Consider the following 556,871-nt stretch of genomic DNA (forward strand, 5'->3'; position numbering starts at 1 on the left):
GAAAGGTGTTAAGTTCATCAGGGGTGGTCTGTGCTAGTTACATAAGTTCGTGTCAACTTGAAGATTTCTAAAAGGACAGGAGGGGAGTCTAGCTTGTCAATCGGGTCACAGCACGGTGGTACCTCCTTGTGGGCATGGCCTTGTCATCAGGAAGGCCCTGGGAACCTCTTCCTATCTCTCTGCCTTCATTCTTGCCGCCTGACCCCGATGGCTGCAAGAGCTCCGGTGATGTGTACACAGCCATCGGATCCACACGACTTTGCACCCACTGGCCTGTGATATTCCTGCATCCGGCATTGTTTCATGTGGCTTTGTGAGTCTAAAGAGGAACTTATGGACTAGTGTAGGACTTAGGAACTTGAGTTTGCCTGGGCTGGGATGTTTTCTTGATATATAATGCTTCTCGATAGAAAGCTCCTTCTTATACATATATGATGAGTGTTGCTGGGTTTTTTTCTCTAGTCAACCTGGCCGAGCACACTCACTTTCATCTTTTTTTTTTTGGTAGAGCTACTTAACTTTTCAGATTTATTCTGCTTAGCCTTATATATTATTCCCAAAATATATCAATTTAATGTATTTCAGGCTCAAAAAGATATACTTCTTTCAAGGAAACATTTGTAAAACAATATCCCTACCTTGCTTTATCTGTTTAGTGAAAGAAAAGTTTAAGCTGTGCACTCTCCATGTGTCTACCCAAAATCACTCTTTACAAGGCTCTCTGTGAATCTGACGATGACTTGACCCAGGAAGGGATTATTTGAAAATGACATATGCTACTCTAGGCAAGGGGAATTAGATGCAATTTGTGCTAAAGTAATTATACTATCATACAAATGAGATGTGTAATATGACCCATCAATAAAATATATTTATATATATGCAACAAAAATGTTCTGAGGGTTCTCGCTCCGATTTTTGGATTTCTCCATCTTAGAATCCTCTGAGAATTATTTCCAGGTGACATACATTTCATTTTCCTTCAAGTCACTTGATTGCATTATAACTTAAGTTATATTCTCAGAGAAGATCTTACTCATTACTGTTCATAGAAAGTAACTTATGGAATTATTTTCAGTGAAAATTCCCATACGGCATACCTTAATGAATAATATCTGAAGGTCTTTGCCTGATATGTATTTCAAATTGCTGCTCACTTTGATTAAATTGGTGAGCCCCAGTCTTGTTTTATTTGTAATATTTCCTTTTATCTGTTTATCAAGTTTATTCATTTATTTTACGTTAAAATATTTTCCCAGTAGGCTAAAACTTTTAGGCAATACTTTCTGATTGGAGCTGCAAACCCCACAGTCAGCAGTTTGAATCCACCACTCAATCGCAGTGGGAAGATGGAGAGAGACCTCTGTCCCTCTGAAGATTTACAGTCTGGGAAAACGAGGGAGGTCCTGCTCTGTTCTACAAGATCGCTATGAGTCTGAATCAACTAGATGGCTGTGAGTTAGTAGGAGGGATTTTTTTTTGTTGCTTTGCTTTGGTTATTTTAACCACAATTCATCCTGTTCCAGCTTTATCCTATTTCTTTTTTGCTATTCCAACAAGTAATTGCAGATCAGATCATTATGAACCATAAAATTTTCATTAGCTGATTTAGCATATTGCACTGTGAAGCACAGCGTCAGCAGTTGAAACTCACCAACCCTTCATGAAAGAAAAATGAGGCTTTCTGCTCACATTAAGAGTTACAACCTATCCCATGTTCAGCCTTCATTCTGGTTTCAGTAATTGCTCTCAGTTACCTTGGCCTTGGTCACTCCCTACGACGGATGAAACCCTCAGGACCAGCGGTGGGAGTGGCGACACCGAGAGGCAAGGTGGTGTAGAAAGAGAGAACCGATCTTGGGGATCTATGGGGAACCGCCTCGCTGGGAGATGGGCAATGGGAAGGTGGGTGAGGGGAGACGGCGGGCACTGTAAGATAAAAGAAAATAATTATTTATAAACTATTAAGTGTTCAGGGAAAAGGGGGGCGTGACCAGGCCCGCTTGCTCACGTGACCACACCCACATCCGCAGGTGACCGTGCCCGCCTGCGCACGTGACCCGCCAACGAGCGCACGTGACCACGCCCACCCCCACACGGACCACCCCTACGAGCGCACGTGACTCCACGCACCTGCGCACGTGACCAGGCTCACGCGCGCACGTGACCATGACTACCCCTGCCCGTACCACGCCCACCTGCGCAGGTGACCCGCCAACCAGCGCACGTGGCCACGCCCACCTGTGCACATAACCGAGCCCGCCTGGGCACGTGACCATGCCAAACAGCTCACGTGACTGCTGGCGCGAGCGCACGTGACCACGCCCTCCTGCGCACATGGCCTGCCAGCCAGCGCACGTGACCACGCCCTACTGCGCACGTGACCCGCCAACCAGCCCAGGTGACCCGCCAACCTGCTCACGTGACCACGCCCACCTGAGCACGTGACTCGCCAACCAGCGCACGTGACCACGCCCACCTGCGCACGTGGCCCGCCAGCCAGCGCACGTGACCACACCCACCTGTGCACGTGACCTGCCAACCAGCGCACGTGACCAGGCCCGCTTGTGCACGTGGCCCGCCAACCAGCTCACGTGACCACGCCCACCTGAGCACGTGACCCGCCAACCAGAGCACGTGACCACGCCGCCTGTGCACGTGACCCGCCAACCAGTGCACGTGACCACACCAGCCTGTGCACGTGACCCTCCAACCAACTCACGTGACCAAGCCCGCCTGAGCACGTGACCCGCCAACCAGCGCACGTGACCACGCCCACCTGCGCACGGGACCAAGCCAACCAGGGCACGTGACCACGCCAATGTAATTAACATTAATTTCATTATCAGTATGTTCATGCCACTCTATAAAATAATTCTATACATTAGTTAGCAATATTATTATTCATATTTTTCTGAACATTACATGGGAAATTAACTTAGCAAAGCCTAGAAACTAATAACTTCATAGCTGTTTTTTTTAAAACTTACTCTGTCTTCTTTAGATGTCTACATCATCTTATTAGCATCTTACTTCCCAGTACGAATACAAATGCACATCATCTCATGTCAACTTGAAGATGTATCAAAGTACAGGGTGGAGTGCAGCCTTCCAATTATGCCTAATGGTATCTCCTTGTGTTGTGTGCGTGGCCTCCTACGACGGAGAGTTCTGGGAACCTCCTCCTCTCTCTCTGGCTTCAGCTTCCTGTTGCCTGACCCTGATGCCTGCAAGACCTCTGGAGATGTGCGCACAGCCATTAGATCCACAAGACGTTGCACCCACCAACCTGCGACATTCCTGCATTCAGCGACAGTGCATGTGGCTTCACGAGTCTGGGAAGAACTAGTATTAGGCTTATGGACTAGTATTAGACTTATGGACTTCAGTTGGACTGGGTTGGGATGTTTTCCTGATTCACAATTACTTCTTGATAGAAAGCTTTTTCTTCCACATATATGAATCTCACTGCATTTGTTTCTCTAGTCAACCTGGCCTTACACCATATGGTACCTAGGGAGTGGAATACTAGAGAAACAAATCATGAAGGCGGAGAGAGGATGCTTGCCTGACCTCTGCTTTCTGGTAGTCTTTTCTCTTTGACTAGTTGGAGGTCAAATATAGCCCTGTATCTTACTTGTTCTCCTCAGGAGAAGGACATGGGAAGTGAAGGTTCTGATGCCCAGAAGTTGTATTTGGTTATTTCTGTCTGAAACTTTGTAAAAATGAATGTGACGGGTGTAAATTTTGAGTGCGTGGGGGCAAAAATACCCTTCGAACGTCTCTGAGGCCATGCTGGTTAGTCAAACTGGGTGACCAAAGGCCTGGTCCTAGCTTGGTGCCACCAGAGGCCCAAGACCATAATGCATGTGAATGGGATCGTCTAGATCAGAAAGGATTCAATTGGAATGTTTTCAGAATGTGTTTACTATCTGACTGTATTAGGATTACATCGATCTTTTCTATCTATTTTTATTGCTATAACGCATCATAGAAATGATTCGTGGGAAATATGAATCGAGCATCTGGCCACGGACACCTGTGGACCTAGTTCACAGGGACTAGAGTTGCAAACAAGAGCAGATTGCCTGGTCTCAAGTTGAAAGAGCTGTGGGAACCTGAGCCTATGACATGACTTAGCACAAGGGGGCTAAGGTGGGTGAGTATTTGTGACAGGGACTCTCGGTCAAAAGTCAAGACAGCCCATGGGCACCTGAGTGAGGCCAAGTGAGGTGGCCCACAACGAGTCGACCAAATGAAGAAAAGATTTTTGAGCTTGTGAATCGGTGCATCTTCCTGCTGACTTTAGGGATGGCCTGTCCTGGTTTCACTTTGACGATGGACGCAGACACGCAGGTGCCAACTAGAACGAGATTCTTCACATCAACGAAAATGCTTGTATCCTCAGAGTACTGGCTTGCTAGAAGGGGCGGTAGAGACATTGGACACCCGGAATGTGGAAGATAAAGGCATGAAGACGGTGGCTTACCAACGTGGATGGGTGGGGGGAAATGTTGATAGGATTATAGAATGATGATGTAGGTGTTCCCATAATTGCAATGTTAGGCCTAGAATATTTTTGTTTTGTTTACTGATAGAATTTAAATGGCCTACTTCTAGTATTTAAATTGTTTTGTTTACTTATAGTATTTCAATGAGGCTGGCACATTTTGAGTAGTATGCATTTTAGTTTGATACTGTTAGATGCAACCATGATTTTATGATTGTTTTGTTTTAAAATTATCTATGGTTAAAGAGTTGTGGAAAGGTGTTAAGTTCATCAGGGGTGGTCTGTGCTAGTTACATAAGTTCGTGTCAACTTGAAGATTTCTAAAAGGACAGGAGGGGAGTCTAGCTTGTCAATCGGGTCACAGCACGGTGGTACCTCCTTGTGGGCATGGCCTTGTCATCAGGAAGGCCCTGGGAACCTCTTCCTATCTCTCTGCCTTCATTCTTGCCGCCTGACCCCGATGGCTGCAAGAGCTCCGGTGATGTGTACACAGCCATCGGATCCACACGACTTTGCACCCACTGGCCTGTGATATTCCTGCATCCGGCATTGTTTCATGTGGCTTTGTGAGTCTAAAGAGGAACTTATGGACTAGTGTAGGACTTAGGAACTTGAGTTTGCCTGGGCTGGGATGTTTTCTTGATATATAATGCTTCTCGATAGAAAGCTCCTTCTTATACATATATGATGAGTGTTGCTGGGTTTTTTTCTCTAGTCAACCTGGCCGAGCACACTCACTTTCATCTTTTTTTTTTTGGTAGAGCTACTTAACTTTTCAGATTTATTCTGCTTAGCCTTATATATTATTCCCAAAATATATCAATTTAATGTATTTCAGGCTCAAAAAGATATACTTCTTTCAAGGAAACATTTGTAAAACAATATCCCTACCTTGCTTTATCTGTTTAGTGAAAGAAAAGTTTAAGCTGTGCACTCTCCATGTGTCTACCCAAAATCACTCTTTACAAGGCTCTCTGTGAATCTGACGATGACTTGACCCAGGAAGGGATTATTTGAAAATGACATATGCTACTCTAGGCAAGGGGAATTAGATGCAATTTGTGCTAAAGTAATTATACTATCATACAAATGAGATGTGTAATATGACCCATCAATAAAATATATTTATATATATGCAACAAAAATGTTCTGAGGGTTCTCGCTCCGATTTTTGGATTTCTCCATCTTAGAATCCTCTGAGAATTATTTCCAGGTGACATACATTTCATTTTCCTTCAAGTCACATGATTGCATTATAACTTAAGTTATATTCTCAGAGAAGATCTTACTCATTACTGTTCATAGAAAGTAACTTATGGAATTATTTTCAGTGAAAATTCCCATACGGCATACCTTAATGAATAATATCTGAAGGTCTTTGCCTGATATGTATTTCAAATTGCTGCTCACTTTGATTAAATTGGTGAGCCCCAGTCTTGTTTTATTTGTAATATTTCCTTTTATCTGTTTATCAAGTTTATTCATTTATTTTACGTTAAAATATTTTCCCAGTAGGCTAAAACTTTTAGGCAATACTTTCTGATTGGAGCTGCAAACCCCACAGTCAGCAGTTTGAATCCACCACTCAATCGCAGTGGGAAGATGGAGAGAGACCTCTGTCCCTCTGAAGATTTACAGTCTGGGAAAACGAGGGAGGTCCTGCTCTGTTCTACAAGATCGCTATGAGTCTGAATCAACTAGATGGCTGTGAGTTAGTAGGAGGGATTTTTTTTGTTGCTTTGCTTTGGTTATTTTAACCACAATTCATCCTGTTCCAGCTTTATCCTATTTCTTTTTTGCTATTCCAACAAGTAATTGCAGATCAGATCATTATGAACCATAAAATTTTCATTAGCTGATTTAGCATATTGCACTGTGAAGCACAGCGTCAGCAGTTGAAACTCACCAACCCTTCATGAAAGAAAAATGAGGCTTTCTGCTCACATTAAGAGTTACAACCTATCCCATGTTCAGCCTTCATTCTGGTTTCAGTAATTGCTCTCAGTTACCTTGGCCTTGGTCACTCCCTACGACGGATGAAACCCTCAGGACCAGCGGTGGGAGTGGCGACACCGAGAGGCAAGGTGGTGTAGAAAGAGAGAACCGATCTTGGGGATCCATGGGGAACCGCCTCGCTGGGAGATGGGCAATGGGAAGGTGGGTGAGGGGAGACGGCGGGCACTGTAAGATAAAAGAAAATAATTATTTATAAACTATTAAGTGTTCAGGGAAAAGGGGGGCGTGACCAGGCCCGCTTGCTCACGTAACCACACCCACATCCGCAGGTGACCGTGCCCGCCTGCGCACGTGACCCGCCAACGAGCGCACGTGACCACGCCCACCCCCACACGGACCACCCCTACGAGCGCACGTGACTCCACGCACCTGCGCACGTGACCAGGCTCACGCGCGCACGTGACCATGACTACCCCTGCCCGTACCACGCCCACCTGCGCAGGTGACCCGCCAACCAGCGCACGTGGCCACGCCCACCTGTGCACATAACCGAGCCCGCCTGGGCACGTGACCATGCCAAACAGCTCACGTGACTGCTGGCGCGAGCGCACGTGACCAGGCCCGCTTGTGCACGTGGCCCGCCAACCAGCTCACGTGACCACGCCCACCTGAGCACGTGACCCGCCAACCAGAGCACGTGACCACGCCGCCTGTCCACGTGACCCGCCAACCAGTGCACGTGACCACTCCAGCCTGTGCACGTGACCCTCCAACCAGCTCACGTGACCAAGCCCGCCTGAGCACGTGACCCGCCAACCAGCGCACGTGACCACGCCCGCCTGGGCACGTGACCCGCCAACCAGCGCACGTGACCACGCCCACCTGCGCACGGGACCAAGCCAACCAGGGCACGTGACCACGCCAATGTAATTAACATTAATTTCATTATCAGTATGTTCATGCCACTCTATAAAATAATTCTATACATTAGTTAGCAATATTATTATTCATATTTTTCTGAACATTACATGGGAAATTAACTTAGCAAAGCCTAGAAACTAATAACTTCATAGCTGTTTTTTTTAAAACTTACTCTGTCTTCTTTAGATGTCTACATCATCTTATTAGCATCTTACTTCCCAGTACGAATACAAATGCACATCATCTCATGTCAACTTGAAGATGTATCAAAGTACAGGGTGGAGTGCAGCCTTCCAATTATGCCTAATGGTATCTCCTTGTGTTGTGTGCGTGGCCTCCTACGACGGAGAGTTCTGGGAACCTCCTCCTCTCTCTCTGGCTTCAGCTTCCTGTTGCCTGACCCTGATGCCTGCAAGACCTCTGGAGATGTGCGCACAGCCATTAGATCCACAAGACGTTGCACCCACCAACCTGCGACATTCCTGCATTCAGCGACAGTGCATGTGGCTTCACGAGTCTGGGAAGAACTAGTATTAGGCTTATGGACTAGTATTAGACTTATGGACTTCAGTTGGACTGGGTTGGGATGTTTTCCTGATTCACAATTACTTCTTGATAGAAAGCTTTTTCTTCCACATATATGAATCTCACTGCATTTGTTTCTCTAGTCAACCTGGCCTTACACCATATGGTACCTAGGGAGTGGAATACTAGAGAAACAAATCATGAAGGCGGAGAGAGGATGCTTGCCTGACCTCTGCTTTCTGGTAGTCTTTTCTCTTTGACTAGTTGGAGGTCAAATATAGCCCTGTATCTTACTTGTTCTCCTCAGGAGAAGGACATGGGAAGTGAAGGTTCTGATGCCCAGAAGTTGTATTTGGTTATTTCTGTCTGAAACTTTGTAAAAATGAATGTGACGGGTGTAAATTTTGAGTGCGTGGGGGCAAAAATACCCTTCGAACGTCTCTGAGGCCATGCTGGTTAGTCAAACTGGGTGACCAAAGGCCTGGTCCTAGCTTGGTGCCACCAGAGGCCCAAGACCATAATGCATGTGAATGGGATCGTCTAGATCAGAAAGGATTCAATTGGAATGTTTTCAGAATGTGTTTACTATCTGACTGTATTAGGATTACATCGATCTTTTCTATCTATTTTTATTGCTATAACGCATCATAGAAATGATTCGTGGGAAATATGAATCGAGCATCTGGCCACGGACACCTGTGGACCTAGTTCACAGGGACTAGAGTTGCAAACAAGAGCAGATTGCCTGGTCTCAAGTTGAAAGAGCTGTGGGAACCTGAGCCTATGACATGACTTAGCACAAGGGGGCTAAGGTGGGTGAGTATTTGTGACAGGGACTCTCGGTCAAAAGTCAAGACAGCCCATGGGCACCTGAGTGAGGCCAAGTGAGGTGGCCCACAACGAGTCGACCAAATGAAGAAAAGATTTTTGAGCTTGTGAATCGGTGCATCTTCCTGCTGACTTTAGGGATGGCCTGTCCTGGTTTCACTTTGACGATGGACGCAGACACGCAGGTGCCAACTAGAACGAGATTCTTCACATCAACGAAAATGCTTGTATCCTCAGAGTACTGGCTTGCTAGAAGGGGCGGTAGAGACATTGGACACCCGGAATGTGGAAGATAAAGGCATGAAGACGGTGGCTTACCAACGTGGATGGGTGGGGGGAAATGTTGATAGGATTATAGAATGATGATGTAGGTGTTCCCATAATTGCAATGTTAGGCCTAGAATATTTTTGTTTTGTTTACTGATAGAATTTAAATGGCCTACTTCTAGTATTTAAATTGTTTTGTTTACTTATAGTATTTCAATGAGGCTGGCACATTTTGAGTAGTATGCATTTTAGTTTGATACTGTTAGATGCAACCATGATTTTATGATTGTTTTGTTTTAAAATTATCTATGGTTAAAGAGTTGTGGAAAGGTGTTAAGTTCATCAGGGGTGGTCTGTGCTAGTTACATAAGTTCGTGTCAACTTGAAGATTTCTAAAAGGACAGGAGGGGAGTCTAGCTTGTCAATCGGGTCACAGCACGGTGGTACCTCCTTGTGGGCATGGCCTTGTCATCAGGAAGGCCCTGGGAACCTCTTCCTATCTCTCTGCCTTCATTCTTGCCGCCTGACCCCGATGGCTGCAAGAGCTCCGGTGATGTGTACACAGCCATCGGATCCACACGACTTTGCACCCACTGGCCTGTGATATTCCTGCATCCGGCATTGTTTCATGTGGCTTTGTGAGTCTAAAGAGGAACTTATGGACTAGTGTAGGACTTAGGAACTTGAGTTTGCCTGGGCTGGGATGTTTTCTTGATATATAATGCTTCTCGATAGAAAGCTCCTTCTTATACATATATGATGAGTGTTGCTGGGTTTTTTTCTCTAGTCAACCTGGCCGAGCACACTCACTTTCATCTTTTTTTTTTTGGTAGAGCTACTTAACTTTTCAGATTTATTCTGCTTAGCCTTATATATTATTCCCAAAATATATCAATTTAATGTATTTCAGGCTCAAAAAGATATACTTCTTTCAAGGAAACATTTGTAAAACAATATCCCTACCTTGCTTTATCTGTTTAGTGAAAGAAAAGTTTAAGCTGTGCACTCTCCATGTGTCTACCCAAAATCACTCTTTACAAGGCTCTCTGTGAATCTGACGATGACTTGACCCAGGAAGGGATTATTTGAAAATGACATATGCTACTCTAGGCAAGGGGAATTAGATGCAATTTGTGCTAAAGTAATTATACTATCATACAAATGAGATGTGTAATATGACCCATCAATAAAATATATTTATATATATGCAACAAAAATGTTCTGAGGGTTCTCGCTCCGATTTTTGGATTTCTCCATCTTAGAATCCTCTGAGAATTATTTCCAGGTGACATACATTTCATTTTCCTTCAAGTCACATGATTGCATTATAACTTAAGTTATATTCTCAGAGAAGATCTTACTCATTACTGTTCATAGAAAGTAACTTATGGAATTATTTTCAGTGAAAATTCCCATACGGCATACCTTAATGAATAATATCTGAAGGTCTTTGCCTGATATGTATTTCAAATTGCTGCTCACTTTGATTAAATTGGTGAGCCCCAGTCTTGTTTTATTTGTAATATTTCCTTTTATCTGTTTATCAAGTTTATTCATTTATTTTACGTTAAAATATTTTCCCAGTAGGCTAAAACTTTTAGGCAATACTTTCTGATTGGAGCTGCAAACCCCACAGTCAGCAGTTTGAATCCACCACTCAATCGCAGTGGGAAGATGGAGAGAGACCTCTGTCCCTCTGAAGATTTACAGTCTGGGAAAACGAGGGAGGTCCTGCTCTGTTCTACAAGATCGCTATGAGTCTGAATCAACTAGATGGCTGTGAGTTAGTAGGAGGGATTTTTTTGTTGCTTTGCTTTGGTTATTTTAACCACAATTCATCCTGTTCCAGCTTTATCCTATTTCTTTTTTGCTATTCCAACAAGTAATTGCAGATCAGATCATTATGAACCATAAAATTTTCATGAGCTGATTTAGCATATTGCACTGTGAAGCACAGCGTCAGCAGTTGAAACTCACCAACCCTTCATGAAAGAAAAATGAGGCTTTCTGCTCACATTAAGAGTTACAACCTATCCCATGTTCAGCCTTCATTCTGGTTTCAGTAATTGCTCTCAGTTACCTTGGCCTTGGTCACTCCCTACGACGGATGAAACCCTCAGGACCAGCGGTGGGAGTGGCGACACCGAGAGGCAAGGTGGTGTAGAAAGAGAGAACCGATCTTGGGGAACTATGGGGAACCGCCTCCCTGGGAGATGGGCAATGGGAAGGTGGGTGAGGGGAGACGGCGGGCACTGTAAGATAAAAGAAAATAATTATTTACAAACTATTAAGTGTTCAGGGAAAAGGGGGGCGTGACCAGGCCCGCTTGCTCACGTGACCAAACCCACATCCGCAGGTGACCGTGCCCGCCTGCGCACGTGACCCGCCAACGAGCGCACGTGATCACGCCCACCCCCACACGGACCACCCCTACGAGCGCACGTGACTCCACGCACCTGCGCACGTGACCAGGCTCACGCGCGCACGTGACCATGACTACCCCTGCCCTTACCACGCCCACCTGCCCAGGTGACCCGCCAACCAGCGCACGTGGTCACGCCCACCTGTGCTCATAACCGAGCCCGCCTGGGCCCTTGACCGTGCCAAACACCTCACGTGACTGCAGGCACGAGCGCACGTGACCACGCCCACCTGCGCACATGGCCTGCCAGCCAGCGCACGTGACCACGCCCTACTGCGCACGTGACCCGCCAACCAGCGCACGTGACCACGCCCCTTGTGCATGTGACCCGCCAACCTGCTCGAGTGACCACGCCCACCTGAGCATGCGACTCGCCAACCAGCGCACGTGACCACGCCCACCTGGGCACGTGACCCGCCAACCAGCGCACGTGACCACGCCGCCTGGACACGTGACCCGCCAACCAGTGCACGTGACCACACCAGCCTGTGCACGTGACCCTCCAACCAGCTCACGTGACCAAGCCCGCCTGGGCACGTGACCCGCCAACCAGCGCACGTGACCACGCCCACCTGCGCACGGGACCAAGCCAACCAGGGCACGTGACCACGCAATGTAATTAACATTAATTTCATTATCAGTATGTTCATGCCACTCTATAAAATAATTCTATACATTAGTTAGCAATATTATTATTCATATTTTCTGAACATTACATGGGAAATTAACTTAGCAAAGCCTAGAAACTAATAACTTCATAGCTGTTTTTTTTTAAAACTTACTCTGTCTTCTTTAGATGTCTACATCATCTTATTAGCATCTTACTTCCCAGTACGAATACAAATGCACATCATCTCATGTCAACTTGAAGATGTATCAACGTACAGGGTGGAGTGCAGCCTTCCAATTATGCCTAATGGTATCTCCTTGTGATGTGTGCGTGGCCTCCTACGACGGAGAGTTCTGGGAACCTCCTCCTCTCTCTCTGGCTTCAGCTTCCTGTTGCCTGACCCTGATGCCTGCAAGACCTCTGGAGATGTGCGCACAGCCATTAGATCCACAAGACGTTGCACCCACCAACCTGCGACATTCCTGCATTCAGCGACAGTGCATGTGGCTTCACGAGTCTGGGAAGAACTAGTATTAGGCTTATGGACTAGTATTAGACTTATGGACTTCAGTTGGACTGGGTTGGGATGTTTTCCTGATTCACAATTACTTCTTGATAGAAAGCTTTTTCTTCCACATATATGAATCTCACTGCATTTGTTTCTCTAGTCAACCTGGCCTTACACCATATGGTACCTAGGGAGTGGAATACTAGAGAAACAAATCATGAAGGCGGAGAGAGGATGCTTGCCTGACCTCTGCTTTCTGGTAGTCTTTTCTCTTTGACTAGTTGGAGGTCAAATATAGCCCTGTATCTTACTTGTTCTCCTCAGGAGAAGGACATGGGAAGTGAAGGTTCTGATGCCCAGAAGTTGTATTTGGTTATTTCTGTCTGAAACTTTGTAAAAATGAATGTGACGGGTGTAAATTTTGAGTGCGTGGGGGCAAAAATACCCTTCGAACGTCTCTGAGGCCATGCTGGTTAGTCAAACTGGGTGACCAAAGGCCTGGTCCTAGCTTGGTGCCACCAGAGGCCCAAGACCATAATGCATGTGAATGGGATCGTCTAGATCAGAAAGGATTCAATTGGAATGTTTTCAGAATGTGTTTACTATCTGACTGTATTAGGATTACATCGATCTTTTCTATCTATTTTTATTGCTATAACGCATCATAGAAATGATTCGTGGGAAATATGAATCGAGCATCTGGCCACGGACACCTGTGGACCTAGTTCACAGGGACTAGAGTTGCAAACAAGAGCAGATTGCCTGGTCTCAAGTTGAAAGAGCTGTGGGAACCTGAGCCTATGACATGACTTAGCACAAGGGGGCTAAGGTGGGTGAGTATTTGTGACAGGGACTCTCGGTCAAAAGTCAAGACAGCCCATGGGCACCTGAGTGAGGCCAAGTGAGGTGGCCCACAACGAGTCGACCAAATGAAGAAAAGATTTTTGAGCTTGTGAATCGGTGCATCTTCCTGCTGACTTTAGGGATGGCCTGTCCTGGTTTCACTTTGACGATGGACGCAGACACGCAGGTGCCAACTAGAACGAGATTCTTCACATCAACGAAAATGCTTGTATCCTCAGAGTACTGGCTTGCTAGAAGGGGCGGTAGAGACATTGGACACCCGGAATGTGGAAGATAAAGGCATGAAGACGGTGGCTTACCAACGTGGATGGGTGGGGGGAAATGTTGATAGGATTATAGAATGATGATGTAGGTGTTCCCATAATTGCAATGTTAGGCCTAGAATATTTTTGTTTTGTTTACTGATAGAATTTAAATGGCCTACTTCTAGTATTTAAATTGTTTTGTTTACTTATAGTATTTCAATGAGGCTGGCACATTTTGAGTAGTATGCATTTTAGTTTGATACTGTTAGATGCAACCATGATTTTATGATTGTTTTGTTTTAAAATTATCTATGGTTAAAGAGTTGTGGAAAGGTGTTAAGTTCATCAGGGGTGGTCTGTGCTAGTTACATAAGTTCGTGTCAACTTGAAGATTTCTAAAAGGACAGGAGGGGAGTCTAGCTTGTCAATCGGGTCACAGCACGGTGGTACCTCCTTGTGGGCATGGCCTTGTCATCAGGAAGGCCCTGGGAACCTCTTCCTATCTCTCTGCCTTCATTCTTGCCGCCTGACCCCGATGGCTGCAAGAGCTCCGGTGATGTGTACACAGCCATCGGATCCACACGACTTTGCACCCACTGGCCTGTGATATTCCTGCATCCGGCATTGTTTCATGTGGCTTTGTGAGTCTAAAGAGGAACTTATGGACTAGTGTAGGACTTAGGAACTTGAGTTTGCCTGGGCTGGGATGTTTTCTTGATATATAATGCTTCTCGATAGAAAGCTCCTTCTTATACATATATGATGAGTGTTGCTGGGTTTTTTTCTCTAGTCAACCTGGCCGAGCACACTCACTTTCATCTTTTTTTTTTTGGTAGAGCTACTTAACTTTTCAGATTTATTCTGCTTAGCCTTATATATTATTCCCAAAATATATCAATTTAATGTATTTCAGGCTCAAAAAGATATACTTCTTTCAAGGAAACATTTGTAAAACAATATCCCTACCTTGCTTTATCTGTTTAGTGAAAGAAAAGTTTAAGCTGTGCACTCTCCATGTGTCTACCCAAAATCACTCTTTACAAGGCTCTCTGTGAATCTGACGATGACTTGACCCAGGAAGGGATTATTTGAAAATGACATATGCTACTCTAGGCAAGGGGAATTAGATGCAATTTGTGCTAAAGTAATTATACTATCATACAAATGAGATGTGTAATATGACCCATCAATAAAATATATTTATATATATGCAACAAAAATGTTCTGAGGGTTCTCGCTCCGATTTTTGGATTTCTCCATCTTAGAATCCTCTGAGAATTATTTCCAGGTGACATACATTTCATTTTCCTTCAAGTCACTTGATTGCATTATAACTTAAGTTATATTCTCAGAGAAGATCTTACTCATTACTGTTCATAGAAAGTAACTTATGGAATTATTTTCAGTGAAAATTCCCATACGGCATACCTTAATGAATAATATCTGAAGGTCTTTGCCTGATATGTATTTCAAATTGCTGCTCACTTTGATTAAATTGGTGAGCCCCAGTCTTGTTTTATTTGTAATATTTCCTTTTATCTGTTTATCAAGTTTATTCATTTATTTTACGTTAAAATATTTTCCCAGTAGGCTAAAACTTTTAGGCAATACTTTCTGATTGGAGCTGCAAACCCCACAGTCAGCAGTTTGAATCCACCACTCAATCGCAGTGGGAAGATGGAGAGAGACCTCTGTCCCTCTGAAGATTTACAGTCTGGGAAAACGAGGGAGGTCCTGCTCTGTTCTACAAGATCGCTATGAGTCTGAATCAACTAGATGGCTGTGAGTTAGTAGGAGGGATTTTTTTTGTTGCTTTGCTTTGGTTATTTTAACCACAATTCATCCTGTTCCAGCTTTATCCTATTTCTTTTTTGCTATTCCAACAAGTAATTGCAGATCAGATCATTATGAACCATAAAATTTTCATTAGCTGATTTAGCATATTGCACTGTGAAGCACAGCGTCAGCAGTTGAAACTCACCAACCCTTCATGAAAGAAAAATGAGGCTTTCTGCTCACATTAAGAGTTACAACCTATCCCATGTTCAGCCTTCATTCTGGTTTCAGTAATTGCTCTCAGTTACCTTGGCCTTGGTCACTCCCTACGACGGATGAAACCCTCAGGACCAGCGGTGGGAGTGGCGACACCGAGAGGCAAGGTGGTGTAGAAAGAGAGAACCGATCTTGGGGATCTATGGGGAACCGCCTCGCTGGGAGATGGGCAAAGGGAAGGTGGGTGAGGGGAGACGTAGGGCAGTGTAAGGTAAGATAAAATAATTATTTATAAAATATTAAGGGTTCACGGGAAAGGGGGTTTGACCAAGCCCACCGGCTCACGTGACCCTACAAAGAGAGCACGTGACCACGCCCACCCACGCACGTGAACATGCCCAGCTGCATACGTGACCTGCCAGCCAGCGCACGTGACCAAGCCCACCTGGGCACGTGATCAGGTGCACCCGTGTACTTGACCACAAGCACCCCAGTACGTGACCATGCCCACCCGCGCACGTGACCACTCCCACCACTCCACGTGACCACGCCCACCTGCGCATGTGACCCACCAACCAGCGCATGTGACCACGCCCACCTGGGCGCATGACCCAACACCTAGAGCACGTGACCACGCCCACCCACGAACGTGACCACGCCCACCTGCGCGCATGGCCCACCAACCAGCGCACGTGACCACGCACATCCGCGCACGTGGCCACGCCCACCCACGCAAGTGACCAGGCTGCCCCGCGTACGTGACCACGCTCACCTGCACATGTGTCCCGCCAACCAGCACAGGTGACCAAGCCAAACTGTGCACGTGACTCTGGGCACTTGCGCACGTGACCATGCTACCTGCGCACGTGACCCGCCAAACAGAGCACGTGACCACGCCCACCCGCGCTAATGGCCACGCCCACCCGCGCATGTGACCACACCGACCTGCACACATAATTATTTATAAACTATTAAGGGTTCAGGGGAAAGGGGGGCATTACCAAGCCCGCCTCCTCACGTGACCACGCTCACCTGTGCACGTGACAGGACAAAGAGAGCACGTGACCACGCCCACCCATGCACGTGACCATGCCCAGCTGCGCACGTGATCCGCCAACCAGCGCACGTGACCACGCTCACCTGTGCACGTGACCACAAGCACCCCCCACACACATGACCACGCCTAATCGCACACGTGACAGCTCAAACACGTGACCAAACTCACCCGCGCACGTGACCACTAGCTCCACTCCACGTGACCAGGCTGGCCTGCGAACGTGACCACACCCACCTGCACACTTGACAGGCCAACCAGTGCACGTGACCACACCAAACTGCGCACGGGACTAAGGGCACTTGTGCACGTGACCACGCCCATCCGCGCACGTGACCAGGCTGGCCCTCGCACGTGACCACGCCCACCTGCGCACGTGACCCGCCAACCAGGGGACGCAACCACGCCTACCTGCGCACGTGACCACCCCAAAATGTGTAGGTGACTATGGGCACTTGCGCACGTGACCATGGCCACGAGCGCACGTGACCAAGCCAACCTCTGCACCTGACTACTCCAATGTATTCACATTAATTTCATTATCAGTATGTTCATGCCACTCTATAAAGTAATTCTAAAGATTAGTTAGCAATATTATTATTCATATTTTTCTGAACATTACATGGGAAATTAACTTAGCAAAGCCTAGAAACTAATAACTCCATAGCTGTTTTTTTTTTAAACTTACTCTGTCTTCTTTAGACATCTACATCTTCTTATTAGTATCTTACTTCCCAGTACGAATACAAATGCACATCATCTCATGTCAACTTGAAGATTTATCAAAGTACAGGGTGGAGTGTCGCCTTCCAATTATGCCTAATGGTATCTCCCTGTGTGCGTGGCCTCCTACTACGGAGAGTTCTGGGAACCTCCTTCTCTCCCTCTCTGGCTTCAGCTTCCTGTTGCCTGACCCTGATGGCTGCAAGACCTCTGGAGAGGTGCACACAGCCATTCGATGCACAAGACTTTGCACCCACCAACCTGCGACATTCCTGCATTCAGCGACAGTGCATGTGGCTTCACGAGTCTGGGAAGAACTAGTATTAGGCTTATGGACTAGTATCAGACTTAGGGACTTCAGTTGGACTGTTTGGGATGTTTTCCTGATTCACAATTATTTCTTGATAGAAAGCTTTTTCTTCCACATATATGAATCTCACTGCATTTGTTTCTCTAGTCAACCTGGCCTTACACCATATGGTACCTAGGGAGTGGAATACTAGAGAAACAAATCATGAAGGCGGAGAGAGGATGCTTGCCTGACCTCTGCTTTCTGGTAGTCTTTTCTCTTTGACTAGTTGGAGGTCAAATATAGTCCTGTATCTTACTTGTTCTCCTCAGGAGAAGGACATGGGAAGTGAAGGTTCTGATGCCCAGAAGTTGTATTTGGTTATTTCTGTCTGAAACTTTGTAAAAATGAATGTGACGGGTGTAAATTTTGAGTGCGTGGGGGCAAAAATACCCTTCGAACGTCTCTGAGGCCATGCTGGTTAGTCAAACTGGGTGACCAAACGCTCACTTTCATCTTTTTGTAGAGCTACTTAACTTTTCATATTTATTCTGTTAAGCCTTATATATTATTCCCAAAAAATAATAAAGAATATATTTTAGAGGTGCTATTGACACAGTCGCTAAAACAATGGGTGCAGCAAACATAAGAACAATGCAGGACCAAGGAGAGTTTCCCTCAAATGTACACAGTGGTAGCTGAAATGACTGAACGGCACCTAACAACAAGACTGAAGGGCAAAGAAGCCCTTCGGGTGGGTAGTGGGGAAGGCAAATAGGTGCTAAACAGGAAGCCAGCTGTATGCTAAGGCTTTCTGTTCCAGTAAAATCTCAGATAGCCAAAGGGGCAGTTCTGCTCTGTCCCATAGGGTCACTATGAGTTGTAATCAACCCACTGGCAAATGAATTAAGGATGACTTTCAAAACGCTTACCTCACAGGTTTGCGAGAGATACTGGTGCTTTTTTGCGTGAAAAGACTTCCGGAGGCAGGAGCTAGGCTGATGAGTGGAAATCTGGACACATTTAGATACCTAAAGACAAATCAAGCGAAGAGAGCTTTGAAACCCAGGTCTCAAGGAGATAAACATCAGAGGTAGACAGTTTACTGATAATATTCAAATCACTGGGCAAGATGAGCTCACCTGAGAATACAGGCAGAAAAGGACAAAGAGAGGCCAGAAGCCCTGTGGTGTCCTACAAGGAGAGGAAGAATAGAGGAGAGGGAAGATGGGGAAAAGGAGAAAAACTAACAAGAGACAGAAAGAAAAATAAAGTAGGAAGACAGCAATAAAAAGGCAGTATCAAAGAGGAAACCGATTACAAGGATCTACATGTGACCTCCTCCATGGGGGATGGACAACGGAAAAGTGGGTGAATGCAGATGTCGGACAGGGCAAGATATGACAAAATAATAATTTATAAATTTTCAAGGGTTCATGAGGGAGTGGGGAGAGAGGGGAAAAAATGAGGTCCTGATGCCAAGGGCTTAAGTGCAGAGCAAATGTTTTGAGAATGATGAGGGCAATCAATGTATAGATGTGCTTTACACAATTGATGTATGTATGAATTGTGATAAGAGTTGTATGAGCCCCTAATAAAATGATTATAAAAATAAAATAAAATACAAAAAGAACTTTTAAAAAAGGCAGTATTCTGGGAGTGTCCTTTATATGTTCCTCAAGTCCGGCCCACCCTCTCCTCCACCCAAATTCTATTAATTAATGTTTAAAAAAGGAGGGCCAGAAAGCCAGAGAGATGGAGTGACACTTTGTAAACTCCAGTCCAGAGCTTGAGCCGAGATCAAACTTCTGACACCAGTGTTTTCCATAACGCCTAGTAACGCTTCCGCTCTGGCGGTCCCCTCTTACAGGACAGTCTGAATAACGCAAAGAACACAGGGTAGACTACAAGGTTCCTATGTCCCCCACCCACCTCCCAATTGGTTTTGTTGATATTCAGAGCAAGCTGGATCTAAAATCTTTATTGATAACTCTCCAAGGTGTAAAGCAGCCATAAATCAAAACTCCCATTTTCCCCACTTCTAAATGGCACCCCTGCCACTAGAACATCCCCATGAACAGGGATGTAAAACAGAGTTGTGGATTTTGTGTATCACTTTTGCTTTGGAGAAGTAAATTCGGTTAAGGTTTAGATTTGCTCACACCTGCCTTGGGAAACTCGGTTAAGATTCTATCCTATGCTACAGTATTCTGAAATACTTCTGCTTTTCCACTAAAACCTTTTACAATGTAGCTTTTGGAAGAAAAAAACCCCCACGATTAATGAACTGCTGAGAATTCTGACTCTCTGGAGATGATTTTATTAGGAATCCTATTTCCAAACAGCCATTTAGTGCTTCAAAATAAGTACTCATCTAATTTAATTATGATGACTTCACCAGACAGTAACAGCCCAAGATGATGTTTACAAAAGCACTTGTCACTCCCTTTAGAAGTACCAATGCAGTTGGGGGAGTGGGGTGCGGGGAGAGTGTTTCATACTTTCTGGGTGTTTATAGTCTGCAACCAGTGATAAAGTGACACTTAAGATTATTTTAAGAGCAAGGCACTTCAAGTTTGGGACCTCCCGTAAATTATCCTACGTTCACTGGGTTGCCTCAGCCCCCAGGTACCTGGGACAGGTATCCCGAGTCGCCATGTGCTTGTGCTAGGAAGCACTCTAGGAAGGGACCCCGGGATGCTATTTTACCCGCCGGCGACGACAGGCTCCAACATTAGGAGCTACTCCAGCGGAGCTTGCAGCCACACCACAGCAGCTCGGAAATAAACGTGACCCCGCACGGCAGCCAGGCTTCGGCCAGCGGAGCGAGGTGCAGCCTTCCCAGTCGCTACCATTCACAAGCACTTGCGCTCTGGCCAGGCAACCTTTTGGACACGCATTCTTACCCCCTTGAGCAAAGCAGGGCGTTGGGGGCGAGGCCCCAGGGCTCCTCGGCGGCGCTGGGATTTAAAAACACGTCCGTGGAGCCCACCACACAGGCTTCCCGCTCCTAACACACACTTCTGCGGGAAGAGACACCTGAGTGGCAGGCGGGCCGCGGCGTCAGCCTAGACGCGATGGCGCGAACGCCGCTCTCCGCTGAGGCGCCCTCAGCCGCGCTGCATCCGGGTCCCGCGCCGCTCTCACCTGCCCGGCGCCCCGCGCAGCGCGCTCCGGATCCGGTGCGCCGTCAGTAGCCGCCGCGGCCGCCCCGCTCGTCACCTCCCGCCCGCCCGGCGCGGCACTCCGCCACCCGCCGCCCACGTTCAGGGCCCGCTCTGCCGCCGCCGCCCGGACCGACGGAGCACGCGCGCCCGCGCCTCCCAGCGAGCTGCACGGCCGGCCGGGGCCTCCAGCCGCCTTTCTGGAGCCTTTCCTGGCGGGTCCTGAGGGACCGCAGAGCCCCCGGACCCCTGCCTTCCGAGCGGCCCGCAGCCGCCTCGCGGGGACCCGTCTGCCTCGGCGTTATCTCGCAGCCCTTCGCCCCACTTGTGCCCCGCGGCGCCGCAGACCCCAGACCCTCCTTCCTGAGCGTGGGAGCGCGGGGATGCTGCCCCGCAGAGTGGATGCCCTTGAAAGGCTGAAATTCCCACTTCCAAGTTCAAGAATATTATTCTGTGTGTTCATTTTTGTGATAACAGCTAACACTTTGCTGCAGTTTCATCGCTTAACCAATCCTTTTCGTATTCTGCTCTCCTGTTCGCTTTTCTCTCAACCAGGAAATGTCACACCCCTCATTCTTGGATCACAGTTGAATTTTTTATTGATTATAAACCCTAATGTCGACTTACTGTAAAGCACCTGTACGAGGAGGCTTCAAAAATTCATGGGAAATTATCTTCTCTTTTCATTCCATTCTCCCACGATCTTTCCGAAGCTCCCGCGTATTGTGATGCCAGTGTACAATTAGGAAAACCCCTCTGGCAAATAATTCAGTAGTCTGGGATATAATTTAGAACTATATGCTATGCAAAGGAAAGGTGGCAAAACAATCCAGTGGTAAAAGAATAGTTTGGTTAATTAGTAGTTTAATTGGCTGAATTTACAAGAAATCAAAGGAAGGAGCATACTACATTCAAAAATAAACTTCAGGAGGATTAGAGCGATAAAATATTCAAAGCATTAACAACTTAGAGGGATTTTTTTTTTCAAGAGTAGCAATTTAGCTTTAGTGAGGTGGAAACTTTAAGCAAGACAGGAAGGCTCATGCCTTTAAAGGAAAGATAAAGCTATTTGACTATATACAAATATGTTTACCTTTTAGCATGGTATCACAATGACAAGAAAAGTGTTTTAAAAGAACAACTGGCTATGCAAAACGCATGGCAACCTAACAAAGAGTTTCTATAAATTATTTTATAAGACAAATAGCTCGGGTGTGTGTGTTTTTAATACAGGCAATGCATACAAATAGACAACTAACAGAAGAGCAGTTCATAAGCATGATTCATAAACATTGAAAAGATGCCCAATGTCATTGAAAGCCCTGGAAACATAAATAGTTGAGATATGAATATTAAAGTCATCGAGAGCAAGAGCGATAGAAGAGATATTACAATAATGCAGTCACACACACTTCATGGTAGCATTGCTCACCTCAGCCCCACTTGGTGGTCTACGTGGAGAGAGGGGGAAGGGAAGGAGGACAAGGGGAATTGGAAACGGGAGGGTAAAGACATACATCACAGGACGGACTTGCACTATGTTATACAGCAGTGAGGGGGTGGTCTAGGGGTATACATGCAATAGGAAGAGGAGGGATTGGGGTATACATGTGACTAGATGGGCGGATCCTACATTTAGGATGGCAGCTTAACTTTTACCTGTTTTCTGGATCTCCATATGAATCATTATCAGTAGGGTGTGAACTCCACCTACTGCAACCAAGCTAATGGTTCCAAGTTTTAGAGAGAAGCAATCCATTGTCTTCAGCAGCAGGGAGCAGAGACAGCTGTCTGGCAGCATTGCCTTGAGGGACTTTGCAAGCATCTGACCCACACACATTATCCCTCTAGTAGGAATCAACCTAGTTAGCAAATTTAACTGGGTTTTTTTTTTAATCTCCAGACTATATATTTTTATTGGAGTAGAAAGCCTCATCTTTCTTCCCTGGAGCTGGCTGTTGGTTTTGAAGAGTGAAGCCTTCAAAACCCCATAACCTCCTATGGCACTAGAGCTCCATGACTCTGAACTAGCAAGGTAAAATGCTTTGCCCTCAGACAGATTTGTTTGCTTCCACCCACTCCCCTGGCCAGCCTTGTGAGGAGTAGTCTAGCCCTCAAGAACTTGCCTGAGTATGCCCTTGATGGGAACCGGGGTACTGAGGTTGCACGTTCATGCCCTGGCCAAGATGGTTGGAGGGCCCTGAACCAATCCTGTAAACTTTTCTAATCTGCAGTAATGTATTTACACCAATCAAGGTCCCTTTCCCATTTCTGTAGTCACATTTCCAACTGTGATGGTCTGATCTGCTGGGACCTTGACTTTTAAAGGGGCTTCCTTTGTTTTCCATGTGACAGAGCTGTTGTGGATCCCTTAGTCCCCATTATGGCCTCATTCTTACGGTCTCCCTCAACCAGATGATTTGTTTTGTCTGGACTTTGTCCCAATCAAATTATATTTGAACTTGGAGTCTTCTCCCTGCCCTAAAACAATGAACACAAAAATATATACCAATTCAATCATTTCTACGTGTACAATTTGCTAACATTCATTATATTTCTGAAATTATGTAACCATCCTCATTGTCCTTTTACAATTCCAAATTTCCATCATACACATAAGCTCACTGCCCCTTAAACTTTTCACCTAACCTTCCAAGTTCCTGTGTCAATCTGATCACAGATAGATTATTCTTTAAAAGAACACAATGTCTAAAGCAGATCTTCTTTACTGATTCAGCTATTGGTTGGCTTTAAAAAGGCTTTCCAAAAATCAAACCTGCTGCTATCAAGTCAATGCTGACTCATAGTGAATCCCCGCTATGGGCTTCTGAGACTGTAACTGTTGGCGAGCGAGACCCTCACCCAGACCACTCACTAAAACAAAGATGGAAACAGTAAAGCTTTATTGAAACAGATTCGAATCTGGGCTCTCACTTGCAACCGAGGCAGGCTCAGTCTGTAAGGCCAGAGCCCGGAACAGCATCAAAAGAGAAGTTATTATACTTCCTTGTGGGGCGTCTTGCCAAGCAAGGGGAGGGGGGAAGGCAAATTCTTGTGTGAATCTGGCAAAGCATTCTCAGGAAAGTGAAACAAAACAGTTTTTAAGTCTAATAAAGTTCTACATTTAAGGTCAGTTTGTCCCCTGTGGTCTGCCAAATGATACTGTAGGTAGGCTAGGCTGCTTCTTGGAGCGTAAATATCCTGGGCTGGGCTACACCTGTTTCAGGCTGCACTTTAAAAATTTTCCATTTCTGACCCGGGAAGGGGGTGGGGGGTGACCTGCCTGTTACTGTTACGGGCACAGTGTCACAGTAACTGTTTACAGGAGTAGAAAGGCCCACCTTTCTCCTGCAGAGCGGCTGGTGGTTTCAAACTGCTGACCTTGTGGATCGCAGCCCAACATGTAACCACTACACCAATAGTGCTCCTCAAAAGGACTTTAGGGGTTGTTTTGGGTTTAAGGTTTTAGAATCTCCACTTTTTCTTTTTTCCCCCTTTCGTTTCACCCAATTGATATTTGATTCATACTATTTCATACCTTGGTTTTACACATAAGATAGCTCTTGTTCATACAGTGCTTCTACATTCTCCTCCTAGAGTATATGTGCAAAAATGTGGACATATCATAACACTTTTACAAAAGGAGCACACATGCATAACCAGTTCACAGATAGAAAAAGAGAACCTGATGACATTGCAGACTCCCACTTGAAACCCCTCCCAGTCACCGACTCTGTCCGCAACTTCTAACATCAGAAATCTGTTTTTCCTTGTTTTGATCCTTAATTAAGTGAATTCATACAACGTGAGCTCTTTTTATGTCTGACTTCTTTTGCCATATATTGGTCCTGCGCTCTTGGTGATATACCTACACAACTGTGTAGCGATACCTTGTTCATTTTCAGTTGATAGGTATCATTGTGTCATTTTTTTTCATTCTCATTGTTTTATAGTATTTCATTATATCTATAGCTCCAAGGGAGCCCTAGTGCCAGAGAGCTTCTACATTGGGCCTCTAACCTCAAAGTAGGCAGTTCCAAACCACCAGTCATTCCATGGGAGAAAGGTAGGGTTTCTTCTCCGGTAAAGAGTCACAATCTCGGAAACTCACGGGCAGTTCTACCCTGTTCTATAGGGTCACAATAAATCGACATGCACTTATGGCAGTGAGTGAAATTTTTGTATTCTGTTCTATATGGTATCATGTTTCCCTTTAGGAATAGTTGTTATTTATTTGGTCCCTGTATGTTTGTTTCCAATGACTTGATAAGCAAAAAAATCATAAATTAAATCTCTAAAAGACTGTTTAAAATACAAACTGTCCACTCTTACATCATTGTCAATTGCTCTTCCATGTAGACATTGAACTGCTAACACCAAGGTCAGTGGTTCAAGCTTACCAGCCCCTCCGATGGAGAAAGATGAGCCTGTTTGCTCATGTAAAGATTCACAGCCTTGGTGTGTCTATGTAGGCTCACTATGAGTCCTGAGCACCACCTGTCTGTGGAAGTCAGTCATCTTCTCTCCCCAGCCACTGCTGTCATTTCCCAATGGGCACAGGAACAAAGGGGCCATGGTGGCAGGTATCAAGGTCGTCTCTTGGAATTACCATGTCCTGTGGTTAAAGTCCATGGTAAGCTACAACAATACAATTCTGACAAGATTACTAATGGCACAGACTCTTCAGGAGTGACAGATTCGGACTCTGAGTCAGGCCAAGAACCAGGACCAGCTGCAGGACTTGTGAGGGCAAAGGGAATACAGAGTGGGTGGTGGAAGAAGGCAGCTCCAAAGAGCAGCCCAGCCACATGATCAGTTACAGAGATGAGGACTACAGTTGTTATGTACACAGTTTGCATGTACACATCCAATATTTGGGGTTCATTTACACAATATAAGATGAAAATGGGGTTGTGTGCTGTCAGTTGTACTCGTGTTAGTTGTGTCATGTTACATGCGAGTATGTCTTTGTTTGGAGATTCTGTTTGGTTTACAGAGAAGTGTGTAGGTGCCAAATGGACAAGAGGTGAAGTGTGACCGATAGGTTTAGTGTCAACTTGGCTGGGCCAGGGTTCTCAGTAGGATGTAATCTAATTTCATGGTGAGCAGCTATGCAGTTGTGGTCAGATGAGGGTGGAGGGCAATGGACAGGCAGTTTTCTCCTATTTCAGCAAACTCTGGGGGAAGCCATGCCTTTTCCTCCTGGTACGAATCCTGCAGCTGTCTCATCGACCTCTGGATCTGTGGACTTCAACCACTAGCCTGCCACCTTCCCTGCTCATCCTGTCATCTCTCAGGGCCTGCCAAGTTGCCATCTTGCTGGAGCACATAACTGTGGGAGAACAGCCTGAGGAGCAGGCTCCTGGGAGGGAGCGTGGGGATTGGCAGGCAGAATGCCCAGGCCCAACTCAGTGAGCTGTTTAATTTCATCCAGACTGACGCTCCTCCCTGAGATGTCTCGGAGGACAAGCTGGAAGCAGTTTGTAAATGACCAGACACCTCACACCATGAGCTTTCTGTGAGGGTCCGAGATGGTGGGACCGTGGACTCTGATGCTTGGGCTCTCAGTCTATCCTGCCCAATGTGACTCTGAGGGACATTCCACTCAACCTCGAAGGTTCCTTGCCCCTGACCCTCACCACCATAGCCCACTCTCCTGATTTCCAGTCTTAAGAAGTTTCCACAAAGAGCTACATGAGGCTGGGCCCATTTGAGCTTCTTCAAACATAATTCATTGTGGCCCTCATGTTCAGTGTCCACCTTCCTACCCAGGGGTCCTGAGTGGCCTGAGGGCACAAGGTGGCAAGTGCTGATGTGCAGGCTGTCTGAGGCAGGGAATGTGTAGGGAGTCCTGGGGAAGAAGAGCAGAAGCTCAGTGATGTCAGTGCTCGGGGAGAGGAGCAGTATGGCATGGCGGGCAGGGGGGTGGGATGGGGAGCAGGTGATGTGTTTAACAGAAGGGCATGGGGAGAGGAGCAGTGTGGCGTGGGGAGGGCAGGTCATGTAGTTAACAGAAGGGCATGGGGAGAGGAGCAGTGTGGCATGGGGGCAGGGAAGGGCAGGTCATATAGTTAACAGAAGGACATGGGGAGAGGAGCAGTATGGCATGGGGAGGGCAGGTCATATGGTTAACAGAAGGGCACGGGGAGAGGAGCAGTATGGCATGGGGGCAGGGAAGGGCAGGTCATATAGTTAACAGAAGGACATGGGGAGAGGAGCAGTATGGCATGGGGAGGGCAGGTCATATGGTTAACAGAAGGGCATGGGGAGAGGAGCAGTATGGCATAGGGAGGGCAGGTGATGTGGTTAACAGAAGGGCATGGAGAGGAGTAACTCAGTGGGATAAGGACAGCTGCCATCAAGGTGAGGGGTGGGTAGGGGGTGGGGGTTCAGGAGGCTGTGGATGATGTAAGGGGTGAGGAGGGGCAGGGGTAATAGAGCCTGGGAAAGGATGTGACCATGCACTGCAGATGTCCCTGGCCCAGCCAGGGCTACTGTACAAGTTGTTTGCTCCTGGCCACAGCGTGGCCTTCTGTCTCCTACAGCCACCAGGGACAGCCCCTAACAGAGGTCAATTTTGTCAGCAGACATGTCTAGAAGCTATTATTCCTGTGCAGGAAAGAGCACCCAGTGAAGCCCATTGGCAGCCACCCGAGGAGCAGTGATCAGAACCCAAGACTGTGCTGCTTCCCTGCCGTCCACCCCCACAGCCACTCGCAATGTGGCTCCACTGCTTCAGCAACCACCAGATGAGCCTTCTGAGGGGACAGCCACTGATTCACTGGGCTGGAAGACGGTCAGAGAGGTCTTCTTCAGTGAACTCATATCGTTTGGGCCTTCTGTCCCAACAAGCTCTGACCTTGACCTATCACGCCAACCCAGTTCAGCTTCCTCTTGGGCAGCTTTCCCATGTGGAAACGCTGTGAATTCCCAGCCAGAGGACACTTCCAACCTCTCAGCAAAGGCTTCTTTCCATGAATATCTCACAGACATGAGCTCTGAAGCTAGGGCCACACTTTCCTTGACCCTGACATCCAAAAAGTTCCTGTAAATACACATTGTCAAGAGAATAAGTGAGTTCTGACTGCCCCCCACCCCCGAGTTCTTTGGGGATGTTGCAATCACTCAGGCAGAGCAGACCACCTCAGTCCCCAGTCCTCTGGAGCAAACCGGCGCAGCTGTCCAGCCCTGAGCAGCTCATCTCTTCAGGACCTGGGCCATTCACACTAGAAATGGAGCCAGCTCCTCAGGGGCATCTCCTCTTCACAGGGAGTCCCTGGGGACTACTGCCTGGGTCCCGAGGAGCTCCTCCCCATGGCAGTCTCCCTCTGTTCAGTCAAAGAATTTCCAGTGCTGCTCAGTTCAAATCTATCCATCGTAGCTGAGGGAGTGAAACGGAACAGTCGATTGTGTTTCATTTGAGTGATTAACTCAAGATAATAAGCTCCTCTGTCCCGCAGATAGCAGGGCCACATTAAGCACAGCTCGGTTGTTAAACAGGTCACATGGAATCCAGATGAAAAGTGGCCCAAATTCATCATATTGCGGATCCAGAAGTTCTGTCAACTCACCCTGGTCACGTCCTTTGTCTAGGAAATGATGTTGGCTATAACGGCCATTTCTCTTAAGAATGTTACTTTTTCTAGGAAGCAAGTATTGGACCCTTCCATCCTGGAACATAGGAGGACAACGAAAAACAAAGATTCAAGGAAGCAATTAGCCCCAAGGAATAACAGTACCCTTGGACCACAGCCTCCTCAAACCTAAGAAGAGAATAATTAAGTGAACCCCAATACCAACTACCAACCAAGATCATAATCGAGGATCTCTAACCAAGATCATAATCAAAGGACCCGTTTAAAATAGGTGGGAATGTAGAACAAAAGTTAAAGACCAGACTTACTGGACCGAAAGACACTGGAGGAACCTGGAAGACTGTTGCCCTGAGAGTACAACTTCTAACTTGAAACCCAAGGCACCTCTGTAAGTCAACTTTCCTAAAACCCACCACAAACCCAGTGAAAAATGTGGTCTGGGGGACAATCCACACTACAAAACTAAAAGGGTAACATTTTCCGAAAACCCAAGAGGAGGAGACTGGGAAAATGGACAAAAGAAAATAGGGAGCCCAGGGAGTTAACAGGCAGCTGCTACCTCACTGCAAGAGTGTGTGACCAAGGTCACTCAACAACAGTGTAGGAACTGTTGATTGGAAAACAAACTTGCTGTGTAAACCTTCACATAAAACACAACTATAATACAGGAAAAATGTTTCTATCAACTCTGTGGAAGGAGGATCAAAAGCTTGTTGCCTGTACCTGGGTAAGTAAGCAGTTCAAGTCCACCTCTTTCTACGACCATGACAACATTTCTCGTCTATGAAACAATATCAACCAAAGGGATCGTCAGTAGTTTGTGATTCCCATTTAGTTATATTTGTAATTCTCTATTTAGTTTCTTTGATAGTTCTATTTGTGTTTCTCTTTCACTTTTATTTATGAAAAATCTTCTTATTGGGGGCTTTTTTTGGGTATTTTATTGGGGGCTCTTAAGGCTTTTACCACAATCCATGTATCAATTACATCAAGCATATTTGTACATGTTGCTATCATAAGTTTCTTAACATCTACTTTCTATTGAGCCCTTCTCTTTTACTTTTATATCATAAACACCTGAGTTTCTGAGGTTGGTGAGGGAGTGTATTAGGTACATAATTTCATGCCAAGTTGAAGCTATATAGACGTGTAGGGGTGGAATTGAGCCTGTCAACCAGCTTACAGCCTGATGGTGCTTCCTTGTAGGCGTGGCCTTCTCCCTCCCTCTCTGCCTTCACCTTCCTGCTAGCTGACCCTGGTTGCTACCACTGCCCTGCAGATGCTTCCACCACCATTGGATCCATAGGACTTAGAATCCACAGGCCTATGATCTTGCATTCTGTATCATTGCATGTGACTTTATGAGTCTGAAGAGGGACCTATGGATTAGTATCAGACTTTTGGACTTGAGTTGTCCTGGACTGGGATGTGTCTTTGATATATAAGCACTTATTGATATAAAGCTCTTTCTTACACATATATGAGTGTCTCTGGCTTTGTTTCTCTAGTCAACCTGGCCTAACACCTGGTGGCACAAAGAGTTGAGTGCTCAACCACCACTCATGAAAAGATTTACAGTTCAAATTAGAGCTTGGAATTGGTTCCAACTGGTTCGGTCATGGCAGACAAATCAAAGCAGAACATACACAAATTTTTAAAATTTGGGTGAACCTAAACAGTAACTAAAATGGGAAGTAGTTTAGAGGCTGAAGTCCTGTCATGAGAGTCCCTGGATAGACATAATGGCTCCTTCAAGGAGCGTGGTGCTGTAGCTGGGTTAGTGATAGAACTGTGGAGACCGACATGCATTCAAAGCCCAATGTTTGGCCACCATCTTTGAGAGGGCCGCCAGAGCTGTTTCTGAATGTTCAAGTTCGAAACTGCAAGAGATGTGGTTGCTATACAATGCATACGGTGCCTGTGGTAGTTATGTAATTTGGTGTGAACTTGAGACTACTAAGAGTGAAGGGGTGGAATTTACCCTACCAATCAGGTTGCAGCTTGATGACCTCATTTGGAGGCGCTCCGAAGATAAATAGCCTGCTGGAGGAGGGACACAGACACTCTGCTTGGTATTCCTGATGGCAAGACACATGGAATTATGCGAGAGCCCTGGAGCTGGAGGAGCCATGTGGAGGCCCACACCAGCACTGAGATTCTTCCACTGCCACTGGATCCACAAGACTTTCCACCCACTGGCCTGTGTTATTCCTGCATTTGGCATCATTGCATGTGTTTGAAGACAGATGATTGATAGAAAGATGATAGATAACCTCACAAGGCTCTGAGAGGAAAGACTCACATTCTCTGTGATAGGGCTATTTTGCCAAGTAGGCCAATCAGAACACGTGGGCAGAGTTTAATCATGTTGAAACTTGATTAGCGGGCAAAGAGAGAAATGGCTTTCCTAGGCCCCTTCCCTTTTCTCTTCCTGCCTGGTCATGGGACCAGCTTGAGCTATGCTTTACCCCAACCTGGACTGCACTACCCGTGGGCCAAGCCAACCCATGGATGGTATGGCTAGAGCTTGAGGCTTCTTTGAGACCTGCTTTGCCAGGCTGCTGCTGTGTACATTGCTTGAGCTTCAGGCTGGTGGATCCTGTGGCAGTATAGGGGGCTTTCCTAAGCTCCCGTGCTACTGACAATTGCTGACTAACCCTGCTGTCTGCTGCCTTCAGGCAGACTTGGCCTGTCTTGCCTGAGGGAAGATTCCAATGTCTGCTTCATTGACCTTGGACTGGCATCCCAGTTCAGTTGAAGGATTTACAGTATGTTAACGGTTGCATGAAAGTGAGTTCAACTAAGTCTTCTACACTGCTTGGTTAATGTTATATTCATTCTCGGTGTATAAACCTATCTTTTTATATATAATCCTAAGTTTTGGCTCACTCCCTGCAAGACATTCTAGAGGAAGAGCCAAATGGACTTAACATGATGTAGCCAGAGCCCTGGCAGCTGGAGAAAACATGTGGAGACCCCTGTCAGCACTGAGATGCTTACACCACCACTGTATCCACAAGACTGCCCACCCACTGGCCTGTGATTTTCCTGCATTCGGCATCATTGCATGTGTTTAGTGAGTCTAAAGAGGACTTTATAGATTGTTATTAGACATATGGGCTAATTACGTACTTAATGACTTGATCTGGACTGGGCTGGAATGTTTTCTCAATATGAAATGGCCCTTGATTATAAAGCTCTTTCCTATTAAAAAAAAAACCCAAAACAAACGCAAATGTCCTGGTTTTGTTTCTCTAGTGAACCCTGCCTAACACACTGTTCAAGCTCTCATAAGCCATAAATCAAATATGGAGCAAAACAGTCAAGCAACTGAATGGTCAGCAAGAGAAAATTTCCACTGGTTCAGGCCAGTAGATCTTGTATATCAGGGTCTTCCAAGGAGATCAGATCATTCATTGGTTCTGGAAGGTTACTGGGAGCTTTCTTCAGGAAGGGAACCCTGCACAGCAGTGGACTCACACATCTACACACAGGGCAGTAAACTTGCTGGGAGGAGGCAGGCATTAACCACTTTACTCAAGAAAAAAACAACCATTTTATTCATTGAAGAATAATTATTTTTCCTGTGGTTTTAGGGAGGCTGGTACCAAACATGGGATATGGAATCATCCTTTGTCTAAAGCATCCCCTTAGGTGGAGAGTCCGCTTGTTCTGTGCCATCAGCAAGGGTTTAAAGTTTTTCTGGAACCCAATCTGTGAGCACCTCGGAAGCATACAGGTACCTGAGTACACACCCAACTCATGAAGTGCTAGCCAAGGATGCAAAGAGACTCTGCTCTGACAATGACCCCAGTGGGTGCTGTTGACAGGGAGGCTGGTAGTTCCAAGGCACCTGTTTCTCTGCAGGTAAAGGGTACGGCTGCCTGCTTCTGTAAAGATCTGGTCTGTGAAACCCTACATTGGGACTCTGAATCAGGCTGAAGGGACCACAGACCTGCTGAACAGCAAACCAGTCGCCTTGGAAGCAGGACTGCCAGAATGCTCCTCAGAAGCAAGGATGGTGAATCTTTGTCTCACAGTCAGACATGACATCATCAGACAAGTACCTGGAAAAGACATCCTGTTCGGTAAAGCAGAGGGCCAGTGAAAAAGAGGAAGACCCTCAAGGACATGGACGGACACACTGAAGGCCACAACGGGCTCAAACCCAGCGCAGGCCGTGTTTCGCAATGTCGAACATTGAAAGTCGACAGGGGTCAAACCCACTCAACAGCACCTGACAACTGGGATGGGGTGACTGGATGGCAGTGTGGATGGCTGGATGGTAAGCTGTGCATGCACATAGTAGTGAGATGGAAATGAAGAGGAGAGTTCAGATCATGAATGCTTTCATAAATTTTCATTTAATGCTAGCGAGCATTTTTATCATAAACTCAATGAACTACAACCGGAAGTGTAAACCCCTTATCCTACTCTACCTGGGCCATCACCAAAGGGTTTGCCTCTAGGTTTCTCAGAGGAGAAGCAATCAAAACACACAAATGTTGAGCGTTGACAACCACAAAGAGAACTGGGGGAGTTTTGGCCTTGCACCACAGTGCAGGTGGGAAGGTGGCTGGCAGTGCAGTGTGAACTGATCAGATCTTGTCCAAAGAGTGGACTCTGGTCTGTCCCTGACTGAGTGAAACTAAATTGCCTTTACCTTGTGACCTCAGGAACAGTCTCAAATAGCAAACTAGTCCAAGATCAAACTATTCTAAAACAGCCGTGTGCAGGAACATCACTACGTTTCTCAAGGAGTCTGGGAGTTGCTTCTTCTATGGATCAGAAGCTGCAGCTTGTCTTGAACATCCAGACGAGGCACATATGCTCCCCATGAAGTGCCAGCCACCTCCCCAAGAGAAGCTCAGTCCAGACTGCTGCTGGAGAATTCACAGAGCATCTGCACCCCTCAGACGGCATCACTGGAGGCTTGGCCAGCAGGCCGCTGCACCTGTAACCAAGCACAGCACCTTCCTCTGCCTCCAGGTGTCCTCAGAGTCCTGACTTTCCAGCCCAGAGGATGTCCTGGAAGCCAGACTTCACCAGCTTCCTGAACCCAGTGGCTCCCACACAGTGCACTCCCTCCTCTCCTCAAAAACCCCTCCTCCACTTCCACCTGCAAGCCCTCACCACCACCAAGTACTAAGTTCCTCTGCACCTCAGGGGCGCTATGCACAGGCAGGAGCAGTGTCTTTCCTCTGGGCCAGGCACTGGGACTTCAGGAGATGTAACACAGGGCCTGGGGGAGGCCTCACCTGGCCGGTTAGAAGGGGTGGGCTCAGCTCCACAGCAGACGTGACTCTGGGGAAGAAGGACACAGCCTGGGCCAACTCTGGTCTGAAAAACAAACAGGCAGGATGTCAGGACAGGCTGTCTCAAGTGTCCAGGGAGGCTTGGGAGTAGCATCCATGCACTCAGTGAGATGGCAAAGAGTGGGTTTGGAGATTAGTTTTATTATAAACTGAAATTTACAAAATTTTATTATTTCCATATGCTTCATCCAAGTTTTCTTTTAGCAATGAAAATTTAAATAGTGGAGGGAAGGTAGGGTGCAAAGGGGGGACCGATTACAGGTATCTACATATAACCTTATCCCTGGAAGACGGACAACAGAAAAGTGGGTGAAGGGAGATGTTGGAAAGTGTAAGATAAGACAAAATAATAATTTATAAATTATCAAGGGTTCATGAGGGAGGGGGGAATGGGGAGGGCGGGGGGAAATGAGGAACTGATGCCAGGGATTTAAGTGGCAAGCAAATGTTTTGAGAATGATGAGGGCAAGGAATGTACAAATGTGCTTTACACAATTGATCTGTATGGATTGTAATGATTTGTATGAGCCCCCAGTGAAATGATTTTAAAATTTTTAAATAGATCATTACTTTTTGATTTTCAAACAGAAATAAGAATACTTAAGGAAAACTTCACTAAAACTGATGCTCTTGAGTCAGAGAGAACTGAGAAAAACCGCTACACTGTGCCGTCTTGGTGGTTTCACTGCCTGGACACGAGGACCACTGCCCAGGGATGACCCCTAGTACTGAAAGCGTGACACTGACTGACCAATGCACAAACCCCACTTCAACGTTCTCCACACTCTCTCCCCAGTGACTCAATGTCCCTCCTGTCTGCATTCAGGAAGGCGGTTAGAAGAATCCCTCTGTGTCCTGTGCTAGTCTGCTCCCAATAAAACGCTCTCTTCTCACCAAAGCCTGCACTGGAGCAGACCTTTTGGCTTGACGTCAGCAGCAGGCAGAGACCCAACTTCTGTGGCAACACATGTGGGGGTTCATCCAAGCCCCCCTTCCTACCTGTGACACATGGACCATGCAGCTGGAGTGGGCCAATGCCAGTCCCAGCCCCAGGGAGTTTGTTACTGTTCCAAGACCTGGACAGGCATTTCCAAGGAAGAGAAAGAAAAAGAAAAGGCACAGGGCTGTCACACACTGGAGGTTGTGTGTGTGTGTGTGTGCGCACCACAAGGGGGGACTGTCACACACCACACAGGGAGTTGTCACACATCACCCGAGCTCCAAAATGTCAAGACACCTCAGGTCCTGGGCAACCACTGGGCCAATGCGCTGGCTACTGCCTGCCTCTGCCTGAAGCTCGCTGCTCAAGTAGCAGCAGAGACCCTCCAGCTCAAAACCTCAACTCTGGACCCCAACTGAAAATTAGACTTGTCTGAACTTGAATACACCCCTGAAGACCTAGAGAGTTGACAAGCAGACACTCAATGGGACACTGCATACCCCACAAGGCAGACCACCTGCAGTCTGCATACAGGACTTGTGGTCCCCACACACTGAAGACAAATCCCATCTGGCTCTTGGTCCCTGCACCCAGTATAGAAGGGATGTGCTGCCTCCCCTGGATCAGGTCCAGGAATAACTGGGCAGTGCCCTGCTGGATTTGCCAGTCAGCCTCCCTATAATAGAACAGGCCACCGAAGCGTTGAAGGCAACGCTGATGGCGCTCATCCCACCTCTGAGCAGCATCTGAGCAGAGGCGCAGCTGGGGTGAGCACATTCCTCACACAAGTGCCCTGGGGCATCCGCCAAGCTTTAGGGGCTCAAGCAATTTCACTGCTGGAAGAAGAACCACACTGTGAAAAAGCCTCTGGCAGAGCTGTGTCTACAAAGGGAGTAACCGGGGACCAAGAACTTCCCTCTCCTGGGTAGAAACCAGAGCCACGTTAGGGAGTGATTTCACCAGGGACCGAGAACTTCCCCTCCATTAAAGTGATTTCACCAGGGACTGAGTACTTCCCTCTCCTGTGCAGAAACCCAGAGCTGCCAGAGAAGTTGGCTCAAGCCCCTATGAGATAGTATTTTTACAAAGGTTGCCACTGGGTCAATTCTGACCCAAATGACACTGTGTCAGACAGAGCAGAAGTGTCCCAATTAGGGTTTTAAGACTGAATATATTTATGGCAGCAGACTGCCACATCTCTCTCCTGGGGAGCAGCTGGTGGGTTTGAACCTCTGACCAGCAGAGAAGTGCATTCTGCAGGCAGGGCCCCTCAGGAAATGCCATGAGGAAGGTGCACATCAAACCCACCCTCCATCAACAGGAAAACCTTTTCCAGGTTGCCTGCAACCCCCTGAAGCCCTTTCAAAACCAAAGTCTGAAATGCAGAACCAGGATGCTGCTGCTCAGAACCCCACAACCTGTGTGGAGACAGGAAAACACCAGGAAGAGGCTGCTGGGAACCTGGGCAGCCTCATGGGCAAGTGAGCCCAAGCTCTACTCAGACACAGGCCAGGGATGGTGCCCACATAAGCCTGGGTATTTGTGGGTGCCTTTCCTGTTTACCAGAAAGCCAAACTCTTTGTAGAAGCAACCTGGGATGAACGCTGTTAACTTTCAGAAATGTCGAATCTGTGTGCTCTGAGGGGTGAAGAGAAGGCTGGACCCCCTCCTACTGGGCCTTTGTTGCCTTTATTTTCCAGGGTCCGTGATGGAAAGGGTATCCCAGACTGTGGGGTTGTACGGGGCCACCTTTGCAGAAGGATGAACTCCCACCGTGGGTTTCTACAGGACTATCTTTGAGGAAGAAGGAACTCTGAACTTTGGGTTCTGTGGCACCAGCTTTGGGGAAGGATGGACAGCGATCTTTGGGGAAAAATAAACTCTGAGCATGGGGTTTTTCGGGACACTCTTTGAGGAAGGACCGACTCTGACCTTGGGATTCTGTGAGACTACCTTTGGGGAAGGATGAACTCCAGAGGTGGCAATGCAGGCTGTGTCACCTGTAGCTCCACGTGTCCACCACTGGTACCTGGGCCTTCCTCCAGACACATAGTCTGGGTGCTCCGACGGGGCATGTCAGTGAATCCTGGGGAAATAAGGGTTCACAGATTACACAGGGAAGAAGCAGGGAATATGAGGCAGCGGCTCCACATTGAGGCTGGCCACGCTGAGCCAGGCTCACTTCCTGCAGAAGCCTCTGAATCGACACAGTAGCAACACCTATGTTCGAGCAACCAAACAACAGGCTAACTGGCCTCCCTAAACATCCTGACCCAGACCACCTGATCAGGCTGGTTTCTGAGGGCACATCTGCTTTCTCCCATTCTCTCTCCCCTGGGGACCTCTCCAGTGCAGGACATAAGGCTTAAGTGCCACTCAGACCACCTCTGTCTCAGCACAGTGTTATACTTCTCCCTCTGAGACGGAGATGATCAAAAGGCCATGAACCAAACCAGCAAAGGGGGGCAACAGAAACAGGACAAACAGGTGCGAGATGACTACAGGTCTGCAGCGTTGGGAAGCCAACGGAGCCCACTAGATGATGGTGCGGGGCACAAGGCAAGGTGTCAGGCACCAGGAGCCCTGAGAAAGGGGAGCATGAAGGAAAAGCAGGGGGTACTGGTGAAATCACCTCCACACAGCAGAAGGAAACCATGCCAAGTCCTGTGCCTTCCTCACACCTGTGGCTGTGTCTCAGCCCACTGCAGCGGCCAATATGTCACTCAGTCCATTTTGTTGATGGACCCTTCTTTTTGGATGACCCTCTTCTTTACCGGGCATAACGTCCTTCATCAGAGACTGGCCCCTTCTGATGCAACATTCAAAGTATGTAAGACGGAATACCACCCTTCCCTCTTCCAAGGAGCTTTCTGGATATTCTTTTTCCTCTTGTTCAAACTTCTCAGAGTCCATGCAGTTGGTATGACATGCCAGTACCACAATCCAGAGAAATTAATTCTTCATTTGTCTTCTGTCTTCATGTAAATCAATAGAAAATTCCATTAATTGGGTCAGGTGCACATCAGTCCTCAAAATAACATCTTTGATTTTAAAGGGGTATTTAGCAGCAGGTTTGCCCATGCAATCCATCATCTGCTTTCTTGACTTCTGCTTCCATGAGAGGCAACTGTGGATACCAGCAAGGTTCACATTTTCTCTGTTAATCGTGTTGCTGCCGAAAGGTGTCCAGTTATGAAGATTTTTTGAGATGCAACCCATGCTGAGTAAAGGCTGCAGCTTTATCTTCTTCAGTCAGCGCTCTATGTCCTTGTGACTTTCCACATGGAACCACGGCTGTGGCACCTGCATGCTGCAAGTTATTAATGAATCACCCTCTAATCCCGGCGCTGCGTTCTCCTTCACAGAGTCCCTCTACTCAGATGATCTGTTCGTGTGCAGAGTGAATATGTGCAGGGACACCACCTTAGCGAGCACCTCCCCTGACTGTAAGCCATGTGACTGTAAACTGTGTGACTGGCTGACTGCCTCTTGGTCTATGGGGAGTTTCCAAATGAGCACAACTGTATGTTCTGGCATTCCCATTCTTTTTTTTTTTTTTTTTTTAGCATTTCCATTCTTGGCAATGTTATCCATAGGCTATTCGAAGGGTATTTTTGCCCACTGAACTCAAAATTGACACCTGTCACATTCATTTTTACAAAATTTCAGACAGAAATAACCAAATACAACTTCTGGGCATCAGAACCTTCACTTCCCATGTCCTTCCCAGAAGAGAACAAGTAAGATACATGACTATATTTTACCTCCAACTAGTCAAAGAGAAAAGACTATGAGAAAGCAGAGGTCAGGCAAGCATCCTCTCTCTGCCTTCATGATTTGTTTCTCTAGTATTCCACTCCCTAGGTACCATATGGGGTAAGGCCAGGTTGACTAGAGAAACAAATCCAGTGACATTCATATATGTGGAAGAAAAAGCTTTATATCAAGAAGTAATTGTGAATCAGGAAAACATCCCAACCCAGTCCAACTGAAGTCCATAAGTCTAATACTAGTCGATAAGTTCTTCTCCAGACTCATGAAGCCGCATGCACTGTTGCTGAATGCAGGAATGTCTCAGGTTGGTGGGTGCAAAGTCTTGTGGATCGAATGGCTGTGTGCACATCTCCAGAGGTCTTGCAGCCATCAGGGTCAGGCAACAGGAAGCTGAAGCCAGAGAGAGAGAGAGGAGGAGGTTCCCAGAACTCTCTGTAGTAGGAGGCCACGCACACAAGGACATGCCATTAGGCATAATTGGAAGGCTATACTCCACCCTGTACTTTGATAAATCCTCAAGTTCACATGAAATTATGTGCATTTGTATTCATACTGGGAAGTAAGATACTAATAAGATGATGTAGACATCTAAAGAAGACAGAGTAAGTTTAAAAAAAAACAGCTATGAAGTTATTAGTTTCTAGGCTTTGCTAAGTTATTTTCCCATGTAATGTTCAGAAAAATATGAATAATAATATTGCTAACTAATGTATAGAATTATTTTATAGAGTGGCATGAACATACTGATAATGAAATTAATGTTAATTACATTGGCGTGGTCACGTGCACTGGTTGGCTTGGTCACGTGCACAGGTGGGCGTGGTCCCATGCGCAGGCGAGCCTCGTCCCGTTCAAGGGGTGGTGTGGTCATGTGCGGAGGTTGGCTTGGTCACGTGCGTATGTATGCTTTGTCACGCACACCGGTAGGTGTGGTCACATGAGCAGGTGGTTTTGGTCTAGTGATCCATTGGGCGTGGTCACGTGCGGAGGTTGGCATGGTCACGTGCGTGGGTGGGCGTGGTCATGCGCGCAAGTGCCGGTAGTCATGCGCTGTTTGGCGTGGTCACGTGCACAGGTGCCCGTGGTCACTTGTGCAGGTGAGCATGATCACATGCGATGGTTCGCGGGACACGTGCGCAGGTGGGCATGGTCACTGGTGCGTGGGTGAGCGCGGTCACATGCACAGGTCGGCGTGGTCACGTGCGCTCTTTGTCGGGTCATGTACGCAGGGTGGTCACGCCCCCCTTTCCCCTGAACCCTTAATAGTTTATAAAGAATTATTTTATCTTACCTTACACTGTCCGGCGTCTCCCCTCACCCACCTTCCCATTGCCCATCTCCCAAAGAGGAGGTTCCCCATACATCCCCAAGACCGGTTCTCTCTTTCTACACCCCCTTGCCTCCCGGTGTCGCCACTCCCACCGCTCGACCTAGGGGTGCATCCTTCGTAGGGAGTGACCAAGGCCAAGGTAACTGAGAGCAATTACTGAAAACAGAAAGAAGGCTGCACATGGTATAGGTTGTAACTCTTCATGGGAGCAGAAAGCCTCATTTTTCTTTCATGAAGGGTTGGTGAGTTTGAACTGCTGACCCTGTGCTTCACAGTGCAATATGCTAAATCAGCTCATGAAAATTTTATAGTTCATAATGATCTGATCTACAATTACTTGTTGGAATAGCAAAAATGAAAAAAGAATAAAGCTGGAGCAGGATGAAGTGTGGTTAAAATAACCAAAGCAAAGCAAAATAAAATCCCTCCTACAAACTCACAGCCATCAAGTTGATTCAGACTCATAGTGATCTTGTAGAACAGAGCAGGACTTCCCTCTTTTTCCCAGACTGTAAATCTTCAGAGGGACAGAGGTCTCTCTCCATCTTTCCCACTGGGATGGGGTGGTGGATTCAAACTGCTGACTGTGGGGTTTGTAGCTCCAATCAGAAAGTATTGTCTAAAAGATTTAGCCTACTGGGAAAATATTTTAACGTAAAATAAATGAATAAACTTGATAAACAGATAAAAGGAAAAATTACAAATAAAACAATTCTGGGGCTCACCAATTTAATCAAAGTGAGCAGCAATTTGAAATATCTATAAGGAAAAGACCTTCAGATATTATTAATTAACATATGCCGTATGAGAATTCCAAGCTCTAATGGTTTATACCATTTTCTGGAAGGGGAGCTGAAAAAAACTCTCCAAACATCGACAGCCTGGAATATGACAGAATATTTCCCATACGTCGGTTTCTAGTGTGAAGGCAGCACTGGGCCTCACGGGACTGGGAAACAGTTTTTCTGACAGGCGATGTTCAAATCCTTTAGTCTTCTAGACTGAGGAGTCTGCTGGATGATTACAGGATCCAACCAGAACAAGAAACAGCCTGTAGCTGGGTGTGTTTCAGGCTGTTCCAAATGTCTCAGGCAGATGGAATCAAATTATATTCTGTGTGGAGCTCCCAGCTTAATTTTAAGAGATTTAACTGAAGATTCTGGAGCTAGAAACCAGAGTATTCAAGCAGCGTGAATAAGTCCTTTTGCACTAATTGCGGCTCAAGTTCAGTTAATGGGCAGAGATATAACAAGGCTCGTGAGGAACCACTTACCAACACTTGCTATGAGTCCAGAAGTGATCTGACACCAATGCGAGGTAGCCATACTTCACGGAAACCGCAGACCAATATTGATTATAATCCAGAGGCAAAAGTCTGCACAAAATACTGTTGAACTGAATCATACCACATATTAAAATAATTAATTACCACGATTACTTAAAACTTGTCTCAGGATTGAATAGGCATAAGAAAATTAGCCGAAGAAAAAAATATTCACATTGACATCTCAATAGATACAGAAAACATACTAAACAACATTTAGTATTTTATAAGAAAAATACTCTAAGTATATACTACAAAACAGGAATAACTGACATGCTAATATGCATTCTTGGGGAAAAAATTCAACAAATGTTACACTTTGTGGGTAATGTGAAAATAGACACAAAAACATTGCCACCTCAAAAATAAGACACACCAATATGTCCACTTTCACCACTGAAGTTCTATTTGTAGTGGATGTTCTAATTAAGGCAGTTAGAGGAAAAAAGGAAAAGAAAGAAGAGGTGTTCAACTAGAAGAAGAAATAAAAATTAGTGACCATAAATAAATCATATTCACTAATCTCTAGAATATATGTTATATATAAGTCTAAATGTGCCACAAAGTCTATAGCTAATAGATATATGTTAAGTTGTAGGATATGTTTCAACGTACAATATTCACTTTTAGTTCTAATCATCATTGACTGCTAATCACCATACACTCTAATCCTAACCTAAGGAGAATATCCCAATTCCTTGATACACTATAAAAACCTTGAACATATTCTGTAACATTAATTATCATTTTAAGGCCCTAAGTCTCAAACCCATGAACTAAACCCCCAACATGTTAAGTAGTAAACCATAACTCTAAATCCTTATACCTTAACAAATACACTCCTAAATTATTCCAGTCATAGCGTGTTAGGCACCGAAATTTCTAGGCATGTAGCTCTTTACTCTGTCAACTAACACTTTGACTCTGAATTTGTGACACTTAGCTCCTGGTTCTGTCCTTTGACTCATTCTTGAACCATGACCATTGATTAAACCCAAGGCCTTGATTCTGATCTTAAGTACAGGTTCTGACTCTAGCATCCAACAACCCTAAGCCACCAAGAAACTCACTTTGCTAATTATGTGTGTGGAGCTGTCTCCTCTCTTAGAGTTTACTTAACTGCAGCCGACTGCCGTAGTTAGACACACAAAACCCAGAATAACAAATACATCTTCTGTCTTCAGTTTACATGTAAATCATTTGAATATTGCCCATGGCACTTGGCAAAATAGAGTGCTACATACGTGTTTAAATATGACAAACAATATTGTGTTAGTCTGGGTGGACTAAAGAAACAAATCCACAGAAACTCATATGTGTATAGGAGAGAGTTTTATATAAAGGGCAAGTATACAGAAAGAACGCATCCCAGCCCAGTTCAGCCCAAGCCCATAAGGTCGACACCGATCTACAAAGTCCTCCTCAAACTCACAAAGCACACTCAATGAGGCTGAATGCAGGAGGAAAGCGGAATCAGTGAGTGTGTAAGCAGCTCAGTGCTGGTAGGGGTCTTCGTGCGGCTTCTCCGGCACCCAGGTCTACACCAGGGTAGGTCCATGTGGCTTCTCCTCAGGGATGTCTTGCAGGAAATGAGCCTTGCCAGCTGAGGGAGAGAACAAGCTAAGGCAGCCACGCACTGGTCTGACCATCACAGAGCAAGAGACAAGACAGGCGAGGCTCCCTAAGCCATTTATCTGTTCGCCCTTCAATTAAACTGCAGGAGATAGGTTGACTAATAAGCACGGTGCCCCTTGGATTCATTCTATTTATTTACAAATCTGTAGCTCACCTGTATTCCCCATGAAGATATGGTGAAGCCCATGATACATAAAGCAAGTTAGTTACTGGTTATTCTATCATAGGCCCCCTCCATACCCTCGTTCCTAGGGGACCCTCATGTCACAGGAGATAGAGGAGGAGGCAAATTAAAGGCACTTATATTGGAACCATTGTCTCCATTTCTCCAGAGAAACGTTGGCCTTCTTATCAGACTAAGGGATGAGGCTCAGAAGATTTTGGACACCACTGTGTTAGCATAAGCAGGTGACCCCAAACTATTCTGGACCATGGTTCCTTGAGACACTTGTAAGTCAGCAACTTTGAGTTAAGCTTAAGCTCCCAAGACTAATTGCAAGAATTTGATGCCTCTTCACTCTCAAACTGGAAAGATGTCTTTTCAGGGGCTCTTTGTGTGTCTGGTGCCAAAAGCTCCCTCAGAGAACACACTGGGGATCCCCATTCATCTAGCAGTCAACTCCGTGCAACAACAGTGGGCCAGCCCCTCTCTGACCTAATGGCTTAAATGCTGACCACGCACCTTGGGCCCTTGAATATCTAAATGCACCCTGGAATGAGAGTGAGACCTGGGTGTTGGCAAAACAGCAACCAAGAAGTTCTTAGTGCAGGTTTCATTGTCAGGTTGAGAGCTCAGGATAGTATGTCTTGGAACTCATCCCCACGGGCTTGCAGAGGCAAAGGGCAGTGTTCCTCATTGACTTGTCCTACATACCTACTAGCTGGGGACACCTGGCCTGGGATAGGTCTCCCTGCCTATCCCAGGTCTCTTACCTTCCAGAAAGCATAAAACACCCAAGCAAGGAAGATCCTCTGTCATTTCGTGCACTATCGCCTGATTTGTGATTCAGATCTGCTTCAATTTCAGTACCTTGAATTATTTGCCTTCAGGCTCGCTTGGGTCTTGAGGGTGTGCTGGGAGATAAAAGACGGAAGGCCAGAGACAGGTTAAATGAAAGTCACCTTTATTTAATTGTGCATGATTAATAAATCAACACAATTTTTTCCTCCAATTATCTTGCTTTATTGGAATGCCCATGATTGGTTTAGTCCGGCTGAAGGCACAGTAGACCCCATGTGGAGCAAGTTCTATTGCTGCAGCAGGGACATCTGCCAGCCCTAAGGTCATCTTTACTCACACACACACACACACACACACACACACACACACACACACACGTGCACACACTCATTACCTGCAAGCAAACAAGGACTCAAAACCTAAACAGAGCAGACGAGTGAAGGTTAGAGAACTAACATGGTTCATATTTAACACCCAACAAGGGACCACCCACAACCTAAACTTAACAATTTGTTCTGCATATTTGTTCCATTACAAAATGTAACAGTTGATGACAGCTTTCCTGTTCCTCTCAAATAGCACACTAGATTTGCGCATCAATGTTAAGTTTGTTATGCCAACATGGCACCAGAACCAACATGTTTATCCTGTCAGTCAGGTTGCAGCTTGATGACCTGTTTTGGAGGCCCAACCCAAGATAAATGGATCTTCAAGGGCAGCCCCTTCCTCTGTCTCCCTGGTGGTCAGACCAGAGTGCTGCCTGCGTTAGCTGCCCTGCCTCTACAGGTGAACTGTGCTCCCTGTGGGCCAAGCCAACCCGTGGACTGTGGTGGATTGCATCACTGTGCTGTGCTGTTCCACCATGGTGCTGCCCGATCTTGCAGTGCCTGCTGCCTGTGGGCCAACTCCTCTCCTCCTGCTGCAGCTCCAGAGGCCACACCACTTCATATGGCTCCACCTTGAGGTTCCACCGTGATCTGCTTCCCCTATGCTGAGCTACTGGCCTATGCTAAGCCTTGACATCTCATCTTCCTACTGTCTGCTTCCTCAGCTCTGGACCAGCAGTCGGCTTGAGTTGGAAGGACCCGTATATACTTGTGTATAAGCCGAATTTGAAAAACTGGGGTTCGGCTTATACACGGGTGAGTGGTACCCCAGCGAGGTGTAACATCTCACTGCCCCCCTCCCTGAGGTAATGGAACGAGCGACCGTTATCTTGTGGGTGATTGCCGTTTCTCCGCTGTTCATTGAAAGCCCTGCTGACACTGCAGGGCTTTGAATGTTTGTTTACTCATATCTAACCAATCAGAGCCATCCTATGACATGTATCTTTGAATAAGCCCTTTAAAGACCATGCGCGAAGAATGTGGCATGAATGGATGTCATCTGGTCAAGCCTGACTAACAAAAGGAGGAAATCTCATGAAGCCTGACATAGAGTTAATAGCAAAGTGGGTTCGAGATGCATGGGAAGACATTCCAGAAGACATGGTGCGATGTGCCTTCCAGAAATGTAGTATTAGTAATGCTATGGATGGCAGTGAAGACTGCACTTTGTATGAAAATGACAGCAGTGATGGTGATGACGGCGATCTCAGTGAGGACAGCATCTATGATGACCTCACACCAGCTGAATCTCTGCACTGGGATACGGATGATGATGAGGAATCCAGTTTTGAAGGATTTTAACTCTTTACATTTTAGCTTGGTTGCTGATCGAGCTCAGGGAATAGTAGTACTCTTAAGGTATCATTGTTGATACCTTATTGTTTTTGTGGAACCTATTTTCCACTTTCTGTGCTGGTTTACTAATGTTAAATGACTTGTTGTCATTTTATTTCTGTTTTTTATTTAAAACAAATATTGAAATACATTACCCCACTGATGTCTCAATTTTTAGTAATTTTATTTTCATTTGTTTTGAGCTTATAGGGAAAGCAAATAGAACAAAGGTTTCAGGGGGAAGGGGGACATACAGGAGTGGGAAGATAAGAGAAAGATGATATCAAGGAGTCCAGGAAGGAAAAGTATGCTTGAAGACTGATTATGAAAGCAAGTGCACAATTCTGTTTGATGTGACTGAACTATGGAATGATCTGACATATGTATCAACTTCCAAGTTGCAGAAAATTAAAAAAACATAGCTCCAGGAATGGGTTTTGGGCTCACACTAAATACGAGCTCTGACTTCAGAACAATTTGTTCTTACATTGTGGCCCTTCCCAGTACTCTCCCACAGGAAAGGAACACACTATAGCAAAATGTGTCAAAGAGTTTAGAACAGTGGTTCTCAACCGGTGTGCCACGACTCCTTTGGGGTCGAACAACCCTTTCACAATGGTCGTCTGATGCATAACAGTAGCAAAATTACAGTTATGAAGTATCACGAAATAATTTTATAGTTGGTGGTCACCACAACATGCGGAACAAAGGGTCGTGGCATTAGGAAGGTTGAAGACCACTGATTTAGATGGTCTCTGGCTATCAGACAAAATTGTATCTGGGGTGTTAATGGCTCATCTAAAGACAAGCAGCCTTCTCAGTGAGATGTCCACTAAGTCCACATGGAAGAGGCACACCATCATCAGTCACTGAAGGACTGGAATCCATAGAATCCAAAGTCGAAGGAGGGATCCGTATCACAGCCTCCAGGGTGAGAATCTGGTGTGCAGAAGGCTATGCCTGAGAGTGGGAGCCCTCGATTCTCTGGTGGAATGACATGGGAAATAAGCCTCCAGAGAACTCCCTCCATCTAAAATTAAGGGTTTGGGAGAGAGGAGTATAGAAGATCAAAGGCATAAAGCTGACCTGAACCTTTATAACTTTGTTAGCACATTCACCCTATGATGCAGGCTGGACCTGATCTGGTTCTCAACATTTTCTGTATTTTTTGTATGTATTGTTTTCTTCAGTTTTTGCTTGTTTGTATGAGTGTATCTCAGAAGTGTTGTCGATGCAAGTCACCCTGTTCAAGTTGTATTACAGGCTTTTCTGTTTTTTGTAGATGAAACCTAGGACCGATTCACCTATAGGGACAGCAAGCCGAATAAAGGGTTCTGGGGAGGGAGAGTACAGTGAGGTGGGGAAGAGGGCAAATGGTAGATGATGTCAAGGAGTTCGTGTAGAAAAAGATTGTTTGGAAACTGACTGTGGTAACAATTGTACAATTCTACTTGACATGTTTGAAATATGGAGTGATATGATAGATGTATTAAATCCCAAATATACATATTTTAAACTTTGTGAGGACTCACTGGCCCCTAACCATGGTCTTGCCCCTAAAGGAAAGGAGGAGTGTACTGATTGCTCACTCAAACTCACCACTCTCACAGGGGACGCTTGTCCTGGTAGACAGCACTGTCATCACTGCCCGTGATCTGAGAACGTGCTGCCTGAGCATGTGCTGGGCCTTCCAGGACTCCCATCAGTAGTTAGACGGTGGCCTCAGGAGGAGAGTGCAGCCCTGCATTTATGCAGCCCTGCATTTATGCCACATCACTCCATTCATTGCCATTGGGGATGACCATGTCAGGAAGACAGGATTGTCCAGGCAATGGCAGCCCCACAAGGTCTGAGACAAGTGTCGCTCAACACCAATGGCTTCCCCATCTCCCCCCTACCCCTAGTGGCTCCTGAGGTGACGTAGAAAAGATAGCAAGTCTGCTCTTGTAAGACCCTCTGGTGGGCCCCAAGGATAGCCAAGTGGACAAAGGACCTTAGTCCTAGAAAGGGACAGCCAAAAGCCAGGGTTCCTCGGGTCACTTAGTTGGTCAGAGAAATCAGGACATGGGGTGTGCAGTACCCGGAAGTGTCAAAGACCCTTTGTCTCACTCTTGACTTCATCCATCCTGATCCACCCCCCTGGGCCCCATGATGCCCCACCCACTGTGTGTGTGGAGGCAAATCATGAAAGGCTTCTCCAAAAGTGGGCCTCCAACTTTGCCCTGTACATGTCAGTGTCATGGACTCTGACTGTATGGTGAACTAGGGCAGCAACTTACCACAAGGATGATCATAATGATCAATGACGCCAATGCTGCTCCTTGGACTTGTGAGGAAAGTCTCACAATTACACTCCATCCCCCAGAGTGTGCTGGTCTTATGTGCCTGAAAGGTCTGCTCCCATTCCACTTGTGCTCTATGGCAACTGAAAGATGTATGAAAGTATAGGGCTGGAATCCAACCTCTCACTCAGCTCATAGGTTGGTGGTGCCTCCACGGGGACATGGCCTTCTCATAAGACGGACCCTGAGAATCTCCTGTCTCTCCCTCTCCACCTTTCTGCTTGCTAGAACTCTGCCACAGACCCCGAGAGCTACTGGAGCCCAGCTATATTTCCACTGATCTTGGATCCACATGGCCCTGCACGCACCAGCCTGTGATCTTCCTGCATCATTGCATGACTGTGAGCCTGAAGAGGGACTTATGGACTAGTAGAAAGCTGATGAACTTGAATTGGACTGGGCTAGGATACCTGCTCGATATGTAATTACTTCTATACATGAAGCTCTTGTGTGTGTGTGTGTGTGTGTGTGTGTGTGTGTGTGTGACTTCATTGATCCTGATCCATCTCTGGGCTCCATGATGCTCCATCCACTGTGTAGATGGAGGCAAGTTACGAAAGGCTTCCCCCTGTCCACTAGAGCCAGTGCCCCTGTCTCTTCTCCCAAAGTAAGCCTCCTAGTTTTCCCTGTACATGTAAATGTTATGGCTTCTTTGACTATACGGTGAAATATGACAGCAACTTACCACAAGGATTTGTTTGGGGGTAGTCAACCCAACCTAACACATTACTCCTCATGAAACTGTGCAAAACCCACATTCTAAAGATGCCCATGATGAGGTAAGCAAAGCTCAGACAAGAAATTCACACCAGTCCTCACTCATCAGCAGGCACCAAGGGGCAGGACAAAGAGCCACATCATTTAGATGGAGGGGCATCTCTTTCTGTTTCTTTCCCTCCCTTTTACTTTCTCTCATTTTCTCTCTATATGTGTCTTTATCATCTCTTTCTTTGTCTCCCTATCTCTGTCCTGTTTATTTGTCTATCTCTCTTTGTCACCTTCTGTCTTTCCAGCTATGCCTCCCTTTGTATCTCTTTCCACACATATCTCTCTGTCTTTCTGTTTCTCCATCTCTCTGTCATTGTCTTTCTCCAACTGTGTCTCTCTCTACTTCTATAGCTCTGTCTTTCTGCCTCTCCATCATTCTGTGTGTCTCTCTGTCTCCTCCCAGTTTCATAGTCCATCCAGACGAGGCTTCCTCAGGCATCGATGCTGCAGTGGCCACCAGCAAAGTGTCCACCTCTCTTATCATCATCATCATCATGGCAGAGTGGCTCAGCTCCCTTCATCTGGGTCCTTGATCACATGTCCAGGTTGCCAATGCCGCATGCAGGCTCCACTTTTAGAGTGTTGGATGTCTTGACTCACAGAACCTGCAGCAGAGCTCCTATGGAGAGGAGGGTTAGCAAACACCGGGAACAATCATTGGTACAGAATAATGACAATCCCTATGACTTAAATTCCTCCAGGCTCAGATGGGAATTCAAATAAATAGAAATTGAACAAGACAAGCTTAAAAATGAATGGGTAATTAAAGAAATAAAGAATGAAAAATTCAAATTCCTGAGAACAAGTGAGAATGAAAATACAACATAAAAAATCTTTGGGAAACAGTAAATCAGTATGCAGAGGGCCATTTATAGTAATAAAACCTAACATAAAAACAATGGTGTGGGGGGGAGGGGGGAGGGAGGGGAAAAAAGAGGACATGATGCAAAGGGCTTAAGTGGAGAGCAAATGCTTCAAAAATGATGAGGGCAAAGAATATGCGGATGTGCTTTATACAATTGATGTATGTATATGGATGGATTGTGATCAGAGTTGTATGAGCCCCTAATAAAATGTTAAAACAAAACAACAACAAAAACAATGGTGGATGGAGCATTTTGGGTAAAGCGGCTCAGACCCCTGAGAGCCAAGCCATGTTGTCCTGGAACACTAGGAGAATGTGCCCAGTTCTGTAGGACAAGAACATGAAGAGCATGAAGAGGGAGCCCCTGATCTGAACTGGAGACCTGGAGTCAGGGATATAGAGCGGGGGTGCCTCCGGTTTTGTGTAGAGATGAAATTACTACTCCAGACCTTTTCCTTAAAAAATTAAAAAATAAACCAATTCATAAGAAAATGCTCCAGCCAGGTCAAATTTCAGAAAACGTCTATACATGACCCCAATTCCTCCAGAGTATAAATAAGAGAAAAACAAAGAAAGCAAAGACCATTACAAGCCAACTGCCCAAGCAAGCAAAAGTTATTTTACCAGACCTCTAACCTGCCAGGAAGGCCTGGTGGCATAATGTTTACATGCCGGGCTGCTAACCGGAAGGTCAGCGGTTCAAAATCAGTGGTCTTTCCTCAGGAGAAAGACGGGCTTTCTGCTCTTATACGGTATTACAGTCTCTGAAACTCACAGGGCAGTTCTACCCTGTCACTGACAATAAGTTTGGGTTGGCTTTTGTCACCTACCAGCAGAGGGCGCGATGGTATCAGGAATACAAGGAAAGGAAAGGCAAGGCAGAGATCAAACAGTGGGTCAGGTGAGTTAGTCACTGCTGTGTAAGTAGCTGTGGTCCAGATCAATGTCAAGGGAAAGTAAACAATGAGGAGAAGACCCAGGAGAATGGGGTCTTTCAGACAAATCTGGGGCGTGGAGTAATCAGATCAGGTCTCTGGGAGCTGGAAGAGCCATTAGTTCCTGACGTCTCCTTTCCATTCACTCTCATGGATCACATTCTCTTCTACGCAGGAGGATTGTGTGTGTGTGTTGGGGGTGGGGGTGGCACAGACCCTTGAGGAGAGGGACAAATAAATGCCCCTTGCACAAACAGCTTCTGTAACACAATGCTCAGCTGTGAATCTGCAGGGAAGGCAGTGTTTGAGTGTGGAGGGAGTTCAGTGTCCCTCCCCCTCCCCTCTGCAGTCCCAGAGCAGCCTCAAACACTAGCTGCACAGAGCTGAACTTTGCTTAGTCCACAGCTGCCCAGTTCCCAAGTCCAGAGGCCTGGGGGCAGGGTAAGGACACTTCTGGGGATTTGCTTGGAAGGAAAGAGAAGAAAGTAGATGTCAGTTTGCAGAGGGCCTGACACAGAAATCCTGCATCCTAGGCAGAGCCAGCATCCTGGGAAACCCTACAGATAGCTGGGCCCAGCCATCGTCTGCAGTATTCTCCCGGTGACTTCTGAAGTTCCTTTCAAAGGTTCAGTTCTTTGGCTATGTTAGAGGCAACAATTTTTAGGTCCGTGAGTGTACCAGGTTGAACTGCATTGAGAAATTGCCATGGCGGTTTGCTTACCTTCCAAACCAAACTCACTGCCATCGAGTCAATGCTGACTCATAGCAACCCTACAGAGTAAAGTAAAACCATCCCTGTGGCTAATGAGCGTATAATCATGGGAGTGGTCTGTGAGTCTGGGTAAACTAGAGAGACAAAGTCATAGGCACTCATATGTGTGCAAGAGAGAATTCTATCTCAAAGAGCAATACTACATGAAGAAAACAACCCAGCCAAGTCCAGAACAAGTCCATAAGTCTGATATTACCCCATATGTCGATACTAGTCCATAAATCCCTCTTTAGACTCACACAGTCATGCAATAACACCAAATTCAGGAAGACCACAGGCCAGTGGGTGGAAAGACTTGTGGATCCAGTGGCGGTGTAAGCATCTCAGTGCTGGTGGGGGTCTCCACATGGCTCCTCCAGCTCGAGGGCTCTGGCTCTATCAGTGTAGCTCCATGTGGCTTGTCAACAGGGATATCTCCAAGAGAGTCTCTCTGCGTTCTGCCTCCAAATGAGGTCATCAAACTGCGACCTGATTGACAGGCTAAGCTCCACCCTTTCACATTGACAGATAATGAAACTGCCACAAGTAGAAAGCCTAGTCTTTCTCAGGTGGTCCTGCTGGCAGTTTCACATGCTGACTTTGGGTTTAGCAGTCTGAGGCCTAACTAAGCGCACTACCAGGCTCAGTCCTGTCATGCATGCATAGCAGCTAGGATTGGGCGCTGATTTTCAGCGAGGTTGAATGTTAGTGGCTACATCTCATAGGTTGGCCTCTCAGGGATGGTGTGGGTATCTCCATTTGGCATTACACTCAAGATCATTGAGGTTCCTTCTGGCACACCTGGAGACAGATTTTTTTTTTTTTACCAGTTGAAGAACCTCCCAGTGGGCCCTGTTATTCCTGGGTATTTCCAGATGACGACTGGCGTCACAGAATAGAGAAACCTCTGCTGCCAGATAGATATCTATCCAGGTGCCCAGCCTGGGTAGAGTTTCTGTGGACACACCCTGAGATATAGTGGTTCAGCTGGTGTTCCCTCTGCCAGTGAAGCTGATGTGGTGGGCCTAAGAGGAAGTTGTGGAGGCATGTCGGATTGCTGGGCTGGGATCCTGCACCTGACAAATACTAGATACTCTCTGTGGTCCAGAGGCCAGAGATCAGGTGGGCTGCACTGAGGCCGACTTGGACAGACTTGCAGGAAATAAGCTCTGGTGAGGCTGAAGCAGAGGATAATCCCTGGAGGCCTTGCTCTCAAGGTTATATACTGCATTCATTGTTCTAGACGGTGAACAGGATGTTTCTGGGCTCCAAAAGCAGGCCATTCTTGCTCTGATTTGCACTTGCTGTTAGCAGGGCTGCTCTTCTCTAGGCTGGGCAGTGAGATCACAGTTTGAATGTTGGTCCTCCAGTGAGTCCCAGTTCTCTTCTCATTTGTAAGCAGGTGACTCATTCCAAGTGGCCCATGTTCTATCATAGATCTTTCCTAAGTGGCTTTAAAGCACAAAACTTGAGGAGATTGAGGAGGAGACATATCTTCAGCAGTTTCCAGACCCCATGAACATGTCGACTGGGACATGGTGTTTTTCATTCAATATATGCTACTGCAGCTACTTGAAGTTCTAGCCATCAACGGTAGTGTATATCGATTGATCCTTGTGTTCCACATAGCCACTGTGGTTTCCTTGTCCTTTTGGCTGTGGAAGAGTTCTGAGGAAGTATAATGGGTGCTCCTACAAAATATATCTAGTGTTTTGTCACATGAATGCCAGAAACGTGTCCAAAAGCAGGTGTTCTGTACTGAACCCTCTCTTCGCCCTAACCTTCTAGTGCCGGTACTGCAACACACGCACTTGCACAATTAGGCTTGGGTCATTTTTCCCCTCACAGTTCCATGAGCCTTTGGCAATAGCCCCAATCTCATTTTGTGAGTAAATATCACCAGCTTGTTTAGGAACCCTTTCTAAAATGGGTTGTGGGTGGTGCTGCCTTAGGAAGAATGTCACTGCCTTTAACTACTGTGCAAGGGTGCAGCATGTTTCATCTGATACAAGACCCGCTGCTTACTAATGAATCATCACCAAACCCACCTAAACCCACTGCCAGCGAGGCAATATTGACTTATAAGGACCCTAACTATATAGTTTTCCTGAGCTAGCATGTCTTTCTGGGTGCTGACGGCCTATTCCTTCTGCCACAGGGTAGATAGTGGGCTTGAATCCCTGGCCTTGATCACCTATGGCATGAAAGGATGTGAACACACTGAAATCTGTAGACAAGGTTTCAGCAGTTCTAGAAGAAGAGACAATGTGTGTGTGTGTGCTGTTTATCCTGCAAACGTGAGGTGTCTTTTCTCCGTGAAAAATCAAATAACTCCTAAAATTCACTGCCATCAAGTCGATGCCGACTCATCGAGACCCCAGGGCAAGCTAGAACTGCCCCTGTGAATTTTGGAGGCTGTAATTCTGTAAGGGAGTAGAAAACCTAGTCTTTCTCCCCTGGCAGAAGATGGTAGTTTGGAATTGCTGACCTTGCAGATAGCAACGCATCATGTAAACACTACGCAACCGAGCTCCCTAAATATCAAGGAGAATGCACCCCAAATAAAGAGGCTAAGATGATGTGCGTGCTGTGATGTGGCGGGCGTTCATCCACCTAACACACCACTCACCAGGTCGTGATGCATGTAGCGATGAGGCGCCCCTTTTACAAGAGCAAGCTCAGTCTTAGCTCCCTCTAGGGCTGGGCCTTCTCCGCCTGGCCCGCTCTCCGGCTCGGCCTTCTCTGCTGGGTCCGGCCCCGCCCCTCTCCAGGCCCCGCCCCCACAGCCCCGCAGGAAAGGGTCCTTTCCGGTGACGTCATTTCCGCCCGGCGCACAGCAGTAGTCGGCGGCCGAGCTTAGTGATCCTCAGTGTGGTACTTTCCACCCGCACGCCCCCGCTTCTGCGAGCGCGGCGTCCGGCAGACGTTCTCGTGCCCGCACTGCGCCCGCCGCGCCATTGATCGCCGTGACCCCCTGGGACGTTTCCCGCTAAATCGGCCCCGGGCCGGTCGCGGGCCTCTGCCTCAGGCCTGGGCACCCCTTGTCCCGCTTGTCCTGCTTAGAGCCCCTCCCAGGCCCTCCTCCTCGCCCCGGAACGGCCCTGCCAGGGGCGGGTCCTGGCCTGGAGTCCGCTCCGTGGGTGTGGGGTCTCGGCCATGAGAAGACCCGGTCCCAGACTGGCCTTTCCTGGAAGGGGAGGCCAGTTCCGCGGTCGTCAGTCGCCCCACTGGCCAACGAGACCCGGACCGCATGTGCGAGCTTGTGCTCCCGCGGTTTGTCTCCCTACCCCTGCAGACCCTGGGCTGTGGCTTGCCCACTCGGGATGCAGCACCCCACTTGAGGGCTTCTGCCCTGTAAACCTCACCCCGGAGATCGATGTCAGGACTCACCCAGGTTCCTTTAACACCCCCAGGTCTATCTCGGCTCTTAGGGCAGCGTTGGCCCAGAGCTCCTCTGGTGCTGGTAGCAGCATTGAGCTGCTAACCTCCAGGTGTGCAGTTCGAAACCAGCTTGTGGGCAGACGGGTCTTTCTAGGGTTGTAAAGAGTTACAGTCTCCTAAACTCATAGACAGAGGTCTGTCTTGTGCTATAGGGGTGCTATGAGTTGGCATCACCTGAACGGCAGTGAGATTGGGTCTTGGTTTTGAATTTTAGTAGATTATTTTGGGGGAGTTTCCCACCATTTTGATTGTGTTTGTTAATTTTCTTGTCCTGTTCTGTACTAATATTTTTTGTGACACAAGTCCTAAAGAATACCACATTTTCTTGTTTTCATTCATTTTATTCTTCCTAGTGATAAGGACTTTAAATTGGTCATGTGTCAGTTATCACATGGAGTACAGAAGCTCTTCCTGGAACCGAATTGTAACTACACGTATAAAGTAGTATCTCTTTCCTTTTGGTATATCTAACTTAACCATGATTTTTGTCTACATGTGTTTGATTTCACTGTGCATGTACTTTGACCTGTTTTTCCCCCTAGATTCTGTCACAGCTTTATTTTTAATAGAAAATAGCACAATATCCAGTAATAGAATTGTTCGAAATGGTAAGATATCTTACTTGGACTTAACTGAGAGTCTCCTTATGAATCATTGCATGGTGGTATTTCCATGTTTCAGAGATGTACCCACCAAGGGTTGTTGATAAAGGCTCAGTTGATGTTCACAGAATTCTTGTTGCCAGCTGCACTCTAGTCCATTCTGTTAGCGATGCCCTTTGACCTTAGGGACTCCTTGCTGGGTTTCCAGGCTGTCATCTGTATGTGATGAAGTTCCCAGGTATGAGCGCCAGGTGTAGCAGCCGATTGTTGAACCCCCGCACCAGCACATCTCCTTAGTCATTTAGATATTCCTAAGCTGTAGTATGTTTAGATTTCTTCATGATGGACCTGGTGATTTTCGCTGAGAATTCTTTTTATCGTTGAATTTCATCATAATTTTATGTGTATTCATAGGCACGATTATGCTATCATTCCTTTTTTCGGTGGCCATGGAATTAATTCCAGCAGAATAGAACTGGTCCATAGTGTTTAATGCACTGTACCCTTAATGGAAGCAAGGGCCAGGCCTTTTCTTCCACAGTAAGGCTGGGTGAGTGGAAACTGCCAATAGGAAAAGCACATTCCACTTAGGAATCTTCATTTCCCCTACTCCAAACAAACTCCCATGCCATCAAGTTGATTCTGAATCAGCATTCCTATGTAGAGTTTCTGAGCTTGTCAATCTGTATGGGAGCAGCCAACCTCATCTTGCCCTCACTGAACTGCCAGTGCATTTGATCTGCCAATCCTGAGGTCAGCAGCCAATGTGCAGGACTCTTTAAGCCCCTTGGAGTAAACCATACCAAACCTGCCCACTGCCATCAGATCCACTCCAACTCCTGGAGACTGCGTGTATATCAGCATTCAGCCATGCTGCATACCTCGACCATGAGTCAAACCGATGCGTGAATGGAACCGTACATTTTTAAAACATTCTGAAACAACATACCACATGTACTCGAGTATCAACCGAGTTTTTCAGCCCGTTTTTTATGCTGAACAAGCCCCCCAGTTTTTTGTGGTAAAATTAGGTGTTTGGACTTATACTCGAGTATATATGGTAATTCTGTGCTATCAACTTATACATGAAACTCTGATTCTATATATAAAATGTATAATGTTTAACATCATACAACATTTGAGGTATTGGGTTTGATAAGGGTCGCTTGATCAGTCAGTTTGTTAGTCTCCACTGCATTTTTGTCTTTACATTTTATGTTTACTTCCTAAGAACTTTGTGACTTTGTTTACGTTTATTACTGAAGTAATACTTTCATGAATGAAACCAATTTACTGGGATTGTCAATTTACAGTCATAGCAAATTGACATGTATCCATAGAGATAGGTATATTAAACAATTCCGAGATTGGAAAGCTTAGAAAAAATGAATGTGGATATATATTTGTCTAAAAAAATTTGTATATACATTTGGATCAAAGTCGGCATAACTGGTAGGAGGCAAATGTAAATGGTTTCGGTACTTTTCGTTGAAATTGAAATGCATTAAAATGACATGTTCCATAAACCTGTTAAATTGGTCAGTAGTCACTAAGCACATGGGATAAAGTATACTTCCCTCTCCAGGTTAAATGTTGAGCCCCAGCTCTGCTTTCCCTCTATAACTCGCCCCTTCCTGCCACTCCCATGAATTGCTTAGCCTTTGAGAATGTTCTCTCCTGGGTCTGTGCATATGAAATGCATTTCTTCATTTTTGGTGTCAAATGTGTAAGTGCATCTTTATATTCCACACTTAATTTTATGGTTTCCTCCTGCAGTGGGCTCTCATTTACCTGGCATATTTGTCTTACAGTAGCACAAGTTCCAACTCCGATTGTATGGTTTGTCTTTCTGTCATGAGCAGCCTCCACTGTTTGTAACCTAGTATGAACTGTCTGTGTGGATGAGGGGGCTGCCATGGGCCACAAAGGCAGGCCTCTCTCTAGCTTTTAGAGGTGATCTTCCAGGAGCCAGTCCAAAGGCCAGAATTCAGTTGTTTTCATTTGCCTTTAGATCCATTCTAACTCATTGTAGTCACATGTATTCTGGAGAATTTGTTATCTTAGGAATTTCAAAGTTAATGTCTTCTGGAGGGTCCTTCTAGATATGAACTGCCAAGGTTTTGGTTTGGTCCTCAAGCATTGAATCCTGAGCAGCCACCGTCATGTCTTTGGATGGGATAAGGCGTCTTCCTACAGAAATGCACTTTTAAGTATGTCCATTGCACTGTGACCTTGATTAGATACTGCTGTAAACAGCAGTGGAGTTGCACATCTCCAACCTGTCCTGGCTTCCCTTTTGCCACTAGGCAGTGGTTAGACGGCCTCTTTATCTATTGTAATATCAACCTTTCCTCCCTCAGCAGTCTACTTCTATCCTAAGTACAATAGTTTGTCCAAGGGCCACACAGAACTCAACAATTCTTAGGGTTATGGGGTTTTATTAGAGAAGTTAATAGATTACCACAAGTCAGGATCAGCAAGCATTGAGGATAAAACCATTTATCCCCTCAACCAGCAGCCACATTATCTCTCTCTGGTCCTATCTTTTAGCCATGTGATCCCTTGGCCTTTGTCTCCATGGGCCAGGAAGCCAGCCCACCTCTCAGTCTGTGGCACACTTCCAAGGTCTTGAGCCAGATGAGAAGAAGGTACCCCATAGTTTTGGTGCTGCTCCTCTGTGCCAGCCTCCTATACATCTGGCCTTGGCAGCCTCTGCCACTTACAAACTCCTATATACTGAGGAATGGCTTTGATGGATGTGTGGTATACCTGTTTGCAGACCATAAACCACTGTAAATGAATGATGATGTTTTAAGTCTCACCCTTCACTAAAGTAATCTTAAAGACACACCCCAAAAAACAGGATGTGGGTTGGTTCATACCCTCTACTAAGGTTAGGGCTTATCCCCACTTCTGTCGTGTAACAAAGAACTCCCTCCAAAATGGGATCACAGCCACCCGCAGAGAATGCACAATGATAAGACATCACTGAAGGAATTTTAGCTCAAAACCTCACTGCCATTCACTTGATATCAACTCATAGAGACCCCTGTAGGACAGGGTCAAACCACCCCTGTGAGTTTCCCAGAGTAGAAGCCCTGTCTGTCTCCCAAGAGCAATTGATGGCTCGTAACTGCTGACCTTGAGGCTAGCAACCCAATGGATCACCACTGTACCGGCAGAACTCCTGTAGAATTATGCTTAGAATGGCCATAATAAATGATTATATGTCATATCCTACCACTTGTAATGGCTGATTGCTGGCCAATTCTCTTTAGTTTAATTAATATTTCTTTCTATCTTATTTTAATGCTTCTTTTGGTTATAAAATCCTTCAACATTACAACTTAAGTCTTGAATTTAAGTCTTCCCTTTTGGTTTTCTAACTACAGGTCTTTGCACATTTCACTTTAGTCTTCTCAAATGGCTTTTTGAAAATTTTCTGTTCAGCTTGTGTACTTTGTCAGTTCTTCTATTTGCTTTAGCGATTCTACTTTCAAGACTATGTTTCCGGGTTTTCTAGCACCTACTTCCCCCCTCCCTTATGTTTTAAATTTAATTTTTTTATTACTTCATGTATGATATTTTTTATATCATCCTTTTTGTTTGGTCAAGTTAGGTGCATCAGAGCTATTTTTGAGATGGCCTGTAAATGTGTGGCTTTTTGGACTTGTTTTAATTATCCTTATCTTCAAGCTAATTTTCATTGAGCAATTTTGGTCTATTTCACAGTCGGCCATTGACCTTGTTTTGACTAAATGTATGTGGCTCTCCATTGTCTTTTCACAGAGAAATCCCAGAGGTCTAGGCAATTTGATTTGTGTAGATTTCACATCTAAAGTTGCCTTTTGAAAAAAATATTTTCTTTGAAGTAGTCTTTGGTCTTACAAGTTCTGTCATGCATGTCCATCTTACTTTCTATCACCAAGTCTTTATTTTCCAATTCCCAATCCTTTTGCATTTAATAGTTGCCTTCCAATCATCAGTAATTATCAATGCATTCAGACTGAAGGACGTGGTAGAATGTAACAATATTTTGTCACTATAGTTAGTCATTAGTGAGTGAATTTGAATAGTGGTGGTATTAGCTGGTCTCCTTTACTAGGTGTGAAGGAGAGCCTGGCACATCCAGCACTGTACTTAACGAATGACCTTGATCTTTTTAACCATGTGTGCAGTGTCGTTCTTGAAATAGTAAACTACAGTGTCGGTCCTGAAATAGTAAATAGTAAGTCATAATAGTAAAGTACGTATGATTGATAATCATCTCATATGAATAAGGAATCCCAAATAAGATTTGATGCATTTGAATTTTGATACTGGTGAAGAATATTGAAATATCACAGACTGGCAAAATACTGTTCAAACCTGTCTTGGAGAAGCATAGCCAGATTGCTCCTTAAAAGCAAGGATGTGAGACATCATTCACCTACTGTGAATGCGCTACTGGGAGGAAGTGGTCCCTTGAACAGGACAGCATGCTTGGTAAAGTAGAGGGACAATGAAAAAGAAAGAAGACCCTAAAGAGGGTTGGCACCATGGCTACAACCGTGGGCTAAAACATAACAATTTCGGACCTGGCGCTGCAGGGCCCGGTGGTGTTTTTGTGTTGTTTTTTTTTTGTCATACATAGGGTTTCTATAAATCATGGCTGACTGGATGACACCCATCCATAACACTTGTCCAAGTCAAATGACTATCCCAGTCCATTTCAGCTCACTAATGCCTAGAATACCAATACATTCGGTTTCATTTTTGACAACTTCCAAATTTCTTGGAGTTATACTTCCTCACTCTAAGTACTAATAGATATGCTTCCCTTCCTATGGAGCCAAGCCCCAGCAGCAAATGAAGCGCCGCAAAGCTTTGCCACGTTGACTCTATTTTGAATGTGCCACTCCTCCACAGCTGTATTTTTAATGCCTTAAAACCGAAGGGTTTGGGAGGGCCAGGTGGGCAGGCCAACCGGCACGCAGTTCGGCAGGGGGCAGTTGCCCAGAGATGTGCCTGAGGCCCGCATGGCCCTGGTGCTGTCCCAGCGCAGGGCTACCCAGGAAGCGCTCCCCATGAAAAACCAGGGCGCACATGTCAGCCTGGGGAACGGCGAAGGCGTGCACCTGGACAGGGTCTGAGTCGGCAGCAGGTGCGGGAGCCATGCTTTGCAAGAGTGCCGAGGGGCTGCAGGAGGAGCTTTTCGAGTTGTGGCACATCAAGACGGCCTTCAACCTGGCCATCTGGACCTGATGCTGCGGGGCCTGCGCAAGGGCAACCTGCCCATGCGCTCCATCGTCACCAACCATGCCAAGGAGCGCTTCACCCCATGCTGCAAGGCGGCCGCTGTGCTGCTCTACGAGGAGGCCGCCACGAGTGGCAGCCCAAGCCCGGCGCCTGTCCTTAACCAGCGGCTCCCAGCCCACCTCGGTGCTGGGTGTAGGCGGCCTGCGCATCAGCTCCGACTGCTCCGTCGGAGAGTCCCAGTTGTCCGACCGCAGAGCTGCCCAGCAATGTCACCAAATCGAAGGGAAGCTACGTGCCATCCAGACAGCCGGCTTTCCCCATCCAGATCCTGCCCTACCGCTACCTCGGCTGTGCCAAGGACTCCACCAATGTGGACGTGCTGGGCAAGTACGGCATCAAGTGCATCCTCAACGTCACACCCAACCTGCCCAATGCCTTCATGCAGATTCCCATCTCCGACCACTGGAGCCAGACTTCTCCCAGTTCTTCCCCGAGGCCATCAGCTTCATTGACAAGGCCCGCTCCAAGAAGTTCGGGGTCCTGGTGCACTGTCTGGAGGCATCAGCTGCTCAGTTGCAGTGACCATGGCCTACCTGATGCAGAAGATGAACCTCTCGCTGAACGACGCATACGATTTCGTCAAGAGGAAGAAGTCCAACATCTCGCCCAACATCAATTTCATGGGGCAAGCTGGACTCCGAGCTGAAGCTAGCGCTGAGCAACCCGTACGACAGCCACACGCCCGGCGGGCAGCTCTACTTCTCCACGCGCACCAGCCACCACCTCTTCCCGCTCAACAGGCTGGAGTCCACGTGAAGCGCCCAGGCCGGGAGGGAAGCCCAGCCTGCTCTCTATGGCCGGGCCCACCTGGCCGTTTTTAAAAGACACCCACGGATCCGAGTTTACTCTTCACCCAGCAGGTAGATCCAGGCACCGTGGAACAGAGTGTTCGAGCCCTTCAGATTTACCTCCCTTCATCTTTTTAACAAAAAGTGTTATTTCCAGGCTACACCCAACAGTGGATAGTATACACCAGTATTTCATCCCTTGATCCTGAGAGAGACAGAGAGAAAGAGAGAAACGTTCTCATATGGTTGTTCTCTATTTTAAAGAGTATAATTCCTGGTGGTTTTCTGTTTGTCTTTCATGTAAAAGACAAAAACTATGCGCTGACCTTTTCTTGACCAAATGCGTGTTGCACGTATGTGAAACCCCCGTTTCCGCAGTGGGCCCTTCTTTTCTCAGAAGTAAAAGTAAAAGAACTGAACAGAAAATTTCAAAGGGCAGCTTAAGAAGACAAAATAAAATTATTATAATGGAGTGTGCAACGGCCTAGAGTGAAAATCCAAAAAGGAAGAATACATATGCTCAGCATACCTAAAACTGAAGTCATTCCAGAAAAATCACAAACCTTGGGTTACAATATTGAAGATTCTATGAGCAAAATATTGAATGATATAGGAAGCCCCAGAAGAAAATGGAAAAACTAGCATCACTGCACCAAAAAGAACTAGTTAACATTCAACCATTTCAAGAGGTATCAAAAGATGAAAAACCAGTGGTACTGAAGGAGTAAGTCCAAGCTGCACTGAAAACATTGGCAGAAACCGAGATTTCAGGAATCGATGGAATAACTACTGAAATGTGTTTGAATAAGCCAGTGATGTACTAGAAATACTTCCTGATCTACACCAGGAAATTCGGAAGACAGCTACTTGGCCAACTGACTGAGAAACCCATATTTGTACCTATTCTAAAGAAAGTTGCTACATAATGTGCATATTATAGAACAGTATCGTTATTCTCACCTAGAAGTGAAGTTTTGCTGAAGATCATCAACAACATTTGCAACAGTATATTGACAGCTACACAAGATTCAAGCTGGATTCAGTAGAGGATGTGTAACAAGGGATATCATTGGTGATATCAGATGCATCTTGGCTGAAAGGAGAGAATAACAGAAAAGTATTTATTTGAGCTTATTGACTATCTCTCCCAATTCTCCATGGCTTTACTACAATCGTTATATATCTTAACCATTTGATTGCGCCTACTGAACCCATGAATAACTGTCGGGGGTGGCTACCCCACAGGCCACGGTACTCCATCCGTCTGGGGGATCTTCTGCTGGTCACTTCGTATTCTCAGACACAAAGCTTGTTGTGGCATCACTTGAGGACTCCAGCATCAGGGTTGCTTCCACATTAAACAGAGACCCTCAGTTTGCCCGCTCATTATTGACTTCATTCTCTCCTTCTGCAGACACATGGCTCATCCCCATAAGACCCAACGCTCTTCTGTAAGACCGACACCATTCTGCGTGGCAGGATTTGCCATCTGGAGTTCATCAAACCAGAGTGTGAAATGAAGGATTTCTGCAAAGTGTTGAGCAAGAGCCTGCTCTCTGGGTGTTTGTCGGGGCTCCCAGTAGACCTCGTAATGCTGCTTCTAACCTCTGAGAAATTAATAAAATGTCTTTAATTTGCCTGCTAGTGGGACCACTGCATTCCATGTCTTCTCCTGCAACTTCTCCTCCGCTGGATGCTGGGTCGCCTCTCGAACTGCGTGGTCAGCTCTTCTATGTGTCTGAAGTCCTCCAAGATACCTTCTGTATCTTTTAATACTACATTCACCTGATTCTAAATTTCCTTCTCAGACTCTGTAGGCTGAGCATTTTCTAAATTAAGGGGAAATTTTGACCCCTGCTCAAGGTTTGTGCATGACAAACGTTTAAGAAGATTCCCCATGTTAAAGTACCTTCAACCAGTGCTGGCTGGTGATTCGGTCCTTGTCCCTCTACCTTCTTCTCTGATTTTGTGATAAATATTTCAGCTATTTTAAAGGTCTCTGTCTGGCCTAGATCCTGGGGCCTCATGTCTCCCTCCACACGTGGGAACCTCAAGTGTTCAGATGTTCGGTGAGTTTACTCCGTAGGCTGCTGCTGCCTTAGGGTGCACCGCTCCACTCCTCACCGTCCCTGGGCTCTATGAGGGCGTACCCATTGGCCGGACCTTTGTAGGAGTACATCCCGGACCCCCAGCTTCCACAAGGGCAGCTTTTTCCAGTCTTTGAAAGTGACCTGTTGCTTTATTTGTATATAGTGTTCTTGATGCCCCCCCACAGCATCAGGTCTTCTGTCCGTGTTCAGTGACTCAAATCTATTCTTGAGATTTTTCTCAAAATTCGGGTGGGATATATTTAAAGTCATATGTTGATACCTTGGTGCCCACAGCCAGTGGTTAACACACACACACACACACGGCTATACTGTTGACCCCCCCAGTTGTGGGCTCCCTCACATGGCAGGTGTCCCAGGCACAGGGGCTCTAAGAGGATACACTTTTCATTTGGGACAGTGGCTGGGCACAGACCTCAGCAACCTGCCTAGCAGTTACCCCCTCCCCCCCCCCCCAACAGACCAGAAGTTCCATCCTGACGCTGTTCCAGAGTGTGAGTGTGGCAGAGGAAGGGGGTCCCTGCACATTTGTCTGTGCAGGGCCCGTATCCCCATACTTCATCAATGAAAGGAGGGCCCCCAAGGCAGTCCCTCAGCAGCCCTGTGCCCATTCTGCCACGTGAAGCACTGGGTAATTCCCTGCTCCATGATAGCTACACCAACCAAGTCTCCTACAGCAGCAACAAGTTCAAGGTCCAAGGGCTAGGATGGCGTCTTCATACATGTTTTTCATTTCAATAAGCTTTGAATGCTATTGTATTTTGTGCTTTCTCTTGAAGTGATAATATTATGAAAACCTAAGATCCTCTGATCGCGGGTTGTATTATTTACAGTCCTTGGGTCACACACCAGACACTTCTATTTCTGATCGTCTGGCATCCTCTGATTTCTTCATCACACCTTGCCATAGCATATGTTTTTCTAGTGAACATTTCATGAAAGCAAATATTGAGCAGAACCGCATCAAAAGAATGAATTTCCCACCCTGGTACCACGCCCCATACTTAGGGTAAACAGAGGGGAAGAGAACAGAAGTTCAAACTGTGTAGGGCAACAATTCATGAGCTGCAGTTGAAGGTGGATCTGTGCTTGCATCGACTCCTCAGACCAACAGTGTCTGGATTGCCGTGTCTTTGGGGAAATTAATGATGTGCAATCACCTTATACTCCAGGGGGATGATTGATAATGTACTTTTTTGTTTATATGGGATTTGCGTTTTCTGCTTTGAGCTTTTAATTTTTCTCGTTGTTTTTGTTTGTTTGTGCTAGTTTAGTTGGTCCTATGGGGGTTTGATTTTGTCATAAGACAGTCGCGAAAGTAAAGTTCAGTCATGCATATTCCATGGACACGCATATGGGTTCTGGGCTCCTGCTTAACTGGAGCCCCAATCCAAGAACAGGTAGTTCTGATAACATGGCCCTACCTGATACGTACCTTCATGAAATGACAACTGAAGATAAGATTGCTACAGCAGAGTGTGGTGAAGAGAGCAGATGGTGCTCAGCTATCAACTGGAATAGTGTCTGTGGTCTTGAAGGTTTGTATTCAAACAAGCTGTCATCTAAGTGAGGATTCAACTAAGTTCACATGGAAGAAGCACACTAGCTTGTGTAATCTAAAGATGACAATAACAAAAGTCAAATATGACGAAGAGAAAGTGTCAGAGCTAAAATTATGAACACCAATTTCTCGAAGGGTGTGAAAGACAGTGCAAGCCCCAAACCCATCTGCAAAGTGTCTAGCCAGATTAAGCTGTTGACAAATCCCCTCTAGCCACGTACAAAGATCTGGAACAGTCTTACTATCAAACATAGACCATTGTAATCCTAATCATGCTGGAACCAGCTTGATACTTGGTCAGTGGACCTCCCTCTGTGGCCAACTTGAATTTGCTAAAAGTGCTAGGGTTTCTTGCTTGTTCCAAAAAAGGGTCTTCCCTGGCTTTTTAAATCTTGATGGTGGACATTTGTTTCTTACACATTGGTTGCATTTTTGTCTTTATATTGCTATTGTTTTATCCTCCCTACTTTATTTAATATTTGTTCTAGATTGTTTCTTTTGGGTTGACCAGTTTGTGAAGCACAGAAGGAGTGGGTGCATAGAGATAACCACTGATGCAAGGGTCTTGTCAGAGCAAGCCAGCCTCCGGCAGCTGCAGGGTCCACAGGCACAATTGTGCGGTTATAATATATAAAGGTTATAGCAAAGTCATAGAAGATAGGAGAGAATAAAATACGGGAGTCAGACTTCACTTGAGCAGAAAAATAAAAGAGAATTTTGTGCTTTATATCTCACTGTTCCCCCCTCAAAATACACTGTTGTTGAAGTTTTAAAATGTTGTCTTTTCATACTACTTGTGAAGCACTTATCCATGGTGCATTAGGCTCTGGATGATTTTCTCTGGATCATTGCTCGAATCTTGGCAATGGCATGATGTTGATTCTGCCCATGGGCCCTTAGCATATTTTCTCCAACTCTTAAATCTCTCCAAGTCCTAAAGTGTGGCGCATTTATTTCTGAAAGCCTAGAAGCCCCGGTCATTAAAAACAAATGAATAAAAAAATTTTTTTTTAATCCACAAATGAATCAAGCCTCCACTTTTCATTTCCATCAGGGTTACCATCCTCCCTCTCTGTGAGCTGTGATATATATTGGTGATACAGGACATGCCCTGTTCATGCGCTAGGCTTTGTGGGAACCCCACTGGATGAACTAGACTCTACCTCAAACACACCTGTAACCTGAGGACTTAAGACTGAAATTATATGATTTCTGAAGAAGCAGAAGACCGCTATAGCAAGAATATTGAACTGTCGGAAGGCAGACTAACAGTTACTACTACAATACCCTGCTTGCTCTATTAAGATATGCATTACTCTGGCAGACCCGTGTCTGACATTGCCAGTGAACATTATGGTAAGTTTTGCCTGACCACCAATCCCATTGTTTGTGCAAATAGCATTCAGTCACATAAGGATTTATTCTGTACAAGTGAATATGCCAGGTATTGAGATGTATAGTCAGTCTACATTTATTCACCCTCTCTCAATAGTTTTTTTTTTTTTAATTAGAACCACGGGCTAATCCATGACACTGAAAAGAGAAGGCCCTTGTGCTCCAGGGAGATGATCGATAAGATTCTCTACCATACTAAGTATGTCTATTCCAATGGTGCATCCTGGAACTGGGGAGATAATGACAGGATGTGTTTGGGGTCCCACTGGTCCCACTGTGAAGGGTACCTGAGGTAAAACTCTGTTAATAACTTGACATCTGTATGTCCCCATCTGAGTGGTGGGCCTTCAAAATGTTTTGGGTCTCCTGGCATTAGTGTCAGTTCAGAGCCAGTGTCCAGTAATTCCCATAAAGTTTGATTATTGTCCTCCTCACCGCCCCCCCCCACCAACCTGAAATGAGCAATCACTCTTGTGAAGGGCCGCAGGTCCCTTTGGGGTAGGCTAGAAAAAAGACTGACAGTATACACCTTTGACAATGGCCCATCTTTAAAGGGCCCGGCCTTCTCCTCATTCAAGGGGCTGTGGGTCTGTAATCTGGCTCAAGTCTAGGAATTGTTTGAGGGGTCGTGACTCTCTATTATTGTGGTTTGAGTTGAACTGCTGTTCACCTGCTCTAGCATTCTTCTGCCTGTACAGAATACCTAAATAGTTAGTAGGGTTCCCATGTATTTTTCTCCTAGGGGCACCATAGCTAAGTAACCAATGCCTTAAGTCCACGTGAAACAGGTTGCTTCGATTACTATGGAAAAATGGTTTGAAAAAAATTAGAATTCATACTACTCCAAATAAAATTCCAGAAGATAAATAAGATACAAGAATCTAAAAGAACGAGAGACTACTGCATGGTTTAAAATCAGGAAACAGTCCCTTCAGAATTGCGTCTTTTAATTGTATTCTGATTTCCCTGCCACAGTCAGTCAGCCTGCATGTCTATCCAAGTAACTATTGCGGGATTGTGTATATGAGTATTTGTCTCTGTTGCTTTTCACTCATGAAAATTTCCCAGATATTTTCCCTTGTCTCCTTCATTTGTCCCTAACCTTCCTCTTATTGTACATTTCTTTCCTTTTCATCCAAATTAATATTTGTTGACCCCAAAGTCCATACCTTCCCCTCCCCAACTTCAATCCCTATTCCTGGTAACCATCAACGAATATTTCTTCTAGTGTGAAAACCTGCCCTTCACTTTTAGTGTTGAGGGTTCAAATAAACGACAGCCAGTGTAATGTCTTGAAATGTAGAAGAATTTTTATTCAGCTAGTTGGGCTACGAAGAAACTGAAAATATTTCCCCTCATAGCATCCCTGAGTGGGCTTCTCATTTCATCTTTAAAGGACCAAAATCTCATTTATCCCCTGCCTAGGATTAAAGCATGCTTGAACAGCAGCAGAAGGTAAAATTAGTGGATTAACTGTAACTTTCAAAAAGAGCAAGCAGGAGAGAGGGAAGATGGCATCCAGGTAGATTTGCCCACCCAGAGCTCCTGCTGCCAGACCAGAAAAGAGGTAAGGAAAACAAGACTGGGAGGTCGACTCATAGCAACCCAGTAGGACAGAGTAGAACTGCCCTGGGAGTTTCCAAGACTGTAACCCTTTTAGGGTTAGGGAAAAAAGGATGAAAGGAAAAAAATGACTGTAATCCTTGATGGGAGTAGAATGCAGGGTGATGAGCAGTAGAGGGAAAAAACATCTCCACAAGACATCAAAGGAGAGCAAAGCCAGCAGGCAGAGAGGATGCTGACTCCCATCAGCAAACAAAGAACCCAAATTCACTGCAATTGCTCTTAGCAACCCCCTGCCCCCCCACCCCCCGGTGGGTTTCTGAGACTGTTTAAGGGAATAGAAAGCCCAGTCTTTCTCGTGTGGAGCTGCTGCTGGTTTCAAATTGCCCGCCATGCAGATTTCACCCAATGCATAACCACTACGCCACAAGACTCCTAGGAGAAAATCATTTCCATTGAAGCCAAGATTCCTGCCCTGGAAACATTCTTGACTCAGTAAAACATGAATGCCCAGACACGGAGATCTCCGAGGAATGCAGGCACCTCAGATGTTGAAAAGAGACCAGTACTTTCTACAGCCAACCTGTTTAGAACCTTATTTTTTTAAACAGCCACGTCTATATTTCTTTGTCCTGTACCTCAAGGAAGACAGAATAAAGTTCTCTTTGTAAAGCCAAAAAAAAAGGGGGGGGACAAATCATGAGGCAGTCCCAGCAAAGAAAGTGGTCAACGGAAAATAGAAAAAAATCAAGAAAAAGGAAAGCAGAGGAAGAAATAATACAAAGCAAAAGAATGGCAAGAAAAGGAAAAGAAAAAGCAACGGGGGAAAACTGGGAGGTGCAAGGACCCAGAATGAGCCAGGGTCTTCTGCCTGTCAAGGAGCTCACAGGGTAGGGAGCGGGGTGAGTGAGGGGTAAGACTGTCTTCCCTTGGTCATTTGAGGTCAATGTCTGTCCTGGATAGCATTCTTGTCAGCGTATATGCTGTCTGGGGACAAGGCATCTAAATCAGACGTCATTTTTTTCAGGCTGAGAGCGCAGTTAAGTTCATGGTGCTAGATTTTGGAAGGATTTGTGCTAGACCCATAACGAAGTTGAGGATCCAATGGATAATTAAGGGATGATTTCTTGCCAGTCCAGGGGTACCAACGTACCCTGCACTAACAACCCTGCTGAGATGGAGTTCACTCACCTCCAGATTCCCAGATGGTTCACCTGGTGAGAGGACCTGGAGGGCACAATCCGGACCTCAGACAGAGCAGGCACACCACAGTTGTACAATAAATAGCATTCATTACTTCTTAAAAGAACACCATCATGGAGATTCAGAAATGTCAGCACAATCTTACAACCAGTTTGGAAATGACATCTATTCGTTAATTTTCAATTCATGTATTTCTGGTAAATGTAATATGATTTTACTTAATTTTATTACTGTTATTTAATTATATATTAAATACATTGCTATTCTGTTATAATAATTCTAATTATATTGTATTTCAAAGTGATTTCACTGTCTACATGTATTCACTGTCTTTCAACATTGATTTAAAGTAAGTTTAACCTCCAATTATTTTCAGTTTCTTATATATATCAAATTAAATTTAATGCTATATGAAATGGAAACACATTCAACTAATTTATTTTCTTTTATTTGTTTAAAGGCTTCACTTCCTGTGTTTATTATTTCATAGTATTTTACATAATTTATTTTAATAAATTTGATGTAAAACAATGTTCGACTTAAATATTCAACTTAATAGAATATTTAATTTTACACGTAAATAATTTTTACACAATCATGTACCTTATATTTCTTTTAATTTTATTAGTTTAAGTTAATATTTATCTTAAACCTTTATATTTTTCCTATTTTCCAAATCCTCCTTGTCACCTGTCACGCCTGTCATCCGCCAACTAGCGGTCACTTTCACTTTCTCTCCAGAGCTCTGTTGCCAACGCGATGGGACCAGAGCGACCTATGTCTCAGGCCCCAGAGTTCCAGGACGCCAGCGGCGTCACTTGGGTCGTCCTGGCGGTGGCAGAACATCGGCCTGGAGAGGTGGCCCGAGGTTATACCTGCAGCCTTACGGGTTGGCGGGCTTCACTGCCGCCTCTGTCGCCAGTGTTGGTGTCCGTCAGTCTTGGTCGAACAGCACAGGGCGCTCAGATGCGCATTCATCCACGAGCACTCCCAATGGCTATCGGCCCTTTGGAGGGACCCGTGAAGTTCACTGTAACCCTACCTGGGCTCAGGAGCCTCAGCCACAACTGGTGCTGGTACCATCAGAGGAGACTACTGAGAATCTGAGTGCCCACTTGGGTTCAGACCGGTCCTGATGGCTCTTGGTCGCCCCGAGAGTTGGCGTGCGCTGCACGTGCTTGGACCCGCCTTTAGTGAAGCCGGACCTGTGGGAGGCGGCGGTTGATTATTACAAAACGCACGTGTGAGTTCCTATGACCGGCCCTTAGCGGATTCATGCTCAGGGAACTGCTCCAGTGAGTTTCCGAAAAATTCTTCACAGGTGTAGAAAGTTCTTTCTCCCGCAAAGCTTCTGGTGGTTTAGACACGGTGAGCAGCCCAACGTGTGTAATCACTGTGCAGCCATGGCTCCTGGGAACCTGCCTTCGGGGACCACACCCGACTGAGCAGACAAGTGGTCTGTTCCAGGGAACGTCAGCGACCACCCGTCCAAGGGTGAAGACTCAGACCATCAAAGAGAATTTGTCCAAGTCCTATCTTGGAGCCTAATGAGCCCAGGAAGCCGGTGTCCTTAAGCCGGATATGGGCGCTGCCCACTGTGAAGCCAGACTGCTTACTAAATACCCACTTCCCTGGAGTCTAAGAAAAATGTCTAAGTTCCTCACACATGCTTCCACATCAGTGGCCGGCCCCGCCGATGTGCGGGACCTCCGGTGTGCTGTGCCGGCCTTGTGCAAGGGCACGCTGCCCCTCTCCCCCCGCCTCCTTTATTCTCAGGAGGTTGACCAGAGGGTCCCAGGACCTCCGGAGTGAGTGCTATGGGGTCACGTGGCAGGCCTTGGGCAGAAACATGGTTCCGGGGGGCACCCCGTGTGGGAGAAGCCACCGCCCTTCTCCAGGCGTGGTATTTTTTTCGCTGAACTCAGTCATTTTGGGCCACCAGATAGGTGCTGACACGCTCGTCTTCAGTGTCCCTCACTGAAGAGATCGGTCTGATGCTCTGGACGTGTGTAGGTTGCCTGGGTCGCCTTTGGGTTACCGATGGCCCGTGGCGCGGTCCCTTTGATCCCGGGTGAGTTGCCCGCTTTGAGGCCTGTGCACCGGCTCTTGCGAGTCCAGCTGTGTCCCGACCCTGTGGTGCCTCCTCTGGCCTCCAGTGCTCTTGAGGGTGGCGAGACCCACAGAGAGGTTGGCGGGATGGGTCTTCTGTGCTCCCCGCACCCTCTGCCCACTGCAGGCATCCCGGGCAGCCGTGCTACGATTAGCGGAGCGCCTTCCACGCCCCGTGGGCTCTGTCTCCCGTGTCAGGCACTCCCCGTGTCCTTTTTTGGCGGCTGTCCTTCAGTGGCCCTGGGAGGGTCTGGCGGAGGCAGAAACTGGGCCTTTTTCCTTCCCTGACCTCCCCCAGCATCCTACAGGGCTGTTTGGTTTTTTTTTAACCTTTGCTCTCTTCGAGTGACTTGACTTTTGAACACAACCCCGATCGATGTGGTGCTGTCGCGCTCTCCCGAGCCGGACCTAAGCTGCGCCAGACGAGGGACGGACATTCATGGCGAATGGGACCGCTCCTCTCGCTCTGTCCGCGGGCCCCTACCCTCTTACCGCTATCTGCTTGTTGGTGCATGGGGAAAAGCAGGGGTGTGGAATCCTGTTTTTCTGTGTCTGTTGAGTGTGTGGCTCTGAGAGCCCAGAGGGGAGGGGAAGGCCCTCCTGTGTGGGGTTTGTCTGTGTCTGTCTCTCCATCCATCCATCCATCCATCCATCCATCCATCCATCCATCCATCCATCCATCCATCTATCCATCACCTCTCCACAGAGGAATAGGTCCTGGCTGAGTTGCAGAATCCGGCTTGTCCTGCACGTGCGCTTTTAAAAAAAATCTATCTATCTATCTATCTATCTATCTATCTATCTATCTATCTATCTATCTATCTATCTATCTATCTATCTATCTTCGCATGCTCGCTACTGTCCGCCTTCCGGCGTGGGCAGCGTGTGGGTCTTTCTGACCCAAGCGGCTACCTGGAGCAAGGGGTTGGGGAGGTCTGTTGTTCCAGGGATGCTGCGACTGGTTTGAGTGAGTGAGCGAGCAATCTAACCCTGACTGTAGAGTTCTAGTTCAGAGTCCAAGTTTCTCAAACACAGCTGCCCCTCCCTCCTATTCTGTAAGGCATCTGCTTTTCTAAAGGTGAGTAAGGACCACAGCCTGGGCTCCCCACGGAAGTCAGCCTGGTGGGTGGGGAATGTGGGAAGCCAAGCATTCTCCCGAGTTGTCTCTCCCCCAGGCATATCCCACTGAAAGGTTATTCACCCAAGGTAGGTTCTGGGTTATTCTCCCTCAGGGTGGTCAGCCCTCTAGAGTAAGCAGTCACCACTGTTTATGCCACCATAGGTAGGTAGGTAGGGAGGGAGGAAGGGAGGGAGGGAAGGAGGGCCCGCTCGCTTCCCATCAGGGTGGTAGTGGTAGAGGTTGAGCCCACTGGAGAGTGAGTAAGGTTAGACTGCCCCGTTGAGTCTAGCGGACCACCAAGTGCAGCTGAGAATGAGCAAGCTTTACCCCTGAGCTGTGTCTGCCTCTGTTATTTCCATCACATTCTATATAGGACTTCCATCTCTCTCTCTGCTGTACAATTTAGCCTGTTGAGCCCACGATTCTTTGTAGGGGGCTGTCCTTCCCCCCGCCCCCACCGGGGGAAACATTCTTGGGACAGTGGAGAACTGTGAAGGGTGTTATGATGGGGGTGGGGGGTGCATGATGCAAAGGACGCGCCTGGCCAACACAGTCAGTGTATTCTGAGGACACAGGTCAGGGTAAAAGTTCAGCGGTGCCTATTAAGGAGGTCTGTATTATGTCAAGGTGGCCCTGGGGAAGTTTCCCCCCGGGCGGGGCATTTTCATTAGGTTCCCAAGGCAGAGAGGTTGGGGCGAAGCCCTTATGTCCAACAGGCCGGGTGGATGTGACTTGTGGGAGGCGTCTACACCGCTGTCTCTGCTGTTTGCTTTGGTTTTCATTGAGAGGCCCACAAGAGGGGGAGGGGGGGTTAGTCCTCAGGTTGCAAAGACGTTTTTCCTTTCCCTATAGGAAAGGGATAGAGAGGGGACCTCGGGGGTTGGGGGGTGGGAGGCGCGAGCGTGCTATGTTGGGTGGTGTGATTGGCTTACTGTGCCAACCTGGCATATAAGAACAGTTGGGGTGTAATAAGGTCGTCGTTTTGATCCGGTGGGTAGAGAGATAAATGACTTTTTAAGCCCAGGTTCTCTTGCTCTCTTGCGGTGTCACCCCACCATGTGACTCCAATTGTGAGCTAATGTCTACAACCTGTGTGGGGGGGCAGGGCACTCGACCCATGGATCCTGCCGCTAAAGCTTGAGGTTTTTTCCTCCCTTTCAGATGTGCATTGCCATGCCGCTGGTGTGATAGTACACTTCGCTTGAGCTTGGGACAGTCGGATCCGGTGATCTGTCTAAGCGTGGGGGACCCATCTGGCTGGACCGAGTGCATCGCTCTCTGGAAGACTCTGCTGTCTGCTTCCTTGACCTTGGACGGAGCAGCCCTTGCAAGACGAAGGATTTCCAGGCTACTACTAACTGTTTCATGAAAGTGATTCAAGCTGAGCCGCGTTGTTCCCCCCTTCCCCCTCCCCGTCTGGGGGACTAAATTAGCTGTTACATTACTTTGCGTTTTGTGCGTGGTAGGGTGGAGGGGATAGGGGAGGTAGTGGGGGGAGTTAGGGCAGGTAATGGGGGGGGTAGGTAGGTAGGTAGGTAGTGGTGGGAGTTAGGGTGTAGGGATGAAGTGAGAGTGAGTGAGAGTGGGAGTGAGGTGGGGAGGTGAGGTAGGGCATAGTTAGGTAGGTAGGAAGTGAGAGTGAGAGTGCTGTGATCTCATTGTGAAAGTCAGCCCTTGACACAAGGTTTTTGTGTCGGGCGTTCCGGGGCGCCAGGGCTGGGAGAGGGGAGGTTGGACCCTTGTCGCCCGCTCGCTCCGCCTGGTGGCCCGGTGTGCGTCCCTGGCCCAGTCTGCCGTGTTGAGGGTTGTCTGTCTGCTCTGCGCGGTGCTGCGCGCGGCCATCTCTCCCTGCCAACTAAGAGGCGCGCGGGCGCGCCTGTCTCCCTGTCCCTGGGTCGGCCCGGGTCGACCAGGGTGGCGGAGAGGGGCGAGGGAAAGAAGAGAAGGAAAAAGTGGAGGGGCGGCCCTGGGTTCTGGGCGAGGCCGGGAACCCCCGGGCCGCCTCCCGACGCAAGAGGTGGGTAGATCAGCAGCTGCCTAGAAGAGATCCTGTTGTCGTCCTCGTTGCCACTAGGGGGAATCACTGGGAGTCCCGTCAGGTCGACCCTTAGGCCACACGCGCGTGCGCTATGGCGCACACGGTGGGACCGGCCACCGCACCCTCCTACTCCCAGGTACTCTGAGAGCCTAGAGAAGGCCCTCCTGCGCGAAGTTTCTCTCTGTCTCTGTTTCTCTCTCAGCCAGCCAGCCAGCCAGCCATCACCTCTCTTCACAAAGGAAGAGGGCCTGCGCAGCGAGAGGAGGGTTGGAAGGGAGGGCGTATGTTTGAACCTTCAGCCCTTATCCCCATATACAGGATGGCAGTGAATAATAAAACCTAAGCGTGACAAAGACAATGCGATGCTTCTGTCCGTTTGATGGGATTGATCTGCTTCAAAAAGAGGGCACCCAGGGGTGGTGAGTTAGTAGGTTTGGGGCGGACGGACTGGGTGGCAGAGGTGGTGGTGGTTCTGCTGCTGCTGTGGCTGCACGATTGCATTGACTAAAGCGTGGTTCAAGGCACTCCTGAAACTTGACCAGGTGGCCCTAGTACTATACGCACACGCACACACACACACACACACGCACACACACACACACACACCAACCACTCTCTTTCCTTCAGGCATTTGAAGTTCCTGAAGACTAGACAGATTGCTCCTATTTCTCTGGTAACCTCATATGACAGTCACATCAGCCAGGCCCTACACATCTCTCTGTTCTCCAGGATTAGTGCAGTGCATTAATATAAACGGTTATTTATGTATTAGCGTAAACAAATGAGCCTTTATTCTGGTGAGTGGTGTGGGCATTACAGAATTCCTTGTGAACTTGAAGGATAGGGGTGGAGTCTGTCAATCAAATCTCAGCCTGAAGGTGCTTCCTTGTGGGTGTGGCCTCCTCATAGGGAGGGTCCTGGGAACTTCCCCTCTATCTCTGCCTCCACCTTCTTGTTGATGAGCCAGAAGACCTCTGGGAGCCATGAGGATGTGTCCAACGATATTGGATCCACAAGATTCTGTATTGACTGGCCTGTGATCTTCCTGCATTCTGCATCATTGCATGTGGCTGCATGAGTCTGAAGAGCTAATTATTTACTAGTATTGGACTTACGGACTTGATCTGGGCTGGGATGTTTTATTGATGCATAATTAGTTCTTGATATAAAACTCTCACACATATGAGTGTCACTGGACTTGTTTCTCTAGTCAAATGGAGAGGCGAGTTTGAAGGGAACATAGTTATTCTGTGGGAGCCGAGTTCGAAGCGGGTCTGGGGCACTCATGAAAGGGAAAGCTGACTCCACACTATGCACCAGTGGTGGGAAGCTCTTCCTGAGCTGCCCTTAGATCTCCCACCTCGGGGCTCCCAGGCGTCCTGAAGGGAGGATGGGTTTCTGAGGCTTGCTGATATTCCAAGTTCATTCCGACTCTGGCCCCTGTTACAGAGAACTGCCTCACGGTGTGCCCCAGGCTTCCAATCAGATGGCGAGACTTGGTCTCGCGTACTTTGGACATGATGTGGGGAGATACCAGCCCTTAGAGAAGGACATCCTGCTTGGTAAAGTGGAGGGGCAGGGAAAAGGAGGAAGGCCCTCAAGGAGCTGGGCAGACAGGCGGCTGCAGCCATGGACTCAAACTTAACGCTGGGGAGGATAGTGCAGCCCCGCCGTGTTTTGTGCTTTTGTACATCAGGTTGCTCTGAGGCGAACCGGCTCGAGGATCTTGAGAACAGACTGCCTGTCTTTTCTCCCACCTTGGCTTCAAGCCGCTGGTTTTTCCGTTTACAGCGCTTAACCACGGTGCCACTAGGGATCTGGAAGGGACCAGGGTGGGTGCACAGCTCGTTTTGTGGTCAGGTGCCCTCGAGTCCCTTCCCACTCACAGAGACCCCACGTGACACTACAGAGTGTCTAAGGCTGGTGATCACCTGGTCTTGCTTCAGCGGGACTGTTAGCAGGCTTGAACAAATGACGGTCAGTCAGCGGGTGAGCACTTAACTGCTGCCCCGCCAGGAATCCTGAGATGCCCCGCAGTCGGGAACCCCAAGCTGGGCTCCTAGGGAAGACGAAATCGACCGAGCCCCCACGTCTAGATCAGGGCCGCCTGGCTGGGCTTCAGCTTCAGAGAACAAGTGACTGGGTGCGGCCAATGGAGACTCGGCAGAAGCCCCGCCCCTGGCGGCGGCAGAAGCGAATTATTACCCTCCGGGCTGCCCTCCACCGTGGGCTCTGGCTCTCTTGTGAGACTAACGGCCGCCCAGCCCCGCCCCGGGCTCCGGGTGGGGGGGGCAGAGGACGGTTCCCGCGTGCGGCATGCGGGAGCCCGGGGAGAGGAGCCAAAAGACTCGGAAGGAGAGGAGAAGGGGGACGAGGAAGAGGCGCTGGCTGCCGGCCGACGCCCCGCGCGCGCACGTGCCCGCTCCACCCGGACAGTGAGTGGGTCCGGTGGAAGCCCACGCGAACCCAAGGGGATGGGCGGGCTCCCGGGGGCGGGCCTAATGCTCAGGGCGGGGCCTCCGACGTTAGACTTCTCGGGGTTAGGAGCGGGGAGGGGTTACCTCGGAATGTCCTGGGCTTAGAGGGTCGGGGTTTCTGGGCGTGGCAACAAGAGGGGGTGGGGCCCTCGGGGTTTTTCCCCCCCGCCCCGTATTTTCCTCGGGCCGCAGCAGAGTGGCCGGTGGCTGACTCGGTCTCTGGTGCACACGCTGGGCTGCTGGTCGTTGGTGGAGAGCCTGGTAGTGCCCACGAAGCCGCCCGACAGCCGGCTGGTCTTTGGCCAAGGCAACTTGGAGCAGCTGACAGGAGCGCTATGGGGGTTGGTGGCGCAGACCCCTCTTCCCCAACCTGCCCGCCCATCCAACGCCCCGGTCCACCCCACAGCTGGCAAGCCCTTCCAATATTGGCATAGGCTGCAGCCCGCTCCCTGCAGAAGCCCAGGGCTTTTAGCCCTGAACCTCAGACGTGGAGGTGGGACCTGCTGCCATGCACCCGCTGCCCCTGGGCAGCCGCCCCCTCGGCACCTGTTGCCCCACTCGCCATGCTGGATACAGGGCCCCTGCTGTCCTCAGACACTTGTATCCCTTGACCACCATACCTGCGACATAGCCCCCCACCCCAGACCCCGTCAGACAGGCTGCCAATAATCTGCCTGGCCTGACAGGGCTGTGGGGGTCACACACCAGCAAGGAGACCCCACACTTCCCTCTGCCCACTGTGTGGCTGTCCTGTGCACCCCTGAGGCACCCCACTGTCCTCAGAATGACTTCTAGGGCAGGTGTGTGAGGGCACCAGACTCCTGTGACTTCCTCTTCCGTTAGAGGCGCTCCGCGGATCCCGAGAAGTCATGTCTGTCTTCCTGAATGTGGAGAGGATGCCTCCTGACAAAAGGTACTCACGCACCCGGGTCGAGCACCTACAGCTACCAGGTGTGACCATTGACACAGGTGGGGTCAGAGCCTGCAGCAGGACGATCAAGTTAGGGACAAACAGAGGGATAGCCCCACTTTATCCACGGCCACCTGCCCAGGTATGGTCGGCCTGTGCATCACCTACTCAGGTGTGTATACCTGCCCAGCCCAGATCAAGTCCGTAAGTCCAATACCTGCCTGTGAGTCACCTACTCAGGTGTGTATGCCTGCCTAGATTTGCATCGACCAGGTTTGCCGCCTGCTCAGTTGTGTATCATGTTCCAGGGTAGTTCCCTGCTCAGATGTGTACTTGGCAAGGTGTTCATGTCCTCAACCATGCCCCCCTGCACAGGTGTGCTGAGCACCCAGCTGCACATCTGCCCAGGTGGTTGCCACATACTCAGGTTTGTTCGGTGCCCAGCTGTGCCCTCAGATGCTCCCCTCTTAGCCCTTGCAGAAGGAGCTGGAGGCTGCCTGGGGCGTGCAGGTGTTTGACTGCTTCACCATTGTGTTGTACATCCTCAGCTGCTACGCCTGCCCCAGGGAGACCTGGCTGCAGCTGGCCCTGGCTGAGATCTCCCTGCTCAAGTAGACTCTGAAATCCTCCTGCTTAGGTAGATTCTGGGATTCCCCCTGCACAGGTAGACTGGGATTCCCCCCTGCACAGTAGACTCTGGGATACCCCTGCTCAGGTAGACTCTTGTTAGAGGAAACCAGCTTCTGACAACCAAAGGGTCAGTAGGCCCAGTTGTATGGTTATAACATAAGAAGATTACAGTAAAGTCAAAGAGTATAGGAATGATAAGGGAGAGATTAAATGTAGGAGTAAGATACATTTTATGGTAGCATGCTCACCTCAGCCCCTCTCGGTGATCCATGTGGAAGTGGGAGAGAAGCGAGGCTGTCTTTACTATCTTGGGATATTTACAGGTAGCCCAAAGACATGCATATTCAATCATACATACTGTCACAAGGTGGGTGGCATCAAGTCAGGTCCCTGAGCTCACAGGTGAGGAAACCTCAGACCTGCATTCGGGGAAGTTGCGAGTGGGGCTGGTTGACAGGGCGGGAAGAGGTAGCAACAGGGTGTCTGCTCCTGTAGGGACCTAAAATCAACCCTGTGCTCACTTTAAGGCAGCATAGATCGTCGGAGGAATCGCTGGGAACGATATTTAAAGTAGGATGGTGTACTTGGACTTAGCTCTGACTCACCAAGGTGGAGGCTTTCCTACCAGGGAAGGCTAGCTTTCCAGATTCCCTCTGTTAACAATCAGGGAATATAGTCCTCGCCATATGTCTCTCAGTGTTGGTTTCCCAAAGACTCTGAGATCCCCCTGCTCAGGTGGATGCTGGCAGCCTTGTCACATCCCATCCTGACACAACACAGATAGCAGAGGATCATGGACACTAGAGGACAGTGTGGCTGTGATGAGTCATGGACAGTGGGGCAGTGGTGTGTCATGGACAGCAGAAGACAGTGTTGGGCAGCGGTAAGCCCTAGGGTGGACCTCTGACCCTCACTGCTGAGCACCCTGTGGGTGCTGGTGGCAGATTCCTGGCCTGGTGCCCTCGTCTGTGGTGCACCTCAAGGAGGCTGCCAAGCAGATGTCATCGTAGACAGTGTCATCATGGGGGACACAGGGGCAGCATGTGACGGGCGGGGAGGGGATGACCCACTTCTGCAGCCAACATGCCCTCCAGTTTCTGCACCAGATCCGACCTGAAGGAGGACCCATCCCCCCTAGACTGACAGGGTGGGGGCTCTCACTATATCATGACCTCAGGTGTGTGCACTCATGGCCTGCCCTTTGGAAGTCTGGGAGGGGGACCTTGCGAGACGCCTAGGAGGGTGGGTGTGCAGGTGACTCGGGGTTCCTGTGGCATGTTCACACCTCAGGGCTCGTGCGTCCAGAGGGCCACAGCAAGGGGACAGAAATCCAAGGCTTGAGGTAATAACATTGTTTCCCAGATCTGGTGATCCAGAGTCTGAGGTCCATGTGTGGGCAGGGCTGGGTTCCCTCAGGAGGCTTCCAGGGGAGGATCCTTCCTCGTGGTCTCTCCCAGCTCCTGGGGGCCCTGGACATTCCTGAGCTTGTGTCCGCATCTCTCCAGCCTGTGCCTCCATCTCTATGTGGCCATCTCCCCTCTGTGTCCCACCTCCTCTGTTAGAAGGACACCACTCCTGTAGGATATGGGCACCCCTGCTCCAGGGTGAGCTCAGGACACTGTTGTGATGTGAACTTGGTGGCACAGAACATGCCCTGGATGGTTTCCCCACCCCCGCCCTGGGATGACGTTGTCCGTAGCTTCCATGTTCACGGCTCTCATGCAGGCCCAGGGTCCCATTCTCATCCCCACCCTGGGATTACGTCATGCACACAGGCGCAGATGCCATGCTCACCCCACCCTCCACCGGGCGCTGCAGGGGAGATGTTCCTGCAAGTGCAGCAGCATCTGCTGGAGGACAGGGAGGCACAGGTCAAGGAGGCGCTTCAGAACCTTGTCACCAAACGGAGACTGCTATGCCAGCAGCTGCAGGGCCGTCATGGGGTACACAAACTGTAGTGAGAAACTAGGACATGAGGAGGGCTGCCCAGACGGCGGGGGTTGATGTGGGGGAATAAAGACTAAGGGGTCGACATGGGCACACAGACTGTGATGAGGGAATGTGGGTACACAGACGGTAATGAGAAGGTGATGTGAGCACACAGACTGATCTCAAGGTGATGTGAGCACACAGACTGTGATCTCCAGGTGACGTGGGCACACAGACTGTGATCTCGAGGGGATGTGGGCACACAGACTGTGGTGAGGAGGGCATGTGGACACACAGTGGTGAGGAGAGGACATGGGCACACAGACTGTGATGAAGGGGTGTGGGCACACAGAGTGGTGAGGTGATGTAGGCACACAGACTGCGATGAGTGGATGTGGGCACAGAGACTGTAATGAGTGGACATGGGCACACAGACTGTGATGAGGACGTGATGTGGGTACAGAGACTGATGAGGAGAGGATGTGGGCACAGTGTGATGAGAGGACATAGGCACACAAACTGATGAGGGGACGTGGGCACAGAGACTTGTGATGAGGGGATGTGGGTACACACTGATGAGGGGACATGGGCGCACAGACTGATCAGGGGCATCGGCATGGGCGCACAGACTGATGAAAGGACGTGGGCACAGACTGAAGAGGTGATGTGGGCACAGACTGAAGAGGGGACGTGGACACAGACTGTGATGAGAGGACATGGGCACACAGACAGTGATGAGGAGGAGACGTGGGCACACAGCCTGGTGAGGAGTGACCCGTGGTTCACAGCGACTGTGGTCAATGGTCAGGACGGGTCATCCCCACCGTGGTGCTTCCTCAGGCCTTGGTGGGTAAGTGCTAGGACCATCCACTTCCTGAAGCGCCCGTGAGAACCATTCCCCGACAGGGCACCTCACAAGCAGGCCCTGTCCACCCATCAGTCATGTGCCCCTGCTTCGGTGGGGCGTCCTGAGACGGACTGGGAAGCAAGGCTGGCCACTGCGTGCACACATCAGCCCGACCATCGCGTGGGCCTCAGCCAGCTGATTGACCTGGCCCAGGACAGTGCAGGCTGGGGGCCTGTCGGTGGGGTGATGTCACCCTGGGCTGGGCCAGCCTCCCCCATGACAGCAATTGCCACACCGGGTACGTGGGCTGCCTGTGGCACCAGGAGGCCTCCACGCCCATCAACTACCACGAAACTCCTCAGTAGCCAGTGGGTACAGCGGGTCGCTGTGGACCCCTCACCACCATGTCAGTGCTTCAAACCACCAGCCTCTCTGAAGGAGCTGTGCCGTCTGCTCCCGTGAAGACTGACAGTCTCGGGAACTCACAGGGCGGTTCTATCCTGACCCTCAGGGTCATAGTTGTAACGGACTCGCTGGCCATGGGGGTTTTGTTTCTGTGTCCATTTCAGGAGGGTCCCTGGTGGTGGTGTGAGGTCAGTGCAGGGCTGCCTACTACAGGGGCAGCCGTTCAAACCCACCAGCCTTTTCTCTGGGGGAAGATGAGGCTCTCAGCTTCTGTGAACAGTGACAGGTTTAGAAGCCCTGTATAGGATCAGTCTGTGTGGGACTAGCCCCATGGGCAGGGTTAGAGGTTTGCATGGGGCCAGTCTAGGTCACACTGGCTCTGTGGACATGGTTAGAATTCTGCATGGAGTCAGTCTGGGCCACACTGGCTCTATGGACAGGGTTAGAGGCCTGCATGAGTTCAATCTGGGTTACTCTGGCTCTGTGGACAGGGTTAGAGGCCTGCATGGGGTCAGTCTGGGTCACCAGCTCTGTGGACAGGGTTAGAGGCCTGGATGGGTTCAGTCTGGGTTACTCTGGCTCGGTGGACAGAGTTAGAGGCCTGCATGGGGTCAGTCTGGGTCACACCGGCTCTGTGGACAGGCTTAGAGGCCTGGATGGGGTCAATCTGGGTCACACTGGCTTGGTGGACAGGGTTAGAGGCCTGCATGGGGTCAGTCTGGGTCACACTGGCTCTGTGGACATGGTTAGAGGCCTGCATTGGGTCAGTTTGGGTCAAACTGGCTCTGGACAGGGTTAGAATCCTGCATGGGATCATTCTGGATCACACTGGCTCTGTGGACAGGGGTAGAGGCCTGCATGGGGTTAATCTGGATCACACTGACCCTGTGGACAGGGTTAGAGGCCTGCATCTGGTCAGTCTGGGTCACTCTGGCTCTGTGGACAGGGTTAGAACCCTGCATGGGATCAGTCTGGGTCTGACCCTGTGGACAGGGTTAGAGGCGTGCATGGGATCGCTGTAGATTGGATGGACCCCGTGAGCAGGTTGGTTAATGGGTTCGCAGATACCACAGTGACTTCGACCTCGCTGGGGTGTTTCGGGAGCAAGTTCCAACTTCAAAAGCCAAACCCTTTTGTCGCCGCGGCACCAGTGCTGGCTCACAGCAGCCTAGGACAGGGCAGATTTGTGAGGACAAACTGAGGCACGAGGACAAACAAAAAGTTACGAGGCTGTCCCAGCTCTTTATTAGAAAAGCAGCTCCCGGACGAGGTTCCGTGGTCTAGCAGGTAGCCCAGGGAAGTCACGCACAGCGAGGAGAGTGGTGGGTTTTTCAAGGAGAGGCCGAGGAGGCTCCCTTTGGGAAGGCGCTGCGGTGGCAGTTGCTGGGATTTTCCACTGCTGGCATGTTCTCCCTGAATCTCATTGTCCAGTCATTGCCGGTGGGGAGGAGAGACGGTTACTCTTGGAGCCCAAGAATGGTCCGCCAGCTTCGCTTCCAGGGACGTGCAGGGAGAAGGGTTGAGGCCCTGACAATTGCCCGTGTGGGGAGTCCCAGGCTCATCTTCAACAGCCCACTGCACCAGCGGAGACAGGGGCTAGCTTCTTGGGCTAAGCTCTGCACATGTGACCTCTGCCCTGCCGCTCTTTCTCCAGTGAAAACCAGCCTGATCCAGGCCTTGACGGGAGACACAGCCACACAGCCTTGGGACCAGCTGTTTGCCATCCTGGACACGATGGCCTACACGGGCTCCCTGCCCTCGCGCCTGACCGTGCTGTACGTGGACACCATCGGCTTCCCCTCCCAGCTGCCCAATGAGCTTGTGGCCTCCTTCACTGCCACCCTGGTGGATGTGGCTTGTGAGCTGAGAACAGCCCTTTGGAGACCGGCCGTGCAGTGAGTGAGGGGGCTCAGCCGGGATTCCCAGAGGAGTACCCAGGCACCATTTGGAGCAGAGACTGGGCACAAGGGGGCCCACCTGGGACAGCAAAGGCAGGCACCAGGTGGCCCGCCTGGGGCAGAGAGGCCCGGCACCAGGGGGCCAACGAGGGACAGAACCTGGGAACCAGGGGGCCCACCTGGTACAGCAAACCTGGGCACCATGGAGCCGACTTGGTGTATAGAGGCTGGGAACCAGGGGCCCACTTTGGATCCCGAAACACCAGGCACCCTGTTCCCACCTGAGACAGAGAGGCTAGGTACTAGGAGATTCACCTAGGATAGCTGGGCACCAAGGGGCCCACCTGGGGTCCAGAGAAGCTAGGCACCTAGTGTCCACCAGGGACAGAGAGGCTGGGCACTCAGGGATTCGCCTAGGAAAGAAGCCGGGCACCAGTGGGTCTACCTGGAAAAGAAAGGCCAATCATCAGGGAACCTACCTGGAAGAGAGAGGTTGGGCACCAGGGGGCCCACCTGGGATCCAGAGAAGCCAGGCACCCAGTGTCCACCTGGGACAGAGGGGCTGGGCACCGTGGGGTTCACCTTGGGCAGAAAACTTGGGCACCAGGGGGCCAATCTGGGGTAGAGTGTCCGGGTACCAGGGCGCCACTAGGGATCCTGAGACACCAGGCAACCTGTGTCAACCTGGGACAGAGAGGCTGGGCACTAGCAGGTTCACCTAGGACACAGAGGCTGAGAGGCATGGCACCAGGGAGCCTACCTGGGGAAGAGAGGCCAGGCACCAGGGGGCCCAGCTGGGTTCCAGAGAAGCCAGGCACCCAGTGTCCACCTGGGATAGAGGCTGGGCACCAGGACACCCACCTGGGGCAGAGAGACCGGCCACAACAGGGCCTAACTGGGTCATACCACTGGGACACCTGGGAGCCAACTTGGGGCAAAGAGGCTGGGCACCAGGGGGCCCACATGGGATTCAGAGAAGTCAGGCACCCAGTGTCTACCTGGAAATGAGAGGCTGGGCACCAGGGAACCCACCTTGGACAGAGAGGCTGGGCACCAGGGAACCCACCTTGGACAGAGAGGCTGGGCACCAGGGAACCCACCTGGGACAGAGAGACTGGGAACCAGGGAACCCACTTGATACAGAGAGGCCGAGCACATGGGGCCCACCTGGGGCAGAGAACTTGGGCACCAGGGGGCCAATTTGGGGTAGTGTGTCCGGGTACCAGGGCGCCACTAGGATTCCTGAGACGCCAGGCAACCTGTGTCAACCTGGGACAGAGAGGCTGGGCACTAGCAGGTTCACCTAGGACACAAAGGCCGAGAGGCATGGCACCAGGGAGCCTACCTGGGGAAGAGAGGCCAGGCACCAGGGGGCCCAGCTAGGATCCAGAGAAGCCAGGCACCCAGTGTCCACCTGGGATAGAGGCTGGGCACCAGGGCACCCACCTGGGGCAGAGAGGCCGGGTACAACGGGGCCTACCTGGGTCATACCACTGGGGCACCTGGGGGCTGACTTGGGGCAGAGAGGCCTGGCACCAGGGTGCCTACTTGGCATCCAGAGAAACCAGGCACCCAGTGTCCACCTGGAAATGAGAAGCTGGGCACTACAGGATTTTCCTGGGGCAGAGAGACTGAGCACCAGTGGGCCCACCTGGGGCAGAGAGGCCGGGAACCAGGGGGCCCAACTGGGACAGAGAACCTGGGCACCAGGGAGCCCACCTGGGACAGAGAGGCCAGGCACCAGGCGGCCTACCTATGGCAGAGAGGCAGGGCACCAGTGGGCCCACCTGGAGTAGAGAGGTTGGGCACCAGGGTGCCCACCTGGGATCCAGAGAAGCCAGGTACCCAGTGTCCACCTGGGACAGAGGCTGGGTACCAGAGACTCTATCTGGGACAGAGAGGCTGGGCACTAGGGGGTTCACCTAGGACAGAGTCCAGGCACCAGGGGGCCCAGCTAGGATTCAGGCAAGCCAGGTAACCAGTGTCCAACCTAGACAGAGAGCCTGGGCACCAGGGAACCCACCTCAGGGAGAGGGCTGGACACTAGGAAGCTCACCTAGGAAAGAGGGGCTGGGCACCAAGGAGCTCACCTGGGACATACCACTGGGGCACCAGGGGGCCCACCTGGGCTCCAGAGAAGCCAAGCACCCAGAAAGGGTCCAATGTGGTAGCCCAGCTGGTGACCCATTGGCCACCCACTCGCTGCGAAGTCGGCAGTTTGAACTCACCAGCCGCCCGTGGGAGAAAGCAGACTGCTCCCCTGAAGAGCAACAAACTAGAAGACCCACAGGGGCAGCTCCGCCCTGCCCGGCAGGGTAGCTGTGGGTCTGCGTCCACTCGGTGGCAGTGACGACTTCTCTGTCTGTCCCTCCGTCCATCCCTCTCCTGAGCGTGCGATGGGAGAGGGCTTCATCTTGGGGGGTGCTGTACCTCCCTGTGTCGCGCGCCAGGTCTCGCCAGCAAGAAAAGACGCGCCACAACAGGATTCTTCCACAGGTGTTTAATGCGGGTTCAATTTACTGATGCGGAAAAAGACCCCGAAGCCTCAAACTGCTGCTGCTTATATACGCTCTGTGGGGACGTGCTGTGCATTGATTGGTGCGTTCGCCAGAACCTTCGTTATTGATTGGTGAGTTCGCCAGAACCCTCGTTTGCATACTCCAGGGTGGAGTTGTGACTACGTCATCTAAGCAGCGCGCATGCGCTAAGTGGTTGTTTACCACTTAACTGTGCCACCGCCCTGACTGCCCGGCACCATCTTGTAATGGCGACGAGAGCTGTGGCTTCCCACATCGCGAGAGCTGTGACTTCCCACATCTCGCGAGACGGCTTCCCACATCTCCCCTCCCCCATCCAAGCACCCGGAAGCCCCACCCCCTCTCACGTACGTGCCCCATGACCTTTGACGTGGCCACTCCCCATGTCCGAGCTTGGAGGTCCCACAGCCCATCTGCCACCTTCACTACTGCAGGACGTCAGGCCTACCTTTCCTGGATGCCTGCCAGCCCTCTGGGGTGGCTATAGCGCGCGTCGGTACTGAGGGTTTACCAAATAAAGGTGTGGAGCCAGGGTGGGGCCAGTGGCACCTGAACCCTGCTTTCCCCGAGCCTGCAGAGGGCAGAGCCAGGGGTTGCTGCCAGCCCTGGGCCCACCTGCGGGAGGGGCGTGAGCAGTGGGCATAGGAGAGGCTGGGGGCAGGTGCATAGGGTGGGAAGTGAATGCACATGTGAGCAGGGTGCTGGAACGTGGTGGTGGTGGGGGTTAGGGTTAGGGAATGTGGGGGTGAGCGGGTAAGTGTGAGCACCACCCAGAAACTGCTCCCTGAGCGGGAGGAGCCCTGCGGGTGCAGAAACACCTGCCGCTGGGCCCGGCACCCAGCACGGTGGAGCGAGCGGGCCCTGGTGCTGTTGTGCATGAACTGGACAAGAACAACTCAGATTCTGGTAAAGCAAAAACAGTTTATTGGAAAGGGATAGGAAAGAAAGAGGAGACCTGCGCAGGGACCAGTTCTCCGAGCAGAGAATGGCCCCATTTGCTTACAGTCTTAGATTTTTATGCAGTGGGGTAAACACGGCTTTGCAGCTGTGCAAGCAGGCAGGAACAGAAGCAGAACGTGCGGTTAGCTTGAACATTCTTGGCATTTTTCCGGGATCAGGGTGGGCTGCTCTGCTTCCGGAACCTTATCACAGCAGAAATCCCTGATAAATGACGGGCAGGGGAGGCTTCAGGGAATTTCCACAGTTTGCTTACAAAATGGAAGCTGCTAGAGAATGGTTTCACTTAGGCTAACTATCACATTCCTCCCTGTTGTTACACCTGTGAATCTTCCAGGTGCAGTCACTCATATGACTTAGCACCAATAGTTGAACAGATTGGCATCGGTTCTGTACAAACTGCACCAATTTATCAGTTAGCGGTCTGCAGATTAAACTAATTAAAAGCAGAAGCAGTGGGCCTGCTAGGCTGGAGATTAAGGTGGTGAGTCGAGACCAGTTAAACATTTGTTGGAACCAACCTTCCTGGTTCCTTTTGCCTTCTCACTCACTCAATCTTTCTCTCACTGAGGCTAAACTATTTTTGATAATTCCTGAGTGGTTGGCATAGAAACAGCAAGTTTCACCCAGAGCCATACAAAGGCCTCCTTGTTTGAGAAACAGGAGATCTAGTCCATGTCTGTTCTGCGGTACTACTTCAGCTAGGGAGTTGAGGGGTTTTTTTAGATCACTGACAGATTTTTTAAATCCTGTAAATCATCTATTTGCTGACTTAAAATTTTATAATTTTCATTTTTTTTTTGTATTAAGTCCGCAGTCCCTATTGATGCTGACCCGGCAATGCCTAGTCCCACAAGTAAAGGAACTAATATAGGGGCTCTTGACTCTGGAATAAGTATCAAAATGCTGCCACCAGCTTCCCCTGAATACAGAAACACTTGGGCTAAAATATGAACTAATCTACAAAGTCCAGAATGGTTAGAGGCGAGTAAGGTTTTGGAGAACAAGCAGGGAGTGACTCCAGTAGAACAAGCAAACCACATTCCTGGTGGGGCTACTAACAGAAAGGGTTCCTTGGAACTGGGTATAACAGAAACACTGGCACAATACTGACTGTACCGTTGGGGTTTCCAGCTGGTTTGATAACAGTGTCCTTTCCCGTGTAAGTCTTCCAGGGTTAGGGTAGATCTTTCCCCGGCTTCCTTCCACCTGCACACACTAATGTTATTATAATCGGACAGTGTGATATTGGCTACTGAGGAGGTATCGTTGGACTTAATTCCTACAAAATAGAGTGGTGCCGGGTTAAGACATAGCCACCATTTAACGGTGAAATTTGGGTTAGTAGCATTTATAAAAGCAAAAAATGTTTTTAGGGTTTTTACTTTTGGCAACTCGGAGGAGTTTATTTTGGTTTGTTTAGGTTTGGGGTTGAATGCGGGAGACGCTGTGGTGGTAAGGGTTTTAGGAGTATGAGACCAGGTTGTGGATTTTGGTTTAACAGGAGGGGGTTAATACTTTGTTAGGCCCAATGGCTTGGGCAGTTTTTCTAGGAACAAGTCGCTTTTGAACAGTGACTATGACACCAGGGTCTGGTTCACTGACAAACAATTTGACTCCCCAGGTTTTCCCAGTTAACTACTCTGGTGATTTTTAACTTGCCACTTAAGAGGGTTACATGCTCCCACTGAGCACAAGCGGGGTTTATTTTATTTTATTTTGCCAAAAATGAGAATAAGCATCCCTGTGGATGGGTTCCCAGCTTCCCGCAACCATAGTTTTACATCCCCACTTAGGTTGCCACGCAGCTTCACCATCTGCTGGACAAGCGTATATGTTTCTGTTAGATCTCTCTGGGATAGATATACCTCGGTCCTTGGCTCCGCGCAAGAAAGAATTCACGCCGAAGCCTGGTTTGTGATCCCAGTGAGTTTTATGAGTGTTAGAAGTTTCAGGTTTACACAGGCACTCACAGGGCTCCTTCCGAATGTGCAGCCTGCCTGGAAGCTGCTTGCAGAGTCATGCGGTCGACTCCAGGCTCCTGCCTTTTCAGTCATTCCACAAGAGGCCTGGTGGACGACTCCTGTTTGGCCCCATTGCCTGAATTGAATTAGGTGGGCCAATCCAGGTGCAATGCATACCTGGCGGGAAACCTGAACCTCTGAGCATGTACAGTGTGCCACTCCTTTGTTTCCATAGCTTGAACCTCTGGGCATGCGTTAATGGCTGTCCCAGTGCCCATGCTAGACTACTTAACATCCCCCCCTCAAGAGATATGGACCCGAATCTTTGGGGGTACTGGGCAACCACATCTCTAGCTACTTCCTGCTGACAAAGGGGGCGAAGTGGGGTTTTGGGTCCATACCCTTCCTACTCTGTTAGAAAGGGTTGTCCATTCAGGGCCCAGGATGAATAAGGTCGAAGTGGTCCAGGAGATGGTGGTTCTGGAGTTGCCACACTTGGTTCAAAGGACTTGGTAACCTGAGAACTTCTGGAAAAACAAACGGACAAACAGGTGAACGGTTTAAGTGAGACAAGGGTAAGATTGTGAGGTGGCAGTGCCATAGAAGTTAGGTTATTGTCGCAGGAAATCAATGGAAATCTTAGGACTAGCAGGCATGAGTGTTTGGGTCTGAGGTAGAATCCTCTGTATAGCCCTCATCTGTCCTGGGGTGGTGATGAAATACCATCCTAAGACCGTCCAGTGGCTCACAGGAGTATCCGTCTGCAGCCTCTGTCTCAGAGGAGTCAGATGATGAGGGTTTCCAGGGTTTTACCCATGTATAGTGGATCCAAGCACTCTGCCCTGGAATTTTGACAGCAGTGGGCGTAGAGAGAATTACTGGCAAAGGTCCATTCCAGACTGGCTGGAGCTGGGAATTAGGGGACCCATCCTAGATCTCCTGGCTGGCACAAGGGTGGAAACTTCTCCTCCCTGTGGGTCTGAGTGAGCCCAAACTGATGGAATGCCTCCTGACACTGGGCTACTTGGGTGGCACATTGGTGTATTAAGGCTACCTCAGAGTCTATAGCTGGCTCTGTTATAAGGAAAAGCCACCCGTATAAAATTTCATAGGGGTTCAAACACGTAGGTTGCCGTGGGGTAATCCTAAGGCGTGGCAGAGCTATGGGTAGTGCATCTTTCCAGCTCATTTGATTTTCTGTGTCAGATTTCTTCGGGGTAACTTCGGGTGTTGGTTAATTCTCTACCTGCCCCAAAGACTAAGGCCTCCTGGCACAGTGGAGACAATAGGTTATTCCCTAGTGTTGGGAGACTGCGTGAGTGATTTGGGAGATGAAAGCAGGCCTGTCATCATTCTGCAGCGATTTGGGAAGCCCAGACCGAGGAATTATTTCCTGAAGTCGTTTTTTTTAGCCACTTCGTGAGACTTCTTATTCCAGGAGGGATACGCTTCAATCCACCCAGTGAAGGTGTCTATAAACACCAGAAGATACTTAAATCCCTGGACAGCAGGAACCTGGGTAAAATCTATCTGCCAGGCTTCCCCAGGGTAGGATCCCTTGCGCTGGACAGGTTGGACAAGGTTGCTTCTGAGCGCCCCTTGGGGGCTGTTGGTCTGACAGGTGAGACCGTGGGAAGTTACTGACCTGATGGTTGAGGTTATGTTGGTCCCACAGAACTGCTGAGTGAGCAGGGTCAAGGAGGGTTTATGGCTACGGTGAATGGTGTCGTGGAAGGTTTCATGACTTTCCAGTGGAACCTTTGTGGCAAGAGGAGCTTGTTGTCTTTCTCCCAGCATCCACCAGGTCGAAGGCAGAATTCCTGCGTCTTCGCTTTTCCACTTCTTTTGGTGTGTAGTCTGAAAGAGGGAGCTGGTTTGGGGGAATTGGGGCATTTATGGAGGCTGAGGGGGAGGTGCCCAAGGCTGCCTGTCTGGCCGCCTTATCAGTACAAAGTCAGTATGGGGCACTCTCGCTCCTTGGACAGGGATAGAATCCTGCATGGAGTTAGTCTGAGTCACACTGGCTCTGAGGACAGGGTAAGAGGCCTGCATAGGTTCAGTCTGGGTCATTCTGGCTCTGTGGACAGGGTTAGAATCCTGAATGGGGTCAGTCTGGGTCACACTGGATCTGTGGACAGGGATAGAGGCCTGCATGCGGTCAGTCTGGGTCTGACAGACCCTGTGGACAGGTTTAGAATCCTGCATGGGGTTAGTCTGGGTACTCTGGCTCCATGGACAGTGTTAGACCCCTGCATGGGGTCATTCTGGGTCACACTGCTTCGTGGACAGGGTTAGAATCCTGCATGGGGTCAGTTTGGGTCATACTGGATCATGGACAGGGTTAGAGGCCTGCATGGGGTCTGTCTGGGTCACACTGGCTCTGTGGACATGGTTAGAACCATGCACGGGGGGGGGGGAGGGGCAGTCAGTCTGGGTCACATTGGCTCTGTGGACAGGATTAAAGACCTACAATGGGTAAATCTGGGTTACTCTCTCTCCATGGACAGGGTTAGAGGCCTGCATGGGTTCAGTCTGGGTCACTTTGGGTCCATGGACAGGGCTAGAGGCTTGCATGGGGTCAGTGTGGGTCACTCTGGCTCCATGGACAGGGTTAGAATCCTGCATGTGGTAAGTCTGGGTCACACTGGCTCCATGGACAGGTTTAGAGGCCTGCATGGGTTCAGTCTGGGTCACTTTGGGTCCATGGACAGGGTTAGAGGCTTGCATGGGTCAGTGTGGGTCACTTTGGGTCCATGGACAGGGTTAGAGGCTTGCATGGGTCAGTGTGGGTCACTCTGGCTCTGTGGACAGGGTTAGAATCCTGCATGGGGACAGTCTGAGTCACACGGGCTCCGTGGACAGGATTAGAGACCTGCATGGAGTCAGTCTGGGTCTGACAGACCCTGTGGACAGGGTTAGAATCCTGCATGTGGTCAGGCTGGGTCACTCTGAATCTATGAACAGGGTTAGACGCCTGCATGGGGCCATTCAAGGTCACACCGGCTAAATGGATAGGGTTAGAAGCCTGCATGGGGCCAGTCTAGGTCACACTGGCTCTGTTGACAGTGTTAGATTCCAGCATGGGGTCAGTCTGGGTCACTCTGGCTCCATGGACAGGGTTAGAATCCTGCATGTAGTAAGTCTGGGTCACACTGGCTCCATGGACAGGGTTAGAGGCATACATGGGGTCAGTCTGGGTTACACTGACTCTGTAGACAGGGTTAGAGGCCTGCATGGAGTCAGGCTGGTTCACACTGGACCTGTGGACAGGGGTAGAGGCCTGCATGGGGTCAGTCTGGATCTGACACACCCTGTGCACAAGGTTAGAATCATGCATGGGGTCAGTCTTGGTTACTCTGGCTCCGTGGACAGGTTTAGAATACTGCATGGGGTCAGTCTGCGTCACACTGGCTCTGTGGACAGTGTTAGAATCCTTCATGGGGTCATTCTGTGTCACACTGGATCTGTGGACAGGGTAAGAAACCTGGATGGAGTCAGTCTGGGTCACACTGGCTCTGTTAACAGGGTTAGAACCCTGCATGGGGTCAGTCTGGGTCACTCTCGCTCTATGGACAGGGTTAGAACACTGCATGGTTCAGTATGGGGCACTCTGGCTCCATTACAGGGTTAGAACCGTGCATAGGGAGTCATTCTGAGTCACACTGGCTCTGTGGACAGGGTAAAAGTCATGCATGGAGTCAGTTTGGGTCACTCTGGCTCTGTGGACAGGATAAGAGGCCTGTATGAGGTCAGTCTGGGTCACACTGGCTGTGCGGACAGGGTTAAAGGCCTGTATCTGGTCAGTCTGGGTCACACTGGCTCTGTGGTCAGGGTTAGAGGCCTGAATAGAGTCAGTCTGGGTTACTCAAGCTCCGTGGTAAGGGTTAGAATCCTGCATGGGGCCAGTCTGGATAACACCGGCTCTGTGGACAGGGTTAGAACCCTGTATGTATTCAGGCTGGGTCACACTGGCTCCGTGGACAGGGTAAGAGTCCTGTTGGGGTTAGTCTGTGTCACACTGGCTCTGTGGACAGGGTTAGAGGCCTCCATCTGGTCAGTCTGGGTCACATTGGCTCTGTGGACAGGGATAGAGGCCTGCATGCTGTCAGTCTGGGTCTGACAGACCCTGTTTACAGGGTTAGAATCCTGCATGGGGTCAGTCTGGGTTACTCTGGCACTGTGGACAGGGTTAGAACACTCCATTGGGTCAGTTTGGGTCACATTGGATCGTGGACAGGGTTAGAATCCTGCATGGGGTCAATCTCGGTTACTCTGGCACTGTGGACAGGGTTAGAAACATGCATGGGGGGGCCAGTCTTGGTCACACTGTCTCTGTGGACAGGATTAAAGACCGGCAATGGGTCAATCTCGGTTACTCTGCCTCCATGGACAGGGTTAGAGGCCTGCATAGGTTCAGTCTGGGTCACATTGGGTCCATGGACAGGGTTAGAGGCCTGCATCGGGTCAGTCTGGGTCACTCTGCCTCTGTGGACAGGGTTAGAATCCTGCATGGGGTCAGTCTGGGTCATTCTCGCTCTGTGGACAGGGTTAGAACACTGCGTGGGTCAGTATGGGGCACTCTGGCTCCATTACAAGGTTAGAACCGTGCATGGGGAGTCAGTCTGAGTCACACAGGCTCTGTGGACAGGGTAAGAGTCCTACATGGAGTTGGTTTGGGTCACTCTGACTCTGTGGACAGGGTAAGAGGCCTGTATGGGGTCAGTCTGGGTTATACTGGCTCTCTGTATAGGGTTAGAGGCCTCTATCTGGTCAGTCTGGGTCACACTGTCTCTGTGGACTGGGTTAGAGGCCTGAATGGGGTGAGTCTGGGTTACTCTGGCTACGAGGTAAGGGTTAGAATCCTGCATGGGGCCAGTCTGGGTCACACTGAATCGTGGACAGGGTTAGAACCCTGTATGTGTTCAGGCTGGGTCCCACTGACTCCATGGACAGGGTAAGAGTCCTGTATGGGGTAGGTGTGTCACACTGGCTCTTTGGACAGGGATAGAGGCGTGTATCTGGTCAGTCTGGGTCACGCTGGCTCTGTGGACAGGGATAAAGGCCTGCATGGGGTCAGTCTGGGTTACTCAGGCTCCGTGGACAGGGTTAGAACACTCCATTGGGTCAGTCTGGGTCACACTGGATCGTGGACAGAGTTAAAATCCCACATGGGGTCAGTCTGGGTTACACTGGATCGTGGACAGGGTTAGAATCCTGCATGGGGTCAATCTGGGTCACTCTGGCACTGTGGACAGGGTTAGAAACATGCATGGGGGAGTCAGTCTCGGTCACACTGGCTCTGTGGACAGGATTAAAGACCAGCAATGGGTCAATCTGGGTTACTCTGCCTTATGGACAGGGTTAGAGGCCTACATGGGTTCAGTCTGGGTCACTCTGGCTATCTGGATGGGTTAGAATCTTGCATGGGGTCAGTCTGGGTCACTCTGGCTCTCTGGACGGGTTAGAATCTTGCATGGGGTCAGTCTGGGCCAAACGGGCTCCGTGGACAAGATTAGAGACCTGCATGTGGTCAGTCTGGGTCTGACAGACCATGTGGACAGTGTTAGAAACTTGCATGTGGTCAGGTTGGGTCACTCTGAATCTATGAACAGGTTTAGATGCCTGCATGGGTCAGTCAGTGTCACACCGGCTCAGTGGACAGGGTTAGAAGCCTGCACGGGGCCAGTGTAGGTCACACCGGCTCTGTGGACAGGGTTAGAATCCTGCAAGCCGTCAGTCTGGGTCACTCTGGCTCCATGGACAGGGTTAGAAGCTTGCATGGGGTCAGTCTGGGCCACTCTGGCTCTATGGACATGGTTAGAGGCCTGCATGGGGTGAGTATGGGCCACACTGGCTCTTTGGAGAAGGTTGAAATCCTACATGGGGTCAATCTGGGTCACTCTTGCTCCATGGACAGGGATAGAACCCTGCATGGGCTCAGTCTCGGTTAAACTGGCTTTGAGGACAGGGTTAGAGGCCTGCATGGGGTCAGTCTGGGTCACTCTGGCTCCATGGACAGGGTTAGAACACTGCATGGGTTCAGTCTTTGTCACTTTGGCTCCAGGGACAGGGTTAGAATCCTGCATGGGTTCAGTCTCGGTCACTCTGGCTCTGTAGACAGGGTTAGATCCATGCATGGGGGTGTCAGTCTGGGTCACTCTGGCTCTGTGGACAGTGTTACAATCCTGCTTGGGTCGGTCTGGTTCACACTGGCTCCATGGACAGGGTTAGGGTATGCATGGGGTCAGTCTGGGTCACACGGATCTGTGGACAGGGCTAGACGCTGCGTGGGGTCAGTCTGAATCACTCTGGCACTGTGGACAGGGTTAGAACACTGCATTGTGTCAGTCAGTCTGGGTCACTCTGGCTCCATGGACAGGGTTAGATTCCTGCATGGGGTCAGTCTGGGCCACTCTGGCTCCATGGACATGGTTAGAGGCCTGCATGGGGTCAGTCTGGGTCACACTGGCTCTGTGGACAGGGGTTGAACCCTGCATGGCGTCATACTGGGTCACACCGGCTCTGTGGACAGGCTTAGAATCCTGCAAGTCGTAAGTCTGGGTCACTCTGGCTCCATTGACAGGGTTAGAGGCCTGCATGCGGTCAGTCTGGGTCACTCTGGCTCCATGGGCTGGGTTAGAACCCTGCATGGGCTCCGTCTGGGTCACTCAGGCTCCGTGGACAGGGTTAGAATCCTGCATGGAGTCAGTCTGTGTCACACGGGATATGTGGACATGGTTAGAACTGTGCATGGGGGTCAGTCTGGGTCACACTGGCTCTGTGGACAGTGTTAGAACCCTGCATGGATTCAGTCTGGGTCACACTAGCTCTGTGGACAGGTTAGAGGCCTCCATGGCATCAGTCTGTGTCACACTGGCTCTGTGGACAGGGTTAGAATCCTGCATGGGGACAGTCTGGGTCACACTGGATGTGGACAGAGTAAGAGGCCTGCATGGGGTCTGTCTGGGTCTGATAGACCCTGTGGACAGGGTTAGAATCCTACATGGGTTCAGTCTGGGTCACTCTGGCTCTCTGGACGGGTTAGAATCTTGCATGGGGTCAGTCTGGGTCACTCTGGCTCTCTGGACGGGTTAGAATCTTGCATGGGGTCAGTCTGGGCCAAACGGGTTCCGTGGACAAGATTAGAGACCTGCATGTGGTCAGTCTGGGTCTGACAGACCATGTGGACAGTGTTAGAAACTTGCATGTGGTCAGGCTGGGTCACTCTGAATCTATGAACAGGGTTAGACGCCTGCATGGGTCAGTCAGAGTTACACCGGCTCAGTGGACAGGGTTAGAAGCCTGCACGGGGCCAGTGTAGGTCACACCGGCTCTGTGGACAGGGTTAGAATCCTGCAAGCCGTCAGTCTGGGACACTGGCTCCATGGACAGGGTTAGAAGCCTGCATGGGGTCCATCTCGGTCACACTGGATCTTTGGAGAAGGTTGAAATTCTGCATGGGGTCAATCTGGGTCACACTGGATCTGTGGAGAGAGTTAGAACCCTGCATGGGGTCATTCTGGGTCACTCTTCTACATGGACAGGGATAGAACCCTGCATGGGCTCAGTCTGGGTTAAACTGGCTTTGAGGACAGGATTAGAGGCCTGCATGGGCTCAGTCTGGGTCACTGTGGCTCCATGGACAGGGTTAGAACATTGCATGGGTTCAGTCTTTGTCACTTTGGCTCCAGGAACAGGGTTAGAATTCTGCATGGGTTCAGTCTCAGTCAGGTCACTCGGGCTCTGTGGACAGGGTTAGATCCATGCATGGGGGGGTCAGTCTGGGTCACTCTGGCTCTGTGGACAGTGTTAGAATCCTGCATGTGGCAAGTCTGGGTAACACTGGCACAATGGACAGGGTAGGGTATGCATGGGGTCAGTCTGGGTCACACGGATCTGTGGACAGGGCTAGACGCTGCGTGGGGTGAGTCTGAATCACTCTGGCTCTGTGGACAGGGTTAGAGCACTGCATTGTGTCAGTCAGTCTGGGTCACTCTGGCTCCATGGACAGGGTTAGAAGCCTGCATGGGGTCAGTCTGGGTCACTCTGGCTCCATTGACAGGGTTAGATTCCTGCATGGGGTCAGTCTGGGCCACTCTGGCTCCATGGACATGGTTAGAGGCCTGCATGGGGTCAGTCTGGGTCACACTGGCTCTGTGGACAGGGGTTGAACCCTGCATGGCGTCATACTGGGTCACACCGGCTCTGTGGACAGGCTTAGAATCCTGCAAGTCGTAAGTCTGGGTCACTCTGGCTCCATTGACAGGGTTAGAGGCCTGCATGCGGTCAGTCTGGGTCACTCTGGCTCCATGGGCTGGGTTAGAACCCTGCATGGGCTCCGTCTGGGTCACTCAGGCTCCGTGGACAGGGTTAGAATCCTGCATGGAGTCAGTCTGTGTCACACGGGATATGTGGACATGGTTAGAACTGTGCATGGGGGTCAGTCTGGGTCACACTGGCTCTGTGGACAGTGTTAGAACCCTGCATGGATTCAGTCTGGGTCACACTAGCTCTGTGGACAGGTTAGAGGCCTCCATGGCATCAGTCTGTGTCACACTGGCTCTGTGGACAGGGTTAGAATCCTGCATGGGGACAGTCTGGGTCACACTGGCTCCATGGACAGGGTTAGAAGCCTGCATGGGGTCAGTCTGGCTCACTCTGGCTCCATGGACATGGTTAGAACCCTGCATGGGGTCATTCTGTGTCACAATGGATCTGTGGACAGGGTTAGAACGCTGCATGGGGTCCATCTGGCTCACACTGGCTCTGTGAACCAGGTTAGAACCCTGAATGGGGTCAGTCTGGGTCACTCCGCCTCTGTGGACAGGGTTAGAACCATGCATGGGGTCAGTCTGGGTCACTCCAGCTCTGTGGACAGGGTTAGAACACTGCATGGGGTCAGTATGGGGCACACTGGCTCCATGGACAGGGTTAGAATCCTGCATGGAGTCAGTCTGTGTCACACTGGCTCTGTTAACAGGGTTGGATCCTGCATGGGGTCAGTCTGGGTCACTCTCGCTCTGTGGACAGGGTTAGAACACTGCATGGGTCAGTAGGGGGCACTCTGGCTCCATTACAGGGTTAGAACTGTGCATAGGGAGTCATTCTGAGTCACACTGGCTCTGTGAACAGGGTAAGAGTCATGCATGGAGTCAGTCTGCGTCACACTGGCTCTGTGGACATGGTTAGACGCCTGTATCTGGTCAGTCTGGGTCACACTGGCTCTGTGGACTGGGTTAGAGGCCTGCATGGGGACAGTCTGGGTCACACTGGCTCTGTGGGCAGGGTTAGAGGCCTGAATGGGGTGAGTCTGAGTTACTCTGGCTACGTGTTAAGGTTTAGAATCCTGCATGGGGCCAGTCTGGGTCACACTGAATCGTGGAAAGGGTTAGAACCCTGTATGTGTTCAGGCTGGGTCCCACTGACTCCGTGGAGAGGGTAAGAGGCCTGTATGGGGTCAGTCTGTGTCACACTGGCTCTGTGGACAGGGTTAGAGGCCTCCATCTGGTCAGTCTGTGTCACACTGGCTCTGTGGACAGGGATAGAGGCCTGCATGGGGGCAGTCTGGGTCTGACAGACCCTGTTTACAGGGTTAGAATCCTGCATGAGGTCAGTCTGGGTTACTCAGGCTCCGTGGACAGGGTTAGAACACTCCATTGGGTCAGTCTGGGTCACACTGGATCGTGGACATAGTTAAAATCCCGCATGGGGTCAGTCTGGGTTACTCTGGCTCCGTGACAGGGTTAGAACACTGCATGGGGTCAGTCTGGGTCACACTGGATCGTGGACAGGGTTAGAATCCTGCATGGGGTCAATCTGGGTCACTATGGCACTGTGGACAGGGTTAGAAACATGCATGGGGGGGTCAGTCTCGGTCACACTGGCTCTGTGGACAGGATTAAAGACCGGCAATGGGTCAATCTGGGTTACTCTGCCTTATGGACAGGGTTAGAGGCCTGCATAGGTTCAGTCTAGGTCACTTTGGGTCCATGGGCAGGGTTAGAGGCCTGCATGGGGTCAGTCTGGGTCACTCTGGCTCTCTGGACGGGTTAGAATCTTGCATGGGGTCAGTCTGGGCCAAACGGGTTCCGTGGACAAGATTAGAGACCTGCATGTGGTCAGTCTGGGTCTGACAGACCATGTGGACAGTGTTAGAAACTTGCATGTGGTCAGGCTGGGTCACTCTGAATCTATGAACAGGTTTAGATGCCTGCATGGGTCAGTCAGTGTCACACCGGCTCAGTGGACAGGGTTAGAAGCCTGCACGGGGCCAGTGTAGGTCACACCGGCTCTGTGGACAGGGTTAGAATCCTGCAAGCCGTCAGTCTGGGTCACTCTGGCTCCATGGACAGGGTTAGAAGCTTGCATGGGGTCAGTCTGGGCCACTCTGGCTCTATGGACATGGTTAGAGGCCTGCATGGGGTCAGTCTGGGTCACACTGGCTCCATGGACAAGGTCAGAATCCTGCATGGGGTTAGTCTTGGTCACTCTGGCTTCATGGACAGGGTTTGACCCCTGCATGGGGTCAATCTGGGTCACTCTGGCTCCATGGACAGGGTTACAACCCTGTATGGCGTCAGTTCGGGTCACACTGTCTCCGTTAACAGGGTTAGAGGCCTGAAAGGGGTCAGTCTGGGTCACTCTGGCTTTGTGGACAGGGTTAGAGGCCTGCATCTGGTCAGTCTGGGTTACAATGGCTGTGTGGACAGTGTTTGAGGCCTGCATGGGGTCAGTCTGGGTCACACTGGATCTGTGGACAGGGATAGAAGCCTGCATGGGGTCAGTCTAGGTCTTACAGACTCTGTGGACAAGGATAGAATCCTGCATGGGGTTAGTCTGGGTTAATCTGGCTCTGTGGACAAGATTAGAGGCCTTCATGGGGTTAATCTGGGTCACACTTGCTCTGTGGACAGGGTTAGAATCCTGCATGGGGTCATTCTGTGTCACACTGGATCTGTGGACAGGGTTAGAACCCTGCATGGGGTCAGTCTGGGTCATACTGGATCTGTGGACCGGGTTAGAACCCTGCATGGATTCAGTCTAGGTCACTCTGGCTCCATGGTCAGGGTTATAATCCTGCATGGTGTCCTTCTAGTCACACTGTCTCTGTGGATAGGGTAAGAGGCCTTCATGGGGTCAGTCTGGGTCACTCTGACTCTGTGGACACGGTTAGAATCTTTCATTGGGGTTCAATCTGGGTCACACTGGCTCTGTGTGCAGGGTTGGAACCATAATGGGGCGGTGAGTCTGGATCACTCTGGCTCTGTGGACAGGGTTTGATCCCTGCATGGGATGATTCTCCGTCACAGTGGCTCCATGGGCAGGTTTAGAGGCCTGCATGGGGTCAGTCTGGTCACACCAGCTCTGTGGACAGGGATTGAATCCTGCATGGGGTCAGTCTGGGTCACACTGGCTCTGTGGACAGCGTTAGAACCCAGCATGGGTTCAGTCTGGGTCACACTGGCTCCGTGAACAGGGTAAGAGGCCTGTATGGGGTCAGTCTGTGACACACTGGCTCTGTGGACAGTCTTAGAATTCTGCATGGGGTCAGTCTGGGTCACACTGGATCATGGACAGTGTTAGAATCCTGCATGGGGTCAGTCTGGGTCACACTGGCTCTGTTAACAGGGTTAGAATCCTGCATGGGGTCAGTCTGGGTCACTCTGGCTCCGTGGACAGGGTTAGGATCCTGCATGGGGTCAGTCTAAGTCACACTCGCTCTGTACAGGGTAAGAGGCCTGCATGGGGTCAGTCTGGTCACACCAGCTCTGTGGACAGGGATTGAATCCTGCATGGGGTCAGTCTGGTTCACACTGGCTCTGTGGACAGGTTTAGGATCCTGCATGGGGTCATTCTGTGTCACACTGGATCTGTGGAAAGGGTTAGAACCCTGCATGGCGTCAGTCTGGGCCACTCCTGCTTGTGGATCGGGTTAGAACCCTGCATGGAGTCAGACTGAGTCACACTGGCTCTGTGGACAGGGTAAGAGGCCTGCATGGGATCAGTCTGGCTCCGTGGACAGGGTTAGAACCGTTCATGGGGGGTCAGTCTGGGTCACAGTGGCTTTGTGGACAGGGTTAGAATCCTGCATGTGGTTAGTCTGACTCACTTGGGCTCCAAGGACAAGATTAGAGACCTGCATGGGGTCAGTCTGGGTCACACTGACTCTGTGGACAGGGTTTGAACCCTGCATGGTGTCAAATTGGGTCACTCTGGCTCCATGGACAGGGTTAGAACCCTGCATGGGATCAGTCTGGGTCACTCTGGCTCCATAGACAGAGTTCGAGCCCTGTGTGGGGTCTCACTGGGTTACTCTGGCTCTGTGGACAGGGTTAGAATCCAGCATGGGGTCAGTCTGGGTCACACTTGCTCCATGGACAGGGTTAGAGGCCTGCATGGGATAAGTCTGGGTCACCCTGGATCTGTGGACAGGGTTAGAATCCTGCATGGGGTCAGTCTAGGTCACTCTGGCTGGGTGGACAGGGTTAGAATCCAGCATGGGGTCAGTCAGGGTCACACTGGCTCCGTGGACAAGGTTTGAATCCTGCATGGAGTCAGTGTAGGTCACACTGGCTCTGTGGACAGGGTAGATGGCTTCATGAGGTCATTCTGGCTCTGTCGACAGGGTTAGAACACTGCATGGGTTCACTCTGGCTCCATGAACAGGTTTAGAATCCTGCATGGAGCCAGTCTGAGTCACACTGGCTCTGTGGTCAGGGTAAGAGGCCTGCATGGGGTCAGTCTGGGTCACACTGGCTCTGTGGACACCGTTAGGGTCCTGAGCAGAGCCACCCTACTCTAGAGTGGGTTCCCGAGGCTGTCAGTCTTTACAGCACACAGCACAGCTGGTGGTTTTGAACTGCTGACCTCAAGGTAAGCAGCCAATAGCGAGCACTACTCCACCAGGCAGCCATGGCAGCGGGGTGCCTGCTATAGCTCCTAACAGCGCTCCCATGTGCATCAGTGCGGAACTGCATGCAACAGGGTTTCCATCGACTCAGTGTCTGAAGCAGCCAGCCTTTTTCCTTTCAATGTACACATGGGTGCACGTGAACGTCCAGCCCTCTGGCCAGTAACATGCTGGCTGTTAGTACCATCAGGAGTCACCAAACAGTTCTTGGATGAGGGAGTGAGGTTACTGCTCAGGGGGTCAGAGGGGTTGGGGACAGAGAACTCAGGGGGCCATTAATGACCTTTAATGTGTGATTTGCACTGGTTCTGATGACTCCTGCCTGCATGATGGGGACCCCTCAGGGTGTGTCCACCTCTGAAGACAGGTGGTCACTGTCTGGCCCTGGCACAGTGGGCAGTGTCCGCAGGCAGCCTCCAGCTCCCCCCTCCTACCTCTGCCCCCAAGAGGTGCCTACTCTGTGACAGCTGTGGGCCTGTGGCGGCCAGATGGTGATGTCCTACGATGACCCAGACTCAGTGAGCAGACACCCAGAGCTGTGACCAGCCAGAGCAGGGAATTCATCCGATACCTAGATACCATTAAGAGTGGCAGCCGCCCAGGTAGTTCCAGGGGTATGTGCGTGCGTGCGTGCGTGCGTGCGTGCATGCACAAGTGGGCCAGGGAAAGAAAGAACACTGAGCATGTGGGGACAAGATAAAGGTGGTGATGTTGCTGGGTGGTGAATGTATGAAATCCAACGGAACTATTTGCTATAAGGGAGAATTTCATGTCATGCGCACAGTAGGTTACACCTTGGGCTGCTCACCCAAAGGTCTCCCCGAGGAAAAAGACCAGGCTGTCTGCTCCCATAAAGACTGACAACCTAGGGAACCCACATGGGTAGTTTTGCTGTCCTGCAGGTGCACTGAGTCAACATCTGTCAGTGGGTTTATATATCATCTATGTATCTACCTATCCATTACCTCCTTGGGAGCCAGACCCTCTGCTCCTGTAAAGACTGACAGCCTGGGAAACCCACAGGGAAGCTCTGCCCTGTCCTGCAAGCTCACTGTCAGTTGGCATCCATTCAATGCCCGAGGGATTTTGCTCTGATCTTCTCGAGCAGAAGACCAACTCATTCTCCCACAGATGCTGAGGGTGGGTTTGAACCTCTGACCTTCTGGCTGGTGCTTAGTCATCTCGCCACAGATCCTGCTCACAAAACCCAAGTCAGTTCCAGCTGAGCCTGTGAGGATCGTGCAGCCTATGTTCAAAACTGCCTCCTCCCCCACCCTACCCCCCTAAGATGTGGACTGGGATGGGGGGTGTGGAAGCAGGGATGGAGGTGTGGGATGTGAGCCGTCTGCCCCCACCCGCAACCTCTGCACTATTCCAGATAGGCTGTGTGGGGCTGGCACCAACCTGACGGAGAACCTGGGCTATGTGTTGGTGTTTCCCTCCCAGTCCCTGGAGACCATGACATTGCCCGACCTGCCCTGCCTGGGCTTCTGAGTCCTTGAGCAGTGCCCAGGGCCCGGTACCCACTGCACCCACATCACCGCGGGTGACTTCATTGGGGCCAACAGTGTTGTCAGCGCCATCACACAGCTCGACAAGCTCCTGGCCTGCTGACGTCCAGGGTGGGCTGACACCTGGCCACCAGACCCTTCTGTGCGCATGCCCAGCTCACAGTCCCACGAATAGGACTACTGTCCTTGGGACCACATGCCTGTGAGGATAGGCAGGTGCTTGCTATGGGGGTCCACACGGGCCTGGATCAGCTTCCTCTGGCTTCCCTGGCATGCCCCCCCCCCCAGCCATGGCCGTTTACCCTGAGGACCCCACTTTCCCTCGCAGATGGTTCCATGTGTGAACGGTCAGTAACTTAGGCACATCTTTGGGGAGATGGTCCACAGGTGTGGGATTGGGTCCCCTGGGGCCCATGAGTATGATGCTTGGTCTACCCCGGCTACCTCTGTCTAGGGGGCTTTCAGGGCACCACAGAGCGTGTGGACAGCTCTGAGGGCCTGCGGACCCACGATATGTGCATGCACACCAGGCTGCCTGGAAAGGTCTGAGGGCCTTGGAATCCTGCTGAGAAAACGTCAAAATACACACACACTACAATTCCAGGGCAAGGATGCTCTCTGCCGTGATCCCTGGAAGCCCGGCAGGCTCCCCGAGGACTTGCTGCTTCTACTCTGATCTCACCAAGTGTCGATAGGACGTAACATGGCTGCCCAGAGGGGTGGTGACAAAGGTGGAAAGGACAGGTGGTGCAAGAACAGTGTTGATGTCCAGTCTCCTCACGTGCTCTCTGAGGGCCCCTTGATGTTTCTTTCATGTGGCTTCAGGACCCAGGTGGGGTTGGGGGAGTGCTGTCCCCACGCACGCTGTGACCTTGCTCCCACGAGTGGTTTCTCGTCCTCACAGCCGCCCCTTCTTGGGGTTGAGCACGTGTGCAGCAGGTATAACACACGCATACCGGACCTCACCCCATGCTCCTGCTGTGAGCTTCCAGAGTGGCTTCTCGCCCTCACAGCCGTCCCCTGTGCACGTCTCACATGGTGTGAGAACACGGATGGTGCGGGTGTAACACATGTATAAGGGCCCACTCCAGGCCCACGCTGTGGCCAGCTGTTGCTGGTGCTCATAACCGCCTCTTGGGCTTTCTACACATCTCGTCTCTCACCTGGTCACTTCAAACAGGGTCCCTTGACTGTTCCCCTTCCTTTGCCCAATTAGCTCAGTGCCGGGGGTACCCACTGCGCTGCTCCCTCCAGTGTGGACTGAATGTCAAAGCTGTTTGTTCTCCATCTTGGTTTGTCCCATTCACCCAACCACGATTCTGTCCTTCCCCACACGGCACACTTGGATGCTTGTTATGTTTCCAACTTTCTTTCCCAGCTTTTGCCTCAAGGCCTTGTGGCCACTTTCCAAGCAGGTGTTGAGCTCCTTTCTGACCTCACAGGCCCGGGCTTCAGAAACCCAAAGATCACAGGAGCCCTTTCTGTCCACGAGCAAACCCACTGCCACCAGGCCGGTTCTCACACACAGGGCCCCTGCACAGGGTGCTTGGGGCCGTCAATCTTTACGAGAGCAGACAGCCTCATCTTTCGCCTGCAGATGGCCGGTGGGTTTCAACTGCTGCCCTTCATGTTCATAGTACAATGCGTGCCCAACTATGCCACACCATCTTTAGAATCAGGGGTTTTAGTTCTTGGCCAAATATTCTTCTCACTCCGGATAATTCATTTCTATGGTCTGGGTTCTCTTGTTGTTTGGTCATGAACACTGTCTGTCACTGAAAGAGTAGAGAAGGCCAAAGGGTGGGGGCCCTTGCCAGCAGCAGAGCCCAGCTCACAATCTGGCCTGCAATCTTTACTCATCCTTCTGAAGTAGAAGAGCTTTTTTGACCAAAGAAACCCCACCCCCAAACAAAACAGTGTCATCAAGTCAATTCTGATTCAGTGACCCTGCAGAGCTGCCCCTGGGCTTCCCAGGCCATCAGTGTTTATGGGAGCAGACAGCCTCTCTTTCTCCCTCGGAGCAGCTGGTGAGTATGAACTGCTGAGCTTCCTGGTAGCAGTTCAACCCACCAGCTGCTACACAGGAGAAAGACCAGACTGTTCCGGTAAAGACTGACAGTCTGGGACACCCACAGGGGCAGCTCTGCCTTGTCTTGCAGGGTCACTGTGAGTTAGTATCCGATGGCAGTTAGTTTATCTACCTACATATCTATCTAGCCATTAGCTCCTCAGGAGAAAGACCAGACTGTCTGTTCTTGTAAGACTGACAGGCTGGGACACTCACAGGGGCAGCTCAGCCCTGTCCTGCAGGGTCACTGAGTGGGCATCCACTCAATGGCAGTGTGTTCATCTATCTAGCTGCATATCTACCTATGCATTCACTTCTTGACAGAAAGAGCAGACTGTCTGCTCCCATAAACGCTGACAGCCTCGGGAGCCCCCAGGGGCAGCTCTGCTCTGTGGACTTGAAAGGACTGCGTGGCGGTGAGGTCTTGGTTTAGCCGGATCTTGGCAGAGCTTCTGGATGTAACAGTACAAGGAACATCCGAGACACCCTATTTGGAAGGGCATGTTGTCTGGTGGGGAAGGTCCCTGGGCTGGCCTGGTGTCAGGGTTCCCAGCCCTGACTGCAGCCCTGAGAGGCGCCACATGGGGTTCTCCCATCCCTGCAGCTCCACCCCCTCCCCACAACCCCCCACAGCTTCAGTCATTGCTGTCAGTGAGCTGCTGCCCTCAAAACCACCTCATTCTCCCACGAGGTTTGTGTTGGGGACCCCATGAGGTCTTCCCATGCAAACGGCCCCAGGCTGCTCAGGTGCAGCATGGTCTGCCACGGGGATCTGCAGAACACACTAGCCTGAGAATGTACGCACGTGTGTGTGTGTAGCATGTGGTGTGGGTACCTGTGTGCTAGCATATGTACACACATGGGTAAGAGGGGTGTGTGCTGTGTTCATGTGCAGCTGCCAGCACTGAGGGAAGTGCCTGGAACAGTCCATCTGCGGGAAGTGACGACTCAGGAAAGTTGGGGTGCAGTTTAGGGGTAGAGGGGAGCATTCTGTTCAACACCCCCACCCACGACACAGATATCCTTTCCGGTAAGTCCAGGAGTCCTCCACCTTGCTTCCTCCTCAGCCCCAGGCCTCAGGAGGCCCTGGGAACAGCGTGGGGGTCCCTGCTGGGGGAGGGACACCAGGCAAGGCATCCTGGGAGGACCCACAGGAGGAGGGTGACCAGACCCTGCGTGGGGGCTGCTGGAGAAAGGCAGCCATTAATCAGCCGCCCCCTCCACCAGGACATCCAGGAGCGGCCAGGACGCTGACTGGCAGGTGCCGGCAGCACTGTGAGAATTAGACTGAGTGAAACCATTCTGTAGCGGCTTCCATTCTGTAACCAAGCTGTGGAAATTCCCTGAAGTCTCCCCTTCTCATCATTTATCAGGGATTAACAGCCGGCCCACCCTGATCCTGGAAAAATCCCGTGTTAAAGCTAACCCCAAGTTCTGCTTCTGTTCCTGCTTGCTTGCACAGCTGCAAAGCCCCAGTGTTTACCCCGCCCCATAAAAATCTGTCTGTAAGCAAACGAGACCATTCTCTGCTCAGAGACTGGTCCCTGCGCAGGTCTCCTCTTTCTTTCCTATCCCTTTCCAATCAACTGTTTGGCTTTTTACCAGAATCTGAGTTGTTCTTGTCCCGTTCATGTACAACATTTGGAGGTTCCACCGAGATTTGGTGACCAGATTGTACATTAGTGGGACAAGCGAGACCCCGGGAACAGGTGTTCTCCTCAGCCAGTGCCACAACTAGGGGAAGGCCTCGGAGAGACGTTCCTCCGCCCCAGTTGTCAGGTCCTGTCCAGAGCCCTAACAGGTTGGTGTGCACACTCTGGGCTGGGAGGTTAGGCTCGGTTGGACGCAACTTTAGGGCACTCCCAGGGGGCCAGAGAGACGTCTCTGCAGCCTCCTGTATCTTTAAACTGATGCCTTATTGAGGGCATATTGTTGTTTTCCTTATATATGTAAGTCTCCTGTTTCTTGTCTATTGTTTTCGGCTGTGTGTTGGTGGCTCACGTTCTCATTTGTCTTCCATGATTGTTTGATTTTCAACAGGTGAAGCGGAACCAGGGGGCAGACGCAGTCAACCCCACTCCACTGCCTTTTAAATAATTTATCTGACTTTTCTAAAAGATCTACATCAAGTTATGGTTTCAAAACAAAGTCTTCTCATCTCAGGACCTTTTGTGAGACAGATTGGGTTGCAGAGGTGCCTGATTAGCCCTCGGAGGGCACCTTTTCCCTATCTCTTTTATACCAGGTGTGGAAATATGTCTACAGAAAACCAGGTCATCCAGACCAAATCCCCTACACATAGATGTGTAGATTGACATGGCCTCTAATCCTAGTGGCAGTGGAAAAGGAGACTCAGATCAAAAACAAGAAACCTCAGTGACTTGACCCTGTCCTCCAGAGTGCTGAAGGGGAGCTTGAAACCCTTCCTCCAACCTGAGCCCCCGCCCCTTGAGGCAGCCGGGCCCCCAGCTCTGCAACCTCCATACCCGTCTGCCGGAGCGAGCCCAGCACCTGGCACTATGGAAGCTGCTGCCCCAGTCAGTCCTCCCCACACCTCAGGTTATACGCCGAGACAGCGGGCGAACAGGGCAAGCCTGCTGAAGTACCGGTCGGTATTTTTCCCTTGAGACAAACTGTTCCTCCACCAGGGGTGGACCAAGCAGTCCCTTTCATGGTTTATGTCCCCTTTTCTACCAGGGACCTGTATAATTAGAAACAACAGAACCCATCCTTCTCTGATAAACCCCAGGGATTAATTTCCTTATTGGAAACCGTTTTCCATATCCACCAACCCACTTGGGATGTTGTCAGCAACTTTTACAGGTTCTCTTAATGGCATAAGAATGGGAAAGAATCCAGAGGGAAACCCATAAGATTCTACTCACAGCAGACGAACAGCCAGTGGCTGCCCTGCTTTTGAAAAAATCCTTGTTTCCAAACTGGAGCCTGCCGTGGGACCCCAACGATGCACAGGGCAAGGAAACCCTAACAAGGTTATCACCAGTTTCTGTTGCAGGGCCTCTGGGGGGCTGCTAAAAAACAAAGCCCATCAATCTGTCTAAGGTAAGTGAGACAGTGCAGAAAGCTAAAGGTGAGTCACCAGCCGCTTTCTTTTCTTGAACACCTCATGGAGGCTTACAGGCTGTACACCCCAATTTATCCAGAGGTCCCTGAGAACTGCTGGGCCATTAATATAGCTTTTGTAGCTCAGTCAGCCCCAGGCATCCGAAATAAAGCTTCAAAAGCTTGACGGGTTTGAGGGGGTAAATCTTAGTGAATTGACAGAGATAACCCAAAAAGTTTAGAACAACAGGAGGATCCACCAGTAACTGCTACACAGATGGCTAAAATCATGGTGGCTGCCTTTCAAGAAAAAGAAACTAAAAACCATGATCCTGTAAGGAGCAGAGCAGAAACAGGCCAGATCACCATAAAGTCCGGCTCCAAAAAGTTCAATGCGCTTATTGCAAGCACCTGTGACATTGGAGAAAGGACTGCCCGGAAAAACTACAGAAAGATATTGGGAAAGTTCCAGTCTTACTTACCCGGGGTGATGCCTAGGGCTGTCGGTGCTCCAGAAGCCCAGGCCCCCAGGAGCCCGGGCTGACCTTAAATGCAGAGGGCCACCTGGTAAACTTCTTAGTGGACACCAGTGCTAAACTTTCACGAGACAATTAACCTGGACTCGATTGAAGCATGGGTTCAGAACCTCTCCCACCCTCTGTGGGGAGGCAATGAACCAGGACCTCCAGGAATTCAAAGGTAAACATCCCCAAGTAACTGCTGCAATATGTAGATGACCTTCTGCTAGCCGCAGCTGAGAAGAATACTTGCCAGGAGGTCACTGAAAACCTACTGCAGCACCAGGCCTCCCTGGGGTACCGTGTATCAGCAAAAAAAAAAAAAAGGCACAGCTGTGTGTGACAACAGCCACGTACTTGGGTTACCGGCTCCAGGCGGGGCAAAGAAAATTGTCTGCCAGCAGAGTTAATCCAGTCCTGCAAACACCCTTCCCGGAAACTAAGCAAAAGGTGCGTGAGTTCCTGGGTGCTGTGAATACTTGATTTTGCAGAAATCGCCAAGCCTCTGTATGAAAACACCAAAGGAGGAGGACAGGAAGTAACAAAACTCCAGAGTGGGAGGCCATTTTTAAGCGGCTAAAAGAGGCCCTCTCTCTTGTCAGCCCCAGCCTTGGCTCTTCCAGGCCTGCAAAAAACCGTTTGTAGCAGAAGGGGGTAGCAACGCCTGGCGCCATGGAGAAGACTGGTGGCCCACATTTCTACAGAGCTGGACCCAGTTGCCACCGATGGTCGGGATGCATACGTGCCATAGCGGCCACTGCAGTGCTGGTAAAGGAGGCCTCGCAGCTCACGCTGGACCAGGACATTAGTCACAGGAGGGCATTCGGTCGAAAGTCTGCTGAAAAGTCCTCCTGACCGCTGGATGACCAATGCCCACGTTCTCCAATCCCAGGAACTGCTGCTCAATCCACCTAGTGTCCAGTTCTCTAAAACAGCTATCCTCAACCCCGCAACCCTGCTGCCAGACGAGGAAGGGGAAGAGCCAATCCACAACTGTGTGGAAATTTTGGAAACCATCTCCAACATCCGACCAGACTTAACTGGTGTAGCCCTGACGTCTGCAGACCTGGAGCTTTTTCTCAGATGGCAGCAGCTTTGTAAAGGATGGTGTCCAGCAAGCGGGAGCTGTGGTAACCACGGAAACTGAGGTATTGTGGTCCACCTCCCTGCCCCGGGGGACATCAGCCCTAAAGGCAGAACTTACTGTCCTGACTTAGGCGGAGGGCAAAAAGTGCCTCACCTGTGCCCAGGTAAACAACCCCCACAGGACATATCAGCCACCCAGCCACGGGCACGAGGACATTCCCCGGGCCAATACAGGGAAGTAAACTTCACTGAGGTAAAAACAGGACTGTAACAGGACTGTATAGTATTTGCTGGTCTTTGTAGACACGATTTCTGGTTAAACAGAAGCTTTCCCAACCAAAGCAGAAACAGCCACCATGGTATTCAAACTGCTATTAACTAAGATCCTCCCTAGATTTGTCATTCCTTTGTGCATTGGCTCTGATAATGGCCCTGCCTTCATAACACAGCTTCCTAAAATTATAAGTATAGTTTTATGTATTAATTTAAAACTTCATTGTGCCTATCGGCCGCAAAGTTCACATCAGGTTAAAAAAATGAATAAAACCTTAAAGAAATTACTAACTAAATTATGCATATAAACAGGCAAAAACTGGGTAAAGCTTTTTCCTTTTGCTTTAATGTGTGTCTGTTACACCCCATACCTTTAAAACCTTGCACCTTATGAAATTATGGATGGTAGACCCCCTCTCTTACCTAAGGTTGGGATGGAGCAGTTGGCTCACCTCACTAATATTAAACTTTTTAAAGTCTATACAGGCTGTGCAGGAAGTCTGCAGCACTAACACCTTGTTGCACTGCCTCCACCATCCAGACACCGCAGAAAATCCCAGGTCGGAGCAGTCGCATGGATCAGGACCCTTCCATGACCTAACCCCAGGCGACTGGGCCTGGGGCAAGTGGCACAAGACCCAAACACTCGAGCCAAGGTGGACCAAGTAATTCTTACCACTCCCACTGCAGTAAAAGTTGCAGGCAAGTTGTCATGGATCCACTTCACCCAAATAAAAAAACCATGGTGGGGCACATCACCAAGCAATGGACCATACAGAAAATGGACAACCCGCTCAAGGTAAAGCTGCAAAAGCTGCCTCAATTACACCAATCCTACTGTGTGACACCGGGTCGGCACCAATCTCCATCAACCACAACAGTACATTTGGACCCTGACAGACTTTACAACCAGCACTGTCATGAACACCAGTGCACCCACTGTGCTAGCGCCAACCTTCAAATTAGATGTATGTCACTTATGACCTATGGGAACGGGGGGAAATCCTACCAGCCATAAAAATGAACTCGGGTGTGAAAAGTTGGACCGCGAAAAGCGGTTCCAAAGTGTAATTGCTAGGTAGTCTAGCATAGGTGCTGGGACATCCATTAACACATGTACAGAGGGCCAAGCTACGGAAACAAAGGAGTGGCACACTGCACATGCTCAGAGGTTCAGGTTTCCTGCCAGGTACACATGGGTGGGCGCTGCACCTGGATTGGCCCACCTTTCAATTCAGCCAATGGGGCCGACCAGGAGTCGTCTACCACACCTCTTGTGGAATGACTGAAAAGGCAGGAGCCCGGAGTCCACCGCGTGACCCTGGAAGCAGCTTCCAGGCAGGCTGCACATTCGGGAGGAGCCCTGTGAGTGCCTGTGTAAACCTGAAACTTCTAACGCTCATAAAACTCACTTGGCTAACAAACCAGGCTTCAGCATGAATTCTTTCTTGTGCGGAGCCAAGATCCGAGGTCTATCTATCCCCAGAGAGATCTAACATACGTGGTGCTGTGACTCAGATATATAAGGTAAGCTGGCTCCAGGAGCGGGCCCTCCCATCCTGCTCTCAGAGGTTTCGGGCACCTTCTGGACTCTTCACCTCACTACCCTCAGGAGATGGGAGACAGCACATAGCCAGAAAGAAAGCCAGGCTGAACTCCACCAGCAACACCTTGGAGGCGGATGACTCCCCGAACTGACTCAAGGGAACAATCGTTATGTATTACCACAGCCCCATCCTTTTGTGTCCGTCTTTTTGCCTACTCTTGCTGGTGTTCAGGTATTTACGTCTGCCTCTCTGTGCCTGCCTTCCCGGGAACTTGCCTGCCTTTCCCAGGCTGGATTTCTGGGAGGGACCTGGGATGCTGTTGCCTGCAGGGTGGGAGGATTGCAATTCCCAAAGCCTTTTCCAGTCTCAGTGGTATATTTTTGGCTCTGGCCAGCTGGATGTGCCCGCGTAAACCCTGTTGTTTCTGCAGGATTCTGGCTCTGGTGGCTGGCCCCATGCAGGCTTTCAGCAAGGCCGCAAGCTGTGGCCACCATTTTTCCGACCATGTGAGTCTTCGTTCCCTGGCAGCTTGGTGCCACCGGTGGTCCACCAACTTGACTTCAGGACAAAGGAGCGCGTGATCCTGCCAAGATGGCGCCCTCTGCTCCAAACACATGGAAGGGCAGTGCTTAGGTAGCTGGCTGCTTAGAGCCTGGGAGTTTACCCTTGCTCTAGTTCCGGGACCCAAATGTTTCCTTTTCCCCCCCGTCCATTTCATTTACCTTTCTCCTGGTTTTTCAAACAAGCTGCTTTAGTGTTCTACCAGTGTGGGTTTGTTCCTTGCTACCGGCTGGTTTTCCATTGCCCAGGCCTAGGCCAAAGGCATCTGGAAGCCGAGCCCGAGGAACCATTAACTTTCACCTTTCAGTGATGCTGCCTCTTGAGACAGCTCTTAATACAGCTCCTCTCCATGATGTTCCAGCCAGAAATTCCAATTTCCCTAAAGGTTCCCCGAGCTGCCAGATAGACATCACTTCCCTTCAGAGATTTGAGAGTCTGCTCCTGTCAGCAGGCGTCTTTGAAAGCCATGGGGCCACACCAAGCAATGGCCCTCCTAGCTTGTGGTCTAGAAAACGGTTGGACCACAATGTTGGCTGCAGCGACTGGTCTTTGACCCCTTCCCTGGGCGGGGGCACCTGCCTGAGGCCTCAGATTCACAGCATTCCAGACGTGTGCTCTGAAGCTGCGGTTATTGACCTTGAGGCATCAAGCTCTCAATAGCCACCTTGTTTTGTGTTTTCTAGATGGGACTCACCAGCTCAATACCCAGGACTTGCCCCCTTAGCTATACCCTGTCCAATTGGGATAGATTTGATCCGGAGAGGCTGGACAAACAGAAGCTGATTACATTTTGCAACTATTTGGCCACAGTATCTTTTAGAGAAAGGAGAATCATGGCCAGCCAATGGTACACTTTCCCTTCCAACTCTGAACCAGCTAGAGCATTTTTGTGGAACGATGGGGAGATGGGTGGAGATCCCATATATTAAAGCATTTTTCTTTTTGAGGAGCAGCAAAGATCTTCGTTCCCAGTGTACCCTGGACCCCCTAAGGGACCCTGGACTTAGGGGCAACTATTACCCCAACCCTGAAACAGCCCTGAGTAGTCTACCTGTAGTAGAGGCAGCAGGGGAATGTAGTCCCCAGGCAATTTACAAGCCTTTCACTCTAATTGAACTCAAGCAAATTAACAATGACTTGGGCAGTTATTCTAACAAACCCGAACAGTACATAGAACACTTCCAGCACTTCACCCTAGCCTATGGTTTAACCAGGAAGGATGTAATGGTCATACTGGGACAGACCATGTCAGATTTTGAGAAAGAACGAGTGCTCAAAGGTGCTAGGAAGTTTGCAGAGGAGTTACATGTGATGAATGAAAAGTATCGTGTAGGGGAGACTGCTGTACCTTTAACAGACCCTGCGTGGAATCACAGTGAGCCTCAGGACAAGTGGGCATGGAAACATTTCCTGGTGTGCATCACAAGTGGACTGAAGTCAGGTAGGCAAAAGGCCATTAATTATGCCAAGGTGACAGCGATTCACCAGGGACCTGCAGAGTCTCCTGTAAGATTTTTAGAGTGGCTAAAGGAGGCCCTGAAGAACCATACTGCTATAGATACAGAATCATCTGAGGGACAAGTCTTACTCAGGGACAAGTTTCTCACACAGACTGCATCAGACATTCGCAAGGAACTCCAAAAACTAGTGCAGAAACATGAAGGAGCTACCCTAGAGGAGATGGTTGCTTCTGCTAATACGGCCTTTTACAATGGGGAGCAAGAAGGGAAGGCTCGAGCCCAGGAGAAGGAGAGAAGGAAGAACATTAGGCATGCCCAGTTATTCACTGCACTTAACAACCGATACCCCTTGAATGTCTCCCAGGTTTCTCAGACCTTTGAACCAGGTATCAGGTCCTACACTTGACAGCAACTGGGTCATTAGCAAGGAACTGCTGTAATCGGAACAAGCCTTCTCGGACTCCATGTTTCCATTGCAAGGAGACGGGCCACTGGGCTGGCCTTGGTCCTAAGGCCAAAAACCTGGAGAAGAGACTCCCACAAGTCAGCCTGTAGCTGATAACGGAGGATGAGGAGTATTGAAGGCGCCGAGTCCGAATGGCCCAGCAGCAAGAGATAGCTGTTACTGCTCTGGAGCCTAGGGTGAGCATCGATGTGGCAGGAAGGTCGGTGAATTTCCTTTTAGAAACTGGGGCCACCTTTTCTCTCCTGATTTCCTACCCCTGGACTCCTGGTACCCTGCACCTGCTCCATCCTGGGACTGTCGGGAAAACCTGTAGTTAAACATTTTACTGAACCTCTCAGGTGCCTATGGGATAACTTCTATTCTTCTCATAGCTTCCTAGGAATCCCTGAATGTCCAGCTCCTCTCCTAGGCCGAGATAGACTGTCCAAGCTACACACCTGCATAGTCATCAGGCCTCATCCTCGTCCCTCTGCAGCTTTCCATATGTCCCTCACAGTGGAGGAGCCACAGATTCTCCCACAGGAACCATGGGAATAAGCCATAACTCCTGAAGTTTGGGACACAAGGGTCCGCAGCAAAGCTAAGTATGCTACCCCTGTCAAGATTTTCCTAAAAGATCCTACCCAGTCTTCCCATCAGTGACAGTATCCTTTGAAACCTGAAGCCATCAAAGGGTTCCAACCCCTTACTAGTAAGTTTCTCCAACATGGACTTTTGGTCCCTGTTAGCTCCCTTAGTAATTGGCCACAGTATCTCAGTATACTCCCCCAGGATTACCAGTTATCTCAGTGTACTCCCCCAGGATTACCAGTTAAAAAGAAAGACGGGTCTTATCGGCTGGTCCAAGAACTCGGGGTAATAAATGAAGCAGTGATCCCACTGCACCCAGTAGTGCCAAACCTCCTAGGGGAAATCCCTAGCTCCACACAGTGGTATAGTGTCCTGGACTTAAAGGACGTCTTTTTCTGCATTCTGTTGGACAAACAGCGCCAGTCTCTTTTTAGCTTTGAATGGAAGTTAGAACAAGGGCAGTCACAGCAACTCAGTTGGGCTGTCTTCCCAATGGGTTTCAGAGACAGTGCCCATTTGTTCAGACAAGCCCTGAGCCAGGACCTAGCTGGCCTTACTCTGGAGGGGGGCACGGTCCTATAGTATGTAGGCGACCCCCTCATCTGCTCGGCCACTCGGGAACAGTCCATTGCCCATTCAGGACACGTTCTAAACTTTTTGGCAGCAAGAGGTTACAAAGTCTCCAGGGACAAGGCCAAGCTAGTGCAACAGGAGGTAACCTACCTGGGACTAGTTTTATCAAAAGGAAAGAAAGGGCTCTCCTCAGAATGAGTAAGGGCAATTGTAGAGCTGCCTGAGCCGGAAACGCGGAAGCAACTGCGGGCATTTCTAGGCCTCACAGGGTTTTGAAGAATCTGGATTCCTAACTACGGACTCCTGGAAAAACCCCTCTATGAGAGCCTGAAAGGAAGGAGTGATCTAGAGCCCCTACTGTGGGGCACAGAGCAGAGGGAAGCAGTAAACCAGCTTAAGACCCTTCTGCTTGAAGCTCCAGTGCTGGGTCTCCCAGACCCTGCAAAGAAGTATGCTCACGAGAGAAAGGGGGTAGCTCTGGGGGTGCTGGTCCAAAAGCTAGGACCTCAGCCTCAGCCAGTGGCCTACCTATCAAAGAGGTTAGATCCTACCTCAGCAGGCTGGCCACCTTGTCTACGAGCAACAGATGCCGTGGCCCCTTTGGTCCAAGAGGCAATAAAGATCACCATAGGAGGAGCGTTAGCGGTCCTAAGCATAGGATCTCCCAAGTGCTACAAGCTAACGGCTATAACTGCCTTTCTGATAGCCGCCTATTGAAGTACCAGGTTCTTCTTATAGAAAACCCTGATGTCACTATCCAGACTTGTAGCGCACTCAATCCAGCACACTGCTCCCTGATCCAGGGGAAGACACTCCACCCCTTCATTCCTGCTCTGAGCTGCTGTCTACTAATAACCTGCCACGACCAGACCTCAAAGACCAACCGCTGGCGCTTGCAGACCGTGTGTGGTTATCAGATGGGAGTAGATTTGTGATTGAGGGAGTGTGCAAGGCAGCCTATGCCATTGTCTCCCTCGACCAAGTCACTGAAGCTAATCCCCTGCCCCCGGGAACTTCAGCCCAGCGGGCTGAACTCAGAGCCTTAACCCAGGGCCTTAACCCAGAGGGAGAGAAACTAACTTTCTTGACTGGCTCCAAATATGGGTTTCTGGTCCTCCACGCCCACTCTTCTATCTGGCAGGAAAGAGGGTATCTCACCACTCAGGGAAGCCCTATGAAGTATGGGAGCCAGATCAAGGCACTCTTGGAAGCTGTCCAAAAACCAGTAGAAGTGGCAGTAGTGCACTACCGAGGGCACCAGAAGGGGGACTCGGAAGTCGCCATGGGCAACCGAGCCACTGATAAGGCGGCCAGACAGGCAGCCTTGGACACCTGCCCCTCAGCCTCCAAAAATGCACTAATTCCCCAAAACCAGCTCCCTCTTCCAGATTACTGGCCGGAAGTGGCACAAGCGAAGATGCAGGAATTCTGCCTTCGACCTGGTGGATGCTGGGAGAAAGACAACAGGCTCCTCTTGCCACAAAGGTTCCAGTGGAAAGTCATGAAAGCCTTTCATGACGCCACTCACCTTAGCCATAAACCCTCCTTGACCCTGCTCACTCAGCAGTTCTGTGGGGCCAACATAACCTCAACCATCAGGTCAGTAACTTCCCACGGTCTCACCTGTCAGACCAACAGCCCCCAAGGGGCGCTCAGAAGCCACCTTGCTCAACTTGTCCAGCGCAAGGGATCCTATCCTGGGGAAGACTGGCAGATAGATTTTACCCAGGTTCCTGCTGTCCAGGGATTTAAGTATCTTCTGGTGTTTATAGACACCTTCACTGGGTGGATTGAAGCGTATCCCTCCTGGAATGAGAAGTCTCACGAAGTGGCTAAAAAAAACTACTTCAGGAAATAATTCCTCGGTCTGGGCTTCCCAAATCGCTGCAGAATGATGACAGGCCTGCTTTCATCTCCCAAGTCACTCAGGCAGTCTCCCAACACTTGAGAATAACCTATCGTCTCCACTGTGCCAGGAGGCCTCAGTCTCCGGGGCAGGTAGAGAGGATTAACCAACACCCGAAGTTACCCCTCAGAAAGCTGACACAAGAAACTCAGATGAGCTGGAAAGATGCACTACCCATAGCTCTGCCTCGTCTTAGGATTGCCCCACGGCAACCTACGTGTTTGAACCCCTATGAAACTTTATACAGGCGGCTTTTCCTCATAACAGAGCCAGCTATAGACTCTGAGGTAGCCTTAATACACCAATGTGCCACCCAAGTAGCCCAGTGTAAGGAGAAATTCCATCAGTTTGGGCTCACTCAGACCCACAGGGAGAAGTTACCACCCTTGTGCCAGCCAGGATATCTAGGATGGGTCCCCTAATTCCCAGCCAGTCTGGAAGGGACCTTTGCCAGTTATTCTCTTTATGCCCACTGCTGTGAAAGTTCCAGGGCAGAGTGCTTGGATCCACTATACACGGGTGAAACCCTCACCATCTGACCCGAGGCAGAGGCTACAGACGAATACTCCTGTGAGCCACTGGACGGTCTTAGGATGGTATTTCATCACCACCCCAGGACAGATGAGGGCTACACAGATTCTACCTCAGACCCAAACACCCATGTCTGCTAGTCCTAAGATTTCTATTGATTTCCTGCGACACTAACCTAACTTCTAGGGCACTACCACCTCACAATCTTACCCTTGTCTCACTTAAACTGTTCACCAGTTTGTCCATTTGTTTGTTTTTCCAGAAATTCTCAGGTTATCAAGGCCTCTGAACCAAGTGTGCCAGCTCCAGAATCACCATGTCCTGGACCACCTCGACCTTATACATCCTGGACCCTGAATGGACAACCCTTTCTAACCGAGGAGGAAGGGTAGAGACCCAAAAGCCCACTTCGCCCCTTTTGTCAGCAGGAAGTAGCTAGAGATGTGGTTGCCCAGTACCCCCAAAGATTTGGGTTCATTATCTCTTCAAGGGGGAAAGTTAGGTAGTCTAGCATAGGCGCTGGGACATCCATGAACGCATGCCCAGAGGGCCAAGCTACGGAAACTCGGGAGTGGCACACTGCACATGCTCAGAGGTTCAGGTTTCCCGCCAGGTACGCTTGGGTGGGCGCTGCCCCTGGATTGACCCACCTAATTCAATTCAGCCAATGGGGTCGACCAGGGGTCGCCCAGCATGCCTCCTGTGGAATGACTGAAAAGGCAGGAGCTCGGAGTCACCCGCATGACTACGAGCAGCTTCCAGGCAGGCTGCACATTCGGGAGGAGCCCTGTGGGTGCCTGTGTAAACCTGAAACTTCTTCTAACGCTCATAAAACTCACTTGGATCCCAAACCAGGCTTCGGCGTGAATTCTTTCTCATGCGGAGCCCAGGACCGAGGTATATCTATTCATCCCCAGAGAGATCTAACATAAACATATACGCTTCTCCAGCAGATGGTGAAGCTGGGTGGCAACCTAAGTGGGGATGCAAAATTATGGTTGCGGGAAGCTGGGAACCCATCCACAGGGACGCTTATTCTCATTTTTTTGGCAAAAAAAAAAAAACCCGCTTGTGCTCAGTAGGAGCATGTAACCACCGGAGAAAAACCTGGGGAATCAAATTGTATGTCAGTGAACCGGTCACTGGTGTCACAGTCACACTGTTCAGAAGTGACTTGCTCCTAGAAAAACCACCCAAGCCATTGGGCCTAACAAAGTATTAAAAAGCCCCTCCTGTTAAACCAAAATTCACAACCCAGTCTCATACTCCTAAAACCCTTACCACCACGGTGTCTCCCGCATTCAACCCCAAACCTAAACAAACCAAAATAAACTCCCCCGTGTTGGCAAAAGTAAAAACCAAGAAAACATTTTTTTGCTTTTATAAATGCTACTAACCCAAATTTCACCGGTAAGTGTTGACTATGTCTTAACCCGGCACCACTCTATTTTGTAGGAATTAAGTCCAACGATACCTCCTCAGTAGCCAACATCACAATGTCCGATTATAATAACATTAGTGTGTGCAGGTGGAAGGAAGCCGGGGAAAGATCTACCCTAACCCTGGAAGACTTACACGGGAAAGGACACTGTTATCAAACCAGCTGGAAACCCCAACGGTACAGTCAGTATTGTGCCAGTGTTTCTGTTATACCCAGTTCCAAGGAACCCTTTCTTTTAGTAGCCCCACCAGGAATGTGGTTTGCTTGTTCTACTGGAGTCACTCCCTGCTTGTTCTCCAAAACCTTACTCGCCTCTAACCATTCTGGACTTTGTAGATTAGTTCATATTTTAGCCCAAGTGTTTCTGTATTCAGGGGAAGCCGGTGGCAGCATTTTGATACTTATTCCAGAGTCAAGAGCCCCTATATTAGTTCCTTTACTTGTGGGACTAGGCATTGCCGGGTCAGCATCAGTAGGGATGGCGGCCTTAATTCCAAAAAAAATGAAAATGATAAAATTTTAAGTCAGCAAATTGATAATGATTTACAGGATTTTAAAAAGTCTGTCAGTGATCTAAAAAAAATATCCCTCAATTCCCTAGCTGAAGTAGTACTGCAGAACAGACGTGGACTAGACCTCCTGTTTCTCAAACAAGGAGGCCTTTGTATGGCTCTGGTGGAAAATTGCTGTTTCTATGCCAACCACTCAGGAATAATCAAAAATAGCTAAGCCTTAGTGATAGAAAGATTGAGTGAGAGAGAAGAAGGCAGAAGGAACCAGGAAGGTTGGTTCCAACAAAATGACTGGTCTCCTTGACTCAGCACCTTCATCTCTAGCCTAGCAAGCCCACTGCTTCTGCTTTCAATTAGTTTAACCTGCGGGCCGCTAATGAATAAGCTGGTGCAGTTTGTACAGGACCGAGGCCAATCTGTTAAGCTATTGGTGCTAAGTCGTATGAGTGACTGCACCTGGAAGATTCACAGGTGTAACAACAGGGAGGAATGTGATAGTTAGCCTAAGTGAAACCACTCTGTGGCAGCTTCCATTTTGTAAGCAAACTGTGGAAATTCCCTGAAGCCTCCCCTGCCCGTCATTTATCAGGGATTAACCACCGGCCCACCCTGATCCTGGAAAAATTCCAAGAACGTTCAAGCTAACCGCAAGTTCTGCTTCTGTTCCTGCCTGCTTGTACAGCTGCAAAGCCGAGTTTACACCACCGCATAAAAATCTAGTCTGTAAGCAAACGGGACCCTTCTCTGCTGGGAGAACTGGTCCCTGCACAGGGCTCCTCTTTCTTTGCGATCCCTTACCAATAAACTGTTTTTGCTTTACCAGAATCTGAGTTGTTCTTGTCCGGTTCATGCACAACAGCACCAGGGCCCGCTCGCTCCACCGTGCTAGGTGCTGGGCCCAGCGGCAGGCGTTTCTGCACCCACAGGGCTCCTCCCACTCAGGGAGAAGCTTCTGGGTGGGGCTTACACTTACCCGCTCACCCCCCCACCACCACATTCCGGCACCCTGCTCACACATGTGCATTCACTCCACACCCCATGCACCTGGCCCCAGCCTCTCCCATGCCCGCTGCTCACGCCCCTCCCGCAGGTGGGCCCAGGGCACCCCCAAGTCGGCCCCGCCCCCCACCTTTATTTGGTACACTCTCAGTACCCACGCGCGTTATAGCCACACGGGAGGGCTGGCAGGGATCCCGGGAAGGTAGGCCTGACATCCTGCAGTGGTGAAAGTGGCAGATGGGCCGTGGTACTGCAGCAAGGCGAGGGTCTGCCTCGTAACCCCGGGTTTTCCCCATGGTACAGACTGCAGCCACCCCTGCTTCGAGGCTTACCTCCTCTGCTCATCTAGGGGGCGGCCCGCCTGCGCCCCCCAGAGGGTGGCTCGTTCAGGAGTGAGTGGAGGGGCGACCCAGTGAAGCACAGCTCAGAGATGCTAACCCGACCACCTCTCCCAAGCTCTGAGGTCATGGTCATGGGGCACGTGCGTGGGAGGGGGTGGGGCTTCCAGGTGTTGGGATGGGGGAGAGGTAGATACAGCACCCCACAAGATGAAGCCCTCTCCCATCTCACGCTCAGGAGAGGGATGGATGGATGGACAGAGAGAGAAGTCATCACTGCCACCCAGTGGACGCAGACTCACAGCTACCCTGCCTGGCAGGGCGGACCTGCCCCAGTGAGTCTCCAAGTTTGTCACTCTTCAGGGGAGCAGTCTGCTTTCTCCCCGGGGCGGCTGGTGTGTTCAAACTGCCGACTTCGCAGTGAGTGGGTGGCCAACGGGTCACCAACTGGGCTACCACACCGGACCCTTCCTGGGTGCTTGGCTTCTCTGGAGCCCAGGTGGGCCCCCTGGTGCTCAGGCCCTGTTTCCTAGGTGACCTTCCTAGTGCCCAGCCTCTCTGTCCCAGATAACCCAGCCTCTCTGTCCCAGTTGGACAGTGGGTACCTGGCTTCTCTGGATCCCAGGTGGGCGCCCTGTTGCCCGGCCTCTCTACTCCAGGTGGGCCCATTGGCGCCCGACCTCTCTGTCCCAGTTGGGCCCCCTGGTGCACAATCTCTCTGCACCAAGTAAACCCTGTAGTGCCCAGCCTCTCATTTCCAGGTGGACACTGGGTGCCTGGCTTCTCTGGATCCCAAGTGGGCACCCTGGTACCAGGCCTCTCTGCCCCAAGTCGGCCCCCAGGTGTCCCAGTGGTATGACCCAGGTTGGCCCTGTTGTGCCGGGTCTCTCTGCCCCAGGTGGGTACCCTGGTGCCCAGCCTCTATTCCAGGTGGATAATGGGTGCCTGGCTTCTCTGGATCCCAGCTGGGCCCCCTGGTACCCAGCCTCTCTTCCCTAGGAAGGCTCCCAGGTGCCTGGCCTCTCAGCCTCTGTCCTAGGTGAACCACCTGGTGTCAGGCCGCTCTGTCCTAGGTGAACCCCTGGTGCCCAGCCTCTCTGTCCAAGGTGGGCCCCACATGCCCGGCCTCTGTCCCAGATGGGCCCCCTTGTACCCGGCCTCTCTGTATCAAGTGGGTTCCTGGGTGGCAGGCCTCTCTTCCCCACGTGGGCCTCCTGGTGCCCGACCTCTCTGTCCCTGGTGGGTTCCCTGGTGCACAGCCTCTCTGTCCCAGGTTGACACTGGGTGCCCGGCTTCTCTGAATCCCAGGTGAGCTCCCTGGTGCCCAGCCTCTGTGTCCCACAGGTGCCTCCTGGTGCCCAGCCTCTGCCCAATCTGGTCCTGTTGCCCGGCCTCTATGCCCAGGTAGGCGCTCTGGTGCTTAGCCTGTCTGTCCCAGGTGGGCCCCTTGGTTCCCAACCTCTGTTCTATGTGAATTCCCTGATGCCTGGCCTCTCTGTCTCAGGGGGGTTTCCTGGTGACCTGCCTCTCTGTCCCAGGTGCACACTGGGTGCAAGGCTTCTCTGGAACACAGGTGGCCCCCTGGTGCTCCTCCTCTCTGCCCTAGGTGAGCACCCTGGTGCCCGGCCTCTCTGTCCAAGGTGGGTTCCCTGGTGCCCAGCCTCTCTGTTACAGGTAGACACTGAGTGCCTGGCTTCTCTGGATCCCATGTGGGACCCCTGGTGCCCAGCCTCTCTGTCCCACGTGGGCTCCTTTTTCCAGGCCTCTCTGCCCAAGGTGAACCCCATAGTGCCCAGGTTTGCTGTCCCAGGTGGATACTGGGTGCCTGCCTTCTCTGGATCCCAGGTGGGCCCCCTGGTGGGCCTTTCTGTCCTAGGTGAATCCCCTAGTGCCTAGCCTCTCTGTTCCTCGTGGTAACAGGGTGCCTGGCGTCTCAGGATCCCAAGTGGGCCCCTGGTTCCCAGCCTCTATACTCCAGGTTGACTCCCTGGTGCCCAGGTTCTGTCCCTCATTGACCCACTGGTGCCGGGCCTCTGCCCCAGGTAAGCCGCCTGGTACCCATCTTTGCTGTCCCAGGTGGGCCCCCTTGTGCCCAGTCTCTGCCCCAAATGCCTGGGTAGTCCTCTGATAATCCCAGCTGAGCCCCCTCATTCACTGCATGGCTGGCCTCCAAGGGGCTGTTTTCAGCTCACAAACCACATCCACCAGGGTGGCAGTGAGGGAGGCGACAAGCTCATTGGGCAGCTGGGAGGGGAAGCCGATGGTGTCCACGTACAGCACGGTCAGGTGCGAAGGCAGGGAGCCCGTATAGGCCGTCGTGTCCAGGGTGGCAAACAGCTGGTTCCAAGGCTGTGTGGCTGTGTCTCCTGTAAAGGCCTGGATCAGGCTGGTTTTCACTGGAGAAGGAGCGGCAGGGCAGAGGTCACATGTGCAGAGCTTAGCCCAAGAAGCTAGCCCCCATCTCTGCTGGTGCAGTGGGCTGTTGAGGCTGAGCCTGGGACACCCCACACGGGCAGTTGTCAGGGCCTCAACCCTTCTCCCTGCACATCCTTGGAAGCGAAGCTGGCGGACCATTCTTGGAGCTGGCTCCAAGAGTAACCGTCTCTCCTCCCCACCGGCAATGGCTGGACAATGAGATTCAGGGAGAACATGCCAGCAGTGGAAAATCCCGGCAACCGCGACCACAACGCCTTCCCAAAGGGAGCCTCCTCAGCCTCTCCTTGAAAAACCCACCACTCTCCTCGCTGTGCGTGACTTCCCTGGGCTACCTGCTAGACCACAGAACCTCATCCAGGAGCTGCTTTTCTAATAAAGAGCTGGGACAGCCTCGTAACTTTTTCTGTTTGTCCTCGTGCCTGTTTGTCTTTCTCACAAATGTGCCCTGTCCTAGAGGGTACAGGCTGCTGTGAGCCAGCACCGGTGCCGCGGGGACAAAGGGTTTGGCTTTTGTAGTGGGAACTTGCTCCCGAAACACCCCAGCGAAGTCGAATTCACTGTGGTATCTGTGAACCAATAACCAATCTGCTCACGGGGTCCATCCAATCTACAGCGATCCCATGAACGCCTCTAACCCTGTCCACAGGGTCAGACCCAGACTGAACCCATGCAGGATTCTAACCCTGTCCATAGGGCCAGTGTGACCCAGACTGACCCCATGCAGGCCTCTAACCCTGTCCACAGGGTCTGTCAGACCCAGACTGACCCCATGCAGGCCTCTAACCCTGTCCACAGGGTCTGTCATACCCACACTGAACCCATGCAGGATTCTAACCCTGTCCACAGATCCAGTGTGACCCAGACTGACCCCATGCAGGATTCTAACCCTGTCCACAGAGTCAGAGTGACCCAGACTGACCCCATACAGGCCTCTAACCCTGTCCACAGAGCCAGTGTGACCCAGACTGACCCCAAGTAGGATTCTAACCCTGCCATAGGGGCTAGTCCCACACAGACTGATCCTATACAGGGCTTCTAAACCTGTCACTGTTCACAGAAGCAGAGAGCCTCATCTTCCTCCGGAGAAGTGGCTGGTGGGTTTGAACTGCTGCCCCTATAGTGGGCAGCCCTGCGCTGACCTCACAGCACCACAAGGGACCCTCCTGAAATGGACACAGAAAGAAAACCCCCATGGGCAGTGAGTTCGTCACAACTGTGACCCGAGGGTCAGGATAGAACCTTCCTGTGGGTTTTCCGAGACTGTCAGTCTTCACGGGAGCAAACGGTACAGCTCCTTTGGAGAAGCTGGTGGTTTGAAGCACTGACGTGGTGGTGAGGGGTCCACAGCGACCCGCTGTACCCACTGGCTACTGAGGAGTTTCGTGGCAGCTGACGGGCGTGGAGGCCTGCTGGTGCCACAGGCAGCCCACGTGCCCGGTGTGGCAATTGCTGTCATGGGGGAGGCTGGCCCAGCCCAGGGTGACATCACCCCACCGACAGGCCTCCAGCCTGCACTGTCCCGGGCCAGGTCAACCAGCTGGCTGAGGCCCACGGGATGGTCAGGGGCTGATGTGTGCATGCAGTGTCCAGCCTTGCTTCCCAGTCCGTCTCAGTCGGGACGCCCCACCGAAGCAGGGCCACCTGACTGACGGGCGGACGGGGACTGCTTGTGAGGTGCCGTCAGGGAATGGTTCCCATGGGCGCTTCAGGAAGCGGATGGTCCTAGCACTAACCCACCAAGGCCTGAGGAAGCACCACTGTGGGGATGACCCATCCTGACCACTGACCACAGTCGCTGTGGACCACAGGTCACTCCTCGCCAGTCTGTGTGCCCACGTCTGTGGGAAGCCGCAGCTCTCGCGAGATGTGGGAAGCCGCAGCTCTCATCGCCATTACAAGATGGCGCCGGGCAGTCAGGGCGGTGCCCAGTTAAGTGGTAAACAACCACTTAGAGCATGCGCACTGCTTAGATGACGTAGTCACAACTCCGCCCTGGAGTATGCAAACGAGGGTTCTGGCAGACGCACCTATCACAAACGAGGGTTCTGGTGAACGCACCAATCAATGCACAGCACGTCCCCACAGAGCGTATATAAGCAGCAGCAGTTTGAGACTTCGGGGTCTTTTTCCGCATCTGAAAATTGAACCCGCATTAAACGCCTGTGGAAGAATCCTGTTGTGGTGCGTCTTTTCTTGCTGGCGAGACCTGGTGCGCGACACACACGTCCTCTCATCATAGTCTCTGTGCCCACATCACCTCATCAGTCTGTGCCAATGTCCCCTCATCAGTCTCTGTACCCACGTTACCTCATCAGTGTCTGTTCCCACATCACTTCATCAGTCTGTGTGCTCACGTCCTCTCATCAGTCTGTGCCGAAGTCCCATCAGTCTCTGTGCCCACGTTACCTCATCAGTCTGAGTGCCCACATCCCCTCATCACAGTCTGTGTGCCCACGTCCCCTCATCAGTCTGCCCACATCACATCATCAGTCTGTGTGCCACGTCCACTCATCAGTCTGTGTGCCCACATCATCCGCTCATCAGTCTGTGTGCCCACGTCCCCTCATCAGTGTGCCCATGTCCACTCATCACATTATCTGTGCCCACATCCACTCCTCATCACTTTCTGCATGGCCATGTTTACTCATCACATTCTCTGTGCCCACATCACCTCTCAGTCTGTGTGTCCATGTCCTGTCCTCATCATGGTCTGTGTACCCACATTCCTTCATCACACTCTGTGTTCCGATGTCCCTTCATCACGGTCTGTGTGCCTACATCACCTCCTCATCACATTCTCTGTGCCCACATCACCTCCCCATCACTGTGTGCCCACATCCACTCATAAGTCTGTGTGTCCACATCACCTCATCACCGTCTGTGTGCCCATGTCCCCTCATCATTCTCTGTGCCCACATCACCTCCTGATCACAGTCTGTGTGCCCACATCATCTCACCAGTCTGTATGCCCACATCCCCTCCTCACCAGTCTGTGTGCCCACATCTTCATCACCACAGTCTGTGTGCCAATGTGCCCTCTTCACCACAATCTGTGTGCCCACATCACCTCGAGATCAGTCTGTGTGCCCACATCACCTCCTGATCACAGTCTGTGTGCCCACATCACCTGCTCATTACCATCTGTGTACCCACATTACCTCACCAGTCTGTGTGACCACATCCCTTCATCACCACAGTATGTGTGCCACGTTGCTTCATCACCAGTCTGTGTGCCCATGTCCTCTCCTCACCAGTCTGTGTGTCCACATCCCCTCCTCACCACAATGTGTGCCCACATTACCTGCTCATTACCGTCTGTGTATCCACATTCCCTCACCAGTCTGTGTGCCCATGTCGACCCCTCAGTCTTTATTCCCCCACATCCACCCCCGCCATCTGGGCAGCCCTCCTCATGCCCTAGTTTCTCACTACAGTTTGTGTACCCCATGACGGCGACCGTGGGGAGCTCGCGGCCCTGCAGCTGCTGGCATAGCAGTCTCCGTTTGGTGACAAGGTTCTGAAGCGCCTCCTTGATCCATGCCTCCCTGTCCTTCAGCAGATGCTACTGCACTTGCAAGAACGTCTCCCCTGCAGCGCCCGGTGGAGGGTGGGGTGAGCGTGGCATCTGCGCCTGTGTGCATGACGTAATCCCAGGGTGGGGATAAGAATGGGACCCTGGGCCTGCATGAGAGCCGTAAGCATGGAAGCCATGAACGACGTCATCCCAGGGCGAGGGTGGGGGAACCATCCAGGGTATGTTCGGTGCCACCAAGTTCACATCACAACAGTGTCCTGAACTCACCCTGGAGTAGGGGTGCCCATATCCTACAGGAGTGGTGTCCTTCTAACAAAGGAGGTGGGACACAGAGGGGAGATGGCCACGTAGAGACGGAGGCACAGGTTGGAGAGATGCGTACACAAGCTCAGGATTGTCCAGGGCCCCCAGGAGCTGGGAGAGACCACGAGGAAGGATCCTCCCCTGGAAGCCTCCTGAGGGAGCCCAGCCCTGCCCACCCCTGAACCTCCTCAGACTCTGGGTCACCAGATCTGGGAGACAATGTTGTTACCTCACTCCTCTGATTTCAGTCCCCTTGCTGTGTCCCTCTGGACACACAGGCCCTGAGGTGTGAACATGCCACAGGAACCCCGAGTCACCTGCACACCCACCCTCCTAGGCGTCTCGCAAGGTCCCCCTCCCTGACTCCCAAAGGGCAGGCCATGAGCACGGCCCCCACCCCACCCCGGGGCCAAGAAGCAGCACACGCACCTGAGGCCATGACGTAGCGAGAGCCCCCACCTTGTCGGTCTAGTGGGGATGGGTCCTTCTTCGGGTCGGACCTGGTACATAAACAGGAGGGCATATTGGCTGGTCATCCCCTCCCCACCCATCACATGCTGCCCCTGTGTCCCACCTGCTGACACTGTCTGCAATGGCATCTGCTGGGCAGCCTCCTCGAGGTGCATCACAGACGAGGGCACCAGGCCAGGAATCTGCCACAGCACCCACAGGGTGCTCAGCAGTGAGGGTCAGCGGTCCACCCTAGGGCTTACTGCTGCCCAACACTGTCTTCTGCTGTCCATGATACACCACTGCCCCACACTGTCCTCTAGTGTCCATGACTCATCACAGTCACACTGTCCTCTAGTGTCCATGATCCTCTGTTGTCTGTGCTGTGTCAGGGTGGGAGGTGACAAAGGCTGCCAGCATCCACCTGAGCAGGGGGATCTCAGAGTCTCAGAGTCACTGAGGGACATGTGGTGAGGACTATAGTCCCCAATTTTAACAGAGGGAAGCTGGAAAGCTAGCATTCCCTGGTAGGAACGCCTCCACCTTGGTGAGTCAGAGATAAGTCCAAGTACAGCATCCTGCTTTAAATATCGTTCCCAGCAATTTCCCTGACCAGCTATGCTGCCTTAAAGTGAGCACAGGTTTGATTTTAGGTCCTTACAGTAGCAGACACCCTGTTGCTACCTCTTCCTGCCCTGTCACCCAGTCCCACTCGCACCTTCCCCCAATGCAGTTCTGAGGTTTCCTCACCTGTGAGCTCAGGGACCTGACTGTTGGTGCCATCCACCTTGTGACTATATGTAACAATTGAACAAGCATGTCTTTTGGCTGCCTGTAAATATCCCAAGATAGTAAAGATGCTTCTCTCCCACTTCCAAATGGACCACCAAGAGGGGCTGAGGTGAGCATGCTACAATAAAATGTGTCTGACTCGTACACATTTAATCTCTCTTATCGTTCCAAATCTCTGCGACTTTACTGTAATCTTCATATGTTATAACCGTACAATTGGGCCTACTGACCCTTCGGTTGTCAGAAATTGGTTTCCTCTAACGAGAGTCTACCTGTGCAGGGGGAATCCCACAGTCTACCTGTGCAGGGGGATCTCAGCCAGGGCCAGCTGCAGCCAGGCCTCCTTGGGGCAGGCACAGCAGCTGAGGATGTACATCACAATGGTGAAGCATTCAAACACCTGCAAGCCCCAGGCCGCCTCCAGCTCCTTCTGCAAGGGCCAAGAGGGGAGCATCTGAGGACACAGCTGGGCACCGAACAAACCTGAGCATGTGGCAACCACCTGGGCAGATGTACAGGTGGGTGCTCAGCACACCTGTGCAGGGGGCATGGTTGAGGACATGAACACCTGGCCAAGTACACATCTGAGCAGGGAACAACCCTGGAACATGATACACAACTGAGCAGGCGGCAAACCTGGTCGATGCAAATCTAGGCAGAGAATGCACCTGCACACCTGGGCAGGCATACACACCTGAGTAGGTGACACACAGGCAGATCACACCTGGGCAGGAATACACACCTGTGTAGGTGACGCACAGGCCAACCACACCTGGGCAGGTGGCCGTGGATAAAGTGGGGCTATCCCTCTGTTTGTCCCTAACTCGATCGTCCTGCGGCAGGCTCTTCCCCCCCACCTGTGTCAATGGTCACACCTGGTAGCTGCAGGTGCTCGGCCCGGGTGTGTGAGTACCTTTTGTCAGGAGACATCCTCTCCACATTCAGGAAGACAGACGTGACTTCTGGGGAGCCACGGAGCACCTCTAACGGAAGAGGACGTCACAGGAGTCTGGTGCCCTCACACACCTGCCCTAGAAGTCATTCTGAGGACAGTGGGGTGCCTCAGGGGTGCACAGGACAGCCACACAGTGGTCAGAGGGGGGGGTCTGGGGTCTCCTTGCAGGTGTGTGACCCCTCACAGCCCTGTCAGTGCAGGCAGATTATTGGCAGTCTGTCTGACGGGGCTTGGGGAGGGGGGCTATGCCGCAGGTACGATGGTGAAGAGACCCACGTGTCTGAGGACAGCAGGGGCCCTGGACCCAGCATGGCGAGTGGGGCAACAGGTGTCGAGGGGGCGCCTGCCCAGGGGCTGTGGGTGCATGGCAGCAGGTCCCACCTCTACGTCTGAGGTTCAGAGCTAAAAGCCCTGGGCTTCTTCAGGGGGTGGGCTGCAGCCTATGCCAATATTGGAAGGGCTTGCCAGCTGTGGGGTGGGCAGGTAAGGGAAGAGGGGTCTGCGCCGCCCACCTCCATAATGCACCCACCTGTCAGCTGCTCCAAGTTGCCTCAGCCAAAGATCAACCGGCTGTCGGGCGGCTTCGTGGGCACCACCAGGCTCTCCACCACTGACCAGCTGTCCAGCGTGTGCACCAGAGACCCACTCAGCCACCGGCCACTAGGCCTGAGGCAAATGCGGAGCCAAAAACAAACCCCAGGGCCCCGCCCGCCTCTGGTTGCCCCGCCCCGAAACCCCGACCCTCCAGAGCCCAGGACATTCCGAGGCCACGCCTCCCCGCTCCTAACCCCAGAAGTCTAACGTCGGAGGCCCCGCCCTGAGTATTAGGCCCGCCCCCGGGAACTCGCCCTGCCCCTTCCGGTCCGCGTGGGCTTCCACGGGACCCACTCACTGTCCGGGTGGAGCGGGCACGCGCGCGCGGGGCGTCGGCCGGCAGCCAGCACCTCTTCCTCGCCCCGCTCCTCCTCTCCTTCCGAGTCTTCTGGCTCCTCTCCCCGGGCTCCTGCATGCACGCCGCACGCGCCTCCCGTCCACCACCCCCGCGGACCCCGCCTGGAGCGGGGGACTGAAGGCAGAGGGGCGGGGCGGCCGTGAGTCTCGCGAGAGAACTGGAGCCCACCGTGGAGGGCAGCCCGGAGGGTCATAATTCACTTTTCGCCGCCGGGGGCGGGGCTTCTGCCGAGTCTCCATTGGTGGCACCGGGTCACGTGTTCTCTGAAGCTGCAGCCCAGCCAGGCGGCCCTGATCTAGACGTGGCGGCTCAGTGGATGCCGTCTTCCCTAGGAGCCCAGCTTGGGGTTCCTGACTGCGGGGCATCTCAGGATTCCTGGCGGGGCAGCAATTAAGTGCTCACCCGCTGACTGACCGTCATTTGTTCAAGCCCGCCAACAGTGCCACTGAAGCAAGACCAGGTGATCACCAGCCTTAAAGGTGACACTCTGTGGTGTCACGTGGGGTGTCTGTGAGTAGGAAGGGACTCGAGGCACCTGACCACAAAACGAGCTGTGCACCCACCCTGGTCCCTTCCGGAGCCCTATTAGCACCGTGGTTAAGCGCTGTAAACGGAAAAACCAGCGGCTTGAAGCCAAGGTGGGAGAAAAGACAGGCAGTCTGTTCTCCTCAAGATCCTCGAGCCGGTTCGCCTCAAAGCAACCTGATGTACAAAAGCACAAAACACGGCGGGGCTGCACTATCCTCACCAGCGTTAAGTTTGAGTCCATGGCTGCAGCCGTCTGTCTGCCCATCTGCTTGAGGGCCTTCCTCCTTTTCCCTGCCCCTCCACTTTACCAAGCAGGATGTCCTTCTCTGGGGGCTGGTCTCTCCCCACAGCATGTCCAAAGTACGTGAGACCATGTCTCACCATCTGATTGGAAGCCTGGGGCACCCCGTGGGGCAGTTCTCTGTAACAGGACCCACTGAGTCGGAATGAACTTGGAAGATTAGCAAGTCACAGACACCCATCCTCCCTTCAGGATACCTGGGAGCCCCAAGGTGGAAGATCTGAGGGCAGCTCAGGAAGAGCTTCCTGCCTCTGGTGCATAGTCTGGAAAACTCCATCCGTGTGGAGTCAGCTTTCCCTTTCATGAGTGACCAGCCCTGCTTCGAACTCGTTCCCCATAGAATAACTATGTTCCCTTCAAACTCACCTCTCCATTTGCATTAGGCCAAGGTAACTAGAGAAAATAATCCAGTGACACTCATGTGTGAGAGAGGTTTATATCAAGAACTAATTATGCATCAATAAAACATCCCAGCCCAGATCAAGTCCATAAGTCCAATACTAGTGAATAAGTACCTCTTCAGACTCATGCAGTCACATGCAATGATGCAGAATGCAGGAAGATCACAGGCCAGCTGGTGCAGAATCTTGTGGATCCAATAGCGGTGGACACATCTCCAGGGCTCCCTGAGGTCTTGTGGCTCATCAACAGGAAGGTGGAGGCAGAGAAGAAGAAGGGAAAGTTCCCGGGACCCTCCTTATGAGGAGGCCACGCCCCACAAGAAAGCGCCGTGAGGCTGTGATCTGATTGACAGGTAGACTCCACCCCTATCTTTCAAGTTCACAAGGAATGCTGTAATGCCCACACCACTCTCCAGAATAAAGGCTCGTTTGTTTACACTAATAGGAAAATAAGAGTTTATATTAATGCACTGCACTAATCCTGGAGAACAGAGAGACAATCCATTTATTTTTTAAGCAAAAGTAAGAAGATGTGTAGGGCCTGGCTGATGTGACTGTCATATGGGTTTACCAGAGAAATAAGAGCAATCTGTCTGGTCTTCCGCAACTTCAAATCCCTGAAGGAAAGAGTGTGTGTGTGTGTGTGTGTGTGTGTGTGTGTGTGTGTGTGTGTGGCGTGCCTTGAATCACGCTTTAGTCAATGCAATCCTGTAGCTACAGCAGTAGAACCATCACCACCTCTGCCACCCCCACTGCCCCCACAAAACTTACTAACTCAGCACCCTCTGTTTGAAGCAGATCAATCTCATCAAAAAGACAGAAGCATCGCATTGTCTTTGTCACGCTTAGGTTTTATTATTCACTGCCTGCCATCATACATATGGTGATATGGGGCTGAAGGTTCAAACATACACCCTCCGCGCAGGCCCTCTTCCTTTGTGAAGAGAGGGAGGGGCTGGCTGGCTGGCTGGCTGGCTGGCTGGCTGGCTGGCTGGCTGGCTGGCTGGCTGGCTGGCTGGCTGGCTGGCTGGCTGGCTGGCTGGCTGGCTGGCTGGCTGGCTGGCTGGCTGGCTGGCTGGCTGGCTGGCTGGCTGGCTGGCTGGCTGGCTGGCTGGCTGGCTGGCTGGCTGGCTGGCTGGCTGGCTGGCTGGCTGGCTGGCTGGCTGGCTGGCTGGCTGGCTGGCTGGCTGGCTGGCTGGCTGGCTGGCTGGCTGGCTGGCTGGCTGGCTGGCTGGCTGGCTGGCTGGCTGGCTGGCTGGCTGGCTGGCTGGCTGGCTGGCTGGCTGGCTGGCTGGCTGGCTGGCTGGCTGGCTGGCTGGCTGGCTGGCTGGCTGGCTGGCTGGCTGGCTGGCTGGCTGGCTGGCTGGCTGGCTGGCTGGCTGGCTGGCTGGCTGGCTGGCTGGCTGGCTGGCTGGCTGGCTGGCTGGCTGGCTGGCTGGCTGGCTGGCTGGCTGGCTGGCTGGCTGGCTGGCTGGCTGGCTGGCTGGCTGGCTGGCTGGCTGGCTGGCTGGCTGGCTGGCTGGCTGGCTGGCTGGCTGGCTGGCTGGCTGGCTGGCTGGCTGGCTGGCTGGCTGGCTGGCTGGCTGGCTGGCTGGCTGGCTGGCTGGCTGGCTGGCTGGCTGGCTGGCTGGCTGGCTGGCTGGCTGGCTGGCTGGCTGGCTGGCTGGCTGGCTGGCTGGCTGGCTGGCTGGCTGGCTGGCTGGCTGGCTGGCTGGCTGGCTGGCTGGCTGGCTGGCTGGCTGGCTGGCTGGCTGGCTGGCTGGCTGGCTGGCTGGCTGGCTGGCTGGCTGGCTGGCTGGCTGGCTGGCTGGCTGGCTGGCTGGCTGGCTGGCTGGCTGGCTGGCTGGCTGGCTGGCTGGCTGGCTGGCTGGCTGGCTGGCTGGCTGGCTGGCTGGCTGGCTGGCTGGCTGGCTGGCTGGCTGGCTGGCTGGCTGGCTGGCTGGCTGGCTGGCTGGCTGGCTGGCTGGCTGGCTGGCTGGCTGGCTGGCTGGCTGGCTGGCTGGCTGGCTGGCTGGCTGGCTGGCTGGCTGGCTGGCTGGCTGGCTGGCTGGCTGGCTGGCTGGCTGGCTGGCTGGCTGGCTGGCTGGCTGGCTGGCTGGCTGGCTGGCTGGCTGGCTGGCTGGCTGGCTGGCTGGCTGGCTGGCTGGCTGGCTGGCTGGCTGGCTGGCTGGCTGGCTGGCTGGCTGGCTGGCTGGCTGGCTGGCTGGCTGGCTGGCTGGCTGGCTGGCTGGCTGGCTGGCTGGCTGGCTGGCTGGCTGGCTGGCTGGCTGGCTGGCTGGCTGGCTGGCTGGCTGGCTGGCTGGCTGGCTGGCTGGCTGGCTGGCTGGCTGGCTGGCTGGCTGGCTGGCTGGCTGGCTGGCTGGCTGGCTGGCTGGCTGGCTGGCTGGCTGGCTGGCTGGCTGGCTGGCTGGCTGGCTGGCTGGCTGGCTGGCTGGCTGGCTGGCTGGCTGGCTGGCTGGCTGGCTGGCTGGCTGGCTGGCTGGCTGGCTGGCTGGCTGGCTGGCTGGCTGGCTGGCTGGCTGGCTGGCTGGCTGGCTGGCTGGCTGGCTGGCTGGCTGGCTGGCTGGCTGGCTGGCTGGCTGGCTGGCTGGCTGGCTGGCTGGCTGGCTGGCTGGCTGGCTGGCTGGCTGGCTGGCTGGCTGGCTGGCTGGCTGGCTGGCTGGCTGGCTGGCTGGCTGGCTGGCTGGCTGGCTGGCTGGCTGGCTGGCTGGCTGGCTGGCTGGCTGGCTGGCTGGCTGGCTGGCTGGCTGGCTGGCTGGCTGGCTGGCTGGCACAGAGACAGAGACAGAGACAGAGACAGAGACAGAGACAGAGACAGAGACAGAGACAGAGACAGAGACAGAGACAGAGACAGAGACAGAGACAGAGACAGAGACAGAGACAGAGACAGAGACAGAGACAGAGACAAACTTCGCGCAGGAGGGCCTTTTCTAGGCTCTCAGAGTGACTGGGAGTAGGAGGGAGCGGTGGTCGGTCCCACCGTGTGCGCCATAGCGCGCGCGCGCGGCCTAAGTGTCCACCTGACGGGACTCCCAGTGATTCCCCCTAGCGGCGACGAGGAGGACGACAGGATCTCTTTTAGGCAGCTGCTGGTCTACCCACCTCTAGGGTCTCGGGGCGGCCAGGGATTCCTGGGCCCTCCCCTGCCCTCCCCCCACCCCCCCCACCCCCCGCCGGCCTCGCCCGGGAACCCTATTCTCCTTTCCTGAGCTCCTCTCCGCCGCCCTGGTCGACCCAGGACGACCCAGGGACAGGAAGACAGGCGCGCCCGCGCGACTCTTGGGAGGGAGAGAGGGAGAGACGGAATGCACCCGGCTGGCACCCGCGCCTCCGCCGCGCGCCCGTCGCCTGGCGGGCAGAGGGGACACCCCGGGCGCGCTCACTGCGCAGCGCAGACAGAGGCCCCTCACATGGCAGACTGGGCCAAGGACGCACACCGGGCCACCAGGCGAGCGAGCAGGCAAGAGGACAAGACGGTTCCAACCTCCCCTCTCTCCCCGCCCTCGCGCCCCGTGTCTCAGAACGCCCGACCCGGGCACGCGAGGAAGCGAGCGACACAAACCTTGTGTCAAGGGCTGACTTTCACAATTAGGTCACAGCGATTGATTGTGCTGCCTGCCTGCCCCTTGCTACCTACCTCCCCACCTCCCCCCCCCTCACTTCCTACCTCCACCCTAACTCACACCACTGCCTACCTTCCTACCTGTCCACCTATCTCCTACTCTCATTTCCTACCTACCCCCATTACCTGCCCTAACTCTCCCCACTACCTCCCCTACCCCCCCTACCACACACAAAACTCAAAGTAATGTAACAGCTAATTTAGTCCCCAACGATGCACGGGGGAAGGGGGGGCGGCGGGAGAGCGCGGCTCAGCTTGAATCACTTCCATGAAATAGTTAACAATAGCCTGGAAATCCTTCTTCTTGCAAGGGCTGCTCCATCCAAGGTCAAGGAAGCAGACAGCCCAGTCTTCCAGAGAGCGATGCGCTTGGTCCAGCCGGAGGCAGCAGGCAGCCAGATGGGTCCCCGACGCTCAGCCAGATCACCGGATCCGACGGTCCCAAGCTCAAGCGAAGTGTACTATCGCACCAGCAGTATGGCAATGCACATCTGAAAGGGGGGGGGAACCTCAAGCTTTAGCGGCAGGATCCATGGGTTGGGTGGCCCCACACATAAGTCGTATACATTAGCTCACAATTGGAGACAGAGAACTAGCTAAGGCAGTCACACAGTGGGGCGACACCGCCACAGAGCGAGAGAGCGAGAGAGCCTGGCCTTGGAGAGCCGTTTATCTCTCTGCCCACCGGATCAAAACCACGACTTTATCACACCCCAACTGTTCTTATAGGCCAGGTTGGCACAGTAAGCCGATCACACCACCCAACATAGCACACTCGCCCCCGCACCCCCCCCCCAAGGTCCCCTCTCTCTCCCTTTCGTAGAGTGAAAGGAAAGCTTCTTTGCAACCTGAGGACTAACCCCCCCCTTCTCTCTCTCCCCCTCTTGTGGGCCTCTCAATGAAAACAAAAGCAAACAGCCGAGACAGTGGAGGAGATGCCTCCTGCAAGTCACATCCACCCTCCTGTTGGACATAAGGGCTTCGTCCCAACCTCTCTGCCTTGGGAACCTAATGAAAACGCCCCGCCCAGGGGGAAACTTCCCCAGGGCCACCTTGACATAATACAGACCTCGTTAATAGGCGCCGCTGAACTTTTACCCTGACCTGTGTTCTCAGAATACACTGTGTTGGCCAGGCGTCTTTTTCATCATGCACCCCCGCCCCACCCCCATCATAACACCCTTCACAGTTCTCCTCTGTCCCAAGAATATTCCCGGGTGGGCGGGTGAGGACAGCCCCCTACAACGAATTGTGGGTTCAATAGGCAAAATCGTACCGCTAAGACAGAGAGAGATGAAGAAAGTCCTATATAGAATGAGATGGGAATAACGGAGGCAGACACAGCTCAGGGGTAGCTTTCTCACCCTCAGCTTCACTTGGTGGTCTGCATGGACAGAGCTGGAGAGAAGACTTCGTCTACAGCTTACCAAGGCTTCTCTTTCTCTCAGGGCCAGGTCACCGCACACATCACAGGAAGGAAGGGGTCATAACACTAGGCATCAGCATGGAAAGAAGGGGGCCAGCTAGGGGTGTACGAGGGCAGTAGGAAGGGGAGGAACCAGAGTGACCGGGCAGAGACCCTAGACTCAACGGGACAGCCTAACCTTGCTCACTCTTGAGTGGGCTGGACCTCTACCACTACCACCCTGATCGGAAGGGAGCAGACCTTGCCTTACCTACCTACCTACCTACCTACCTACCTACCTACCTACCTACCTACCTACCTGTGGTGGGATAAACAGTGGTGTCTGTCTGCTTACTCTAGATGGCTGATCTCCCTGAGGGAGAATAACCCCAAACCTACCTTGGGTGACTGACCTTTCAGTGGGATATGCCTGGGGGAGACAACTCGGGAGAAAGCTTGGCTTCCCACATTCCCCACCCACCCGGCTGACGTACATTATTAACAGTGCCTCTTTGGCTTCTGCAGGGATCTTCGTGGACGTGGAAGAACACATCCATCCCTCCATCCCTCCCTACCACGCGGCGGTCCAGGCTGTGGCCCTACCTACCTTTATAAAAGCAGACACCTTACAAGAATATGAGGGGCTGCTGGGTTTGAGAACTGGCCACTTGGACTCTGAACTAGAACTCTACAGTCAGGGTTAGAGTGCTCGCTTGCTCACTCAAACCAGTTCAACCCCACGCTGGGAGGTGGACAGCAGTGAGCGTGTGAAGATAGAGATAAAGATTTAAATTTTTTAAAAAGAGAGAGCGCACGTGCAAGGGCAAGCCAGATTCTGCACCTCAGCCAGGCCCTCTTTCTCTGAGTAGAGAGCTGATGGATGGATGGATGGATGGATGGATGGATGGATGGATGGATGGATGGATAAGAGAGACTGACACAACACAGAGGCAGAGAGCAGTGAGCATGCGAAAATAGATTGATAGATGGGCGAGCCACATTCCACACCTCGGCTAGGCCCTTTGCTTTTGTGAAGAGAGGTGATGGATGGATGGATGGATGGATGGATGGATGGATGGATGGATGGATGGATGGATGGAAGGATGGAGACACACAGACAAACCCCACACAGGAGGGCCTTCCCCTCCCCTCTAGGCTATCAGAGCCACACACTCATAAGCCAATCTCTCATAAGCCATAAAACAGGCAGACAGAGAAACAGGATTCCACACCCCTGCTTTTCCCCATGCACCAACAAGCAGATAGCGGGAAGAGGGTAGGGGCCTGCAGACAGAGCGAGAGGAGCGGTCCCATTCGCCATGAATGTCCGTCCCTCGTCTGGCGTGGCTAAGGTCCAGCTCGGGAGAGCGCAACAGCACCACATCGATCAGGGGTGTGTTCAAGTCAAGTCACTCGAGGAGAGCAAAAGAATTTTTTTAAAGGCCCTGTCGGGTGCTGGAAGAGGTCAGGGAAGGAAAAAGGCCCAGTTTCTGCCTCCACCAGACCTGCCCAGGGCCACTGAAGGACAGCCGCCAAAAGGACACAGAGAGTGCCTGGCACTGGAGACTGAGCCCACAGGGCGTGGAAGGCACTCCGCTAAGCGTGGCATGGCTGCCCGGGATGCCTGCAGCGGGCAGAGGGCGCCGGGAGCACAGAAAACCCATCCGGCAAATCTCTCTGTGGGTCTCGCCACCCTCAAGGGCACCTGAGGCCAGAGGAGGCACCACAGGGTCGGGACACAGCTGGACTCGCAAGAGCCGGCGCACGGGCCTCAAAGTGGGCGACTCACGAGGGGATCGAAGGGACTGCGCCATGGGCCATTGGTAACCCAAAGGCGACCCAGGCAACCTACACACGTCCAGAGCATCAGACCGACCTCTTCAGTGAGGGCCACTGAAGATGAGTGTGTCAGTACCTATCTGGTGGCCCAAAATGACCGAGTTCATCAAAAGAAATAACACACCAGGAGATAGGGCGGTGGCGTCTCCCGAAGGGGCACCCCCCACCCAACCGCGTTTTAGGCCAAAGGCCGGTCACGTGACCCCATAGCACTCACTTCCGGAGGTCCAGGGACCCTCTGGTCAACCTCCCGAGAATAAAGGGGTGGGGGCGGGGAGGAGAGGGGCAGCGTGCCCTCACCCGACGCAGGCGCCGCACACTGGAGGTCCCGCACATCGGCGGGGCTGGCCACTGATGTGCAAGCATGTGTGAGGAACTTAGACATTTTTCTCAGGCTCTGCCTGAGGAGCCAGGGAAGTGGGTATTTAGGAAACAGTCTGGCTTCACAGAGGGCAGCGCCCATATCCAGCATAAGGACACCAGTTTCCTGGGCTCATTAGGCTCCAAGTTAGGACTTGGACAAATTCCCTCTGATGGTCTGAGTCTTCACCCTTGGACGGGTGGTCGCTAACGTTCCCTGGAACAGACCACCTGTCTGCTCAGTCGGGTGTGGTCCCCGAAGGCAGGTTCCCAGGAGCCATGGCTGCACAGTGATTACACACGTTGGGCTGCTCACCGTGTCTAAACCACCAGAAGCTTTGCGGGAGAAAGAACTTTCTACACCTGTGAAGAATTTTTCGGAAACTCACTGGAGCAGTTCCCTGAGCATGAATCCGCTAAGGGCCGGTCATTAGGAACTCACACGTGCGTTTTGTAATAATCAACCGCCGCCTCCCACGGGTCCGGCTTAACTAAAGGTGGGTCCAAGCACGTGCAGCGCATGCCAACTCTCGAGGCGACCAAGAGCCACCAGGACCGGTCTGAACCCCAGGTGGGTACTCAGATTCTCTGTAGTCTCCTCTGATGGTACCAGCACCAGTTGTGGCTGAGGCTCCTGAGTCCAGGTAGGGTTACAGTGAACTTCACGGGTCCCTCCAAAGGGCCTATAGCCATTGGGAGCGCCCTGTGCTGGTCGACCAAGACTGACGGACGGACAGGGACACTGGCGACAGAGGCGGCAGTGAAGCCCGCCAACCCGTAAGGCTGCAGGTACAACCTCGGGCCACCTCTCCAGGCCGACGTTCTGCCACCGCCGGGACAACCCAAGTGACGCCGCTGGCGTCCTGGAACTCTGGGGCCTGAGACACAGGTCGCTCTGGTCCCATCGCGTTGGCGACAGAGCTCCGGAGAGAAAGTGAAAGTGACCGCTAGGTGGCGGACGACAGGCGTGACAGGTGACATGGAGGATTTGGAAAATAGGAAAAATAAAATGTTTAAGATAAATATTAACTTAAACTAACAAAATTAAAAGAAATATAAGCTACAGGATTATGTAAAAAATATTTACGTGTAAAATTAAATATTCTATTAAGTTGAATATTTAAACTGGACATTGTTTTACATCAAATTTATTAAAATAAATTATATATAATACTATGAAATAATAAACACAGGAAGTGAAGTCTTTAAACGAATAAAATAAATTAGTTGAATGTGTTTCCATTTCATATACCATTAAATTTAATTTGATATATATAAGAAACTGAAAATAATTGGAGGTTAAACTTACTTTAAATCAATGTTGAAAGACAGTGAATACATGTAGACAGTGAAATTACTTTGAAATACAATAATACAATATAATTAGAATTATTATAACACAATAGCAATGTATTTAATATATAATTAAATAACAGTAATAAAGTTAAGTAAAGCTATATTACATTTACCAGAAATACATGAATTGAAAATTAACGAATAAATGTCATTTCCAAACTGGTTGTAAGATTGTGATGACAACATTTCCGAATCCCCATGATGGTGTTCTTTTAAGAAGTAATGAATGCTATTTATTGTACATCTGTGGTGTGCCTGCTCTGTCTGAGGTCCGGATTGTGCCCTCCAGGGCCTCTCGCCAGGTGAACCATCTGGGAATCTGGAGGGGAGTGAACTCCATCTCAGGAGGGTTGTTAGTGCAGGGTACGTTGGCACCCCTGGACTGGCAAGAAATCATCCCGTAACTATCCATTGGATCCTCAACTTCCTTAATGCGCCCAGCACAAATCCTACCCAAAATCTAGCACCATGAACTTAACTGCGCTCTCAGCCTGAAAAAAATGACGTCTGATTTAGATGCCTTGACCCCAGACAGCATATATGCTGACAAGTATGCCATCCAGGACAGACATTGACCTCAAATGGCCAAGGGAAGATCACCCCGCTCCCTAACCTGTGAGCTCCTTGACAGGCAGAAGACGCTGGCTCATTCTGGGTCCTTGCACTTCCCAGTTTCCCCGTTGCTTTTTCTTTTCCTTTTCTTGCCATTCTTTTACTTTATATTATTTCTTTCTTTGCTTTCCTTGTTCTTGATTTTTTTTCTATTTTCCATTGACGACTTTCTTTTCTGGGACTGCCTCATCATGTGTTTTTTCCCTTTACTGCTCATCACCCTGCATTCTACTCCCATCAAGGATTACAGTCTTTTTTTTTCTTTCATCCTTTTATCCCTAACCCTAAAAGGGTTAGTCTTGGAAACTCCCAGGGCAGTTCTACTCTGTCCTACTGGGTTGCTATGAGTCGACCTCCCAGTCTTGTTTTCCTTACCTCTTTTCTGGTCTGGCAGCAGGAGGTCTGGGTGGGCAAATCTACCTGGATGCCATCTTCCCTCTCTCCTGCTTGCTCTTTTTGAAAGTTACAGTTAATCCACTAATTTTACCTTCTGCTGCTGTTCAAGCATGCTTTAATCCTAGGCAGGGGATAAATGAGATTTTGGTCCTTTAAAGATGAAATGAGAAGCCCACTCAGGGATGCTATGAGGGGAAATATTTTCAGTTTCTTGGTAGCCCAACAAGCTGACTAAAAATTCTCCTACATTTCAAGGCATTATACTGGCTGTCATTTATTTGAACACTCAACACTAAAAGTCAAGGGCAGGTTTTCACACTAGAAGAAACGTTCGTTGATGGTTACCAGGAATAGGGATGGAAGTGGGGGAAGGGAAGGTATGGACTTTGGGGTCAACAAATATTAATTTGGATGAAAAGGAAAGAAATGTACAATAAGAGGAAGGTTAGGGAAAATGAAGGAGACAAGGGAAAATATCTGGGAAATTTTCATGAGTGAAAAGCAATAGAGACAAATACTCATATACACAATCCCGCAATAGTTACTTGGATAGACATGCAGGCTGACTGGCTGTGGCAGGGAAATCAGAATACAATTAAAAGATGCAATTCTGAAGGGACTGTTTTCTGATTTTAAACCATGCAGTAGTCTCTCGTTCTTTTAGATTCTTGTATCTTATTTATCTTCTGGAATTTTATTTGGAGTTGTATGAATTCTAATTTTTTTCAAACCATTTTTCCTTAGTAATCAAAGCAACCTGTTTCTTGTGGGCTTAAGGCATTGGTTACTTAGCTATGGTGCCCCTAGGAGAAAAGTACATGGGAACCCTACTAACTATTTACGTGATCTGTACAGGCAGAAGAATGCTAGAGCAGGTGAACAGCAGTTCAACTCAAATCATAATAATAGAGTCACGATCCCTCAATCAATTCCTAGACTTGAGCCAGATTACAGATCCACAGCCCCTTGAATGAGGGGAAGGTCGGGCCCTTTAAAGATGGGCCATTGTCAAAGGTGTATACTGTCAGTCTTTCTTCTAGCCTTCCCCAAAGGGACCTGCAGCCCTTCACAAGAATGATTGCTCATTTCAGGTTGGTGGGGGGGGGGGGAGGTGAGGAGGACAATAATCAAACTTTATGGGAATTACTGGACACTGGCTCTGAACTGACACTAATGCAAGGACACCCAAAACATTTTGAAGGCCCACCACTCAGAGTGGGACATACGGATGTCAAGTTATTAACAGAGTTTTACCTCAGGTACCCTTCACAGTGGGACCAGTGGGACCCCAATCACATCCTGTCATTATCTCCCCAGTTCCAGGATGCACCATTGGAATAGACATACTTAGTATGGTAGAGAATCTTATCGATCATCTCCCTGGAGCACAAGGGCCTTCTCTTTTCAGTGTCATGGATTAGCCCGTGGTTCTAATTAAAAAAAAAAAACTATTGAGAGAGGGTGAATAAATGTAGACTGACTATATATCTCAACACCTGGCATATTCACTTGTACAGAATAAATCCGTATATGACTGAATGCTATTTGCACAAACAATGGGATTGGTGGTCAGGCAAAACTTACCATAATGTTCACTGGCAATGTCAGACACGGGTCTGCCAGAGTAATGCATATCTTAATAGAGCAAGCAGGGTATTGTAGTAGTAACTGTTAGTCTGCCTTCCGACAGTTCAATATTCTTGCTATAGCGGTCTTCTGCTTCTTCAGACATCATATAATTTCAGTCTTAAGTCCTCAGGTTACAGGTGTGTTTGAGGTAGAGTCTAGTTCATCCAGTGGGGTTCCCACAAAGCCTAGCGCATGAACAGGGCATGTCCTGTATCACCAATATATATCACAGCTCACAGAGAGGAAGGATGGTAACCCTGATGGAAATGAAAAGTGGAGGCTTGATTCATTTGTGGATTAAAAAAATTTTTTTATTCATTTGTTTTTAATGACCGGGGCTTCTAGGTTTTCAGAAATAAATGCGCCACACTTTAGGACTTGGAGAAATTTAAGAGTTGGAGAAAATATGCTAAGGGCCCATGGGCAGAATCAACATCATGCCATTGCCAAGATTTGAGCAATGATCCAGAGAAAATCATCCAGAGCCTAATGGACCATGGATAAGTGCTTCACAAGTAGTATGAAAAGACAACATTTTTAAAACTTCAACAACAGTGTATTTTGAGGGGGGACCAGTGAGATTTAAAGCACAAAATTCTCTTTTATTTTTCTGCTCAAGTGAAGTCTGACTCCCGTATTTTATTCTCTCCTATCTTCTATGACTTTGCTATAACCTTTATATATTATAACCGCACAATTGTGCCTGTGGACCCTGCAGCTGCCGGAGGCTGGCTTGCTCTGACAAAACCCTTGCATCAGTGGTTATCTCTATGCACCCACTCCTTCTGTGCTTCACAAACTGGTCAACCCAAAAGAAACAATCTAGAACAAATATTAAATAAAGTAGGGAGGATAAAACAATAGCAATATAAAGACAAAAATGCAACCAATGTGTAAGAAACAAATGTCCACCATCAAGATTTAAAAAGCCAGGGAAGACCCTTTTTTGGAACAAGCAAGAAACCCTAGCACTTTTAGCAAATTCAAGTTGGCCACAGAGGGAGGTCCACTGACCAAGTATCAAGCTGGTTCCAGCATGATTAGGATTACAATGGTCTATGTTTGATAGTAAGACTGTTCCAGATCTTTGTACGTGGCTAGAGGGGATTTGTCAACAGCTTAATCTGGCTAGACACTTTGCAGATGGGTTTGGGGCTTGCACTGTCTTTCACACCCTTCGAGAAATTGGTGTTCATAATTTTAGCTCTGACACTTTCTCTTCGTCATATTTGACTTTTGTTATTGTCATCTTTAGATTACACAAGCTAGTGTGCTTCTTCCATGTGAACTTAGTTGAATCCTCACTTAGATGACAGCTTGTTTGAATACAAACCTTCAAGACCACAGACACTATTCCAGTTGATAGCTGAGCACCATCTGCTCTCTTCACCACACTCTGCTGTAGCAATCTTATCTTCAGTTGTCATTTCATGAAGGTACGTATCAGGTAGGGCCATGTTATCAGAACTACCTGTTCTTGGATTGGGGCTCCAGTTAAGCAGGAGCCCAGAACCCATATGCGTGTCCATGGAATATGCATGACTGAACTTTACTTTCGCGACTGTCTTATGACAAAATCAAACCCCCATAGGACCAACTAAACTAGCACAAACAAACAAAAACAACGAGAAAAATTAAAAGCTCAAAGCAGAAAACGCAAATCCCATATAAACAAAAAAGTACAACATTATCAATCATCCCCCTGGAGTATAAGGTGATTGCACATCATTAATTTCCCCAAAGACACGGCAATCCAGACACTGTTGGTCTGAGGAGTCGATGCAAGCACAGATCCACCTTCAACTGCAGCTCATGAATTGTTGCCCTACACAGTTTGAACTTCTGTTATCTTCCCCTCTGCTTACCCTAAGTATGGGGCGTGGTACCAGGGCGGGAAATTCATTCTTTTGATGCGGTTCTGCTCAATATTTGCTTTCATGAAATGTTCACTAGAAAAACATATGCTATGGCAAGGTGTGATGAAGAAATCAGAGGGTGCCAGACGATCAGAAATAGAAGTGTCTGGTGTGTGACCCAAGGACTGTAAATAATACAACCCGCGATCAGAGGATCTTAGGTTTTCATAATATTATCACTTCAAGAGAAAGCACAAAATACAATAGCATTCAAAGCTTATTGAAATGAAAAACATGTATGAAGACGCCATCCTAGCCCTTGGACCTTGAACTTGTTGCTGCTGTAGGAGACTTGGTTGGTGTAGCTATCATGGAGCAGGGAATTACCCAGTGCTTCACGTGGCAGAATGGGCACAGGGCTGCTGAGGGACTGCCTTGGGGGCCCTCCTTTCATTGATGAAGTATGGGGATACGGGCCCTGCACAGACAAATGTGCAGGGACCCCCTTCCTCTGCCACACTCACACTCTAGAACAGCGTCAGGATGGAACTTCTGGTCTGTTGGGGGGGGGGGGGTAACTGCTAGGCAGGTTGCTGAGGTCTGTGCCCAGCCACTGTCCCAAATGAAAAGTGTATCCTCTTAGAGCCCCTGTGCCTGGGACACCTGCCATGTGAGGGAGCCCACAACTGGGGGGGTCAACAGTATAGCCGTGTGTGTGTGTGTGTGTTAACCACTGGCTGTGGGCACCAAGGTATCAACATATGACTTTAAATATATCCCACCCGAATTTTGAGAAAAATCTCAAGAATAGATTTGAGTCACTGAACACGGACAGAAGACCTGATGCTGTGGGGGGGCATCAAGAACACTATATACAAATAAAGCAACAGGTCACTTTCAAAGACTGGAAAAAGCTGCCCTTGTGGAAGCTGGGGGTCCGGGATGTACTCCTACAAAGGTCCGGCCAATGGGTACACCCTCATAGAGCCCAGGGACGGTGAGGAGTGGAGCGGTGCACCCTAAGGCAGCAGCAGCCTACGGAGTAAACTCACCGAACATCTGAACACTTGAGGTTCCCACGTGTGGAGGGAGACATGAGGCCCCAGGATCTAGGCCAGACAGAGACCTTTAAAATAGCTGAAATATTTATCACAAAATCAGAGAAGAAGGTAGAGGGACAAGGACCGAATCACCAGCCAGCACTGGTTGAAGGTACTTTAACATGGGGAATCTTCTTAAACATTTGTCATGCACAAACCTTGAGCAGGGGTCAAAATTTCCCCTTAATTTAGAAAATGCTCAGCCTACAGAGTCTGAGAAGGAAATTTAGAATCAGGTGAATGTAGTATTAAAAGATACAGAAGGTATCTTGGAGGACTTCAGACACATAGAAGAGCTGACCACGCAGTTCGAGAGGCGACCCAGCATCCAGCGGAGGAGAAGTTGCAGGAGAAGACATGGAATGCAGTGGTCCCACTAGCAGGCAAATTAAAGACATTTTATTAATTTCTCAGAGGTTAGAAGCAGCATTACGAGGTCTACTGGGAGCCCCGACAAACACCCAGAGAGCAGGCTCTTGCTCAACACTTTGCAGAAATCCTTCATTTCACACTCTGGTTTGATGAACTCCAGATGGCAAATCCTGCCACGCAGAATGGTGTCGGTCTTACAGAAGAGCGTTGGGTCTTATGGGGATGAGCCATGTGTCTGCAGAAGGAGAGAATGAAGTCAATAATGAGCGGGCAAACTGAGGGTCTCTGTTTAATGTGGAAGCAACCCTGATGCTGGAGTCCTCAAGTGATGCCACAACAAGCTTTGTGTCTGAGAATACGAAGTGACCAGCAGAAGATCCCCCAGACGGATGGAGTACCGTGGCCTGTGGGGTAGCCACCCCCGACAGTTATTCATGGGTTCAGTAGGCGCAATCAAATGGTTAAGATATATAACGATTGTAGTAAAGCCATGGAGAATTGGGAGAGATAGTCAATAAGCTCAAATAAATACTTTTCTGTTATTCTCTCCTTTCAGCCAAGATGCATCTGATATCACCAATGATATCCCTTGTTACACATCCTCTACTGAATCCAGCTTGAATCTTGTGTAGCTGTCAATATACTGTTGCAAATGTTGTTGATGATCTTCAGCAAAACTTCACTTCTAGGTGAGAATAACGATACTGTTCTATAATATGCACATTATGTAGCAACTTTCTTTAGAATAGGTACAAATATGGGTTTCTCAGTCAGTTGGCCAAGTAGCTGTCTTCCGAATTTCCTGGTGTAGATCAGGAAGTATTTCTAGTACATCACTGGCTTATTCAAACACATTTCAGTAGTTATTCCATCGATTCCTGAAATCTCGGTTTCTGCCAATGTTTTCAGTGCAGCTTGGACTTACTCCTTCAGTACCACTGGTTTTTCATCTTTTGATACCTCTTGAAATGGTTGAATGTTAACTAGTTCTTTTTGGTGCAGTGATGCTAGTTTTTCCATTTTCTTCTGGGGCTTCCTATATCATTCAATATTTTGCTCATAGAATCTTCAATATTGTAACCCAAGGTTTGTGATTTTTCTGGAATGACTTCAGTTTTAGGTATGCTGAGCATATGTATTCTTCCTTTTTGGATTTTCACTCTAGGCCGTTGCACACTCAATTATAATAATTTTATTTTGTCTTCTTAAGCTGCCCTTTGAAATTTTCTGTTCAGTTCTTTTACTTTTACTTCTGAGAAAAGAAGGGCCCACTGCGGAAACGGGGGTTTCACATACGTGCAACACGCATTTGGTCAAGAAAAGGTCAGCGCATAGTTTTTGTCTTTTACATGAAAGACAAACAGAAAACCACCAGGAATTATACTCTTTAAAATAGAGAACAACCATATGAGAACGTTTCTCTCTTTCTCTCTGTCTCTCTCAGGATCAAGGGATGAAATACTGGTGTATACTATCCACTGTTGGGTGTAGCCTGGAAATAACACTTTTTGTTAAAAAGATGAAGGGAGGTAAATCTGAAGGGCTCGAACACTCTGTTCCACGGTGCCTGGATCTACCTGCTGGGTGAAGAGTAAACTCGGGTCCGTGGGTGTCTTTTAAAAACGGCCAGGTGGGCCCGGCCATAGAGAGCAGGCTGGGCTTCCCTCCCGGCCTGGGCGCTTCACGTGGACTCCAGCCTGTTGAGCGGGAAGAGGTGGTGGCTGGTGCGCGTGGAGAAGTAGAGCTGCCCGCCGGGCGTGTGGCTGTCGTACGGGTTGCTCAGCGCTAGCTTCAGCTCGGAGTCCAGCTTGCCCCATGAAATTGATGTTGGGCGAGATGTTGGACTTCTTCCTCTTGACGAAATCGTATGCGTCGTTCAGCGAGAGGTTCATCTTCTGCATCAGGTAGGCCATGGTCACTGCAACTGAGCAGCTGATGCCTCCAGACAGTGCACCAGGACCCCGAACTTCTTGGAGCGGGCCTTGTCAATGAAGCTGATGGCCTCGGGGAAGAACTGGGAGAAGTCTGGCTCCAGTGGTCGGAGATGGGAATCTGCATGAAGGCATTGGGCAGGTTGGGTGTGACGTTGAGGATGCACTTGATGCCGTACTTGCCCAGCACGTCCACATTGGTGGAGTCCTTGGCACAGCCGAGGTAGCGGTAGGGCAGGATCTGGATGGGGAAAGCCGGCTGTCTGGATGGCACGTAGCTTCCCTTCGATTTGGTGACATTGCTGGGCAGCTCTGCGGTCGGACAACTGGGACTCTCCGACGGAGCAGTCGGAGCTGATGCGCAGGCCGCCTACACCCAGCACCGAGGTGGGCTGGGAGCCGCTGGTTAAGGACAGGCGCCGGGCTTGGGCTGCCACTCGTGGCGGCCTCCTCGTAGAGCAGCACAGCGGCCGCCTTGCAGCATGGGGTGAAGCGCTCCTTGGCATGGTTGGTGACGATGGAGCGCATGGGCAGGTTGCCCTTGCGCAGGCCCCGCAGCATCAGGTCCAGATGGCCAGGTTGAAGGCCGTCTTGATGTGCCACAACTCGAAAAGCTCCTCCTGCAGCCCCTCGGCACTCTTGCAAAGCATGGCTCCCGCACCTGCTGCCGACTCAGACCCTGTCCAGGTGCACGCCTTCGCCGTTCCCCAGGCTGACATGTGCGCCCTGGTTTTTCATGGGGAGCGCTTCCTGGGTAGCCCTGCGCTGGGACAGCACCAGGGCCATGCGGGCCTCAGGCACATCTCTGGGCAACTGCCCCCTGCCGAACTGCGTGCCGGTTGGCCTGCCCACCTGGCCCTCCCAAACCCTTCGGTTTTAAGGCATTAAAAATACAGCTGTGGAGGAGTGGCACATTCAAAATAGAGTCAACGTGGCAAAGCTTTGCGGCGCTTCATTTGCTGCTGGGGCTTGGCTCCATAGGAAGGGAAGCATATCTATTAGTACTTAGAGTGAGGAAGTATAACTCCAAGAAATTTGGAAGTTGTCAAAAATGAAACCGAATGTATTGGTATTCTAGGCATTAGTGAGCTGAAATGGACTGGGATAGTCATTTGACTTGGACAAGTGTTATGGATGGGTGTCATCCAGTCAGCCATGATTTATAGAAACCCTATGTATGACAAAAAAAAACAACACAAAAACACCACCGGGCCCTGCAGCGCCAGGTCCGAAATTGTTATGTTTTAGCCCACGGTTGTAGCCATGGTGCCAACCCTCTTTAGGGTCTTCTTTCTTTTTCATTGTCCCTCTACTTTACCAAGCATGCTGTCCTGTTCAAGGGACCACTTCCTCCCAGTAGCGCATTCACAGTAGGTGAATGATGTCTCACATCCTTGCTTTTAAGGAGCAATCTGGCTATGCTTCTCCAAGACAGGTTTGAACAGTATTTTGCCAGTCTGTGATATTTCAATATTCTTCACCAGTATCAAAATTCAAATGCATCAAATCTTATTTGGGATTCCTTATTCATATGAGATGATTATCAATCATACGTACTTTACTATTATGACTTACTATTTACTATTTCAGGACCGACACTGTAGTTTACTATTTCAAGAACGACACTGCACACATGGTTAAAAAGATCAAGGTCATTCGTTAAGTACAGTGCTGGATGTGCCAGGCTCTCCTTCACACCTAGTAAAGGAGACCAGCTAATACCACCACTATTCAAATTCACTCACTAATGACTAACTATAGTGACAAAATATTGTTACATTCTACCACGTCCTTCAGTCTGAATGCATTGATAATTACTGATGATTGGAAGGCAACTATTAAATGCAAAAGGATTGGGAATTGGAAAATAAAGACTTGGTGATAGAAAGTAAGATGGACATGCATGACAGAACTTGTAAGACCAAAGACTACTTCAAAGAAAATATTTTTTCAAAAGGCAACTTTAGATGTGAAATCTACACAAATCAAATTGCCTAGACCTCTGGGATTTCTCTGTGAAAAGACAATGGAGAGCCACATACATTTAGTCAAAACAAGGTCAATGGCCGACTGTGAAATAGACCAAAATTGCTCAATGAAAATTAGCTTGAAGATAAGGATAATTAAAACAAGTCCAAAAAGCCACACATTTACAGGCCATCTCAAAAATAGCTCTGATGCACCTAACTTGACCAAACAAAAAGGATGATATAAAAAATATCATACATGAAAGTAATAAAAAAATTAAATTTAAAACATAAGGGAGGGGGGAAGTAGGTGCTAGAAAACCCGGAAACATAGTCTTGAAAGTAGAATCGCTAAAGCAAATAGAAGAACTGACAAAGTACACAAGCTGAACAGAAAATTTTCAAAAAGCCATTTGAGAAGACTAAAGTGAAATGTGCAAAGACCTGTAGTTAGAAAACCAAAAGGGAAGACTTAAATTCAAGACTTAAGTTGTAATGTTGAAGGATTTTATAACCAAAAGAAGCATTAAAATAAGATAGAAAGAAATATTAATTAAACTAAAGAGAATTGGCCAGCAATCAGCCATTACAAGTGGTAGGATATGACATATAATCATTTATTATGGCCATTCTAAGCATAATTCTACAGGAGTTCTGCCGGTACAGTGGTGATCCATTGGGTTGCTAGCCTCAAGGTCAGCAGTTACGAGCCATCAATTGCTCTTGGGAGACAGACAGGGCTTCTACTCTGGGAAACTCACAGGGGTGGTTTGACCCTGTCCTACAGGGGTCTCTATGAGTTGATATCAAGTGAATGGCAGTGAGGTTTTGAGCTAAAATTCCTTCAGTGATGTCTTATCATTGTGCATTCTCTGCGGGTGGCTGTGATCCCATTTTGGAGGGAGTTCTTTGTTACACGACAGAAGTGGGGATAAGCCCTAACCTTAGTAGAGGGTATGAACCAACCCACATCCTGTTTTTTGGGGTGTGTCTTTAAGATTACTTTAGTGAAGGGTGAGACTTAAAACATCATCATTCATTTACAGTGGTTTATGGTCTGCAAACAGGTATACCACACATCCATCAAAGCCATTCCTCAGTATATAGGAGTTTGTAAGTGGCAGAGGCTGCCAAGGCCAGATGTATAGGAGGCTGGCACAGAGGAGCAGCACCAAAACTATGGGGTACCTTCTTCTCATCTGGCTCAAGACCTTGGAAGTGTGCCACAGACTGAGAGGTGGGCTGGCTTCCTGGCCCATGCAGACAAAGGCCAAGGGATCACATGGCTAAAAGATAGGACCAGAGAGAGATAATGTGGCTGCTGGTTGAGGGGATAAATGGTTTTATCCTCAATGCTTGCTGATCCTGACTTGTGGTAATCTATTAACTTCTCTAATAAAACCCCATAACCCTAAGATTTGTTGAGTTCTGTGTGGCCATTGGACAAACTATTGTACTTAGCATAGAAGTAGACTGCTGAGGGAGGAAAGGTTGATATTACAATAGATAAAGAGGCCGTCTAACCACTGCCTAGTGGCAAAAGGGAAGCCAGGACAGGTTGGAGATGTGCAACTCCACTGCTGTTTACAGCAGTATATAATCAAGATCACAGTGCAATGGACATACTTAAAAGTGCATTTCTGTAGGAAGACGCCTTATCCCATCCAAAGACATGACGGTGGCTGCTCAGGATTCAATGCTTGAGGACTAAACCCAAACCTTGGCAGTTCATGTCTACAAGGACCCTCCAGAAGACATTAACTTTGAAATTCCCAAGATAACAAATTCTCCAGAATACATGTGACTACAATGAGTTAGAATGGATCTAAAGGCAAATGAAAACAACTGAATTCTGGCCTTTGGACTGGCTCCTGGAAGATCACCTCTAAAAGCTAGAGAGAGGCCTGCCTTTGTGGCCCATGGCAGCCCCCTCATCCACACAGACAGTTCATACTAGGTTACAAACAGTGGAAGCTGCTCATGACAGAAAGACAAACCATAAAATCAGAGTTGGAACTTGTGCTACTGTAAGACAAATATGCCAGGTAAATGAGAGCCCACTGCAGGAGGAAACCATAAAATTAGGTGTGCGTTATAAAAATGCACTTACACATTTGACACCAAAAATGAAGAAATGCATTTCATATGCACAGGCCCCAGAAGAAAACATTCTCAAAGACTAAGCAATTCATGGGAGTGGCAGGAAGGGGCGAGTTATAGAGGGAAAGCAGAGCTGGGGCTCAACATTTAACCCGGAGAGGGAAGTATACTTTATCCCATGTGCTTAGTGACTATTGACCAATTTAACAGGTTTATGGAACACGTCATTTTGATGCATTTCAATTTCAACGAAAATTACAGAAACCGTTTACATTTGCCTCCTACCAGTTATGCCGACTTTGATCCAAATATATATACAAAATTTTTTAGACAAATATATATCCACATTCATTTTTTTCTAAGCTTTTCAATCTCGGAATTGTTTAATATACCTATCTCTATGGATACATGTCAATTTGCTATGACGGTAAATTGACAATCCCAGTAAATTGGTTTCATTCATGAAAGTATTACTTCAGTAATAAACGTAAACAAAGTCACAAAGTTCTTAGGAAGTAAACATCAAATGTAAAGACAAACAATGCAGTGGAGACTAACAAACTGACTGATCAAGCGACCCTTATCAAACCCAATACCTCAAATGTTGTATGATATTAAACATTATACATTTTATATATAGAATCAGAGTTTCATGTATAAGTTGATAGCACAGAATTACCATATATACTCGAGTATAAGTCCAAACACCTAATTTTACCACAAAAAACTGGGGGGCTTGTTCAGCATAAAAAACGGGCTGAAAAACTCGGTTGATACTCGAGTACATGTGGTATGTTGTTTCAGAATGTTTTAAAAATGTACGGTTCCGTTCACGTGTTGGTTTGACTCATGGTCGAGGTATGCAGCATGGCTGAATGCTGACATACACGCAGTCTCCAGGAGTTGGAGTGGATCTGATGGCAGTGGGCAGGTTTGGTATGGTTTACTCCAAGGGGCTTAAAGAGTCCTGCACATTGGCTGCTGACCTCAGGATTGGCAGATCAAATGCACTGGCAGTTCAGTGAGGGCAAGATGAGGTTGGCTGCTCCCATACAGATTGACAAGCTCAGAAACTCTACATAGGAATGCTGATTCAGAATCAACTTGATGGCATGGGAGTTTGTTTGGAGCAGGGGAAATGAAGGTTCCTAAGTGGAATGTGCTTTTCCTACTGGCAGTTTCCACTCAGCCAGCCTTACTGTGGAAGAAAAGGCCTGGCCCCTGCTTCCATTAAGGGTACAGTGCATTAAACCCTATGGAACAGTTCTATTCTGCTGGAATTAATTCCATGGCCACCGAAAAAAGGAATGATAGCATAATTGTGCCTATGAATACACATAAAATTATGACGAAATTCAACGATAAAAGGAATTCTCAGTGAAAATCACCAGGTCCATCATGAAGAAATCTAAACATACTACAGCTTACGAATATTTAAATGACTAAGGAGACGTACTGGTGCGGGGGTTCAACAATGGGCTGCTACACCTGGCGCTCATACCTGAGAACTTCTTCACATACAGATGACAGCCTGGAAACCCAGCAAGGAGTCCCTAGTCAAAGGGCATCGCTAACAGAATGGACTAGAGTGCAGCTGGCAACAAGAATTCTGTGAACATCAACTGAGCCTTTATCAACAACCCTTGGTGGGTACATCTCTGAAACATGGAAATACCACCATGCAATGATTCATAAGGAGACTCTCAGTTAAGTCCAAGTAAGATAGCTTACCATTTCGAACAATTCTATTACTGGATATGGTGCTATCTTCTATTAAAAATAAAGCTGTGACAGAATCTAGGGGGGAAAACACGTCAAAGTACATGCACAGTGAAATCAAACACATGTAGACAAAAATCATGGTTAAGTTAGATATACCAGAAGGAAAGAGATACTACTTTATACGTGTAGTTACAATTCGGTTCCAGGAAGAGCTTCTGTACTCCATGTGATAACTGACACATGACCAATTTAAAGTCCTTATCACTAGGAAGAATAAAATGAATGAAAACAAGAAAATGTGGTATTCTTTAGGACTTGTGTCACAAAAAAATATTAGTACAGAACAGGACAAGAAAATTAACAAACAAAATCAAAATGGTAGGAAACTCCCCCAAAATAATCTACTAAAATTCAAAACCAAGACCCAATCTCACTGCCGTTCAGGTGATGCCAACTCATAGCACCCCTATAGCACCAGACAGACCTTTGTCTATGAGTTTAGGAGACTGTAACTCTTTACAACCCTAGAAAGACCCGTCTGCCCACAAGCTGGTTTCGAACTGCACACTTGGAGGTTAGCAGCCCAATGCTGCTACCAGCACCAGAGGAGCTCTGGGCCAACGCTGCCCTAAGAGCCGAGATAGACCTGGGGGTGTTAAAGGAACCTGGGTGAGTCGTGACATCAATCTCCGGGGTGAGGTTTACAGGGCAGAAGCCCTCAAGTGGGGTGCTGCATCCCGAGTGGGCAAGCCACAGCCCAGGGTCTGCAGGGGTAGGGAGACAAACCGCGGGAGCACAAGCTCGCACATGCGGTCCGGGTCTCGTTGGCCAGTGGGGCGACTGACGACCGCGGGACTGGCCTCCCCTTCCAGGAAAGGCCAGTCTGGGACCGGGTCTTCTCATGGCCGAGACCCCACACCCACGGAGCGGACTCCAGGCCAGGACCCGCCCCTGGCAGGGCCGTTCCGGGGCGAGGAGGAGGGCCTGGGAGGGCCTCTAAGCAGGACAAGCGGGACAAGGGGTGCCCAGGCCTGAGGCAGAGGCCCACGACCGGCCCGGGGCGGATTTAGCGGGAAACGTCCCAGGGGGTCACGGCGATCAATGGCGCGGCGGACGCAGTGCGGGCACTAGAACGTCTGCCGGACGCAGCGCTCGCAGAGGCGGTGGCGTGCGGGTCGAAAGTACCACACTGAGGCTCACTAAGCTAGGCAGCAGTCTACAGCCCTGCGTCGGGCGGAAATGACGTCACCGGAAAGGACCCTTTCCGGCGGGCTTGTGGGGGCGGGGCCTGGAGAGGGGCGGGGCGGGGCCGGGCCCGGCAGAGAAGGCCAAGCCCCAGAGCGGGCCTGGCAGAGAAGGCCGAGCCCGGGAGGGAGCAGAGACTGAGCTTGCTCTTGTAAAAGTAAAAGGGGCGCCTCATAGCCACATGCATCACGACCTGGTGAGTGGTGTGTTAGGTGGATGAACACCCGCCACATCACAGCACGCACATCATCTTAGCCTCTCTATTTGGGGTGCATTCTCCTTGATATTTAGGGAGCTCTGTTGCGTAGTGTTTACATGATGCGTTGCTATCTGCAAGGTCAGCAATTCCAAACTACCATCTTCTGCGAGGGGAGAAAGACTAGGCTTTCTACTCCCTTACAGAATTACAGCCTCCAAAACTCACAGGGGCAGTTCTAGCTTGCCCTGGGGTCTCGATGAGTCGGCATCGACTTGATGGCAGTGAATTTTAGGAGTTATTTGATTTTTCACGGAGAAAAGACACCTCACGTTTGCAGGATAAACAGCACACACACATTGTCTCTTCTTCTAGAACTGCTGAAACCTTGTCTACAGATTTCAGTGTGTTCGCATCCTTTCATACCATAGGTGATCAAGGCCAGGGATTCAAGCCCACCATCTACCCTGTGGCAGAAAGAATAGGCCGTCAGCACCCAGAAAGACATGCTAGCTCAGGAAAACTATATAGTTAGGGTCCTTATAAGTCAATATTGCCTCGATGGCAGGGAATTTAGGTGGGTTTGGTGATGATTCATTAGTAAGCAGCGGGTCCTGTATCAGATGAAACATGCTGCACCCTTGCACAGTAGTCAAAGGCAGTGACATTCTTCCTAAGGCAGCACCACCCACAACCCATTTTAGAAAGGGTTCCTAAACAAGCTGGTGATATTTACTCACAAAATGAGATTGGGGCTATTGCCAAAGGCTCATGGAACTGTGAGGGGAAAAGTGACCCAAGCCTAATTGTGCAAGTGTGTGTGTTGCAGTACCGGCACTAGAAGGTTAGGGCGAAGAGAGGGTTCAGTGCAGAACACCTGCTTTTGGACACGTTTCTGGCATTCATGTGACAAAACACTAGATATATTTTGTAGGAGCACCCATTATACTTCCTCAGAACTCTTCCACAGCCAAAAGGACAAGGAAACCACAGTGGCTATGTGGAGCACAAGGATCAATCGATATACACTCCCGTTGATGGCTAGAACTTCAAGTAGCTGCAGTAGCATATATTGAATGAAAAACACCATGTCCCAGTCGACATGTTCATGGGGTCTGGAAACTGCTGAAGATATGTCTCCTCCTCAATCTCCTCAAGTGTTGTGCTTTAAAGCCACTTAGGAAAGATCTATGATTGAACATGGGCCACGTGGAGTCAGTCACCTGCTTACAAATTAGGATTGAACTGGGACTCACTAGAGGACCAACATTCAAACTGCGATCTCACTGCCCAGCCTAGAGAAGAGCAGCCCTGCTAACAGCAAGTGCAAATCAGAGCAAGAATGGCCTGCTTTTGGAGCCCAGAAACATCCTGTTCACCGTCTAGAACAATGAATGCAGTACATAACCGTGAGAGCAAGGCCTCCAGGGATTATCCTCTGCTTCAGCCTCACCAGAGCTTATTTCCTGCAAGTCTGTCCAAGTCGGCCTCAGTGCAGCCCACCTGATCTCTGGCCTCTGGACCACAGAGAGTATCTAGTATTTGTCAGGTGCAGGATCCCAGCCCAGCAATCCGACATGCCTCCACAACTTCCTCTTAGGCCCACCACATCAGCTTCACTGGCAGAGGGAACACCAGCTGAACCACTATATCTCAGGGTGTGTCCACAGAAACTCTACCCAGGCTGGGCACCTGGATAGATATCCATCTGACCAGCAGAGGTTTCTCTGTACTGTGATGCTGGCTTTCCTCTGGAGATACTCAGGAACAATAGGGGCCACTGGGAGGTTCTTCAACTGGTAAAAAAAAAAATCTGTCTCCAGGTGTGCCAGAAGGAACCTCAATGATCTTGAGTGTAAATACCGAATGGAGATACCCACACCATCCCTGAGAGGCTAACCTATGAGATGTAGCCACTAACATTCACCCGAGGCTGAAGATCAGCACCCAATCCTAGCTGCTATGCATGCATGACAGGGCTGAGCCTGGCAGTGTGCTTAGTTAGGCCTCAGACTGCTAAACCCAAAGTCAGCATGTGAAATCACCAGCAGGACCACCTGAGAAAGACTAGGCTTTCTACTTGTGGCAGTTAGATAATCTGTCAACTTGCGAAGGGTGGAGTTTAACCTGTTAATCAGGTCACCATTTGATGACCTCATTTGGAGGCAGAACACAGAGAGACTCTCTGGGAGACATTCTTGTTGACAAGCCACATGGAGCTACACTGATAGAGCCAGAGCCCTCGAGCTGGAGGAGCCATGTGGAGACCCACACCAGCGCTGAGATGCTCACACTACCACTAGATCCACAAGTCTTTCCACCCACTGGCCTGTGGTCTTCCTGCATTCAGTGTCATTGCATGACTGCGTGAGTCTAAAGAGGAATTTATGGACTAGTATCGACATATGGGGTAATATTGGACTTATGGACTTGATCTGGACTTGGCTGGCATGCTTTCTTTTTCTTTTTTTAAACATTTTATTAGGGGCTCATACAACTCTTATCACAATCCATACATATTGCTATAGTTTATTGTGCCAGCCTGGCCGATAAACACAAGTAGGATTAACTGAAGGGCAGAGGGATAAATGGCTCGGTGAGCCTCACCTTGGTTGTTCTGTGCCTCAGTTTAAAGGGGTACACTACCTGCGGGATGCCTAGCCTGTGGACTGTGTCGCTGTAAGTTGAGGTCCCTTTAAGCCCACACGATTGGAATGTTCATCTCTGGAGCTGGGGACTGACAGTTGATGACAGCTGGGGACCTGCCTTGCTGTTTGCTGCCTGGGTATATATAGCCCAGCTCTCTCTACACAAGGGGACTGGCAACTGGCAGCTCTCAAGCCTTGAAGGACTGCTAGTGTCTCACTGCTTCATAATTTAACTGTTAATTTCTTGTATTATCTATCTGTATATAATTTAACGGTGTATTTCTTGAATTATATATCTATCTTTATAAATATATTTATATATCATTACTAGCAATCTGGTTTGTCTCTCTAGAGAACCCTGTCCAATACACATATACATACATCAATTGTATAAAGCACATCCGTACATTCTTTGCCCTAATCATTTTCAAAGCATTTGCTCTCCACTTAAGCCCTTTGCATCAGGTCCTCTTTTTTTTTTCCCCTCCCTCCCCGCTCCCGCCGGCTGGCATGTTTTCTTAATGTAGCATTGCTCTTTGATATAAAATTACATACATATGAGTGTCTATGAATTTGTTTCTCTGGTTTACCCATATTCCCACATTAGTCCCATGATTATACGCTCAGGAGCCCACAGGGATAGTTTTACTTTACTCTGTAGGGTTGCTATGAGTCAGCATTGACTTGATGGCAGTGAGTTTGGTTTGACTTGGAAGGTAAGCAAACCGCCATGGCAATTTCTCAATGCAGTTCAACCTGGTACACTCACAGACCTAAAAACCGTTGCCTCTAACATAGCCAAAGAACTGAACCTTTGAAAGGAACTTCAGAAGTCACCTGGGAGAACACTGCAGATGATGGCTGGGCCCAGCTATCTGTAGGGTTTTCCAGGATGCTGGCTCTACCTAGGATGGAGGATGTCTGTGTCAGGCCCTGTGCAAACTGACATCTTATTTCTTCTCTTTCCTTCCAAGAAAATCCCCAGAAGTGTCCTTACCCTGTCCCCAGGCCTCTGGACTTGGGAACTGAGAGCTGTGGACTGGGAAAAGTGCAATTCTGGGCTGCTGGTGCTTGAGGCTGCTCTGGGACTGCTGATGGGAGGGGGAGGGACACTGAACTCCCTCCACACTCAAAACACTGCCTTCCTTGCAGATTCACAGCTGGGCATTGTGTTACAGAAGCTGTTTGTGAAAGGGGCATTCATTTGTCACTCTCCTCAAGGGTCTGTGCCACCCCCCACCCCACCCCACCCCCACAGTCCTCCTGCGTAGAAGAGAATCTGATCCATGAGAGTGAATGGAAAGGAGACTCAAAGGACTAATGGCTCTTCCACCTCCTAGGGATCTGATTAGATTACTCCACCATGCCCCAGGTTTGTCTGAAAGACCCCATTCTCCTTGGTCTTCTCCTTCCCTTGGCATTGATCTGGGCCACAGCTACTTACACAGCAGTGACTAACTCACCTGACCCACTGTTTGATCTCTGCCTTGCCTTTCCTTTCTAAGTATTCCTGATACCACCATGCCCTCTGCTGGTAGGGGACTAAAAGCCAACCCAAACTCATTGTCAATGAAGGGGTAGAACTGCTCCCTGTGAGTTTCAGAGACTGTAATTGCTTATGAGAGTAGAAAACCCATCTTTCTCCCTAGGAAAGATTGGTGATTTTGAACTGCTGACCTCCCAGTTAGCAGCCCAGCTTGTAAACATTATGCCACAGGGCTCCCTGGAAGGTGAGAGGTCTGGTAAAATAATTTCTGCTTGCTTGGGCAACTGGCTTGTAATGACCTTTGTGTTCCTTATGCTACTTATACTCTGGAGAAATTGGGGTCATGTATAGAAGTTTTCTGAAATTTGACCTGGCTGGAGCATTTTCTTTTGAATTGGTTTATTTTTAATTTAAAAAAAAAGGTCAGAAGTAGTCATTTCTTTTCTATACAAAACTGGAGGCACTCCTGCTCTATATCCCTGACTCCAGGTCTCCAGTTCAGATCAAGGGCTCCCTCTTCATCCTCTTCATGCTCTTGTTTTACAGAACTGGGCACATTCTCCTAGCGTTCCAGGACAACGTGGCTTGGCTCTCAGGGGTCTGAGCTACTTCATCCGACCAAAATGCTCCATCCATCATTGTTTTTATGTTAGGCTCTATTACTATAAACTGCCCTCTGCATACTGCTTTACTGTTTCCAAAAGGTTTTTATATGTTGTGTTTTCATTCTCATTTGTTCTCTGGAATTTAAATTTTCCATTCTTCATTTCTTTAATTACCCATTCATTTTTAAGCTTGTGTTCAATTTCGATTTATTTGAATTCCCCCCTGATATTTCCATTTATTTATAATTCCATAGGTTTGTGATCTAAGAGGATACTTTGTAGTCTCAGTATGTGTCACAATTTATTAAGGCTTATTTTGTGGTGTACTGTATGGTCTTTTCTGGAGAATGCACCTTGTGCGGTGGAGAAGATTGTATACTGTGCTGTTGTTGGGTGGAGTATTCAGTATATGTCTAGGAGGTCAATTTGGTGAATTGTGTTGTTTAGTTATTTGGTTTCTTTGTTGAGTCTTTCTAGTTGGTCTGTTCTTCACACAGATTGGTTTCTTAAAGTCACCTATGATTTTGATATGTATTTCTGTCTTCAACTCTATAAGAGTTTGAGTAATATCCAGACTTTTTTTGATTGATATGCTCAAACTTTCAAGTACAATACTTAGTGTGTTTCCAGAAATTTGACCATTTTTTCTAGGTGTTTAAAATTTGTTACTCTTTTATATATACTGCTTTTATTGTTTTAATTTTTGTTGTGACCTTACACATTTTATTCCTTATTCATTTTATTTTAATCTTCAGCCTTATTAAATTTGCTAGTGGTTTGTCCATTTCATTAATAATTTAAAAGAGTCAAATTCTTGTCTTGTGGAGCCCTTATTGTTTTTCCCTGTCATTCTTTCTCCTTTTTAAAATGTGTGTGCATATATTAATATTAAACCACCCCTATGAGCATGACTTTTGCTTATAGAGTTTGCTAGTTTTCATTTTACTTTATATTTTCTTTATTCTAAAGTTTTATTAGGACTTCAACCATATGTCATTCAATTAAATTATTTGAAAATTTGTACAATCATTATCACAGTTAATTTTAGTGTACATTATTCTACCTTGTACATGTTGTTATTCATGTATTTTTTAAATTGTGGTAAAAAAAGTACACACAACAAAATATTCTCCAGTTCCACAAATTCTACATGTAGTATCACTGCCATTGATTGTACTTTTAATGTTGAATAACCATTATTGACATGCTTTTCCAAATTATCCCACCAACATTAACATAAACTCTATGTCTTCTAAGCAAGACTCTTCCTCCTTCACTTATGGTCACCAGTGGTTTACCAAATATGGCTTCTTTTCCTTTTTTTTTTTTTAGTAGTTGTTTTCTTGATGTAATATTCACATATTATACACTTCCACGGTTAGATTTTTTAAAGAGTTATATATAAATCATTACAATAAGGTGTAATGCTCCCTCCCTACGCCTGCATTCATTGTTTGTCACCGAAATCCACCCCCCACCCCCGTCTTTGAGAAACCATTGTATCAGTTGTCTCTATGCATCAACTCCTTCTGTCCTTCACAAACTGGAAACCAAACAGAAACAATAAAAAATGAAACCAAAATTAAATAGAAAGAAGAAAATAATAATATAAAGATAAAAATAAAGAGTAAGAAAGAAAAGGCAGCCAACAATATTAAAAAGCTGAAGAAGAAATTTCTGTTCTGTAACAATCGAGAAATAGTTAAGCCTAGAGCAAATTCAGGTTGGGTCAAGAGGGAGGTCAATTGACCAATATAATACTTGATCCACCATAATCAAGTTTACAATCTTCTCTGGAAAGCTATTTGGGTCCCTTGCCTGTGGCCAGAGGGGATCTCTCAGAGGCTTAATCAGACTAGATAGTCTGCGGATAGAGTTTGGCCTTCCACTGTCCCCCTTAGTTGTCTACAAATGAATGTTCACAATTTAAGCTCTGATACTTTCTCCTTCATCATATTGGATTTTGTTATCATCATCTTTATATCACATGGATTGGTGTGCTTCTTGGATGTGGACTTAGTTGATGGCTCACTTAGATGGCTGCTTGTTTGAATACAAGCCTTTAAGACCCCAGCTGCTTTTTTCACCATACTTTGCTGTAGTACCCTTATCTTCAGAGATTTCTTCATGAAGGTGAGTGTCAAGCAGGATCATGTTATGTGAATGAATTGTTCTTGGATTGGAGCTCGAATTAAGTGGGACCCCAGAAACCAACTCTTTGTCCATGGTTTATAAATAACTATAGTTTACTTTGGGGTCATATTATGACAAAAAATCAACAAGAACAACCAACAGGAAAAATAACAACAAAACCAATAACATACAAAACCAAAAACAACCCCCCACACTCCCCAACAAAAAGCAGAACAAACAAAAAAGAAAAACATTGTCAATCATCCGCCCTGGGCTAAAAAGTGATTGCCTTGAGAACATCAATAAGTCATCCAATGGCATAGAATTTATTGTTAACATGAGGAGTTTATGTGAGTAGAGTCCAACTGTGAGTTGCAATCCAGTAATTGCTATTTTGTACAGAATGGTTTGGTTTGCTAACGGGGGGTTAGTGTTAGGGGAAATTTTCCTGTAATATTCCTTATAAGGGCAGAACCTTGCCTATTAGATTAATACCTGCCATATAAATGCAAGGAGAACATTGAGATACTAAATATACAGTGCTTCTGGGGCCCCTTTCATTGGATACAGATTAAGCGAGGGGTGCCACCCAATGTCCGAGACCATTTCCACAGCCTTGGGGTGGCCATCCTTTGTTTCGTCTCCCATCAGGGAATTTCAGTCCTAAGTCCAAGGGCTACATGTAGTTTTTTGGTAGGGCTCAGTTTTGTGGTAGGGCCCAGGGATTTCACGTTGAGCCTTTATGGGGTGGTCCTTCGGGGATGCCATGTTCCTTGTAAGGCTAACGTCTAAGATGATCATAGGGTGTAGCCCCTGACGATGTTCACCTAGGGTGGGGTAAAACTTATTCAAAGTGTTTGCTGAGGAACATAGAACCAGATTATTCTCCCAGTAGGTTCCCAACAATTATTGTTCAGCATCCCTTTCTGATGTGAGGTTGTTCCTCTCCTTTTGTCCAGCATACCCACTAACAGAAATAAAAGTACCTTCTCTGAAATATAGCTGCTTCCCTCCCCTGATCTTAACTTGATCTTCCCGTTCTGTTCTCCTCTCATTCCTGTGGAGGGTGAGTCGATTTGTCGCAGCCTTGTCTCAGTGTGGTATAGCATCAAGTGGATGGTTATCTCCCTTTTCCCCTTCTTTAAGAACTGACCCTAGCCCATATCCTCCGTCGAGGTGGTCCTTAGGAAGTACAAATAAGGTGGGTGATGTATAGTTCATGGTCTGTAAGCAGGCTTTCTACCCCTTTTGGGGGGAATTGGTATCTAAGGTGTTTTAATTGGTGTTTCTCCTTATAGTAGTGGACTCATACAGTATTTGCTCTTTTGTGATTGACTAACTTCACTCACAGAGTGGTTTCCAGATCCTACCATGTCATGCGGTGTTTCATGCTTCATTGGTGTTTTTTAGGGATGCGTACTATTCCATTGTGTATATGTACCATAGTTTGTCGTTCCATTCTTCTACTGTTTGGGCAGTTGGGCTGCTTCCACTTTCTTGCTATTGTGAACTGTGCCGTTATAAACATATAAATATGAGAGCATACATCCACTCATGTTATATCTCTTACTTGGTGGTGGTGGTGGTGGGGGGGGCGGGTATATGCCTAATCATCGTGTTGCTGGATTGTTTGGGATTTCAATTCCCAATTGCTTTAAGTATCCTCATATTATTTTTCATAGTGACTGTATGTATTTACAAGTCCACCAACAGTATATATGAGTTCCATTATCTCCACTTCCTTTACAACCTTTATAGTGTTTTATTTTTGAATTGGGCTAGTATTGTGGATGTAAGGTGGTATCTCATTGTAGTTTTAGTTTGCATATCCCAGATGGCTAGTGATCGTGAGCATTTTTTCATTTTTTTGACATTTGTATTTTCTTTTTTGGAACTGTGTGTTCATGTCTTTCCCCCACTTTTTAATTGTGTTGTTCTTTTCTTATTAAGCTATTGTAGAGTATTACAGTGAAAGTTTATTGTGCCAATCTGGCTTATAAACACATGTGGGGTTAATTGAAGGGCAGAGAGATAAATGGCTCCATGAGCCTCACCTTTCGAGTTCTCGTGTCTCTTGCTTTCTGATGGTCGGACCAGGGTGCACCTGCCTTAGCCAGCTCCCTGCTTCAGCTGACAAGGCTCACTTCTTCAAGACATCCCCAAGGAGAAGCAACATGGATCTATCCTGATGCAGCCCTGGGTGCTGGAGCACCCATGTGGAGACCCTTGCCAGCGCTGAGATGTTTACACATTCACTGACTCGGCTTTCCTCCTGCAGTTGGCATCATTGCATGTGTTTTTTGTGAGATGGAAGAGGACTTTGTGGATTGTTCTTAGACATATGGGTTAACGGGTTAATGTTGGACTTGTGGGCTTGGGCAGCACTAGTTTGGGATGTTTTCTTGATGTGTACTTACCCTTTATATAAAACTCTCTCTTATACATATGGGTTTCTGTGGATTTGTTTAGCTGAAGTACCCAGACTAACACGTAGAGTTTCTATATTTTTGTAAATAGACCCTTGTCTGATGTGTTGTTGGTGAAAAGAAAAATTTCCCCATTGGGGGGCTCTGGTTTTACTCTCCTGATGAAGTCTGTTGATGTGCGTAAGTCATGTCATTTCAGCATGCCCCAGTCATCTATCCTGTCCTCCACTGTGTGGGCCTCCTTCACTATACTTGGCAGTCTATGTATACCCTGCAATCGTGTCCTTAAGTTTATTCCAGTTTTCTTCATGGAGCATCCTGACACCTCTGGGGTTAACATTCAGGTCTTTAATCCATCTTGAATTTGGTTTTGTGCATGGGGAGAGATATGTGTCTGGTTTCGCTCTTCTGCACATGGAAATCCAGTTTGTTCAACGTCATTTTTTGAGGAGGCTGTCTTTGTCCCATTGGATATTTCCGGGTCCTTTTTCGAAGATTAATTGCAAGTAGGCTGATGCATTTATGTCTGGGTTTTCTGTTCTGATCCATTGGTCTATGTGCCTCTCATTATACCAGTTCCAGGCTGTTTTGACTACTGTGGCTATGTAGTAGGTTTTTAGGCCAGGCAGTGCCAGGTCTCCTACTTGTTTTTTCTTTTTAAGTTTTTTGCTGATCCCGGGTCTTTTACCTACCCACATGAAAGTAGTAATTCGTTTTCCATTTCTTTAAGCAATGTACTTGAAATTTATATTGGGATTGAGCTTTATCTGGAGATAGTTTTAGGTCTTCTTGCCATTTTCACAATATTAAAACTGCCTATTCATGAATATGGCATATTCTTCTATCTATGTAGATTTTTTGTTTGTTTCTTGAAGCAATGTTCTGTAGTTTTCTCTATATGTCTTTCGTTTCTTTAGTTAGATTTACTCTAAGTATTTCTTCTCTTATGTGGTTATTGTATATGTTATTCTTTTCTTTTGTAACTCTTCTCACTGATGTACAGGAATCTGATTGATTTCTAGTTGTTAATTTTGTATCCTGCTACCTGGCTGATTCCTCCTATTGTTTCCAGCAGGCTTTTGGTAGAGACTTCGGGATTTCTATATAAAGGATCATATTACCTGCAAATAGCCAGAGTATCACATATTCTTTGCCTATTTGAATTCCCTTGGTTTCTTTTTGTCTTCTGACGGCTGTAGCTAAGACTTCCAGCATGATGTTGAATAAGAGTTGTGAGAGGGGATAACCTCGTCTGGTCCCTACTTTCAATGTAACTGTTTCTAGCTTTCCCTATTGAGGACGATGTTGACTGTTCTTTTTTTCATATGTGGCTTTTATTATGTTGAAGAATTTCCCTTCAATTCCTATATTGTTGAGTGTTTTGATAAAAATTGTGTGTTGCATATTTTCAAATGTTTTTTTGGCATCTACTGATATGCTCATGTGGGTTTTACTCTTTGCTTTTTTTATGTTGTGGCTTACATTGATTGTTTTTTTAATGTAATCCCTTCAATGAATTCTACTTGTTCGTGGTGAATTATTTTTTCGATGTGATGCTGAATTCTAATGGCCAGAATTTTGTGGAGGATTTTAGCATCTATGTTCATGAGGGATATTGATCTTTACTTTCTATCTTTGTGGGGGTTTTGTCTGCTTAGGTATCAGTGTTATCCTGGCTTTATAAAAATGAGTTTGGTAATTTGTTATCTTTTTCTGTGTTCTGGAATAGCTTGTGTAGTATTAATGTCAGATCTACTCTGAATACTTGGTATAATTCCCGGTGAAACTATTTGGTCCCGGACTTTTCTTTGTTTGAAAATTTGTAATTACCTGCTGTTGTGGTAAGGGGGGTCCCCAATATGCTAATGGATCCTCAGGAGTGACTTTGCAATTGTGGAAAATATTAAAGACAGACAGACAGTGGGATACAGGAACTCCTCGTCCCATATCAGAACTGCAAGAGAGAATGTGTTTTCCAATGGGTATAGATCATGGGGATTACAGATCTTTCAAAAGGCATGCACGTCACACAGCTAACATATGACATAATCAATGGGTAATATCATAAGTGGGTAACATAATAAACAAGCGATGAGGTGAGTCAGCATCTTGACCTTGTGCTAGTTGAGCTTGAACCCCTCTGAGTTTTCCCCAGGGTAATAATCTCTGATCAGTATCAGCAAGAGATTTCAAAACAGAGTTTCTACCTTTTATGGTGGGTTAGCTATAGATCCTGATTTCTCTTATCTGCAGATAACCTTCAGAAATAGTGAGTAACCAGATGCATGAATGAGACATCTTTTATGGTAACTTCTTTATGACTGTTCCTTTGTGGGGGGGGGGTTATTGGAAGGACTGTGTTCAGTCATGTGAATGTATATTAAGATTTATTTGTATTTTATAATTGTGAGGGTCTTCCCTCAGTGGAGTTGGCTTTCGAGACCAGTAATTATGAGTATAGAGGATTTAGCTGCATTACATTCTTATCCAGTCTCAGTTTACCACAACATGCTCTATTTCTTCTTTTGTTATGGATTGGTTGAGTTTTTCAATATCTTTCTCCGTAAATTTGAATACATGATAGTTTCCTAGTTGTATTTTAATTTCATCCTCATTGTCAAATTTGTTTGAATCCAATTTTTCATAAGAGTGTGTTATTATTCTTTTTTATTTCATTTGGTTCTGTTGTAATATCACCCTTTCCATCTCTTATTCTGGGTATTTGCATCTTTTTTCCCCCTCTTCTTCTTCCTTTGTTAAACTTGCCAGTGCCCTGAGTAGGTCTATTTTGTTAATCCTTTCAAAGAACCAGCTTCTTGTTTTGTTGATTTTCCCCCATTTTATTTGTTTTCATATAGTTTTTTAAAAAACGTTTTATCAGGGGCTCATACAACTCTTATCACAATCCATACATACATCAATTGTGTAACGCACATCTGTACATTCTTTGCCCTCATCATTTTCAAGGCATTTGCTCTCCACTTAAGCCCTTTGCATCAGGTTCTCTTTTAGTCCCCTCCCTCCCTGCTCTCCCCTCCCTCATGAGCCCTTAATTGTTTTCCATATCTTTTATTTCTGCTTTGATATTTATAATTTCTTTCTTTTTGGGGGGGTAATTTGTGTTGTTGTCCTTGTTACAGTTCTTGAAGGTCTTGTGTAAGGCTGTTGATTTTTTATTTAGCCTCCATTTCATGTGTGTGTTAATTACTATAAATTGGATTCTGTTTACTGCTTGTGCTGTGTACCAAAGGTTTTGATATACTGTGGTAGCCTTCTCTTTTGTTTCAAGGAAGTTTTAAATTTCCTCTCTTTTTAACTTTATTACTCAAATATTTTTCTAGTATCATGTTTTCCAATCCCCTGCCTTTATGTTTCTGTTGTCTTTATGTTCTCTTGTCTTTATGTATCTGTTTGTTTTATTGTTGATTTCTAGTTTTATATTACAGTAGTCCAAGGAGATAGGTTGTAGGCCCTCAACTTTTAAAAAGCATTTTATTTGTTGAGACATGCTTTATGACCTAGTATGTGGTCAATTCTTGAGAATGTTCCATGTTTGCTGGAGAAGAATATATACTGTGTTTTCTGTTGGATGCAATGTTTTGTATATATCTATGACATCAATTGTATTGTTGTTGAGCTCTTTTGTATTTTTCTTGAGTTTCTTGATGTTCCATTTTTCCTTGGGAGTGGCATATTGAAGTCTCCCAGTACTGTTGTTGAAGCATCTATATCCTTTTTCAATTCTGTGAGGATTTGCTGGATGTATTTCATGGGTCTTTCATTGGATGCATACATGTTTATTATGGTTATGTCTTCTTAGGCTCGGTGTTTACTTGATAATTATGTAATGTCCGTTCTTGTCTCTTATTAGGTTGTTTGCCTTGAACTCAATTTTCTTTGAGATTATTATCACTGCCCCCAATTTCTTTTGGTTGCTGTTTTCTTGGTATCCTTTTGTGGTAGTTACGTAATCTGTTGTCAATTTGAGACTTAAGAGTGAAGGGGTGGAGTTTAGCCTGTCAATCAGATCACAGCTTGATGACCTCATTTGGAGTCCCTAAGGAGATAAATAGCTCATGGGAGGCGGGACAATTGCTCACTCCCTGTGAGACACTACTGTTGCGAAGACATATGGAGCTATGCTAGAGCCGTGGAACTGAAGAAGCCATGTGGAGACTCCTGCCAGCGCTGAGATGCTTGCACCACCATTGAATCCACAAAAGTTTCCCACTAGCCTGTGATCTTCCTGCATTTGGCATCATTGCACGCATTTCATTAGTCTGAAGAGGAATTTGTAGATTGGTATAGGACCTGTGGGCTAATATTGGACTTAAGGACTTGATATGGATGGGGCTGAGATGTTTTCTCAATACTTAATTGCTCTTGTATATTAAACTATTTCCTATACACATATGAGTGTCTGTGAAATTGTTTCTCTAGTCTACTCAGCCTAACACATTATGGTACCTTGAGAGTGGGGTGCTAGAGAAACAAAACATAAAGATGGAGAGTGGATATTTGTTTGCCTTCTACCCTATGGTAGTTTTCTTCATTGGCTAGCCAGAGGTCATATATTTCCATGCAGCTTACTGGGTTGTTTTCTGGAAAGAATATGGAAAATTAAAGTTTTGATTATTTTGTTTGGTTGTAGTCTTTGGTTATTCATGTGTGAAATGGTGAAAATGAATGTGATTAATGTATATTTGGAGCTCAGGGTACAAAATTGCTCCTCAAATTTCTCAAATTAGAGAAAATGGCTAACAGATCAAAACGGATGACAAAAGCCTAGCTCTGGCTTGATGCTCTCAGAGGCCTAATCCCATATATTTGTATCAATCGAATAGTTTAGATAAAGAATTAAGAAAAGCTAAATATAGTCTAAAGGCAAGGCAGCCAATGGGCACCCTGCTGAGGCAAAGCGAAGCAGCCCACATTGAATTGACCAGAACCTGACCAGATGAAGAGAAAATGTTTTTAGACTGTGAACTGGTGTATATTGCTGTTGACTTTATGCATGGCCTGTCCTGATTTGACTTTGCTTATGGATGCAGACTGACAAGGTTCCTACTGGAATGAAGATTCTTCATGTCAAAGAATATGATTGTCTCCTGAGAGCACTGAATTAATATAAGTGGGCAGTATAGAAACTGAATACCCAAAATTGGTCAGAGAAGACATGAAGTGGCTGGTTTACACACTTTCATAGGTGGGAGAATGTGTTCATAGGATTATGGTGTGGGTGTTCACATAAGAATAGGATATCTTTGTTTTGTTCACTTATAGAAAGTTATATTTAAATGAAGCTTTGGTACTTATTTAATTTTATGTAATTTAGTTGTATCCTGTTAGGTAGAGTTAAGATTTTATTGTTTGAAAATTATATATGGCTAAAGAGTTGTATGAAACTATCTAATTGACAAGGGGTGGTCTGTGGTAGTCACATATCTGTTGTCAATTTGAGATTTAAGATGGAGGGGTGGAGTTTAGCCTGTCAATCAGGTCGGAGCTTGATAACATCATTTGGAGGCACTAAGGAGATAAATAGCTCACTGGAGGCGGGACACACACTTACACCTTGTGAGACATTCCTGTTGAGAAGACACATGGAGCTATGCTAGAACTCTGAAGATGAAAGGAGCCACATAGAGACTCCTGCCAGTTCTGAGATGCTTACATTCCCACTGGAGTCACAAGTCTTCCAACCCACTGGCCTGTGTTCTTCCTGCATTCAGTGTCATTACATGTGTTGTGTGGGTCTGAAGAGGAATTTATAGATTGGTATTGGACCTGTGGACTAATATTGGACTTATTGACTTTACTTGGACTGGCTGGGGTATTTTTTTCAATATTTAATTGCTCTTGTATATAGAACTCTTTCCTATACACATACAAGTGTCTATGAATTTGTTTCTCTAGTCTATTCAAACTGACACACCTTTTGTCTGGCCTCTAATTTTTAGTCTGTTCATGTCCGGCAGTATGTTGTTTTACTATTTTGTGATCTTATAGGATGGCAGAGCAGAGCTGCGATTAAGGCCTAGGTACTGCTTTGGTAGCTGGTATTCCTGAGAGTCCTATATTCTTTTTTATTAAATGTTTTATTAGGGGCTCATACAACCCTTATCACAATCTATACATACATCAATTGTGTAAAGCACATCTGTACATTCATTGCCCTCATCATTTTCAAAGCATTTGCTCTCCACTTAAGCCCTTTGCATCAGGTCCTCTTTTTCCCCCTCCCTTCCTGTTCCCCCTCCCTCATAAGCCCTTGATAATTTATAAATTATTATTTTGTCATATCTTGCCCTGTCCGGTGTCTCCCTTCACCCCCTTTTCTGATGTCCATCCCGCAGGGAGGAGGTCACATGTAGAGCCTTGTAATCAGTTCCCTCTTTCCAAACCACTCTCCCTCTACCCTCCCAGTATCACCACTCACACCCCTGACCCTGAAGGTATCATCTGCCCTGAATTCCCTGTGCCTCCAGCTCCTGTCTACACCAGTGTACATCCTCTGCTCTATCCAGACTTGCTAGGTAGAATTCGGGGGGCAGGGAGAGGAAGCATTTAGGAACTAGAGGAATGCTGTATTCTTCATCGGTGATACATCACACCCTGACTGACTCATCTACTCCTATAGACCTCTCTGCAAGGGGATCTCCAGTGGCCGACAAATGGGCTTTGGGTCTCCACTCTGCACTCCCCACTTCATTCACTATGGTGAGATTTTTTTTGTTCTGATGATGCCTTATATCTGATCCCTTTGACACCTCGTGATCGTACAGGCTGGTGTGCTTCTTCTGTGTGGGCTTTGTTGCTTCTGAGCCAGATAGCCGCTTGTTTGCCTTCAAGCCTTAAGACTCCAGATACTATCTCTTTTGATAGCCGGGCACCATCAGCTTTCTTTGCCACATTTACTTATGCACCCATTTGTCCTCAGCAATCATATCATGGAGGTGTGCACCCAATTATATGATTTTTTGTTCTTTGATGCCTGATCACTGATCCCTTTGGAACCACGTGAACACACGGGCTGGTGTATTCTTCAATGTGGGCATTGTTGCTTCTGAGCTAGATGGCCGTTTGTTTTATCTTCAAGCCTTTAAGACCCCAGACGCTGTATCTTTTGATAGCCAGGCACCATCAGCTTTCTTCACCACATTTTCTTATTCACCCACTTTGTCTTCAGCATTTGTGTTGGGAGGGTGAACATCATAGAATGCCAATTTAATAGAAGAAAGTATTCTTGCATTGAGGGAATACTTGAGTAGCGGCCCAATGTCCTTCGCCACCTTAATACTAAACCTATAAATATAGGCACATAGATCTATTTCCCCATCCTCATATATATTTGCATATGTACATGTCTTTGTCTAGACCTCTAAAAATGCCCTTTGCCTCCCAGCTCTTTCCTCTATTTCCCTTGACTTTCCTCCTGTCACACTACCATGCTCCTTCCCCAACTGGATTTCAGCAATACCCCTTCATTACATTACCCTTGATCATGTCCTACCAGGCCTGCCACACCCAACTCACCACCACCTTCGATCATTTGTTGTTCCCTTGTCCCTGGGTTTGTTAACACCACTTCCTTACCCCCCGCCTCCCCCTATCCCAAATTTCCCTGGAACTGTCGGTTCTGTTGTTTTCTCCTCCAGATTGTTCATCCAGCCTATCTTATTTAGACAGACCTGTGGAGATAATAACAATCACAAAATCAAGACAGAGCAAAACCAAGCAACAATATACAACAAAACAACAACAACAAACCACTGACAAAGAACAAAACACAACAAGACAGAAAAGCTTGTAGTTAGTTCAAGGATCATTTGTTGGCCTTTAGGGTGTTTTCCAGTCCAGTCTGTTAGGGCACCATGCCCTGGTCCCAAAGTTCACCTTCAGCATTCCCTGTGGACCATGCCGCTCCATTCCCTTGCTGTTCCACTGCACTCCCCCAGAGCGTTGCCTCAGTGTGGTGGGATCAGGTCAGGTGCAATTCCCACACTGTGTCTCCAATGCTGTCCCCCGCAGGGTCATGGGTCAGTGAAGGACGTCATGTCTCATAGTGGGACTGGACATGTGGTCCTCTCTGTGGACTGGCTGTGCTAATTGGGGTCATCATCCTCAGGGCCTGGTGGGCCAGGATGTGCTCCACTCTCTCCTACTCCCCCTTCATCTGCTCCCGTGTGCTCCGATCAGATATGTCCCTCTCCTGGAGCTGCAGATTCAATGAGTCCTTTGAAATAAATTCTTCTGGGGGGAAGGGCAAGCATCCACTTAGTATTTGGTACTGGGGCTAGTCCCCTGAAACCTCTCCACTGGTTCCCTACTCCACGCCGGAATGTTACATTCACACCTTGCGGCACTGGGTTGAAGTCTGCTCCCTCTTTCCCTGTGGAGATATAAGCAATACCCTCTCCTTGGGTGGGTTAGCACACCCCATGCCCCCGCTACCCATTCCTTCCTTATTTTCATTCTTTTTTATTTCCTTTCCCCACCTCCTACCCAGTTGTCTACCATGTGCATCCCTGCCATACTACAAGGTCCTCACCCCAAAATGTTTGTAGACAGTAGCTTTTTCTCTATGGCCCTTTTGCATTTTTTTAATGCTTACCTCAGCGGGCTCATGTTGTACTTGTCCTTTTGTGCCTGACTTACTTCGCTTAGCATGATTTCCTACGGTTCTTCCCATGCCGCTATGTGCCTCATACATTCATTGCTGCTTTTTAGTGATGCGTAGTGCTCTATTGTATGTATATACCACATTTTTTAATCCAGTCGTCAGTTGATGGAAATTTGGGTTGCTTGCAACTCCTTGCAATTGTGAACTGTGCCGCAATGAATATTGGAGCACAGATATCTGGCCGTGGTTTGTATGTTGCCTCTTCTGGGTATATGCCCAGTAGGGGGATTGCTGGATCATATAGTAACTCTATTTCCATCTGTTTTAGATATCACCAGATCTACTTCCATAGTGGCTGTACATACTTACAAGTCCACCAGCAGTGGATGAGAGTTCCTGTCTCCCCACAGCCCCTCCAACACTTGTTGCTTTCTGATTTTTTTTAATTGGGCTACCTTTGAGGGTGTCAGGTGGTACCTCACTGTTGTTTTAATATGTATTTCTCTTATGGCTAGAGGTTGGGAATATTTTCTCATATGTTTGTTGGCCATTCGGATTTCTGCCCCTGTGAAACTTCTGTTCAAGTCCTTTGCCCACCTCTCAAGAGGGCAATTAGGTTTTTTTTTTTTTCTTTTTGGAAGCTGAGTACTCTAGATTTTAGTAATAAGGCCTTTGTCTGATGTGTCATTGCTAAAGATGTTTTCCCAGTCCGTGGACTCTTTTATTACTCTCTTGGTGAATTCTTTCGATGTACACAAGTGTTTTATCTTCAGTATATCCCTTTTGTCAATTTGTGCCTCCTCTGTGTGTGTGGCCTTCCCTATTTCTGATAGCCTGTGTATTCCCTGCGCCAAAGTTCTCAAGTTGGTCCCAATTCCCGTATTGATGGCCCTAATAGTTGGGGTTTAACTTTAAGGTCTATGACCCACCTTGAGTTTCTTCTTGTGAATGGAGTGAGATAAGGGTCTTGCTTCATTTTTCTGCATGTAAATATCCATTTTTTTCCAGCACCACTTGTTAAAGAGGGCATCTGCTTCCCATTGGATATTTTGGGGGCCCTTATCAAAGATCAGTTGTCCGTATGCTGATGATTTTATTTCTGGGTTTTCAGTTCTTTTCCATTGACCTGATTATCTGCCACTGTAGCAATACCATGCGGTTTGGATAACTGTAGCTGCATAGTATGTGCAAAGGTCATGTAAAGCAAGCCCTCCCACTGTGTGCTTCTTCTTGAGGAGTTCTCTGCTAATTCTGGGCTTCCTCCCTCTCCATATGAAGTTGGTAATCAGTTTTTCCATTTCTTTGAAGAAAGATGATGGTAATTGTATCGGGATGGCATTAAAATTATATAGTGCTTTTGGAATAACTGACATCTTGACTATATTGAGTCTTTCAATACACGAGCATGGGATAGTCTTCCATTTGTTGAGGTCGCTCTTGGTTTCTTGTAATAGTGTTCTATAGTTTTCCCCGTATAGATCTTTTGTTTTTTTAGTCAGGTATATCCTTAGATATTTCCATTTGTATTTGGGTATTGTGAAGTGTACCACCTTTTTTATTTCTTCTTCTGTGGTCTTATCCGATGTGTATAACAGTCCAATGGATTTCTGTTTGTTGACTTTGTATCCTGCCACTCTGCCAAACTCCTCTATTGTTTCCAGTGCTCCCTTTGTGGAACTTTTGGGATTTTCCATATATAAAATCATATCATCTGCAAATAACGAGAGTTTCACCTCTTCCTTCCCCACACGAATACCTTTGATGTCTCTTCTTTGCCTTATGCTGTTAGCTAAAGCCTCCAGTACGATATTAAATAAGAGTGGGGACAAGGGGTATCCTTGTCTGGTCCCCTTTTTCAGTGGGATTGTGTTAGTCTTTTCTCCATTGACTATCACATTGGCTGTTGGTTTTTCTTTTTAAAAAAAACATTTTATTAGGGGCTCATACAACTCTTATCACAATCCATACATATACATACATCAGTTGTATACAGCACATCTGTACATTCTTTTCCCTAATCATTTTTAAAGCATTTGCTCTCCACTTAAGCCCTTCGCATCAGGTCCTCTTTTTCCCCTCCCTCCCCGCTGTCCCCTCCCTTATGAGCCCTTGATAATTTATATATTATTATTTTGTCATATCTTTCCCTATCCGGTGTCTCCCTTCACCCCCTTCTCTGTTGTTCATCCCCCAGGGAGGAAGTTACATGTAGATCCTTGTAATCGGTTCCCCCTTTCCAACCCACTCACCTTCTACTCTCCTAGTATTGCCCCTCATACCCCTGGTCCTTAAGGTATCATACACCCTGGAATCCCTAAGCCTCCAGGTTTTTCATATATAGCTTGAGGAACTTTCCTTCCATTCCTATCTTCGCTAGTGTCTTAAACAGGAATTGGTGTTGGATGTTGTCGAATGCTTTTTCTGCGTCTATTGATATTATCATGTGATTATTATACATTTTCATGTCAATGTGACGAATAATACTAATGGTCTTTCGTATGTTGAACCATCCCTGCACCTCTGGTATGAATCCCACTTGGTCATGGTTAATTATTTGTTTTATATACTTTAGTATTCTGTTGGCTAGTATTTTTTAAGGATTTTTACATCAATGTTCATTAGGGATATTGGTCTGTAGTTCTTGATTCTTGTGGGATCCTTGCCCGGTGTTGGTATCAGAGTTATACTAACTTCATAGAAGGAGTTTGCCATCTTTTTCTATGTTCTGGAAAAGTTTGTTTATGATTGGTATTAGTTCTTCCCTAAATGCTTGGTGGAATTCTCCAGTGAAGCCATCTTGTCCATGGGATTTTTTGTTGGTAATCCCTTGATAACCTTTGTATTTCTTCTATTGCTATAGGTCTGTTGAGATTCTTGACGTCCACCAAGGGTTGTCTAGGGAAGGATTGTTTTTCCAAGAATTTGTCCATGTCTTCCAAATTGTTGAATTCATTGGAGTACAGTACTTCATAGTAATGTGTAACTAGCCTTTTGATTTCATTCGGGTCTGTTTTAATGACCCCTCTTTCATCCCTTATTCTTGCTACTGAAATTTGTTCCCTCCTTTCTTTGGTTAGGTTTGCCAGTGGTCTATCGATTCTGTTTATCCTTTCAAAGTACCAACTTTTAAAAAATCGCTTTATTAGGGGTTCATACAACTCTTATCACAATCCATACATATATCAATTGTGTTAAGCACATTTGGACATTCATTGCCCTCATCATTCTTTTTTTCTGATTTTTTAAACATTTTATTAGGGGCTCATACAACTCTTATCACAATCCATACATATACATACATCAATTGTATAAAGTACATCCGTACATTCTTTGCCCTAATCATTTTCAAAGCATTTGCTCTCCACTTAAGCCCTCTGCATCAGGTCCTCTTTTTTTCCCCTCCCTACCCGTTCCCCCCTCCCTGATGAGCCCTCGACAACTTACAGATTTTTATTTTGTCATATCATTCCCTATCTGGAGTCTCCCTTCCCCCCCTTCTCTGCCGCCCGTCTCCCAGGGAAGAGGTCATATGTGGATCCTTGTAATCGGTTCCCCCTTTCCAACCCACTCTCCCAGTATCGCCCCTCATACCCCTGGTCCTGAAGGTATCATCCATCCTGGATTCCCTGTGCCTCCAGCCCCCATATGCACCAGTGTTCAACCTCTGCCCTATCCAGTCCTGCAAGGTAGAATTCGGATCATGGTAGTTGGGGGGAGGCAGCATCCAGGATCTGGGGGAAAGCTGTGTTCTTCATTGGTACTACATCACACCCTGACTGACCCATCTCCTCTCCTAAACCCCTCTGTGAGGGGATCTCCAGTGGCTGACAAATGGGCCTTGGGTCTCCACTCTGCACTTCTCCCTTCATTCATGATGCCTTATACCTGGTCCCTTTGGCACCTCGTGATCACACAGGCTGGTGTGCTTCTTCCATGTGTGCTTTGTTGCTTCTGAGCTAGATGGCCACTTGTTCACCTTCAAGCCTTTAAGACCCCAGACACTATCTCTTTTGATAACCTGGCACCATCAGCTTTTCAAAGAACCAACTTTTAGCAGTATTTTTTCCATAATTTTATTTTTCCTCTCCTGGTTGTCCTGCTGACTCTACTCTAGTTGTAAATTTTGTGCTAGCATATCAATCATGAGTCTCTTTTCCTTTCTCAGGTGTGCATGTATTGCTATGGAACTTCCTCTGATGACTGCCTTGCTGTGTCTCATAAGTTTTGGTACGTCGTGTGCTCATTTTCGTTGGTTTCTAGAAATTGACTAATTTCATCTCTGGTCTACACCAGTTCACACTCCTTTTGCATTAGAGAGTTAGTCATCTTCCAATTGGGTGCTCTTATTTTATTTGTCTCCCTTTTGTTAATTTCCAGCCTTTGGCACAGTGGTCAGAGAGAGGTCTGTATTATTTCAATGTGCTTAAATTTATGTAGATTTGCCTTATGCCCCAGCATGTGGTCTATTTTTTAATATGTGCCATGTGGACTTGAAAAGAATGTGAACTTTTTTGTATTTTGATAAAAAGCTCTGTAAATATCTATCAGGTCAAATTGTCTAATTGTGGTGTTTAGCTCTCTAGTCTCCTTGTTGAGTTTCTTTCCCTGTGATCTTTCTCAGAGAGTGATGTGTTGAAGTCACTCACTATAATTGTCGAGTCTGTGATTTCTTTTTTAATCTTTTGGAGTGTTTGGTTGACATATTTAGCCGGTCTCTAATTTGGGGAATATATGTTTACAATGCTTAGTGGTTCTTTGCCTACCATTCCCTCGAGCATTATATAGTGTCCCTCCTTATCTCTTTTTATGGTTTGCACTTTGAGGTCAATTTTATCAGAGATTAGGATTGCAACCCCTGCTTTTTTTTTTTATTGCTGTTTGCTTAGTAGGACCTTCTCTAGCCTTTGATTCTCAGCCCATTTTTGTCTTTACCCTTGAGATGTGTCTCCTGTAGGCAGTAGATTGATGAGTTATGTTTTCTAAGCCAGTCTGCTAGTCTCAATCTTTTAATGCCTTTGTTCAGTCCATTGGTTTTCAGGGTTAATATGTCCATCTGTGGACTCTGTGCTGTCATCTTATACCTTTTGTGTTGGGGGTTTTCCTACTTTCCTTTCTCATTAGTGTGTTGTGTGTGTGTGTGTGTGTGTGTGTGTATCATTCTTGACTTCTTTCCATCCTTAAGCCAATGCTATCTTGGGGTCTGTTTTCTCTTGGTTGCCCTCTGGGTGAGGTTGTTCTATGTGGCGGTCTCTTATTTATGCTTGGTGAGTGTTGTTCTTCTGCCCATATTAGGTCGACAAGGATCTTTGTAGGGCTGGGTTTCTTCTAACGTGTTCTTTGAGCTTTTCCTTGTCTGGGAAGACTTTTCTCCATCTATCTTGATCGATTATTTGGTTGGGTAGAGTATTCTTGGGTTTTCATTGTTTTCCTTCAATTTTTAGAATATGTTACTCCACTCTCTCCGCTTCATAGTTTCTGCTGATAGGTTTGAGCATATTCTTATGTGGGAACTTTTATATGTGATTGCTTGTTTTATCCCTAGCTGCTCTCATTATTTTCTCCTTTTCCTCAAAGTTGGCTAATTTAACTATAATGTGCCTTGGTGAGTTCTTCTTGGGATTTAGTATTGCTGGTGTTCTTTCAGCCTCATGAATGGTTGCTTGGTTTTCATTCATTAAGCTAGGGAATTTTTCCTCCAAGAATTCTCTCACTATTGTTGCAGATGACTTTGTTGTGTCTTCCTCCAGTAAGCCAATAATTCTAATGTTGTTCCACTTCATAGCATCAGACATAGCTTTTAAGTTTTCTTCAGCTTCTCTGAAGATATTAGATTTTTGTTTACGTTTGTTAAAGTCTGATTGGCTGTCTTCCAAGTCACTGATGCGGTGCTCTGATTCCTCCAGTCGATTCTCAAGGCTCATGTTTCTGCTACTGGTTTTTGTTATCTCCTTCCTAAGCTCCTGTATTTCCCTTTGGTGTATGGCCTTTATCCCCTCTATCATTTCATCCTTTTTCTGTATTGTTTCCCTCATATCCTGTATGACTCCAAGCAGCATTCTGAACATTTCTTTCTGTAGCAGCTCAATGTCTGCTTCTTCTATGTATGTTGTTATGTTCAGGACATCTTCTGCCATTGCCTTTTGTTTCTCCTGTTTTTTCGTTGAGGTTGTTGGGGCTGTTTACGTTGCATTGTTTTAGAGGAGCCAGGTGCAATTTTCCAGGGAGTTGAAAAGCATTGGCTCTCACTGGGAGATTTATTTATAGGAATGCTTCTTCAAACTGCCTACATCTAATTTTACTACCTCTTTATCCTCCTGTGGCTTCTCTATCAGGGGAGTGCCCCAGAAAACTGGTAGGTTGCCTGCTTTGGTGTTGCAGAGGTTAGGCAGAGGATCCTGCAACAGCTTGGAATGTTGATGAGTGCTGGTTGAGCTGCCTTATGCCCCCAGGTACACAGGCAGGAATTCCCTGGTGAGAAGTTGGGTAGAGTATCCCCTGGAGGGAAAACGGGGCTTTCCATAGCCTTGGGCTAGCTACACAGGGTGGTGCTCACCTAGCTGGGTGTGGTACAAGCATAAATGCCCTAGGACAAAGAGAGTATTCTGGAGGTCAGCAGTGGAGTGTGAGAAAACAGGAAAGAGATACAGAGGAGGAAAAAATTTAAAAGTAAGACCGTTTAGACTGTGTGGGGAATATAGGGAAGAGAGGGAAACAAAAGCAACTATGTAGCTGAGTCCCACTCCTCGCTCATGGAGCTGCACCGGTTTAGTCCCTACCTGGAGGCAGTGAGGCAAGCCACCGCTGAACAGAGAGAAAGCCGCTAAGCAGCCCTCAAAGACCGCGGGAGGGGGACAGAGAGCAGAGATGTAAACAGAAGCTGAATCCTGATCCCTGCCCATGGAGCTGCCGGAGTTTGGGTTTAGTCCCTGGAGGCAAGCTGTGGCTGTGCAGAGAAAAAGTCCCTGTACAGCCTTCCAGGGCTATGTGGGAACAGAGAGCAGAGATGTAAACAGAAGCAACAATGTAGCTGAACCCCCATCCCTGCAGGTGGAACTGCAAGGGTCCTGTGCCTGCCCTGAGGCAGGCAGGAGAAAACTGTGGCTTTGTTGAGACCAAGCCCAGGTACAGGCTCCAAATGGTCATGGCTCCGGTAGATACAGTGGCAGGGCCAAGGTCAAGCCCCAGCTAGCTTCCACTGAGGTAAGCCAAAAGCCCCCAGCACCTCAAAACCCCATGGGTCTGTGCCTACTTATCTTTATGATGCTCCTCCTGCATTCCAGCAGTGTTTAATTTCCCTCCTAGCAACTCTCCTGAGCTGAATTTGTTAGGTAGCTAGCATCAGGGATGGGAAAGTCCATTTATGCATGCCCGGGAGAGCCAGCAAAGGACAAAGCTGGATTTTCCCGCCCGTGGGCGCAGATGGGCGTTACACCTGGAGCAGCCCACCTGGGCCAGGTGATTGCAATTCAGCCAATGGGAGTGACCTGGGGTCGTTCACCATGCCTCCCCCAGGAACCCTTGAAAAGGCAGGGTCCGAAGGCAGAGGGGCTGGTCTGGGGTGGTCTGGTCGTCTTCGTGGGAGGAGAGGGATCCTTGCGTGACCTGGGGCAGTCTCTGCCAGGCCGCATGGTCAAAGGAATCCTATGGGTGCCACGTAAAACCTGAAACTTCTTTTAACTCTCATTGAATTCACTTGGATCACGAGCCCGGCTTCAGCGTGAAATCTTTCTCGCATGGAGCCAAGGACTGAGGCTGAAATCTAGCCTGGAGAGAGAGACCTAACAAATTCTGCGGAGTCCCTCTGGTATGTGTCACTCTGCCACCATCTTCCCCTTCGCCCTTTTCGATTCCTATATTCTTATGATTTAGATTAATTATATTAAAGGACTAGATCTCTGGTGGACCAGGTTGGACAGGACAGGGTTCACTCATTTTGGATTATGGAGGTGACCAAGTCCAAGTGGGGTAGCTGGGTCTACTGCTGCTGCATACCTAGGTGGCCTAGAAGGGAAGGATAAAGCAGTATCCTACTCAGAGGGCAGGTTGATTTTCTGAGTGGCTTAGGGTACTGACCTGGGGCTAGTGTCATGGGACAGCTGGTGGATGACTCAATATATCCAGTAACTCAGTGGGGAGTTGCTTTGGGGTCCTGGGGCTTATTATGGTCCTTGTCTCATCTACAAACTCCTTTGTAAAACCAATGGTGCAATTTCTACTTGTATTATTATACTAAGTACCTTGCTAATGGGCCGGGAGTGTGTTGTTTGCTAACAAAGGGGGGTGGTGGGGTGGTGGAGAAAAAAGTGAAAGCCAGGAATGGTCGTACTTTTCTATTGCTTTAAGATGGGGCTGTACAGAGCTGTATTTCAAGGACAAGGGATTTGTTTCTCTTAGTGAGATTGGAGTTGTCTCAACGTGTGTGGGTCATTATATTCACTATTCATGCCCACTCCACTCTGTCCTGACGAGTTATGCCCACATTTTGGTATTCTGTGCTATCCCTGTTATCGTGGGGGTAGGGCTGAGAGAGGATCGGAAGAGAGCACCCTTAGCTTGGGCCGAGAACCAAGTCTATTTGTGCTCATATCTGCCCCAGGCTGGTCATGCACAGCTATGTCCCCACAAGTTATCCAGTCAGGCACCTTACCTAGCTCCACAACCTGGAAAATCGGTTGGGAGAGTTTGAGATCTGCACTCCTCCAGTGTTGAGGGCCAATGATAAAGGGAACATCAATCAGCAGTCATTATTTCTCTTTTAATAAATCTATGACTATTTTGATGCTGAGAATCACACTGTCTGGATGTGCAGGGTATCCTCTGTGGCCCCTTTGTGCTAGTAGCTGCCCCAATCCCTCTTCTGACACCAAAAGTGTCATAGAGAAAAAAAATGACACATAAAGTAAAATGCTTTATTAAGAGCAGAAAGTTTTTTTCCCCAACAAACAGGGAAGATAGAGCCAAGAGCCCTGGCAATGTACACTGAAATTTTATTATTAAGGGCTAGCCACCACAAACCAGTGGTAGTGGTACACTTGGGGTATTTTCTGATTAAATAACATAAGCAAAGCTGTAGGTGACAGGACCTTAGCCACATTACAGAAGCATTTTCTCTTGAAAAGGGGGTGTCAAATGAGATAAAATGTGACTGCAAATTACTTGGCCTAAGTTTACAAAAGAGTTGTAATTATAAGTAGGGTTACTTTAAGTACCGAAATCGCATATTTAACAGTGTATGTAAAAAACTGTTCACATTTAATCATTGAATCACATTTAATCATTAGTTAATAACATCTGTTTCTAACCACAAAACTGAATTGAAATAAGCAAAACCCTATTTTCCTGTTAGGAACAACTTGTATATGTGTCAAATATTTTCCAAAAAATGACAAGTGGTATTTTAATTTACTAAAAAGAGAGTCACTTGGGATGAGAAAATAAAAGTAGACCTTAGTCAGGAGTCTTTAGTCACATCTAAGCATTAGTTTTGAAATACTCTTTGTCAGCGTTAAAATATATCTAAGTTAATATGTAATGTTTTTAACCTCTAAAGACAAAGATTGAATTTGTAAAGAACGTGTAATAATAAAAGGCAATAAAGATGGGGGGCAGGTATTCGAATTACTTCAAGACCTACTACATGGTACCCCCAACATAAGTTGGGAGTGTGTTCATTCATCATTCATGTTATCGATTTCTCCTTTTCCAATCAGTCATGACATCCAGGGCAGCTGTTGGTGTTTCAGTGGAGAACTGATCAGGGCTATGAACTTCAGTGAATTTGAACCCATGACTCCTAGGTAATTTGAGAGACCCCAATAAAGAGAACCGTCCTAGACAACACTGTGCCTCAGTCTAAACTCGGAAAGGACGTTTCGGATGCAGAGGGTTATGAGAAATGTGCCCTGGCTCCCTGCGCATGCCTGATAATGGTTGGCCTGGGCCCCATGTGGGCTTGGCGCAGTCGGCTTCACGCCCGCTTCCGGAAGCGGGCTGATACTCCTCTGGGCTGGACGAAACCCTGGGTGGCAGAGCCGGGGTGAAAGCACACTACAGGACTGACCACGAACTTGCCACGGACACCCGCGGTGGTGCCTGACAGCTCATTCCACGAAAATGAAGAAATTGAGAAGGACTACCTCATGGTGTTGTTCTGAGAATTAGGTAATTAGGCGGTTATCCAACCGCCAGGGACTCGTGCTAGCACACATTGTTTCAGAGAGGTTGACATGACCATCTGTGAGTCTGAGGGCCAGTGATTTGTTCAAGGTCGCCCAGTTTGTGATAGAGCCAGAAACAAGACCACAGTACTGCTCACCCTCAAAGGTAAGCCACACAAAGGGAAGTACTCAAGGGCCCTTCTGGGAAACCAGGTAAAATTTGTTTTAAAAAGGCAGTATTTGGAAGCATGGTTGTCTCCTATTTAACTTTCTGGGCTTTTAACCCTAGGGATAAGCAATACTGCAAGGGACATTGGTAAAGAACATAGTTGAAATTTTCTACATTAATTTGAAGAAAATCACTCTAATTTGTCAACTTTTTTCCTGTGCATCAATCAATAGAAACATTTTACATTCAGCAATGACAGTCTGCAAGTTTCTGTCTCCCAATTCACTTCAGAGTCTAATTAGGACAGGGAGTACTGTCTTTTCAAATCAAATACCACAGCTCTTATTCATCTAGGGAGATTGTGCCTTAGCTGCTGTGCTCAGATTTTGGGAGGAGAAACTAGTTGCTGTATGACAACCATGATCTCATGATCCCAGGTCTCTTTCTGTCCTCACATCTGATTGACTCTTCCAGAAAATGAATACCTTTCAAGTGAGATTTTTGTTTGTTTCCCACTTTGTAATGGACTATGAAATGTATAGGGTCGATACATTAAATGAAGCTTTATGGCAAACACACTGTTTTACCTCGATGTTTACTATTGGCTAGTGGAAAACATAACCACTTGTCTGTAATTGTCTCTTACTGTGGTGGCTTGTGTGTTGCTCAGATGTTTGAAGTTATGCCACCAGTATTTCAATTACTAGCAATGTGGCTCATTTTGGACAAAATTCAACAGAGCTTACAGACTAGGAAGAAGGAAGAGGTAGTTTACTTCTGAGAAATTATCTACTGAGAACGTCAGGAAAAATAGTGGAAGATTGTCTGATATGTTGCCAGAAGATGAGCTCCTCAGGTTAGAAGGCACTCAAAGTATGATGGCCTCATATCCACCCACCTACTGCCTTCAAGTTAATTCTGACTCATAGCAACCCTCAACCTTAATGGGCTGGAGGGAGAAAAGCTTTCAGGATCTTTTGCTGAAGTGGCATGACTCAAAATGAGAATAATCAACTGTAGCTATCCATTACTAATGGGAATATAGAAATGTCTGAAGTACAAACCTAGGTAAATGGAAATTTATCAAGAATGAAATAAAATATCTAAACATTGATATCCTAGGCATTAGTGAACTGACATGGATTCATATTGACCATTTGCCTGGAATGATAAATTTGTAAAGGAAAGCTGTGATAGTCATCATTAACAAGAACATTTTAGGGAGAAAAGTAATAAGTAAAATGTAATAGTATATAATTATTTTAAGCAATATTATAAAATTTGCAAAAAGAATATAGCTATTTCTAGAAATTGGCCTCACTTGTGAAATATTCAGATATTTGATAATATAACTTGTTTCATTTAAAAATCAAGCAAACCCCACAAACACGATACAATCTTTGTGCAAAATAATATACTAGTTGCATGGCATCTTTGCCAGTTCATTTTGCTCCTGAAGTCCATTTATTGTAGTACTCACTTTCTCATGCATCCACAGACAAGAAATCAGTCCTTTTGAGTGGCGGAAGTGATGCCCAACAAAATATAGCTGTAACACTGATGTCAGTCAACTAGATGGCAACCAAAATTAGGCAAGTAGATATTTTACCCTCCTTAGAAAGTTGAGGATTGAACTCAACTAGTGAACTCACGTCAATTCACTAATGTGTAGGATATAAAGAAGACTAGATTGAAGTCTTCTTACCTTGGACCAGAGTCTAATGAAAGCCTGTTAAGGGACAGCCTGTGCATGTTTCTATGAGGATTAGAATTCCTTTGTTCACAAGTAATAAGATAAAAGACGCAAATACAGAAACATTTCCTCTGCTAAGTGGAGCTGGTGCTATTCCTTCTGCACTGCCAATCCGATAAGTAGTTCCATAGCTACTCAGAAGAGGCTTCAGTGGGTGGCTGCTCACTCGGGCTCCTGAGAATGGAGGTAATAGCTCAGCATGTGAGCTCTGTAGGAGTTCTCTGTGGAGATGGCTGAGGGTGTCTCCGAGGCAGATTTCTCTGGAGGTCTCTTTGGAGATCTCTATCAGAGGTTTCTCTTGGAGATTTCTGTGTGGTGCCTATGGTTCTTCCCCGTGGGAGCTCTCAGTAGAAGGTCTATGTTTGAGAGGTCCCAGTGGGAGATTGCTGTATGGTGACCGTCAGGGGTCTGTGGTGAAAGTTTCTATAGAAGGCTTTCTGTGAGGTCTGTATGGGAGTCACCTGGTGACGTCCCTGATTGCTTGCTAAGGGAAGTCTCTGTTGGAGATCTTTGAGGTTTCTTTTAGTCTCTGTGTGAGTTCCCTGAGAGATGTTCAGATCTGTGTGTGATAACTCTTTGGAAGGTCTCTTTGTGGGGCATCTCCCGGTGACAGATTTCTATATGGGGTTTCTCTATGAGGTAACTCTAAAACAGTCCTCTGTAGGAGGACTGTTTGTGAGAAGTTTCAGTTGGAGATGTGTCTGAGATGAGAATTCTGTGTGGGGGGTCTTTTGATTCTCAGTTGGGTTTCTGTGGTAGGTCTCTGGGAGAGGTTTCTTGTCTGCCATTGTGAAGTCCCTATGGATTCTCTCTCTGTGGACATCTTTCTGTCAAGTCTCTGTGTAGATCTCGTTATTCTGGTCTTCCAGAACCTTAGAAGGACATTTGGAGACAAGAGAACGAGAAGGGAGATGCTACTTTCAGTCACCCCATCTGTGTGCTACTGTTGAGATTATATTGGGAGTGCTTGTTAAATGAGATTCATTGTGATTTCCTTCCTGCTTCATATAAAAGGAGTCATCTCACAGGAAAGTAGGGGTTTCTCACTGCCAGCAAGAGCCAGGAGTGAAGCTTGTCCTCTGCACTTCGAGGTCTCTATGCAATGAACCTTCTTGGTCCGGGAAATGGCATTGATGCCACAGGACTGACAGTGAAGCAGTAGCTCTGATAAGAATGTCTGTCCATCTGGGGGGAACCCTCATTGTCAATAGAATCTCTTTTGGTGGTGGGTGGGTGTTTGGTTTTTGTTTATTAATAAATACATAGAGTGCTTATAATTCTTCAGGTATTTTAATAAGCATTTTTATAGCAACATGTTAACATCCCCATTTTACAGACAAACTGAGGTATTCTACCCCCCAAAAGAAAAACGAATCCATTCTAATCAAGTAAATTCCAACCCATCTGACTCAATAGAGGACAGAATAGAATGGCCCCATAAGGTTTCTACGGCTGGAAGTCTTTCTCTTTGTTTAAAGTTTTATTAGCACTTCATTCACATACCATACAATGCAATGATTTAATCATGTCAAGAAGAGTTTTACACTCCTTCCAACAGAAGGGTGTGAACCCAAAGCCCCACTTCACCCCCTTTGCCAGCAGGAAGCAGCTAGAGATGTCATTGCCCAGTACCCCAAAGATTTGGGTCCATACCTCTTCAGGGTAGGGACTGGGTTGTCCATGGCACATGCTCAGAGTTTTGAGCTTCTGGCTAGGAAGGAGTGGTAAACTTAGGTGGGGGTTATACCTGGATTGGCCCATTTGGGCCAGGTGATTCAGTTCATCGCTTGAGCTGAGACTGTTGGACCCTGTCATCTGGCTGACTGTTGGTGACCTGCTTTGGTGTTTGCTGCCTGTGGCCGGGTTGCCTGAATTGCTGAACAGAGGACTTAGCTGTCTGCTTCCTTGACTTGCATCCAGTGTCCCTCAAGACTTGAAGGACTGGCAGTGTATTAGCTGTTTCACAGAATTAAGTTGCTCTGAGCCATTTGTACTGCTCTATAGACTAATTAGCGGTTTATTTCTTATGTTGTGTATATATATATATATACACATATATATATATATATATATGTATATATATTCATAAATTTCCTAGTTTTGTTTCCCTAGAGAACCCTGTCTAACATAACCCCCCTAAGCAACAACTCTTTCTCCTAATTGTGATGATGTATATACAACTCTTTTTTTAAAATGACATAGCTATGGAAGTGTATGACATGTGAATTTGATATCAAGAAAAGTACTAAAAAAAGAAAAAGAAACCAAAGTTGACAAGTTGTTATCATGGACGATGGAGAAAGGCTTTTGCTTAGAGGGCATTGAGTTTATGTTAATGCTGTTGGAATAATAACTGGATTATGCATGTAGAAGGTGATAAATGGGAGAATGTTTCATATTTCTGAATTTGGATCTCTCAGCTGCAACCACCACTGCCCAAAGGAAGAAATTTTCAGTGTCATCATTAAAACATCTTTATAATGTGCTGTCCCAGTAAAAATACTTGGATGCGCTTAACGTAGTAGAAGAATGGTAACCATTCCCAAGATTTTATAAAATGTTGCAGAGTACCAACATTTTAAAATAGTCATTTAAAATGTTTTAAAAATACAAATATAAAAATATCAGAGAACCCTGCTTATAACAATGCAACTTTCAAATGTTTTAAAATCTGCTGTCATTAGGTTGCTCACCTTTGGGGATTTTGTGGTGGGAGTTGGCTTTCAGTTTGTTGTCTGATAGCTTCCTTTGAAGCATGAATTCCCACTCCTTCACCACATTTCCATCTTCCAAAATTTTGTTGACTTCTTTTGTGGCATTGGAGCCATGGTGGTGGTGTCGTGGTTAAACGTCTACATTCAAGGTCAGTAGTTGGAAACCACCAGATGCTCCAAGAGAGATCAATGAGGTCTTCTACTTCCAGATAGAGTTAGAGTCTTGGAAAACAACAAGGGCAATTCTACCCAGTCCTATAAGGTTACTGGAGTCGGAATTGACTCAATGACAGTAAGTTTTGGGGGGGATTTTTTGGGTAATTTTTCTGCTGCATTCTCTCCCGTTCTTATCCTCAAAGGCCTATTAAAAAAAAAAACATTTTATTATGAACTTGGTGAAAGTTTACATAACAAATCATCTGTTTTACATTAAACAATTCATACACATTCTTTCATCTTATTCATTGCAGCCCCCTCAATGTGCAATCATTTATTCAACATTTTGCTTGTGTTTCCTAGTTCCATTTCTCCTTTCCTACGCCTTTTAAACTTTGTATTTTGCTAACTTTTTTGAACTCTATTCTCAAGGGTTTACATTTTAACAGGCTATATATCACTATCATCCTTTTCAGAACATTTTCATTACCTCAAGGAGAAATCTATACCCTTTAGCTATCACTTCTCTTACCTCCCTGTTCCTCAAGTCCTCAGCAGCTATGCACAACTCTCTATTTCTTGAGATTTCTGTTCTGTAATTTCATGAAAATGGATTTCTAAGAGGGTAAGACAGACTATATTGCTACAAAACCATAGAACATGTTCTTAAGCATAACTATCATGTGAAGCCATTGTTTCTAAAGCACATATTATACATCAACATTTATGCCCCAAACACTTCTGATTGCAGGGTTCCCCTTTCTCTAAAGCTTCCCTGAGTGATTTTCTGCAAAAATGACTTTTAAAAATCATTTTATTAGGGGCTCATACAACTCATCACAATCCATACATACCTCAATTGTGTAAAGCACATTTGTACATTCATTGCCCTCATTCTCAAAACATTTGCTCTCTACTTAAGCCCCTGGCATCAGTTCCTCATTTTCTCTCACCCTCCCCACTCCCCCCCTCCCTCATGAACCCTTGATAATTTATGAATTATTATTTTGTCATATCTTGCCCTGTCCGATGTTTCCCTTCATCCACTTTTCTGTTGTCCATTCCCCAAGGAGGAGGTCACATGTAGATCCTTGTAGTCGATTCCCCCTTTCCGACCCACTCTTCCTGTACCCTCCCCGTATTGCCACTCACACCACTTGTCCTGAAGAGATCATCCATCCTTAATTCCCTGTGTTTCCAGTTCCTATCTGTATCAGTATACATCCTCTAGTCTAGCCAGACTTGCAAGGTAGAATTGGGATCATGATGGGGGGGGGGGGGGAGGAGAAGAAGGGGGGAAGGAATCATTTAGGAACTAGAAGAAAGTTGTATGCTGCATTGTTGCTACATCGCACCCTGACAGGCTCGTCTCTTCCCGCGACCCTTCTGTAAGGGGATGTTCAGTTGCCTACAGATGGGCTTTGGGTCCCCACTCAGCACACCCCCTCATTCACAATGATATATTTTGTCCTTTGATGTCTGATACCTCATCCCTTCAACACCTCGTGATCACACAGGCTAGCATGCTTCTTCCATGGGGGCTTTGTTGCTTCTGAGCTAGATGGCTAATTGTTTACCTTCAAGCCTTTAAGACCCCAGATGCTGTATCTTTTGATAGCTGGGCACCATCAGCTTTCTTTGCCACATTTGCTTATGCACCCATTTGTCTTCAGCGATTTTATCAGGGAGGTGAGCACACAATGATATGACTATTTGTTCTTTGATGCCTGATACCTGATCCCTTTGACACCTCATGATCACACAGGCTGGTGTGCTTCTTCCATGTGGGCTTTGTTGCTTCTGAACTAGATGGCCGCTTGTTTACCTTCAAGCCGTTAGGACCCCAGACTTCAAGCACCATCAGCTTTCTTCACCACATTTGCTTATTCACCCGCTTTGTCTTCAGCAGTTGTGTCTGGAAGGTGAACGTCATAGAATGCCAATTTAATAGAAGAAAGTATTCTTGCATTGAGGGAGTACTTGATTGGAGTCCCAATGTCCTTCTGCTACCTTAATACTAAACCTATAAATATATGCACATAGATCTATTTCCCATTCTCATTTATAAGTATATTTGCATATGTACATGTATTTATCTGGACTTCTATAAATGCTCTTTTCCTCCTAGCTCTTTCCTCTATTTCCTTTGACTTTCCTCCTGTCCCACTGTCATGCTCAGTCCCCACGAGGGTTTCAGCAATTCCTCTTGGTTACATTACCCTTGATCATGCCCTACCAGGCCTCCCACATCCTCCTCACCACCGATTCGGATCATTTGTTGTTCCCTTGTCCCTGGGTTTGTTAACACCACTACCTTTCCCCCCCACCTTCCCCTCTCCCATATCCCCCCAGAACTGTCAGTCCCGTTTTCACCTCCAGATTGTTCATCGAGCCTATCTTAATAAGACAGACCTGCAGAGATAATAACATGCACAAAAACAAGACAGAGCAAAACCAAGCAACAATATACAACAAAACAACAAACCAATGACAAAACAAAACACAACAGAACAAAAAAGAAAAGCTTGTAGTTAGTTCAAGGATTGTTTGTTGGCCTTTAGGAGTGTTTTCCAGTCCAGTCTGTTGGGGCACTATGCCCTGGCCCCAAAGTCCACCTTCAGCATTCCCTGGGGACCTCGCCACTCCATTCCCTTGCTGTTCTGTAAAACCCCTTAGCCCCTTGCCTTGGTGTGATGGGATCAGATCGGGCACAATTCCCACACTGTGTGTCCAGTGCTGTCCCCTGTAGGGCTATGTTTCAGTGAGGGGCATCATGTCTCACAGGGGCCGGCCATGTCCAAAATGACTCTTTTGACTCCTGTAAAGATTTACAGTCTTGGAAACCACAGGGGCAATTCTACCCTATCTGATAGGGTCACTCTGACTTGACTCTCCTCGGTGACAATGAGTTGTTGGACCACTAACCTCACACAGAGCCAGGCTGCCTACTTGCATGCGGTGACACACAATGGCCACAAGGGGTAAGCAGTATGCCAGTTCTGCCCAAGGCAAGCCTACTGGGGCCACTGTGGGAGTGAGGGCAGTCTTTGGGGAGCTGTGGCTGGCAGACATCACTCACACCAGACCATGGTGAAGGGTGGACACTGAGGAGCACAATAGACTGAGTGACCGTGATCTGTTAGGGTGGTGGGCTCACTGAACTCTTACCTGTTTCCACATTTGCCCACAATGGCAATAAGGTGCTGGTCCACAGGTTGGGGGTAAAATGGGGGTGTCAAACTTGTGCTGCAGATTCAGGAGAGGGAAAATAAAAAAACTATGGAAAAAATTAATATCGCTAAAAGTTGGTTCTTTGAAAGGATAAACAAGATCGATAGACCATTGGCAAACCTAACCAAAGAAAGGAGGTAACAAATCTCAATAGCAAGAATAAGGGATGAAAGAGGGGACATTACAACAGACCCTAATGAAATCAAAAGGATAGTTACACGGTACTATGAAGGATTGTACTCCAGTGAATTCAACAATTTGGAAGACATGGACAAATTCCTGGAAAAACAATCTCTCCCTAGACTATCCTCGGCAGACATCAAGAATCTCAACAGACCCATAGCAATAGAAGAAATAGAAAAGGTTATCAAGGGATTACCAACAAAAAAATCCCCTGGACCAGATGGCTACACTGGAGAATTCTATCAAGCATTCAGGGAAGAACTAATACCAATCCTACACAAACTTTTCCAGAACATAGAAAAAGATGGCAAACTCCCAAACTCCTATGAAGCTAGTATAACTCTGATACCCAAACCGGGCAAGGATCCCACAAGAATCGAGAACTACAGACCGATATCCCTAATGAACATTGATGCAAAAATCCTTAACAAAATACTAGCCAACAGAATACAAAAGTATATAAAACAAATAATTCACCATGACCAAGTGGGATTCATACCAGGGATGCAGGGGTGGTTCAACATACGAAAGACCATTAGTATTATTCGTCACATTGACATGAAAAAGTATAAGAATCACATGATTATATCAATAGACGCAGAAAAAGCATTCGACAACATCCAACACCAATTCCTGTTTAAGACACTAGCGAAGATAGGAATGGAAGGAAAGTTCCTCAAGACAATACAAGCTATATATGAAAACCAACAGCCAAAGTCATAGTCAATGGAGAAAAAACTAACACAATCCCACTGAAAAAGGGGACCAGACAAGGATGCCCCTTGTCCCCACTCCTATTTAATATCGTGCTGGAGGTTTTAGCTAACAGCATAAGGCAAAGAAGTGACATCAAAGGTATACGTCTGGGGAAGGAAGAGGTGAAACTATCGTTATTTGCAGATTATATGATTCTATATATGGAAAATCCCAAAAGTTCCACAAGGGGAGTACTGGAAGCAATAGAGGAGTTTGGCAGAGTGGCAGGATACAAGATCAACAAACAGAAGTCCATCGGACTGTTATACACATCAGATAAGACCACAGAAGAAGAGATCCAAAAGGTGGTACCCTTCACAATAGCCAAACACAAATTGAAATATCTAGGGATACACCTGACTAAAAAAACAAAAGATCTATATAGGGAAAACTATAGAACACTATTACAAGAAACCAAGAGCGACCTCAACAAATGGAAGAATATTCCATGCTCTTGGATTGGGAGACTTAATATAATTAAGATGTCAGTTCTGCCAAAAGCACTACATAAGTTTAATGCCATCCCAATACAATTACCATCATCTTTCTTCAAAGAAATGGAAAAACTGATTACCAACTTCATATGGAGAGGGAAGAAACCCAGAATTAGCAGAGAACTCCTCAAGAAGAAGGACACCGTGGGAGGGCTTGCTTTACCTGACTTTGGCACATATAGCCACAGTTCTCAAAACTGCATGGTATTGGTACAATGACATATACTCAGACCAATGGAAGAGAACTGAAAACCCAGAAATAAAAGCATCAGCATACACACAGCTGATCTTTGATAAGGGCCCCAAATATATCAAATGGGAAGCCGATGCCCTCTTTAACAAGTGGTGCTGGAAAAAATGGATATACACATGCAGAAAAATGAAGCAAGACCCTTATCTCACTCCATGCACAAGAATAAACTCAAGGTGGATCACAGACCTTGAAGTTAAACCCCAAACTATTAGGGCCATCAATGAGGGAATTGGGACCAACTTGAGAACTTTGGCGCAGGGAATACACAGGCTATCAGAAATAGGGAAGGACACAAACACAGAGGAGGCACAAATCGACAAATGGGATATACTGAAGATAAAACACATGTGTACATCTAAAGAATTCACCAAGAGAGTAATAAGAGATTCCACAGACTGGGAAAACATCTTTAGCAATGACACATCAGACAAAGGTCTTATTACTAAAATCTACAATACTCTGATAGCTTCCAAAAAGAAAAAAACCAATAGCCCACTTGAAAGGTGGGCAAAGGACTAGAACAGAAATTTTACAGGGACAGAAATCCGAATGGCCAACAAACATATGAGAAAATGTTCCCGATCTTTAGCCATAAGAGAAATGCAAATTAAAACAACAATGAGGTACCACCTGACACCCTCAAAGGTAGCCCAATTCAAAAAATCAGAAAGCAACAAGTGCTGGAGGGGCTGTGGGGAGACAGGAACTCTCATCCACTGCTGGTGGGCCTGTAAGTATGTAGAACCACTATGGAAATCAATCTGGCGATACCTAAAACAGATGGAAATAGAGCTACCATATGACCCAGCAATTCCCCTACTGGGCATATACCCAGAAGAGGCAAGGAACAAACCAAGACCAGACATCTGTGCTCCAATGTTCATTGTGGCATAGTTCACAATTGCAAGGAGTTGGAAGCAACCCAAATTTCCATCAACTGACGATTGGATTAAAAAACTGTGGTATATACATACAATGGAGTACTACTCATCACTAAAAAGCAGTGATGAACATGTGAGGCACATAGCGGCATGGGAAGAACTGGAGGAAATCATGCTAAGCGAAGTTAGTCAGGCACAAAAGGACAAGTACAACATGAACCCGCTGAGGTAAGTATTAAAAATTTTTTTTAATTAAAAAAATTTAAAAAAAAATTTTTTTAATGCAAAAGTGGCATAGGGGAAAAAGTTACTGTATACAAACATTTCTGGGGTGAAGACTGTGTAGTATGGCAGAGACCAGATCAAAACCAGGGATGCACATGGTAGACAACAGTGTAGGAGGTGGGAAAGGAAAATAAAAGGATGAATATAAGGAAGAAAAGGGAAGTGGGGGCATGGGGCGCTAATCCACCCAAGGGGAGGGTATTGTTTATATCTCCACAGGGAAAGTGGGACCAGACTTCAACCCAGTGCCGCAAGGTGTGAATGCAATATCCCGGCATGGAGTAGGGCCCAGCACCAAAAATTAAGTGGATTCCTGCCCCTCCCCCGAAAAGAATTTGTTTCAAAGGATGACATTGATTCTGCAGCTCTGGGAGATGGACAAATCTGATCAGAGCACACGGGAGCAGATGAAGGGGCAGGAGGAGACAGTGGAACACAGCCTGGCCCACGAGGCCGTGAGGATGATGTTCCTGAGTAGAGCAGCCAGTCCACAGAGAGAACAACATGGCTGGCCCTACTATGAGACATGATGCCCCTCAGTGACTAAGGGCGATACAGGGGACAGCACCGGAGACACAGTGTGGGAATTGCACCTGACCTGATCCCACCACACCGAGGCAAAGCACTGGGGGAGTGCAGTGGAACAGCAAGGAAATGGAGTGGCAAGGTCCCCAGGGAATGCTGAAAGTGGACTTTGGGGCCAGGGCGTGGTGCCCCAACAGACTGGACTGGGAAACACTCCTAAGGGCCAGCAAATGATCCTTGAATGAACTACAAGCCTTTCTTTTGTGAAGTGTTTTGTTTTGTTCTTTGTCAGTGGTTTGTTTTTGTTGTTTTACTGTCTGGTTGTATACTGTTGCTTTGTTTTCCTCTGTCTTGTTTTCGTGCATGTTAGTGTCTCCACAGGTCTGTCTGAATAGGACAGGCTGGATGAACTATCTGGAGGAAAAACAATAGGACAGACAGTTCCGGGGGGACAGACAGATCCGGGTGGGGGAGGGGGAGGAGGGTAAGGAAGTGGTGTTAATAAACACAGGGACAAGGGAACAACATGGGACCCAAAATGGTAGTGAGGGGGGAGTGACAGGCCTGATGGGGAACAATCAAGGGTAAGGTTGCGTAGAGAAGAGGTATAGCTGTAGCCCAGGTGGGGACGAGGCATGGTGGTGGGGCAGGAGGAAAGTCAAAGGAGAGGGAGGAAGGAGCTGGGAGTCAAGGTGCATTTATGGAGGTTTAGACAAAGACGTGTACATGCAAACATATATATGAGGATGGGGAAATAGATCTAATTGTCTATATTTATAGGTCTAATATTAAGGTGGCAGAAGGACCTTGGGCCTCTACACAAGCACTCCCTCAATGCATGAATACTTTCGTTTATTAAATTGGTACTCTGATGCTCACTCTCCCGACACAACTGCTGAAGCCAATGTGGGTGAACAAGTAAATGTGGTGAAGAAAGCTGATGGTGCCCAGCTATCAAAAGAGATAGTGAGTGGGGTCTTAAAGGCTTGAAGATAAACAAGCGGCCATCTAGCTCAGAAGCAACAAAGCCCACATGGAAGAACACACCAGCCTGAGTGAGCGAGTGATCCCAAAGGGATCAGTTATCAGGCATCAAAGAACAAAAAATCATCATATCATTGGCTGCACACCTCCATGATACGATCGCTGAAGACAAACAGGTGCATAAGCAAATGTGGCGAAGAAAGCGGATGGTGCCCGGCTATCAAAAGAGATAGTGTCTGGGGTCTTAAAGGCTTGAAGATAAACAAGCGGCCATCTAGCTCAGAAGCAAAAAAGCCCACATGGAAGAAGCACACCGGCCAGTGCGATCACGAGGTGCCAAAGGGACCAGGTATAAGGCATCATGAAAAAAAAAAAAAGATATAAGTGTGTGCATGTATGCGTATATGTATATATGTATATGTATAATGTATTATATTAAATGAAGGGGGAAGTGCAGAGTGGAGACCCAAGGCCCAAATGTCGGCCAATGGAGATCCCCTCATAGAGGGGTTTAGGAGAGGAGATGGGTTAATTAGGGTGCGAGGTAGTACCAATGAAGAACACAGCTTTCCCCCAGATCCTGGATGTGTCCTCCCCCCAACTACCATGATCCGAATTCTACCTTGCAGGGCTGGATAGGGCAGAGGCTGTACACTGGTACATATGAGGGCTGGAGGTACAGGGAATCCAGGGTGGATGATACCTTCAGGACCAAGGGTGTGAGGGGCGATGCTGGGAGAGTGTAGGGTGAGTGGGTTGGAAAGGGGGAACTGATTACAGGGATCCACATGTGACCTCCTCCCTGGGAGAGGGACAGCAGAGAAGGGGGGGAAGGGAGACTCTGGATAGGACAAGATATGACAAAATAACGATGTATAAATTACAAAGGGCACATGAGGGAGCCGGGAGCGGGGAGGGAGGGGAAAAAAAAGAGGACCTGATGCAAAGGGCTTAAGTGGAGAGCAAATGCTTTGAGAATGATTGGGGCAGGGAATGTATTGATGTGCTTTATACAATTGATGTATGTATATGTATGGATTGTGATAAGAGTTGTATGAGTCCCTAATAAAATGTAAAAAAAGAAAAGGGAAAAGAAAGAAAAGAAAATGATTAGGGCAAAGAATGAACAGATGTCCTTTATACAATTGATGTATGTACATGTATGGACTGTGATAAGAGTTGTATGAGCCCCTAATAAAACGTTTTAAAAAAAACTTGTGCTGCAACAGAGATGAGCCAGCACAATGCACATCTAATCTTTTTCCTCTACTGTGGGAGTGTGAAGGCTGTACATCCTGGCTCAGCTGAGGAGGGCGAGGCTTGCTCTTGATCCTAGGTCCGTGAGTGAACATGGTGAGCAGATTCCTATGGGCCAAGGTTGGACATGGAGCCTAGGCCAGAGATAAACCTTCACTGCTTAAGTCACAGCGTTAAGGGCCATTGGTTGTTACTGTTGCATAGGTTTGCCTTACTTGATTAGATCACCTGATCGCTGATGGAACCTTGTTGTATCTCCTGCATAGTGATGCCAGTTACACTGAGCTGGTTATGAACCCAGAAGGGGCTCTTGATGATGCTCTGACAGCTTGGGCCTTGCCACAGATGGCTGGTCCAAGCTGTGGCAGTCATGTCGACTTTGTGAGTAAGAGACAGCAGCATAGCCGGGTGTGCTTCCATTTCCATGAGCTTTGGGGATTCAGTCCATTATTGGGGCTATGATGGCTTTCCTTCGTTTGGTTGACCTACTTTAGAAACCATGATGTCTTTTTCTACTGGTGGGTCTTTCCTGGTGATATGTTCAACATAAGTAAGCTGGAGCCCCATCATTCTCACTTCCAAGTGGCGTTCTTATTCCATTGCTTGAAGATTGATTCATGTGTTCTTCTGGCAGTCCACAATATATTCAGTGTTTTTTCATCAATACCACAGTCCCATTGCATATATCCGTCATCACTCTTCCTTATTCTGTGTTCAGCTCTCACACATGCACAGAAGGCAACTGGAAAGACCATGGGTTGGGTCAAGTGCCTCTTAGTTATCAAAGTGTCACCTTTATTTTTTTAAACTTCAGAAAGTTTCTTGGGCATCAGATTTGGTCGATATCCTGGATCATTTAATTTCTTGAATTTAGCTGTGACTGGGTACCACTGCTCCATAGGCCACAGTGGGAAGCAATGCAGCACAAGGTGCTTGGGATGCCCAGGGGCATCCCCTCCTCCCACTGAACCCCACCTCACCTGACTTGCCTGCTTGCTGGGCTCCGGCCACACAGAAGGGATGTTAAGTCCAAGGTGCTGTGTAGCACTGATGAAATATATAGCTATCCTCTAGTTCTTTACTATTTCCTCCCCTCACTATTGTGGTTCTTGTTTTACCTCATTATTCTTGTGAGACATGAGTATGTTCATTTGTACAATTGGGATCCTTTGATGAATGAAAGCCAAGTTAGATAACCCTTTAGAAACAGTAACAGAATCAATGATTCCTTGAAGATATGGGAAGAAAGGACAGGGGTAGGTAAAGGGTAGCTGACAGTAGTGATGACTGTATAATCCCACTTGAGGGGAACGAATAACAGTACTGTAGGTAAACAAATATATGGGAAGGTGTAAGACATGGAAAACAACAATTATATTAATATATAACATAACAATAAGGGTTTCTGGGTGATAGCCAGGGGTGGGAGGGGATAAAAGGGAGCTGATATCAAGGAATTCACGAAGAAAGAAAACTCTTTGAAACGGATGGTGGCAGCAATGGTACAATTATGATGGTTCTTTTTTTTTTTTTTGCTGGTTCTAATTGAATTATGAATAGTCACAACATCTGTAAGAGCTCCCTGTTAAATAATTAATTAAAACAAGAAACAAGAAACCTGACTCACGATTTCAAACCCAGAGGCCTCGTTTTCGCCGAGATGAAAGGATATCCTCGTTGGCCAGCTCCAGTAGGTGAAGTTCCTGATGGAAGTGTAAAGCCACCTGCAAAGAAACCACCCATTTTCTTTTTTGGAACTCATGAGAATGCTTTTTTAGGACCAAAAGATGTATTTCCTTACTCTGAAAATAAGGAAAAATATGGCAAGTCAAATAAATGAAAAGATTTTAATGAAGGTTTCTAGGAAATAGATAACAACCCCAAAGTGAAAATTTTCAAGTCACTAGGCCTCAAGAAGCAATCTAATTTGTCCTCTAATGTTGAAGCTGAAGAAAAGGAATCTAGTGTTTAATTTTGGGGTAGGAGGCAAAAGCCAGGAATGAGTTTGTGACTAAAGCAATTGATATAACTATTCTGAAAGCTGCCAGAAGAGGGAGAAAGATAACGGCAGAAAAACTAGTAGAAACTGAGGAGATTGGAGGAGGGATAACAGCAGTCGAGTCCCATTCATCTAAAAGAGGATGGCTTGCAGCTACAGAAGGTAACTTCTAAAACCAAGAGGCAGAGCCAAAATGGTAAAACAGCTTTGCCCTTCAGAGAGTGAAGTGGGAACTGAAGAGAAAAGTAAGAAACAAAGGGCAAGAGGAAAAACAACTTAAAAAGCACCTGATATCTGTATTATCTCCTGTGTTAGGCTGGTTGACTGAAGAAACAAAGTCCAGAGACACTCATATGTGTGTAAGAGAGAGCTTTATATCAAGAAGTAATTGCATATCAAGCAAACATCCCAGCCTAGTCCAGATCAAATTCATAAGTCCAGTACTAGCCCAGAAGTCCCTCTTCAGACTCACGCAGCCACAAGCAATGATGCAGAATGCAGGGAGATCACAGGCTGGTGGGAGCAAAGTCTGGTGGATCCAATGTTGGTGGCTTCATTGCTGGGCTCACTCAGTTCTCGGTGTGGCTCTACATGGCTTGTCAGCAGAAGGAGATGCAGAGAGAGAGAGAGAGAGAGAGAGAGAGAGAGAGAGAGAGAGAGAGAGAGAGAGAGAGAGAGAGAGAGGGAGAGAGAGAGAGAAGTTTCTAAAGAGCCATTTGTCTCATGGCACCTACAAATGAGGTCATCAAGCTGCGAACTGATTAACAGGCTACACTCCACCCATATCTTCTTATTTTTTGTGCCATGTTGGCACACACAGAAAAACTGTCACAGTCAGTTCCCAATAAAGTGGTTAGAGGGAAAAAAGAGAGATCAAATGATATCTTGCATGGGACGAATCTGCTGCACAGGACCTCTTTAAGGTGTTGAAAAGCAAAGATGTTACTCTGAGGACTAAGGTACGCCTGGCCCAAGTCATGGTATTTTCAATTGCCTCATTTGCATGTGGAATTTGGACATTGAATAAAAGTTGGATAACAGACATGCGGGTTACAAAAAACAAAACAATAACAACTCTGCCCCCACCAAAAAAAAAAAACTGAAAAAGAAGAAAGAGGGCCAAAAGTAGGAAAAACAAGAAAAGAGCCAGACTAACAAGAAGGGGAGAATGAAGTAGAATCAAAGTGGAAAAAAATCACCCACCAGTAGCAGGAGCTGCTCTGTTTCTGAAGAAGGGATGGTCACCTAGGTGAAAAGAGCAAGGTGGGCAGAGCGTTCCCACTGTTCCTCGGAGGAACGTGCTGAACTGGCAGCACCAGATGGGACCAACAGAGAGGGAACGTAAGCCAGGGGAGCAAACGGAGATGAGCAACAGAATAAAGAGGAAGGAAAGAAGCCCAAAGTTAAGAGAGTGGAGAAGAAGCGAAGAAACCTCAGGGGATTCTCGGCTTCAAAGGATACCCACTGAAATTAAAATTTTGCTCCGAATTAATCATCTTGACGTGAACAGATGTATTGAGGCCCTGGGTGAATTTGCTTGACTTTAGGTCACGATGCAACAGAAACACACAGAGATGATTCCACCACTGGAAAACAAAGTCCACAACATTGTACAGCAAGTTTAAGACTATGTGTCTGGTGGCTGAGGGAGTCTGTGATCACCCAAGTGCTGAATACATCTCTAGCTGAACAAAACCAGCACGAGGAAGTGAATAAAATCAAGGATCAAGGAAAGAAAATAGCAAGCAGAAAGCCAGAAAAGAGCAAACAGTTTGATGACTGTCAATGGGCATCGGAGGCACAGCCACAGCCCCATGGCGATAGCCGTGAAGAAGCAGAGACCACGAGGCGAGGCAGCACTAAGGAAAGAACTTCTAGCGGAGACAGGCGTGGAGCTCTCTCTCAAAGAGTGCACACACGATGACCAAGCTGAAGCCCTTGGAGCACAGGACACTCAAGATGTTTTGTTTTTTTTTCACGTGGCAATACAAATATTTATTTGAAAAGCTGAAAAAAATGAAGACAGATTGGACAGATACAAAACAGTGAATAAATGAGATTTGAGATTAAGGGTGATTTTCATTTGCACTGCTATGCTTATCTGGTTTGTTTATTTCCCTAATTTTTTTACATAAATTACCTTTATTATTTTTTAAATTAATTTAAAAGACAATAACGTACTTTTAATTTTAAAAATGAATGAAACAAAATAAAGTTCATTTGGGAAAGACAAATTACCACTTTTCTCAGGCTCCTGCGGTGTTCTTAAAACTCATCTAGGAACCTGACCCTCCGTCAGCAGGACTGGAGGGGCTAGATTCAAGAGAACCTTCCTTCATAACCCAAGGGTTAGTTAGCCTCAGGTCTGAAGACCCCTGGAAGTTAAAACCTATGAAAGCCATCACCTGGACAAGGCAGAAACCTGTCGGAGACGAGACGGACAACGAAAATGACTTTCCACAGGACAAGCCATAAAAAAGTGGGCGGTTTGGGAAACTGATTACAAGAATCTACGTGTGACCTCCTCCACATGAGACCTCCTCCCTGGGAGATGGACTGCAGAGAAGTGGGGGAAGGGAGACTCTGGATAGGGCAAGATATGACAAAATAACAATCTGTGGATTATCAAGGGCTCATGAGGGAGGGGGGAGCGGGGAGGGAGGGGAAAAAAAAGGAGGACCTGATGCAGAGGGCCTAAGTGGAGAGCAAATGCTTTGAGAGTGATTAGGGCAAAGAATGTAGGGATGTGCTTTATACAATTGATGCATGTATATGCGTGGATCGTGACAAGAGCTGCATGAGCCCCCAATAAAATGTAAAAAAAGAAAAGGAAAACTATTAGGGCAAAGAATGCACAGATGCGCCCCATACAATTGATGCATGTACATGCATGGATTGTGATAAGAGTTGTATGAACCCCTAATAAAATATTTAAAAATAAATAAAATACAAAAGCAAAAAGAATCTACGTATAGCCTCCTCCCTGGGGGAGGGACAGCAGAGAAGAGGGCAAGGGGAGACGTCAGACTGTGTAACATATGACAAAATAATAATTTATGAATTATGAAGAGTTCATGAGGTAGGGGGTGTGGGGAGGGAGGGGGGAAATGAGCAGCCAATATAAAGGGCTCAAGTAAAAGGCAAATGTTTTGAGAATGATGATTGCAACAAATGTACATGTGCTTAACACAATGGATGCATGTATGGATTGTGATAAGAATTGTACAAGGCCCCAAAATTAAAAAGAAAGAAAGAAAAGTGGGCTGTGGTAGAAAACTCTGGAGACCTGGAAGAACCCAGCCCTCCCAGCAAGCCTCCACTTTCACAGGTCTCCCCCTGCAGGCAGACCCCTGTAGTGCGGGAGGTTTGGCTCCAGACCCTCGAGATAAAGTGAATAGACTGCCCTTTGTGGCTTCCACGTACATATTAAGTGGATGGAAAATGGGGCTTTCAACCCGAATAGTCTGGGAATCCCACAGGGGCAGTTCTCTCCAGTCCTATAGAGTCAGTGTCTATTCGATGGCCATGGGTTTGGGAGTGCATATCGAGGTTACGTTTATGCTGTAATCTATTAAGTGTGCAATATGAAAACGGCCTGAAATATTGTAAGAACCAAAGATTCTGGAAAATGGCACCATGAGACGTGCTCAGCCACAGGGTTGCCACAGATCCTCCTTTGGTTAAAAAAACAAATACGGATAAAATGAGGTGTGCCTACCTATTTACCAAAAAAAAAAAAAAAGATTCTAAGAAGCTTCAATCTCATTGCCTGCAACAGCAGCAGCAAACAAACAAACAAACAGAAAGAGCTAGGCTGAGACCAGCAGTTCTCCAAGTCCTTCTAAAATCATTATCTTCAGCCAGCAGGAACTATTTTTGCATATTTTTTATACCAGTGTATGTGAATTATTCACTGACCAGTCCTAAGGATGGGCAGACTTAACCTAACTGCCTACTGCCTTGGCCTTTGAGCAACTAACTAAAAACAAAGCCATCGCCACTGTCCAAGGGCACTGAGTGGATTCCAACTCACCACAACTCTGGACAGCGACCTGACCCACGGGCTTACAGAAGTAGCCCGCCCCAGCTCCCCCCACCCTACAGCTCTTGGGGTCGAACTACTGACTTATCAGAGAGCAACTGGGCACTTAGCCACTACAGCACCTGGGCTCCTTGTGGGAAACAAAAGGATTTTTCCCAAGCTGTCTCCCCCAAATATATGCCAAACTTAGCTGCTTGCGAATGACTATACATTTGGAGGTCATAAGAAGTAGGTCAGGGGTTATTCTCCCTAAGGGCTATCAGCCATCTAGAGGAGGCAGACACCACTGTTTATATCTCACAACAAATAGGGCCCACTCCCTTCTGAAAAGGATAGTAGTTGTCTGTTTCCTTGTAGGAGATCCCAGAGAGGTCAAACCCATCCAAGGATGACCAAGGTTAGGCTGCCATCCTGACTCTAGGATCCGCTCATCTTGTCACATGTATACCCCCAATCCCTCCTCTATTGCGTGTATTCCCCTAGACCACCCCCTCTCATTACTGTATTACCTATAGCACAACCCCTTCAATGTGACATATGTCCTCACCTGTAATTTGGGGGCTTGCATGTCCCCAGAGAAGATAAAAGCCTGGGTGAGCATTAAAGATCTCTCACTCTCTCCCTCCACGTGGACCACCAAGTGGGGCTGAGGTGAGCACGCTACCATGAATTGTGTCTGACTCCATTTATTTCAATATTTCTCTTCAATCTCTCATGCTCTCTATAACTTTACTATGATCTTTACTTATTATCGCTGTACAATTGCGCCTACTGGACCAAGGATGATGTGTTAGGGACTGGCTTCCCCTGACAGCTCCTCTGCTTCGGATGGGAACAGTTTGATGCAGAATGGACACTTGAGGACCAATGATTCGAGGTCAGAGCAAATTCTGGCCAGCGACCTTGCGATTTGGCCTGACTGAAGAAACCGGATCTCACCAGACTTCACGTGGGAGCTTTCTGTGGGTTCCACCGCCCACACGGCAAGTGACCCCTCAATTCCCTCTTCCGTAACGGGGTGCGGTGTCCAGCACTGTTCATTTCCCACTCGAGGAAAAGCCAAATGAGACCTCCTCCGACCTCATCTGTGGTCACTCTTGGCCCTTCAAAAGCAGCACACGTGCTCCAGGCGCTTCGCACTGGTCATTGGCTTGGCCTGACCCACGGATTTCATCCCAAGTGTCCGCTGGGCCCGACATACTCCGGCGCAGGTGTCCAAAGACCGCGCTCCGTGCGATCCACCTTTGGCCATCCTGCAAGCCCACCTCCCAGACCCCAGCTCAGGCAGACCTCCCGCGCGCTCATCGTTTTCTTGGATCCGCAGGTGTCTACCTCCTAACGTACTTACTGCACAAGTTACTCGACGCCCCAGTGAGCTCTGGGGAAGGCGGGCACGCTGCCCGGCTGCCCGGCTGACAGCACGGCGCCCACGGAGCGCGCTCCCGGGCGACCCGCCCTCACCGGGGAGGGAGCCCGGCGCCCAGCGGGGCGCACCGGGTCCGTGTTTTGGCCTCAATAACACCTGGAAAATCAGCTCAGGTAGCCGTTCAGAGGGCGTTTGGTCCATACTCTATTTCAAGTCGTTTGAAAGGCCTAAACACTACAGTTCGCGCAAGTTCCGCCAAGGCTTACTGTCCCGGAAGGTTTAAGGCAAAACGACAGCAAACTGAGTTGTCGTCGAAAGACGCGCAACGGATGCCAAGGGTTCGGGCCTAGCTCGAACGACATGAAGAAAGGGAACCGGTGGGACAGCAGAACCGATGGAGGGCACCCCCAGCCCTCCCGCCCGCGCCGCACCCCGCCAGGCTCGCGCCCTCACCGTCTCCCCGCGGACACGGACGCCCTGAGCGCCCCTCCACTGGGACGGCACCGACACCACACCCGCCGTCTGGTCCTGCAGCGGCCCGGGCCGCCCGGGCCCCTCGCTGCTCTCAGCGACTGCGGCCGCCATCGCCTCAGCTCGCGCCCCCCGACACTCAAGATGTTTGTAATGATTTTTCATGGGAAATATTTAGACAGTTGAGAAGGAAAGATGAACATTTTTGTAACCATAAGGTTTGATGTTGAAAACTTATTTCAGGGGAATGAATCTCATTGTCTTTGTTTAAGATCAAAACGTCATTGCTGATTATACTCGTGCAGTATGAACAGCTACAGTAAACAGTAAAAGTGAGGGTGGGAGGGGGAATCCACTTGGAGAATGTTAAGCTGCTTTTCCGGACATTATGGTTGTAGCATGTTCTCACTGAAGTGTGTAAGTTAATGTGTAATTGAGAGTAGAGTTACTTCTGTAAAAGCCATATTTGTATTATCTTCCCCCTCCTCCCCTCTCCCCAAATACCGTGGGTTTTGTGCATCACTTATGCACACATTGGACTTACCAAGTTGTCTAATAACTCTTTGTGAGTTCTGGAGAAGTTGAGCATTTTTATGGTAGCTAAGATGTTGCTTCAATGTAAGTACTTACCACCTCCTTTAATCGAGAGTTCATTTTAATCTTCATCTACATTGGGCTACACTAACCTACTTCTTTGTCACAAGGTGTGGTCTGTATACCTTTTTGTAGGATAACTTGATTCTCAATTATGGTGGAACTGACAATTTTGTAAGGTACAAAACTTATGGTAATCTTTGAAGATCATTTAGCTTTGTGGCTGGGAATTCATTGAAATCACAGGACTTCTCCTGCAGAGAGCAGAGTAGGTATATATTGCAATGAATGACTGGCATTAAAAACCTCCTTGAAATTAACCATGGAAGGAAGAAAGCTGATGGTGCCCGGCTATCAAAAGATACAGTGTCTGAGGTCTTAAAGGCTTGAAGGTAAACAAGTAGCCATCTAGCTCAGAAGCAACAAAGCCCCCATGGAAGAAGTATGCCAACCTGTGTGATCACAAGGTGCTGAAGGGATGAGGTATCAGGCATCAAAGAACAAAAAATCATATCATTGTGAATGAGGGGGTGTGCTGAGTGGGGACCCAAAGGCCATCTGTAGACAACTGGACATCCCCTTATGGAAGGGTCACGGGGAAGAGACGAGCCAGTCAGGGTGCAGTGTAGCAAGGATGAAACATACAACTTTTCTCTAGTTCCTAAATGCTTCCTCCCTACCCACTATCATGATCCCAATTCTACCTTACAAATCTGGCTAGACCAGAGGATGTACACTGGTACAGATAGGAACTGGAAACAGGGAATCCAGGACGGATGATCTCTTCAAGAACAGTGGTGAGAGCGGCGATTCTGGGAGGGTGGAAGGAGGTTGGGGTGGAGAGGGGAAACCGCTTATAAGGATCTACATATAACCTCCTCACTGGGGGGCAGACAACATAAAATTGGCTTAAGGGAGACGTAGGACAGTGTAAGATATGACAAAATAATTTATAAATTATCAAGGCTTTATGAGGGGGGGAGCAAGAAGGCAGGGAGAAAATGAGGACCTGATGCCAGGGGCTTATGTGCAGAGCAAATTTTTGAGAATGATGAGGGTAACAAATGTACAAATGTGCTTTATACAAGTGATCTATGTATGGATTGTGATAAGAGCTCTATGGGCCCCCAATAAAATGATGTAAAAAAAAGAAATTAACCATGTAAGATCCTTTGTATGTAGTACGAGCCAAAATTAAAACAAAACAAAACCCGACTAAATGATAAAAGTTCACTTTTTGAGGAATGTCTCACACTTGCTTTTTTAAAAGTCAAGCTCATTAAGAAAGTCACTGAAAAGTAGTTTTTACAGACTGGACGGGAAAACGCTCCTAAGGGCCAGCAAACGATCCTTGAACGAACTACAAGCTTTTCTTTTGTGAAGTGTTTTGTTTTGTTCTTTCTCAGTGGTTTGTTTTTGCTGTTTTGTTGTCTGGTTGTATACTGTTGCTTTGTTTTCCTGTCTTGTTTTCGTGCATGTTAGTGTCTCCACAGGTCTGTCTGAATAGGACAGGCTGGATGAACTATCTGGAGGAAAAACAACGGTACTGACAGTTCCGGGGGGACTTGGGGTGGGGGAGGGGGAGGGTGGGGTAAGGAAGTGGTGTTAACAAACACAGGGACAAGGGAACAACATGGGATCAAAATGGTAGTGAGGGGGGAGTGGCAGGAATGATCAAGGCTAAGGTTGCGTAGAGAAGAGGTATAGCTGTAGCCCAGGTGGGGACGGAGCATGGTAGTAGGGCAGGAGGAAAGTCAAGGGAGATGAAGGAAGGAGCTGAGAGTCAAGGGGCATTTATGGAGGTCTAGACAAAGACATGTACATGCAAATATATATATGAGGATGGGGAAATAGATCTATGTGTCTATATTTATAGGTTTAGTATTAAGGTGGCAGAAGGACCTTGGGTCTCTACTCAAGCATTCCCTCAATGCATGAATACTTTCGTTTATTAAATTTGCACTCTATGATGCTCACTCTCCCGACACAACTGCTGAAGCCAAAGTGGGTGAACAAGTAAATGTGAAGAAAGCTGATGGTGCCCGGCTATCAAAAGAGATAGTGAGTAGGGTCTTAAAGGCTTGAAGATAAACAAGCGGCCATCTAGCTCAGAAGCAACAAAGCCCACTTGGAAGAACACACCAACCTGTGTGATCACGTGGTCCCAAAGGGATCAGTTATCAGGCATCAAAGAACAAAAGAGCATATCATTGGCTGCACACCTCCATGATACGATCACCGAAGACAAACAGGTGCATAAGCAAATGTGGCGAAGAAAGCTGATGGTGCCCAGCTATCAAAAGAGATAGTGTCTGGGGTCTTAAAGGCTTGAAGGTGAACAAGCGGCCATCTAGCTCAGAAGCAATAAAGCCCACATGAAAGAAGCACACCAGCCGGTGTGATCACGAGGTGCCAAAGGGACCAGGTATAAGGCATCATACAAAAAAAAATATATATATATAAATATATATGTGTGTGTGTGTGTATATATATATATATACCATAGTGAATGAAGGGAGAAGTGCAGAGTGGAGACCCGAGGCCCAAGTGTCGACCACTGGAGATCCCCTCACAGAGGGGTTTAGGAGAGGAGACGGGTCAGTCAGGGTGCGATGTAGTACCGATGAAGAACACAGCTTTCCCCCAGATCCTGGATGCTTCCTCCCCCCAACTACCATGATCCGAATTCTACCTTGCAGGGCTCGATAGGGCAGAGATTGTACACTGATGCATATGGAAGCTGGAGGCACAGGGAATCCAGGGTGGACGATACCTGCAGGACCAGGGGTGTGAGGGGCGATGCTGGGAGAGTGTAGGGTGAGTGGGTTGGAAAGGGGGAACTGATTACAAGGATCCACATGTGACCTCCTCCCAGGGAGATGGACGGCAGAGAAGAGGGGGAAGGGAGGCTCCGGATAGGGCAAGATATGACAAAATAACAATCTGTGGATTATCAAGGGGTCATGAGGGATGGGGGAGCAGGGAGGGAGGGGATAAAAAAGAGGACCTGATGCAGAGGGCTTAAGTGGAGAGCACATGCTTTGAGAGTGATTAGGGCAAAGAATGTGCGGATGTGCTTTATACAATTGATGTATGTATATGTGTGGATTGTGATAAGAGTTGTATGAGCCCCTAATAAAATGTAAAAAAAGAAAAAATGTTTAATTGGAAATCAACACCTAATATTTATGCAATAAAGATGTTAGTGTATATAAAATATAACCTATTTGAAACATGACTTTAGATGATAATTCTTTTAGATGATAATTTTAATTTATATATCATGTGACAGGATTACAAAGAGTAGAAACAGATTGCTTGAAGCAAGTTGACAGGGACCTAGTACTTTGGTGGTTTGTATACTCATATGGCCCGAGTGAGATGAAACCAATGTTAACACACATGAAAAGGCTGCATTAGCTAAAAGTCAGCATTCTATTTTGACTATTAGGTGAGAGGCTGGTTTTCAACAGCTTAAATGGCACTTCACATGTTTTGGTAGGATTATGGGGAAATGGGATGAAGAGTGAATATAAAGTCTATGGCTTATAAACTGACCCACCCAAAGTGGGTGGTAAGCATTGTCTATTTTAACTTCATGGCTGATTGTTTTTATCTATAGAGGAAAAGTTTGAACCTTCAGTTTCAATAATTGCACTTTTGCTTTCAAAGGGTCTTAAAATAGAACACAGGCCATTGTTTTGATGGAGCTCTGCTATAATATTAGATTGGATTTGAACAGATTTGTTCTAGTTGAGCCATAAACTTTGTTTGATGAAAATATTTTTTATGAAGTTCTACTGGTACACTACTTTTTTAGCTACCTACAAGAGCAAGAGATGAATTATGGATTTGCTCCTAAGAAAATATATGAGGGAGACTTCTAAATGTTAATGGAAAAATTCTGTTATCTAGCCTAATTTCCAGTGAACTGTAATTTTAATGATGAGGTCATGGAGCTGCAGAGCCAGGGTAACTAACAAAAAGATAAAAGTAAAAGAACGAGTTTCTTTTTTATACAAAAAAATCTTGAGTGCTGGTTTGTGGACATTGATTATTGATGAAAGTTGAAATAGCTGACAACTTAAATTTCTTCCCCGTTGACCACGGCACGTTTTACCACTTCATTTGTGACATTGCCACTTTCCTGATATCAGCTGTAATCTATACTGAAGGCTTTCATGCTCTAAGGTTTAGGCAAGCAGCACTGTGCCACGTGATTATTTCATGCATCCAACAGAATTGGGTAGGACAGTTTCTTGAGTTATTTTCTCAGTATACAGAGTAAGCACGTAACGTGAAAGGATACATCCTGCTGCACATCTTTCCAATTCTGGAATTATTATTGAGAGATGTAGGTATTTCTTCCTGGCAAATGGAACTGTCTACCGAGCTCATGCTGCCATGTGGTGTGGACAGTCTAGTCAGGTCATACTGCATGCTGCAGGGTGGTCACAAGGGGGCTCCAGAGCCCACACTTTGCCCTATCAGGCCTAGGTGAGGTCATCCTGGGGACCTGGACAGTTTGTAAGGATCTATAGCTGGCCTTGCTCACAGTTCTGAACCGGACTCTGACTGAGCCCTGAGCTTGACTCCATGGGACACAGGGCTTGGACTCATCCCCAGCGTGGCACCCCTAAAGGAATGATTATAACCTTCTTTTGAGGTTGTTCAAAGGACTCCACACTCACTTCCACTCAAAAGATGGGGGAGGAGGAAATTATTTTTCAGACCTGGACTTTTACGGGGGTCAAGGGGCCTCTTAGGGCAAGGATCCATGGCAAGTTCTGGTTCAGTGTGTGCCCTTTAATGGCCCTGAGACCCAGGAGAATGGGCTGGAACGTTTTTTGATGGAGGTGTAACTGCAATGCTGCAGACAAGTACATGGTGTCACCAGAGCCATGGTCTCTTTAGAGTTGCTTACACTTCATGAGACCCTGGACTAGAGTGTAGCTGGCTCTCAAGGGTCCTGGGAGCTCCTGATGTCTGACTATCTGTGGACCCCAGGCCTATAGGGGATACCAGACTGAGCCCTAATCTCATGTTGAGCCCCTTAACCCCACAGTGAGCCCTGATCCCAGCTCCAGCTCTGACTGACCCTGCTGCAGATGAGGAAAAGAGACAACTTTCAGGCCACCAACTTTCCTTATCCACACTGGGCCTGAGTGAGCTCTTGGTGTTGTGTGGTTGAGGTCAACTTTTGGACACCATTGCCATCCCTCAGAGACTGGCGTAAGGCCCTTGTGGGACTCTCTCTCCTGGTTTGTCCTCCTTTGGGGCTGGGTTCTGTCCATTGGCAATTCTCAAGCGTTAAGTAGGTAGGTTTGTACCCATTCAGGGAGAAGTCTGGGCCTTGGATTCCACTCCTCAGGGAGGGTTTGGAGGTGCTGGTCCAGGATGGAATCACACTCAAAGCTATGGAGGCTACAGAAGCCCTCTTGGATCAGGCTCTCAAACTCTTTAACCCCACAGACTCTATGAGGTTGTGGGCCCTCCGCTTCAGAACAATTGGGAACGGTGCAGACAGTGGCACTCTGGGGCCACACAGCAAACAGCCCCAGGCGAGAGGCTAAGACCCTTGCCCATACTTCTGTTTCTCATGCTGTTGACTGGGAATCCAGATATGTTGTGTTCTGAGTCCCCCTCAGGCCTGGCAACTGGGGCCCTCCTTGCTGGGTAGTGAAACTGGGTCATTTTAGGGCTCTGTGGCTCCCTTCCCACATTTAGTCTTTCCTTTCAGCTATGAGAATGTTAGTGAATTAGGAATTCTCAGAGTGACTGGCTAGGAGGAATGGAAATACTCATCTGCCCATTTTGAGATGGGTTAAGATATTGAGAACCATAGAAAACCTAGTAGAAAACCTAATCCCATCCCCACTTTTCTGATTACTAACTTATCTCCACATGTGCTGTCATTCTGTGTCTACAAGTATATCTCTGTGTTGTCTATATTTGACTCTGTAGCTAGATCACCTTCCTGTAAACCAAGACAAATAAACAGTTGTCCTGGAGTCCACCTGACTCATCGTACCCACACATGTATCCAAGTAGAACTGTGTTCTCTGGGGATTTCAGTGGCTGCTTTTTGGGTAGAAGATCACAGGCCTTTCTTCCAAGGAGCATCTGGGTAGACTCAAATCACCATTCTTCCATTTAGCTATGAGTGTGAAAATTGGCTCTAAGCCAGGTAGTATCCATGCCCACTCTCTGCCATTCTGTTTCTATGAAGTCCCTTCAATGGCCCAAATTCAACAATCAACCCAAACCAAACCAAACAAAGCACACCAAACTCTCTGTCATTGAATTTATTTGAGTCATAGTAGCTCAGAGGACCAAGTGACTGTCAGTCTTTATATGAGCAGACAGCCTCATCTTCACCGCACAGAGCAGCTGGTTGGTTTCAAGCAGTGACCCTTCAGTTTGCAGCCTGATGCTTACAGTTGGACCACTAATACTCCATACTTCAATTCACAGAGGTAGATAAAAGGCATGTGTGAAATGCCAAACAACAATTGTGTGTCAGCTTGCTGTGCTGTGGAGGCTGTGTTGCTGTGATGCTGGAAGCTGTGTCACTGGTACTTGAAGTACCAGCAGGATCATCTGACATGAACAGGTTTCAGTGGAGATACCAGACGAAGAATACACAGCCGAGAAGCAATCGGCCGCCTACTTCTGAGACAGTTGTCATTGTAAATCCAGTACCAGAAATACTGTCAGATAGTGAAGGCATAATGAATGGACACAGAGCATTCATTGTTGGAGGTAGGGTGTCATATGATGGGTCAAGTCGGGCAGAGTCAGTGGAAATGTGACTGAGGAGGAGCTGCTTTCATTGAGTGGAGCTGATCATGGGGACTGACTGGAAGAAATCTTGTGGGAGCTTAATTTGCTTATGAGGCATGACTCAAGGTAAGCAGCAACTTCAAAAATCTTCTAGTGATAAAAGTTTGGAATGTACAGGTATGAATCTAGGAAAATTGGAAGTCATCAGAAATGAAGTAGAAGACATAAAGAGCGATATCCCAGGCTTTAGTGAGCTGAAATGTACAGGGATCGGTTATTTTGAATCATAGACATTCATATTGTTTTCTATGCTTGGAAGGACACACTCAAGAGGAATGGTGTGGCATTCACAGAGATGTATGTATGGATTGTGACAAGAGTTGTATGAGCCCCCAATAAAATGATTTTTAAAAGGACATTTTAAGAAGGACCTTGACGCACATCAGTGATAGGATTATAACCATCTGTTTTAAGGAAATCCAATTAAATACAACTATTATTTAGATATATGTACCAACTATGGATACTCGTGAAGAAATTGAAGAATTCTGCCAGTGCCTTCAGCTGGAAATTGATCAAGCATTGGGTCAAGATGCTTTGCGATTGGAGTACAAAAGTTGGGAATGAGGAGGATGGAAAATATATGTTTGGTGATAGATCTGCAGCTGTTTATATTACAGAATTTTGCTTTAGCAATGTATTGTTCATAGGAAATACTTTTTTCAACAACAAATGTTAAGTACATACATGGGCTTCTCCAGGTGGAATACCCAGAAACCAAATGACAGCAGTGGACAAAGAGAACGCACATACTCAACATCAGCATCTGAAACCAAGCCAGGGGCCGACTGTGGAACAGACCATCCATGGCTCATATGTAAGTTCAGGCTGAAGTTGAAGAAAATTAAAACAAGAACACAAAAGCCAAAATATGACCTTGAGTCTATGCCATGTGAACTTTGAGAACACCCCAAGAACATATTTACTGTCTTGAACACTAATGACAAAGAGCTGATGAGCTGTGGAAGGACATCCAGAAAGCCATTCAGGAGCAAAGCCAACGGTCATGAGAAGGACAGGAAGGAATGTACAGATCACTGTGAATGTCAGAAGAGACTCTGAAACTTGCTCTTCATACCAGAGTACCTGAAGCAGATGAAGGAAATGATGAAGTTAGAGAGCTGAATAGAACCTATCAAAGAGAAGCTATAGAAGACAAAGTCAAATGTTATCATGACATGTGCAAAGACCTAGAGCCAGAAAACGAAAGAGAAGAACAAGCTTGGCCAATGTGAAAGAGAAATTCAAGAAAGGGCATCTTGCTCAGGCAGAAAGACACTGCTGCTAGGTGACCACAAGGGGACTCCAGAGCCTTCCCTTTACCCTTGGCCAGTCTAGGTGAGGTCATTTTGTGAGGGTTTCTAGGTGGCATAAATCACTTGCCAATCTGATCGCACCCCTGAGTTCTGAGCCCGACCATGCTCTTAATTCTGGCCTGGACTGGGATGGGCAGATTTTGACTTTGACTGGTTCCAGAACAAAGGTCTTTTCTCTTGTCATGACCCCAAGATTAAGGTGACCAGATTTTAACATCGGTAAAGCGGGACACCATTGACGCGGGGTGGGGGGGTGTTCTTGATTAAAAATTTGGTCTATATGGAGCAACAAAATTTTTCATAGAACGCAAAAATTTTTTTTAAATAATATAATTTTTTAAATTTCAACATAAGTATCATTTACAAATATACATTTAAAATTATGTATAGTATTATTTTATCCTTTGGCATATTTCTCATTTGAGTGAATTTTTTTTAGTAGATTGCTGTCGTTTAAAAGGTCATGAAATTTTCATAAGAATTTGTTAAATTATATTTCACACATAAAATGGCTTTCAAAGTTGCAACACTTCGTTGTGATTTTTCCGATGTCCACACTTTATTTACCATAGAAAAAATGCATTCAGTCACAGTACTAGTTCCTGGTAAGGACAGCACGTATTCCACAATTTTTAGTGCATTATTGTATGGAACATGGTTTGTTTCAAAATGATGAAATATTTCTAACCATTTGTTCTCTATTGTGATTTTTGCTGATGCCCAAGATTTAACCTTGTCTTTATCAATATATTTTTAATAATGATACCTCATTAAAAAGATCATTTTCAGAAATATCATGATATGGGAAATATTGAGTAATATGATCAAATGCTTTTTGCACATCATTCAAATTAAGTTCTTGTTTTAATGTAACCCAATGAAAATGTTCAATATCATTGTAATGTACCGTCCACTCTTCTAAATAATCTATGCAGTTACTATAGAACTTTTTAACGTGATTCATGACATCTGCATGATTTATTGCGCCTTGTTCTTCTAGCTGTCTTGTCCTATTACAGATAGTTAACGGAAGAAAATTATTTTCTAACCGCTCGACACTGAAAATTTAAATTATTAACTTCACTTGCTACTTGGATTACCGAAATTTTGTCACCTTCAGTAAGTTTTATAGCATTTTGAAAAAGAGCTGCTTGATTGTGTACAAACTCTAGCCAAATTTTTGAAGATTCTTTTTCAAAATAATCTTCTGAAATTCCAGGACATTTATCCTGTGATAGAAAGTAGGATTTCAAAGGATCATATATTTTCAAAATTCTTTCGACAGCTGGCAAAAGAGCTAACTAGCGTGTTTTACTGTATCCAAGTATTTTCTGATATTCGACTTCTGCAGTTTCACAAAATTCTTTAAGCATTTCAACACTCACAGTGTATATATAGAAATAATCTATTTTAATAACAATATTTTCCACATCTACAGGCAACAAATCAGCAGCTGTTTGAATGGCATTATGTATAATGTGTACTGCACAACCAACACCAATAATGTTTTGACTAACGTTTTAGTTTAATTTATAAAAAATATTATTTGTACCTCTTCTCGCTTTTCCTCCAAAATTTGTGTTCATGTTGTCTGCACAATATGCAATCATTTTATGTTTAAAATTTTTTTCCCAAAATATTAATAATGGAACTGGAAATTATTTCAGAAGTTTTGCTGGGCACAGAAACAAAATCTAAAATTATAACTTTTATTCGTTTCTGAATCAAAAATTCTAATAATGGTTGGAAATAACTTTATATCCTTATGCTTAGATGCCTCAGAATATATGGATATAAAATTAATTTTTTCTAGATTTTTGTTTAATTCTGAAAATGCATATGGGAAAGCACATTACACAAAATTGACTCGGATTTTGTTCTAGCACAGGCAAATTTTTGATTGATTACCTTTTTGACAACTTGTGATGTACAGTCCATAGATCTGAAGGAATGATTGTGATTAATAGCATGAAACGGCATAAGTCCTTCTGCTAATGCTAACTTCTTTTCTTCGTCTCCGTAAGTTGTTTTCAGAAAAAATTCCTGTATTTTAGAGGAAGATGTAGCAGTATTTAAATATCTTTTTATGTTTCTGTGTCTCCAAGTGCTTTGAACTATCATTCTTCCAGCCATGCGAAATAGAAAATTCACCATTATATTTCTCACATTTTACCATGTAATCACTTTTGGTTTTTTTAATAAAAGGAAATTCACTTCTTAGATCATCATTGAATTTGCATCCTCTTTCCTTACTCATTATGTTAAAAATCTAAAAAAATTTTTTAAATTATATTATAAATTATATACATATTGCTTAAAAACACAGCAACTAGGTACATAATTACATGAACATCTTTTATTGTTAGTTTATACATTAAAATAATTTGATTTATAAAGTAACTATATTTTAAGATTTATTTTAATTTTAATCCTATATTTCTTTCTAAATAATAACAATACTAACTTGTATTATTTTTTCTCTCAATTTGCCGTAACATAAGTTATAAGTGTCACTTTCAAGGCCGGCGCTAGACTTTTTAACGCCACTATAAAATATAAATAATACAAATACTGTCTGCTAAATTCAAGAAAATGTATGTATTTATGAAATAAATACTTACCTAAATTATCTGAATAGCTGATTTGTTGACATCACTTGTTTAACTAGGACTAGCACGCAGTACAATGTGTATCGTCTGAGAGACAGCTACAAAACGTTTCCGTCGTTGCCAATGCCAAAAAATGCCATTGTTTATTAAGTCCAAACAATGGTGTTCAATTCTAACAACTGATCAACAATGCGAACTTTGATAAGCAGTTCTTGATAATCAGTTCTCAACAATTATTTGTTATTATTAAAGTTTAACATTATAAAATTAACAAAAATAATATGAAACTCATATCCTGGCGAAACAGCCACGTGGTAGCCGAAAACTGTATATTCCCTTCCCGTTCTCCCGCCGTTCCCTAGCTTGTGCATTCTTTCCAAAAATCAGGACTTTCAAAAAACGCTGCGGGACACGGGGCAAATTGTTAAAAAACCGACTGTCCTGCCAGAAGCGGGACGTCTGGTCACCTTAGAAGTGGGCTCCGTGCTCCCGCCCCTGCTTGGGCCGGGACACAGCCCACTCCTCCTCTCTTCTCGAACCGCTGGAGCCTGTCTGAACGAGCAACCTATGGTCAGTATCTCTCTGTGTATGTTCGTTCTGTCTCATTTGTCTTGTTTGTCGCTGTGGACACCGAGGACCAGCAAACTCATAGGGAACACAGGGTCCGCGGGAGGCTAACTAGCTGAAAGCCCTGAAAAGCAAGAGGAGCTGGAAATAACTGCCTTTCCCCAAAAGGGGTGCGACGATAAGGTCATTTTCTCTCTCGGGTCCATCTTTTCTGTGTGTCAGTCTTCGCTCACGTGGCCTCCAGCCTTTTGCCTCTGTGCTCACCTTCTGGGACTCCTGCTGACAACAGGTCTCCTAGCAGGAGGCCTAGCAGTCACTGCACCTTCTGCCTGGCCTGGAACGCAGAGGGTGTGTCTGAGCCCTTTCTACCTGTTTGTGTTTTGAGTCTGCGACCCTGGTGCTTTCTCTAAAATTTTCTGCTTCCCCTTCCGCTCCCCCTAAACAAAGGCCTGACTAAACTCCATTTTTACCCGCCATAAAGCCAGGCCCCTCTCCCCCCTCCTTGGCTTCCATTGTGCCTCTCTGATCTGAGGTGCCTGTCTGCCAATTAAAGCCACAGGCCTGAGCCAGAGAACCTTCCTGTTCCAGAGATTCCAGGACTCTCCCACTGGGCCCCTGATATGGTTATATATTTTTCGTATTTTAACTAACAGCAGATTAACCCTTTCACTCTCCCTTCACCCTCACAGTTTTGACTTAACCATTTCAAGCCCCTTAAGGCACTATCTTCTGGCAGTCCATGGTACTTTCTGCATTCTTTGCCAATACCCTATTTCAAATGAATTGATTCCTCTTTGGTCTTCCTTACTCAATATCCAACTTGCACATGCATATGAAGGGACTGACAAAAGGTGCACCTCTGTCCTCAAAGTGACCTCTTTCCTCTTCAGTACTTTAAAGAGGTCTTGTACAGCAGCAGATATGCCCACATGTGCCCAAACAAGATGAAATCCTTGACAACTTCAATATTTCCCCTATTTATCCTATTATCGCTTGATTCCATTAATGAGAGTTTCATTTTCTTTACATCGTGTTGGAATCCATACGGAAAGTTTCCCTCCTTTCCAGCATGCAAGGTGTGTCACGTGTAGATTGACAGATGTTAAAAAGCCTTCGTCCTAGACAATGAAAAGTATAAAGCCAAGTTCTTCTTCAGAAACTCCAGCTTCTTGGATGATTTGCTCAGCGTATAGATTGAATAAGTATGATGAAAGGATACAATTCTGACATACGCCTTTCCTGATTCTAAACCACAAAATATTCTCTTCTTTTTAAATGGGAGCTTCTTGGTCCATGTACAAGTTCTACATGAGCACAACTACATGTTCTGAAATTCAAATTCATCTCAATGCTGTGATCCTGTGTTAGGCCAGGTTGTCTAGAGAAACAAATCCAGTGACACTCATATGTATAAGGAAGAGTTTTACATCAAGAAGTATCATTATATCACGAAGGCATCCCACCCCAGTCTAACTCAAGGTCACAAGTCTGATGCAGGGCAGGGTCCTCTGCACACTCACATAGCTGCAGGATGATGACATATAAAGGTGAAGCGGGATGTGGAAGATAACAGGCTAGTGGATGCAAAATCACATGTATCTAAGGTCAGCCGTGGTGTGGAAGGGTGCCAATAGTTCTCAGGCTCAGGCAGCCTACATGGGACCACCCCTGAAGAAAGACAGAGTTCTAACAAGCAGGAATATGGAGTGGCAGATAGAGGGGAATTCCAATATTGTCCAATTATTAGAAGGCCACACCCCCAAGGAGGGATCATGAGGCTGTGATCTGATTGGCAGGTTGGATTCCACCACTACACGTTCACAGTTGACATAAATCTACCTGCCACAGATCCACACAGTTAAACGCTTTTGCATAATCAATGAACACAAGTAAACACCTTTCTGGTAGCTTTCAGGCAAGACTCATCTGATGTCAACAGTGACATCTCATTTCACATTCTCTTCTGAGTCCAGATTGCATTTCTGGAGTCTCCCTGTTGAAGTACTGCTGCAATCACTATTGAATTATATTCTGCAAAAATGTTATGTGCATGAGGTATTAATTCTATTGGTTGATAATTTCTAGTTTTTTATTGTGAGGTAGCTGTGTTTTGAATTTCTTACACAGAGGAATGAGCGATTCCTGTGCTTCATCAGCTGGTTGGAAGATTTCAGCTGGTATTCTGTCAGCTCCTGGAGCCTTGTTTTTTGCTAGTATCTTCAGTACCATTTGGACTTCTTCCTTCAGTACCACCGGTTCTTGATCATGTGCTATTCTTGTTTTGTGTTTTTCTTCCATTCACTTTTGGTATTTCCTGTATCATTTGAATTATGGTTTGGCAAAGAATACTGAAAGAACCATGGACTTCAAGAAGAACTAACAAATCTGTCTCAGAAGACGTACATCGAGAATGCTCCTGAGAAGTGAGCATGGTGAGGTGTTGTCTCATGTGCTTTGGATATGTTATCAGGAGAAAGCAGTTCCTGGAAAAGGCTATCATGCTTGGGAAAGTAGACGGGCAGTGAAAAAGAGGAAGATCCTTGTGAGAGTGAGTGCAACAATGGACTTAAACAGAAAAAGTGTTGAGATGGAGCAGGACTTGGCAGTGTTTCATCCTGTTGTACATAGGTTTTCTGTGAGCTGGACCTAATTGAGGGTAACTATCAACAACACACTATCATTCATCCCACTCTCTTCAGGACTTTTCTGTTTCTATTCCTCCACATTTCCTAAATTCTGTTCTTGGGTGGGTACTGTCCTTTGATCTTACATGGTTGGCTAGTCTATCAACAGGGTGAGTTCAGTTCCAGACTATGGGAAAATAAGACTGAGGGAAATGGGACTAGGACTATAGTCCCCAATTTATAACAGTGGGAATCTGGAAAGCTAGTATTCCACAATAGGAAAGCCACCACTTTGGTACGTTAGAGGTAAAGTCCAAGTACATCATCCTGCTTTAAATATCATTCCCATAGATTCTCCCCTAACAGCTATGCTGCCTTAAAATGAACTCATGGTTGATTCTATCTCTATATAGAAGCAAACATTCTTGTTGTTTCCTCCCACCTCAGCACCCATCCCCCCTCATGTCCTCCCCCCAACGTAGGTATTAGGTTTCCTCACCTATGAGCTCAGAGATTTTACTGTGGTTACCACCCACCTTGCGATGTATGGAACTATTGAATGTGCATATTTTATGGCTACCTACAAATACTCCAAGACAGTAATGATTGTCTCTCTCCTCTTCCTTCTTTCTGCATGGACCTGGCTGTTGAGTTAATGGGCATCCCAGAGTTGAGCACGCCACCATAAAATGTGTCTGACTCCTTTATTTTATTTTCTCTCTCTTCTCTTCTATGACTTTACTATGATCTTTATATATTATAGCCAAACAATTGCACCTACGAACCCTGTGATTGTCACAGACTTGTTTACACTAAGACTGGACTTGAAAGGTGACTAAAGGCCATTGTACTGAGGATCTCTTTGGTGATTTGAGTTTTGGTCCACATTTTCCTCCCACTCGATCTAGGATCTTCTAATGGGATTCCTTTTGGAGCACTTAGTAGTGGTACCTGGGCACATCTGGTTCTGATCACATTAGGTTAACAATTCAATGGAAAGTACCTTGCATAACTGAGGGATCCTTTTGGACTCTACTTGCATGCTATTGTGGGTAGAGCTACAATGATAGATAAGAAGCCCTGTTTGTGTAGTGGCTATGAGTTGGGCTGCTAACTTTAAGACTAGCACTTTGAATCCACCATTCACAAGGAAAGATGGAACTTTTTACTTCAGCAAAGATTTAGTCTTGGAAGTTCTCAGGGGCAGTTCTACCCTGTCCTGTAGCATCACTGCGAGTCCACATTGACTCGATGGCAGAGAGTTGGGGTTTTTGTTTGTTTGTTTTAAAATTCATGATTTATCCATGGAGACAGAAAACTTCACATGAAAGCAGGTATAGTAGTTATATAATTTAATATTCACTTGATAAATAAGTCTAGGGGTAGAGGTTAGCCTGTCAATCAGGTCACAGCTGGATGATGCCTCCTGGCAGGTTTGACTTCTCATGAGCATTCTGGGAACTTCCACTCTTTCTCCTTGGAGGTTAGCCACCCTCTCTGCTTCACCCTCTCACTGTTCGGAGAGCTAGAAGAGCCACGTGGAGACCTGCAGGCAGCACTAAGAAATTCTACCACCTTTGGATACACAAGAATTTTCTGCCATTGACCTGTGATCTTTCTGCATTCAGTATCATTGTATGTGCTGTGTGAGTCTGAAGAGGAATCTATGGACTAGTATTGGACTTGTGTGCTAACATCGGACTTATGGACTTGATCTAGACTGGGCTGGGATGTTTCCTTGATATCCAATTACTCTTTGATGTAAAGCCCTTTCTTACACATCACGAGTATCCCTGGATTTGTTTCTCTAGCTTACCCAGTCGAACAGGACAGGTATTTCAAGAGAAGTTCCCCTTTAGTTGCAAAATCTAGCCTCTGTTTTCCAAGATTTAAGAACTGGGAACATAAATCAGTTTAATTCAGTAAGTATTTGCTGATAAGTACTTATTTCTATTCCTAATAATGTTAGACAACAGAGTTTTCTGTACAGTCTGCAGAACAATCTGACCAAATTGGGAAATGTGACAAAGTGTTACAATTCTCATATGCAATTCTCATTTTCAGCCAGCAACTTTGGAATCTGACTAGAACTTTCATAAAGGAATTCTCTAGTATAACAGCCATAAAAGAAGCATAATCCTTATGGATGAAAATTAATAGGGAAATGCTTCACTTTGATCTGTCCCATAGCACTTGTTCTGAGAGACCCAACAGACAAGAGCTACTTGGAGGAAGTAAACTTAAATTGCAAACCTCTCAATTTGGAAGAGTCTCTAAAAACATCTGCACATTCACTTGAAACCACTGGATTGATAGAACCTCTGGTGAGTGATAAATTAGCAGAGTGCGATAATCGTGATAGGCATCATTGAACTGAACTGTCATGTTTAACTGCCCCAATAGCATTCAAGCAAAACAAAACAAGATAAAAATACAAACTCCAACCCTAAGGGCAGTCAAGTTGAACAACCATCCCCCCGAGTCCCCCTTCCTCCCATCAATATTTAGGGCTCCTGCTTGTTTTATTTTAAAATTTTGTTACACTGACATATAATTTTCCTAGACCATATGATGCCAGGTATTTCTCTTTTCCTAAAGGCAGTCATACACGACGTTGCTTTGGGGCACGGAATGGTCCGTCACCTCAAGGTCATTAGTTTCAGTTCTTGCTTCAGCCCCATTAACACCTTGGCAGGGTTGGGTGGCTGGGTGGTTCGCATTAGTTATGAGGAGGCCCCATCCGGGGAATCTGATCACAGGCTTGCACACGTTCACTGTGCATCATTTTATGTCCCCCGAGCACGCTCTCGGCGCTGGGGGAAAGTATCATTTCTGCCCGCAGGTGCCTCAGCCATCATTACCTGAGCCTTTGCAGCTGCAGCCTCAGCCAGTCTGAGGGCCCATTTTTGCCCGACCGCCTCTCCCTGACTCCTCCCGCCGCACCGCCCCAAGCCCCGCCCCCGGCCCAAACAGCACCGCCCCTCCCCGCTTCGCTAGGCACCTGGGTTTGCGCAGCAGCAGCAGCAGCAGCAGCAGCAATGGGCGGGTCCAGAGCCGCCTCAAAGGCGAAGTGAAAGCGGAGACCCTGACCCTGCCGGCTCCTCCCACCCGGGGTCGCTCTGAGACGGGGCGGAAGTGGCGGTGTCCTAGCCGGAAGGGTGGCTTTTGGGGCGGGTCCTACTTACTGTGTGCTGCGCGTGGAGCCGGAGGAGGGTCCGCAACCTGAGCACCGTGTAGCCCACGCTCCCAGGTGAGGGGCGCTCGTCTCCAGGGACGTGCGTGTGGGCGGCGGCCAGAGTGGGGTACCCTGGCGCACACAGCAGCCCTGCTGGGGTGCAAGCGCCCTTTCTCTCCTCCCCTTCCCCAGGCGGCGCCCCTCTGGTGGTGAGAGAGGAGCGCGGGTGCCCCGGGAGGCTGATCCCTTCCCCCTGATTTTGGATTGGCTGGGGTTCGTGGTGGGAATCCCTGTTGGAGAAAGGGCTAATCCCAGACTTGGGTTCTTGTCTTCGGGGGTTCCCAGGTTCGTTGCCTGGTGGGTTTCCACCTTTCATTGTTTCCTTTCCGCACAGCGGTGCCTTCTCCGGGAGACTCCTTGCACCTCTTCAGCTCAAAGGTGAGCCCCGGGGTCTGTTATTTCTCTCACTACGAAGAAGAGAACGCGTCTCAGGAGGCGCGTGGCTGCGGCTGGTGCGCAAAACGTTAGGGCTTCCTCCGCAGGATTGCTAAGTCTTGTCACCTGTGCGGGGGGGTGGGGAGAACCCAAGGTCCAGGTCTGGAAACGCCCTGGCTCTTCGTGCCAGCTGGTATGTGGTCGCAGGGAGCACACTCAGCCGTGTGGGTGTTGAAGTAGGCTAGAGGAAGAAATCCATAGAAACGCATGTGTATAAGAGTTTTCTATGAAGGGTAATGTAAAGGCGAAACTGAGGAACAGGGAGGAAGACGGATATAACTGACAGGACGAGGGAGAGCAGAAACAGAAATAGCTTTATTACGGGGTGGGAGGTCCAGGACGTGGTTCCGTGACCTAGGCAACAGGTCTGGGACGTCTACTCAGCAGCTGGGGGCGAGGGTTCGTAAAGGGGTGGTGAGGCACGTATGGCACTTAGCTTATGGAGTATGGAAGCCTCTTTCTTCGAACCTGGAACATCTGGTTTCACTGGTTACCTTATTTGACGCCGGCTGCTGCTGACCTTTAGGATGTGCAGGGAAGCATGTGCTTTGTGAATTGAGTGCCCAAAGTTATATTTGCGTGTTGAAATGTAGCCTACAACGTTTATATATTTATTGCCTATTTAAGGCATATCTTGAATATTTCATGGATACGATCATTAATGTATGATTCAAGCACTTTTTATTTCTCTTTGGCAGCCTCGTCCATAAAAAACTTATTCTGATTGCTGTAGTTTTAATATATAGTCAATTTTGAATATCATTGGTGAAAGTGGATATTTTTGTTGTTTTTCTGAGGTGGGGTGATGTTTTTTCTCTTCTCTCTAAGTCTGACATTTTGACCTTTTTTTTTAAAGGAATGTTTATTAGCATATTAACATATTGAACTATATCTCTTGTATGTAAGGTTTGTGGAGGGTTTTTTCCCTTAACATTAAAATCCTTTTACTTTGTTTAATATGTTTTATGTGTTTAGGTAATTGATAATTATATATTTTTTTGTAATGTGAAAAAGAGGTTTTTTTACATTAATTGGTATATTACAGTGCTTATTGTATGTTAAGTCAACTCTAGGACAGATTTCAATTAATCATGGTATATAATTATTATTAAATCATTTTACTGGGTGCTCATACAATTCTTATCACAATCCATACATACCTCTATTGTGTCAAGAATAAATGTACATTTGTTGCCATCATCATTCTCAAAACATTTGCCTTCTACTTGAGCCCTTAATATCTGCTGCTCATTTTCCCCCTCCCTCCCCACTCCCCCCTACCTCATGAACCCTTCATCATTCATAAATTATTATTATTTTGTCATATATTACACTGACGTCTTCCCCACCCCACCCCCGCCTTCTTCTCTGCTGTCCCTCCACCAGGGAGGAGGCTATACGTAGATTCTTGTAATCAATTCCCCCTTTCCAATGCACCCTCCCAGCATCGCCACTCTCACCACTGCTCCTGGAGGAGTCATCTGTCCTAGATTCCCTGTGTTTCCAGTTGCTTTCTGTACCAATGTACATCCTCTGGTCTAGCCAGATTTGTAAGGTAGAAGTGGGATCATGATAGTGGGGGGCAGGAAGTATTTAAGAACTACAGGAAAGTTATATGTTGCACCCTGCCTGGTTCATCTCTTCCCCACAACCCTTCAGTAAGGGGGTGTCTGGTTGGCTACCGATGGGCTTTGAGTCTCCACTCTGCACTCACCCACCGTTTCAATGATATGATTTTTGTTCCTTGACGTTTGATACCTGATCCCTTCGACACCTCGTGGTCAGCCAAGCTGGTGTGCTTCTTCCATGTGGGCTTTGATACTTCTCAGCTAGATGGCCCCTTGTTTATCTTCAATCCTTTAGGACCCCAAATGCTATATCTTTTGATAGCTGGGCACCATTAGCTTCCTTCACCACATTTGCTTATGCACCCGTTTGTCTTCAGTGGTTGTGTCAGGAAGGTGGGCACCCACTGATGTGGTTTTTAGCTCTTTGATGTCTGATAACTGGTCCCTTCGACACCTCGTGGTCAGCCAAGCTGGTGTGCTTCTTCCATGTGGGCTTTGATGCTTCTCAGCTAGATGGCCTCTTGTTTATCTTCAAGCCTTTAAGACCCCAGGTGCTGTATCTTTTGATAGCCAGGCACCATCAGCTTTCTTCACATTTGCTTATGCACTCATTTTTCTTCAGCAATCCTGTCGGGAAGGTTTGCATCCTGGAATGCCAGTTTATTAGAACAACGTGTTCTTGCATTGAGTAAGTGCTTGATTATTTTAATGTGTTGTCTGACTCAGTTCCCAATAATTTTAAGAACTTTTTCATGTAAATCCATTACCAATATTGGTCTAGAGTTTTCTTAAGTATCATCTGACCTTGGTATCAGTTTTTTACTGGTCTCATAGAAAATGTTAGTAAGTGTACCCAATAACTTGAGCTTACACAACAAAACCTAAAGAAATACTGTGTGAATACTCTGGTCTCTAGCTACCAGAATCTTCAGCTTTAATCTATTTTACAGTTAGCCTTGACATTTTGCATGGAATTTAATTTTGCTTCGGTGATTGTAGACCTTTTGAGTATCCTGAATCCCACTTAACTCTCATAGATAACTTGCTCTGTCTGGATCTTCTGGACTTGTAGCTGACCCTTCAGTGTAGAGGGATAAATGATTTACACTCCTCTTGACAGACAAATAGTCACTCACACCTGAGTGACTGTATACTGCCCTCACACTTGAGCCCAAGTTGGGAAATACTCTGTCATAAGACATGTTTGGTGGATCTCAGAGGATTTCCTTCAACTCCCCTCCAGGAGAATGGTGTAAATCAATAAGGGGCAGGAATTCCTCAGTGATTTTGTCATTGCTTTGTTACACACACACACACACACCAAAAAAAAAAAAAACATTCCTTTTTAATAAGAAAGCTTATGTTCCAGCAAATGTTGCGTGAAAGGTTTGGCTCCCGTTACCATGGAAATAGTGTTTTGTAAACATAACTAACACACTGGTATTTTGTGCCTGTCTTGGGTACTGATCAGTGGTTTCTGAGGTTGTTGTTAGGTGGCATTGAGTTGATTCCATATCCTAGGGGCCCAGTACACAACAGAAGGAAACACTGCTTTCTCCTCTGCCAGACTCACAATTTAGGATGAACCCATTGTTGCCATCACTGTGTCAATCCATTTAGTTGGGGATTCCTATTTTTCCCTGTCCTTCTACTTTGCCACATACACTATCCTCCAGGGACTGCTCCCTTCTCACAACATTGTCCAAAGTATGTAATATGAACTCTCAGTATGTTTACCTCTAACTAGCACTTTGAGTTTACTTCTTCGAAGGCAAATTTGTTTGTGCTTTTGGAGACCCAATGTTATTTCCGTATTCTTGGCCAGCATACAATTCAAACAAATCAATTCTTCTTCATTCTTCCTTATGCTGGGTTCAACTCCCAGTACATATGAAACAATTGACAATACCATGTTTTGGGTGAGGTGAACCTAGTCCTCAAAGTAAGAGCCCTGCTCTTCAACACTCTGAACAGACCTAATAAGGCATATTTATCCAATACAATGTATCTGTTGATCTCTTGACTGTTGCTATCACCGTTCTGGTTTTTTGTATTTTTTGCATAAGCTATCAGTATTTCTGGAAGGAATTAAAGCTTAGTCAAGCTTAGATTAAAAGTGTTGCTCAAGGAGGGGCCTGTAAGCCAACCTTACTCTGCAACCAACCAATGTAAGAGCCCTGAGTTGAAGCCTGTCCTTAAGACCCAATGGAATGGTGAGCCTTATATTCAAGGTATGCCTGATGACTGGTATACATGAGAGAGTTTAAAACAAATTGTGTTTTTCTGTAGGAGCCTGACTTACTGATTAGTTTTAGAATAGCACTAATCCACACCCTTTATCCTATCCCTTCACCTCACACATCTCTTCCTTCAGAAACACTGGGGGTTGCAAAAGGTCAGTGTCAGTGATATCCAACTAGTCACTCAGGCTACTGCCTCCCTACTTTATCACAGCGTAGCTTCTTCCCAGCACATTCATTTTGTTATCCTGCCAAACTAGGTTCCTGGTAGAGCATGTTTCACAAGCTCAAGCCTAGGCATTAGCTTTTTCCTTTCTCCCTAGAAGACCACGACTATGGATGGGACATCCTAGAACCCAAGCCAATAAGCCCTCTCCTACAGTTTGTGTTGTTTGCCACCTGTCAGCATTACCTAGAGCTTGGAATCCAGAATCTAGGCCAAGATGACAGAATGGTTGATCAGTCATCTCTTTCCTGGATCCCTCTTGTTCTTTTAAGCTTCTGCCTTTACCTTGGTTTTGGCATCACCCATCTACCTACCCCTTGCCATTCTTTGACTGTAGGATGCAATCTTTCCCAAAGGCTTTAAAATTGGACGTGCATCAACCCACGAACTTAAGAGGGTAGCAAATAAACATTCCCCTGGCTTATTTTCTTGTTTAGGATAACTATGTCTTGGCCAGCGTACCTCTAGGTTGTCCTGTTGGTGTCGCTCTGTCTCTTGTCTACTTCCACAGCAAGTTTCTCTAATTACCACACTATTGTACATAAATGGGCTACCAACCTTAGGCATTTCTTCACACACAATAGATATTGTAAAGAATACACAGGATGGAAGGGAATTGTGGCAGGTTAAACTTGATGAAAACCTCAGCATGGATTGGAGGGCATATGTGAGCATGATTCAGCTTGATCACTTTAGCCAAATATGTCAAAGGTTGGTCTGAGGTCGAGTACAGGTTAGTAAATGTTTTTCATAAAATATTCCTTTCTTCAGATTGCTGAAAAGGAGATATTTAGCTTCAATTGAGCTTGAGAATTTTGAGACTTTAAATACTTCCATTTTATTGTGAAAATAAATAAATAAATAGATGTTGTATATATAGGATGTGGATCCGAAGTTGAAAACGATATTTGAGAAATGAGTAAAATTACGCTGCCAACTACCATGATCCGAATTCTACCTTGCAGGGCTGGATAGGACAGAGGCTGTACACTGGTACATATGAGGGCTGGAGGTACAGGGAATCCAGGGTGGATGATACCTTCAGGACCAAGGGTGTGAGGGACGATGCTGGGAGAGTGGAGGGTGAGTGGGTTGGAAAGGGGGAACTGATTACAAGGATCCACATGTGACCTCTTCCCTGGGAGAGGGACAGCAGAGAAGGGGGGAAGGGAGACTCCGGATAGGGCAAAATATGACAAAATAACGATGTATAAATTACCAAGGGCACATGAGGGAGGGGGGAAAGGGGAGGGAGGGGAAAAAAGAAAGAGGACCTGATGCAAGGGGCTTAAGTGGAGAGCAAATGCCTTGAGAATGATTGGGGCAGGGAATGTATGGATGTGCTTTATACAATTGATGTATGTATATGTATGGATGGTGATAAGAGTTGTATGAGTCCCTAATAAAATGTAAAAAAAGAAAAGAGAAAAAAATGATTAGGGCAAAGACTGTACAGATGTGCTTTATACAATTGATGTATGTATATGTATGAACTGTGATAAGAATTGTATGAGCCCCAATAAATTGTTAAAAAAAAAAAAGATAGAGTGGGCTCTTGTTTAATGGAAACACCCTCAGATTGGAGCATGGTTTTGATCCCAGGGGGTGGGGTGGTCACTGTTTAGTGCAAGAAGTACAGGCCAAGAACCTGACATACCTTTCTCAACACTGACTCCTCTTCTGTTTCAGATAAAAGATTTGCCACAGAGAAATTTGATCAAGTCTAGGGAGCTAGAAATCTGTTACTACTGTCTTACGCATTGAAGTGTCACAAGGAAGGATTTGAACTTCTGACTGGTTTGTGAAGCAAATCCGTTCACCTGACTCCAAGCAGGGTGAGAAGGCCTGGGGTTCCTGAGGGCAGTGCCGGGCGAGGAGCTTGAGGTGAGGCAGGAGGGATCTGTGTCTCCTGGACTCTGACCCCAGGAGAGTGCCAGTGTACAAGGCTGTCCTGATGGTCAGCGTCCAAGGTCTTTACTCGTCTCCCTGAATGATAGAATTCACTGGGTAAGTAACTGTTTATAATTGTATTAGAACTTAAGTTCTGAACACTCCAACTTAACAAAAGTCTGGTGTCGTAGTGGTTACAGATTCCAAGTCACACCTGGGGTGAAAGACGGGGTGTACTCTTGTAGAGAGTTAGTCTTAGAAACCCAAAAACAGCAGTTCATCTTCTCCTAAAGAGTTGCTATAATCGGAATCCACTTGATGGCAGTGAGTTGGGCTTTAGGTTTGGGTTGCTGATGACAGTGACAACTCAGTGTCCATTTGCTGTGTCCCCACTTTGATTAAGCCACCATTAAATTCTCTCTGATCATTAACCAAGCAGGCAGATCATTTCCCCTGGGGAAGAATGTCTTCGAAGTAGACTGCACTCCTTTCCAACCAGCCTCTCTCCACTTGCCTGCCTAGGTGTATCCTTGATTGGAGGTCAACTTCCTGAGGGCAGAACAGGGGCCATTGTCAGGAGTCCTGCCTTGACTGGCTTTGTGTAAAGACTCTGGACCTATTTTGTAAGTCCCTCTCTCTAATAATGTGCATGTCCTAATCATGGTCTCATTCCTGCTGCTGCAGTCCCATCTGTACCTGTGATGTATTCATATACCACAAGTCATGATCTTTGACATGCCTTGTTCTGCGCCCTTTTTATTCAGGGTCCCGACTGATTCTTCAGTTGTTATTTTGACTTTATGCTACTGGCCTCCCTTAAATATAGGGTGTGTGTGTGTGTGTGCGCGTGCGCACGCGCATGTCTTTTGCTATTTCTTAAGTTTAATAAATGATCTTCTTAAATTATATTTGACAAATGGTTCACTTTTCTACCCTAACACACAATTTAGGATCATAAATGACTCAAGGTACAGTTCTTCTTTCAAACAGCACCTTGACAGATATACCTGCATCTAAGGTCAGGCCCTGCAGCCTCTTGGTCTCTGTCCTAAATGGGCAAATGTTACAAAGGTCTTTTAGCTCTGCGGAATAAATGCTCTCTCTGCCCCTTAGCCTCAGACCAAATATACTCAGCTCTGTGTGGGTCGGCAAATCTAGTTCCCAAATAAGTACTCATATCTCCACTACTTCACCTCCTAACCTCCTGCCCAAAGGCACTGAGCTCTCTTGTTCTGTGGCCTCTAAGCCTACTGCTCTCTCTCAGTCTCTTGGTTTTGCTGCCACCATGTCTCTGTTGTTGCTCCTCCCCATCGCTTTCTTTCTTGTGTCACAGCTCTGTCTTATGGATTGAAGAGTTTTAATATAAGAATCTAGGATATGCCTTCCCCACCCCCACCCCTCCTCAAGCTGCCATGTTTCTGACCGGGTCTCACTTAGTCTTCCCCCATAAGGAAATGGCCGGGGAGCTCCAGGAAACGCAGACGAACCCGGGCCAATGAGTCAAGGCATCGGGGTAAACCAGAGCAGCTCTGTGTAGGGTGGGAAGGCCATGGCATCCAGTAGTGACTGGCTGTCCGGGGTGAATGTCGTGCTGGTGATGGCCTATGGGAGCCTGGTGTTTATACTACTATTTATTTTTTGTGAAGAGGCAAATCATGCACTTTGCAATGAAATCTCGGAGGGGACCTCATGACCCTGTGGGACAACACAATGCCCCCAAGGATCTGAAAGAAGTAATTGTTATTCGACTGTCCAGAGTTCAGGCTAGCAAGTAGGAACCCCATCTCCTTGCAGATGATGATGCCAAACTGCCACAGCTGGAAACCCGGGGAAATCAAAATTGCTACATCTGTACAAGACGAAAGCTCTGGACGCCATTCGTGCCTCTGAGATCCCATTTCACAGTGAAGGCCGGCCGGCCGGCATCCCTGTTCCCTAATGGGCAAACATTTCTCCTACCTGCTCTATCTTTGGAATGCTGCTCCTCTCAAGGGTATGTGCAAGACCCTCATTGATCCCCTGCTGCCTGGCTATGAGGCAGCCCACTGTGGGAAAGGGGTCTTTTGTCCAGAGTGAGTCCCTGCGCTATCAGGAGGCCCTGACTGAGATGACCATTGCGGTGAAAGCACGAAGTGGGAGCTCTCAGCGACACCACCAGTCAGCAGCCAGAGACCTTACCCAATCTCCTGAAGTTTCCCCACCTACCTTCCAGTCAGAAGAGTAAACCTGCCAAGCATTTCCTCCAATTGAAGAGCTTTAAGGACAGCTATAATACCCTGGGGAGTGCTCTGATGGACCTGACAGACTCGCTGGAGATGAGCCAGGACTAGAGCGTGCTGCCAGGCAATCCTCAGGTTAGCTGGCTGGTGGGCCTGCACTCTGCTGCCTGACGTTCCCGATGTGTGCAAGATCATGCCTGGACGCCCTTGGGGGACATTTCTAAACAACAATTAAAACTATATTCCCCACCCCCTACTCCCCACCTCCCCCTCAATAAAAATAAGAATCTTGGATCCAGGCTCTTCTTTTTTGATGGTAGTGAGATCCCAATTTCTTTTTCTGAAATGGATCAATGAAACCTAACACGATGTCTAATGTGACTAATTCTCTCGTTAGGTTTTCAGACATCTTATTTGCATAGCCACAAGGGTACCAATGTATTGTTGGGCAAGCTGCCCAATCCTCTTAAACCAAAAAAGCCAAACTCAGTGCTATCAAGGTAACACTGGTTCATAGAGAGCTTATATGACAGGGTAGAACTGCCCTTGTGGGTTTCAAAGACTGTATCTCTTTAGCAGAGTAGAGAGCCGTGCCACTCTTGAGAAAAGAAAATAACATCTTTCAAGGAGAAATGCATGGTTTCCAACTGTTGACCTTGCAGTTAGCAGCCCAACAGTAGCCACTATTGCCACCAGGGCTCCTTTGCTTCATTCACATTGGTGGGCGACAAACCCACGTAAATATTAAGGGGCCATCTCTAGAAAGACTGTATACTTGTATAGGCCAACTAGCAAACTGCATTAGGTAATACAAATAATGCTACCTTAAAAGCACTATAAGGGGATGTATACTACTTCATTTCAATATAAATATATATATATATATATATATGTTTCAATCGGATATGATACATAAGTATTTATTTTGGAGCCCTGGTTTTGACATGTATTAAGAGTTGGACTGCTAACCTCATGGTCAGAGGTACAAACCCATTAGCTGCCTGTCATGGCTTTAGAGTCTCAGAAACTCTGTGCAGCAGTTTTATTGTGTCTTAACGGGTGCTTACACTTCTAACTCTACTTGATGGTTAGTTTTAAAGTGTTTCTAAAGTGATTTTAAAATTTAAAGTTCCTCCTGAAAATAATTTTCAGTGTATAATAGTTTTTTATATAGCCCATGTAAAATGTTGCCAGATGGTTTAATTAATGTAATCATCTTTAAAGTTCATTGATTTGTCATTCTCTTTGAGATTCACGCAGTAAGTAATTGATAGTTCTGTATGCTGTGAGGTAGGGATCCAGCTTTTTTGAGATGTATATTTGATTGTCCACTCTAGTTATTACAAACTCATCTTTTACTCGCATGTCTGAAAATTCAGTTTTATTTATTTATTGCTCATGGTATAAGCATGTTTTCCGTCACTCAGTAAGGGCACTGTTAACAGGATTGAGGACTTTGTGTAAGAAGAGGGACAGAACAGTAACACATCGGGACCTACAGGTTATGTATTACTCACGTTGCATTCTCTCATCAGCCTGCAAATTGTGCGTCAACAGCAGCGAAGAAGAAAGAGGAAGTGCCTGGTTTGGGTATTATTATTTCTGGATGTCCCCATGAGAGATTGAAATTTGTGAACATCATTAGAGCTGATCCAGATAAGACAAACATAGAGCATCCCAGTTGCCGGCAGTGTCCTAAAGACCAAAGAAAATGACCAAGACTCAGGTGATTTTGATGTATTTTATCCTTTTCTATATTTCCTACTGGAAATGTAGAAGCCTGTATAATACTGATTCAGTTCATTGGAAAAGCGGAAATTTGAAATAGAAGTTATAGATAAACTCTGATTCTGACTTCAAGATTGGGCTGGAGAGGATTAGGAGTATGTATATTGTTTATAGGATTAAAACTAAACTATTGACACTGAACATAATACGTCACTGAGGAGTCTTTGGATGACATTATCTTTCAACTAATAATTCATTATTCTATGGCCAACTCATAAAAATCATTCAAATGATATGCTATGCCAAATTTGTTTGTTGAAGTCATTTTATTTGTGGAATCGTACAACTCTTTCCACGATCCATACATACATCTATTGTGTCAAGCACATTTGTGCGTCTGTTGCCATCATCATTCTCGAAACATTTTCTTTCTACTTGAGCCCTTGATTTTAACTTCCCATTTTTCCCACCCTCCCTAACCCTTGATAATTTATAAATTATTATTCTTTTTTCATGTCTTACACTGTCCAGTGTCTCTCTTTACCCACTTTTCTGTTGTTCCTTCCCCAGGGAGGGGGTTAAATGTAGATCATTGTGATCAATTTCCCTTTTCTCCCCCACCTTCCCCTTACCCTCCTGGTATCTCTACTCTCATTATTGGTCCTCAGGGGTTATGTATCTTGGATGACCTGTGTTTCCAGTTCCTATCTGTACCAGTGTACATCCTCTGGTCTAGCTGGATTTGCAAGGTAGAATTGAGATCATGATTGTGGAGGGGAAGAAGCATTAAAGAACTAGAGGAATATTGTATGTCTCATCGGTGCACCCTAACTGGCTCTTCTCACTGTGACCCCTCTGCAAGGGGATGTCCAGTTGCCTACAGTTGGGCTTTGGGTCTCCACTCTGCACTCCCCGCTCATTCACAATGATATGATTTTTTTGTTCTTTGATGTATGATACTTGATCCCTTCAACACCTCGTGATCACACAGGCTGGTGTGCTTCTTCCATGTGGGCTTTGTTGCTTCTGAGCTAGATGGCTGTCTGTTTATCATCAAGCCTTTAAGGCTCCAGACGCTATATCTGTTGATAGCCGGGCACCATCAGCTTTCTTCACCACACTTGCTTATGCACTCGGCAATCATGTGGGGAAGGTGAGCATGCCAGGTTAATAGAACAAAATGTTCATGCATTGAGGGAGTACTTGAGTAGAGGCCCAATGTCCATTGCTACCTTAGTACTAAAACCTATAAAATATATAAATATATTTACATTTGTACATGACTGTATTTAGACCTCTGTCAATGCCCTTTGCCTCCTAGTTCCATCCTCTATTTCTTTTTACTTTATTCTTGTCACACTATCATGTTCAGCCTTCATGTAGATTTCAGTAATTCCTCTTGGTTACATTGTCCTTGATAAGCAGTACTAGGCCTCCTACATGCTCCTCACCATCAGTTTTAGATCACTTGTTCCCTTGTCTCTGGATTTGTTAACAACCGCTTCCTTTCCCCCTGTCTCCCCCTCTCCCATTGTTTTCTCCTCCAATTTGTTTATCCTGCCTATCTTATCTACATAGACCTGCAGAGATAATAACATGCATACAAAACAAGACAGCAAAACAAAGCAACAAAAGAAAACAAAACAACAACAAAACAAAAACATACACAAAAAGCCTGTAAATAATTCAAGGTCTGTTAACATTTAGGAGTGTTTTCCTGATGGGGTGCCATGCCCTGGACCCAAAGTCTATTTTTGGTATTCCCTGGGGACTTCATTGTTCTGTTCCCCTTGCTGTTCTGTTGCCTACCCTTGTTTCGCCTCAGTATGATGAAGTCAGATTGGGCGCAATTCCTGCACTGTGTCTCCAGTGTTGTCCCCTGTAATGCTCTGGGTTAGTTAGGGACATCCTGTCTTGTAGTGAGTCAGGCCCTATGGTCCTCTCCGTGCGTTGGCTGCTCTGAGCGGGAATATTGCCCTCAAGCCGTAGTGGGCCAGGATGTATACCACTTTCTTCTCCCTTCTTTTGCTCCTGTGTGCTCTGGTCAGACATGTCCCTCTCCCTGAGCTGTAATTTCAGTAATGTGCTCTGAAGTGAATTCTTCTATTGGAGGGGGGACTCTCCACATTGTTGGAATTGGAGCTGGCTCCTCAGACCCACCTATTGGCTCCCTGCTTCATGCCGGTATGTTACATTCATGTCTTGGTGCACCCGGTTGAAGTCTGGTCCCTCTTTCTCTGTGGCGATATAAACAATGCCCTCCCTTTGGATGGGTTAATATTCTGTTCCCCTGCTACCCATGTCTTTTTCTTTTTTCCCCACCCCCCCCCCATCTTTGTAGTTGGCTACCATATGTATCCCTGGATTTGGTCTGGCCCCTGCCATACTACCTGAACCTCACCCTAGGAATGTTTGTATAAAGTAGCTTTTTCCCTATGACCATTTTGCATTTTTAAGCTTACCTCAGCAGACTCATGCTATACTTGTCCTTTTGTGCTTGGCTTACTTCACTTAGCATAATTTCCTCCCGTTCTTCCAGTGCAGTGATGTGCTTCATGCGTTCATCACTGCTTTTTAAGGATGCGTAGTACTTCATTGTATGTATGTACCACAGTTTTTGATCCATTCATCCGTTGATGGAAATTTGGGTTATTTCCAACTCCTTGACTATGCCTAGTTTTTAAGGAGAAATAAGGTCACCTCTTTAGGACAGGTCAGTATTTCATGGGAATTTTGTCTGAGTAAGTTTCTTTAATGTTTCTTTCTAAAGGTGATGCATTACATATTCTTATTAATGCAGCTAAAATGGGCCTTGTAGCAATAGTAGTTTAAAAAAGGTTGACGGCTTCTCACCTCCTCTGACTATAGATGCAGGAGAGAGAATCAGCCGTCAGCATCAGCTCTGATTCATGTGAGGCAGAGCATAAACATACCTGTACTCTCCAATACTTTAACGGTTTTGACCCTAGTATCTTTCCCACAGTCCTCTCCTACTCAGCTCATCAATTTTTTGCAGTGGCCATGTACAACTTACAGTCCAGAGTCACACGTACAAGTTTTATTCGGTAACAGAATGTGCCTTGGTATCAGAATCCATAGGCTATGCGTTGGCATTCATATTACAGAACCATGTAGGCACATTTGCTCTTCTCCAGGGCAGGCCTTTTCTCTGTGTCGCTCTCAGACATTTTGCCCCCTGAAGGTTAAGCTCTCTTCATAGTTCCATCTCTATAGGCTCCTCTCAGCTCCATAGAGATGTCCTCCTCTTGATCTTGCCTGCCTGTCCCATATGTTGGCTGAAAAGCCCTTTCTGGACCTGTCACAATTGGCTCTGTCACTATGTCCCTTCTGCCCTAGGCATTATCTCCATTGGTATAGCCCTTGATTCATGAATATTACAGTACATTGTGCAGGAGCAACAGATCAGTCCATATGAGGTAGAGGTTCAAGGTGTCCCTTGATTTGCTCTGCAGTATCTCACAAAACAAAATAGCCATCAGGTAATTAACTTCAGGATGTGGAAGTTGGTGAATGTCAGATGTCAGGCAGCAATCTGTTGGTTCATGGAGTGGAGAAGCTCTCAAATCAGGTCACACAGGCAGCTCACAGTTGACAGGGATGTTATGGAAATGGCTCATGGATTTCTGGAAGCTGGCAAATCCCTAATCCATTCTGAACTATGTGGCTGCAGGGGCTGACAATACCAAATAACACGTAACAGGCCAATGTCTCACTATTCGTTCTCAACAATGCCTGCATGCAGTTCTCTCTCTCCCTCTTTTTCTAGCTCTTGATATGATGGCTTCTTGGGTCAACCTAGCACCTTCCCCACCTAGGCAAGATTAGGAGGGGCCCTTGGAGAGCATGTGATGAAAAAAGGCAGGTTCAAGAGGACCTTTTAATTAAAGTCAATACTGTTCCAAGGTGGCTGAGAAGAATTTTTCCCAAGATCGACAAGAGGAGCTTGTCCTAAGGTGACTTATAAGAGCTTCCTGCCTCAGGAAGGGAGGTAGTCCTGTTTTAGGATCTGGGTTATAGCTTCTTATTCCTGATCCCAGGTTTTACCTTGTTCATTAATAGACCACTTTGATCTATGAGTTTTATGTGGCCATAGCAACAGATTATCAAACCCAGAAGTGAGACAAAGAGTGGTGTGGGAGGAATGACGTGTAAGAATTGACAAAGAATGTTGGAGAGCTGAGGCATGTTTGACCTCCCCATCTTAACTGTTCCTGATACCTATTGCCACTGAAGATGCAGAGCCTCGTATACTGGTGATCCTGCCAGGACTCCTAATTCCATTTCACAATGTGTTGTAAACTTGTTTGTTAATATAAACAGGTGATTATCTACTTTGTGTGAGTATAAATTAGCGATTTCTAGCCGTTCAGATCATTTCACTGGTACTCAAAATTCTAATTTTATGAGTGGGTGGATTATTTTGGTGGCACAGGGTTCCCAACACTCGAACCTTAGGAGTAACATTGCAATTGTGGCAAATATTAAAATACAGAGAGTAGACAGCCGGACACCGGGGCTCTCTTCCTATGCCAGGATTGAGAGAGTGAATGTATTTTCCAGTGGGTGTATATAATGGAGCTTACAGATCTTTCATAAGGCATGTACCTCATGCAGTTAGCGTATACATGGTCAATGGGTAATATCATAAGTGGGTAACATAACAAACAAGCAAAAAGGTGAGTCACCATCTTGACCTAGGACTAATTGACATCAAACATGCCCTGAGCCCTCCCCAGGCATTTGCCACATTTTATGGTGGACTGGCTACAGAACCTGGTGGTTCTAATCCACAGATAACCTTCAAGCATAGTTAGAAGCAGCCAGGCAGAGAAATGATTCTACTACTACTGTGTTTCCTCCAAAATAAGACACTGTCTTATATTTATTTTTCCTCAAGAAGACACTCTGTGGTTGATTTTCAGGGGTGTCTTATTTTTATTAAGTATGGTCTAACAATCTACATTTATTCAAATATAGTTAAGTCGTCTTCTTCTGGAACATCGACCCACAGTGCTGAGTAAAATGGCAGCCACAGCTTTCCTCCGTCCTGAGGACAAACAATGCCTGAAGCAGAGCGTCCTGCTCCTCACTTCACTGAGGAGACTTTTATGTTCATTTTCTGTGTCTCCCTCTGTGCCTCAGCTTGCAGCACACATGGAACAACTGGGACCTGACTGGGGGGCCAACCAGGTTGATGGGGCTACCCACACCTCTTCGGTCACCTCCGAGATAGCAGCTGTCACGATGGGGCAAATGAGAAGGGCTGCCCGTCTTCATTACCTCTCTGGCGATATGCTGCATAGCCATGCCTATCACTGTCTTATTTTGGGGGTGTGGCTTTTATTGAACAAATGCTTAGAAATCCTGCTATGGCTTATTTTATGGGTATGTCTTATTTTCGGTGAAACACAGTATGATAGCTCCTTTAAGACTGCTCCTTTATGGAGGTCTGTTGTCGGGTGCACATTATTTGGAGGACGTGTATTTGAAAACATTTCTTTATCCGAACAATGGAGATCTTTCTGAAAATAGGACTAGTTTTCCGTGCCCATGGTTGCAAGTCTAGAAAAATAGGTCAAATGCTTTCTACCAAGTCCTCAGTTTACCACACCTATGGAGTGTACTAACACAGAATAGTTTTTATTACTATTTTGCTTTCTTTAGTGTAAGATGTATTTTTTTAATCTTCAAATGGAAAATATGTCATTAAATAGACTCCTTTTACTACAGGAATCACTGACATTCAGTGATGTGGCTGTAAAGTTCACCTGGGAAGAATGGCAGCTCCCGAACCCTGCTCAGAAGACCCTATATCAGGATGTGATGTTGGAGAACTATCGCAACCTGGTTTCCATTGGTGAGGAGAATTCTCAAGTCATTGGCCTTGTCATTGGCTTTTCCTATCTTAAGTGTTGAAATCCTTACAGGGTCTATGGTGTTCTCAAAGAGGTAGATTCTCATTGCATTCTCTGGTCCTAAGTTAGTGGGTAAGGTTGTCTGTCCTTGAGAGACTACCCTTTACTTTGTTCATTTGAACATGATTTTCCTAGAAATACAACATTCTGCAGGCTTTATAAAGTTTAGGTCAATTTTGGTATGTCTAAGATTCTATAATTTCTCATGAGCAGGTTATCCAGTTGTCACCTCAGAAGCTTCCTCTCAATAGGAACAAGGAGAAATGTGGTCATTTTTAGAGACAAGCTATAGTGGAAATTTTTCCAGTGCGTAGTCAAAGTACCTTAAGGGTAATTGGACAGGGCAGGGGAGTTGATTCAACTGGTAGAAGGCCTCACATCCATCACAGGTGTCCTTCGAATGTGAGACCTCACTTTTCCTACCGTTGCAATAGTACTCCAGTGCTCTTCTGAGATTAGATTTTTAGATTTCTATTTATTTGATTTACATTAGTATATGTTTGGGTCTATAATTTTCTTTAAGATTGTCAAAACGTTCCCTCTTTTATTTGCTTCTACCTTACTATGAAAGTCCATCTTGCGAGCCTCTCGCCTCCACTACTGAGCAAGCATGGATCTCGAGCTCCCACCATAAACGGTCTCCATTGTGCTAACTTAGCTTCCCCCCTTGGAGTTTGTCTATTTTCCTTCTTACTTCACAATTAATTTTGCTACTGTTAGGAATCAGTGACCCCTGTGAAGGGGCGTTGGATCCCCAAAGGGGTCACAACTCACAGTTTGAGAATGAGTAAAGGTTTCGGTTTCCATTTTCTCATTTTGTCTCCTCTCCCTTTAAAGTTTTCTTCATACTAGTGAGATAAGTTATTTGTTTCCTATTAGAGATGGTCAAATTGCCATCTCTGTTGGAATAGTTTAACAGATATATTTCTCCATATTTTACTCTTTCTGGTGAAATACGTGTGCGACTTCTGTTATTTTCAGGTTTCTAAGATCATCTGCCCAGCAAGAAAATTGTTATCAGCTTAGGATATCTTTTAGCATTTACCTTCAGTTTTTCTACCTGTACGATTTTTTCTTTATCATTTTACTTGGGGATCATACAACTCTTATCCCAATCCATACATATCAATTGTGTAAAGCACATTTGTTGCCCTCATCAGTCTCAAAACATTTGCTCACCACTTAAGCCCTTGGCATAGCTCCTCATTTTCTCCCCTTCCTCCCTGGTCCCCCCTCCCTCATGAACCCTTGATAATTTATAAATTATTATTTTGTCATTTCTTACACTGTCCGATATCTCCCTTAACCCACTTTTCTGTTTTCTGTCCCCCAGGGAGGAGGTTTTATGTGGATCCTTGTTACAGGTTTCCCCTCTCTATCCCACTCTCCCTCCGCCTCCCAGTATTGCTACACTCACCGCTGGTTCTGAATGGATCATCTGCCCTGGATTCCCTGTGTTTGTTTCCACCTCCGATCTGTACCAGTGTACTTCCTCTGGTCTAGCCAGATTTGTAGAATTGGGATCATGATGGGGGGAAACATTTAGGAACTAGAGAAAAGTTGTATGTTTCATTGTTGTTACACTGCACCCTGACTGGCTTGTCTCTTCCTCACAACCCTTCTGTAAGGGGATGTCCAATTGCCTACAGATGGGCTTTTGGTCCCCTCTCCGCACTCCTTTTCATTCACAATGATAGGATTTTTTGATCTGATGATGCCTGATACCTGATCCCTTCGACACCACGTGATCACACAGGCTGGTGTGCTTTTTCCAAGTGGGCTTTTTTGCTTCTGAGCTATATGGCTCGATTTTTTTTTTAAGTTGCCTGTTCCTCCAATAAATTTGTAAGCGGAAAGGACATTATTAACATCCTGCTTTCTGTTTTCTTTTTCTATTTTCACTAAACACATGTCTGATGTATATTCCTTACTATGCAGTATGCTTCCTTAAGCCCACACCTTCTTAACAGGTCCAAAACCCGAAAGATGCTTTGCTGTTTCTAAAGAATATTTTGGCTGTATATTCCAACACTTATTTTTTTGTTGTTATTCAAACAATGCATAGTATATTCAATATTGCTGTCTTTGTTTATTTTCTTTTTAGTAGTCTTTTGGGTTCCATGTATATGATGTCCGTCCTTGGTGTCATCCCACAACTTATCTGGCCCTCAGTCATTAGTGTTCAGTCATCAGTCTTTCATTCCTCAAGTTTATTCTTTAGATTGTCTCTAAGCTCTGTGATCTAAGTACTTTGGCTAGCTTCAACTTGCATTTGAGCAATTGATGATCTGTTCCACAGTTAACCCCTGGCCTTGTTTTGACTAATGAGCTTCCTCAGCATTTCTTTCTAGAGATGTGGTTGATTTGATTTTCATTTGTTCCATTCAGAAAGATCTATATGTGTAGTTTCCATTTCTGTTGTTTAATAAGGAATTTGTTGTGAAATCATCATTAGTCTCAAAATTTTGTTGGTTAACTTGTGTGTCATGTCTGTCACTAAGGCCACATTTTCCAATTACTGATACTGTTCCCAAATTTTACATTCATCAGTGCACATGATTGTATGGTTGATCAATCTCAAGTTGCAAAAATTATGCAAATTTTCAATATATCTTTAATCATTTTATTGGGAGCTCTTACAGGTATCATAACAGTCCATAGTTCAAGCACATCGAACAGTACTGTACAATTGCTACCACAGTTTCAAAACATTTTCTTCTTGAATTCCTTGATAACAGCTCCCCTTTATTCCCTTCATCCCCTACCCTCCATTTCTTTATTGTGGAAATCAGAACCTGGATCAAAGTATAAACAGCTTTATATCTATACTCCTGACCACAGGGCTTGGAAGATCAGTGCTAGTGTTAGAAGAAAACCTCCACAAGCCCCAAGGATAAAGCTAGAGCCGATAATGCACACTCTTCAGATAACGTTTTATCCACACTGCCCTCCAGTAAGATGTTAGTGTACAGCTCCTACAGGTGACTGACAACTTGCTACTCAGCTAAAAGATGCCTAGCTTTAAAAGCAATCAGGTTCCCTTTGTTGCTATCACTGAAGGAATCAACTATCCTTTTGTCTCTTAAATGTCTTTTGGATGGGTCCTAAGGGACGGTTGTGTAATTGAAGGGCAGACATTAAAAGGCAGACAGAAGTATTTAGGCACTCACCTCTTCCATGATGCCAAGTCTGAGCAGGATAGAGAGAGAATGTATTCTTTCACCAATTTGCCATATATGCTTGTGTATATGCCGTGTTTTTCTGCTCATTTTTTATTCAGTTTTTATGGTAAAATGCAGTTTTTGTGATACTTGGGTTGGCTTATACTCGAGTATAAGTGGTATAAAGTCCTGGGGCATGCAACCGCACAACTCTCCCCTCCCCCAACCCCTAACACACACACCCCACCCCACCCCCGTGACACCTATGTACCTAGCAAGGTAGGCAGTATCTTTACCCTGGACATCCCTGAAGTACTTGGCTGAGCAACTTAAGGCAAGTACTCAGGGCAGGTTGGGGTGGGGTGTGGGGGGTGGAATAACTGTCCCCTGAGTAGGGAGGCCAATAACAACATGTCTTCTCTTAGAGTTAAAGCTGGTGGCAGATAGTAATTAGCCATGTGCTTGTATGAGGCATCATTAAGGTATCACTATAATGAGAGGATATTGTGGGCATGATTTTTAATTAGGAGAATGTGACTGGGACTCTTTTCCAACTTACACATGTGAATGCCTCCCTCTTGCCCAGATACCTGGCTTTGCAATCTTCTTTAATTCTGAGAATAAAGAATTTGTCTGAAAAAAAAAAAGAATTTGTCTGCATCCACTCTCTTCTTGGTCCTAAGTTTCCCACAGCCTGATACAAGAAAGACGAGGCTCACCGAGCCATTTATCTCTCCGCCCTTCAATTAATCCCACTCATGTTTATCTGTCAGACTGGCACAATAAACTAACAATCCCAGTTTGCGTCTATTTTTTCTCGTTTCCAGTCATGACCTGTCAACCACTTCAGGTCCCCAAAGCTCTCCTCCATCCACATCATCATTGTTGACTGTACTTTGAGGATTTAGTACTTGTTCAGTGTTATTTCATTGCCATTAAACCTGGGGGGTTCATGTTCCAGAAGTAGATCACCAGGTCTTCCTTCCAGTCCCTATTTCTGGAGATTCCACTAAGATCCATGCACCATGGGTGGTCCTGCTTGTCTTTGAAACACTGGGTGGCAGTGCTTCTGGCATCACAGCAACCTGCACGCCACCACCACAGGACAGCACTGAAAACTGGGAGGTGTCAGCTAGAATACAGGCTCCATGAACATAAAGAATACGTTTGTGTACCGTAATACCTTTCATATACACCTGTAAAAATGGTTTTCTCCCAAGTAGAACATTCTTCATTTTTCACATTCCCAACTTTATATACTACTTAGTTGTCTCTCAGTAAAGATTGATGGAATGAGTACATCTGTCATCTACCAACTAAAATTAGCAAGCCTTACTACCTTTTTGGTCTATTGGTCTTAACGTATTGTTTGTATTACATTTGTTGTATATTTTCGTGGCCTTATTTAAGCAAATACCAAATCTGTGTTCATTCATTACTTTCATGTCCAATGTCGTTTCTATTATAGCTGTTTTTATCATTCGGATTGTTTACATGATTGTATTTCTTTCAATGGATAAACTTTAAACATAGTGTTTTATTTACATTTCATATAAGAGGGTTGTCACTACAAATTTACCTTGTATCAATGCATATTTTAAGAGGTCCATTGTAAGTCAAGATAATGGAAAGATTCAATGTTCTGTTCTTTTATAGAACTCCAGAAAGATGGTGATCATATGCTCGAACACTTGCAACATGAAAGATACATGGATAGAACGGAACAGTGCTATAAATTTAATATATTGGAAATTATTGTTTCTCAGCACAAAAATAATTTTCCTCTCAAGGAAAATTGAGATGTTTAGCTTTCATGAAGAAATTATAAAATCATATTTAATCATTCTGAAATTAAATCAGAACAGAAGCAACAAAATAAAGAATTCAGTTTTGCTCAGTGGAGATGAAAAACTTTTCTCCATGTTGAACAAAAGAAATTTTGTACTGACATGAAATTCCATGAGTGTGAACAATCCAGGCACATGAAATTACAGTGGATTCAGCATCAGGAATCTGATAAAATTGAGAAACCACACACAGGCGATAAATGTGGGACAACCTTCATTGAGGAGTCTTTGCTCTGTGAGCACCTGGTCATAGGTATACTAGATAAGACCTATGAATGCAGTCAGTGTGGGCAAAAATGTGATAAAATGTTCAAACTCAATGAACATTATCAAAAAGCTCATAAAGGACAATAACTATATAAATGCTTGGAATGTACCAAAGCTTATCACAGTATGTCACACTCAAGGAACATCAGAAAACTCATGTGGCTCAGACGCCCTGTGTATGCAGTGAATGTGGGAAAGGCTTCACCAGGAAGTGATCTCACTGCTCATCAGCGAATTCATACTAGAGAGAAACCCCATGTATGTACTAAATGTGAAAAAGCTTTTATCAGGAAGAAGTACCTCACTATTCATCAGAAAAGTCATACTGGGGAGAAACCCCATGTGTGTGGTGAGTGTGGCAAAGCATTTATTGGGAAGACTGCTCTCACTTATCAGCGAACTCACACAGGAGAGAAACCCCATGTGTGTGGTGAGTGTGGCAAAGCCTTTATCTGGAAAACTTCTCTTACTGTTCACCAACAAACTCATACTGGGGAGAAACCCCGTGTATGTGGTAAATGTGGCAAAGCCTTTATCTCGAAGACTTCTCTCACTGTTCATCTGTGAACTCATACTGGAGAAAACCCCCATGTATGTGGTGAATGTGGAAAAGGCTTCATTCGGAAAGCACAGCTCAAAACTCATCCATGAACTTATGCAGGAGAAAATCCTTATGTATGCCATGAGTGTGGTAAAGCTTTCAGCCAGAAACAACGCCTTATAGCACGTCAGAGATTTCACATAGGAGAGAAACCCCATGTCTGTGGTAAATTGGAAAAGCCTTTATTTGAAAGACCGAGCTCACTGATCATCAGCAAACACATAGTGGAGAGAAACCCCATGTAAGTGGTGAATGTGGAAAAGCCTTTATTGCAAAACTGCTCTCACTGATCACCAGTGAACTCATACTGGGGAGAAACCCCATGTATGTAGAGACTGTGACAAAGCCTTTTTCTGGAAGAAGGACCTCACTGTTCATCATCGAACACATACTAGAGAGAAACCCCATGTGTGTGGTGAATGTGGCAAAGTCTTCACTCAAAGCACCTCTCAGAAGTCATCTACGAATTCATACAGGAGAAAAACCCTTTGTATGTCATGAGTGTGGTAAGGTTTCCAGCCAGAAACAACACCTTATAGCACATCAGGCATTTCACACAGGAGAGAAACCCCATGTCTGTGGTGAATGAGGAAAAGCCTATATCTGGAAGCGTGATCTCACTGTTCATAAGCGAACTCATACTGGAGAAAAACCCCATGTATGTGATGAATGTGGAAAAGCCTTTATCAGGAAGACTGTTCTCACTAATCATCAGAGAACTCATACCAGAGAGAACCTCATGTATGTGGTGACTGTGGCAAAGGCTTCATTTGGAAAGCATCTCAAAACTCATCTACGAATTCATACCTGAGAAAAACCTTATATATGTGGTGTGGGTAGTAAAGTTTTGTCTTGAAGAATTTCCTTATAGCACATCAGAGATTTCACATAGTAAAGCAGTCCTTTGCATGTATTCAGTGTGGAAAATCTGATATGTGGAAGTCAAGTCTCATGAAACGAGAAAATTTCCAAGAAAACTTTTCATTAGGGTTAGTGTAACAAGTTTTCAAAATAAATGAAGAGGTGCTAGAATTTGGCATGGATCAAGCGTGGGAACCGACAATTGTGACTTACCAGGCAGGTACCCATTCTCTGAATTGCTGTTCCTCTACTGACATGGCTCATCAGTGTGGGGACAGGGCCTTCCAGACCTCCACATGGCACAAGGGCACCTTGTTGCTCTTCCAGCTGTCAGTGCCTGAAAGAGCTGAACCTGTTTTTTCTGGGTCACAGCTATACCAAACAGTAGATTGCCCACTCAGATGCCAGTAGTGCCCGCCCCATCTACGTGCTCATTGTTACCCCCAGAAACAGCACCAAAGTACTATAAAATAAGATGATAGAAGATGTATAGGAACAATTAATCCAGAGGACCATTGAACCACAGCGAACCTCGGCCTCCACAACCCTGAGATAAGAAGTAGATGGTGCCTAGCTTCAACTGCTAATTACTAAGAAAGGGATCACAAAAGAAAAGCATGAGTTGAATGGGAGAACAAAGTGGAACAAAACCATAAATCATAAACTAGATCAGGCTTACTGGTCTGATGGAGACTTGGAATCCCCAGACTATGTCCCTTAGTGACTCTTCACTCCAGGAAATGTACTCACTCCTCTGACTCATCTTTCAATATACAAGCTTGGAGGGGAAACGAAACATCTGAGATGTATACAGTCCTTAGAACAATCAACCATATCAGATCAAAAGGATAGCATTTGCTTATGGATAAAAATTCTTAAAAGCAAGAAGGAACAGGAAAAAAGGTTGAATAATGATGGTAAAACACAGGGAGGGTGGAAGTGGGAAGAGTGCTAGTACATCTTGGGGACTGCAATCAAGGTGTGAATTGTTGAATGGAAAACCAATTTACTGTGTAAAGTTTTAAACCATAAATTTTTTTAAGCTCATGTCACATCATTGATTTCATGTAGGATCGTTATTTAGCTGTCATGAGTGTGGGTAAAGATTTACCTGTGTTTCTAAGTTTTCTTGACATAAACACACAACGTTGAAAAAGCTTTAAATTCAGTCAAGATGGGAAAGCTCTCCGCAGGGAGTCCTGTGTCATCACATAACACTGATCTCATGCAGGAGGAAAGCTCTGGCAATGTAGTGACTTGGCAAATACCTCCTTTGCCTTCTCTCATGTGTCAGTAAACTACATTAGGATTCTAGCTAATGTAGCTCTGGTTGGCTGGCCAGTAGCCAAAATGGAGTCATGTGACAATAGGGGATTTGTACAGCAGAGAACATGTGAATACATTTAATGACTGGTAGTGCCTCCAGTATCCAATTACATTTTCTTTTATGTTTTAGAACGCCCATAGGATAAACTCTGATGCAGTAATTGGACAGGAGGGTTGAACAAAATGTCTGCCACGTTGTATGACTTCAGTGTAAATCATGCAGGAAATCAGGAATACAAAGACTGGGAAAGCCTGATAGACTCATCCTGTGTGCATACATGTACATTGATATCAAGACCAATATCTTTTTTTTTACAATTAAAAAAAATCACTTTATTGGGGGCTCATACAACATCATAATCCATACATACATCAATTGTGTAAAACACATTTGTACATTTGTCGTATCATTCTCAAGACATTTGCTATCCACGTGAGCCCCTGGCATCTAAGGCTCTATATATTGTGAGGGGCTGGTGGGTTTGAACTGCAGCAAGGCCACACAGCAGTGCTCAAACCCAAGTCCCATGCCTCCAGACTTTTTTTAATCGTTTTTTTTAAATTGTTTTATTAGGGCCTCATACAACTCATCACAATCCATCCGTACATCATTTGTGTAAAGCACATTTGTACATTCATTGCCCTCATCATTCTCAGAACATCTCCCCTCTACTTAAGCCCCTGGCATCAGCTCCTCATTTTTTCCCCGCCCTCTCCACTCCCTCCTCCCACATGGGTCCTTGATAATTTTTAAATTAATTTGTCATATCTTGCCCTGTCCGATGTCTCCCTTCACCCCCTTTTCTGTTGTCCATCCCCCAGGGAGGAGGTCACAGGTAGATCCTTGTAATCGGTTCCCCCTTTCCAATCTACCCACCCAGTATGGCCACTTACAGCACTGGTTCTGAAGGGATCATCTGCCCTGGCTTCCCTGTGTTTCCAGTTCCTGTCTGTACCAGTGTACATCATCTGGTCTACCCAGACTTGCAAGGTAGAAGGGATCATGTTGGGGGTTTGGGGGGCAGGAACCATTTAAGAACTAGAGGAAAGTTGTGTGTTTCATTGTTGCTACATCACACCCTGACTGGCTCATCTCCTCCCCGAAACCCTTCTGTAAGAGGATGTCGAATGGTCTACAAATGGGCTTTGGGTCTCCACTCTGCACTGTCCCCCCCCCCCTGCCCCCCAATTCACTGTGGGCTTTGTTGCTTCTGAACTAGATGGCCGCTTCTTTACCTTCAAGTCTTTAAGACCCCAGACGCCATATCTTTTGATAGGCACCATCAGCTTTCTTTGCCACATTTGCTTATGCACCCATTTGTCTTCAGCGATCCTTTTTTTTTTAAAAAAATGTTTTATTAGGGGCTCATACAACTCTTATCACAATCCATACATACATCAATTGTGTAAAGCACATCTGTACATTCATTGCCCTAATAATTTTCAAAGCATTTGCTCTCTGCTTAAGCCCTTGGCATCAGGTTCTTTTTTTTACCCCTTCCGCGTGAGCCCTTGATAATTTTTAAATTACTATTTTGTCAAATCTTGCCCCGTCTGACATCTCCCTTCACCCTCTTTTCTGTTGTCCGTCCCCCAGAGAAGAGGTCACATGTAGATCCTTATAATCTGTTCCCTTTTTCCAACCCTCTCTCTCTGCCCTCCCAGTGTGGCCACTCACACCTGGTCCTGAAGGTATCATCATCCCTGGATTCCTTGTGCCTCCAGCTCCTATCTGCACCAGTGTACATCCTCTGCCCTATCCACACTTGCAAGGTAGAATTCAGATCATGATAAAGGAGGGGGCAGGGAAGCATTTAGGAACTAGAGGAAAGCTGTATTCATCGGTGCTATATCACACCCTGACTGACTCATCTCCCTTAGACCCCTCTGCAAGGGGATCTCCAGTGGCCGACAAATGGGCTTTGGGTCTCCACTCTGCACTTCCCCCTTGATTCACTATGGTAAAATTTTTTTGTTCTGATGATGCCTTATACCTGATCCCTTCGACACCTCGTGATCGCACAGACTGGTGTACTTTTTCCATGTGGGCTTTGTTGCTTCTGAGCTAGATGGCCATTTGTTTACCTTCAAGCCTTTAAGACTCCAGATGCTATCTCTTTTGATAGCCGGGCACCGTCAGCTTTCTTCGCCACATTTGCTTATGCACTGTTTGTCCTCAGCGATCATATCTTGGAGGTGTGCACCCAATGATATGATTTTTTGTTCTTTGATGCCTGATAACCGATCCATTTGGCACCTCGTGATCACACAGGCTGGTGTGATTCTTCCATGTGGACTTTGTTGCTTCTAAGCTAGATAGCCACTTGTTTACCTTCAAGCCTTTAAGAACCCAGATGCTACATCATTTGATAGCCAGGCAACATCAGTTTTCTTCACCACATTTGCTTATTCACCCACTTGGTCTTCAGCAGTTGTGTCGGAAAGGTGAGCATCATAGAATGCCAATTTAATAGAAGAAAATATTCTTGCATTGAGGGAGTACTTGAGTGGAGGCCCAATGTCCTGCTACCTTAATACTAAACCTATAAATATATGCACATAGATCTATTTCCCCATCTTCATATATAAATATATTTGCATATGTACATGTCTTTTTCTAGACCTCTATAAATGCCATTTGCCTCCCAGCTCTTTTCTCTATTTCCTTTGGCTTTCCTCGTGTCCCACTATCATGCTCAGTCCCTACAAGGGTTTCAGCAGTTCCTCTTGGTTACATTACCCTTGATCATGCCCTACCAGGCCTCTCACACCCTCCTCACCACCGATTTGGATCACTTGTTCCCTTGTTCCTAGGTTTGTTAACACCACTAGTTTTCCCCCCACCTCCCTTTATCCTATGTTCCCCCCGGAAATGTCGGTTATGTTGTTTTCTCCTCCAGATTGTTCATCCAGCCTATCTTATTTAGACAGTCCTGCAGAGATAATAACAATCACAAAAACAAGACAGAGCAAAACCAAGCAACAATATACAACAAAATAACAACAAACCAATGACAAAAAATAACAACACAAGAAAGATAAGCTTGTAGTTAGTTCAAGGATTGTTTGTTGGCCTTTAGGAGTGTTTTCTAGTCCAGTCTGTTGGGGCACCATGCCCTGGCCCCAAAGTCCACCTTCAGCATTCCCTGGGGACCTCACCGCTCCATTTCCTTGCTGTTCTGTTGTACCCCCGTAGTGTTTTGCCTCGGTTTGGTGGGATCGGATCAGGTGCGATTCCTGCACTGTGTCTCTGGTGTTGTCCCCTGTAGGGCTATGGTTCAGTGAGTGAGGGGTGTCATGTCTTATAGTGGAGCTGCCCATGTGGTCCTCTCTGTGGACTGGCTGCTCTAATTGGGAACATGATCCTCATGGCTTGGTGGGCCAGGATATGCTCCACTCTCTCCTCCCCCCGACTTCATCTGTTCCCGTGTGCTCGGATCAGATATGTCCCTCTCCCGGAGCTGCAAATTCAGCGCTTTCCTTTGAAATAAATTCATCTTGGGGGAGCAAAACCAATATCTGATTTTACCTTTGACATCTCTTTTGACCCATGTTTACTACGTTAACCAGAGAAACTGTGACCATAGAACAGGAATGATAATGGCCTTACTATCGTGCAGGTTTCTTGGGAAAGTCGATTATTGCAGATGCAGTTAAGTTAAAATATAACCCTTTATCCTTTGAGATCCTTTTTGACTAATTTAATATATATTGTAGCTTTTAATATTTGTGATTCAGCTTTATCTCCTTGCCTTTGTTGTTCTTTAAAATATATTTCTCCATATATGAATGCCATGATACGTACTAGGGAGTGGTATTGCTGGATCATATGGGATTTCAAGGACTGGTTATTTTAAGTAGTGCCACAGGTTTTCCACAGTGGCTGTATGTATTTATAAGTCCACCAGAGGTATATGAATCTGAATCCCTCCTATATCCTCTCCAGCATTTGTTTCGTGTCTTTGGTTTGGGCTAGAATTGTAGGTGTTGAGTACTATCATTGTGGTGTGAATTTGCATCTCCCTGAAGGCTAATGATCCTGATCATTTTTTAAAGTTTGTTAATCATTTGTCCTTCATTTTTTGGTTAACTGGCTGTTCATATGTCTTTGCTATTTCTCGAATGGGTCTCTTGTTATTTTCTTATTGAGATGTAGAGTTCTGTATATTTTCTTAATTAACCCTTTGTCCGATATGTCATTGGTAAAAAACATTTTCCCACTCTCTCATTTCTCTCTTCTAATGCTGTCTTTTGATGTAACTTCATTTATGTCCAATCGGCTTTATTCTAGCCAGTGACCTTTGGGATGATTGAAGTGTCTGGGAAATTCCCCTAGGCCCCAAACAATAATCATAGGTGGTTTATAAGGACAAGAACCCGAAGCCAGTTTGGCCCCCAGGAGGTTGAGGATATTACATTCCTTTCAGTGGGTAAGCAGGGAGGGGCTGAGGACTCTGCATTCCTTTTAGCCAATAGTTTACACAGGCTGAGATAAGAGTTAATTTTTCCTGACTTTGGGAGGCAGGAAGGAATGGGGTAAGGCACAAAACTAAAAGGGTTGGTCTTTCTGGTCCTGGTTGGAGCCTCTTTCAGGGGCTGAACTTGGACATTATGAGGGGCCTCGCTATGGGTGTGTAGAGGAGACAAAGCCTGGTTTTTTGATCCTGCAGGAGTCAGTGGGGCACTTGCTCCCTGCAAAGTTTAACATAAAGTTTAACTTGCTCCCTGCAAAGTTTAACATAAGGCTGGGAAAGGTCCGACTCCTTGGGAAGTGTAGGGTAAACTGCCTTAGTGTAAGGTAAACTGGGAGCCTGGGCTAGGTGGTGTACTACCCTTAGTTGTCAACAAAGGCCCTGAGTGGGAATTTGCTAACATCACCTGGAGATCTGACAGCTTGGCACATTTCTGTAATCACTATGGGGTCCTGAAGAAGATTTAGCCCAGTGGTTCTCAACCGTCCTAATGTCTCCACCCTTTAATACAGTTCCTCATGTTGTGGTGACCCCCAACCATAAAATTACTTTTGTTGCTGCTTTGTAACAGTAATTTGCTTACTGTTATGAATGGTAATATAAATATCTGATATGCAGGATGTATTTTCCTTGTTACAAATTGAGCATAATTACAACAGTGATTAATTACAAAACAATATGTAATTATATTACAAATAGATGAAATTTTGTGTTGTAGCATGGGTAACAGTCTTAATAAGACAACAGTAAATTACATTGCTACATCCTGCGACAGTATGCGTAAAAAGTCAGCGTCAGTATGAAGGTTGAGATAGCTTCTTTCTCACCAGATCAGAAATTCTCGGGGAAGTCTTTGTAAGAGCACAACGAAGATCATCTTCCACAAGTCTGCTTCTATATTTAAACTTGATAAAGATACGTTGTTGGAAATGAAAGGAGAATGCGACACAGTATCAGACAGAACAGGATATGACTTCAAACACTTGATCCAGAATTTTGTAACTGGCATTGTAGAGAAATTAGTTCCCTGCATCGTTGTTAATAAGTTCAGTGAACTCCTCTTGTGCTGTCTCAGGAACATCTTCAGCTTTGTGAATGAGCTTCTGGCAAGTGCAAATGGGGTGTCAGATAGATTTGGAGAGTATGATGAAATTTCTTCTGCAAACATGTGCAAATATTCTTTCACAGAAATTATCATCATACTCCTTTTGTCTGGTCAATGTCATGTTCCTCAAAGAAAACAGATAAGGTAGGCAACATGCAAATTTTAATTTCATCCAATTATTTTTGCCAAAGCTGAAGTTTCATTTGAAATGATCGGATATTTTCAGACCACTCAAGGCATGTAGCATTTTGTCCTTGCAGTGATCAATTTAACTTATTCAAGATGGCAAAGTGTCAACTAAGTAAGCATTTTCCGCAGTTCATTTTTATCGCTGAAAAATGTTTTGAACTGCAGTCTTGCTTTCTGATTAAAAATTTTGAGTTCATCATGAAACTCAAAAACTCGCTGTAAAATTTTTCCTCTGGACAACCATCTCGCTTCATGTGACATAGAGCACTGTTTGGTGCATCCAACTTGTGGCACAGTTGCAAAACAGCCGACTGTTCAGAACTCATGACTCTTTTCATTACTTCTTGTAATATTTGCCGATGAATCACACAGTGCGTTCCGATGACTTTGGGTGACTCGTTCAGTAGCAAACGTTGAAATGCATCCAGATCAACATCCTAGCATAGCTGGAGCCCCATCCTTGCCAACACCACAAACCTTTCCCAAGAGATCTTATGCTCTTTCATAAACAAGCAACCGTGTCAAATACATCACATGGAGTAGTTGTCATTTCAAGAGGCTTGCCAAAAAATTCATCTTTAAAGTCGCCCTCATTAATATTCCTCACGTAAACCAGTAACTGAACAGTTTGCAACGTCTGTAGATTGAAGCTGGATGCTAAATATTGGAAGTGGAGCACATTTAATTTCCTGGACGACCTGATCAAGAATATCAGCAGACATACCATCTATTCTGCAGCTAGTGTCATTGCACTCAATTTTGTAACACTCGTCTCTGATCATAACTCGAACAATGTGTTTGGCCACTAACAACAGCAAATCCTCATCAATGGTGTGAGGTTTCATAGCTCTGGCAATGCTGAGTGCCACCAAATATGAAGCTTCAATGGCTGCTACAATTTGTTTGTGGCACTTGCCACCAGTGTCAAGTCTGGATTTCTTGAGTCTACCAGCTTTGCTTCTAAAATAGTTGGTATCCTTGCCAGCAAAGCTCAGATGCTTGCTATCAAAATGGCGTTTTAGTTTGTTCAGCTTCATAGATTCGGGTGACAGAACATTACAACAAATGACACATTGCTGTTTCTCAATTCCTGCTGTAATGATTGAGGTAAAACCATACTGTGAAAAATGCTCACTATATTTTCTTAACGTTCTTCTCTACATGATCCATTGTCATGGGATGGTTTGATAATGAAAATAATATATAGCAATAGCTTTAATAGTACAAAAGATGATACATGGCATAGTTCAGTCAATACAGTTCATTAAAGTTTTCTGTGATTTACTATTCTCTGTTGTTTTTTACATACCTGTTACATCAGTAGGGGATAGTATTCACATCAACCAAAGCTGACTATAAATAGACCAATCAGCATCCAGATTAAATTCAAATTCCCATGGTACAGATATATATATATATATATATATATATATATATATATATATATATATATATATATATATATATATGCAGTCGATGATTTTACATTTATTCAGTAATTACAGTTACTGAATTACTCCAATACTGCTGCTTTCAACAAAATAGCTGCTTTTACCATAGTAGCTGCTTTCAACACAACAGCTGCTTCATACAAGATAGTTGCTGTCTACACGTGTGACTGGTTCACAGAAGTACATTATGGCACCAACCCTGTCACATACACTTGTATTTGTATGGAGGGTATGTGATGCAATTGGTGCAATGATGTCATGATGCCATACGTACTCGTATGTGGGCATACCCATGTGGAGATGGATAGAGGAGGGGTGTCTCAGTTCCTAAGACCATTGGAAGTATATGTTTTCTGATGGTCTTAGGCGATCCTTGTGACCGGGTCATTCCACCCCCAAAGGGGTGCGACCCACAGGTTGAGAACCACTGATTCAGCCATATATCAATGTAGGGGAATTGATCAGGTGGCCAGGTTTCCTTGTTACTGTTGGGGATTGAAATAAATGACAGCCACTATAATGCCTTGATCATTTAGGAGTCTTTATTGGGCTATAACCGGACTGCTAGAATGTAAAAGTGATTATCTGATTGCAGTCCTGAGTCCACATTTCAGACCACCTTTAAGGCCGACTCATTTATCACCTGTCTAGGGTTCAAGCAATCATCAACAGAAACAGAAAGCAAAATTAATGGATTAATTGTAACATCAAAGAGTAAGCATGCCTTACAAAGTACATTTCTTTTCATAAAAGGAACAATACCAAAATTGATTATAATATTCTATTTACCATAACAAAATTATATTGTCACATCCTGGTTGTCATGACAAGATTAACTACACCATTCAGATTACAACATCAAAGGGAACAATATTGAATCTGAACAAACGATATATTGACAAGTAATCAAAACTAATTCTGTCCAGAACCTGGAAACAGTACATTCTAAAGTTAACCACCAGCAGACACTTTCCCACTGTGAGGCAGAAGCAGGAGTTAGCAGGGCAGATGGGCTAGGAGATAGAGCTGGTGAAAACAATCCAAGGACTCTTAAGAGAGGCCAGACCCCCCTTACCCCTGTTCCTCCTCCCCTTCAAGGCCTTCAGGCCCAGGTACAGAAGACTAAGCGTTTATAGATAACTTAGCTCTGGACCCGCAGGCAACAAAGTTGCAGAAAAATTCCCTAGCTACTCCCTCCCTCCAGACCTGGGCTATAAAACTATCTACCTCTCACGTGGACAGTGTGAAATTACAGGGCCCCAACTGGGGATCCCGTGAGCCCCGGGAGCTCGAGATGCTCCCGTCCCTTTCTCTGCTCTCCCCTCCTCAGAGCTCTGAAACTTTTCTACCTTTGCGTTCTTTCTTTCTGTCGCCAATCAACCTCACATTTGGTGCATGAAACCCAGGAGAGGAGTAAGAGGTGTCTTGATGCACCCCCGCCCACTTTTGGGTGAATGTGGTGCCCCTTTCTGCTCCATCCGTCCCTTTTCTCGGACCAGGACTTCTCAGCTGCCATCTGTAGCATCTACGAGTGAGTACCTGACAGTACCTTACTAAATGTTATTTCTTTTTCGGCCACTGCCCCTTTCTGCTGGGTTCTTTAGGGCATCTTCTCATTCATTTCATTTCTGAGTCATGGGCCCACTGAATAGCCGTGGTCAAAGGACACCACTTAGGGACACCTAAGGCTCACTGCTCCTTTTCTGGGGGAGCTGGGAAGCCATTTCAGAGGCCTAGTTGGATACTCAGGGAGCTGGTTGTCTAGCTCAGTCTCTTCCAAGAACCCTGCAGCATGGGAAACAAAAATTTGAAGTCAGAATCCTCCACACCTGTAGGTTGCCTCCTGGCTAATCTCTCAACCCTTGGCTTAACGCCAGATCTTTGGCTCAAATGCCATGTTTTTAACTGCAATTCTGTTTAGCCCCAATGTAAACTAGATAATGGGTCTCAATGGCCAGAAGACAGTACTTTCAATTTCAACATTTTGACTGATCTCAGTAACTTTTGCCAGCACACTGGAAAATGGCCTGAGGTCCCCTACATCCAAGCTTTCTTCTCTGCTCCCATCCCTCTCTCTTTCTCTACTACCTGTCACTCCACTCAAGTTCTTTTATCCCAATACTCTCTTAATCTGAAACACCAGCTCAAACAGAGCCACTGCTCCCCAATCAGGTCTCCAACAGTACTCCCCCTCATCTTTCTCAACCCCCTAACTCCTTGTCTGTGCCTCCAGTAAGGCCTTCTCCATATTCTGGGTGCCCTTCACCATTACCTCCCTCCACTGCCCCAACTCCCAACCACCCGTCTGCTGTTCCCCCCACTCCAGGCCCTAAACTTTCTCCTTTGTCTTCCTGTCATCATCATACCCATTTGCACCAACCCCTCTCTGCCCCCAGGAAGTTGCAGGCACTGAAGTCTCCTCTGTGTCCATGGTCCCTTCTCTCTCACTGACTTGTTCCAAATTGAAAAGCACTTAGCTTCATTTTCCAATGATCCCACCACCTACATCAAAAGTTTCACTATTTGTCTCAAGCCTATGATTTATCATGGCATGATATTTTTGTAGTCCTTCCATCCACTCTCACCTCAGGTGAAAGAGAGAGTGTTTTTACCACTGCCCAGCAGCATGCAGACTAGGTTTATCTCACTGACCCCAACATGCCTGTGGGTACCAAGGCAGGAACCAGACTAAAGTTACCAAACCAATACCCAGGCAGGCCAGGACAGCCGGGCCTGCTGAGATAAAATGCTCCAGTGTGTCCTGGCTGGCCTCCTGGCAATTTCTCACAAAGCAGTTAATTCTGATAAGCTCAGGGAAATTACTTAAAGGCCAGATAAAAATCTGGCAGCATTTGTTTTTATTAGTGGCCCATACAACTCTTTTCACAATCCATACATACATCATTTGTGTCTAGCACATTTGTACATATGTTGCCATTATTATTCTCAAAACACCTGCTTTCTACTTGAGCCCTTGGTATCAGCTCATTTTCCCCCTCCTTCTGTGCTCCCTCCTCCCCCTGATCCCATGATAATGTATACATTATTATTTTATCATATCTTCTACCATCCGATATCTCCCTCACCCACTTCTCCACTGTCCACCCTCAGGGGTGAGGTTATATGTAGACCTTATCATTTGTTTCCCCTTTCTCCCTCACCTTCCTTCTGCCCTCCTGATATAGGGACTCTCACCACTGGGCCTGAGGGGTTCATCTGCCCTGGGTTCCCTGTATGTCCAATTCCTATCTGTGCCAGTGTACATCCTTCTGTCCAGCCGGATATGTAAGGTAGAATTGGGATCATGATCGTGGAGGGTGGGGGGAAGGAAGCATTCAATAGCTAGAGGAAAATTGTATATTTCATCGTTGCTACACTGCACTCTGACTGGCTCCTCTCCTCCTTGTAGCTCATCTGCAAGAGGATGTTCAATTTCCCCCAAAGGGGTCTGGGTCTCCACTCTGCACTCCCCCTCATTCACAATGCTATGTTTTGGGGGTTTTTTGGTCTTTGATTCCTTATACCTGATCCCTTCGATGCCTTGTCTTCTCACAGGCTGGGCGCTTCTTCCATGTGTAAGTTGACCAGATTTTAACATTGGTAAAGCGGGACACCAGCTGGACACCATTGATAAAACTCATATCCTGGCAAAATACGCACATGGCAGCCAAAAACTGTATACCCTAGCTTGTCGTGCATTCTTTCAAAAAATCCAGACTTTTAAAAAATGCCGCGGGACACGGGAAAAATTGTTAAAAATCGGGACTGTCCCGCCAAAAGCAGGATGTCTGATCACCCTATCCATGTGGGCTTTGTTGTTTCTCAGTTAGATGTCCCCTTGTTTATCTTCCAGCCTATGGGACCCCAGATTCTATATATTTTGACAGCTGGGCACCATCAGCTTTCTTCACTGCATTTGCCTATGCACTGCTTTGTCTTCAGCATTGTGTCAGGGTAGGCTGGTGTGCTTCTTCCATGTGGGCTTTGTTGTTTCTTAGCTAGATAGCCGCCTGATTGTCTTTAAGCCTTTAAGACCCCAGACACTATATCATTTGATAGCTGGGCACCATCAGCTTTCTTCACCACTTTTGCTTATGCACCCACTTTGTCCTCAGTGATTGAGTTGGGACAGGCTGGTGTGCTTCTTCCATGTAGGTTTTTTTGTCTCTCAGCTAGATGGCTACTTGTTTATCTTCAGGTCCTTAAGACTTCAGGTGCTTTGCCTTTTGGTGACTGGGCATCATCAGCTTTTGTCACCACATTTTCTTGTGCACCCATTGTCTTCTGCGACTGTGCCAGGAAGGTGGGCACCTCAGACTGTCTGGCAGCATTTTTAAATCACCTGACTGAAGCTCTTACCCAATACACCGGATTAGACCTAACTTCACCAGCAGGGGCCACTGTCCTTGCTACGCATTTCATTACTCAATCAGCTTCAGCCATTAGAAAAGTTAAAAAGGCCGAAGATAGCCCTCAAACTCCTGTCTGTGACCTAGTAAATATGGCCTTTAACGTCTTTTAATACCAGAGAGGAGCAGGCAGAGGCAGACAGGGAGTCCCGAAATCACCAGAAGGCAAACTTACAGGCCCAAGCCTTGATTGCAGCCCTAAGGCCCTCGGCAACCGGGAAGACATCGGCTGGCAACTGGGAAGACATCGACATCCATCTCAGGCCCAGAAAACAACAGTTTCAGACCACCCCTAAGAATCTGCTTCAAGTGTGATCAGCAAGGTCACTGGGCCAATCACTGCCCATGACCTGTCCGCTATGTAGTCAACGGGGCCACTGGAAAAGTGCCTGGCTGCTGAGGACTGACAGAGCCTGGACTTGACGACCCCAATCACCCTCTCTGAGCCTTGGGTAATAATTAAGGTACTGGGTAAGGTTTTGTCCTTTCCAGTCACCACAGGGGTTACCTTCTCAGTTTTGCCTTCTCTGGTCCTTTACACCCTTCCCAGGTGTCTGTCATGGGCATCAACAGCTGTCCCTCTGACCCATTGTACACTGGGCCCCTTACATGTTAGAAATATGAAGGGTATCAAACTGATGATTCCCCGCTAACACAGGGAAACAACAGAGCAGATATGGTTACCCGCAGAGGAAGTGATTCAGATTCGCCCACAATGAGTCTGTTACTTCACAGATCAGAATGTAGATGGGTTTTCTCTGCACAAAATGTGTAGACAATATAACTGTTAATACTAAAATTTTCTCCAACCCCAGACAATTCTTTTGGTGCAATGGAACTTGAACTAAATATGTAAATTCCTCCACGGCAGGACCTCGTTTTCCAGTTACCATAGTTCCTCAGCTCACCCTCTATGTTCAGTCTGAGTTAGCATGGTTACACTGTCTGATGATCAAAGAGAGAGGATATTCCTTCTTATAATGGTAGGTATAAGCCTAGCCTTCAATCACAGCATCTGTAGTGGCTGGAGGAGCACTCAGCCACTCCATCATCTCAGCACAAGATTTCGAAAACCAATTGCAGACTGCTTTGGAGTCTACCACAGCCTCTTTAACCTTGTTGCAATGCCAGATCACCTCTCTGGCCAGAGTTGCCCTACAGAACAAATGGGCCTTAGATCTTCTCACTGCTGAAAAAGGGGGTCCCTGCCTCTTCCTCAGGGAAGAGTGCTGTTACTATATCTATGAACCTAGGTTGATGTAGCAAGGCATAAAAACACTGCCCCACCTAAGTGAGGACCTCCGCAGTCACAGATGGACAAATTACTCCCCATTTGGCTTACTGCAGTCCCCCTTGGCCACCTGGTTGTTACCCCTATTAGGGTCACTAATCCTTATCTCTTTAATTTTCCTCTTAGCTCCGTGTTTTCTCAGATTTATCCAGCAGGGCATACAAAAATTGTCCAGGGTCACAGTAAACCAGCCACTACTTCACCCATAAGCTCAATTGGCCACTGTGCCCCCACCCCCATCATCTTCTACCTGCTCTAATGTCTAAACCTATAGTGCCCCCTATCAGTAGGAAGCAATCAGAATATGACACCCCTTATCACCAAAACACCAGAATGTGAGGCAGAAGCGGGAGTTTGCAGGGCAGGTGGGCTAGGTGATAGAGCTGGTGAAAACACTCCAAGGACACTCCTCCTCCCCTTCAGTGGCTGTCAGGCCCAGGTACAGAAGACTAACCACTGCAGATAACTTTGCTGTTATTCAGCTCTGGACCTGCAGACAGCAAAGTTGCAGTGGAAAATTCCCCAGCTACTCCCTCCCCCCAGGCCCAGGCTATAAAACTGTTCACCTCTCACCTGAACAGTGTGATTTTGTGGGGCCCTAACTGGGGGCCCCATGAACCTCACTGGGGAGCTCAGGATGCTCCCATTCCTTTTTTTCCTGCTCTCCCTTCCCTCCCTGGAGCTCTGAAATAAACATCTGAAACAGTTTCTACCTTTGCTTTGTTTCCATCGCCAAATCAACCTCACACCCATAAGGGGAGGCAGAACCAGCAGGTCAGCTCTCTGAGATGGGAGGGAGGAATGGGCAAGTTACTTAGCTTACCCAAATGGAGTTTCTTTTGCTTGGGTGCCTCATTCCTACCTTCCATGCTGGGATATCTTAGGGTCATATGTGTCCATATCAAGCCAACCAACCTCAAATATAGACCACTCTAATTCACAAAGGGCGTGGAGATTTCTAGGATGAAGCTTTACTCTGTACTTATCAGTAAATTCAGCTTTAAATTTGTCAGGCTGCACTGTAGAGGAGTGCTACTGGTAGAACATGAGTCTCCCCTGAAGGTAGTTGGTTTAGAGGAGAAAGAATAGAAGAGTAAATAAAGAGACTCATAGAGGGTTAAGCTGGGAGAGTTCCCTGAAACCAGAGGTCAGTAATCCACTCAAACAAATGATATAGGGCCCTCATGTAAGGCAAAAAAGCCTTGGCTATCTTGTTACAGTCATTGAATGAAATGAGAAAACTAAGACCCCAAGTGGCCCAGAGAACTATCACTTATTTGATCAAGCACTGTAGGACTAAAAAGAACATGGCCCCAAAAAATCATTAAAAAGAGCCAGCCTGCAGGAAGAGCCCACTCTACCAGAGTAGTCACTGCCAATCCAAGGACTAAGAACAATACAAGGGGAAAAACAATGAGACAAGGAAGAAGACAAGACAATCAAGACTGGACTATATTTAAAACGAATCCAAAAATGGACACCGTAACAGCCAGACTCTGAGTGTTCTGATCCTGCTTTATCCCCGCCACAAGCCCCGATGGACTAGTCCAAAACCAGAAAATGGAGGCTTACCTATGGAAGTGAACCATGCACACTCCAAATCAAATACAGATTTTGGGTGGGTAACTCCCCGGCAGCTTTGAGACCAAGTCATTGAGAAAGTCCTGGGCTGTGGAACAGCTTCAGGTGGCGCCTCCCCTGGAGTTCTCCCATCATCAGGTCAAGGCTATATTCCAGAGGGCACAGTAGTTACGGTATCTTGCTCGCACCTCCAAAATGGTGCGTTGTAAGAAATTAATAACCACTATAATGTCCTTTCTGCACCACTTGGGAGTCTTTCCTCTAGCTGGAGGCCATTGGGAGGATTCGGGTCTCTCAGGTTCCCCAAGGCCCCAGGTGATACTCAGGTGGGGTTCATAAGGATAAAAACTGAAACCAGCTTGGCAAGCAGGAGGGTTGAGGGAATTACTTTCCTTTCCGTGGGAAAGCAGGGAAGGGTTGGGGCTCCACATTCCTTTGGCAAGCAGTTTACAGAAGCTTGTGGAAGGGTTAATCTTACCTTTGTGGGACACCATGGAATGTGGTAAGGGACAAAGGACACATTGAAAGGACAGGAGAATATTGGCATTTGGGAAATGATACAATTTGAAGGGGCAAAACTGGGTGTGTAGGAGAAAGAGATTACATACGTTAGTGATGAAAGAGGCCAGCATTTTTAAAATTCCAGAATGGGGGCACATGAGTCAAGCTTGAGAATTTTTACCGCACTGCCCTGCTAACCAATTGGCTGGTGATTCAAATTCACCCAGAATGTCTTGGAAGGCAGACTTAGTGAATTACTTCTCAAAGGTCTCAGCCTTCAAAATAGAAATGCAATTCTGCTCTGTTTGCAGTGGGTCACAATGAATCAGAATCACCCCCAATGGAATCTAAAACAATACCAGACTGATTTTGTTTTGTTTAGTTGCTATGAGCATATAGAAACCCTGGCAGCACTGTGGGTGGGGCATTGACCCCCTGAAATCCAGCTTCTGGGAAGAATGATTAAAGGGTCTGCCTCCTAAGGGTTTACAATCCAGACCCTACCATGCCCCTGTGAGTTGGAACTGACTAGGTGACTGTGTTTATGGTCTAATTGTTTGACTTGAGTCAAAAAGCATGTTCCCCCTATTTTGTGGTGCTGGTTTAACAGCCCTAAACTGAAAATATTTCACAAGAAATTACAACTTACTTTTTTCCCCACAAAGTTTTAACCACTAAGTGTGTGGGGGGTGGGGTGGAGAAAGGCAGTAAACAAATTGTCCAAGTCATCCACTCTGTCCTGCAGTTCTGACATTTTCAGGATGTGGGTTTTCCCTGTGTTTCCTATATAGTTAGAGGTGGCAGTGTCCCCACACTGCAGACTGATAATCTGAAGATACACTGTCCTGACTGAAATGACCATGGAGAATTTTCCTTCTGTAAAGTTCTCAAGGAGATGCATTGACAGTGACTGCAATATTAGTCTCTCACAGACCAGATATTGTTTTGATGATGCTGTGTAATTGTTAGGTATCTTGTAGTCAGCTGGATTCACTGTGAACCTGAATGCAATAGTAGTAAACACCACTTGGACTTAGATTTGGTCAGTCATATAGTCAAGGTGTACTAAATACCCAATATTCTGAAATGTGGAAATGAAAGAAATTATGATTCTAAGGAAAATACAATTCAATTTGCTGCAGTTGTATTCTGTTAATTGGTAAACAAGAATAAAACTTTGCAGGTTAAAATTCTAATTACTTTGTTATTGTTTGTTTTTCTGACTCTGTCTAAGAGATGGTATGGTGGAGAAGGTCCCATTCCAGATCTCACCTAGTGCCCGATTGAAAAGCTCAACAGATGAATGGAGACCTTTCTTCCAAGATGGCTTTGTCTTAAGTTTGGCATGCCGTCCCAGCTGTAAGCTAGGAATGCAGACAGGGCTGAGGACCAGGACCTTTTCCTAGAACCTGCATCTCTCCTTTGGACTGAGATTCCTCCCAACATGCAATCTGAGTGTCTCCTGAAAGTCATGAGATAAAAAAGTGAAAGTGATATAAAAAGTTATTGAATTACATTTAAATTATGAAATAAAATTATTTAGTTTAATATTATTTATAAGATTTGACACATTATAAATACTTTGGGGGACTATACAATCAACACCAAAAGGGAAACTCTAGAAAAGAGTTTTACTGAAGAAAAAGCGCCTCTCCTTGTTTCAAACACAGCAGCACACTACTCCTGGGGCCTCAAACGTGTCCTCTGGAACCCATCACCTCTTCTGTCCTGACTCCCAGTCAGCAGCTGAAGATGGCAGCAGGATTTAGGCAAGCTAGATTTTGAGACCCACATGACAGCTCTGGTGAGCAATTGTGGCTTGAGGATGCCATTGTGCTATTGCTGGTCTATCCAGGACTCAGCAAATTTTAGGGAAATCTTAACCATCCTATACCCTCCTCTCCCAATACCAGTTTCTGAGGACAGATTTACATCAGAGTTGACAGGTCCTTCAGCTTTGCCTTGTTCCCTCTGTATGATGTGCCTCTATGTGTGACCTTCTGCTCTTTGGAAATAGAAGAATGTTTCCTCATCTTACAATGAAATGTTTGAAATTCAGTATTTGATACAAACCCACACATCTAGAGAGATCCTCAAGGGAAATGGTAAGAGAGAGGAAGCCCCAGACATTGACAGGAAGTCAGCTTTTATCTCCTCTCTGTTCTGTCTGCTGGAACTAAGCCCTGGGGTGAGAGTCCTGTGCACTCACCGAAGTCCATTCTCTCCCTGTAGGAGGTGTGTGTACAGATGTTTAATGATTTCCTTTACTGTGTCTCTTTTATGGTGATACAAGGTTATGTCCTTACTTTGAGCCTGAGCATTTGAATATGGGGAATGTTCTTGTCATTGTCTCTGGGGACTGCCAATCAGCCACACACCAACTGTATGTAGGATGTAGTACCAACATTAGTACTAGTAACTGACCCCACTGCAAGCCCTTCCCTGGAGCTTGCTGATGCAATCCATGTCATAACTGCTGGTGGTAAATGCAGAGATCTGATGGGAGAGACAGGAGAGTCTCAAACATGGTGTAGTCTGCCTCAAGTCTCCCCCAGACTACCAGCTGCACTTTACCCTGGACACCTGCAAATACAAAGACATCCTGTCTAGGAAACCATCATACATATCCACTGTTTCTTTTATTCATCTTTTCTCCTCTTCCTTTTTATAATTGCCACCAGGAAATCTTAGGTCAGCAAACTCCATTGGGATTTGTGCGTTATCATACCTGCTGAGTGAATGGGGAGACCTGGGCAAGCCCATGGCTATGCACTGCCTTTCCTAGAGCTGAAGAATTAGGCTAGGCTGGTTTTCATCAGCAGATTAATGTGCCTTTGGGCAGATATGAGTGTCCTGCAGCAAATAGCTAGTAATTACAGTGTTTGGAAAAATATGATACCTGATTATACAAGTTTAATGCACCGATTAAACCACATAGACACCAAGAAGAACAGAGGGAACGATATTTCCCCCCATAATATAGCTCCTGTCATCTATAAGATGTAAATGCCTAAGGGAACACGTGAATGACACCAAAATAGGATGTTATGGTTACATGTGGTAAACTACTGCAGCTGGTGGGGGGTGGGTGTGGGGAGAGGATGAGGGGGCAAAGGAAAAAGAAGTTCTATCCTGGAAGAGGGTCAGAAATTTCTCCTGGGCCCATAATGCCCATTATTGAGAGACATTGATACTTTTAAGGTCACAACCCAGACATAGGTTAACAGTGCCCCCTTAGGCATCAAAGAACAAAAAATCATATCATTGTAAATGAGGGAGAGTGGAGACACAAAGCCCATCTGTAGGCAACTGGACACCCCCTTACTGAAGAATAGTGGGGAGGAGATGAGCCAGTCAGGGTGCAGTATAGCAAGGATGAAACATACAATTTTCCTTTAGTTCCTAAATACTTCCTCCCACCCCACTATCCCAATTCTACCTTACAAATCTGGCTAGACCAGATTATGTACATTGGTACAGATAGCAACTGGGGAAAAAACAAAACCAGATAGCAACTGGAAACACAGGGAATCCAGGACAGTTGACCCCTTCAGGACCAGTGGTGAGAGTGGCAGTACCTGGAGGGTGCAGGGAAGGTGGGGTAGAAAGGGGGAACCAATTACAAGTATGTATGTATATCCTCCTCCCTTGTAGTTGGACAACAGAAAAGTGGGTCAAGGGAGATGTTGGACAGTGTAAGATATGACATAATAATTTATAAATTATCAAGAGTTCCTGAGGGAGGGGAGCGGCGAGGGAGGGGGGAAATGAGCTGATATTAAGGGCTCAAGTAGAAAACGAATGTTTTGAGAATGATGATAACAACAAATGTACAAATATGCTTGACACAATGGATGGATGTATGGATTGTGATAAGAATTGTGATGCAAAGGGCTTCCAAGTGGAGAGCAAATGCTTTGAGAATGATTGGGGCAGGGAATGTATGGATGTGCTTTTTACAATTGATGTATGTATATGTATGGATTGTGATAAGAGTTGTATGAGTCCCTAATAAAATGTAAAAAAAGAAAAGAGAAAAAAATGATTAGGGCAAAGAATGTACAGATGTGCTTTATACAATTGATGTATGTATACGTACGAACTGAGATAAGAGTTGTATGAGCCCCTAATAAATTGTTAAAGTACGAGTCCCCAATTAAATAATTTTTAATCTATTAATTAAACTTCATTGTCACATAGGTGATCACTTATCTGTAAATACTACATAATTGTATTTCATAAGATACCTATTTAGACGTCAAACTTAATTTTTGAAAGGCAAGTATGATGGTCTTTAAAATCATATGTGTGGTAGTTATGTAATCTCATGTCAACTTGAGAGGATTGAGAATGAAGGGGTGAGGTTCAGCCTGTCAATCGGGTTACAACTTGATTGGAGGGCATCCTGGATAAAGGACTCTGGAGGCTGGCCTCCCTCTCTCTCTGCTTCACCTTCCTGTTGAAGAGTCACATTCGGAGAGATGGAGGAGCCACATGGAAACCTGTGCCAGCACTGAAATGCTTTCACTGTCATTGGATCCACAAGACTTTTTACCCACCATCCAGTGATCTTCCTGCATTCTGCATCTGAATGTGACTGTGTCATTATGAAGAAGGATTTTTGAATTCATATTGGACTTATGGACTTGATCTAGATGGAGCTGGGATGTTTTCTTAATATACAATTACCCTTTGATATAAAGCTTTCTTATACATTAAAAAAGAATGATGCAAAGTTAGAGGATTAATCACCACTCCCATTAGCAAAGCCCCACATAAAATTAGCAGTCATCAAATATAATAATCCTGGAATGTACCTGAGAGTGCTGGAAAGGCAAGAGTGGTTTGGGGTTTTTTTTTTTTTTTTTGCATGATGTGTGTTTCTGGAGAGTGCAAAGCCAAATGAGAAGCAAAGAAAAAACCTCAACACCGATATCCATGGGCTTGAACCTCTAATACCATTCCCTCCTCTGATCTTGGCTTTACCATTTGAAATCATACTGTGAAGCCTATGGCTGTGGGTTAGCAGTTATATGTACCTCCCAGTCCAGGGTGTTCCAACTCTAAATCCAATGGAATATTTAAGTTCCTTTAATAACACCATAGTAGGAGATACTATTAAATTGAAGTAACCCTAGGATGAGGCTGTAAAGAAGCACTATTTTCATTTAATTTTTTTAAGATATAAATGTCATAGAGAGTCATGTAACAACATCATATGACATGAGTACTTAATCTGGGACATCATATGAAATGAGTACTTAATCTGAGAACAGGTGTCAGACTGTTGGTGTTTATTGCTGATAGTGGTCTCATACAGTATTTGTCCTTTTGAGATGGACTGCTTTAACTCAGCATAATGTTCTCTAGGTCTATCTGTATAGTGATGAGCTTTGTCGGTGTTCCAGTATTTTCTACACAAATATAGTATCCCATCGTGTGTATGTACCAAAGTTTCTTTATCCAATCTTCTACTCACTGGCTTTTGGTTATTTGCCAATTTCTTGATATTTTGAAGAGTACTTTGATGAACATAGAAGTTCATATGTCTATCTTTAGTTTGTGATGTTCGTATATGCGCTGAAAGCATTGCTGGAGTGCATGCAGTTTATTATTCCCATTTGTGGTATCACCGTATCACTTTGCAGGGTAGTTGGACAGAACTACCAGCAGCAGTGTCTGAGAGTTCCAATCTCTCTGCTTCTTCTCCAGGTTATATTTTTTCTGTTTTTCATTCTTTCTATTAATGGGCTACCATTTTCTTTTTTTTTTTTTTTAACAATTTATTGGGGCTGATACAATTCTTTTCACAGTTCATACATATACATACATCAATTGTATAAAGCACATCTGTACAGTCTTTGCCCTAATCATTTTTTTCTCTTTTCTTCTTTTACATTTTATTAGGGACTCCAACAACTCTTACCACAATCCATACATATACATACATCAATTGTATAAAGCACATCCATACATTCCCTGCCCCAATCATTCTCAAGGCATTTGCTCTCCACTTAAGCCCCTTGCATCAGGTCCTCTTTTTTTTTGCCCCCCTCCCTCCCCTTTCCCCCCTCCCTCATATGCCCTTGGTTATTTATACCTCGTTATTTTGTCATATCTTGCCCTATTCAGGGTCTCCCTTCCCCCCTTCTCTGCTGTCCCTCTCCCAGGGAAGAGGTCACATGTGGCTCCTTGTAATCAGTTCCCCCTTTCCAACCCACTCACCCTCCACTCTCCCAGCATCGTCCCTCACGCCCTTGGTCCTGAAGGTATCATCCACCCTGGATTCCCTGTACCTCCAACCCTCATATGTACCAGTGTACAGCCTCTGTCCTATCCAGCCCTGCAAGGTAGAATTCGGATCATGGTAGTTGCGGGGAGGAAGCATCCAGGATCTGGGGGAAAGCTGTGTTCTTCATCGATACTACCTCACACCCTAATTAACCCATCTCCTCTCCTAAACCCCTCTATGAGGGGATCTCCATTGGCCGACACTTGGGCCTTGGGTCTCCACTCTGCACTTCCCCCTTCATTTAATATAATATATATATACACATACATATATACATATACACATATATACACATACATACACACACTTATATCTTTTTTTTTTTTGCATGATGCCTTATATCTGGTCCCTTGGGCACCTCGTGATCGCACTGGCCGGTGTGCTTCTTCCATGTGGGCTTATTTGTTTCTGAGCGAGATGGCCGCTTGTTCACCTTCAAGCCTTTAAGACCCCAGACACTATGTCTTTTGATAGCCGGGCACCATCAGCTTTCTTCACCACATTTGCTTGTGCACCCATTTGTCTTCAGCGATCCTATCATGGAGGTGTGCAGTCAATGATATGATTTTTTGTTCTTTGATGCCTGGTAACTGATCCCTTTGGGACCACTCGATCACACAGGCTGGTGTGTTCTTCCATGTGGACTTTGTTGCTTCTGAGCTAGATGGCCGCTTGTTTATCTTCAAGCCTTTAAGACCCCAGTCACTATCTCTTTTGATAGCCTGGCACCATCAGCTTTCTTCACCACATTTACTTGTTCACCCACTTTGGCTCCAGCCGTTGTGTCGGGAGAGTGAGCATCATAGAGTTCCAATTTAATAAAAGAAGGTATTCATGCATAGAGGGAGTGTTTGAGTAGAGGCCCAAGGTCCTTCCGCCACCTTAATACTTGACCTATAAATATCGACACAAAGATCTATTTCCCCAACCTCCTATATATATTTGCATGTACATGTCTTTGTCTAGACCTCCATGAATGCCCTTTGACTCCTAGCTCTTTCCTCCATCTCCCTTGACCTTCCTCCTGCCCTACTACCATGCTTCATCGCCACCTGGGCTAGAGTATACCTCTTCTCTAAGCAACCTTACCCTTGATCAATTCCCATCAGGCCTGCCACTCCCCCTTCTCTACCCTTTGGGGTCCCATGTTTTTCCCTTGTCCCTGGGTTTGTTAACACCACTTCCTTACCCCCCCTACCCCCCACCCCAAGTCCCCCCGGAACTGTCGGTCCCGTTGTTTTTCATCCAGATAGTTCATCCAGCCTGTCCTATTCAGACAGACCTGTGGAGTCACTAACATGCACGAAAACTAGACAGAGGAACACAAAGCAACAGTATATAACCGGACAACAAAACAACCAAAACAAACCACTGATAAAGAACAAAACAAAACAGTTCACAAGAGAAAAGCTTGTGGTTAGTTCAGGGATCTTTGCTGGCCCTTAGGAGCGTTTTCCAGTCCAGTCTGTTGGGGCACCACGCCCTGGCCCCAAAGTCCACTTTCAGCATTCCCTGGGGACCTTGCCACTCCATTCCCTTGCTGTTCCGCTGCACTCCCCCAGTGATTTGCCTCGGTGTGGTGGGATCAGATCAGGTGCAATTCCCACACTGTGTCTCCGGTGCTGTCCCCTGTATCGCTCTTAGTCACTGAGGGGCATCATGTCTCATAGTAGGGCCAGCCATGTTGTTCTCTCTGTGGACTGGCTGCTCTACTCAGGAACATCATCATCACGGCCTGGTGGGCCAGGCTGTGCTCCACTCTCTCCTCCTGCCCCTTCATCTGCTCCCGTGTGCTCTGATCAAATATGTCCATCTCCCATAGCTGCAGGGTCAATGTTGTCCCTTGGAACAAGTTCTTTTCGGGGGAGGGGCAGGAATCCACTTAATTTATGGTGCTGGGGCCAGCCTCCCAGACCTCTCCACCGGTTCCGTCCTCCACGCCGGGATATTGCATTCACACCTTGCGACACTGGGTTGAAGTCTGGTCCCACTTTCCCTGTGGAGATATAAACCATACCCTCCCCTTGGGTGGATTAATGCCCCATTTCTGTCATGCTGATTGTACTTACCTCAGGGGACTCATGTTGTACCTGTCCCTTTGGGTCTGGCTTACCTCGCTTAACTTAATTCCTTCCAGCTCTTCCCATGAAATAACGTGTTTCATGTGCTCATCGGTGCTTTTTAGTGCTGCATAATACTCCATTGTGTGTATGTGCCAAAGTTTGCTAATCCACTCGTCTATCGATGGAAACTTAGGCTGTTTCCAAGTCTTTGCTATTGTGAATTGTGCCGCAATAAACATTGGAGCGCATATGACTGGTCGTGTTTTATTTGCTGCTTCAACCGGGTATATGCCCAGTAGAGGGATGGCTGGGTCGTAAGGTAGATCAATTTCCATTTTCTTTAGGTATCGCCAGATTGCTTTCCACAGTGGCTGTACAAATCTGCACGACCACCAGCAGTGGAGGAGGGTTCCTATTTCACCACAGCCCCTCCAACACTTGTTGCTCTCTGATTTACTGATCTGAGCTAGCCTGAGGGGTGTTAGGTGGTATCTCATGGTTGTTTTGATTTGCATTTCTCTTATGGCAAGGGACTTCGAGCACTTTCTCATATATTTATTGGCCATATTGATCTCCTCTCTAGTGAAAGTTCTTCTCATTTCTTTTGCCCACTTCCTTAGGGGGTTAACTGTTTTCCTCTTTTTGCAGGTCATGATGGTGTTGTAGATTTTAGTAATGAGCCCTTTGTCTGACGTGTCATTACTAAAAATCTTCTCCCAGTCTGTGGGTTGCCTTGTCACCCTCTTGGCAAAGTCTTTCGAGGTGCACAGGTGTTTTATTCTTATTAGATCCCATTTGTCGATTTCCAGATCACCTGTGTGTGTCCCCTTCCCTGTTGCAGTGAGCCTATGTGCTCCCTGGGCCAGTGCTCTGAGATTAGTCCCGATTCCCTCCTTAATGGTCCTGATGGTTTGGGGTTTGACTTCTAGATCTGTGATCCACCTTGAGTGTATTCTTGTGCATGGGGTGAGGTAGACGTCTTGTTTCAACTTTCTACATGTGGATATCCATTGTTTCCAGCACCACTTATTAAAGAGGGCATCTGCTTCCCACTTGACGTTTTTGGGACCCTTGTCGAAGATCAGTTGTCTATATGCTGATGATTTTACTCCTGGGCTTTCTATTCTTTTCCACTGGTCTGAGTGTCTATCATTGTGCCAGTACCATGCTGTTTTGACCACTGTAGCTGTGTAGTAGGCATTAAAATCAGGTAGGGCGAGTCCTCCAATTGTGTCCTTCTTCTTGAGGAGTTCTCTGCTAATTCTGGGTTTCTTCCCTCTCCATATGAAGTTGGTGGTCAGTTTTTCCAATTCTTTGAAGAAGGTTGATGGTAATTGGATTGGTATAGCATTGAACTTGTAGAGTGCTTTAGGAAGAACTGTCATCTTTACTATGTTCAGCCTACCTAACCATGAGCAGGGGAGCTTCATCCATTTGTGAAGGTCACTTTTGGTTTCCTGTAATAGGGTTTTATAATTATGCTTATATAGGTCTTTAGTATTTTTTGTTAAGTATATTCCTAGGTATTTCAGTTTGTTCTTGGCTACTGTGAAGGGTACTTCCCTCTTAATCGCCTCTTCCATGGCCCTGTTCGATGTGTATAGAAACCCTACCGACTTCTGTTTATTGATCTTGTATCCTGCTACTCTTCCGTATTCCTCTATTGCTGTAAGTATTCCAACTGTGGAGTTTTGGGGGTCTTCAATGTATAGGATCATGTCATCTGCAAATAACGATAGTTTCACCTCCTCCTCTCCCAACTGGATCCCTTTGATGTCCTTCCGCTGTCTTATGTTGTTAGCCAGAACCTCCAAAACGATATTGAATAGAAGAGGGGACAGGGGGCATCCTTGTCTTGTACCCTTTTTCAGTGGTATTGTTCTTGTCTTTTCTCCATTGACTATGATGTTGGCTGTTGGTCTTTCATAGATAGCTTGTATGAGCTTGAGGAACTTACCTTCCAATCCTATCTTCATGAGTGTTTTGATTAGGAATGGATGCTGGATGTTGTCAAATGCTTTTTCTGCATCTATGGATATTATCATATGGTTTTTATCCTTTTTCTTCTCGATGTGGTGTATGATATTGATGGATTTTCGGATGTTAAACCATCCCTGCATCGCTGGGATGAATCCTACTTGGTCGTGGTGAATGATATGTTTGATGTTCCTTTGTATTCTATTGGCCAATATTTTGTTAAGGATTTTTGCATCTATGTTCATTAGAGATATTGGTCTATAATTCTCTACACTTGTGGGGTCTTTTCCCTGTTTGGGTATCAAAGTAATGCTGGCTTCGTAAAATGAGTTTGGGAGCTTGCCGTTCTTTTCTATGTTATGGAATACTTTGTGGAGGATCGGTGTCAGCTCTTCCCTGAATGTTTGGTAAAATTCTGCTGTGTAGCCATCTGGCCCTGGGGCCTTTTTCCTTGGTAGGTTTTTGATGACACTCTCTATTTCTTCCTTCGCTATGGGTTTGTTGAGGTTCTTGATCTCTGTCTCAGATAATCTAGGGATAGATTGTTTTTCTAAATATTTATCCATGTCTTCCAGGTTTCTGAATTCATTAGAATACAAACCTTCATAGTACTTTGTGATTATCCTTTTTATCTCATTGGGGTCTGTTGTTATTGCCCCCGATTCATCCCTCATCCTGGCTATTGATGATTGTTCCTTTCTATCTTTGGTAAGCTTTGCCAGGGGAGTGTCAATTTTATTAATTCGTTCATAAAACCAGCTTCTAGTTGCGTTAATCCTTTGCATTGTTCTTTTGTCTTCCCACTGGTTTAACTCCGCCCTGATTTTTATTATTTCTTTTCTCTTGCTATTGGAGGGGTAGTTCTGTTGACTCTGTTCTAGTTGTTGGAGGTTTTGTGTTAACATATCTGTCATACGCCTTTCTTCTTTTTTCATGTATGCATTCAGTGATACCAAGCTACCTCTGATAACTGCCTTTGCAGTGTCCCATAAGTTTTGATATGTTGTATGCTCGTTCTCATTAGTTTCTAGAAATTTCCTGATATCCTCTCTGATCTGGACCTTAACCCATTCATGTCGCAGGAGATCGTTGTTTATTCTCCAATTGGTGGCCCTTGCTTTTCTGGGTGCCCTTCTATTAATCTCCAGCTTTATGGCATGGTGGTCTGAGAAAGACGTCTGGATAATATCTATGTGTTTGAATTTACTCAGGCTGGCCTTGTGCCCCAGCATGTGATCTATTCTTGAGAAAGATCCGTGTGGATTGGAGAAGAATGTGAAACCTTTTGCTTTTGGATGAAAGGCTCTATAGATGTCTATCAGGCCCTGTTGCCTAATTACATTGTTTAGCTCTCTGGCCTCTTTGCTGAGCTTCTTTCCCTGTGACCTGTCTTTCTCTGATAGTGGAGTGTTGAAGTCCCCCACTATTATTGTTGTTTCCGTGATTTCTTCTGTCATTTTTTTAATAGTTTGTTTGACGAAATTTGCCGCACCATTATTAGGTGCGTAAATATTCAGTATGCTTATTGCTTCCTGGTTTACTGAGCCTTTGAGCATTATGTAATGTCCCTCTTTGTCTCTTTTTATGTTTTGGATCTTGAGATCCATTTTGTCGGAGATTAAGATAGCCACTCCTGCCTTCTTGGAGTTACCATTTGCTTGGTAAACTTTCTGCCAGCCCTTTATTCTCAGCATATGCTTGTCTGCTTGCTTAAGGTGTGTCTCTTGCAGGCATCAGATTGATGGGTTATGTTTTCTAATCCAATCCTCCAGCCTCTTTCTTTTAACATATGAATTGAGCCCATTTGTATTCAAAGTGATTATTACAATCTCTGGCTTCATGGTTGCCATATTCTGTTTTGTGTTTTGGGTCTTTGCCTATCTTCCTTCATATCAGTGTACTGCGTTTGAGTGGAGGGTTTCTATCCTGTCCTCTTTTCCATCTGAGACCGTGTTGTCCTGGTACATGTTGCTGGCATGTTGGCTTCTAGATGGAGATGGGCTATATGGTGGTCTCCTGGTGGTTCTAGTTGGAGCTTGATCTTCTGGCCATAGTGAGTCAGCCAGTATGTTCTGCAGGGTCGGGTGACTTGCAGTATATTTTTTGAGTTCTTCCTTGTCCTGGAAGACCCTTATCTTACCCTCTATCTTAATGGATAACTTGGCAGGGTATAGGATTCTGGGGGAGGCATTTTCATCTTTCAGTTTTTGGAAGATGCTGCTCCATTCTCTCCTCCTCTTCATGGTTTCTACTGATAAGTCTGAGCATAACCTTACCTGCGCTCCTTTGTATGTGACTGTCTTCCTTTCTCTTGATGCTCGTAGAATTTTCTCTTTTTCCTCTAAGTTGGATAATTTTACAATTATATGCCTTGGCGTGTTCTTCTTGGTGTTTAGCTTAGCCGGCGTCCTCTCTGCTTCCTGTATGAGAGTCGGATTCTCCTTTGTTAGGTTGGGGAAATTTTCTTCCAGGAATTCCTTTGCTATCTTGGCGGTCGATTTGTGTGTTATGTTGTGTTCCGGTAGACCGATTATTCGAATATTATTCCTCTTCATAGCATCTGTCATTGATCTCAGGCTGTATTCTGTTTCTTTAATTTTCCTATCTGATTGTTTTTCTCGCTTGCTTCGTTTGGTTTGAGCGTCCTCGAGTTCACTGATACGGTTCTCAGCCTCCTCAAGCCTAGATATAGCTTCTGTGACCTTTTGTGTGGCCTCTGCTACCTCCTCTGTTAGTTTCTGCAGTTCCTTTTGGTGGATAGTATTCATCCCCTCTATTGTGGACTTCATCCCCTCTATTGTGCATTTCATCCCTTCTATCGTTGCATCCTTATTTTGGTTTGCTTCTCTTAGCTCCTGTATTACTGCAAGCAGAGTTCTGAAGATTTCCTTTTGTGGCTGATCTATATCTGTTTCTTCTATGAGTGACGTTAGGTCTGTTAAAGTGCCTCGTTTTTCTGATTTTTTTGTTGGGAGTGATGTGGTCTGTTGATTTTTCCTTGATCCTTTAATAGGCCCCATGCTTCTGGGAGACAGGAGTAACCTTATTGTGTGGAGGCTCAGGCCACTGTGCCGTCTCCTGGGGTGGCTGGGGCGGGCTGCGGCAGGCTTAGGGCTGGCACTGGGGACCCAACAGGGCCCCAGGTGGTGAGAGCTGGCTGGAGCTCACTGATGGCTCCTCAGGGACTGCAAAGCCGAGACCCAGGCTCCACTGCAGGTGGAGTGTTTGATCTGCCCGGGCTGTGAGCGGGCGCGGGGAGGCCCCTTGGATAGCTGCGCAGGCAGCTGCGGGACACTGCAGGGAACAATGGTGTTCGCTCTCTGCCCTTTTCGGGCTACCATTTTCAGTATAAGGTGATATATCTATTTTTTTATCTGCATCTTCTGTATGACTAATGATCATGAACATTTTTTGATGTGTCTATTTGACATTTGGGAGCCTATTTTTGTTAACTGTCTATGTATAACTTTTTACTGCCTTTATAGTTGAGTTATTGGGTTTTTCCTTATTGAAGTCTTGCATCATTTTATATATTTTAGAGTTATGTAATTGTCCCTTATGTCATTGCTCATGATTTTCCAGTCCAGGAAATAATTGTTAATTATCTTATTGTATTATTTTGATGTACATATGGGTCTCATTATACATAGGATTAGTCAGTTATTTTGCTTCTCTTGTGTGCACGTCCTCTGCTGGGTTTGAAACATTGTATGCCCTGCATTTGGGCCCTTAAGTATGTAACTGTTTTCCTATTGGTGATCTTAATGGGTCTGTATATGGATTTAGGTCTTTGATCCAACTTGACTTCAGTTTTGTTCATGGGAAGTCATATGGGTCCTGTGTAATTCTTCAGGCGATTGAGGTCCAATTTTGCCATCACCATTTGTTGAAGAGAATGGTTTTGAATATCAGTTGCCTATAGGTGGCTGAATTTATTTGTGAGTAGCCTATGCTTTTTTACTGGTCAATGTACCTGTGACTTTACCAGTACTATGCTGTTTTGGCTAATGTGGCTATGTAATAGGTTTTGAGATTGGGTAATGTGAGGTCTCTTACTTTGTTCTTCTTTTGATGTTTTTTGCTTATCCTGGGTCTCTTCTCCCTTCATATGAAGTTATTAATTATTTTTAACACTTATTTATGGGATGAAGTTATTTGGATCAGTATTGAATCATATTTAAAAATTGCTTTGGTAATACTGATATTTACATAGTGAGCCTTCCTATCATGAACATGGGATAGTCTTCCATTTGTGTAGGCCTCTTTCGGTTTCTTATTGTTAGGTGCCATCGAGTGGGGTTCTGCCTCACAGTGACCCTCTGTACAACAGTATGAAGTGCTGCTCAGTCCTGTGCCATTCTCACTGAGGAAGGGTCAAAGTGCTGCTCTGGAGAAGACAAAGCACAGCTCTGGTGACAAAGAAACCTGTGGGATGTAAAAAGTCCCACTTTTAACCCCCTTCCCCTTCCACTTCTGTAACCCACTTTACTATCTATTGGCCAGCCAACCCCTGACAGCCTGGTGTAGCTGCTCATTTCTGCTTCTGTGTATTCCTGCTTGATGGCTCACTGTCCACCCACAGACAACGCCGTGAATCAACTCCCCTTTCACATATCATGCAATTCATTAGTTCAGTTGTATCAAGAGTTGTACAGTCCTTACCTCAGTCCATTTTAGAACATTTTCTTCTTCCTTGTACTCATTAATGTAATTTTTTTCATTGTGGTAAAATATACACAACAAAACATCCTCCAATTCAACACCTTCTGTGTTTATAATTCAGCACCATTGTTTTTACTCTGGTGTGCAACCATTATTGATATCCTTTGCCAAATTTTCCCATCACTATTAATATACGCTCAATGCCCCCTTAGCAAAAACTCTTTGTCCTTCACCCATGGTAATGATTGGTCAAATTTGGTTACTTTCTTTTTTTTTAAAGTAATTTTCTTGATATAAAATTCACATACCATCCACTTCCTTAGTTAAATCACTTTTTAAAAACAGCTTTATTTACATCATCACAACTCAGTTCCAGTGGTCCTTAAAACTCCTTCATTCATATTTTGCTCACCAGTGACTGTACATTCTCCATCTCGTGTTCCTGATAAACCATTTCATCAGTTAGTGTCTCTATGTGTCCATTTCTGTGCTTCATAAACTGGGAAACCTAACATAAATGATAACAAACAAAACAGAAAGAAGAAAATAATAATAATATAAAGATAAAAATAAAATGTAATAAATAAAAGTCTACCAAAAATATTTTTAAAAAACAGAGAAGAAATTTCTCTCGTGGAAAAAAATATAAGAATATTTAACCCTAGAGCAAATTCAGATTGGGTCAAGACAGAAGTGAAGTGACCTAGTATCTCATTCCATGACTCAATCCATTATAATCTAGTTTATAATAGTCTGTGCATGATACTAAAGCTGAAATACTTTTTTTAGGGAAAAGAAATTAAAATAGGGAAAATTAACATTATTTATTATTTTGTCTTAAATATAACTAATATTTAAAACAGTAACAAATTTGTATACTTATCTATTATATTCAAGTGATTTTGTTTAAAAAGGGACAGAAGATAGGGAAGGAAGAATTGGAAATATGTTTTTAAAATATCCTTATGTACAAAGGAAGGAGCATATTACGGACTGAACATAAAATATGATTATTAAAATTCCATGTCATAAAACATAGGATAGTAAAAGTTCATGCAAGAAGAATTTAATAATTCAATTAATGTAATGTATATAGTATTTTTAAAATACTAATTCAAGGCAAGAATTAAAACAAAAAACTAAATCTGATAAACAGAAAACTACTAGTAAAGGAAACTTGCTAGTAATGTGTTCAGTTTTAATACAAAATGTTCAATGTGGTTAATTTAAGTCTGAGTACTAATTTGAGTGGGAGACATTTCCTTTGAAGCAAATACCTGTAACTCCTGTGTGGGAACAGTGTGTGACTGTCGTAGGGCAGGGGCACACCTGGGTAAAAGACAATCCTGTCTGAGGGGAGAAAGAGTCAATTTGGCACAGTCTAAGACTCTTTGTTCTTTTTGAGAAATTATCTCAATCACCTAGCTGATGAGAATCCTCAGGTATTCTGTTTATCAATAGGAAAGGGTCGCATGTCATGTAGGTAAAATGTATAAGAACAATCACTCACCTTGAAGCACACTGGTGCCGAGACAATTCCAACTCACAGTGACCCAATAAGGTGGAGTAGAGCTACTCCACAGTGCTTTAGAGACTGCGAATATGTGTGGAAGCAGACAGCCTCAGCACTCTCCTGCAAAGTGGCTGGTGGGTTTGAACCAACTACCTTGGCATTAGTAACTGAACACTTAAGCCATTGCATCACTATGGCTACTAAGAATGTTTTCAGTCATTGGAAAATTCTCATCTGTATGCAGAAAATATCACTTCCTCCTTCTAAGACTGCAATAATGATCAATAAAAGCCATAAAGAAAACGCAACAAAAAAGTGCCCCTGGGGACAACTGACAACAAGGTGACAGGAGAAAAATCATAAGATAATATTGGCTGCACATATTCAGATGAATGTACAAATTAAATAGGAAAAATTTAAAAGACAAAAAGCCTAACTTCCTCACAAAACTCAAATCAGACACCAGATTATAGCTATATCGGTGAGAATATGATAACATATTAAATGTCTTTGCCATTAGGTAATTGTAAAGCACAACAGTGAGATACCATAGTTTTGAAATGAATGAATCAAGCAACAATAAAGGGCAACCTAATAATATCGTATGTTGTTTAGTGTTTTGATAGTTGTATAAATGACAAAAGCTCAGAGAGTTGTTCTCTAAAATCTGGTCAGGAATGTGCACCAGCTGTTTACATTTTATTTTTGTGTTTTAATGCACTATGGTCTTAAATAAATGGTAATATCAGTTTGATGATTTCCAAAGTATCTGTTGAGGAGTGTTACAGTTAGGTTTTGCGTGAACTTGGCTGGGGTAGTGTTCGTAGTGGTTTGGTAGTTGGCACCTAGTAAGTCCTCATCATGTGAATGAACACAATTTAGTCAATTCCATAATGGGGTCCGCTGTGAGTAGCCAAGCAGTTGCATGATCAAGGTGGAGTGTAACTCCCGTACTCAGCACACAGCTCTGAAGCAACTGGGGGAAAAAAAAGATTCCGCGTGTTTGTGGCCTAATTCCCTTATAAACAGACTGGTAGGGAAACTTGATAGATTCTTTCTGGGTTTGCATCCTGCATCTGGCCTCTTCAATCTCTAGTTCTTTGAATTTAACTGGAGGCTTGAAATAGCCCCCGCCAATTCTGAGAGTCCACAGTGGCCTGTCGTCTGACATGTGATCTGACCTTGGAGTGGTATACCTCTTCAATAACAAGGCTGACTTGTTATCCACCTGCCTTTTTATTCACCTGCCTTTGAAACTGCCATCAAGGTGTGCTCCAGCCTATTGTAGGTTTATCAGCCCCGAAGCTACACAAGTCAGGAGCTTCCTAACTGAGACTCAAGGACGTAGAATCAGAATGATGTGCCCACTTCTGCAACTGCATGAGCGATTCTCTTTATCCATCTATCCATCTTTGGTTTTGTTTTTCTAGTGAACTTATTCTTACATAGATGTTGAATGTTACTGCACTCGATTTATCATTCAGTTTTAGAAATGACAAGATTTAGAATCACTGAGTTTTATAGTAAATACCATGACATGCTCCTCCATTTATTTCTGGTATATTTCATTTACCTCAATCATATTTCAAATTTTATGTGGAGTTTTAAATATTAATAGCATGTAATTTATTATGCATTTCATTCTTTGAAACATGTAATCATGCTTTTTTTTATTTCAGTAATTTTTTTCAAAAACCATTTTGCAGGTCCTCATGCAGATATCATATCATCCCATAGTTCAACCACATCAAGACAAGAGTGTGCATTTGCTACCACAATCCGTTTCAAAACATTTTCTTCCTTCCTGAATTCTTGGATATCAACTCCCCTTTACTCTGTCTGTCCCTCGAGCCCCCGACCCCACTATATCCTTCAGGAATGCTTATTTTACTTGCTGTCTCTATAGTTTCATCAGTCCTGGGTTTCATATACTGAAAAATCAGAAAAATATATATATAATGGAAATTCAGTAGGGTTACCACCAAAAACAATATACATCTGAGTATAGAATACCCAATAGGAAACACAGAGAGAGGCAGGGAGAGAGAGAATGCTGAAAGCCACATCAGGCCCAACATGCATCAGTGAGGGGTTAACTGAAAAGGTTTTAACCATTCATGTCAGGTTTATCATTTTGATCTACTATAGTCATCTCTCCAGTGAAATCTGATTAGTAACCAGGCGGAGCCCACTCCTCTATTATGGACAGAGGGAAATCACCGCAGGTTTATTTCCTCCGTAGATCTCACAAATGTATCTTGCGTCTTCCATTCTTCCTAAAGTTTAGAATGGCGTTATTATTTATTTCCTTTGGATCTGGTGGTCTTAGAAAGGGACAATAGTATTTCTACTTTTTCCCTTCTTTCTTCTGTGACCACAGTGATGTTCCATCAGGATAATGTGGGTTTTCTTGCTCGTTCCTCAGATAGATTCATTTTTCCTTAATGCTTGGAAACTTGACTTGTATTCATGCTGAAAGCTGCTCAGGTCTCATTTAAAATCAGCTAAGGTAAGCTTTAATCATATGCCATGAAGTGTGACAATTTTATTTTCTCTCTCTTTCCTCAGACATATTATCATTTATTTCCTTAATATAATAAAAGCTGGTGTGGATTATTGCTAAAAGCTGAAGCTGTTCTTGTCTCATTTAAAATCACTGAGGTAAACTTTAATATTATCACATGAATTGTGATGATTTTATTTGTATATAGTCTTTATTATTTATCTGTTACACATTTTCTGGTTATTGATAACTATGTAGCTTTCATTTTAAAAGTGTGATGTGTTTATTGAATTTCTGAAGTCAGGAGTGGATGAAATCCAACCTCAGTCACCAAAACGCTCTGTTCCATCAGACACACACTAGGAAGTGGCCTGCTGGAAGACTAGTGGTAGCTCCCAGATTTCTGTGAAGCAGCAGGAGCCCAGAGATGCAAACTGTCCTGCTGGGCAGAGGCCTGGGTGTGGTGTCTGAGAGGTGTGCTGGGGGCAGTCTGGTCAGGAATGATGCCTCTGTCCACTTCCATAAGTGAATTCTCATTGATGCTGAGAGACCGCAGTGTGGAATCTGAACCCTGCCATTCCCTGCTTTTGTTCAAGGATCCCCCAGATGCCCACCCAACAAATCCCCCAGTTATACTGTCAATCTCTTACCAAATTTGTTCTAGATCATGTGTTCCATGGAGTGGAAGCTCTTCTTAGTTTTTCCCTGTGATCTGTTAGCTCAGGCACAGAGAGAGGGGCAGCAACACTGAAGGTGCAGACCTAAATTGGGAACAAGAAGGGGATCTATAATTAGGAAAACATAAAATATTGGAAACAGGATTTGATTTTAAAACCTCATCCAGAAAGGAATACAATAACCCATATAATCAGACATTATTAAAACATACTGGGAGAAAATCTAAACATCACATATAACCAATAAGGGACATTGCTGAAAAGCAAACAGACAAGATATAGCACCAGAAAAGTCATACATATGGAGGGAAACATGATGTGATAAGATCTTCAGCATTACTTGTCATTAGAGAATCGTAAGATTAAACAATGAGATACCCTCACATACTGTTTGAAATCAACACACACACAAACCCCACAACAAAACAGTCAACTGAGAAGTAGATGCAACAAAGACTGATCATATCTAATGTTGCTCATTGTTTTATAGTTGTCTGAAAGCCACAAGCATGGTGTTGTACTTGAGAATCTGGTCAAGAATATACATTAGCTTTATTTATTGTTTATTTTTAATCTACAATGATCCCAACTAAATTTTAGTATCATTATGATGATTTCTGAAAATTTCTGTTATCAAATTGATTGGTAATGGATTGAATTGTGACTAAAACTTAAAAGTTGAAACATTTGGAAATATTTCCACCCTAATATCTAGTAAAACAATATGCTGACAACCTTTGGATTCAGTGACCTTAGTATAGTACGAACTTTGTGTCCACTGTTCACTTAGTTTTTCATTTGTGAATGCAATAATATCTCATCAGAATCATAAGTGTTTTATGTGTATTTCCTCTGATACAAGTTCATTTGCTCTTCCTTGTTACATGGGAATTTTTATTGGACTCAATAATGGAATCATTGACTATTTACCATTGTTTATACTAAACCCCCAACTCCCTTCTCTTGAGTCCATTCTCTGTCTTCACCGTCCTGCAGGGTAGAGCACAGCGGGCCCTGTGGGTTGAGAGGCTGTGGTGCTCTACTACCTGCTGAGCCCGCAGTTAGCAGCCCGACCTAAACCCACTGTGTCACCATGGCTCCTTAGGTCATTATAGTCATTATTATTTATTTCTTACACTTGGCCTCGGTTTTCTGGTATCCCTATAGATTTTATAATAATTAGAAATGGCACATGTATTGAATTTTAAATCATTTTAATACTTCTAAATAAAATAAAAATAATATGCCGTAAGATATTATAATGGTGATTTAGGCAGTTACATTTACTTACAAAATTACTTTCAGTTTTCTACCCCTCACTGCATTAGAGATGTTGGTAGGTGCTGTTGAGTCAGTGCTTACTCATAGCGACTCTGTATAAAACCGAACAATAACAATAATGCCCAGGTCCTGCACCATCCTCACTCTCCTCCCATGTGTGAGACCCTTTTAGCAGCCACTGACTACTCTCACCTGATTGAGGGTGCTCCAGCACAATGGGACATTCTTCCCTAGGGACTTGTCTCCCTGACAACATACTCAAACTACGTGAGAAGTGTCATCTCCACTGCAAGCCAGCATTCTGAGACACTAATTTGAAATGTCAGCTCTGGTAACACACTTGCCATTTTATAGGAATCAAACTTGCCCTTCCAATGAGTGTTCCCTTCAATGAGTGATCTCAGAACAAAGTCCTACAGTCATTCCAGGACATTCCATTTGACCTTGTCTCACATGCCAGGGGTCTCCCTGTGCCCAGAACATTTATTTCTGCATAAATGGAGACAATGGGCCTCATCATTATGGGCATGGCACAACGTTGACACCAGAAGTCAAAACAATTATTTTCTGAGACAGAGCTCATCAGTCACTCACTCCTCACAGAGTCAAGGAGTGATGCAGAGTGGCAGCTCAGTGCTCTGCACTGTTAGACCAATGCACCGTTTGAGCTCACGATATTTAAAACCATGAATTGTACCCGTGAGTATGTACATGCCTGTTTTTTCTTGCAATATAAACAGTTTTCCAGTGGCAAGTAGGATGAGAATGACTATGGTGTTCTGTTTGTCAAAAAATAAAAATATGTAATAAAGAAGATAGTAAAGGGTCATGGTGATTTTGATATTTCTACTTCAAACAGAAAATGTTAGTTGCTCCTTTCAAGCCTGCATTGAGAAGGAGAAAATTTAGACTGAAAAAAAAAATAAATGAAAAGGCAAAATTGTCCCTGGGGATGCTGAGCTAACAGAGGAAGCCTTAATTCCAACTGGACATCCTGTCGTCCATCTATGCCTGTCTGGGGTTGGCTGTCTGTGCTCTGTGGGTCCTGCATGCCCCCTGCTGCCCATTGTCTCCCCTGCAGGGAGGTTTGTGTCTGGGTTCAGCACACTGACTTCCCCTCTCTGTGTGTTTCCCTTGCACAGTAATACATGGCTGTGTCCTAAGCAGTCACGGAGCTCAGCTGCAGGGAGAACTGATTCTTCGATGTGTCTCTGGTGAGGGAGTGTCGGCTTTGGAAGGACGAGTTATAATATGTATCACCATCGTACCACATAACTCCCATTCACTGCAGCCCCTTTCCTGTGGACTAGCGGATCCAGTGCCAGCAGTAACCACTGCTTGTAATGGAGAAACCAGAGACAGTGCAGGTGAGGGACAGCTTCTGGGAGGGTTGCACCAATCCTGGGCCTGACTCCTGAAGCTGCACCTGGCACAGGACACGTGCAAATGAAGGTAATTGATCTCCGTCAGTCACCTGGAGTCAAAACCATCCCCAGGTTCCGCATTGATATCTGAGATCTTCACCTTGGGGAACTGTCACAGGGCACAGGAGAACGCATAGCAATAGCATCGTTAGCCCACAGCTGTGCTTTCCCAAGGGACCCACAGCCCTGTCAGAAGAGAACTGATAGCCTTTAGTGCCCATGGCTGGTATTTTAACCTAGTGCCTGAAGAATGATTTGCATAAGAGGGAGCGTGTTCTTATAAATAGAGGCTCCTTTGTTTCTTCTGAGCCATTGTAGGGGAATTCTTCTTTTGAACCCTTCTGTGTGTTAGTCTGCAATGAGAAAGCACTTTTCCTAGGAGGTGTCTGTGAATGGTCAAAGGACAGCCCAGCATTTCTGAGCCCAGAATTCTCTCCCTCCAGCCCTTCATTGCTCCTGCCCTGACTGAGGCTCCCGTATATCCTGTGCGTCAGAGACTGGGCAGTACAGAGTTCCTTGAAACCATCAGGTCCACCCCACAGTGTCTCCATTACCTCATGCTCTCCAAAACACACTTCTTTTTTATACACTGATGCCACTTAGTTACCTCCTCAAAGTCCTTAGTAATTTTCATCTTTTAGAAGAATTAATACCAGACCCGTCCCAAGGAGTTGGGGATTGATGATGCCTCAGATATCTAACTCTTCCATGATGCCATACAGTGCCCTTTTCCACCCACTCCTCCCTTGAGTATATTTCCTCATGTTTCTGGGCTCTGTGAATTGTGGCAATGTCCAACAGAAACTCATGAATACTTGAGGAAATGGATCACGTGGTGGTGGGTGCCCTTCAGACCATATTCCTAAGGTTAGGCAGCAGTAAGCTGGGGCCAGAGGCTGTCCTTCGCTTCTGTCTCTGTATTTTATTAATGCTCAGATGCCCTGGGCCTGTGGCAGGATGTCTCCAGTAGGCATTGGTCTCCTACTAATGGTAATCAACCAGGTCTTTCCCCACCTTAGCCAAGATCCTCACAATCCCCACCGCTCTTACAAGCAACACCATCACTGCATCACAGTCCTGATGGCTAAAGAAAACCTTAATGTAAATAAAGTGATTCACGTGCCATTGTGTTTTAGGAAAGAAGTTGCCAACTAGAAAAGTTGGTCCCTAGCCAAGACAAGGTTTTAACTCTGTACTCTCTAAGAAATGAAAGATTCTGAAGAGAGACCCCTTTGTTGGGCAGAGAATGTTCAGAAAAGTGCAAACCAGTCAGGTGTCATGACTTCACGTGTAGACATCCATCAGAGAAGGGAGGGGTAAAGAGTTGTATAATAGGGCAAACTAAGAATAAGATCCAAAAACAGTATTTCAGATCCTAAACCAAAACACACCGGGTTGAGACAGAAAGGCACTCTGCATTAAATGAGGTCCATTCCGGTCCTAAAATTTTAGGAAGGAGCATAGTCAGTTTTAACTATTCTTTACCCAGGGGACTCTGGCTCACCTGAAATTTGAGCATTTACAACCCAAGTCTGCCTCTCTATTTGTGCTTTAGGTGTGACCCCTTGATAACTACAGGGATCTCAACCTTGAATTTATTACCCAACTCACAGATTGTCTGATTTTGGAATTATTTGCATATTATTGACTATGAACTCGGTAGTACTATCCTTACACATGCATTTTTAATGTTCAATTCCCATTAAGATGTCTTTCTCATCTATATCGATCATGACAAGTATTTTTTCCAGTCTTGAAGTTGACACTGCTCATTTACTGAATAATTAAACTGTCAGTGTATCTGGCAATTAATGTCTATTTTACCATTGTGGAAATCCATGAACAAGGTGGTGGTCACCTGAGTTTTTCTGAGCCAGTATTTGCTGGGGAGAATAAGCAAAAGCTTTGCAAAAAAAAAAAAAAAAAACACAAAAATTCATGAGGTTCACAAAAATTCAAGATTTCAAGCAAATGATACAATATTTTTCAGTTGAAGATCATTGGAGTCATTCAGTTTCCACATAGACTTGGATGGCATTACGTGAACCTGGTCATTCTAGCACACACTCATAACATCTATTGCTGGTGGTTGGCAGGGCAATTTAAGGATCACACTGTGATGTAGCTGCACACTTGACCAGGTCACCTCCATCTCTTTTCCGTATCCCCATTATTGAACTAGAAGGTTATGTTATCAATGTTGAGGCTGTCCATTTGAAGATGCAAAATGTTCTTGGCTTTATCTCTGGTGACTTTCAATCAGGTATTCACAGTGTATAGGTAGGATATGGAGTAAGTACCAGCAACTATTACTCACGCCAGACCCTTCATGGAATTGGCTGCTGACATCCATGCCAGGTCAGGGAAGGGAGGAGGTGTTGGCCAACCCAAGGACAAGGGAAAAACAAGTGGTTCAAAACCAGTGGAGGGAGGGGCTGGGAGGACTGGTAGGGAGTGACCAAGGGCAAGGTAACAGAGGAATTACTGAAACCAGATTGAAGTCTGAACATGCTAGTGGGACAGGAGGAAAGCATAAGGAAATAAGGAAAGGAGTAGGAGGCAAAGGACATACATAGAAGCCTAAATACAGACATGTACATATGTAAATATATTTATGATTATGGGGGAAATAGACCTATGTGTATATATTTATAGGTTCAGCAGTAGGGTAGCAGGTGGACATTGGGCCTCCTCACATGCACTCCCTCAATACAATAGCACCTTATTCAGCTAAACGGTCATTCCATGATACTCACCTTCCCGACATGATCGCTGAAGATAGCCATGTGAATAAGCAAACGTGGTGAGGAAAGCTGATGGTGCCAGCTATCAAAAAAATACAGCGTCTGGGGTCTTAAAGGCTTGAAGGCAAACAAGCGGCCATCTAGCTCGGAAGCAACGAAGCCCACAGAGAAGCACACAAGCCTAAGTAAACACGAGGTGTTGAAGGGATCAGGTGGCAGAGACCAAAGAACAAAAACCATCATTCTGTGATCACCTTCCCCATGGTGAAGATGAATGTGTGCATAAGCAAGTGTGGTGAAGAAGGCTGATGGTGCCTGGCTATTGAGAGATATGGTGTCTGGCGACTTAAAGGCTTGAAAGTAAACAAGCAGCCATCTAGCCCAGAAGCAGCAAAGCCCACGTGGAAGCAGCACACCAACATGTGTGATCATAAAGGGCCGAGGAGACCAGGTTTCAAGCAACAAAGGCGGCGGGGGTGGGAGGGGGGGGAATATGGTGAATGAGCGAAATGCATGATGGGGACCCAATGCCCATCTGTAAACAACTGGTCATCCCTTGCAGAGCGGTAGTGGGGAGGAGATGAGTCACTCTGGGTTCAATGTAGCAATAATGAAACTCACAACCTTCCTCTAGTTCTTAAACGCTTCCTCCCCCCAACTCTCATGATCCCAATTCTACCTTGCAAACCTGGTTAGACCAGAGGATGCACACCAGTACAGTTGGGATCTGGAAACACAGGGAATCTAGGACAGATGAACCCCTCAGGACCAACAGTGAGAGTAGCGATACCGTGAGGGAAGGGGTAGGCAGAAAGGGGGAACCTATCTCAGGAATCTACATATAACCTCCTCTCTGGGGGATGGGCAACAGGAAAGTGGGTGAAGGGAGACGCCGGGCAATGTAAGATAAGATAAAATAATAATTTATAAATTATTAAGGGTTCATGAGTGAGAGGGGAACAAGGAGGGAAAAAAGGAAAATGAACTGATTCCAGGAACCCAAGCGGAAGGCAAATTTTGAGAATGATGAGAACAACGAATGTATAAGGGTGCTTTACTCAATTGATGTATGTATGGATTGTGATAATAGTTGTATGAGCCCCAATAAAATGATTTAAAAATAAAAGAATGCTGCAGTCAGAAGATCAGTTAATCACTTCTCGCTTTAGCAGAGCTCCAGACAAAACTTACATTCATCAAATATAATAATCCTGGAATCCACGTGGGAGGGCTGAAAAGGGAAGTGCAGGTTTGTTTTTCCCCCTTGTAAGAGGAATGCACCCCACAATCTCCCCCACCCCTTTGTTGTGTTGTTCTTCCTGAGGGCTTCTCCAAATGAAATCAGGTTATGGGTTCCTATCCTCACATCCGAGTCAGCGTCAACGTATGTGTGTTTGAGATGATAGATGATTTCCTTGCATGTACACTTTTGTTTGTGCATTCCCCATCATGGGGGGTGGGGAAGGGGGAGACATTAACATAAAACCACAGGAACCAAATAGTTACCATAATATATTTAGAACAGGATCTTAGCTCACTGTGTTGGTCTGGGGAGCCCAGAAAAACAAATCCACAGAAACTCATACATGTCTAAGAGAGTTTTATATAAAGGGTAAGTGTTCATTAAGAAAGTATCCCAATCAGTGCTGTCCAAGCCCTTAAATCCAACATTAGCCCACATGTCTGACTGATGTACAAAGTCCTCCTCAATCTCACAAAACACACACAATGACTGAATGCAGGAGGAAAGCAGAATCAGTGGTGTAAGCATCTCAGTGTTGGCAGGGGTCTCCACGCGGCTTCTCCAGGACTTAGAGCTGCATCAGGGTAGGTCCACGTGGCTTCTCAGGGATTTCTCTCAGGAAGTGAGCCTTGCTAGCCGAGGCAGAGAACTAGCTAAAGCAGCGACACACTGGTCCGACCACCAAAGAACAAGAGATAGGACAGACGAGGTTTGCCACGCCATCTATCTCTCCACCCTTAAATTAAACTGCCCTTCAATTAATCCCACCTGTGTGTTTTGACCAATAAACCTCTCACAAATATCACAAGACCAACGGAGCCCTGGTGGCATACTGGTTGAGAGAGGGCTGTGTCCCCGAGGTCTGCAGTTCCAAACAGCTAGCTGTTCCAATGGCGAAAGACAGTGCTCTCTCCTCCTGTGAAGAGTTTTCAGTGTCAGGATCCCACAGGAGCCGTTCCTCCTATAGGGTTGTCATGTCAGAATTCAATGCCTAGGAGTGAGCTTGAGGGTTTTTGAAAGCCAAAGGGGCTCTTTTTTTTTTTGCTCTCTTCATAAAGCTTCTCTGAGTAACAACAGACACATTGGCAGTGAATTTCTGCTAAGGGCCAGAGCCAGATAGATACCATAAATATTCAAAATGTCAAAACCTTCCGGTGTATATGGGATCCAGGTTGATGAAGCTATTTCTGGAAGGGTGTTGCTCATCCTCCTTCCCTTTCATGTTTTACTGTTATTGAAATCACTTGGGCTGGTGGCACAGTGGGTAATGTGTAATAGCTGTGGTTCTGTGTCGACTTGGCCAGGATTCTCAGAAGTTTAGGAATTACAAATGAGCCTAGGTGACAGGGTTTGATATAATGCCATCACTTCCATGAAGAGATTTGCTGTCAGCAGCCAAGGAGTGGGAGGTGTTACCCTGTTGGGTGTGGCTTTCCCCAGTATAAATTCAAGTGAATTCTATCTGCAGCTTTTGGCCAGGTCTACACGACTTTCCAGACGTGTGGATCTCCATATGTGAGAGAGCATCTTGCCACATTTCATATATAGTTTGGATTTATCCATCCGCACAGCCCGTGAGGAAGCAGCCTACTATCTGACCTTCCCATCTTGGATTCAGGGGGCATTTGACCTACTTAAGTCAAGAGAACGGTCCAGACTGATATCTGAGCCTTGCCAGCCTCTACATCTGTGAATTGAAAAGGTGAGTGGCGTGACTGGAATATTTCCTAAGTGTTTCTGATACGGGGTAGCAGGATGCGAGAAAAACTGGGCTTTCTGCTCTAGTACAGGGTAAAGTCTTGGAAATTCCATAGCGGAAGTTCTCCCCTTTCCTATAGGTTCTCTATGAGACAGCATTGACACCATGCCTTCCAGTGAGTATGGGTTCTGGGGCCAACATTGTGGAGGGCTGAACTCTCCTGAGGTCTGAGCATACAACTTACCATTCAGAGTCCATGATTCCTTTTGGAGTAGATTCATTAGAATGAGCTCAGCGACCCACCCAGTATTTTGGAATTTGCCATTGAGTTTGTTGCAAAATGAGGCTTCACCCATGGCCTCTCTGGAACGGCTGACCATAGAAATTTTCCCACCGTTGTTCATGGCAGCTGTTGCCCAGAGATACAGAGAGACAGTGAAAGTCATGGTGGAGTCCTGGCCCTTCATCTCGCTGCCCCTGGTTGTTCTAGAGACAATCTCACAGGATATATTTTGCTTGTGAGAGACAGTTGTCTTCATATTCTCAGTTTCAAGAGTATTTAAACTTTTGATATTCTGTTTTTAATTTATGGTAGCCCGTGTTTTTTAGAGAATAACCATGCCTCCTAGTAGTTTCAAAGGTTGTTTTTTCAAAAATAAGTCAAAAGGCTTACTCTTACATTGTCTCTGAGGAGAAACCAACTATCTTCCAACTTAGCTACTAAGCATTTTATCTGTGTTTGATTAGTTCAAAGAAGTTACCATGAATTTCACTTTACTCAAGAAGAAAAATGACCCACGGTGATATTTTTATGTTGAAGGTTTTAAAGAATTTTTTTTCTAATTAAATTCTTCCTTTTCAGATTTTTGGGTTTGCATTCATATTTGTTTTGTTTCGTTTTCTAGTAAAGTTCTCTAAGGTTTTAGGGGGAAAGGCATTGCAGGTAATTTGCTGCTACTGATATTTCTGAGATGATTACTAGGTGGGGCTTAAGAGTAGATCAATTAGAAGTCGGGTGGAGATAACATAGACCTAAATAAGAGTCTGTGATAGGATTTTCAGATTGGAATCTGGGTAGGTCTAACCATTAAGAATAGTTTGGGGAGATTTGAGTTCCTCTGGTGAGACTCTTTCTTTTAGAATCATAATTCATAAATTCTACTTATGGATCCTTACTTTTACAGTTTTGTGCTTGGCCCTTGATGCATCTTTGTTTTGTTACTAGTTGCTGTTGAGTGGGTTCTGAGGCATAGTAACCGCAGATACAGCAAGACTTAATGCTGCCCAGTCCTGTGCCAGTCTCACAATTGTTGTTTTGTTGGGTTCCATTGTTGTAGCCACTGTGTCCATCCATCTTGTTGTGCAATCTGTCCTTGTGGGCGTTTCACTTTATCCCAGGCCCTTCACTCTACCACATATGCTGTGCTCTCCAGGGACTCTTCTCTTCTGACAACATGTCCATGTTGGCTCTGCTGGTCTCTAAGGGCATTCAGGTCTTCCTTCTTTCAGGAACTTGGTTGTTCTATTGGCAGTTTATGGCACTTTCAAATTCTCGGCTGGCACCGCAATTCAAAGGCTTTGATTCTTCTTTTATCTTCCGCATTTATAGGATTAGATGTAGAACGAGAGTTGTTTTTCCAAGGTCCAGTGAAATTTGCATTAAAAAATGATGTCATGGTTACGTAACACACCGCATGGCAAACCTGATAAATTTGCCCCATAACGTAACTAAGAGTGAGTGCATTCAAGCTTTGTCCAGCCAGGTTTTCATATCTGCATTCTAATCACTTCAGGTCCTGCAGTCGGGTTGCCTTTCCTGGGTGCCAGTTCTGGAGCAGTGAATCCACTGACGTCTGATTCAAGGATCTGGAACCTGCCAACTGCTGTTACCAGTCTGTTCTTTTTCTTAAAAAAAATCACTTAATGGGGACTCTTACAGATATCATATATCTGTATATCTTCTTTTAAACATTTTATTAGGGGCTCATAGAACTCTTATGACAATCCATACATATACATACATCAATTGTATAAAGCACATCCGTACATTCTTTACCCTAATCACTCTCAAAGCATTTACTCTCCATTTAAGCCCTCTGCATCAGGTCCTCTTTTTTTCCCCCCTACCTCCCCACTCCCCCCTCCCTCATGAGCCCCTGATAATCCACGAATTGTTATTTTGTCATATCTTGCCCTATCTGGAATCTCCCTTACCCCCCCTTCTCTGCCGTCCATCTCCCAGGGAGGAGGTCACATATGGATCCTTGTAATCAGTTCCCCCTTTCCAACCCACTCACCCTCCACTCTCCCAGCATCGTCCCTCACACCCCTGGTCCTGAAGGTATCATCCACCCTGGATTCCCTGTGCCTCCAGCTCCCATATGCACCAGTGTACAACCTCTGCCCTATCCAGTGCTGCAAGGTAGAATTCGGATCATGGTAGTTGGGGGGAGGAAGCATCCAGGATCTGAGGGAAAGCTGTGTTTTTCATCGGTACTACATCGCACCCTGACTGACCCATCTCCTCTCCTAAACCCCACTATGAGGGGATCTCCAGTGGTCGACATCGGGCCTCGGGTATCCACACTGCACTTTCCCCTTCATTCACTATGGTATATATATATATTATCTATACATACATATTTTTTTTTGTATGATGCCTTATACCTGGTCCCTTTGGCACCTCGTGATCGCACAGGCTGGTGTGCTTCTTCCATGTGGGCTTTGTTGCTTCTGAGCTAGATGGCCGCTTGATCACCTTCAAGCCTTTAAGACCCCAGACACTATCTCTTTTGATAGCCGGGCACCATCAGCTTTCTTCGCCACATTTGCTTATGCACCCGTTTGTCTTCAGCGATCGTATCATGGAGGTGTGCAGCCAATGATATGATTTTTTGTTCTTTGATGCCTGATAACTGATCCCTTCGGTACCACGCGATCACACAGGTTGGTGTGTTCTTCCATGTGGGCTTTGTTGCCCCTGAGCTAGATGGCCGCTTGTTTATCTTCAAGCCTTTAAGACCCCAGTCTATATCTGTATATCTTACAGATATTACAACAATCCATAAATCAAACATGTGTTGCCATTGTCATTTTCAAAACATTATCTACTTGAAGCCTTGTTATCACCCCCTTTTTTCTCCTCCTTCCCCCAGTAATTTATTTTTCTGGGCATGATCTTTCTGTCTGACATGGGCAGGTCCTCACTCATGGCATTTACCGGACCTTTTCTCATACCTATCCTGTGATATGTCTGGTCTCTTCCAAAAAGGAATATGATTTTTTGTGTGGGGGGGAGATGATCCCCTATTTTGGTGTTATTAGAGGCTCTCAAGTTGGTTCTGGGTAATATTCACCCTCCTTTAGGACACACAGATATGCTGTAAGTTCTTGCTCCATCTTCACAATGGTTATGCTTGAGCCTCATTGTTGCAGCCACTGTGTGGATGCACCTTCTTTGGGTCTTCTGCCTAACCTAGCAAGATGTTCTATTTCAAGACTGGTCTCACTGGAAAACATAGGTTCTATGAAACAATGTATCCTACTACATGGCTGTTGGTGGAGTTAGAATACAGTCAGAGTATGAAAGGTGAAGCCTAAAGGTGTGGGGCTTCATTGGTGGTTAGCAGGAAACATTCTCTGCGGAATCAAGATATTGCTTGGTGCACAGAAATAGATTTACTTCACCGTAACTTTGCCTTGTGAGTTACAGTTGCTTTCATAGTATACGGTTGAAGCGTTTTTGTTTTTTTTTAAACATTTTATTAGGGGCTCATACAACTCTTATCACAATCCATAAATATACATACATCAATTTTATAAAGCACATCTGTACATTCTTTGGCCTAATCATTTTCAAAGCATTTGCTCTCCACTTAAGCCCTTTGCATCAGGTCCTCTTTTTTTTCCCTCCCTCCCCGCTCCCCCATCCCTCACAAGCCCTTGATAATTTTAGATGATTATTTTGTCATATCTTGCCCCATCCGGTGTCTCCAGGGTTGAAGCGTTTTAACAGAGCACTTGGTATTCATTGGTTTTAACGCAGGGAGACTTTTTGTCAGAGAAGAACTGAGCCCCACGGGGTTTTCAAAGTTTGATTTTTCTAAAGGAGGTCACCAGGCCTCAATGAAGACAACTCTCTTGTTAGTTGCTGACCGTATTAACTATTTGTGTCTTTTAAGGACTTCAAGTTCACAGAATTACTATAAATTATACATTAATTCACAGAGAAAATCACACTGTGATGTTTTTATATCTTTGGGCTTTGTAGCCCTTTTACCTATTTAGTTCATTCTTCTGAATAATTTTGGGTTTGTATTTATTTTGTTTCGTTTGGCTTTTGCTAAATTCTTAGCTTGTTATTCCTGATGTTTCTGAGAAGGTGGCTAGGTGCGGCATAAGACCACATCAATTAGTAAGTGGTTGGAGGTGATTTGGTAATAAATGGAAGATTGTAACAGGAATTTCCTGGCAGAATCAGGGTGGGCCTAGCCCCATAAGAATTATATTGGGAGATTTGCATTCCTATGTTGAGAATATTTCATAGAGATGTATTATTCATGAATTAAATTATATTTATGGATCCTAAAATGCCTTTGACCTGATGTTTTAGACTGTTGTTAACGGCCCTGGAATCGTTTCTGACTCATACTCACCCTCATAGTCTGACTCATAGTTGGCCTATGTCAAAATGGAAAAAAAATACTGTCCAATTCAAGGTCATTCTCACAGTAGTTATTTGGGAGCTGATTGCTGCAGTTGCCATGTCATTCCATCTCAATGAATGTCTTCCTCTATTTTTCCTGAACTTGGTATTTACCAAGCCTGCTGTCCTCCAAGGACTGAAATTATATTCTAGTAGATGTCAATACCAGTTCCTTAAGTTTTTTTTTTCCTTCAAATCATAAAATGTTACAACAATATCATTTCATATTGGAAACCAAGTTTGTGTGTGTGTGTTTTCTCTAAGAAAAGCTTATAGTTTGAGTTCAGAGAAATATCCCTTGTCTCTGAATGCAAGTCATAGTTAGATTTTAATTTGACTTTCTCTAACGTTCACCTACTGAGGATAAAGGCATCCAGTGATGCAGACTGTTTGTGACACGGACTTGCTTGTTTCCTGTTTCAATTTTCTGCTCCTTCTCTTACTTATGGAATCAGGAAATGCAATGAGTAAGATCTTAGATGCAAAATAATAGCCATTGGTTCAAGTCCACCAGCTGTTTGCTGGAAAAAGATATGCCTAGAGATGGATGGCACAGTCAGATTCCATAAGGTCACAGCCTTGAAGATAAGGCTCTGGTGCAGTGCTACTGTCTTCTACAGGGTGTTCATTCTGTTATAAGATTTCCTTACTGGTCTGAGTAAAATGAGGTTGGTATAATTTTCAAGTATGTGATGTAGGTTGAGTTTGAACTTCGGGGTTCTGTGTTAGATATGAAGCTGTGTATCATTGACCTTCATCCCACATAGGCCTCCTTAAGCTATGCTTAAACTTTAATAAAGAGAATTGTGTGTGTGTGTGTGTGTGTGTATTCCTAACAGGACTCTAAAGCTTGTATAACATAGGAATTAGACTCAAATTAGAAAATAACATAGATTTCACAACTTCTTACTTGTTTTGTTTGGCCCCAATTTTTTTCTTTCCCTTTTGCTGGTTTAGCAGGGGTAAAATGTGAGATCTGAAACTAGATTCTAATTTGCTAGTAATTATTTCTAAATACTATGTACTTAAGATTCAATCATCCCCAATGGTATCACAATGTTTGAGAGCTTTCGCCCCTTTCAGGTTTATTTCTAACACACAGAGTTACACAAACATCTTTCATAGCTAAATTTTTTGGTACTTTTTAAAAACATTTTATTGGGGACTCATACAACTCTTATCACAATCCATACATATATATGCATCAATTGTATAAAGCACATCTGTACATTCTTTGCCCTAATCATTTTCAAAGCATTTTCTCTCCACTTTAAGCCCTTTGCATCAAGTCCTCTTTTTTCCCCTCCCTCCCTGCTTCCCCCTCCCTCATGAGCCCTTGATAATTTATAAATTATTATTTTGTCATATCTTGCCCTATCGGCGTCTCCCTTTACCCCCTTTTCTGTTGTCCATCACCCAGGGAGGTCACATGTAGATCCTTGTAATCGGTTCCCTCTTTCCAACCCACTCACCCTCTTCCCTCCCAATATCACCCCTCACACCCCTGGTCCTGAAGGTATCATCCACAGCTCCTGTCTGCACCAGTGTATAACCTCTGCTCTCTCCAGACTTCCAAGGTAGAATTCGGATCATGGTAGTGGGGGTGGGGGGGAGCATTTAGGAACTGGAGGAAAGCTGTATTGTTCATCTGTGCTACATCACACCCTGACTGACATCTCCTCCTCTAGACCCCTCTGTGAGGGGATCTCCAGTGGCCGACAAATAGGCTTTGGGTCTCCACTCTGCACTTCCCCTTTCATTCACTATGGTAAGATTTTTTTTTTATGATGATGCCGTATACCTGATCCCTTCAACACCTCGTGATCGCACAGGCTGGTGTGCTTCTTCCATGTGGGCTTTGTTGCTTCTGAGCTAGATGGCCGCTTGATCACCTTCAAGCCTTTAAGACCCCAGACACTATCTCTTTTGATAGCCTGGCACCATCAGCTTTCTTCGCCACATTTGCTTATGCACCCGTTTGTCTTCGGCGATCGTATCTTGGAGGTGTGCAGCCAATGATAAGATTTTTTTGTCCTTTGATGCCTGATAACAGATCCCTTCGGAACCCCGTAATCACACATGCTAGTGTGTTCTTCCATGTGAGCTTTGTTGCTTCTGAGCTAGATGGCTGCTTGTTTATTTTCAAGCCTTTAAGACCCCAGACACTATCTCTTTTGATAGCCGGGCACCCTCAGCTTTCTTCACCACATTTGCTTGTTCACCCGCTTTGGCTTCAGCGGTTGTGTCGGAAGGGTGAGCATCATAGAATGCCAATATAATAGAAGAAAGTATTCATGCATTGAGGGAATGCTTGAGTAGAGAACCAAAGTCCTTCCGCCACCTTAATACTAGACCTATAAATATAGGCACACAGATCTATTTCACCATCCTCATATATATATTTGCATGTACGTCTTTGTCTAGACCTCTATAAAAGCCCTTTGCCTCCTAGCTCTTGCCTCTGTTTCCCTTGACTTTCCTCCTGCCCCACTATCATGCTCCGTCCCCACCTGGGTTACAGCTATACCTCTTCGTTACATTACCTTACCCTTGATCATTCCCTACCAGGCCTGCCACTACCCCCTCACCACCAATTTGGATCCCATATTGTTCTCTTGTTCCTGGGTTTGTTAATTTTTTGGTACTTATACTGGTTTTTCCAAGGGTCAGCTTTGGGTTTTTGTCAGGTTGACTATTGTATTTTCTGTTTCTCTTAAAGTGTTTTATCAATTGTTTGTTTTTGCATGGCTTAATTTGTTTTTGAAGATAATTCATGTTGTTTAAGTTGACTGTTGAAATCATTCTATGTCAATCTTATTCCTCCCATTAAGTTCAGTGAACTCTTTAGCCTTGGTGGAGTAGTGGTGAACACTGGGCTGCCACCCAATGGAGCATGACCTTGAGCCAGGGGGCAGCATGGTTTCTAGTTATGGCAAAAAGTTCAGGTCAAGAACCTGACATGACTTACTCAACACTCTATCCTTTCTACTTGAGATCACAGATTAGCTACACAAAACATAGTCAAGTCTCGGGAGCTAGAAACCTCGGACTATTGTCTTGCCCATTTATTCATCATAAGGGATTTCAACTTATTGTGTGTGGACCAAATTCATTCACCTGACTCCAAACGTCTTAGTGACTCTGCTTCTTTTATTTATAGAGTGCTTTGATTTGACCTCAAGAAGCTGGAACGACAAAATGGTGAGTACTAAAGAGACCTGGGTTGTTTACATTATACAGAAGGAGGTCAGATAAAAAAAAATTAGGAACATTGTGCCTCAATATCTAAGGTTCTTCCATAAGTTAACCTTATGAAAGGTTTGGGGAACAACTGAATGGGCCCAAGGAGTGGTTTTGTGATTGGGGTGTAAATTAAGGAGACATCAGACAAGATAAAGCATGCAGGGGCTCAACTCCACTGCCATGACTTCAGGTTCCATGTCCACACAGAGAAAGAGATAATATTTCCAATAACAGCTTATATTCTCAGGGAATGCAAGCTCCTCCCTCCCCCTACCCCCAGTTACAGTTAACCACATACATAAAACAGTGGGCTGTGCACTGATCCTAAAGTACATCGGAGGAGTAACCTAACACCAGTGTTTGGTACAGGTAGGGGAGAGTGAGTGTCTTCAGAGCCTCGAGGGCAATGGCACAGGTCTGCTTCTATAGTTAAAGGTGCCGGCTAGCTAGCAATCAGCCATGTGTTGTAAGAGTTAACTTTACGCAGCCCTACTATAGGAAGGTATAGTGTGGAACAATATGGATGATCAGAATGTGATTGGGATCTCCAACTCACAAGAATGAAGGCCTCCCTTCACCCTAGAAAACCCAGCCTGCCAGACTTCTTAAGATATGAGAATAAAGAATCCATCCCATACACTCTCTTCCCGTTCTGTTTCCCAGAATTCCCCCTTGGGTTTACATATAAAATTGCATCTTATGTATAAAATCATGCAGATAGAAGAATCTACATGATTTTCTTTCATATGCTTTAGTTTTCTAGAGAAGCAGCATGTGATTGGAAGGATAAAATTACAATAAGCATTAAACTAGGACTTAAACTATGCAAAATGTTTGGGACCCAGGCAGGTAGGTCAAGCCCCCCTAAAACATCTACTGATTATTTAATTTCCTTAGAACTAGGGATAACTTTAGCCCATCTTAGATGTATTGAAAATTGCCCATTTTAGGTGAGTCATATCTAAAGAAAAGTTTCCCTTTAACCCTGCAAATGCTTTCTAATTAAAACCCAACTAAGTAAGGTTACATTGTTCAAAGAAAAGGTTACACAAAAATTTCAATGTTCTGGTCCATATTAACCAGCAGTTAATGTTGAAAGTCTATAATCTTGATCTTTTAGCAAATGAACAATCTGTTGTAAAAGTCCAGTCCCTTTTGCATAAATGTTCAGTTATGATAGACTCCTAGAGTGTCTCTTAGCATCAGCAATGGTAGAGATGATTATCAGTCTCAGCAGGCAGCAATTGCCAGTCTCAGGAATCTCTCAGGTCTTCTTGATGTTTTGGATAACTTCTGCAACAGGACAGGGGTCTCTGGGCCGTTTTCTCAACTCTGAGGTAACACCCTCAGCCATCCTTTCTCTTCTGGGCCAAGGTAGCTGAAGAGAAATCCGCTTATCTCCTTTGCCTGTGACAACACAAACACATAACCCCGCCCTTTGGAATGTTAACAACCTGGAAACAGAATCATTCCTAAGACTGGGTGATTTCTTCATCTTTTGCATAGTGTTCATTTTTCTCCATACGAGGTTGCACCCTCCTAAGAGGAAACCATATGCTTTCTTGTGCAAAGCCAAAAGTGAACAGCCCTTCCTACAGGAGATGAGCGACCCAGAACCCAAACGTGATTGTCATCCTTCCAGGTCTTCTCAGGATCAGTTCCTTCCGCAGACGTGAAAATGTGTTTATGTGCCCTAATTTTGTTAGAAACTTTTAGTAGGGAGAAAAAAATGTTTAGTTAAAAAGACCAAATGTTTCTCTTCTTCTCCCCCTTCTGTTTTAATAATGGAGATTTTAAGGCCCTGTAAGTAAACCCAGGCAATTGGTTTGATTTTTAAAATGTCAAACTAGTTAGGTAGAATTCATTGTTATGTATGAATTTTAGCTCCTTGGTCTCAGAGAATCAAGAGAGCTTATCTGTAGAGGAAGCTTTCAAAAGACTGACATCAGATGGAACTTCTGAGTTTTCTTAACACATTTAGGATAACTTGAAAGACTGTAAAAGTTCTCAATAAGTTTGTTCAGCTGGTTTTGAACTAATTTATACAACAGATCTGGTCCCCATGAGGTTACAGGTGTGACTTCAGATTTAATTAAGCCGTACTATATTTGGAAAGTGCTCAACACAATGTATGTATGCATAGATTGTGATAAAAACTGTATGAGCCCTCAGTAAAATGATTAAAAAATTAAACTTCTGAGCACCCTTATGAGAAAAAATAAGTCATACTGCCCTTCAGGCCGTTTAAACTGTAGGATTTTCCCATTTTGTGATATTGTTTCTTCAGTAACTCCTCTTATTCCCTACATGCTGGACATAGGGGAAATGTGTGGACTGGCCTTAGGTCCTTGTGGATGATTTATGTGTGTGATCCCATATCCAGAATATAAAAACCTTTTCCCTTCACTTTCTAATTCCATGTTGGGGAACTGTTGCTTGCCCATAACAGCATTCCAAACGACCCCTTGATTCATAAAAGGGTCCAGTTTTTCAGGTGTGCTTTCCTGAGAGGTATGTTTTAATTCTAAGAATAAAAGGAAGCAAAAATAATTGGCTTAAGCGATCTTTCTACTTTGTAAATCATGGTGCTTCAGATTTAACTACTGCCCTGATTTCTACTTCATAGTCTTGATCAATGACTCCAGCAGCAATTTGAACACCTTGAGAATTGCGGGTAGAGCGTCCTAATAAATGCCTTTTAGTTCTTTTAGGCAGTGATTCCCAAGTACCAGTTTTAATAATTTCTCATTCAATTAAAGCTTTTAGCTTTTCTTCATAACTTTGATTGATAACTTCAATATCAATTTGGATGCCTTGAGTACTTAGGTTAAATTTCCCTGATAAAAGCTGTACTGCCCTTTCCCCCCCGCAGAGTCTCCTGCTTTTTGTTATCAACAGACTGCCTTGAGAGCCCTTGATCCTTTATTTGGCTAGTTAAGACTGACAGCAAAGAGAACAAGGACTGGGCTTTTGCAAGTTTGGTTAGGGGCCGCCCCTTGCTGCCAGACTGGGTGATACCTGTAATTGTTTTTAAGGATCTGTGTGTTGAGTTAGGTTTGAGCTGTATCTCCTAAGCTTTGCTGGGCGGGTTTGGAGCTTGCTCCATTCCGTTTCCCTGCTGGGTAGCGTTTGCTCATAGAACTCCCTTATTCCTGAAACTTAAGTGCCTGATGGGTTCCCTTCCTGCAGGTGGGGTGGGGGTGGGGAGCACAGGTCCTGATTATTTCAAACCCGATCTTGGTGGTCCTTGCTTATGTTCTGGTGCAAGCTACTGATCACGCCTCTTGGCTGGGCTGATTGGCCTATGCTGTGGAAACTCTCTGAAAATGACCCATTTTCCCACAGCGAAAACATTTTCCTTGAGCTTCGGTGCAGTTGGTCAAAGCGGACGGTAGGCAGTCCACCTTGTGCACTTCAGATCCCACTCCGTGGCACATCTTGCGATAGTCTAAGAGCTTGCCCTCATTCCTGTCAGGGCTATTTCATTTCTGCGGTCCTCGTTAGAATATTCCTAAAATAGTTTGTGACTCACATCTTCAGCTGCCTGTGCATTTCTGACAGTTTTCCGTAGAGACCTGGAATTGGGACACAAAATCTATATATGACTCTTCACTAGAGAATGACCCTGCTTCTGGGTTCTTTCTCCTCTGAAGGCGTTGTCTTTTTCCCAAGGCCGTAGACAAACATCCTGTATTTGTGAGGAGGCTTGTTTGGTAATTTACAATTGCATTTCCACTGTGATGAAATTACAATTCCCCATTAACTGATCTATCAGTATGAAGATCTCCTGTTCTGTGTTCCTGTGAGCCTGTGTCTGAGCTCCTTCAGTTCACCAGATTCGGTGCTGCAAGAAGTCTGAAGGAGAGAGGCAAGCCATATTTAAATCGTTCCAGATGGCACAGAGGAGGCATTCAGTGTCAGCGAGAGATTTAATTGTGCTAGTCACAAAAGAGGAATCCAGGCATTAGATTGCACCTGCCTGTTGATGTCCTTTAGCAGCTTAAAGGGGAAGGCCCCATATCAGACTTCCTTTTCTCCATGGGTTGTCTGCATTGGTGGTCTTTCAGTTACTGGAACAGGGAAAGCTAATCTGGTCTCTAAATCTCCTTCCTCTGCAATTCCTTTCTCTACCTTTGAAAGTAAAGACACTTTGTTATGCTGAGTATTTGTCTTGCCCTTACTTTGGGTAAGGCTGACCTCCTCTGATGATTGCAAGTGTGATGATTTGTATTCATCTTGCCCTTACCTACTGTAAGGCTGGCTCCCTGTGATGATTTAAGGTTAGTCCAGGTACTCTAGAGAAACAAATTCTTAGAGACTCTCATATGTGTATAAGAGAGAGTTTTATATAAAGGGCAGTTGTACATTTAGAAAACGTCCCAGCCCAGTCCAGATCAAATCTATAAGTCCGATATTAGTCCATATGCCTGATACCAATCTACAACATCCTCTTCAGAATCACGAAATACAAGCAGTGATGCAGGAGGACCACAGGCCAGTGAGTTGGAAGTCTTGTGGATCCAGTGGTGTTGTAAGCATCTCAGCGCTGGCAGGGATCTCTATGTGACTTCTCCAGCTCCAGAGGTCTGATGCATCAGGATAGGTCCATGTGGCTTCTCCAGCTCAGGGCACTAGCATAGTTCCATGTGTCTTGTCAGTAGATCGTCTCCCAGGGAGCAGGCCTTGTCAGTGGAAAGTATCCAAGGCTTAGAGAAAGAAGTGTCTCCTACCTCCAAGGAGAAAATAGAGGAGTTCCCAGAATTCTCAGGAGAAAGCTATGCCCACATTGGTTATATCTTGATTGACAGGCCAGACTCCACCCCTTCACTCATAATCCTCTCAAATTGACACCAGATTATGTAACTAGCACAAGTTGTGATGGTTTGTATTCATCTTGACCTTATCTACTGTAAGGCCGGTTTCCTTTGATGGTTAAGGTTCTTCACTGTGCTGCACTCCTCAGATGGTGCAGAGGCATTTGCCATGAGCCTTTATTTCTTTGGAATCAGTCTTAATTTCTTCAGTTTTGTCTAAATGCTTTTTCAATGATCTCATCCTCATTTTCGATAACTTCTGCCTGTTTCTGTATTTCAGACTTTTCTTTACACTGATGTTCCTCTTTCCTCTCCTGCTCTGTCTGTAGAAGTTCCCAAACTACCTTAACTTGTGTACACAGAGACTATGTCTCCATGGGAATACTGTACCCCTGTGTGTGTGTTTTCTTTTCATTTACGGCAGCCTTCTCCCAGATCTCTAGAGGAAAGGTTTCTGCCTTGGGAAACCATGGATTATTCTGTTTCAGTACTTGTAAAAAAACTTGCATCTTTTTTTTGTTTGTTTGTTTCTGCTACCTCTTGTTTTTAGTAAGTGAATGAGAGTAACAGCATGTTTTAGGTTTACTTCCATCTTGCCCCACTGTATTTAAAATATGTATTCTATTATTATTCTCATTATGTTTCTGCTAATCCCCAAACTGGATCCTCAGTTTAAATTTTTTCCACTATTCACTCTTCTGTTCAATAAAGTTACACACCATTTCAAGGGGTAATGCTTCTCTGTGGAGACCTTTACCTGGTCCCTATTTCAGGCACCAAATTGTGGCGGACCAGCCCCCTCAATCGAATGGGTTTAGAAGGGAGTTGTGTAACTGAGGGGAAAATAAAGAGACACCATACAAGATAAAGCATGGTAGGGCTCACCTCCATTATCATGACTCCAGGAGCCTGGTCCAGACAGTGAGAGAGAGAGTCATTTCCAATAACAACCTTTATACTCTTGGGGCCTTAAGCTGCCCTAAATACAGGTCACCATGCACATATCAAAATGGGCTGTACCTACACCTTAAAAGTCCATGAATTCATTGGAGAAGTAGCCTAATACCAATGCTGGGGATAGGTACTGGTGAGTGACCATCTTCAGATCCTAGAGAGCAATAGCACATGTCTGAGCCTATAGTTAAAGCTACCACCCAGATAGCAATTAGCCATCTGCTTGTAAGAGGTCAATTTAAATGTAGCACTCTTATGGGAGGATATACTGGGGAACAAGATTGAATCCTGCGTCACTGTGATGTTCTTCTGTCTGTGACTTGGAGCTGGTTAAATAAGGTGTCAAAATCCCAGTTTAGGCCTTGGTTCACTGTGATGGGCAAAAGAAATTCCTGAGATGATCTAGATATGACTGTTCCAGAAGACTTGAATTCTCATATTGCCAAGGGTCGTCCTTGCTCCATGGATACAATTTTTCTCATTCCCTTCAGGCAGTGAAACCTCTTGTAGATAGTTCCAAAAATGGTAGATCAAACTCTTCCACTGTTTAGAGACTTAATCCTCTCCTGGCCTCATCAAAGCAATGAGTATGATGACAGTATTTCCAGTTGGTCAATATGTGGGATTTCCCTACTCATTATTTTTATTGATGGTGATGGTAAACACTGTAGAAGCATTCCTCACTAATAATGACTTGGTGCAACAGAGGGACATCCTGCTCAGTCTTGAACTTGTGCTATTGTTAAACTACAGCCATTGAAGGTCTATTTTTTGTTGACTTTTAAAAATTAATTATGTCCTTTTATCTCTGGACAATTCTTTTCCTGTAACATATCCTATGTTTATGGGATGATAGCTCACCATCTCTAATTTTTCATAGCATTTATCCTGTACTTCTAAGAGATGAAAAACTACAAACTAACTACCCTAGAAATGATTCCAACTCAAACAGATGTAAAGATGAGGGGAGAACTCTCCCCATTGCTTACACTGTAACTTCATATGGAAATAGAAACCCTCAACTTTCTCCCGTGCAGTGGCTGGTAGTTTCAAAGTGACCTAGCAGTTAGCAGCCCACAGTGCCACCAGGGCTCCATCTTCCAAGATAGATTTGTTTATCCCTCTTGCTGTCTATGGTATAGTCAATATTCTGCACCAATACAACAAAATTCAAATGAATTCATTTACATTTTTCTTAGTTATTGTGCATTAGAAAAGGTTATATAGGTTGCATATAGGTTGATGAAAATATGACGATTAGAATCAAACTTACCTTAGTGCCAAAGTGACGTATTGATTTTAGCACATTAAGTAGGTCCTTTGCAGAGTATTTGCTCAATAAAATGTTTTGATTTCTTGACAGCTATTTACAAGCAAACTGATTATGGATCCAAGTAAAATGCAAATCTTGATTTCAATTTATGGTCAAACTATTAGGATGTTCCTTTATGTGGATTTTTTTTCCTGCTTGCTGTGGTTTAATCAATACTCAGTGCTATTATCTTTGACTTTCATCAGTCATTTCTTCTCATTCTCTTCACTTTCAGCAAGAAATATCTATATTTTCACATGAGAAGTTATTAAAGTTAATCTCTCCCATCCTGATACCGTGCTCTCCATATGTCTAGTTTTTCAGATTTTTTGTTTTAAAAATTAAATATATAGTCCTTCCTTATTATAAGTATATAGTCCTTCCTTATTATAAACATATAGTCCTTCCTTATTATAAATATATAGTCATTATTATTTTTATATCCCATTGTTGTTTGAATAACTTCCTCTTTTTTCTACTGTAAGGGTTTCCTTAAGTACAATAAAACAGACTAACATTTTTAAGGTATTATCTTACTAAATCTTATACAAGAACCATCTGATGTCACCAATAATGTCAGAAGTTCACATTCCAGAATTTTTCTCAACCCATCTTCCTTTGATGTAGAATCACAGCTGTTTTAAAATTATTTTCAGCAGAAATTTACATTTGTCACATAATACTAATAATGCTTGAAAAATTGCAGGTTCTATTTGAATATATCCTTTTTGCAATGCAAATCAATAAGAATTTCCAATAGTTGTGGACAAGTATTTGTTTTCCAAATTTGAAAGCATGGACCATTTCCAGATTTGCACGTGCTTATTAAACATATACATTGATATTCACTCAATTACTGAAGCCTTCTTTATCCCTAATCCTTCACAAAACATTTGAATTATATGTTTAATCCATTCAGATCTTGATGATTTGGTTTGTCCTTCAATGCTTGATGAAAGGCAACATACAAACAGTGACACAAAAACACTGCTTGTCCTACAGTATTTTTTAATTGATAATATTTCAGCATTCCCTTAAGTATTTAAAAATATGTTTGTTTCTATGAAAGGTGTTGCCAACCCCACCCATAAAATACACACTCCCCACACACAGAAGAGGTGGTGTTGGTATAGTAGAGAGTTCTATTATTAATTCTTAAGTTTGGATGTAGGCAGGAATTAGACAGCCTATTTGAGAAACCATTAGCTTCCTATGTTATAAACTTGAGATTTCACAAAGTAAACAGAAAATGTAAATGCAGGTAATGGATTTTTTTCAGAAAAAATCTTGAAGGGTTCTTATATCTATGAGATAAAATCTTAGGAGAGCTCTTGCTGTGGTCTCTCTCTCTCTCTCAATCCTTTCTTTCCCCCTCCCCCCTCTCTCCCCTCTTTCTCTTCTCTTTTTCTCTCTTCTCTTTCTCTTCTCTATCACCTTCTCTCCTTAATAAAAACCCATTTGGATCACCAAAACAAAACAAAAAAATCTTAGGAGAAGTTTATGCAGATGATAAGAGAATGAGAATAATGGCTGAACCCTAAGATAGGCTTTATAGAACATAAAACCATGCAGCCACTCCCTATGAAATGAAGGTTCCTCAGGATTATGAACCTAATCTTTTATTTCACACAATTTGTAGTAATTAATCCTTAGATGAACCAAATTAAAATGATGCTTTAATAATATAATTTATGACAATTATTTAAATAATAATTAAATTCTACTTTATTATAATAATTATTATAAAATGTATTCTATGGGATATTTTAGGTCTCAGTGACTGTAGAGGATGTGTCTGTGGATTTCACCCCAGAAGAATGGTCATTGCTGGATGTTTCTCAGAAACAACTCTTCAGAGATGTGATGGTGGAGACCATCTCAAACCTAGCTTTAGTAGGTATGAATATCTTCATTATTTTAAATTAATTCATGATTTGCCAAGTACACAGTGTTGTCGCCCCAGTAACTGGGCTAATGATAATAATACTTGGTGAAATAAAATAATTAATTTGCTCTTTGGACCAAAAATCTCTACATATTACATTCTGCCATTACTCTGTTAGTTTGTCACACTGTCAAAGCTTGCATGTTGCTATTCTGGGAGTCACCCTACATGTATTTCAATTACTAGCAGTCATGCTCTTGGTGACGAGGTGCCTGTGGAACTTGCAAACTGAGGAAACGAGTAGTACGGAAAAGGTGTTCCACTTCCACAGTATAAGCCTCTGACAAATACATGAATCATAACGGAGTATTACCTGATAAAGCACCAGAAGAAGAGCACCTATGGTTACAAGATCTTCAAAGCATCCTTTCTTCCACAGAGTAGATTGTTGGTATCAAACTCCTGATGCCGTAGCTAGTGGCATAATGTGTAGCACCTATGACCCCAGTGTTTTTGTGTGTTCATTAAACTTTGGAGGAAAAAAAGATACTTTTGCAAACGATTCACACATACCTATTTGCAGATCTGGAAAATCAATGTATTGAGTCACTTTAGGGAAATGTTAATTGGGCAGCATGTTTATACAGAACATTCACCCAGGCCTAGTGTGTCAATAAAGCATTGACCAGCTCTTCATTGAAGAACTTGTACTTGATAAATCAGTTAGAAAAATTTCATTTGATTAAGAAAAAATTTCTGCACAAATGCCTATCCTTGTTTGTTTGCTACTTTAGGCACAGCAATACCACCTATGTCAATGAAGAGAAAAATATCTCCTTTTCATCTTTAGTGTTATATCTGTCTTGAACCCACTACCTTTAAAATTTGATCTTCTAGTTATGAGCCATATATGTTAGTTTTCCTGTTAATTTTCAAGAATGAATTTACTTGTCTGCTGTTTGAACATTGTAAAAACATTGAAAAAAACATGGAAAAGTATTTCTTGTTATACAACTTACTCTTGTCTGTACTTAATACTTTTCATTTTCATTTCATATTGTGAACTTAACATACAAAATTGGTTCTGATTCTCAAATGTTAATGACTAAGAACACCGACCCACTGAAGATGTAATGGGAAGATTCTCGAGAAATGCTACAAGTGCCTCCGTCTTACAAAAACTCTGTGAATTTCATGGCCGTGGAAAGCGGGATAACCAAACCCCACTTTTGAGGTGAGTGTAATTTACTTGAGAGTAAGCAATGCTCCAGGAGAGGGTTTAATGGGAATATTATGTTATGTATATAAAGAGACAGGCAAGTATTTTGGCATTTTAATTATATGTGGTACAGATGATTAAGCACATAGATAATAACACAAAATGTGGCATTTCTGAACCATCCAGAGATTATGGGGAAGAAATATTTTGATAATTTCCCTCTTATTATTGATAAGTCAATATGAGCCAAGATTGTCTTATCATATAATAACATCTCTCTCCCTCTGTCTTTCTCTAGAGAACATTAAGCATAGACAAGAGTAAGCTGTGAGACAAGAAATAATTTTCCATATTTTGTTCATTCAATGTTTTTACAAAGTTCAAACAACAATTGACAAGTAAATGCATCCTTGAAGATTAACAGGAAAACTAACATATATGGCTTATAATGAGAAGATTAAATTTAAAAGGTAGTGGAATTAGACAGATATAACACTAAAGATGAAAAGGAGCAAGACAAAAAAAAAGAAAAGGAGCGAGAAAGAGGTTGATATGTTTATACGTATATAAGTATCCATTTTATATGATATATACAACAATTTGTACACTATCAACATACCATCTACACATATTAACCCACTGCTCTTCATCCAGTTGAAATCATAGTGTACAATGTAGTGCAGAGTGCAATACTGCATAGGCGTTTTGAGGGTATTAGTCTTTATGGAAGTAGATAATCTCATCTTATTCCTGGAGAATAGCTTTATTTGTTTTAACAGAACTATAACTTAGTAGCCCAACACCTAATTCACTTGCTGTGGTGATTACTTATTGCCATACTATGCACAAGGTCTTCAGTTCTAAACCACCAGCCATTTCATGAGAGAAAGCGGATGCCTTCCACACTCTTGAGGAGTTATAATCTCAGAAAACTACAGGGGCATTCCTACATGGTCCTATAGGGTCAATATGAGTCAGATTTGAGTCAATTAAAGGAATTTTGAGACATATAGTCCCTGAAAAAAACGGAATTGTCCACAAAAAATTTGATGCCCCACTCATGTGTTTGTAAATGAAAGTTTGTATGTTATGGAAATGTATACAGAGAACTATGGTCCTGGTGGTACATTATATTAAGCATTTGGTTACTAAACATTAGGACAGTGGTTCTAACATATCAGCCACAGCAAATAAGAAATAAGACACTATTTTCTTATAAAAATAGCATTTCTATTCCTTCTTCTGGGTTCATTATGAATATAATGAATCAATTGCAGTGGATATTTATATCTATATTTATATTTGAATGTAATATATAAATATATGAATAAATAATATTTACACATACTTCAATAAATATTTTGTTAATTTGATTAATCCAATTATGGCTCAAAATGCCATTAATTCAAACTGTCAATATTTACTTTAGTAGTACAAACATTTTGTAGTATATCTATACATCTGTGTTTGTGTATCTGGAATTATATGTGTTAATAGTCCTACCACTGTATGTTTTTAATCTATGTGAGTTATATTTTCATTATTGGAAACACTTCTCTTATATCCTGTTATTTCATTGATCCATATTTTATTCATTCATTGAAAATTATGGTTGTATTATACTCAGGTTTTTAATCTAATGATTTGTTAGACAATTGAGGGTGTGTGTGTATGTTTACTGTCTATTGTAATGATGAAAAATGTAGAAAATTTAAAATAACTTTTTTTTAATAGAAGATATTTTCCAATCACATCCTGGGGAAGATATGAGGAAAATACTATTGATGAGTTCTCCAGTCAAATTTCTATTCTTCCTCCATTACAAAGACCAGGATATTTATATCCCATGGAATATTTTCAATACAGAAAACCATTCAAGAGTCTTTCTTCACTAGACCATAATGAACAATTTCACACTCCATTCAATGCTGACAAATTTAGGAAATGTGAAAAAAAACATATGCACACGCCAGCAGAATTTCTAACAAGATACAAGTTCTATGAATATAAAGAAATCTTAAGAGAACCTTTAAGATTCACAGATGATTTGGGAATCTCCAATAAAGCTAAGTCTTATGAATGTAAACAATGTGAGAGAACCTTTACTGGATCCTTACAACTCACTCTGCATATGAGAATTCACAGTGGAGAGAGGCCTTATGAATGTGCGGAATGTGGAAAAGCATTTACTGGTGCCTCAGTACTGAAGAAACATATGAGAATTCACAGTGGAGGGAGGCCTTATGAATGTGAAGAATGTGGAAAAGCATTTAATCGATCTTCAAATCTCAATCGACATATGAGAATTCACACTGGAGAGAAACCTTATGAATGTGAGGAATGTGGAAAAGCATTTACTCGATCTTCAAACTTCAATGAACATATGAGAATTCACAGTGGAGAGAGACCTTATGAATGTGAGGAATGTGGAAAAGCATTTAATCAGTCCTCAAACCTCACTCTGCATATGAGACTTCACAGTGGAGAGAGACCTTATGAATGTGAGGAATGTGGAAAAGCATTTACTTGTGCCTCAATACTCAAGAAACATCTGAGAATTCACAGTGCAGAGAGACCTTATGAATGTGAGGAATGTGGAAAAACATTTAATCAGTCTGCAAATCTCAATCGACATAGGAGACTTCACAGTGGAGAGAGACCTTATGATTGTGAGGAATGTGGAAAAGCATTTATTCAATTGTCAAACTTCACTCAGCATATGAGAATTCACAGTGGAGAGAGACCTTATGAATGTGAGGAATGTGGAAAAGCATTTACTCGCTCCTCAGTCTTCAATGAACATATGAGAATTCACAGTGGAGAGAGACCTTATGAATGCGAGGAATGTGGAAAAGCATTTAACCGATCCTCCAGCCTCACTCGACATATGAGAATTCACACTGCAGAGATACTTTATGAATGTAATGAATGAGAAATAATTTAGTCACTCCTCACAGCTAAGTAAACTTATCAGAACTCACAGTTGAATGAAGACTTATGAATTTAAGGAATATTGTGACAGGTTTGGTAAATCCTGAAACTTGTCTATGTATAAGATCCACCATGCAGAGAAGTCTGAGGAATTATAAAGAAGCTCTACCACTATTAATAGTGTAATGGGTTTTTAATTTGTACTCCATTTTCTTAGCTAATGACTTCTATACACACCACGTAAATTTTATGAATTATTTTGTTATGTAGAAATAATAGCTTACTACCTCATAGACATATAAGAATTTTAAAATGTTTTACTATTTTCTAATATTTTCAATAAAAAATCTTTGTAAGTCCTTTAGAGGGATATGACTGTCATATGGTATGTGGATTTGTAACAGAAGTATGAGTCAAAATATTTTTAAGGGAATTTTTAATTCTGTGATCCCAACAGTAATATTTCACTGCAGTTTGTGCTGAAATAACAGTCCTTTCTGGAGCAACCAAAAGACTGATGCTGTCAGTGGTCCCAGCAGAGAGCTTTAGGTAGGTGAATCACTGCATAGGGAATCCCATCCATATTTAAGTGGTGAAATTGTATACAGCAGTCTTAACTAGAACAAACCCAAAGTGCTAATGACACCACTGTCAACCTGGTCTGAAACCAGGACGCAGAAAATATTTTTTCAGGAAGGAAATTTATTTATCATATTGCATGTAAAAGACGTGGCCTCTATTCCTAGAAACCACAGTTCCTGATATGTCAAATCCATTTCTGGTATTAAAACAGATTTGCTCATATGTATCTGAGTCAAGGGGTCACCAAGAAATCAGCCATGTATATTTCTCTTTCCTACCAAGTCTGAAGTATGATTTACCTTCTTGACCAAAGGCTAAATCTATATGTGGCCATGTAGCAGTGGCATTGCCCAATAGTAGATAATGTGGTCAAACTTTTCTGGTCCAACAATGAATATTCAAGAGTCTTGAATCCTCCTCTAAGATCCTGGTTTTATTTTGTTTTCAATTGGTTAGGTCTCATTCATCCCAAAATTTTGGTATCGCCATTTCTACTTGGTTCTTGTCATCTACCAGAGTAGAGCAATCCTAAACCTTCAAATATTTGGTTCCTTTCTACTGAAGAACAAGTTAGTTATTCTTTCATAATCTCTAGTTCTTTATTTTGCCATTCAACTCTGCTCTGGTGAACACTAGGTATATGTTTTTTTTTTATATGAGGTAAGATTGAAATTTAATAAATTTTTCTCATTAAAACATATTAGGTCAAGAAATTCATGTGTATTAGGATGCAAGTCTACGTGGGCCTACAACCTGAGGTCCCTGGGGCAAAGGTACAAAGGGTCCTCTTGTCAGTTTCCATTGGACACCTGTGGTAGTTACATACTTTCATGTCAACTTGTTAAATAGGTTGTAGGGGTGGAGTGTGGACTCAATCATGTCATAGCCAATCATGCCTACTCTGTGTGGGCATGGCCTTTTCCTGAGGATTCTGGGAACTTCTGTCTTCATGCCTGGAGGCAGCACACCCACTATCTGCTTCGTGTTCCTGCTGACAAACCACATAGAGTTAGGCTGATGAAGCCAGAGTCCTGGAGCTGGAGGAGCCACGTGGAGATCCACATCAGTGCAGAAATTCTTCCACCGCAATTTGACACCCAAGACTTACCACCCACTGGCCGGTGATTTTCCTGTACTTGGCATCATTGCATGTTCTGAGTGAGTCTGAAGAGGAATTTAAAGAATGGTATTGGACATATGGGCTAATATTGGACTTATGGATGTGATCTTGACTGGGCTGGGATGTTTTCTTAATATACAGTTACTCTTTGATATAAAGTTCTCTATTACACACAAATGAGTGTCTCTGGATTTGTTTCTCTAGTTGACCCAGACCAACACAAGCCATTTATTATATCCAAGTTGAATGGTGTCTGTGTGACTTTAAGGAGGGCTTCTGGATTCTGGAAGACTCTGCCTCCCACATAGACCTTCCAGCTGGGCCATACCCAATATATTTATTTGTTTGTTTAATGTGACATCTTAAAATCAAAACACTTGCAACATTTGGTCTAATTGAATCAGCATTGCCTCCACAGAATGTGACACAACACTGAATGTTTTGGTTTTAATTCCCATGTCATTATAGGAGCCTTCAGAAGTCCTGGGGCCTCCTTACTTAGACAAGCTGCCACAAAAAAAGAGAGAGAAAGATTCCACATCTAATGTATGTGAAAGGACTTTGGTATCAATAGCTTATGAGTAATTGGTAATGCCGTAACTCTGCTGGATAGTATGTAAGACAGAGAACCTCTGATTTCAATGATATGAAGTGTGTGGGGTGCATATATAATGCAGGGAATTAAAATGCATTCTTTGGTCTTAAAGAGTCTGATCAATGCCTTATTTGTGATTGATACTGGAGTAGCTCTGCTTAATAATAGTGTGTGAGAGATAACCCCAGGTTTAATGAGTTATCATTGATGCTTTCTGTTCTGAATGCTAATGGTAGATGTTTCTCATCTAAATATAACACAATTCACACACACACACAGGATGTAATGATTGAAATGCAGTGAAAGTAACTTTTTTGAGTGCTAATGTTGCTATTATACTGGATTCTCCCCTCTGCTTGAGACCAAGTTCAATTATTTCTTCGTGACACACGACAAACCATGTTTAATCCATTCTACTCTAACTTCATTTCCTCCAAGATAAATCCTTCTTTGTACGTTGTGCCAGAAATGAATATTATTCCCCATCTTTGTAAATAATCATTTATACATTTTTCAATGACTTCCCATGTTTGTTACCTTATCCTTGCTATAGGTGCTGTTAGGTTAACCCAAATCTAAAAGACCTTATCTAAAATAGAAGACAAGGCAACCTTGCCCATTCCTGTGTCATCTGCTCAGTCATTTCTATGTGTGAGCCCAGTTTCCAACTATTCTATCAATCCATCTTATTAAGGGTCTTCTTTTTCTGTTGTTAAACCTCTATTTTGCAAAACACGATGTCCTTCTACAGCAATTTGTTCCTGCCAATGACAAGAGCATTAGGAGTCCTGATGGTGTAGTATTAACGCTTTGGGCTACTGAATGCAAGGTCAGCAGTTGTAAACTTTCCATGTCTCCTCAGGAGAAAGAAGGAACTTCCTATTTCCATAATAAATTACGGTCTTGAAAACACAGAAGTACTGCTCTACCCTGTCCTATATATAGGGACATTATAAGTTAGCATGGCCTCAATCGCAAGGAGGGGCTTTTTTTTTGGGGGGGGGGCGGGGCTGTGGGAATGACATGTCCTAAGCAAAAAGTCAAGTTTCATTATGCTGGTTTCTAAGGATCATCTAGGCTGTACTTGCTAATAGACTGACATGCTCATTCTTCCAGAAGTCTTCCAGAAGTTCTTAACGTATTCAATATATATTGCTACCACCATAGTTTGCATAGTCCCACATTTGCTATTTCTACAAGTTGATTAAGGATTATATTTTAATAATAGTTTGGCACTTTGTTCAAAAAGAATTATTAAAAACTTTGTTGAAAAACTAATGACTCCTGTATTATGGATTTGTTTTAGGAATTACATGAGCATTCAAATAAAAATCCTGATGTATTTTTTAAAAATCAAAAGAAGAGAGCCAATATTCAAGAAACCAAAACAGAGTTTACACAAACAGAATGATAAATGTTCACGGATAGGAAGACATACTATAGGAAAACTACCAAAAGCACTCTATAAATTCAATGCAATTCCTATCCAATTCTCAGATTATTTTTCAAAAATATTTAAAGATAAATTTCTAACCTTTTTTGGAAAGAAACCCCAAGATTAACATAACTTTAAAAAAAAAAAAAAGAAATGGAGTCATTAATGCCCAGATACAACTACAGTTATTAATACAGGTTGCTACTGGTGCAATGATAGCTATAAAGACCAATGAATTAGAACAGAGAATTCAGAAATACACTCAAAGACCTATCCACACCTGATTGTTATCAAAAAACTAAAACATGTAGGGACTAGGTATCTTCTTTAATAAAAGGTGCTGGAATAGTTTGATCTCCATTTGCACACACAAAAAAGGAATAAGGCCAATTCCTCACCCCATGTACAAAAACAAAGTCAAGATGGATTAAATAGCTAAATATAAGTCCTAGAACTATAAGAATTATCAGTGAAAAAAAAATAGGTACACATGTCAAGTGATCTCATGCCAGTCATAAACACTATTAAACATAATGAAAAACACTCATGATTTTGTTGTATGGTGCTGTTGTCTGTCCTGACTCACACCGGCTCTACGCCCAACAGAACAGAACACTGGCTCATCCTGCACCATCCTCACAATTGTTCCTATATTTGATCACCTTGTTGCAGCCACTGCATAAACCTAATTTCCTTGAGGAAAGCCCTCTCTCTTGGACTGTCCCTCTACCAAACAGGTTGTCCTTCTCCATGGGGTGGTCTCTCCTGACCATACGTCCAAAGTATATTAGACAAAGTCTTGCCATCCTTCTCTCAAAGGAGAATTCAGGGGTAGTAAACTAGCTTAACATGAGGAACTCCATTGTGTTCTGAACCCCATTTTGTTTTAAACTGCCTTTAACCCCCACTAGCAGTTAGCACCCATTACTCCTCCTCCCGCTTCAAGAAGTCTCCAAACTGCCTGCCCAAATAGCAAGAAATGTACACTATCTTGTAAGACCTTTAATTAGTACCTGCAGTTGTGCTGTTCCCTGAATCCTGTTACCATGCCAACCTGATAAGTAATAGCTAGAATATCCTTTCACTTAAGCCAGTCCACTACTCTAAACTAAAAAAATCCTGTAATGTCTTTGTTCTGGATCAGGAGGTTTCCAGGTGCTAACCCATTCTCAATCCAGCTGTTTAATAAAGGCTCTAGCTATTAATAAAGTGGGTGCTTACGTCACAAGCTGTAACTCTTGCAAGAAATATGTGTTTGTTCTTTTGGCAGCATATGCTATTTTCAATATTTTTCACCACGACCATAACTCAAATGCAGAAAATGAAATTAGCAATGAATAAATGACTGGTTTTGCAAAGTTCTTTCATACAATCTCTAGCTTAATGTTTTCCAACCATCAATAGCTCTTTCTTTCCAATTCACATTCTAATTTCCAGTAATTTTCAATACATGCTATTTACATGGATGATCAATTTCAGAATGACAAAGTTATTAAAAGCTTCCATTTATTTCACTTTGACATCCATGTTTGCAGCCTAATTTGAATGATGTTATTATTGGGTTTCTTTGTACGTAAAGGGATATTGTCCTATCTCACACACACACCGCGATTAATGTAATGCCATTCCATGTTAATCTATTATTCCTTGAAAAGTGGATCATAAAACTATCTGATTTAAAATAGGTGATATGAATCCATTTCAGTTAATGAATATTTAGGATACAGATCTTCATGTGCTCAATTTCATTTCTGACATCTTCACATTTTCCTAGATTCATACATTTCACATACTGATTATTTATGGTTGTTTTTAGGTGTGACTTTCCATTTTTAGTCATGCCACATAAACACATGAAACTTCTGAAAACTTAACTCTCTATGCATCATTAACATCAACTCTAGTTTGAGGAATCAGCCCTTCTCAAGTCATATATTGAGGACCTTACTGTAGTAACCCACCACAATTAATACAGGGTGCTTTGGGAATCCTCTTGAAATGGTGAATCTATTTTCACACATGGAGCATTCTATCTGTTGTTTGACCGTTAGCTTTGTTTCTTATAATCACAGCCCACTCCAGTTCACTGTCACCCACATGGAGCCTGCTGGACCTAGCTCTTCCAGTAATCACTGAAGAAGAATCCACAAGCTGCACAAGAGGGTCTCCGAGACCCCCAAGGCTGTCTCAGATCACCCCCTGACTCCATCCGTTGCACTTAACACTGGACAAAGAGAAAGGCACTGTTATTAGAAGACAAACAAAACACACACAAAAATGTACACACAACAGGAACTCCGTTTTACATGTTTCCATGTAAAATTCCCAACATGAAAGCCCAACTCGGTCCAAAGTTTATGATTCATTCCCTGTGTTAGCTCAAAATGCAAAGAGCAGAGATTGCTGGACTGGGGTTTCCCTCCCAAAGCTCCCAGGACAGGGCCACTGCCTGGTGTCTCAGCAGACCAAGCGCTGCATTTACATTTCCTCCCCTGTTTAGGAGCCGAGGAAGACAACAGCTGGGCTGGAGCTCTCGTTAAGCCTCATAGAACAGAGCTTTCATAAGAGTTACTCATGTACTTTGGATACAGGCTTTGCTGTGGTAGTTGTACTGTAGTCTCAATTTTTTAAGGAAGTTTGCCATTTTAATCACTATTCTATACACATAACAACCTGTGTGATATGAGAGAGTTCAGAATGAATCCTACTTTATTAATGTGGATGCACAGGGTGGTTATGCCTCCTGTCAACATGGTATCTTTTAATCAATCTATTTCTTGTTTAAGAGTATTATTTTTTTACTTTAGTTTTACTTAATTTTTCCCAATCATGGAATCTCCTTGTTTCATAAAGTGATTCATACAGCATTCCCAGTTTTTCTTGCATAGGAGACTCATGTTCTCTCCCTCTTTGTCTTCATCAAGCCAACTATCTCTCAATCAATTTACTTGAACTTCTAAGAGAATGAGTTTCAACTTAATTGATTTACTTATTGTGTTCTTTAAATTTTATGTCACTTGAAAATGTTAGTTTTTCCTGCTAAACTATAATAAAAGATCCTTATTTTTCCACCTTTATGAGAGGAAATTGAGGTAATTAATATCTGATCTTTCTATCTCAGTATAAAGATGATGGTGATTGTTTCAATAAAGATTGATAGTCTCAGAAAGCCCCCGGGACAGTTCTGCTCTGTCCTAAATGATCACTATTAGTCGAAATTGACTTCATTTCAGTGATTTTTAATTTTTCTTTCTATAATATAGGTACTCTTGATATCAGTCAGAATTGATTGGACCATAATATATTGATTTACTTTACAAAATACTCTTTAGTTTGAATCTCACCCATTTTGTTATGTTGTGTTTTATTTTCATTCTGTATGAAGTAACCATCCAAGAAAAATTATATAAATGTATATGATAGAAATACATGGTACAAAATGTGTATATCAAGATATACATATGTGATTACAAGTGATTGTGCATATACAATTCATAAATGAGTGGTTTTCAGACTACCTATGGTATTTATAACAAATAATGTGGGAAAAATACTTTGAAGAAGTACTATGCTTTGGATGGAAAGGATAGTAAAAGAAATCATTTTGTTCTTTCTTACCACACACTTCACTTGGCTAGAGGTTTGACCTCTGCACCTATCCATCCCAGATGACCCATGTAGACCAGCTCTATTCCTGTGCAGAAATCTGTGGCCCCTTAGTGTGTGTCCCATGCAGTAAACGTGACTTGTTCTCACTTGTCACAGGGTTCAACTGCAAGGAGAAACATTATGTAGTCTTGATTCTGGAGCTCAAGAAGAAACCCTTTAGAGATGAAGCACAGTATGTTATGCTACCAAAGCTTACTATAAATAGACACTCTGACTCCTTCAGAAAGCACCAGCACATCCAGCTCTGGCGATACTACCTGGTTAGAGTTTCGCTCAATGAAGCACAGCTGAGGGAAATGACATGTGATGCACTTCCTGCTCCTCAGGCTCCCACCACTGTACAGGACAATTAGGGACACAGAAAATAGTCATGGATGACAAATAATAGAGGTCTCATTCATGTCCACACATTTTGATACTCTTAACACTCACAAGGAGAAGAACATCCAGAGGAAAACCTTGATTTCTGGACAAGGTCTGTGGTTCCAGAAGAATGCAGAGGCCTAGGGTGTGAAGAGTCTCACCAGGTTTTGAAATTTAATCTGGAAGGTGAAGAGGTCACATGCATGTTAGAAGCCCCATGTGTGAACAAGGTAAATGTCAAGACTGTTCTCCATCTTGTGTCAGAAACTAGATGGAAAACCAGCCTCCCTCACCATGGTAGCTGTCAGTGGTTAAGAATCCTGGAGTCTCTTCAGGAGGTAAATGAAATGGCTGCCACAGAGACTGTGCACACAAGAAACATTCGGATTTCCTAAGTAGCCTGCTCTAATTGAGAAAGGCTTTCAGGCCCCTTTTCTCATTTCTAAGCACACTCTTTCTTCCTCCTAACTTCTATGTGAACATTACTTCCAAGAACATTGGGACAACACACATAGTAGAGAATTTTGTGAAAAGGGGACCACAATTTGGAGGCTCAGCTTTGGGCAAATCTCTCAGCATCCCACTGGATCCTTTACCTTGACAATGGCCATGAGAATAAACCCCACCCTGGATGAGAGGTGGAATGAAGGGAGTCAACACCTTCCCTGATGATGTACATACCAAGGGCTTTAAAACACTTTGTGGATATATGAAATAATATTGAAATGATATCATAATATTGGAAAGAAGATAAAATTTTTCTATGAACATGTTAAGCCCCATGTAGTGTGTTTTCAATTTTCTTTCAGAAATTCCTTGATGGACATGAGAATGATGAGGGCAATGAATGTACAAATGTGCTTTACACAACTGATGTATGTATGGATTGTGATAAGAAATGTATGAGCCATAATGAAATGATTTAAGAAATAAAGATTATAGATAGTCTCAAAATTTTCCCACTCTGAGACGCAAAGCTACTGTCATGTAATTATTCTGGACTGCTCTGCTCCCCCCAAAAATACTGGATACTCACACAAATACACACTACACTCATAGGGTATACGGACAAAAGAGCACAATATATGAAGTATCATAATCGCATGTCCTTCTTTTTGCTGATTGGGAAAATGCAGTTAGGTTCCAATTTTCTTATAAGTTGACTGAACTTCAATGCATTTGACTGTTAAACTGTGTCAGAATCCTAGGACTTACACAGCAGGCCTTGAGATGTTTTTCACGTTTTAGATTTTTAAAGATTTTTTCACAGTTGCAGATCATGGAAGGCAGACTAGTTGAGCATGATGACCACTAGACTAGCATTCTCTCAGCAGTGGGGCTTGTCATACTTTTGTTCCCACAGTTTCTCAGGAGAGACCAGTCCCTGGAGAAGGACATCATGCTTGGTAAGGGAGAGAGAGAGGCAAAGAAGTGAAAGGTCTTCGACAAAATAGACCAACATAGGGGCTGTCACAATGGGTTCAAACGTGGGAACATTTGTCAGGATGGCGCAGGACGGGGCAGTGTTTCACGCTGTTACATAGAGGGCTTTAGGGGTTGGAATGGACACGATGCCACCTAACAACAACATAGAAAAGGTTGCACTTTCATGATAAACTTTCACAGCATCGCCAACTAGCTATGACAAAGTCACAGGAGCTGCCCCAGTCACTCTACAATTCTGCTACAACAGCGTAAGGTCATGTCAACCCAATAAGCCTTTCAAAATCTCATCCACAGCAGTGCATCAGGTGACATATTTCAAAGCCTTCCCATTCCTCTATGATGAACCAAACCAAATGTAGTGCTGCCAAGTACATTTTAACTCATTTTGACCATATAAGACAGAGTGAAACTGCTCATTAGTGTTTCCAAGTCTGTAAGTCTTTACAGGCTGTGTTAGACAGGGTTCTCTAGCGAGACAAATCAGATTGCTAGTAATTATATATAAATATGTTTATAAAGATAGATAAAATAATACAAGAAATGAACCGTTAAATCATATAGAGATAGATAATATAAGAAATTAACAGTTAAATTATAAAGCAGTGAGACACCAGCAGTCCTTTAAGGCTTGAGAGCCGCCAGTTGCCAGTCCCCTTCTGTAGAGAGAGCTGGGTTATATATATCCAGGCAGCAAACTGCAAGGCAGGTCCCCAACTGTCATCAACTGTCGGTCCCCAGCTCCAGAGATGCACATTCCAATCGTGTGGGCTTAAAGGGACCTCAACTTACAGCAAAACAGTCCACAGGCTAGGCATCCCACAGGTAGTGTACCACTTTAAACTGAGGCACAGAACAAGCAAGCCATTTATCCCTCTGCCCTTCAGTTAATCCTACTTGTGGTTATCGGCCAGGCTGGCACAATAAACTATCGCAATCCACCCCTTGCCAACCTGGCACCTGTACAAAATTCTTTAGCCATACATACTTATATAATTTCCAGATATTAATGAAATCACACTTATACTTATCATCAATCATCTCTCATACATGTAAATGAAAACACACTGGGTCAAATTATATCTATCATACTTGAACAAAGGAAATATATGCAATAATCACATACAAAGAATATACATTGACAATTGCAAGCCTCGCTTTTGCAATTGATCACGTGGTCATAACTGATAGGTACAACTGCCTTCTACTGCTACCCATTCTGTATTACCTTTGCCCTCAGCAAGCACCTCAGCTGGCTGTGCTTTGTGGCCTGGCGCGGTGACCCAGACCTTCATTCCTGAGGGGTCTGGGTCATTATAAGTCCTGTTAGGATTGGGTTGCTGCAACTTACCATTTACTTTAATAACAGGGCATGGCAGCACTAAGAGTCGGCCTATGGGATCTCCTGGATTCCAGACATAGTCTTCTTTACCTCCATTATGTAGTACCAGTCCAATTTCTCCTTGGTAGTCAGGATCAATCACCCCATTTAGTACGGTGACACTCTTCCTGACCTGTTGATCTAAAGGCATGAGAAGTCCAAAGTGCCCAGGGGGCATTCTCAGCTGCCAGTTCAGTGGAATCCGTGCTGTGTTTCCAGGTGGGAGAGTTCCTTTCTTTGCGACCAGGACCTCCAGGCCTGAGGAACACAGGGTTGCTGGGACAGGAAGCAAAAATGCTGCAAGGGGATCACTAGGAGTAATAGTGAGTGGTGCCACCCCAGCTTCCACCCCTTGGTTCCTGGGCCCATGAATTCTGGCTATTGGGAGACACAGCACCAAATATTGGCCGCTGGTTTAGAGCGCATACAGCTTCCTGGAGAACATTGCCCCAGCCCCGCAAGTTGTTGCCACTTAGTGGGCGCCGTAATTGTGTCTTTAGGAGCCCATTCCATCGTTCTGTCAAGCCGGCAGCTTCAGGATGATGAGGAACATGATACGACCAGTGGATTCCATGGGAATGGGCCCATTGCCGCACTGCATTTGCTGTAAAGTGAGTTCCTTGATCTGAAGCAATGCTATGTGGGATGCCATGCCGGTGGATGAGGCATTCTGTAAGTCCACGAATAGTAGTTTTGGCAGAAGCATCACGTGCAGGGAAGGCAAATCCATATCCAGAGTAGGTGTCTATTCCAGTAAGAAAACGTCCCCTCCATGATGGAAGTGGTCCTATGTAATCAACCTGCCACCAAGTTGCTGGTTGATCTCCCCAAGGAATTGTCCCATATCTTGGACTTAATGTTGGTTTCTGTTGCTGGCAAATGGGACACTCAGCAGTTGCAGTGGCCAAGTCAGCCTTGGTGAGTAGAAGTCCATGTTGCTGTGCCCATGCATAACCTCCATCCCTGCCGCCATGTCCACTTTGTTCCTGTGCCCATTGGGCAATAACAGGGGTGGCAGAGGAAAGAAGAGGACCAGTCTTTACATGGCGTGTCATCTTATCCACTTGATTATTAAAGTCCTCCTCTTCAGAGGTAATCCTTTGGTGAGCGTTCACGTGAGATACAATTAACTTTACTTTCTTGGCCCATTCAGAGAGGTCTATCCACATACCTCTTCCCCACACCTTGTCACCAATTTTCCAATCATGGTCCTTCCAATTCCCTGACCATCCAGCCAAGCCATTAGCCACAGCCCATGAATCAGTATATAATCTCACATCTGGCCATTTTTCCTTATATGCAAACTGAATGGCCAGGTGCACTGCTCAAAGTTCTGCCCAGTGGGAAGATTTCCCTTCACCACTGTCCTTTAGGGAGATCCCAGTAAGGGGTTGTAGTGCTGCTGCTGTCCACTGTCCACTTACGAGTGGAACCTGCATATCGTGCAGAGCCATCTGTAAACCAAGCATGACTTTTTTGGTCTTCACTTAAAGTATGGTAAGGAACTCCCCAGGAGGCCATAGGTGTAGACTGAGAGAAAGGAGGCAATGTGACAGGACTGGAGACTGTGGGCATTTGGGCCACTTCTTCATGCAGCTTACTTGTTCCTGCAGGTCCTGCTTTGGCCCGATCTCATATATACCACTTCCATTTAACAATGGAATGTTGCTGCGCATGTCCAACTTTTTGGTTACGTGGGTCAACCAATACCCAGTTCATGATAGGTAATTCAGGCCTCCTGGTGACTTGGTGGCCCATGGTGAGGCACTCAGTCTCCACCAAGGCCCAGTAACAGGCCAACAGCTGTTTTTCAAAGGGGGAGTAGTTGTTTGCAGAGGCTGGCAAGACTTTACTCCAAAATCCCAATGGTCTACGTTGTGATTCACCAATAGGGGTTTGCCAAAGACTCCACACTGCATCTTTATCTACAACTGACACCTCTAGCACCATTGGGTCAGCTGGATCATATGCTCCCAGTGGCAAAGCAGCTTGCACGGCAGCTTGAACTTGTTGAAGAGCCTTTTCTTGTTCTGGGCCCCACTCAAAAATGGAGGCTTCTCATGTCACTTGATAAATAGGTCGAAGTAGAACACCCAAGTGAGGAATATGTTGCCTCCAAAATCCGAAGAGGTCCACTAGGCATTGTGCCTCTTTTTTAGTCGTTGGGGGAGCTAAATGTAATAGCTTGTCCTTCACTTTCGTAGGAATATCTCGACATGCCCCACATCACTGGACCCCTAGAAATTTTACTGATGTGGAGGGTACCTGAATCTTTGTTGGGTTAATTTCCCAACCCCTTGTATGCAGATATTGTACCAATGAATCTAGTCTTTGATACATCCTCCTTAGTGGGTCCAATCAGCATAATGTCATCAATATAATGGACCAGTGTGACATTTTGTGGGATAGACAGGTGGTCAAGGTCCCTTCGGACTAAATTATGGCACAGGGCAGAAGAGCTGATGTACCCCTGGGGGGGAGTTGTGAAAGTATATTGTTGCCCCTGCCAGGTAAAGGCAAACTGCTTCTGGTGGTCCTTTGAGACTGGTATGGAGAAGAAGGCATTAGCCAGATCAATAGCTGCATACCATGTGCCAGGAGAAGTATCAATTTGCTCAAGCAATGTAATCACATCTGGGACAGCAGCTGCAATTGGAGTCACCACCTGGTTAAGTTTACGATAATCCACTGTCATTCTCCAGGATCCATCTGTCTTCTTTACAAGCCAAATTGGTGAATTAAATGGGGATGTAGTAGGAATCACCACCCCTGCATCTTTCAAGTCTTTGATGGTGGCACTGATCTCTGCAATCCCTCCAGGAATGCGGTACTGCTTTTGGTTTACTTTACTATTTTCCTAGGTAATGGCAATTCTAATGGTGTCCACTTGGCCTTTTCTACCATGATAGCTCTTATTCCACATTTTAGGGATCCGATATGGGGGTTCTGCCAGTTACTAAGTATGTCTATTCCAATGATGCATTCTGGACCTGGGGAAATAACCACAGGATGGGTCCGGGGGCCCACTGGACCCACAGTGAGGCGTACTTTAGCTAAAACTCCATTGATAACTTGACCTCCATAAGCCCCCACTCTGATTGGTTGGCCTTCGAAACATTTTGGGTCTCCTGGAATTAGTGTCAGTTCTGAGCCAGTGACTAGTAATCCCTGAAAAGTTTGATTATTTCCTTTCCCCCAATGAACAGTCACTCTTGTGAAAGGCCGCAGGTCCCTTTGGGGAAGGCTAGAAGAAAAACTAACAGTATAAACCTTCAGTGATGTAGCAGGGTCCTCCTTACAAGGGACCCGGCCTCACCTTCATTCAAGGGGTTGTGGGTCTGTAAACTGGCTCTGGTCTGGGAAATGATTGAGCGATCGTGACTGTCTATTCTGCTGTTCACCTGATCTACCATCCTTTCGCCTGTACAGATCACGTAAATATTTAGTAGGCTTCCCATCTATTTCATTCCTAGGGACACCGTGGCTAAGTAGCCAATGCCATAATTCCACATGAGACAGGTTGCTTTGATTATTATTGAAAACTTGTTGTCTATTATAACCACGCCCACCCTGTCTCTGTTGATTCAGTGCTGACATCTGCCCTCTACCATCACGGGGACCAATCAGCCCCATTGTGGGCAAATGTCGGAGTTCGCTTAGGGCAGTGCCCACTGTTAATCCTGGTGCACATAAAATAGCAATTACAGGAGTCTTAAGAGATGCTGGGGCCCACTTCGCAAACTTGTTCCTTTTGGTTGTGGTAAAGGGTATGTCCTCAGGACACCCCCTTTTTGGGTCTATGGGAATATCTTGATAGATCCATTCTAACATACCAATTTCTCTAAGCTTTTGGATGCCTTCCTCTACAGTGTACCAAGGGGGGTCAGGTAATTCAAGTTGGTCTAATTTAGGCCATCTGGCAGTCCATGCTTCATTGAACCAACCAAATAATGACTTAGAACCTTTTTTAGCCTGTCTCGCAGAGACATTGAAAGAAGAGTCTGTGCTTTGGGGTCCCATATCCAGAAACTCAGATCGGTCTAATATTACATTTCATGCACCAGTATCCCACACCCTTAGTAACCATTCCCAGGGATATTCTCCAGGCTTTAGCTTGTACGTATTTGAGAACTCGAGCAGGTCTTTATGTGTGTAGTGTGCTTCTTCTTGGATAATCCTCTCAACCTCACCTTTAGGAGGTTTCTGAGACTTAATTTTAGTGACAGGTCTAGCAGAAATAATGGGTGGTGAGGGTGTTTCCTGGGTGCTGTCAGCAACGTCTTGCGAGGCATCTATCTTCCTCAGGTAATGCTACTGATGCAGCCCCACCTGGCATATCAACTCGAATAGTTTGGCTAATCTGCTCAGGTGTTTCTAAGGGCTCAATATCCTCTTCTTCTGGATCATCAGCCCATATGTTCCCATCCCATGTTTCAGGGTCCCAACTTTTCCCAATTAATGCCCTTACTTTGGTTTCAGACAGTACTCTAGATCTGCAATTCAGCTGCCGTTGTAATTCAGCCACTTGTATAATGAGACTCTGGAACCTGGTTCTCAGCAATGTCAGCTCTTTTAGTAGAGGAGAGAAGGCTCTCCTTTGTAGCACAGATAGAAGTTTTCAAATCTGTTACTCTGCACCTGAGGCGTGCTTCTGAGGCTCTGAGATCATCCCTCTCCTTAATCACATTTTCCACTGTACGAAGGACCAGCCAACCAGCTTCCCTATACTTGTCATTATCACAAAACTCCTGGAAAATATCAAATATACGATTACCTAGAGCATCTCCTTTATCCAGCACGTCATCTACTTTAGGTGCTACTTTAGGTATTATCTGTGCTATTTCACACCATGGATTACTAAGGGTAGCAGACGTATCCAAGTCAAGACTAAATAGGTTGGAAAGCCAATTTAAGAAATCCATATTTATAGTTTATTTCTCTAGAAGCACCCCACTCTCGGTACCAAAATGTGTTAGACAGGGTTCTCTAGAGAGACAAACCAGATTGCTAATAATTATATATAAATATATTTATAAAGATAAAATAATACAATAAATGAACCGTTAAATTATATACAGATAGATATTATAAGAAATTAACAGTTAAATTATAAAGCAGTGAGACACCAGCAGTCCTTTAAGGCTTGAGAGCTGCCAGTTGCCAGTCCCCTTCTGTAGAGAGAGCTGGGCTATATATATCCAGGCAGCAAACTGCAAGGCAGGTCCCCAACTGTCATCAACTGTCAGTCCCCAGCTCCAGAGATGCACATTCCAATCGTGTGGGCTTAAAGGGACCTCAAATTACAGCAAAACAGTCCACAGGGTAGGCATCCCACAGGCAGTGTACCCCTTTAAGTTGAGGCACAGAACAAGCAAGGCGAGGCTCACCGAGCCATTTATCCCTCTGCTCTTCAGTTAATCCTACTTGTGTTTATTGGCCAGGCTGGCACAATAAACTATCACACGGGCCCACGCAGCCTCCTTGTCCTCCCCTGGCGTGCCTGAGATGCTGGAGCCACAGAGAGCATGGTCAGCAACCAGTCGATTAAACCAATGAACCACTAGGGTCTCCTTCACACAGCATGTTCATGATCAAACACTGCATTTATTCAGCAACCACGATTTTGAAGCAATTTCCAAAGAGATTTGGCCACACTGGCTCATTTAGTCCTCTTGTCTCTTTGAAGCAGACGTTGCTTCCAATAGGATATAGCTGAAGAAAGTCACGAACCAGTAAGTACATGTTCAGTATTGCTCAAATGGTAAGTTGAACCGAGTCAGCACGCATGTCCATGTGTCTACAACTAAATGCCTGGCAACTACATTTTTGTTCATATGCTGAGGGTTGGTTATTCTGTCAGTCATCAGTTACAGAGATGATGTAGAGATCTTCTGTGTACTACGAAGAGGAGATGAAGCAAACAACCTACTCAATAGAGGTAAGTGGAACTCGTTTTCCTGGAAAAGCCACGAGTCTCAAAAATACTGCTTACCTCAGGCCCATAAACTGGCTCTTGCATTTATTAGATTGCTTGAGGTAATATAACACCCAGGCAAAGCAGACACAGCACTGAGCAAATCAAAACAAAACTAGACCAATCTGTTCGGAGAGGGCACACCATTCCAAAACCAACAGAGTTCTACCCTGGTCACATGAGGTGACTATGAGTTGAAAATGACTCCACAGCAACTAATGAGAACAAAAGCACAAGGTCAAATGATGTATGAGAAATGCAACAGAGGTGGAGCCTAAGCAGTAACACATGCATATTTACATTTCATGAACTAGCATAGGGAGAAATAAAATGATCACTTTAGGAAACACTAGCCAGTGAAACCTGGAATGATAAGGAAATTCTAACAATATGGGAAGATTCTGTCATGAGTTTGTAAATGCTCAGTTCGATTTCCGCTCTCAAATGTACAGGCAAAGGAGTTAAAGAGCGCCCAGGTCTCCATGGCCAGGAAGGGAAGCTCCATGGTCACTCACCCAATGAAAAGCTCATTAGCAATAACTATTTATGGAAATTCCCACACTGGAAAAATAAATGGAGCATGAAGAAGCACTAGCAAGAAAGTAAAACAGAAGAGGCAATACTTACAAGAGAGGCAAATGAGGACTTTCAGGTTCATGGCCAATATGTGAAGAGCCCAAAGTCACCATTCCAGTCTCAGAGAAAAAAGCTGACCGTGTTGAACTCAGAGTACAGAGGTCACAGGGCATTTTTTTTTGTTTGTTTGGTTTTCTTTTCTGTTTTACATTTTTTTTAAAAAGCACTGTCACTGAGTCAATTCTGACTCAAAACATCCCTATAGAGCAGAGTAGAAGAGGGCCTGTGCGTTTCTGAAACTGCAACTCTTTAAGGGAGTAGAAAGCCTCATCTTTCTACTGTGGACCAGTAAGTGGTTTTGAATGGCTGAACACGTGGTTACCAACCCAACGCATAGCACACTACATCACTATGGGTGCACAGCGTTGTGATAAATTGGAGAAAACTAGATGGCAACTAACAACAAGAAAGGCATTCTCTTCAAAGCCTCAAATTAATTAATCTACTTAGGACCCAGAGCAAGCATCTGTCCTCAAAACAGAGGGAGGTGAACACAGGTACTCTCTCAGATGGTTTCCATTGTAAACTCATTCTTTGTACCTGCCTATGGGGCCCTTTTGTTTAGTGATGGTTTTTGTTATCTGCCCTTAGTAGTCGAATTAATTCAATTAATTGACAACAGTGATTTGAAGGATGTGAGTGAATTTGTTCCTAGAGGAGAAAGTATCAGACCACAGGGTATCAGGAAGGAATGTGCTTATTACGTTTTAAGGAGAGTCAAACCCCAGGTTGACCAAATAAATTTTAATAAGCATAAAGGATGTCTTCATTGAGACTTCAATGAAGAAATACAAAAAGACTAAAATCAATAAAAAAGTAGCATGTTCCAAAAAATCATACCATTGTGTGCTCACCTTCCCAATATGATTGCTGAAGACAAATGGGTACAAAATCAAAAGTGGTGAAGAAAGCTGATGGTGCCCAGCTATCAGGAGATATAGTGTCTGGGGCCTTAAAAATGTTTGAAGGTAAACAAACGACCATGTAGCTCAGAATCAACAAAGCCCACATGGAAGAAGCACACCAACCAGTGTGAACACAAGGTGTCGAAGGGATCAGGTATCAGGCATCAAAGAACAAGAAATCAAATCATTCTGAATGAGTGTGAGTCCAGATTGGGGATCCAAGACCCATCTGTAGGGAACTGGACATCCCCTTACAGAAGAATCACAGGGAGATGAGCCAGGCAGGGTGCAGTGTAGCAATGATGAAACATACAACTTTCCTCCAGTTCCTAAATGCTTCCTCCCCTTTTCCCCACCCCAACTATCACGATCCCAATTCTACCTTACATATCTGGCTAGATCAGAGGATGTACACAGGTACAGATAGGAACCTAAATCACAGGGAATCCAGGACAGATGATCCTTCAGGACCAGCGGTGAGAGTGGCGAGACCAGGAGAGTGGAGAGAGGGTGGAGGGAGGGTGGGGTGGAAAGGGGGAACGGATTACAAGGATCTACATATAAACTTCCTCCCTGGGGGATGAACAACAGAAGGGAGACGTTGGACACAATGGATGTATATATGAATTGTGATAAGAATTGTATGAGCCCGCAATAATGATTAAAATAGCATGTTCCAAAACAATTCTCCTCCACAAATAGATCAATTCCTAAAAATGTCACATGCCAAAAAAATTTTTGCACTTCACCAGAGTCCACAAAAATGTGAATCCAATTGCATTGAGCCTCAAATAGCTAAGAAGTGGTGTGACATTGTCCACGCATAACTCCGTTACCATGTTTGGTCCAACTCACAGCAGAGCTATCTGAGTAGAACTCCCTCTAGGACTCCCACGCCTGTACCTCTTTACCACGGCAGGCAGACTCATCTTTCTTCTGCACATTTCTGATGAGTATGAACAGATGGCCTTGCAGTCAGCAGCCCAATATTTAATCTGTGACAAAAGGGTTCCTTTGTCCATATATTCCACATATAATAAAGTATCATTACAGGAACACATAAAAGACCAACAGAAAAAGAAAAGCAGCCCCAGAAAAGGCCCACCAATTTGGAAGGGAAGCTAATTCATGACACATCAGGCAACACAGGGCTCTGACCACAAGCACTCACACTTCAAGATGTAGGTGCTTAAATGGAGTCCCTGAGTAGTGCACCAACTGAGTGCTCAGCTGTCGAACAAAAGAATGGAGACTGCAGGCAATGTAGAAGAAACGTACGTACCTTTCAAGAAATCAACCAACTTCTGAAGTTAGCCACTGAAAATCTTACGGAGGATAGTTTTACTCTGAAACTGCATACGGTCACCATATGGAATCCAATGGTAGGCAAAATGATTGATATTTATCAAGTAGTATCTAATTGAAATACAAGGAGCTCATTGGTAGCCCATCCTTCATGCCATGAATGCACAAGGGGCTTTCAAAAAGGTCATGGAAAAATGGAACAAAGATAATGGAATTTATCCATGATTCTTTTGAAGCCACTGCATAGCTGTTCCAAATAGATAATGCTAGATGGTACAGGATTATGTTAAATAGAATAATGTAATAAATCTTTTTTAATTCCTCAAATAGTGTACATCTTAAAAATCTTTAGGAAACCTGTCCATCTTCCATGAAAACTCAGGAAGAATATTAAACTATTTAAATATAAAATCTCTCTTGAAGATCGATTAAAGTTGATAATAATTTTATTCTCTAGCTATGGTAAAGAGACCAGTTAGGTTACAGTATATCTGTACAATTCACATACAAACTTGATAGCTGAAAATTAACATAATGACTTTATTTTTCTGGGTCCTGCAAATTTTACAAATTCAACAGGGTGGTTTCTCATGTTATAGTTAAAAATTCAACCTCATTGTATAGTTTTGAGTTTTCCTTCTTTGAACAACTGCCAGGTTACAGAGGGTCTGGCGTGTGTGTACATGCACGTGTGCCTTGCTTAGCATTTGATGTCGCTGAGCTTTGTAATGGTTACCATGGATAGGTGTTCATGGAAAGTCAGGAAGTTTGTGTTTATTCAGGGTCGCCAGGGAAGAAAGCCTGGGTGATGCACTTTGAGAAACCAGTCCCTGAAACCCTCTGCAACATCCTGTGATCTGACACACATGGAGTCCCCTAGAAGTTGGTGTGGGTTTGATGGCATCTGCTTGATTTGGTTATTTCTAGGGCAGGAAATGAATTCTGGCTTCATTTGCTATCCTCAAGGCTGGAAATTCAACCACACAAGCACATCTGCAAGAGGAAAATGAAGCTGTATAAATTTTTATCTCAGACACCTATAGAGAAACACTATGAGTCAGAACTGACTTTGTGGCAGTGAGTTTGTTTTGGCTGGTTAGAGACAATGAAAATTTCTAGGTGGTTAGACAAAGATGTGTACATATGCAAATATATATATGAGGATGGGGAAATAGATCTATGTGCCTATAGGCTTAGTATTAAGGTGGCGGAAGGACATTGGGCCTCTATTAAAGGACTCTCTCAATGCACGAATACTTTCTTCTACTAAATTGGCATTCTATGATGCTCACCCTCCCAACACAACTGCTGAAGACAAAGCGGGTGAACAATCAAATGTGGTGAAGAAAGCTAATGGTGCCCAGCTATCAAAAGATATAGCATCTGGGGTCTTAAAGGCTTGAAGATAAAGAAGTGGCCATCTAGCTCAGAAGCAACAAAGCCCACAGGGAAGAACACACCAGCCTGTGTGATCACATGGTTCCGAAGGGAACAGTTATAAGGCATCAAAGAACAAAAAATCATATCATTGGGTGCACACCTCCATGATACGATCGCTGAGGACAAACGGGTACATAAGCAAATGTGGTGAAGAAAGGTGATGGTGCCCGGCTATCAAAAGAGATAGTGTCTGGGGTCTTAAAGGCTTGAAGGTAAACAAGTGGCCATCTAGCTCAGAAGCAACAAAGCCCACATGGAAGAAGCACACCTGCCTGTGCAATCACAAGGTGTCGAAGGGATCAGGTATAAGGCATCATCAGAAAAAAACCAAAACCAACCTTACCATAGTGAATGAAGGGGGAAGTACAGAGTGGAAACCCAAAGCCCATTTGTTGGTCACTGGAGATCCCCTCACAGAGGGGTCTGGGGGAAGAGATGAGTCAGTCAGGGTGTGATGTAGCACTAATGAAGAATACAGCTTTCCTCCAGTTCCTACATGTTTCCTCTACCCTGCCCCCAAATATCATGATCCGAATTCTACCTTGCAAATCTGAATAGAGCAGAGGATGTACAGATAGGAGCTGGAGGCACAGGGAATCCAGGGCAGATGATACCTTCAGGATCAGGGGTGTGAATGGCTATACGGGGAGGGTAGAGGGAGAGTGGGTTGGAAAAAGGAAACTGATTACAAGGATCTGCATGTGACCTCCTCCCTGGGGGACAGACAACAGAAAAGAGTGTGAAGGGAGACGTTGGACAGGGCAAGAAAAAATAACAATTTATAAATTATCAAGGGCTCATGAGGGGGGGAAGGGAGGGTTAAAAAAAGAGGACCTGATTCAAAGGGCTTAAGTGGAGAGCAAATACTTTGAAAATGATGAGGGAAAAGAATGTATAGATGTGGTTTACACAATTGATGTATGTATGGATTGTGATAAGAGTTGTATGAGTCCCTAATAAAATGTTAAAAAAAAGAAAAAGGAAAAAAGAATATTTCTAGGTGGTACAAACAGCTTGCACTAGACTGTTCCCCTGAGTCCTGATGGGGTAACCAGCCCGCATAACTGTGGATAAACAGGAGATCTGCTTCCACAAACATGATGCTCCAGAAACACTATGGAACTGTTCTGCTTTATAACACATGACATAGCCACGAGATGGAACTAACTCCATGACACCTAACCAAAGGGGAAATTGAGCATGATGATCGCATATTCATGTCTATGTATGCACATGATATTACGTTGACAATATCACTACATCAGAATAACAAAAATAATTCCCAGTAAGAATCACCATGTCTATAATGAACAACATGTCAGCGTGGCCGATCTAAAGTAGTCCATGAAGAAGCCCTACTGCTCCCGTGGTTAAAGGACTGGCAGCTCCAGTAAATGAAAGCAGCTGTGTTCCATGAGGTGGCCACCTGGTAACACATGGATTATAGCCTAGAAACCCTAAGGAGGAGTGTCAGGTACTATGGCATCACTCACAGACTCCACTGTAGCACAGTGGACAAAACAAGCCTCGCATCAAGAACACGTGGATAAAAGGCTAGTACATTCAAGCATTACCATGCAGTGGGGCACAGAAAAAATGGTAGCTTATTTTAAATAAGATCCCATCTTACTATATATAAGAGTTATATATTTGGATGTTGCCTTGTATTAGAAATAATTATGACACAATTTTTAAAATGAGGGGCTATTAGTAGGACACACTTCTTGCCCAGTAAATTCAAACAAAATAAAGAAACTGTTAACATTTGTGAAAATAAACCAACAGTATAAAAAGAATTTATATACTTAGAATTTGGTTCCAAGACACTGTTATACGCAGGTCTCAAGTGTAATCATGGCCACACCAAAAAGGATCAAATGAAAGCTTTACTGGTTTGACACAATGGATGTATGTACAGAGTGTGATAAGATTTGTATGAGTCCAAAATGAAATGACTAAAAAAAAAAAAAGCTCTACCGGAGCTGGGCGCACTCCAAAGCCCTCTGAGCCTGAGGGCCATGTTACCTACAACCTTGCAGAAAGTGTTCAATGGAGGTTTACTCTCTGTGGGACTCTGCAATCCACGCTGGGATTTGGGACTGTCACTGCTATCGTACCCTTTTGCAAAGCAAGGTGCTGAAAAATTAAGCTCTGATACATGTTTGGGTCGGGTCTGACCTAGGCAGCCCCCGTTTGGACTAAGCTGAAGCAGGTCCAGGCCCTGCAGGAGCTTCCCTGCTCATCCCCAAGGTCAGCACCAGCAGGCGCCAGATAAGATAACCAGTGAAATCAGATGTTACTGGCTCAAAGAAAGCAGTAAGGAGTCCACCAGCAAGGAATCCACCAGTAATTCTCCTGGTTTCCACGCCCATATGCTAATTACCCTACATTCCTCACCACCCGTTTATCTTCCTCGCCCCAAGCTGCTGAGCAGACCTCCCTGACCTGTTGGCCTAGGTCAGGGAACTTCATCCGGGAGCTCTCACCACGGAATAAAGCTATTTCTGTTTCTGCTCTCCCTTGTCCTGTCATGTCCGTCGTCCTCCCTGTTCCTCAGTTTCACCTTTACATTGGTGCTGAAACTCAGGAAAGGTAGGGACATGGGCTCCGTGCTCTCCGGGCCCTGCTTCGGCTAGGACATAGTCCCCATCCCTCCTCTCCTCTTGATCCTTTGGAGCCTGTCTGAACGAGCAACTTCTGATCAGCATCTCTCTGTGTAGGTTTGTTCTGTCTCGTTTGTCTTGTTTGTCACTCTGGACATCGAGGACCAGCAAACTCATACAGCCATTTTTTCTCTCTGTCTACCTTCACTCATGTGGCCTCCAGCCTTTTGTCTCTGTGCTCACCTCCTGGGACTCCTGCTGACAACAGAACTCCTAGCAAGAGGCCAGCAGTCACTGCATTCTGCCTGGACAGGAATGCAGAGGATGTCTGAGCCCTTTCTACCTGTTTGTGTGTTTGTTTTTGCAGTTCTGCAGTGCTTTCTCTAAAATGTTCTGCTTCCCCTTATTCTCACCCTGAACAAAGGCCTGACCAACCTCCATTTTTACCCGCCATAAAACCAGGCCCCCCTCCCCCTGCTCACCTTCCGTTGGGTCTCTCTCTGATCCAAAGTCCCTGTCTGCCTTTTAAAGCCACAAGATTGCGCCAGGGAACCTTCCTGTTCGACAGAGTCCAGGACTCTCCCACTGGGCCCCTAGCTATGACCAGGACGCCGCTCAGGGTTACCTGGCCACCTCCTGACCGACGGGTTATCCTGCAGTCCCTCACTGTGCATCTTTTTCAGAATGAGACATGGCTGTGTCCTCGATTTTCAGGTTGTCCATTTGAGGATATCGTCTGTTTTTGCCATTGTGTCTAGAGATGGAGAACTGGCCCTTCACAGTCTGTGTGGGATGTCCTACCAACACTATAAATGTATGAAACCCACTGCCGCCCCTTCTCTGGATCTAGGCAGACACAGTACATAGTAGAGCTACAGATAGTGAATGCAGAGACTGCAGAGGAGAGTCTGAGAGACGCCTCGGGCTGCCTCAAGTCTCCCTCAGATTCCACCAGCTACACCTCTCACTGGACACCTGCAAACATGCAGACATCCTGGTTCAAAACTATAGCCCCTATTCACTATCTCTCACTCATGCCCACTTATACACGCTTGCTATCCATCAAATCATCTTTTAAAATTCCAGTAAGTAAACATCAGCTCAATACAGACTCCACGGTAACTTAATGTGTTGTGTCCTGAATAGGTACACCTAGAAATTCCCAAGCTGGGCACCTCTGCAAGACTTTCAGAGCTGGGGCTGCTGGGTGGTTCTCATCAGCAGAGGGGGGCTCTATTTGCATACCCTCTGTCCATATACCCATAAGTGAAGTCGAATGACTTCTAGGAGGGTAACCCCAAGAGAAGATAAGAATGTTCTAGGTATCTTGGAGAGCCCTGTGGGTTTGATTCATTATTCCGCGTGCTGCTAAATGAAAGGTCTGCCATTCTAAATCACCAATTTCTCTGCAAGAAAAATACAATGCTATTTCCATTAAGGTGCACAGACTCAGAAGCCTACAAGGGTAGCCCTGCTCTGCTCTACAGGGTCCTTATGAGAAAGAATCGACTGAATGGAAATGTCAACCACAGGGCCCACCAATTAGAGAAGCCAGTCCACAGAGAGGATCACGTGGCCAGCCCCACTATGAGACATGACGTCCCTCACTGACCCATGGTCCTGCACTGGAGACACAGTGTGGGAACTGTGCCTTACCTGCTCCCACCACACCAAGTCAAAGCACTGGGGGAGAGCAGCGGAACAGCAAGTGAAGGCAGCGGCAAGGTCCCCAGGGAATGCTGAAAGTGGACTTTGGGGTCAGGGTGTAGTGCCCCAACAGACTGGACTGGAAACACTCCTAAAGCCCAACAAATGATCCTTGAACTAAAAAAAAAAAAGTCAACCACAGTTAGAGACACTCCCCCAAAATGCGGGCCCCCTCTCCACCCCTTTAAGCGGGGTCCTCATTCTTTTAAATATTTCCATAGAATTAGACTTTTAATCTGACACAAGCATCCCTTGTCTAATGCTGTTTTAAATTACCTTTTGGAGAAGGAAAATCCATGTGCTAAAAGGAAAACCCTCCCCAGCCCCCACTGGACCTGCCCTTAATTGTTCCCTTGAGCTGGATATGACAGTGGCCCCAGATTCTCGCTCCTTCCCTGCAGGTATGTTGTGCCTTCACAAGGCCTCTGCACACCAAGCATCTGAAGGCACCGAGTTAACCTTAGAAGTTCTATAGATGCTGAAGGTCTCTGCATCCTTCAGAGAAGCCAAAGCTGTAAATTTGCATAACGCACGGGGAAGTTTCCAGGGAGTATTCCATAGACTAGAAAAAGTCTCCCATGTTTGAGCAGTTGATTGTGTTCTCCAAATCTAGACATTATGCTTCCTAATACTATATGCTAATGACCACGAGGCACTTTGATGCTTTATTCAGAATCTCAAAACTTTAGTTTCTCCAACTTTCAAAATGATATACAACTATCAATTATTTCAGGAATTGTAAAATGATGCTTTTTTGTGTGTAATTTTCTCTTCAAAAGAGATATTTGGGCTGGGAAGTACACACATAGAGTTTCAATCTACTGGCAGTTTGGGGGAAATATAAGGAAGGACAGAAACTGAATGCGTTGAAAGAAGCACCTTGAGGTCAGAATGTAATGTCATAGAGGCCACTGGTCCTTCTGGGATTGATGTCAACTTCTCCCAAGTTTGACCTGTTTCTCCCCTGTCTTCTCAGGAAGAACCACGGCTTTTCATTTTCAGGATCTTCCCGGCAGGAAAATAGTTATGTGAACTGTGCTTGCTGAAGAGTCCCTGGAGAGGCTCTGGACTTGGGTAAATTGGGAAAGTATAGACACAACAGGAAACAAACATTCAGCACCCTGCACCTGCTCCCATGGAAAAACCTGTGCCTCGTGTACCCTGAGCTCCCTCTGCTGCCCTCTTGGTCCTGACGCTTGAGGTGTTTGTCCACTTCCCCTTCACTGTGCTGCCTGGTCCTTTTCCCACATAATACATGCCAGTGTCCCCAGGTTTCAGATTGTTCAGTTAAAACACACTCAGCTGGTTGAGCTATCGTGGTTGCAATGTGTGGATTTTTGAAGATGGGGTTGAAGCTAAAACTGTCACCACTAAGCTTCTTTGCCACATAATACAGGGTTTGTTTCCCAGAGTCTGACAGATCTAGACACTTGTTATCTGCAGACATGGCAGTGAGACATAGCCCTCTCAGAAAGCTTTCCTAACCCATGACTGCTCTGTAGCAGCTCTACCTGCATGATCACACACACCTAGGAATAAGGGGGGAAATCTAATTTAAAACAGTTCTAAGATGAAAGCACTATTTTTGACATTGAAGGTGCTCACAGGATAGGTCATCCATGTCACCAAGAAGGATCCAGAAGAGTGTCACCTCCACAGGCATCTCTGATCAACATGTGAAGAATGAAGGCCCAAGAAGCCTGACCTTCACGTGTGAGTTGGGAGTTCTCCTGCCATATTTTACACTGCAGGTGATCCACGTGTTCTGTGTTTGTGCAAGCAGAAGGAGAATGGCTGAGTAGGAGCAGGTGAGTAATGGCCCCTACATTCCTGATCTGTGTTCTGCGATTCAATCTCTCCCCTGGATCATTTGCACTGACTGTAGACAAACAAGTCCTCCTTGAAAACCATGGGTAGTTTGGTAGAAATGCATGTGGTTGGCCTGAGTTGTGAGCTACAATACAGGAAATCCCTGAGGATGACATTTTCCTTGGAAGGTTCCACTTTCTCTCTGGGCAGCTCAGTCCTATCCCAAGGACAAGGGTAGTCTATGAGAAATTCAAGCTGTTGGGTTAAAGTGAGGGTACAATGATGAGTATTTCTGAGCATCCACGTCTCTTTAAAAAAATCCACATTTTATTGATACTTTATCCACATATTATACAATTTAATAATTCACCATAGCAAAAGGGTTGTACAATCTTTCCCACAATCAATTTTAGAATATTTTCTCCCCCATAAATATTATTTATGTAATATTTTCATTTTGCAAAAATATACACAACAAAGCAGTCACCAATTGAACAACTTCTACATGTGTGCTTTGTTGCCACTGACCATTCTTTTTATGTTGTACAACCATTTTTATCCTTCTGTGAATTGTTCCACAACCATTAAAATGAATTCACTGCCTCCTAAGCAAACTCTTCCTCCTTCATGCGTAGTTAAAAAGTTTGATTTCTGTTTAAAAATAATTTTCTTAATATTCACACTTCCATGGTTAAACCACCTCTAAAAAGGGTTCCGTATGCATCATCACAATCAGCTCTAATGCTCCCTCCTGCCTCCGGCACCCACTGATCACTCCCAATTACCCTCTTGCTCCCCTCCCAGATAAACCATTGCCTCAGTGATTGTCTCTATGCAACCACTTCTTCTGTGTTTCCAAATAGGAGACAGATAAGAGAAATGACAAAAACAGAAAGAAATAATCACAAAGACACAAATAAAAATAGGAAAAAAAGGGGGCGGGGGGCACCCACTTCTCTTCTCATTTCCTCCTCTCTTGCCTCAGTGGTTGTGAAGTCTCACCTGTCCCTTTTCCAGGTACTAGGTGGAAGTACCCATGGTTGGTGACAAGATTTAGCTAGATCAGTTCTCTAGGTGATCATACTCTGAGTTCAGGATCTTATAACATGACTCTGCACAAAGCTCGCCTTCATGAGGAGATCACTGAAGATAAGGGCATTAGAGCACTCTGTGGGGAAGAAAGCAAATGACACAAGGCTATAAATTATCTGGCACCTTAAAAATCTTGTCTTCAAACAAGCAGCCATCTCAGTGAGGCATTAAGTAAGTTCACCCTGAAGAAGCACATCAGCCTGCATGATCCAAAGATAGTGACAACAAAATCCAAATATGATGAAGGGAAAAGTCTCAAAGCTCAAATTGTGAACCTCCAATTTGTTGAAGGCTAAGTGGACAGTGGGAAGTCAAAATCCATCTGGAGAACATCTAGTCACATTAGACCTTTGGCAGATCCCATTGACAAGCTTTATTATCAGAGATGATTATAAACTTGATCATGGGGGATCAGACCATGGCATAATATGATACTTGGTCAGTTGACCTAACTCTTGACCCAACCTGAATTTGCTCTAAGGTTAAATATTTCTCATTTGTTCCACAGAGATTTTTCTTTTCTCTCTCGACTTTAAAATACTGAGGGTGATATTTTCTTTCTTACTCTTTATTTTCATTTTTATAATAGTTTTTTCTTCTTGCTGTTTTCTTTCGTGTTTTGTTTTATTGTTTCTATTCGGTCTCCAAGTTTGTAAAGCACTAAAAGGGTGGACACATAAAGACAGTAACTGATGCAATGGTCTAGGGCATGTGGGGAGCAGAGGTGTCAGGAGGGTGAGCGGTTTGGGGGAGCAAACAATGAATACAAGAGGGAGAGGGAACACAAGAATTCATTACAATGATATATATTTGTGTATATATACATATATATTTATAACTCTCTTAAAAAGCAATTTAACCATATAAGTATATTGCATGTGATTATATTAAAAACCCCTACATTACATAAAGGAACAAAGCTTGACCAATGGTTACGATGGGTAAAGGACAAAGTGGTGTTGCTTAGGGGACATTCATTCAATTTATATTAATGGTGGAGGGAAAATTTGGGAAAGAATATCAATAGTTGTAAGAGTAATACATGAGAGGGGGGAATGGGGAGGGAGGGGGGTGGAAAAAAGAGGACCTGATGCAAGGGGCTTAAGTGGAGAGCAAATGCCTTGAGAATGATTGGGGCAGGGAATGTATGGATGTGCTTTACACAATTGATGTATGTATATGTATGGATTGTGGTAAGAGTTGTTTGAGTCCCTAATAAAATGTAAAAGAAGAAAAGAGAAAAAAATGATTAGGGCAAAGACTGTACAGATGTGCTTTATACAATTGATGTATGTATATGTATGAACTGTGAAAAGAATTGTATCAGCCCCAATAAATTGTTAAAATAAAAAAAAAATGAGGAGCTGATATCAAGGGTTCAAGTGGAAAGCGGATGTTTTGAGAATGATGATGGCAACCAAGGTACAAACATGCTTGACACAATGTATGTATGTATGGATTGTGATAAGAGTTGTACGAGGCCCCAATAAAATGAGTTTAAAAAAAAAAAAAAAAAAGGTACAGAGCTAATGGTGACAATCATAAGAGGAAAAAACTTAGGTATGCCCCATCAGTTAACTCTGTATATTGTTTTGTTTACGAAGTATTCAATTCTGAATTAATTAATTACTTCTCAATTTTCTATAGTTAGATTTAACAATTTATATAACTCAAATATGATTACAAAAATTAGAACAATTAAATTCATAGACACTAATGCTGATATATTTCAAAGAAAGACACTATCTTGCCTTAACTCATAAACTGGAAACAACGCGATGCAGAGTGTCAGAATAGACAAACATTTGTGCCAAATGGTTCTGATGGTATTCAAAGGATTGCCAAAATTGGACTCCCTTTTATGGAAGACATGGAGTGTCTGGATCCCCACAAAATGAAAACTTGGGGGGTTACCTTCATTATTTGCTTAGATCTATTTTCAAGAGATTTGAAAATATATTCTTAATCAGCTTAGGTTTCAGAGAAAATTTTTCACCATATGCTGTGCAGATGGAACTATTATATTATTGCATAGACTTCTTATTTTTATGTCTGACGGAGTGATAAGGTTTCTTCTATGACAATATCTTTGTGAGATGCAATTTATGTGTAAAATTCACATGATTAAAATGTACAAATTAATGTTTTAAATATTTAAAAAAAGAGTAATACATGAAGCATATAAGCAAATGCAGTCAGTTATATATGTAATAGTTGTTGAATTGGAGAATTTTTTGTTGTGTATATCTTGCCAAATAAAAAAAGTAATTATATGAATAACAATGAGTGTAAAGAAGAAAAATTTGGATCGATAATGATGATTGTATGCCTTTCTTTTCCTTTTCCAGAAACATCTTTATTGATACAGTATTTATTTGCCATCCCTCTGTCATACCCTGAGCTAATTACTATCCCCAGGCTGCCTGGGGAGGTGCAGGGAAAGGAACATATTGGGTAGACAGACGTGGGACAGAGAACTGTGGGGGATGAATACTGCTCCTTCACATGGCAGAGGATGTGGAAGGCCACCATCAGGCAGAAAAGCCCCATGGTCATCGAGAAAACAAAGCCCAAGATGACAAAAGAGAAGAGCTGCTGCTTCAGAGAAGGGTTCCTGGTAGAACCAAGGATGAAGCTCCCAAACCCAGTCCCAATGCCGGCTCCAAAGCCTGCCACTCCAACTGTGGCAGCCCCAGTCACAATGAACTTGTGTGCTGTGTCAATGTCCCTCGAGATGGCACTGGCTTAGAAGCTGTGCCTAGGGATCAGTGAGGTCAGGGAACTTGGGCTGTCAGTTACTGAAGTGCTCATCTTGAGTGTCTCCGGCTGTTTCTGCACCAATACAGGCAGGGTCGGGTCAACAACTGGAAGCTGCTCCTCACCAGGGGAAGGGTGGAGACGAATTTGCGCAGGCATACATTTTTAGGGGATGAGGGGCAGTATCAGGGGAGCTACTTTTAGTGCAGACAAGACTTCTTGATACGAATGAATTATTGAATTGCAGCATATGTGCCTGAAGTTCCAGTAGAACTTTTAAGAAGGAGAGGTTGTCTGTTACTTACACAGACCTTCAGGTAGGACTGTGGGTAACAGGCTCATAGCCCAGGATCTCTCTTTGTGAATAAAATTCAATTAACACACAGCTATGTCCTTCTCTACTGCCTGCTGTTGTTTTCACACTCCATCAGCAGGGTTGAGTAATTGTCTCCAAGGCTATATGACCAATGGAATAACAAATTATGGTTTTCAGGCCTTTTTCAAAACCCAAATTTGCTGATCCCTGATGGAGGGGAAGAGTCAGGAAGAAAAATAGCAAGGCTTTCTGAAATACATAATTTCAAACTATGATGATTTTACAAGATATTTTAAATTTTTCACCTGCACGGATAGGTTAGAACTACCAACCCTGGTTGCACAGTGGTGACTTGCCCCGCTGTTAAGTGAAAAGTCATTCAGACCCACCAACTGCTCTGTGGGAGAAATTTGTGGTAGAATACTCTCATAAGGAAGTACAGGCTGGGTTATCTTATAGAAGTTCTAGTCTGTTCTATAGGATTACTATGAGTTGGAACTGGTCAATGTCAACAGAATTATAGTTTGGGTGAAAAGCAAATTTTTACCATGTACTGTACTTGAATAAATGACACCAAGTTTCACACCACCAACTTTACAACCATTAGCTGAGTCCTTAATAGCACCACCCAGAGACTCCACTGAGTCTGCCTTAAAGATATTGACTGTTGCAGTTACATGATCTCCTATCAACTTGCAACGGAATGAAGTCTAGCCTGTCAATCAGGTCGTAGCTTAATGACCTCATTTGGAGGTACGAAGGACCTCACCGAAGGCCAGACACTCTCTCCCTGCCAAGCATTCCTGTTGACAAGCCACATGGTGCTATGCAAATGGCAGCCAGAGCCTTGGAGCTGGGGAAGTCATGTGGAGGGAGACCCATGCTAGCACTAAGATGCCTTCAATGCCACTGGATCCACAAGACCTTCCACCCACTAGCCTGTGATCTGTCTGCACTCAGCATTGTTGCATGAGTCTGAAGACAAACTTAGAGACTGGTATCAGACATATGGGCTGATATTGGAGTGGGCTGGTATGTTTTCTCAATTTACAATTGCTCTTTATATAATGCTCTTTCTATACACATAGGAATGTCTAAGAATTTTTTTCTACAATCCACCCAGACCAACACACTGACCTTCTGAAAACATGCTAATCACCCCTGGCAGAGTAATATCCACTCCATATAGAACAAGCTCATTTGCTTGGTTTTCTCTCCAAGAGAATATTTTCTCTTCTTAAAACTTTGAATTCTTACCAAGGGCACATTAGGGAGGGGGGAGCGGGGAGGGAGGGGAAAAAAAAAGGAGGACCTGATGCAAAGGGCTTAAGTGGAGAGCAAATGCTTTGAGAATGATTGGGGCAGGGAATGTATGGATGTGATTTATACAATTGATGTATGTATATGTATGGATTGTGATAAGAGTTGTATGAGTCCCTAATAAAATATAAAAATAAATAAATAAATAAATAAACTTTGAATTCACAGATATTAAGGGTAGGTACTGAATCATAAAAAATATAGATTCCAAGTGGGAAACTGAGAGATGAAGAACCCTGGATTGAAATAAGAAATCAGACTTGAACCTCCCTCTCCAAATGCTCCTGAGGAAGAATCCTTCCTTCTTTTCAGGCCCGTACAGTGCCCTGCAACACAGCTCCCTCCCTGCATGGGCGGTTTGTATCTGTACTCACACTGACTTCCCTCAGTGTGTCTTCCCCACAGCAATAAATGGACACGTGATTGACTTTTAGACTGTTCATTTGCTGAGAGTGTATTCTTAGCAATGTTTCTGGAGATGGTACACCAGCCGTCACAAAATCTGTATACTATGATAGTAACAGTAGTAATATATGAGACCCACTGCAGGCCTGGATGTTGGCAGATACAGGTCACGGCAGGGCTACTCTAAGTGAATCCAGAGATTGCACAAAAGAATCTCAGAGACATTTTATGGTCCCTCAAGTCTCCTTCAGACTCAACCAGGTGCACATTAGTGTTGACATATGCAAACACAGTATATGCTGGTTATGAAAACCATCACACATTTCTACTGTCTCCTACTCACACACACTAACTCTCAATAACATGACTTGCTAAAATACCTGAGTGAAAAACCCAGACCTGCACAGACTCCATGACGACTCTGTGTTCATATAAACTACTGAATGGGGATACCTGGGGACTATGAGACTGAGGATCTTCTCCCAGAGCTGTATGGTTGGGAATGGTGTGGATTTTACTAGCACACGGTGAGAAGGAGGGCTCTATTTGTATATCTTCCTATTTTACAGTGGCAATTACAGCTGGATACTTTCAGAATGCTCACGCTCCTACCGTACACATAAATATCCCAGAAGGATTTGATGGGAATGGTATTTGGAAATGATCTTTTTTTTTTTCCTAGTGAGAAGTGAGTGAGAGAGTGAGTAAGTGGGAGAGTAAGTAAGTGAGTGAGTTAGTGAATGAGACAGTGAGTGAGTTAGTGACTCAGTGAGAGAGTGAGTTAGTGAGTGAGTGAGACACTGAGTGAGATAGTGAGAGACTTAGTGAGTCAGTGAGAGAGTCATTGAGGGAGTGAGGGAGAGAGTGAGTCAGTGAGTGTGAGTGAGAGAGTGAGTGAGTGAGAGAGTGAGTCACTGGGCGAGTGAGTGAGAGAGAGAGTGAGTGAGAGTGAGTTACTGAGTCAGTGAAAGAGTGAATTACTGAGTCAGTGAGGGAGCAAGTGAGTGAGAGAGTCTGGAAATTATTTATTATGTGATTGTGATACACAGAATAAAGTCCTGTTCATATTGTTTCATACACAATAAGTGATTTATATATAAATGATTTAAGACCGTATGTATGCTCATTTGCTTAACTTATTTCACTCAATTTATTTCATTTATGTGGCAATAGACCCATAAGTTTATATCTAGCCAACATGAACTGATTTTAATGCTCAACATCTTAGAGCAGGAACCCATGTACACCACAGTTTATTTCTTTATAGACATTTAGGTTGTTTCTCGTTTCTGGTTTTATAACAAAAGTTACTATTTGGGTCAACATAAAAAAGAGAGGAGAAAAAAAGCATTCACATTCTTATTATCAGAAATCACAGTAACAAGCATGGCCGTACTGTAAACTTTTCTTCAACACAATTGTAATATTAAAAACAACAATAAATATATTTTTAGTGACAGAGTTCCCATTAGGACAGAAAACACCAAAGTCTTAATTTTACTAGAGGAGATGTCTTGGATGACATTTAAAGTGCATAAAGGTTTTTCTAAAATATTTAATAGTTTAAAGCTTCTTGTGTTAAAGTGAATAGGATGTCCCAGAAGCACAGACTTAGGACAATACTTGTTTTATTGCAGAACATTTCTTAAGATGTAGATAATAAACAAAAATCGATTTCCGTCTAATCCTTTCATGGTGACTAGGGTAGCAGGAGAGTAATCACTGACAAAATGCAACCAAATTTACCTCTCCTGACCCTTAGCAGAATAAAATCACTGAAATCATAAAATCTATGTCTAACTGGCACAAGTCAGAACAAATGTAAAATTATGTCCAGAAGCAACTTTCTTTGGTTTGTCTATGTATGCAGCCTTCAATCTGAAGAGGAAGAATATAAAAATTTGTAGCTGAAAATCTTTTTCAGCAAGGGAAACAGGAAAGGGCAGGCACAGCTTCTCGACCAGTAGAGCCTTTGCAGGAGGAAAGAAACAATGAGAAAGCCGTGTCTCAGATCCAGGTTCTAAAAGGAAAGAAAAGGTCTTTCTTGAGACAATGGGAGTTACCTGGGCGCAAGATGGATGACCTTCAGTGGGGCCTAACACCCTGGCTATCTATCATCAATCCTCCAAGGCCAAGCCAAGCAGCTCTAGCACTGAGGCATCTTGGGAAGATTGCTCTGGAGGTCTAGTGGGATAAACGATCCCACCCACTTTCCGTCAAGTTGGGCAGTCATTTCCCCAATGACTTTTCTGTTCCTAGTATGCACATGGCCTTCTTGGAGGTCACAGATTAGGGCATACATTTGCCCAATGCCCCGATTGGGAGCATTTGAAGCCAGGTCTTCATGGCACACTAGTGTGTGGCCCAATGACTAGTTTAGACACACCCACTCTGCCCTGGAGGGCACTTGCTAACATTTGACATTTAACCTTATCTCTTTGTAGCTTATGTAACTTTTCCTGATCCTCCCTAGTGTTGAAAATTTTTCTGGATTGAGAAGATCTTGGTGTGAAGTCTGGGGTCCACATTCTAACCTTTTCAGTTTTCTTTTAATGTCTGGAGCTGATTGTGAGATGGAATTTGACTGAAGTACAATGATCCCTTATGGTGTAGTATGGTCTACTTTGGTATACTTAAACCTTCTGGAAGATGTGAGAGAAATTTGGCAGAATTTTGATTTGGTTCCTGAATGATTTCCCTAATTTTGTAATAACTGACTTCCTTTGAGGCTTTCGGCAAGCCCTCAATGAGATACAAATTATATCATTTTGAAGAACACGGTCCTCACGACCATCTGATAATTCCAATTAAGGTTGTGCTGGGGACTGCCTGGAAGTCCACGGGCTTATCCCGGTTCTGTGCATGTACTTTATCGCGTCTCTTTGTGCAGCTATCCAGACTCACTCCCTAACTTCAGGGGTCAAGGTAGTTGTTAAAATCATGTGGATGTCATGCCAGGTAACATCATATGACTGAGTGAGGTATTTAAATTCTTTACTATAAATGTCTGGGTCCAATGTATAACATCCAAGATGTTTTCCTAAACTGATGAATAATTTAACAAGGGATATGAACTTTTACCAGCATCTCTGCTCCTGCGACTTTACAGAGAGGAATGAGGGGGCGAGGATTGAGGACGGATCCTTTGGTTTTGAAGCTGTTGTCTTTATGCTGGACGGAGCTGAACTTAAAAGACTGAGAGGCGGAGATGTGCTGCCAGTAGGAGGCAGGTGTCAGATGTCTTAGAACATGGCAAGGTTGGGAGGGGAACTGGTGACAGAGCAGAGGTGGGAGGAGTGGACAATCATGGTATGGGAAGGGAGGAGTTTGGGTAGAAATTGTATGAGGTAACAGGTAGGGGATATTGGATTATAGTTTGAAGGCTCAGAGGTGGTGGGAGGAGGTTGAGACAAGGCAGGGGTGGGAGGAGGTGATGAGGAGGAAGGCTAAAGAAGAATGAGACACGATAGCAGGAGATATAGGGTTACAGTCTGGCAACTGGGAGAATGCAGCAGTTTCCAGGGAGGTTGGACAAACCTGAAGGGGGTTGTAATGGGGAGGGGAGAAAGAAGGCTCAGCAGCAGTTTGGTCAGGACAATAGGCACTGAAATTGGTGGCACAGCATGATCAGAAGGACTGATTCTTAGTCTGAGAGGAGCATTTTCCTGAACCAGTAGGACTTGCATGGTGGAACAATTCTGACATAAACGAGGTTGAGCACAAAGGAAAGAGAAAACTTGGATATAGGCAGTATCAGAATATATTTTGTAGATTAAAAGGAAGTTATTGAGATCCTGAATAATTTTTAAATCAAGTACACCACCTGGTGACCATCTTGAGTTGTTGTCCAATATGTACTGCAGTCACACATTATTACATAAGAAAATCAGTTTTCCCCTTTGGCTAACTGAGTTAAGACCCAGTGAATTGAAGTTTGTCAGTAAACAAACTAGAGGTGTTTTATGCCATTGCTTAGTGTGGTGGTTATATAATCATTTGTGAATTTGATAATTAAGACGGAAGGGGGAGACTCCAGCATGTCAACCAAAATATAACCAATGGCCCCTGTGTGGTTATGGCCTTCTGACAATTCTGGGAATTCCAGAATTTCCTACTCGGAGGCAGGACACACACTCACTCTCTCTTTCGGCTCACTCCCTTAGAGACCCACTACTGACCAGACACATGGCACTATGCTGATAGACCACGTGCCCTAGGAACTGGAGAAGCCATGTGTAGACCCCTGCCAATGCTGAGATGCTTACACCGCCACTGGATCCAAAGACTTTCTACCCACTGGGCTACGATCATCCTGCATTCAGCGTTATTGCATAGGTTTAAGTCTGAAGAGGATTTTATAGACTGATATCAGACATGTGGACTAATATCGGACTTATGGGCTTGAACTGGACTGGATTGGGATGATTTCTTAATGTACAATTACCCTTTATATAAAACTCTTATACACATGAGTTCCTATGGATTTGTTTCTCTAGCCTACCTGGACTAAGACAATTAGAATTCTTACAAACCATTTTAAAAGGCTGAACGAAAATTTGAGGTCTCTTAAATGAGGTAGCAAAACAGGAGAGTGTCCTTACACTGAATAATTACCACCTAAGCCCCTGGACGTGGGAAGGCCATCTGACTGCGCAAAGATTTCTGGTATCTGGACATTTTCAGAAAGGCCAAGAGTAAATGAGCAGACGACCTTGGAGTAGGGAGCTTTGGATTTAACACTTACCGATGCGTTTTCAGAAGGTCTTTAGCAGAAGATGTGGAGATCCCTTTGCTAGGCTTGCTCGAAGGGGGTCCAGAAAGGCAGCTGGGGCCTCTAGTGAATAGGGAAAGGAAAGTGTCACTCCAGTCCTAGCCTAGACAGCCTCCCCATGCAGGCCACCATGTATTAGGTTTTACAGAGACAAGAGACAGAATGAGACCTTTAATTTATACATTTATTGAGGAGGTGCGGTTTGTAGGGAACAAGAAATCAAAGGAAATTAGGTGAAAGGGGTTTAGGATAGTAAGATTTAGAAAGGTTAGAGCTGGCCCATGGTGTAAAGCCAGAGGATTAGCTAAATTAAAAGGTGTAAAGTCCATGAGACCTGCTATTACATAAAGGAAGGAAACATTAGGTTTCATACAGACCCAGGAACAAACTACAGCAGAACTGGTGAGGAAGGGGGTAAACAGCTCTAATGTCAGAAAGAAACTAAGCAGGAGGGAGAGGCAGCCTTAAAGGTAGAGAGAAGAGGTGAGAGCAAAGGAGGCCAGAGCAGCAGGAGGGTAAAAGGAGCCCAGTCCAAGCAAGAACAAAGGATCAATTTGGGTAAGTCTTTGGGATGTCTGTAACTCTTTTTGATAGGAGGGTCCCCCTACATCTTTCTGGTAGGTGTGCATAACGCCAATGAGTTGGCAGTCAGCTTCCACAGACCTACATCACGTAATTGGGCAGCAAGATGGGTGGAGTAAGCTTTGTAAACAGAAGAAACCTATGTTGTCCTTAGTAAAGGCTTCCAACGGACCCTAGAAGGGGCCCAGCTCTTCTATAGAGACTTGTAAGCTTTCCCAAAAAAGACTGGCTTCCCTTTGGCTGAGTTCAAGTTCATTGAACCCCATCTTTCTAGAGCTGGGCCTATCTCTTCTTCACTTGCCAGCTGCCACGGTGTTGACTAATAGCCACCAAACTGGGCCATCTCCTTGAGGTCCCCAGTCCTGGAAGGGCTTAGCCCAGCAACCTGGAAATACCAATCACGTTTCGTGCATGGTGGTTGTGCTGGGATATCACTTCCAACACCCACCAGGCTGAGTGTGCTCCCTGCGACCACATACCAGCTGGCACGATGAGCCAGGCAGTTTCCAGACCTGGACCTTGGGTTCTCTCCACCCCCACCTGCTCCTGGGAGAAGGTACCGCACAGGTTATAAGGCTTAGCAAACCTTGGGAGGAAACCCTAACGTTTGGTGCATCAGCTGCAGCCACTGCCTTCCTGAGACATGTTGAGTCCTCTTCTTAGTGAGAGAAACAGATCCCGGGGTCTCCCCAAGGAGTCTCTGGGAGAAGGCACCGGTGTATGAAGAGGAAAACATGGAGGGTGGTTAACAGAAAACCACAAGGCAACGAACCTAGGAACCCCGAAGACAAGACCCGCAGCCTGGGATTAGCCCTTTCTCCAACAGGGATTCCCACTACAAACCCCAACCAACCCAAAGGCTAGGGAATGGGATCGGCCTCCTGGGGCACCTGCTCACCAAACACCACTAGAGGCGCCGCATGGGGGGAAGGGGAGGAGAGAAAGGGCGCTTACACCCCTGCAGGGCTGCTGTGTGCACCAGGGTACCCCACTCTGGCCGCCGCTCACACGCATGTGCCTGGAGACGAGCGCCCCTCACCTAGGAGCGCGGGTTACAGAGCTAGGGAGCTCCTCTGGCTGCAAGCGCAGCGCACAGTAAGTAGGACCCGCCCAAGAAGCCACCCTTCCGGCTAGGACACCGCCACTTCCGCCCCGTCTCAGAGCGACCCCGGGTGGGAGGAGCCGGCAGGGTCAGGGTCTCCGCCTTCACTTCACCTTTGAGGCGGCTCTGGACCCGCCCATTGCTGCTGCTGCTGCTGCTGCGCAAACCCAGGTGCCTGGCGAAGCGGGGAGGGGCGGCGCTGTTTGGGCCGGGGGCGGGGCCTGGGGCGGTGCGGCGGGGGAGGGGGGGGGGAGTCAGGAAGAGGCGGTCGGGCAAAAATGGGCCCTCAGGCTAGCTGAGGCTGCAGCTGCAAAGGCTCAGGTAATGATGGCTGAGGCACCTGCGGGCAGAAATGATACTTTCCCCCAGCGCCGAGAGCGTGCTCGGGGGACATAAAATGATGCACAGTGAACGTGTGCAAGCCTGTGATCAGATTCCCCGGATGGGGCCTCCTCATAACTAATGCGAACCACCCAGCCACCCAACCCTGCCAAGGTGTTAATGGGGCTGAAGCAAGAACCGAAACTAATGACCTTTGAGGTGACGGACGGTTCTGCGCCCCAAAGCATTGTCGTGTATGACTGCCTTTAGGAAAAGAGAAATACCTGGCATCATATGGTCTAGGTAAATTATATGTCAGTGTAACAAAATTTAAAAATAAAACTTATGCAGGAGCACTAAAAAGTAATGGAAGAAAGGGGGCGAGTAGTTGCTAAACTTGACTATGCTTAGAGTTAAAGTTTGTACTTTTATCTTGTTTTATTTTGCTTGAATGCTATTGGGCAGTTAAACATGACAGTTCAGTTCAATGATGCTTATCATGATTTCCGCACCCTGAAAATTTAATTTATCACTCACCAGAGGTTCTATCAATTCAGTGGTTTCAAGTGCATGGGCAGAATGTTTGTAGAGCCACTTCCAAACTGAGAAGTCTGGAATTTAAATTGATTTCCTCCAAGTAACTCTTGACTGCAGTGTTTCTCAGAACAAGGGTTTTTGGGGCAGATCAAAGTGAAGCATTTCCCTATTAATTTTCATCCATAAGGATTATGCTTCTTTTATGCCTGTTATACTAGAAAATTCCTTTATGAAAGTTCTAGTCAGATTCCAAAGTTGCTGGCTGAAAATGGAGATACAAGAATTTCAACATATTGTTACATATCCCTATATGGTCAGATAGTTCTGCAGACTATATAGAAAACTCTGGGTCACTTATCAGCAAATATTTACTGAATTAAACTGATTTATATTCCCAGTTCTGATGGAGCCACCTTATCCTTAAATCTTGGGAAACAGAGGCTAGATTTGCAACTAAAGGGCATCAAAAAGACTTTCCAACCATTGGCCTGTGATCTTCCTGCATTCAGTGTCATTGCATGTGTTATGTGAGTCTGCAGAGGAATTTACAGATTGGTATTGGACATAGGGGCTAACATCTGACTTATAGACTTGATCTGGACTAGGCTGGGATGTTTTCTCAATGTCCAATTGCTGTGGTATATAAAGGTCTTTCTTATACAGGTATGAGTGTCTGTGAATTCATTTCTCTAGTCTACCTGAACTAACACATAACCCTTAAAGGAATCCCTGTTGGATTCTGAGATTAACCAGTAAGCCAAAGCATTGTTCATTGTTACCTCCACTTGCATTTCTGTCACAGCCCTCCAGACATCATTCTAATTAGCAGTCCCACCAAATGTGTAATGAATTTTTTTTGCCACACTCTCCTAAGGAAAATGGTGTAAGCCTCTGAAATCAGTAAAGGCTTATATGAAGAAAAAAAAAAAGAAACTCAGTGTAAATAAAACACTATTAATAAGTTAAAACAAAGTAGGAAGTCTTTAATAACCAGACATTAAGACATATTATATAGCCATGGTAAACAAAACAGACTGGTACTGGTATAACAATTCATATGAAGACCAATGGATTAGAATTGAAAACCCAGAAATAAAATCAATACTTACAGAAACCAAATATTTAGTAAAGGTTTAAAGACAGAGTAAGTGGGGGCAGAGATAGCCTTTTATCTCAGAGATGCAAGTTAAGTTGGATCTTCTCCTGCAAAAAAAATTTTTTTTTAAATGAAGAGGACCCATACTGTCCACCATGTACAAAAATGAACTCACCATAAATCAGAGACCTAAATAGAAACCCCAGAAACATAAAGAGTAATAATGAGAAATTAGGGGCAAACTAAAGGCCACTAACACAGGACACAAACACACTGTGAACATAATAAAATATCTGCAGTATAAAAGAAAAGAATTGAGACCTACTCAAAATGCAACATTTATGCACATCGAAAGACTTCATCAAAGAATTTACAAAGAACACACAGATTGAGAAAACCATTCAGAAATAATACAACAGATTAAGGGAAAATCTCCAAAACCTGTAGGCAACCACAATATTTAACAAGAAAAATACAAATAACCCAATCGAAAAATCAGCACTAGACAATTCATTATAGATGGCATCCCGGTGTCTAACAATCATATGAGGAAATGTTAATGTTCACTAGGAAGAAGAGAAAAATAGATTAAAACAATAATGGAATCAAAATTCAATAAGACAAAGTAATAAATGCTAAAGGAGAAGAGTAGAAATTGGAATGCTCATACATTACTGGTGGGAATGTACAATTTTAAAATCTCCATGGAAAACAGTATGACCCTTAAACAAATGCACACACTAATGTCTTATAATCTAGTAGTCTCTTCATTTAAAAAAAATTTTATTGGTGGCTCTCACATCTCATCACAATCCATACATTCCTTCAATGTGTTCAGCACAATTACAAACATGCCACCATCATCATTTTCAAAGCATTCCCTTCCCACTTGAGCCCCTGATATCAGTTCCCCATTTCTTCCCCCTCCCTCCCCTGCCTGCCCTCCCTCATGAACCCTTGATAAATTATAGGTTATTTTTTCCATATTGTACACCTTCCTCTGTCACCCCTCACCCAGTTTTCCACTATTCGACCCCCTGGGAAGGGTTCTAGTCTGATCCTTGTTCCTGATTCCCCCCTTTCCCCCCCAACCCTTCACTATCCTACTGGTATCGCTGCTCTCCTTATTGTCCCTGAGAGTTTATCTATCCTGGATTCCCTGTGTTGTGGGCTCTTATCTGTAGCACTGTGCATGCTCTGGTGTAATCCAATTTGTAAAGTAGAATTGAGGTCATGATAGTGGGGTGAAGGAAACACCAAGAACTAGAGGAAAGTTGTGTGTTTCATCAGTGTTAAACTGCACCCTGACTGGCTCATCTCTTCCCTGTGACCCCTCTGTGAGGGGATGTCCAATCTCTACAGATGGGCATTGGGTCTCCACTCCATGGCCCACCTCATTCATATTGGGTATGGTTTTATTCTGGGTCTTAGATGCCTGATACTGGATCCCATTGACACCTCATGATCATACACGCTGGTGTGCTTCTTCCATGTGGGCTTTGTTGCTTCAGTTAGATGGGCGCTTGTTTATCTATAAGCCTTTAAGACACCAGATGCCTTATCTTTTGATAGCTGGACACCATCAGCTTTCTTCACCACATTTGCTAAATGTACACACATTTTGTCTTCAGAAATGGTGTTGAGAAGGTGAGCATCACAGAATTTCGGATTGTTAGAATGGAGTGGTCTTGTGTTAAGGGTGTACTTGAGTTGAGGTCCAATATCCACCTGCAAACTTAATTCTTATCATATAGATATGAGTACATAGATCTATTCCCCTCATTATATATATTTACATATGTACATTTTATATATACCTTAAAGAAATAAAATATACAACACAAACAGACATATGCACATCTATGTTTATTGCTGAATTTTCCAAAATGTAAAAAACAAGGAAACAACCAACGACACCTATTAGAAAGCAACAGACAAGCCGTGGTACTTCCATGCAAAAGAATATCATGCATCAATCAAAACAAAATGACTGTCAGGTTAGGCACAAGTGTAGTGAGGCAAGGATCGCAGACTCAGTTACCGTTTACACTGTGTAGAACATATCTCTGCAAAGGTGGTCAATGTATCCCAAGCCCAAAGAACTTTCTGTAAGAAGTGCGGCAAGCATCAACCTCACAAAGTATACAAAAATCAAGGATTCCCTGTACATGCCAGGAAAGAGGCACTACGATGGGAAGCAGAGTGGCTACAGTGGGCAGACAAAGCTGATTTTCTGGAAGAAGGATAAAACCACAAATAAGATCATGCTGAGGCTTGAATGTGTTGAGCCGCATCCTGAACTGGGAGGTGATAAGAGAAAAAGGGCCATGTGACCCAGTTCTAAGCCTTGTTTTATCTTGTAAATTTGAAAAGTGTTGAATTATCTGTATAAGTCATATTATCTGTAAGAAAATATAGTTACATTCTTACTTGAAAAAAATGTCTTAAACACCACAAGGCATGGAAAAAACTATTATGCTTCGCAAACTCAGTCAATTTTACAAACATAAATATTTAATAACCCTAGCATTATAATGAAAAACAAAGATAAAGAAACTTGGATCTTGAGAAGATAAGACTTTGATGACTGTGAGGAAGTAAAGCACAGGGAAAGAACAGGGATATGAGAGCGACAGGTCATTGAGGAAGATGGGGCAGAGAAAACAAAGCGAACCACTTACATGGAGTGTTTAAAATGATATTGCTTTTGATTTCCATTTCTTGAGAGATGGGCTGTGTAAATATTTGTAGTGAACATCTTTTTTTTAAAAAAAATTCCCCAAGATTTATTATTCTTCCAATCTAAATATTGGTCTAAGTGACTAACAACAACAAAAAAACAAACCAAAAAACAAAGAGCAGGAAAAGTAAAACTGTACTGGATAAGGTCTTTAACTATAGAAAAAAAGTTCACTTCAAACAAAAAAGAAAAAAAATTAGTAAAGCCTTTTTTTAAATGGGTACCAAGCTACTAAGAATCATTGATTTTATTAATTCATTATGCTGGAAACTGAGACCAGCATAGTAAAACACTACGCAAACACGTAAGTAAAGAAGCAGACTAAGACTAGGGACAAGAGAAAAGAGGGAAGAAACTGGAGTTGCTGGTTTTTAAATTAAAATATGCTTTCTTCCAGAGTTGATAATGAACATATTTCCATGGCAGAAAAATTCATTCTATCTCAGTGTCCAATAGAAATTGTCCTCTGACAAAGGTCTTTTAATTCATTTTTACCATGATTGCCTGATGATCCCTGACCCCTTTTCATTGTGAACCCAACTTCTGCTTTTTCACTGGCTGTTTCAATAGCAATGATAAACAATCCTGGCCTCAGAAGAGTTTGGGAAGGTAAAAATCTTGTGGGTCATTGACCATCAAAGACACCCATTCTATATAAGGTATTGAATGGGATATTAGATGAATTCAGATTAAGATAAATGATAGCCCATGTGATTTTAGGTGAAACAGTGAAATAGACCAGAAACCTCTTCAGCTAATTTAATTGGATGTTCTTTCTCTCTGAATTGCTAATTTTCAATAACTCAATGATGTGTTCAATTGTCACTAAGACCCATTTTTATCAGGTTTATGCTCACTTTATTACCTCTGTCTACTTAGAACTGTTCTTAAAGGAAAGACTTATCCCATTCAATTTTTGTTTGTTTTTAATATGATGTACTTTCTCCCTGAATTGCTAATTAACAAAAAAGTCTAATAAATTGGGAAGCATGTCTTCCACCCACCAGTTTTCTGTCAGTTTGTCTTTCTCTCATGGGTACTGTGCTGTTGTGATTCAACTGCAAAGGTGTTTCAAATGCAAGCGGGGGTCATCCAGAGTGAAGAGCTTTTAACAGAACTTCCATACTAAGAAGAAACTACTAGGAACGGATCAGTTGCCACTCCAGGACCTGATTTCACTTCCAGGCCCCTCCCTCCAGGAGTCCCTTATTACCTCCAGGCCCTGCCCCTTCGGAAAGACCCACCCCTACCCAGGTGATGCAATTTCCTGCCGAACCCACTTCCTCTGACTGAGAAGGTGCAGACTGAGCGTCCCACGAGGGTAAGTGAGTCTCTATTTTTCTATGCTGATCCTGGGCTTTGAGTCCCCTACAGGCCTGGCATGTCCAGCTGTGACCCAATCCCTATGGATATTACAGATCCTGCTCCCTTTCTGCCCAAGTTCCAGCTCGCCGCGACCCCCCGGGATATTTCCAGTTAAATCCTTTCTGAGCTGGTTACAAGCTTCTCTGCCTTCCGCCTTAGGAATATGCCGGTCCCCTTTTCCTGCCCAGAGCCCCTCATTCACCCTCACCCTTCACGCCGGAAATGCCCGATTGAGGGTAGGTTCTTGCCTGGGGCCCCGTTCCCTCCTTGTCAGTTACCGGGCATGAGAGCAGGGGACCCCAGAGTGAGTGGCCTTTACTGAAAGGAGAGGCCAGCCTTGCAGTCATCGGGCCACTCCACTGATGACCGAGGTCTCTTAGCGCTTAACTTCTCAGCACCTTGCTTTGCAAAGGATACAGTAGCAGTGACAGCCCCAAATCCCCACACAGATTAGGTCCTCACATGGATTGCAGAGTCCCACACAGAGTAAACCTCCATTACTGCCTTCTGAGCAGGAAGCAAGGTTGTAGGTAATGAGGCCCTGATGCTGCGGGCTTTGGACTGTGGATTACTTTCCCCTCTCTCCAGGCAGCCTGGGGAGGGGCAGTCTTTATTAAAAGCTTGCCTGCCTGTGTATCCTTGATGGAGGTCACCAAACTGAAGACAGTACAGGTCTCCTAGCCATCCCTATGTGTCTTGCCCTGATTGCATGGGTCAGAAGACCTGGACCAATTGGAAGTGTCTGTCATTGTGATGTATTGTTTGGCCACCAACCATGCTTTTGTGACCATTTCTTTTGCCCTGCCTCTTCCCCACACCCTCTTTATCTCACATCTCAATTGTGAACCTGGGAAGCCATTTCAACCTCCTGGTGTTGGCTTCTCTCATGCAGGTGACGTGTGTGTGTGTGTGTGTGTGTGTGTTGTGTCTTTGTGCTGTCTTTGTCACGATTTACCAAATGTTCCCTTTAAACTGTATTTAAAATGGGGTCTCCTTTTTACTCTAAAACCGATCTTTCCTGCTTTTGCCTCCTCAATCATTTCTTCCCATGAGAAACTACCTTGTGCTCTGGACTCCAATCTCAAATATAATTTAAGGAGAACATTTATTAAGTCTTGGTAGTGATAAAGAGGACACAAAGATGCAAGCAGAAGTCACCTGGATGAAGGAGATCATTAATGTAAGTCAAGGAAACATTCAAGTCAGGAATCTCATTAAATAATATTGGAACATAGGAAACTGTCACAAGTTGATGGTTGGTGGACGAGCAATACATCATTGTTATAAGTGGGACTACGGAAGCAGGGACAGGACCATAATTGGGGCACCCACACTGTCAGAACATTTTATAAGACTGGTCCAGGGCCATCTGATTTAGGCAATCAGGGCTAAACATAAGGAATAGAGGACCCCTGGATTGGCTGGAGAATGGTGGAGGTTGTCCACTTTCAAAGTTCCTCTGCCTCTGGGAAAATTTAATGTATATCCTTGATTAATAATCAGAAATAATTCAATGGAGAATTAACCTAAGTGGAGACCCTTCAATTGGACTTTAGGCAGTCATTGCCATCCATAATCCTTTACTAATTTGGGTGCTAAGACTTTAATCTCTAACACAGCGCCCAGAACTTATGTCGTAATCTCTACTGATGCTGTAACTTTCCACTTGTAGTGTGAAGAGTCCTACTTGGGGATGTCTCCCCAAATAAACCTCACCTCAGAGATCGATCCTATTATTGGTTCAATTCTCTTCGGCACTGCACTCTGCAACCAACTGCTACCACCCCATACCATCTTATTGGCTCTTAGAGCATTGCTGGCCCAGATATAAAATCCACTCAATTTTCTTAGTACAGAATTTTGAATTCCTTTTATATTCTCTTAATTTGCAGAATCCAGCAATTATTTATTGATGTTTCAGGTCTTCTTATATATTAATCTAGAGAATGAATAGGTTTTCTTCACCTGTAAAGAGTTTGTTTTGAAAATCCACAGGGTAGTTCTCCTCTCTCCTATAGGATCACTATGAGTCAGAATTGACTCGACGGTAGTGAGTTTTGGTTTTGTGCATTAATATATTTTAGTGACACATGCCCTCAAGGTCAGCACTTCTTTTGTTGTTTTATTTTATTGTCACTGTGACATAGAATTTAAATTGGTCCTTTATCAGTTATCCTAGTGCAGTGGTTCTCAAATTGTGGGTCGCAACCCCCCTGGCATGTTTTTCATTTTTGACATGGTGATTTCCTAATGAGATTTTTGTGTTTCTGTGCACAGAAATTCTTTGTTTTAGGTCATTAATTCATCACTATGAGGAGCTTCAACACTACAGAAAACTACAGAACTTTCCTCACAAAATGGGTGGAAACAAATTCCCTGTTTCAGGGTCCTTAATTGAATCATTTTGCAGTTCCTTTTGTGTAAGATAACTGCTGTAATTTTGATCAAGATGGTGCTTTCTTCTCCCAAAAGTGGCACGGCTCTCTACTCTGCTAAAGAGATACAGTCTTTGAAACCCACAAGGGCAGTTCTACCCTGCCATATAAGCTCTCTATGAGCCAGTGTTAACTTGATAGTATTGAGTTTGGTTGTTCTGGTTTAAGAGGCTTGTGCAGTTTGCCTAACAATAGATTTGTACCCTTGTAGCTACGCAAATAAGATGTCTAAAAACCTAACCTGGCAATTAGTCACATTGGACATCACGTTAGGCTTAATGGAGCCATTTCAGAAACAGAAATTAGGATCTCATTACCATCTAGAAAGAAGAGTCAGGAGTTAGGGGCCTTTGCACCCTAGATTCTTATAATGAAACTCTTCAATCCAGAAGACAGAGAGCTGTGACACAAGAAAGAAAGCAATGGGGAGAAGCAGAAGCTTGTCCGTCAGCCAACTGCCAACTGTGTGACCTTTGGGACACCATCTTTCTTTCGAGGAGAAATAATGTGGTTTCCAACTACTGACCTTGCAGTTAGCAGCCCAACAGTAAGCACTATGCCACCAGGGCCCTTTGCTTCATTCACATTGGTGGGCGAAAAACCCACGTAAATATTTGGAAGGACGTAAGTGGGCACAGCTATAAAGACTATATTCTTGTATAGGCCAACTAGTTACATACTAAGAATAATTCTACCTTAAAACACTGTTTACCTTGGCATTGAAAAGTACACTCACAATGGGCGGACCTGTACTTCTTACTTCATTCAAAAAAGATATACATATTCATATATATATCAGTTTCAATCTTAAATAATACATAAGTTTTTATTTTGGAGCCCTGGTTTTGACATGTATTAAGGGTTGGACTGCTAACCTCATGGTGAGAGGTACAAACCCATTAGTGGCCTGTTTTGGCTTTAGAGACTCAGAAACTGTACAGCAGTTTTGTGTCCTATCAGGCACTTACATATCTAACTCTTCTTTCTTGATGGTGCGTTGTAAAGTGTTTCTAAAGTGATTGTGCAATTTGTAGATTTTTCCTCTAGAAAAATCATTTTCAATGTATAATAGCCTTTTATATAGCCTATTTAAAATATTTCCAGATGCTTTCATTAACATTATAATCTTCAAAGTTCATTGACTTTATTCTCCTTGAGTGTCACACAGTTAGGAATTGATGGTTTTGTATGCTGTGAGGTAGGGATCCAGCTCTTCTCTTTCTTCCTTTTGACATGTATGTTTGATTGTCCAATCTCTATTTGTTGTAAGTCATCTTATATTCACATGTCTGAAAATTATGAATTTTAGATTTTATTGCTCATGGAATAAGCATGTTTTCTGTCAGTTAATAAAGTGAGTGTTACCAGTATTGGGGACTTTGCGTTAAGAGGGAAGAACAGTAACAGCATCTGAACCTACAGGTTATGTGTTACATTGTATTTTCCCATCAGCCTGCAGATTGTGCATCACCAGCGTCTTAGAGGAAAGAGGAAGAAGTGCCTGGTTTGGGTATTATTATTTCTGTGGTGACCACATGAGAGATTCAAATTTGTGAACATCATTAGGGCTGATCCTGATAAGGCAAAAATAGAGCATCTCAGTTGCCGGCAGTGTTCTAAGGACCAAAGAAAATGGCCAACATTCAGGTGATTTTGATGTACTTTATCCTTTTCTGTATTTCCTACTCGAATTGTAGAAACCTGTATAATACTGATTCAGTTCATTAAAAACGCGGAGATTTGAAATAGTAGAAGTTAGAGATCCACGTTGATTCTGATTTCAGCATTGTACTGGAGAAGATTAGGAATATATTGATCATAGGACTAACACTAAACTACTGACATTGAGCATAACATGTCACTGATGATTCTTTGGATGATGTTAGCTTTCAATTCATTATTCTATGGCCAACCCATGAGAATCATTCAAATGAAATGCTATGCCTTGCTTTCAATGAGGAAATAAGATCACATCTTTCACAAAGTTCATTATTCCATGGGATTTTTGTCTCAGTAAGTTTCTTTAATGTTTCTTTCTGAAGGTGACGTGTTAGTTCTTCTCCCAAACAGCATTCTCTTTAATGTATCTAAAATGGGCCTTGTAGCAATACTGGTTTAGGCTTCTCACTTCCTCTAACTATAGATGTACGAGAGATAATCAGCCATCAGCACCAGCTCTGATTCCTATACGGGAGAGTTTAAACATACCCGTACCCTCCAATGGTTTTCCCATTCTGACAACACTTATCTTTACCACAGTTCTCTCCTTCTCAGTTCACTAATTCTTTGCAGTGGCCACATAGAAATCACAGTCCAGAGTCATAGGTTCAAGTTTTATTAAGTAACAGAATGTCATTTGGTATCAGAGTCAAAAGGCTACAGATTGGGATTCATACTAAGGAAACATCAGGCACATTTGCTCTTCTTCATTGCAGGCCTGTTTTCTCTTTCCACTATCAGACATTTTTCCTTCTAAAGATAAGCTTATTTCTTACTTCCATCTGCATAGACTCCTTTCAGCTCCTTGAGGATATCCTCCTCTTGATCTTGCTTGCCTGTCCCACTATCTTGCCTGAAAAGCCTTCTCTGGACTTGGCACCATTGGCTCCGTTGCTGTGTCTTTTCTGCCCTGGTCATTATCTCCATTGGTACAGCTCTTGACCCATGAATATTACAGTTTATTTTTCAGGAGCAGCAGTAGACCAGTCCCTAGGAGGTAGAGGTTTAAGCTGTTCTATGATTTGCTCTGCAGTACCTCACAAAACTAAATAGCCATAAAGAAAATAACTCTTCAGGATGTGGAAGCTGGTGAGTCCCAAATCCACATTTCTGGTATCAATCTGGAGTGTTCTCTTTATTGTGTTTTCAAAGGCTGATGAATCAGATCCGCAGGTAGACAACAGTCCACGGCCTCACAAGTTAAAGTTGTTGAATCTGGTCAGAGAGTAGGTTGCTGGGGTGTAGGAACCCAAATGGGAAGGTCACACAGTTGGCTGTTGGCTGACAGAGTAGTGGAAACTCTCAAATCAGGTCACACAGGTGTCTCCTAGTTTCAGGGATGTCAAGAAAATGGTTCATGCATTTCTGGAAGCTGGCAAATCCCCAAACCACGGGTTCATTATGAACTATGTGGCTACTGGGGCTAACAAAACCAAATCAACAAGCCAGCATCTCACTGTCCCTTTTGAACCATGCCTACAGGCAATTCTCTCTCTTTCTCTTTCTCCCACTTGCTCTGTCACGCGCATGCTCTTACTCTTTATGTGATACGTTCTTGGGCCATCCTAGCACATTCCCTGCCTAGGCAAGATTAAGAGGGCTTCAGATGTCAAGCCAATGGCAACAGAACTAGGAGGGGCCCATTGGTGAGCATGTGATTACAGGTAGCAGGTCCAAAAGGACCTTGTAATTAAAGTGAAGGCAATACTGTCATGTCCGTAGGTGGCTGAGACGAGTTTGTTGTAAGGTAGGCAATACTGTCCGAAGATGCCTGAGAAGAATTTGGCTACGGTATACAAGAGGCGCTTGTCCTAAGGTGGCCTCCAAGAGCTTAGAAAGTTGTTCTGCACTCAGGAAGGAAGGTTTTGCCTATGAGCTTTCTGTTCTTTGTCCTGAGTTAAAGGTTCTTGTTCCTGATTCTGAGTTAGACCTCATTCCTTAATAAACCACTTTGACTATGAATTTTGTGTGGCCATAGCAATGGATTATCAAATCCAGAAGTGAGACAAAGAGTGGTGTGGGAGGAGTGATTTGTGTAAGAATTGACAAAACATGTTGGAGAGCTGAGGTATGTTTGACCTCCCCCTCATAGGGATCAGCTCTGAATTGAGCCTGATACATGTCACAACTAAAGGTACAGAGCATCTCATAACGGTGATACTGCTAGATCTCTTAATTACATTTCTTTTTTTTTTTTTTGCTCGACTTAAAATTTACTTGCAAAAATGGAGAGACTTAAAGGACCTAATAGCTTCCCAGGATCCAACTACTTTTTAAAAAATTGTTTTCAACAGTTTGTAATTACTACCACCTTTAGAGCAAAAGAAAACATTTCAAAGGAAACATTTCCTGGCAGATATTACTGCGGAACCCGGCTAACTGTGCTCTTCTTAATTACATTTCACAATCTAGTGTAAACTTGTTTGTTATATAAACAGGTATGTGTTTATCTACTGTGTGTGAGTATAAATGTGAGCTATTTCTAGCTCACTCAGCTAATTTCACTGCTAGAAAAAAATTCTAATTTTATGAGGGGGTACATTGTTGGGGCAGTAGTGTCTCCAACACTGGATTGGATCCTCAGGAATGACTTTGTGATTGTGGAAAATATTAAAGACAGACAATTCAGCAGGCACAGGAGCTCCTCTTCGCATGTCAGGACTAAGTGAGTGAATGTATTTTCCACTGGATATATATATGTATATATAATAGCTCTTACAGATCTTTCATATGGCATGGACATCACGGAGTTAACATACATAGTCCATGGGTAATATCATCAGGTAACAATAACAAAGCAAGATCATGAGTCACTATCTTGACCTATGGCTAGTTGACGTCCAAACACCCCGTGTCCACCCCTTCCCTCACCTTTACCAGGGGTTTATTACATTTACGGTGGGTTGGTTACAGAACATGATTGCTTTGATCAGCAGATAACCTTGAGGTATAGTAAAGTAGTCTAGTCCACACAAATGATTCCTCTAGTATGGTAGCTCCTTTAAGACTGCTCCTTAATGGAGTGCTATTGCGGGGGGCACATTAGTTGGCCTGGAGAATGTGTATTTGAAAACATTTCTCTCTTGGAACAATGGAGAGTTTTCTCTGAATAGGGCTTCTTTCCTGTGCCTATGGTAGCAAGTAGAAATAAGGTCAAATACTTTCTACCAAGTCCTCAGTTTACCACACACCATGGAATGTACTAGCACAGAAGTTTTTATTTCTGTTTGGCTTTCTTTATTGTACAATATATTTTTTAAATCTTCAGTAGAAAATAATTAAATAGACTCCTTTTACTACAGGAATCACTGACATTCAACGACGTGGCTGTAAACTTCACCTGGGAGGAATGGCTGCTGCTGAACCCTGCTCAGAAGATGCTGTATCAAGATGTGATGTTGGAGAACTATCACAACCTGGTTTCCATTGGTGAGGACCATTTTGAAGTCATTGGTTTTTCCTATCTTATGTGTTAAAATCTTTGCCGTGTCTGTGGTGTTCTCAAAGAGGTAGATTCTCATTGCATTCTCTAGTTCTATGTTAGTGGGTAAGGTCTTCTACCCTTGAGAGAACACCCTTTCCTCTGTTCCTCTGAACATGCTTTTCCTAGAAATACAACATTCTGCAGGCTTTACAAATCTTAGGTTCATTTTGGTGTGTCTGATTCTGTAATTTCTCATGAACCAGGTTATCTAGTTGTCACCCCCGTAGCTTTCACTCAATTGGAACAAGGAGAAGTGTGGTCTATATTAGAAACAAGCTATAGTGGATTATTTTCAGGTGTGTGGCCAAACTACCTTAAGGGGAATTGCCCGGGTTGGTTGATGTAAGTGGTAGAAGACCTCAAAAACATGATAGGTGTCGGATAATGCATAAAACTGCGTCCTTCTTCGAATGTGAGAACTCACTTTTTGTAGAAATTGAGATAAGTATGTCTGTAGCTCTTCTGAGATTAGATTTCCATTTATTTGATTTACACTATGTTATGTTTGTTTTCTTTCTTGAATATACGCAAACCTTTCCCTCCTTTATGTTCTTCTACCTTACTATGAAAGTCCATCTTTTAAGCCTCTCTCAATACAGAGAACTGTCAGTTTGTAACTGTTGTCCAAATACAGCACATTCTTCCCCTATTGAGTAAGAATGGATTTCCCACCCCACCTTGGATCTTGAGCTCTCATCATAAACGGTCTCCATTGTCCTTCCTTAGCTTTTCCCCTTGGTGTTTCTCTAAAGGAGTTGGTTTTATTTTTCTCGTTTGTTCTCCCAACCCTTTAAAGTTTTCTTCATTCTGGTGATGTAAGTTCTTTTTGTTTTCTAATAGAGATGGTCAGATTGCCTTCAATGTTGGAATTACTTGAGACATGTTTCTCCATATTTTACTCCTTTTGGTGAAACATGTTTATGACTTCTGTTATTTTTAGATATCTAAGATCATCTTCCCAGCAGGAAAAATTGTTATCATTTTAGTGTTTTCTTTAGCACTGTACCTTCAACTTTGTTACACCTGTAGGATTTTCTGTAAAGTTGTCTGCTCCTCTGATAATCTTGTAAGTGGAAAGGACATTTTTAACATCTTGCATTCTTGGTTCTTTCATTCAACGCATATCTGCTGTACAGTCCTTACTATGCCGTTTGCCTTCTTTAGGCCCACCCCTTCCTAACATGTCCAAAATGGGAAAGACAACCTTGCTGCTTTTAAGGAACTCTTTGGGCTGTATTTTCCAACATTTGAATTTTTGTTTGATATTAAAACAATGCATGGTATAGCCAGTACTACTCTCTTTTGTTTTCTGTCTTTTGAGTAACCTTTTGTTTTCCATATGTATGATGTCTTTGGTATCATCCCACAATTTATCTGGTCTTCAGTCATTAGTCTTTAGTCATCAGTCTTTCATTTCTCAAGTTTATTCTTTAGATTGTCTCTAAGCTCAAATGAGGTGGGTACTTTAGCTACTGTCGACTTCTTTTAACTTTTCTTCAGCTTCAACTTGTATTTGAGCAATTGGTGATCTGTCCTACGGTTGATTCCTGGCCCTGTTTTGACTGATGAGCTTCTCCATCATTTCTTTCCACAGATATGGTTGATCTGATTTTCAAGTCGTTTATTCAGAAAATTCCATATATATAGTTTTCCTTTTTATTTTTTCATAAGGAATTTGCTCTGAATTCATCATTAGTTTCTCAAAATTGTATTGTTGGTTTTGCATGTCACTTTTATCACTAAGGCCACATTTTTCAACTACTGATACTTTTTCCAAATTTCGCATTCATCATTGTACATGATTACATGGTTGATCAATTTTAGGCTACAAAAGTTAGGCGAAATTTTCAATACATGCATTTTTAATCATTGTATTTTGAGCTCTTACAGAAGCCATAACATTCCATAGTTCAATCACATCAAGCAGTATTACACAATTGCTACCACAATCACTTTCAAAACATTTTCTTTCTTCTAGAACTCCTTGGTATCAGCTCCCTTTTATCCCCTCCCACCTCCACCCTTCCATTTCCTTATTGTGGAAAACAGAACTGGATGAAAGTGTAAGCAGCCTCATCTCTATTCCTGACCATAGGGCTTGGAAGACAAGTGCTAATGCTAGAGGAAATCCTCCACAGTCCAGAGGATATAAAGCTGATAATATACAATCTCCAGATAGAGGTTTCTCTACAACTGCCTTCCATTAAGACGCTAGTATAAAGCTGTCTCCTACAGGCACCTGACTTTCATTACTCGGCTAAAAGATGCCTCACTTTAAGAGCAATCAGGTTCTCCTTGTTCTTATCAACGAGTCAACTATTCCTTTGGCTCTTATATGCCTTCTGGATGGGTCTTAAGAGATAGTTGTGTAACTGAGGGGCAGAAATAAAAAGGGACAGAAAAGTATTTAGGTGGTCACCTCTTCCATGATGTCAGGTCTGAGCTGGATAGAGGGAGACAATGTATACCTTTACCAACTTATATAATTTCAGGGCATGCAAACTCGCCCCCCAACACACAGAGACACCGACCCACATAACAAGGTGGGTAGTGTCTTTGCAGTGGAGGTCCCTGAGTTCAGTGGTTGAGTAACTTAACATCAGTGCTGAGGGCAGATAGAGGGGAGTAACTTGTCCCCTGAGCTGGGAGAACAATAAGAGTGTGTCTGCTCCTATAGATAAAGCTGGCGGCTGTTAGAGATTAGCCATGCACTCTTATGAGGATATTGTGGAGATGAATTTTCATTAGGACATTATGACTGGGACTCTTCTCTAATGCACAGATGTGAAGGCCTCCCTCCACCCAGAATCCTGGCCTTGCAGGCTTCTCTAATGCAGACATTAGGGAATTTATCTGCAAATGCTGTCTTCCTGGTCTTCAGTTTCCCACAGCCTGAGACTTATCATGAAGTGTTCTAAAAGGATTAGGATATCCCAAATTCACCTTTGTCCATTCTGTTGTGTGTTTGGCTGCTGGAGACTTCCATGTCTCACGACTATATAAACTCCCTGCTAAATGACCTCGATCACTCATCAGCAACGCAGTTGAGGCCCCTGTACCCTGCATTTGTTGTCTGCTTTATCTTCCTGAATTTCACATGCTGCTCCTAAGGTCCCACTTGACTGTGGGGATCGATCCCACATTTTATGTTTGCATTAACAGTGGGTGCAAAAATTTAAATTACACTTGGTAGTCACTGTTCTTACTTGCAGGCATATGAAAAATTAACCTACCACGGACAACATGGTATTTCAAGAAAGATATTGCAATGTACTTTTTATGGTGATGAATATGACACCAGTCTTCTTGGATTTGTCAATCTCAACCTTATAAACCACTTCATAATCAAAAAGCAGCTAATGCTTAATTAATCCAATAATGCATAGCAATCTTTAAACATTTCATTTTGATAACTTGCAATTTTTATTGGTATTGCTTCATAAATTCCGTCTTCCAATTACGAGTGGATGTTTGCAGCTGCTTTTTTCTCATTTTCAGTCATGCCATGTCACCGACTGTACGTCCCCAAACAGTTACTCCATCCACATCATTACTGTTGACTGTACTTTGATAAGTTAGTACTTCTAAAGTGTTATTTCAGTGCTATTAAAACTGGGAGGGGGCTCATGTTCTAGAAGTTAATCACCAGTTTTTCCTCCCAGTCTGTATTTCTGGAAATTCCACTAAGACCTGTACAACATGTGGGATCCTGCTGGTGTTTGAAATACTGGTAGCATTGCTTCTGGCATCACAGCAACATGCATGCCACCACAGGAAAACACTAGAAGCTGAGTTTTGTAAGCTGAATGTAGGCCCTCCATAAGCATAAGGATTAAGTTTGTGTACCATAGTACCTCTTGTATACCTGTAAAAATGTGCTCTCCCAAGGTGAACATTCTGCATTTTTCACATTTCCAATTTGTCTAGTACTTGGTTGTCTTTCAGTAAAGATTAAGGAATGAATACATCTGACCTCTAGCAACTGAAATTAGCAAGCCTTGCCACCCTTGTGGTCTATGGGTCTCAGTGTCTTGCTTGTATTTACATTCTTTGTATATTTTCATGGTCCTATTAAGCAACTACCAATTCAGTGTTCATTATTTTCACATCCAACCTGATTGCTACAGTAACTGCTTTGACCATTTGGATTGTTTACACAATTATGTTTGTACCAATGGGCAAGAAACATGAAGCATAGTATTTTATTTACATTCATATAAGCGTTTGTCACTAAAGATCTACCTTGTATCAATGCATGTTTTAAGGGGTGCATTGTAAATCAAGATGATGGAGAGTTTCAATGTTCTGTTCTTTTATAGAGGTCCACAAAGTTGATGATCATTTGGTCGAGCACTCGCAACATAAAAGAAGTGTGGACAGAACCGAACAATGCTATAAATTTAATACATTGGAAAATATTCTTCATCAGCACAGAACTAATTTTCCTCTAAAGGAAAATTATGAGATATTAGGCTTACATGGAAAAATTGTAAAATCAGATTTAATCATTCTGGCATTAAATCTTAACAGTAGCAGCAAATTAAAGAAGTCAGTTATTTTCAATGGAGACGAGAAAAATTTTCTCGGTATTGAACAAGATCAATTTTGTACTGAAATGAAATTCCCTGAGTGTGAACAATCCAGTAGCATGAAGTCACGATGCATTCAGCATCAGGAATCAGACAAAATTGAGAAACCACGCATAGGTGATAAATGTGGGAAAACCTTCAAGGAGTCTTTCCTCTGTGAGCATCAGTTCATTCATATTCTAGATAAGACTTATGAATGCAGAGAGTGTGGGCAAGAATTCGACAAAGTATTCAAACTCATTGTATATTGTAGAACAGAACATAAAGGACAAAAGCCATATACATGCTTGGAATGTGGCAAAGCTTATGACAGTAAATCATTTCTGAAGGATCATCAGAAAATTCATGTGACAAGGGTGCCCTGTATATGCAGTGAATGTGGAAAAGGATTTAACAGGACCGGTGAACTCACTGTTCATCAACGAACTCATACTGGAGAGAAACTCTATGTATGTGGTGAATGTGGCGAAGGCTTCATTCAGATAGCACATCTACGAACTCATACTGGAAAAAATCTTTATGTATGCGGTGAGTGTGGTAAAGCTTTCAGCCAGAAGCGATGCCTTACAGCACATCAGATATGTCACGCAGGAAAGAAACCCCATGTATGTGGTAACTGTGGAAAAGCCTTTACCTGGAAGAGTAAACTTACTGTTCATCAGCAAACTTGTACTGGAAAGAAAATCCATGTATGTGGTGAATGTGGAAAAGCCTTCAGTCGGAAGAATGTTTTCACTGATCATCAGTGAACTCATACTGGAGAGAAACCCCATGTCTGTGGTGAATGTGGAAAAAGCTTCATGTGGAAGTGGAACCTTATTGTTCATCAGCGAACTCACACTGGAGAGAAACCCTATATATGTGATGAATGTGGAAAAGCCTTCAGCCGGAAGAACGTTTTCACTGATCATCAGCGAACTCATACTGGAGAGAAACCCCATGTCTGTGGTGAATGTGGAAAAGCCTTCATGTGGAAGAGGAACCTCACTGTTCATCAGCGAACTCACACTGGAGAGAAACCCTATGTATGTGATGAATGTGGAAAAGCCTTCAGCCGGAAGAACGTTTTCACTGATCATCAGCGAACTCATACTGGAGAGAAACCCCATGTCTGTGGTGAATGTGGAAAAGCCTTCATGTGGAAGAGGAACCTCACTGTTCATCAGCGAACTCATACTGGAGAGAAACCTTATTTATGCGATGAGTGTGGTAAAACTTTCAGCCAGAAACACTACCTTACAGCACATCAGGCATTTCACACAGGAAAGAAACCCCATGTCTGTGGTGAATGTGGAAAAGCCTTCATGTGGAAGAGGAACCTCACTGTTCATCAGCAAACTCATACTGGACAGAAACCCTATGTATGTGGTGAATGTGGAAAATCCTTTTCCGGGCAGAGGAACCTGGCTGTTCATCAGCACATTCATACTGGAGAGAAACTTTATATATGTAACGAATGTGGAAAAGCCTTCACTTGGAAGAATGCTTTCACTGATCGTCAGCGAATTCACACTGGAGAGAAACCCCATGTCTGTGGTGAATGTGGAAAAGTCTTCATGTGGAAGAGGAACCTCACTGTTCATCAGCTGATTCATACGGGAAAGAAACCTCATGTATGTGACGAATGTGGAAAAGCCTTCATCAGGAAGCATGAGTTCACTGTTCATCAGCAAACTCATGCTGGAGAAAAGACTGTATGTATATGATGAATGTGGGAAGGCTTTCAGCTGAAAGCTCTGCCTTATACCATATCAGACATTTCACAGAGGAAAGAAACTTTTCATGATATAAATGTGGAAAATCTTATCGGAGGAAGTCAAGTGTCATTCAACATGAGAAAATTCTTAACAAGAAAACCTGGGGTGAGTGTAACAAGGCTTTCAAAACAAAGAAAGGGACTAGGGTTTGGTCCAGACTGATTGCGGGACCAGGTGATTGTAATTTACCATATGGCTCCCCATGCTCTGACTTGCTGTCAGTTTACTGACATGGTCCACAGGCATGCGCATAGGGACTTCCAGATTTCTGCATGGTGCATGAGCTCCTCTGTTCTCTTTAAGCTTTCAATGCCCGAAACAGAGCTGGATCTTGTCTTTCTAGATCACAGCTCTGCCTAGTAATACAAGGCCTACCCAGATGCTAGTAATGTCTGCCCCACCTCCATGTTCTTTGTCACCACCCACCACCCAGACACAGCATAAAAGTACCATAAAATATGAGTGACGAAAATAGAAGAGATAAGAAAACGATTAGTCCAGAGGAAGAATGGACCACAGTCAACTTCAGCCTCCAGGAATCTGAGACCATTAGAACTAGATAGTGCCCGCTACAACTGCTCATTTTTCTGAAAATGATCACAAAAGAGCCTCTTGAGTAGAGTGTGAGAACAAAGTGGACCAAATCCCCAAATCATAAAATAGATAAGGCTTTGCCGAGAAATAAAGAATATTCTATTGTTGAAAAAGCACTTGATCCTAAGACAAGTTTACTTATAGAAAAAATGGTGAAATCTGGACTATTGGAGGCAAACACTGACTGTATTAGTACAGGAAAGGACTCTCTTGTCTTTCGTGCATATGGAGGGAGCATGGAGGATGCAAAGGAAGATAGTAACGTTGTACCTACAGAATGTGCCATCAAGGTATTTAAAACAACCCTTACTGAGTTTAAGAATAGTGACAAATATATTAAAGATGATTAGAGGTTTAAAGCTGGCTTCAGTAAACTAAGTTCATGTAAGATCATCCACATGTGGGCAGCAAAAGAAATGCACAATTTCAACAATGCAGAGCAGTGGAATTCCTTGTCCAACAGTTGTTTTGCTCAAGAAACACATTTCATTTATGTCTTTTATTGGCTACAGTCAATGTTCCCACTCGTAAATTAAAAGTAAAGCTCAGTAGTGAAGAATTGAAATATGCCCACCATCAAACTCTTGATATGATGCAGCGGTTATATAATGAATATGCAGTGGTCCATCCTGACATCAGTAAGTATAACACGCTCTGGCATGCTGGAAAGGTCTGGTTGATTGGTGTCAGTCAGTCTGTAGAACCAGCTCCTTCTCACGGCCTGGAATTCCTGTTCTGGGACTGTAGGAATGTCTCCCGGTTTTTCCGGAAAGGGAGCGTTATGGAAACTCTCAGTGAATGAGAACTCTTTAATGCTATTTCAGCAGATAATGAAGCCAATTTCTCAGCTGAGATAGAAGCTTTGGAGAAAATGAATGAAGATCATGTTTGGAAGAATGGCAGGAAAGCTGCTCCACTTGTGATGACGACAGGTCACCAGTACTACATAATGAATAGCATCAATGCCTGCTGCCTTTCAATATTAACTGACTGTGGCCATGATTGTAAAGGAAAAGTGCAACTTTGCTTTCATAAAATCTGCTTTGAATAGGCATGATTATTAGGGCATCATTCTAAGGAATTGAATGGAATGTCTTCTATACTTTAACACCCAAAAAGAGACATCATGGTTTTCTGGAGAGGACCGTCACGAACCGTGGAGACGCATGACCGGCGCAGCCATGTTTGTGGCCCACAACATTGCCGCGGATCACAAGGATCTGATACATGATGTCTCTTTCGACTTCCACGGGCGGTGGATGGCGACCTGTTCCTGTGATCAGAGCGTCAAGGTCTGGGATAAAAGTGACGATGGGGATTGGCATTGTACTGCTAGCTGGAAGACTCATAATGGATCTGTCTGGCGTGCGACATGGGCCCACCCTGAATTTGGGCAGGTTTTGGCTTCCTGATCTTTCAAGCGAACAGCTGCTGTATGGGAAGAAATTGTAGGAGAATCAAATGATAAATTGTGAGGACAGAGTCACTCGGTTAAGAGGACAACTCTAGTGGAAAGCAGAACATCAGCTACTGATGTGAAATTTGCTCCCAAGCACATGGGTCTTATGTTAGCAGCCTGTTCCTCTGATGGTATAGTAAGAATATATGAGACACCAGATGTTATGAGTCTTAGTCAGTGGTCCCTGCAGCATGAGATTGCATGTAAGCTAAGCTGTAGTTGTATTTCTTGGAACCCTTCAAGCTCTTGTGCTCATACCCCCATGATAGCTGTGGGAAGTGATGACAGTTGTCCAAATGCAATGGCCAAGGTTTCAGATTTTTGAATGTAATGAAAATACCAGAAAATATACAAAAGCAGGAACTCTTAGTAAGACAGTCACCGATCTGGTACATGATACTGCATCTGCACCAAACTTAGGAAGGTCGTTCCATATCCTAGCTGTAGCAACCAAAGATGTAAGGATTTTTACATTAAAATCTGTGAGGAAAGAACTTACTTCCTCTGGTGTACCTACAAAATTTGAGATTCACATAGTGGCTCAGTTTGATAATCATAATTCTCAAGTCTGGCGAGTGAGTTGGAATATAACAGGAACTGTACTGGCATCTTCGGGGGATGATGGCTGTGTAAGACTGTGGAAAGCTAATTATATGGACAGTTGGAAGTGTACTGGGATTTTGAAAGGTAACGGGAGCCCAGTCAATGGGAATTCTCAACAAGGAAATGTTAATCCTTCCCCAAGCTCAAATATCCCAAATCTGAAAAATTCACTAAATGGATCATCTGCTGGCAGAAAGCACAGACAGCTGAGCACAAGCTAATTGGAGTAACTTTGCTGTTTTGCTGCCACTTCCTTACATGCATACAGGAATGGAAATCAAACTCCTTTTCACTTAGCAGTGAAATTTGTCCTCTCCCAGATACACCAGCAGCCTCCATATTACTAAATGCAATTAAAAGCTCAATTAAAAAATAAATGTATATTCCTTTTCTGTACTAGACAGTATATTGACACTATTCGAAACTTTTGTAATATAAACGTAGAGGATTTTTGTTAAGAAAAGGTCAGTAAGACAGTCTGAGCATGGAACTAATGCGTGTAAAAATTAAAAGGATTGTTAACATACTTACAGTAATTGGGAATAGTAAACATATCACTTCATTCCATTTGGAGAACATAAGCTTTATCTTTTGTTTTCTAGCATAGTAAGCTAAGTGATAAATTTTTATAATTCCATTTTGAAAATTTAATAAACAATCATAAAGACTATATGAAGTACTAATTTGTTTACACTATATAGTTGGTTTGTACACTTGGTACAATTTTTATCTCTTTGTAACATTGAAGTATACTAGTAAAAGTGTGACAGAAGCAATAGTAAAATGAAAGTAATTTATATGGCTTTTAGCCATTTTTATGCAGTTAGTATTGCTTCAGATATAATTTGGCAATAAAATAAAAAAACTTGTATGCTTAAAAAATAGTAACCACTAAGAAGTGAAATGTTTCTAATGTGTCTGTATGTTTTATGTTGTGATTTCATGGCTTGATCCTTCCATAAAGTGAAAATTTAGAAATATACTATAATTTGAGAAACAGTTAAAATTTTACGAACATTGTATATGCACATAGTTAATTCAATGTCCTAGAGGTTTCTTAATTTGGTTGACTGTTTCAGTTATTTTTTTTTATCTTATAAGTATTGATTGTTCTACTCATGCTATAAATCTCTATCTTAAAATGCAAAAGTATTACCAGTACGATAAAATGACATAAGTATAATAAAACAAGAAGGCTTCAAAGAGTTTGTTGACAAAGGAATCGAGAGAGAATGAAATATTTCCACAAAAATGTTTAAGCCCCCATGACACTGAGTTTGAGTTTTATGACATCACATGTTTACTTACCAAAATTCTGTATTGATTGTGAGCTTTTTGTAGGAAAACAACTACGATCCTTAATTGTATTTTTTCAGAGTGTTCCAGGAGCTCACCATATTGGGATATTGTATATTAATTGGTTCTCAATATCATGTATGCACTAAAAAATGTGTGCCTGCTGCTGCTACATATAAAAAGCTTAAAAGAGAAAAGGCTTACTACATTTGTAAGTTTATAGGATAATTTCAAATAAAGTTTTGACAAAATGTTTTAAGTTAATAAAATATCTTTGTAAAATGCATAATAATAATTTAAAAATAAATTTAGCAAGATTGTATTTCTTCCAAGTTTCTGTACTTAAAAGTCTTGATTTGAAAAAGGGTCTTGATATTTACTATTATGTTTGTTAGTTTGGGCATGAACCAATACTAAACCTCTTTTGCTTTTGTCTTTTCTGCTTGTGTTTTTTCTTCCTCTTTGCATGTACTCTTTTCTCTTTATTTTTCCTGTTGTTTTTGTGTTTCGTTTTTGTTTTCATCATTTCAGGTATTTCTTTCCCTCTCTGGATTCCCAACAAGCTGATTTGAAATGGTTGTTATGCTCAGCTCCTTCCTCTCAGTGTCCATACTGCCAATCTTCAGGATCCTCACCCTCCCAGAAGGCATCTTAACTCATTACCTGAGAGGAAGGGGTTGAAAACACTGGTTTAACATTTCAAACGCATACTCAACTGCTTACATTCCAGTTACTTTCTTTCCCCTTCGTTTTCGTTCAGAAGACTTCTAATTTAGATTCTTTATTGCATGTTATAACTAACTAGAACACAGTATGAAACCTAAACATATTAATGCTTCTCTATCACAGGTGTATTTGCTTCATTGACTTAATGAAATAAAATTTGTATAAGACCATTTAAATTATCTTGTTCTATAAATATTTTGAACTAGTAATGGTCTTAGGTTTCTTAAAGCTTTGTCATACTTACTGGTTAATGTTAAAGTGTTTTATTTTAAAGTTCACTCTGCTTTTTAATTTTAATGTTGCAGCTGACTAATATGTAAAATAAAATTTTGTGTATTTAGCAGGAAAATAAAAGAGACACATCATAAGTTTGTGGAGAAGATTAATGCATAATAACTACTTAACTATCCTGGCCCAAAAGTTTCTTTAAACTTTCCAATTTGGGGGGCATGTAGTTAATATAGTTAAACTGTAACTCACACAGCTATAATGTAAATGTGGATTATTTGAAAGGACTGGCTGTAAGATTTAAACTATGTTTGACACATACTATGTTCAGTTTACATTTTATTCAAACATTTTGGTTGTTAATTTTCTAGGGAAATATGTCAAATGAGAAATAGATAACTCAATGGGGAAAAGTACCTTTAAAGCATCTCAGGTACCAAACTAACTAGCTGATTTGAATGATCTGATCTTATAATAGTCTTTAGTACTGTGACTAGCTGGGCCCTTCTGCAAGAAAAACAAGCTCACTACTTTCTGCATTAGTTTGTTAGGGTGAGGATTACAAACTACAACAAGGTGAATCCTACTGTTGCCATTAAGTCAGATTAGAGAAAGAAAAAAATCAAAACATGTTAACAGTTTCAAATGCCAAAATTGGTCTTAAACATTTTTATTTGTATTTCTCTGATACAGTTTTTAACTGCATTTCAGGTAGATACTCTTTATAAACCTAAAATGTTTACTATTAGGAAGCAAAGGTTAAGTGGCTAGTTATTAGTGACAGAAATTCCAGAAAACTAATTTTTTTATAATCATCTTACTAGGGGCTCGTACACTCTTTTCACAATCCATGAATACATCATTTGTATCCAGCACATTCGTACGTATGTTGTCATCATCGTTCTCAAAACACCTGCTTTTTACTTGAGCCCTTGGTATCAGCTCCTCATTTCCCCCTCCCTTCCCGCTAGCCCCTCCCTCGGAACCCTTGATAATTTATAAATAATTATTATTTTATCATATCTTACACCATTCAACCTCTCCCTCACCCAGTTCTCCGCTGTCCGTCCTCCAGGGAGGAGGTTATATGTAGACCGTGTCATCTGTTCCCCCTTTCTCCTTCACCCTGCCTCCACCCTACCGATATCGCCACTCTCACCACTGATCCTGAGGGGTTCATCTGGATTCCCTGTATTTCCAGCTCCTATCTGTGCCAATGTACATCTTCCGGTCCAGCCAGTTATGTAAGGTAAAATTGGGATCATGATGGTGGGGGGGAGGGGGAGGAAGCATTTAAGAACTAGAGGAAAATTGTACGTTTCATCGTTGCTACACTGCACTCTGACTGGCTCGTCACCTCCCCACAGCCCTTCTGCAAGGGGATGTCCAATTTCACCCAGATGGGCCCTAGGTCCCCACTCTGCACTCCCCCTCATTCACAATGCTATGATTTCCTGTTTTTGTCTTTGATGCCTGATACCTGATCTCTTCAACGCCATGTCATCTCACAGCCTGGTGTACATTTTCCATGTGGGCTTTGTTGTTTCTCAGATGGCCCCTTGTTTATCTACTAGCCTATATGGGACCCCAGATTCTATATATTTGGATAACTGGGCACCATCAGCTTTCTTCAGCACATTTACCTATGCACTCGCTTTGTCTTCTGCGTTTGTGTTGGGGTAGGCTGGTGTGCTTCCATGTCGGCTTTGTTGTTTCTTAGCTAGATGACTGCCTGACTGTCTTCAAGCGTTTAAGACTCCTAATGCTATAACATTTACAGCCGGGCACTATCAGCTTTCTTCACCACATTTGCCAGAAAACTAACTTTAAAAAGCCTTACCACTTAAATGTTTTGTTTTGTTCACGACTTTTGCTTATGCACCCACTTTGTCCTCAGTGATTGAGTTGCGACAGGCCGGTGTGCTTCTTCCATGTGGTTTTGTTGTCTCTCAGCTAAGTGGCTGCTCGTTTATCTTAAGGTCTTTAAGACTTCAGGTGCTATATCTTTTGGTAGCTGGGCACTGTTAGCTTTCTTCACCACATTTGCCAGAAAACTAATTTTAAAAAGCCTTACCTCTTAAATGTTTTGTTTTCTAGCATAGGCTGTTTCACATACAACAACAAACCATTGCTGTGTGACAGTCTTAAAATGTGTTGTGAACATACTTTTTAAAAATTAAAAAGGAAGAGATGGCCCTTAGCAACTCTTCACTCCTGGAATTGTACTGGCTCCTCTGACTCAGGTTTCTGCCAAACAACATGCTGTCTTGGAGGGGAAGGACAACATCTGAGAGGGATGCACTCCTTAAAAGATGCAGCTATACAAAATCAAAAGGATAGTGTTTGTTTATGGATCAAAACTTGAAAGCAGGAAGGGACAGGAAGAAGGATGAATAATCTTGGAAAAATAGGGAGGGAGGGCAGAAGTGCGAAGAGTGCAGGTACATCTTGACTGCAATCAACGTATGAATTGTTGAATGGACAACAAAGGAAGCTTTATTGTTTCCATTTGGTAACCAGGTTAGGGGAGGGGCTCCAGTGCTGGACGGGCAGATTCAGGTAGATGGGCTAAGGCCGATTGCGGTGGGGCAGAAGGCCCCTCGCAGATAGCTTGACACCGCAGTTTCTAGTCTGGTTTGAGTGTGAGCCTCTCGAGATACTCGCCCAGCTCGGCCTGGGGACTGGCCAACCTGCCGAGGTGGGTCCGGTGGTCTCCCATCTTCTTGAGTTTCACTCCTCATCCAGGAAGTGGTTCTCCAGAAAGTCACAAGATGGGGGTCAGTGTGAGTGGACCCCATGCATGCAGGTCCAGAAGGGACTGGTTGAGAGTGTTCTCTGTGGACAGCGCAGCTTCCATGGCATCCAGGTTCTACCCCACTCATCTTGGGACAGCTTCTGTACATCCTAGAAGAAGACACAGCTGCTGCACTGGTTTTGCAGCTTTAAGAGACGCTCGGTCCCCTCGCACTTCTCCGGCACCAGCTCGCGGAAAAGGTGTCCCATGCCCTCCAAGTCCACATCATCCTGGTTGCAAAAGGAGCCCAGAGGCCTGCAGATGCAGATTGACCAGACAGTTGACGCTGACCTCAGCTTTGGTGGAATAATTGTGATGGATCTGAGACCTCATGACTGGTCGGTTTGGAGGTCACCACACACAAAATAGAAGTGTTAACTGATCCCAATAAGGGGATGGCCAACAAGATGGCCCCGAAGATTACGCCAGGAAAGGAAACTGGAGAGTGGTTGAAGGTTGGAGGCAGGGAGTCCCCGGATCTGTTCCATTCAAACACTGTTGAAGTAAGACACAGATCCACGGGACCATAGGGCGAGCTTCTGTAAAATTTTAAATCGATAAAATGTTGCAAAAAAATGAAGAGCTCAGGTCTCATTGATGATTTCATATAGGATAGTTACCATGTAGCTATAACGAGTGTGAGGAAACTTCTCCCTGTATTACTAAGTTTTCTTGACATGAAGAATACCACAAAACTGAAAAAGCTTTCAATTCAAACAAGGTCGGAAAAGCCTCCACAGGAGTCATGTGTCATCACACACTAGTCATCTGCAGAAGGAAAGCCCTGTCAATGTGGTGACTTTGTATATGCCTTCTCTGGCTTCTCTCGTGTCAGTAGACACCAGTAGGACCCTAACTGATGTAGCTCTGGTGGGATGGCTTTTAGCCAGAAAGGAGTCAAGTCACAATAGAGGATTTGTACAGCTCAGAAGCCATGTGAATACGGTGAATGTGGCACTGCGTATTCGTTTAGTGACTCTGGCAGTACTTCCATTGTCCAGTTATGTTTTATTTTATGTTCCACAAAGCTCAGGATCAACGTCGATGCACTAAGTATACAGGAGGGCTGAAAATTGTCTGCTTCATTGTGACTACAGTGCGTATCCTGAGGGAAATCATGAATACAGAGACTGGAAAAGTCTGAGAGATTCATCCTCTGTGTGTATATACATTGATACCAACACCAATCTGATTTGATGTCCCTATTGATCCATATTAATCTAGTTACAGTCTTTAAAAAGTGGAGAGATACTCTGTCCATAGACCAGGAATGTAAATGGCCTTGCTGTCATGCAGAATGCATTGGAAAGTGGATTGTTGCAGATGCATTTAGGTTAAAATATAGCCCTTTGTCTTTTGAGCTCCTTCATGACACATTTAAATCTATTGCAGTTTTTAATATTCCTGCTCAACCCAGCTTTATCTCTTTTAATTTGTTATTGTTGTTTAAAAATATATATTTCCTGTAAATGAAACCCATGACGGCTTATTTTAGTAATGCTGGATCATATAGGAATTCCGCTTCTGTTTACTTTAAGTATTTCCATATCGTTTTCCACAGTGTCTGTACGTATTTACAAGTCACCAGCATTATATATGAGTTCCCATCCCTCCATAGCCTCTTCAACATTTGTTGTTTTCAGTCTCCTTTATTTGGGTTGGCATTGTGAGTGTAAAGTGTACTCTGGTTTTAATTTGCATCTCCCTGCAGGCTGATGATTGTGAGCATTTTTTTCATGTATTTGTTAATTATTTGTTCTTCATTCTGAGTGAATTGCCTGTTCATATCTTTTTCCCATTTCTTGACTGGGGCTCCTGTTGTTTTCTTATTGATATGTTTTAGAGTTCCATATATTTTTGTAATTAGTCATTTGTCTGATGTGTCACTGGTAAAAAAAAAATTTCCAAATCTGTGAGCTCTCATTTTATTCTCCTGATAAAGTCTTTTGATTTCCATAAATGATGTCATTTCAGCAAGTACAAAACATCTGTCTTGTCTTTGCTGAATGTGCCTCCTCCATTACACTTGGTAGTCTATGCATGCCCTGCAATAGGGTTGCTCTGTGCTGTATAATGTCATCATAGGTGGTAACCACCAAACAGTTCTGTCTTGGAAGAAATACAACCAGATTGCTCCTTAAAGGAAAAGGTGGCAATGCTTGTATTACATATTTTGCATACATTGTGAGAAATTAATAAACACGATGCCATTTCTTTACAAATTGGGAGTCTTTTTTCTAGCTGGTGGCTAATGGGAGGATTCAAGTCTCAGAAATGCTCTGAGGGCGAGCCCCAATCACAACTACATTGACAACTCCCTCAGAAGAATTCACTTCAGAGGACAGCACTGAAGCTATATCTCAGGGAGAGGGACATGTCTGATCAGAGCACACAGAAACAGACTAAGGGGGAGAGAAAAAGTGGAGCATATCCTGGACCACCAAGCCCCGAGGACGATATTCCTGTTCAGACTAGCCAATGCGCAGAGAGGATCATAGGGCATGCCCCACCATGAGACGCAATGTCCCTCATTGACCCACAGTGCTACAGGGGACAACACTGGAATCACAGTGCAGGAATTGTACCTAATCTGACCCTATCCCACCTAGGTTGAACACTAAGGCCATCCAATAGAACAACAAGGGGAGCAGAGCAATAAAGTCCCTTGGGAATGCCAAAAATAGAATGCGGGGCCAGGGCGTGACACCCCATCAGACTTGACCAGAAAACACTCCTAAAAGTAAAAAACAAAACAAAAAAAACACCCCACCTTGAACTATCTATAGGCTTTTCTTTGTCGGTGGGTTTTTTGGTTGTTTTGTTGCCTTGATTTCCTGTCTTGTTTTTGTGCTTATTATTGTCTGCATGTCTAGCTAGATAAGCTAGGTGGAATAAGCAATCCAGAGGAGAAAACAATGGACTGATATTTCGGGGGCCAGGGCAGGGGTGAGGTGGGGGAAGAATTGGGAGAGAGATTGGCTGGGGAAAGGAAGTGGGTGTTAGCAAACCCAGGGACATGGGGAAAACCACACCCAGTTTGACAAGCAGGAGGGGTTGAGGGCTCTGCATTCCTTTTAGCAAGTGGTTTACAGAGGCTAAGATAAGTGTTACTCTTTTCTAACTTCAGGAGGCTGAGAGGGAATGGAGTAAGGGACATAGGGCACATTCAGTGAACAGGAGGATGTTGACATTCAAGTAATAATTCACTGTGAAGCACATTTTGGAGCAAAGCCTGGGTGGAGAAGGAGGTTACATTATTTAGGCATGACAGGCTTGGGAAGAATATTAAAATTAAGTGGGATCACGCAAGTCAAGTTTCAGAGAGGTTCTTACATTCCCTACTGGTATTAGGTACAAATCAAATCACTGATTTTATGAGGGTATTATGGAGCTCCGTTGGATTTTCCCAAGGGTGTGTTGAATATGTAAGACCATTCATTTAACTGGTTATATGGGACTGAATGAACTTAACTAATGCAAGTTTTAAGAAAACCAAGGACCTATTAAGCTTGTTATTATGGCAGTAATCTATGTTGAGTAAGAAAACAGCTTATGATACTGTCTCTGCCCTGCCTTTCTTTTAAGAAAAATCATTTTATTTTGGCTTCGTACAACTCTTATCACGATCCATCCATCCATCCATTGTGTCAAGCACATTTGTACACGTGTTGCCATTATCATTTTGAAAATATTTTCTTTCTACTTGAACCTTTGGTATCAGCTCATTTTCCCCCTTCTTCCCAAGCCCTCCCTCCTTCACGAATACTTGAAAATATATAAATTATTGTTATTTTTTTTCATGTCTTACATTAACTGATGCCTCCCTTTACCCACTTTTCTGTTGCCCGTCCTCCAAGGAGGGGGTTATAAGTAGATCGTTGTGATCAGTTTCCCCTTTCTCCCCCCACCTTTCCCTTACCCTCCTGGCATCGCTACTCTCATTATTGGCCCTGAGGGGTTTATCTGTCCTGGATTCCCTGTGTACAGCTCTTATCTGTACTAGTGTACAATCCTGGTCAAGCCAGATTTATAAGGTAGAATTGGGATCATGATAGTAGGGGGGAGGAAGCATTAAAGAACTAGAGGAGAGTTGTATGTTTCATTGGTGCTATACTGCACCCTGACTGGCTGGTCTCTTCCCTGTGACCCTTCTTTAAGGGGTTGTCCAGTTGCCTACAGATTGGCTTTAGGTCTCCACTCCACATTCCCCCTCTTTCACAATGATACGATTTTTGTATTCTGGGTCTTTGATGATTGATTCTGTTGTTGTAAATGAAGGAAGATGCAGAGGAATGAGAAGCACATGGAATGAATCTGTTAAAAAGCAGAGGGCTACAGCTCGCTCAGGCATGTAGCAAGGAACTGAGCTGTGTCCTTTCTATTGGTGTTCAAGTTTAGGAATAAGTGACTGGTTACATTTACTCAAATTGTTTTTAAGTCTGAAATTTGACTTTCTCAAAACGACATTATCTAAGAAAACAAATCATCTGGTGGTGTAAAGATACAATCTATAAAGCAAAGAACAAAGACCAAACAAACTCCAGGAATCACACACACAGGAAATGTTTGCATTTCCTTGAAAATCAACACGATCTGGTTGCAGAACATGCTGACCTCAAAGTGCATCTTTAAAGCCTTGATTTTTTTCCCAACTTCTAGCCATATTCCGGCTTTAAATGCCTGATCCTATCGACACCTCATGTCACATAGGCTGGTGTGCTTCTTCCATGTGGGCTTTGTTGCTTCTCAGCTAGATTATCTTTAAGCCTTTAGGATCCCAACCATTATATATTTTGATAGCCGGGCACCATCAGCGTTCTTCACCACATTTGCTTATGCACACACTTTGTCTTCAGCGATTGTGTGGGAAGATGAGCATCATGAAATGCCAGGTTATTAGAAAAAAGTGTTCCTGCCTTGAGGTAGAACTTGAGTAGAGACTCAATGTCCATCTGCTACCTTAATTCTTAACAAATTGATGTATACAGACATCTATCCCCTCTCATTATAAATAAATATATTTACAGGTGTATATGCCTGTATTGAGACTTCTATAACTGTCCTTTGCCTCCTTGTTTTTTACTCTATTTCTTTTTACTTTCCTCTTGTCCCACCATTACGTTTGGCCTTCTTTCAGGTTTAATAATTCCTTGCTGTTACATTGCCCTTAATCAAGCCCCACTAAGCATCCTGTGACCTTATCTCCATTGATTTTAGTTCACTTGTTCCCTTGTCCCTGGGTTGGTTTCCCCCCACCCCTTCCTTTGTCCCACTTCCCCTTCTCCTGTATCTCCCCCAGAACCATTGATCTCATTCTTTTTATCTCCAGATTGTTTATCCCACCTATCTTATCTAGCTAGACATGCAGAGATAATGATAAGCACAAAACTCAGGTAAAGCCAACCAAAACAACAAAGGAAGTCAAGACCGAAACAGTAATAACAACAACTACAAAACAAAAAACAAAATAAGAACAACAAAAAGAAAGCTGCTGACACAAATGGAAAGCCTATAAGTAATGCAAGGTCTGTTTGTTGACCTTTACAAGTGTTTTTCAGAGTCTGATGAGGTGCCACACTGTCTCCAAAGTCTATTTTTGGTATTCCTCGGGGATTTCATCACTTTGTTCCCCTTGCTGCTCTGTTGCATTCCCTTAGTGTTTTTGCCCCAGTGTGTTGGGGTCAGATTGTGCACAATTCCTGCACTGGGTCTCCAGCGTTGTTCCCTATAGCTCTATGGTTTAGGGAGGGACGCCGTGTCTCGTGGTGTGGCCAGCCCCATGGTCCTCTCTCTGCATGTCTGCAAGCAGGAATATCGTCCTCCGCGCTTCGTGGGCGAGGACATGTTCCCCTCCCTCTCCATCCCTCTTTTATTTCTCCTGTGTGCTCTAATCAGACGTGTCCCTCTCCCCAAGCTGTAGCTTCAGTGCTGTCCTCTGAAGTTAATTCTTCTAGGGGAAGGGGCGTATCTACATAGATGGGATTGATGCCCGTGATGCAGACCTTTCTATTGGTTCCCACATGCCAGTATGACGTATTCACGTCTTGGGGCATCGGGTTGAAGCCTGGTCTCTCTCCCTCTCCTGTGGAGATAGAAACAATGCCCTCCCCATGGGTGGGTTATTGCCCTCCTCCCCCTCTACTCATGTCTTTTCTTTCTGTCCTTCTTTCCCCCTTCTATTCAGGTGGCTTCCAAACTTATCCCTGGATTGGGTTTGACTGTCTTTAATTCTTGCTCATGTTTTTCTACATTCTTCTGGACTTAGGTGAGGCTTTTCTTTATAGTACGAGTCTTGTTTGCATGAAAATAGCATTCTTGAAAATTTTCATGTCTATCTATAAAAGATAGTCAGCATAAGCAATACTTAGGAGAAAGCAAGAGGATGGATGGTTCTGGGGGACAGGAGAGAGGAGTAGCTGGGGGAAAAGGAGGGGGAGCCAACAAACTCAGAGACAAGGGAACAATAAGAGATCTGAAATTAATGGTGAGGAGGGAATAGAATGACTGGGGGCGGGGGGGGCTTCGATCCAGTGAAATGTAGGCGAGAGGAAGTACACACAGCTGAATGAAGGTCAAACATGATAATGGGATAGGGGGAAAGTAAAAAGAAATGGAAGAACTAGGAGGCAAAAGGAATACATAGAGTTATAAACATAGGCTTGTTTATATGCCTTTCTATAATATATTTTAGGTTAAGTATTAGGTGGCAGGCAGACATTGGGTCTCTATTCAAGTCCTCCTTGCAAGAACACATTGTTCTCCTAACCTGGCATTCTGTGATGCTCACCTTCCCATCATGATCACTGAAGACAAAATGGGTGCATAATACAGCATCTGGAGTCTTAAAGGCTTGAAGTTAAACAAGTGGCCATCTAGCAGGGAAGCAAAAAAGCCCACATGGAAGAAGCACACCAACCCCTGTGATCACATGGTGTCCACGAGATCAGGTATCAGAAGACCCAAAACAACCCTTTTGGTGCAAACATGGGGTGTCAGAATGGTGACTCAAAGCCCATCTGTAGACTATTGGACATCCCCTCACCGAAGGGTCACACGGGAGGTATGAGCCAGCCATCATGCAGTATAGCACTGGCAAAACACAACATTTCTCTAGTTCTTTAATGCTTCCTTCCCCCACTCTCATGACCCCAGTTCTGTCTTACAAATCTGGCTAGACCAGAGCATGTGCATTGGTACAGATAAAGAGCTCTCAACCCACAGAATCCAGGACGGATAAAGCCCTCAGGAGTATTAATGAGCGTAGCGATACCATGAGGGTAGGAGAAAGGTGGGTGGAATAAGGGGAAACCGATCGCAATGATCCACTTACAACACCCCCCGCAAGAGGGATGAACAAGAGAAACATTCGTGAAGGGACACAGTGGACATGAGTGAAGTGAGACAGCAGATGGTGTAAAACATGAAAATTAAAATAATTATAAATTATCAAGGGTAGGACGGAGAGGGAGGAGGGGTTAAAAGGAGAAGCTGATACCAAGGACTAAAGTAGAAAGGAACTGTTTTGGAAATGAGGTTGGCAACATATGTACAAATGTGCTTGATATAATTGATGTATGAGTTGGTATAAGAGGTGTAAAATCCCACAATGAAATGATTTATTAAAATTAAAAATGGCGATTTTCGACGTGATCGCGCGTGGGGCAGCGCGCAGGGACGGGATCATTGTGACTGACATCCTTCCTGGTGAGGACCCAAGGACAGAGCCTTTCTGCTCACCATGAGTGTCAGCCCAGAGGTCAAGAGCCGTGGGATGAAGTTTGCTGAGGAGCAGCTGCTGAAGCACGGATGGACTCAAGGCAAAGGCCTGGGCCGGAAGGAGAACGGCATCACCCAGGCCATCAGGGTGACACTGAAGCAGGACACTCACGGGGTGGGACACGACCCTGCCAAGGACTTCACAAACCACTGGTGGAATGAGCTCTTCAACACAACGGCCGCCAGCTTAGTAGTGGAATCTGGGCAGGATGGAGTTCAGATAAAGCGCCTTTCTAAGGAGACTGCCCGTCAGTCGCCCCAAGCCCAATTTGCTGTATCAGAAGTTTGTGAAGACGGCCACCTTGACTTCAAGCGGGGAAAAGCCAGCAAAGGACATGGAGACTTGCAGTGATGACGAAAGCCAGAGGCCCAAGTGCCCCAAGATTGTAACTGATGAGATGCTGCTCCAGGCCTGTGAGGGGCGAACAGCACACAAGGCTGCCCGTCTTGGGATCACGATGAAGGCCAAGCTTGCTCGGCTGGAAGCCCAGGAACAGGCTTTCCTAGCTCGTCTCAAACGCCAGGGCCGGGTGGCCCCTCAACCACAGTCTGACAGCACATTCGCCCGAAAAAAGAAAAAGAAAGCGCAGGAAGAGGAAGAGGTTACATCCACTGAAAGGCCCATGTTGGGGGAGCACCCAGAGCAGACTGAACCGAGTGGGAGGAAGCGCAAAAAGAAAAGGCGCCATCGGGACATCTCAGAGGAGAGCCAGGCAGCCGTAGAGGCAGCGCCTGCAGAAACAAGGGGCCCTGGAGAACTGGAGAGGGAGGAAGCTGAGCAGCCCCTCGGGAGAAGGAAGAAGAAGCGGCGGCCACAGCTGGAGGAAGGAATCTCAGATGGAGGAGGGAAGGAAGCTTTGGTGGATAACCAGGCAGAGGAGGGGGAGAGCATGTCATGTGCTGACCCCTGCAGCAGAAGCAAGAAGAAGAGGCGGCAGCTTGAGAAGGAAGAGGGGGAGGGTGGCTGGAACATGGAGGATGGAGGGGAGGCAGCTTCTGCAGGGAGGACCAAGGGGACAGCAAACAGAGCATTCAAGAGAAGGAAGAAGAGACGGGAATATGGAGAGAAGGAGGTCTTGGAGGAGAGGGGTGAGGCTGAGGGTGCTGCGGATGAGGAGACAGAGAGTAGGACACACATCAGTGCCAGCAGCAGGGCTCAGAGGAAGACGCATCCTGAGAAGGAAAGAGCTGGGAGGAACACTGGCCACAGGGCCAAAAAGAAGAAACGGAAGGAGAGAGACTGACGGCCTAGTCAGAGTGGGCTCTGGTCTAAGGCACCCCTTTCAAAAGGATCCCCTCCCACAGAGGGCACCGAGTTCCGGAACACCAACCAGGCTGCCGACAAGAGCAGCAGAGCGGCGGCCGAGGTTTAAGGGAGGTGTGGATCCTTTTGTACTTCTAACCCAGAGATGATGAACTCGGGTGTCTGCAGGAGCCAGGTAGCTCAGGGACAGGGGCTGCAATCCCAGAGAGCAGGAGTGCATAGACCCTTTAAAGGGCCATCCCTGCCCCCACTCCAGCTGAATGCTGACACACAGGCTTTTAAAGAGAAGCTCAAAATATATGTATTTGAAATGTTAAAAATAAATAAATAAATAAATAAAATAAAAATAGCGATTTTCAACTAGATCAGCACATAACCCCTCTTCTTTAAGGAACAGGAGATTTAACCCCTTACAGTTTTGGGGAGCCACCTCTGCCAATGACTACTTTCTCTGAAAGTTGGGTTATGGAATTTTCTAAGAGACAGATATCTATCCTTACTCTTTGGGATAATTCTCTGAAATTTAGGTTATTTTCCTATTCCAGTAGCAGCTGAGCCAGCTACTCCAAACCCTACTAGTTGTGGGATTACTAAAGGAACTCGTGTACATCTTATTAAAGGGAATTCAGGGGAAGCTAGGTGATTCAAACTTTGTTCTCCCTGGTACACTGAGATTCAGGTAGCCTGAACAAGTTTAACTGAGACGAGCAGATACAATTGAGTAATCCAAAAGAGCAGGCAAACCAGCTGTAGTCAGGGGCATGGTGAAACAGGACTATACCTTTCTAAGTGGCTATTCTGGTACAGTTATATTCAGCTGAGTAGGAGAATGTGGATGTCGGCTCCTGAGGGGAGGTGAAGCACCATACTGATCCCTGTAGATCTCCAATGGCCAAGGGGGCTTCACACATGGCACAAGCAATGGTTTTACCTGGGGCACTAAGGGAAAGACCACTCCATGGTAGAAAATGGGCTTGGGCCTTGTGGCAATTGCAGAAAACTAGGAAGTAAATATTAGGAAACACCAGAGAGTCTTAGCTTTAAGGCATCTTCTGGAGTTGAGCTCATCACCCATGAGTTTTCTTCTGGAGTGGCCTTCAAGTGGGAGTGGTAAATCCAGATGGAGAGCCCATTGATCTTAACAGCCATAAGGGTGGTGAGGATGATGGCATAAGGTCCCTTCCAGTGAGGAGTAAGTCCTGTAAAGGTCAACCAATTTACCAGAAAGTCGTCTCCTGGCTGGAAAGGGTGTGCTGGTGGACGGGCGACATCTAATCGGGATGGGAGAGCAGTATTTCACAGGGACCTGTGTAGCGCTGCTGAGTCATTTGTAGGGCCCTTAAAGACTTAGGCAAGTTGTGAGTAAGAATGTGCCCACATTGAGTTTCCACAAGTTTGCGGAGCAATGGAGGGGGTCTTTTGAGCATTATTTCCTACGGGGTGAATCCCTCCTTATAGGAGGATCAACGTGCCTATGGGGGGGTGAGGGGAAACAGGCAGAAGATTTGTCCAATTTCCACGAGTTTCCAGATTGAACTTAGTAAGGACCTCTCTTAAGGTCCTCTTCATCCTCTCGACTTGCCCCGAGTTCATGGGTCTATAGGCACAGCGAAGTTTCCAAACAATTCTGTGTCCCTTTTAGATTCAAGTTGAAATATCTGGGCTGTAAATGTTGGCCCTGTTGTCTGACCCCAGACTCAGACACAAGCCAGAACAGGCTTGATTTCATGCAACAATGTTTTAATAACAATAAGTGGGGTAAGCCTTAACCCATCCTGAAAAGGTGTCTACAAATACTGATACTCGTATCCTGAAGCTGGGGATTTTATTTCAGTAACATCTAATTCCCAATGTTCGCCAGGTGAATTCCCTTGCATCTGGATTTTGGGGGGTCCTGCCGACTTGGATTTTGCATTTACTTAGCACAGTGGTTCTCAACCTTCTTAATGCCATGACCTTCAATACAATTCCTCATGTTGTGGTGACCCCAACCATAAAATTTTTTCATTCCTACCTCATAATTACTTTTGGTACTATTATGAGTCATAAGGTAAATATCTGATATGCAGGATGTATTTTCATTGTTACATATTGAACATAATTAAAGCATAGTAATTAATCAGAAAACAATATGTAATTATATATTGTGAAATATTTATTTCTAATTACAAATAAATGATGTTATCTTGAAGCATGGTGTACCATGTTGACAGTCTTAATATAATAGCAATAAACTACATTGCTACATTTTGCAACAGTATGCATAAAGAGCCAACATCAGTGTGAAGGTTGAAAGAGCTTCTTTCTCACCAGATTAGAAATTTTCAGAGCAGTCTTTGCAAGAGCACAATGAAGATCTTCTTCCACAACAAATCTACTTCTGTACTTAAACTTGAAAAACAACCAGCTTGAAAACCCTGTTTCACAAAAAGATGTTGTTGGAAATGGAAGAAGAAGGCGCAACACAGTCTCAGACAGAACAGGATATGGCTGCACACACTTGATCCAGAATTTTTTAACTGTCATTATAGGGAAATCAGTTCTCACTTCATCACTGTTAATAAGTTCTATGAACTCCTCTTGTGCTGTCTCAGGAGCATCTTCAAGTTTGACTGTGAATGGGCTTCTGGCAAGTACAAATGGGTGTGAGGTAGATTTGGAGAGTATGATGAAATTTTGTCTGCAAGCACGTGCAAGTATTCTTTCACAGAAATGATCATCGTAATCCTTTTGTCTGGTTCAATGTCATCTTCCTCAAAAGCATATAAGGTAGGAAACATGTAAAGTTTATTTTCATCCTTTTTGTTGTTTTTTTTTTTTTTGGCCAAAGCTGAAGTTTCATTTGGAATGATTGGATCTTTTCCGACAAATCAAGGCATGTTGCATTTGGTTCTTGCAGTGATAAATTTAACTCATTCAAGATGGCACAGATGGCAACCAAGTAAACTATTTTCTGCAGTTCACTTTTATCGCTTCGCTGAAAAGTGCTTCGAACTGAAGTTGAGTTCAACACAAAGCTCAAAAACACGTTTTAAAACTTTTTCTCTCAACAACTATCTCACTTCAGTGTCAACTAGCAGAGCATTATTCGGCGCATCCAGCTCATTGCACACTTACAAAAACAGTCAACTGTTTAAAGTGCTCACCTTTACAAAATTGACCGAACTTATGATGCTTTACCTTCCTTCTTGTAACTATTGTGGCAATGTTGCTAACATTTACTGATGAGTCATGCAGTGAGTTCTGATGACTTTTGGTGATTCATTCAGTACTAAACATTGAAATCCATTTTGACATCCTAGCATAGCCGGACCTCCATATGTGCAAACACTACAAACATTTTCCCAAAAGATCGTATGCTCTATATGTAATGGAATAACTGTCAAATATATCACATGCAATAGTTGTTGTTTCAAGAGGTTTTCAGAAAAGGAACTCCTCTTTAAAGTCGCCATCATTCATATACCTCTCATAAACCAGTAGCTGAACAGGTTGCAACGTCTGTAGATTCATCAAGCTGCATGCTAAATATTGGAAGTGGAGCAGATTTAATTTCCTGGATTACGTGATCAAGAATATCAACAGACACGTAATCTATTCTTGGGCAGAGAGTGTCATTAAATAAGGAAATTGCACTCAATTTCATAACAAATTTGTCTCTGATCATAACTCAAACAATGTCTTTGGCCATAGGAACAGTAAATCCTCAGCAATGGTGTGAGGTTTCATAGCTCTGGCCATTCTGAGTGCCACCAAATATGAAGCTTCTATGGCTGCTACGTTTTGTTTCTGGTACTTGCCACCAGTGTCAAGTCTGGCTCTCCTGTGTCCATCAGCTTTGCTTCTATAATAGTTGGTATCCTTGCCAGCAAAGCTCAGATGCTTGCTATCAAAATGGCATTTTAGTTTGCGGGGCTTCATAGATTCAGCTGATAAAACTTCACAATAAATAACACTTTGCAGTCTCTCAATTCCTGCTGTAATGATTCAGGTCAAATCATATTGTTAAAAACGCGCACTATATTTTCTTTTCTTTATGTTCTTCTTCTATATGATCCATGGTCATAGGATGGTTTGCTAATGAAAATAATATATAATAATAGCTTTAATAATACAAAAGATGATACATGGCATAGTTCAGTCTATACAGATCATTAAATTTTCCCCTGATTTACCGTTCGGTGTTTTTATTTTTACATACCTATTACTATCACAAGGGTGCAGTACCCACATAAACTGCAGGTGATTATAAAAAGACTGTTCAGCATGCAGATTAAGTTCCTGTGGTACAGAAATATTTTTTGCCTAGTTGATGGTTTTACAGTAAACGATATTACATTATCCAGTATTTATACTTCATGAAGTGTTGTTTTACCTCCAAATCTGTTGCTTTCAACACAGTTGCTTTTACCAGAGTAGCTGCTTTCTGCTCAGTAGCTGCTGTCTACAAAGTAGCTGCTCTTTACACGTATAAATGGTCTGCATGAGTACATTATGACACCAACCCTGCCACATATGCCTGTGTTTGTATGAGGTGTATGTGATAGTGTTGGCATGATAATTTCTTCATGCTGGGTACTCATATGTGGGGGTATCTGCATGTGGGATCCACCTGAAGATGGATAGAATAGTGGTGTCTCTGTAGGACTATCAGAAATATGTGTTTTCTGATTGTCTTAGGAGACCCTGTGAAAGGGTTGTTTGACACCCAAAGGGTTCGCATCCCACAGGTTGAGAACCACTGACTTAGCACAACCTGTGTACGTGGGAAGTTATTGAAAAACAATTTGGTTGAGGTATTCGACAAAATACCATTCTTGGACCAACTCAACTAACTGAGTCTGACCTCCATGAGTGGACTGGTACAAATCCATTACCCAGGAGTGGCCTAAAGGCTCTGGGACCAAGATCCATCCATCTGTCAGGGAGCATTGAGCACCTTGTGGATTCCTTTTTGGCTTTTGATTGTTCTGAAAAATCAACACCTTCTGGGTGTAAAATGGTGATGGAGGAAGCACCGCAGATGGAGGCATTACCATGGCCGTAGGAGTCCCGCTCATTTGGACGCTGTTCCCCGGGCCTCTTTGTCAGCATCTTGGTTTCCCTTGGGTCTAGGGGAATCACCTGTTTGGGATCTGGGTAGACCAAATACTCATAAGTGTATAAGAAAGAGCTTTATATACCAGAGTAAGTAAATATTGATAAAACATCCCAGCCCACTCCAGATCAAGCCCATAAGTTGGATATTAGCCTATAGGTCTAATACCAGTCTATAGATTCCTCTTGAGATACATGAAACACATGCAATGATGCGAAATGCAGGAAGATCACAGGCCAGTGGTGTTTGGGTCGGGTCTGAACTGGGCAGCCCCCGTTTGGACTCTGCTGAAGCAGGTCCGGGCCCTGCATGAGCTTCCCTGCACGAGCTTCCCTGCACATCCCCAAGGTCAGCAACAGCTGTGCCAGATAAGATAACCAGTGAAACCAGATGTTACTAGCTCAAAGAAAGCAGCAAGGAGTCCACCAGCAATTCTCCTGTTTTCCACGCCCCATATGCTAATTTCCCTAAATTCCTTACCACTCTTTTAAAAAGCCCTAGTCCCCAGCTGCTGAGCATGACTTCCCTGACCTGTTGGCCTAGGTCATGGAACCTCGTCTGGGAGCTCCCCTCACCTAATAAAGCTATTTGTTTCTACCCTCCCTTGTCCTGTTATGTTCGTCTTCCTCCCTGTTCCTCAGTTTCACCTTTTACATTGGAGCCGAAACTTGGGAAAGGTAGCTACCTGCTGAGCTCCGTGCTGTCCAGGCCCTGCTTCGGCTAGGACGCAGCCCATCCCTCCTCTCCTATCGAACCTCTGGAGCCTGTGTGAATGAGCGACTTCTGGTCAGTATCTCTCTGTGTATGTTTGTTCTGTCTCGCTTGTCTTGTTTGCCACTCTGGACACCGAGGACCAGCAAACTCATAGGGCCATCTTTTCTCTGTGTCTACCTTCGCTCACATGTCTACCTTTGCTCACGTGACCTCCAGCCTTTTGTCTCTGTGCTCACCTTCCTGGAACTCCTGCTGACAACAGGACTCCTAGCACTAAGCCCAGCAGTCACTGGAATGCAGAGGGTGTCTGAGTCCTGTCTACCTGTTTGTCTGTTTCGTGTTTGCAACTCTGCAGTGCTTTCTCTAAAATGTTCTACTTCCCCTTACTCTCACCCTGAACCAAGGCCTGACCAACCTCCATTTTTAACCGCCATGAAGCCAGGCCCCCCTCTCCCTCCCCCTTCTTGGCTTCCATTGTGTCTCTCTCTGATCCGAGGTCCCTGTCTGTTGGTTAAAGCTGCAGGCCTGCACCAGGGATCCTTCCTGTTCAGGAGAGTCCAGGACTTTCCCACTGGGCCCCTAGCAATGACCAGGACGCCGCTCAGGGTTACCTGGCCACCTCCTGACCGACGGGTGTGAACAACGGGCGTGAACGGGGAAGCGATGCCCTTCTCCTCTGTCTGTACCCCCTGCAGTTTGAGACACAATGAGAAGTCTTCTGGCCCAATCCCCTAAGGACAGTCCTTTGGGGTGCCTACTGCCAACCTTACTGAATTGGGTTTGGCTCCTGATCTCCGCCTTAAACGCCTGGTCTTTTTCTGTAACTAAGTTTGGCCTCAATTGGACACTGAGTTGTGCTAGCCAGAAAATAGCATTTTCAATTTTAACATTCTCCACAACCTCAACAGTTTTTTACATTAAATTCACAAATAATCAGAAGTCCTGTATGTTCAGGTCTTTTTCTTTCTTTGCTCCCATCCCTCTCTACTACCTGTTACCTGCTCAAGATCTCTTAGCCAAACTCTCTTAATCAGGCCTAGACAGTACTCCCCTTCTGTCTTTCCCTGGACCCCCTGACTCCTTATCTGCGCCCCTGGTAAGGCTTACTCCATTTTCTGGGTACCCCTCGCCATCACCTCCCCCACTATCCCCTCAACTCCCAAAGGCTAAGGCACTGTGCCTCCGACATCTGTCCCCTCCCCTGAGCCAGACCTCTCAGACTCCCTGAAGTCTCTCCTTCTCTCCCCTTCTGGGCTCCCTCCCTACTCAGCCTCCTCTGAGCCAACACCAGCACCCTCTCACAGACCCCCCAGATAGGGAATCAGAGCACAAATCCATGGTCACCACCCTGAGAACAACGAGAGGGAGGGGTCAGAAAGCTCTGGTAAGTAACAACTTTTGTCACTGCTCTTTTGATTTTAATATCCTCTGAAATCTCCACAATTTCTGCCAGTAAACTCAAAAAGAGTCTGAGATTCTGTACGTCCAGGCTGCCTTTCCTCTGAGTTCCGTCCTTTTCTCTGTATTTTCTGCTCCCCTTCCCAAGTCCTCTTCACTAAAAATTACTCCTCTCCTCCTGCTCCTGAACCCCCTCTGGTGTCTGCCTTTTCAGACCTGCCTGAACACCTTGTCTCCCCTCCCCTCCTCCTCATTGCTCTCCTATTCTGGCCACAACCAGAGCGCCCCCCGCTCCCATGTCCTCTTTTCCTGATCTACCTGCCTCACTGGAGGAAGCCGAATCTGTACTCCCCTGCCCACCGGTTAGCAAGCACTTGTGATCGCAGAACCCCCCCTTGCCCTTTGTCCACTCCGGAAAGTGGTGGGAACTGAAAGAGTGGTCCTGTTCATGTTCCCTTCTCTCACTAATTTATTTCAGATTAAAAAGCGTTTAGGCTCCTTTATAATGATCCCTCCTCCTACATTACGGAGTTTCCATATTTAACTCAACCTTATGCTTTGTCCTAGCATGATACTTTTGTCATTCTTACCTCTACCCTAACCACCAAGAAGAGGGAACGCATTTTTCTCACTGTTCAGCAGCAACCCCACCAGGCTCATTTAACTGACCCTGACCTAGGCGGTTCCCAGACAAAAACCTGGTTAGAGTTATCAAATTAACAATCAAGCAGGTAGGGACAGACATGCCCACTGTAATAAAATGCTGCAGTGTGTCCTGCCTTGGCTTCAGGCCATTTCCCATATAGGAGGCAATTTTGAAAATCTTAAGATCACTCAAAAGCCTGACAAAATATCCAGCCACCTTTTTAAGCTGCTTAACTGATGCTTTACATTAAAAGCTTTAAAAAGACGGAAGAAAGGTCCTCAATCCCTGGTCCGAGATTTAGTGAATATGGCATTTAAGGTTTTAACAGCCATGAGGAGCAGGCAGTCAGCCCGTGATGCCTGGTTGTGACAGAAGGTAAATTTTCAACCCAAGCTTTAACAGCCCTGCAGCTCGCGATTCCCCCAGGCCTCAGAAGGGCAGCTGGGGCAAGGGTGTATGGAACAACGACCACCACCTGGCACCTGCTTCAAGTGCAGAGAAGGGCACCGGTCACAGAAGTGCCCCAGACCTGGAGCTCCAACCAAACTCTGCCCAGCGTGTGGTCAAAGCGGACACTGGAGTTCGACTGTCCTTGGAAAAGCAGCAGGCCCTTTGCATCTCCATGTGGGGGGGACTGTCCTTCCAATTCCTGACCTGCCGTTAGCCCTGCTGGGATTGGCCGAGGTCTGAGGAGACCCTGACTGGACTCCTGTCACCCTCGCCAAGCCTGGGGTATTGCTCATGGTATTGGGTAAGTAAATTTCCTTCTTATACAGAAGCCATCTTTTCTGACCTGCCCTCATTTTCTGGGCTAAGCAATCCTTCCTCAATCTCGGTCATAGATATTAATGGCAAGCCTACCTGTCCCAGGTGTACTGGCCCTTTACTCATTCCTTCCTTATAATCCCTTCATGCCTGGTCCCCCTGTTGGGAAAAAACATTGTAAATTATTTAGGAACCTCCTTACACCTTACTTCTGTCTCACAGAACCTCTGCTCCTTCCCCTTCTTTCACCAAACCTGAAAGAACTGGCCCTATAGATCTTGTTGCTTCCCGATGTGAACCCATCATACGCCTCCTTTCTAACCACCTGATTACTCCTACCCACTCTCCCCGCAACACTCCAATCTTACCAGTAAAAAAAACCAAATGGTACTGATCGCTGGGTCCAGGACCTGTGCCTCATTAATGAAGCTGTTATCCCCAAACACCCGGTAGCTCCCAACCCCTATACTCTCTTGTCCCACATTCCCCCTTCCACTATACCTTTTTCACCATCTCCCTTAACCCAGCTTGTCAATATTCCTTTGCCTTTACCTGCAGCCCCTTCTAAAACAGTTCTAAAGCAGACACAGCCCAACTCCCTTAACTTCTCTCTCCCTCAAGACACACCTATCTCATTCTGCTGCTGTTTAAACCTGTGTCCCACCCCTACCACTCAGAGTTTAACTCTAAGTCAAAGCTGCCTTTCACAGACTTCGACAGTGACACGCTTTCACCCCCACCCCTGCGTCTACAAAACCTACCAAACCTTTTTACTCTACACAGGCCAAAAACAAGGTATAGCAGTCGGAGTCCTGGCTCAGCCCCTGCGGTTCCCTCTCTCCCCTTTAGCTTGTCTGTCTAAGCAACTAGGTATGGCAGTCAGCCCCTGGAGCCCGCTCTATCCCCGATAGCTTGTCTCTCTAAGCCACTAGATATGACAGTCAGGGTTAGCAACCCTGCTTCCAGCCCTGGTGGCAGCTGCTGCCCTCACCCAAAGATCCCTAAAGTGAACCCAAAAAAAGCCTATCCCCACAGACTGCAGGACCTCCTCTCACACCAAGTCCTGTCTTTGCTGTCTCCAAGCTGCTTGCAGAAAACCTATCGCATGTTCATCAAAAACCCTAACATAACTCTGTGCCAGGCTACCTCTTTAAACCCAGAGACCCTCTTGCCTTAGCTCCTAAACTCGCTGGAACTTAGTGGTCAGTCCTGCCCCCAGGCAGTTAAGGCATTAATACTGCCCCGACCCAGATGCTGATCAACTGCATCCTAACCCAGATCTAACTTTGTTGATGGCAGTTGTGTCATAGATGCCCAGGGGCAACAGCAGGCTGAATTTGCTGTCCTCTCACGTGACCAATTCCGGAAAGCTGCATGTCTCCCAATAGAAACGACTCCTCAAAAAATGAAACTTATTGCTCTCACTTGAGCTCTCCATCTAGCTAAAGGGAAAGACAGCTAACATATATTCTAATTCTAATTATGCATTCCTTATAGCTCACTGTCCTGCCACTATCTGGAAGGAGCGGGGATTTTCTGACTACCCAAGGGTGCCCCATAGTAAACGGTAACTTGATAGTTAATCTCTTACAGGCTCTTCAGCAGCCAGCAAAAGTAGCCATCATCCATTGCAAAAAAACATCAAACTGATAACTCTCTTGTCTCCCTCCAAATGCAGTTAACATCCTTAACACAAGTTACCCTACAAGATTCCTAAGCTCTTAACTTATTAACAGCAGATAAAAGGACCATTCATGTTTCTAAATAAAGACTGTTGTAATTACATTAATGAATCGGGCACAGTCAAACAAAATGTTAAGGCACTCTGCAACATTGCTGATAAACTCAGGAAACATCAGTGGAGCACCACCAGCTTCTCATAGATTCAAAGTCCTGCCATGGCCTGGGGTATGCCCCTCATAGGACCTCTGATAATAATCTGTGTACTTTTGCTTTTAGCTCTTTGTGTGTTTAGATTCTTGCAGGAACAGATGAAAGATATCCACAACCCGACTTCAATCAGCTTCTTTAGCCCGGGCCCCCAACCTTCCAACTCTTAATCCCCTTCTTGGACCTATCTCAGCAGGAAGTAGTTAAGACAGAAACCGTGGCCCCATTTCCAATATTAAGTAGTTTCCAATGTTTGGGTCCGGTCTGAACTAGGCAGCCCCCGTTTGGACTCTGCTGAAGCAGGTCCGGGCCTTGCACGAGCTTCCCTGCACATCCCCAAGGTTAGCACCAGCAGGCGCCAGATAAGATAACCATTGAAACCAGATGTTACTGGCTCAAAGAAAGCAGCAGGGAGTTGACCAGCAATTCTCCTGGTTTCCATGCCCCATATGCTAATTTCCCTAAATTCCTTACCACTCCTTTAAAAAGCCCTAGTCCCCAGCTGCTGAGCATGACTTCCCTGACCTGTTGGCCTAGGTCATGGAACCTCATCTGGGAGCTCCCCTCACCTAATAAAGCTATTTGTTTCTACCCTCCCTTGTCCTGTTATGTCCGTCTTCCTCCCTGTTCCTCAGTTTCACCTTTTACAAAGCTCTCCACTTAAGCCCTTTGCATTAAGTCCTCTTTCCCCCACCTCCCTGCCCCCCCATAAGTCCTTGTTAATTTATAAATTATTATTTTGTCATATCTTGCTCTATCCGGCAATTCCCTTCACCCCCTTTTCTGTCGTCTGTCCCCAGGGAGGAGGTCACATGTAGATCCTTGTACTCGGTTCCCTTTTTCCAACCCACTCACCCTCTACCCTCCCAGTATTGCCCCTCACACCCCTGGTCCTGAAGGTATCATCCACCCTGGATTCCCTGTGCTTCCAGCTCCTATCTGCACCAATGTACAACCTCTGCTCTATCCAGACTTGCAAGGTAGAATTTGGATCATGGTAGTTAGGGGGAGGAAGCATTTAGGAACTGGAGGAAAGTTGTATTCCTCATCGGTGCTACATCGCACCCTGACTAACTCATCTCCTCCCCTAGACCACTCTATGGGAGGATCTCCACTGGCCAACAAATGGGCTTTGGGTCTCCACTCTGCATTTCCACCTTCATTCACTATGGTAAGATTTTTTTTGATGATGCCTTATACTTGATCCCTTCAACACCTTGTGATCGCACAGGCAGGTGTGCTTCTTCCATGTGGACTTTGTTGCTTCTGAGCTAGATGGCCGCTTGATCACCTTCAAGCCTTTGAGACTCCAGACACTATCTCTTTTGATAGCTGGGCACCATCAGCTTTCTTCGCCACATTTGCTTATGCACCCATTTGTCCTCAGCGATCATATCATGGAGGTGTTCACCCAATGATATGATTTTTTGTTCTTTGATGCCTGATAACAGATCCCTTCGGAACCACGTGATCACACAGGCTGGTGTGTTCTTCCATGTGAGCTTTGTTGCTTCTGAGCTAGATGGCCGTTTGTTTATCTTCAAGCCTTTAAGACCCCAGACACTATCTCTTTTGATAGCCGGGCACCATCAGCTTTCTTCACCATATTTCCTTGTTCACTCGCTTTGGCTTCAGCCGTTGTGTCGGGAGGGTGAGCATCATAGAATGCCAATTTAATAGAAAAAAGTATTCATGCATTGAGGGAGTGCTTGAGTAGAGGCCCAAGGTCCTTCTGCCACCTTAATACTAAACTTATAAATATAGGCACACAGATCTATTTCACCATCCTCATATATATATTTGCATGTACATGTCTTTGTCTAGACCTCTATGAATGCCCTTTGTCTCCTAGCTCTTTCCTCTATTTCCCTTGACTTTCCTCCTGCCCCACCATCATGCTCCGTCCCCACCTGAGTTACAGCTATACCTCTTCATTAGGTTACCTTACCCTTGATCATTCCCTACCAGGCCTGCCACTCCCCCTTCACCACCAGTTTGGATCCCATGTTGTTCCCTTGTCCCTGGGTTTGTTAACACCCCTTCCTTACCCCCCACCTCCCCCTATCCCAAGTCCCCCCGGAACTGTTTGTCCCGTTGTTTTTCCTCCAGATAGTTCATCCAACCTATCTTATTTAGACAGACCTGTGGAGAAAATAACATGCACAAAAACTAGACAGAGGAAAGCAAAGCAACAGTATACAACAAAACAGCAACAACAAACCACTGACAAAGAACAAAACACATCAAGAAAGAAAAGATTGTAGTTAGTTCAAGGATTGTTTGTTGGCCCTTAGGAGTGTTTTCCAGTCCAGTCTGTTGGCGCACCACACCCTGGCCCCAAAGTCCACTTTCAGCATTCCCTGGGGACCTTGCCACTCCATTCCCTTGCTGTTCTGCTGCACTCCTGCAATGCTTTGCCTCGGTGTGGTGGGATCAGGTCAGGCGCAGTTCCCACACTGTGTCTCCGGTGCTGTCCCCTGTAGCACCATGGGCCAGTGAGGGGCATCGTGTCTCATAGTGGGGCCGGCCATGTTGCTGGACCTACCTTCTACTTAACAACCCCATGCCGAGCACACTGCCATCAGGTCGATCCCAATTTACTGAGACAGAATAGAATAGACAGAATAGAACTAACTGCTCTGTTGGTTTCCTAGACTGTAACTCTTTACAGAAGAAGCCCTCATCTTTCTCCCACTGGCAGAGAAGCTTTTGTTTATTAAACTGTTGGTCTTGTGGGTTATAGCCCAACACCTGACCGCTAAGAAACAAGGGCTCCTACCAACAATTCCTTTAAGGAATCCAAAATGTGAAGACCTGTGCCAGAGATCTTACAAACACAAACCCACAAACTCCAGGTGAGCAACATTGTCATCATACATTACCAGAAACTGTGCTTACTTAGCCATTTACCCTTTTAAGGCATGGTTTCCAATCCAACCAAGAGTCCCTGGCTCAAGATAGCTAGTTCTTTGAATGAGTTCAATGTCAAAGGTGAATCAATTTCAATAAACACTTGTTGTTTGATTTACAATCCTAGTAAACCAGTTTCCTGGAAGTTCAAATCAGTTCATTATGCCCCAAATGTTCACGTTGATTATCATCTTGGTCTAGGAGATTTTCAAATGAAGCATATTGGGCATACTTTCACCAAATATTACAGAGGATGGGGGCGCCATGCTACCAAATGGTGGCATAGTCTAATGGCTATGTGCTCCTGTGAGGATTTCCAGCCTCAGGAACTATATATAGGGTAGCCGTGCATGGAATCCACTCGGCGGCAGCGTGGAACTCAGAGGTGATTGAAAATTGAATATAGGTGTAAACCCACCAAGGGCTCTAGTATTTGATGCTTGTTCTTTTACGGTAGAAGGTCTTGCCAATGACACCCATGGGGCACCTGTTGTCTTTCAATAGACCCTAGGAGAAATGTTTTAAAGCCATGTTGAGAGAGGAATCTTCGGCCCTGTAGTCTAACTGCATATTACAGTACCTGAATTTAAGCATGTTGTTCGACTCCTGCAACTCTTCTCCACTGACAACATTTCCAGTGTGTGTGAGGTAAGTCTTGTCGTCCTTCACTCTAGGAACATTCTGGCTGCCTTGTTCTATACTCTTCTTTGTACACATATTTTATTTCTCTGGGTTGTTTTAACCCTGGGTATTTCATCTTTTATGTGGCTATTGTAAATGACACTGTTTTCTCATTGTTCTTTTTCCCCAGAGCACTCTTCATTAGTTTACAGTAATACTATTTATTATTTTGTGTTAATCTTATATCCTGCCACATTGTTGAATATTTTGATGACTTCGCACAAACTTTGTTGCATCTTTGTTCTTTCTACATAGTTTATTTTATCTGTGAATAATGAGAAATTTACTGTTTGTCTGCCTAATTATATTACTCTTAAGTCATTTTCTTATGTAATATTTCTCACTAAGATTTCAAGCTCAAAGGTGAAGAAAAGTGGTGATAGGAAACATGTTTATCTGGCTCCTGTTTGCAAAGAGAATGATATAAAATTTTCTCCATTGATCTCAATGTTTGAAGTAAATCAATGGCATATAACAACAATAAGGAAAATGTTAATCAACCAAATATGCATGTATAATACACTATATACATTGGCATATATATGAATAGAAAACTCAATTAAATATATACCTTTTTTTCTTCTCCTTATGCAAGGCCAATATACATAAACTCAGAGTCTCTGTCTTTTAATGCATTGCTACAAATGACAGATTTTAATGATTAAAGAGCAAATGTGGTCAAATGTATGACTAAGGTGAACCTGATCCAAGCAAGAGTACTACATGGAAAATCTCATATTCATGAGAAAGCTGTATAATGATTAAAAAGACTGATGCAGAGTTTGTCCTTATAATTAGGTGTTGGGGGAATATTGAGAATATCATTGACTACAAGGATAATGATAAAGTTCTGTGTTGGAAGAAATACTATACGAATATCGTTAGAAGGTTGAATGTTGACAATCATATCAGAAACTGTGTAAGACCGGCGTGGAGTAGGGAACCAATGGAGAGGTCTGGGGGGCCGGCCCCAATCCCAACTACTAAGTGGACACCTGCTCCTCTCCGAAGAAAACTTTATTTCAAAGGACGGCAATGAATTTGCAGCTCCGGGAGAAGGACATAGCTGATCAGAGAACACAGAGGCAGATGAAGGGGCAGGAGGGGAGAGTGGAGCACATCGTGGCACACCAGGCAGTGAAGATGATGTTACCAATTAGAGCAGCCAGTCCACAGAGAGAACCACATGGCCGGCCCCACTATGAGACATGACATCCCTCACTGACCCATAGCCCTACAGGGGACAATACCAGAGACACAGTGTGGGAATTGGAACCGATCTGATGCCACCACAACGAGGAAAAACACTAATGGGGTGCAACAGAATAGCAGGTGAATGGAGCAGAGAGGTCCCCAGAAAATGGTGAAGGTGGACTTTGGGGTCAGGGCATGGTGCCCCAACAGACTGGACTGGAAAGCAATCCTAAAGGCCAACAAACAATCCTTGAATTAACTACAAGTTTTTCTTTCTGTCTCTCTAAATATGATAGGCTGGAAGAACAATCTAAAGGAGAAAACAACAGGACCCACAGTTCTGGGGGAACATGGGAGAGGGGACGGTGGGGGGAAAGGTAGTGGTGTTAACAAACCCAGGGACAAGGGAACAACCAGTGATCCAAATGGGTGGTGAGGAGGGTGTGTGAGGCCTGGAAGAGCATCAACAAGGGTAATGTAACAAAGAGGAATTCCTGAAACCCTGGTGGGGACAGAGCATGATAGTGGGACAGGAGGAAAGTCAAAGGAAATAGAGGAAAGATCTGGGAGGCAAAGGGCATTTATAGAGTCTAGATAAAGACATGTACATAAGGAAATATATTTATAGATGAGGATGGGGAAATAGATCTATGTGCATATATTTATAAGTTTAGTACAAGGTGATCAGATTTTAACATTGATAAAGCAGGACACCATTGATAAAACTCATATCCTGGCAAAATAGCCACATGGCAGCCGAAAACCATATACCCTAGCTTGTCGTGCATTCTTTCAAAAAATCGGGACTTTTTAAAAACACTGCGGGACTCGGAAAAAATTGTCAAAAATCGGGACTTCCCCGCCAAAAGCAGGACATCTGTTCACTTTAGTTTAGTTTTAAGGTAGCAGAAGGACATTGGGCCTATACTCAAGTACTCCCTCAATACAAGAATATTTTCTTCCATTAAATTGGCATTCTATGATACTCACCCTTCCGACGCAACCACTGAAGACAAAGTGGGTGAATAAGCAAATATGGTGAAGAAAGCTTATGGTGTCCGGCTATCAAAAGATATAGCGTCTGGGGTCTTAAAGGCTTGAAGATAAACAAGCGGCCATCTAGCTCAGAAGCAACAAAGCCCACATGGAAGAAGCACACCAGCCTGTGTGATCATGAGGTGTCGACGGGATCAGTTTTCAGGCATCAAAGAACAAAAAATCATCATTGTGTGCTCACCTCCATGGTATGATTGCTGAAGACAAGTAGGTGCATAAGCATATGTGGCGAAGAAAGCTCATGGTGTCCGGCTATCAAAAGAGATAGCGTTTGGAGTCTTAAAGGCTTGAAGGTAAACAAGCGGCCATCTAGCTCAAAAGCAACAAAGCCCACATGTAAAACCGCACCAGCCTGTGTGATAATGAGGTGTTGAAGGGATCAGGTATCAGGCATCATCGGAACAAAACATCTTACCATAGTGAATGAGGGGTGGGGAGTGCGGAGTGGAGACCCAAAGCACATTTGTAGGCCACTGGACATCACCCTACAGAAGGGTCTTGGGGAGGAGACGAGCCAGTCAGGGTGAAATGTAACAATGATAAAAAATACAACTTTCCTCTAGTTCCTAAAAGTTCTCCTCCACCCCCCACTCCCCCGCCCCAACTATCATGATGCAAATTCGACCTTGCTAGTCTGGCTAGACCAGAGGATGTACACTGGTATAGATAGGAACTGGAAACACAGGGAATCCAGGGCAGATGATCCCTTCAGGACCAGTGGTGTGAGTAGTGATACTGGTAGGGTAGAGGGAGGGTGGGTTGGAAAGGGGGAACCAATTACAAGGATCTGCATGTGACCTCCTCCCTGGGGCACGGTCAACATTAATATGGGTGAAGGGAGATGTCAGACAGGGAAAGATATGACAAAATAATAATTTATAAATTATCAAAGGTTCATGAGAGAGTGGGGAGCAGGGAGAAAGTGGAAAAAATGAGGACCTGATGCCAGGGGCTTAAGTGGAGAGCAAATATTTTGAGAATGATGACGGCAATTAATGTACAAATGTGCTTCACAATTGATCTATGTATGGGTTGTGATAAGAATTGTATGAGCCCCTAAAAATGCTTTTTAAAAAAGGAACTGTAGAAAATATCAGGCGGGGCCACTCCCTGGAGACTGACATTTTGATTTCTAAGGAGAGGATAAACAAATGCATTGACACTGTAAAGATGTGATCAGACATGACAAATAGTATGATGATGACTTAGGATCACACTGCGTTTCATTTTGGTGTACATGGGGTTGCTATGATTAGGAACCAACTCAATGACATCTTACTTGATTTGGATTGAGGAAAATGATTTCCTAATCATTAAAATTTTATCTAAAAATTACTGCTAGAAAAATACTTAAAAAAGAAGGTTTAAATAATGAACAAAATCACTGTTCTATGATTACTGTTTTTGCCTGAGAGCAACCAGGAGTTCAAAGGACAAACATGGGTGTTCTTGTCCAAGGCTTCTGCTGAGTGTGAACAGTAAACAGTGAGATAAAAAGGAAAGCTTGAACTTCCTCAGCACCTGCTCAAAGCAGGCTTTCACTACATGCAAGCTGAGGACCAGCTGCAGGTCCACCCCACTCCTGCAGGGAAGGTTTGTGTCTGGCCTCCCTGTGACTTCCACACTGTGTCCCTTGTACAGTAATACATCAGGTCTGTCATAGTTACAGAGACTGTGTTTGTGGGGATGTCCCTGGAAATTGTGAATCTTCTTTGAGCTGATGCAAAGTACCGCTGAGTACTCCCACTTGAGTGACTCATTAGTGCTACCCACTCCCGCCTCATCACTGGAGCTTGCAGAACCCAAGAGGCTTTGCAGGAAAGGCTCAGAGAAGTCCCAGGCTCTGTCACGTCTCCCGCAGACTCTACGAGATGAACTGCACACAGGGCAAGTGCATGCGGAGAACAGAGGTTAAGCTCAATTCAAGAAGCAGCAGTTAGAGCAGATCTGATGTAGGAGGGATATTACCTTTGACAGTGATAAGAAGGGAAACCAGATCAGAGCTGTCGCCATGATGTGGACAGTGAGAAAGAGCACAGGCCAGAGATGCTCCTCCAGGACCTGCGCACACAGAGCATTAAGTGCTTTTCATGTCAGAAGAGGAGGAACTGCATTTACATTTTTCTCTCCCGCTAGACATATATGTACCGTCCATCATGGATTCCTTAGACTTGATGCTCAGGGTTACTCTGCTTGTGTCTCTATGGACCACAAGCGAGCAGACGGGCAGTGTTTGTCCCAGAACAATGTATAGAAGGCAGGTTGGGCAAGGAAAACGATGGAAATAGGAGGAAATGGGAAGGTAATTAGTGAAGGCACAGTCAGAGCCTTTCCAGGACAGGCTCAGAGAACTCCACATCTCCGCTGTGGACTTGTGAACAAAACAGAGAATGTCAACCCTGCCTGGGTACTTCCATGGTATGAGCGCATATCACCAGTTAAGTCCAGTAAGAGGCTGCATAGAGGAAATGAACGCTACTGTTGTCCCTACAAAGGCAAAGTGGTGTTAATGAAAGGAAACTGAATTCTGTACATAGTCAGCTGTGTCCCAACAGCTTCTACTCTCATATTACCAGTTTGGGATTTTCTTCTATGATATCACATGATCAGCTGACCTTCAGGACCTCTCTTTGCTACTCCCTGTGCATTCCAAGAAGTGATTGAAAATGTTCCTGATATCAAAAATGGATCTGGCTTCAAGCCTGCTGTCACCTAGAAACAGGTCACCTAGAATAACATACACATCAGGTGGCATGTTGCTGATAATATGTCTGAAGTCTTGGCAGTGGGTATCATTAGTGTTTGTGGATTCCATGGCCGTACTCTGTAATACTCTGTAACACTGGTCTTGAGGGTACTATCAACACCACCATCACACACACTTCGGTGACAAAAAAAATAGTGGTTTAGTTATTGCTTCTATCCTTGCTTACATGCTCTTGTTTGTTCACAAGCCAACAAATGGCACATCAGTGGAGATACTCATGGGGTCTCCTGGATGGTGCTCATCCATATCATCTGGTGTTTTGGTGTTAGCACATATGTTGTGGTGAGACCGTTCTACTTTCACTTTGTTTCCTACTGTTAGCAAATGAAGACCTAGCCGACCTTGCCTGGAATCCACATTGGGAGAGTGTGTGTAGAGTGGTCAAACACGGATGAGGACGCCGGGGGTTCAACTGTGTGTGGCACACACGTGTGCACACGTAGCTAGGGTAGCTGTGACTTACCCATGAGCTGTTGTGCATGACATGTGTCTATTGCCAGTTGGGATCATGAACAAAAATAAAGATTGAACACAGGGTTATCAAGCAGATGATTGCAGCCTGGGAACTTTCATTCTGAGAAAGCCCCACATTCCTGCCTGAAATCTTGAAAATGAAAGAACAAACCCTTCTTAATGTATGCTAAAATGCAAATCATAGAATTTGAAAACGCAAAAAATAGCATTGTACAAAGGCTAAAATGAGACAAATTAATTGCAGGAATGGAAACCTGGCTATAGAATTAATTGACCTAAATACAAAATATAATTTCTCTAAACTGTGCAAAATTGGTACAATATACTCCAAACAATTCCTGTAGTTTATGATATTTACTAAGAAAAGATAGAAAACATAAACATAATATTATCTATGGAAACAACCATTCAACACGATTAATGTAAGATTTGTTTTCAAATTTTAATAGTGAGAAACATTTTCAGCTAGGTAACCACAACTTTACAAAGACAGCACTATCGTTAATATCACGTCTTCTCCAGAAACCGGTATCTCCTGACAACATGTCCAAAATATGTGAGATGCAGTCTTGCCATCTTTGCCTCCAAGGATCATTCTGACTGTACGTCTTCCAACACAGAAGTGATTAATGCACACAAACCCACATACATAAATACACACAAGAACAGGTACACGCAGCTGGAGGAAATAGGTAGCTAACAACTCCTTCACAGGCTCCTCTGCATTTTCTCTCTTGAGAGGCCCTGTTATCCTTGGGTGTTGAGCAGCACCTGAAGCCAAGCCCTCCCCTGCATGGGGGGTTGTGATTGTGATCCCCTGCCTTTCCCTCTGGGTGTGTCTGGCACAGAAATATGCAATCACATCCTCAGCAGTCATAAACCACTGTTGAGGGAACATGATTCTCTGGACACATCTCTAGAGAAGGATATCCTTCTCTAAAGCGATGGTTGGAAGTGTAGCCAAGCAGTGGACTTGTGGAGAACCTGTAGGTGCCCTGGACAGAAGAGGACACATATATACCAGAGGAAAGTCGACACAGGGCAGGAAAGGTGGTGTATTCTGTGGGTGCACTTTGAAATAAGTAAAAGGTGTACCGCCTCTTCATATTCTTTTAAAAATTTTCATAATATGATTGTTTTTTAGGAGCTCATACAACTCTTACCACAATCCATACAGACATCAATTGTGTAAAGCACATCTGTACATTCATTGCCCTCATCATTCTCAAAACATTTGCTCTCCACTTAAGCCCCTGGCTTTAGGTTTTCATTTTTACCCCTCTCCATATTCTTGTATCAATTCTCACAACTACTTAGTAAAACAAACCAACAAACTTAAATTGGAAAGAACCAGGTGAGTTGAAAATCTGTCTGTGATGACCAGGGGTATGTAGGTGATGTGAATTAATACAATGGACAAACTGCGAGAAGAAAATCCTTGAGTAGATGAATGGAGATAAATTGGCTTGGCCAGAAGTGAGATCCCGTGGACAAGGGGCAGCAGAGACAGATGGCCAAAGATGGGAGGAATTAGCGGAGGGGCATATAAAGCCCAAGACGAAGTGGTTGAGCCAGTCGGTACATCAGAAATGATTTAATCTACATCAATTAAACAATTCTGTGAGACCAAGTCCCAGACAAAGGGGTAGGAAGTCTGCCTACAGTCCGTGAACCATACTTCACCCCCGTATATGCATTTCAAACGCACAACCCGGAAAGAGGAGGTCTAACATAGGCTGGGGCCACTGTTTTCAGAAGAGGGAAAAGGGAGAAGACCACGCACTCTGTGCCATACAGCACTGAGTTAGGACTGCAATCAATCAGCAGACACGCCACAGACTGAGAGGAGAACGTTACTTTGTCATTTTTCTCACCGCCCGTGGGACCAGTAATCCCATGCTGGCAGCCTGTGGGAGATGCTCTGATGTGTTCATGCACCTTGGTGCCCGGGGATTTGACCCCAGGTCTGCCCTCAGCTAGCCTACAGGTGGGTCCAACAACTATCCCTCTTCCTCTCTGGCAAACTTTTGCAAGTAATGGGTTAGGTTCCATTTTCTTTTTTCTAATTTTATCATTGTTTCAAAAAAATCAACCTTTATCTGTATTTCATAATTTTATTTGAAAACATTGCCTTATGCTGCCCGTCTGGGCTGTGCATGGTGCATGCGTGTTGGGGGGCGCTGTGTGTGTGTGCATGCGCATGTGTCTCCACCATACACACCTGTATCTGCAGAGTCTTTTTTACCATACATTAAGGAGGTGGCCGCCTAGTGTCCAGGTCTGGCAAACAGAGGCAGGTCCTCCTGGGCGGATGTGTGCACCTTCCTCCTGACCCTGCTCCTCGGAGTCCCACAAGCAGCAAGGCCAGCTCCGGCTCCTCTCTGGCAAACAGCGTCCCCTCCTCCTCCTTTTGAATAGTTCTGGGTAATGGATTCATTTCTCAAATGTATCATTTAAAAATAATTAATTTTAAAATCGGGCTGGTTATATTTAAAACTTTTATTTGAAAACCCCGACAGAGTAATAGACAACCTTGTCTTCCATTTGCAGGTAAACTGTGTTCTTGCCCTCGTCTCTGGAGACGGTGAATTGACACTTCATGGAGTCTGAATGGTGTGTAGTACTGCAGTGAAGGGCTGACATAGAGGTGCAAAGTGTCCACACCAAGGTATTTTGTGTCCTCCTCCCCTAAGGGGCTGATTTAATTTCTCAGGGAGTCACTTTCTTTGTTTCTCATCTCTAGGTGCATGCTCTGTAAATAAATAGCGGATAGAAGCACAGCTGCCATCCCTTCATGTGTTCTGACACTCTCAGCATGTGAGTTTTCACAGCGTGCATCTCACACTGTAAGAGGTGGCAGTGGCCTTGGACTTCAGGCTGCTAATCTGTAGATGTGCTGTGCTGACTGAGGCATCCAAGGAGAAGACATAGCCCTGTGTGAAGCCCTGGACCTACGTTGACTTCCCAGTGTGGGTGTTGTTCCAGCCCATCCACTGAAGGCCTTTCCTGGTGCTTGTCACACCCGATTCATATTGCAGCAGGTGAAGGTGTATCTGGAAGTCCTGCAGGACACCTTCACCTACGCTCCTGCCTTCTGCACTTCGGCCCCAGACTTTACTAAGTGCATCTAGGCATGCACACCTGGGAGGAAGTACACCAGCAGGTGAGGACTCTGGAGCTGCAGTCTTCTCTCCAGCTTCATTCATGTCGTATCTTACCCAGGACGACTGCCGATAGGAAAATGAAGCTCCACAGTCACTGCTTGATGAGTGCACTTTGGTGTCAGTGGTTCAGGTGCAGGCTACATGGCAATGTCCTTGCACACTGCTGTATCAGGGGAGATGGCTTCAGCTTTCAACTCCATAGGGCCCTTGTATGCACATATAATTCACATTCATGAATGCGTTTCTGGTCTACGTCAGGTACAAATACCAGGAACCCTGGAGAATCGGTCAGAGCCACACAGCAGGATAGCCCAGATGCTCATCTCAAATGTGGTCTAGAATCCTGATGGCTAGTGGTGGGTGTATCTCACGATGTGGTTTGACAGCTGGTCATGACTGGGACAAATGTATCCACTTATACACTATCCTTATAATTTCATTGACTTCATAGATGAGATCTGACAAAATCAGATCCTCATGGACTAATACTGACCAATCAAGGGGAACAATTCTTTTGTGTCTGTGACGAGGTATAGTGATGTTTCACTGACTCACTGGGGTGGGTTGTGAGGGGAGTCTTACTCATTTTACTATATCATCCTCACTATTACTATTTATGTATTGAGTGTGTTTTCATAAAGAGCCAGCTAGATCTTCCATGAACTTATATTTTCTTACTTGTTTAAATATTATTTTAATAGGTGTAAAGTTTGCTTATTTCATTTCCTCACAAAAAAACCAGCCAACAAAATGTAACATAAGGAAAACTGACAAACAACCAATTGAATAATATAAAAGTATGTAAAGTTTTCAAAAAAAACATAAAAAACCAAGCAAGAAAATCTTTTTTTTTTAATGTTTCCATTTTTATTATAACATAAAAACTGAGATGTGAAAGAGTATAGTTTATTATACACTGAAAACTGCCTTAAGTAAAGTACAGTACCTGGTTAGAGCAACGTAATGCAGTTAGATTTTAATTCTCATAAATCTGGCATAATTCCTAATTCATATAAAATCTTTTTTTTTTAACAATTTATTGGGGCTGATACAATTCTTTTCACAGTTCATACATATACATACATCAATTGTATAAAGCACATCTGTACAGTCTTTGCCCTAATCATTTTTTTCTCTTTTCTTCTTTTACATTTTATTAGGGACTCCAACAACTCTTACCACAATCCATACATATACATACATCAATTGTATAAAGCACATCCATACATTCCCTGCCCCAATCATTCTCAAGGCATTTGCTCTCCAGCAAGAAAATCTTTAAAATATAAGGAAATATTACTTTATCACCATAAGTCTGACAGTATTCCCCAAATAAATTAGGACATATCTGACAAACTAAAAAATTTTTCTAGTGTACAGTACCTATTTTCTGAAAAGAAAAATCCTGCCTTGCCTGAGTGGTCCTAAAACAATTCAAGTGCTTAGGGCTTGTGGAAACTCATTAACCACTGGATGCTCTTCATTTCAAGGCCAGGGCACTGGCTTCTCAGGTTTCAGCTCAAAGACCTAGGGACAAAATATAAGGTTCGATCAAATGTAGATCAGTTTCCCGATGCTGAGCAATGAAACACCCTATACCATCTGTCCGCTCATCCCTCTATAATGTCTACTCATGTGGAGATGACCACACCCTCTGCCCATGTTCAAGCTCTAGGCCCTCTCTGGACCCCTGCCACTCCATTTCCACTCTGGACATCTGCTCTGTCCCTCTTCGACTGTCTCCTCCTCTTCTGAGTCAGGCATCTGCTCCTTATTCTGCAACAAGAGCCGTGGGTGCACTGATGCTGGGAGCCCTTGCATGCACCGTCAGAGAACTGAAGTGTATTGCCATATCAAATTTCCATACAAAATCTAGAAGAGGTCTATTCAGAGGGACACAGCTGTGTTCTGCTTACCTGAATCGGAAGCTATTGAATCCATGTATTTGAAAAAACAAAACAGAAAAAAGCAACATAAATTAAAATTTGATAAATTTCTAGAGACCAAGTATTGTTTACTGTGACAGTGCGAAGCTATTGGGGCCGGTCATTAGTGGAGCCCCAAATTTTTTGGCTTTGACTATTAAATCCCTCCAGATTTTCAAGTGAACATTCAAAATAAGTCCTGTGTTTCAGACACTGGAGGGGAAGACTTTCATCAACTGAAAAGTTTTCTCACCAGGGGAAGGTCAATTCATAGCTGGAGGTAAGATATTTCCCTAGCAACCACACACCCTATAGCCATTCCATGAGACCTAAGTGTGAGGGTAGAGTGAACAGGTATTAAAAGTTCAAAGATAAACAAAGGCGATACTGCAATGAAGGAAAGGAACATGGACAGGCCAAAATATAAACTCCACCACAGGCATGAAGGTCAGAGCCTTGCTACCCCTGTGCTACAAAAGGTTCAGGCTCAATCAGAAGAACACACAGAAAACTCCCTGTTCTCCCACTTCATCACCATGTAGATTCCCAGCACAAGAGTCGTGGGTTACAATTTAGCATGGGAAGAATCTGCTCCTCCGAGGAGAAAAGAAAACAAATGACATATAGCACGCATTACTATGATCTAACTCTTCCCAGATTAGCATAAATCCCCACAAAACTTAGTTCGGAGAACAATGTGAAAAATGTTCCTACTTCAAGGAAACAGTAAATACTAAGATAAATTTTCATTTATCTGAATACACCAGCTCATTTGTAGACTGATTTTCTGTGTTGCCATACCTCAAATTTAACTCATTAGTCTTATTGAAGGTTTTAAAATTTTATTTTACATTGAAAACTGAACTGAGTATTATTTTCAATCTCTCCATGAATCAGTATTCTGTACCAAATTGTTGTAGTTTATCCAATAGAAGTGTGCAGGACACATGGTTCTGGAAACAGAGTGCTGGATGACAGCATCCTTCTTCAGAGAAGAGGAGACCGGGGGAAAAAGTTATCTGCAGAGCACATTGAAATCTGCAAACTAAGAGTGAGAAGACTACAATGGATGGATGCCTGGATTGTGATAAGAGTTGTACGAGCCCCCAATAAACTGATTTAAAATAAAGAAATGTCTAGGAAATAATGATGGTGACATACATACAAATGTTCTTGATACAACTGATGTAAGGATACAAGAACTGTAAGAGCCCCCAATAAAATGTTGTTTTCTAATTAGTGAGGAGACTTAAGAGATGATCACATTCTAACAGAGAGTAAGTCAGGTGTAGCAGTGAATAAAGAAAACATAAATAGCAATTAATAATTATCAAAATATAGTGAACATAATACCTGAAGCCTAAGGAAAAGCCACCAAGTTTAAAAGAGAAAATGCAAATTATTTATGAAACCTAAGAGGTATCATAAAGACTAAACTTGCCATTATGTAAAACAGTAGATTAGGACTACAATTCAATTAGGAGCACCAGGAAGAAACGTAGTTAATATCTTTTGTGGAGATCCAGGCTGCATCATATTTGAGAATGACCTGTTGTTTTGTATATGTATTGTCCATTTTGACTAAAGGTGACATTTTACTAGAGACTGGAAGTGCCCCCATAGGGCTCTCTAAACTGTAATCTTTTTGGACACAGATTGTCAGTTTAATTGTGCAAAGGACAGCTGATGGGTGGTAACTGCTCACCTTGCAAATAGCATCCACGATCTTGAACTTTGTGTCACCAGGGATTGCTACACCATCACTTACAAATATATAGAGAAACACAGTTTACAAAAGCTTTTAATTGACATGCACAAGGTTTAACTGTACGCAAGGGATTTTCCATCTCTATCCTATCATCCATCTAATCTCAGCTGAGAAGCAGTAACCTCTGTGAACAGTTTCTGAGCTAAGAGCAGCAAACAAAGGGAGTACATGCTTTCTGTGACATTCATAATGATGACTTCATTATTTTCATTCCTTTTCTTGAGTACTGTAACACCTGTCTTACATTTATAGTCATGCTTATGCAAAATGAAACACATAGTAGATTTCAACAGGTGAAAAATGTTTTGTCTATCACACTATTAATTATGAAAGTGCTTATTAAGAGACCAAGTGTTCGCATTCTATTGAAAAAACAGAGTTGTTGGTTCTAGTTTGAATAATACAAAAAAGAAAATTACCTTTGCCATGTTCAGACTCAAATTCCAACATTCATTATAAAATGTACAGTAAATAGAAAATGTACACAAGACTCTTTAATGACTTCATGGTATGTAATAAAATTCCCACAGAAGGATAGAGGCATTGGTCTGAAACAGAATTGGAATTTGTCTGACAAGTGACTGTCAGTAGGTTGAGAAATACCCACATCAATATAATCAATAAGAGAAATATATCCCAAACATGTATACATATGGTAAGAGGGGGAAAAAAACTCAAAAAACTAGATTTTCTATATAAAAATATATGTAGTGTGCCAGGCCTAAGAATGGCCTGCCATTTTGTCAAACTACAGTGAGCACAAAGGACCACGGAACCCATCGCCTATGTTATGCAGAGATATCAAGCCCGAAGAGGAACCCCACTTAAAATGAGGAGCACAAGAAATAGTCTATCATCTCTAGAGGAGGATTTTCCAATGAGAACACCCAATGGCAATGCTGAACCTTTCTTGAAATGCACAACGGTTAATACAATTTCTGCCCAACATACTGCCCCCCCCACCTCCTTCCCTCAGGATCATAAAATAGTCTTCCAAAAGTTTGTGGAAAAAAGAAGACTTGTTATTTTTTAATTACATTTCTCAGTGACTATTTGAAAGTCAAGGTGGATATGCTACTCGATCCTGAAGTGAGAATGTAACTTCAGAAGTCTCACTTGATGCGTGTTTTGCTCTTTAAAATGACCTGTGTTGAGAACGATTTTGTATATTCAACCACACGTTTGTGGTCTTCAAGTAGAACACTTTAAATAACTGAAGAATTAACCCCGGAGTTTCCAAAAGACCTGTTATTCCCCGAAGCCAGCATTATTAGAATTCCATCACAATATGCATTAAATATTTATATTAAATGTGCCCACCCCCTCCCTGATGGTTGTTATAAAACTTTGTCAATTGTCCTCTTTTCTTTTTTTTTAAATTTTTTTTTATTTTAACAATTTATTGGGGCTGATACAATTCTTTTCACAGTTCATACATATACATACATCAATTGTATAAAGCCCATCTGTACAGTCTTTGCCCTAATCATTTTTTTCTCTTTTCTTCTTTTACATTTTATTAGGGACTCAAACAACTCTTACCACAATCCATACATATACATACATCAATTGTATAAAGCACATCCATACATTCCCTGCCCCAATCATTCTCAAGGCATTTGCTCTCCACTTAAGCCCCTTGCATCAGGTCCTCTTTTTTCCACCCCCCTCCCTCCCCATTCCCCCCTCCCTCATATGCCCTTGGTAATTTATACCTCGTTATTTTGTCATATCTTGCCCTATCCGGAGTCTCCCTTCCCCCCTTCTCTGCTGTCCCTCTCCCAGGGAAGAGGTCACATGTGGATCCTTGTAATCAGTTCCCCCTTTCCAACCCACTCACCCTCCACTCTCCCAGCATCGTCCCTCACACCCTTGGTCCTGAAGGTATCATCCACCCTGGATTCCCTGTACCTCCAGCCCTCATATGTACCAGTGTACAGCCTCTGTCCTATCCAGCCCTGCAAGGTAGAATTTGGATCATGGTAGTTGGGAGGAGGAAGCATCCAGGATCTGGGGGAAAGCTGTGTTCTTCATCGATACTACCTCACACCCTAATTAACCCATCTCCTCTCCTAAACCCCTCTATGAGGGGATCTCCATTGGCCGACACTTGGGCCTTGGGTCTCCACTCTGCACTTCCCCCTTCATTTAATATGATATATATATACATATATACACATACATATATACATATACACATATATACACATACATACACACACTTATATCTTTTTTTTTTTTTGCATGATGCCTTATACCTGGTCCCTTGGGCACCTCGTGATCGCACTGGCCGGTGTGCTTCTTCCATGTGGGCTTATTTGCTTCTGAGCTAGATGGCCGCTTGTTCACCTTCAAGCCTTTAAGACCCCAGACACTATCTCTTTTGATAGCCGGCCACCATCAGCTTTCTTCACCACATTTGCTTATGCACCCATTTGTCTTCAGCGATCCTATCATGGAGGTGTGCAGTCAATGGTATGATTTTTTGTTCTTTGATGCCTGGTAACTGATCCCTTTGGGCCCACTCGATCACACAGGCTGGTGTGTTCTTCCATGTGGACTTTGTTGCTTCTGAGCTAGATGGCCGCTTGTTTATCTTCAAGCCTTTAAGACCCCAGTCACTATCTCTTTTGATAGCCGGGCACCATCCGCTTTCTTCACCACATTTACTTGTTCACCCACTTTGGCTCCAGCCGTTGTGTCAGGAGAGTGAGCATCATAGAGTTCCAATTTAATAAAAGAAGGCATTCATGCATTGAGGGAGTGTTTGAGTAGAGGCCCAAGGTCCTTCCGCCACCTTAATACTTGACCTATAAATATAGACACATAGATCTATTTCCCCATCCTTCTATATATATTTGCCTGTACATGTCTTTGTCTAGACCTCCATGAATGCCCTTTGACTCCTAGCTCTTTCCTCCATCTCCCTTGACCTTCCTCCTGCCCTACTACTGTGCTTCATCGCCCCCTGGGCTAGAGTATACCTCTTCTCTAAGCAATCTTACCCTTGATCATTTCCCACCAGGCCTGCCACTCCCCCTTCTCTACCATTTGGGGTCCCATGTTTTTCCCTTGTCCCTGGGTTTGTTAACACCACTTCCTTACCCCCCCTACCCCCCCACCCCAAGTCCCCCCGGAACTGTCGGTCCCGTTGTTTTTCATCCAGATAGTTCATCCAGCCTGTCCTATTCAGACAGACCTGTGGAGTCACTAACATGCACGAAAACTAGACAGAGGAAAACAAAGCAACAGTATACAACAAAACAACCAAAACAAACCACTGAAAAAGAACAGAACAAAACAGTTCACAAGAGAAAAGCTTGTAGTTAGTTCAGGGATCGTTTGCTGGCCCTTAGGAGCGTTTTCCAGTCCAGTCTGTTGGGGCACCACGCCCTGGCCCCAAAGTCCACTTTCAGCATTCCCTGGGGACCTTGCCACTCCATTCCCTTGCTGTTCTGCTGCACTCCCCCAGTGATTTGCCTCGGTGTGGTGGGATCAGGTCAGGTGCAATTCCCACACTGTGTCTCCGGTGCTGTCCCCTGTATCGCCCTTAGTCACTGAGGGGCATCATGTCTCATAGTAGGGCCAGCCATGTTGTTCTCTCTGTGGACTGGCTGCTCTACTCAGGAACATCATCATCACGGCCTGGTGGACCAGGCTGTGCTCCACTCTCTCCTCCTGCCCCTTCATCTGCTCCCGTGTGCTCTGATCAAATATGTCCATCTCCCATAGCTGCAGAGTCAATGTCGTTCTTTGGAACAAATTCTTTTCAGGGGAGGGGCAGGAATCCACTTAATTTATGGTGCTGGGGCCAGCCTCCCAGACCAATTGTCCTCTTTACATAGATTAAAAGTTCTTCGCTCTTCCCTGGCCTCCTCAGAATGGTATGATTTACCATTAAAATAGAGAGCCAAGAGGTCATTTCCTGACAATACTCAGAAAAAAAGCTCAAGATTTTCTTTTGAATCACTTTTCAGCCAGTAATTAGTACACATTTTTTCTCCTGTCATCACTGAAATCCAGGGAGTATATAGCGATAATAGTATATAAGTTTATTAGCTTAAAAATATTGGCTTAAATCTGGATAATTACATGTTACTACTGAAAATGTTCTCTGAAGGAGATCGATTTAATAATAGCAAGGAAAAGCCACCATTCCTGGCAGGTATAGGGCACCTATGGGTGGGTCTCATTGAACAACAGCTAATATCATTCCAACACTTCTGAACAATGCCAAGGGCAAGAATTTAAAAATAATTACTATACAATCCTGTTTAATAAGTAGTCTACTTACATGAGCCTATAAACTAATGTTCACTTTGGATAAGGCAAGTAAATGATTTTGAATGAAAGCTGTTTCTGCAATTATTATATTAGAAATAATATGAAAAAATTAAATGGCAAATATTTCCAAGACAAAGTTTTATAACAAAGATAAGGGAGCAGTGGGCACATTTAATATAAATATTTAACAAATATTGTGATGGAATTCTGTTAATGCTGGCTTCAGGAAATAACGGATACTTTATTGAATGAGGCCTTTTGGAAAATCCGGGGTTAATTCTTCAGTTATTTAAACTGTTCTACTTGAAGACCAAAAACGCGTGGTTGAATATACAAAATCGTTATCAACACAGGTCATTTTAAAGAGCAAAACACGCATCAAGTGAGATTTCTGAAGTTACATTCTCACTTCAGGATCGAGTAGAATATGCACCTTTTCCCAACTTTGGGTTAAAATATCTACAAGACTGTGGTCTTTGCGGCCTTGTTCCATCTGCCAGTTCTTTCCGATCCTCAGGAGACAGTAGATGGATACTGCATTCCACTCATCACCATCTTAAGGCACTCAGGGCTGTCTTGAATGAGTGGTTCAGCTGGGACGGTTTTCCTTAAGAAATTCTGTGAGATGAGAGGAAATCTGACTGTAACAAGGAACATGGACCATAAAAGGCCGGCGATTCCAGCCACCTGACGGCAGCATCATAAACCTGCTCCTCTGCGCTCACCGTCAGGGCGTCCTGGTTGAGGAGATGAGTCACTCCCTGAGCATCAGTTTGGAGAAACTCCTCAGTTTTGGAAACGTCAGTGAAAAGCTGGTGAACAAAGGCGTCTGCAGCGGCTTTCAACTCAGGACAGTCTAGACGCGCTGCCAGAACGCTTAGACCGAGACCGTTTGAAGCATCCACTGGCTCTTTCAAAAAATCAACACGCATGTTCTTCACAGGCTGAAGCTGGTACTGGTTTGCAATGTCCAACAGAGACTGCGCGTTGTTGCGATTCACAGAAAGCCTAGCAGTGTAAGCACATTCCTCCAGGTGCTCAATCATGTCAGGTCGGCGTCTTTGAGTTCTACTTCAAAGGACATTGATTCCAGCGTGGCAGTTGTGAACATGACATTAAAAACTGACCACACGATGAGCAGGGATCTCTCTTTCCTGGATCACGAGTCACATCACACAAAGTGCTCCGTCTTCGCAGGTCATTCATGGCATCCTGCCAACAATTCTGCTTCTTCCCGAGCCTCAGGTTTCTTCTTAGTCTTTCTCCTGCTGCTCCGCCCCACCCCGGAGGCTAAGCTCGGCTCGCGCACCTGCTCGCCAGGCCTGGCTGCGGGCTCGCCGGGCTGCGGGCTCGCCGGCCTGCGGGCTCGCCGGCCTGCGGGCTCACAGGGCAGGCCTACGGGCTCACAGGGCAGGCCTGCGGGCTCTCGGGGCAGGCCTGCGGGCTCTCGGGGCAGCGGGCGGCGGGCGAGCTTCTGTTGGCCGAACGCTGAGGGCGCACTGACTGAGGCGGCGGGGGCGGCTCTTCTGCTTTGGAAACACCTGGCCGAACCCGCAGACCTTGCAGCAGCTTCAGGGCGACAGAAAGCCTTTGGCTGCTTCCTAGGCAGAGGCGGAGCAAGGCGGTGAAAGAGCCTGGAAATCCCAAAACAAGACAGTTTTTGTTAAGGAAGAAAAAAGGCTTCCAAAGAAAAATAAAAATTCCTCTATCCACAAAAAATGATGATCTTATGCATCAATGATTCTAAATATATCATGAATACTATAGCTGATAAACAAAAATGTTGTAGGCTACATTTCCGCACACGATTATTAGCTTGGTATTTCAATCCCTATGCATTAACTGCTAATCACCATCTCCCAAATATGTGAACGTGCTGAGTGTCCTTACAACACGCTGATAACTAGCTGAAAAGCCACTCATCCTCCAGAACTTCCACTAACACCCTGAGCATCGCCTGATGCCGACAACAAAGTTAACATGTGCCTAACAAATCCAATGATCATGCACACTAAACCTAGCCCAATGCGTTTATTCCAATTCTTTGAATCAGAGTCACAACCCGGATTATACTCTATCAACTTAATCCTAACTTTATGACCCTAAATCTCAAATTCACGAGCTACCCCCGAAAACTCGAATCCTTAAACAGTATCTCTACATCATTAGACCTTAACACATATACTCCTAGTCAACTCAAAACATAATCTGTTAGGCAGAAACATTCTGAACATGATGACCTTTAATCTGTCCACCAACACCTGAATCTCAAATCATCACAATTAACTTCTACTTCTATCCCTTGATTCTTGTTCTTGAACCAGGAACTTTGATTAATCTCAGGACCTAGATTCCGATCTTAAGTTGAGATTCTGCCTCTAGCACACTAAAACCCTAAGCTAAGCACCAAACCTAGCACACCGAAAACTCATGCTGCTAATTATGTGTGTGGACCTGTCTTCTCTCCCAGATTTCACCTAAACGTAAGGGACTGCGATGGGAAGACATGCAAAATTAGGAAACACAAACACACCCTCTGTTTTCAGTTAACTTTTACAAATGGTTCATGGAATTTGGCAAAATGAAGTGATGTATAAATGTTTAAGTAGGACAGAAAGCATTATGACCAAGGTCTATCACAGGACTCTTGTGATCCTCCACTCTACTGTGTCCTACCCTCAAGGGGTCTTCTCTGCTATTAGACATATGCAGGGATGTGTTACCCAATAACCAAGGAGGCCTAGAGCTCAATTGAAGTTATTTACTAATTTGTAGATCACAATTTCACCTGGTTTCTCCCTCAAAGATGTAGCGAAACCGTGTTTAATGAAACAAATAAATTACTGGTTATTCTACCTTTGATCCACTCCATTCCTCCTTTCCCAGGGACACTCATGTCACTAGAGATGGAGGTGGTATCAAATTTAAAGTACTAATATTGGAACCATGATCTCCATTTTTCTCAACATTGGACTTTTCCCTCAGACTTAAGGGCACAGAGGAAGATTTAATACACCCTTCTAACCCTAACATATATGGGTCTGTGACGACTGGAGTTTCCAGTGAACCAACAACTAAAGTCACAAGACATACTTCAAGTAGGAGCTGTAGCTTCGCCCCTTAAGTGTAAAGATGTTAATCCCAGGGACACCCTGTGAGTCCACTGCCAGGAACTCTCTCTCAGAGAATACTGGGGCTCTCCACTCATGGAGAAGTAAGATCTCAAGGAGTCACTCGTGATAACAACAGTACACAAACCCCGTGCTGAGTCAAATCGGTTAAATGCTGACCAGGCACCCTGGGCGTGTGGATCTCTACATATACCCTGGAATGAAAGCGAGGCCCTGGTGTGGACAAATCAGCAACTGAGAAGCCCTTAGTGGAGGTTTCAGAGTCGGGATGTTGGCACAGGCTGCATATCTGTGAGCTCTACCCCAGGGGCTTCTGGAGGCAAAAGACAATGTCCTCCCTGAGCCTGGGTTACGTACTGGCTGAGGGTATCTGACCTGGAATAGGTCCCCATGTCCAGGTTCCAGGTACTCTTACCTTCCAGGAAGCACAAAACATCCAAGCAAGGATGATGCACTCTTTCCACACAGCACAGCCCGATCTGAAATCCACATCTGCCCCAATTTCAGCACCTTGAATTATCTGCCTCCAGGCTCACCTAGTTCCTGAGCAGGAGCTGGGAAATAAAGGAGGGAAGGTGAGAGACTGATTAAAGGTTAACCACCTGTAAATACTTCAGCATCATTATTAAATCAATGTAATTTATCCTCCAGGTACCTTCTTTATTTGGAATATCCATCCTTTGATGAGTCCAGAAAATCAGGGTTCTCAAACTTCCTAAGGCCATGACCCTTTAAGAGAGTTCCTCATGTGGTGGTGACCCCGAACCATAACATTATTTTTGTTGCTACTTCATAACTGTAATTTTGCTACTCTTATGTATCGTATGACACCTGCGAAAGGGCCGTTCGACCCCCAAAGGGGTCGTGACCCACAGGTTGCAAACCGCTGGTCCAGATGAAGGCAGAATAAACTCGAGGTGGATCGGGTGAAGTTGCTGTGGGAGGTGTTCTTAGGAAACACTTGGCAGCCCTCGGAACACCGTGCACACACAAGACACACATGCACACAGGGGAACACACGAAAATATTAGCAAGCAAGAACCTAAAATGTACGCAGAGAGAATTCAAAACCAAGTGAAGCAATCGACAATGTATAATATTTAAAATAAAATAAGAGCTCACCCAAAACCCAGAGCTTAGAATCGTGATCTGCATGTTTATTGTATTATAAAATGTAATACTTGATGACACTTTTTTTCTGTTCATCTCAATGATCAGACAAGGTGTGTTTGTTAGTAAATGAACCCTTGTCAAACATCATTGTTCAACAGTAACCACACCTTACATTTTAAATATTCTCTCTCTCTGTTTTTTCTCATTCGTAATTTATGAATACTAAGAGGGTACTATGCCATCGTCACAGGGCATAATTACCAATTAAAGAAAATCAATTAATTATAAAGATTGTTTAGCTTAATTATGTCTTTTCAATTATGTGTTTCTTATTTGGAGATATTCGAATGAATGGGATTAACAACAAATGGTAAGATTTTTTATTCACCATTATTTGCAAAAATCGGCCCGGGCACACAGAGAAGACTATAGGGCCAGCCACAGCTTGAGACATGGTGTCCCCTCATTGGAGAACACATTGACAGAAGGACACATGGCGGGGAGTGAGCCTGGTCTGACCCCCACCCCCTCAACAGTGGAGTGTAGCAATAAGGGAACAGAACAGATCAGCAATGGGAGCCAAGGAAAGCCATAAAGCTCCTGAGGAGCCTCCAAAATAGACTTCAGACCAGGAGGGGCAGTTTCTGGACACTCCCCAGGACCGTTGGGGAGATAGTTATAAAGGTCAGTGGATGGACCTAGGATTATGCATCCTTTTTTGTTTGGGGTTGAAGTTTTCTTGGCTAGTTTTCCCCCTTATTTTTATTCAATCTTTCGTTTTCTTTGTGTTTTGTCTTGGTTTTTGTTGTTTTGCCTACCCATGTAGACATGGGAAGCAACTGAACCAATGGTTCTGGAGGGCCTTGGGGGAGGAGGGGATGGGGGCAGCGAGCAGTGATCAAAAAATTCCATAGATAAGGGATCAACTAGAGAATTAAAATCAACAATGAGATCCTGGGGGTGTTGGAACAATAGCAATTTAGCTGAGAGGCATTACTAAGAGGCAGAAAAGGGGTGAGTGTGGTGGTGGGACACTAGAAAGGTAAAAGGAAATAGAGAAAACATCTAGGAAGCAAAGCTATGGATAGAGGTATAAACATAGGCATGTACGTATATAAATATATTAATTCATAAAATAGAGGCATTGCCCTATGTACATATATTGATATGGCCATACATTGAGAAACTGGATGGACTGTGGGCCTCTGCGACAGCCCTCCCTCAACACAAGAGCACTTTGTTCTAAAAACCTGGCGTTTTACTATATTGTTATTTAAGTTCGAGTTAATTGGGTACACATGTAACAATGGTTGTAAGAGAACACTTACTAACGCATTCTATGAGACCAGTAATATAAGGATACTTCAAGAAAACTGTAGACCAATATTGATAATGGAGCTACATGAAGAAGTTCTTTAATATATTGGGAACTTAAATAACAATACAATAAACTGGTATTTGTTCATAGGAAATGTATTTGTTACATGTATTATACAGTACAATGGTATTTATTTTATACAGTAAAATGGTATTTATTCATAGCTGCCAGAATCTGCACCTTTAAAAGTCTTACAATTAGTTTGGATGGGTCTCATGGAATTTTATTTATTTTATTGGGGGCTTTTACATCTCTTATCACCATCCACTGTTTCAAGCATATTTGTACGAGAATTAACAAGACTAACAATAGCTTTGATCTCACATCCAAATGTCCAGAGAAGCGAGGATGGTGACATGTTGTATCATGGCCTTTGAATATGTTATCAGGAGCGATCCATTCTGGGAAAACCATATCATGTTAGGTAAAGTAAAAGGGCAACTGAAAACGGGAAGGCCTTTGTGAAGGACTGGCTCATTGGCTGCAGCAATGGAATCAAACATAAAAACCACCCTGAGATGGAGCAGGACTTGGCAGTGTTCCATCCTATTGTACCTAGGTTCTCTATGAGCAGGATCTTACTTGAGGGCCACTAAAACAACAACAACACACTATCACTGACCTCACTTTGTCCAAGACTTACCTGTTTCCATTCTTCCCCATCAGCTAAATTCTGTCCTTGATGTTACTTACATGACTGGTTATCCTAGCAGGGGGCGAGTTCAGTTCCAGACACGAAAGTGACTAAAGGCCATTGACTTGAGTGTCTCTTTTGTGAGTTTGAGTTTGGGTCCACATTTTCCTCCCACTCTATCCAGGACCTTCTAATGGGACTCCTTTTGGAGCACTTGGTCATGGTGGCTGGGCACATCTCATTCTGCTGATCCATCACTGACTTTAGGTTAGCAACCCAATGGAAAGTAGCTTGTACAACTGAGGGGACCTTTTGGACTCTACTTCCATGTACCATGTGGGTGCATCTACAATGTATGAGCAAACCCCCGTTTGTGTGGTGGGTAGAAGTTGGGCTGTTAGCTGTAAGACCAGCAGTTTGGAAGCACCTATCATGCCACAGGAGAACGATGGAGCGTTCTACTCCAGCAAAGATTTACCTTCTTGGAAACTCACCACGGAAGTTCTACCCTGTCCTATAGTGTCACTCTGAGTCTGCATTGACTCGATGATGATGGGGTTTTTTGCGGGGGTGGGGGGGTGGGAGGGGGAAATTAACGATTTATCCATGGAAACAGAAAACCTCACATGAAAGCAGGTGTAGTAGCTACATAATTTCAACTTGATGACTAAGTCTAGGGGTGGAGGGTAGCCTGTCAATCAGGTCACAGCCTGATGATGCCTCCTGGTGGGCATGACCTTCTCCTGAGGATTCTGGGAACTTCTACTCTTTCTTCCTGGAGCTGGGCTACCCTCTCTGTTTCGCCTTCCCGCTGTTGAGTCACTTGGAAAGCTGGAAGAGCCCCATGGAGACCCACGCCAGCACTAAGATGCTTCTACCTCCTTTGAATACCCAAGACTTTTCACCCACTGGCCTAGGGTCTTCCTGCATTTGTTATCATTGCATGTGCTGTGTGAGTCTGAAGGGGAAATGATGGACTAGTATCGGACATATGGCCTAATATCGGACTTTTAGACTTGATCTGGACTGGGCTGTAATGTTTTCTTGTTCTCTATTAGTCTTTGATATAAATCTCTTTCCTACACATATTTCAGTGTCCCTGGATTTATTTCTCTAGTCTACCCAGTCTAACACAGCAGGTATTTCCACAGAAATTTCCCTTTAGTTGCAAAGTCCAGTCTACATTTCCCGAGATTTAAGGATAAGGTAGCTACATCAGGACTGGGAACATAAATCGGTTTAATTCAGTACATATTTGCTGATGAGTGACTTGTTGGTTCCTGATAAAGTCAGGTGACAGTTTCTGTACAGTCTGGGGAACTATCCGACCATCTTGGGAAATGTAACACAGTGTTAAAATTCTCCTGTCTTCATTTTTCAGCCAGCAACTTTGGAATCTCACTTGAACTTTCATAAAGGAATTCCCAACTACAACAGGCATAAAAGAAGCACAATCCTCACGGATGCAAGTTAATCGGGAAATACTTCAGTTTGATCTTCCCCATAAACACTTGTTCTGAGAGTTCCCGCAGCAAAGAGTTCCTTGCAGGAAGCAATTTTAAATTTCAGACCACTCAACTTGGAGAAGGCTCCCCAAACACTGCCCATATACTTGACCCCTTGGATTGATAGAACCTCGAGTGAGTGATAAATTAAGTTAGCAGAGTGCATAAATCATGATAAGCATCATCACATAACTTAACTTTCATGTTTAACTGTCCCCAAAATTTCACGGCGCAATCAAACAAGAGGATAGTACAAATTCCTACTCTAAGGACAGGCAAGGTTAACAACCTTTCTCCTGCCCACCTTCCTCTACTCCCTTTTCAGTGCTCCTGCTTAAGGTTTATTTTTACATTTTGTTAAACTGACAGGTAATTTACCTGGACGTGCACACTGGGTACTTGTCTGTTCCTAAAAATCTGTCATACACGACAGTGCTGTAGGTCGCAGAATGGTCCTTCCCCGCAGAGGCTAAGCTAGAACTCTTAGTTCTTGCTGCAGCCCCATTAACCCCTTGACAGGATTGGATGGTTGAGTGTTTCGAGTTAGGAGGATGCACATGCGGGAATCTGATCACAGGCTTACACATCGAAGTACATGGTTCTATTGCACCCATGTCACCCAGGCACGCTTTCTGCATGGGGGCAAATACTGATGCCTTGGGCCATTGTTATCTGAATCTTTGCAGCTGCTGCCTAAGCCACAGCTGGGGACCCTTTGGCGGGGACCTCCTCTTCCTGACTCCTCCCCTACCCCGCCCCAGGCCCTCTAGCCCCGCTCACCCCCTCTCGATGCACCTGTATTGGTGCCTCAGCAGAAATGGGCGGGGCAAGAGCTGCCTTGAGAGGAATGAAGGCAGAGACCCTACTCCTCCCTGACCACGCCAGCACCTCCCACTCCAGTCACGCCCAGACGGGGCCAGAAGTGGCAGCTTCTTGGCGGGAACTGCAACTGATTGCGAGGATCCCACTGGCCCATGCTCTGCTTGTGGTGCCAGAGAAGCACCCACACCCTGAGCACCCTGTTGCCGACGCTCCCAGGTGAGAGCCGCTGGGCTCCTGGACGTGCGTGTGGGCGGGGTGACCCTGCTTCTCTTGGTGAGAAGTGGGCGGGTGTCCCAGGAGGCAGGACCTATTTCCCCACTTTAGGATTGGTTGGGGTTCATGGTGGGAATCCCTGTTGGAGAAAGGGGGATACCGGCCGGGGTTTGGGGCTTTGGGGTTTCCATATTCTTCGCTTTGCAGGTCTCCTAACTCCCCTCCCCTGTTCCTTTCACACAGTAGTGCCTCCCCCCACCCCCCTCCTTGCACCTCTTCAGGTCAAAGGTAAGTCCTGAGTCTGTAGCTTCTGCTGAACTCCCTCTAGACCGGTCAAGAGACTGTTCTAGGTGCAAGGATCTCTTGCTGGGTCCATGACAAAGACGTCTTCCCTGGCTTTTAAAATATTGATCGTGGCACGTTTTTCTTACTCCTTGTTTATATTTTTATCTATATATTATTATGGTTTTTAACATCATTCCCACTTCAATTCCTTTCTATTTTTTATTGTTTCCACTATTGCCGGTTTGTCAAGCACAGAAGGAGTGGATTCTAGAGATGAAATAAGATGCGAGGGTTTGTAAGGATGTCTGCGTGGGGTGGAGCCAGCGCGGCTGGCGGAGTTGGGAGGGTGAGGGGACTTGGAATAAAGAATGAAGGATGGAGGGGACGGAGCACTAGAACTGAAGGTGACTACACAAGCCATTTGAAAGGCAATTTAATCGTGGTGAGAAAATACACAATGTGGTGAAATCAGTTGAGATAATGTGGCAGTTCTTTTTGAAATGATTGACGTACTGAATTGTGGGAATGTGTGGGATTTGTGGCTTTAATGGCCCAAAAAGTGTTCAAAAAGGAAAGAAGATTTCCATCATGAAAGCTATCTAACTAAATAAACTATGCATGAAAGATTCAACCAAACCAAAACAAATAAACCCCAAACGAGGTAGCGCCGATGTGTTCAATCCCTTTCTTTGGGAAGACAACAGATGTGGACCCGAAAAGGGTCTTGGGTTTTGCGCCCTGTGAGGCTGAAGGACGATTTCCTTGGAGCTGGTGTAGTGGGCAGCGGCCTTGGTGCCTTCGGCCATAGCCCGCTTGGCCATCTGTTCAGGCAGCAGCAGGCGCAAGGTCGCCTGGATGCCCCAGGCCGTGATGTTTCAGCGCTGCTTGGAAAGTGCCAGTTGAGATGCCTTGTGGCCGGTGTGCCCGAGGGTGTCATTGATCAACGAGTTCACAACGCACATCTCCCTGGAAGAGATGCTGGTGTCCCTGTGGACCTGCTGGAGCACCTTGTGCACATACAGGGAGTAGGTCTCCTTGCTGCTTCTCTGGTATTAGTTATTGTGCTTCCTCTGAGCCTTAGCTGCAGCCTCCTTGGCCCCCGCCCCCCTTGGCAGGCAGGAATTTCGCAGCTTCAGGTGGGTTGTTTGACTAGGATGGTGCACCTGGAAAAGGTAGTGCAGGTGTCCTAAGGCGAGCTCAGGGCAGACAGAAACCTCTTGTGGTTGTGGAGCAGAAGGGCTGAAGGTCACTGGATCTTGATTTTCAGTAGGAATACAGACCGTGAAAGCGGGGCCTCACCATCCTTCTGACCTTTGGGGTTTTAAGCAGGAAGTGTTGGAAAAGTTACCACAGGATAACTGGCTTGTGGTGTCCACGCGTTCATAGGGACATCACTTTTTAATCCTTCAAAGTCGGAATGATTTGATCAGATCTTCCTGGAAAGATGGGGATGGGGAGGGGTGAGGGGCTGGGGTAGAGAAGAGAGGAGGGAGGACAGAGGAGAGGCAGAAGGAGAGAGGGAGAGATTAGAGCGGCCGCCACTCTCCCTGATGGCTCCTAACCTGGAGCCCTGGCCGCCCCCTGCTCGACAAGGTGGGTACATCTGCCACTGTGCAGGGACTTGGTTATTTTTCCGTGCACCCACTTAAAAAGACTAAAGAGTGAAGTGTTTCAAGAGTTCATTTTACTTGTCCCCACAATTAAATGAAATTAAACACCATATTGCATTTGGGGGAGTCTACTGTGGAAGAGCTCTCTAAAGTGCTAATTATAGAGCCGTCACCTTGAGGAATGAGGGCACCTGACAGAAGCCACAGCAGTTTCAATGGTATTCACCTGAAAAAGTGTGACCATATGTTAGAAAAAGCAAAGAACACTTGATACCTTTGCATGATGGCATTGATGATGGATACTTAATATGTAGCAGATTCCTGTGTGGGAACTAGCGCCGCCAGAATTCTGTGGAAGTGAGCACGAGATGAAGTGGGCCCTCACGGGGTGCTGAGGACCCACAGATCACAGGATACAACCTAAGAGCAGGTGCAGATAGACAGTTTCAGGCATGGTTTCCTGTTGTGGTGTGGGGATGCTTCTCCATCTCAGTTTCTTCCAAAGGATTTCTTCCATTTTTATGGCTCCTGCTCTTCTACAAGTGATATCTATGAAGCAAACAATTGTAACAGGAGAAACTATTGTCTCATGCAGAGAAGGTAGCCTGTCTTATATGATAGAGAAACGACTCCACCTGAAATTCCAAACACTAGTGTTTGATGAATCTCAGGAAACCTGGGAAACTTTCCTAAAGTCACTGAGTGCAGCTGGAGGCTCTGGGTGGTGAAAACCGTTCAGCGCTGGAAAACTAGTTGAAAGTTAGAGAACAGTTCTGTTGACCTGCTTCTGAAATACCAGACTCACTCTGGAGATCTCAGTGGCTTACTACAAGTAGGACACTCTGAGGGTTTCAGGTCGAAGTCAGATGGGTCTGGTTCAGGATGAGTAACATGTCAGGGCAGAATGATGTTCATATCTGACCCTCTGTCCTCTCACACAGAAGTGTCCCACCTGGAGCCAACTATGACCTGGCAGCACTTTTTCCTGAGTCTGTTTTCTTTTTCTAGTTCAGCACTGGTTCATGGTTCATGCTCTGAATGTAAACACGTTCGTATTATCAAGATATCTATTTTTAAGTGATGCTATTTTGAGTTGTCCCTGATGCAAACAGCCAGATCAATTAAGTTTGTTTCAGTTTGCATTGTTGTTGTTAGTTGCCATCGAGTGGCCTCTGTGCATCCAAACAAAGCACTGCCTGGCCCTGGGCCATCGTCACCATCAGTGTTTGAGTCTGTGTGGCAGCTACTGAGAGCTTACACTTCACTACCATCTACTTCACCAGTCATCATGCCGTACCCAAGGACTGGCCCCTCTGGAATATTTAGGGATCTTTATCTGTAAGTTTCTGATCACAATGTCCTGAGCATTCTGGGGACCTTATCTGTAAGCTTCTGGTCCTTACGTCCTCGAGCCCCTTTGTGGTTCAACAAATGTTACTAAGTTTTGATTTTCCTCAGCATTTGAGCCATTTACAGGAAGTATCCCAACCCACTTTAAAAAATTTTTTTTATTTTAAGATAATTTTATTGGGGGCTCTTACAACTCTTGTTACAATCCACACATCAATTGTATCAGACATATTAGTACATATTTGCCATTTTTTTTACATTTTATTAGGGGCTCATACAACTCATCACAATCCATACATATACATACATCAATTGTATAAAGCACATCTATACATTCTTTGCCCTAATCATTTTCAAAGCATTTGCTCTCCACTTAAGCCCTTTGCATCAGGTCCTCTTTTTTTCCCCCTCCCTCCCCACTCCTCCCTCCCTCATGATAATTTATAGATTGTAATTTTGTCATATCTTGCCCTATCCGGAGTCTCCCTTTCCTGCCTTCTCTGCCGTCCATCTCCCAGAGAGGAGGTCACATGTGGATCCTTGTAATCAGTTCCCCCTTTCCAACCCACTCACCCTCCACTCTTCCAGCATTGCCCCTCACACCCCTGGTCCTGAAGGCATCATCCACCCTGGATTCCCTGTGCCTCCAGCTCCCACATGCACCAGTGCACAACCTCTGCCCCATCCAGTGCCGCAAGGTAGAATTCGATCATGGTAGTTGTGGGGAGGAAGCATCCAGGATCTGAGGGAAAGTTGTGTTCTTCATAGGTACTACATTGCACCCTGACTGACCCATCTCCTCTCCTAAACCCCTCTATGAGGTGATCTCCAGTGGCCGACAAATAGGTTTTGGGTCTCCATTCTGCACTTCCCCCTTCATTCACTATGGTATATATATATAGAATTTATTTGTGTGCAAGATGCCTTATACCTGGTCCCTTTGGCACCTCGTGATCGCACAGGCTGTTGTGCTGTTCCATGTGGACTTCAATGCTTCTGAGCTAGATGGCCGCTTGTTCACCTTCAAGCCTTTAAGACCCCAGACACTATCTCTTTTGACAGCCGGACACCATCAGCTTTCTTCGTCACATTTGCTTATGCACCCGTTTGTCTTCGGCGATCCTATCATGGAGGTGTGCAGCCAATGATATGATGTTTTGTTCTTTGATGCCCGATAACTAATCCCTTCGGGACCACGTGATCACACAGGCTGGTGTGTTCTTCCATGTGGGCTTTGTTGCTTCTGAGCTAGATGGCTGCTTGTTTATCTTCAAGCCTTTAAGACCCCAGACACTATCTCTTTTGATAGCCGGGCACCATCAGCTTTCTTCACCACATTTACTTGTTCACCAGCTTTGGCTTCAGCAGTTGTGTCGGGAGAGTGAGCATCATAGAGTTCCAATTTAAAGAAAGTATTTATGCATTGAGGGAGTGCTCAAGGTCCTTCTGCCACCTTAATACTAAACCTATAACTATAGACACATAGATCTATTTCCCCATCCTCATGTATATATTTGCATGTACATGTCTTTGTCTAGACCTCTATAAATGCCCTTTGACTCCTAACTCTTTCCTCCATCTCCCTTGACTTTCTTCCTGCCCTACTACCATGCTCCGTCCCCACCTGGGTTACAGCTATACCTCCTCTTTAAGTAACCTTACCCTTGATCATTCCCTACCAGGCCTGCCACTCCTCCCTCACTACCATTTTGGGTCCCATGTTGTTCCCTTGTCCCTGTGTTTGTTAACACCACTTCCTTGCCTGCCCCCACCCCCACTTCCCCCTATCCCAAGTCCCCCCGGAACCATCAGTCCCGTTGTTTTTCCTCCAGATAGTTCATCCAGCCTGTCCTATTTAGACAGATCTGTGGAGACAATAACATGCACAAAAACAAGACAGAGGAACACAAAGCAACAGTATACAACAAAGCAGCAACAATAAACCACTAACAAAGAACAAAACAAAACACATCAAGAAAGAAAAGCTTGTATTTAGTTCAAGGTTCGTTTGTTGGCCCTTAGGAGTGTTTTCCAGACTAGTCTGTTGGGGTACCACGCCCTGGCCCCAAAGTCCACTTTCAGCATTCCCTGGGGACCTTGCCACTCCATTCCCTTGCTGTTCCGCTGCACTCCCCCAGTGATTTGCCTCGGTGTGGTGGGATCGGGTCAGGTGCAATTCCCACACTGTGTCTCCGGTGCTCTCCCTTGTATCCCTTGGTCACTATGGGGCATCATGTCTCATAGTGGGGCCAGCCATGCTGTTCTCTTTGTGGACTGGCTGCTCTACTCAGGAACATCATCCTCATGGCCTGGTCAGCCAGACTGTGCTCCACTCTCTCCTCCTCCCGCTTCATCTGCTCCCGTGTGCTCTGATCAGATATGTCCATCTCCCGGAGTCGCAGAATCAATGTCGTCCTTTGAAACAAATTCTTCTCGGATGAGGGGCAGAAATCCACTTAAATTTTGGTGCTGGGGCCAGCCCGCCAGACCTCTCCACTGGTTCCCTACTGCACGCTGGGATATTGCATTCACACCTTGCAGCACTGGGTTGAAGTCTGGTCTCACTTTCCCTGTGGAGATATAAACAATACCCTCCCATTCCCACTCCACTTCTTGCATGACTTTTAAGTACAAAATGGCTTTGCTGAGGCTATGTCCCACAACAGCGGTGCCTCTCCCCAAGACTCCGTCCGCCTCTTCAGCTCAAAGGTGAGCCCGGGTCTGTTGCTTCTGCTGAACTCCCTCTCGACCGGACCAGTGTCTGTTCTAGGTGCAAAATCTCTTGCTGGGTCTATGACAAAGACGTCTTCGCTGGCTTTTAAAATAGTGATGGTGGCACTTTTTCCTTACTCCTTGTTTATATTTTTACCCAGGCCCATCTTCAGAAGAGATCTCCCTGGCTCTCTGCTCAGAAGGATGTGGAACAGAAGCATTGTGTCAAACTGCCAAGCGGTGTGCCACTTCTGTCATCGCAACTGAAATTCCACCCTCTGAACAAATGAAAGCTTCTAGCAACAAAAAGAAGCCTACCAAGGGAGGGGACCCAAGGAGGCTGCAGCTAAGGCTCAGAGGAAGCACAATAACTAATACCAGAGAAGCAGCAAGGAGACCTACTCCCTGTATGTGCACAAGGTGCTCCACAAGGTCCACAGGGACACCAGCATCTCTTCCAGGGAGATGTGCGTTGTGAACTCGTTGATCAATGACACCCTCGGGCACATCGGCCACAAGGCATCTCAACTGGCACTTTCCAAGCAGCGCTGAAACATCATGGCCCGGGGCATCCAGGCGACCTTGTGCCTGCTGCTGCCTGAACAGATGGCCAAGCGGGCCTTGGCTGAAGGCACCAAGGCCGCCGCCCACTACACCAGCTCCAAAGAAATTGTCCTTCAGCCTCACAGGGCGCAAAACCCAAGACCCTTTTCAGGTTCACATCTGTTGTCTTCCCAAAGAAAGGGATTGAACACATCGGCGCTACCTTGTTTGGGGTTTATTTGTTTTGGTTTGGTTGAATCTTTTGTGCATAGGTTAGTTAGATAGTTTTCATGATGGAAATCTTCTTTCCTTTTTGAACACTTTTTGGGCCATTAAAGCCACAAATCCCACGCATTCCCACAATTCAGTACTTCAATCATCTCAAAAAGAACTGCCACATTATCTCAACTGATTTCACCACATTGTGTGTTTTCTCACCACGATTAAATTGCCTTTCAAATGGCTTGTGTAGTCACCTTCAGTTCTAGTGCTCCGTCCCCTCCATCCTTCATTCTTTATTCCAAGTTCCCTCACCCTCCCAACTCCGCCAGCCCTGCTGGCTCCACCCCACGCAGACATCCTTACCAACCCTCGCATCTTATTTCATCTCTAGAATCCACTCCTTCTGTGCTTGACAAACCGGCAAACCCAATGGAAACAATAAAAAATAGAAAGGAAATCAAGTGGGAATGATTTTTTGGCACTTAACGATCTTCATTTTCATAGTGAAATTTATTTTTTTTTAAATAGGACATATTCTTTAGTGACTCCGTTCTAGTCAGAGACTGCAAATTCTATTACAGCCAAGGCGGGCTTTAAGGAACCCATGACACAGAGTCAGTCCTAGATAAGTGAGCACTGTCAGGTCAGAGTAGGTAACAATGTCTTTGCCACGCCCGTGCCCTTGGCAGTGAACAAAGGCTCTTGGCAGGAGTGCAGAGCAGCTCCTGGTCCCAGGTGGCACCTCACTCCCCGCTGAGCTTACCAGTGGAGTTGGGCAGAGGACTTGGGAGATACGGGCATGGTCAGAGGCTGGTCACTTGACTTGACCTCCACAGCCTGATAGTTGCCTATAGATTGCGGCCTTGTGGAACACTCCTTCCATAGCTCGGCCAGCTCCTCTCGCTGCCGCAACTCCTCTAAGCACTGGGCATTTTGGGCTTCCAGCTCAGCAATTTTCCTTTCCAGCTCCCAGTGCTCCTGGGCTCTCTTCTCTGTGGCCAGCTGAAAAGGTTCCAGGACAGCTGTGTTTTTCTTCTCTTGCTCAGCAATAAAGGGCTCCTGGGAGACGGTAGTGTTTGGTCGGGCCTGGAAGCAAGCTGCTTCCTTCTGCTGTTTTAGTCCTTCCTCCAGCTTGTGCTTCCTAGCCTGCATCCTCAGAGCCCCCCTTCTGTCAGTCTCGAAGCAGAAAGGCTCAATCTGGGTCGCTGCTTTCGCCTTCTTCTCTGGCAGGTCCACGCTGTCAAAATGGGGCAGAGGACGTGCTTTGAACTCGGGCATCTTCCACGTCTGCAGTTCTTTTATTTTCCTCTCCTTCTGCAGCTGGCGCTCCTTGTCCCCAGAGTCAAAGGAGAAAGGGCACACTTTGACAGTTCTTGCCCTGGGATCTGGGCCTTGAAAGGCCTTCCATAACATGGCCCTGGTTGAGCCTCTGGATGGTCTAAGGATGATATTTCATCGCCACCCCAGGACAGATAAGTCTACCTCAAACCCCTCACAGCCTTTAGGCCAGTGAATACCTTTCCTCCGTTCCTGTGTTCACAATGACCAAAATCTGTGACACTAACCTAACTTCAAGGGCGCTGCCACCTTACAATCTTACCCATGTCTCACTTAATCTGTTCACCTGTTGTTTGTTTGTTTTCCAGTTCTCGGGTTACAAAGGCCTATAAACCAAGTGTGCCAACTGCAGGACCACCACCTCCTCAACCCACCTCGACCTTATTTATCTATCCTGGGCTCTTAATGGACAACCCCTTCTAACAGAGTAGGAAGGATATGGACCCAAAACCCCACTGCGCCCCTTTGTCAGCAGGAAGCAGATAGAGATGTCATCGTCCAGTACCCCAAAGATTTGGGTCCATATCTCTTCAGGGGGGAATGTTAGGCAGCTTAGCTTAGGGAATTGGGAAGTCCATTGACGCATGCCCAGGAGAGCCAGCAAAGGACAAAGCTGGATTTTCCCACCAGTGGGTGGAGATGGGCGTTACACTTGGAGCAGCCCACCTGGGCCAGGTGACTGCAATTCAGCCAATGGGATCGACCTGGGGTCGTTCACCATGCCTCCCCTGGGAACCCTTGAAAAGGCAGGGACCGGAAGGGAGAGGGTCTTGGCTTGCTTGGCTGGTCTGGTGGTCTTTGTGGGAGGAGAGAGATCCTTGTGTAACCTGGGGCAGTCTCTGCCAGGCCGCATGGTCAAAGGAATCCTATGGGTGCCGCGTAAAACCTGAAGTTTCTTTTAACTCTCATTAAATTCACTTGGATCACGAGCCCGGTTTCGGCGTGAAATCTTTCTCGCGTGGAGCCAAGGACCGAGGCTGAAATCTAGTCCTGGAGAGAGCGACCTTACAACATCATGCTATTCCACCTGTAAAGAAATCTTGTGGGGCTTAAGTGGAGAGCAAATGCCTTGAGAATGATTGGGGCAGGGAATGTATGGATGTGCTTTATACAATTGATGTATGTATATGTATGGATTGTGGTAAGAGTTGTATGAGTCCCTAATAAAATGTAAAAGAAGAAAAGAGAAAAAAATGATTAGGGCAAAGACTGTACAGATGTGCTTTATACAATTGATGTATGTATATATATGAACTGTGAAAAGAATTGTATGAGCCCCAATAAATTGTTAAAATTAAAAAAAAAATCTTGTGTAGCAGACTTAGCCAATGGAATGCATCCCATCGTGTGCTCTCTTGACGGCTGCTTCCACGAGCACTGACTGGTTCGAGGCAAAAAAGAATCCTTGACAAAACCCTTTCGTGGCTCCATTTATCACGATGTTACCGACTGGTGCAGTTGTGTGGATTTTGAGCTTCTCTATGGGTTGTAACCCACACAGAAGGCTGCAATCCTTGTTCTTCGTTAGCAAGTACTTCAAATCCTCCTCACTTTCAGCAAGTTAAATTGTGTCACCTGTATAGCAGAGATTGTTAATAAACCTTTCTCCAAATATGACGCTCTGTTTTAAATGCAGTCAGGCGTCTCTGATAATTTGCTCAGCATATAGACTGAGTAAGTCTGGCGAGAGGATATAACACTGATGCACACCTTTCATGGCTTTAAACTATGCAGTGTTCCTTTGTTTTGTTCTCACAATTGCCTCTTAATCCATCTACAGGTTCTGAATGGTAACAATGAAATGTCCAGTGCTTGCCATTCTTCTCAATGCAATCTATAGTGTGTTATGCTCCATATACTTTATGGGTAAACATTTTTTCTGATATTCATTGTTGAATTTAATGTCCAGAAATAATCTTTTAAACACGAACCAAAACTATTCCATAAAATCATTATCAAGCTCAACAACAATTTGTCTAATTGATGAATATTTGCCCATCACATGATGCTTTTCTGGAGACTTTTCTTTATGAGTCTTACTGATTAACAAGAATTAATCTGAAGTACACAGAGAATTATAAATTAGGCAGAGAGCTCAAATCAGTGGTGAAGAAACACTATAGGTAGAGGTAGATTATTAATGCAACCTGAAATATGTAACAATGCTATTGGGCTATTCAAGTAAGTACTGTGAATAGACATATATTTGATTGGATATATTGACATCAAAAATAAATATTTTAATAACTAGGTGGGGGAAAAAAGGTGATGTCCAGTGGCCAACAAATGGGATTTGGGTCTCTGTTCCACACTCCCCCCTCAGTCACTATGATACAATTTTTTGTTCTGATGATGCCTGACATCTGATCCCTTTGACACCTCATGATCACACAGTTTGGTGTGTTCCCTTCATGTGGGCTTTGTTGCTTCTGAGTTAGATGGCCGCTTGTTTACCTTCCAGCCTTCAAGACCCCAGATGCTATATCTTTTGATAGTCGGGCACCATCAGCTTTCTTCACCACATTTCTTATTTACCCACTTTGTCTTCAGCGGTTGACTCGGGAGGGTGAGCATCATAGAATGCCAATTTAATAGAAGAAAGTATTCTTGCATTGAGGGAGTACATGAGTGGAGGCCCAATGTCTTGACCAATTTGTAATGGTTTGCCTTTTAGTTGTTGACTGGTAACACTTCTTTATATATTCTGAAAACTACATCAATAGATATCTCACTAACGAATACTTACGGATGTAGGTTGCCTTTTCCAAATTCTTGATTTTGTCTTTCCGATTATAATGGATTTTGATTTGATGAAGTTCAACTTAAGTGCATTTTGAGGGGTTGCTTATGCTTAAGATGTCATAAATGCTTAAAATGCTTAAACCATTCCCTGCTATGACAAAATAATAATTTACAAATTTTCAAGGGCTCACGGGGGGGTGGGGAGGGTGGGAGGGAGAGGGAGAAAAGAGGACCTGATGCAAAGGGCTCAAGCGGAGAGCAAATGCCCCAAAAATGACGAGGGCAAAGAAAGCACAGATGTGCCCCACACAAACGATGTAAGTATGGATTTTGATAAGAGTTCTACGAGTCCCCAACAAAATGTTTTAAAAAATAAAAATCATCATGAAAAACAGAAACACACACACACACTCACACAAGAAATCATTCCCTAATCCAAGGTCACAAATATTTATGTATATGTTTTGTGTTATGGGTTTTTTTTACATTTTATTAGGGGCTCATACAACTCCCATCACAATCCACACATACATACATCAATTGTATAAAGCACATCCGCACACTCCCCGCCCCAACCACTTTCAAAGCATTTGCCCTCTACTCAAGCCCTCCCCATCAGGCCCTCCCCTTTCCTTTCCCTCCCTCCCCGCTCCCTCCTCCCCCACGAGCCCCCAACAATCTACAGATTGTTATTTTGTCATATCTTGCCCTATCTGGAATCTCCCTTCCCCACCTTCTCTGCCATCCGTCTCCCAGGGAGGAGGTCACACGTGGATCCCTGTAATCAGTTCCCCCTTTCCAACCCACTCACCCTCCACTGTCCCAGTCTCCCCGCCCCCCACACCCCTGGTCCTGAAGGCATCATCCACCCTGGATTCCCTGTGCCTCCAGCTCCCATATGCTCCCGTGTACAACCTCTGCCCTATCCAGTCCTGTAAGGTAGAATTTGGATCATGGTTGTTGGGGGGAGGAAGCATCCAGGATCTGGGGGAAAGCTGTGTTCTTCATCAACATTTTATCTTAAATTATTGCTAGAAAAATAGTTTAAAATTAAGGTTTAAATAATGAACTGAATCACTGTTCTATGACAAATTTTTTTGCCTGAGAAGATATGAAAAAATAATGACTTATACACTATCAAGGGCTCATGAAGGATGGAGGAGCGGGGAGGGAGGGGAAAAAAAGAGGACCTGATGCAAAGGTCTTAAGTGGAGAGCAAATACTATCCTTTGAAAATGATGAGGGAAAAGAATGTACAGATGTGCCTTACACAATTGGTGTATATATGGATTGATGAGTTGTATGAGCCCCTATTAAAATGTTAAAAAAAAAATTTTGCCTGAGCAGGAGTTACAAAGGACAGCATTAATGTTCTTGTCTAAGCACTAATGTACAAGAACAGCACTAATGTCCTTGTCTAAGACTTTTTCTTTTCTGAGTGTGAACACTACACAGTGAGATAAAAAGGAAAGCTTGGGCTTCCTCAGCACTTGTCCCATTAGGGTTCCTTTACTACATCCAAGCTGAGCACCAGCTGCAGGTCCACCCTTATCCGGCAGGGAAGGTTGTGTCTGGGCTCACTATGACTTCCACAGCGTCCCTTGTACAATAATACATCAAGTCTGTCATATTTGGAGAGCTGTGCTTGTGGGGGTGTCCCTGGAAATTGTGAATCTTCCTTGAAGTAATGAAGAGTACCACTGTTTACTCCCACTTGGTTTACTCACTAGTGCCACCCACTCCAGCTCAAACCCTGGTGCGTGACAAACTCAATTCCTGGCATCATCAGAGAAGGCAAATCCAGAGGCTTTGCAGGAAAGGCTCAGAGAAGTCCCAGGCTCTGTCACGTCTCCCGCAGACTCTACGAGATGAACTGCACACAGGGCAAGTGCATGCGGAGAACAGAGGTTAAGCTCAATTCAAGAAGCAGCAGTTAGAGCAGATCTGATGTAGGAGGGATATTACCTTTGACAGTGATAAGAAGGGAAACCAGATCAGAGCTGTCGCCATGATGTGGACAGTGAGAAAGAGCACAGGCCAGAGATGCTCCTCCAGGACCTGCGCACACAGAGCATTAAGTGCTTTTCATGTCAGAAGAGGAGGAACTGCATTTACATTTTTCTCTCCCGCTAGACATATATGTACCGTCCATCATGGATTCCTTAGACTTGATGCTCAGGGTTACTCTACTTGTGTCTCTATGGACCACAAGCGAGCAGACGGGCAGTGTTTGTCCCAGAACAATGTATAGAAGGCAGGTTGGGCAAGGAAAACGATGGAAATAGGAGGAAATGGGAAGGTAATTAGTGAAGGCACAGTCAGAGCCTTTCCAGGACAGGCTCAGAGAACTCCACATCTCCGCTGTGGACTTGTGAACAAAACAGAGAATGTCAACCCTGCCTGGGTACTTCCATGGTATGAGCGCATATCACCAGTTAAGTCCAGTAAGAGGCTGCATAGAGGAAATGAACGCTACTGTTGTCCCTACAAAGGCAAAGTGGTGTTAATGAAAGGAAACTGAATTCTGTACATAGTCAGCTGTGTCCCAACAGCTTCTACTCTCATATTACCAGTTTGGGATTTTCTTCTATGATATCACATGATCAGCTGACCTTCAGGACCTCTCTTTGCTACTCCCTGTGCATTCCAAGAAGTGATTGAAAATGTTCCTGATATCAAAAATGGATCTGGCTTCAAGCCTGCTGTCACCTAGAAACAGGTCACCTAGAATAACATACACATCAGGTGGCATGTTGCTGATAATATGTCTGAAGTCTTGGCAGTGGGTATCATTAGTGTTTGTGGATTCCATGGCCGTACTCTGTAATACTGGTCTTGAGGGTACTATCAACACCACCATCACACACACTTCGGTGACAAAAAAAATAGTGGTTTAGTTATTGCTTCTATCCTTGCTTACATGCTCTTGTTTGTTCACAAGCCAACAAATGGCACATCAGTGGAGATACTCATGGGGTCTCCTGGATGGTGCTCATCCATATCATCTGGTGTTTTGGTGTTAGCACATATGTTGTGGTGAGACCGTTCTACTTTCACTTTGTTTCCTACTGTTAGCAAATGAAGACCTAGCTGACCTTGCCTGGAATCCACATTGGGAGTGTGTGTAGAGTGGTCAAACACGGATGAGGACGCCGGGGGTTCAACTGTGTGTGGCACACACGTGTGCACACGTAGCTAGGGTAGCTGTGACTTACCCATGAGCTGTTGTGCATGACATGTGTCTATTGCCAGTTGGGATCATGAACAAAAATAAAGATTGAACACAGGGTTATCAAGCAGATGATTGCAGCCTGGGAACTTTCATTCTGAGAAAGCCCCACATTCCTACATGCAATATTGAAAATGAAAGAACAAACCCTTTTTAATGTATGCTAAAATGCAAATCATAGAATTTGAAAACGCAAAAAATAGCATCGTGCAAAAGCTAAAATGAGACAAATTAATTGCAGGAATGGAAACCTGGCTATAGAATTAATTGACCTAAATACAAAATATAATTTCTCTAAACTGTGCAAAATTGGTACAATATACTCCAAACAATTCCTGTAGTTTATGATATTTACTAAGAAAAGATAGAAAACATAAACATAATATTACCTATGGAAACAACCATTCAACACGATTAATGTAAAATTTGTTTTCAAATTTTAATAGTGAGAAACATTTTCAGCTAGGTAACCACAACTTTACAAAGACAGCACTATCGTTAATATCACGTCTTCTCCAGAAACCGGTATCTCCTGACATGTCCAAAATATGTGAGATGCAGTCTTGCCATCTTTGCCTCCAAGGATCATTCTGACTGTACTTCTTCCAACACAGAAGTGATTAATGCACACAAACCCACATACATAAATACACACAAGAACAGGTACACGCAGCTGGAGGAAATAGGTAGCTAACAACTCCTTCACAGGCTCCTCTGCATTTTCTCTCTTGAGAGGCCCTGTTATCCTTGGGTGTTGAGCAGCACCTGAAGCCAAGCCCTCCCCTGCATGGGGGGTTGTGATTGTGATCCCCTGCCTTTCCCTCTGGGTGTGTCTGGCACAGAAATATGTGATCACATCCTCAGCAGTCATAAACCACTGTTGAGGGAACATGATTCTCTGGACATATCTCTAGAGAAGGATATCCTTCTCTAAAGCGATGGTTGGAAGTGTAGCCAAGCAGTGGACTTGTGGAGAACCTGTAGGTGCCCTGGACAGAAGAGGACACATATATACCAGAGGAAAGTCGACACAGGGCAGGAAAGGTGGTGTATTCTGTGGGTGCACTTTGAAATAAGTAAAAGGTGTACCGCCTCTTCATATTCTTTTAAAAATTTTCATAATATGATTGTTTTTTAGGAGCTCATACAACTCTTACCACAATCCATACAGACATCAATTGTGTAAAGCACATCTGTACATTCATTGCCCTCATCATTCTCAAAACATTTGCTCTCCACTTAAGCCCCTGGCTTCAGGTTTTCATTTTTACCCCTCTCCATATTCTTGTATCAATTCTCACAACTACTTAGTAAAACAAACCAACAAACTTAAATTGGAAAGAACCAGGTGAGTTGAAAATCTGTCTGTGATGACCAGGGGTATGTAGGTGATGTGAATTAATACAATGGACAAACTGCGAGAAGAAAATCCCTGAGTGGATGAATGGAGATAAATTGGCTTGGCCAGAAGTGAGATCCCGTGGACAAGGGGCAACAGAGACAGATGGCCAAAGATGGGAGGAATTAGCGGAGGGGCATATAAAGCCCGAGACGAAGTGGTTGAGCCAGTCGGTACATCAGAAATGATTTAATCTACATCAATTAAACAATTCTGTGAGACCAAGTCCCAGACAAAGGGGTAGGAAGTCTGCATACAGTCCGTGAACCATACTTCACCCCCGTATATGCATTTCAAACGCACAACCCGGAAAGAGGAGGTCTAACATAGGCTGGGGCCAGTGTTTTCAGAAGAGGGAAAAGGGAGAAGACCACGCACTCTGTGCCATACAGCACTGAGTCAGGACTGCAATCAATCAGCAGACACGCCACAGACTGAGAGGAGAACCTTCCCAAAAAATCAAGTTAAGATCGGGGGAAAGGAACATCTACATTATAGAGCAGGTACTGATATTTCCGTTGGTGGAAATGACAAAGAGCAAACTTAGGTCAGGAATGGATGCTAACCAGTAACTGCAGGGACGCTAAGGGGAGATCAAACTGGATTCTGTGTTTCTAGGAAACCCTTTGAGTGAGTTTCTGGCCAAACCTCTGTGAACCTGCCATGGACTGAGCACTCTGATGACAATAAACACTGACCTTACAGAGAACATGGCATCCCCCAAAGGCCACACCAGAAGGACCTTCCTTGCCACACCCTGATAGAGGAACATTCTGCTCTGATCTTCCTTGCAAGACGCTGATTCAAGATCTACTCTGATCTTCCATGCAAGATGCTGATAGACCATGTGTACTACTCCAGACCGGTGATCTTGACTCTTTTGTGGACTCTTCATTTGCTTGATTCTTAACCCTCACCTTCCTGCTGGCCTTGCCCTGGATCCAGGGTCACTGGCGGCCGCCAAGGTGGGTAGACCAGTAGCGAGTGGGGACTCTGTCATTTTCCTCACCGCCCGTGGGAGTTTGACCAGCAATCCCATGCTGGCAGCCTGTGGGAGATGCTCCAATGTGTTCATGCTCCTTGGCGCCCGGGGATCTGACCCCAGGCCTGCCCTCAGCTAGCCTACAGGTGGCCCAACTACTATCCCTCTTCCTTTCTGGCAAACTTTTGGGTAGTTATGGGTTAGGTTCCACTAACCTTTTTCTAATTTTATCATTGTTTCAAGAAAAAAAATCAACTTTTTTCTGTATTTCATAATTTTACTTCAAAACACAGCCTTATACTGTCTGTCTGCGCTGTGCATGGTACATGTGTGTTGGGGGTGCTGTCTGTGTGTCTGTGTGCTTGTGTATGCACCATACACACCTGTTTGTGCAGAGTTGCTTTTTACCAAACACTCAGGAGGCGGCCGCCTAGTGTCCGGGTCAGGCAAACGGAGGCAAGTCGTCCTGGGCAGATGTGTGCACCTTCCTCCTGACCCTGCTCCTCGGAGTCCCACGAGCAGCTAGGCCAGCTGTGGCTCCTCTCTGGCAAACAGCGTCCCCTCCTCCTCCTTTTGAATAGTTCTGAGTAATGGTTTCATTTCTCAAATGTATCATTTAAAAATAATTAATTTTAAAATCAGGCTGGTTATATTTAATCATTTTCTTTAAAAACGCCGGCATGTGTGTATGTCTGGCGTGTGAAAATGGTGTGTGTGTGTGTGTACCTGAAAAAGACAGATGAGTCAAGCCCCAGCATGGCCTAACTCAAGAATGGACACACTCGCTAAGGTGGTGTAAAAAAACACAGTCGAATCCCATGTTAAGAGGAACATGCTGATAATACTGACTCACAAGCAGCAGCTGGGTACTCTCGCTGAAGAAAGTTCCCACCTCTCCTCCAGAACCGACAAATGATAGGATCTTCCTTGCAAGACGCTGATAGATCATCAATCTGCGCTGCCTTTCCTCGCGAGACACAGCTCATCTTCCCTGCAAGACGTTGACAGACGACGTCCTCTGATCTTCGGGAAGACAGCGTTCAACAGTTGCAGCAGAGGAATTATTTGATGGAAGCAAAATTCTTCTTGTTTTTAGTGCCGTGGAAATATGGCATTTTGACTTATAAAAGCATTTAAAACTCCCCAATACAAAAGTCAGCCTTAAGTAAGCAAAAAGTAAAAAAAAAAAAAAAAAAACAACGGTCAGGGATCTCAAGAGAGAGATCAGCTTATAAAAGTGATGTTATTAAAAGGTATGAAACAATTCTCTGAAGGTGGTAGGACAACATGCTAAGATGAGTAACGATAAGGTGAACATAGTCTGTAAACCTAAGGGCGAAATAAGCACACACAGCACCTTTCTTTCCCTCTATAGATTCCACTTCCTTGGCGACATGGCTCAATAATTTGAAACTGTTATACATGTATAGTGCAATTTAAATTACATAATGAGAAATGAAATAAAAATGTCCCCAGTACGATAAAAAATGTTGGGCAATTTTGAACAGTAACAAAACACTATACAGATTTGGATTATGATGTAAAGCTTAAAAACATCATCTCTGAGTCCTTACCATATTAATAAATGATTGAGTGAATGAAATAAATAGTGACAGAAACATCTCCTACAAAGGGATTTCAAGTGAGACATATACACACTCACACACACACACATCAGTGCACCCACTTAAAAAGACTAAAGAGTGAAGTCTTTCAAGAGTTCATTTTACTTGTCCCCATAATGAAATTAAATCCCATATTGCATTTGGGGGAGTCTACTGTGGAAGAGCTCTCTAGAGTGCTAATTATAGAGCCGTCACCTTGAGGAATGAGGGCACCTGACAGAAGCCACAGCAGTTTCAATGGTATTCACCTGAAAAAGTGTGACCATATGTTAGAAAAAGCAAAGAACACTTGATACCTTTGCATGATGACATTGATGATGGATATTTAATATGTAGAAGGTTCCTGTGTGGGAACTAGCGCCGCCAGAATTCTGTGGAAGTGAGCATGACAGGACTTCACCTAATGCACTTTGGACAGATGATCCAGAGGGGCCAGTCCTTGGGGATGGCATGATGACTGGTGAAGTAGATGGTAGTGAAATGTAAGCCCTCAGTAGCGGCCACACAGACTCAAGCACTGATGGTGATGATGGCCCAGGGCCAGGCAGTGCTTTGTTCAGATGCACAGGGGCCACTTATTCTCCAAAAGTGTTAGAAGGTTTAGCTTTCTGAGAGTGGTTTCTTTTTTCTTTTTACCAACAGATAAATCAATTTATTAAAATAGTTGATTTAAGCATCTGCAATGGTGACTTCAACCTCTACTCCAGGTTCAATACTGATGGAAGTGATCTGCTTAACGATCTCAGACGGACTTTGCAAGTCAATGAGACACTTGTGGATCCTCATCTGGAATCGATTCCAGGTCTTTGAACCTTCCCCACAGAGTTTTCCTGGTCGTAATTCTCAGATTCATGGTAGGCATCCTAACTGGTCCCTTCACTTTCAGGTTCTTCTCCTTTGCCCCTCTGATCAAGTCAGCACACACTTTCTCCAAGGATGTCACACTGCGGCTGGTCAGAGTCATTCTAATTCGGTGAATGGTCACCTCTGGTTCCACAGGTGTCTTTCAGGCGTCCTTAAATGCCATGGCGGCGGGGTGCTTCCTGACCGACTTGTTCCTGGGCGAGAGCGAACAGCGGTGAGTCAGGAATGGGAGTGGGGGACGGAGCATGGTGGGATGACGGCCACATCTTCCTCAAAGAGCGGTTTCTTTTTTCTTGAACAGGTGTCTCCACCTGTCTTTTGGCAATCATAGCAACCCTGACCAATCTTAGCATCATCTGTGCGATTCTCATGGTTCATGGCCTTGACCAGAGACAAGGGCTCATTTCTTGACTCCTCTACGTTTCACTCCTGTGGGACTGTGGTATGTCGTGATTTGTAGGTTTGGAGCTTTTTTGAGCAGTCTGGTTGGGTACCAGTGATGGTGTCCATGAAGGCCTTACCTGGCTTCCCACTCCCCTCTCTCGGAGGAATCAGAGTGGGCCACTAGACCACAAACTCACTCTTAAGCATTTATTTAAATGTGAAAGTACATTCCAACGGAGGAAGAATGGGTGTTCTCCACGGAATGGAGAAGACCCAGGCATGCTACAAAGCAAGGGCTTTGATTTCCTGATGGGAAATATATGCTAACTAAGGGCAGGAATAGTCAGGGGCCTCCTGGGAAAAGTGTGCTCCCATTTGGGTGACACCCCTTTTCTGTCTTGATTTGGTCCAACTTGGAACTCCCTTGGTGCTAGGGGTTGTGTGCATTCTATTATGCTAGTGAAGTTAAGGTATATGTACGTCATTTGTCACCCCTACTACGCAGGCTCCACATTGGGTAAGTCTCTTACCTCAGAGTCCCCTGCTCTGGTGGTTTAGTCCTTTTTTCTGATTGTCCACGAACCACGGAAAGTTAGGTTTCTGGAATGGTTACACCTCTGTTCTTTGCTTCGCACACTGAAAGAATTCACGCTGAAGCATGTTTTAGAACCCAAGCGAGTTTTCAAGAAGACAGGAAAAGTTTCAGGTTTTACAGTCTTAAAGGGGTACACACCATTTCTGGCAAGTGTGCCAAGCCGCGCTGGGGTTCACAATTGGGCAGGGAAAACCACGTGGAAAAAGACACCCACATGTGCGGAACTGGGGAAACACCGGGGACCAAGAGGTCAAGAGTCGAGAGGGCTTGCCAGAGCATGCTCCCTGCCTTTGTTCCATCCTACCCCCTGGCTGGGGAAGGCATGGTGGAAGGTATTGACTGGTTCCATTGGCTGAGTTCAGGCCCACCAGTGTGGTGTACCTAAGGTGGGTGTGCCCAAGGTACTGATTTTACCTGGACCTCTGGGGCTTGTGTTTGAGCATGCTCAGTTCGCCCACAGCTATCTAATAGGGTGACTGATTTCCTCTAAAACCCATTACAGTGGTCCTTTGCAGGGATGGGAGGGGCAACCCACTCCTTTGTCCCTAAGCTAGCTGCCTAACAGGAAAGCGGTTATTTGGAAAGAGCATCAAGTGCCGTAATTTTCCTGTTCTGTCGAACAAAACTCAATCAAAGATTCAGTTCTATTCGTGTGGACCTGCTCAATTAGCTACTCATCAGCATGCATTAGGCCTTTAAAAGAAAACAAAAACGTTACCAATTTGGGATCGAAGACACCCTTGAAATAAAATCCTATTCAGATCCCTTAATTATGATTTACTATGGAGAAACAGCGGGTCATTTGTCCAGGAGGCTCTCTATAAAATTCACCGCAGCACCATGGGGTACTAAGTGGAAACTAAGAACCATCAAATGTTCCCCACGCAGGGGACACATACATTAACTGGCATAAGGGAGGCAAGAGGTCCTTCCCAGGGAGGGTTCGGAGCCGGGTCGAGTCCGTCTTCCTCCCCGGGTGAGCGCATCGCCCACCTGGAGCCTTCTCCGCGCCGCTGGGAGGCTGGACCCTCAGACGCGCCGGAACCCAGGCGCCGGGGTCGGGTTTCCGGACGCCGCACGCTGCCGCGCACCGACCGGAAGTTCCGGTTTGGGGCGGAAGGAGCTGCTTGGTCCCTGCGAGTAGCTGGTTTCGAGAGAAGCACGTCCCGGGAAGATGATTCAGGCGATTCTGGTTTTCAACAACCACGGGAAGCCGCGCCTGGTCCGCTTCTACCAGCGTTTTGTGAGTGCGGCTGGCTTCGCCGCGCTCGTAAAGCCCCCTTCCCTCGCTCTCGGCCCACACGGCGCCCAGGGACACCCGGCCGGCTCATTCCCCTGCCCCTTGCCTCTCACGGTCCTCAACCTCCTACTTGGGCTGTACCATACCTTTTGTTCCACGGCCCGATGTCTCCATTCTCTCTGACCTCTTCTTGAGCCCCTGCATTTCGGTGCCACTGTGTGACATAATCTATCGATCATATTTCTGTACCATTGTGTGGCATGTATCTGGGTCTCTGGGCGCCAGGTGTAAGCGACAAGGGTGTCGTTCGGAACTTCTCTGATTGCGTTGGTTGTAAATATGGTTGTAAACTATTTCTCTCGGAGGAGGCAACAGTCAGATTCCTAACGTTTTTGCTGGAGTTAGGATCTGGAAATGTTATTTCTTGGAATCCCCTGGCTTCAGTGTTGGGTCTGCCTTGGGTATTAGATTCATGCTGTGGACTTGAAGGTTAAGATGAGAACTTAAAAGTACTGCCGCGCGAGGATTCAATAAATGATTGATTGATTTGGATTTTCCAAAAGCGTTGTATGAAAACCACAAATATTGTTTTTTTCCTCCTATCCTCTTTGTTTTTATTTCTTAGTGATTAGGAACCCGAATTTTATCTAAGGAGAGGGGAGCTGCTGAAAGAAGACAGAGAAAACTGAGGCTCAGGCTGCAGCCATGTGCCTGACCAGTTCAGCTTCTTTCAGACCTTATAGCCTCTTGTCAATTAGAAATGAAACAATTTTACCTTTTTCATGGGATTTTTATTAGCTAGATTGTGTTTTATTCAATAAGTTACAGCAAGGTAGAAATGAGTGTTGAATGTAACTGTTCACGCACGCTCTGTCTGCATTTTTTGTGTAAATTTTCTCGTTTTTAAAAGCTTTTTGTGATTTGGGTGAAAGTTTAGAGTAAAGTGGTTTTCTCTTCAACAGTTCATAAACTCTTCATTTCATGACATTAATTGCAATCCCCACAATATAATAACACGCCCCACTTCCTCTCTGTGTTTACTGCTTTTTCTTCATTGTTAAAAAACAAGTTTAGTAAGATGTGTCATACCTCAGACTCACCTAATTCAAATGTACAATTAAGTGTTTTTTCACTGTATTCAAAGAGGTGTGCAACCACAGTCACGATCAGTTGTAGATTACTTTCTTCAACCCAGAAGAAAACTATATTCTAGCAAGGGGTCATGCTTCAGTCTCCCCTCTCTTAACGTCTGGCAACTCCTAATTTACTCTCTCGGTTTCCCTATTCAGGGCATTACACTGGAATGGATTCAGACATGGTCCTTTGTAACTGGTATCTTCCACTTAATGATTCACTCATTGAACATAATAATTCAAGGTTCATCTAAATTGTAGCTTAAATAAGCACTTCATTGCTGTATGTGCCATTATACAAACATACTAGTTTGGGGTTTTTTTAATTCACCATTTGCTTTTAGGGTTGCAACGAGGGTTTGGTTTTGATGATCTGAGGGGACTTCAAAAGTGAATCATTGAAATGAAAAGATATGGGTTTTTCCGAGAATTTTTTTAACCCCTTCATATACCTTGGAGTGGAATTGCTGGGTTATATGATAACACTATACATAACTATTTGAGGAACTGCCAAATTGTTTTCCAAAGTGGCTGCAGCATTTTATAATTCCATTTGCAATATATAAAGGTTACAATTTCTCCAAATCCTCACAAGCATTTCCAATATCTGTCGTAATTATAGCCACCCTATGTGTGTGATTTACAAACATTTCCCTAATGACAAGTCAAAGGTGGTGCAATGGCTGAACACAGATTGCTAACAGGAAGGCCAGTGGCTCCAATCTGCCAGCCACTTCTCAGGAGGGAAGACCTGGCTGGCTTTCGATTCCCATGGAGTTACACTCTTGGAAACCCACAAGAGCAGTCCTACTCTGTCCTGTAGGATTCCCATAAGTCATAATTGACTTGATGGCAGTGAGTTTGTTTTGTATATGCTCTTATAAGGACTACAGCATAGGAAACGCTAGGGGGCAACCCTACACGGCTCTTTAGGATTAATATGAGTTGGCATATACTCAGTGGGGAAAACCTGGGCATCACAAACAGGCACTGAACATTAACCCAAAGGATGGGGATTAGTCTCTACCCAGAGGTGTCATGTGGAGGTCACAGCCTTGAACACCCTATTGGCACGAGCGAACAATGAGTGCAAGAATGAAGAAAATGTTGTAAAAATGATATGGTGATGATTGTACACATTAAGTCACCATGAGTCAGAATTGACTCAACAGCATCTAACAAAGGACGTTGAGCATCTTTTTACATGCATAGTGGCCATTTCATATCTAATTTGAAGAACACGAGTTTTATGAGAACCAAATGGGCTCTCAATGAAAAGGGCCTTACAGAGTACTAAAATACGTGAGCATGTCCGCACTGAGGAAACGCACCAGCCTGCGCGATCCAAGACTAAATAATAAAACCCGAGATGAGAGAATTGTGTTAGCGCTTACATCCTGAAAGTTTGCAGAAACCTATAAGTGAAAGCAGAAGCCCAAAATCTGTTTGCCTAGTTCCAAGGGAATTAAGCCTCCATTGAACTCCTTCAGACCATTCCAACTAAACTCATTGCTATTGAGTCTGTGCCGACTCATAATGACTCCCTGGGGGTTTCTGAAACTAACTATCTCCAGGAGTAGAAAGCCCAGTCTTCTCTCCCCTCCCTCAGACCATCGAGATGTGAATAATATTGCCAGGGTGTTGATAAGTGGAAAACCACAGATAAAGTTAGGTTAAAATTTAATACATTATCATTTGTTTTCCCTTTTGACTCACTTTTTATTTTTTCCTAGTTTCTCTTCTGCTTTCTTTTGAATTGAGGCTTTCCTCTCTTATTTTGTTTATTCAATTTTTATGTTATTTCCTTTTTATGAAATCGAAGATTGGTAATCTATATAGATAATAACTAAATAGTTCCTTAAGGCTATGGCAGGATGGTTGGAGAGTAGGGAGCTAATCATAATGGGTGCATGAATGAAGAAAATGTTTTCAAACTGATGGTGGTGATTGCACAACTATTTTAAATATATTTAAACCATTGAATTGTACAGGATATGAATTTTAAAATAACTAAAGTATATGAGAGATTATTCAAATAATAAGGAATATAAGCAATAGATAGCTTCCTGTTTTGCTGAATGAGAAATTAGATTGCCTCACCATTGCATTACCACTTCTCCAGTCAGCTACCACCATTCCTTGCTATCAGATAAAAGATACGCTTCTGCCACTTTGGAAAAAATGCTGATGTATAGCATATCATTAGTTTTAGAGTACACCAGGCTAGACTTTTAAAGCATCTTTGCATGTGTGAGCTTTGTGTGGAAACTAGGAAAATGGTGATTGATTGACACAAATTTACAGTGGCAAGTAATTAATAAATTTTCCTTAGAGATCCTCAGGTGATTCTTATGTCTTTATCTTGTTTCATAAGAGTTTGTTAAAATGTAGATTCTGACTTAGTATATCTGGGCTGGAAAAGCAAATTTTCAGCGGGGGTCTAACCAGGATAATCTGTTTTGAAGCCCTGGTCCTCAAACCAGCAACATTTGGTACCACCTGGGAACTTTAGAAATGCGGTCTCAGGCCTTATCTACTAATCCAGAATCTGCATTTTAGCAAGCTTTCCTGGTGAGACAATGCACAGTGTGAGAAGTAGTGGTCTAGAGAAGTGGTTCTCAACCTTCCTAATGTAGCGACCCTTTAATACAGTATCTCATGTTTTGGTGACCCCAACCATAAAATTATTTTTGTTGCTACTTCATAACTGTAGCTTTGCTACTGTTATGAACCAGGCGAGCCCTGTGAAAGGGTCGTTCAGCCCCCACAAGTTGAGAACCACTGGTCTAGAGCTGTTAGGGAGTTTCTGTCTTCATGACTGTTCCCTCCCGGCCATCTCTTTTACCAGACACCACGAGTCTCAGATAGGAATCAAATGCCAGTTATTAGGTGTAGTTGAGCTTCTCATGTGCATTACTCAATGCCATCGGGGCAGTTCCGACTCAGGGATCCTATAGGAGAGGAGGGTTTCTGAGACTGTAAATCCTTAAAGGAACAGAAAGCCTCATTTGTCTCCCATGGTTGTGTTAGGTTTCTCAAGTGGGTCACACCACGACTCTTGGCTTCCCACGATGATGAAAAATTCACGCTGAAGCCCATTTTGTAATCCAAGTGGGTTTTTATGAAGGACAGGCCAAGTGTCAGGTTTTACAGTCTCAAAGGATTCGCAAACCTTGAGGAAAAGAACACCCAAATGTGTGGAACTGGGATTGAGGGGTGGAGGAGGCAAGAGAGGCTATGGGTCCCAAGTAGGCTGGGAGTGGGGTGCATATGGGCCCCAAGCAGGACCAGAGCGGGCCCTGAGGGGGCACCCCTGGGCGGCTTGTGTGCGCCCCAGCCCTCTGACCTGTCACTGACCAGGAGCAGGGTAAAGAGTAAGAGGCTGTGGGCTCCGAGTAAGGGCACATGTGCAGGAGACGCTCTTCCCCTGCCGCTCGAAGCCAGGTAAGAGAGAGTGGCCTTTCCACAGCTGGGATATTTCAAGCCTCTGGCTGGGAGGTGTGGTTGATGGTGTTGGTTGACCCCCTTGGCTGGGTTGAGCTCTCCTGGGTGATGTCGAGCCTGGACCTAGTTTGGATCGCCCAGGTATACTTCCCACCTGGCTTGGGGGCTTGAGTTTGGGGTCGTCATAGCTGTCTAATGGTTGCCTGGTTTCTTTTCAACCTCCTCCATGGGGGCCTTTGCCGGCATGGGAAGGACAACCCCTGTCCTTAAATCTAGCTACCTAACAGTTGGTGGTTTCAAACTGCTAACCTGTGGTTATCAGCCCACTAGGACACCAGGGCTCCATTCTCATGTGTGCAGTAAGTGAAGAGACCCCAAATCCAAGCCTATTCCTACCTACAATTGCTACTCATAGGGACCCCCTAGGGTGAAGTAGAGCTGCTCTTTAGGGTTTCCAAGGTTATAAATCCGTAGAAGTCAAACTGCCTCATCTTTTTCCGATGCAGCAGTTGGTAGGGTTGAACCACCAACTTAGTGGCCAGCAATCCAACCCCTTCCCACGGAACCACTGGGGCTCCCGTAAGTAAAGTATAAATTTTTAATTGCAGTTCTTCAAAATCTGAATCTGTAAGAAGAAAATTTCTACCTTTATCATAATACTTTGTTAGCAACTAGCACAGCTTCTTCTATGTAGTACCTATATTACTAGTACCAAAGATAGACATTTCCATTTTTGAAAACATACTTGATTATATCCCGATTTCCTTAAGATTTCAACCTCTTGACATCTGACCTAGCTTAGCTGTTTTCCAGGGCCAGGCCTTGTAGCTTGCTATTCTTTGATCTGCATGAGAGTTTATTAATTCTCCCTTTTTGTTTACCAGCCACAAAGAGGTGCCAGAAAGGCTGTGGTTAATAACCACGATATCTAGGAAAATACAGCCTCTCTTAATTCCTATAACAGAGTGCCCCACATTTTCCTTAGGTTTCTGTCACCACTTGCCGTTTTATTGTTTTGAGACACTGGCACTTAATCTTCAGATTATTCCCACCCAGTGACACTTCTGTCCCTGCCTGTCCGCTCTGAAGGGATGTTGTTTTCCACGCTTGCCCACTGATTGGCTGTACTCCTTTTATTCCATAGCCAGAAGAAATTCAGCAGCAAATTGTTCGAGAGACTTTCCATCTAGTCCTCAAGCGGGATGACAACATCTGCAACTTCTTGGAGGGTGGGAGGTAAGCTGTCAGCTTCAGTTTTCTCCCCTGGGGTCCGCTTTGGGGTGGCCTTCACCGTCAGGGAACCTTGGTGGCGTAGTGAGCTGTATACTGAATGCTAACCACAAGCCTGCCATTTGAAATCGCCAGCCTCCCTGTGGGAGAAAGATGGGGTTTGCTATTCCCGTAAAGAGTTAACAGTGTCGTGGAGGGAGAGTGGGGTGGAAAGGGGGAACTGATTGCAGGGATCTACATGTGACCTCCTCCCTGGGGGATGGACAAGAGAAAAGTGGGAGACGGGAGACATCGGACAGGGCAAGATATGACAAAATAATAATTTATAAATTATCAAGGGTTCATGATGAAGGGGGAAGTGGGGAGGGAGGGGGCAAAATGAGGAGCTGATGCCAGGGGCTTAAATGGAGAGCAAATATTTTGAGAATGAATGTACAAATGTGCTTTACACAATTGATGTATGTATGGATTGTGATTAGAGTTGTATGAGCCCCCAATAAAATGAATTTTTTAAAAGAGTTACAGTGTCAGAAACCCTCAGGAGCACTTCTGCCCTGTCCTATAGGGTCAGTGTAGGGTCACTATGTGTTGGAATTGGCTCCGTGACAGTGCTTCATCATTGTTTCTTTAGACAGTACTCAAGGCTCAGGTGGGTATCTGATGCAGCTGTAACTGGTCTTAGCAGGATCAACTCAGGGAGAGAGGCATTTCTGTATTGGAAGCTATAGAATTATTGAGCTTCCAATCTTACTTGTTCAGATGTTTGGTCCCTGGGTGGGAAAGGTGAGGTTAAAGGGACTCTACGCTCTTATGGCAAACGTGGTTGCTGTACACCTGGTATAAACCAGCTTCTTCCAGCGGACCTATTCTTCCCTGCTCTATTCGGTATTTTTCAAATTTCATTGGCACTGCGTTTCCCTTCTAGAGGTTTAATTAAGATAAAGCCATTAAGTGTTTCCCATCTTCCACAGTTTGATTGGTGGCTCTGATTACAAACTGATTTACCGGCACTATGCGACCCTCTACTTTGTATTTTGTGTGGATTCGTCAGAGAGTGAACTTGGGATCCTGGACCTCATTCAGGTATGTGTGGTCAGCTAATACTGGCAGGAGGATTTGCACTGGGTTTTGAGTGCTGAACTTGCAGAAACACTTGTTTCCTGATTGGTACTGGTAAACGTTGCCAGCTGTCCACCAGGTGGTGCTCTAGGGAAGCTCCTGAGTAAACCTATTGGGTCCATTGGTTTCTACCCAGCCCTCTCACTGCTCTGGGTTCTTTGTTTTGAAAATGTTTTCAGCTATCAAATCAAATGTAAATGAAAAGATTTATGTTTTCACTTGTAATTCTGGCCCGGGTCAAAGAAACTAAGCAATCTTAGGTATAAGTAAACATGGTTTCTCTTAGGCTTTTTGAAAATTAGTCATTGCTTACAGCTCTTCATTACCTTCATGGAACCTGAGAGGTATAGGGGTCATAACTTGGGAACCATAAATCAAATGCAATTCCATAGTATTTCTATTCCAGGCAGACTTTTTCTTTTTTGTGTGTGAAATATTTTATTGGGGATCACCTCATCACAGTCCATACATTCATCCTTTGTGTCAAGCACACTTGCACAATGCTGCCATCATCATTTTCAAACATTCTCCCATTTCTTCCCCCTCCCTCCCCCTTGATAAGTTATAGGTTATTATTATTTTAATATCTTACATCATTTTCTGTCACCCTTAACCCACTTTTTGGTTGCTTGTCCCCCTGGGAGGGGGTTCTAAGTAGATCTTTGTGATCTGTTCCCCTTTTTTCCCACCACCCTTCCCGAATCCTCCTGGTATTGCTACTCTCATTGTTGGACCTGAGGGGTTTATCTATCCTGGATTCCATGTGTTTCAGGCTCTTATCTGTAGCAGTGTGCATGTTTTGGTCTAATCTAATTTGTAAGGTAGAATTGAGGTCATAATAGTGGGGGGAAGGAAGCACCAAAGAGCTAGAGGAAAGTTGTGTGTTTCATCAGTGCTGTACTGCACCCTGACTGGCTCATCTCTTCTCTGTGACTCCTCTGTGAGGGGATGTCCAATTGTCTACAGATGGACATTGGGCTCCACTCCCCCTCATTTACATTGGATATGATTTTATTTTGGGTCTTAGATGCCTGATACTTGATCCCGTCAACACCTCATGATCACATAGACTGGTGTGCTTCTTCCATATGGGCTTCGTTGCTTCTCAGCTAGATGGCCACTTGTTTTTCTTCAAGCCTTTAAGACCCTAGATGCTATATCTTTGATAGCCAGGCACCATCATCTTTCTTCACATTTGCCTATGCACCTTTTTTGTCTTCAGCAATTGTGTCAGGAAGGTGAGCATCACAGAATGCTGGATTATTAGAACAAAGTGTTCTTGTGTTGAGGGAGTACTTGAGTAAAGGCCCAATGTGCATCTGCAACCTTAATTCTTAACATATAGATATAAGTATATAGTTCTGTTTCCCTCATGTTTTATATATATATATATATATTTTTTTTTTTTGCATATGTACATGCCTGTATTTAGACCTCTACAAATGTCCTTTGCCTCCTGGGTTTTTCCTCTATTTCCGTTTACTTTCCTCTTGTCCCACTATCATGTTCAGCCTTCATTCAAGTTTAGTAATTCCTCACTGCTACATTGCCCTTGATTAGGCCCCCCAGCCATCCTATATCCTTCTCCCCATTGATTTTAGTTCACTTGTTGTTCCCTTGTCCCTAGGTTGGTACTCCCCACTTCCTTTCTCCCACCTCCCCTTCTCCCGTATCCCCCAGAGCCACTGGTCCTGTTCTTTTCATCTCCGAATTATTCATCCCGCCTGTCTCATCTAGACAGACATGCAGAGACATTCATAAGCGCAAAAACCAGGCAAAGCCAAACAAAACAAAGAAAATCAAGACCAACAAAACAATAACAACAACCAAAACACACAACAACAAAAATGGAAAAGCCCATAAACAGTTCTAGGTCTGTTTGTTGGCCTTTATGAGTGCTTTCCAGTCAAGTGTGATGTGCTGCCACACTGTCTCCAAAGTCTATGCTGGGGATTCCTCGGGGATTTCATCACTCTGCTCCCCTTGCTGCTCTGTTGCATTCCTTTAGTGTTTTGCCCCAGTGTGATGAAATCAGATTGTACACAGTTCCCGCACTGTGTCTCCAGTGTTGTCCCCGCAGCGCTATGGTTTAGTGAGGGACACTATGTCTCATGGTGGGACCAGCCCTGTGGTCCTTTCTGTGCGTTGTCTGCTCTGAGCAGGAATATTGCCCTCAGGGCTTGTTGGGCCAGGATGCTGCCCTTCCTCTCCATCCCTTTTCATTTCTCCTGTGTGCTCTAATCTGATGCGACCCTCTCCCTAAGCTGTAGCCCCAGTGCTGTCCTCTAAAGTGCATTCTTCTGGGGGTGGGAGGTCCACATAGTTGGGATTGGGGCTGGCCTCTCAGACTTCTCTATTGGTTCCCTGGTACAGGCTGATATGTTGTATTCACGTCTTGGCGCATTGGGTTGAAGCCTGGTCTCTTGCTCCCTCTCCTGTGGAGATAGAAACAATGCCCTCCCCTTGGGTGGGTTAGTGCTCAGGCAGACCTTTTTTAAGTGACTTGAATAAGCCATATACTCGGAGCCTACATTGAAAATCTAATTAACAATCATATGAAAGGGTACTTGCCAGCTGTAGAATATATTCTTGAAATGTTTCTATTTGTTTTAAGATAAAATTAAAGGGGCTAAATTTAATGTATTAGCGACAAAAAAAATGGAAGCTTTGAAAAAATATATATACCGTTTCAAGTACACTAGGATCTTCGTAAAAGCTAATCTTCTGCTTGAACATAAACCTCCATTGCCAGATCGATTGTGACTCATAGTAACCCTTTACAGGGTTTCCAAGGCTGTAAATCTTTACTAGAGAACAGTTTTATCTGTCTCTCAGTGAATGGCTGGTGAATTTGAACTGCTGACCTTGGAATTAGCAGCCCAGTGCTTAACTGATAGTGCCACCAGGGCTCTTCTGCTTGGACATACCTACTTTAAAATTTTACTACTATTAGGTATGCGATTACACCTTTCATATTCAGAAGAGGATTTTCAATTTTCATACTTCATACTCAACTGTCATAGTACATAAAATGTAAATAAATTATTAATGAAGATACCTAAGAAATGTTCATCTCTTAGATCATTTAAAAATCCTTTCTTAGCATCTGGGTTAGATTAAACTTTGAGAGTCAGTGTGGCCTAATAGAATCAAGGTCTAGAATCAGAAAACCAGGGTTTGAGGTTGAGCTAATCCTTGGGGTTTCTAAGACTGTAAATCTTCTTAAGAGCAAACAGCTTCATCTTTGTCCCTTGGAATGGGGCGTGTATTAGACTGGGGTGTGTATTAGACAGGGTTCTCTAGAGAAATGTGTGTGTGTGTGTGTGTGTGTGTGTGTGTGTGTGTACAACACAAAGGAATACAGCAGCTAATTAGTCCACACAGCAATACAGAGGACTCAATTCCACTGACTTCCATGGAACACTTAATGTACTGGAAGTCCTTCAACTCACATGGGCTGCTGGCTTCAAGGTCTAGGAAGCAGACATCTGAGTCTTCTCTAGGGTGATGCAGGCAATCCGGCCACAGGCAACAGGGCAGGTCAGTAATAATCAGCAGCTCAGGAACTTAGCGAAGCACGTTGGATGGGATATCGCACTCACACAATGCAAGATGACAGGATCCAATAGCCTCAAGCTCAGCAGCCTGGTGAAGCAGGTCTTGAAGGAACCTCAAGCTCGAGTGACATGATCCACAGGTTGGCTGTCCCACAGATAGTGTAGCTCACAAGTTGAGGCAGAGAACTAGCTAAAGCGCCGCACACTGGTCCGATCACCAGAGAGCGAGAAGGGAGGGGCTTGCCAAGCCATTAATCTCTCTGCCCTCCAATTAAACTGCGACCTTATTAATCCCACATGTTCCTATTGGCCAGGTTGTCACAATAAACCTACCTATCACAGTCCACTCCAGCCAATTTGGATATTGTACACAATTCTTTAGCCATATATAATTTCCAGACATTAATGAAATCACACTTACACCTAAAATCATGCCTACCTATCATAGGTGGGTTTGAACCAGTAACCTTTCAGTTAGCAGCCCAATGCTTATCATACAGTTCCTCTAGGGCTTCTTACAGAGGGAGAATAATATTTCAAAAGTATGTAGATTTTAATTTTTATTAATCATGTGTTTAAAATGTGTGGATTTATAATGTTCTTTATCTTGTAGACCTTGTACAATATAATTTAACTTCTTGTTCAGTGACATGTAAATCCTGATAAGTAATATATCCCAACAATTTTAAGGTACATATATTTTTAAAATAACTGTAAAATCGGTATGACATTACAATTTTAATTGTAATTGGCAGATTTTTTTTCTTAACACAAACGAGGGGTTACCCCCCAAAAAACGGACTATTTTTTTCAAAGCTATGTATTTAGTTTTATTTTTTAATCATTGTGTTAGGGGCTCCTACAATCCTTATAACAATTCATACATCAGTTGAATCAATCACAGTTGTGCATATGTTGCCTTCGTTTTCAAAGCATTTCTTTCTACTTGAGCCTGTGATATCAGCTGCTCCTTTATCCCTCTCCCCCACCCTCCCACCCTCATGAACCCTTGATAAATGATAAATTATTATTATTTTCATACCTTACACCATCCGCTATCTCTCTTCACCCCCATTTCCATTGTTCATCCCCCTTGGGGAGCAGCGGGGAGGGGATGGTGGTTATACGTCGATCATTGTGATCATTGTCCCTTTCTCCCTCTTATCCCCCCACTTTCCGCCTACGCTCTTGGCCCTTAGGGTGTTGCTGCTCCCATTACTGTTCCTGAGAGTGTGTCGAGATTCTGTGTGTCAAGAGATCTGTACCAATGTACATGCTCCGGTCTAGTCAGATTTGTGAGGTAGAACTGGGGTCATGGTAGTGTGAAGCAGGAGCATTAAAAAAAACTACAGGAATATTGTGTGTTTTGTCTATGCTATACTGCACTCTGGCTGACTCATCCCTGCCTCGTGACCCTTCTGTGAGGGGATGCCCATTTATCTACAGATGGGCTTTTGGTCTCCACTCTGACCCTTCTCATGTTCATTGATATGATTATTTGTTTTGGATCTTCTGATATCTAATACCTGATCCCATCAACAACTCATGATCACATAGGCCAGTGTGCTTCTTCCATGTGGGCTTTGTTGCTTCCCTGCTAGATAGTTGCTTGCTTAACTTTAAGCCTTTAAGACCCGAGATGCTATGCTGTATCTCCTACTAGCCGGACACCATATGCTTTCTTCATCGCATTGCTTATGCACCCATTTTGTCTTCAGCGATCATGTCGGGAAGGTGAGCATCACAAAATGCCAGGTTATTTGGAACAAAGTGTTCTTGTGTTGGGGGAGGACTTGAGTAGAGGCCCAGTGTCTGTCTGCTTCCTTAATACTGACTTATAAATATATGTACATAGACCTAAGTCCCTATCATTAAAATTTTTATACATGCCTATATTTATACCTCTATAAATGTCTTTTGCCTCCTAGTTCTTTCCTCTATTTCCTTTTGCTTCCCTCCTCTCCCACTATCATTTGTGACCTCCGTTCGGCAATCAGTAATTTCTCTCGGCTACCTTGCTGAGACTCGATCAAACCCCACCAGGCATTTTATGCCATCCTCGCCATGATTTTAGATCTCTTGTTCCCTTGTCCCTGGGTTTGCTGGCTAACCCCTCCCTTTTCCCTGCCTCTTTTTCTCCCAAAGTCCCCCTTGAACTGTTGGTACCGTTGTTTTCCCCTTGGGATTATTTATCCTGCCAATCTTTTTTTTTTTTTTAAACATTTTATTAGGGGCTCATACAACGCTTATCACAATCCATACATATACATACATCAATTGTATAAAGCACATTTGTACATTCTTTGCCCTCATCATTTTCAAAGCATTTGCTCTCCACTTAAGCCCTCTGCATCAGGTCCTCTTTTGTTTTTCCCCCTCCCTCCCCACTCCCCCGTCCCTCATGAGCCCTTGATAATCCACAGATTGTTATTTTGTCATATCTTGCCCTTTCCGGAGTCTCCCTTCCCCCCCCTTCTCTGCCGTCCATCTCCCAGGGAGGAGGTCACATATGGATCCTTGTAATCAGTTCCCCCTTTCCAACCCACTCACCCTCCACTCTCCCAGCATCGCCCCTCACACCCCTGGTCCTGAAGGTATAGGTGTCATCCACCCTGGATTCCCTGTGCCTCCAGCCCTCATATGTACCAGTGTACAACCTCTGCCCTTTCCAGCCCTGCAAGGTAGAATTCGGATCATGGTAGTTGGGGGGAGGAAGCATCCGGGATCTTGGGGAAAGCTGTGTCCTTCATCGGTACTACATCGCACCCTGACTGACCCATCTCCTCTCCTAAACCCCTCTGTGAGGGGATCTCCAGTGGTCGACACTTGGGCCTCGGGTCTCCACTCTGCACTTCCCCCTTCATTCACTATCCTGCCAATCTTATATAGATTGACATGGGGGGGGGGGAAGAGAAGGGGAGGGGGGAGCCTATAAATAGTTCCAGTCTTGTCTGCTGACCCTTATGAGTTTTCTGATCGAGACTGATGAGGTGCCAAGCCCTGTCCCCAGTCAGAAGTCTATTTTCGGGGTTTGTTGCCTTGCTTCTCTTGCTGCTCTGTTGAGCTCCCTCCATGTTTCGCCTCGGTGGGGGGGGGGGTGCTGCTGTGGGTCAGTGAGGGGATGTCATGTCTCATAGTGGGGCCAGCCCCACGGTCCTCTCTGTGCATTGGCTGTTCGTTCTCTCTCTCTCTCTCTCTCTCTCTCTCTCTCTCTCTCTCTCTCTCTCTCTCTCTCTCTTCCCTCCTGTGTGGTCTGGGCAGACCCATCACTCTCCCCAGGCTATATCTTCAGTGATGTCCTATGTGTGCATTCTTCTGGGGAGGGGGTCAATGTAGCTGGGACTGGAGCCGCCACACAGACCTCTCGTTAGTTCGCTGCTCCCTGCCAGTGTGTTGTCCTCAAGGCTTGGCAGACCAGGTTCAGGTCTGGTCGCTCTCTCCCTTTACTGTGGAGGCATAAACAGTACCCTCTCCGTGGGTGGGTTTGTGCCCTGTTCGCCCACTACCCTCATTCTTTAAAGTATTTTTTTTTCTTTTGCCCTCCTTTTTAGTTGGCTGCCATATGCGTCCCTGGTTGGGCCTGACCCCTGCCAGAGTGCCTGGACCTCAAAGTGTAAATTATGAATTAAGATACTTTTCCTCTATACCCGCTGTGCTTATTGAACCTACCTCAGTGGACTCATGTTGTACTTGTCCATTTGTGCTTGGCTTACTTCACTCAGCATAATTTCCTCCAACTCTTCCCATTTGATGATGTGCTTCATGTGTTCATCACTGCCTTGTAGGGATGTCTAGTGCTCCTTTGTATGTATATACCAGAGATTTTTAATCCATCTGTCCATTGATGGAACTACAGGCTTTTCCAACTCTTTTGCAATTATAAACTGTGCCACGATGAGCATTGGAGTGCAGATGTGTGGTCGTGGTCTGCTTCTTACTTCTTCTGGGTATATGCCCAGTTGGGGAATTGCTGGGTCCTATGGGAGCTCGATTTCCATTTGTTTTAGGTATCGCTGTATCTATTTCCATAATGGCAGCACGTTTTTACAGGACCACCAGCAGAGGATGAGAGTTCCTGTCTCCCCACACCTGCTCCAACCCTTGTTGTTTTTTATTTTTTTGAATTGGGCCATCTTTGAGGGCGTTAGGTGGTATCTCATAGGTGTTTTAATTTGTATTTCCCTTATAAATAATGATCAGGAACATTTTCTCATGTGTTTATTGGCCATTTATATTTCTGCCCTTCTGAAACTTCTGTTCAGGTCCTTTGCTAATCTCCTCAATGAGCTTTGTTTGTTTCTTATTATAGGATAGCAGAGGATTCTAGATTTTTATAATAAGGCTCTTAGCTGATGGGTCATTGCTAAAGATGTTTCCCCAGTCTGTAGGCTCTCTTATTACTCTCTTGGAAAATTCTTTCCGTGTACACAGGTGCTTTATCTTCAGTACGTCTCACATGTCCTTTTTTGCTTCCTCTGTGTTTGTGTCCTTCCCTATTTCCACTAGCCTGTGTATTCACTGCACCAAAATTCTTAGGTTTGTCCCAATTCCCTCAGTGATGGTGCTAATAGTTTGGGATTTTTACCTCGAGGTCTGTGATCTTATTTTTGTCTTATTTTTGTCCGTGGAGGGTCTTGTGTAAGGATTTTGCTTAATTTTTCCAGCACCACTTGTTGAAGAGGGCATCCGCTTCTCATTTTATATTTTGGGGGTCCTGATCAAAGATTAGTTGTCTGTACGCTGATGAGTTCATTTCTGGGTTTTCTGTTGTTTTTCATTGGTCCGAGTATCTGTCGTACCATGTGGCTGTATAATTGGTGCTAAAGTCTGGTAAGCAAGCACTCTGGTGTTGTCCTTCTTTTTGAGGAGATCTCTGCTTATTCTGGGCTTCTTCCTTCTCCATATGAAATTGGGAGTCACTCTTTCCAATTCTTTGAAGACAGATGTTGATATTTATATCAGGATAGCGTTAAACTTATAGTGCATTGGATAGGACTGACATCTTTACTATATTAAGTCTTCTGATCCAAGAGCATGGGTATACTTTGAATTGTGGCAGTTGGTAGGAATGCTTCTGCAGGCTGCCTGTTGCCAATAGTGCTGGGGGTGGGGTGGGGGTTCAGGATACCGCTTTCTTCCACTTGGGTTTCCCTCTCACCCTAGCCTACTGTGTTTCTGTTTGGAGGGCAGGTTGGATGACCCTTTCAGGTGTCAGGCGCTGCAACCAGACTGCATAGTGATCTGACTGCGGTGTAAAGATGTAGCTCAGTCTTCCATAAGAGTCCTTTCTTGTCTGTGAGAACCATGTATGGGTTGCTGACAGCCTCCATTCACAGTGGCACTTGCTGCGGTCCAAAGATGAGCATGAGCCGAGGTATAGGAACCATGGCATAGTATGCAAAGGGGGGCGGACCTGGGGGTCCATCCACGACTAGAGGCACTGTGGTTGGGTGGAAGGGAGACTCCAGGCGCAGCTGTCAGTTCCATGCATGGATGGCAGGAGAGGGCCAGGTGCAACGGGAAACCACAGCTTGTGTTGTGAGTGCTCCTGATGTGGCAGGCAGCTGCCAGAGGATGGAGGGGGGTGGTGGTGCAGGGTGCAGCAGGGAAAGCCAAGAGCAAGCAGCAGCAGTTTGGGGAGTCAGACCATGGCTGCAAGAGGCACTGGTAAGCAGCCAGGGTGGGGGTGGAGGCGCTGTGGAATCCACAGCAGTGTGAGCTGGAGCAGCCCTTGCACCAGGTCCCAGGTCCTGGGACTCCAGCGGGTGTAGGAGAGAGGGTGGAGGTCGATTCCCACTTTGGGGAAGAGCGCTGGGCTGTCACTGACATTAACCAACAGCCTTGAATTTCCCCACTGGGCCTCCTAATCTCCCTACTAACTGCACCCCCAGCACAGACTGCCTACCGGGTCACCATTCTTACTGAAAGTTGTAAATTTTTTAATAAAACAACCTTATCACTTTCAGAGTACTCTCCATTACACTCAATACATTTACCAAATCTGCGATTCCATTCTTGGAAGCATTTTTCAAACTCATCTGTTTGAATGGTTGATAGCACCTCCCTCACTTTCTTCAGCACCTCTTCTACGTTGTCAAATCACTGACCTTTGCTGACCCTCTTCATTGGAGGAAACAAAGAAGTTGCACAGAGTGAGGTCAGGCGAGTAAGGTGCCTGGGGCCAGAGAGGCATGCTGTTGTGGTGCACTGAGCATTGTCGAGGTGGCAAAACCAGTCCCTGTCTGTCACAAATCAGGCCTTTTTGGTTGCACGCTGTTATGTAATCTTTTCAGAACCTCTAATTGGAAAATTTGATTGATTAACAATCTGACCTGGTGGAACAACCTCCAAATGCACTATAGCCCACACATCAAAAAAAACAAATGTGCATCATTTTGATTTGTGATTTCATTTGGCGAGCTTTTTTGTGCTCAGTAATGATGGTGTCTACCACTGGCTTGATGTTTGCTTTTGGGGTCATAAAAATAGCACCATGTCTCGTCACCAGTAATGACCATAGTAAAAAAGTCTGGGTCACTTTGGAGTGGTTCTTTCAAAGCATGGCATGTTTCCACTAGACACTTTTTCCTGGTCAATCAGAACACGAGGCACAAAGTTCACAGTGACCCTTCTCATGCCCAAATCTTCTGTTGAAATTTGCAGATACTCCAGATAACTTCCCCTTCTGTGATGGGTAAGTTTGTTGTGCCAACCTGGCCAATAAGAACTTGTGGGATTAATAAGGTCGTAGTTTGATTGGAGGGCAAAGAGATAAATGGCTCGGCGAGCTCCGCTTCTCTCTTGCTCTCTGGTGATCGGACCAGCATGCAGCTGCTTTAGCTGGTTCTCTGGCTCAACTTGAAAGTTGCACTACCTGTGGGACAGCCAACCGGTGGTTCGCGACCTCCTTGGTGGTCGAATGACCCTTTCACAGGGGTTGTCTGATTCATAACAGTAGAAAAATTATAGTTATGAAATAGCAACGAAAATAATTTTATAGATGCCAAGGGCTCAAGCAGAAAAAAATGTTTTGAGAATGATGATGGCAACATATGTGCTTGACTCAATGGACGGATGGATAGATGGATGGATGGTTTGTGATAAGATTTGTAAGAGCCCCCAATAAAATGATTAAAAGAAAAGAAAATAATTTTGTGCTTGCGGGGGTGGGGGAGTCACCACAACATCAGGAACTGTATTAAAGGGTCCCGGCATTAGCAAGGTTGAGAACCACTGCGCTAGAGCTGAAGGTTCCTTTGAGACCTGTGGTTTACAATACATCACTTGAGCTGGGGACTGTTGGATCCTGTCATCTGGTTCACTGTTGGTGACCCGCCCTCATGTTCACTGCTTGTGGCCGAACTGTCTGCATTGCCTTAGGGAAGACTCAGCTGTCTCCTTCCTTGGCTTTTCCACCGAGCAGCCCTATTGAGTTGAAGGACTTCCAGTATATTAACTGGTTCATGGAAGTGAGTTGAACTAAGCCCTTTGTATTACTGTGTGGACTAAGTGGATGTTCTATATCTATACACATACACACACACACACACACACACACACACACACACAAAATCCTAAGTGTCCTAGTTTTGTTTCTCTAGAGCAGGGGTGTCAAACTGGCAGCCCGTGAGGTAATTTTTTGTGGCCCATGATGCTCTGAAATAAAATGAAAATGGAAAAGAAATTGTTAGGAAGAAAATAGTGCTAGGGGAGATCGAGGCAATACCGTACACACAATTTCCTCTGCTGGTCACAGCAGCAAACAGCAGGGTGGTTCACCAACTAGTCAATGAGGTGACAGAATTCAACAGTCCCAAGCTTATGCAATACAAATACCTGCAGCATGACAAAGCAGGTCTCGAAGGAACCTCAAGCCACAGCGACAGGTGGTGTAGCTCACAAGTTGAGGCAGAGAACTCATTAAGGCAGCCACACACTGGTCCCAGGCTCACTGAGCCGTTTATCTCTCTGCCCTCCAATCAAACTGTGACCTTATTAATCCCACGTGTTCTCATTGGCCAGGTTGGCACAATAAACCTAACCATCACACTGACAATCACAAACCTTGCCTTTGCAATTGATCACATGATTGTAACTGATAGGTAGAACGACCTTCTTCTACCCATTCTGTATTACCTTTGCCCTCGGCCAGCACCTCAGCTGGCTGTGGTTCTTTGTCCGGTGGGGTGACCCAGATCTTCATTCCTGAGGGGTCTGGGTCATTATACGTCCTGTCAGGATTGGGTTGCTGTAACTTACCATTTACTTTAATCACAGGGCATGGTAGCACTAAGAGTCAACCTATGGGATCTCCTGGATTCCAGACATATTCTTCTTTACCTCCATTATGTAACACCAGTCCAATTTCTCCTTCGTAATCAGGATCAGTCACACCACTTAGTACAGTGACACCCTTCCTGATCTGTTGATCCAAAGGTATGAGAAGCCCAAAGTGGCCAGGGGGCATTCTCAGCTGCCAGTTCAGTGGAATCTGTGCTGTGTTTCCAGGCGGGAGAGCTCCTTCCTTTGGGACCAGGACCTCCAGGCCTGAAGCACATAGGGTTGCTGGGACAGGAAGCAAAAATGCTGCAAGGGGATCACTAGGAGTAATAGTGAGTGGTGCCACCCCAGCTTCCACCCCTTGGTTCCTGGACCTATGAATCCTGGCTATTAGAGACACAGTACAATATATTGGCTGCTGGTTTAGAGCGTATACAACTTCCTGGAGAACATTGCCCCCGCCCCGCAAATTGTTGCCACCTAGTTGGACCCATAATTGTGTCTTTAGGAGGCCATGCCATCATTCTATCAAGGCAGCTGCTTCAGGATGATGAGGAAAATGATGCAACCAGTGGATTCCCTGGGCGTGGGCCCATTGCCACCCTGCATTTGCTGTGAAGTGAGTTCCTTGATCTGAAGGAATGCTATGTGGGATACCATGCCGGTAGATGAGGCATTCTGTAAGTCCACGAATAGTGGTTTTGGCAGAAGCATCACGTGCAGGGAAGACAAATCCATATCCAGAGTAGGTGTCTATTCCAGTAAGAACAAAACGCTGGTAAACAATCAGCCATGTAGCTCAGAAGCAACAAAGCCCACATGGAAGAAGACATCAGCCTGTGTGATCACAAGGTCCCGAAGGGACCAGTTATCAGACATCAAAGAGCTAAAAACCATATCATTGGGTGCACACCTCCATGGTACGATAGCTGAGGACAAATAGATGCATAAGCAAATGTGGCGAAGAAAGCTGATGATGCCCAGCTATCAAAACGTATAGCGCCTGGGGTTTTAAAGGCTTGAAGGTAAACAAGCGGCCATCTAGCTCAGAAGCAACAAAGCCCACATGGAAGAAGCACACCAGCATGTATGATCACGAGGTGTCGAAGGGATCATCAGAACAAAAAAATCTTACCATAGTGAATGAGGGGGAATGAGGAGGTGAGTGCAGAGTGGAGACCCAAAGCCCATTTGTCAGCCACTGGAAATCCCCTTGCAGAGGGGTCTAGGGGAGGAGATGAACCAGTCAAGGCATGATGTAGCAATGATGAAACATACAACTTTCCTCTAGTTTCTAAATGCTTCCTCCCCCTCCCCACCCTCTCCCCAACTATCATGATCCGAATTCTACCTTGCAAGCCTGACTAGACCAGAGGATGTACACTGGTACAGATAGGAACTGGGAACACAGGGAATCCAGGGTGGATGATACCTTCAGGACCAGCAGTGTGAGTGGTGATACTGGGAGGGTAGAGGGAGAGTGGGTTGGAAAGAGGGAACCGATTACAAGGATCTACATGTAACCTCCTCCCTGGGGGACAGACAACAGAAAAGTAGGTGAAGGGAGATGTCGGACAGGGCAAGATATGACAAAATAATAATTTATAAATGATCAAGGGTTCATGAGGGAGGGGGGAGGGTGGGGGAAAATGAGGACATGATTCCAAGGGCTTAAGTGGAGAGCAAATCTTTTGAGAATAATGAGGGCAATGAATGTACAGATGTGCTTTACACAATCAATGTATGTATGTATGGATTGTGATAAGAGTTGTATGAGCCCCTAATAAAACGATTTTAAAAATTAATAAATGGGAAGAAAAGTGGTAACACATTAAAAAAAAAGAAAACGCTGTCTTCTCCATGATGAAAGTGGTCCTATGTAATCAACCTGCCACCAGGTTGCCGGCTGATCACAAGGAATGGTCCCATATATTGGACTCAGTGTTGGTTTCTGCTGCTGGCAGATGGGGCACGCAGCAGTGGTCAAGTCGGCCTTGGTGAATAGAAGTTCATGTTGCTACATCCATGCATAACCTTCATCCCTGCCACCATGTCCACTTTGTTCATGTGCCCATTGGGCAATGACAGGAGTGGCAGAGGAAAGAGGAGGGCTACACATGGAAGAAGCAAACCAGCCTGTCTGACCACAGAAGGGACCAGTTATCAGACATCAAAGAGCTAAAAACCCTATCAGTGGGTGTCCACCTCCCTGATATGATCAATGTAGACAAACGTGTGCATAAGCAAACGTGGTGAAGAAAGCTGATGGCACCCAGCTATCAAAAGATATAGCGTCTGGGGTCTTAAAGGCTCAAAGTCAAACAAGTGGCCATCTAGCTCAGAAGCAACAAAGCCCACATGGAAGAAACACACCAGCCTGGGTGACCACGAGCTGTCGAAGGGATCAGGTATCAAGCATCAAGGAACAAAAAATCCTATCATTGAAAAGGTGGGTGAGTGCGGAGTGGAGACTCAAAGCCCATCGGTAGGCAACCAGACACCCGCTTACTGAAGGGTTGTGGGGAAGAGATGAACCAGGCAGGGTGCAGGGTAGCAACAATGAAACATAACTTTCCTCTAGTTCTTAAATACTTCCCCCCCCCCCCACTATCATGATCTCAATTCTACCTTACAAATTTGGCTAGACCAGAGGATGTACATTGGTACAGATAGCAACCGGAAACACAGGGAATCCAGGACAGATGACTCCTTCAGGACCAGTGGTGAGAGTGGTGATGCCTGGAGGGTGGAGAGAATGTAGGGTAGAGAGGGGGAACTGATTACAAAAATCTATGTATCACCTCCTCCCTGGGGGAGGGACATCAGAGAAGAAGGCAGGGGGGGCGTGGAAATGTCAGACAGTGTAATAAATGACAAAATAATAATTTATGAATGATGAAGGGTTCATGAGGTTGGGGGGAGTGGGGAGGGAGGGGGAAAATGAGCAGCAGATATTAAGGGCTCAAGTAGAAGGCAAATGTTTTGAGAATGATGATGGCAACAAATGTACATATGTTCTTGACTCAATGGATGTATGTATGGATTGTGATAAGAATTGTACGAGCCCCCAATAAAATGATTTTTAAAAAAAGAAAGAGGAGGGCTAGTCTCCACAGCACATGTCATCTTATCCACTTGATTATTAAAGCCCTCCTCTTCAGAGGTAACCCTTTGATGATTGTTCACATGAGACATGATTATCTTTACTTTCTTGGCCCATTCAGAGAGGTCTATGTCCACATACCTCTTCCCCACATCTCCCTGTCACCAGTTTTCCAATCATGTTCCTTCTGATTCCTTGAGCATCCAGCCAAGCCATTAGCCACAGCCCAGTCTCACATTTGACCATTTCTCCTTCCAGGTAAACTGATCGATCAGGTGGACTTCTCGAAGTTCTGCCCATTGGGAGGCTTTCCCTCCACCACTGTCCTTTAGGGAGATCCCAGAAAGGGGCTGTAGTGCTGCTGCTGTCCACTTACGAGTGGCACCTGCATCAGTAAACCAAGCATAAATTTTCTGTTCTTCAGTTAAATTATCATAAGGAACTCCCCAGGAGGCCTTAGGTGAAGACTAGAAGGAAGGTACTGTGACAGGAGTGGAGACTGGGCATTTGGGCCACTTCTTCATGCAGCTTACATGTACCTTCAGGTCCTGCTCTAGCCTGAACTCGTATGTACCACTTCCATTTAACAATGTAGTGCTGATGTCCACGTTCAACTTTATGACTCTGTGGGTCAGACAATACCCAGTTCATGATGGGCAGCTCAGGCCTCATGGTGACTTGGTGACCCGTGGTGAGGAGTTCGGTCTCCACTAAGGCCCAATAACAAGCCAACAGCTGTTTTTCAAAAGTGGAGTAGTTGTCTGCAGAGGATAGCAGGACTTATAATCCACGCTGTGATTCACCAGTAGGGCCCTGCCAAAGACTCCACACTGCATCTCTTTCTACAACTGACAACTCTAGCACCATTGGGTCAGCTGGATCATTTGGTCCCAGTGGCAAAGCAGCTTGCATGTCAGTCTGAACCCGTTACAGATCTTTTTGTTGTTCTGGGCCCCTCTCACAATTGGAGGCCTATTTGATAAATAGGTCCAAGTAGAACACCCAAATGAAGGATATGTTGCCTCCAAAATCCAGAGGTCCACTAGCCGTTGTGCCTCCTGCTTAGTTGTTTGGGGGGGTGCAGATACAATAGCTTATCCTTCACTTCAGTAGAAATGTCTCGGCATGCCCCACACCACTGGACCCCTAGAGATTTTACTGAGGTGGAGGGTGCCTGAATCTTTGTTAGGTTAATTTTTCAACCTCCTGCATGCAGATGTTGTACCAAAGAATCTGGAGTCTTTGATACATCTTCCTTAGTGGGTCCAATCAGCATAATGTCATTAATATAATGGACCAGTGCGACATTTTGCGGAAGACACGGGCAATCAAGGTCCCTTCGGACTAAATTATGGCACAGGGAAGAAGAGTTGCTTTACCCCTGGGAGAGAGTTGTGAAAGTGTACTGTTGCCCCTGCCAGCTGAAGGCAAACTGCTTCCAGTGGTCCTTCAAGACTGGTATTGAGAAGGCATTGGCCAGATCAATAGCTGCATACCATGTACCAGGAAAAGTATTAATTTGCTCAAGCAATGAAATCACATCTGGAATGGCAACTGCAATTGGAGTCACCACCTGGTTAAGTTTATGATAATCCACTGTCATTCCCCAGAATCCATCTGGCTTCTTTACAGGCCAAATAGGTGAGTTAAAAGGGCATGTGGTAAGAATCACCACCCCTGCGTGCTTCAAGTCTTTGATGGTGGCACTGATCTCTGCAATCCCTCCAGGAATGCAGGACTGCTTTTGGTTTACTATTTTCCTAGGCAATGGCAGTTCTAATGGTGTCCACTTGGTCTTTCCTACCATAATAGCCCTTATACCACATCTCAGGGATCCAATATGGTACTCTACCAGTTACTAAGTATGTTTATTCCAATGATGCATTCTGGAACTGGGGAAATAAACACAGGATGGGTCTGGGGTCCACTGGACCCATGATGAGCCATACCTGAGCTAAAACTCCATCGATAACTTGACCTCCATGTGCCCGCACTCTGACTGGCAAGCCTTCGAAACACTTTGAGTCTCCTGGAATTAGTATCAGTTCAGAGCCAGTGTCCAGTAATCCTCGAAAAGTTTGATTATTTCATCAAGATAAACTCATTGCCTTCTAAGTTTCTCCTCTAACGTTTTAAATTGTTGTTAATCTGACTTCATGCAGACAATCTTCTAAATGAGCACAGTGCTCGGGTCAGACATTCTTTGCTTTTAAGCTAGACCATTATTTGCATTCAAGATGACTTCAGGCAATAGTTTTGATTTAAAGCATGTGTTCCCAAACTTATTTGACTGACTGCCTTGCCTCCCTTTTCAAAAAAAGGAAAGAAACTACTCACTGTCCTCCTGGCAATGAGAAACTTTTTTACTAGAACCCATAATTCAGGATAAAGTATAGGCAGGCATCTGCTTTTGATCTCCCCTGAATTATTCCAACCTTCTCCCCCCTCCCCCCCCCCCCCGTCCCTCAGGGGAGGCATTGCCCACTTAGGGAAACACTGATTTAAAATTTAAAGATTATTTCCAGGCAGTAGTATCATCTAGCCTCTTCTGTTCTACATTTTACTCCCTTTGATCAGGATTCTTCTGTGAAATCTTCCATCACAACATTCTGTAATGTTTGCAATAAAAAGTTTTATAGATAATAAGTATATGCCTACATCCTATAATGAAACATTCTGTGATGGGACGTAGACCTGTCCAGTTCTGCTTGGACATACCTACCTTGAAATTTTACCTTTTAACAGGTGTGCATTTATACCTGGTCTCATTCCCATCTCAAAGCAAAGGAGTCAGTCCTTCATGAGGCAGTTAATCACGTATTCCATTTCATGTTATTCCGGCATCTCTCTCTTCCTCTCCTGTTCCACTTAACTAAAAACGAATTGTTGTACCTGGGTGGACACTCGAGCTTCTAAGACCCTAAGCACTGCATACTGAAGTGGGAAGTAGAACACAAACACTGGAAACAATAATAAACCGATTGACTGGGACGTCCCTTGAACCCATTCTACTAAATCTCCAAACCAGGAATATCAATTCCATGAAGTTTTTTGGTGTGCCTGTTTATAAGCAGCTTCAGTAGCTGCTCTTTTTGTCGTTATAGTAAAGCACAGCATTCACTAGTTCACCCTTTCCTAGATGCACAACTTAATAATGCCAACAATATTAATAATGTGGAGTACCTATTATTGTTAGCTGATGCCAGAGTTTTCATCATTGTAAACAAAAACAAAACACCATTGATCTTCTCTTGACCTCTATCTGCCCTGATAGCCACTAATAAACTTTGGCTTTTCTTCATTTCTACACTCAGCCTAGTGTCTTTGAGGCTCATAGTATTGTGGGCATTTTCTTTCCATGACTAAGTAGTAGTCCATTGTCTGTGTATTACATTTTATTTATCAAGTCCCCTATGGATGGACATTTCAGTTTCTACTGGTGGCTATTGTGAATGGTGTTGCATGAAAAATAAGCATAGTTTTGAGAACACATAAGCAGTCATTTTTATCTTTGTAAAGAAACCCAGATGTATAATATATTAAGTTAGAATAAACTCCAAACTTCAGTTCAAAACCCAAAGAACTCTGATGGAGCTGCGAAGTAAATGTTGGGCTACTGAGCACATCAGCAGTTCAAACTCACCAGCTGCTCCTCAGGAGACATCGCTAACGATGTACAGCCCCAGACACCCTCTGTGGGGCACTGTGAGTCCGAATGGACCCGATGGTAGTGGGTTTGGTTGATTACCACAGCTTACAAGGCCTGATAGGATCCGCCCATTCTTACTTCTCTTCATTGAACTTTAGTCCCTCCAGCCTCAGACACGTGTGTGTGTTCACTCATTTTTTTGACTGAGTCAGAATCGCCTCTGGTAATGAGTTTAATTTTTGATTATATATAGTTAATAAATTTTTATGTAAATTAGGTGAAACAGTATATTATATTAAGGCATTTGCACTTGTTCTGTCCATTGGGCTCCTTCACTCTTGGTCTCTTCCAATGACTCACTTCTTTTCATCATTTCAGTTTCAGCTCAAATGCTAATCCATGGAGATATTTTCTTGCTACCCCATCTAAATAACCTGTCACTCATCCTGTTTACTTCCTTCAGTGCACTTGGGACTGTGGAAAGCATCTGGTTTATCTGACTTCTTGTTCTTCCCACACCTGGAATATAAACAGAATCAGAGCATGACTTTACTGCACTGTCCACAGACCATGTAGTAAACACTCCCAAAATATTTGTTCACATAAACATTTAATATATACATAGTTGGGTATTGTTCTTCCTGGTTATTTTGTTCTGTGAGTTATATTTCTTTCTACAATGACTTCACGCTATTATGAGATGTGCTCCACCCCACCTCCAATATGGTATTCATTTTCCCCACTAGAGGAGCATCATAAACTCGCTCTGAGTTAGTGCACCCAGTGGCATCGCCTGGGAAGGTTCTCTCTGGTCACAGGGAGTGTGTGTGTGTGTGTGTGTGTGTGTGTGTCTGAGAGAGAGAGAGAGAGAAAGTTTCATTCAAACCTTGTGTTTTGTGATGGCCAATTTAAGAGAACTGCATGCAGCTGTGAAATTTTGTTTACAGCTTGGGAATAATGCCATAAAACTGTTGTGATGTTGAATACAGCTTCAAAGCTCAGCACTATGGGAAAAACTCAAGTGTATGAGGGGTTTTCTCATTTTAAAAATGTGAAATGTCGATTGATGACAAACCTCATTCTGGACGTCTGTCAGCTTCCCAAATGGATGAAAATTTCAACTTTTAATGCATTTGGAGTTTGTTCCACCAGGTCATACTGTTAACCAAGCTTTCTGTTTAGCGATTCGGAAAAGATTGTGTAACAGTGTGAGACAAAAAGGCCTGATTTGTGGCAGATAGGGGACTGGTTTTGACAGTGTACCTGCTAATGCAGCCATTTCATATGCCAGTTTTGGGCAAAGCACAGTATGCCTCCTTCCCCCATGCACCTGACTCACCTGACCTCACTCTGACTTCTTTTTGTTTCTGCAAATGAAGAGTGACATGAAAGGACAGCGATTTAATGATGTAGAAGAGGTGAAGAAAAAAAACAAGGGAGGTGCTATCAGCCATCCAAATAGATGAATTTGAAAAATATTTTCAAGAATGGAATCACAGATTTGACAAATGTATTAAGTATAATGGAGAGTACTTGGAAGGTGATAAGGTTGTTTTGTTAAAAAAAACATGGGTAACCCCTTGTTCATACTCTTGCTAAGTAGATACACATATCTAGTAGGATTAGTCACCTTGGGTAGAGTTCCTTTCCAATCTATTTGATGAAATTTATAACCATTTATTCATCCTATTCATTCTTTTAGTTTTTTACTCTGAAGATAGTCCAGGAACATGGTCATTCTTTTTCCTTTTTTAAAAATAGTATTGCTACGTCGGACAGTGTAAGATAATGACAAAATAATAATAATTTATAAATTATCAAGGGTTCATGAGAGAGGACAAACAGGAAGGGAGGGAACAAATGAGCTGGTACCAAGGGCTAAAGTAGAAAGCTATTGTTTTGAGAATGGAGGGCAATAAATGTACAAATGTGCTTGGATGTATGATTGTGCTAAGTTGAACGAGCCCCCCAAAAATGATTTTTTTTAAAAAAGATAATATTGCGTTTTGATTAAAGGTTTACCTAGCACTTGAGGTTCCGAGTCAGCAACTATTACACAAATTTTTCAGTGACATCGGTTACATACTTCAGTTTATAAACATTCTCATTATTTCCATTCTGTTCCATTTCATCCATATACATTTTTTCCTCCATATACATTTTAAATACATCCCTTTTATTATTGGCATGACTAGGTTCTAGGGACCAAATTGTTATGTGGAAATTGGTATAATGTGAAAATGGAGGATGACCAAATCAGATCACAGAATGGAGGATACCTATATGATTGTGTAACTGCCACATTACAGCATCACAAAACTGAGAATCAAGGCCAAGTTGACAGATAGATACCCTGGACCATACAACCAGTGTTACTCTCACCAATACCTTGGGTTTGTTACTGCCAGACACGTGTTTTTATTGTGCAAAACAGCTGAGTAGGTGATGCTTTTACTATTCTGTAAATGTGACATGTTGATGAGTAGTAGGTGTAATTCTAACAAGTTTCCAGTAGTCACAGTGTAATCCATAATGAAAAGTGAATCAAAGTCATAGATGAAATATTGTGATGTTAACGACATCTCATGAATGGGAAAGGAAGCCAAATGTAAGGGATTGACTATGTTTCTAGGCTAAAATCGAGTTTTCTTACTCTAGGAACTCAAGTTGAGGTAAATATGGTGATTGGCTAATTTGGAGACAAAGTGCCCTCGGCACTTTCAAATGTAACATTCATGAAGGTGTGAATGTTTTTTCATGATCTGTTTCTCTTTGTTTCTCAGGTTTTTGTGGAGACCCTGGATAAGTGTTTTGAAAATGTTTGTGAATTGGATTTGATCTTCCATATGGATAAGGTACCTTCTCTCTCAAACTGGAGTTACTGGAAAACCCAGAAGCTAGGACTTTTTTTTTCTCCTGCTGTTGTTGACACAGAAGTTCCCCAATCCAACAGCTCTCCAGAGACGCTGATGAGTCTTGAGCAGCCTTCCCACCCCAGTAGGACCCTACCTTTGTAAGCAAAGGGGAGATTAGTGCTGAGGCTTAGCTTCAGGCCACCCTGTCCTTGCCTCAACCCATCCTGGCAGGGTGCCCACCCTGAGGGATGCTGCTGGCCTCCCACTTCCTCTGACAAAGGTCTTCCTGAAGGGCCAACTCCTCAGGTCTTGTGTCTCACACCATGGCCACAATCCCTTCATTACCATGTGATTGGTTTGTTTGCAACTTTGGAGCTAAATTTTTGCTTTGCTTTTGCAATGCAGGCTGAATCACAAAATGTTCTGAAACTTTGTTGGGTATGCTGGATTTTGATAACACCCTGGGACACTACGTCCTGACAGCGTCTGGTGGTGGAGTGCAGGTGGGATGTGGCATGGAAATAGCAGTCCTTTGAATGTTACCTAACCCGGAACACCCTGCACCTTCGCAGGAACAACACCTGAGCAGCCTTCCCTGCCACGCAAGAGCCGAGAGACAGAAATTTCATATAAAAGTCACTTCAACACGTGCCTGATAACGCTGCTTTCTAGGTCACCTAGGTACCCAAGTTCCTACCCCAGTGGCAGCACCCATCCCAAGAAACTGCAGAGGTGGGATATGGTGCTCCTATGTGGGTTACCAAAGAGTTAGTGGTCTTCATTGGCTTTGAGCTCCAGCAAGTCCTGGGCTTTAGGAGAGCCTGCACTGGCCCAGCCACCAGTTTCTTCCGTTTGGTGATGAAACCTCTTCTGAGGCATGAGCCTAGGACTTCTTAAGCCACCTCTACACCTTTATGTTCTTTCTTTTAGTTTCTTACTCTAAAAATAGCCCAAGAACCTATTTTATTTCATAACTTAGGTTTTAATGGGGTTTTTTGGCAGGGAGGGTAAGATCTGTTAACAATTTTAACTTGTACAAGATTATTAGACCTACCGTGTATATGTGAATATAAGCTGACCCGAATATCAGTCGAGGCACCTAATTGTACCATTAAAAATGTGCTGAAAAACTCTGCTTATACACAAGTATATACGGTAATAGCAAGGTTCACCTACCCGAAGACATACTACTTAGTGTAGGGCAGTCATGTGGTAATTGCTCAGCCACAGGTCAGACAAATCATTTCATAGTGATCATAAAATGAGATTCCTAGGTTCAATGTCACTGAAGCTTTAGTAGCTTTTTAAAAAGTTATTAAAATGGTTTTTCCCCTCTACATAGTTATATAATGATTATAACTTCAGTAATACTCTTGATTCCATTTTCCACAAACTTTTTGAGACTTGCTTATAGAATGTGGGGTCAGGTGATACTTTGTAGGGAAACAGACCATCAGAGGTAGAAAGGAAATGGCCCAATCTCTTCTCTCAAATTTGTTTTGGTAGCACAGCAAGGACATGGCCTTTGTCCCCACATGCTAAATTAACCATCAAGGGCCTGTGGACTGCCAACCTTGTTTTACCTAACTGATCACGTTCCTTTCCCCAGTGCTGCTCCTTGATGGGGACCTGTCCCTGTTAGGTCTGCTTGGTCTTGTACTTCTCGTCACTGTTGCTGTCGCTGTGATCTATGTACCCTTGAAGGGAGATCAGGATCAAGGTGTTACATTGACACCATGGCTGCTAGAATGGGCTCAAACATAACAATTCTGACACCAGCTGCCCCTCCTATGCCACCCTTTACTTCTCTGCTGGGTTGACAATTCACTAGTCAGCTCTCATGATTTTGACATGTACTGGGGAATCGAGTAACAGGAACTGGAACAGATCAGGATACAGTTCTTCGGTTAGAATAGCCTTTTCTTACTTGTGCCTGCAGGTCTACCTCTTTCTGGCCTCTTGGCAATCCAGCTCACCTACCTTGGTCCTGCCCTGCTCTAGCAGGTGTTAGAAAGCTCTTTCGTTTTGAGAATGATGATGGCAACAAATGTACAAATGTGCTTAATACAATGGGTGTATATATGGATTGTGATAAGAGTTGTACAAGCCCCCAATAAAATGATTAAATTTTTAAAAAGTTAAAATAACAATAATAATAATTTTTAAAAACCTCTTTTAACTCTGCCATTAAGTATCCAGAGGTCTGGTAAACCTTGGCATAAACCTTGGCCCAAAGGTACTGAGATCTCTGTCCATGGTTCAGCAAACCTACCATGCCATATCCTGCTCCTGATTCTTCTTTCTTGGTGGTTGTCTGATCCTGTCTCTCTGCTTACAGCTCCATGCAGTTGAGAACTTCTTAGACCCAGGAGATGAAGACAGAGGGAGAGGGAGTAGTAGCAGCACAGAAATGGCCATGCCAGAGGCAGCAGACAGTAGCATGGGCTTCCTGGCTCACAGTGAGAGAGGTGTGTGTCTTTGGGCAATGAGCTTCCTAGCAGAGTGGGGGGCCTCTAGGCACTTGACTAAACTAGATTTGCCAGCCCACGGAGCCAGAGAGCTGAGCACCTTAGGGCCAAGGCTGTCTGGTGGCGTGAGGTACCTCTGGGCACTTGGCAGAGCTAGCCTTGCTGACTCACAGAGTAAGAGTTCTGAACCCCTTTGTCTGAGGCTTACTGGTGGAATGGGCTGGGTCTGGGTACCTACTGGCTGAATGAAAGAGCTTTGTAGCCCTTTCCTGAGGAGGGCAGAGGCCAATCTGGCCAAGAGGCCCAAGGGGCTGAGGATCTAAGGAGTCAAAGGCCAGAGAGGCCTGCCTATGGGCATGGCTGACAAGAAGCAGCCCTGAGTGAAGAACTCTATCCTAAATTGTAACCTGTTATTTCTCTAATAAACTCTATAGTTCTGCATATTGACTGTGGGACCATTGAAATGAGTAGTGGAACCTGGCAGAGATATAAACAGTACTGTGAGAGGCCAACTGGTGTCAGAATTTGTAAAAAGGTTGGAGAGAAAAGGATTATGTCTGATCTTTGTGTCAGGGAATCAATCTTGGGCTGATGCTTATAGTGATTCTGTGTAGCCCCTGGCCAAGTTTAGAGGTCAGACGCCTCTGACTCCCCATTTTATGTCTCTATAATAAGGAATTCTTATATATGAGTATGTTGCGTCTCCCACTTCTTTAAGTCTCCTCTGAGGTCTCAGTGAGCCATAGGTGTTTTACATGTTTTCCCCATGGATGTTTTACAGATGAGAACAAGTCCAAAAGTATTGCTACTAGGGTCCACCCAGTTCATGCACACATGAGTTTATTCCAAACAAAACAAACACGCCTAAACATGTCTTTGAGCTTAGTGGTTGGCTGCAGACACATTCTTTCTGTCTCTGTAGGGTGCCTTCAGAAAGTTTCCCTCTCAACAGTGACTTCCACGTGACTCTATGGGGCCATTTAAATTCTAGTTAGAGAGGTGAGCTCAGAAGGTTGTGGTGACATTTTGGGGGATTCCAAAGGAATAATCCAGATTGAATTTTTGTTTTTGTTTTAGAATAGCACAGGCCAGCCATAGGGGCCTATCAGGAAGAAGATGGAAGGAAATTAAAACTACATTGGTGAGAAACAGCCGAGGAAAGTTGTGCCAAAGAGTTTTTCCATTGCACCAATGCTCCTGATCATTCTTTGAGGCTAGCAAGGGCCCACCTATGAGAATTTCATGGGGAAACCACGCTCATGCCCCTTCTGACTTCTTTTTGGTTCCAGAACTCAAAGAACCTTTCAAAGGAACGTGATTTGAGACTCTGGAGGAGGCCCAAACTACCATGTCATGGTATAAACTAAAGAACACGGGCCTCTTCAGGAAAGGCTGAGAGATGAAAACACTACATTCACAAGTGTAGAGACCTGGTGGAGGGTGCATTGATCAGCATGCAAACTTTTAGTTTATAAAATGTGATATCTGATGTATGAAAGCTTCACACTGATATTTTTGTGAAATTAAGGTTTCTATGATTTTGTAGCCATACTTTTGGATTCACCCTTGTACACATCATTGAGGTATGTTTTTATATGTTAATGGATATGATTTAAATAATCTGCTGTTTTTTACCACTATGTAGAAGCCACTTCTGTGTGTTGATATTGAATCCAGAAATTATGTTAAACCCCTCATTTTAATATCCTGTTGCTTTTGCTTATTCTTCTAGCACTTATTCCGCAAAGGTCTTTTTCTTTCCTTACACTGGTAACGAGGACCGCCAAGTGCAGTGTGGAGTAGAATTGTGCTGCCTTGTCTTGTTCCTGACTTGGAAGGGAACTGTTCATCCTGTCATTAATGACGTTTATTGTTTGCTATAGACATTTTTCCCTCTGGTAAATATTCACTATCAGATTAGGGAGTGTCTCTCTTCTTAGTTGCTAAGAATTTTTAATCTTGAAAAGATGTTAACATTTATCAAAAGCTTTTTTTTTCCATCTCCTAAAAGATGTATGTGGGGTCGTTTGTTTTTTTAACCATGTGATTTTACCATTTTAAAAAATATTTGTTAAACTATGCCTGCTGACACAGTGAAGTAAGTAATTCTGCGTAATCTGGGTATGGCAATAAAAGGCCATAAAAGTGTTCTTTCACTTGTCTAGTAACCACATAACTTCAATAAAGTATTTGCTGCTGCAAACTTAGTTTGTAAAACATGATATGTGATATCAGGAACGACTGTCCATATATCCTGAGGTTACTGCAAAACAGTGCTAAAAAGAATCCCAAGAAGTCGCAGTTTGTAGGTGACTTAATTTGAGTGGGATTTCAAGCTGATCTATGCCCTCTGAAAGGTCAGTGTTTAATTCTGCCATATCTACTATTGGAAGCAGAAAGTGGCCTTTTACCGAGATAACAATGAACCTGTCGTAAAGCCATAGAGATGTCACTTTGATTACCTTCTGTCTAAGTTGAAAAGCCTCCCCACCCTGAGGTCAGAAACTCCCATCCATGTAGTTGCAGGTGTGATGGCTAGAGTCACACACCTGTGTCCATGGTAGATGAAGGAAGGGGCTTCAAAAAGCTGGTGGGAAAATGGAATTGCCATCAGGGAATTATCCATGAAATTTTTGCCACCTCCATGGATGACTACTGAATTCCTGACCTGACAATTTATTTCTCCAACTTTCTAAAAAATATATGCTGTTACCTTTATTATTGTTATTACTGCTTCTCTCCTCATGACTGCTCCTCTCTTTCTTCCTATCTTAGAGGGTTTTGTTCATTCAACTTCTAGAACTAAATCCTCTTCTCGTGTCTTTCCCATCAATGCCTATAATCTTGCTTCGGCAAGTCACTTTGAGATAGCTATCTCTATCTGTCTATCTGTCTATCTATCTATCTATCTATCTATCTATCTATCTATCTATCTATAGATATATTTCCCTTCTGCATCTGCAAGCTCGAGCCCTGGTGATGAGTTTTGGTTTGTTTGTTTTTTGTTTGTTTCTGTATCTACAAGTCTCCATAGATCACCCTTTTCTCTCACAGAATACAGCTCTACAATCATGCTTCTGCTGCTCCCTCTAACTATAGCCTATTTGCATTCTTCTATTCAAGGTCAACTTAAATGAGTGAGTGAGTGTTTTATGCCCAGTCTTTCATTTCTACATCATCTGCCCCTTTCTAGGGTCCGATAGCCTAGTTTTTAGTCCTGTGCAGAATTCACTGATAACCTCCTTATCTCCAGCTTTCCTGGGCATCACTTTCTCTGCTGATGCTGTAATGCTGACATTGGTGGTCATTCTCTGGATCAGTTCCACCTTCATCTTCTTCTCCACCTTGTGTCTGTGTCACGGAACTCTCCTGGTTGTTCTCCTACCTCCTTTCCCCCCTGCCCCCCCCCCCAGGTCAGTAAGTCACCTTATTGGTCATATTGAAAACTTTCTTCTTTCCCGCTTACATTACTCTCAGATATCATCCATTGCTCGAAATCAAGCTATCATGTAAGTAGATGATTTCCCAATTGTAACTTCTAACCCTGATGTATAGCTCGAGTTCTGTTCCCATATTTCCTCCTAAATGCCATTCTAATAGCTTACTTGCTTTATTTCAGGATGTGTGTCTCCTGAAAACAGTTCTTCCCTCATCTTCCCTTTCCCAGCTCTGCTACTACCCTGCTCTGTGCCAAGTCCTCTTCCTGTGGCTCTCCAGACATAACACCCGAGTCAGGTTTCAGTGATTGTCTTTGAAGTGTCCCTGTGGGAGTGGCTGAGTGGGAGACTTAACTTTTTCCAGTGATTTGGGTGAAAGTTTACAGAGCAAATGGTTTTCCAGCCAACAGTTCATACGCATTTTGATTCATGACATTGACTGCTTTCCCCACAATGAGCAGCATTCCTCCCACTTCCTCCCTGTATTTACCAAGTCCCTTCATCCTTTTTTCCTGCCTTCTGAGCAATTGCTGACCTTTTAATCTCATGCAGTTCATTTGGCCCGAGTAGTACAGCCCTCCCTGTACAACTGTGCACACACTGAGCTGGGGCACCCTGGTTGTGTAGTGGGTGATGCGTTGAGCGGCTTGCTAACCACAAAGTCAGTAATTCAAAACCACCAGCTATTCAGAGGGAGAAAGAGGAGGCCTGAACTTTGAGGTATTTTTTTTATTTTTTCTTCTTCTATATTATGTCTACTTTCTTCTACCTTCCTTGTCCTCAATATCCAGTCAATCATCAACACCTGCTGCTACTTAACATTAGAATTTTTTTCATATCTTGTTTTGCCAATTATTAACCTTTGACACACCTGCTTTTATATCTCTCTAGATACTTTTTCCCCCGGTCCATTTGAGAGTTAGGTGCAGACATTATGACTTTTCACCCTAGATACGTCAGTAAACAGCTTCTAAGAATAAGGTCATTCTCTTACATAACGTGTTGTGCAGAGCACTCTAATGATATGCGACATAATTAGCACAAATGGAAATCTAACACTGATATGTGTGGTTCTCTCATAGACACATAGTTCATACGCAGGTTTCCCCAATTGTCCCAATAATGCCTTTTATTATTATTAAAAGATAATTTTATTGGGAGCTCTTATAACAATCATACATCAATTGCATCGAGCATATTTGTACATACGTTGTCATCATTATTTTCTAAACCTTTACTTTCTATTTGAGCAGTTGGTATCAACTCCTCTTTTTCCGCTCCCTCCCCCCACAATAGTGCCTTTTATATCTTTTAGTTGTTTTTAATCCCAGTTTCAATTAAGAGCCCGGCATTGCCTTTAGCGCTTTGGTAGCTCTGTGGGTTTGGTGTTGAGCTCCTAACAAAAAGGTCGGTGTTTCAAACCCACTAGCTGCTCCTGCCGTGTTGCTAGCACTGGTCAAATCTGAACTAGCGCAGTGGCACTAGCTGTGACTTGGTTATTGCCTTGGTTAGCACGTCTCTTGATGTCAGTTTTTCCAACCATATTCTCTCATCTATTTTTAAAGTAATTTTCCCCTGTAAATGTTACTGGTTTTGTTGTTTAGCTTTACAGCAAAACATACACCAATTCAACCGTTTCTGCAAGTTAGTGATGTTTGATTACATTCTTCAAGTTGTACAGCTATGAGCTCGTTAGCATAAACACTGTCGCCCAAGGGTTCCCATCCAGTTTTTTTAATTGCTGTTTTTGATCCCCCTTCACAGACCGTAATGTTCAAGATAGACCTTTTTTACCAGTTAAGCTAAACCGTTGTTCACTGTGAGGATGACTTCAGGGAAGTCTTGTCTTAAGATGGAAGGATCTTCTCAAGGCAGTCACCTCAGAGGCACCTCCCTTCCTTGTGGTGATCTTGTGCACTGGCGTTAGACACATTTCTTGAACCAGCCCCATAGACTAGATCTCACCTGGTCTTCTCCTTGGCCAGGCATCCAGTCTCTTCACCATTCATCCCTATCCTAACTCCTGGCTCTTACTGATCATTACTCTTGGCCAGATAGCTTCTGTTCCAGCCAGAACACACTACTTAATTCTGTCACCAAACTCAGTGCCATTGAGCCACTTCTGATGCACGGCAGCCCTATAGGGCAGGGTAGAACTGCCCTTGTGGGTTTTTGAGACTGTAATGCTTTATGGGAGTAGAAAGCTTCCCCTTCACCCTCGGAGTTCACCCTTGGAGTAGCTAGTGGTTTTGAACTGCTAACCTTGCGATGAGCAGCCCATTGAGTAACCATTATGCATCCAGGGCTCTGAGTCAGAACCAACTCCGTGGCACCTAACAGCAACAAGCAGAAAATGCTGAGAGTTCAAAATTGAAGTGAACTGGTGAGCCCCAAGTGAAAAGGATCATAAATAGTAATAATATATTGTGTTTGTCAAATGTCCCTCCTAAGAACTAAGCTCTTGATAACATAGCTCATTTACTTCCCCCACACCCTAGCGATAAGACAGATACTGTGTCTTTGCTGGTCTCTAGAACTGAACAGTGATGGCAGAGCCTTATCCCAGGGGAAAGACAACGCCCTCTGATAAGCATGCAGGGAGGCTAACAGGTGCCTAAGGCAACCTCTTCAATTGTATCCCACCCACCCACCCCCACCACCACAATCAATTTCAGGATGATAGCACCCACAGCTTATGGAAACACCTTCCCCTTTCTCTTCAAAATGTCATTCCATGCCTGAATTTGCATGGAGGGGTAGGGCGGGGTGGGGAAGAGGGGACAAGTGTCCTGCGCTCCCCTCTTGATGACACCTCTGTCTACTGAGCTCGAGGAAGGACATTGTGTCATTCTGAGTTAATAGAAACTGCTCAATGCCTCCCCCTCAAGTAATGCCCAAGGCATGTACCATATTGACCATACACTAGCTATGCGTCTGAGTGATGGACACATATGTTGTGTAGATTTTTGGTAGAGTAATGGAAAGAGGAACTATTTGGGGCCTGATGACTAAGAGACTTCTGAGTTTTAGTTCTTGTGAAAGGTGCCAGTTGACCACTTGACCAAAGGTGCCAGTATCTGACCATCTCTGGTCACCTCTATTTCCCTATCTGAATTTGCCTAAGAGAGAAGAGGGCCAACCCGGTGTCCCATCACATCCTGAGGCGCTCTGCTGATACTTGAGGCTTGGTAAGAATTTTGTGACAATATTTTTCAGAGGCCAAAACCTTATTCTCTTACGGCAATACATACTAATAATAATGATTTATTAAACTTCTAAGACCTCTGTATACCTGTTCCTCACTTATTGATTATCTTCATTACCTGACATTTTGCATTTGTAACATAGTAAAAAGCTGTCCAACTATTTTGCTTATTAACGATGAACATCTGGAAGTAACAAATGCCAGTGTACAAGGCAAGAGTAATATTGCATATGACATTCATTCAATACTTGGTGTCAACTTGGCTGGGCCATGATTCGCATGGATCGGCAGTTGTATAATTGTGTAATCATCCAGCAGTTGGAGATCTGCTGCAGTCATCCTCCATTTTTTACATAAAATCAATTTCACCTAACAGGCCTGGTCTTGGGAGCATAACCACTTCACTACTAAGTGATGAAGGGTATAGTTTGTTAAAGAAAAAAAGCAAGCAGGAATGCTAAAATTGCTCCAAACTCTGCAGTATATTCATTGCTTTAGCTTTGCACCATCTTATCGATTGCCTGCCGTTTGAAATGGCTGAGATCCTTTTTGACTTATTTCATCTTTCCTTTTTATTCACTTAGGGCTTTAGGGTAATGATGTAGACAAAGCAGTAGAATTTTTGTGTTCGAGTTTTCTGTTCATATCCAGCCTTTCAACATAAAATGTTGTGTTTCCCAGATTGCAATCAATAGCAGAGCTAACTACTGCCAGTGAAACTACTTGGGAATAATGCAGGTAGAACAGGCTGTGAGTCACTTGCGGTGTTGAGAGTCTACAGTTCTTGCTACCATTCTGGGTGCTGCAGAGGAGCATTGGCCCGTCTAAGAAGTGGAGCAGAATGTGCTGTTCCTTAGCAGAGGGCCCCTGCCAGCCTGGATGCTTGTTCTCAGGCCGCATTAGCTAGGTAGTACAGAGTCCCCAACTCCCACTGGCTTCTTTCTTTTTCAGGCTACACACCGTGGTCGGTTGGTGGGGACTCTCTGCTCATTATAATTACTCAGGGATCCACTCAAGAAATCTCCCTCCTCAACATGTTTGTTGGCTTTTAGCGTGGCATCTCTCATTGTACTCATATTTCATTTGTCAGAGCAAGTCATACGCCTATACCTGAGGGACTAGGGAAGTACAGTCCTACTGAGTACTCGGAGTGGTGAGAACCTGAATTACGTTTTTACTGTTACTGATGGCCACCACAGTTCATGTGTATTTTCATTTACTTTCTTAGAGGAGATGCTGATCAGGTGTTCCAGTATCGTTGTTACAAGAGGAGGAACCTAGACATTGTGATCTCAGAAAAATGAAGAAGTGTTCTTATTAGAAGGACGGGGTCATAGGTCTGTGGCCTGTGTGATGCCCTTGAGATATGCTGATTGTGACAGTGTGGGCAGTGCTGGCTGAGTACCACAGGAGTGACTAGCCAGCAATTGGAAGATGAAGATAAGTGAGAAGAGCAACCAGGGCTGTAGAAGTTCCTGAGCAAAGAAATCATCAAGGGGTGGGGTAGTCATGGCATGAGAAATTAGTGTTGATTAAGCAGGTACCAGTAACAAGCATTTCACTGGGTACTTTGTGCCCAGTAATCTTTTGTAAGAGATTGCTGTGTAAATGAGGAAACCGAAACCTATGCCAAATTGCCTGCAAGGTTTAAACCCCGTGCTGTGTTGCCTCATCTAAACCACAGTTTCACCCGTTTGGTGTGGTGGTTCGTGTCTTAGTTTATCTAGTGCTGCTTAGCAAAAGTACCACAAGTGGGTGGCTGTAACAGGACAGAAACGGATTTTCTCACTTCTCAGACTAAGTCTGAGTCCAGGGCTCCAGCTCTTGGAGGAAAGTTCTGTGTGCGTGCGTGTGTCTATACGTCTGTCTCCGTCCCCTATGGGAGGTATTGGTTCCTTGGTGATTATAGACCTTGGCATCAATCTCTCCCATTTCTGCCTCCTTTCTTACATAATTTCCGTTTATTCAGTGACATCTGTGAGACCCAGAACTTGATGGGCTGCCTTGTTTTCTGGATCTCACAAGCGTTTCTACTTGGACAGGATGCGATCGTACCTTTCTTTGTGTAAAATAGGTGGTTTCCTTCTCTGGTAGGTTTCCATTTATACAGGTTCTACTGTGGCCCAAAAAAGCACAATGGACTCAAGAAACAGGCTATCCGGAGACTGGATTGTACACGTAACAAAGAAGGAGGCCCAAGTAGGTTCAGAATCACCAGTGTCAACTCAAAACTCAGTGCCATTGGGATTCCAAGTAATAGCGACCCTATAGGACAGGACAGAACTTCCCCTATGGGTTTCTGAGTCTGTAGCTCCATGGGAGTAGAAAGTCTGATTTTTCTCCCAAGGAATGGTTGGTGGTTTCAAACTGCTGACCTTGGGGTTAGCCTAGCACATAACCCAGCCACCAGGGCACCTCAGCCACAAATATAGCAGTTAGGATTTACAACACATATTTTTAGGAAGTACAATTTAGAATTTGCCCACTTTTATTTCCCAAATCAGAATTCCAGAAGAAACCAAGCGTACAAGTATCGAGGTGAGTATGAATGCTCAGGGCTACAGAGGATTTGGAATTGTGTATATTAGCAGATCTGTCTTGGAAGAAAAGAATTAGGCTAGGAATGCTCCTTAGAGGCAAGGATGGCAAGACTTTGGCTCGCGAACTTTGGACATGTTATTAGGAGAGACCAGTCCCAGGAAAATGACGTCATGCTTGGTAAGAGGAGGGGCAGCGAAAAAGAGGAAGACCCTCACCAAGGTGGACTGACAGCAATAGGCTCAACCCTAGCAGCAGTGGTGAGGATGCACTGGAGCAGGCAGTGTGCATAGGAGCATTATGAGTTGGGATGGGCGCAGTGGTACCTAGCACCAGCGTAAGCTCCTCTGGCTAGATGGGGTCTCCTTGGAGACACTATTGGCATTTGGGGCAGTGTAATTTTTCAATGAATTGTTGGTATTTCATATCCCTGATGCTGTGGGTTAAGCATCGGGCTGCTAACCGCAAGGTTAGCAGTTCAAATTCACTAGCTACCCCATGGGAGAAAGATGAGACTGCCTGTTCCTGTAAAGAGTTACAGACTCCGAAACCCAAGAGTAGTTCTACTCAGTCCTATAGTGTCGACTTGAGCCAGAAATACGACTTGATAGCAGTGAGATGACCAAAACAGATGCTCTGGCCCCTGCATTTCCCCTGAAAATTCTGACTCACCCTTTAGGGAAGTAGATCTTCTAAAGGCCTCTGACCAGCCCCTCCTTGCTCATAGACTGACAGAGGTCTACTTTGCCTCGCACCCTCTACTGCTTTTGCCATTGTGTTAGCATGTGTTGGTTTTGTTTATTGGATGACTAGCTATACCATTTGTGAACTGTGTGACTTTTATCTCAGTTTCCTTATATGTGAAAAGGGAGTAATGAGCATCTCGTGTATATATGGCAAATGTTCAGATTAAATATATGTAAAATACTTAGAACCATGCCTATACATAGTAAGTATTTTTAGTTTGGTTTTCCCAGCAGATAATTTTATGGAGGGGAGGATCAGCTAGCCCTTTCCTGCATATTTCCAGTGATTTGCACACTCATACAAGTTGGTAAATATTTGTTGAGTCCATCTGTTCATCTGCTGTACTGGGTGCCAGGGAAACACTTGGTAAGACCTTCCTATTACCATGAGGCTTGCATCTAATAATCTCTCAGAAATTCACCACCATTTGGCTGCTAACTGCAAGGGTAGCCGTTGAAACCCACCAGCTACTCTGAGGGAGAAAGCTGAGACTGCCTGCTCCATTAAGATCTATGGTCTGATCAGAGCACACAGGAGCAAATGAAGGGCGAGGAAGACAGAGTGGAGCACATCTTAGCCCACCAAGCTGTGAGGACGATATTCCTGCTCAGAGCAGCCAGAGCACAGAGAGGATCATAGGGCCGGTCCCACTACGAGACACACCATCCCTTGCTGACCCATAGCACGACAGGGGACAACACTGGAGACACAGGGCAGGAATTGCACCTGATCTGACCCCACCACACTTAGGCAAAACACTAAGGGTATACAACAGAAGAGCAAGGGGAACAGAGCAACGAAGTCCCCAAGGAATTCCAAACATAGACTTTGGGGCCAGTGCTTAGCGCCCCATCAGACTCGACCGGCAAACACTCCTAAAGGTCAACAAACAGACCTTGAACTATTACAGGCCTTTTTTTTTTTCCGTCCTTGGGTTTTTTGTTGTTGTTCTTGTTTTGTTTTATTTTGTTGCTTTGTTTTGCTCTGTCTTGGGTTTTTTTGCATATCATTATGTAGATAAGATAGATGGGATAAACAAGCTAGAGGAGAAAACAGCTGGAAACTGACAGTTCCAGGGGGACATAGGAGAGGGGGAGGGGGCAGCAGCGGGAAGAATTGGGTGTTAACAAACCCAGGGACAAGGGAACAACAAGTGATCTAAAAATCAATGGCGAGGAGAGTGAAGGAAGCCTTAGGGTGTGGTCAAGGGCAATGTAACTGAGAAGAATTACTGAAGCCCAAATGAAGGCTGAGCATGATACTGGGACAAGAGGAAAGTAAAAGGAAATAGAGGAAAGAACTAGGAGGCAAAGGGCATTTATAGAGGTCTAAATACAGCCATGAAAATATGTAAATATATTTATATATGATGATGGGGAAATAGATCTATGTGCATATATTTATAGGTTTAGTATTAAGGTAGCAGATGGACATTGGGCCCCACTCAAGTACTCCCTCAATGCAAGAAGACTTTGTTCTATTAAACTGGCATTCCATGATGCTTACCTTCCCAAGACGATCTCAAAGACAAAGCGGGTACATAAGCAAATGTGGTGAAGAAAGCTGATGGTGCCCGGCTATAAAAAGATATAGCGCCTGGGGTCTTAAAGGCTTGTAGCTAAACAAGCGGCCATCTAGCTCAGAAGCAACAAAGCCTACATGGGAGAAGCACACCAACCTGTGTGATCACCAGGTGTTGATGGGATCAGTTATCAGGCATCAAAGAACCAAAAATCATATCATTGTGAATGAAGGGGGGGTATGGAGTGGAGACTGCACAGACTGTAGGTAACTGCACATCCCTTTGTAGAAGGGTCACGGCGAGGAGATGAGCCAGTCAGGGTGCAATGTAGCACCATTGAAACATACAACTTTTCTCTAGTTCTTAATGTTTCCTCTCCCCTCCACCCCACACACACACCCATTATCATGTTCCCAAGTCGACCTTAAAAATTCGGCTAGACCAGAGGATGCACACAGGTACAGATAAGAGCTGGAAACAGGGAATCCAGGACAGATGAACCCCTCAGGACCAGTAATGAGAGTAGCGATTCCAGGAGAGGAAGGGAAAGGTGCGGGAGAAAGGAGGAACCGATCACAATGATCTCCATATATCCCCCTCCCTAGGGAACGGACAACAGAAAGTGGCTGAAGGGAGACATCCGACAGTATAAATTTATATTTTATTTATAAATTATCAAGGGTTCACGAGAGAGAAGTGGATGGGGAGAGGAAAAATGAGAAACTGATGCTAAGGGTTCAAGTAGAAAGCAAATGTTTTGAGAATGATGATGGCAACAAATGTACAAATGTGCTTGACAGAATGGATGTTTGTATGGATTGTGATAAGAATTGTATGAGCCCCCAATAAAATTATTTTTTTTTAAAGATTTATGGCCTTGGAAAGCTTTAAGGAGCAGTTCCACTCATGCCCTATAAGGTTACTATAGGTCAGTATAGCTAGTAGGTGCAAACAAAATAAACATGTTCACTGGTGCTGAGTTCAGGGGAGAAGATAAAGCAGGGTAAGAGGTGGGGAGATACTGCATGACGTTTTATTATAGCCGTGGCCAGGGAAATGTTCTCTGATAACATGACACTTGAGTAGAAACCTAAAGCGAGATATGTAGCTCCCTAGAGAAGACTATTCCAGGCACGTGGAACAATGTGTCCAAAGACCTTGCTGTGGCAGATAAAGATTTGATATGATGGGTGGATGGCAGTGAGTCAGGTGGGAAGTTAAAGGAGGTGAGGTGAGGGTTGAAGCCCTGGTGGTGCAGTGGCTATCAGTTGGTCTGAGATCCAAAAGGTCAGCAGCTCAAAACCACCAGCTGCTCCAAGGGAGAAAGACTGGGCTTTCTACTCCTGTAAAGAATTACAGTCTGAGAAACCCACGGGGACAGTTCTATCCTGTCCTGAGGGCAGTGGTTCTCAGCCTTTAATACAGTTCATGTTGTGGTGACCCCCCCCCAGCCATGAAATTTTTTCCGTTGCTACTTCATAACTAATTTTGCTACTGTGATGAATTGGGCGACCCCTGTGAAGGAGTCATTTGACCCCCCCAAAGGGGCCTTGACCCACAGGTTGAGAACCGTTGCTCTCGGGCCACTATGGGTCAGCATCAACTTGATGGCAGTGAGTTCAGAGAGTTTGGTTTGCTGAGGTAAAGGGCGGGGGGGGGGGCAGGAGGAACAGCAGATAGGTCTATATAAGAAAGTTACTTTCTACTCTTCAGTGACTAGATCACTGGGTGAATTCGGGAACTCGTCATAAAATAGGCCCAAGGGAGAAGTCATCGGTATCAGAAATTGTTCTTCTGAAACAGAAGAAACTGGCATGATTCACTACCTCTGGCCAGACTCATTGTGGGGACAGTCATATGAGGGGAAGTATTACTCTTCACAGTTTATTACCTAACATCTCCCCGAGCCTGAAAGGCGCAGTGCAAAGAGAAATGTGGGCAGTCCTCTGTCTATGAAGGTAGAAGTAAAAAAATAAATAAATAACTGCTACCAAATCATAGAAATCTTGATTCAGCAAAAATATGAGAATGTGACGTGACTGTCTGTCTCTCAGCCATCCTCCATCTCGGACGATCCACTTTGGAAGGTAGTGTGTCCATCTCTTTAACCCTTCGCTGAAGAATTCTGTGCTCAGACTTAGACCATGTCAAGTTTTGGCATCTTTGGCGGACTGAAATCATGTTCTTTTGGAATGGTCTCCGTGTTGTGGGAACAAAAGGAAACCTGAAATGGCAAGCTCAGGGCTGCTGGGTGGATGGAGAAAGATCTCCCAGCCCTCGTTTCCCTCAGAATGAGCAGGTGCCTGGTGAGGAAAGAAGCTCTCCGTGCTGCTTACCTGGTCTCTTTCTCACCAGTGTTGTTTTTCAGCTTCTTAAACATTTTAATAATAGCCCCCCAGGTTTATCTGTGTCCCTTGAGAAAATCTATTGGGAAGACCCTTTTAGAATCCCAAAGCAGCTACCGTAACCTTCTGAAGTGACCTCTCTGCCTTTATTTAACCAGCTCAGCAAAGTCACACTTAGAGACTGAGAGCCCTGGTGACTAAGTGGGTTGTGTGTTGGGCTATTTAGTAACCACAGGGTCAGCAGTTTGAGCCCCCTAGGCATGCCAAGGGAGAAATAGACTTTCTACTCCCATTAAGATTTCCAGTCTCAAACCCACAGGGGCAACTCTGTTCTGTCCCTAGGAGTCAGAATCGGCACTGATGGCAGTGAGTCTTTAATGAAACCACAAGTGTATTACTGAGAGAACTGGTGTAGACCCGTGCACTGATCACAGAAGCAGCCTTAAGTATATTTTGTTTGGAATAAACTTGTGTGTGCTTGAATGGGAGCCCTAGAACCAATAATTTTTTTCACTTGCTTTTCCTCATAAGCTTTATTGCCTAGCAAGGCAAACAATTAAATCTCTCTCTGTTGCTGTGAACAAAGTCTGAGCTTGAGACCATATAAATTGGCCACAGATTGTGCTGTTTCCCTAGCTAGGATGTGTGGTGATTGACAGGAGACCATATGAGGAGGGCTCTGGAAATGTGTACACTGAAAGGTAGTGGTCAGCGAGAATATGAATCTGAACACAGAACTATGTGCTTGCTGAAGACCATACACTACATTTATATTTTGGTCACCATTGAATCTTTGGGATTATGACCTCAAGAATCAAGGTTCACATTCTACAGAGAATAGGTCGTTGAACCTGGTCTCACTTGTAAGACGTTATTGGAAAAGTCCAACCTATCATGTCACAGCCTGGAGACCCCTGTCTTGCTGGAGCTGTGGCCTATTTCTAAGAGACCCTGTGGAGAACTGGTCTCGTACTGCTCTTCTGTTTTCTGCCTACGTGGATCCTGCGTCTGGTTTCTGGAGCCAGTGACCCATGTAGCCTGCCAACCTTGGGAACTGTCAGTACCTTACCATGTTCCTACCTGGACTCTGCATGCACTGGCCTATGATCTCCTGGCTTCCAGCTTTGCCTTCCTGCTTCATCAGCTAGGGGTCCCCCAGCTACCATCTGACCCCTGCACTTGGGTTGGAGTAGGCTGGCTACTTCCTTTATATACATTTCTTTCTTGGTATAACATTCTTTCTTACACTTAAAAAGAAAAAGAATAGGTTGTTGAACCTGTTTCTTAAGTCAGCTCAGGTCTCGGCCAGGTCCACACTGTGAGGCATTTTCCACAGCTTATGGCAGAGGCAAGCCCAGGCACATCCTATGGCTTAACGACTGATGTTTTGCTGAACCCAGGTGATCCTAGAGAAGCCCGGGGCCATGGCACGTGACCTGTTCTCTCATCTACGTTCTCTTTTTTGACCTATCACTGCGTAATGCCTCCCTTTAGTGTTTTAAGAATCTGGATATCTGTATTTACCCTTTAAGCATCATATTTAATATTGACTATAGAAGTTTCAAAGAGCCCTGGTCATGTGCAAGATCGGCGCGCACCAGCTGCTGCTGCTGCTTGGGATAAAGATGAGGTCCTCTGCTCCCATAAACATGTACATGCCTGGAACCGTCCATGAGTTACAGAAGGAGCCATGGCGCCTCTGAGCTGTTAACCACAAAAGCTCGGCCATTAGAAACCACCAGCCATTCCACCAGAGAAGGAGGAGACTTTCTGCTCCCATGAGGAGGCACAGCCTTAGCAACCCAAAGTAGGGTTGCAGCAAGTTGAAATCAACTCACTGGCAGTGAGCTTGGTGAGAGTTTGTAAGTCATAGTTGACTTGATGGCAGTGTGTTTCAGCTTTATAAAAGTCTCAGGGGAGGAGTGGAGGACTTACTACTGATGGGGCCGGCCACCGGACGCCTCCTTTGCCAGCCTCCAGAAGGAGTGGGAAAGTGAGCAGGCCCTCCACAGCCCTGTCCTTGGCACCTGGTGTCCTCTTTTCTTTGTGTACCTGCCCTTTGGAGCACTCATCCACTTGTGACCTGTAGACAGGCTGAAGGCTTGTTTCCTGGAGTGCTTCATCCTCACTGCCCTCATTCCCGTGTTCTCCCTATTCAAACTTTGGCCTACCTGCCCCTTCCCCCAGTCACCGGCTTCACCCAGCGGGTCAGATTTCCTGTTTCTATCAATGACGCTGTCTTTGTTGTTTTTAACTTTCTAGTGTGAATTAGCTGAAGGTTTACAGAGCAGGTAATCCATTTACACTCAATTCTTACACATTTGGTTTCAACTTATCCATTGCCCTCCTCTCAACACACCAGCACATAGCACACTTTCCCCTGTGTTTGCTGATTTCATTCTTCTGAACTTTCCCAACCCTCTGAAATTTGTCCTTGGGTTAATGCTGTCCTTTGGATTGTAAATGGTTGATTAGCATGGGGGTGAGCTCAGTGACTAAGAGCCATTGGAGGTCCCACTGGTAAGCCTGGCCCCGTTTATGATTTTGGCTTGTGTTCCACATTCTTCGCCCACTCTGTCCAGGACCTTCTGATGTTCAGTGATAATAATCTTTAAGGCCTGAAATCTCTTAAAGAATGCCTGCTTTACCTTTCATTTCTAAGCATTCACCAGATGGCATCACTTATTTCCATATATGTTCAAGCTTTACCTTCTCCTTTTCTTCCCATCACCCAAATCTAGGCACCTGGCCTTCCTTGGTCTCCTTCCTGTGTTCCAGTCTTCCATAGCCCACTGCTGCCATCAGGCTGATTCTGACTCCTAACAATCCTTCCGGACAGAGTAGAACTATCCCTTTGGGTTTCTGATGCTGTAGCTCTTGAAGGGATCAGGCACCCGCATCTTCCTCCCCCCAAACAACTGCTAGGACAGCGATTTGACTATGGTGAAGAAAAGAAATGGAGGTGCTGTCAGCCATCCAAACAGATGAGTTTAAAAAATGTTTCCAAGAATGGAATCACGGACTTGACAAATGTGTTAAGTGTAATGGAAAGTACTTTGAAGATGATTAGGTTGTTTTATAAAATTAAATACATAGCTTTACCAGGGGGGTGTCTTATTTGGGGGGATACTCATATATCCAAGGGTATTGTAGAACATACAGGGAGCAAAGTTCTTCATCATAACCAAACACTTGAGGAATTAACTTTTTCTCAACAATGAAATGTTATGCTTCACTTGTCAGGTTGCCTGCCCTTTGGTCAGATTAGGCAGGGAAGCGGAATCCTATCGTGGAAGTCAGGGACATATTCATTGTTGCTATTAGGAATGGGTACATGTACCTTGTCGCTCAGGAACTTTCTGACAGCCACTGCAGCTCAGGAATAGCATGGAACTCTCTCACTCACTCAGGTGAAGGAGCTGTTTTGTCTTGAGAGCCAGAAACAGAAGCGAGTGATGACCTCTGATTGTAATTACAGCAGTAACTGGCATTTATCAAGTAATCACTCAGTATCAGGCATGGGATATCTAAATCCTTTTTATTTACTATCTCATTCAATATCCTCTTTATGCTTAGAATAGACCTGAGAAATAAAGAGTGACAATTCTCCCCATTTTGCAGTTGTAGACGCTGGGGTTTAGGAATATAACATCTCCGTTTCTCCAAGGTCACACAGTGAATAAATGATAGAGGCAGAATTCAGACCTGAGCTCTGAGGTTCTGGAGCCTTCATGCCCCACCACTGGGCCACACTGTCCTCTCCTGAACAGGGAAAGAGGATTGTATGGGCCATGCTTTATATAAGCCGTAGAAGAGAAAGTCCACAAGGACAGGAGATACAGTTTTGCATAGCATTTGAAAACAGTACTGTAATCAGGAAGATGATGAAGGAAGAATGGAAGTGTAGACTTTTTTGAAAAAGTTCTTTTAGAGCAGCGGTTCTCAACCTGTGGGTCACGATCCCTTTGGGGGGTCAAACGACCCTTTCACAGGGGTTGCCTAAGACGATTGGGAAACACTTATTTCGGATGGTCTTAGGAAGCAAGACACCTGTATCTGTCTCCAGGTGGGTCTGCCCACATGCAGATATGCCCACATACGAGTACCCAGCATAAAGACTCTTAACCTATGCTACACCATGCTTCAAGACAAAACTTATTTGTAATTAGAAATATTTCACAATACATAATTACATATTTTGTGATTAATCACTGTTTTAATTATGTTCAGTTTGTAATAATGAAAATACATCCTGCATATCAGATATTTGCATTACGATTCATAACAGTAGCAAAATTACAGTTATGAAGTAGCAGTGAAAACAATTTTATGGTTGGGGGTCACCGCTCATGAGGAACTGTATTAAAGGGTTGAGGCATTAGGAATATTGAGGACCACTGTTTTAGATCATTTTCAAAACAGTACATCACTAAAAATTCGGACTCACAAAGTTGTTGTTAGGTCCCATTGAGTTGGTTTCAGCTCATAATGGCTCTGTGTACAACAGAACAAAACACTGCTGGATCTTGTGCCATCTTCACAATTGCTTTGAGCCCATGGTTGCAGTCACTGGGTCATTCCATCTCATTGATGATCTTCCTCCTTTTCGCTGACCCTCTACTATTCCAAGCCTGCTGTCCTCCTTCAGGTACCCTGATGACACACCTTATGTATGTGAGTCAAAATCTCACCATGCGCACTTCCAAGGAACATTCTGGCTGTATTTCTTCTGATACAGATTTATTCCTCCATCTGGCTCTTAGGGTATATTCAATATACATCCTTCACCAACCCCATAATTCAAAGATGTCATTTCTCCAGTCGTCCTTTGTCACTGTCCATCTTTAGAATGCATATGAAGTGATTGAAAGTATCATGGCTGGAAAAAAAAACAGTGTATCTTGTGCCAGGTGCCCCTTAGTCTTCAACGTGACGCCTTTGCTTTGGAACCCTTTCAGAGATCGTTTGCCAGGACCCTCTTGCTCATGGTGATTGTATGGTTTCTTTACTGCTGCTTCTTAGGTCATGATCATGACACCAAGTAAAGCTAAATCCTTAACGAATTCTGTATTTTATCATCGTGTTGCTTATTGGTCTGTTTGTGAAGATGTTTCTTTATATTGAGGTATTTTTAACTTTAAAAGGGGTCATATGCAATGAGAGCACTTTCCTGTTAACCAACAGTACCTCACGAGTATGCAGCATGCAGCCAATGAGTAAGGCATCCTTTTATTTAGAAAAACAATTAGTAGCCCACGAAGAAGAAGTGGTGAGTTGCTGGGCAAGCTGCTGTGCCACTGCCTGAAGGCCTTCTCCAGTGACCCTTTCCTTTGGCCCACCCTCTAAACTTTTGTACTTAGCTCATGGCGCTTACTCACAGCCTTCCTTTGATCATGATGAATTCTGTATAGTTTTACCATCTTTACTTGATTCTGAACCCTTTAGGACAGGGTCCAGATCTTATCTTTACTTCCTCCTCCTCCCTACTCATAACGTGTACTAAGGTGGACATAGAGATCACGTTCTTTGGTGAAAATGAGAGGATGCCTTGAACCCAGCACACTGTCTTGAATATTACAGGTCTGATGAGGACACATTCTACATACATTTAACTGATAAAAACTCAACTCTAACCATCTGGCAAAAAGAAAGAATAAAATTACTAATTGCAAAGTAATTCTGCCCACAATTCTACGGAGTAAGTGTACGCCTAAATTGAGTGTAAGATGGAAAATTTGAATCTAAGTTATAACAGTTTTCAGTCTTCGTGGTTCATAAATAAAGCCAGCTACTTTATCTGGCACTTAACTGAAAAACAAGAAAGAGCGAGAAAAAGTAATCTATTCCATTACTGGAGGGCATTTTAGCCAGTCTGAACTTAATAAGGCAGTTGCTTGATCTTCATAAGTAATTTAAAGGATTTTTGACTAATGATTTTCGAACTTGAGCCTTATGCAAGGCGATAGTCCACTAGTTTCATTTGTTGTTCAGAGAGAAAAATAGAACTTCTCAAAGCAAATTGAAGTTGTTGAATCTGATTACTATATATTTATTATTTAGGCTAGAGTATATTGAAAGACAAAGAACGAATGAGGACAAGGCAGTCCTTAGCATGTCTTTTAACACCAGTAAAACTTTGGAATGAAAGTGGAAGTGAAAAGAAGGCGTATGTGCTTTCTGCTGCCTTCTCCTTTTCATTTCTTCTCCAAAGTGAACAACAGGGGAAATAGAAACAGGCTGCAGGCCAAGATGACTCTCAATGATTTTCTCTTCCCTTATCAGCTTTGAGTTCACTCATGGGTCCTCTGACCCTTTGGGCAATTAAGAGCCACCACACCCCGCTTGGTACAATTGCTGTATGTATTGTTCTGAGAGCTGTAAGAGCCCCCAATAAGATGATTTTTTTTTAAGAGCCAACACAGCCAATCAAGTAGATGATGAATAGCCCATTCTACCTGCCAAGGATTAATTTCTGGAGCCCTTTCTAATGAGACAACCGAGCCCTGAAGGGGTAGGAAAGTTAATAGTGTTCACTATGTTGTATTGTACTTAAGACATTAATAGCAGTTCTTCTCTAAACTTGAGTGTTGAGCTCTCGGCATCCTCGTACGCGTGCGGTGACTGTGCTCTTGTGCATTTGAGTAGTGTTTTTAGTGTCCTCTGTGTGCTAACACGGTTATTTTCTTTCCTTTTTTTTACACTTTATTAGGGGCTCATACAACGCTTACCACAATCCATACATATACATACATCAATTGTATAAAGCACATCCATACATTCCCTGCCCCAATCATTCTCAAGGCATTTGCTCTCCACTTAAGCCCCTTGCATCAGGTCCTCTTTTTTTTCCCCTCCCTCCCCTTTCCCCCCTCCCTCATATGCCCTTGGTAATTTATACATCATTATTTTGTCATATCTTGCCCTATCCGGAGTCTCCCTTCCCCCCTTCTCTGCTGTCCCTCTCCCAGGGAAGAGGTCACATGTGGATCCTTGTAATCAGTTCCCCCTTTCCAACCCACTCACCCTCCACTCTCCCAGCATCGTCCCTCACACCCTTGGTCCTGAAGGTATCATCCACCCTGGATTCCCTGTGCCTTCAGCCCTCATATGTACCAGTGTACAATCTCTGCCCTATCCAGCCCTGCAAGGTAGAATTCAGATCATGGTAGTTGGCGGGAGGAAGCATCCAGGATCTGGGGGGAATCTGTGTTCTTCATCGGTACTACCTCGCGCCCTGACTGACTCATCTCCTCTCCTAAACCCCTCTATGAGGGGATCTCCATTGGCTGACACTTGGGCCTTGGGTCTCCACTCTGCACTTACCCCTTCATTCAATATGGTATATATATATATATACATACATATACATACGCACATACATATATCTTCTTTTTTTTTTTTTTTGCTTGATGCCTTATACCTGGTCCCTTTGGCACCTCGTGATCGCACTGGCTGGTGTGCTTCTTCCATGTGGGCTTTTTTTGCTTCTGAGCTAGATGGCCGCTTGTTCACCACATGGTTATTTTCACTGCAGGTACACCTCCTCCTCAGTGATCAACTCTCTTGTTATCTATAATGACAGTTTCTACAGTAGTAAAAGAAGTCTGACTACTTTGCACATCCTTAACATACTTCTGCAGTAACGGATGCCAAGGTGTGCTAGGTGAGAGTAACTGGCAGTGATGGCTAAGGTTATGTGTCTGTTTGGCTGGGCCATGATTTTCAGTGGTTTGGCAGATAATGGAGCCCTTCTTCGTTTTGTTATCTAGTCATCCTCCATATTCACATAACACTGATTCCTGCCAGGTGGATAAATGAGGAGCTGAGAATGTGAGTGACTAAGCCGTGGGAACGCCAGCCCTGGTCTTTGGTGGTGCCACGGGTCCTTGTTCCCCTATGCAAAACACTGAATGAGGGATTGCTTTAAGCTAGGTGGTTCTTTGCATTTGGTTGCATTTACGATACCGCGTGTTGCTAAGTGCGTACCTGTCCTCTTGATGTAGAAGTGCAAATGCATATACTACAGGTGTAGCTGCAAGATTGCTCTGTGGTACCAAATATGGTAGCATTATTGATTTAGCCAGTTTTGTGAGCTGCTAGCCTGAGGATTAATTGCATATATGGAAATATAGATTATAAATGCAACACCGGAACCTTTAGAACAGTCCAATTTAAGATGTAGATACTGCTTGTTGTAAGTGTAGGAAACGGAGAAATGTCTTGCATATGCCTGATCAATGTGTGTTTAATGATGCTCTCTCTTGGCCCGAGATTGGACTCACCACTCTCTTGGTCCTTCGTGAGAAACAACCCAGGCTAGAATCCTAGAAGTTCCTGAAATCCTCTCTCATGAAACCAGCTTGTCCCCTACCTCCAGAGCGAGGGTTCCGAGGACCACCTGCATGGCACGTTCATTTTCCCTCTTTGCTCTTGTTTGTTGTTAGGTGCCATCGACTCTGTTCCAACTGATAACCACCTTGTTCACAAGCCAGCTCCTGCGCCAGTGTTCGAATGTTCCAGCCCATTGTTGCAGCCACAGCTTCAATTCGTCTTGGCGAGGGCCTTCCTCTTTTTCGCTGCCCCTGGTACTTTGAATATTCTTTGCCAGGACCATAATACAAACATATCGACTCTTCTTTGCTCTTCCTTATTCAATATCCAACTTTCGCATTCATCTGAGGCAGTTGAAAATGCCATGGCTTGGATCAGGCCCATAGTCCTCAGTGAAGTAACCTTGTTTTTCAACACTTGAAAGAGGTCTTGTGCACCAGATTTACCTAATGTAACTCATCTTGTGAGCTCCTGGCTGCTGCTTTCATGAGCACTGATTGTGGATCCAAGACAAAATCCTTGGCAACTTCAATCTTTTCTGTTTATCACAATGTGATCTATTGGTATGCAGTTGGAAAGGTTGCAATTCTTGATCTTTATCAGCAAGTGCTTCAAGTCCTCTTCCCTTTCAGCAAGGAAAACTGTGTCATCTGCGTATCGCAGGTTGTTAGAAAGCTTTCTTCCAATCCCGATACCACTTTCTTCATTTAATCCAGCTTCTCTAATTACTTACTCTGCATACAAATTGAGTAAGTATGGTGAGAGGATACAATCCTACACACACCTTTCCTGATTTTAAAACGTGCAACATTCCCTTGTTCTGTTCCCACAACTGCCTTTTCACCCATAAACAGGCTCCTTGTGAACACAGTTAAGTCTTCTGGCATTCATAGTTTATGATCCACATAATTGAATGTCTTGGCATAGTCAGTAAAACACAAGTAAACATCTTTCTGGTGGTCTCTGCTTAGAGCCAAGATGCATCAGACATCAGGATTGATATCCCTTGGTAAAAGTTATTTTCTGAATCCAACCTGAGCCTCTGGCAGCTCCGTCAATATACAGCTGCAACCATTGTTGGAAAATCTTCAGCAGAATTTTACTTGCATGTGATATTAATGAGATTGTTCTATAATGTGGGCATTCTGTTGAGTTACCTTTCTTTGAAATGAAAGTAAATAGGGATCTCTTCGAGTTAGTTGCCCAAGAGGCTGTCTTCCAGATTTCCTGGCGTTGACGAATGAGTGTTTCCAGTGCTTCATCAGCTTGCAGAAACATTTTAATGGCTATTCCATCAATTCCCAGAACTTTTTTTTTTTGCTAATCCTTTCCATGCAGCTTGAACTTCTTCCTTCAGCACCGTTGGTTCTTCCTCATATTGCCACTTCTTGAAGTGGTGGAGTGTGAACCAGTTCATCTTCTTTTGTTTCCTGCATCACTCATTATTTTGAATCTCTCAGTATGGCGACTAGAGGCTTGAACTTTTTTTTCCTTGAGTTCTTTCAGCGTAAGGTATGCTAAGTGTGTTCTCTTGGTTTTCTAACTCTGGGTGTTTGCACATTTCATTATAATATTTGACTTGTCTTTTCAAGCTGCCCTTTGGAATTTTCTGTTCTCCTCTTTGACGTCATCATTTCTTCCATGTGCCTTACTTCGCGACTTGACAGATCGAGTTTCAGAGTCTCTTCTGGCATCCACTTTGATCTTGTCTTTCTTTCCTGTCTTTTAATGACCTTTTGCTTTCTTCATGAAAGATGGTCTTGATGTCCACCCACAACTCATTAGATCTTGTTTTTTTTCCTTTTGTGGGGGGAGCTCATGCAACTCTTATCATAATCCATACATACATCCATTGTGTCAAGCACATTTGTACATTTGTTGCCATCATCATTCTCAAAATTTTTTCTTTCTACTCAAGTCCTTGGTATCAGATCCCTTCTTCCCTCATGAACCCTTGCTAAAGTATAATTTTTTTTCATGTCTTGCGCTGACCAATATCTTCCTTCACCGAAAGGGTTATATGTAGATCATTGTGATTGGTTACCCCTTTCTACCCTCCCACCTTTCCATTACCCTTTTGGTATCGCTACACTCATCATTGGTCCTGAGGGGCTTATCTTTCCTGGAATCCCTGTATTTCCAGCTCTTAACTGTACCCATGTCCATGCTTTGGTCTAGCAGGATTTGTAAGGCAGAATTGGTCATGATAGTGGGGAGAATGGAACATTAAAGAACTAGAGGTAAGTTGTATGTTTCATTGTTGTTATACTGCACCCTGACTGGCTCATTTCTCCCTTATGACCCTTCTTTATGGGATGTCCAATTGTTTACAGATGGGCTTTGGGTTTCCACTCGGCACTCCCCCTCATTCACATTGATAAGATTTTTTTGTTCTGGCTCTTTGTTGCCTGATACCTGATTCCACCAACACCTCATGATCACACAGGCTGGTGTGCTCCTTCCAGGTGGGCTTTGTTGCTTCTCAGTTAGATGGCCACTTATTTATCTTCAAACCTTTAAGACCCCAGAGGCTATATCTTTTGATAGCCAGGCACCATCAGCTTTCATCACATTTGCTTCTGCTCCCATTTTGTCTTCAGCAATTGTGTCAGGAAGGTGAGCATCATGGAGTGCCAGGTTATTAGAGTAAAGTGTTCTTGTGTTGAGGGAGTACTTGACTAGAAGCCCAATGTTCATCTGCTACCTTAATACGAAATCCATAAAAAATATGTACATAGATCTATTTCCCTATTGTGATATATGTAAGTCTGTATTTAGACCTCTATGAATGCCCTTTGCCTCCTGCTTCTTTCCTCTACTTCCTTTTACTTGCTTCTTGTCCCACTATCACATTTGCCCTTCATTTGGGTTTCAGTAATTCCTCTCGGTGACATTGCCCTTGATCAAGCCCTACCAGCCATCCTACATCCCTCTCGTCATTTGATTTCAGATCATTTATTGTTCCCTTATCCCTGGGTTTGCTAACACCCACTTCCTTTTCCCTGCCTCCCCCTCTTCCCGTGCCCCCTTGGAACCCTCGGTCCCCTTGTTTTCTCCTCCTGATTGTTTATCCTGCCTATCTTATCTAGATAGACATGCAGAGACATTAATGAGCACAAAAACAAGACTGAGCAAAACAACACCATAAAAAAGAAAAGCCTTAAAAAAAAAGAAAAAAGAAAAGCCTATAAATAATTCCAGGTCTGTTTGTTGACCTTTAGGAGTGTGATGAGCTGCCACACCCTGAACCCAAAGTCTATTTTTGGTGGTCCCTTTGCTCTGCTCCCCTTGCTGCTCTGTTTCACCCTGGTGTGGTGGGGGTCAGATAGGGCGCAATTCCCGCACTATGTCTCCGCTGTTGTTCCTCAAAACGCTATGTGTCAGTGAGGGATGTCATGTCTCATGGTGGGGCTGGCCCTATAGTCCTCTCTGTGCATTGGCTACTCTGATCAGGAATATCGTCCTTGGTGATCAAAATTCAGTGGAGGTAGTCAGGCATCATCAAGTGCTGGTCTCATGAAAGCTCTGGATACAGTTGTTGATGAGAGCCGTCTCTTCCTTCATGTTCTTGACTCTCCTTCCTATGTTGCTTCAAAAAAGTTTCTTTCTTTGAGGCAACATTTATCAAGTGTTGCTTTTTACCAAACATAGTGTTGGATATTCCGGGCCCAGAGATGAGTAAGACATAGAATCTGCCCTCAAGGAATTATGGCCAAGGAGATGAGACAGACACAAAAACAAGCTTATTAGTACACAGAATGAAGTCCACCACGAGAAACACAGTCACAGCTTAGGGGTGTCACTGAGAAGAGGGAGATTAACTCACCCTGGAGGTCCTTAGTCTTTCTTAAGTTTAGCAGACCCTAGCCTTAGATAGTCATCATCTCAAAACTCGGGAAATGCGTATTGAGTTTTACAGAAGTGCTTAACAGGATCATGGTATTCAGAATGGTATAAGGAAGTAAGGGTTGAGATTAGCAAACCAATTCAACACTGGGCTGCTAACCACAAGATCAGTGGTTCAAATCCACCATCCCTTCTGGACAGAAAGATGAGGCTGTCTGCTCCTGTAAAACTTTAGTCATGGAACCTGAAGGGAGCAGCTATACTATGTCTTATAGATCACTGGAGCGCTGGCAGCACAGTGCAATTCACTGGGCTACAAACAGCAAGGTCGGTGATTCAAACCCACCAGTCTCTCTGGGGAAAGAGAGGCTGTCTTTGCCCATAACAATTCACAGCGTCAGAACCCCGAAGGAACAGTTGTATTCTGTTGCTAGATGGGAACAGGTTTTTTGGTATAGGTATGTATCTGAATTGACTCAACAACAATATTTTATATTTTTGTTGTTTTATCAGGAAGTTACAGCAAGCTAGACAGTCAATGAACTCTTCTATGATGCCCTGGATGCCTTCTAGTTTTATTCTCGCTCTTTCTGCCTATTTGTGACAAGACAGTGGTTGACCAGGCCTCTGTAATTCTCAAAACTTTAAGCCCTTCAGAACAGGAGAGTCGCACTTCCCAGGAGTCCCAGAGGTGAATCCTCTGCATATACCAGCTGTGTTTGTCCTGTTTTATCTCTTCGTAAACTGGGCCACTGCAAAACTCCTTGGGGGAAACATCTAGGTCCTCGCCCTGACCTGGGAATGAGATGGAAAAGGTCTCAACCGAGAACGTACAGAAAGCAGTAGGGGACCCAATGGAATGTCCATTGGAATCAGTTACTGATGCGTTGAGCTCCCGCAGAGGGAAGCTACCGTGACGGCTTCCTAGAGGAGAAGATGGAGGAAAATAGCTGTGATGGGGGCAAAGAAGACTTAGCCAAGAACTGTGTTGTCTTCAAAAGACATTTGACTGGTAATCATTTCTACTTTGGATTGTTGAGATGTGTCAGGAGAAGGTTTTTAAAGCTAGGTAACTATCAGCACCCACCTTTACTCACTGTTGTGTGTCCATAACTTAGTGTACTGTAGCTTTGGAAAACATCAGTTTTGAAATTTCAGATTAATCACCGAAAGTATTTTTTTTCTCCATTGCGTTTGCCTATTGGCTTCTTAGAGTTATCTTATTAATCTTTATGTTCAGGTGAAACTCTTCCTGGTTGTGATTATTTCTAGGTCAATTACCATTAGATTTGCCAAGAACTTAGGAATCAATAACAATTTTGTTTAAACACTTCTTTGCTAATACTTAATGAACTGTAATCCTAGCTTCATGTTCAGTGATTACTAAATTAACAGAAAGGTGTGACTCATTATTACTGGAGACTTTGGGCTCTTCAGGAAGTTCATGTCTTTGTTTTTTCCTATTCTTGTGGTTTTCAACATCCTCTACGTGAATCAGATTTCCTCACTGAATTAGGTTTGGGTAAGATATATATTAAAAGACTGGGAATGGAGGATCTTAAACACCTAGAAGCATTCTGTCCATGTACTTACAACTTTACAAGGGTCTGAATTCGCTCGCTCTCTCTCTCTCTCTCTCTCTCTCTCTCTCTCTCTCTCTCTCTCTCTCTCTCTCTCTCTCTCTCTCTCTCCCCCTCCCTCCCTCCCCTTGAAGGGAACTGCCTTCCCCATCGCCTCCATGCTCCATCCGCTTCTCTTACTCTCATGCCAGCTCTTCCTCCCACAAACTCCACTTGTGTGCTGGGGTCAGTAATTGCTGCTGTGGTCACACAGACCGCACAGTGCAGGATTAGGGGGTTATTAGGGAAGTTAATGTATTACCGCAAGTCAGGGTCAGTAAGGATGCATTCATTGGTCCACAGCAACACCTCCTTTCAGCCAGCAGCCAAGTTTTTCACAGGTCCTGAGCCTCTCAGCCAGGTGCTCCTCTGGCCTGTCCCATAGTGTCGGTGCTGCTGCCCCTGCCCTGCTCTGTCCTGCAGTCTCTGGAACATGTTCTTCCCAGTCTCCCCCCAGCCCCCGCCCTATATTTACAGCCAAAGGAGTAGTTCCCTCACGCACTCTTTCACTGCCTGCCATCAAGTCAGTGCTGACTCACAGAGACTTTACAGGACAGGATAGAACTGCCCCGCTGGGTAACCTTTCTTTCTTTCTTTCTTTCTTTCTTTCTTTCTTTCTTTCTTTCTTTCTTTCTTTCTTTCTTTCTTTCTTTCTTTCTTCCTTTGCGACTGTAACTCTTCATGGGAATAGAAAACCCTCCCAAGTTGCAACTAGTGGTTTCAAGCTGCTGACCTTGTGTTTAGCAGTCCAACGAGTAGTTCACTACACCCCCAGGCTCCCGATGAGAGCTGGGTCGAAGAGCCATATTAAGACGTTTTACTGTGCCACGGCTACCATCATCCTCCTCCTGTTCTGAGCGGTTCCTCCCCTAGTAACATGTACGCACTGCCCCCTCCCCCCCCCGGAATCTGTCTAATCTTTTGAGAGGCTGGTGTCACCTTGAGCCCATATAATTTTTCAAAGAGTATTATGCTCAAGGCAGACCTTTTTTACTAGTTAAATTAAACTATTGTTCTAACTTAAGGCAGTTCCAGGAGATATTCGTGGTTTAAGGTTTAAAGATGATCTCAGGGAAATAGTTTCAGGTTTTCATATACCCTCCATGGCTGGAGAAAGGTTAGAGTCGTGAGAATTTGAAATTCTGTTCTGCGTTTCCCCTTGTGATCAGGATTTTTCTGTGGACTCTTGGACTGAAATGTCCGTAATGGCCCCTTCAGTGATGTGGGCTCATGGCAATGGAAGCAGTGGTTGGTACTCCTCCTGTTCCTGGCTCTCCTTCTTCCTCTTTTGCTGGATCAATAGAGAGACCAGTTGTGCCATGGATGATGGCTTGCAAGCTTCTAAGAGCACAGACGCTATGCAGCACAGTCGGGGGTGGAACAGCAGCATGAAACGCCGCTGGCATTCGGCCTTTAGACTGGAGTGCCCATAGGAGCCAGGGCTCAGAACCTCTAAGTGAGCGAACCAAATCCCGTGGACTATTTCACGGTACAGCAGCCACCTCAGCAGTTTTGAATCACTGTTGTACATAGCGCTATCACAACCTTTGGCCAGTTCAAGTTTGTATAGGAAGTACCCTGCTTTTGACAGCTTCTCCACCTGTTTGGGGGCCTGAGGGTTTGATTATCTGCTATTCGTGGTGAAAACGGAGCTTGCATTTGCATTTACTTCTCTTTGTATTGGGAGCACATTTGTAGCAGCTTTGGAAATGGTGGCTCTGTGTGCCGTGTTCAAATCACAAGTCTTAACTGACTTTTTAAATTACCAAATATACTCGAGTAGAAGCTGAGGCACCTAATTTTACCACAAAAACTGCATTTAAACTGTGCTGAAGAACTCAACTTATAAACCATACCCAAGGTGATGGGGAGAGGGGCATGGACTGGAGACCCAATGCTCATCTGTAGACAATTGGACATCCCCTTATATAGGGGTCACAGCGAAGAGACGAGCCAGTCAGGGTGCAGTATAGCACCGATGAAACACACAACTTTCCTCTAGCTCTTTGGTGCTTCCTTCCCCCCACTATCATGACCTCAATTCTACCTTACAAATTAGATTAGACCAAAACATGCACACTGCTACAGATAAGAGCCTGAAACACAGGGACTCCAGCATAGATAAACCCCTCAGGACCAACAAGGAGAGTAGAGATAGCAGGAGGATTAGGGGAGGGTGGAGGGAGAAAGGGGGAATCAAGAACAAGGATCAACCTAGAACCCCCTCCCAGGGGGACAAATAACGGAAAAGTGGGTGAAGGGTGACAGAGGACAAGGTAAGATATGGAAATAATAATCTATACCTTATCAAGAGTTCATGAGGGAGGGCAGATGGGGTGGGGGAGGTGGGAGAAATGGGGAGCTTATAGCAGGGGCTCAGGTGGGAAGAGAATGCTTTGAAAATGATGATGGCGGCAAATGTGCTTGACACACTGGCTGAATGTATGGCTTGTGATAGGAGATTTAAGAGCTCCCAATAAAAGTATTAAAGAAAAGAAAGACATTACGTGGGTTTTCTGGATTGATATGAATATGGTACAGCCTTCTACTTATTATGTTCCACTCCTGTACCTTTTGATAAAATGATCTTATTTCTCAAAAAAATAAGACTACTCGGCTTATACACAAGTATATACAGTAAGCACCCATTGGTCCCATTAACCATATACAAGGCCTTTCTCTATAAAGGATGCACTACCACATGTATTACCATCATCTGCAGAGCCTCTGCAGCCCAAGAACTGTGCTTTCTCGTCTTTGAAAAGCCTTTCTTTCAGTCATCCGCCTCCTCTCACTGGCATTGCTTCAGGTCTCGGGACTCGAAGCATGAGGTAATGCAGCTGAGATCTTTGACACATTAGGCCAGGATGGACTGATGACAAGGGATGGATAGAGTGGAAAGCAGTTTGGGGTTCTGAAGAACGCACGGTGTGAAGGGGGCCGCGTGCACTCTGCAGTTATACAAAACTAGGCTCACTGCACTTGGCATGGGAATTGTTCATTGCTCTTTCCATGTGTCACTTTTCTCACACCCACAAGGGAGGTTGCGTTACGTACCTCATGTGACTGTGGCAAGGTTCGAGTCTACTCCATAGTACTATAGGCCCCCAGGAAGAAGGCAGGCCTTGGTTAAACCAAAGAACCACTGCAGTTGAGGTCCATTTCTTGTTGGAGAAGCATCAACAGTTGGGTTCCCCAGGGACTAGTTTCAGACCCGCATTGCATAACAGTTTGCAGATTTTCTAAATGTGAGGCTTATGTAGTAAATCTTCATCTGCATAGGGATAACAAAGTAATTTGCATAAAACAAAAATTGTGTGTGTGTGTGTGTGTGTGTGTGTGTGTAGACAGAACAGTGGTAAATCGGGCTTGGTGGAGGTACATGTAAGGAAATGCACCGACCCAAAGGTCAGCAGATATACCCTCTATATAACTGTTCACAAAGTCTCTCCCTTTTCTTTGGGCAAAATACAGAGAACTGATGTGCCAAGGGAGGACATTTCAAAAATGCACGCACACATACACACAGGTGCGTCTTTGTTCTTGGCTCTTCGGTGACTACAGAGTAAATCTTTACATCCATCACAGTTTAGAGGCTTGACTCTAGACAAGTCATTTTCAACCGGGGAAAGTTTGGGCAATCTAGTGGGCAGAGGCATGCAGGGCAGAGACTATTCCAGCTTCGAACTGTCCGGAGTCCAGGTGGAGAAGGCCTGCTCTAGGCCTGAGCTCCTTTCTCAGCCCTATTAGCGTAAGCCTTTCTCTTGCATAAACCTGCAGTTCAGCCAGAACAAGGTGCTCTTCAGACCTGTCCAGGTCCCAGCGGAGGTGCTTTCTCCAGTGACTTCCAACTAAACTTCTTGCTCTGCTTCTCTGATGTCAGAGCCCAGCTTCAGCCTTCTCACTGGCTCTCTCAAGTCATTTGTGGTCTCTGTGGTCACAACTCTCTCCCGCCTACAGGACTACTTCATCAGTTTCATGCTTCGTTAACCATACAAGGTGATGCTTGCAATCTTCCCAACTTGACTATTAAACACCTTGATGGCCACGTTGATGCAGTTGGATTGGAGTTGAAATAGGAAGTACCACTCAATGGGCAACTCTGACTTGACTCAGCCAGGGCTTTCTATAGCCCATGGAGGGCGTGGAGGAGGCGTCGGGAGAAGAGACAATGGTTGAGGGGCGTTATGTCATCACAGCAGTTGAATGCACTGGGTTCAGCTTTGTTTGGAGAACTACTGGCTTGCTAGAAGCTGGGGGTCCAGAGATGATGTCTAACTGAGTCCTTATGTATGCTGAACGGTAGAAGATGGAGACAGAGACTGGAGCGTGAGGTCCCTTCCCTCTAGCAGAGCACAGGCTGGAGGCCCGGGCTGGTGAAGCCTGAGAGAGTCCCATGGCAGCTCCGTGTGTTCAGTCAGAGCCTAGCTTGCTTAACAGTCACCAGTTAGGGTGACCACATCAGTAACTGAAAACCTTCAGTGCCAGACTATGTGCTCTTCCCACGCTGTCGCTAGCCCTCACCACAGTGCTGGCAAGAATTCAAAGCACTCACAAATAGTAGAGGTGGGATTTAAACAGCCTGGACTCTCAGCCACCACCTCACCCCCTCACACACATCCCCACCACCATTGCTAAGGAGAGAGACTTGTTGTGCTTTGCCCGCAACAGTGGGGAGCTGCCTCACCTCAGGACCTCACTTGAGATGGTGATCGGGGCCTGCTGTCATGACTGGCTCCCTGCAGCTGGAAAGCGGTAAGGTTTCCTTCCAGATAGCACCTACCCACCACCCAGGGCACTGACCCTCCGTTGTTTTGCTCACCTCCAGGTGCACTATATCCTTCAGGAGGTGGTGATGGGTGGCATGGTGTTGGAAACAAACATGAATGAAATCGTGGCTCAGATTGAAGCTCAAAGCAGGCTGGAGAAATCAGAGGTGAGTGAACAGCTGGGCTCCTGCCCTGGCTTATGGAGGAAAGACCGGGCAAAGGGTATACAATGCACATGTGTTACCCCGTGTTGCTTTGGAAGCTTGGGCAACGTTCGGTACAGGTCTAGCTCAGAGATACTGGGGCTTTGCTTCCAGACCTCAGTTATAGAGCTGATACCACAGCAAAGCAAGGCATGTCAGCATTTTGGTTCCTAGTACAGGTCAACCACTATACCCTTCCACTCTTCTTAGACCTTTATGGAAAACTCTAGAATGTTGTGAGACTTAAGCAGAATGAGACACCGGCACTGTATTAGTCTGGGTTGACTAGAGAAAAAAATCCAGAGGCACTTATGTGTGTAAGAGAGAGTTTTATATCAAAGAGTAATTGTTTATTAAGAAAAACATCCCACCCCAGTCCAGATCAAGTTCGTAAGCCCGATATTAGCCCAAATATCTGATACCAGTCCATAAATTCCTCTTCAGACTCACGCAACACATGCAATGACGCCAAATGCAGGAAGATTACAGGCCAGTGGATCCAACAGCGGTGGAAGCATCTCCACACTGGTGTGGGTCTCCATGTGGCTCCTTTAGCTCCAGGGCGCTAGCTCCATTAGCGTAGCTCTATGTGGCTTGTCCACAAAATGTCTTACAAGACAAAGCCCACATGGAAGAAGCACACGAGCCTGTGTGATCACGAGGTGCCAAAGGGACCAGGTATAAGGCATCATCAGAACAAAAACATCTTACCATAGTGAATGAGCCGGGGAGTGTGGAGTGGAGACCCAAAGCCCATTTGTCGGCCACTGGAGATCCCCTTACAGGAGAGTCGTGGGGAGGAGGTGAGCCAGTCCGGGTGCGATGTAGCAACAATGAAACATACAACTTTCCTCTAGTTCCTAAATGCTTCCTCTCCCCCTACTATCACTATCCCAATTCTCTCTTGCAAGTCTGGCTAGACCAGAGGATGAGCACTGGTACAGATAGGAACTGGAAATGCAGAGAATCCAGGGTGGATGATCCCTTCAGGACCAGTGGGGTGAGTGGCGATACTGGGAGGGCAGAGAGAGGGTGGGTTGGAAAGGGGGAACCAATTATAAGCATCTATATGTGCCCTCCTCCCTGGGGGACGGACAACAGAAAAGTGGGTGAAGGGAGACGTCGGACAGGGCAAGATATGACAAAATAATAATTTATAAATTATGGTTTCATGAGGGACGGGAGCAGGGAGGGAGGGGGGAAAATGAGCTGATACCAGGGGCTTACGTAGAAAACAAATGTTTTGAGAATGATGAGGGCAATGAATGTACAAATGTATATACAATTGATATATGTATAGATTTTTTTAAGAGTTGTATGAGCCCCTAATTAAACGATTTAAAAAAGTGCCTTGCAGGGAGAGTTTGTGTCCCTACTCCAAGGAGGAAGACTGAAATTCCCAGAATCCTCAGGAGAAGGCCGTGCCCACGCAGAGGCATTATTAGCTATGACCTGATTGATACGCTAGAGTCCACCCCTTTGCTCAAGTTGACAGATTATGTAACTGCCACAAGCGCAAAGGGAGCACATATGGTGGTGGAAATGGAGTCAGGAGGCCTGCTCGCTACAGGGTGGCCACACACCTTCCCTTTGTCAAACAACCGTAGTGATTATCTGTGATGTGCACTACAGTGGGTGTGCCTGTACGCATCCACTTTCTTCCTGGAGTTCTCTCAAGCAGGCTGATGGGAAGGCCATTCTGAAAAATTACACAGGTAGAAACAAGGTTTGGAAGCCCAGATTTTGGGCCAAAAGTGTGCCTAGGAAAGCCTGATGGCAGAGGAACGCCATCTGTGCCTGGCCTTCTCATCCCTTTTCTCGGAGCCACCGGTCCTCTGAAGGGACCCAGCGTCGTCTTAGCCAGTTCCAGTGTGGTTTCCTGACTTACGTGTTCGCCGAGGCTGATCTCCCTGCGTTTCTCACGGGATCTTCCGATCTAGCCAGAGCCCATGGGGGTCCATGCCATGTGCAGGTGGTTTGGGGTAGCGATTTAAAGCCCCAGTCCAAGCACTATTGCAACTCTGTCTAAGGCTAGCTGAAAATGTGGGAGTTGGCGGCCCTGTGTCCTGGAGTCAACGAGCATGAAGTCAGGCCGCGGGGTTGCCAGTTTCCTTCTGTCTTAGGCTTGGTTCTCTAGAGGGACAGTGCCAGTGACGTGTAAATGTGTAAGTTCTTCATAGCAAGAGCGTTATGTCAGCGACATGGCTCCGGCAGTAGTGGAAGCTCGCTAGTTCCGAATCTGGTGGGTCAGCCTTCAGGCTGCAGGTTGTCACATGAGTGTTTGCAGGGGCTGATGAACTCAGCAAGGCAGGCAGCCCACTGCCTCCTAAGCCCCAAGAACCAGAAGTCAGAGAAGGATGGACCAAGAGAGTGAGAGCTTTGTCAGAGCCCCCAGCTATCAGGGGTACCAGACACGCTCCCAAAGGGACTCCCTCCTAACTGGTTGACTGCTGCCATCATCACACAGTGGAAGGTGATTCCCTGGTCTCGGCCACAGCACTGGGAACCAGGGCCTAGCCAAGGCCAACAGTTAAACCTCTGTAACCAGGACATCTTAGTTCTTGTTCGCCTTGTCGGCGTTACTGTACCTTTGTGTAGGGCTAACTGGAGCCCTCTCCTTGGGATACTGAGGGTTGAGTGTTGGGCGGCTCACCACAGTGTCAATGGCTCAAGCCCACCAGCCACTCCACAAAAGAAAGATGAGGTTGTCTGCTCCCATTAAGATTTATAGTCTCAGAAACTGGATGTAGGGTCATTGTGAGTCAGAATTTACTCAATTGCAGTGGGTTTTTGGTTTCACTGGAATTGAGGAGCTTGGGAACTCGAGTCTGACCTCATACCTGTGGTAGGAGTTACTTATTAACAGCTAATATTATCAAAAGCTAAAAAGAGTGGGGCTGTGTTTTGAAGTATCTCCCTTAGTCCTTGTGGTGTGTATTGGGTTACACTCTGAGGTGCTAACCATCAGGTTAGCAGTTTGAAACCCTCAGTCCCTTCATGAAGGAAATGATTCTTTGTACTGTCGTAAAGTTGCAGTCTTGGAAACCCACAGGGGCAATTCTGCCCTGTCCTTTCCGGTCACTATGAGTCAGCATCCACTCAGCGATGGCAGTGAGTTAGGGTTTTTGTAAACCCTCATTCATCCTCCTAAGGTCTTGCCATCGCTTCCCACCATCTTTCCAGGGAGTAGAGATTACAGGCACACACCTCCACACGTGGCAGAAATACAGAATTCAATCTGAACAAACCAGGAATTCTTTCTGTAATGACTGGCAGCCCTACTGAAGAGGTTCCAGACCACAGCTATTGTGGCAGCTACCGTTCTTTTCGAAATGCAAGCTGGGAAGCTTCCAGGAATAGTGAGTGAGTCAGAGGCAAGAGGTTTGGAAACCAACAGAAAAGGAGACGTGCAGAGTGAACCTGGAGCTGGCTTCGGTGCCCTGAAAGTGGCCACTCGGGGAAGATGATTGTGAGGGGGAGGCTTTGCCAGCCATCTCTGCACATGTTGGCATGAAGCTGGCAGTGGCCAATGTCTGTGCTGCTTCCTTCCCAGGGCCACACGGCTCCGCACTCTGTGCTGTTTCCACCCAGCTTGTTGCCACATGACATTGCCCAGGCCAGCTTTGCCCCTGTTATTAGTTGGCCAGCAGTTGCTCAAGAGCTCTGACATCCTTTTCCCTTTTAAGAATTTCTCTGTGGCTTCAGTCTCTTCAGAGAAAAAAGGGGGCCTCGTTTGTTTAGTTTTTTTTTCCCCGTTTCCTAACCTGGAAAGTGCTTTAATATGGAATGTAGCTATGGCACGTTATTTCAGCCAGCACATGCTGAGCACCAACCGTGTGCCGGGCACTGTTGGCTGCTGAAGCGGCCAAGCTACATGAGGCACAGCCTCCGTGAAGGAGGACAGTGTCCCCCTCTAATCCAAAGACTGCCCTGTCGCCGCCTCTGTCTTTATCCTTTCTGCTGTCTGCCTCCCTTTGAGATGTACGGAGGAAAATCAAAACTGGATGGCGTATGTTCAGATTGAACATCCAAGCCACTGGCCCCTGCTTTTTGTAACTGGAGAATTTGCCTCTTACGCTGCCTCTCCTTTCTCCCCAGGGTGGCCTCTCAGCAGCCCCCGCCCGGGCTGTGTCCGCTGTGAAGAACATCAATCTGCCCGAGATTCCTCGGAACATCAACATCGGTGACCTCAACATCAAAGTCCCCAATCTGTCCCAGTTTGTCTGAGGGTCCAGGGTAGGGCCGCATGGGAAACCGAAACGTCAAGCAACGCCCAGCAAGTCCAGAACGAGACCCCGTGTCAAGACTTAGAAGAGTGAACCTCTAGGACCCGGCCCTTTCTTTTTGGGGGAGACCATTTTGCATGTTGTGGGAAGGGTTCATGCTGTGGTCTCGCATGTGCAGCCAGTCCTTCTCTGATGCCTGTGATGTGAGGAAGGCCCTGGCTTCCTGCACCCCCCCGCCCCGCCCACCACCCACATGCCGATTATGTGAGCAGGCCCGAGTAGTTGTAGTTGGGAGCACCCCGTCACTAACCTATTGCACCTTCACCCATGAGGCTTTGTCTGGGCTACCACAGGCTACAGCCTCTCCTTTTGCTGACCAGGCCCCTCAGAGAAAAGGCTGCCCGCACCTGTGGGCTTGTGCTTGGCGAGCTGGGAGTTACAAGAACCAGAGTCACCTACTGACCTCACTGAGGTGGCTATACCCAGGATCCTTTTGTCTACCCAGGGTCTGGTTAGCACCCCTGCAGAATGCTTCTCCTACCAGCCTAGCCTCAGCTCTGTTTGTGTGCAGGACACAGTGCACATCTCGAACTGGGGGACACAGTTCTGCTCACGGGGAGAGCGCAACCACCCTGCCCTGTCACCCACAGCTATCTCAGCACAGCCAGAGGGCGAGGCCTTCAGAGCAAGAGACCCTGTGTCTGCTGCCGGCCTGGGACACCTCACATGAGGACTCTTTCTAGCTTTCAGATACATCCCCCTTCCTCCTGGGAAGCTGAAGGTTCGGTTTCTATGTTATGACTGATGAGTCTCCACCCAACAGGCAACCCACTGCCTACTTCGGAGAGCAGGGCATGAGAGTCGGCCGCTCTGTCTCAAGCGTGGGAGGGAGTGGCCTGGGAAGCAGGCAGGGAGACTGGTTTGAAAGAGGTGGTTCTCCCCGAGCTCCTAGGGTAAGCACGCCCTGCTGCTCTCAGGTGATGTTCTTCCAGAGCTCTGAGACCCTGTAAATGTTTAAGTGAAGAAAAATCTGTCTTCCTGTGCCTCATTTAGAATCGTGTTTTGCTCCTCAGCGGTGACCCTCTTTCTCCCATACTGCCTGCCAGCTGGTCTTGGATGATGTTGACCTGCCTTGAAATGAGGGGGTTGACTGCACCTTCCCACAAAAGCTTCCCGCCTGGGACCTCTTGTACGGGCTACCCAGGACCCAGGTCGCCTAGCGCTGCCGCAGAGTGGATCTGAGATGGAGCCCAGCAAGGTTGGCCGTGTAGCAGGGCCCTACCTGTTTCTGTGTCTGAGTCGTGCTTCCTGAGGCGTATGCCCATGTGCTTCTCCCTGCAGCCTGTGCCCTCGATCTTCCAGTACCTCTCTGGGAAGGTTAGGGGTGGGGCAGGCCTTTAGCGTTGGACGTGAAACAGGCCTGATGTCAAAACTCTCTCGCTCTTGGGAATGGTTATATTTTGAGACATGTCAGCACATTTACATCCCTCTCACAATTGCTGGAAGTAGGAACCAAGGAAGGAAACCCATGTGTATTTTGCATGTCACTGTAAGGGGACATGATCCAGTTTTTCCATGCCCTTTATCTCATGTAATCCACAAAACACACCACTGCCCCTGTTTTGAATTGAATGACCCCCAAAGTCATCCCCACCACCACCATGTCCTCTCCCAGTGGTACTGTGTTTGTAGCTAAGGAGGGAAGTTAGGTATTGTACAGTGGTGAGAGCTGGAGGAATCCCACGCTCCCTCAGTGTAACTGACGAACCCAAAACCCAGGGTGAAAAGTGGGGCATCGGGTTCCAAAGCCTTAAGAAGGCATGCCTCCTGCGGCGCTTTACTGCCAAGCAGCTGCACGTGCGCTGCCCTGGGGTTGCCCTTACATGAGAGGTGTGGCCTCCCCAACACCGTTCGGACAGCACCCTTCACCAGGACTGCTTTTTCAAGTAATGGAAGCCTGATTCCTTTGGACAGACTACAAACATTACTCATTAAACAGCTGAGGTTGCCTGCTAATCCAGCTAGCTTTCTCGTTACCTGGAAAACATAAGCATCTTCCTTTGCAGTGGATTACAAAGAAATCCTTGTTGTGCTTCTATAGGGAGGGTCCAGCTTTTGCTGCTCAGAGTTGTGAGAGAAGGGTTTGCTTTGCCTGGGGGTGGGGGAGTGGAGACGGGCCTTGGCCCTGGGTGGTTAACACTGAGGATTTCCGGAGGTGGTGTATAACACTCGTTTTCACTGCCACTCAGGAAAAGCTAAAAAACACTCATTTGTGTGACTTCCGAGGCTTGTTGAGGGCCCAGCTCAGTTCTAGGCACTTGGCCTGTCACTGCTGAGGATCCCTTAAGAATACTCCAATGACCTGGCTATGGGAATCTGACAGCCTTGATTTGTGGAGACTGGGGTCGGGAACTTGGCAAAACATGGAATATTTAAAGGACAATAACCATTTCCCATACCCATCTGACCTCACCATGCCATGTTGGGCCAACTGCTCCAGCCCACCTTCCTTCCCGCGGCCCAGTGCTTGCTACGGTGAGGATGAAGTCAGGATGCCCCACTTCCCAGAGGCCCCTCAAGCGCCATTATTTTCCTTCATGCCTGTGCCACCTAAAGAGCCAGCCCCCCCCCACCCCTGGAAGCACCCTCACAATGCCTTTTTTGGCCCCGCTTCACATGAAAGAAACCAGGGGAGCGTGGCTGCTCAGACAGTGGCTGCTGGCTGACCTTAACTTGTGGGACCTCTGCCGATGGCTTTCCAGTAAAATCAGAAGATTGAGGTCAGGAGTGAGGACTTTGCCTAAGTTTAGCAATAGCCCAGGTGAGAGCTGCTAAGAGCCAAACATGAAGGGTTTGTTGACATCTAGCAAACATCCTGATTTTCAGCATCCCAAGTTCCGTGTCCTGTCACCACGAGGGTGCCTGTTTCTGGTCACTAATTGCCTGGTGACCACACAGCCAGCCAGGAAGGTTTCTGAGCAGCTGTCCTCAAGGTTGAGATTCTACCCTAGAGCAGCAGTTCTCAAACTGTGGGTCGTGACCCCTTTGGCGGTCGAACGACCCTTTCATAGGGGTTGGCTAGGACCATCAGAAAACATATTTCTGATGGTCTTAGGAACTGAAACACCGCACTATCTGCCTCCAGGCGGGTCTGCCCACATGCAGATAGACCCATATTCAAGTACCCGGCATGAAGACTGTTACCAATGCTACCCCCATGCTTCAAGACAAAATTTCATTTATTTGTCATTAGAAATAAGTATTTCACAATATATAATTACATGTTTTGTGATGAATCACTGGTTTAGTGATGTTCAGTGTGTGACAATGAAAATACATCCTGCATATCATGTTTACATGATTCATAACTAGCAAAATTATAGTTACGAAGCAGCAACGCAAATAATGTTATGGTTGGGGGTCACCACTACATGAGGAACTGTCTGAAAGGGTCGCGGCATGAGGAAGGTTGAGGAGCACTGCCCTAGAGGCTCAGTATCTGCAAGGTTCTGGCTGAAGTGGATGGATCTGAGAACAGGTCCATTTGGGGAAGTACTGCCATGAAAATGATCTATCCTTTTCAAAAACACTCCACGATTTCAATGTTTTAAATAGGAAATACATTTATGCAGTTCAAAATTCAAGGTAAAAAGGGTTTGGGAGCTTTTTTAAAGCTAAATATTCCCACTCTGTTCTCCCATCACCAATTTCCCATTCCTGTTAACCAGTGTTTCCAATTTAAAATATATGAAAATAGAAGTCTCTTGGTTTTTACAAAAATAAATGAAATATTGCTACGAGGGTTCCAGTCAATACATATACAGGTTTATTCCAAACAACACCTAATTTGTTGAAAATTGAAAAATGCTTTGGTTAGGAAAAAATATAAGGAAATTGCACCAAGGAACTTTTTCCCATCATGCTTCTTCCTCAAGGGTATAGCAAGTCTTTGGTGGAAGTCTCTTAGTAATGCATTTGTTTTAGTGTGGTTAAGGTGCCCTTACCCAAAAAAGTATACTTTTTGTGCCATGGAAAGAACTTGGACCCCTTGCTGAGGGGTTGTGGGGAGGAGATGAACCAGGCAGGGTGCAGGGTAGCAACAATGAAACATAACTTTGCTCTAGTTCTTGAATGCTTCCTCCTCCCCACTATCATGATCCCAATTCTACCTTGCAAATCTGGCTAGACCAGAGGATGTACATTGGTACAGATAGCAACTGGAAACGGAATCCAGGACAGATGACTCCTCCAGAACCAGTGATGAGAGCGGCGATGCCTGGAGGGTGGAGAGAATGTGGGGTAGAAAGCGGGAACTGATTACAGGAATCTACATATAACCTCCCTGGGGGAGGGACAGCAGAGAAGAGGGCAGGGGGGGATGTCAGACAGTGTAATATATGACAAAATAATAATACATGAATGATGAAGGGTTGATGAGGTAGGGGAGAGTAGGGAGGGGGAAAATGAGCAGCAGATATTAAGGGCTCAAGTAGAAGGCAAATGTTTTGAGGAGGATGATGGCAACAAATGTACATATGTTCTTGACACAAATGATGTATGTATGGATTGTGATAAGAATTGTACGATGAGCCCCTAATAAAATGTAAAGAAAAAGAAAAGGGCTGATGCCAAGGGCTAAGTGGAGAGTAAATGTTTTGAGAATGATGAGGGCAACGAATGTACAAATGTGCTTCACACAATCGATATATGTATGGATTGTGATAAGAGTTGTATGAGCCCCCAATAAAATGATTTTTTAAAATAAAAAAAATTTAAAGAAAGAAAACCCTGCCATTGGAAACCCTTCCAAAAAAAGAATTGTACGAGCCCCCAGTAAAATAATTTAAAAAAAACAAACTTGGAGGTCAGGGCTAACTTTTTAAACAGGACTCATGGGGACATCTTCCAGAATCATTGATGTTTTGCAACAAATCTGTGGTAGGGCTGCACCACAGCAGTGGGTCAGGCATTGGGAGGAAAGGAACACCCCAGAGATGAGCCCGCAGAGGAAAGACCATCAACCTTGGATGAGTGAAGAAACTGGCTGAAGTCCAGGACTGATGGAAGAAGACCATAAAATGACCGCCGATGCCATAGTTCCCACAAGTTGGGATCCCATGTGGCTTGACGTTTTCAATTTCAAGTGAACATCTTGCCCTCCTCAAGTTTTTGACTCCAAAGCATGCTGAGGTCAGCTAGCTCAGAGCTGATTTTGCCATCCGTCCTGGAAATAAGATCGGAGCTAATGAAGACAGCTTTATGGAAGGAACTTATCTAGGAACAAGTCTTGGATTTACCAATGTGCTCCAGAGAGCAAGGTCCAATCAAAGCCCTGGCTTCTGATGTAACTGGGCAGAGAAGCCAGGTCAGAAAATCGTGGCAACTGGACTTTTGTTTGTTTGAGGGGTAGATTCTGAGGGGTAATCTGGATCGATTTTCTTGAAGAACAGGATTAATGTGGGGGCTTAGAAATTTTAAGAAAATTGAAAAGTGCTTTGATTAGAAAAAAGGACAAGGACATTGCTTTGTGGAAATTTTTCCATGATGACAAGGCACCTGATTATTCTTCAAGGGTATAGCTGGGTTTTCCTATGAGAATGTTGGGAAATCTTACTCTATCCATCCCGCAAGCATGAACTTGCCCCTTCAGACTTCGTTTTGTTCCCAATGAAAAGAAACACAATTTGAGTGCCCTCAAACATGGCAAAACTGCTGTTGTGATGTGATATAATATGAAGAGCATAGAATACTTCAAAGAAGGGCTAGAGATTTGGAAACTCTGCCTTCAGAAAACTAAATGGAGGCTACATTGACAACAATGGCTTCATATTTTGATATTTTGTCCAGCAATCACATGGTCTTCATTGCCAGAAATGACACATTGGAAATGAATGGCATCCAGTCAGGGTGCAGTATATCACCCATGAAACACACCTTTCCTCTAGTTCTTTCACGCTCCCTCCTACCCACTATCACGATCCCAAACCTACCTTATAAATCTGGCTAGACCAGAGCATGTACACTGGTACAGATAAGTGCTGGAAACACAGGGAATCCAGGACAGATTAAGTACTTCTGGACCAATAATGAAAGTAGCGATATACCAGGAGGGGAAGGGGAAAGTGGGGGGGGAAGCAATCACAATAACCCCCTCCCAGGGGGATAGACAACAGAAAAGTAGATGAAGGGAGACATCGGACAGTAAGACATGAAAAAATAATTTATAAATTATCAAGTGTTCAAGAGGGATGGGGAAAATGAGCTGATACTAAGGGTTCAAGTAAAAAGCAAATGTTTTTTTTTTTGGTGTGTTTTATTTATTTATTTATTTATTATTTTAACAATTTATTGGGGCTGATACAATTCTTTTCACAGTTCATACATATACATACATCAATTGTATAAAGCACATCCGTACAGTCTTTGCCCTAATCATTTTTTTCTCTTTTCTTCTTTTACATTTTATTAGGGACTCAAACAACTCTTACCACAATCCATACATATACATACATCAATTGTATAAAGCACATCCATACATTCCCTGCCCCAATCATTCTCAAGGCGTTTGCTCTCCACTTAAGCCCCTTGCATCAGGTCCTCTTCCCCCCCCCCCTCCCCCCCCAAAAAAAGCAAATGTTTTTATGATGATGGCAACAAATGTACAAACGTACTTGACACGATGGATGGATGGGTTGTGATAAGAGTTATACGGGCCCCCAATAAAATGATTTTTTTTTAAAAAAAGAATGGCATCTCATTCATCCTTAAAATAAACATTTCAAGTTTAACACTGTTGGTGGGACAATGTGCATGCACATATAAGGAAGATGAGTTAGAAGTTACTATTCAAATTCATGGATCACTAATGTCAAAGATGAGAAAACTGAATATTTTTTACTAACTTCTACAGTTTGAGGTTGGTAAAACATGCAATCAAGGTGCATTAATAATCACTAGTGATTTGAATTTAAAAAGTTAGAAACCAAGAAGTAAGATTGATAATCACAAGTATGGCCTTGACATAAAAGCTGGAGATGGCATGATAGAATTTTGCAAGACCAATGATTTATTGCAAATACCTCTTTTGAGCCACATAAATGGCAACTAAACAGCCCTCAGCAGATGGAATATCCAGGAATCATGGCTACAGCTATGAAAAGGGACAGTGGAAATTATGTCATCAGCAGAACACTACCAATTGCTCATAAGCAAACAAGTTGAGGAAAATGAAAACAAGCCAAAATACAACCTTGACAATAGCCCACCTGAATGTAGGTCAAGAATAGATTTTGTGTGTTGAACACTCATGGCCAAAGGCATAACGAAGTAACCAAAGGAGAAGACCGAAATAACTATCAGAAGAGACTATGAGACTTGCTCTTGAACACAAAAATGGTCAAACAAAAGGAATAAATGATAAAGTAGAAGAGCTGACCAGAATCCAGAGGGCAGCTCAAGAAAACAATACGATGAAATGTACAGAAACCTGGAGTTAGAAAACCAAAAGGGAAGAACACTCTGCTTCTCAAAATAGAAGAACTGAAGGAAACGGTCAAGTCTCACATTATAATATTGAAGTGTTCTATAAGCAAAATCTTGAGTGACACAAGCATCACATGACAATGGAAGGAATACAGTCACTGAGTCAGAATTAGTCCACATGGTTCGACCATTTCAGGAGACTGATAGTATTACATTACACCACTTATGCTGACCAAATAATCTGAGACACTGTACTACAATATGAAGAAAAACATGGTATCAGGATTAGAGGAAGTTTCATTAATGTATGATATGCGGTGACACAACCTTCCCTATGAAAAACAAAGAGGACTTGAAGCAGTCACTGATGAAGATTAAAGACTATAGCCTTCCATATTGATTACAGCTTGACATAAACAAGAAATCTCAAAACTAGACCCATAAATTCATCATGATAAATTGAAAACATATTTTTTAAGTCAAGGGTTTCATTTTACTTGGATTCACAATTAATACCCATGGAAATAGCAGTCAAGACATCAAAGAATGTATTTCATTGGGAAAATACACTGTATTAAGATCTCTTTGAACTATTAAAAAGCAGAGACATTACTTTGAAGATTAAGGAGCACCTGACCCAAGCTATGAGGTTTTCAAATGCTGTGTGTGAAAGTTTGACAATGAATAAGGAAGATACAGGAATTAATGCCTTTAAATTATTGTGTTAGTCTGCGTTAACTAGAGAAACAAATTCAGAGACACTCATGTGAGTAAAAGAGTTTTATATCAAAGAGTAATTGGACATTAAGAAAACATCTCAGCCTATTCCAGATCAAGCCCATAAGTTTGATACTAGTCCGTAAGTCTGATATTAGCCCATCTGCCCTATATTAGTCCATAAATTCTTCTACAGCCTCACGCAGCACATACAATGTGGCTAAATGCAGGAAGATCACAGGTCAGTGGGTGGAAAGTCTTGTGGATCCAGTGATGACGGTGTAAGTATCTCAGCGCTGCTGTGGGTCTCCACGTGACTCCTCTAGTTCTAAGGCTCTGACTGCAATCAGCATAGCTCCATGTGGTTTGTCAGCAGGAAGTCAAAGCAAAGAGAGTGTGTGTTCCACCTGCAGAGAGGAAGACAGGACTTCCCAGAATCCTCAGAAGGCCATCCCCATACAGAGGCCTCATTGGCTATGACCTAATTGACAAGCTAGACTCCACCCCTTTGCTCAAGTTGACAAGGGATTATGTAACCACCACAATTATGGTGTTGGCAAAGAATATTAAATATACCACTAACTGCCAGAAGAGCAAACAGATCTTGAAAGAAGTATGGCCAGAATGTTCCTTAGAAACAAGGATAGTGATACTGTGTCTCACATACTTTGGACATGTTATGAAGTGTGACCAATCCCTGGAGAAGCATGTTGGTAAAGTAATGGGTCAGCAAGGAAAGGAAGCCCCAAAAGAGATAGCATCTGGGGTTCTAAAGGCTTGAAGGTAAACAAGTGGCCATCTGGCTCAGAAGCAATAAAGCCCACATGGAAGAAGCATACCAGCCTGGGTGACCACAAGGTGCTGAAGGAATCAGTTATCAGGCACCAAAGAACAAAAATTATTACATTGCATGCTCATCTCCATGATGTGATCTCTGAAGACAAATGGGTGCATAAGCAAATGTGGTGAAGAAAGCTGATGGTGGCTGGCTATCAAAAGATATAGCATCTGGGGTCTTAAAGGCTTGAAGGTGAACAAGCGGCCATCTAGCTCAGAAGCAACAAAGCCCACATGGAAGAAGCACACCAGCCTGTGCGATCACAAGGTGTCAAGGGATCAGGTAGCAGGCATCATCAGAACAAAAAATCTTACCATAGTGAATGATGGAGGAGTGCGGAGTGGAGACCCATTTGTAGGCCACTGGACATCACCTTACAGAAGGGTCTTGGGAGGAGATGTGATGTAGCAACGATGAAAAATACAGCTTTCCTCTAGTTCCTAAATGCTTCCTCACCCTTCCCCACCCCCCACTGTCATGATCCGAATCCTACCTTGCAGGTCTGACTAGACCAGAGGAAGTGCACTGGTACAGATGGGAACTGGAAACAGGGAAGCCAGGGCGAATGATCCCTCAGGACCAATGGGGTGAGTGGCGATACTGGGAGGGCATAGGGAGGGTGGGTTGGAAAGGGGAACCTATTTCAAGGATCTGCATGTGACCTCCTCCCTAGGGGACATACAACAAAAAAGTGGGGGAAGGGAGACGTGGGACAGAGCAAGATATGACAGAATAATAATTTATAAATTATCAAGGGTTCATGAGGGAGGGGGGAGTGGGGAGGGAGGGGAAAAAATGAGGAGCTGATGCCAGGGGCTTAGGTGGAGAGCAAATGTTTTGAGAATGATGAGGGCAATGAATGTACAAATGAGCTTTACACAACTGATGTCTGTATGGATTGTGATAAGAGTTGTATGAGTCCCTAATAAAATGATTTTTTTAAAAAAAGGAAGCCCCTCAACAATGTGGATTGATGGCACCGTGGCCGCAACAAGGGGCCCACACAGCAGTGATTGTGAGTATGGCCCGGGGCCAGTGTCCCATTCTATCATACCACACAGGGTCACTATGAGTCAACTAGCAACAACCTGATTTTGTGACAGTACTTTTTAACTTATCTTCCCAAAACTAAGAGTTCTGGATCTGTTAGTTGTGTTCTACCTGGCTTTGGAGATTGACCTCATAGCCCTCCTTCCAATAGGAGGGCCGTATAGATGAAGCTTCCCATATAAAAGAGGAGCTCCTACAGTATCATCACCTGTCTTTCTTACCCTGCCTTGCCTTTTCCACAGCACTCTGGCATACTGTATATGTGTTTATTGGTTTAAATTACCTGTATCTTCCTACTAGCATGTAAACTTGAGAGGAAAGCATTTGTGTCTTGCGCAGTGCTGTATCCCCAGCTGCTGTGAGCCCTGCTGCATACAGATATCTCAATAAATCACGTTGAGTGAATGAATGGTCGAGGCAAATCCCAATTCCTTCTGATATTAACTAATAATTTATGCCTCCTGGACCCCTCTGGAAAACTGGAATCAGGGGAATGGCATTGGGATAAGAAGTGAGAAGGGACCAACTAATGGAGAGTGAGGGATAGTACCTTATGGATTGGAGGGCTGCTGGGGTAGTAGTTAAGAGAGGAAGGGGTTGCTTGTGAACCTGGTAGGTTAGAGTTGCCTGAGAGAATCTGAAGGCAAATGTCCACAGCCAGCTGGGAACCTATGAATGGACCGGACAGAATATAACAGCTTTGATTCCACAGAAAGGGTTGAACCCGTGGGGTGAGCAGCCTGCCTAAGGGATGAGAAGAGACGCTTGAGGAAAGCATGTGGGTGGGGTGAGGAAGAAATCTTTCACAATGACATGACTTCAAGTCAGAAGAACTTTCTGTGGGTTTGCGGGCAGACTATGGAGAAAGAACCCCTTTCTTGGACTTTCAGCCGCCTGTGAAGCCTCCCAAGGAAACCAGTGTAATTAGAGATCTCTGAAGGGGTAGCTCTGGCCCAGCAGTAGGGGCAGGGACCAAACTGCTGTTATTTGTCTTTTTGAAAAGGGAGTGTGGGCTGAGGAAGTAGGTGCAGGCAGTCTGGAGATACTTGGTGGCAATGGGGAGAAGGGAATTGGCAGTACTGGGCACTCAAGTCCTTACAGGAGCAAGTGAGCAGTAGAGGCCAGGAGGGTCTCACAGAAGCGAGCCTGCCCCAGTGGGACCCGAGATCCTAGGGAGGTGCAGCTGTAGGGTCCCCTGGCAAGTGAGATGTAAGTTTGGAAGCGTTTCCGGGCACGTCTGTGATTGTTCGACGGGGAAGCAGAGATGGAGCGAGAGGGCCTGGCATTCAGGGGAGTTCCAGCAGGCACCCTGGGAGCGGTCAGTGTTTAGTGGTCTGGGGTGAGGGTCTGCGAACTCAGACCCACCAAACCGGGGTGAGGATCGGGGCCCCTTTGGGAAGTGGGCCTTTCCTAGGAAACTGGCCTTATGACAAGCAGACCACACGTTTTGCATCAGCCTGACTTCCCTGGGAATGAGTGACTTTTCCCTCAGGACTAGGTCCCAACTTTTGCATTGCTGAGAATGAATTTCTTTCGGCAAAGCCCTGGAATAATGAGAGGCAGGTAAATTCCCATGGGCCCCTCAGACTGAGGCAATGCTCAAAATAGTTGCCCACTGGCATAACTCAGATACACCAAGCAGAGTGGAAGGGCCAGGGGCGGAGGAGGTGCTCCTGCTGTCTGTTGTCTCTGCCCCCAGGATCCCTACCCTCCCCCAAGACAACAGAGGGGTGACCCGGTGGGGCTGCCATAGCCAGGGGTTGCATTCTGTCCACTGACAGCCTGGATGAGGTCTTGGGGGGTCACCTCAGGTGCTGCACGAGGGACCTTCTTGCCAACTCGACCCTCACAAGCTGGCAGTGACACTGGCGGCTAAGAGCCAGTCAGAAGCCCAGGGTCCTTCCGGCTGCAAAAGATCACCACCTTTTCTCCGGCAACCTGGGAGCGAAGGCTTGCGCAGCCCTGGTCCTGAGCATTGGGCACTGGTTGCCCTTCCTCAGACCTCCCTGCAGCCCTCTGAGAGGCTCGGAGCTAACTGCAGTGGTACACACCTCGCCCAGGCCTGGCCTGGGAGGTCCTGTTCTACAGAGCTGCAGACAAAAGATGGCCACATTCTCAGAAATCATCCTGGATTGCTAGAGAAGGAAGTCTCATCGAACTGAGGGCAACCGGGATTGGGACTGTTAACTGCTAAGCCTTTCGTGAACTTCCTTCTTTATGTGGGCCCACTCCCTCACAAGAAGGCAACTCCCACCCAGGAGCTGGACTCTGCTCTATAGGGGAGCTTTCTGCGGTTATTTTTCCCAGTCTCCCTCTTCTCCATCAGTTGGGCCCTACGTCGGCTCCACGAACTGCCAACCAACCCTCCGGCTGTTTAAAGTGCACTGTGATATCAAGGAGTTGGAAGGAAATCACTGGGTCCAAACTCAGTGCCAAGCAGGCAAGGCACAGTGGCCCTGCTGGCATCACCACCTGCACTTGGCATAGCTTGACAGCCCCAAACAGGCCTTTCCAGCCTGGCTCCTCCCTTGAAGGACGCAGCCCTTTCTAGTGGGGTCCTGTCAGGTCACCACGTCACTAGCTACAGCCCAGCCCTACCGAGCAGCTCTGGGCTCCCGGCCAGTTCTTCAGGTCATCTAGCGCCCTTGGCTGCCACATGACCTGATCTCTATTGCTCATGTGTCTTTGGCTCTGGTCTTTAGCCTGGCTCTGCACCCCAGAAGAGCCCTAGGCATCCCCAGCCCCTAGCTCTTCATCCCATCATAGCCCCAAGCCCAAGCCTCCTCTCTGGGATCTCTCACTGTCTCCACATCTCCTGATTCCCCTGCCTAGATATCCCCTTGAGACCGAACTGTTTCCCTGCATCCCCCCGGTCTGCTTCGCCACTCTGATGCCAGCGTGGACCCTCCAAAGCACTAATCAGATGATAAAGTTTTCCCAAAGTGTTGTAAAGCCCAAGAAAGCAGGAACAACCAGATCGCCGTACATGGATGCAAAATGAGTGCCAAAGGTGGAAACCACCCAAGTGTCCATCAGCAGATGAACAGGTACAATGCGTTCTAGCTGGACAATGGCATATTAATCAGAAAGGGGTCCTGCTACATGCTGTAGCATGGGTGAGCCTCGGGAACACTTTACTGAGGGGAGGAAGTGGAACACAAAAGGCCCAAAACTGCATAAGTTCAACAACAACAAACAAACACTGCCATGGAGTTACTTCGGACTCATAGTGACCCCACAGCACAGGGCAGAACTGCCCCTGTGAGTTGCTGAGACTGTAACTCTGTCCGCGAGTGGAAAACCTGGGTTTGCTGGCCTTTGAGACTGCAGCCCAACCTGAAGTCCAACACCCCAGGGCTCCTTGTTCCATGAAATATCTAGACTAGGCAAATGTAGAGAGTCCAAAGTGTGATGGGGGCTAACGGTGGCTGAGGGAGGGGGAGAGAGAGAGGGAAATTACTGGGGGGGGGGCGGGCTGAGTTTTCCCTAACGATAGTGGCATAACTGAGAAATGGATCAAGATGATGGTTGAAGAAAGGATAAACATCACTGAATTACACTGGTAAAAAATGCTGAATTGGTGAATGTCAGTTATACATGTAGGTCTTTTGGCCACAAGAAAACAAGCTGCCCGAAAACCTCTAAAGGCTTCCCACTGACCTCAGAGGGAAGTGCCAGGCCCTGCCCACTGCTCCACCTGTCACTGTCCCGTCAGGCACCTCCCTCTGCCTTGCTCCCTCCCCACCTGCAGCACAGTGACCTTTGCGTGGTTCCTTGTCTGTTTGAAGCCCTTTCTGCTTCTCCTTTAAGAACTTCCTCCCTCCCGGCTCCTCCCCAGAAGAAGGTCCTTCAGAGGACAGCACTGAAGCTATGGCTCAGGGAGAGGGATGCGTCTGATCACAGCACCTGGGAGCACACGAAGAGGGAAGCAGAGAGAGTGGAACACATCCTGGCCCGCCAAGCCCCAAGGACGATATTCCTGCTCAGAGCATCAAATGCACAGAGAGACCCATAGGGTCGGCCACACCATGAGATACAGACACGAGGTCCCTCACTGACGCATTGCACGACGGGGGAAAATACTAGAGACACAGTTCGGGAATTGTGCCCAAACTAACCCCATCACTCTGGGTCGAAAAACTAAGGGCGTGCAACAGAGCAGAAAGGGGAGCAAAGCAATGAAGTCCCCGGGGAATACCAAAAATAGACTTTGGAACTATTTACAGGCTTTTGTTTTTTAGTCGTTGTTGTGATTGTTATTGTTCTTATTTTGTTTTGTCTTCTTTCGTTGTCTTGTTTGGCTTTGTCTTGTTTTTGCACTTATTATTGTCTCTGCAGGTCTATCTAGATAAGGTAGGTGGGATAAACAATCCGGAGGAGAAAACAAGGGGACCCACGGTTCTGGGGAGGACACAGGAGAGGGGGAGGCGGGGGGAAAGGAAGTGGGTGTTAACAAACGCAGGGACAACAGAACAACAATCTAAAATCAATGGCAAGGAGGGCGTAGGATGCCTGCTGGGGCTTAATCAAGGGCAATGTACCCAAGAGGAATTACTAAAATCCAAATGAAGGCCAAATATGATAGTGGGACAAGAGGAAAGTAAAAGGAAAAAATGAGGAAGCAAAGGATATTTATAGAGGTCTAGATACAGGCATGAACATATGTAAATATATTTAAATATAACGATAAGGAAATAGATCTATATACAGATATTTGTAGGTTTAGTGTTAAGGTAGCAGATGGACATTGGGCCTCTACTCAAGTACTCCCTCAATTCAAGAACGCTTTGTTCTAATAACGTGGCATTCCAGGATGCTCACCTTCCCAACATGATCGCTAAAGACAAAGCAGGTGCATAAGCAAATGTGGTGAAGAAAGCTGATGGTGCCCTGGCTATCAAAAGATATAGCATCTGGGGTCTTAAAGGTTTGAAGATAAACAAGTGGCCCTCTAGCTCAGAAGCACCAAAACCCACATGGAAGAAGCATACCAACCTTTGTGATCATGAGATGTCCATGGGATCAGTTATCAGGCATCTAAGACCCAGAACAAAAAATCACATCAATGTAAATGAGGGCGAGCACAAAGTGGAGACCCAATATCCATCTGTAGACAATTGGACATCCCCTTACAGAAGGGTCACAAGGAATGGACAAGCCAGTCAGGGTGCAGTGTAGCACCAATGAAACCTACAACTTTCCCCTAGTTCTTTAATGCTTCCTCCCCCTTCCCCACCTCCCACCGACTATCATGGCCTCAATTTTACCTTACAAATCTGGCTAGACCAGAGCATTTACATGGGTACAGATCAGAGCTGGAAACACAGGGATTCCAGGACAGATAAACCCCTCAAGACCAATAATGAGAGTAGTCCGGAGGATGAGGGAAGGTGGGGGAACTTATCACAATGAGCTACATATAACCCCCTCCCAGGGGGACGGACAACAGAAAAGTGGGTGAAGGGAGACATCAGTCAGTGGAAGACATGAAAAAATAATAATAATTTATAAATAATCAAGTGTTCATGAGGGAGTGAGGGTAGGGGAAGAAGCGGGGTGGCGGGGTGAGGACCTGATACCAAGGGTTCAACTAGAAAGACAATGTTTTCAAAATGATGATGGTAACATATACACGAATGTGCTTGACACAATGGCTGTCGTGGGTATGGATGGCGGTAAGAGCTGTAGGAAGGAGCCACATGAAATGATTTTCAAAAGGCACTTCCTCTTCCCTTCACTTCCTTTGAGCCTGCGCTGACTCTCAAGAGCTTCCTGTCCAGCCTGTCTGAAGGCGGTCCACCGCACTCACCTGTCTCTGCCTTTATCCTTCACGGCTGAGATGACAGCGCAGGGAGTGTCGGCTCGACTGAATTTGATGAAGTATTTTTGCCCTTAGCCTTTCCTAGCACTTACTACTTTACCGCAGCCCTGGGGTCCGCGGTTAGCAGTTTTAAACTGTGGTTGCTTTCGGCTCGCCTACAGTTATCTCAGAAACACACAAGCGCAGTGCTGCCCTGTCCTATAGGGTCACTGAGAGTCAGAATTGGCTCGATGGCGGTGAGCTCAGTTGAATTTTGACTATAGTGCCTAACCCACATTAAACTGCAATGAATGACTGAAGGGTGAGTAAGTGAACATTCCAATTCCTTCTTAATGGGGTACAGTGGGGGGGAAATGTGGCACAGTGGTTGAACGCTTGGCTGCTAACTGAAAGGTCAGTAGTTCAAACCCACCAGCTGCTACACAGGCAAAATGTGGGGCATTCTGCTTCGGTAAAGGTTACAGCCCTCGAAGCCCAGGGAGGAAGTTCTACTCTACCCTCTAGGGTTACTATGGATTGGAATCAATTCGATGGCCACGGTTGTTTTTATTCCCTCTCAGCCAGGACTGAGGAGTCTTGGTGGAGTAGTGGTTGCTCATTGGGCTGCTAACTCTAAAGCCAGCTGTTCGAAATCACAAGCCACTTCACGGAAGAAAGATAAGGCGTTCTACTCTGCAAAGAGTTACAGTCCTGGAAATCCACAGGGGTAGTTCTACGCTGCCCTATAGGTTTACAGGGAGTCAGAACTGGCTCAGTGACAGGGAGCAGCCAGCAGTCAGCACCGTCCTCATTTCAGGCTTGAAGACAGGGAGTGGCGGTTGGGCCTGCCCCTTCCAGCTGCTTTGTGACCGTGAGCAAGTTATGGAGCTGCCTGCTTCCTTCTAGTGGTTAGAAGTGATGTAAGAGAAAGCTCTTTCTGAGACAGACAGTAAGACCTTGAATGGAATATAAACTGGACTTGCATTTTCTCTCCACTGCTGTGTGATCTGGAGCAACGTACTGAACCTCTCTGTGCTTCTACGGATGGAAATGGCACAATCACCTAGCCTCAGCCAGAGTTCTTGGTGGCATTTACTAAAGGGACATGGGGCAGTGAGTGGTGGTTCCGTGGGAGAATTCTCACCTCTCCCACCTCCGCCCCCGCCCAGAAGACTTGGGTGTGAGTCCCAGCCAGCCCACCTCAAGTGCCGCCATTCATGCTTGCATCTGCTATGATGCTCAATAGGTTTCCAGGCTACCAGAGAGTCGAAAGAAAGGCCTGGCAATTGACGTCCCCAAATTGGCCAGTGAATACCCTGTGGGTCAAAATGGTCCTGTGCCCTTGTTGGGATCTGTCCCGGTGGCCTCTAACAACAAAGAGAAGGCCAACATTCTCTCAGACTCTAAGGAAGATGGAAAGCCCAGACCCAACCTGGCCGGATAAGGAAATTGTGTGTCGGCAGCCACAGCTGACCTCCTCTGGCTCCTGAGGCCAAGTGCCACAAGGTGAGGGTCACACATACCTCCAGCCTCCATCCTTCTTTTACCCTATTCTGACGCGCGCTGTCCCTCCCACCGCACTCTCTGCTTCGCACCTGGGATCTATAATTCATTGCAACGGTCACCTGGGACTCACGTGGGATACTCTCAAGTGTGGGGGCTAATTGGGGAAGTTAACAGGACACAATTCAGAGAAGGAATGCTCAGGATGCAGTTATTCGGTCAGGACAATTTCTTCTCAGCCCTGCCTGCAGACAGACCTCTCTCCGGTCCTCGGCCTCTTGGCCTGGCCTCCCCTCTGCTCAGGGCAATGCACAAAGAGCTCTCTTCGAATTGTGGACGCAATTCTAAGGGCAGGGCGCTCATTTTAAGCCTGTGGTTCAGCAAACCCAGCTCTACCTAGTTAAGTGCCCAGGTGCATCCCACTCCCCAAGCCAGCCTCTTGCCAAAAGGCGCTCGGCTTTACTTGCTCTGTGGGCTTGGGAGTCCCACACCCTCTCATGCTCTGGCTCCTGATTCTGCTCTTGCTGCTCCTTTGCCTCTCCTCTGAGGTCACAGCTGCCTCCTGGGTCAGGGAGGTTCAGTGCATGCACAGGGATCTTGGGGTCCAAAAGGCTAGCTCCCCTGCTAGCTCGTCTCTCTTGCTGATGGGGAGTTTCTCCCTTCTTACTTCTGAGATGGCTCGTTTTATACCCAGCAGGATGACCAGCACACAGAATCCTGTTAACAACTGCTCACAAACAGAATCATGTAATCCAATCGATACCTTCCCTACCCCACTCCTTCTTACCCTTCAGGAAATCAAAGGTCATTTGGTGGGAGTAACAAAAACTAGATGAGCCATATTACATAACTGAAAAATCCAATCGGAACACAGCGGTCACTCTACCAGCAGTGAACCCCTAAACCCACAAACCCTGCTTATCTTCCCTGAAGAGACAGACATTTAAGGGGGCACCTCTGATTGGTGGAGTTCAGGTCACTTGGCCTGATAGCCAGAAGGCAGGGTCACACCACAGAGGCTTCCTCCAGTGAGGAGGAGACAGGGACAGCTGCCCAAGACCTCACACACTGAACGATGTCTTGAAAATTAAGAGTTACAAAGCAAGAACACTTTGTTCTATTAAACTGGCATTCCATGATGCTCTCCTTTCCTACACGATCGCCGGAGACTAATGGGTGCATAAGCAAATGTGGTGAAGAAAGCTGATGGAGCCTGCCTATCAAAAGATAAAGCGTCTGGGGTCTTAGAGGCTTGAAGGTAAACAAGTGGCCATCTAGCTCAAGCAACAAAGCCCACATGGAGGAAGTCGTGATCATGAGGTGTCGAAGGGACCAGGTGTCAGGCATCAAAGAACAAAAAGTCATATCATTGTGAATAAGGGGGAGTGCAGAGTGGGGACCCAAAGCCCATCTGTAGGCAACCGGACATCCCCTTACAGAAGAATCACGGGGAGGAGATGAGCCAGTCAGGGTGCAGGGTAGCAATGATGAAACATACAACTTTCCTCTAGTTCTTTAATGCTTCCTCCCCACCCACCCACCGCCATTATGATCACAACTCTACCTTACAAATCTGGCTAGACCAGAGGATGTACACTGGTACAGATAGGAACTGGAAGCACAGGGAATCCAGGACAGATGATCCCTTCAGAACCAGTGGTGAGAGTGGCAATACTGGGAGGGTGGAGGAAAGGTGGAGGAGAAAGGGGGAACCGATTACAAGGATCTACATAGAACCTCCACCCTGGGGGATGGACAACAGAAACGTGGGTGAAGGGAGACAGTGGACAGTGTAAGATATGACAAAATGATAATAATTTATAAATTATCAAGGGTTTGTGAGGGAAGGGGGAAAATGAGGAACTGATGCCAGGGGCTTTACACGAAGAGCAAATGTTTTGAGAATGATGAGGGTAACGAATGTACAAATGTGCGTTATACAATGTGTGTATGTATGTATGGATTGTGATAAGAGTTGTGTGGGCCCCCAATAAAATGCTATTCTTTTTAAAAAGTTAATCAAGAACTCTGGGAAATCTGGAAAATTGTCTGATCATACCTACCAGAGTTCATTACTGCTTCCTCTATGACTGTGTGTGTGTGTGTGTGTGTGTGTGTGTACACCAAAAGGCAGGGCTGAAAATGCACATAGCTGTACTAGGAGGAATTGTTCCAAACCAGAAGCTAGGAGAATGGCCCTCCATCTCCCTGGAGTGTAAACAGATAGGTACAACCGAATAATAGCCGGGAGAAACCTCAAGCTACAACTACATGCAACAACTTGGACAAATCTATGTGTTAGTCTGGGGAGACTAGAGAAACAAATCCATAAAAACTCGTATGTGTACAAAAGAGAGTTTTATATAAAGTATAATTGTACATTAAGAAAGCATCCCAACACAGTACAGTCCAAGCTCATAAATCCAATATTAGCCCATATGTCTGATACCGATCTATAAAGTCCTCTTCAGACTCACGAAACACATGCAATGATGCCAACTGCAGGATGATCACAGGCCAGTGGATAGAAAGTCTTTGGATCCAGTGGCGGTGTAAGCATCTCAGCGCTGGCAGGGGTCTCCCCGTGGCTTCTCCAGCACCCAGCACACGGGGTCTATCAGCGTAGTGCCATGTGTCTGGTCCATAGAGCATCTCCAAGGGAGTGAGCAGAGAGAGAATGTCTCCCACCTCCAAGGAGGAAATCTAGGAATTCCCAGAATTCTCAGGAGAAGGCCATGCCCACACAGAGGCCTCCTTGGCTTTGATCTGATTGAGACTAGACTCCACCCTTTCACTCTTAATCCTCTCAAGTCCCAGACTGACACCGGATGATGTAGCTACCACAGTCTAATGAGTGAAATATTACACAGAATAGGTCAGGGACAAAAGTGTATGGATTGTACAGGGTGAGTCAAGAAGTTTTGCTACCCCCCAAAATCAAAGAAACTTTCATTCAACGAAAATATGGAAATGGTGAGGTTTCGTTTCTCGGTACAGCTTCTGTCTACCTCTCTGCACTCCTGAAGGGAGTGCTCCCTTCCCTCTACCGCTTCTCCTTCTCCCAAAGAATTCTGCACTTGCTTTTCAACTTACCCCGTGGCAAGATGGCAGTTTAGCATCCTCGGGGGATTCCTTTTAAACGTTGAGTTTGGGGAACAAAAGAAGTCTGAAGGGACAAGGTTAGGGCTGTAGGGTGGATGGGGTAGGGAAATTCTCAAAGCACAGTCCTTGCTACCTGCCTAGAGTGAACAGATCAAGATGGGGGAAATTTTCTTGGTGCAACCTTTTGGCATTTTCCCCACCAATGTTCACTGTTCTTGAAACTTCCTAGTAAGTCACTATGGCTGTCCTGTGACCTTGGAGAAAATCAACTGAAAACACAGTCACCATAGCCTTCTTTTTTAAAAAAAAATCATTTTATTGGGGGCTCGTACAATTCTTATCACAATCCATACATACATACATCGTGTCAAGCACATTTGTACATTGTTTGCCATCATCATTCTCAAAACATTTGCTTTCTACTTGAGCCCTTAATATCAGCTCCTCATTTTCCCCCTCCCTCCCCACTCCCCATCCCTTATGAATCCTTCATAATTCATAAATTATTATTATTTTGTCATATCTTACACTGTCCGATATCTCCCTTCACCCACTTTTCTATGGTCCATCCCCCAGGATGCAGGTTATATGTAGATCCTTGTAATCAGTTCCCCCTTTCTATCCCACCCTCCCTCCACCCTCCAGGTATCGCCACTCTCAGCACTGGTTCTGAAGGGATCATCTGTCCTGGATTCCCTGTGTTTCCAGTTCCTATCTGTACCAGTGTCCATCCTCTGGTCTAGCCAGAATAGCAAGGTAGAATGGGATCATGATAGTTGGGGGGGGATGCATTTAAGAACTAGAGGAAAGTTTTGTGTTTCATCGTTGCTACCCTGCACACCATAGTCGTCTGAGCTGACCTCTGCCTGGATTTTAACTGGCCCGGCATATCCCTGCGGAAGTCACTGTATTGGGGGTCTTTCTTCTCTTGAAAGGCCCCCTAACAAGATGAAGACACGTATGTTACCGAGGGAACTCCACTGCAGCTACCCACAGACTGCAGAGAGGTGTTTGACAACAGTTTGTTTGGAACCAACCAAACATGTGTAAACCGGAGCCCTAGTGGCTCCACATGTGGACTTACCCTTGTATCTTTCATTTACCTGAGCGTTGGAACCTGGCAAAAAGCATCTTACCTATTAGAAGTCGGTATTGTACCTGCCCTCTAAGAAAGATCTAGACAGAGGGCCCAGGGGAGGACCTCGGGGCGCTGCTCATGCTTCACTCGTGACCTGGGCAGTGGTGTCAATGTGTGTTCACTCTGTGAATAACCCTGCTTTCATCACTTAGGAGTTTGTGTTTTGTCTATGCATGTTCTAAGTTCATTAAAAAATAGCATGGGTCTTACAAAATTAACTCCTGGAAAGGATGTGGGATGGTGCTTGGCACATAGGATGCGCTGAATAACCCTGAGGTTAACCAGAGTTCCTGGAAGGGAGTCCTGGTAGTGTAGGAGTTATGTGCTGAGTGGCTAACCCAGAGATAAGCAGTTCGAAACCACCAGCCAGGTCTTCGGGAGAAAGATGAGGTTTTCTACTTCCGTAAAGGGTTACAGTTTCGGAAACCCACAGTTAGTTCTGCTCTGTCCTAAACAGCCACCATGAGTCAGGATTGGCTTTGGTTGGTGCAGTTAATTACCCAGCTACCAACCGATTAGAGACTCAGGCACCCCAAGGCTCCTAGAGAGGGAAGACCGAGAGAGATACTTCTGGAAAAATCAGCCACTAAAACCCCGATGTACGCCCCCAAGACAATTGTCCTAAGAACCCCTTAGAACTGGGAAATCCTTGAGGCACCTTTAGGCCAACTAATAGGTTGGCTTATAAAGTCAACTCTCACCCACGTGGAACATGGTCTCCTAATCAGCTATGTGACATCAATGTTCAACGTTTGCCCAAACGCAAAGATGAACAGGGAAAGGGGGAGAGCAGAAGGGGACAACTGGGAAGGAACACAGAGAAACAAGGAAGCAACATAAATGCTGACCTGTCGGAAAAGCAGCGTGGCCATTATCTCGGAACAATTTGGATAAAGAGTTTTATACAGATTGCATGAAAATGGGAACCTAATTGGCCCAGTAAACTGTCCCTTGAAACACAATACGAGGGTGTTTCAGAGAGTTGGTGGGACGCTCCATGATCTTTTCCCCTTTTTTCATGTTTTGTCTTGGTTTTGGTTTTCGTTTGTTTGGGTTTTTGTTCCCCACCCTCTATTTCATGAAAGCACCTTCATAAATTATTACGACAGCCAAACCCCCGAAGAAGTGCCGTTCTGGCCTGTTAGGTACTGGAACACGATGATGAGTGGAAAAATGGGTGTTTCTGGTTTACTATCATTGCTACTACTGCCCTCGTGACTGGTTGTTCTCCCTGCTCGCCCCCTCCGATTTTCTGCTTCCGGGGCCCTGGTGGTAGAGTGGGTCACTGGCTGGACTGCTGACTCCCTTCCGAGGTCAGCAGTTTGAAACTACCAGCTGCTTTGCAGGAGAAAGCTGAGGTTTCCTACGCCCCATAAAGAGCTGCAGGCTCAGAAGCCCCCAGAGGCCGTTCCATTCTGTCCGACGCTGAAAGGGACTTGAAGGCAGTGAGCTTGGTTTCAGAGCCCCCTCCAAAGGTGGGGGGGGGGAGGGGGGAGGGAGAGGCTAGTCTCCACTCGCCACGAAGTGACCAAGTGACCGTGGGCAGAACTGATGGTGCTGAGCACATTTGAGGCCTGCTACTCCCTACGTGTAAGGTGCCCTGGTGCTACAGTGGTTCAAGCGCTTGGCTGCTAAAGGCAGCTCAAAGCCAGCAGCCACCCCTCTGGGGGTGGGGGTGGGGGGCTATAAGTCAGCCCTGATGCCATGGCAGTGAGTTTAGTTTGCTTTAATTTTGCAAGTAGCCAAAGGCTGAAGCTAGTTATGGAGAACTGGGAAGTCAGCTGAGTGCGCCACGCAGGGTCAAGGATTTGCAGGGTTTCCAGGGGTCAGCAGGCCGCCCTTGAGTGGCTTGTCTGTGTGTTTCTTGGCAGGGAGAGGGTGGTTCTGTTCTGATTTCGGAACCCGAGTTCAGAACGGAGGCCAGATGAAAATTGGGGTGGGAGCGGATTCCGGGAGCCCAATGAGGAGGCATTTAATAAGGGATTGGTAGTGGCCTAGACCAGATCAGGGTGGGAGAGTGGGGCTGGAGGAAAGGGGAAGAGTTGGGGACATTCTGGAGTTGGATTTGACAGCACTTACAAGGAGCCCTAGTGACTTGATGGTTACCCATTGGGCTACTTACCAAAAGGTCAGTTGTTCAAAACCACCAACTGCTCCCCAAGAGAAAGACAACGATTTGACTGACTCTAGTACAGAATGACAGTCTCATAAACCCAGAAAGGCAGTACCCCTCCCCCCCATCCTACAGGGTCTCTATAAGACAGCATCGACTGGATGGCCGTACACTTTTTAAAATTTGGCTTCTTGGTTGGAGGGAGTCTCAAAGGAACCCTTGTAGTGAGCATGGTGGGTTAAGTTCTGAATTGTTAAGTTCTGAATTGTTAACCACAAGGTTGGCAGTTCAAGCCACCAGCCACTCTGAGGGAGGACAAGGAGGCTGTCTGCCCTGTAAAGATTTATAGCCTCAGGAACCCTAAAGAGCATGTTCGCTCTGCCCTCTGGGGTTGCTAGCCTCCCTGGTGATGTCGTGGCTTCTCATTGGGCTCCCAGACACTGCTCGGAGGAAAGCTGAGGTTTCCTCTCCTGTAAAGCAGCGTTCCCGTCTCAGAAGCAACCCCATGACAACGAGTCTGGTTCACAGGTTGCTGCGAGTTGGCATTGACAGGCTGCTGCGAGTTGGCACTGACGCCAGGGCAGTGAGCTCAGTGGGGGAGGGATTCTCAAAGACTGCAGGCGGTGCAAATGATTAGCATGCTAATCTAGAGATTGGTGGGTCAAGTCCACCCAGAGGCACCTGGGAAGAAATGCCTGGTGGTTTACTCCGCAAAAACCAGTTGCTGAAAACTCTGCAGAGGACAGTTCTGCTGGGACGCACGCGAGTCAAGGTGGACTCGACAGCAATGGCTTGTGTATGTCATCTGTGTGTTTGGACCTGGGGAGGGGGCACCACAGGGCTGCGCACGGAGGTGCTGAGCACACACACAATCATCAGTATAAAAACCAAACAGGTGGCGTCCTACTCTTGTGAAGCTCTGCAGCCTTAGCAACACACGGAGGCAGTTCTACCCGCCCGGTGGTAGTTACAATGAGTTTGAATCAACTAGATGGCAGTGGGGTTTGTGTGCTTGCAATTTGGGGTGGGAGTGGAAAGGAAGAGGGGGAAGATGGCTCCGTGGCTGGCTTGGGTAGCCATGCAGACAGTAGGCGGGAGGAGCAGGGTCCAAGGGGGGCGCGGATGGGGAATGGGGTGTGGGTGGGGAGAACGGATTTGAGAAGAGACGGGGCAGCCGAGGCATGGACGGAGGCCTGCACAGCGGTAGGAAGTCTTTAGAGGAATCCCCTGTAGAGGACGGTTCCTCAGGTCAGGCAATATGTCCAAAAGAGATGCTCCAACTAGGAGAGGAACAAGACCGTGCTAGGAAGTTTTCTGGGGCTCAGTCGGAAGGCTGAAAGGAGCAGTGACCCAGATAGGGGCTGCTCCTTCAACCTAGGCCTCCTCTTCCCAGGTAGAGGAAGCTCTATGAAGTGAAAGGAGCCAGACAAAACTGAGTGTGCCTTGCACAATTCCGTGAATATAAAATTCTGGGAATTTTGGCTGATGAAAAGTTACTGAAAGCAGATCAGCCACTGGGGGCCTGGATAGGAGAAGAGAGAAGCAGAAGGGAAATATTTTTATGATTTTTTAATCGTTGTATTAGGGACTCATACAGCTCTTATCACAATCCATACCTACATCAGTTGTGTAAAGCACATTTGTACATTTTTTGCCCTCATCATTCTCAAAACATTTGCTCTCCACCTAAGCCCCTGACAACAGCTCCTCACTTTTTCCCCTCCCTCCCTGCTCCCCCATCTCTCATGAACCCTTGATAATTTATAAATTATTATTTTGTCATATCTTTCCCTGTTTGATATCTCCGAGAAGGGAAAGATTTTAAATGGACTCTGATATTTTTCTAGAAATAGATGGACTTAACATCTTTTTTTTATACTTAGCATCTTAATTGTGGAGATGGTCTTATGAATATACACATACCAAAACTTGAACACGTACCGGTAAGTATGTGCCATTTACTCTATTGTCAATAATGTCTCACTAAAGCTGTTAAAAAAAACTCTATCAGAACAGAATTCTAGTAAGATCATTATCCTTGTTTTAACACGTGAGGAAATGAGGCTCCTTGGAAAGAAATACTTGCTGATGTTCACACAGCTACTAAGGAGTCCAAACCCCAAACCAACCTGCTGCCATTGAGTCAATTCCGACTGGGAGAGACACTCTCTAGGCATTCCACTGCTATACATCTTTACAAGATCAGACAGCCTCTTCTTTCTCCCTGGGAGAAACTAGTGGGTTGGAACCACCAACCTTTCCCTTAAAAGCCCAGTGTTTGCATAGGTTCCCATACTTATTTGACCTGCTGTGATAGTTTATTGTGCCAGCCTGGTCTAACACACCTACTGCCCCCTTTTCAGGGAAAAAAAAACAACTCAGTGCCCAATAGCAATTAAAATCTCTTGTATCACAGCCCTTAATCCAGTATAAAGTGTAGGTATCTGTTTTTGCAGCCCACAGTAGTAGTTCTACCTTATCTTATAGGGTCGCTATGAGTCAGAGTTGACTTGATGACAGTGAATTTGGTTTTTTGGTTTTGGATCATCCCAGTGGTATTGCCTGCTTTGGGAAACACTGGAAAAAGTGAATTCTGAATTAAGTCCGGTGTATCTGAGTCCACGGTCTCTGGGTGATACAAACAGGTAATCAATCAGTTAATGCTCTCAGCTACTAACTAGAAAGTTGGAGGTTCGAGAGTATCCAGAGGCATGTTGGAAGAAAGGCCTGGTGATTGACTTCCCCAAATTCAGTCATTGCAAACCCAATGAAACACAGCTCTCCTCTGATGCCCAGGGGATGGCCAGGAGTCAGAGTCCACTTGATGACAGCTGGTGATTGGACACCTGTATTTAAAGCCTGTGCTTTGGATCTTTGAGTGGAAGCTGAGTGGCAGGCCCAGGGCTCAGGAGTGAGGCTGCTAGGCATGTAGCCCAGGCCACATTTGAAGCCTCAGAGTTTGCCCGCTTTTGAGTGGTATGCAGAACTCCAGAGATTCAGGGCCACTGCTGTTGAGAATTGCCCAATTTCTGGAAGCAGATTGCTGCCATATTTCTCTCTCTGATGTGGCTGGTGGTTTGAACTCCCAACCTTTCAATTCACAATCAAGAACCTATACATTGCATCACTAGGGTAGTCTTCTCCAGAGATGGCCCACTCTTTTGAACTGTTTCAAAAGAGTCATTTGGGGAGATGAGAGGGCAGACAGATGCCAGGCTCCACAGTTCTCAGGGTGCCATGACCCCTTGTCTCTGGGTGGAGGGGATGAGGACAGTAGCCATGGGAAGCTGGAGCTACCTGAACTGGCTTATAAAATTCCAAAATGTATCCACCAGTTGTTAAACATAGCCATTATTAAAAGTTAAAATATATGTATTTCAAATCAAGGCATATTGATTCACTTGCTCCTCATTCATTCACTCATTCTCTCCTTATTCATTTATTCACTCACTCATTCACTACTCAGTCACTCACTCATTCACTACTCACTCACTCATTCACTACTCACTCATTCATTCACTACTCACTCACTCAAAAGAAAAAAAATCAAGGCATATTAAAAGCAAGGTAATTAAAAAATTTTTTAATAAAAGCAAAGGTGATTCTCAGAACCCATCGCTTCTTAATGATACGACTATTATTTATGCTCTTGTGGTTATTTATTCCAATAGTACCAGAATGGTACCAGAAAGACGATACATCAAGATGTGCATCTCTTCCCAGCTCTCAACTACTTTCAGGCTGAACTAGGGCACCATGGGATGATTTCTAAATAACTCCCAAAACCAAACCCACGTCCATTTGTGGAGTCCAACTCATAGCAACCCTATAGGACAGGGTAGAATTGTTCCGCAAGACTTCTAAGATTATACATCTTTCTGGGAACAGACAGCCTCATCTTTCTCCTGAGGAATAGATGGTAAGTTTGAACTGACAACCTTGTGGTTAGCAGCCCAACACCAAATCCACAGCTCTACCTCACTCATGCCATGAAGTCAATTCTGACTCCTAGTGACCTGATAGGACAGAATAGAATTGCTCCTATGGGTTTCTGAGACCGTAACTCTTTACAGGAGTAGAAACGATGGGAGCAGAAACTCCCATCTCTGTCTCGGAGCGGCTGGTGGTTTGAACTGCCAACCTGGGGGAGCACAGCCCAATGCATAGTCACTACAACACCAGGGATCCCCTTGTCTCCGGGGGTCCGTTATTTGTTTACACTGTGGTAATCAGCAAATGCTCTCTTCTACCCAACCCAGTAAAACCTTTCTCCTAACCCCTGAGCCCTGGACTATGGCCTCCCCACAAGCAACAGCCTGTTAGGCACTCAGGCAGCTCATCAACATGCTCTGTCTGATCCGACGTGCAAGAGAAAGACTGGGAGACCACAAAGATTACCGTCCAAGAAAACCCTGTGGGGGAAGTTCTACTACCTGCCAAGACTTGTGTGTGTGTTCTCTGCCTTTAATCTTCTTGACAACTCTCTGAACTTTGCTTCTAGCCACAGAGGAGGAGACTGGGGCTTAGAGAGGTCCTGCTGCTTATTCAAGGTCACTCGATCAATACACAGCTCAGATGTGTCCCGCCAGGATGCAAAGCTGACCCCTAACTGTTTGGTGTGGGACCTCATGTGCCCTGCCCTGAAACCTCTGGCCAGGTGCTAGCCCAGGCACTGCCCCCAGAAGCCCAGCAGACCGTGGGCTTCCTTCTCCTGTGGCCAGCCACCCAGCCACGTTTTGTGCAGTTGCAAGTGCTGAGGGGACAGACCATCCTCCTGTGACTGGCTCAAGATCAGTGTCCCTTTTGGGGGGTGACCCTGGAGCACTATGGGCCAGCTGGACAGGTAAGGCCCCCTAGGTCCTCGAGGGTTCTGAAGCGGAGACAGTCCAGGAACGTGACAGGAGAAGGGCCTTTGGGAAGTAGCCTCCGCTAAGCCAGGCTGACGGCCATGTCTGCGTCCTCTCTCGTGGCTAGACCCAATCTCTCCTTCGGAGGGGAACCATTCCCTGGGAGTGGTGGCGAGAGGCTAGGGGGGTCCCCCACCTCTGTAGAACCAGAGGGGCAGGGGATGGTGGTGGGTAATGAACACTAAGGAAGGGGGACCAGGGGCGGAGGACCAGTGTTCTGGGGGTGGAGTGGAGAAGCACAAGGAATCTTGTTCTGTGGATGGGAGCTGGGCAGGACGTCTTAGGTCAGGGGTGGAGACAGAGATGGTGGCCAGGGAGCCCACAGGAGTGGGACACGGAGAAGAGGGGACCATACAACCAGGCCAGAAGGGAAGGGACACCTAGAGAGATGGAGGGGAGCAGGGCAGGCAACCGTCCTGGGAGCCAGGTCAGGAGACGCTTAGAGGAGTGAGGGTGGTCGGAGAGGTCACCAGAGGCACTGTCTGGGCCAGGCTGGTGTGTCAGCGTCAGTGAAGTGCGAGGGCAGAGCGTAGAGGGCCTGCCGTGGCCTGAAGGCTTTCCGAGCCAGGCCTCCTTAGACCAGTGGTTCTCCACCTTCGTCATGCCCCTACCCTTTCGTACAGTTCCTCATGTTGTGGTGACCCCAACCATAAGGTTATTTTTTAAAATTATTTTATTGGGGGCTCGTACAATTCTTATCACAATCCATACATACATCCATTGTGTCAAGAACATATGTACATTTGTTGCCATCATCATTCTCAAAACATCTGCCATCTACTTTATCCCTTAATATCTGCTGCTCATTTTCCCCCATAAGATTATTTTCGTTGCTACTTCATCACTGTCATTTTGCTACTGTTACGAATCCTCATGTGAATATCTGATATGCAGGATGTATTTTCATTGCTACAAATTGAACATAATCTAAGTGCACCGATTAATCACAAAAACAATATGTAATTCTATATTGTGAAATATTGGTTTCTAATGACAAGTAAATGAAATTTTGTCTAGAAGCATGGGGGTAGCATAGGTAACAGTCTTCACGCCAGGTCCTGGTCTGTGGGTATAACTGCATGTGGGCAGACGCGCCCGGAGACAGACAGAAGGCCGGTGTCTTGATTCCTAAGAGCATCGGAAATATTTTTTTTTCTGATAGTCTTAGACGACCCCTGTGAAAGGGTTATTTGACCCCCAACTGGGTTTGTGACCCACAGGTCGAGAACCGCTGCCTCAGACCCTGTCGGGGTTTAGAGGAGGAGGCCCAGGAGGGAAGACAGGTGGAAGCAGGTCTCTGAGGAGTCCCAAGGGTGGGCACCTAGTGCTGGGAGCTGGGGGGTTGGGGGGAGGGTTGGAGAGTGTGGAAGGCAAGGAGGGCCCCAGGGCCTCACAGGATACCTGCCTCCCCACCCCCCAACACACATACACACACACACACACACACACACACACCCTGAAGAAAAGCTATGTTGTCCGGGGCCACGAAGTGGCCTCACTCAAAGCACCAGCAGAAGGAAAGGCTGCAGGGCCACGCCATCCCCACCATTCCTGTTAAGTCTGAGCCCAGTGTCGCGGCCACTGGCTCAGTCCACCTCCTGGAGGTCTTCCTCCTTGACCCCTAGAATCTGAAAAAGTGGCCTAATTTGGAGGGAAAAAAAGTCTTGACTGAGGTGATTAAGCTGAAGATCTGAAAGCGTTAACCTTGGATTAGTCAGCTAGGCCTTCAATCCATCAACTAGCGTCTTTCTAACCGGAGAGGCCAGGAGAAAGCAGAGGCGGAAACTGAGTGAAGGAGCCACGAGCCAAAGAATGCCTGACTGAAAACCAGACTCGCTGTACTCGTAAGTGCCGGCTCAGTGCCGGCTCTGAGCCACCCTGTAGGACAGGGCAGACTTTCCCTGTGAGCTTCTGAGACTGTACTTGTTCACGGAACTAGAAAGCCCCATCTTTCTCTTGAAGAGCTGCTGGTGGTTTCGAACTGCCGACCTTGCTGATCGTACCCCAACTTGGAACCACTAAGTCATGCCAGAGCTCCTCCAGAAATGCCTGAACTCACCAGACCAGGCAAAGACAAGGTAGGATTCTCCCCAGAGCCCTCAAACACACATGGCCCTGCCAACCCCTGGAGGGCAGGCTTCTGGCCTCCAGAGGTGTGGGAGGGTGTGGTCACTCCTGTTGTCTGAGTCACCACGGCTGTGCAGATGGTTGTGGCACCCACAGGAAATGAAGATATGGGGGTGGAATTGGCACGTTCTAGGGGGATCTTTCCACTGGACCATGCTGGGCAGCAGAGGGGGCGGGGGTGTGGGGGTGGAAGGCAAAGGCTCCAGCTCAGACAGGCCAGAGGTGGGAATGCCAGGCAATGGGGGCTGGGAGACTGAGCACAACCTTTGGGTGTGCAGAAAGCAGGTCAGCAGAGGGGGGTGAAGCAGGGGCCTAAGGGATCAGAGGGCGGAGACTATGTGCCTCAAAGCAGTTGGGGGCATGTCAGAGGTGGGCAGGCCCTGGGAATGCTGCAGAGGGCTGGCGGAGGAGGCACGTGGGGAAGTCAGAGGAAGTCAGGCTGTGCCATGGGGGTGGGGGTGGGGGTGCACTGCCAGCTCTTCCTGGCACACAGATGCCCTGGGGTGCTTAGCTCACTCAAAGCATGAGTTGCATACAGTCTGAAATTTCCTCAGCAGTCGGAAATGTTCTCAACCCTGCTGTCTGGGCCACCCGGGGCAAGTCTCATACCCTCCGTGGGCCTCTGCTTCCCAAACTGAAAATGGGGTGGGAGGGCCTCATGTTATCGTCCCACAGCCTGGAGCCAGCCCCATAGTGTTGGGAGAGATGACTCAGTAAAACGGCTAGGGGCTTCTCTTCTGGCAACCTTGACCTTCCTCTTTGGGTCTTTAGTGTTGCTCAAATGGATGATACATTCCTAGGGAGATCCTCGTCACCTCACGACTGCCTGTGAGAGCACGAGACTCTTAAAATGAAGAGAATCAGGCTGGTGACAGCCGAGCATTAAACCCCGTGTGGGGTCTTAGAAGAACCAAGAAGCCGAACCACTGTGTACGCTCAGATCCTGGCTCTGAGGGACCTTACAGGACATGGTAGAACTGCTCTTCAGGGTTTCCATACTATAACTCTTTATGGGAGCAGACAGCCTCTCTTTCTCCCAAGGAGTAGCTGGTACGCTGGACTGTCGACCTTACGGTTAGCAGCCCAAGATCCGACCCGCTGTGCTCCGAGGGCTCCTTCCAGGGCCCACAGCACGGCACACACCATCCATCCATGACTCATCTGTTGTTCCTGGCCACTCAAGCCTTCCCCAAGGAGCAGCGCTCCGGGACTACTCACCCCCCTGCCCCGCAACCCAGGGGGATAGACAACAACAATCAAATGGGTGAAAGGAGACAGAAGCCGGTGTAAGACATGAAAAAAAAAAACAAAAACCAGAACAGGGTGATTCCACCTCCCAGCAGAGAGTTTGCTGCCCCCACCCCCCCTCTGCTGGTGTCAGGAGTCAATGAGCTCATTCTTGAAGAGGGAAGCTCGTGCCACCGGGCCTTAAATCCAAATCAGTGGATGGTGACTATGACTACTGTTATTGGTGTCTTGGGGAGAGGATCCTGGCCCTTCTGGGTGACCTCAGGCAAGTCACTTAACCTCGCTGGACTTGGTTTTCTTTCTGGTTGAGGGATGAACTCTGGGCCCAGTCCTTCCCAGCTCTGGCACCAGCCTGGGCCTGGAGGCAGGAGGTGACAAAAGAGATTAGCCAACACAAACTCTTCCTCCACGGTGGACACTGCAGGGCCAAGTGTGGGGGCCACCAGCAATCCATGTCCCTCCTGTGGGTGTTTTGTGGGTCTCCTTGCAGTGACACAGCAATGGAACGCAGACCCTAAGCCCCCGACGGAAGCCCCCAGGCCAGCCCTCTTCTGGAGACTCAGCTGAGACTGAAGTCAAACTCCACGGGCGGAACGAATTACCCAGTAAGCAAAGAAAGCACTGGTTTACTTGTGTAGAGCATGGTAATCCATGGTGAAACCCGTGTGACAGTTGGTTTCAGGACAGATTAGTGAGTGAGCACAAGTAAGCCAGTGTCTGCCTTGTCCACAGAGAGCTCGCCTCTGTCCCTGGCAGAGCTTGCCGATTAGAAATGAGGTTTTGATTCTGTGGGAAGGCCTGTAGGGGTGGGAGAGAGACAGATGTCAGCCAGACCTAGAACCAGGATCACTACCAATTAGAACACAAACACATGTCAACTGTGCTTGCCTTGCTTCTTGGTCCTCTGACATTGTCCGTGGAGGCGTTGTTTCCTGAGCACTGGGCGCTGCTAGCTGCGGTTCACGGTTTTTCTCACTTAATTCACATAACAGCTCTATGAGGGGTTTTTTACAGATGAGGAAGCCGAAGACTCATCAGACCCTGATCTCCACCTCACCACCATCAAGTCAATTCTGCCTTAGAGCAGCCCTGACGGACAGAGTATACCTGCTCTGAGACAGACCTGGGGAAGCGTGGAGGTGCGGTGGTTACGGGTCGGGCTGCTAATCCAAAGGTCAGCAAGTGGAACCCCCCCGCCACAGCCCCTCCTTGGGAACAAACCAAGAGTCATGGTCTACATTGCCCTGACCTCCTGAGTTGTGGATTGACTTGCACCCCTCCCTAGCCCCCAGATGTGTGTCAGCTTAGCTGGGCCATGATTCTCAGCGGCTTGACAGTTATGTAGTGATGTGACTTGGCACTTTCATGATGTGATCCGCCAAGAAACTGCGGAGGGATTAGAGACAAACCATTGAGTCCATGCTGCCGCATAGTGACCCCCCACCCTGTGGGTTTTCTAAGATGGTAACTGTTTATGGGAGTGGAAAAGCCCAGTCTATCTCCTGCAGAGCTGTTGGTTTCAAACTGCCAGCCATGCCAGTCTCAGCCCAACATATAACCACTACACCAGGAGGGCGTCAGAGTGGAGGCAATGCCTTTACTTAGGTCACAGCCCCGGTCAGATTTACATTTGGAGAGATTCCCTGGCGAGTGGTCCGCATGGCCTTTTACCTTACCAGAGACCAAGAGAGATCAAAGTAAGCATAAGCCCACCAAGACAGAGCCTGAGGCAAGGTCTTTGGACTTGGGATTCCCTGCTCTGAGAACCTCCTAGAGTGATTGATTGATGGGAGGATTGATGGCCAGACACACAGAGTTCTTCTCCATGGCACGCTAGGCCCAGAGACCTTGAAACGAGCCGTAGGAGCTTCCCCCAGAGCCCAGACCGAGAGTGGAAACCTTCTCTTCTCCAGCTGCGACTCCAAGTTCAAGCTTCTAGCCTCCTATGCTGGGCTGGAATACACTGCTGTTAGAAGGCCACTTGTGGTGTGAGGTCAAGTCCAAACATTGCTACAAACTCATGGGACCCTTGATTGAGCAAATCCATCCAATGTGAAGTTATTGTCTCTTGGCACGCCTTCCAACTAGGTCTGCCCATTTCTGAGGGCCGAAATGTTCTGAGCATTCTAATAACCCTTCCCCAAATGCAAGTGCATCGCCCTGATGGGGAAAAACTGCTTGGCAGAATTTCCCTGATCTTTTCTCACCTTTGCAGTTTTTAATTCTCTTAAAATGTCCTGAGAAGTATGCAAGATGCTGAACTGAATTTGACCCAGCAGACCCGCTTGGAAGCCACTGTTTGATCGGATTTTTTTCAAGGTGCCCCAAAGAGACTAAGCAAGAAGCCCTGCTTAGTGGTGTAGTGGTTACTTGCTGCAAGCTACATGGTCAGCAGTTCGAAACCACCCACAGTTCCGGGCCAGAAAGACTGAGCTACCGGGCTTTCTGCTCCCCAAACAGGTCGTCTCTAAATCCCCAAACAGGGGGTCGCTGTGCTTGAGTGGCTGGCAGTGAGCGTTAAAGAGACCAAGTGCATTAGGGACAGACCTTGTCTTCAGTCATCCACTGATCACAGGGACATGCTTGAAAATATTTCATTTGGAACAAGCCCCATATTAATGAACTGAAACCCTCGTGGCAATGCTTTCCGATTCTCCCTCATATTTCGGCGATTGCAGCATTTGATCACTAAGATCCCCTCCACTGGCGGAGTCACACAGAGGTGCCAGATAGACTAGGGAGCAGCTGGGAACGCATTCCGAAGGGAGTCCCCAGTGGGTGCCAAGGGCGTCCCCTGCGGGTGCCAGGGCCCAGTTCTGCCTGCCTGCCCCAAGGGACCTGTCCCTCCTTCTGCCCATGCTGCCTGCCTGCCTGCCTGCCTCAGGAACCCTGCCCCTCCCTTCCTGGACCCTGCTGCCCTCCCCCCCTGCACCAAGTCAGAGGGGGCCCTTTCCCCCTTTCAGCCTGTCTGAGAAAAACCTCTGAAAGCTGCTGTGCTTTGTCTTTTTTTCCTCTCCCCAAAAATGTGGCTTCAATCAATTTTATAATAAAACCCAAACAGAATTCTTGAAAACAACACAATGAGAAGAGGAAAAAAATCTTAGCTCCAGGAAGCCCAGATTCTGGCACCACCCTGTCCAGCCCTGGTGTCCCCTGCCTGCCTTCCCCCTCCCCCGGGCTCCTGGCAGGGTGCCGCTTGAGCTTCATCCTAGACATTCCTCCAATGGACCTCTCCTCAAAGACGCCCTGCCCAGCTGCTGCTGATGCTCCATTGCTTCTGGAGGAAACCCTGCCACCTCGCTGCCACTCTGCCTACCTCCGAAAAGAGACTCCCATCCAATCTTCTCCCCGAAACTGTGCCTCCGGGCTCTCTCTGAAAGACCAAGCTCACTCTATCCGGCTCCTTTTCTCAAAAATTGCCTGTCTGCATCCTCTAGAGATCAAATCCAAACTCTTTAGCACAGCGTGCATTCTGCATTTCCTCATTTTCCTAATCCTCAGCCTCAGCAGATACTGGTCCCACAGCTCCTGGCAGGCTCCCTGTCCATCTGGCCAGTACAATTTATCTTTTCAACCAAAACCATACCCGAATGAACTCACTCTTTTTCTCTGCTGGGTAGGGTTCCCAAGGAATGTTTATCATCAGTCATTGAAATGTTCCTTATAGGTGTTGACAGGGAAAAAGATAACCGTAAAGAGTTCCAGTCTCTGACCCAAAGGAGCACCTTATAGGCTGTCTCAGAGTCTCCATGAGTCAGCATGCATCACCTCCTGCTCCAAGCATCCTTAAACACTGGTTGCATCCCCTGTGGGTTTAGGAGAAATTCCCCAAAGCTAGGGTACAAGGTCAGAGAGTCGTTTAATTTTTGTTTAATTTAAATTTTGACCTTCTCCAAAGCAATTCACAAGTGCCCACCCAGGAATTGTGAAATACTAGTTCCTCACATCTAGGACAAAAAGTAGACATTCTCAGGCTCCTGTACCTCTGCCGCCTCCTCTGTCTAAATGTACATCTCATTGTTTTGAAGGTGTATTTCCTGGTTACTGCTCAGGTCAACCTTTTCTCTCCCTCTTTCACCTATCCAGCTGCCTTCTAAATCGCTTTTGTGAATTTAACAAAAAAAAAAAACCACGAATGCTTGGCCAAATTTTCAATGACGCCATCTTAATTTTTTTAAGTCACTTCATACTAACCTTGAACCCGAGCCCGCTGCTGGGAAGTGGATTTTGGCCCATGAGTGACCGACGCTGTGTGGCTTCTGAAGCTGTAGATGTGGGGCTTTATGAGAGGGGGCAGACAGCCTCATCTTCCTGCCTGGAGCGGCTGGTGAGTTCGAACCACCAGCTTTATGGTTAGCTTCCTGAGCGGTGCCCCCAGGCCTCCCCTGGAGTCATCTTATAGGACATATTCAAATGTTCATGATATTGCTAAATACGTCGGAAATATTTTTGCTCAGCGGACAATCTGGGTTTTTGCCACATAGAAGTTTACACACCTTTTTCCCTTTTCCTTTTATTATGGAGAATTTTCAAAACACGCTAAGTCACTGGAACAGTAATAATGAAGGGCCATCTCTTAGTTTCAACAAGTACCGTTCTTCTGCTAAGAGTTCTTCTGATTCCAAGTTTTCCTTCTGACTTCGCTTTTGGGGATCATATAATGTAAGTGCTTTTATTACTATGTAGTCAGATTTATCCATCTTTCTTTTTGTAGTTTCTGGGTTTTATAAACTACTTAGAAAGGTTTTCTTACTTGATGATTATTAAAATTCTGTGTCTAGTACTTAAAAACATGACTTATTATTGTTTTTTAAAATCATTTTATGGGAGACTTGTATAGCTCTTATCACAATCCATCCATCCATCCATTGTGTCAAGCACATTTGTTGCCCTCATCATTTTCAAAACATTTTCTTTCTACTTGAGCCCTTGGTATCTGTTCATTTTCTCCTCCCCTTCCTCCCTCATGAACTTTTGTTAATTTATAAATGATTGCTTTTTGGGTTTTCTTCATGTCACACTGACCTCTCTCTCCTTTCACCCATTTTTGTTGTTGTTGCTGTCTATCCCCCTGGGAGGGGGTTATAGGTAGGTGATTGTGATTGGTTTCCCCTTTTATTTATTTTTAATGGATTTTTTTTGTTTCCAGTTTACAGGGTGACAATGTATTTAAACAACCCCTATGACTGGATACTGGATTGTCTCTGGTTTTCTCTCGTTGAATTCATGTTGGTTTGAGCAACCCTGACTTCCTGGTCCCATTGATTGATGCATTCCTAACAAAGCCCAGAGACCAACTTATCTCATTCACGAGCACAAAACCATACATTTCTGTCATCAAATCCATTCATCTCTGGTCTTCTTGCCTGAACTTATAAGCTTATTGGTCTTTTGCATACCCAGTGAGTTTTACATGGTGGGACCCATTACAGGGAGAGAAATATATATATATAATCTCAGAAGGGCTCCACCCAGTTTTCCAGCTGTCGGTCCCAGGGATAACCCGTGTTTGCCTTCCCTCGGTGCCTTTGGAACCAATGGAGGCATGTTGAAGAACAAGTTCTGTGGCTATGCTTTTTCCTTTTGAAATACACTTGGTAAATTATTGCACACCTCTCAAAACCTGCCGATAACTTAATAGCTAGCTATACAGGGGATTTTCTAGGAATGGCACTCACCCTTGTACTTACTTGTTTTTAAGTGGCTCTAGAGCATTCCACTCTAACTGTATAACAATAGTTCATGTATCCCACCTCCACTTGAGCCCTGGTGATGCTGTCAGGTAAATGTTAGACAGCAAACCACAAGGTCGGCAGTTCAAGTTCACCAACCAATCTTTTCTAGAAACACTGTTAGTGCCTGACAACAAAGGCTTTGTCCAATCTGCAGTTGGAGTCCAGGCTTCAGCCTAAACTTGGAGATAGTCCAAACACTATTTGAGTACTTTGTGCTCGCGCGCACGCACGCACGCGCACACACACACACACACACACATCTGACTACTGAACTGCCAAAGTGAAGCACCTAAGAGATAGGAAAGGGAGTAGGCCTGAACAGTTGGCCTGAGAAGTTTGGGAAGACGAGGAGTTCAGCCTATGGGAAAGATGGATGGATCTATTGAAGGAGGCACACGAAGAATTAAAGCTTGGCCTCCTCCGACTAAGATCGAACTCAAACTCACTGCCACCTAGTAGATTCCAACTCGCAGCAACCCTACAGGACAGGGTAGAGCTGTGCCTGTGGGTTTCTGAGACTGTCACTCTTTTCTGTTGTAGAAAGCCTCTTGCTCTGCTGGTGGCTAGCAGCTCAAGGCCTAACCACTCCACCACCGGAACTACTCACTCAACACTCGCTGCCATCACGCCAATGCTGACTCAGCGATCTGTGGGTTTCGGAGACTGTCACTGCTGATGGGAGTAGAAAGCTCAGTCTTTCTCCCAAGGAGCAGCTCGTGGTCCTGAACTGCCGGCCCTACCGATTGCAGCCCAGTGCCTAACCACTCCACCACCAGGGCTCCATGTCCACGATGGAGGGAAACCATCCTTCTTTCAGCCTTCCATATTCTGACTTGTTGTCATCCAAGCCCCTTCTTGCTGTCTTTATCTTAACACTTGCACCAAGGACTCTGGGAAAATCAAGTTGTTTAGTGATTCGTTTATCTGTTGAATGGCGCCAGCCTCCAAGGAGTCTGCATTTATACATTGGTTTCTTATTGCACTTCAGACTCAGACAGATAGAGCTTTGAGGCATGGGGGCTATTTCCCCACCTCGCTTCCTCTTTTCATAGATTTTTGCTCACCTCGCCGTTATCACCTGGTGGTCCATTTTCTCCTGGGACAAAATGAAAGGGCTTCCCCCAGCACGTGTGTTTCTGTGTTTGATCATTATTGTTCAACTACTTCTATCAAGGTTACATCCATGAACTCACAAGAGCCAAGAGGGCACCCGTTCTACTACTACCTTGCAAACAGAATGAATGATACAATGTTTTCCTCGCTCTTTCGGAAAGGGAAGAACAGTGTCGGTGCATCTCTCACCAGTTCTCAGGGCCCGTTTCAACTCCCTCTCCCTTAACTGCCTCTTCCTAACCATTGTCAATCCCTTTCACGGCTCATTTGAGTTATTATTGGTCATTTCATTTTCATCGGCTTGTGGGAGCTCTTCATCTTTCAGAGAATCCTTTGTGCTGTGGGTTGCAATTTTCTCTCCTGGTTTGAAGCTTTTCTTTTTGACTTTGCTTTGAGTGGGTTTTGTAATGCAGATTTTTTTAATGCAGTTATTTGTTTTTCTCAAACTTTTTTGGTGAGCCTTCCGGTTAGCATAAGAATAGCCTTCCTCAAAAAAAAAAAAAAGAATAGGCTTCCTCACCCCTGGTTTCAAAAACTGTCTTTGTTTTGAATGATGGTGCAGTGTTTCAGGAGACCTGGTGGTGCTGCCAGGTAAGCATTGAACTGCTAACCACAAAGATAGTAGTTCAAAACCACCAGCTGCTCCTCCAGAGAAAGAAGAGACAATCTACTCCCGGAAATCCCATATAAAGTCGCTATGAGCTGAAATCCACTCCAGGACAGTGGTTTTGAGCTGAGTGCTGCAGTAGGTTAAGAATAAGATGCGGCAGTCTGCAGCTTTGTACACCCTCTGGAAGAGTTCTACTGTACCCCGTGGAGAGAGTGGCTACATTGGAATGGACTCCAGAACAGTGAATTTGTTATTTCTCAATAGTATTTCATCATAGGTGTGAACTTCCATCTCAAAACATATAAGCTATCTCTGAGTTTCCCTATTATAAGTAACAGTGCAGGGAAAAGCCTGGAACGTCACTACTATTCTGTTTCCTTATGATAAATTCCCGAAGGTGTCTTTCATCCGCAAACTGCCCTGCAGAAATTCAGGCTCAACTTCTTTCATCGGCAGGATGTTTACCCATCTGTCTCTTCAGAGCCCGCAACAGGGATGGTCTCCTGGTCTGACTGCCTTTCCTTGACTTGTTGAGACTAGAGATGGAGCCAGATAGGCTGGGGGCGGAGTCTAAGCAGGGAAGTCTGGCAGGCTGCCTTCTGGAGGGAGAAAGGGTCCCCACATCAGGGTGGGGAAGAGGGAGGACACTGGACATGTCGCCAAGAGTCAGTGAGTAAACAAAAGAGGCCTCTGACAAAGTCAAAACAACCTCTCAGCTCTCTGACCCTTTACCAAGTATGATGTCCTCATGGCCCAGGAATTGCTCCCTTGGACAGCACGCCCAGAGTACATGAGGTGCCTTCTTCCCAAGGTGACTTTTAACTGCACTTCTTCCAAGATGCTCATTCTGCTGGCAGCCCAAAGCAAGTGCATGCATCGATGCTCCTCTGGTCTTTGCCCAAGGTTCATGTCTCCCAAGCATATGGTGGATGGTTTGGGTCAGGCCCACCTTAGTTCTCAAAGTGACACGCCTTTGGTTTTTAACACTTTCAAGAGGACTTTTGCCTCAGATTTGCCCAATGAAACACCTTGTTTCATTTCTTGATTGCTGCTTCCAGGGGTGCAGATAGTAGATTCGAACGAAGGAAATTCCTGGCAACCTCAATAGTTTCTCCACCGATCGTGATAGACTTAAAGAGTTTTGGTTTTCCCATAGAGTTGAATGAAACTTACAGAGTGTGAACAGAGGGTGATAGAGACCTGGTACAGCAGAGTAGCACTACACCTTTGGGCTTCTAAGTCCGTAAACCTTTATGGGAGCAGTCTCACCTTTCTCCCCCGGAGAGCTTGGTAGCTTTTAATTGCTAACCTTATGATTAGTCACCCAGCTTCTTAACTTACTGTGCCAACAGGGAACTTAAAATAGGAAGAGTATCAAGCAGACATGGGGGGGGGGGGTGTTTCAGTGTAGATTCAATGTAATCATGGGGGTCCTTAATCGGTGGAAGGGGAGTGAAGTGAGAGCGGTGTGAAGTGAAGACGACTCCCTGGGGCTGGCTTGCTGGCTTTGAAGGTGGAAGAGGCAAGTCAGCCAGCCAATGCTGACAGCCTGCACCAGCTGCCCACCAGGTGGTGGATT

The 556,871-nt window shown here is 45.3% G+C and overlaps 4 protein-coding genes, 2 long non-coding RNA genes and 8 pseudogenes across 31 annotated transcripts; 10 read left to right on the forward strand and 4 right to left on the reverse strand.

The window, feature by feature from the left end:
- The first annotated feature begins 60,304 nt into the window (after window positions 1–60,304).
- LOC142456266 (dual specificity protein phosphatase 7 pseudogene) lies at window positions 60,305–61,231 on the forward strand (annotated as a pseudogene).
- A 1,315-nt stretch (window positions 61,232–62,546) lies between these two features.
- LOC142457029 (CYFIP-related Rac1 interactor B pseudogene) lies at window positions 62,547–63,162 on the reverse strand (annotated as a pseudogene).
- A 60,236-nt stretch (window positions 63,163–123,398) lies between these two features.
- LOC142457030 (putative GTP-binding protein 6) lies at window positions 123,399–140,031 on the reverse strand (annotated as a pseudogene).
- A 6,166-nt stretch (window positions 140,032–146,197) lies between these two features.
- LOC142457032 (CYFIP-related Rac1 interactor B pseudogene) lies at window positions 146,198–146,813 on the forward strand (annotated as a pseudogene).
- A 1,315-nt stretch (window positions 146,814–148,128) lies between these two features.
- LOC142456267 (dual specificity protein phosphatase 7 pseudogene) lies at window positions 148,129–149,055 on the reverse strand (annotated as a pseudogene).
- LOC142457033 (PC4 and SFRS1-interacting protein-like) lies at window positions 149,027–205,391 on the forward strand (annotated as a pseudogene).
- A 17,466-nt stretch (window positions 205,392–222,857) lies between these two features.
- LOC142456657 (uncharacterized) lies at window positions 222,858–314,709 on the forward strand. 24 transcript variants are annotated; one of them, XM_075557826.1, is made up of 12 exons: window positions 222,876–223,008; window positions 223,328–223,371; window positions 229,152–229,469; window positions 233,107–233,297; window positions 281,373–281,465; window positions 284,408–284,632; window positions 290,145–290,378; window positions 296,769–296,848; window positions 298,241–298,281; window positions 307,174–307,296; window positions 308,399–308,522; window positions 310,242–314,709. In XM_075557826.1, exons 10-12 carry the CDS (start codon window positions 307,221–307,223, stop codon window positions 311,437–311,439), a joined length of 1,398 nt encoding a protein of 465 aa, XP_075413941.1. In that variant the 5' UTR covers window positions 222,876–223,008; window positions 223,328–223,371; window positions 229,152–229,469; window positions 233,107–233,297; window positions 281,373–281,465; window positions 284,408–284,632; window positions 290,145–290,378; window positions 296,769–296,848; window positions 298,241–298,281; window positions 307,174–307,220; the 3' UTR covers window positions 311,440–314,709. The 24 variants fall into 24 exon arrangements, with proteins under 24 accessions (XP_075413927.1, XP_075413941.1, XP_075413940.1 ...); XM_075557824.1 differs by having other exon boundaries at window positions 222,877–223,008; window positions 307,174–307,300; window positions 310,242–314,708; XM_075557821.1 differs by lacking the exons at window positions 233,107–233,297; window positions 296,769–296,848 and adding exons at window positions 229,875–229,975; window positions 239,051–239,177 and having other exon boundaries at window positions 222,877–223,008; window positions 307,174–307,300; window positions 310,242–314,707.
- LOC142456661 (uncharacterized) lies at window positions 275,748–350,840 on the reverse strand. Of its 2 annotated transcripts, XR_012786079.1 has the most exons (4): window positions 350,603–350,840; window positions 349,040–349,129; window positions 281,958–282,068; window positions 275,748–277,799 (listed from the first exon to the last, which is right to left on the reverse strand). It is a non-coding gene; the product is annotated as an uncharacterized LOC142456661 (long non-coding RNA). The 2 variants fall into 2 exon arrangements; XR_012786080.1 differs by lacking the exons at window positions 275,748–277,799; window positions 281,958–282,068 and adding an exon at window positions 338,763–339,573 and having other exon boundaries at window positions 350,603–350,831.
- LOC142456656 (uncharacterized) lies at window positions 350,824–370,742 on the forward strand. Its single transcript, XM_075557801.1, is given in 5 exon segments — window positions 350,824–350,921; window positions 356,664–356,765; window positions 360,697–360,891; window positions 364,266–364,392; window positions 368,767–370,742. Coding segments are annotated over 3 exon segments (2,118 nt in total). The 5' UTR covers window positions 350,824–350,921; window positions 356,664–356,765; window positions 360,697–360,876.
- A 126-nt stretch (window positions 370,743–370,868) lies between these two features.
- On the forward strand, window positions 370,869–372,438 carry LOC142457034 (serine/threonine-protein kinase RIO3 pseudogene; annotated as a pseudogene).
- A 34-nt stretch (window positions 372,439–372,472) lies between these two features.
- On the forward strand, window positions 372,473–375,660 carry LOC142456660 (nucleoporin SEH1-like; annotated as a pseudogene).
- Window positions 375,661–386,143: 10,483 nt separating this feature from the next.
- On the forward strand, window positions 386,144–387,715 carry LOC142456268 (G patch domain-containing protein 4-like). The gene is given in 2 exon segments (XM_075557446.1): window positions 386,144–386,518; window positions 386,520–387,715. Coding segments are annotated over 2 exon segments (1,281 nt in total). The 5' UTR covers window positions 386,144–386,231; the 3' UTR covers window positions 387,514–387,715.
- Window positions 387,716–395,600: 7,885 nt separating this feature from the next.
- Window positions 395,601–414,251, forward strand: LOC142456662 (uncharacterized). Its single transcript, XR_012786081.1, has 5 exons — window positions 395,601–396,140; window positions 399,136–399,215; window positions 401,459–401,602; window positions 409,677–409,794; window positions 409,870–414,251. It is a non-coding gene; the product is annotated as an uncharacterized LOC142456662 (long non-coding RNA).
- A 33,794-nt stretch (window positions 414,252–448,045) lies between these two features.
- Window positions 448,046–516,838, forward strand: AP3S2 (adaptor related protein complex 3 subunit sigma 2). 2 transcript variants are annotated; one of them, XM_075557828.1, is made up of 6 exons: window positions 448,046–448,186; window positions 453,905–453,996; window positions 454,962–455,073; window positions 476,482–476,553; window positions 511,440–511,547; window positions 515,682–516,838. In XM_075557828.1, the coding sequence occupies exons 1-6, from the start codon at window positions 448,118–448,120 to the stop codon at window positions 515,808–515,810; spliced, it is 582 nt and encodes a 193-aa protein (XP_075413943.1). In that variant the 5' UTR covers window positions 448,046–448,117; the 3' UTR covers window positions 515,811–516,838. The 2 variants fall into 2 exon arrangements, with proteins under 2 accessions (XP_075413943.1, XP_075413945.1); XM_075557830.1 differs by lacking the exon at window positions 476,482–476,553.
- Window positions 516,839–556,871: the final 40,033 nt, after the last annotated feature.

The sequence above is a fragment of the Tenrec ecaudatus genome, chromosome 9 (assembly GCF_050624435.1).
Source record: "Tenrec ecaudatus isolate mTenEca1 chromosome 9, mTenEca1.hap1, whole genome shotgun sequence".
Lineage (NCBI taxonomy): Eukaryota > Metazoa > Chordata > Mammalia > Afrosoricida > Tenrecidae > Tenrec > Tenrec ecaudatus.

Bases quoted from the DNA above. Each gene is read 5' to 3' on its own strand.
- LOC142456657 (XM_075557812.1), top strand. The intron at 298,282-307,173 runs GTGAGTACTAAA...GGGATATTTTAG, and splicing joins GAAGCTGGAACGACAAAATG to GTCTCAGTGACTGTAGAGGA. The intron at 308,523-310,241 runs GTGAGTGTAATT...TTTTTTTAATAG, and splicing joins AACCAAACCCCACTTTTGAG to AAGATATTTTCCAATCACAT.
- AP3S2 (XM_075557828.1), top strand. From the start codon at position 448,118: ATGATTCAGGCGATTCTGGTTTTCAACAACCACGGGAAGCCGCGCCTG. The intron at 476,554-511,439 runs GTACCTTCTCTC...GCTCACCTCCAG, and splicing joins TGATCTTCCATATGGATAAG to GTGCACTATATCCTTCAGGA. The intron at 511,548-515,681 runs GTGAGTGAACAG...CTTTCTCCCCAG, and splicing joins GCAGGCTGGAGAAATCAGAG to GGTGGCCTCTCAGCAGCCCC.